General features: G+C 48.7%; 2 protein-coding genes across 51 annotated transcripts; one reads left to right on the forward strand and one right to left on the reverse strand.

Moving 5' to 3' along the window:
* Positions 1-37,051: 37,051 nt before the first annotated feature.
* On the reverse strand, positions 37,052-78,577 carry LOC134729730 (uncharacterized). Its single transcript, XM_063601332.1, has 4 exons — positions 78,521-78,577; positions 76,751-78,160; positions 59,805-59,949; positions 37,052-38,345 (listed from the first exon to the last, which is right to left on the reverse strand). Exons 1-2 carry the CDS (start codon positions 78,575-78,577, stop codon positions 77,429-77,431), a joined length of 789 nt encoding a protein of 262 aa, XP_063457402.1. The 3' UTR covers positions 37,052-38,345; positions 59,805-59,949; positions 76,751-77,428.
* Positions 78,578-87,027: 8,450 nt separating this feature from the next.
* PCBP3 (poly(rC) binding protein 3) lies at positions 87,028-397,698 on the forward strand. Of its 50 annotated transcripts, XM_055105311.1 has the most exons (19): positions 87,062-87,268; positions 111,355-111,433; positions 182,199-182,280; positions 184,927-184,964; positions 204,256-204,291; positions 302,285-302,419; positions 349,502-349,656; positions 353,746-353,769; positions 354,742-354,774; positions 355,148-355,264; positions 363,192-363,323; positions 366,117-366,245; positions 369,173-369,316; positions 372,819-372,860; positions 385,274-385,352; positions 386,143-386,202; positions 390,432-390,484; positions 395,190-395,359; positions 396,919-397,698. In XM_055105311.1, exons 6-19 carry the CDS (start codon positions 302,410-302,412, stop codon positions 396,953-396,955), a joined length of 1,185 nt encoding a protein of 394 aa, XP_054961286.1. In that variant the 5' UTR covers positions 87,062-87,268; positions 111,355-111,433; positions 182,199-182,280; positions 184,927-184,964; positions 204,256-204,291; positions 302,285-302,409; the 3' UTR covers positions 396,956-397,698. The 50 variants fall into 50 exon arrangements, with proteins under 50 accessions (XP_054961298.1, XP_054961288.1, XP_054961297.1 ...); XM_034948106.4 differs by lacking the exon at positions 182,199-182,280 and having other exon boundaries at positions 87,056-87,268; XM_055105310.1 differs by lacking the exon at positions 182,199-182,280 and having other exon boundaries at positions 87,064-87,268; positions 111,355-111,513.
* The last annotated feature ends 6,742 nt before the right edge of the window (positions 397,699-404,440 follow it).

Here is a 404,440-nt window from a genome sequence, read left to right on the forward strand (position 1 = left end):
CAGCTAGAATGTAAGAAGTACACAAACCAACAATTACAGTAAGAGATTTCAACACCTCATTTCAATAACTGATAGAACAAATTGATAGACAACTTAGTAAAGGCAGACAAGACTTGAAGGATACTATCAGCCAAATTAATATTTATCAAATATGTCACCCAACAACAGGAGAATACACATTCTTTTCATCTGCACACAAACAATTTACCAAAATAGGCCGTATTCTGGGTCATAAAACAATTCCCGGCCGGGTGCGGTGGCTCATGCCTGTAATCCCAGCACTTTGGGAGGCTGAGTTGGGCGGATCACGAGGTCAGGAGATTGAGACCATCCTGGCTAACATGGTGAAACCCCGTCTCTCCTAAAAAAATACAAAAAAAATTAGCTGGGCGTGTGGTGGGCACCTGTAGTCCCAGCTACTGGGGAGGCTGAGGCAGGAGAATGGCATGAACCCGGGAGGTGGAGCTTGCAGTGAGCCAAGATCGCACCACTGCACTCCAGCCTGGGTGACAGAGCGAGACTCCATCTCAAAAAAAAAAAAAAAAAAAAAAAATTCCCAATAAATTTGAAGGATTCACTGCATCATGGTATGTTCTCTGGCCAATCGGAAATATATCAGGTATTAATAATACAAAGATTTCTGAATAATCTCCAAATATTTACAAACTGAAAACAGATATCTGAATAACCCACCAGTCAAAGAAATGATGAACAAGGAAATTAGAAAGTATTTTAAACTGGTTGAAGATGAAAACACAATTTGAGATTCTTTTTCTGCCTTCTCTGGTTTTAACTGAGCATCTTACATGTTTCTGTACACATTCCATATGTTTCTTTTCTTTGCATATCAATTTTTATTTAAAAATTTTAAGGTGTTTTCCTAGAGTTTGCAATATACACTTACAACTAATCTAAATCCACTTTCAAATAACGCTATGTTGCTCCACATACACTACAAGTATCTTGTAACAGAATATTCCCAGTCCTCTCCCATCCCTTACCACATTGCTGTCATTTGTTTTACTTATCTATATGCTATAATCACCCAATATCATTATAATTATTACTTTTAATAAATAGTTGTATTTTAGATCAATTAAGAATAAGGGGGGGAGGATTTTATATTTATTCATCCTCAAACACTTAGTTTCTTTATATAGATTCAAGTTTCTGACCTATATAATTTCCTTCTTCCTAAGGAACTTCTTCTAATATTTCTGGTAGAGCATGTCTGCTGGTGATTAATTCTCTCCATTTTTATTTGTCTGAGAACATTTTTATTTTTCCCTTACACTGAAGAATAATTTTACTGGATATAGAACTCGAAGTTGGTGGAGTTCTTTCAACATTTTAAATATTTCACTCTGCTCTGTCCTTAGTTAAATGTAGACACAAAAATTCTCAAATTATGCCCAACAACATATAAAAAAGAAACTCCACTGTGACCTACTGGTGTTTATGCCAAGAATGTAAGTTTGGTTTAGCAATGGAAAATCAATCAATGGAATTCACCACAATAAACATAAAGAAAAATCATGTGGTCAATAGATACAGAAACACATTCCTGATAAATCTTAAAAGCATAAGACTCAGTGAAAGAAGTCAGGCAGAAAACACTACACACTCTATAACCCCAATGATATGACATTCTGGAGAAGGCAAAACCATTGTGCTGGTAAAAAGATCAGTGGTAAAGAGTTTGTGGGAAGGGCTGGAGGACTGAATAGCTAAAGCACGGGAGATTATTTAGGGCAGTTATTCTGTATGATAGTGTATTGGTGGATATGTGATATTATAAACTTATCAAAAACCTGTGAAACTTTACAGTACAAAGAATACACCCCATTGTATGCAAATTTAAAAACCATTTAGGAAGCTCAAGGACCTCAGGATGGAATCCAGAATGTGACAAAACCATCTAACTGTATTACAAACGCATGGAACATCCTCACTGAAGGGAGTGGGGGAACAGCACTGACCTAGTTCAGAATGAGTGGAGTCTTTAAGACTAAAGGCAAAGGAACAGTACGTAAGCACTGGACTCTAGCTGACAAAGTTGTCTCCCAGTGAGGTGTGAGTTAACAGTTCTGACACTACCATAATATTGTCTTAGTCTGTTTTCTGTTGCTATAACTGAATGCCTAAGACTAGGTACTTTATAAACAAATCTATTTCTTACCATTCTGGAAGCTGGGAGGTCCAAGGTCAGGCGGCTGCGTCTGGTGAGGGCCTTCTTGCTAGTGGGGACCCTCTGGAGAGTCCCAGGTGGCACAGGGCATCAGATGGTAAGGGTCTTACAAGAGATGGCCAGACTCGCTTTTACAACAGACCCATTCTTCTGAGAAGTAACTCACTCACTCCCGGCATAACCCATTCATCCATGAACTGATTAATCCAATCACCTCTCAAAGGTCCTGCCTCTCAACGCTGCTTCACTGGGGATCAAGTTTCAGCACATGAACTTTTGGGGAACACATTCAAACCACAGCACATGTATACTGAAAACTGAACAATTAAATACATGGATAGCAGATGGTAGGAGCCAGGTTTCTCACTATTAGGAGGTTACAGAAGCAAGAGGAGGCAGCTGGGATGATCCACATGGTGCTAGATTTGAGTTGGAGACATTGGTATGAACTGATGTTTAGCCCCGTATAGATTTCTACGGCTACTTAGAGAAGTATTTTAGATATGCATATATACATGGTTAATATATGCAGATATATTTTCTCCTCTGTGAGCTGAGAGGGTTTGGCAGCAACAACACCTCAATAGCTACAAGCACATCTCATGCTCAGATCTCGGTTTCCAATACGCTTCTTCAATGAAAGGAACCAGGGTTCCTTGGAGAACTGGTGGATTCCAGAGCTGGGGCCAGTAATATACAAGATGAGACTAGAACATCTTGTACTAAAATGTAGTAATAAAATGCCAGAACAAACCTCAGATTGATGGGCTATGTCAAAGGGCTACAGGAGTTGACTGGAAGAGCTCCTAACGGGCAATGCTGGAACAATGTGAGCAACAAAATCAAGAAGTGTTATTGCACCGTGACCCAAGTGTAAATACCCACAAGTCCACGCCAATCTAAATAAAGGATGCAATAACATATCCACAAATAAATGAAGGAGAAGAGACAAATCTCCATGGAGGAATGACAAGTAATTTATGTAGACACTCTGCCTCAGAGGGGGCGTAACTCCCCAGTTCTTGTGTGCAAGCTGGGCACAGCAACTTCCCTCCAAGACGGACTGTTCTGGAAGGGGAAAGAACACTCTCAGCAAAGAAGCGGACAAGCTGTCTTAGCCAGGTGATGAAAGTCCTCATCAATGGTGACAATCATGCTGGTCATACGGATCCTTGACATGACTGGCTGAAGATGGTGGGTTACCTCAGTGGTGTTCTTTCAAAACCCCATATTCCCAGTTTAATCATGAGAAAACCTCAGACGCCAGCAGATCCCAACTGAGAGACACTCTGCAGAATACCTGCCCAGTCCTCCTCAAAACTGACAAGGCCATCGAAAGTAAGAAAAGCTTGAGAAGCTGTCACAGCCAAGAGAAGCCTATGGGGACGAGATAACTAAACGTAGCATGGGATTCTGAACAGGATCCTGGGGCAGAAAAGGCGCCTTAGAGAAAAACTAATCATATATGAATAAAGCGGGGACTTTGGAGAGCGACAATGTATCAATATTGGTTCATGAATTGTAACAAATGTATCCTAGTAATGGAAGATGTTTATGAGGGAAACTGTGGGTACCAGGTATGTGGGAACTCTCTGTACCATCTTCACAATTTTTCTGTAAATCTGAATCTGTTACAAAAAGTACTTTAAGGTGGCTCACACCTGTAATCCTAGCACTTTGGGAGGCTGAGGTGGGTGGATCACTTGAGGTCAGGAGTTCAAGACCAGCCTGGCCAATATGGAGAAGCCCCATCTCTACTAAAAATACAAAAATTAGCCAGGCATGGTGGCGGGTACTTGTAATCCCAGCTACTTGGGAGGCTGAGGCAGGAGAATTGCTTGAACCAGGGAGGCAGAGGTTGCTGTGAGCTGGGATCGCGCCACTGCACTCCAGCCTGGGTGACAGAGACTCCATCTCAAAAGAAAAAAAAAAAAGGATTTAAAAATAAATAAAAGGAAAAACTACACTAGAAAAAATAATAAACAGTTTAGTTATGGCAAATAAGCACATGAAAGAGTGTCATTATTCATGAGGGAAACGGAAATTAAAACCCGGTAAGACGGCTGGGGCGCAGTGGCTCACGCCTGTCATCCCAGCACTTTGGGAGGCCGAGGCGGGCGGATCACGAGGTCAGGAGATCAAGACCATCGTGGCTAACATGGTGAAACCCCGTCTCTACTAAAAATACAAAAACTTAGCTGGGTGTGGTGGCGGGCGCTTGTAATCCCAGCTACTCAGGAGGCTGAGACAGGAGAATTGCTTCAACCTGAACCTGGAAGGTGGAGGTTGCAGTGAGCCGAGATAGCACCCACTGCACTCCAGCCAGGGCGACAGAGCGAGACTCCATATCCAAAAAAAAAAAAAAAAAGAAGTAAATGACCAATCCGCATGACTCGGTAAAGGAGTGACCGGCCCGTGCAATGCTGTGAATGAATGTCAAAGCAATTGTGCTCGTGACTGAGGCCAGTCTAACAACAGAGTCTCGCTCTGTCATCCAGGCCGGAGTGTGGTGGCACAATCTCGGCTCACTACAACCTCCGCCTCTCTGATTCAAGTGATTCTCCTGCCTCAGCCTCCCCAGTACCTGGGACTACAGGTGTGTGCCACCACACTCGGGTAATTTTTGCATTTTTAGTAGAGACAGGGTTTCACCCTGTTGGCCAGGCTGGTCTCGAACTCCCTACCTCAGGTGATCCGCCCGCCTCGGCCTCCCAAAGTGCTCGGATGACAGGTGTGAGCCACTGTGCCTGGCCCCCTGAGTCCATTTCTATACAACTCTAGAAGGTGGAGATCCGTCAGTAGCTCTGGAAACAGACCGACAGCTGCCTGGGGACAGGGGAGCAGTGTAAGAGAATCTGAGGCGGAGGAAGAGATTTTGGGGTAAATATGTTCACAACCTAGATTTTAGTGACAGTTTCAGAAGTGCCTACGTATCATATTGTGCACTTTAAATGGGTGCAGTTAATCTGTGCTCTCAATAAAGTGAAGCCAGGGTGCGGGAAGCAAGTAGGAACCCCAGAGTTGGAAATGTGGGTTTTAGAGTAAAGTCTGTGGATTGTTGGTGTTACAGAGGGACCACAGCACTGTCTTTAGCATTCACCCCGGAAGTGTGTGGGTTTTTTCTGGAGTTTAAAATGATTAATTCTCAAGTCTATAAACACAGACCGTCTACAGTGGCACATTCCAACAGAAGCCCTGTCATCGGAGCGGATTTCATTTCACCCAATCTTGTTACACAACAAACAGCTTGCATTGAATAAGTCATAATTTTTAAGACAAATATGTCTTCTAAATTCTCTTAGAACACGTCTCATGTTTAAAAAATAACACTGCTAATAGCTGACTTCTCCTCAGCAGGCTGAGTGGAAACGTGCCCCGCTGAGCTTCTTGGCAGGAAGATGGCAGCCCAAGTTGCTGTCCTGATGGGGGGAACAGATTTGGTCTCCAGCACTCAGATGGAAATTTCCAGAGACCTTTTTATCCCTTCGTCACATCTTTAATTTTTCAAATAGGCCTCTCTCTTGCTCCAGTTGCCAGGTTAACAAAGCTGCCAAGGCCAAGCAGAAACTGGCAAGCATCCCCAGAGACGCATCTTAGTCTTCAACATAAACCAGACCTGATTCCGCCTGCTCTGCTGTCTCCAGCCACCTCCGTCCAGGGGCAGCCAGCACAGGCGCCTGGGAGGCCTAATCGGATCGCGGCTCCCAGAGGGTCACTAATCAGATTGTTTTGCCTGCCGTGTTCCTGTCAAAACGAATGTGCAGCGTTTCCAGACGGACGCACGCTCCCCTCCTCACTCCAGTTAGAAAAACACGGAGTGTGCAGGTGCATTGTGACTCATGAAATCGCTCTTCGCTCAAAGGTCTGTTAACGGACTTTGTTTTGGGTCAGATTCGGTTCTACAAACTGCTACCTGTGACCCTGACAGCATGATTTACTGTCTCTGGGCCCCAACCTCCCGTGCCCTGTGGTGGAAGCGTCCCCTTCCTATCTACCATCCTGGGGCTCTTCGGACTCTGATTCGGTGTTTCTACAAAGTACACGAAAAAGAGACCGTTTATTTTCTATCGTGTGAAAGAAAGAAGCAACTGCAGAGGACACCAGCAAGGCTGCAGGTGTTGTGTGGGTCCCTGCAGCTTTCCTTCCAGGGAGAACAGGTAAAAGTTTCCTCTAGCATGAACGTCCAGCTGTGTAGAAGTCAAAGGCCAGCTATTAGGTACAGCAGACGGAGCAGCCCCAAGGACTGCTGTGAGAGGAGGGAGGAGACTTGAACCCTGGGCTGAGAGATGTGTTGGAGGATGACTTAACACTGTGGAAAGGGCAGAAGCCGGCGTGGGGGGCTGGAGGAGGCAAGGCCCCGGCCCAGCCCTGAAGTCGTGACGGCTTGTGGCCAGCCAGATGCCTGGTTCCTACCTGGGGAGGGGGCTGCATGGAGTCTGGGTTTGCAGGCCAACTGCCTATTCTTAGGGTGCAGCGACTTCCCCGTTATGCTGGGTGCGCACACTCCCCTGCTGGAGGGGTGGGTGCCCTGATGCTCTGAGCCAGTCAGCACAGCCTCCTCACTGATCCCAGCTTCCAGGGGATGGCCCTTCAGCCATCAGGGCAGTCTAGGACAGAAGCTTGCGCTGTCGCTGGTGTGGGGTGTGGGTATGAAGCCTGGAACTACTGCAGTTACTTTTTTATTTTTGACACAGAGTCTCGCCCTGCTGCCCAGGCTGGAGTGCCATGGAGCGATCTCGGCTCACTGCAACCTCCGCCTCCCCGGTTCAAGCAATTCTCCTGTCTCAGCCTCCCCAGTAGCTGGAATTAAAGGCACACGCCACCACACCCAGCTAAGTTTTGCATTTTTAGTAGAGACGGGGTTGTACCATGTTGGCCAGGTGGCCTGGAACTCCTGACCTCAAGTGATCCGCCCACCTCAGACTCCCAAAGTGCTGGGATTATAGGCGTGAGCCACTGTGCCCAGCTACTACAGCTACTTTGATACCAGGAGGGAAGCAACCCTGAGAATAAGACAGATGGGTGAAGCACGGCATGGCAGAGATTTGTAGATAAATGTTACTGGAACCCTGATCACATTGTACCTGAAGCCTGCTCTCCTCCGGACTTTCTAGTTATGAGTCAATATTAATCAACAATTTCATGTTTAAGCTGGTTTGAGTTGGGCATTCTTGAAACATAAAAGTCCCCATCTGATGCCAGCACTAAATGGAACATTCTTAGTACTAGAGAGGACATCAAGCTCTCAGGTTACTAAAGTTGTCTTTCTGTGGGCTCATACATGCCAATGATAACAATATAATAATACAGTGCCTGACCGTACCTGGGGTAGTGCCAAGGTCTCCACGGGCAGGAACTTGCTTCGTCTTCCCGATAGCATTATGGGCGGGGGCTGTAATTAGCTCCATCTTGCAGAGGAGGAAACAGGCTTACAGAGGGGGAAGCTTCACGCACTTCCCTGGGTCCTGCTTTTCTTTCTTCCCACACAGAGACAACCTGGGGTAGGGCAGGGGGTGGGGGATTGAGGACAGGCCAGCTTTGGTTTCTTTTGGTAAACTTTTTCCGTGTTTTTTTTTTTTTCTTCTTCATTAGACACACGTAGGATGTTTCCAAAATCCGTGTGATTCAAGTGCATTCCCAGCATGTGTCTGTGTTTCTTTGCTTTGACTCCTTAAAGCAACACAGGGCACGTCCCCATCTGTGTCAACAGATCCTTCCGAGGCCTGAGGAAAACATTTCCACTTATGTTTTCAGTTATTTTTCTTTCCATTCAAATGTTTTTGTTTATTCCTCAAAAATGTCTAGAGCCCTTGCTTGAGTGGGACTCTGTCTCCTCCAAGGATGTTGGCTGCTTTCACTCTCCCTTGGTGCAGTGCGACGTCTCTGCCTTGGCCTCCGGGTCTGGTCTGTGACTGCCTCCCAGGAAGCGCCTCCTGGCCTTGTGACCTGCATTTCTCTGGAACTCAGCTGTAGCCCTTGCTTTTTATCTCACTCACTTCTTTTCGTGGCTTTTTGCTTCATTGTGGTGGATGCCGAGGCTTCCGGCCCTTGACCATTCTGTTTGTCACAGCCCAGAAGTTTTAGGTGGGACCGCCTTCCACCTGCTGGGCTGAGGGGCCTTCAAATGGCCTCGTGGTGGTTTATTCTCTGCCTTTCAATGTTTTTCCATTTTGCTTGTTCCCACAGTGTAAAGGCCAGCAGCAGCCGCACACCCTGCGTTTCAGTTTCTCAGGCTCTGCCGGGCTCTCCTCGCTGGCCTCATCTCCCCCTGCAGAGCCACCCGTGCTAACAGGCCAGACTGGCGGCCGCGCCGACCACCTGGGAGAGACGTCCCACACCTGCGCCCTGGCAGGACAATGAAGCCAAAGAGGCGGTGGGCGTTCCAGTGGGCGCTCCGGCCACCCTTCTCCCCCTCCGGACTCCATTCTTCCCAGGGCTGTGTCCTGGGCCTCACTTCCTGCCCTGAGCAGCCTGCCCCACCCCGGCCCGGCTCTCACGGCCCCTCTGCTCACGTCCAGGGCCTCGGACTGCCCATGTGTGGGGAGGGGTCGGCTCTATCAGGTGGTTCTGACCTCGGTGAGCCCTGGGGCTGTGGGATGTCACCCCTGGCCCCACAGGAGGCCATCGGTTGGGGCCTGTTTTTCTCTCTTGGCTCCAAGTTTCAAGGCTTGCGTGCTTCTTTTTCACAATGTTAAACTGATCTTGGCGGGAAGCTGCAGACTCCCTGCTGTGCCCTCCTGAGAGAGTGGTGAACAGTCCCAAGTTTTAGATTCCATCCTTTTTCCCGAGAGTGGGGGAAATCCACTAACTGCCCAGCGCTTCTTATGGGGATCAGGGCCTGAGGAGGACTTGGCACCGTTCTTGGGCCCGGGGCTGTGGGTGGCCAGCCGGCTGAAGCTGTGTGGGCCGGGAGGCCCTCCCTGACCTCTGTGCTCCCCGGGGGTGCGCAGGCGCCCGGCCCCACCCCCACTTCAGTGAGCAGCCAAGTATCGGGCAGTGCCCCCCATCCTGGGGCAGAGAACACCAACAAGGGCCCCACCCCCAGGTGGAGGCAGTGGGCACTGTTTGGAGAGTCGCAGGGCCACAGGGCTGGCAGGAAGGGGGTGGAGGCCCTGCCCCAGCATGACAAGTGTGTCTTCCACACACCCCCCACCACGCAGTCTCCCCTGGAGTGCCTGGCTGGACCACTTGATGCCCGCAGGATGAGGAGTCAGCCCAGCTCCTGCCTCTGGTGATGGGGACTTTCAGGTTGTTGGTGGTTCAGGTTTTTCTGTTTTAGCTCCTACCTCATTAAAAATTATAAGAATAATTTAAAAGCCCTCTGGGTTTCTGTAGGTTGGTGGACATTCTGTGCGGAAAACACCTGCCTGACCGTAAGCACTTCTGAGGATGACCCAGCCCCACGAAGCAGCGTACAGTGTGCACCACTGGGTCCCTCCTGTCTCCTTAGGGAACAAAGAACCCCCGTATTCTCAAGGTGGCCCCAAAGCGTGACCCGCTCCAGAAAGCAGCACCCCCCCAGCGGGTGGGAGAGGCCCTGCCCCGTGTGTCCCGGCTGGCCCTGTGTGTCCCGGCTGGCCCCGTGCAGATGGGCAGATGGGCACTGCAGACGGGCAGCCACCGCCTTTGCTGGACGAATACTTCCCACGTCCACTTAGCTGGGCACAGGAGCTCACCTTGCCCTCCGGTGTGGGCGTGGTGCGTAAGCAGTGCCCGGGGGCCACAGGGGGGGCTCCTGGATTTGCCTCCAGAGACAACAGGATGGAAATTTGGTTCCGAGAATTTTATGTACATGTGGGTAGTTGAGGTTAATTAGCTTCTACTAAAATGCACAAACCAGGTGTCTACTTCTGGGTTCTGATAACTTCATGCACAGGGGCACCCACCACCCAGAGCAGGCCGGGCTGTTTCCCCACGAAGCTCCTTTCACACCAGTTCCCCACCTGCTGCTGGACAGGCCTCAGGAGGATTCTTCGCTTCCCTTGGTGGGATTCTTCGCTTCCCTCCCTGCAGGTGGGTTTCTGTTCCTGATGTGGGGATAGTGGTCTTCTCGCTGCTGAGAGGGCTTCGAATGCACCACAGCTAGATGGACAGACATCAGTGAAACTGCCGCCAACAGACTTGGCCCTTGCAGCCTCCATCCCCAGGAGGACCTTGCAGCCTCTACCCCGGCCCCCTGGGCCTTCTCCCAGTGCCTCCTGGGCCTTCTCCCAGTGCCTCCTGGAGGCCCCTGCCCGGCGCCCCTGCTCATCCTGCCCTTGTCTACAGCTGCGTGAGCTGCAGATGCAGGAGGACCCTGGGATAAAGCTCCCTGCCCTGCCCCCTTGCCCCCTCACGTGGCACCCTGGCCCAGCTCATTCCCCTGCCTGCAGGGCCGGTGCTGTGAGCAGCTCCGGGGTCATGGCTTGGTTTCTCCCTGGCAAACTGGCGCCTTCACAGCTGATTTATATTTCAAACATGGACGCCATCTCCCTGGCCCCTCACACCGCGTTAGCGGCCCAGCCTGTATTCCATTAGCTGATTAAGCCTTTTCTTGTCCTTCATTTGTTAGAAATAGAAGTTGGCTGAATCCCCCAAGCTTTCACCAATAACATCTTTTTTTGTCCTTTGTTTCCGTCTTCCTCTCGTTGACAATAAAAGTCTTCTCTCCTTCTTCAGAGACACTGGCTGTCCTTCTGCCCCACCCAGCCCCCGGTCCCTGCCAGGGAAAGGTGCGCCCCCCGGAACCACCTGGGAAGGACACTGTGGGGCCTGTGGGCTTGTTCAGCTGCTGGCTCAGCTCAGCTGGAACCTCCAAAATGAGGCCGAAGCTGCCTGGGGTATGCTCCTGGTTTCCACGGGTCTTCGGGGCCATCAACCTACAGGTCGATTTTGAGGGTGAGACAACCCTTGAGTTCCCCCTGGGGCAGGGCCAGGGGCCGGGAATAAGAGGTGGCGTCTGGGGAGCTGCCCGTGGCAAGGGATGCTGCAGAGAGAGACGAAAGGTCAGTTCCCACCTCTCCCCAGACAGCCTCGGGCTGTACAGGAAAGCGTGCCACGGCACCAAGCAATGCCTGACACTGATTCACGCCTCTGAACACATGATGCCATCCCTTCTCACGGTGAGGAGGACCCGTCAGAGCGACCTGGGTCCATGCACCATCCCACCCCTGACACAGGGCAGCCCGTGCCTTCCTGCCAGTGGCTGCAGTGGTCTGGGCGAGCAGCCCTCACCCCGCAGGAAGCAGTGCTTGCCTGCCTCTTATGGCTTCTGGCCCAGGGGTTAAATCTCTCTGGACCACGTGGCACTGCCTGGGCACTCCTTGGAGGGGCTTCAGCTGTGCAGACACCCCTGCTGAGGACGCCTCCTCACTAGCCCCCCAGGCACTCCCAGGGTGGGGGGCTCTGTTTAGTGCTGCTGGCTCTGGGCCACAAGCCACCCAGCTGGCTGGCAGCTCCACCACACCAGGGAGTGATTGGCACTTTTCGGCAGGAAGAAGAGGGCAGCTGTGCCGGATCCGCAAGATTTCACGGAATCAGAAAGTCCTTCCTGAACTCCGTTCAACAAGAATCCAGACGCTCAATTGGACCCATGAGGTTTCACAGTTGCCAAGGCTGTGAGCCCCAGGAGTTAGAGGGTGAGGGTCCTGCCCAGCTGGGAAGCCACGTGGCCCAACGGCCAGGACACAAGATGCCGTGGGGCAAGCACTCTGCCTCCGTGGGCCCTCCCTCCACAAAATATCAAAAATCCTGTTTTACGTCTGTATTGATAAGAAGCCCAAATGTGCTAATATTATATATGAAAACATTTTATTTGATCTAAAATTTCTTTTTTCTTTTCTTATGATTTAAAAGTAATTACAACAGTGTTGTGGGCCCTGAGTTGGCCTGGGGGAGGCTGGGGGTGACTAGGGAGGTGGCGACTGGGGGCCCCTGAAGGACCTGGAGGAGCTGGCGACTCCGGTGGTGAGAACCAGGGCAGGAGGACCACCGGGTGACAGGCAGGAGAGGCAAGACAATCCACCTGCTCAGGGGGCCCGGGTGGGCTGCGTGGGGTGCGTCCCGGCTTAGGAAAGGGCCTCGATAGCTGGCCAGTGCACAGCCCCGTGGCAGGTGGGTGGAGGGTTGCTGATCTGATCCTCAGATCCTGCCCACGTGACCCTGGATGCCTGGAGCTAGGGCACAGCCAGGCCCCGCCACGGGGCTGGAGGTGAGCTTTGCACGTGCTTGGACTCCCCAGGGTCAGGTGAGTGGTGACAGTGACCAAGTCTGCACTTGGGGTCATGTGAGTGGTGACCGTGATGTCTGCACCAGCTTTTGGGGAAGGTGCGTGGTCTCACACCCAAGGTGGGGAAGAAGGTTTGGCATGGCCTGGAAGGTTCTTGAGCCTTCACTGCCCTTCAGGGAGCCTGGGCGGGGCCTGGGGGACTGGGGCTGGTGTGGTCTCCACTTGGGACCTGCACGCGCCCCAGGCAGGCAGCGAGGCCAGCAGGCAGAGGTGGGTGAGTGTCCTCGCCGTGTGACTCTGGCCCGTCCTTAGCCACGGGGGCTCCTGTGTGGGTAGCTGTCCCAGGCCCACTCCTCCTTTCCAAACCCCAGAATCGATTTCCTGGTGGAGGTGTGAGGACGCGTCGCAGCTGTCTCTCTCTGAACCTGCTGCAGGTTCTGGCCCGAGTGCCTGGATGCCAGACAGCCGCGAGCTCTGCATCAGACCCGCCTGCCTGGGCAGCCTGGGGCTCACCTCTTGTTTGTCCTTCAACTTGAGCTGGCCCTGAGCCAGTTTGTACAAAGAGTCTGTCGCTTTGATGGGACTTTTCCCTGGCACTGGCTGGATGTCCGATCACCACCCTGCACCCACATCCCTCCCACTCAGCCTGGAGCTCTGCACTCAAGTGCTGCGTCTTCAGGGTGTCTCTGCCAAACTCCACTCGAATCAGGGCTCCAGCTGCCACGATGTGCATTCCCAGCCCTGGTCCCTCCCTGCCCTGACAGGGTTCCCCCTACCCCGCTCCCAATCCAGACAGGGTTCCCTCCGCCCCGCTCCCAATCCAGACAGGGTGCCCCCCGCCCCGCTCCCAATCCAGACAGGGTTCCCCCCGCCCCGCTCCCAATCCAGACAGGGTTCCCCCCGCCCCGCTCCCAATCCAGACAGGGTTCCCCCCGCCCCGCTCCCAATCCAGACAGGGTTCCCCCCGCCCCGCTCCCAATCCAGACAGGGTTCCCCCCGCCCCGCTCCCAATCCAGACAGGGTTCCCCCCGCCCCGCTCCCAATCCAGACAGGGTTCCCCCCGCCCCGCTCCCAATCCAGACAGGGTTCCCCCCGCCCCGCTCCCAATCCAGACAGGGTCCCCCCGCCCCGCTCCCAATCCAGACAGGGTTCCCCCCGCCCCGCTCCCAATCCAGACAGGGTTCCCTCCACCCCTGCTCCCAATCCAGACAGGGTTCCCCCCGCCCCGCTCCCAATCCAGACAGGGTTCCCTCCACCCTGGCCTGCAGTTCCTGGAGAGGAGTGCTTCCGGGGGAGGGGAGGGTCACCTCTTGTGCACAGCACCCCTGGGATGCGGGTGCCCCTGGGACACGGGTGCCCCTGGGATGGGGGTGCCCCTGGGATGCGGGTGCCCCTGGGATGGGGGTGCCCCTGGGATGCAGGCGGCCCTGGGATGCAGGTACCCCTGGGATGGGGGTGCCCCTGGGATGCGGGTACCCCTGGGATGCGGGCGCCCCTGGGATGGGGGTGCCCCTGGGATGCGGGCAGCCCTGGGATGCGGGTACACCTGGGATGGGGGTGCCCCTGGGATGCGGGTGCCCCTGGGATGGGGGTGCCCCTGGGATGCGGGTACCCCTGGGACGCGGGCGCCCCTGGGACGCGGGCGGCCCTGGGACGGGGGTGCCCCTGGGATGGTGGTGCCCCTGGAATGGAGGTGCCCTGGGATGCGGGCGGCCCTGGGACGCGGGTGCCCCTGGGATGGGGGTGCCCCTGGGATGGGGGTGCCCCTGGGATGCAGGCGGCCCTGGGATGCGGGTACCCCTGGGATGGGGGCGCCCCCTGGGATGCGGGTGGCCCTGGGATGCAGGTGCACCTGGGATGGGGGTGCCCCTGGGATGGGGGTGCCCCTGGGATGTGGGCGGCCCTGGGATGCGGATGCCCCTGAGATGTGCTTGCCCCTGGGATTGGGGTGTCCCTGGGATGCGGGCAGCCCTCGGATGCGGTTGCCCCTGGGATGCGGGTGCCCCTGAGATGTGCTTGCCCCTGGGATGTCGGTGCCCCTGGGATGGGGGTGCCCCTGGGATGCGGGTGCCCCTGAGATGTGCTTACCCCTGGGATGGGGGTGCCCCTGGGATGCGGGTGCCCCTGGGATGGGGGTGCCCCGTGACGTGGGTGCCCCGGGATGCGGGTGCCCCTGAGATGCGGGTGCACCTGGGATGTCGGATGCCCCGGGGATGGGGGTGCCCCTGGGATGTCAGATGCCCCTGGGATGGGGGTGCCCCTGGGATGTCAGATGCCCCTGGGATGTCGATGCCCCGGGGATGGGGGTGCCCCTGGGATGCGGGTGCCCCTGGGATGGGGGTGCCCCGGGATGCGGGTGGCCCTAGGACGCGGGTGCCCCAGGATGCAGGTGCCCCTGAGATGCGGGTGCACCTGGGATGTCAGATGCCCCTGGGATGTCGGATGCCCCTGGGATGGGGGTGCCCCTGGGATGTCAGATGCCCCTGGGATGGGGGTGCCCCGGGATGCGGGTGGCCCTAGGACGCGGGTGCCCCAGGATGCAGGTGCACCTGGGATGTCAGATGCCCCTGGGATGTTGGATGCCCCTGGGATGGGGGTGCCCCTGGGATGTCAGATGCCCCTGGGATGTCGGTGCACCTGGGATGTCAGATGCCCCTGGGATGTCGGTGCCCCTGGGATGGGGGTGCCCCTGGGATGTCAGATGCCTCTGGGATGCCGGTGCACTTGCCTCTGATGTCCTTCCCAGTGAGCAACTTCAGCCACTTGATCTTTGGCCACTCGTGCAAACTCTGGCCACTGCTTCATTTCCATGGGAGCCAAGGAGACCTTCCTGGTGGCGGGGACTGGGAAGGCACAGTGGAAGCCCTGCACACTGCGAGGTTCTGCCTGGAGATGCCAGCACTGAATGGAGAGTCGAGGTGCATGAACATTGGGTATGACGGCATGCAAAGCCAGCAGCCCTGTTCCAGAACTGTCTTCAGGTTCCTGCACAGGCCCAAGACCTCTGATGCTAGCTGCACCCTCCTTGTTGGGCATCTGGCCATTGAGGGGGGGCAGTTGGAATGTGAGGCTGGGGTTCAGCTGCAACAGACATGTGCCCAGTGCCGGCCGCCAGCTTCCACATTCACTCATTCGTTCCACACACATTCTCGGAGGTCCTCTGTGCTGCCAGGGCAGGCTGGGTGTGTGAAAAACAGGCCCCAAGGTACAAAACGGCTCAAGCATAACAGTGGTTATGGGGTCCCAGATGGGGTCCCTGGCTAGCTGGTGGCTGAGCCCTGCTGTCTCCTGAGCCTGACGGAGACACAGCTGCCTCTAAAAGCCTCTGAAAGCGGAGTGGACTGCGTCTCTCCTGCCAAATGCTGCTGGTGAGGACCAGTCTCAGGGCCACACAGGCCCGAGGCTTTCTGGATGGCAGTCATATCCCTGCCAGACTCCCTACGTGGCGCAGGAGGAGCTAGTCACGGTCCCCACCCCATTCCAGGTGCTTTAGCCGCCCTGCAGCTGTGACCGCAGGATGAGAAGGGCAGGATGCCGCCCCAGGAATGCACGCCTGGCAGGGGACAAATCCCAGACGGCGAGGACGGGGCAGGAGGCCCAGCAGCGCTGGGAGGGTGGGGACGAGCCGGGAGGAGGTGACGCAGCAATCCCAGTGGGAATCTCTGTCGGAGACAGGCCCGTGCCCCACGCCATTCAGTGAGTGCGAAGCCAGGTGTGAACTGCAGCAGACATGAAGGGAAGGCAGTGACGAATTCTCACCTCCCTCTTCAGGCGCCTGCTTGGATTTGAATGTGGGCTCAGAGAAGGCCTTGGGTGAGCAGGGTCAACACGAGGTGGGCGTTGGACCTGCACTGTCTTTCTGGCACAGCAAAGCCACTGATCGGGCCTCTGGGGTGATCACCGGTGGCCTGCGCCCAGACGGATTTCAGAATTGCTATGGGCCGGTGGCCACTCGCACCCGTGCCCCTCTTGGGAGTGGGGAGTGCTATTTGGAGCTATTCTGTCCCATTGTAGACTAGGGGGATCCACACCTGTGAAGCCTCAGCCTCACCTGGACCCCATGTGGATGAGGAGATCATGAACTGGGAGCGATATTCTGGGGGATGCGGCACCGGGACTTTGAGCAGGGTGAGTGCACCCTACGTGCCAGCACATGATTCACTGTGGCCAGTGTGTTCCCCAGAGATAGCTGCCACAGCCCTCATCCCATAATGTGGCCCCGAGTCCGGTGTGCCCCACGGCTGGGCTGACAGGCAGCCTGCACCAGAGCCACCTGTCCTCGGGAACTGGCTTATGGCCGCCCCTTCCTGCTGTCTAGAAGCTCCTGCCACGCAGGAAGTCCATCTACCCGAGACCCCCCTACTGGGTGGAGCCCAGGCTCACGGAGAGGCCTGGGGGGTGGGCTTCCATGTGGAGAGAGGGAGCCCAGGGTTGGGGGGACACCAGACAAGCAAGTGAGAAGGAGGCCACTTTAGAAGGGGACCGTCAGCCCAGCCCAGCCGTTTTTTTTTTTTTTGGAGACAGAGTCTCGCTCTGTCGCCCAGGCTGGAGTGCAGTGGCGCGATCTCGGCTCACTGCAAGCTCTGCCTCCCGGGTTCATGCCATTCTCCTGCCTCAGCCTCCCGAGTAGCTGGGACTACAGATGCCCGCCACCGCACCCAGCTAATTTTCTGTATTTTTAGTAGAGACGGGGTTTCACCGTGGTCTTGATCTCCTGACCTCGTGATCCGCCCGCCTCGTCCTCCCAAAGTGCTGGGATTACAGGCATGAGCCACCGCACCTGGCCCAGCCCAGCCTTTTTAACTGAGCAAGTCCCTCAGCTACTTTAGGGGTCAACATTATGTGATTAGGGACAATAGGAGCCCCTGGGAAGGACAGTGACCTCGTACAGAGCAAGCAGGAGGGGCCCCGAGGGCCTCCTGGGTACTCTGCACAGACATGAGGTAACCAAGGCTTCTGACTCTGCACAGTCTTTGGTAAACCCCTGGTATTTTTCTGGAGAGTATGGTGGGCGTGGCTCTGGGAAGGAGTCATGGCCCTCAGAGAAGGTACCTGGTAACAAGGGCAGGTGCCTCCTTTCTAAAACCAAGATGGCGTGAGTCTCTGTACCCTGAGGTGGGGCAACTCTGTGTGAGTCACTGCAAGCAGGGGTGGTGTGCACCAGTTCCATTGACAACAATAGGGTCTAAGGATCCCTTTATCTTAACTCACACCACCAAACTTGGAAAGATAAGACCAGGCTGTGAAAATTATCAGAGATAAAGAGGTTTTTGAATGGAAGTGGTAGAGAATTCACACAAACTTCTCCCCCCTGGAAGGTTTGTCATAGATTGGTACACATTTCAGTTTTCAAAATAAATCGACCAATGTTCAAAAACTGTGTTCCTTCTCTCCATTGAAAATAGACTGGGGCGATTATTTCTGTCACCAATTTGACTTGACAGCACTTGGGAAACCAGATGAATGCCTTTTGCAGGGACAGTTAATCAGATTTTTTAAACTGACTTTTTTTCTTTTCCTTCTTTTTTTTAAAAAAGGTATAATACTAATAAGTGTGCATGACAAAATTTAAACATAAGGGAAGTAAAATTTGAGATACAAGTTTCTCTTTCCCCATCCCTACAAACTCTGCTTCCATTCCCCACTGGAACCTTGCAGAACATGTACGTGCAGAACCAAAGGGCGTGTGTGTGTGCGTGCATGCCTGTGTGCACACCTGTGCACATGTATACTTTTAACACATCAATGAGATTATACTATGCAATACTGCTCTGCATCTTGGCATATTGAATAAATAATATGTTGAAGAGATCTTTTCAAATTAATACGAACAGACTCAACTCATTCTTTTGTATCCTAATTTTTTGTTGTTATTGTCTTGTCATTGAAAGAGACATACAAAACTTCTTGAGATTGTGGACTCACAGTTCCATTAGTGTTTGCTTTCTGTGTTTGGAGGCCATGTTCTTAGGTGCATATGAGTTCATCACAGTTCTTGTTCTTCTCCATCACAGTCATTCCTCATGTCCACAGTTTTTGTCCATCACAGTTTTTGTCCTGCTGGTGAGTCATTCTTCTTATTTTCTTTAACGTTCATGATGCTTTTTGCCTTTAAGTCTATTTCATGGGACAGTCATAGCAATTCAGCAGCTTTCTAATGGGTAATATTGGTTTAATATATCTTTTCTTTCATTTTATTTTAAATCTTTCTGTGTCCTATGTCAGCATATCTCTTCTAAAAAACACACATTTATAAAATATTAAAGGTACATACATACAATGTAGAAAGTGCAATCAACACAGGAGAAGTAAAGAATTCTAACCACCCTGAGCTTCCCTCCCCATGCAATAAATAGTAACAGCTTCTTGCAGATCCCTCTAGAAAACTCTGTCAACAAAAACATATAATATAATTTTAGGTACTATAAAGCAGTGGTCCCCAAACTTTTTGGCACTAGGAACCAGTCTCATGGAAGACAATTTTTCCACAGATGAGGGGTGGCAGGGGGCTATGGTTTCAGGATTTCAGGACAAAACTGTTCCATCTCAGATCATCAGGCATTAGATTCTCATAAGGAGTGCACAACCTAGAACCCTTGAATGTGCAATTCACATAGGGTTTGTGCCCCTGAGAATGTAATGCCACCGCAGATCGGACAGGAGGTGTAGGTCAGGTGGTCATGCTCGCTGGCCCACCACTCACTTGCTGCTGTGCAGGCCCGTTCCTAACAGGCCACAGACTGGTACTGGTCTGTGGCCCGTAGGTTGGGGGTCCCTTCCACAAAGGCATCATGGGATGCCTTCATGAAAGGAGTGTCCTTTTTGGCCATACCGCTACAAACCTGGATGTACTTCGGCTGTTGTCCTTCAGTGTCAGCACGTTACCTGCTGTCCTCCACATGTGAGCGAGAACTTGGATGGGTATAAAACTCCCAGAGCCCATTTCCACCCTAACTGTGTAGACCTTGCTCTGTCTCCTTCTCCACAAGAGCACTCAGTGGGAGTTCTGAGGTGGCCTCTTGTACTCTCCTTGGTATGCAACCTGCTATGAAGAGCTCATAGTTCTTTATCTGTGGTGTGCAGGCAAATGTTTACCAACCAGCTTTCTTCGGGGAAAGCCCTGATTGTAGCATTTGCCAGTTTCTGGTAAAACTCCCACCGTGGTGGATTTCCAGCTACTAAATGTCACTGAATGCAGAGTTGGAAAGAGATACACAGTAGCCACCTTTGTGTAGCAACTCCATCATACAGGTACAGTTGTCATAAGCAGCCTCTAGGGCATAAACAGTAGCAAAACAAGTTAAAAATAATTAGGAAGAAATGAGTGTGGAGTATCTATTAACTTTGTTTTTGATATAATTGATTTGGTTGTAAATTTGTTAATTTGATGTATGATAATGGCTGGGATTAACAACTGGCTCACACTATTCTTGATAATTTAACAGCCAGCTCTAAGGGCTGGTGTGAGCCATCTCCAGCGCATGCTCGGTCCGTATGTCATTCTTGCTCATGATGCACCTTTTGCCTAGGATGTACCGTGCCCTTTCAACCCATGTTTTCTTTATTTCCTTTAAGCTATTTGCTGTTATCCTTGTGAGACGAAAGCCAGGGCTGGGACACACTGATACAGAAATGGGCCCTGGGGTGCCAGGCTTGGGGGAGACGAGGGGCACTGTGTTGAGGACCCGGCTTTCAGCTTGCCTGTGCAGCTTACACTTGGGGCTGCTGAAGTGCGCCGGCCCTGCAACTGGGCCAGGGACTTCCCTAATATCTGTTTTTCTAGAGATGTTGAGCCTGAAGTGAGGCAGTTGAGCAAACAAGTGGACAGCATATTAACATAGCAGGGATCTCTGAAAACCCAGGGTCCTGGCCAGCCATGGGCTGCAGCTCCCTTTTACCTCTGGGTGGTCATGACGGTAAGTACACCAGGTGATGAGGACCATAGTACACTGTTGCTGGAGTGGAGTGCCAGGAAGCCCATGATCTAGCCTGAGGGGACTGCAAATATTTTAGGGACAGACTTCAAAATATACCAAATTAATTGTTAAGCTTTTTTGGTTAATGTCAGAAAAATGGAATGTAGTTAAAATGCAATAATGCTAAACAGCTTGATTTTATTGAAGAGTGTCCTAAAAAGATATAGCCACTTATGTCATTTTCTAATTCTCTTTGTTCTAATAATGTATCTTTTTTATTCCCCCACTGGGAAAATTTCATGCTGCATGAATTCATTAATGTCTCTTCCTCTGCATACTTATCTTAGGCTAAGAATGAATGAATTTTCTACTTTGCCTCATTTGACTGTGTAAGAGGGTCAAGAAATAGACCCATCTCTTGAGGATGTAGCAAGTTCACGTTGAAGAAGAACATGTGGGATGGAAAACCATTGCTGTGACCACCTTAGAAAAATAACATAATGTTGGCCAGGCACGGTGGCTCACACCTGTAATCCCAGCACTTTGGGAGGCCCAGGTGGGTGGATCACCTGAGGTCAGGAATTCGAGACCAGCCTGAGCAACATGGAGAAACCCTGTCTCTACTAAAAATACAAAATTATCTGGACATGGTGGTGCATGCCTGTAATCCCAGCTACTACAGAGGCTGAGGCAGGAGAATCACTTGAACCCAGGAGGCAGAGATTGCAGTGAGCCAAGATCATGCCATTGCACTCCAGCCTGGGCAACAACAGCGAAACTCCGTCTCAAAACAAACAAACAAAAAGAAAAAGAACATAATGGCATGGTCTACTCTTTGGCTACAGGCATTCCTGTCCTTTGCATATGCAAAATACACTCACCTCCTTCACCAAGGCCTCCAACATCCCAGCCCATTATGGCATCAGCACAAAGTCCAGGGTCTCATCATCTATGTCAGGTCTGTAAAGTACCCCCAGTGTATTCCTAAGATGCATTTACTCAAGCGCAATCCCTCCCAGCCGGAAGACCTGCAAACTAAAGGGGTCAAATTCCCTCTTCCACACACCCAACATTTTAATACAATGGGGAGGAAAGAAACCAGGATCGGTCTTTCTGACTGAAAAGTCAGAAAGCTGGCGGCACATTAGCAGTCAAGGCCCACACAGCTAAAATCCAGCTGCAGGGCACCAATTCCCCTGCTCTAGAGGTAGGAAGTGTACCTTAATTAGAGCTGAGTGTTTGTTCTATGCTCTTGCCTCTCCCTCCATGCTCTTGACTCCACCCTCTGAGTCACCCTTCCTTTCCCCTGAAAAATGGTCCATATTTTCATCTGATTACCTCTCTTAGTCAGCTTCCTGGACATAGAAGATGGATGTCCCAGAGACTTCTTCTAATTTTGAATTGTCCCCTTTATTCAGAGCTGACAGTGCTTCCACCAATACAATTCTCTTAAAAACTTGGTGGATTTCCTACAAATCTTAAGGGGGTCTCACTCCATTAGACAAAGATATCATCACAAGTCTCTCAGTCTCACTGAAAGAGTAAAGGAGGCATGCCTTAAATCTTTCTCAAGTCTCAATAAAAGGTATGAAATCCACACTTTTAATCTGAACTTTATCCCACAGCCATAGTTGACTTCAAACACACTGAGTTCCATCTTTGCCATGCAGCATTTTCTTACTGTGAGAATATTTCTTTGTCTGAAAGATGCATATGAGAAACCACTTAGAGAAACCCAGCCAAGTCCTGACACCTTTATATTTTCTTTAAATTTTGCTCAAAAATGGGACATTCCTTCATTATTTTATCTATATTACACACAGCTAAAAGAAAGCAGTTGCCAATTATGACAGTCTGCCTCAAAGTCTCTTCAGTCAAACCCACAAGCTCATGTGGTATATTTTTTGGTGTCCTGGTTTCCCCAAAGGATATTTTAACTAACGTTTCTGCTGCTACATGACAGCAGTCGCTCTTTTCCATCTTTCCATGTGTTCCCTCACTGACCTTTGAGACTTTACTATCAGTCTCATTGAGGTCTCTTAGCCCATTCCATCCCTAAGATGATTTCCCCAGTTTTAGGCTTTTGTTTCAGTAGCACCTCATTTCAAAGGTGCTGTTCACTTCCCAAGTAGTGCACCTGCAGTGTTGGGCAACAGAGAAAAAGTCCCTTTCTAATTCATACAAAGGGCTGGTGGAGGCCCAGGTCCCTCACAGAAATTCTCCACTGCTTCACTTGTCCAAATGCCCCATCATCCAAGCCCAGCCAAAGTTCCTCTTCTGCCGTGTGGCCAGCCTTGACTTCTCCTCGCCTCTGAACTCCTTCTGTCTCATGTTAATCTTCTCTTGCAGCACTTTGTATAGAGTTATTGGTTTATATATCTCATTATTCTCATCTTGGTAAATTCTGGGTTGCACAGTACGAGGTTTTACTCTGAATTTTCAGTACGCATGTGATAACAGAATGAGTAAGTCAGTGAATGAGAGTCCACTGCCTCTTGCTCCCAACTTCATTCTAAAATGATAAATAAATTAAAGTAATGGTTACATTCCAAGGGGGATAAACACCAGGCAGGTTGTAATAGATGCTGTTACCACATTTCACCAAAAATTTAAGGTAGCACCACTTTTAAGATGTACCACTATTTTATATGCTGTTAAGGAATGTTGGCAATTGTTTTATGTTCATTGAAAAAGAACCTCTTCATCACGCCCATGCCTTCTTCTACCTTTTTGAGCATATGAAATCTAGTTAGCACTGCCTCACTGTTCTTGTATACAAATCCCATTGTATCTGTCTTCTCTGGGTCTGTTTCTATTGATGGATTTTGACCCTGGGTATGAATCATATTTTCCTGCTTCTATCTGTGATAGTTTTTGATTGAATGGTATAGACATTGTGAAAGGTACATGGGTGGGTGCTGAATTTTTGGTATTACTTTGAATATTCTTGGGTTGTGTTGGAATCCTTTTGAGGATTGCTTAGAAGCCTCGTTAGTGTGGGTCCTTCAGCCTGGGGCTAATCTGGCCACATTGCTGACACACTACCCTGCTGCAGCCTCCACGATGCCCTTTGAATTAGGAGGTCTTTCCACTCTGGCTTGTGGGAACACGAACAATCCCAGCCCTGTTCGAGCTCCTCCGGATGTTCTGCCTCCTCCTTTCTAGTGGTTCTTTTCCCCTCAGGTAATTTCTTCATAGGCATGCGTAGATCAGTGCTCAGCCACAGTTCTCTGGGTGGGTCTCCCTCTCGCCTTCTCTCACCCCATCTCTTTCTCTCCTCCCCCATCTCTTTCTCTCCTTCCCCATCTCTTTCTCTCCTTCCCCATCTCTTTCTCTCTCTGTAGCTCCCTCTTCTCTTGTACTCAGCCCTGAAAATTCTGGTTGCCTTGGCTTCCCCCAACTTATAACTCAGTCTCTGCCACAGCAAGACCCCGCCTTATCTGGGTACCCCCTCTCAGGCTCTGGCCTGGAGCTCCTCTCCAGACAGTAGCCAGGGGCTGGAAGGTCTCTCCTCATTAGTTTCTCCTCTCTCAGTAACTGCTGCCCAATTCTGACCACTGTCCCATGTCTCAAAAGACATTTTTGCATATATTTTGTCCTGCTTTCTAGTTGTTTAAGGTGAGAGAGTAAATCTGGACCAGTTATTCTGTCGTGGCTCAAAGTGGAAGTCTTAGTTTTTGTTTAACTACAAATGCTTTTGTTTTACTCTCATTCTTGAAAGGTATATCATGGGATGAACAGTTCTTGTTGAAAGCTGTTTCCTCCCAGGCATTTGAGAGCTCTGCTTCTCACGGCTTCCCCTATTGCTGTTTAGGTGTTGGTTTCAGTGCCGTTCAACAGTTACTCATTCTTCTCTCCAGTTGCTTTTATAATCTTTGTCTTTGAGAATCTCCAGTTACAACAGGTGTGTCCAGATGTGGTTTTCTTCAAACACACTCTGCTTAGATTCTCTGAAGCTTCAGAGTCTGAGAAATGGTGCCTTTCCATTCACATCTCTTCCCTATTACCTTGGCCCATTTAATCCACTTTTTTTCCTCCTAGAGCCCCAGTTAGGCCACGTGGGGCCTTTTTACTCCATCACAATGCTAACCACTAAAGAGAACTTATTTTTCACCCTTTGTCTGTGTTGCACTCTGGGTGACTTCTTCAAATATATCTTCCAGTTCGCTAATTTTATATGTATTTGCATCTAATTTGCTGCTTAGCCTATTCATTGTTTTCAAATTCATTTATTCTTTTTTATTCCTCAGATGTTTCTCATATCTGCCTCCTCAATTCTGACAGTGTGGCAGGGTGCAGTGGCTCACACCTTTAATTCCAACTTTGGGAGGCTGTGGCGGGTGGATCAACTGAGGTCAGCAGTTCGAGACCAGCCTGGCCAACATGGTGAAACCCCATCTCTGCTAAAAATACAAAAATTAGGCAGCCGTGGTGGCACGTGCCTGTAATCCCAGCTACACAGGAGGGCGCAGGAGGCTGAGGCAGGAGAATCGCTTGAACCCAGGAGGTGGAGGTTGCAGTGAGCCCAGATCGCGCCATTGCACTCCAGCCTGGCGACAGAGTGAGACTCCATCTAAAAACAAAACAAAACAAAACAGTTCTGATGGTGTCCCGTCCACTTATTTTTAACGCCACGTTTTAGTTCTTTAAACACACGGGTCACGATACTCCCAGGCCCAGGTTGGGCCGCTCTCTTCCTCGTCTCCCCTTGAGGCCGGGGACGTGCAGGAGTGGGGCCTTCGCACGGAGTTCTCCAGCGGACTTCTTCCTTTCTTGCCTTTCCGTTGTTTTTTTTTTTTTTTTAATTTTTAATTTTCCCGTTCCACCCAGACCCCTCTGGGGCGCGAGGAAGGTCCCCGGGCTGCGGGTCCCGCGCCGGCCCGGCCGCGCTTCTAAGGCAGGACTGCCGCGTGTCGGTCACGGTGTCGCGTATTCTCCGCGGGACGGCCGTGTCTTCAGGTCCAACCCGCCCGGTGGGAAGCGCAGACACTGATTTTCCAGAAAAAGTCCTCCTTCCGTTTCCCGCACTGGTAGGAAAGCTGGGGAGAGAGAAGGAGTCTCACCGTCCTGGACCAGTCGGAACCACAGAGGCCGCTCCGGGTCCGGGGGCGACTTCCGAGTGGGGGAAGGAGGCCGGAGGGCGCGCGGCCGAGCCCAGACCCAGCAGAGCGCGCGGCCGCCCGCTCCCAGGTTTTCCTCCATCTCGGCCCCGGCCGCCTCTGAGGTTCTGGACCAAGCCCAGTGCCCGCTGCCCGCAGAAGGCCTCACTCTGGAGCCGGCGGGGAGGGCGGGGACGCGGCTGTCGAGAGCTCCGTGCCCGCCCCGGGAGTTCGAAGGGTGCTGGGGCCGAGGGGAAGGCTCTGGTCCGCGGCGTCAGCGGCGGCTCCCAGACGACCTAGGACTGCAAAGGGCCCAGGACGGGGGGCGGGGCGGGGCGGAGACATGAAGGGGCGGGGCTGGGGCGGGGCTGACGCAGGAGGGGCGGGGCTGAGGCAGGAGGGGCGGGGCAGAGCCTGAGACACCCCGCCCCGCCCCCCACCTCCACCTCGAGCCCGCCCCTCTCCCAGGCTCCTGCTCCAGGGCGAACCCGGGGGTCCTCTCCCATGGCTCTGTGGGGGACCCCGGGGAGGTCGCCCTGGCACGGGACACTGTCGCGGGGTAGGACCCGAGAGGGTCTGGGGCGGTCAGGCTTCATCCTGAGCACCGCCCGGGTGCAGGGAGCGCTGGGTGCTGGGTAAGCGCGCGCCTGCGGGAGAGGCGGAGGCGGAGGCGGAGGCGGGGGCGGGGGCGGCAGGGAGCCCCGGGGCACCCACGGCGGGCGAGGCGGCGGCTTCCACTCGCAGGGAGCGGGGGTTTCGCGCAGGGGACGGCGCCCGGCTTGAAGTTTAGGAAATTCCGGTGTCCCGCCCGCGCAAGAGGCGCTGGAGCATTTCCAGGTCGTCATAGGGCGGGGCCGCGTGGGGACCCCGGGGCAGATGCGCACCAAGCCTGGGACGCGCCTCCCAGGCCCTGCCCGAGAAACCCTTGCATGCGCGGGCACACACACACAGATACACACAACACTCCATATGGACACACACACACAGAGATACACATAACACTCCATATGGACACCTACACACACTCCACATAGACACACAACACTCCACATGGACACACACATAGATACCACTCCACATAAGACAAACACACAGATACATACCACTCCACATAGGCACACACACACATACACAGGTACACACAACACTCCATATGGACACACACACAGAGATACATACTACACATAGACACACACCATGCACAAACCACACACACATGCAACACTCCACAGACATACGCACAGATACACAGATACACCACGCCACAGACACACCATCACACCACACACACAAAACACGTCACATAGAGACACACCACACACACTACACACATACAAGATGCCACATAGATACACCGCACACACACCTCATAGACACACAAACCATGCACACCATGCACAAACCACACACACGCATACATACCCACAACACACCACATACACACCATGCATACCACACCCACACTCCACATAGACACACAAACCACGCACACATATATACACACAACACGCCACATGCACAAATCACGCACAAACCACACACACAACAGGCCACATAGACACACACACCACGCACACCACACAAAACACTCCACATCGACACACAAATCACGCACAAACCACACACACACAACATGCCACATAGGCACACACACCATGCACACCACACACACAAAACACTCCACGTCGACACACAAATCACACACAAACCACACACACACAAAACACTCCACATAGATACACACACCATGCACACCACCCACACACAAAAAAACACACCACATAGACGTGTTAGGTAGTTAGACACACATCAGCAGCTGGGAGAGGGTAAAAAGGAGAACAGAGAAGCTGTCATTAAGCCCCTGGCCCACCTAAGTTCAGCCCCGAGCCCGCCCTGACTCCACCATGAGGGACGGAGTTTGAAGTGAAACCTGTGGCCAGCATGTCCTGTGGAAGGGGACACCAGGGCACAGGTGGAAATCCCTGGAGCAGCATGTGCCCAGTGACCTAAAACTGTAATAACATTTACATGTGGCCCCCCCACACCGGGCTTTTCTTAATGAATTATGGGTAAAAATACGCACAGTTTAATTTTAGCTGTGTCACCATAAGCTGCCAAATGACATCAGCCTGTCACTCAGGCAGCCCAAACCTCAGCTCCTTCTCACACCCCATAGAAGCACCTTGAGCTCTGTAACCAGGTGCTGACGTCACTTCTCAGAAATCAGCCTGCACATCCTCTGAGACAGTATTACAGGAAATTTCAGTCAACCTTGTTTTAAGCTTACATTTTGGTGTTTGCAGTTCTTTGCTCACTGTCACAAGAACCCAGATTGCTGGTTCAGAGCTCTGGCTCTGTGGATCTCGTCGGTTAAAAAATCCATCCGAACACAGAATTCTCGGTAACACACACACAACACACCACGTGGACATACAACACACACATGCACAAGGATGTTCACGATGACAGTGCTTGCAATAGAAAAAAACAATGCGTCCACATTTCCGTCAGTCAACCGTGGCCCGCCTATGGCCACCCGTCCATAGGGTCTGGATGAGGTCAAACGGGGGCCCCGTCAATAGCACAAGAAAATCATCAGCCGATTTTGCTTGGGAACAAGGGTGCAAAAATCTAAACTTACAGAAATCACTACACAAATCTGACAGTGATTTAAAGATAACACCCGGTGATCAGATAGGAGTGCAGGAGTGCAGAGCGGGCTGACAGGGAAACCTGCGCCTGTTGAGGCAGGAAAATTGGGTCTGGAGGCAGGGAGCATAAGGCAGTTCACACTTCAGCTACCACAGGAAATATCCTCTCCATAGGGCATGGGCCAAGTAAATGACTTTGTAACTTCACTTCATCCTCTCCAGTTACATAGGGTGTACCCCCAAGAAGCCCCATGGCGCCATCACTCCACGGCCCCATCACCCCACGGCCCCATCACCCCACGGCCCCGTCGCCCCACAGCCCCGTCGCCCCACGGCCCCGTCGCCCCACAGTCCCATCACCCCATGGCCCCGTCATTTGAGCACTGGCGGCTGCTCTGCCCTGGGATGCGCCTGTCACATGCAGTGATTTAAACATCAGTGAGGTGATTGATTCAAATACTGCGTACTCTTGCTAGTATTTTCCTTGCATGCTGATATGGTTTGGCTGTGTCCCCACCTAAATCTCAACTTGAATTGGATCTCCCAGAATTCCCACGTGTTGTGGGAGGGACCCAGGGGGAGGTAATTGAATCATGGGGACCGGTCTTTCCTGTGCTATTCTCGCCAGAGTGAATAAATCTCACGAGATCTGATGGGCCTATCAGGGGTTTCTGCTTTTGCTTCTTCCTCATTTTCTCTTGCTGCCGCCATGATTCTGAGGCCTTCCCAGCCATGTGGAACTGTAAGTCCAATTAAACCTTTTTTTTCTTCCCAATCTCGGGTATGTCTTTGTCAGCGGCATGAAAAGGGACTAATACACATGCTTTATTGGTGACCAGGAGATGTTTTAAATTTTTCTATATGATTGTGGATTTCTCTTCTTCTTTCTTGGACTCTGCAACTTTGTTTTCTGTAGTTTGAGGCTGGCATCTTCCCGTGGGCTGGGCCCCATGCCACCAGCTGACCCTGGTCTGCTGAGCTCCTTGCCCGTGGTTCCTCTGCTTGGTGTTAATGCAGCCACCCCAGCTTTCCAGACCTCCCTTTCCATTTATCTTTCTGTGGCCTTACATTGAGGGTGTGTCTCCTGCAGGATCCAGTGTATCTTTATCTTTGAATTGAACTTTCTGGTTCTTTTGTTTTGATTCCATTATCTGCGTTTGAATTCTGGCATTATGAATTGTCTTCTGTTTTTCCTACTTGTTCCCTGTTCCTTCTTCTCTCTCCTCGTGGCTTCGATTATTTTTTATTCCATGTTTATCCTCTCTTAGCCTGCCAGTTATGAATTACTGTTCATTCAGTAGTTATCCATGTTAAAGTCCAGTGTAAATTCTTCCTGCTATCTCTTACCAGACCACCAAAGATGTACATCACCCCTTTATTCCATCCCACCCTTTGTTCTGTTGTTCTTATGTATTTTAACTCTACTTGCATGTCAAACTCTGGAAATCACTATTGTTATTATTTTCTTTTTCATTTTTTCGGGTCTTGCTCTGTCACCCAGGCTGGAGTGCAGTGGCACCGTCACAGCTCACTGCAGTCTCCAACTCCCAGGCTCTACCAATCCTCCCACCTCAGCCTCCCCAGTAGCCAGTACTACAGGCATACACAACCATGCAGTCTAATTTTTTAAAATTTTTGGTAGAGACAGTGTCTTGCTGTGTTGCCCAGGCTGGTCTCAAACTCCTGGGCTCAAGTGATCCTCCTGCCTCTGCCTCCTAAAGTGCTGAAATTGCAGGTGTGAGCCCCCGTGCCGGACACATTATCATTATTTTCTACCATGTGTGCGTCTGTTTATTCACTCCCCTTTCCCGGGTCTGCCATGTGTGCGTCTGTTTATTCACTCCCCTTTCCCGGGTCTACCATGTGTGCGTCTGTTTATTCACTCCCCTTTCCCAGGTCTGCCATGTGTGCGTCTGTTTATTCACTCCCCTTTCCCGGGTCTGCGCTCCTTCCTTTATCCCCAAGCTCCCACCCTACCCTGGGGGGTCATTTCCTTTCCACCCTAAGAGCCCCTCATCATGGGTGCCGGTCTCTGGGTGGCCACTCCCCGGCCCGTCCGGGCTCACCTCCCTCCACTCCCCTGCCTGCCTGGGGCCACCTCCCTCCCACTCCCCTGCCTGCCTGGGGCCACCTCCCTCCCACTCCCCTGCCTGCCTGGGGCCACCTCCCTCCACTCCCCTGCCTGCCTGGGGCCACCTCCCTCCACTCCCCTGCCTGCCTGGGGTCACCTCCCTCCACTCCCCTGCCTGCCTGGGGTCACCTCCCTCCCACTCCCCTGCCTGCCTGGGGCCACCTCCCTCCCACTCCCCTGCCTGCCTGGGGCCACCTCCCTCCACTCCCCTGCCTGCCTGGGGCCACCTCCCTCCCACTCCCCTGCCTGCCTGGGGTCACCTCCCTCCCACTCCCCTGCCTGCCTGGGGTCACCTCCCTCCACTCCCCTGCCTGCCTGGGGCCACCTCCCTCCACTCCGCTGCTCATCCAGGGTCACCTTCTCCACTCCCTTGCCTGCCTGGGGCCACCTCCCTCCCACTCCCCTGCCTGCCTGGGGTCACCTCCCTCCCACTCCCCTGCCTGCCTGGGGCCACCTCCCTCCCACTCCCCTGCCTGCCTGGGGCCACCTCCCTCCACTCCGCTGCTCATCCAGGGTCACCTTCTCCACTCCCTTGCCTGCCTGGGGCCACCTCCCTCCCACTCCCCTGCCTGCCTGGGGCCACCTCCCTCCCACTCCCCTGCCTGCCTGGGGCCACCTCCCTCCCACTCCCCTGCCTGCCTGGGGTCACCTCCCTCCACTCCCCTGCCTGCCTGGGGTCACCTCCCTCCCACTCCCCTGCCTGCCTGGGGCCACCTCCCTCCCACTCCCCTGCCTGCCTGGGGCCACCTCCCTCCACTCCCCTGCCTGCCTGGGGCCACCTCCCTCCCACTCCCCTGCCTGCCTGGGGTCACCTCCCTCCCACTCCCCTGCCTGCCTGGGGTCACCTCCCTCCACTCCCCTGCCTGCCTGGGGCCACCTCCCTCCACTCCGCTGCTCATCCAGGGTCACCTTCTCCACTCCCTTGCCTGCCTGGGGCCACCTCCCTCCCACTCCCCTGCCTGCCTGGGGTCACCTCCCTCCCACTCCCCTGCCTGCCTGGGGCCACCTCCCTCCCACTCCCCTGCCTGCCTGGGGCCACCTCCCTCCACTCCGCTGCTCATCCAGGGTCACCTTCTCCACTCCCTTGCCTGCCTGGGGCCACCTCCCTCCCACTCCCCTGCCTGCCTGGGGTCACCTCCCTCCCACTCCCCTGCCTGCCTGGGGCCACCTCCCTCCACTCCCCTGCCTGCCTGGGGCCACCTCCCTCCCACTCCCCTGCCTGCCTGGGGTCACCTCCCTCCCACTCCCCTGCCTGCCTGGGGTCACCTCCCTCCACTCCCCTGCCTGCCTGGGGCCACCTCCCTCCACTCCGCTGCTCATCCAGGGTCACCTTCTCCACTCCCTTGCCTGCCTGGGGCCACCTCCCTCCCACTCCCCTGCCTGCCTGGGGTCACCTCCCTCCCACTCCCCTGCCTGCCTGGGGCCACCTCCCTCCCACTCCCCTGCCTGCCTGGGGCCACCTCCCTCCACTCCGCTGCTCATCCAGGGTCACCTTCTCCACTCCCTTGCCTGCCTGGGGTCACCTCCCTCCCACTCCCCTGCCTGCCTGGGGTCACCTCCCTCCACTCCCCTGCCTGCCTGGGGCCACCTCCCTCCCACTCCCCTGCCTGCCTGGGGTCACCTCCCTCCCACTCCCCTGCCTGCCTGGGGCCACCTCCCTCCACTCCCTTGCCTGCCTGGGGCCACCTCCCTCCCACTCCCCTGCCTGCCTGGGGTCACCTCCCTCCCACTCCCCTGCCTGCCTGGGGCCACCTCCCTCCCACTCCCCTGCCTGCCTGGGGCCACCTCCCTCCACTCCGCTGCTCATCCAGGGTCACCTTCTCCACTCCCTTGCCTGCCTGGGGTCACCTCCCTCCCACTCCCCTGCCTGCCTGGGGTCACCTCCCTCCACTCCCCTGCCTGCCTGGGGCCACCTCCCTCCACTCCGCTGCTCATCCAGGGTCACCTTCTCCACTCCCTTGCCTGCCTGGGGTCACCTCCCTCCCACTCCCCTGCCTGCCTGGGGTCACCTCCCTCCCACTCCCCTGCCTGCCTGGGGCCACCTCCCTCCACTCCGCTGCTCATCCAGGGTCACCTTCTCCACTCCCTTGCCTGCCTGGGGTCACCTCCCTCCCACTCCCCTGCCTGCCTGGGGTCACCTCCCTCCCACTCCCCTGCCTGCCTGGGGCCACCTCCCTCCACTCCCCTGCCTGCCTGGGGCCACCTCCCTCCACTCCCCTGCCTGCCTGGGGCCACCTCCCTCCCACTCCCCTGCCTGCCTGGGGCCACCTCCCTCCCACTCCCCTGCCTGCCTGGGGCCACCTCCCTCCACTCCCCTGCCTGCCTGGGGTCACCTCCCTCCACTCCCCTGCCTGCCTGGGGCCACCTCCCTCCACTCCCCTGCCTGCCTGGGGTCACCTCCCTCCCACTCCCCTGCCTGCCTGGGGCCACCTCCCTCCCACTCCCCTGCCTGCCTGGGGCCACCTCCCTCCACTCCCCTGCCTGCCTGGGGCCACCTCCCTCCACTCCCCTGCCTGCCTGGGGTCACCTCCCTCCACTCCCTTGCCTGCCTGGGGTCACCTCCCTCCCACTCCCCTGCCTGCCTGGGGCCACCTCCCTCCCACTCCCCTGCCTGCCTGGGGCCACCTCCCTCCACTCCCCTGCCTGCCTGGGGCCACCTCCCTCCCACTCCCCTGCCTGCCTGGGGTCACCTCCCTCCCACTCCCCTGCCTGCCTGGGGTCACCTCCCTCCACTCCCCTGCCTGCCTGGGGCCACCTCCCTCCACTCCGCTGCTCATCCAGGGTCACCTTCTCCACTCCCTTGCCTGCCTGGGGCCACCTCCCTCCCACTCCCCTGCCTGCCTGGGGTCACCTCCCTCCCACTCCCCTGCCTGCCTGGGGCCACCTCCCTCCCACTCCCCTGCCTGCCTGGGGCCACCTCCCTCCACTCCGCTGCTCATCCAGGGTCACCTTCTCCACTCCCTTGCCTGCCTGGGGCCACCTCCCTCCCACTCCCCTGCCTGCCTGGGGTCACCTCCCTCCACTCCCCTGCCTGCCTGGGGTCACCTCCCTCCCACTCCCCTGCCTGCCTGGGGCCACCTCCCTCCCACTCCCCTGCCTGCCTGGGGCCACCTCCCTCCACTCCCCTGCCTGCCTGGGGCCACCTCCCTCCCACTCCCCTGCCTGCCTGGGGTCACCTCCCTCCCACTCCCCTGCCTGCCTGGGGTCACCTCCCTCCACTCCCCTGCCTGCCTGGGGCCACCTCCCTCCACTCCGCTGCTCATCCAGGGTCACCTTCTCCACTCCCTTGCCTGCCTGGGGCCACCTCCCTCCCACTCCCCTGCCTGCCTGGGGTCACCTCCCTCCCACTCCCCTGCCTGCCTGGGGCCACCTCCCTCCCACTCCCCTGCCTGCCTGGGGCCACCTCCCTCCACTCCGCTGCTCATCCAGGGTCACCTTCTCCACTCCCTTGCCTGCCTGGGGTCACCTCCCTCCCACTCCCCTGCCTGCCTGGGGTCACCTCCCTCCACTCCCCTGCCTGCCTGGGGCCACCTCCCTCCACTCCGCTGCTCATCCAGGGTCACCTTCTCCACTCCCTTGCCTGCCTGGGGTCACCTCCCTCCCACTCCCCTGCCTGCCTGGGGTCACCTCCCTCCCACTCCCCTGCCTGCCTGGGGCCACCTCCCTCCACTCCGCTGCTCATCCAGGGTCACCTTCTCCACTCCCTTGCCTGCCTGGGGTCACCTCCCTCCCACTCCCCTGCCTGCCTGGGGTCACCTCCCTCCCACTCCCCTGCCTGCCTGGGGCCACCTCCCTCCACTCCCCTGCCTGCCTGGGGCCACCTCCCTCCACTCCCCTGCCTGCCTGGGGCCACCTCCCTCCCACTCCCCTGCCTGCCTGGGGCCACCTCCCTCCCACTCCCCTGCCTGCCTGGGGCCACCTCCCTCCACTCCCCTGCCTGCCTGGGGTCACCTCCCTCCACTCCCCTGCCTGCCTGGGGCCACCTCCCTCCACTCCCCTGCCTGCCTGGGGTCACCTCCCTCCCACTCCCCTGCCTGCCTGGGGCCACCTCCCTCCCACTCCCCTGCCTGCCTGGGGCCACCTCCCTCCACTCCCCTGCCTGCCTGGGGCCACCTCCCTCCACTCCCCTGCCTGCCTGGGGTCACCTCCCTCCACTCCCTTGCCTGCCTGGGGTCACCTCCCTCCCACTCCCCTGCCTGCCTGGGGCCACCTCCCTCCCACTCCCCTGCCTGCCTGGGGCCACCTCCCTCCACTCCCCTGCCTGCCTGGGGCCACCTCCCTCCCACTCCCCTGCCTGCCTGGGGTCACCTCCCTCCCACTCCCCTGCCTGCCTGGGGTCACCTCCCTCCACTCCCCTGCCTGCCTGGGGCCACCTCCCTCCACTCCGCTGCTCATCCAGGGTCACCTTCTCCACTCCCTTGCCTGCCTGGGGCCACCTCCCTCCCACTCCCCTGCCTGCCTGGGGTCACCTCCCTCCCACTCCCCTGCCTGCCTGGGGCCACCTCCCTCCCACTCCCCTGCCTGCCTGGGGCCACCTCCCTCCACTCCGCTGCTCATCCAGGGTCACCTTCTCCACTCCCTTGCCTGCCTGGGGCCACCTCCCTCCCACTCCCCTGCCTGCCTGGGGTCACCTCCCTCCACTCCCCTGCCTGCCTGGGGTCACCTCCCTCCCACTCCCCTGCCTGCCTGGGGCCACCTCCCTCCCACTCCCCTGCCTGCCTGGGGCCACCTCCCTCCACTCCCCTGCCTGCCTGGGGCCACCTCCCTCCCACTCCCCTGCCTGCCTGGGGTCACCTCCCTCCCACTCCCCTGCCTGCCTGGGGTCACCTCCCTCCACTCCCCTGCCTGCCTGGGGCCACCTCCCTCCACTCCGCTGCTCATCCAGGGTCACCTTCTCCACTCCCTTGCCTGCCTGGGGCCACCTCCCTCCCACTCCCCTGCCTGCCTGGGGTCACCTCCCTCCCACTCCCCTGCCTGCCTGGGGCCACCTCCCTCCCACTCCCCTGCCTGCCTGGGGCCACCTCCCTCCACTCCGCTGCTCATCCAGGGTCACCTTCTCCACTCCCTTGCCTGCCTGGGGCCACCTCCCTCCACTCCCCTGCCTGCCTGGGGCCACCTCCCTCCCACTCCCCTGCCTGCCTGGGGTCACCTCCCTCCCACTCCCCTGCCTGCCTGGGGTCACCTCCCTCCACTCCCCTGCCTGCCTGGGGCCACCTCCCTCCACTCCGCTGCTCATCCAGGGTCACCTTCTCCACTCCCTTGCCTGCCTGGGGCCACCTCCCTCCCACTCCCCTGCCTGCCTGGGGTCACCTCCCTCCCACTCCCCTGCCTGCCTGGGGCCACCTCCCTCCCACTCCCCTGCCTGCCTGGGGCCACCTCCCTCCACTCTGCTGCTCATCCAGGGTCACCTTCTCCACTCCCTTGCCTGCCTGGGGTCACCTCCCTCCCACTCCCCTGCCTGCCTGGGGTCACCTCCCTCCACTCCCCTGCCTGCCTGGGGCCACCTCCCTCCCACTCCCCTGCCTGCCTGGGGTCACCTCCCTCCCACTCCCCTGCCTGCCTGGGGCCACCTCCCTCCACTCCCTTGCCTGCCTGGGGCCACCTCCCTCCCACTCCCCTGCCTGCCTGGGGTCACCTCCCTCCCACTCCCCTGCCTGCCTGGGGCCACCTCCCTCCCACTCCCCTGCCTGCCTGGGGCCACCTCCCTCCACTCCGCTGCTCATCCAGGGTCACCTTCTCCACTCCCTTGCCTGCCTGGGGTCACCTCCCTCCCACTCCCCTGCCTGCCTGGGGTCACCTCCCTCCACTCCCCTGCCTGCCTGGGGCCACCTCCCTCCACTCCGCTGCTCATCCAGGGTCACCTTCTCCACTCCCTTGCCTGCCTGGGGTCACCTCCCTCCCACTCCCCTGCCTGCCTGGGGTCACCTCCCTCCCACTCCCCTGCCTGCCTGGGGTCACCTCCCTCCCACTCCCCTGCCTGCCTGGGGCCACCTCCCTCCACTCCGCTGCTCATCCAGGGTCACCTTCTCCACTCCCTTGCCTGCCTGGGGTCACCTCCCTCCCACTCCCCTGCCTGCCTGGGGTCACCCCTCCCACTCCCCTGCCTGCCTGGGGCCACCTCCCTCCACTCCGCTGCTCATCCAGGGTCACCTTCTCCACTCCCTTGCCTGCCTGGGGTCACCTCCCTCCCACTCCCCTGCCTGCCTGGGGTCACCTCCCTCCCACTCCCCTGCCTGCCTGGGGCCACCTCCCTCCACTCCTCTGCCTGCCTGGGGTCACCTCCCTCCACTCCTCTGCAGCTTCTCTGCATTGCTTCTTCTCCTTCACCTTTTTTGGTTGATTTTCATCTTGTACCCTTGGCATTTTTGGTTGAGTGACAGATGTTCATAGGACAGGTCTCAGGCCACCAGTGGTGCCGTCTCCAGGGAGCCGAGTGGCGCTCGCTCCTGTGGTCACCCAGGGAGGGAGGCCCTTGTGACCCAACTGCAGACTCTGGGAGGGTGGGGTCAGGCTGATTCCCCTTCAGGGTTCCCACCAACAGCTGAGGGGCTTCTTGGGGCCCCTTTTTTTCCTTTGGCCCCATGAGTGCCGAGAGCTGAGTCCGGCTCCCATGGCTCAGCTCAGCTTTTGCTTCCCCAGTTATTGGTCAGCCCGGATCCACGCCGCCCCAAGCATCAGCCCATCATCCTTACTTTCCCCGTCTTTCAGACCTTGGCCCCCAAAATTGTCACTGCTTTAGGAGTTCTTCATTGATTTCGAACAGACATTTTAAGATAGTTTTTTCTAGCTTGTGTTGTGTTTTTAATGGGAGAGTTGGTCAGCGTCTGCTAGAACAGAGCTACGTCTATGGAACCGTAGACTTGTTCGTGCTTTATTGTAAGTTTCAGTCGCTCCTGTGTGCATGTGTGCATGTGCCTGGTGTGTGTGTCTTTGCATGTGTGTGCTCACATATACATATGCGTCTGCACATGTGCATCTGTGCATGTGTCCGTCTGTCTGCATGTATCTGTGCATGTGTGTGTGCGTGTGTGCACATGTGCATGTGTGTGATCTGAGGCATCTTCCCATGACTGCTGCTTTCTGCTCCAGTTGCTCCTGGCTGAGCATCAGTGCACCCCCTCAGCACCAGGACACCACTCCAGAGACTTCTGAGCAGAGGCTGACAGCGCAGGGGGGCTTACTAGCTGCCTTTCATGCTGGCCGTGGTGGGTGAGCTGTCCAGCTCTCCTCTCCCAGATCTTCCAGGGGCCAGCAGGCTTCCTCTAACCACAGGGCCTGGGGGCACTTCAGTCTACCAGGGCAGATGCTTGCCAGGCCCATGGGGACCAGCAGGCTCCCGCAGGCCCTCCCAAAGCCACATGCAGCAGTGCGGCTGGCAAGCCTCACTTGGGGGAGACCCTGCTGTTGCCGGCCAGGCCTGTGGGACAAGTACAGTCTGACATCTTTGCCGATGGCCTGGAGATGAGCACCCCCTGCTCTCTCCTCGATGTTGTAGCAGAACCCACGCGTAGAGAGGGTTGGGGCGAGGAGTCCAGGCAGACCCCCGGGATTTTCCTGCCATATTGCACAAGCGTTCATGCGTTCATTTAATCTTGCTTTTTTAGGCAATACTTTAAAGACACAAAGTCTCAACAACCATCTTCCGCTTGACGAGACAGATCATTCTAATTTGAGCAGAAGCTACTATGTCCTGCCCTTTGAACGCGGCGGCCCGTAAAGCTGACAAGGACACACTGTGTATTTCCATTCCAATTCTGGGAGTGCTCTGAGGCCTCTGGGGGAGAAGGACCCATGAAATATTCAAAACATAAGTGAATAAAATATCTAGGTGTTAGATATGGGCCAGGAAGAGCCCTTGGCCCTGCAAAGTGTGTGTGATGGTGAGAAGCTACCAGAAGAGATGGTCCCTGTTCTTGGTTCATTCCTTGGACATTTATCAAGCTGACGAATGTAGCAGAGGTGCTTCAGTCGGCTGTAATTCCACGGGTGGAGTGCTGGCTGGAGAGTTACCTGGGGCTGTCACACTGCATGGGCTCCGGGACACTGTGGCTGCCCTTATGTGGTGTCCCCAGAGGGCCCTGCAGGTGTCACACCGCTGCTCCACACTGCCACCTGCTGTCAGCACCTGTGCAACGTATCCAGGTCTCTGGGGGCTAGAATGAAAAACATGCATCTCGTAACCAATGAAATCAGGCTTGTCCTGAAGACCTCGTGCATTCATCCATTCTCACACTGCTATAAAGACATACCTAAGACTGGGCACTTCATGAAGAAAAGAGGTTTAATTGGCTCACAGTTCTGCAGGCTTTACAGGAAGCATAGCAGCTTCCACTTCTAGGGAGGCCTCAGGAAACTTATAGTCATGGTGGAAGGTGAAGGCGGGACAAGGCGTCTCACATGGTGGGAGCAGTAGAGAGAGAAAAAGAGGGGGTGCCGCACACTTTGAAACAACCAGATCTAACGATAACTTACTATCATGAGAACAGCACCAAGAAGCTGGCGCTAACCCACTTGTGAAGGACCACCACCATGATCCAATCCCTTCCCACCAGGTCCCACTTCCAATGTTGGGGATTACACTTCACGGTGAGATTTGTGCAGAGAGGACACAGGTCCAAACCATATCACCTGCTGTCTTTTTATTTATTTATTTATTTATTTATTTATTAAGGCAGAGTTGCTTTGTCACCCAGGCTGGAGTGCAGTGGCGCGATCTCGGCTCACTGCAAGCTCCGCCTCCCGGGTTCGCACCATTCTCCTGCCTCAGCCTCCCGAGTAGCTGGGACTACAGGCGCCTGCCACCACACCCAGCTAATTTTTTGTATTTTTAGTAGAGACGGGGTTTCACCATGTTAGCCAGGATGGTCTCCATCTCCTGACCTCGTGATCCGCCCGCCTCGGCCTTCCAAAGTGCTGGGATTACAGACATGAGCCACTGCGCCTGGCCTATTGATTTATTTTTGAGATGGGGTTTCGCTCTTGTGGCCCAGGCTGGAGTGCAATGGCACGATCTCGGCTCACTGTAACCTCCGCCTCCCAAGTTCAAGTGATTCTCCTGTCTCAGTCTCCCAAGTAGCTGGGATTACAGGCATGCGCCACCATGCCCAGCTAATTTTGTATTTTTAGTAGAGACGGGGTTTCTCCATGTTGGTCAGGCTGGTCTCGAGCTCCCGACCTTAGGTGATTCGCCCGCCTCAGCCTCCCAAAGTGCTGGGATTACAGGTTTGAGCCACTGTGCCTTGCCCACCTGCTGTCTTTTTGCATCTTCCAAGTAGACATCAAAGATTGGTTTGCTATCAGTGTCACTTCTATAATACATGGTTCTATATGAAGAAAACAAAATCCCAATTGGGGAAAATGAACCCACGGCATTTTGTTTCTTACCGTGGAGCCGTTTCTGGCAGTTTGCCAGCAAGTACACAGACCCACAGGACAAGCTTGGTTCATGGCCTGGAGTGCTGGTCTTGCTCATGGACACGCAATCAGAAGCAGTATTTTGATACAAACCCCTGTGCTCATGGCAAGGAGCTGCGTGGACTTTCAGGGTGGAACCAGGGCTTCAGGGAACCCCTTCATCCCGACAGGCATCACCCAGAGCACACCCAGAGCAGCCTGCAGCGGCGTGGAAGAGGCTTGCACTGGCCCCAAGGTGCAGGGGAGCCCTGCCTGCCTGTCTCCTGCTAGGCTTGCCTGGGCTCCCGCCTACAGACCATGAGAATTCCTCTAGCACGGGGAGAGTCTGACCAAAGTGACAACAGCCATCCCCTGACTGCCCAGCACTGTTCACTTCTTCCCAGATACTCCTACCAGACCAGGTCAGCCCTTCTTTTACTGGGGGGCCAGAAAGGTCCCCCCAATCCAGTCCAGGACTCCAGATGATGCCCATTTCTCTGCCAGTCCCAGCAATCTCCCTTCTCAGCATCTGGCATCCTGGGATGTACCCTAAAGTTCACTGGCTCAGAGCACCCTAACTATGGCTGCGGCGAGCGGGGGAGGGTGGGATCAGGTCGGCGTGCTGCACATGGGTCCTGGGGTGGGAACAGTATTCTGGCTATGCTCCTGCAGCTGGGCCCTCACAAGGGGGGCAGCGTCTGCACCCTCTCAAGGCTTTGCAGATAAGGGTTTATTGAAGAGGGAGGTGACCCACACCATCCCCACTGAGGGATCTGGTTAGGGGGCTCCCCCCAGAATGTAGGCAAGAGGGCAGCATCTTGATAGTGAGGGTTGGTCACCCGGGAACCACAGTAACGTCCGCAGGGACCTTCCCCCAGTGGCACACACTTCCCAGAATGCTCACAGTCACCCTCAGCTTTCAACTGTGGGGACCTAACGCGTCTCCTGGTAGAGTCCTCACTCCCTTGGCTAAAACTTCTGAAAGCAGCGAGGCTGGGCTCCCTGGCTAGGATGGCTCTGGCCCTGAGCAGGTCATTTGCGTCAAGTTTCACCACCCGGCACCCTGTGCTTTCCCCAGCTGGCTGCACGCTGGGCCTCCGGGAAGCCGGCAAGCCCACCTGATTCTGAATCCTCCCCTCGAGCCCGGGGGTCAGAATTGCTGTGTGGGAGATTCTGCTGTCATGAAAGAAGCTGCCAGAAGCCCACAGCAGGGCAGTTAGGCAGGGAATGCGAGTCCGTGTCCAGAGCAAGGGTGACTCCAGCCCCTCCAGGACGGAGAAGCCAGTGAGACCCACTGTCCCAGGCCCCCATGGCCCTGGCTGCTCCTGGCGGACAGAGGGGCATGTTGCTCACGCTATGCCTTGTTCCCTCTGGGCTGCCATGGCCCCTGGAACAATTCCTGGGACAGCCTGGGGAGGAGGCTGACAATCATGCAAGGTGGATGGAGCTTGGCCCCTCCCAGTCACCTATGTGTTCCTTCCTCCGACTCCCGTGGGGCTGGAGTCATGATTTTGCTCCCCATCCCATCTGTAGGCCGCCCCTGCCTGGATGAGACCACCCTGACACTCACCCGCCTCCCTCCAGGAGGACCCCAGCTCCACTTTCTCCAGGGCCACCTGTGATGCACCAGGATCCATCCTGTAATCCCAGTTACTTGGGAGGCTGAGACAGGAGAATCACTTGAACCTGGGAGGTGAGAGGCAGAGGTTGCAGTAAGCCAAGATTGGACCACTGCACTCCAGCCTTGGCAACAGAGAGAGACTTCGTTTCAAAAAAAAAAAACCTATGCAAATCCCAATTACACACGCTGAGTGGCATGTTCAGCTGAGCCACCTGCCCAAGGCGGGAACCTCTCTTCCTCCGTCTGCAGGTCACATGGAGATGGCAGAGCACCTGCACGTGCACCTGGAGACCCTCTCAAGCCTCGTCTCCTGACACTGCCTCCTCCTGACATTGGAGGCTGCTGGGAGTGCCAGCCTGTAACCCTCGTTGTGATGGCACCTGCCTGGTGCTATAATTCAGACATTTGTCTCCCCAACCTCGTGTTGAAATCTGAACCCCAATGTTGGAGGTGGGACCTGACAGAAGGTGCCTAGGACATGAGAGCTTGGTGCTGTCCTCGCGGTCATGAATGCATTCATGCTTTATTCCTTCTTACAAGAACTGATTGTTAAAAACGCTTGGCACCTCCTCTGCCCACTCTCTCTTGCTCCCTTTCTCACCATATGGTCTGCATGCACCTGCTCCCATTGCCTTCTGCCATGAGTGGACACTTCCTGAGGCCTCACCAGAAGCAGATGCTGGCACCATGCTTCTTGTACAGCCTGCAGAACTGTGTGCCAAATAAACCTCTTTTCTTTATAAATCACCCAACCTCCCAACACAATCGTCCAAGACACCTGGTATCCCCCAAACAGCTCCTTGGTCAACCTCAGATTCAGGACCAATCTGAGAGCTGTTTCCGTGAAGGGAGGAGAGGAGAGTTGTTAGCTGAAGAGGACATGGGTTTGCTCAAGATCCCTGCATTCTCCACTATGGCTCTCTGATTCTCCTCTCTGAGCTTGTGGCAGACACGGCAGATACCTCAAGCATGGCTGGGCAGCAGATGCTGGCTGAGAGGAAGTGGCTGAGCCCAACTTGTCCCTCCTCAGACCCCAGAATTGCCAAGACCAGAGTCCTCCATAAAGACCTCACAAACAGGCAATCACTGCATGCTTTTCCACAATTAAATATGTGCACATCTTAAGGAAAGGACCTAACATCCTTCAGCAGTATCTCCTTCCAGGGCAGGGAGTGACTGCGTCAGCAGCCTCAAGTACCTGGAAACTGTCCACATCAGGCAAAGTGGTGGGAGAGACACAGATGTTTCCACCAGCATTTAAAAGAGAGGAAAGAAAATTATTGACAAGAAGCCTCCATGGTGGATCAGGCTTCAATGTTTTGATGGACCTGACCTCTCTTGGAAGCAAATCCCTGGATGGAGCCCATGTCTCTTTGGGCCCCCAAAGGCAGCCTGACCTTGACACGGAGTGCAAAGCAGACTCAGCTGCTTGTGTTTAATGGGGATTCGCATAGTTGGTTTTTGTTTTTGTTTTTGTTTTTGTTTTTTTGAGATGGAGTCTTGATGTGTTGCCTAGGCTGGAATGCAGTAGCATGATCTCTGCTCACTGCCTGCAACCTCTGCCTCCCCAGTTCAAGTGATTCTCTTGCTTCAGCCTCCCGACTAGCTGGGATCACAGACATGTGCCACCATGCCCTGCTAATTTTTGTATTTTTAGTGGAGATGGGGTTTCACCATGTTGGCCAGGCAGGTCTCGAACTCCTGACCTCAAGTGATCCTCCCACCGCGGCCTCGAACAATGCTGGGAAAACAGGTGTGAGCCACCATACCCAGCTGGGATTTCTGTAGTTTTGTCCGTGCTGTTACATGGTGCACTGGGCAGAGCCAGCCAGTCCTGCCTCGAGCCCTGTTACTTTGGTCTCTGATGCAGATGTTGTGTGGCAGTGGAACGGCCTCATCAGCCCCACCTGGGACCTGGCAGGGGATGGGTCTGAGCAGCCCTAGAGGAGGGTCCCCAGGGCCCACATCGAGGGTGACATGACCCACACCATCCCCACTGAGGGGACCCACACAGTGACCCTCCTCCCACACCCCCTCCCTAGCTGGCCACTTGGACCAGAGAGACATTGGGGAGGAGGCAGAGTGACATTATCAAAGTGCCCTCTCGGAAATGTCGCCTTCATCCACCATCCTCTTTTAACCCACTGGGCTTGGTCAGGAAGCCATCGGTCAGCAGGGGGCAGGTGTGGTTGGGGGGCACCCTTATGTCCTGTGAGACCCTAGCAGGCACTCCAGCTTGGGATTTCCAGAGGCTCTGAGGTGGCTAAGAACAGGATGACAAATCAACTCCAAGGTTCAACTCTTCCCCCCATGGACACTCCTCCCTATGCTGTTCTCATCTCAAATTTTACCTGTTTTTCTCAAAGTAGCTCACCAGAGGTTGGAAATGAGATCAAAGGTCAGCGTGGATCTCAACATTATTATTCATCAGGGAAATGCAAATCACACCAGAGATGAGACGCCACGACACTCACATTAGCAGGGCTAAAATTTAAGAGTCTAGCTGGGGCTGGGCATGGTGGCTCATGCCTGTGATCCCAGCACTTTGGGAGGCCAAGGCAGGAGGATTGCTTGAAGCCCAGGAGCTCAAGACCAGCCCCGGCACCAAAGCAAAACTGTACCTCTACAAGAATTTTTTTTTTTAATTGGCTAGATGTGGTACACATGCCTGTGGTCACAGCTACTTGGGAGGCTGAGGAGGGAGGATCACTTGAGTCCACGAGTTCGAGGCTTGGTGAACTGTGATCATGCCACTGCACTCCAGTCTGGGCAACAGAGTGGGACCTCATCTCTTAAAAATAAAGAAAAGGAAAGGAGTGGAAAGGAGAGGAGAGGAAGAAACTTGATATTTCAATTATTTTAAATTTGTTGAGACTTGTTTTGTGGCCTAACATATGGTCTATCCTGGAGAATGTTCCATGTGCTGAGGAAAAGAATGTATATTCTGTGCAGCTGTTGGATGAAATGGTTTGTAAATGTCTGTTAGGTCCATTTGGTCTAAACCATAGTTTAAATCCAATGCTTATTTGTTAATTTTCTATCTGATGATATGTCAAAGGCTGACAGTGTGATGTTGAAGACCCCAACTGTTACTATATTAGAGTCTCTCTCTTTAGATCTAATAATATTCACTTTATATATCTGGATGATTTGGTGTTGGGTGCATATATATTTACAATTGTTGTATCTTCTTGCTGAGTCAGTCCCTTTATCATTATATAATGACCTTAATCTCTTTGTAGTTTTTGACTTAAAGTCTGTTTTATCTGATAGAAATATAGCTACTATCGCTCACTTTGGGTTGATGAAATATCTTTTTACATCCCTTCCCTTTCAGTCTGTATGTGTATTTATAGGTGAAGTGAGTTTCTAACAGGCAGTATATAGTTAGGTCATTAAAAAAAAATCCATTCAGCGAGTCTGTATCTTTTAAGTGGGGAATTTCATCCATTTACCTTCAGGATTATTATTGGTAGGTGAGGGTTTATTTTATAATTTTGTTAATTGTTTTCTGATTGTTTTGTATATCCTTTGTTTGTTTGTTCCTTTCTTCCTTCTCATGATTTATCATTGAGGTTGGGTGGTTTTCTGTAGTGATAACGTTTGATTCTTTTCTCTTTCTGTTTTGGATATTTGCTTTACCACTGAGTTTTATACTTTTGTGTGTTTTCATGATAGTGATTGTCATTTTTTCACTCACAGATGTAGGATTCCCTTGAGCATTTCTTGTAAGATCAGTCTAATGGTGATGATTTCCCTCAATTTTTGCTTGTCTGGGAAATATTTTTTTTCTCTCTCATTTCTGAAGAATATGTAGTATAGTATTCTTGGCTGACTTTTTTTCTTTCAATACTTTGAATATATTATCTCATTCTCTCCTGCCCTGTAATGTTTCTGTGAGAAATCTTATGTTAGTCTAATGAGGATTCCCTTATATGTGACTTGATGATTTTCTCTTGCCATTTTTAGAATTCTTTGTCTTTTACTTGAAAGTTTGACTATAATGTGCCTGTAAGAGGACATTTTGGGGTTGAATCTACTTGGGGACTTTGAGCTTCTTAGATGTCAGTGTTCATATCTCTCCCCAGACTTGGGAATTTTTTAGCTCTTATTTCATTAAATAGGTTTTCTTTGCCTTTCTCCTTCTCTTCTACTTTTGAAATTCCCATAACATGAACATTTGTTCACTTAGTAGTGTTACATACTTGTAGGCTGTCTTCACTCTTTTTCATTCTCATTTTTTTTCTCTCTGATGGGGTAATTTCAAATAACCAGTTTTCAAGTTCAGAAATTCTTTTTTCTGCTTGATCAAGTCTGCTGTTGAAGCTATCTATTGTAATTTTTATTTGATTGCTTGAAATCTTCAGGTATGGGACTTCTATTTGGCTCTCTTTATTATTTCTAGTTCTTTGTTAAATTTCTAGTTCACATAATGAATTGTTTTCCTGATTTTATTGAATTGTCTTATCTACCTGTATCTCATTGAGTCTCCTTAAGATCATTGTTTTGAATACCTTTTCTGGCAGTTAGTTGATTTCCTCTTCACTGGGGCCTGTTAGTAGAGAGTTATTTTGTTCCTTTGGTGATATGTTTCCTCGTCTTTTTATATTTCTTGTGTCCCCGTGTTGATGTCTATGTATCTGGTGGAACAATTGCTTCTTTCAAAATTTCTAGAGCGGCTTTCATACAGAAAGGCTTTTACCTGCAGTGGATTTTAGTGTGCCATTTGGGAAGGGTATGGTGACTGCTTCTGGATCAGTGCAGTGGTATAGTCTCTGCAGCTTCTTCAGCCATGTTCAACATTAGCAATAACTGTGGACCCCTCAGCAGCCTAGGCTGTAGAAGTTCGTGACACTGGTGGGGACAGTGTAGGCTGTTAACATCCTCAGTTCAAAGGTTGTTGGGGTTCTTCTAGTCTCATTTTCCCCATAATGGGAAGACTAGCCAGGGGGATTCCTCAGACTCTAGGGGGCTAGTTCAGCTCTAGGGAAGCAGGCAGTTGAGTTGTTTGGCCTGTAAGGTGGGATGTCTGGGCTCAGCTACTGTTCTGTTTCTCTGGGATGTAGGGCACTGCATCAGCTCAGCCCTGGGGTGTGCAGCTGCTCAGCTCAGCCAGGGCACTGATTCCCCTTGCGGTGGTGTGTCGCTTCCGCTCAGGCCTGAGGGACGGGACTGTCCTGGGTGGCCCAGGCATTTCCCTGGATGCAGAGTGCTTCTTCAACTTGGGTTCCAGGAGGCATGACTGCTCTGAGCAACCAAGGTATTGTTTTCCCTGGAGGCCATTTATGGCTTTAGCTCCAGCCTGAGGGGGCAAGAGCGGGTAGTGGAGTGGCCCCACCTTTGCTTGGCCCCACAGAGAAGGTGTAACAGCTGCCTGCAGCTTGGCTGGGGGATGTGGGGCCACTGGGCTGGGGTGGTTGGGCAGCGGCTTAGCCTCAGGGGTGAAGGGGAGCTGGGGCTGCTCCCCCAGGAACAAGATACACTCCAGCAGTAGTTCCAGTTCCAAGAGGGCACAGCAAGGGCCACGGGGGCAGGCACAGTGTCGATTCCTTCTCCGGCGGGAGCACAGTGGTGTGGCCTCCAGGCAGCTCACTCCACCCTGGGCTTCGTGCCTGTGAGGACTGCAAGGGACCCCAAGGGTGGGGCCGGTGGGTGTCCACGGTGTTGATGGGGGCTGCTGGGGTCCTCTTGATTACTTCCTCACCAAAGGGAGATATTCTCCTGGGTTCCAGCTGACCCTGGTTAGAGGATGGGGTGTCAGGGGCCCGGCGTTTCCTTTTGTTCTTTTTGTGACTATCATGAATTTCTGGGCTTGCCAGGGTTGCTGTGGCTCCTCTGGTGTGTTCTGGAGCTCTCTGTGGGGACTTTCATTAACATTTCATGGCTCATGGCCGGGTGCAGTGACTCATGCCTGTAATCACAGCACTTTCGGAGGCTGAGGCAGGCAGATCACCTGAGGTCAGGAGTTTGAGACCAGCCTGGCCAACATGGTGAAACCCCATCCCTACTAACAAAAAAAAAAAACCAAAAAAACTAGCCAGGCATGGTGGCAGGCGCCTGTAATCCCAGCTACTTGGGAGGCTGAGGCATGAGAATCACTTGAACCTGGGAGGTACAGACTACAGTGAGCTGAGATTACACCATTGCACTCTGGTCTGGGCAATAAGAATGAAACACCATCTCAAAAAAACAAAAAAAAACCCATTTCCTGGCTTGTTTACTGTTCTGGGTCTTTGTGAGGGACACCAGTGCTGGGGGCTTCCAGTCAGCTGTTTCACTGATGTCACTACTCCCTACTTTTTTCTTTCATTCCATATTTTTACTGTACCTTTTCTATGTTTAGACACACAAATGCCACCGCGTTACAGTCGCCTGCAGTATTCAGTGCAGTCACACACTGCACGGGCGTTTGGCTACACAAATGCCACCGCGTTACAGTCGCCTGCAGTATTCAGTGCAGTCACACGCTGCACGGGTGTTTAGATACACAAGTGCCACTGTGTTCGTCGCCTGTAGTATTCAGTGCAGTCACATGCTGCACGGGTGTTTAGATACACAAATGCCACCGCGTTATAGTCGCCTGCAGTATTCAGTGCAGTCACACGCTGCACGGGCGATTACATACACAAATGCCACCGCGTTACAGTCGCCTGCAGTATTCAGTGCAGTCACACGCTGCACGGGCGATTACATACACAAATGCCACCGCGTTACAGTCGCCTGCAGTATTCAGTGCAGTCACACTCTGCACGGGTGTTTAGCTACACAAATGCCACCGCGTTACAGTTGCCTGCAGTATTCAGTGCAGTCACACTCTGCACGGGCGTTTAGATACACAAATGCCACCCCGTTACAGTCGCCTGCAGTATTCAGTGCAGTCACACGCTGCACGGGCGTTTAGCTACACAAATGCCACCGCGTTACAGTCGCCTGCAGTATTCAGTGCAGTCACACTCTGCACGGGAGTTTAGATACACAAATGCCACCCCGTTACAGTCGCCTGCAGTATTCAGTGCAGTCACACGCTGCACGGGCGTTTAGCTACACAAATGCCACCGCGTTACAGTCGCCTGCAGTATTCAGTGCAGTCACACTCTGCACGGCTGTTTAGATACACAAATGCCACCACGTTACAGTCGCCTGCAGTATTCAGTGCAGTCACACGCTGCACGGGCGTTTAGATACACAAGTGCCACCGCATTACAGTGGCCTGCAGTATTCAATGCAGTCCCATGCTGCACGGGCGTTTAGCTACACAAATGCCACCGCGTTACAGTCGCCTGCAGTATTCAGTGCAGTCACACGCTGCACGGGTGTTTAGATACACAAATGCCACCCCGTTACAGTCGCCTGGAGTATTCAGTGCCGTCACACTCTGCACGGGCGTTTAGCTACACAAATGCCACGGCGTCACAGTTGCCTGCAGTATTCAGTGCAGTCACATGCTGCATGGGCGTTTAGATACAGAAATGCCACCACGTTACAGTCACCTGCAGTATTCAGTGCAGTCACACGCTGCACGGGCGTTTAGATACACAAGTGCCACCGCGTTACAGTGGCCTGCAGTATTCAGTGCAGTCCCACGCTGCACGGGCGTTTAGCTACACAAATGCCACCGCATTACAGTCGCCTGCAGTATTCCGTGCAGTCACACGCTGCACGGGCGTTTAGATACACAAATGCCACCGCGTTACAGTCGCCTGCAGTATTCAGTGCAGTCACACGCTGCACGGGCGTTTAGATACACAAATGCCACCGCGTTACAGTCGCCTGCAGTATTCAGTGCAGTCACACGCTGCACGGGCGTTTAGATACACAAATGCCACCGCGTTACAGTCGCCTGCAGTATTCAGTGCAGTCACACTCTGCACGGGCGTTTAGATACACAAATGCCACCGCGTTACAGTCGCCTGCAGTATTCAGTGCAGTCACACTCTGCACGGGTGTTTAGATACACAAGTGGCACCGCGTTAGTCGCCTGCAGTATTCAGTGCAGTCGCACGCTGCACGGGCGTTTAGCTACACAAATGCCACCGCGTTACAGTCGCCTGCAGTATTCAGTGCAGTCGCACGCTGCACGGGCGTTTAGCTACACAAATGCCACCGCGTTACAGTTGCCTGCAGTATTCAGTGCAGTCACACACTGCACGGGTGTTTAGATACACAAATGCCACTGTGTTCGTCACCTGCAGTATTCAGTGCAGTCACAGACTGCACAGGTGTGCAGCCCAGGAGTGATACGCTGCACAGCATGGCCTAGGTGTCTCGCAGACTCTACCGTCTCGGTGTGTGTGAATCGCCTCTGATGTTCTCACAACAGCAAAACCGCCTACTGATGCATCTCTCAGAAAGTCTCCCTGTCGTTAAGTGACGCATGACTGTAGCACTCAGCAACAAAAAGGGAGGAAGTACTGACGTGTGGACTTCAGGATAATTCTGCCAAATGAAAGATGTCAGATGAAAAAGTCTACACAGTATAATCCCGTGTATCCAGAATCCTACAGCAAACTCACCAGCAGTGGCAGGAGGCAGACCTGCGCTTGCTGTAGATGCAGGACAGGTAGGAGGTAGGAAGGAGAGGACAGAGGGAGGAGAGGACAGAGGCAGGAGGGAGGGGAGGAGGGAGGGGAGGAGGGAGGTGAAAGGGAGGAGGGAGGGGAAAATGGAGGAGAAAGGGAGGAGGGAGAGGAGGAGGGATGAGAAAGGGAGGGCAGAGGGAGGGGAGGAGGGAGGGGAGGGGAAGTAAGGGGGAGGAGGGAGGGGAGGGAGGGACCACGAGAGGTGGGAGGGAACACTGAGAGCCGCAGAGATGGGTTCGGGGTGTTGTGTCAAAACTCAACACGCTGTGCACTTTAAACACGGGCAGCTAACTACAGGTAATTGTGTATCAATTATGCCTCACTAAAGCTGGAGGAAAAAACAGAAGACAACAGAAAAGTCAGAGTAAAGAGAATTCACTTACGAAATGCCAACCGTTTAAAAATACTCCACACCGAACATGATGAGCCTTTTCCATTATTAATGCCTCAGGGAGAAATCAAAGTCCGAGCCGCAGCTATCCCTGCTATTCTCGAATTAGGAGAAATCACCGTGTCCTACTTGACTTCAGGGTGGGTGGCGGGTGTTCCCGCGGCAGCTGCAGCCTCGCAGTGCCTGCGTGAGCCGTGCTCTGCTGCGCCCCGGGCAGCTCCGCTCCGACCCACGCACCGCAGGTTGCTTATATACTTGTGCATGTTAGTTTGGACTTTGAGGGGTGCTTGCTTTATTTTATGTTAAGGTGCAGTTTACAGGCAGTAAAATGCATCCATTGTAACTTTACAGCACAGTAGAGCTCACACATATATGCGCTCATGTGACTCACCCCCTGAGCAAAATATGGAGCATTTCCATCTCCCAGGAAGTCCCCTCCTGCCCCTTCCCAGGCAACGGTTCCCCACCCTACCCCTACCAGACACTCACAGTCTGATTTCTAGCTTGGCAATTCGTTTTTCCTTTCTCAAGCGTCGAATAAACTGGAGTCCCTTGGTGTGTCCTGTGCTATAGAATCTGACTATTCCACTCCATCTGAGCTTTGAGACTTGGACAGTGTTTGTGCCTACCACAGTACTCTTTCCCTTTCCCCCGGGTTGTACCCCACCCCGTGCATGGACCCTGATTTGCGTGGACCCTGATTTGTGTATCCATTCTCCTCTTGCTAAATGCTGGCACTGTTTCCAGTTTGGGGTGTAATGCACCAGGATCCTGTGAAGACTCAAGACTTGTTGTGGACAGATGCCTCCATCTCTTGGGCACACACCTAGAAGGAGCATTGCTGGGCCGTAGGGTGGACATACGTTTAGCTTTATTAGAAATTGTAAAAATGATTTTCAAAGTGATTGTACCGTTCACACTCCCACAGCAACATACAGAACTTCCTACTGCTCCCCGTCCTCGCCGGCTGACGCTTGGTATTGTCAGTCTTTTTAATGTTCGTCATCCTGGTGGGGGTGTGGTGGTATCTCACTGTGGTGTTAATTTGCATTCCTCTGATGAATGCTGATTCTGTGCACGTGTTCAATGCTTAGGACTGCCCGGATACCCTCTCCTGTGAAGCACCTGCTCAAGGCACTGTCAATGTTTAGGGCTGCCCGGATACCCCCTCCTGTGAAGCACCTGCTCAAGGCACTGTCAATGTTTAGGGCTGCCCAGATACCCCCTCCTGTGAAGCACCTGCTCAAGGCATGTCAATGTTTAGGGCTGCCAAGATACCCCCTCCTGTGAAGCACCTGCTCAAGGCATGTTAATGTTTAGGGCTGCCCAGATACCCCCTCCTGTGAAGCACCTGCTCAAGGCACTGTCAATGTTTAGGGCTGCCCAGATACCCCCTCCTGTGAAGCACCTGCTCAAGGCACTGTCAATGTTTAGGGCTGCCCGGATACCCCCTCCTGTGAAGCACCTGCTCAAGGCACTGTCAATGTTTAGGGCTGCCCGGATACCCCCTCCTGTGAAGCACCTGCTCAAGGCACTGTCAATGTTTAGGGCTGCCCGGATACCCCCTCCTGTGAAGCACCTGCTCAAGGCACTGTCAATGCTTTAGGGCTGCCTGGATACCCCCTCCTGTGAAGCACCTGCTCAAGGCACTGTCAGCGATTTAGGGCTGCCCGGATACCCCCTCCTGTGAAGCACCTGCTCAAGGCACTGTCAGCAATTTAGGGCTGCCCGGATACCCGCTCCTGTGAAGCACCTGCTCAAGGCACTGTCAGCGCTTTAGGACTGCCCGGATACCCCCTCCTGTGAAGCACCTGCTCAAGGCACTGTCAATGCTTTAGTACTGCCCGGATACCCCCTCCTGTGAAGCACCTGCTCAAGGCACTGTCAATGCTTAGGGCTGCCTGGATACCCTCTCCTGTGAAGCACCTGCTCAAGGCACTGTCAATGCTTTAGGGCTGCCTGGATACCCTCTCCTGTGAAGCACCTGCTCAAGGCACTGTCAATACTTTAGGGCTGCCCGGATACCCCCTCCTGTGAAGCACCTGCTCAAGGCACTGTCAGCGATTTAGGGCTGCCCGGATACCTTCTCCTGTGAAGCACCTGCTCAAGGCACTGTCAGCGATTTAGGGCTGCCCGGATACCCCCTCCTGTGAAGCACCTGCTCAAGGCACTGTCAATGCTTTAGGACTGCCCAGATACCCCCTCCTGTGAAGCACCTGCTCAAGGCACTGTCAATGCTTAGGACTGCCCAGATACCCTCTCCTGTGAAGCACCTGCTCAAGGCACTGTCAGCGATTTAGGGCTGCCCGGATACCCCCTCCTGTGAAGCACCTGCTCAAGGCACTGTCAGCGATTTAGGGCTGCCCGGATACCCGCTCCTGTGAAGCACCTGCTTAAGGCACTGTCAGCGCTTTAGGACTGCCCGGATACCCCCTCCTGTGAAGCACCTGCTCAAGGCACTGTCAATGCTTAGGGCTGCCCAGATACCCTCTCCTGTGAAGCACCTGCTCAAGGCACTGTCAATGCTTAGGGCTGCCCAGATACCCTCTCCTGTGAAGCACCTGCTCAAGGCACTGTCAATGCTTAGGGCTGCCTGGATACCCTCTCCTGTGAAGCACCTGCTCAAGGCACTGTCAATGCTTTCCTTTGGTTGTTGCTTTCTTAATTATTTGTAATTCTTTATCTATCTGTACAGAAATCCTCTGCCATATAAATGTATTACAAACATCTTCACCAGATTCTGGCTTGCTCTTTCATTGTCTTGACGGTGTCTCTTGATGAATTTGTAGTAGATATAGTGTTGTCATAGATATTCAGAGTTTTTATATTTGCTGTGTCAGTTTTGGTAGGTTGTGTTTTTCAAGGAATTTATCTCTTTTTTTTTTCTTTTCTTCTTCTTCTTTTTTTTTTTTTTTTGACAGAGTCTCACTCTGTCACCCAGGCTGGAGGGCAATGGCACAATCTCAGCTCACTGCAACCTCTGCCTCCTGGGTTCAAGCAATTCTCTTGCCTCAGCCTCCCGAGTAGCTGGGATTACAGGCATGCGCCACCATGCTCCGCTAATTTTGAATTTTTAGTAGAGACGGGTTTTCACCATGTTGGCCAGGCTGGTCTTGAACTCCTGACCGCATGATCTTCCCGCTTCGGGCAGATCTCCCAAAGTGCTGGGATTACAGGTGTGAGACACCGCGCCTGGCCAAATTTGTCTATTCCATCTTGCATGAAATTGCTTTTAATTTTTATAAAGTCCAATTTGTCAGTGTTTAATTTTACATCAGTGGGATTTTTCAGACCTGCCCAAGAAATCCTCACCAGTGCCTGGTCCAGAGGCATCTCCTGTGTTTTCCTGCAGAAGTGTCATCGTGTTTGTGCCCCTTGTGCCCCATCCCCTTTGGATCTATGACCTGCTTCAAATTAGCTTTCATGTGTAGCACAAAAGAAGGGCCAACGTCCCTTATTTTCCCTATTGACACCCAGTTATTGCAGCAGCACTGAGTGAAAATGCTTCCTCTCTCCAGGCAGGTGGCTGAGTGCTGGGGGGTCTTCACTATGAAGTTCTGACATTAACTGAGGGTTTTCCATGGATATCCTTCACCAGACTGGGGAACCTCCTGCTTCCAGTTTGTTGACAGTATTTATTGTTAACCAATTGAATTTTATAAAATGTTTTTTCTGAATCCATTGAGTTCATCCTATGGTTTTTGTTCTTTATTTTACCAATGACGTTGATTGATTTTTGAATGTCAAAACAATCTTGCATTTCTGAGATAGATTTTCTTGGTCTTGGCCTTTTAATTTTAATTTTATTTATTTATTTGTCTTTGAGACAGAGTCTTGCTCTGTCACTCAGGCTGGAGTGCAATGGCAAGATCATAGCTTACTGCAGCCTTGACCTCCCAGGCTCAAGCGATCTTCCCACTCATCCTCCCGAGTAGCTGGGGCTGCAGGTACGTGCCACCACACCTGGCTAAATTGTAAACATTTTTGTAGAGATGGGATCTTGCTGTGTTGCCTAGGCTGGTCTTGAACTCCTGGGCTCAAGCAATCCTGCCTTGGACTCCCAAAGTGTTGGGACGACAGGTGTGAGCCACCGCGCCCGGCTACCTTTTCATATGTCACTGAGTCTGATTTGCTGGAACCGGGTTTAGGATTTCCGATCACGGTGCTTTCTGTGGGAACACGGGCAACACTGCATGCATTCTTCATCCTTAAGGGTTTGCTGCAGCTCATCGGTGACTTCTCAGGGCCAGGAGTTTTCTCTGTGGAATCTGTTTAATTACAGATTAAATTTCTGTAATGGATATAGTATGGCAGTAGGTATGTCAGAGTTTTTATATCTGTGTGTCAATTTTGATAGGTTATGTTTTTCAAAGAATTTGCGCTTTCATCTGGCATGAAATTGCTCATGAGAGCCTCGTCTTAACCTTCTGGTGCCCGTCAGACCCGCCGGGTGTCCGCACCCCCCTCTCCTGAGAAAGCAGCCACCATTGCTCATTTTTCCCCTCTGTTTTCTTTATCAATTTTATTGATCATTCAGAGAACTGGGTTTCAGTGTTGTTGGCTTTCTCCATTGCATGTCTGCTCTCTCTCACTGATGTCCACGTTTTGCTTTTCCCTTCCGTCTGCTCTCTTTGGGTTTAGTTTCTCCATCCAGCTTTGGCTCCTCGTGATGGTCCACTGCTCACCTCGTCCCTCTGTCCATCTGCCGGCCTCACTGCCTCTTCACTCCAAAAACGATACGAGATCGCCACAGTGTTCTCTGAGAGTCGCAGGCTTTTGTGTAGAGCTGGGGAGAAGCAGCTGGTGTTAGTGAGCGAGTTCGTGCTGGAATGGCAAGTACGTCACTGTGCAGCACTGGGGAGAGCAGCTCCTGGGCAGCGGGCCCAAGATGTGCATCCCTGTCGGGAGCAGCCTCGGAGCCAGGATGACACATTGCCCTTCTGAGCAGGAAGGTGGAGCGGCCGTCTGATGCCCTGAGGTTGCCGTTTCAGGTGACTGGGGGTGTGGGGGAATCTGAGGCTTACAGTGCGTAGGAAGATGACATTCGAGTTCTTCTCAGACAGTTATTAGCTGGGGACATTTCACACTAGGAGCATCAGACTTTAAATAAACCTGGAAGTGACTCACCCTCAGTCTGGCAGAGGCTGCCTCCTAAAACCTCCTAGGGCAAAAATGAGATGTAAGTCAGAAGTCTTCGGAATCCCAGGAAGCTTTGGGGTTTGGGTGCATGGCTTGGTTTTTAGGGAGTAGTGCTGTGCTTCTGTCCCAGGCCCCTGGGCTCTCCCAGAAGGGCTCCAAGGAAGAGCAGAGAGAAGGCGCTTTCTTCCTCACTCATTCGCACAGATTCCCTCGGCACCGGCCCAAGACCACTTTCTATGGGATGTTGGAGAAGAAGACACCAGGTCCAGCTGCAGGGCCTGCATGTCCGTTAGGATCTAGAGTGAGACCAGGTCCAGCTGGGGGGCCCGTGTGTCTGTTAGGATCTAGAGTGAGACCAGGTCCAGCTGGGGGGCCCGTGTGTCCGTTAGGATCTAGAGTGAGACCGGTCCAGCTGGGGGGCCTGCGTGTCCGTTAGGATCTAGAGTGAGACCGGTCCAGCTGGGGGGCCCGCGTGTCCGTTAGGATCTAGAGTGAGACCAGGTCCAGCTGGGGGGCCCGCGTGTCCATTAGGATCTAGAGTGAGACCGGTCCAGCTGGGGGGCCTGCATGTCCGTTAGGATCTAGAGTGAGACCGGTCCAGCTGGGGGGCCTGCGTGTCTGTTGGGATCTAGAGTGAGACCGGTCCAGCTGGGTGGCCTGTGTGTCTGTTAGGATCTAGAGTGAGACCGGTCCAGCTGGGGGGCCTGCGTGTCTGTTGGGATCTAGAGTGAGACCGGTCCAGCTGGGGGGCCTGCGTGTCTGTTGGGATCTAGAGTGAGACCGGTCCAGCTGGGTGGCCTGTGTGTCTGTTGGGATCTAGAGTGAGACCGGTCCAGCTGGGGGGCCTGCGTGTCCGTTAGGATCTAGAGTGAGACCGGTCCAGCTGGGGGGCCTGCGTGTCCGTTAGGATCTAGAGTGAGACCAGGTCCAGCTGGGGGGCCTGCGTGTCTGTTAGGATCTAGAGTGAGACCGGTCCAGCTGGGGGGCCTGCGTGTCTGTTAGGATCTAGAGTGAGACCGGTCCAGCTGGGGGGCCTGCGTGTCTGTTGGGATCTAGAGTGAGACCGGTCCAGCTGGGGGGCCTGCGTGTCTGTTGGGATCTAGAGTGAGACCAGGTCCAGCTGGGGGGCCTGCGTGTCTGTTGGGATCTAGAGTGAGACCGGTCCAGCTGGGGGGCCTGCGTGTCTGTTGGGATCTAGAGTGAGACCAGGTCCAGCTGGGGGGCCTGCGTGTCTGTTGGGATCTAGAGTGAGACCGGTCCAGCTGGGTGGCCTGCGTGTCTGTTAGGATCTAGAGTGAGACCGGTCCAGCTGGGGGGCCTGCGTGTCTGTTAGGATCTAGAGTGAGACCGGTCCAGCTGGGTGGTCTGTGTGTCTGTTAGGATCTAGAGTGAGACCAGGTCCAGCTGGGGGGCCTGCGTGTCTGTTAGGATCTAGAGTGAGACCGGTCCAGCTGGGTGGTCTGCGTGTCTGTTGGGATCTAGATTGAGACCGGTCCAGCTGGGGGGCCTGCGTGTCTGTTAGGATCTAGAGTGAGACCGGTCCAGCTGGGTGGTCTGCATGTCTGTGGGATCTAGAGTGAGACCGGTCCAGCTGGGGGGCCTGCGTGTCTGTTAGGATCTAGAGTGAGACCGGTCCAGCTGGGGGGCCTGCGTGTCTGTTGGGATCTAGAGTGAGACCAGGTCCAGCTGGGTGGTCTGCGTGTCTGTTAGGATCTACAGAGTGAGACCGGTCCAGCTGGGGGGCCTGCGTGTCTGTTAGGATCTAGAGTGAGACCAGGTCCAGCTGGGTGGTCTGCGTGTCTGTTGGGATCTAGAGTGAGACCGGTCCAGCTGGGGGGCCTGCGTGTCTGTTGGGATCTAGAGTGAGACCGGTCCAGCTGGGGGGCCTGCGTGTCTGTTGGGATCTAGAGTGAGACCGGTCCAGCTGGGGGGCCTGCGTGTCTGTTGGGATCTAGAGTGAGACCAGGTCCAGCTGGGGGGCCTGCGTGTCTGTTGGGATCTAGAGTGAGACTGGTCCAGCTGGGGGGCCTGTGTGTCTGTTGGGATCTAGAGTGAGACCAGGTCCAGCTGCAGGGCCTGTGTGTCTGTTAGGATCTAGAGTGAGACCGGTCCAGCTGGGGGGCCCGTGTGTCTGTTGGGATCTAGAGTGAGACCGGTCCAGCTGGGTGGCCTGCGTGTCTGTTAGGATCTAGAGTGAGACCAGGTCCAGCTGGGGGGCCTGCGTGTCTGTTGGGATCTAGAGTGAGACCGGTCCAGCTGGGTGGTCTGTGTGTCTGTTAGGATCTAGAGTGAGACCAGGTCCAGCTGGGGGGCCTGCGTGTCTGTTAGGATCTACAGAGTGAGAGGACCAGAGCTCCTCCTGTGTGGACATGTTTACTCTCCACCCGTGAGGAAGGAAGAACCCCAGGAACATTCCACATCAGCCTGGCAGGCCGAGTGTAGGAGGGTGCCACGTCACACAAGGTGCACACCATGCATGCTGAGATGGGCAGACCCCGCTGGGCAGAGGCCTGGCCAGCACCCCCACCTGGGGCTTCCCTTTCAACTCAGTTTGAAGTCCTGCAGTTTCCCTGGGGCTGGGCCGGGATATCTATGGGTCCGTCAGCGTAACTGTTACTGTACATTATGCATGTAACAGGCAAGTGCTTTAGGTTAGCGGGGTAAAGTATGCAAGAGACAAAGACTAGAAACTGTGACAGAGAGAAAGGGCACCAGCCACAGCAGGAGGTTTCACATGTGGGATTTGAGTCCTGGAAGGGAAGGAATGAGAGTATGAGCAGAAGACATATTTAAAGAGGTAACGACTGATGATTATATAAAACTGATACCAAACCCGAGATTCCAGAAGCCCCACACACACCACGCAGGATAAACTAAAAGGAAACGTTTCCTCACCCTCACCTCGAGGGAATATGAGGAAAAAATGAAAGTGAAGCAAAGGACAGTTGAGTGAGGCATTGAGTCTTCTGGCCAAATGCCCATCCGCAGAGACCAGCTGAGAGCCAGACCCACCCAGACACGTGTTGTTTGAAACCTCTGAGTTGAGGGGTGGTTCATTATCCAGCAAAAGCCGACTGATAAAATCCCTGTTTCATCCCAGCATCCAAAGTGAAAGACAAAACAAAATTTTCTTTTGAGACGGAGTCTTGCTGTGTCACCCAGGCTGGAGTGCAGTGGCGTGATCTGGACTCACTGCAAGCTCCACCTCCCAGGTTCATGCCATTCTCCTGCCTCAGCCTCCTCAGTAGCTGGGACTACAGGCGCTCGCCACCACGCCCAGCTAATTTTTTGTATTTTTAGTAGAGGCGGGTTTTCACCATGTTAGCCAGGATGGTCTCGATCTCCTGACTTTGTGATCTGCCTGCCTCAGCCTCCCAAAGTGCTGGGAGTACAGGCGTGAGCCACCGTGCCCAGCTGACAAAACAAAATTTTCTAAGAAAATATAGTTATGACCTTGAGATACACAAACGACACCAAACATAAAGGCAAAGATTGATAAACTGGTAAAGTTAGAATTCAGACCTTTTGTTGTCTAGTTGATGCCATTAAGAAAGTAAACAGGGGCCGGGCGTGGTGGCTCACGCCTGTAATCCCAGCACTTTGGGAGGCTGAGGCAGGTGGATCACCTGAGGTTAGGAGTTCGAGACCAGCCTGGCCAACATGGTGAAACCCCGTCTCTACTAAAATACAAACATTAGCCGGGTGTCTTGGTGGATGCCTATAATCCCAGCTACTTGGGAGGCTGAGGCACAAAAATCACTTGAACCCGGGAGGCGGAGGCTGCAGTGGGCCCAGATCATGCCACTGCACGCCAGCCTGGGCAACAAAGCGAGACTTTATCTCAAAAATATTAAAAAAAAAAAAGAAAGAAAAGAAAAGAAAGTGAACAGACACACCACAGAGTGCAGGGTGGTGTTTGCAGTACGTGCAGCCGTGGAGGTCTTACAGAAGTCCTGCAAATCCAGAAGGGAAACGGCACAGTGGGAAAGGGGACAGACACATCCAACTTCACCAAAGAGGACATTCAAATGGGTGTTAAAAAGTCAGAGGATGAAAAGCCTCAGGACCCACCAAGGAAACACAGGTTAAATCTCAGTCAGATGCCACCACGCAGCAGAATGGCTAAACTATGACATTGTCGATGACCATGTGGAGTGACAAGGACCCCAGCGGACGGCGGGCGGGAATGTGAACTGGCTCTGCCTCCTTGGAGGGCTGCCTGGCCCCCCGTCGTTAAAGCCAAGCACGTCCACCAGTGCCGATCCAGCAATTCATGTCCTAGGTCCATACCATAGACAGGTGCACACGTGTGTGCTCAGACGTGGGAAAACGGGGAACAGCCACAGGCTCACCAGCAGAGGGGAGATAAATAAATAGAGATGACACAGTAAGCAGGCATGGGAACGAGCAGGCTGCAGCTGCACTCGGTGACGGTGACGCAGGTGACCACTGCGTGGGGAGCAGAGGAAACGACGCGTGGGAAACTCACCCAGATGAAAAACAGAGCAGCCCCGGGGGGGCAGGGCGGGGCGCCAGGAGGGCTCGTTGATGTCCAGAGTTCTGCTTCTCTGCCAGGCATTGTGGTAACTTGCTAGCCATCCCCTTCTGCTCTGTGCACTTCTCTGTATGTAACACTGTAACGAAAGTTAAAGAATAAAGAGTGCAGACAGGCCGGCCGCGGTGGCTCACGCCTGTAATCCCAGCACTTTGGGAGGCCGAGGCGGGCGGATCACGAGGTCAGGAGATCAAGACCATCCTGGCTAACACGGTGAAACCCCGTCTCTACTAAAAATTCAAAAAATTAGCTGGGCGTGGTTGCAGGCACCTGTCGTCCCAGCTACTCGGGAGGCTGAGGCAGGAGAATGGCGTGAACCCGGGAGGTGGAGCTTGCAGTGAGCTGAGATCGCACCACTGCACTCCAGCCTGGGCGACAGAGCGAGAGTCCATCTCAAAAAAAAAAAAAAAAAATGCAGACAAAGACAGCGCCACCACCACCTCCACGGCTGCAGACCTTCCACGGATTTGCGAAAGCCATAGAGCTTCATGGAACATCACAGAGCCTCCCCCAGTCACCCCACTCCTGCACTGTCCCGAAATGAGGACAATGACATAACAGAGCCTCTCCCCCAGTCACCCCACTCCTGCACTGTCCCGAAATGAGGACAATGCGTGTATTCCAAAGTTACTCATACTAACGGGCACCACTGCAGAACACACGTGTCTGGCATTTCTCATGACACAGTCTGCACATCCCCCACCTCCCAGCAGCCCCAGCCGGCAGACCCTGTCCCCGCTGGCCTCCCCAGTCCCTTCTGCCCCTCAGGACTTGCACTGCCGAGTCTGTCCCAGGCCAGGCGGAGGGTGGTGAGGACCACCCGGCAGCTGTGCCCCAGCCGACAGCTGCCTCGTCCTGGATAAGCTGGCTGCCCTGAGCATACTGACCGTATGCACCACAGGCTGCCCAGGAGCCCGCGTCTGCCTCACCCACCCAGAGGAGCCAAGTCTCTGCTGAAAATGCCCCCTCGTCACCTTTCCCACGCAGGATCCCGGTTTCCCACCAGCCCCTCCCTGCCGGGCTCCCGGCCGGGATCCACGCCTACCCACAGTTTTCTGTGCATGCCAGGTCACCTTAAAGGATGCTGAGTGTCACAAGGCTTCAAAGAAGCTGAATATTTAAACTATATTTACATCACATTTTTAAATGGTTAAAACGTTATTAAAGTTTTGGTATTTAGAATGAGTTTTGGTTTCTGTAAGTTATCTACATGGGTGCAAAATGCCTTGGGCAGAGGTAACCAGACCCATGTCCCACGTGGCATCATCCTGGCTGTGTGGTCTTGGGCAGGTCACTCCCTCCTGATGTCTAGTGGCCCGGGGGTCTCTGCCCTTTCCCATCAGGGCCTGCAGACATGGCTAGTGAGGGTGGGTCACGGGGGGTGGGTTCCTCCAGGAAGGTGGCTGCTGGGGACATGGAGCTCTGGACCACCATTGGTGTTCCTAGAATCATTGCTCCATCAGCTCAGCGGACCAGAGGGTGGACATGCACACACATCCTCTGCACAGGGCATCAGCCCAGGGTGGGCTCCCCAGCAGGGTCTGCACGCACTCCACTCCCCGCTGCAGCCCCAGGGCCAGGACGTGGCTTTGTCCTCCTGTGGATTCTGTGCTCATCTGGGGCACCCCATATGGATGAGAGATGAGGGCACTTAATGAGGCCTCACAGCAGTGCAGAGAATGCTGTGAGAACCAGCCTTGGTGACCCTGACCCATGGGAAGGAGCCGCAGGGTCTGCCCCACTCTTACTCCTCACCGTCCCACAAGCAGAAGCCTGGAGCGACGGCAGAGGCGGTGCTTCCACAGGCCCTGGGGCAGCCACTCCCTGTGCCCGGGCCTCTCTTCCTTTCTCCCTGTTCCCCTGCTCTGCTCTGCCTCTCTGCTTCCCCGCTTTTCTTCACTCTTCTCCACAAGGTTTTTTCAAGAGCCTGCTGGACACCAGGCGCTGTGGTTTAACCAGAGCCACAGAGGTGTGTGCTGGAGATGGGAAAGTGGAGGAGGAAGCTTTTGGACAGGAAGGTTGCCCCAAGCCAGCTCCCTCTGCTGCTCAGCCTGGCTGCTCGCTGGACAGCCAGCAGCCAGCGCTCAGGTCTGCTTAAAGCACCTTCCACAGCCTGCAATGCCATTTGGTTCTCACAGTCACCTTGAGACCAAGGCAGGACGTGGATGTCCTTGTCTTGCATGTAGAGAGAGAAACGGAGGCCCAGAGACAGTGGGTGCTGAGCCAGGCAGCTGGAGGTGCTCATGTAGGGGAGTGTCCACCCAGGCAAACCTGAACCCTGACTTGGGAGAGTGTGCGTGCCTGGGAGGAGAAGGACAAGGAGTTTTGAGGTCCCACTCCTGGACTTGGGATATCACTGACCCAGGGATGTCTATAACTCTTAACAAAAACAGTGCAATTATACCCACAAGGTAAGAATTATCTTATGTAGGCCACCGAGCAGACTCAAGTTTCAACCCCGAGGTGGTGTCCGGGCCACCCTGAGGGCTCAGCAGCCTCATCTGAACAGCCTGGGCTTCCTTCTGTAACTTCTCCCAGAAGCAGGTCACTCGGAGGGGGACAGATTTCCCATCACTCAGGAAATAAATGTCTTTGCTTTGTAAAATCACTCTCAAGCAAAGTATGTGCTGGGAGCTTAAAGAGAAAAAATAAGCTTAAGCCAAATACTTTGGTTTCCAGTGACAGGCAGCAGGAAGTACAATGCCCTGCGTCTCGAGGACCAAGGCTTTAATCCGAAGCCTCCCCGCACGGAGATATAAACTCTCAGGAAGGATCAGTCACTTCATCCTCGTCAGAATCTTCCCCAGATTTTTCTCCCTTGAACATTTTAATGCCCAGCTTTGTCCAAGATGAGTGTCGTTTGTCACGGAAAGTGACGCAACGTGGCAGGGTGCCAGGGCGCCGGGGGTTACTGGCTCTGCGAGGAGTCCTGGGGGCCTCACATCCTGGGAAGGGCGTCACAGGACATTACAGGGTGCAGCTGTAACACTGAGCTGATAATCCAAGGGCTTATGGGGACCTGTCCTAGCTTTGGACTGATTAAAATTCTGCTTTTAAAGTGCTTTAAAGGAGCAGGGGCATCTGGGGGTGTGTGGCTTATTTTGCTGTTTCTTTTGCTTGTAAGTAAAATGTGGTAACGTTCCTGGAACAGTGCTCTCAGCAAGGTGATCAGGTGACCAAGGTGACCAGATGGCTGGGAGTGGGCAGGGGTCCGGGGATGGGAGCTGGGTAGCCTCCTCTCCTTGGAAACCAAGGTCACCAGCCTCACAGATGCCACTATCCAATTTCCCTTCAGTTCTTGGGGACTGTGAGCCGTGTGGACAGGACCCTGCATTACACATCCTTGTCTTCCCAGGGCTCGGTGCCTGGGAGGTGCTTCAGGGTCTTTGCTGAGTCAGTGAGAGGTAACATCCCTTCTCATTCCCTTCTCATTCCCTCAAGCCCCCTCACAGGCTCTCCCTGTGGACCAAGGGCTTGTGAACTGGGAAGCAGGGTACCCATGTAGTTGTGGTGTTTCTCTTCCCAGGCAGGGCCCCAGGCACGAAAGCTGCCCCTGGGCTGGCAGCATTGACCAGCATTGTGGTGACTCAGCAAAGCTACCTGTTTCAGTTACCAGGATTGGGTAACCAGCAGCCCAACACCTAGTGGCTTAGAGCAATGGCAATGGTGTGTATTCTTGTCTGTGTTGGTTCTGTGTTGGCAGGGCTCAGCTGGCCGGCTCTTGTGTGCACTGAATGGTGCTGGGGAACCTCGGAGGCTTGTTCACCTGCGCCTGGGACTGGAACTCTAACTTCCCAGTGGGTTCACCTTGCCCACTGCCTAGACAGAGCTGATTTATCAAGACAGGGGAATTCCAATGGAGAAAGAGTAACACACAGAGCTGACTGTGCAGGAGACCCGAGATTCATTATTGCTCAAATCTGTCTCCCCGAGCATTTAGGGATCAGAGTTTTTAAAGATAATTTGGCAAGTAGGGGCTTATGAAGAGAAAAGTGCTGATTGGTCAGGCTGGAGATGGAATCATAGGGGGTCAAAGTGAGTTTTTCTTGCTGTCTTCTGTTTCTGGGTGTGATGGCAGAACTGGCTGATCCAGATGACCGGTCGGGTAGTGTCAGCTGATCCATCAAGTGCAGGGTCTGCAGAATACCTCATGCACTGATCTTAGGTTTTACGATAGTGATGTTATCCCCAGGAGCAATTTGGGGAGGTTCAGACTCTTGCAGCCAGAGGCTGCATGTCCCCCTAAACCATAATTTCTAATCTTGTAGCTAATTTGTTAGTCCTGCAAAGGCAGACTGGTCCCAAGGCAAGAAGAGGGTCCTCTCAGGAAAGGGCTATTATCAATTTTGTTTCAGAGTCAAACCATAAACTAAATTCCTTCCCTAGGTTAGCTCAGCCTACACCCAGGAATGAACAAGAGCAGCTTAAGGACTAGAAGCAAGATGCAGTTGGTAGGGTCTGACCTCTTTCACTGTCATCATTTCCTCAGTTATAATTTTTGCAAAGGTGGTTTTAGAACAACCAGGTCCTGTGGAGCCCCATCTACCTCCACTGGGTCTCCAGCCTGGCTCACTTCAGGCTAGCGGATGTTTTACATGGCAGCTCGGGGCTCCAGAGGGATTAGCCCCTGAGAGACAGAGCCAGGAAAAAGCTGAATTGTGTTTTCTAGCCTGACCTCAGAAGTCACAGGGCATCACCCACTCCATCTTCTGAATTGAAACGGCCCACAAGTCCAGTCAGGGTCAAGGGGAGCGGACACAGGCCTTGCCTCTTCGTGGGCCAGTAGCAAGTTCTGGAAGGATGTATGGGCAGGACATCTGTGCCAGGAAACACTGCATTTTTGGAAAATACGAGCTGCCACATTCCTCTAATGCCTCCATGCCTCATTTTCCTCATCTCTGCCATTGGGAGAATGATGAATACTGATTTGTAGGTCAGACAGTTGAACAGTGGCAAGTTCATACAGTTCAACCTCATCAGAATTGCAGCCTTTATATAGCAATTGCCATGTGCTGGGCACTAATGATTTATGTCTGTTTGCTCATCCTCTGACCAGCCCGAGAGAGGGACTGTTATTATCCGTGTTTTCCAGTTGGGGGCCCGGGCAGGGCTTTACTTTGTACGTTCATTGTGGGAATGAATGAACAAAAACAGCTTCTGGATGAAACTCCTGGCCGACTGCACCTTCTTCTCTGCTGCTTCCGATTTCTCCTCGGCATTTTATGTATTTTTTAGCTCTTTAAATTTTTGTTTTCCTAGTTCTTCAGCTTGATGAGTGGTCTTTAAACTTTTTTTGGTCATCCAGCTCATCAGTAAAAAGCATCTGAGCAAATTTCCCCAAATATATGTAATCCAATTAAAAATACACTAAAAAACATGCACAAACATGAGAAAGGATGAGATAAAATGAAATAAACAATATTTCCAAATGTTTCACTTATTATTGAAAACATTGTGTACTCAATTTAACATTTTACTAATGTAAAATTAATAATCATAATTCTATTTAGTGAATTAATGTCGGCTTCCTTAAATGCCTTGATTTAGCACGCTGTGAAACTGCAATTTCAAGAGTCTGGTCTAACACTAGCTTGTTTGAATAGTTGGCTATTATAGCTAAAAAGAACACCTCAAAAATATGCAAATTCAAATTAAAAAGTGGATTATTGGCTGCACATACAGAATCATAATATTCTTGGTTTCACCCCATCTATCAATTATGCACCAGCTTTTGGTGAAATTCAGCTGGTAAATTTCCGTCTTCCCTGATACCAATCCCCGTTCTTGCAAACTAATTGGAAAGAGTTGCATTCATATATTTTTAACAAATGGCTTCAAGACTCACTGAAACCTTTGATTTAGAATACTTTTTTTAACAGGTTAGAGAAAACATTTCTATATTTTAAGGATGAGCAAATATGAGAGTTGTTACAGGTGACAAGTTTAACAGGTTTTGGCAAGAAGGTCACATGACATTCAGAAACCGTTCCAAATGTCTGCTTCCCCAGCAGCCTCTCCCAGCACCTGCCTCTAAGGGCAGCTACTTTTTCAGTGATTGCTAAAAACTTCGTTTTTACCTGGAAGGGAGAGAGATTATGTCAGCTCTTTTGCTTTTTGTTAAGACTGCCAGCAGCGCCCCGATCTCAGGCCTGCCTGGAGTGTGAGGACAGTGCCTGTGCGGGCGTCCACAGGCTGGAGAGCCAGCAGGGTCAATGCCTTCTCTTCCACGTGTGGCGTGAGCTGCTTGTCTCCAGGCTGTGGGGCTGTGTGTGCGTGTCTCTTAAAGCCACTTATCCTACCCAAAGGATTATAAATCATGCTGCTATAAAGACACATGCACACGTATGTTTATTGCAGCATTATTCACAATAGCAAAGACTTGGAACCAACCCAAATGTTCATCAATCATAGACTGGATTAAGCAAATGTGGCACATATACACCATGGAATACTATGCAGCCATAAAAAAGGATGAGTTCATGTCCTTTGTAGGGACATGGATGAAGCTGGAAACCATCATTCTGAACAAACTATCACAAGGACAGAAAATCAAACACTGCATGTTCTCACTCATAGGTGGGAATTGAACAATGAGATCACTTGGACACAGGGTGGGGAACATTACACACCAGGGCCTGTTGTGGGGTGGGGGGAGGGGGGAGGGATAGCATTAGGAGATATACCTAACGTAAATGACAAGTTAATGGGTGCAGCACACCAACATGGCACACGTATACATATGTAACAAACCTGCACATTGTGCACATGTACCCCGGAACTTAACTTAAAAAAAAAAAAAGCCACTTATCCACCTGGAGGGGGATAGTTACTGAAAGCAGAGTGAGACGTGTGTGCACCCATGCCATCAGGCTCATGTAACCTGGATCTGAGGGATTCCGCCCAGAGCCTGTCTGGTCTGACCTGCCTCTCCCACAGAAGGACAGGAAATCTGTGGGGCCAACGGGGTGTCTCCACCTGGATCCCACACTCCTGCCCTGGGGAACCACATCCTGGGTCCCTGAAGCCTGGAACTTCCTGACAAACAATCTAGGAGAGCTTTCAAGCCCGTGTGGGCCCCCAAGGCAGACCTAGCTGCCAGCCTGTGGCCAAAGGGTGGCTGTTTCCAAAACGTGGCAGACAGGCCACCGCAACGATGCTTCACGGCCCTAGGGTCAGGTCGAGGAATGACGGCAAGAATCCCCAGTGTCCTCCTGCAGATGAGGCTCTGCTGTCTCAGCCCCATCTTCCCCGCAGTCCCCACACCCCTCACTGCATGGCTCATCTCATGCCCCAGGCTTATTCAGGCTTCGCGCTCCAGGCCCTGCATCCCACGGCTTCCTTCTGGGTTCAGTTTCCTTCTTGCTGGGCCATAACGTTCAGTGGTCACTCTGAACCGACACTGACCCCAGCTCCCGGCTGGATGACAGTTCAGCTGGGCCTGTTCTCAGGGGCCCGCTCCCCTCCTGGGCCCGTGCTCGGGGGCCGGCTCCCCTCCTGGCGGGGAAGATGTCGCTCTTTCTCTGGCATCTGAGGCACTGCTGGCCCCTCCTGTCGCTCTGGTCCTTCCTCCTTGACGGCATTTACCTTTTCTCTCCAGTTACCTTCAAGCTCCTCTTCACTTTTGAGCTTCTGTGTTTTAATCTTGCCAAAGCCTCAGGGTGCTGCTTTCCTCTTTTTCTGTCTTTAGTCATTTTCTGTTACAGGCTGAACGGTGTCCTCCCCCTCCCCAAATTCCTGTGTTGAAGTCCTAATCCCCAGACCTCAGAATGGGACTGTATCAGGAGATGGGTCATTGATTTAAAATGGGGATGTTAGGGTGAGCCTAACCCAGTGTGACCGATGCCCTTAGAGGAAGAGGGGATGAGGACACAGACACGCAAGAGGGATGGCCCTGTGAGGACACAGGGAGAAGATGCCATCTGCAAGCCCAGGGGAGAGGTCCCAGAGGAACTGGCCCCATGGCACCCTGACCTTGGACTTCCAGCCTCCGGGACAATGTGCCTCGTTTAAGCCGCCCCGTCTGTGGCACTTCTCATGGCAGCCCAAGTAGACAAAAGCATTTCACATTCTGGAGAATTTTGAGTCACCATCTCTTTGAACCTCACCTTCCTCCCTCTCTCATCACTGCCTGCTGTGGTTCATATACGTGCCCCCCAGATTCATGTGTGGGAACCCAAGCTAGCGTTAAGAAATGGGGCTTTAGGAGGTCATTAGGCCACGAGGGCTCTGCCCTCAGGAGTGACATTTCTTTCCTTTTCCTTTTTGGAGACAGAGTCTCATTCTGTTGCCCAGGCTGGAGTGCATTGGTGCAATCCTGGCTCACTGCAGCCTTGACCTCCTGGGTTCAAGTGATCCTCTGACCTCAGCCTCCTGAATAGATAGGACTACAGCACGCACCACCATACCTGGCTAATTTAAAAATCTTTTTTTTTTTTTTTTTTTGAGAGATGGAGTTTCATTCTTGTTGCCCAGGCTGGTGTGCAATGGCAAGATCTCAGCTCACTGCAACCTCCGCCTCCTGGGTTCAAGTGATTCTTCTGCCTCAGCCTCCCGAGTAGCTGGGATTACAGGCATGCACCACCACACCCTGCTAATTTTGTATTTTTTAAGTAGAGACGGGGTTTCTCCATGTTGGTCAGGCTGGTCTTGAACTCCTGACCTCAGGTGATCTACCCGCCTCAGCCTCCCAAAGTGCCGAGATTACAGGTGTGAGCCACTGTGCCCAGCCTAATTTTAAAATTTTTTGTAGAGACAGGGTCTTACTATGTTGCCCAGGCTGACAGATGAGGTGAGTGCCTTATAAAAAGGCTGAAAAGAACTGACTGGGCCCTTTTTGCCCTTGCATCATCCACCACATGAGGATGTAGCCACAGGGCACCGTCTTGGAAGCAGAGACAGTCCTCACCAGACACCAAACTTGCCGGCACCTTGATCTTGGACTTCCCGCCTCCAAACTGTGAGCCATAAACTCATGCTGTTTACAGCTCGCCCAGCCTCAGGTGTTTTGTTACAGCAGCGGGAACTGACAGATGCTGCCTCTGTTACATGGCTCATTCTGCTTTTCACATCTCGTCCTGACCCAGATCCTGAATATTTTAAGGCTTTTCTCTGCTGTTTTCTGGATAATTTTCTCATCTCTGCATTCTAGCTTGTTTGTTCTCATTTCTACGGTGTCTCATCTGGTTCTCGCCTTTCCTTTAAGTTCTGTGATTATGTTGTTCATTTCTAAACCATTTGTTTATTCGTGTTGCCCTTGATTTTATTATTGTTTTGATTCTTTAGTGCATCTTTAGCTCTGGAGGACACAAAACTTACATTCCTCAGCCTTTGATGCTTTCTCGTGTGTTTCTCTCCCTCGCGGAGCTTGGACATCGTTAGAACAAGCCCATCTTTCAGGTTGCAGGAGTTTCCTTCCAGGGAGACATGTATTTGCTTCCTTCCAGGCACCAGGGACTTCAATCACATTAAACAAGTTTTCATTTTACTTTCTTCGCTGAGATTTCAACACACCAAGAGTGAGTGGAAATTCAGATTTCATATTGTCCCATGTCACACAAGGGTGAGTGGAAATTCAGATTTCATATTGTCACATGTCACACAAGGGTGAGTGGAAATTCAGATTTCACATTGTCACATGTCACATATTCATTTATCTCTTTGGGGAGCTTTTTTTTTTTTTCATTAAGATCTCTAGGCAGAGGGAAAATGTCTTTGCTGATATCTTAGAGCAGAGGGTAAAACTTACCTAGTCTTTTTTTCATGGATGAGATGGCCCTTCAGGGTCTTGACCTTGCCAGTATCCTTAGCTGGGTGCGGTGGTGCACACCTGTGGTCCCAGCTACTCAGGAGGCTGAGGTGGGAGGATCGCTTGTGCCCAGGAGGTCAAGGCTGCAGTGAGCCATGATTGTGCCACTGCACTCCAGCCCGGGCAGCAGAGCAAGACCCTGTCTCAAAAAAATAAAGAAAGAAAAGAAATGTCATGGATGAGGGCAGAGCCCTCGTGGCCTAATGACCATATAGGAGGCTGCTGTCCCTGCTGTGGCAGCCAGGGCCATCTCTTTTACCCCATCTGAAATAAAACCCAACCCTTACCCCTCCAGGGCCTGTTTCTGATCCCTCTTCCCTGAGGGCTGCTTCCAGCATCAGCTCCCATGACAACTGGGGCTGTGACGTCTTGCTTAGTTTGGGCACTAATGAAGTTCTCTTTCTTTTTAAATCTTCTTTATTTTACTTTAAGTTCTGGGATACATGTGCAGAACATGCAGGTTTGTTACATAGGTATACATGTGCCATGGTGGTTTGCTGCACCTACTGACCCATCCTCTAGCTTCCCTCCCCTCGCCCCCCACCCCCCCAACAGGCTCCAGTATGTGTTGTTTCCCTCCCTGTGTCCGTGTGTTCTCATTGTTCAGCTCCCACTTATGAGTGAGAACATGCAGTGTTTGGTTTTCTGGTACTGTGTTAGTTTGCTGAGAATGATGGCTTCCAGCTTCATCCATGTCCCTGCAAAGGACATGATCTCATTCTTTTTGTGGCTGCATAGTATTCCATGGTGTATATGTGCCACATTTTCTTCATCCAGTCTATCATTGATAGGCTTTTGGGTTGGTTCCATGTCTTCGCTATTGTAAATAGTGCTGCAATAAGCATATATGTGCATGTGTCTTTATAGTAGAATGATTTGTAATCCTTTGGGTATATATCCAGTAATGGGATTGCTGGATCAAATGGTATTTCTGGCTCTAGATCCTTGAGGAATCGCCACACTGTCTTCCACAATGGTTGAACTAATTTACATTCCCACCAACAGTGTAAAAGTTTCCTATTTCTCCACAGTCTCTCCAGCATCTATTGTTTCTTGACTTTTTAATAATCCCTGTTCTGACTGGTGTGAGATGGTATCTCATTGTGGTTTTGATTTTCATTTCTCTAATGATCAGTGATGTAGAGCCTTTTTTAAAATATGTTTGTTGGCTGCATAAATGTCTTCCTTTGAGAAGTGTCTGTTCATATCCTTTACCCACTTTTTGATGGGGGTTTTTTTTTCTTGTAAATTTGTTTAGGTTCCTTGTAGAGTCTGGATATTAGACCTTTGTTAGATGGGTAGATTGCAAAAATTTTCTCCCATTCTGTAGGTTGCCTGTTCACTCTGATGATAGTTTCATTTGCTTTGCAGAAGCTCTTTAGTTTAATTCCATCCCATTTGTCAACTGTGGCTTTTGTTGCAATTGCTTTTGGCATTTTTCTCATGAAGTCTTTGCCCGTTCCTATGTCCTGAATGGTATTGCCTAGGTTTTCTTCTAGGGTTTTTATGGTTTGGGGTTTTACATTTAACTCTTTAATCCATCTTGAATTAATTTTTGTATAAGATGTAAGGAAGGGATCCAGTTTCAGTTTTTTGCATATGGCTAGCTAGTTCTTCCTGCACCATTTATTGAATAGGAAATACTTTCCCCATTGCTTGTTTTTGTCAGGTTTGTCGAAGATCAGATGGTTGTAGATGTGTGGTGTTATTTCTGAGGTCTCTGTTCTGTTACATTTGTCTATTTGTCTGTTTTGGTATAAGTACTATGCTGTTTTGGTTACTGTAGCCTTATAGTATAGTTTGAAATCAGGTAGTGGGATGCCTCCAGCTTTGTTCTTTTTGCTTAGGATTGTTTTGGCTATATGGGCTCTTCTTTGGTTCCATAAGAAATTTAGGCCGGGCATGGTGGCTCATGCATGTAATCCCAACAATTTGGGAGGCCAAGGTGATCGGATCATTTGAGGTCAGGAGTTCAAGACCAGCCTGGCCAACATGGTGAAAGCCCATCTCTACCAAAAATACAAAAATTAGCCGGGTGTGGTGGCAGGCACCTGTAGTCCCAGCTACTTGGGAGGCTGAGGCAGGAGAATCACTTAAGCCTGGGAGGCAGAGGTTGTGGCGAGCCGAGATCATGCCACTGCACTCCAGTCTGAGTGACAGAGGAAGACTCGTCTCAAAAAAAAAAAGAAAAGAAAGAAAGAAAAAATAAATTTAAAGTTTTTTTTTTCTAATTCTGTGAAGAATATCAATGGTAGTTTAATGGGAATAGCATTGAACTATTCGGCAGTATGGCCATTTTCATGATATTGATTCTTCCTATCCATGAGCATGGAATGTTTTTCCATTTGTTTGTGTTCTCTCTTATTTCCTTGAGCAGTGGGTTGTAGTTCTCCTTGAAGAGGTCCTTCCCTTCCCTTATTAGCTGTATTCCTTGGTATTTTATTTTCTTTGTAGCAATTGTGAGTGGGAGTTCATTCATGATTTGGCTCTCTGTTTGTCTATTATTGGTGTATAGGAATGCTTGTGTTTTTTGCACTTTGATTTTGTATCCTGAGACTTTGCTGAAGTTGCTTATTAGCTTAAGGAGATTTGGGGCTGAGACGATGGGGTTTTCGAAATTTAAGGAGGGAATCCTCCCTAACTCATTTGGTATCATCCTGATACCAAAACCTGGCAGAGACACAACAAAAAAAGGAAGCTTCAGGGCAATATCCCTTATGAACATCGATGTGAAAATCTTCAATAAAATACTGGCAAACCAAATCCAGCAGCACATCAAAAAGCTTATCCACCATGATCAAGTCGGCTTCATCCCTGAGATGCAAGGCTGGTTCAACATATGCAAATCAATAAACATAATCCATCACATAAATATAACCAAAGACAAAACCACATGATTATCTCAATAGATGTAGAAAAGGCCTTTGATAAAATTCAACATCCTTCATGTTAAAAACTCTCAATAAACTAGGTATCGACGGAACATATCTCAAAATAATAAGAGCTATTTATGACAGACCCACAGCCAATATCATAGTGAATGGGCAAAAGCTGGAAGCATTCCCTTTGAAAACTGGCACAAGACAAGGATGCCCTCTCTCACCACTCCTATTCAACATAGTATTGGAAGTTCTGGCCAGGGCAATTGGCAAGAGAAAGACATAAAGCATATTCAAATAGGAAGAGAGGAAGTCAAATTGTCTCTGTTTTCCGACACCATGATTCTGTATCTTTCTTTCTTTTGAACAAGGCTGGATAGCCAACACTTTATTATGGTGTTTGTATATTGTTAGCCTAGCTCCCTGAGCAAACAGAACCTGAGGCAAAAGTCTTGTGCCTGTATTTTTCTGGGGAGTGCAATCCCAGGAAACAGGAGTGGGAAGAGGGGACTGAGGCAAGAAAGGGAGGAAGGCGACTCTCAGGGAGGTCACTGTCCACTGCCGGCTGACGTCTGGCTCCATGCTTCTCCTCAGGGACTGCGTGAAGCTCCTGCATCTCTGATCAGTGGAGCAGGGAGAGGAGTGGGACAGGGCGGACATGCCAGTTCCTGTTGCTGGCCTCATCTCACCTCAGACTCTGTGTGCAGGTGGCAGACAGCTTCCGATGCATCTCCCCCATCACAGGCAACAAGAGAGCCCTGAGAAACTAAGCAAGAGGCCTCCAGCGCTATTGGAGCTGGGTGTTGTTGGGTTTGTTGATACCTGATGGGTGGGCCCGGAAACAGCTCTCCAGGGACCCAGCAACTGGCCATGGCTGCAGGAGCAACAGCAGCCACCTAGCTGTGCACACAGGAGCCGGGAGGGACGTTCGCAATGGCTGCTCAAGCCCGACAGCAAGGCGACCATGCCAGCCTCAGTGACCTGAACGGAACCCGAGACGTGCAGGCAGGAGCCGGGAGGGACGTTCGCAATGGCTGCTCAAGCCCGACAGCAAGGCGACCATGCCAGCCTCAGTGACCTGAACGGAACCCGAGATGTGCATGCAGGAGCCGGGAGGGACGTTCGCAATCGCTGCTCAAGCCCGACAGCAAGGCGACCATGCCAGCCTCAGTGACCTGAACGGAACCCGAGACAGTCCACCCCGCAAGTCTCACCCAGGAACAGATGGCCCTGGAACTGATGACAGCCTACCCTGCGTGTCTCACCTGGGAATGGATGGCCCTGGAACCGATGACAGCCCACCCCACGTGTCTCACCCGGGAATGGACAGCCCTGGTTCCTGAGGGGTGGTGCAAGTGCAATTTCTCCAGGGGTTCTCTGGTTGTAATCTACTGAAAAGCCATTAAAAGGGCTGCCACATCAGGCTATGGTCCCTGCTGACACCGCTAATCCTGGGGCCAAACCCCATACTATCCTCTCCTTGCCCTCCCCACATCCTAGACTGGCCTCCCTCAGCTGAGCCTTGGTCTGAACTGTTCGCCCCATGGCACCCAGGCCTCGGTCATCCTGCATTGGATGGGCCATGGTTGCTGTGATTACAGCTGCCACTCAGTGCAGATCCCGAAGTGCCCCAGCAAGCTGTCAGCTGCAGGCATTCCCCTCATTGGCCCCGTGGTACAGAAGCAAGCCTCGATCTCCACGGTGTTCAGAGCCTGCCCACTCCCCATCTCCATGTTGTTCAGAGTCTGGCCCCCCACCCCTATCTCCACCGTTTTCGGAGCCTGGCCCCCACCATCTCCATGATGTTCGAAGCCTGGCCCCCTCACCCTGATCTCCACAGTGTTCTGAGCCTGGCACCCCCCCAACCCCAGAGATCTCCACAGTGTTCAGAGCCTGGCCCTTTCATGGGTACGGTAAGTGCATGTGTGGCTTGCCCACTGGCACGAGGAGGCCAAAGTGGCCAAATGGTGGTCATGGCTTCTAGTCTTGCAGCAACCTGTGTACGCTGGCAGGAGCCTCCCCTCAACCAGGGGGTCAAGTGTTCCAGTCCAAGAGAGCCTCAGACTTCAGCCCCAGGAAGCACAGCCATGCAAGCCGTTCACCGTGTGTGCTGGGGAGGGGCCAAACTGGCTTCTGTCCCTGGGGTCCTCAGAGCTTTGTATGCAAGGTCCCAGGGACACGGGATCATTTCCTGACCATGGGCTCAGCACGGATCCTACGTCCTGGAGCGCAGTTCCTGGGCCAGACGGGCCCAGGCTTTCTTAGAGCTGCCGCCCATGCCGGGCCATTAGCAAGTCTCCCTTCACTGGTAGGCTGACTGCTTCTGGGTGATGGGTCTGTGGTAACGCCAGTGAATTCCATGGTCAAGTGCCCGTCATCAGACCTTCTTTACCTTGAAGAGGTCTCTGGGTGCAAGGCAGGTGCTTTGTGAAATACTGTCATAAATGTTTAATGCAGCATAAGGAGCCACCTACGAACTTAGTGGCCTGAAACCCCAATGTGTTATCTCTCACTGTGCTGGGGGCCGGCAGGATCAGCCCGGTGTTCTGTTCTCATGTTGGTCCTTCACATGGGTGCAGTCAGATGGCGGCCGAGGCTGGAATCGTCCGAAAGCTTCTTCACTGGGACGCGGTCAGATGGCGGCCGAGGCTGGAATCGTCCGAAAGCTTCTTCACTGGGACGCGGTCAGATGGCGGCGGAGGCTGGAATCGTCCGAAAGCTTCTTCACTGGGACGCGGTCAGATGGTGGCCGAGGCTGGAATCGTCTGAAAGCTTCTTCACTGGGACGCTGTATCTGCTGCAGCGATCTCTCCTTCTATGAAGCCCCTCCCTTCGTCCAGCTGGGGTTTCCTCACGGCATGGTAAGGCCAGCACAGTTGGATCTTATGTGCTGGCTGGCTTTTCCCAGAGTGAACAATCCCAGAGGGAAGAATTTGAAGGTTGACCCCAGAAATGGCACAGCATTGCTTCTACTATACTGTATTGGCCAAAGAACCTGCCCAGTTTCAAAGACAAGGAGCACAGGTTTCACCTTTTGATGGGAGGGCTGTCAAAGAATTTGTGAGCGTCTTTAATCTTCTATGTCAGCAAGTCAGTGAGGTTCAAATTCTGAAAGCCACTGCCAGGGGAGCTGGAAGACACAGGAAGGGTAGGAAGACAGCCCCACACCCCGAGTGCGGGTCAAGTTCTGTAAGGATGAGTTGCCCTCTCCTCCAAGGCGAGAGGAGTTTGAGGTCATTGGTTTGCCTCCACGAGGCAGGCTGGTCTCCCCCAAGAGCAGGGCCAGGTCAGAAACGGTGCTGGTCCGTGCTCTGGCAAGCCAGCCTTGATGAGGAGACCCACGCTGCTGGGCCCAGGCCAAGCTTTCAGCCTTTCTCTCTTGTGTGCTCTGTTCCTGGCTCAGTTGGCTGATGGCACAGGCTGGCTCATGGCCACTGTCCGGCCATCCAGTCAGCCTGGTGGCCTATTGCGTCCTCTGCAGGAGATGCTTCCTGGCGTGTGTTAATGTAAGACACAAATGCCTCCATGTGTGGGGCCCTCTTTTGTAGGACCACCTGCCTGCCTCTTCCCTCACATTTATTATTTCCAATGTTCTGATCTTGCTCCTTTTGGGTTGCTTGCCTAGGAGCCTGTGAAGATACTTACCATGCGGTGTTTAGCATTCGTTCCACAGAACTGTGGCCTTGAGTGCTGTGTGCACAGCTCTGACCAGGAGGACTTCCTGCACCCAGAGGGGTCGTAGGGTGGCAGCATCCATGCCCAGCTGGAACCAACATATTGTGCTGCTGCATCTGTGTTTCTGGCTAGAAACGTGGCAGTGTTTCCGTCTTCCTCTATCAGTTACCACAGGGAACCCCCGCGAGAGTGTGGCTATAATCAGACAAAGAGTAACGGTGCATGGGGGCAGACAGCACAGACTCCGCAGCACCCGGAATGCACCTGTGCCCTCTGAACCTGCTCGGGCTGTTTCCCTCGTGTGCTGGGCTGTGCGCCCGGAACTCACCTGTGCCCTCTGAACCTGCTCAGGCTGTTTCCCTTGTGCGCTGGGCCGTGCGCCCGGAACTCACCTGTGCCCTCTGAACCTGCTCAGGCTGTTTCCCTCGTGCGCTGGGCTGTGCGCCCGGAACTCACCTGTGCCCTCTGAACCTGCTCAGGCTGTTTCCCTCTTGCGCTGGGCTGTCCCTGCAGTCACCCACCTGTGGCTCGGTGCACTGATGATAGCCAGCTCACACAGCAGCTCTGCTCACACAGTCACTTGACCGTTGAGTTGCGTAGTCAGTCTCTGCTAACGCCAAGCATGCCCACAGTTGCTTTTGAAATGGAGGGTGGTTCTTTGGCACTGAAGGCACGGCCTTGCTTGATAACTCCAAGGGATGTTCTGTGACTGTCATATCAGGATTCACCAGAAACACTGCCATGCTGTTCTCTCCACAGGAACTTGCAGAACCATTGACTCTGCTGATCCCACAGAACAAGTGGCTCAACAGCTTGCACTGTGGCCTGGACCTGATGCGGAGCCTTCCCTTGCTCTGCGTCCCACTGGAAACAGGCACTTTCTGGCTCTGATACTAGGTGGGTTGGAACTCGTTCCAGTTGTGGCATACGCTATCTCTGAAATCTACAGAGGCCCACCAAAGCCGGTGCCTCCTTCTTAAAGGAAGAAGATTCAAGGTGCAACAACTTGCCGTTTACATAGAAGACACGTCCTGGCATGCCCTGAGTCACTAGATCCCCCAGGTTTTCACTCCTGGGTAGGTCCCTGAGTCTTCCTGGGGGTTGGCTCCTAGTGTCCCGTGCACAGGTATTTCCTAGGGCAGATAGGACACTGCCGTGTTCTGCTCCTAGGGCGGGCAGGGCACCGTGGCGTTTAGCTCCTAGGGCCGGCAGGACACCCCCGTGTTCTGCTCACCAGGCCCAGTTAGGATGCAGCAATGCAGCAGCCCCCAGCCTTCAAGGCCCTGTGGACTACACCCTCGGTAGTCCGAGAGCAGCGCGGGGCTGGGAGCCTGTGCTGCCGTTCCGGCCACGCCGGTGAAGTGCTTCCGTTCTCCGTGCTGGTGGGACTGAGGAGAACGCCGTGCTGCCGTTCCGGCCACGCTGGTGAAGTGCTTCCGGTCTCCGTGCTGGTGGGACTGAGGAGAACGCCGTGCTGCCGTTCCGGCCACGCCGGTGAAGTGCTTCCGGTCTCCGTGCTGGTGGGACTGAGGAGAACGCCGTGCTGCCGTTCCGGCCACGCCGGTGAAGTGCTTCCGGTCTCCGTGCTGGTGGGACTGAGGAGAACGCCGTGCTGCCGTTCCGGCCACGCCGGTGAAGTGCTTCCGGTCTCCGTGCTGGTGGGACTGAGGAGAACGCCGTGCTGCCGTTCCGGCCACGCTGGTGAAGTGCTTCCGGTCTCCGTGCTGGTGGGACTGAGGAGAACGCCGTGCTGCCGTTCCGGCCACGCCGGTGAAGTGCTTCCGGTCTCCGTGCTGGTGGGACTGAGGAGAACGCCGTGCTGCCGTTCCGGCCACGCCGGTGAAGTGCTTCCGGTCTCCGTGCTGGTGGGACTGAGGAGAACGCCGTGCTGCCGTTCCGGCCACACCAGAGAAGTGCTTCTGGTCCCCGTGCTGGTGGGGATTGAGGAGAACACGGGTACCGCTCCACAGCTACCTTTCCCGGGCCAGAGGCTGGGCGGATCTGCCCCAGGGAAGACCCCACATCTGCTGCGGCGGCTGCAGTCCGGCTCCTTGAGGCTGGTTTCCTGTCCCCTCCTTCCCACTACGTCCCCTTCCCACCAAAGCAGTGACATCAGCTCCATCTAGTTTGAAAACAGAGGCTGGTTTGAGGGCTGGAGCCAATTAGTAATCACATTAAAATGTGTGCTATCCCTGGGGAATTTCCTGCAAGGTTTCACTTCTTTTCTTTTTTCAAAGAATCGCACTCTTGTTGGCGGGGACCAGCAGAAGACGGAGACGTTTTTCCATAACCGGCTGCTGCTGTGGGAGCGGTGGGCTGGGAATGCAGCCGAGTCTCCTCTGGGGCATGTGGGTCTCCGAGGCTGGAGTTCTCAGACGGTGTGTGTGCATGTGTATGTGCTGTGGAATCTGTGTGGAGTGTGTATGTGTGTGATGTGCTTCTGTGTGATGTGTGTGTGTGGTGTGTGTGTATGTATGTGTGAGGTATGTGTGTTGTGTGTGATATGTATATGTGTGATGTGTGTTTGTGATGTATGTGTGTGGTGTGTATGCATGTGTGGTGTATATGTGTGATGTGTGTTTGTGACGTGTGTGGTGTGTATGTGTCTATGGTGTACGTGTGTGTAGTATATGTGTGTTGTGTGTGATATGTATTTGTGTGATGTTTGTGTATGATGTGTGTGGTATGTATGTGTGTGGTGTGTGTATGTGTGTGTGACATGTGTGTGATATGTATGTGATGTGTGTGTGATATGTATGTCTGTGGTGTGTTTGTGTGTGATGTATATGTGGTGTGTATATGTGTGATGTATGTGTGGTATGTGATGTATGTGTGTGATGTGTGGTGTGTATGTGTGTGATATGTGTGTGGTGTGTGTGCTGTGTGTGTGTGCTATGTGTATGTGTGGTGTGTCTGTAATTCATAGTATGTGTATGTGTGTGTGGTGTGTGTGAGATGTGTGTGATGTGTTTGCATGTAATGTGTGGGGTATGTGATATACATGTATGTGTGTGGCATGTGTGATATGTGCTTGTGCATGTGTGCAGTGTGGTGTGTGTGTATGTGAATGTGTGTGGCATGTATGTGTGTGGTAAACATAGGTGTATGTGTGTGATGTATGTACGCATGATATGTGTATGTGTGTGTTATGTGTATTCATATGTGTGTGGTGTGTGTGAATGTGTGATATGTGTGTGATGTGTATGTGTATATGTGTGGTGTGTGTGCATGTGATATGTGTATATGTGTGATGTGTGTGGTGTGCATATGTGTGATATGTGTAAATGTGTGATGTGTATGTGGTGTGTGCATGTGGTGTGTGAATGTGTGTGATGCGTGGTGTGGTGTGTGAATGTGTGCGATGTGTGTGTGGTGTGTGTGATATGTGTATGTGTGGGGTGGTGTGTGTGTGATGTGTGTGTGTGGTGTGTGTGATGTGTGTGTGACGTCTGTGTGGTGTGTGTGGTGGTGTGTGTGTGGTGTGTGTATGTATGTGTGTGGTGTGGTGTGTGTGATATGTGTATATGTGTGATGTGTGTGTGGTGTGGTGCATGTGATATGTGTATGTGATATGTGTGGTGTGTGCGTGTGATGTGTGTGGGGTGTGTGTGATATGTGTATGTGTGTGATGTGTGTGGTGTGTGATGTGTGTGTGTGTGGTGGCGTGTGTGTGGTGTGTGTGTGTGGTGTGTGTGTGATGTGTGTGGTGGCATGTGTGGTGTGTGTGATGTGTGTGTGGTGTGGTGCATGTGATATGTGTATGTGTGTGGTGTGTGTGATGTGTGTGGTGGTGTGTGTGTGGTGTGGTGCATGTGATATGTGTATGTGTATGTGTGTGGTGTGTGTGGTGCGTGTGTGATGTGTGTGGTGGTGTGTGTGTGGTGTGTGTGATATGTGTGTGTGTGTGGTGTGTGTGATGTGTGTGGTGTGTGTGTGATGTGTGTGTGATGTGTGTGGTGTGGTGTGTGTGATGTGTGTGTGGTGGTGTGTGTGATGTGTGTGGTGTGTGTGTGTGGTGTGATGTATGTGTGGTGGTGTGTGTGTGATATGTGTGTGGTGTGTGCGTGGTGGTGTGTGGTGTGATGTGTGTGTGATATGTGTATGTGTGTGATGCGTGTAGTGGTTGTGTTGTGTGGTGTGTGATATGTGTATGTGTGTGATGTGTGTGGTGGTGGTGTGTGTGATATGTGTATGTGTGTGGTGTGTGTGGTTGCGTGTGTGGCGTGATGTGTGTGTGGTGTGTGTGATATGTGTATGTATTGGTGTGTGTGTGGTGTGTGTGTGATGTGTGTGTGTGATGTGCGTGTGGTGTGCATTTGTTTGGAGGAGGGCTGTGCATTTCTGCTCTCAGCTTGGCGCCCAGCAGCCAGCAGGGACTGCTCTCCTCTGGGCCCCCACACACGAAGTGGCGCCCCAGCTCCACACCTCTTTCCTGCATTCACGCTGCCCCCTCGCAGCCCTCCCAAGGGGCCGCCAGGCACAGGGCCATGGGCATGCTGGTGACCGGGCACAGCTTCTCCAGCCTGGAGCCTTCCCGTCCTTGGCGCCGTCCTGCACCCGCAGTCTGTGCCGGGGAGCTCAGCGCCCTGCCACTCCGTGTGTCCAGTAGCCCCCGGACCGCGGTGCTGGCATGCTGCTGCTCCACCATGGTTGTGGTTTGGACAGGACTGCTCACAGGATCAGCACAGCATGCTCTGCCTGCCGCAGAGGGATAGCGACCCGAGAGAGAAGGAACAGCAGTAGCATCGTGCGTGGGTGCAGCAGTGGAGCCTGCTGGGGTGGAGTTGAAGCTGCTCTCTGTCAGGCCCTCTTTGAGCAGCTGACAAGCACCCTCCGTGTAGTGTCCACACCAGCAGAGTGAGTGCCACCAGCTCCTTTGGGGGCCTTTAGGCCAGAGGTAGGCAAGGGTAGACCTGCTGAGCTCCAGGAGAGAGCCTGTGTGGGCCAGGGCTGCTGACACGGCAGCCACAGAGCTGGCGGTTAGTGGGGCAGCTGTGGCATGCGGTGGGGCGGACCCCACAGAGCCTCCCTAGCTGGAGCGGCCTGGAGCGCCCCTGGCTCTCCACGATGGCCGGCCCCGGGACTCGGGAGTGGACAAGCAGACTCCTCCACCTCCACCTCCACCTGTCCTTTCAGTATTTAAGTGGGGACCCGCAACAGGCGGGAAAGGAGAGACCAGTGCTGACGGAGCTAGGGACGCCAACAGATGTGAGAGCCATGTCTGTGCATTTCCAGGAGGCCCCATCATCTGGATGTCAGGCAGGGAGGAAGGGAACCTGCCGTGGCAACCCACCTGCTGGGTGCATCCTGTTCTCTGGGTGTGGGGCTTCACCTGGGAGGCCAGAGGGCAGTACACACAAGCCCTCCTGACCTTGGCTTTGTTCCCAGCCTTTGATCATAGGTTTGCAAACTCCTAGGCTCCCCAGGTACCATAAACGCAGAGACTGGCCTAGTCCTAGGTGGTCCTGGGGGTGGCAATTGGGAGAGAGGGGGCTAAAAAGAAGCCTCTGTGAGCCAGACTCAGTTCCTACGCTCCCCATTTGTGACTGCAGCTACAGTGGAGGGTTTTGCCCCCTTAATTTACATTTTAATGGTGTATTTCTCACGATTCATGTTCTTGAATTTTCACCATAGAACACTTATCAGAGGTCGTTGGTTGCAGGGAGACTAAATGCATGTGTATTTATTTTCCAGTCCAGTAAAGTAGGAAGGCAGGTGCTTGCTAAACTGTGGCAGAGGTGGGACACCAAGAAATTTGGGGTCCTAAGTAAATAAAGGCTTGGCGGGCTGGGCCAAGCCTGTCCCACCACTCTTTCTCTTACAGGAATACTCTGCTGAACAGCTCCACATGTTTAAATCCATCTCTACACTCTACAGATATTACAGAGGATTACTCATGTCAACAGAGAGGTTTCAGGTGGCCCTAATAAAAAAGCAGCAAATGGATATAAAAGTCAGTCTTAAAGTGTTACTTGTCGGTAGGCAAAGCAAGGGCGTCTGCAGCACGCCCCACCTGTGCTGGTCTGCCCAGCAGCTGGTGGGCTTTCTTTGTGGGATTTGGAAGCTTTGCATTTCCCCCTCCAGTCTCTTCCTGAGAACCCAGCAGAGGTTGGAGGGAGGGTGGGAGTGACGTGGTGGCTCGGCACCAAAACAAAGAGTTGTTCTAATTTTAGAGTCTTAATGGTGCCCGTTGAGGCACACAGAGAAGGGGCGGAATTCTGGCTACCTCTGAGCTGAAAGTCTTCCCAAAATAAAAGGAAGGTCTGGATGACCCGTGACGTTTCTGGTGCATGTGTGAGGTGTGTGCATTTCTTCTTTATGCAAAATATAAGAAAACTTACATATAAAAAAGACAAGGGGGGAGTGCTCTGTGTGCAGTGGGGGAGGGGCCCAGAGCAGAGGAGGACTGCTCCCCAGGGCTGAGAGGCACCTGAGGGCGCCAGGGTGGCAGCAGGAGCTCTTTCCTCCCTCTCTGTCTCTGTCTCTCTCTTTCTCTCTCTCTCTCTCTGTGTCAGCAGTGACTCATGGACCCCAGGGCCTGAGATGTCTATCCCAGTTGTGGAGATGCCAGTCTGAGGGGCAGGCCAAGGATTCATTTGCTTCTTAGCGTGAAGAGCTGAGAGGACACAGGGCCCATCCCTCGTCCATTAGGGATCATGAGGGCAACTGGGGGAGTTCTGGGTGCTTCTCCACAGCCAGATATTAGAGACCTTGTGATTATTTTCTGCTAAAACCAGGGCACACTGCCAGAGAAGCCGATGGGCTGCTCTATGTGAGACTCCATCCAATTCACTTCCAGGATGTTTTACCCTTTGGGGCAGAGCCATCTGCTTCCGTGCATGGCTTGAATCCAACTTACCAACATTGATAACTTTTTGTGCCTATGACAGGGACAGATGTCACTGCCAGCCCCTCATGTCGGCAGAGCAGGCACTCCCCATCCTCTCTGTGTTCACTCTACACTGGGGAAGGGGGCTGGACACTGAAGGAGTGGCCGGGATGCAGAAGCAGTGCAGAGTGTGCTTCTGGGAGACACCCGGAAATCAGGGCAGCTGTGGGGCACAGGGCAAGGGTTACCTTGCCAGCCCCGAAGAGGAGAGGCGGCTGCAGCCCCACCTACACCAGATGCCTCTCTCCACCCGTCCTGGGTGTCTCTTTCCATGCTCCACTCATGCCCACTGCCCTTCCAGATCACATTTCCAGGAAGTGCCCTGTTCTGGGTGTCACCATCACCCAAGCTGGGGGCACCTTGCAAGCCTTCTGGCCATGGCTTGCTGTCTCTCTGCAGGGTCCCAGGCCCAGGCCAGGGGCCAGTTAGGCAGTGCCGCATGTGGGAGCTGCCTCTTCAGCAGGGGCACAGGGGAGAGGGCATGAGGGGACCCCTGAGCTGCTTCACCTAATCCAAGTACAAACACCACAGCACCAGGTAAGTTAGGTCAGGTGCACTTATGATGAGGCTGATATAAAACGGAGGAAGCGGAAGTGGGAACTATTTTTAGTTTCTGTATTTCCCTAACCAGGGCAGCTGGCACAGGGATTGGCTTCTTGGTCTCTGATTTCCACTCCAGCACTTCGGCCATCAGAGGATCCTGTGTGAGCTCAGCTGAGCCAGCCCCAACACCCCCCAGCAGCTTTTGGTGGGCAGTGGCAGCGGTCCCTGTGCAGGGCAGGAGCCTGGGGAAGCAGGGGCTGGGTGCTGCTGGTCCCTGGAAGAAGGAGTTCTACCCCAGTGCTTTGTGAAGAGGACATGAGGGCAAAGTACTAATTTGCCCCTAGGTAACATGTGTGCTGGGGTTGTAGGCTGAGGTAAGGGTATGAATTCTGCCTGAGGAAAGGCTCAGCCTGGAGTGTAGTCCTGCTGAAGGCCAGAGACCACACACTCCACCCAGACTCCGGATCTCCCTCCCCAGCAGGGGGATGGAGGCCCTGCCGCTGGGAGTGCTGGTGTTATGTGGAAGGGCTGGGCTTCTCCAGGGCTCCTGGGAGGCCTAAACATCTTGCAAGGTTTTGACGTTAATTACTACTATGATTGCTTTCTGTGTGTTACTGTTTTCCCCACACTTTAGCCAGCTAATGTGGAGCTACAGAAGGCCCTCGCCCCTACCCCTCCAGATGTCCCAGCCCATGACAAGCAGGAAGTCCGGGTGCTGGGAGACTTCCTGGGGCTGGATCTGACATCATTCCAAGCAGATGATAACCTGCCTTCCCGATTTCCAAACCCACAGCAAGACACCCTGGAGTTATTTATAAATGCGAGCCCCTGGGTGCACTTCTGACGGGACCAGCACCCTGATGGCCATGAGAGGGTGGAGACAGCGCACCCCGAGCTCAGGGAGGCAGGAAACTCTGGACCTGGAGGCCGGGCACCATGAGGGACACGCTGCAGGCCCAGCTGCTGCCGCCTGGGGCGGGGCTGCCCTGCAGGCTCCGGGAGAACCCAGAACCAGGCCGGATCAGCGTGTGTCAAGGGGCGGGGCGTGAGAGATGAGCTGCTTTTTTTCTTCACAGGGTTGGCAGGAACTGCAAATAATAGAAAGTCGTTAGGGTCTAACACGCTGCCCTGAAAACACTATCATTACTTTCCTAATGACTAACTGTGTCTTTCAGCCGGCGGGGCAGGCAGCTGAGGCCGCAGGCTCCCGCAGAGGACCGGGGGAGGCTGGCAGCCTGTAATCTGGGGGCGCTGACAGTGCTCTGCCCAGACCCTCGCGCCAGCTCCAGCTCCAGCACAGCAGCCCTGGGTCCCTCTGGCCCCCTGCCCGCAGAGTCCAGGTGTGGCAGAGGCCGCCCAGTATCCCTTCTCCTCCTCCTTTTCTAAAAACAGAGTCTCATGATGTTTCCCATGCGGGTCTCCAACGCCTGGGCTCAAGCGATCCTTCTGCCTCGGCCTCCCAAAGCGTTGGGATTAAGGGGCGAGCCACCGCGCCCGGCCCACCTTCCCTTCTGGTTCATTTCCAGTAAGGTCCTGTCCACAGCGTCCTTCCCAGCATTCCCACCAGGCTGCAGGCCTTGGCCTCCCTCCCCTCCATTCTCATTCTCCCCGAAACCGCCAAGCGCGTCCAAAGCACGGGTTCGCCAAGCGCCCCCCCCCGCCCCACTCCACATTCCCTTCCCCGCCGACTCAGCCTCCGTAGCTCGCGGACGGCCCCTCCTCACGCCAGCCCAGGCTTTTTTTTTTTTCTATTTTAAGGTTGTCTTTTAATGACACAAGCGACATTTGGAGACAAAAGGACACATCTCTTCCTGACCCACCTCCAACCCCAGCTGACGGCCGCCCTGCGCCTGGCGTAGACGGCCCGGAACGTTCCCTGGGTGGGTTCCATCCATCCCGAACCCCTGTCCCCGCGCCGGCTCCGGGGGTGCTCGGGGGGCTGCGTGGGGTCTGTGACGTCGCCTCGAGGCGGCATCCCGGTGACCCGGCAGCCCCTGGCGCTCGCGGGAGGCGGGCGGGCGCGGACCCCAGGCTTTAGGGCGCGATTCCTGCAGCTGGCTGCCGGCCCGAGGTTCTGGGGTGTCTGAGGTCTCGGGCGGGGCGAGGACGTTTCTCCGGCTCAGCCCCCCCACCTCCTGCCCTGCCGCCCCCCACACCCAGCTCCCCACGGACGCCAAGAGGCGCCTCCCACCCCGGCGAGGACCCGCGGGGAAAAGGGGCCCAGGCGCGGCGACTGCGGAGGACGCGCCTCGGCCCCAGCGCCCTGGTCCTCGGGGTGTCCGGCTGCCCTTGCCCGAGGCCGGGGCGGGCGCTCAGCGCCGCGGAAGAAACGCCCGGGCGGGGACGCACAGCGAGGCGGGCTCCGCGGGAAGTACCGGGAAAACGGCGCGGAGCGGAACAGCCCGGAGCCAGCCCAGAGAAAGGGCGGCCTCCCCCTGCAGCCCCCGGGGCCCAGCAACGCCCCGCCCCAGGCCAGGGCACGCGAACGCCGGGCGGGCGGAGGGGACAGGGCCGCGGGACCAGCGCGGGGCGGGCGGCGTCCGGGCACAGGCTCACGGGCCGCTCGGGGCCCCTGCCCGCCGGGCGCTGCGGCCCCAGCCTCCGGGCCGGGGCCAGGCCCACAGAGAACGGGAAGCGGGCGCTGCAGGGGGACCTTCGGGGTTGCGGCACGGCTGGGAATTCAACGGCCATTCCCGTCCCGTCGGGCCCGCCCGCCCGCCAAATCCCCGCCCACCGCGGATCCGCCCCGTCCACCAAGGTCTCGCTCACCAACGGCCCGCCCCGCCCACCACAGGCCTGACCCGCCCACGAAGGCTCGCCCCGCCCATCCACGGCCCTGCCCACCACAGGCCCGCCCCAAGCCTGGGCCCCGCCCCAGCAAGGACACTAATCCCCTAACCCCCGAGCCCCGCCCACTGCTCTTGCCCTTCTCCCGCCCGCCCCAACTTAGGCCTCTCCCCGGCCTGGCCTCCCGTACTCAGCCCCGCCCCTGCCCCGCCCCCACCCCACCCCAAATGTGACCTGCCCCTCCCACTGCCCGTCCCCTCCCCGCTTCACTTCATTAGGGCCCCGCCCCGATTCTTGCCCCGCCCGCTCAATGTCCCGCCTACGACCCCGCCCACTACTAGTGACCGGCCCGCCCGTTCGAGGCCCCGCCTCCTCCCCGCCCAATGCTCGGCCCCGCCCCGCGCGTCATTGGGCCAGGTCCCCGCCCCGCCCCCAGCCCCACCCCCGCCCCTTTGACTGGAGTTGGCTTTTTCCAGAGAACTTTCCGGGCTCGGATTGGCCGCGCCGGTCGATGTTCCGCCCTTTCATTGGCCCGCGGCGCCCGCTTTCGCGAGCCTGCCCTTGGGCGGGGGCGGGGCCGGCGGCGGCGCGCGGCGCTAGATTGGTTAGCGGCGCAGAGGGGCGGGCCCGCGCCGCGCGCAGCGCTCGGGCTGGAGCGCCTGAAGCCGCGACCGCCGCCTCAGCCGCCTCAGCCGCGGTCGCCGCCGCTTCTGCCGACTTAGGCTCCGCCGCCGCCTCCTCACCCCCCTCGCCCCGACCCCGCCCGGGCCTCCCGGCCTCTCCCCGCCGGCCCGTGGGCTCGCCGTCCGGCGCAGGGCAGGTGAGTGAGCGGTGGCGGGCGGGGTCGGGGTCGGGCGCCCTTGCGGTTTACGGGGACCCAGTCCCCGACGGAGGCCGAGTGACGGGGCGACCCCGGGCCGCGGCAAACTTCGACCGAGCCGGGGCGGGCGGGGGTCCCGGGCTGGGTCGCGCCGTCCCCGACCGCCGCCGGCGCCTGCGGCGGCCCGGGGCAGCGAGGGGACTCGCGCTCCCTCAAGGTGCGGTAGCCAGGCCTGGCCCGCCCGCCTCCGCCCCCTCCCCAAATTCGGAAGTTGCGGCGGGAAGCCGAGAACGTCTCGGATGTGGGTCAGAAAACGTCTGGACTACTTGAGGCTTCAGTTTCAAAACGGCACAAATTTCATCTCTTGATTGAGAAGAGGTCTGGGGAACACCCCGGAGCGGCCGCGGCGGCTGGAGGGCGGCGGGGCGCGGCGCGGGGCCTCCTCCCCCTGGACGGCCGCCGGGAGAGCGCGGCCTCGCCCCTCGGTGACCCTGCGGAGAGCCGCGCGCGGGCGGTGGGGCGCGCGCAGGTCTCTCTTGTGGCTCGCTGTGTTTTATTTTAATTTTGGGGGTGGTTAGAACGTGTTTCTTATTGTCCCCACACGTGTTCTAATTGGAAGTCTTGTTTCGTGAAAGAGTTTGTTTGTTTGTTTTGCCTGGTGATGTTTTCCAATTCCCTCCGCGCCACTCTGAAGTATATTACTGGCATAAGAAATTTGAAAGTTAACCAAACGTCGGGTCCTAAATCTCGTGGCTCGGGGTTGGTTATCTTCCACCGTCCTTCAGAGCAGCCTGGATTTGCAGGTCTTGTTAGCCCTCCATGTGAGCCAGTAGCACTCTTAGTTGTTGAGTGTTTGTAGAGTGGGATTCGCCAGAAGGAATCTTGAGCAGCAGGGCCTTGCGGAGAGGCCTTTAGAGATTTGACTGGGCAACTTATAGACTCCCCCCATTTCAAAAATATTCCTCTGGCACAGGCCCTCACATATCCCTCTGAAATTGAACTCACTTTCAGGGGCAAACTGTTGCCCTTTTTCTTTTCTTTGGACTTTCTCAGATGTGGATCCCAAAGGAGTGTGCAAGGGTGCTTCCCTATTTAAGAGAACTAACTCCCAGTCCTCCTCATATTCAAGAATAATTCATCATCTTAAAGCGTGTCAGAGATACCTATTTTGGCCCCAAAAGGAGTGTTTGTAGAACAGTGGCACTCTAAAGGGATCATTTGCAAGATCTGAAAGGACCTAATTGATCATCACACGACAGAAGCAGAAATAGTTCTGGTGTTTTCAGGCTTGGAGATCTGTCAGAAAACATGGGGCCTTAAAACTAACAAGTGCAGTGACCGACTGATGTCTCACTTTCGAGCAGTATTTTTTTTTTTTGCTTGTATGTAGATGCTGTTGTTTATACAGTGCAAGTTCATTACGAATGGTTTAGAACTTACATAGCTTCACGTATTTTCTTAGTTGATAATATTATAAGGTTTTGAAAAAGTTTTGATGATAAATGGGGTCTTTATAACTGAAAAAAATGGACTCTGTCTAGAATTCAGGGCTTTTTGGCTGGCGTTGCCCCAGGTGCTGCTGATTAGTGGTGCTTTTGGACCTCAAAACATCACTTTCCCAGATATCTTTATAATGCTCATGGTGGGGGAAAACCCACACAGCTTTGTGGTTACGTTTTTAGCTATTTATGCGAAAAAGTTCAACATATAGTTGTATTTTGCTAGCTGTTTTGAAGAAGCTATTCTTTACCCTGTTGTTCTGAGGAGGCTGACAGCATGCTGCATTTATAAATTTGAAAAAGCCTCACGAGCTTCTTGAACCAATCTAGCTATTCAGATTTGGATTCTGTGTATCAGTTTTGATTATTTCAGTTCCTGTGTCAATGGCAGAATCATTTCTATTTTTACAAAAGTCTCATGGCTTTATTGTAAAGGTGAACACTGAAACAGATTTTAGTAGATGTAAGTTGTGTATCCTCTCAGTGACGAAGGCAGTGCTTTGGGCCATAACCAAGGAAAATACTTGCTCATGTATTGGAATTGCCCCAACTTAAACATTAGAATAAATGCTGTAGATTTTGGGGCAGCTCTGATGTCTCAGCTCTCATCCGTGGTGGCAGTGACTCTCAGAGGCAAGGCGTCATGGGCCCGCTGTCCATGGTGCTGAATCCGTGTCACCTGTTTTTCTGTCTCTCTCTCTCTCTCTCTCTCTCTCTCTCTCTCTCTCTCTCTCTCTCTCTCTCTCTCTCTCTCCCCCCCTCTCTCTCTCTCTGTGTGTGTGTGTGTGTGTGTATGTTTTGGGGCAGGGGGAACTCAAACTTCCTTTCCAGTGTACTTTAAAATTAATTTCAGAATTCATATTATTAAATAAAATTTGATCAGGGAAATTATGTTGAATGGGAGCGTGTCTTGAAAACACGCCATTTTATTCTTCTTTTTAAGGAGGATAATTATGCTACAACATTCCATTTCCTTTGCTTAGTCTTCACTGTCTCTCTAGGTGGGAGTTTTGTTGCTTGAGTATGGGCATCAAGTAACAAATCACTGACATTAAATGAAACCCTGTTTTCTTAACAACCATTCCTTTAAGAAAGTACCAGTTTGTTTTAGTTTGTTTTCTTTTGCTTATAACAGAATACCTGAAACTAGGTAATTTACAAAGAAAAGGAATTTATTTCTTATAGTCATGGAGGCTGAGAAGTCTAAGGTCCAGGGGCCAAAGCCACCAGCTCCACTCCCATGGCAACCCACTAATCCATTAACCCATGAATGGATTAATCCATTTTATGAGGGCAGAGCCCTCTTGATCCAATCACCTCTTAAAGGTCCCACCTCTCAATACTGCTTCTGCATTGAGGATTACATTTCAGCATGAGTTTTGGAGGGGATATTCTAACCATAGCACCTTTATTACAATATAGACATACATCTGTAGGCATATATCTATGTAGGGGCAACTTGTTCCCAAAAGGGTTGACTCTAGCATGTTTTGCATTCTCCAGCATGTTGGTTCTCAGCCTTTCCTGGCGATGGGATCTGTTTATGTGTTGGGCTATTGAGTGGTTGCCAGGCATTCCTGTTGTGTTAGAGCTATATCTACTCTCTTTTCTCTAATATTGAGGACATCTTTGTAAATCATTTTACATGAATCTTTTCTTTCTCTTGAGGTTAATGTTGTCAGTTACTTTAGAATTGCCCCACAGGTTAGCAGTAAAAAAAAAACAAAAAAGATAGATGTCACTTGTGGTACAGAGATGTCACATGGTAGTAAGTTGTATATCAAGCTAAGCAGTGGATTGTTGAGGTGCTTTTTATTATGATCATCTGAACTGATTCTGTGGCCCCATTTGTTGTACACTTAACCCAGGTTACTCTTTGACATCTCTTTTGTTGACAGAAACTCAGGAAAACTTCCTTCTGCCTCATCCAAGCTTCAGAAATACTCCCTGATTCCCTACTGTTTGCCATTTCCTATGCTATGATCTGGGAACCCATGGGGGAATGAGACAGAGTTCTTATTGAAGGGCTCACCTGTTCGGATTGAGGAAGGAAAATGTAAACAGATAATTACAGGGGGCCATACTCAGTGCTGCAGTTGGGATACATAGAAAACCAGGCAAATGTGTTGAGGGGCGATTCATTTGGGCCGAGAATCAGGGAAAGCTTTAGAGAGGAGGTGGCCTTTGGGCTGGGCCCTAGGGCATGAGTTATAATTGGGCATGGATTGGGTATACATTTATTAGAAAAAGACTGGAAGGTTGGAATAACCGGAGTACAGAGTGTGTAGTGGTGTGGAGGCTGGAGGTATGGAAGCTTAGTGAAGGAGTTGGGACCCTGCTGGAAGTGTTAGGGGCATTGTGAAATGGTTGGAACTTTGTTGGAGATGGAGGGGGGTGAAAGTGGAGGAGGAGTTGCATGGTAGGTAGAATAATGGCTCATAAAGCTGTCCACATCCTAATCTCAGGACTATGTTATGTTACATGGCAGGGGAGTTAAGGCAGCAGATGGAATGAGGTTGCTAATCAGCTGATTTTAAAATAGGGAGATTATCCTGGATTATCTGGGTGGGCTCTGAGTAATCACAAGGGTTCTTAAAAGTAGAAGAGAGAGGCAGAATAGTCAGTGTCAGAGTGATGTGAGGTGAGAAAGACTCTAGCTGCCATTTCTGGCTTTGAAGATGGAAGGGTGCACTAGTCAAGGAATGTGGGAAGCCTTTGGAAAAGGCAAGAAAAGGGATTCTGTCCCCTAGAGACTTGGGAAAGGAATGCAGTCCTTGGTTTCTAGCCCAGTGAGACCCTTGTCTGACTTGTGACCTCCAAAACTGTAAGATAAATGTTTGTTGTATTAAAACACTAAGTGTCTGGAAGTTTGTTCCAACAGCAGTAAGAAACCGATAAAAACTGGGGCTCTTCATTTGGCAGTGTTAGCTGACAAAATTAAGGAGGGAATAACATGATTAGATTGGTTTTAGAAGATAAAATGATGGAGCTGCCACTTGGGTATAATTCACCCCAGATAAGCATAGTTCTATTCTCTATTTCACCTCCTAGGTAAGACTGGCATCTGATATTGTCTTATTTGGCCCAAATCCCACTTCCAGTCTCTCTGAGCAGCTTCCACAGCCTATACCACTCCCAATTGCCGTGTCCCACTGGGTCATCTTTCCTCTGTGTTGGACACTTGAGAAAGAGTAGACCAGGTATACACTTACCACTGAGATTGTGGTGTCACAGGCTAGGCCCAATTCCAACCTCATAGCTGTTGTCAGATTACTTTCCAGAGGTTTGTTTCTTTACATCCTCACTAATCCTTCGTAGCTTCAGATGTTTTAATTATTGCCAATTGAGTAGATATTAAATATCTTACTGTTTTAATTAGCATTTCCTTGGCTAGTGAGTTTGAGGATTTTCTACCCATACTTTGGCCACTTGAGCTTCTTCTAAAAATTGTATTCTTATATTGTTTGTCCACTTATTGTCTGGATTATCCTTTTTATAGCTTTTTAGAAGTTCTTTACATATTCTGGATTCTATTTGTATCCTGTTCTTTATCCTTTTAAATATGCTGTTTTGACGAACAGATGTTCAGTTTTAATGTCAGATTTATCAATATTTTCCTTACAGTTTATGGTGATTGAGTCTGATTTAAGAAATCTTGTGTTACTCCAAGGTAATTGTTTTAGTCCATTTTCATGCTGCTGATAAAGACATACCCGAGACTGGGCAATTTACAAAAGAGAGAGGTTTAATGGACTTACAGTTCCACGTGGCTGGGGAGGCCTCACAATGATGGCGGAAGTTGAAAGGTACATCTCACATGGCAGCAGACAAGAGAAGAGAGAGAGCTTGTGCAGGGAAACTCCCCTTTTAAAACTATCTGATCTCTTGAGACTTACTCACTGTCACAAGAGCAGCATGGGAAAGACCTGCCCCCATGATTCAATTACCTGCTTACTGGGTCCCTCCCATAACACATGGGAATTCAAGATGAGATTTGGTTGGGGACACAGCCAAACCATATCAGTCATAATATATCCTCCTCTTTAAAAAATATTTAAATATTTGCTTTTTATAGTCTACTTAGAACTTATTTTTGTGTGGGGTATGAGATAGAGATCCAATTTTAAATTTTTTCCAAATTCATAACCAATTGTACCAGTATTGTTTATTGAATACAGTCCTTTCCCCAGTGATCTGCAGTGGTACCTCTGAAACACATCAGATTTCACAAATGCATGGATCAGTTTCTGGTTGCTTCATGTACCTAATGATAATTTAATTTCTTTCTCCCTAGTTCTTAAATCTTTTATTGATCTTTTTTTGTCTTTTTTCCTTTGCTTGGACCACTAGAGAAAGTTGTATGGAGATTGTGGTAAGATTATCCTTATATTGTTTTTCATTTAAAAGAAATGCTGTGAAAGACTGAATTGTGAACTTTGTTATTTTTTTTTTGGTAGATTCCTTTATTAGGTTAAGGATGATCACATTTACTAGTAGTTTAATAAAAGCTTTTTTAAAAAATCATGAATAGATTTTGAATTTTCTCAAATGGTTTTCTATACAGTGTACTTATTTAGATAATTTTACGCTTTTTTTAAAAATAGTGATTGAGATGAGATATTTTATTCTTTTAATTTAAGCCATCATTGATTTCCTAGGAGAAACTGTGATGTACTACGTTAAAAAATATTACCAGGCCAGGTGTGGTGGCTCACACTTGTAATCCCAACACTGAGACGCTGAGGCTGGAGGATCATTTGAGTGCAGGAGTTCAAAACCAGACTGGGAAATATAGTGAGACCCCATTTTTACAAAAAAAAAAAACCAAAGAAAAAAATTAGCCGGGCATGGTGGCATGCATCTGTAGTCCTAGCTACTTGGGGGACTGAGGTTGAAGGATCACTTAAGGCTGGGAGGTTGAAGCTGCAATGAACTGTGATCATGCCTCTGCACTCCAGCCTAAATTGTTGGACCCAATATGCAAATATTTGGGATTTTGGCATATATATTCATAAGAGGTGTTGACCAGTGATAATCTTTTCTTGTATCGCCCTTATTCAGATTTGGTATCAACATGATACTTCATCATCTTTGTAATAATTTCTTTCTTTTTTTTAGAGACAGGGACTCTCTCTGTCACCCAGGCTAGAGTGTAGTGGTGCTATCATATCCTACTGCAGCCTTGAACTCCTGGACTCGAGTGATCTTCTTGCCTTAACTTCTTGATTAGCTGGGATTATAGGCACAAACCACCATGCTCAGATAATTTTTAAATTTTCTTTTTGTAGAATAGGGGTCTTGCTATGTTGCCCAGGCTGGTCTTCAACTCCTGGGCTCAAGAAATTCTCCCATCTTGGCCTCCCAAATGTCATAGTTTTGGAAAGGGAGGAATTTTTGTTTCCTGGAAATTTGGCAAAATCGATTCTTAAATGGTCTGGATCTGGACCTTTTTAAATATGGAGACACTTGCAGTAGCAATTAATCACTTTGGAAGGGTCGCTAGTCCATTCTGCTCACATTTCATTGGCCAGAAGGAGTCATTCTGGCCATACCTAATTTCAGATGGGGCAGGGTGGTAGAATCTTCCTCATCCTGGAAGCAGGGGGCACTCAGTCCAATAGCACAAGGAAACAAATTTTGTCAATAATCTTGAGTGAGCGTGGAAACACATTCTTCCCGTGAAGGCTTCAGGTGAGAACACAGCCTGGCTAACACTTTGAATGCAGCTTTGTGAGACCCTAAGCAGAGGACCCAGTTAAGCCTGCTTAAATTCCTGACTCACAGAAACTGTGAGATATTAAATACATATTGGTTTAAGGTGTTAAATTTGTGATAGCTTGTTATGTGGCAATAGAAAACTGATGTACTGATCTCTACTGACCTCCCCTTAGAAGTGGATTTGGGTTGATGAAGGGTGTTCGACTCTATTTAAGGTAACCAGCTTATTATTTATTTTCTTTTATACAACGTTTTTTCTATTTATAAAAGTAATACAAATGTTTTGTGTAGAAAAATTGGAAGAAACAGAAAATTATAAAGTAGAAGATCAACATTATCCTTAATCTTAGCACAAAAGGATATTCAGTGTTTTTTCCTACTTGTATTTATGTATGATATGCATATCCTAAAGTTGGGATTCATTCCAAAGTATGTTTTTTGAACCAATATTTTTCCTTTTACTAGATCATGAGCATTTCCTTGTCTCATATTGTGTTCTTCTAAAATATGATTTCAAATGGCTGCATACTATTCCAAAGAGTGTCCCAGTTTATTGAACCATTTCCCTATAGCTAGACATTTATGTTGCTTTAAAATACTCATCATGATAAATAATGCTTTGAAAAATATCCTATACAAAAATCATTGTGCGTATCACTGATTGCTTCTAAATTTCTAAAGGTAGAACTATTAGCTCAAAGGTTGTAAATGTTTTTAAGTCTTTTTCTACCTAACCATCTATTTTCCAACATTTCTAAAAAATAATGTAAGACTTAGACATCTGTTTCTGTAACTCACCAGGTTGGGATAGGACAGAACTATTGATTTTTGAGCATCTAGGTTCCTGTTTTCTTAACCCTGTTTGCAGAGTGGTTTTAAATTATTCATTAAAGTGCAATATGGATTCTATTTATAGACGCATTTGTGTATGAGATCGCTCCTTTAATGTTTGGGGAAAAGCCTACAAATTGCTATTATCACATTCCTATCTTTGTAAATCCTTTTCTACTCCTATTCACCCTTTCTTTGTTCTCAGTCAACCCAGTAGAGACACTGAGACAAATAAAGCCTTGTATCCTTATATTATTCAGACAGAATGGCTGTTCTGAGCCAGCCCTTGTTCTTTTCTTCTTGCCATTTATTAATTAGTTGATCTCAAAAAGATGAGAGATCAGAATATTAATGATTAATTCAAAAATATTTTTCCTGGTCCCTAAAGTAATGGATGTTTGTGTAGAAAATTTCTAAAGGAAAGATTAGCATAAAAAGCGGAATAAAAATCTTGATAATTCTACTACCCACAGATGACTACTATTTAAACATAACTTGATCATGCCAGCTTATTCTTAAAATATGTGACTGGATTCTGATGGCTTTTTTTTTTTTTTTTTTTTTTTGAGATGGAGTCTTGCTTTGTTGCCCAGGTTGGAGTGCAGTGGCATGATCTTGGCTCACTGCAACCTCCTCTTTCCGGGTTCAAGCAGTTCTTCATGCCTCAGGCTCCAGAGTAGCTGGGATTACAGGCACGTTCCACCACGCCTGGCTAATTTTTGTATTTTTTAGTAGAGATGGGGTTTCACCATGTTGGCCAGGCTGGTCTCAAACTCCTGACCTCAGGTGATCCGCCCGCCTCGGCCTCCCACAGTGCTGGGATTATAGGTGTGAGCCACCACGCCCGCCCTGATGACTAATATTTTGTTTGGAGTTTTTGCATTTGTGCCTGTGAGTGAAATTGGCTTGTAATTTTCCTTTCTTATAGCTGTTCTCTTTTCTAATCTGAGATGAATGCTTAATTTATTAATTTGCAGCTTTTCCTTTTTTTCTAATATGTGTGTTTAAAGTGATATATTTTCTTGTAAACAATGCCTCAACTACATCATACAAAGTTTGATTTAAGGCATTTTCATTATTGTTTGTTATGCTTTCTAATTTCCATTATGGTTTTTTCTTGGATTCCTAGGTAATTTAGAAGAACGTTTAAACGTTTCTAAATATATGCATATTTTCTTGTTTTATTATTCTTCAGCAAAATTATATTGCCCAAAGATCCTGCTTTCTATGATTTTAATCCTTTGAAATATGCTGATTTGCCTTGTAGCCCAGAATATGGTATGTAAGTTTTCTCAGATATTCCTATGTGCCTGGAAATAATTGGGTTCAATGTACTATACTAAATATTCTGTTTAGCTGAGTTGGTAAGCATGTTACATCTGCTTTCTTACTAGTTTTTTTTGGTTGTTATATTCATTACTGAGATAATTACACAATTTCATTATGATTATGGATTTGTCTTATTTTTTCTAGCAGTTCTGCCAGTTTTTATGTATAAATTTTTGAGACTGTGTTGTCAGGGCCACACAGATTTAAAACTATTAGGTCTTCCTGATGAATGGAGACTTTAATTATTATGACTGGTTCTCTTTATATCTAGTAATTAATATTTGACTTTATGATACGGTATGTCTGATGTTAATATTAACATAGCCATGCTAGATGTTTTAGGCTCATATTTACATACTATCGTTGTTTTTTATCTTATTCTCAACCTTACTATAGTTTTATGCTTTAGGTATGTCTCTTGCAAAGAGTATAGTTAGATTTTTTTTTCATTCAATCTGGCAGTCTTTGTCTTTTAATTGGAACAGTTCATTTACATTAAATGTAATTACTGATCTATTTGGGTTTAAATTTACGATTCTATTATGTATTTGTCTTGTCCTACATTTTCTGTGTTTATTTTTCTCTCTTTTCTTGCATTATTTTAATCTGATAATGTGATTTTTTGAAAAAATCATTCCATTTTTCCACCTTCTCCAGTAGATTGGAGATTATGTCCAGTTTTTGTTCTTTTAGTGGTTATTGTGTAAATTGTTACTAACTTATCCAGATAATGTAGTTATACCTTTATCTTTCTCCTAGACAAATCATAGTTTCTTAGAAGACTTGAACTCTATGACCCCCCTCCAGATTCATATGTGCTTATTATTATGCACTTTAATTCTATATATTCTTTTAAAATTCAGTGAAATAAATTAATATTAACGGTATTGTATTAACAATATTGGTATTAATAGTATTATTACTGGTAACATTAACAGTATTGTATTAACAGTAATATTAACAGTTAGTGTTCATTTAGATTTATTCAGATACTTGTCTTTTCTTTGCTCTTCATTGCTCCCTGGCATTTCTGACTTATTCTGGGATGATTTCATTTCTGCCCAAAGGGCCCTCTTTAGAAATTCCTTTATTGCAGGTCAGCTGATGTAGACATTGCATTTTTTTTTTTTTTTTTGAGACGGAGTCTTGCTCTGTTGTCAGGCTGGAGTGCAGTGACGCGATCTCAGCTCACTGCAGCCTCCACCTCCCAGGTTCGAGTGATTCTCCTGCCTCAGCCTTCCCAGTAGCTGGGACTACAGGTGCACGCCACCACGCCCAGCTAATTTTTGTATTTTTAGTAGAGACGGGATTTCACGATGTTGGCTAGGATGGTCTCAATATCTTGACCTCGTGATCTGCCCACCTTGGCCTCCCAAAGTGCTGGGATTATAGGCGTGAGCCACCGTGCCTGGCCAACATTACATATTTTTTAATCTAAAAATATTTTTATTTCATCTTTTAACAAATTGTTTCAATTTACTTAAACGTTTTGTGGGATATAATTCACACACTATAAAATTCACCCTTTTAAAGTTTACAATTGAGTGTTTTTTGGTGTATTTTCAAGGTCATGCAACTGTCATTACTACATAATTCCAGAACATTTTCTTCACTTTGAAAAGAAACCTCATACACAGTAACTACCTGTTTCTTCCTCCCCAAAGGCCCTGGCAACTGTGAATTTAGTTTTCATCTCTAAGAATTTGCCCATTATGGAAATTTCATATGAGTGGAATTATATAGTATGTGGCCTTTTGTGTCTGGCTTCTTTCACTTTGCATAACATTTTCAAGCTTTATCCATGTTGTAGTATGTATCAGTATTTCATTCCTTTTTGTGGCTGACTAATATTCAGTTGTATCGATATATGGCATTTTGTTTATCCATTCATCAGTAGATAGACATTTCGGTTGTTTTTTGGCTGTTATGAACAACATGCTATGAACAGTAGTACGAGTTTTCATATGAATATATGTTTTCACTTGTCTTGGTTTACACTAGAATTGCTGAGTCATACAGTAACTCTGTTTAACTTTTTGAATAACTGCCAAATTGTTTCCCGAAGATGCTGCAACATCTTCGGGAAACAATTTGGCAATGTAAAATTCCAAACAATTTGGAATGTAAAATGCTGCACCATTTTATATTCCCATCAGTAATTTATGAGGGTTCCAATTTCTGCACATTCTCTCAAACACTTGTTATTTTCCAGTTTTTTGATTATAGCCATGTAGTGGGTGGGAAGTAGTAGATATTGTGGTATAAATTAGCATTTCTGTAGTGACTGATGGTATTCAGCCCTTTTTATGTACTGCTTATTGGCCATTTTTGTTTTTTCTTTGGAGAAATGGCTATTTAAATCCTTTGCCCAAGACTTCATGACTAAAACACCAAAAGCAATGGCAACAGAAGCCAAAATTAACAAATGGGATCTAATTAAACTAAAGAGCTTCTGCACAGCAAAAGAAACTATCATCAGAGTGAACAGGCAACCTACAGAATGGGAGAATGTCTTTACAATCTATCCATCTGACAAAGGTCTAATATCCAGAGCCTACAAAGTACTTAAACAAATTTACAAGAAAAAAAAACCCATCAAAAAGTGGGCAAGGCATATGAACAGAAGAAGACATTTATGCAGCCAACAGACACATGAAAAAATGCTCATCATAACTGGTCATTAGAGAAATGCAAATGAAAACCACAATGAGATACCATCTCACACCAGTTTGAATGGCAATCCTTAAAAAGTCAGGAAACAACAGATGCTGGAGAGGATGTGGAGAAATAGGAAAGCTTTTACACTTTTGGTGGGAGTATAAATTAGTTCAACCATTGTGGAAGACAGTGTGGCGATTTCTCAAGGATCTAGAACCAGAAATACCATTTGACCCAGCAATCCCATTACTGGGTATATACCCAAAGGATTATAAATCATTCTACTGTAAATACACATGCATGCATATGTTTATCACAGCATTGTTCACGATAGCAAAGACTTGGAACCCACCCAAATGCCCATCAGTGATAGACTGGATAAAGAAAATGTGGCACATATACACCATGGAATACTATGCAGCCATAAAAAAGGATGAGTTCATATCCTTTGCAGGGACATGGATGAAGCTGGAAACCATCATTCTCAGCAAACTAACACAAGAACAGAAAACCAAACACCGCATGTTCTCACTCATAAGTGGGAGTTGAACAATGAGAACACATGGACACAGGGAGGGGAACATCATACACCAGGGCCTGTTGGTGGTGGGGGCCTAGGGGAGGGATAGCATTAGAAGAACTACCTAATGTAGATGACGGGTTGATGGGTGCAGCAAACCACCGTGGCATGTGTATACCTGTGTAACAAACCTGCATGTTCTGCACATGTATTCCAGAACTTAAAGTATAATAAATTAAAAAAAAATAGCTGAAAACAAAAACAAAAATAAATAAATCCTTTGCCCATTTAAAAACTGGATTGTCTTTTTATCGCTGAGTTGTAAGTGTTCTTTATATATTCTGTATGTTAGTCCCTTATCAGGTATATTATTTGCAAATATTTTCTCTCCAACTGTGAGTAGTCTTTTCATTTTCTTTTCTTTCTTTCTTGAGACAGAGTTTTGCTGTGTCGCCTAGGCTAGAGTGCAGTGGCACAACCTCGGCTCACTGCAAGCTCTGCCTCCCAGGTTCATGCCATTCTCCTGCCTCAGCCTCCCGAGTAGCTGGGACTACAGGCGCCCGCCACTGCGCCGGGCTAATTTTTTGTATTTTTAGTAGAGACAGGGTTTCACCGTGTTAGCCAGGATGGTCTCGCTCTCCTGACCTCGTGATCCACCTGCCTCGGCCTCCCAAAGTGCTGGGATTACAGGTGTGAACTACCATGCCCAGCCTCATTTTCTTGATAGTATCCTTTGATGCACAAATGATTTTTATTTTGGTAATACTGCATTTATCTATTTTTTTCTTTTGTTGCTTGTGCTTTGTCATATTGAAGACATTGCTTAATCCTAGGTCACAAAGATTTACACCTCCATTTTATTCTAAGGGTTTTATAGTTTTAGCTCTGAAATTTAGGTCTTTGGTGCGTTTTGAGTTAATTTTTGTCTATGGTATGAAGGAGGAGTTTAACTTCGTTCTTCTGCCTGTGGCTGTCTAGTCCTAGTACCATTTGTTCAAAAGACTACCTATTGAATGGCCTTAGCACTTTTGTCAAAACTCAGTTGACCATAAAATATGGGTTTATTTCTGAACTCTCAACTCTATTCCATGGACCTATATGTCTCTCTCTATGCCAGCAGCACACAGTCTTGATTATTGTAGCTTTGTAGTAAGTTTTAAGATTGGAAAGTGTGAGTCCTTCAACTTTGGTCTTTTTATTTATTTTGGTTATTCCTGGTCCCTTGCATTTTCATATGATTTTTAGGTTTGGTTTGTCACTTTCTGGAAAAAAAAAAAAGGCAGGTAGAATTTTGATGGGGATTAATTGAATCTGTAGATAATTCGGGGAGTATTGTCAGGTTAACAATATTAAGTTTTCCAATCCATGAGCATAGGATTTAGTAGCTATAATAGTTTTTTAGTGGATTCCTGAGGATTTTTTATATGCAAGATTATATCATCTGCAGATATAGATACTTTTAATTCTTTGCTTCTAATCTGCATGCCTTTTTAAAATTTTTCTCATGTAATTGCCCTGGTTATAAGCTTTAACACAATGTTTAATTGTTGTGGCAAGGGTGGACATCATTGTTTGTTCCTTATCTTAGGGGGAAAGCTTTTAGCCTCTCACCAGTAAGTATAGGTAGCTGTGAATTTTTATAGATGCCCTTAATTAGGTTGAGGAATTTCCCTTCTATCCCTATTTTGTTGAGTGTTATTATCATGAAAGCGTGTTGAATGTTGTCAGATGCTTTTCCTGCATCTATACTGTTATTTTTGTCCTTTATTATATTAATGTCATGTATTACATTGATTCAGTTTTGTATGTTGAGCCAACTTTGAATTCCCTAGATAAGTCCCACTTGTCATGGCGTGTAATCCTTTTTATATATTGGTGGATTCGGTTTTGCAAGTGTTTTGTTGAGGATTTTTTGAGATGGAGTCTCACTTTGTCACCCAGGCTGGAGTGCAGAGGTGCGATCTCAGCTCACTGCAGCCTCTGCCTCCTGGAGTCAAGCGACTCTCCTGCCTCAGCCTCCTGAGTAGCTGGGATGACAGGTGCGTGCCACCATGCATGGCTAATTTTTGAATTTTTAGTTGAGACAGGGTCTTACCATGTTGGCCAGGCTGGTCTTGAACTCCTGACCTCAAGTGCTCTGCCTGCCCTGGCATCCCAAAATGCTGGGATTACAGACATGAGCCGCCACACCCAGCCTTGTTAAGGATTTTTAAGTTTGTATTCTTAAGACATGTTAATCTATAGTTTTCTTGTGATCTCTTTGTCTGGTTTTGGTATTAGGGTAATACTGGCCTTATAGAATGAGTTGGCAAGTGTCCGTTTCTCCTTGTGAAGGATTGGTGTTCATTCTTTAAATGTTTGATAGAATTTAATAGTGAAGCCATCTGTTTCTAATTTTTCCTTGTGGGAAATTTTTAAAATACTGAATATCTTTACTTGTTTTAGGTTTTTTTAAATGTACTATTTTTTAAGTTTTGATAGTTTCTGTCTTTCTAGGAATTTGTGAATTTCACCTAGGTTATCTAATTTATTGGCCATCAGTTGTTCATAATATTTCTTTATAGTCCTTTTATTTCTGTAAGGTTGGTAGTTTTCTTTCTGATTTTAGTAAATTGAGTCTTCCCTCTTTTTTTCTTGGTCATTCTAGATAAAAGTTTGTCAGTTTCATTGGTCTTTTTTTTAAAAAAAAACTTTGGTTTCATTGTTGTTTTTCTATTTTCTGTTTCATTTTTGCTCGAATATTTGTTTTTTTCTTTCTTCTGCTTGCAAAGGTTTAGTTGGCTCTTTTTCTAATTTCTTAAGGTAGAACGTTAGGTTATTGATTTGAGATATTTCTCTTTTAACATAGGTGTTTACAGCTATAATTTTGTAAGAACTGCTTTCACTGCCTTTCATAAGTTTTGATATGTTGTGCTTTCTTTTACTTTCCTTTTTTTTTTTTTTTTGAGACAGGGCCTTGGTCTGACACCCAGGCTAAAGTGCATTGGTGCCATCACAACTCACTGCAGCCTCAACTTTGAGTCTCCTGAGCTCAAACGATCTTCCCACCTCATCCTCCTGAGTAGGTGGGACTATAGGTGCATTCCCCTACACCTGGCTAATTTTTTAATTTTTTGTGAGACACAGCGTCTTGTCATGTTGCTCAGACTGGTCTCGAACTCCTGGGCTCAAGCAGTCCTCCCGCTATGGCCTCCCAAAGTGCTGGGATTACAGGCGTGAGCCACTGTGCCTGGCCTCATTTTTAATGATCTCAAAGTATTTTCTAATTTCACTTGTGGTTTCTCCCTTGACTCTTTGGTTATTTAGCAGTGTATTGTTAAATTTCCACACACTTTTGAATTTCTTAAATTTTTATCTGTTACTGATTTCCATTTTTTTCCCTTGTGGTTGGGGAACATATTTTATATTATTTCAATCCTTTAAAATTTTGGGACTTATTTTCTTGGCTAACACCTGGTCTATTCTAGAGAATGTTCCATGTGTATTTGAGAATAATGTGTTTTCTGCTTTTTGAATGGAGAATTCTATAAATGTCTGCTAGGTCTAATTAGTTTATTAGTATTGTTTACATCTTTTGTTTTCTTTCTGATTTTCTGTCTTGCATTCCATCCTGTATTGAAAACGGACTTTTGAAGTTTCCAACTGTTACTGTTGAACTGTCTGATTCTCCCTTTTTTCTCTTAATTTTTTGTTTCATGCATTCTGGGGCTTTATTTTATATGTATACACACACACATATATATATGTATATATATGTATATAATTGTTAGAGCTTCTTGATGAATTGACCTTTTTATAGTTATAAAATATTCTTTGTCTGTAATAACAATTTTTGTATTAAAGACCGTTTTTTTCTGATGTTAATATAGCCATTCAAGCTCTCCTTTGGTTACTGTTTGCATTGTATATATTTTTCCATGCTTTTAACCTATTTGTTCATTGTATTTAAGTGTCTTTCTTGTATACTACATATAATTGAATCATTAAAAAATCCATTTAGACAATTTCTGTGCTTATATTGGAATGTTTAATCCATTTACATTTAATGCAATTTTGACAAGGTGAAATTTATGCCAGCCATTTTGCTTCTTCTTTTCTCTATGCAATGTCTTTTTGAATTTTCTATTACTCCATTACTGACTTTGTGTTAAATAGATATTTTCTAGTGTACTGTTTTATTTCCCTTATCATTTATTTTACTATTTTTTATTTTCTTAGGGGTTACTTGGGGTCTTACTACTGGCAATTTATAACAGTTTAGTTTGGATTAGTACCAGTCTAATTTCACTAGTATACAGAAACTTTGCTTCTGTATATCTCCATTCCCTCCTTCTTCCTTTGTGCTGTTATTGTCATACAAAGTACATCTTGCTGGGCATGGTGGCTCACGCCTGTAAGCCCAACACTTTGGGAGGCCGACGCGGACAGATCACTTGAGGTCAGGAGTTCGAGACCAGCCTGGCCAACATGGTGAAACCCCGTCTTTACTAAAAAATAACAAAAATTAGCCGGGCGTGGTGGCGCATGCCTGTAATTGCAGCTACTAGGGAGGCTGAGACAGGAGAATTGCTTGAACCCAGGAGGCAGAGGTTGCAGTGAGCTGAGATTGCACCATTGCTCTACAGCCTGGGAGACAAAGGAAAACTCCATCTCAAAAAAAAATATATATATATATATCTTGTACATTCTGTGCACTTCAACACAGATTTGTAATTACTGGCTTTTACAGTTATCTGTACTTGTTACAGTTTTGTTTTTAATAATTTTTATTTTTCAATTTAAAAATAGATTTAGAGGGAACAAGTACAGTTTTATTACATGCATATATTGCATGCTGGTGAAGTCTAGGCTTTTAGTATAAGCATCACCCGAATAGTGTACATTTTAACCATTAGGTAATTTCTCATTCCCCACCCCCTCTCACCCTCCCACCTTTCCAAATATCTGGTGTCTATTATTACATTCTGTGTGTCCATGTGTATATATTACTTAGCTCCTATATTCTCTCGTAAGTGAGAATATATGGTATTTGACTTTCTGAATTATTTCACTTAAGATAATGGCCTGCATTTCTATCCATGTTGCTGCAAAGGACATGATTTCATTTTTTTATGTGGCTTAGTAGTATTTTTTGGTATATGTATACTACATTTTCTTTATCCAGTCAGCTGTTGATGGATACTTAGGTTGGTTCCATATCTTTCTATCATGAATAGTGCTGTAATAACATACGAGTACAAGCATCTTTTTGATACAGTGATTTCTTTTCCTTTGGGTAGATAGCCAGTAGTGGGATTGCCAGATCAAATGGTAGTTCTATTTCTATTTTTAGTTCTTTGAGAAATCTCCACACTGTTTTCCATAGAGATTGTACTAATTTACATTTGTGTTCCTTTTCTCTGCATACTTGCCAACATCTGTCATTTTTTGACTTTTTAATAATAGCCATTCTGAGTGTTGTAAGATGATATCTCATTGTTGTTTTAATTTGCATTTCTCTGGTGATTAGTGATGTTGAGCACTTTTTCAAATGTTTTTTGGCCATTTGTATATCTTTTGAAAAATGCCTGTTCATGTTTGCTCACTTTTAATGGGGTTATTTTTTTTTCTTGTTGAGTTGTTTGAGTTTCTTGTAGATCCTGGATATTAGTCTTTTGTTGGATGTATAGTTTGCAGATATTTCTCCCATTCTGCAGGTTGTCTCTTCACTCTGTTGATGATTATTTTTGCTGTGTAGACACTTTTAAGTTATTATTAAGTCCCATTTGTCTATTTTTGTTATTGTTGATCTCGGTTCACTGCAGCCTCTGCCTCCCAGGCTCAAGCGATCCTCCTGTCTCAGCCTCTCAAGTAGTTGGGACTACAGGTATGTGCCAATATACCTAAGTTTTTTTTTTTTTTTTTTTGTAGAGATGGGGTTTCACCATATTGCTTAGGCTGGTCCTGAGCTCCTGGGCTCAAGCAATCTGCCTGCCTTCAGCCTTCCAGAGTGTTGGGATTACAGGTGTGAGCCACTGTGCCTGGCCTGCATTTGCTTTTGAGGTCTTAGTCATGAATTATTTGCCTAGGCCAATGTCCAGAAGAGTTTTTCTGTGGGCGGCAAGCCACCCAGGTGCTGAGGCAAGAGACTGAGGGCACGAGCTGTTCCAGTATAATAAAATATATAAAATAACAAGAGTTATACTAGATATAGATCATAGATATGATTATATGTAAGTATCACTAATCATTAGTTTGTAGTAATTACTCTTTATTCAAATATTATAATAATCCCCGCTCTACAATCATAACCTAGAAAAAACCGGGCCATACAGAGATAGGAGCTGAAGGGACATGGTGAGAAGTGACCAGAAGACAAGAGTGTGAGCCCTCTGTCACACCTGGACAGGGCCATTAGAGGGCTCCTTGGTCTAGCGGTAACGGCAGTGTCTGTTGCCAAGTGGACTGTGGTTTAGTGGTAGCATCAGTGCCAAGGAAAAGCACCCGCTACTTAGCAGACCGGGAAAGGGAGTCTCCCTTTCCCTGGGGGAGTTTAGAAAAGACTCTACTACACGACCTCTTGTGGAGGGCCTGACATCAGTCAGGCCTGCCCACAGTTATCTGGAGGCCTAACCGTCTCCCTGTGATACTGTGCTTCAGCTGTCACACTCCTGGTCCGCTTTCATGTTCCATCCTGTACACCTGGCTCTGCCTTCTGACAACAGTAGCAAAATTAGTGAAAGTACTAAAAGTCTCTGATATGCAGAAATAATGGCGTAAGCTGTCTCCTCTCTCTCTCTCTCTCCGCCTTGGCTGCCAAACAGGGAAGGGCCCCCTGTCCAGTGAACACGTGACCCACGTGACCTTACCTATCATTGGAGATGGCTCACACTCCTTACCCTGCCCCCTTGTCTTGTATCCAATAAATAACAGCGCAGCCTGGCATTCGGGGCCACTACTGGTGTCCACGTCTTGGTGGTAGTGGTCCCCCGGGCCCAGCTGTTTTTTCTGTTATCTCTTTGTCTTGTGTCTTTATTTCTGCCATCTCTCATCTCTGTGCGCAGGGAGGAAAACCCACCAACCCTGTGGGGCTGGTCCCTACATCTTTCCTAGGTTTTCTGGAATTTTTATAGTTTTAGGTATTACATTTAAGTTTTTAATCCATCTTGAGTTAATTTTTGTATATGGTGAGAGATAAGGGTCTAGTTTTCTTCTGCATATGGCTATCCAGTTTTCCTAGCATCATTTATTGAATAGAGTGTTTTTCCCCAGTGTTTTGTTAACTTTTCAAAGATCAGTTTTCTGTTGGTGTGTGGCTTTATTTCTGATTTTCTATTCTGTCCCCATTGATCTATGTGTCTCTTTTAATACCAGTACCATTCTGTTTTGGTTACTGTAGCCTTGTAGTATAATTTGAAGTCAGGTAATGTGATGCCTCTAGCCTTGTTCTTTTTGATTTGGTTATTTGGGCTCTTTTTGGTTCCATATGAATTGTATGATTGTTTTCCCTAACTCTATGAAAAATGACATTAGTGTTCTGATAGGAATTGCATTGAATCTGTGGATTGCTTTGGGCAGTATGTTCATTTTATGATACTGATTTTTCCAATTCATGAGCATAGGATGTTTTTCATATGGTTGTGTCATCTACAGTTTCTTTCATCAGCATTTTGCAGTTGTCCTTGTAGAAATCTTTCACCTTCATGGTTAAATGTATTCCTAGGTATTTTATTATTTTTTTGTAGCTATCACAAATGAAATTGAGTTCTTTATTTGGTTTTCAGCTTGATTGTTATTGGTGTTTAGAAATACTACTGCTGGGGTACAGTGGTTCATGCCTATAATTCCAGCATTTTGGGAGGCCAAGGCAGGAGGATCACTTGAGGCCAGGAGTTCAAGACTGCCCTGGGTAACATGATGAGACCCCATATCTACAAAAAAAAAAAAATAAAAAATTAGACAGGCATGGTGGTACATGCCTGTAGTCCTAGCTCCTTGGGGGGCTGAGGTGGGAGAATCACTTGAGCTCAGGAGTTTGAGGCTACAGTGAGCCTTGATCACACCATTGCACCCCGGCCTATGTCACAGAGTGAGATCCCACCTTTAAAAAAAAAGAAGTGCTACTGATTTTTGTTAGTTAATTTTGTATCCCGAAACTCTACTGAATTCATTTATCAAATCCAGGAATCATTTATAAGAGTCTTTAGGGCTTTCTAGGTACAAGATCATATCCAAACATACGACCTTCCAAGATTGAACCAGGAAGAAATTAGTAGAAATCCTGAACAGACCAATAACAAGTAGCGAGATTGAATCAGTAACAAAAATTCTCCCAATAAAACAAAGCCCAGGACCAAATGGAATCACAGCTGAATTCTACCAGATGTGTAAAGAAGAACCGGTACTAATCCTACTGAAACTATTCCAAAAAATTGAGGAGGAGGGCCTTCTCCCTAACTCATTCTGTGAAGCTAGTATTACCCCAAAACCAAAGCCAGGCAAGGATACAATGAAAAAGAAAACTCTAGAGACCAATATCATTGATGAAAATACATGCAGAAATCCCCAACAAAATACTAGCAATCGAAATCCAACAACGTATCAAAAAGATAATACACCACAATTAAGTGGATTTTGTTCCAGGGATGCAAGGATGGTTCAACATATGTAAATCATTAAATGTGATTTACCACATAAACAGAATTAAAAACAAAAGCCATATGATTATCTCAATAGATGCAGAAAAAGCATTTAATAAAATTCATCTTTTCATGAAAAAATCCTCAATAAACCAGGCATAGAAGGAACATACCTCAAAATAATTCAAACCGTTTTTGAAAGACCCACAGCCAACATCATTCTGAATGAGGAAACGCCTAAAGCATTCCCTCTAAGAATTGGAACAAAACAAGGATGTCCATTTTCACCACCCTTATTCATCATAATACTGGAAGTCCTAGCCAGAGCAGTCAGGTAAGAGAAAGAAATAAAAGGCATCCATTTTGGAAAAGAGGAAATAATACTATTTCTGTTCATCGATGGTATGTAGTTATCTTTTAAATCGAGTAGGAGGAAAGGGTTACAAACAGAAGTTACATTTATACTGTCTTTTATATTTACCATTATAGTTATATCTTTACTGGTGCTGTTTATTCATTCACCTGGATTTTCTGTACTATCTAGTGTCCTTTAATTTAAGCCTGAAGGACTCCTTTTACTGTTTCTTGTTAGGTAGGTTTTCTAGTGACATATTCTCTCAGCTTTTATTTGAGAGTGTCTTAATTTCTCCTTTGTTTTTGCAGAATAATTTTTCTGGATATAGAATTCTTGTTTGACAGTCTTTTTCTTTCATGATTTTGCATATGTTATCCTACAGCCTTCTAGTTTCTGTGGTTTCTGGTGAGAAATCCACTATTGTTCTTATTGAGAATTTTTTTTTTTTTTAGATGGGGTCTTGCTCTGTCTCCAGACTGGTGTGTAATAGCGCGATCTCAGCTCACTGCAACCTATGCCTTCCGGGTTCAAGTGATTTGAGAATCCCTTTTTAATGAGTTACTCTCTTGCTGCTTTTGCAATTCTTTGTCTTTTGATAGTTTGATTATAATATATTTAGGTGTGGATGTCTTTGAGTTTATCCTTGAAGCTTATTGAGGTTATTGAATGTATAATTTTTTCCATCAGATCTGGGAGGTTTTCAATTATAATCCTTTCATATATTCTTTGTACCCCTTTATTTTCTCTCCTTCTGAGAGTTTCATTATGCATCTGTTTGTTCTTTCTTTCTTTTTCTTTCTTTCCCCCTTCCCTTCCCTTCCCTTTTTCTTTCTTTCTCTCATTCATTCATTTATTCATTCATTCCATTTTTGTAGAGATGAGTTCTCACTATGTTGCCCAGGCTGGTCTTGAACTCCCAACCTTAAGCCATCCTTCCACCTCAGCCTCCCAAAATGTTGGGATTACAGGTGTAAGCCACCATGGTTGGCCATCTGTTGGTATTCTTGGTGGTTTCCCACAGGGCTCTGAGTTTCAGTTCATTTTTTTTTTAACTTCTTTACTTTCTGTTCCTTAGATTGGTTAATCTCAGTTGATCTATCATCAAGCTTACTGATTCTCCTGCCTGTTCAAATATGATGTTGAACCACTCTAATGAATTTGCTATTTCAATTATCATATTTTTTAACTCCAGAATTTTTATTTGGTTTATTTTTATAATTTGTTTCTTTATTGATATCTGCTTGGTGAAACAACACTGCCATTCTTTAATCCTTTAGACATGGCTTCCTTTAGTTATTCAAATATGTTTAAAATAGGTTATGTAAAGTCCAACACTGGGGCTTCCTTGGGAACAGTTTCTATTGATTGCTTTTTCTTTCCCTGTGTATGGGCCATATTTTCCTCTTTCTTTGTATGTGTCATAGTACTTTTTTGAAAACTTTATGTTTTAAATAATATAATGTGGCAACTCTGGAAATCTGATTCTCCTTTCTTCCATTTTTGTTGTTGTTGTTGTTGTTGCTGCTGCTTGTTATAGTAGTTTCTGTTCATTTGTTTATGTAGTGACTTTCCTGAACTAACTCTGTAAAGTCTGTATTCTTTGTCATGTATCTTCACTGACTCTGTACTTGAATAGCTTAGTGGTCAGCTAATAATTGGACAGACGTTTCCTTAAATGCCTGGAATCAGTAAGTCTCATAGACTTTCCCAAGAGACCCCATGTATGTAACCTACCAGTTTATAAGTGCCTTAGCCTTCATTTTCTGATTGTGCAGAGTCTCAATGTCAGCTCAGTGTGAGAGCTTAGGGCTATCTCAGGGCACTCCAGTTTCTTTTCTGGGCATTCACACAACCTTGAGTAGGTGCATAGCTCTATGTATGCACCATGGCCTTCTAGATTTCCAGAAATATACAGTTTTTAATACCCTGTGGGCATCTCATTCCCCAGATTTTCCTTTTAAGCTTTTGAGTTAATATATTATTTGTTCCACATGTTGTCCACTGTCTCAGGTAGTCACAAAATTAAACAATTGTCTTTGTTTTGACAGATACCTCTAAGGAAAATACTTTTCAGTGAGCTCCGTGTCAGGTCAAATAAATGTAACCTTGCAAGTGGAACCTGTTAGCCATAACAAATAATAAGACTTTGAAGGAGCTCTAACTCTGTTTTGTCCTCTTCTGTTGCTGCCAGGCTGTTGGTTTTCACTCTGATTGTAGGTGGTTGGTTTTCAAGACTACTATAGAGCTGGGGTAGGGTTGGGGGTGGGGGGATGGGAATAGGGCAGGTTAAAATATTACAAAATTTATGTTCTTAGGATATTTAACCATTTTTCTTTAAGAAATGTTCTCCAGATTGTGGCAAGCCTTTGGTTAAATTTCTAGATTTCTAAAAAAAAGTTGATTTGGCCAATTTTTGGCATTTAAAAATTGCTTTTGGGAAAGAAGGGATTTTTGGAAGTTCTTACTTTGCTATTTTCACTGATATCACACTCTCATGTTATTCTTAAAAGATTTTGTTTCCGTATATTGAATTTAATGTTGGCATTATTTTTTTTCAGCACATTGGAGATATATTTCCACAGCATCTGGCTTTTCTTGTTCCTGCTCTGAAGTAAATGTAACTGCTATCCTCTGGAGGTAATCTATTGCCATAAAGGATTTTCCAATTATCCTTAGGTTTCTATGGTTTCACTAAGTTCCATGCATCCCTGCCTGAGGTATGTTGGCTTCTTGTATCTATGACATGATGTCTTTCATAAGTCTGGAAAATTCACTGCCATTTTCTTCAGCTATTGCTTCTGCATCATCTCTTTTCTTTCTTTCTGGGACTCTGATTAAATTTGTGTTAGATTTCTCACCATATATTCTCATGCTCTCTCTTATATTTCTGGATTTTGGCCACTCCACTTTACTTTGAATATTTTATTTTATTTTGACCTAGTTTCCAGTTCACCAATTCTTTCTTCAGCAGCACTCAATCTGCTTTAAAACCCATTCATGACTTTATAACTTTTCAGTTTTAGATTAAAAAAAATTGAAACTGTTACTTTTTGTAGCTTCTAATTTATTGTTTCTGTTTTTAACTATAGCAACTATAGTTTTAAAATTTTAGTTAAACATACATAACATAAAATTTGCCATTTTAAAGAGTACATTTTATGTGTACAATTCTGTGACATTAAGTACATTCATGTTGTTGTGCAACCATCCATCTCCAATACTCTTTTCATCTTGCAAAACTGAAACTCTTTACACATTAAACAATAACTCCCTTTCCCAAACCCCTGGCAGCTACCATTCTACTTTCTGTTTCTATGAATTTGACTACTATAGATACTTCATATAAGTGAAGTCATAAATATTTTTCCTTTTGTGACTGGCTTATTTAATGTAGCGTACTGTCTTCAGGGTTCATCCATGTTGTAGCATGTGTTGGAATTTCTTCCCTTTTTAAGACTGAATAATATTCCATTGTGTGTGTGTGTATATATATATATGTATATATATATATCACATTTTGTTTATTCATTCTTTGATGGACACTTGGGTTGCATCTACCTTTTGGCTATAGTGAATAATGCTGCCATGAACTTGGGTATACAAATATTTGAGTCCCTTGCTTTTACTTAATTTGTGCCTATACCTAGAAATGGAATTACTAGATCATATGCTAATACTTTTCTTAACTTTTTGAGGAATGACTGTATTGTTTTCATAGCAGCTCCAGCATTTTACATTTCTACCAGCAATGCACAAGGGTTCCAGCTTCTCCACATCCTAACCAACACTTATTATTATTTTGATAATAGCTATTCTAATGGGTATGAGGTGATATCTCTTTGTAGTTTTGATTTGCTTTTCTCTAATGATTAGTAATGTTGACCATTTTTTCTTGTGCTTATTGCCCAGTAGTATGTGTTATTGAGAGAAATGTCTATTCAGGTCATTTGCCAGATTTTTAATTGGGTTGTTTGGGTTTTTGTTATTATACAAGTGTAGTTGTTAAAATAGTCTATGTTGGGTAATTCCAACTTCTTGTCTTTGTAGATATGTTTTTGTTTTCTGTGATTTCTACTCTTTCTTCCTCAGTGGGTCACTAATTCTTTTAGGCTACTAGACATTTGTATTTGCAGAATATTTTGAGGAATAATTTGAAATAATTTGGGATGATTATTGTTTTTAGAGAGGTTTTCATCAGGTACTGCTAAGGTTCTTAAAGGAGCAAACTTAATCCAGTGTAGTCTTAAGGACAACCGGATGAGTAGAACAAAGGCTCAGTGCTTGGGAGGGCTGACTTGCTTCTGAGGACTTATTCTTTACCTTGAGGGGTTAGCCCTTTGTGGTTCCAGTGCAAATTGAGGGGCGGTTTCTCAGTATCTGATTCATGCTTTTACTCTGTATCTCTTACCCCCAATTTTTGGATATTTTGGTTAACTTTCAATCCCACAAATTTCAGGGCCTTACATGGTAAAATTTACTTCTTGCTCATGTAACATTTCACTGTGGATGTACCTCATCAGTGATCAGGTTTCCTCTGTGTGGTGATTCGGCCCAGCTCCTCACAGTGGGTGGTCATGCCATCTGCTACGGAGGTGGCATCCTTATCCTCTAGGCCCAGCTTCCTGTCAGTCCAGCTGGCAGATGAGAGAGCACACATGGAGAAGGCACACATGCTTCTCAGCCATGTTGGCCCAAAAGTGACGAGGACCATGATCTGTATCTCTTCATACTTTCCACTGGCAAGATCCAGTTACGGGGTTCTATCTAGATGCAGGCATGAAATCGCAGTGTGTTGTTTCTGGTTGACAGTTGCTTCCCAGTTTCAATGCTATCCTGGGAAAGGGGAGCACAGTTCTTTATGAACAGTTAGTTATCTGCCTCAGTCCTTCGCCTTGGCACACCCTTCTTTCACGACTGTCATGCACTCATCTCTCCAGGGACACAATCCAGAGTTGCCCCAGTTACTGTGTCTTGCACAAAGGATGGATTTCTAGCATTGTGTGGTCTTTATCAAATCCAGTTGTCGCTCTTGTCGTTTGATGACTGAACTGACACACAGGTTGTCTGCTGTTCACACTGTACAATAGTGGAGCCAAACCAAGCCAATTGCAATTTTTAAAACTTCCATTTTGGAAGGGGAGAATGGAAGATAAACATCAGTTCTTGGTCCACAGTTAGAGCAACATCCCATGGGCAAGTATTATGAAGGCATCTATCAATGTTTTCTAAGCAAAGGCCACTAGACACTCACCTGGGAACCATGGGGTGTTGTGGTAAGAGGGCGTTAGAAAGAACCTGTTACAGGATTTGGGCTTTGGTTAGGTGATTTGGGGGAGGGTTCAAGAAAGTGGGATGGTATCAGTAAGTGGGGACAATTTTTTGATGAGTGTCTGTAAATCTTATCTACAAGGAGGTTAGACTGGAGTGAGGTTAAAGCTGTGATTGGTAAAGAAACAGTCATCACTTATGTCAGTGGGGAGAGGGATTTTGACACAATCTTGTTTTTGTCTTCATTCATCATGGTAAGTGTGGCGTGTCTGATTCTTTCACCTTCTATTCTGGGAGTGGGGGCAGGAGAAACTGGTCTGTTGTCCTCCAGGCCTCCTTTCTCTGTCCCTCCATCTGGCTAGGCCTTGGGAGTGCTATGGTTTGAATATTTGTCCCCTCCAAAACTCATGTTGAAGTTTAATCTTAAGATGTGGTTGGATCTTGAGGGCTGTTCCCTTATGAGTGGATTAATCTATTCATGGGTTAATGGATTAATGGATTAATGTGTTATCAGGGGAGTGGAATTGGTGACTTTATAAAAAGAGGAAGAGAGACCTGAGCTAGCACACTCAGCCCCTTATTGTGTGATGCCCTGCACCACCTCAGGACTCTGCAGAGTCCCCACCAGCAAGAAGATCCTCACTAGATTCTCCTCCTTGACCTTAGACTTCTCAGCTTCTATAACTGTAAGAAGTAAATTCCTTTTCCTTATAAATTACTGAGTTTTTGGTATTCTGTTATAAGCAACAGAAAATGGACTAAAATAGGGAGAACATCTTTCTTAGGGGTTAGGGGCTGCAAGATCCCACAGCCTGCTTTCTGCTTGTGGAAGTTTGGAGGCCTGGGGTTGTTTTGACAGTCACTGACTGTTTTAGGCTCATGTTTCTTTGGCAATGCAGTTTCTCCCCAATTCTAGTAGCTTCTGATCTATTTGCGTCTGGTAGTTTCATATGCCAGTAACTATAGCCAAAGTTCTTTTCTAGTCTTCCAGCTACTTCATATTTTTGCTTTCTTATGCATGTGTCTCTCCCTACCCAGGGTATCTTGAGGCTTAACATAATACAATAGGCATGGGTGTGGGTGGAGACACACCTGTAATCTCACCTGTGTGTACAGTTTAGCCCTCTCTTCATTGTGGAGTCTTAATGGGTCTTTGCTGCTCAGAACATGTTCAGTCGCATATCTTACTCTTGGGGAGCAGAGGGATAGCTTTTCCCGGATTGTGAGGCCCATATTTCTGGACTGTCTCTAGACGCTTTCCTGTCTCTCTGAAGCCAGCTAGTTTTTGCCTAAGCCCGTGTCTTTCTGTGATGCTCAACTGAGCAAAATGGGTAACAGTCACGACTAGACAGTTGGCATTCCTTTTTCTCTTCCCCCTGAGCTGGAGGCTGGGTGTGTGCATTATCTGCCTTCAGGTGATCAAGGGTAAACGGTTTCACCAAATGACATGCACTGTATAAAATAGGTCTTCTCATTACCAGCTGTCTGACAGCAGTTTTTATTATGGTGTCACCCTCTTCAAGGAGCCCAATTCTGTGTTAATTTATTTCTGTTGAAATATGTATTTAATAATAGATAATTTGAAAGAAGAAAATTTCTGATTAGACTCTTTCTTTGGGAATTATTTGACCCATTTTCTACTTCCCTCCGCCTCTCCACTGTTTGGAAATGAAGCTGTACATTTGTGGCAGTTTTCTAAGCAGACGTCACAAAGGTGTGGTATGGCAGTTCATCTTTTTTGTTTTTAACTGTATTAACACTGGAAAATCAAACCTTTTCTGATTTCTTACAAGAAGAAAAAATAAGACACTTCAGTTTTTTTGAATAAAATGAGATATAAAGATAAACATTTTTGATGAAGAGAAGAGTTTTGTATTTAAGTTGCAGTGATGTGGACAACTCCCAGACTCATCCCTCTCTCTCTGTAGTATCCTACAAGAAGTGCCTGGGCCTTCTTGCTTTGAATCTTTTTCTGCTTTGAAGACAGGCAGAAGTGAATACCTGGCCTGAGCTTCTCCTGGGGCCCTTGTGGAAGCAACATGAGATGACTGATGTGCAAACACATTCAAGAGTGAAGCTCTCTGGGTAGAGAAGACATTATTATTTCATCCTGAAGTACTTTCGGAAGGTAAATGATTTATTTAGCACACTAAGTTCATCCTCCAAGGCCATGTGTTTCTACTATAAGGTACCCAAACCAGCCTTGGAAACTTACAGCATTGAGAGAGGAGAGGTCCAGTGAGCATGTCTCTCTATGAGTTTTACTTAGTTGGGTGCTCTTCTATAGAGTTCTGAGCTCTATTTATAATTATCCTTAAGCAAAAAAGAAACAATCCAAAATGGTGACACAGAGAGTCCAATTTACAGTTATCTGTGGTATAACCCAGTTAATAATCACTATAATACTTAGGGTGCTAGACTGCTGGTTTGAGTTTTTATGGAATTTTGAAGATAATGAGATTTTGTAATGGAACCATGTTTCTCAGTAATGTCTTTCACTGAATTATCTTGACTTGAGTCAAGACAAGACCCAAGAGTGACTTTATTTTAAATGTAAATCCGCCATGTAACTTCTGACTAACCCTGAGCCGATAATACCTCCACAGTGTTTAGTTGATGTTGTTACTCTTTATGTAGGAAGACCAATTCATTGTAAGTTTTCTTCCAAACACCCCTTGTTGTTGCCGAGATCATAGGCTGTGATGACTGTAGCATCCTACACATATCTTCCAGAGCACTATACTTTCGTTCCGAGATATAAACTCTATGTCTGGGGGTTTGTGCAGAGATCTACCTGTTTGCACCTGCCCAAGACCATGATTCTGTCTGTACATTCTCCAGTAAATCACCCAATACCAACAAACTGGATTTCTCTGCCTCCTTCTTTGGTTTCTTGGCTCCTTTGGTATTTGAGGATTGCTTTGCATATATGGCCCTTTCACAGGATACTTCATTAATTATCTAATTAATTAAACAAATAATAATGAAGTAGGTTATGTTGCTTACTAAAAAATTGATAAACTTGAGGTAGCCATACTTCTCTAGGTCCACTTAGGAAACTGAAAGTTTTGGTTTAATAGTCTTTTTCAAAGATAAGCCATGTATTATTCATATGATTAGTGTGGAGGCTGATATTGAGAGAAGGTGTAGTAGCTTGCTTTTATATGAGGGCACTGGAATGAGATGTGATCCGTAGATTCCCATAGTGGTCTGTGACCCATGCTGGGACTGGCTCTTCTCCCCGGCTCCTGGAACAGGGATCCAGCCCCACATGACTTCCCCCTTCCCTGGCTCAGTTGGATATCCACAGGGGCCTCTTTCTCTTGGACATGCCCCCACCTAGCACCCACCATTTCTATTTCTCTTGCTCTGGATGCCACCGCATCTTCAGGACACAGGTTCTCCTGAGCTGATAGAGATGCCCTGGAGCCTGTGGAGTGCCTCTGTTGTCCAGAGTTCTGTGGTAAGGTCCTAAGAAACTTTCCCACCTGAAGAACAGAGCATAGTTGAGGCGAGGTCCTGTGCTTTGCAGGACTTACTGAGGAGACTTTGACCCTGGTCTTCCTTCTGTCATTTCCAAAAGTGAGTGTGTGGGGGCAGTGGGGTGGAGGTCAGTTCAGTGAGCACACACGATGGGGAGGCAGAGCCCTCTACCTCTTGGGCAGCTGAGGCTGAGGTCCTGGGCTGGGCCCGTCTGCTTGGTGTCCTTGATGCAGGGATAGATCTTATTTAAGTGAACATGTCCCTACAGACAGGCAGGTACCACCAAAGGAACCCACAGGCAAGGTCCAAATGCTCTTATTTGTGGTCTACATTAGGCAAAGAACCAGATTGGACTATGAAGCCGGAAGGGAGCTTATAACTTCCTGCTGAACAGAGGATAAAAATGTGACCCACTGAGGGCAGTAATAGCTGATGAGCAATCATGGTGGTTCTTACTCCTGGTTGGCTCAGGGCTGGGGGCACTAGGCGTATTGCAGTGCCAGTGAAAGCAGAGCTGGGGCTCAAACCCTCTTTTTTCACCTCTTTTTTTATGCCATAGCAACCACAGTAAGCCTGTAAAATCTCCTGTGATTTGTGGAGTCTCGGGCTCCCTGGAAACCTTTCAGGGGGCTCATAAGGTCAAAACGGTTTTCATAATGATATGGAGCCATTCTTTCCTTTTTCACTGTGTGGACATTTGCACTGATGGTGTAAAAGCAATGGCAGGTGCTTTGACACAAATCAAGACCATGGCACCAAACTCTACTGACAGTCATCATACTCTTCACTGCCACCCACTTGCATACAAAAAGCCAACACCATTTAAGAATGTTCTTGATGAAGTCGTAGGAATGATAAATTTTATTAAATTTTGACCTGTGAGTACATGTGTTTTTAATATTCTGTGAGATGGAATTGAAAGTTTGCATAATGTACTTTGGCAGATGGAACTACAATGATTGTTTGAGGAAAAGCACTTGTGCTTTTTTTGGGTTAGGAGTTAAACTAGCTCCTCTTTTAATGGAACACTGTTTTTACTTTAAAGAACAACTGACAGACAAACCATGGTTATTCAGACTTGTATTTTTGGCATAAAATGTCTGAAAATTGAACTAACTGAGCCTGTTACTCCAAAGGAATTAACTGCCTGTGTTTGTTGCAAATGATAAAATTGAATTTTCAGGCAAAAGTTAGAATTGTGGAAAACTTGTATCTGTCATGGTGAGCTTGATAGCCTTCCAATATAGGCATCACTCATTTTATTGCACTTTACAGAATTTTTTTTTTTTTTAACAAATTTAAGGTTTGTGGCAACCCTGCATCAAGAAAGTCTTTCAGTGCCATTTTTCCAATAGCATTGCTTACTTCATGTCTCTGTGTCACATTTTAGTACTTCTCATGATATTTCAAACATTTTCATTATTATTATATCTGTTATGGTTATCTGTGGTCAGCGATCTTTGTTACTATTGTAATTATTTTGTGGTGCCATGAACTGTGCCCATATAAGATGTTCTATGTGTTCTGACTGCTCCACAGCCGACCATTCCATCTGTCTGCTTCTCTTGGGGCCTCCGTATGCCTTGAGACACAACAATATTGAAATTGGGCCAATTAATAACCCTTCAGTGGCCTCTACATGTTCAGGTGAAAGGAAGGGTTGCATATCTCTCATTTTATTTATTTTTTATTTTTATTTTTGAGACAGAGTCTCACTCTGTTCCCCAGGCTGGAGTGCAGTGGTGTGATCTCAGTTCACTGCAACATCTGCCTCCTGGGTTCAAGCTATTCTTGTGCCTCAGCCTCCCGAGTAGCTGGGATTACAGATGCATGCCACCATGCCTAGCTAATTTTTTGTATTTTTAGTAGAGGCGGGGTTTCGCTATGTTGGCCAAGCTGGTCTCCAACTCTTGGCTTCAAGTGATCCACCTGCCTCAGCCTCCCAAAGTGCTGCGTTAGCCACTGCGCCTGGCCACGTCTCCCACTTTAAATGAAAAACTAGAAATGATTAAGCTTAGTGAGGAAGGCATGTTGAAATCCCAGACAGGCCGAAAACTGGGCCTCTTATGCCAAACAGCCAGGTTATGAATGGAAAGGAAGTTCTTGAAGTAAATGAAAAATGTTACTCCAGTGAACACACAAAGGATAAGAAAGTGAAACAGCCTTGTTGCTGATATGAAGAAAGTTTGAGTGGTCTGGATAGAAGGTGCAACTAACCACAACATTGCTTTAAGCCAAAGTCCACTCCAGAGTAAGGCCCTAATGTGCTTCACTTCTATGAGGCTGAAATAGATGAGGAAGATACAGGAGAATTTGAAGCTAGTAGAGGTTGGTTCATGGGATTTAAGTAAAGAAGTCTCCATAACATAAAAGTGCAAGGTAAAACAGCAAGTGCTGATGTAGATGCTGTACCTTGTTCTCCAGAATATGTAAGAGAATAGATGAAGGTAGCTACACTAAGGAACAGATTTTCAATGTAGACAAAATAGCCTTCTATTGAAAGACCATGCCATCTAGGACATCCATAGCTAGAGAAAAGAAGTCAATGCCTGGCTTCAAAGCTTTAAAGGACAGGCTGACTCTTTTGTTAGGGCCTAATGCAGCTGATGACTGTAAGTTGAAGCCAGTGCTCATTTACCATTCCAAAACTCTAGGATCCTTAAGAATGATGCTAAATCTACTCGGCCTGTGCTCTATACTGGAACAACAAAGCCTAGATAACAGCACATCTTTATAGCATGGTTTACTGAATCTTTTAAGCCTTCTCTTGAGACCTGCTGCCCAGAAAAAGGTTCCTCTCAAAATATTACTGCTCATGAACAATGCACCCGGTCACCCAAGAGCTCTGATAGAGATGTGCAAGGAGATGAATGCTGTTTTCATGCCCATTAACACTGCATCCATTCTGCAAGCCATGGGTCAAGGAGTAATTTTGACTTTCAAGTGTTACTACTTAAGAAATACATTTTGTGGCTGAGCATGGTGGCTCACGCCTGTAATCCCAGCACTTTGGGAGGCAGAGGTGGGAGGATCACAAGGTCAGGAGATCGAGACCAGCCTGGCTAACACGGTGAAACCCCATCTCTACTAAAAATACAAAAAAATTACTCGGGAGGCTGAGGCAGGAGAATGGCATGAACCTGGGAGGCGGAGCTTGCAGTGAGCCGAGATAGTGCCACTGCACTCTAGCCTGGGCGACAGAGCGAGACTCCATCTCAAAAAAAAAAAAAATAATAATAATAAAATAAAATAAATAAATACATTTTGTAAGGCTATAGCTGCCACAGATGGTGATTCCTCTGATGGATCTGGGCAAAGTAAATTGAAAACCTTCTGAGAGGCATTCACCGTTCTCGATGTCATTAAGAACATTCGTGACTCATGGGAGGAGGTCACAACATCAACAGAGTTTGGAAGAAGTTGATTCCAACCCTCATGGATGCCTTTAAGGGGTTCCATCCTTTATTGAAGGAAGTCACTGCAGATGTGGTGAAAACAGCAAGAGAACTAGAATTAGAAGTGGAGCCTGAAGATGTGACTGAATTGCTGCAATCTCATGATCAAACTTGAATGGATAAGGAGTTGCTTCTTATGGATGAGAAGCAGAAAAGTGGTTACTTGAGATGCAGTCTACTAGTAGTGAAGATGCTGTGAACATTGTTGAGATGACAACAAAGGGTTTAGAATATTACATAAGCTTAGTTGCTAAAGCAGCAGCAGGGTTTGAGAGGACTGACTCCAATTTTGAAAGAAGTTATACCGTGGTGAAAGGCTATCAAACAGCATCACACGCTACAGAGAAAACTTTCGTGAAAGGAAGAGTCCATTGATGTGGCAAACTTTAGTGTTGTCTTATTTTCAGAAATTGCCACAGCCACCTCAGCCTTCAGCAACTATCAGTCTGATTGATCAGCAGCCACCAACATCCAGGCAAGACCCCACCACTAAAAAGATGATGACTCACTGAAGGCTCAGATGATTGTTAGCATTTTGTTTTGTTTTTTTTTTTAGCAATAAACTATTTTTACTTTTTTCTTTGTTGTTTTTTTGAGATGGAGTCTCTCTCTGTTGCCCAGGCTGGAGTGTGCAGTGGTGCAATCTCGGCTCACTGCAACCTCTGCCTCCTGGGTTCAAGCGATTGTCCTGCCTCAGCCTCCTGAGTAGCTGGGATTATAGGTGTGCACCACCATGCCCAGCTAATTTTTATATTTTTAGTAGAGACGAGGTTTCGCCGTGTTGGCCAGGCTGGTCTCGAACTTTTGACCTCAAGTGGTCCACTCACCTCAGCTTCCCAAAGTGCTGGGATTACAGGTGTGAGCCACCATGCCTGGCCGCAATAAAGTATTTTTAAAATTAAGGTATGTACATTGTTTTTAGACATAATGCTATTGCACACAATAGACTACAGTAGGGTGTAAACATAAATTTTATATGCCTTGGGAAATGAAAAAATTCATGTGACTTGCTTTAATTTAATATTTGCTTTATTATGGTACCTGAAAAATGAACCCACAGTATTTCTGAGATATACCTATATTCTGATATGTGTCTTTTATCACATTTGCAAATATGTCTCCCATCCTGTATCTGCTCTTAATCCTCTTAATCAGGGCTTTTGCAGATAAAATATTTTTAATTTTGATGAAGTGCATGTTATCAGTTCTTACGAATCATGTTTGGTGTTAAGTTTAGCCGTAGATCACAAAGATTCCTTCTATTCTGTCTAAGTTTTATAGTTTTACATTTTATATTTGAGTGTGCAATTTATTTTCAGTTAATTTTTCTGTAAGGTGTGAGACTTAGATTGAAGTTCATGCTTTTGCCTATGGATATTTGATTGCTCTTACATCATTTTTTGGAAAGTCTATCCTCTCACCAGTTGCCTTTGCAATTCTCCAAATCATTTGAGAAACTCATTTCTCCAGAATCATTTGGGCACCTTTCTGTGGTTCTCTATAGTATTTTCCATACTGGATTTCTTACATTGTTCCATTGATTGCCATGTCCATCCTTCTGACAATGTCACATAATCTTGGCTACTGTGGCTGTAAGTCTTGAAATTGGGTAGAGATTTCTCTCATTTGCTCTTGTAAAAAATGTTTCAGTTAATCTAGTTTCTTTGCTTTTCCATATTTATTTTAGAACCAACTTCTCTATATATACACACATTTTTGATGAAATTTTAATGAAAGTTGCATTAAATTTGTATAATAATTTAGGGAAAATTGATATCTCTACTATGCTGAATGTTCTTATCCATGAACATAGTATGTCTCCATTTATTTAGATATATTTGTTTTAATTCTTCAGTGTTTTGTAGTTGTCAGCATAAAATTTCTACACGTTTTGGTGGATTTACACCTAAGTGTGTGTTTATTTTCAGGGATTTTATTATATTTTTAATTTGAGTATCCATGTGTTCATTGATAATATACAAAAATAAAATGAATTTTTGTGTGTTTATCTTTAGTTTTATGACATTGCTGAACTCATTGATTCTAGAAGCTTTTGGTAGGTTCCTTGGCATTTTTTTAGATAATCAAGTCATCTGCAGATTTGGACAATTTAGTTTATCTTTTCTGATCTCTAGGTCTTTTATTTATTTCCTTATTACACAGGTTAGAATTTCCAGCACTATGTGGAATATAAGTGAGCAACCTTGTCCTGTTCCCGATGTTAGGGGAAAATCATTCACTATTTTGCTATGAAGTATGATGCTAGCTGTAGATTTGTATAGATGATATTTATCAAGTTAAATACCTTTTTCTCTGTCCTAGTCTATTTGTACTGCTATAACAAAATACCTGGACTTAGTAATTTATAAACAATAGACATTTACTTCCCATGGTTTGGGAATCTGGGAAGCTCAAGATCAAGGTCCCAGTATTTGGTATTTGGTGAGAGCCTTCTTGCTGCATTCTCACATGGCAGAAGGGGCAAATGCTGCGTCCTTACATGGCAGAAGGCAGAGGGCAAAAAAGGGCCTAAGCTAGTTCCCGCCACCCCTTTTATAAGACGTTATTTATTAGGGCAGAGCCCTGATGACTTAATCACTTCCCAGAAGGTGCCACTCTTAACACCACTACAATGGGGATTTAGTTTCAGCACATTAATTTTAGGGGACATTCAGACCATAGCAGCCTCTATTTCTAGTTTTCTGAGAGGTTTTATCACAAATAGATGTTGGATTTTGTCAAATGCTTCACTACATTGAGCAATAGGATTACTTGATTTTTCTTCTTTAGCCTGTAAATATGAAGTACTACATTAATTGATTTTCAAATACTGGAGCAGTTTTCCATTCCTGGAGTAAACCCCATTTGGTCATGTTGCACAATTCTTTGTACAGAGGCTCCCTGACTTAGGATGGGGTTACATCCTGATAAACCCATTGTATATTGAAAGTGTCGTAAGTGAAAAATGCAACCTGGTCTTTGGTCAAGGAATCACTCTTGCTAAAAGTCTGAAAACTCATGGTTTCATATGACTTTTTCACCATCATAAAATAAAAAAGTCATAAGCTGAACCATTGTAAGTCAGGGAATTGCTGAATTCCATTTTTTAATACTTTGCTAAGGATATTTTGCATCTATATTCATGAGGGATGTAGGTCTGTATTTTTATTTCTTTTGGTAATGTCTTTTTTGGTTTTGGTGTCAGGGTAATACTAACTTTGTAAGATGAATTCAGAAATTTTTCCTCTTCTTTTGTCTTCTGGAAAATATGATAACCAAAATAAAAAACTCAGTGGATGAATGGAGAGATCAGAGGAAGGAATCAGTGAAATGAAAGATAGAACATTAGAAATTATCCAATTTTTATATCCAATTATTATATCTATAATAACAGATATAATATAGACCAAAAAAGAACAAAGGCTCAGAAATCTGGGGGGCTATGAAAAAAATTGCTAAGAATCATGTCATCACATTTCAAGAAGAAGAGGAGAAGAAGAGCAAAGCTGAAAAAAGTACTTGAAGAAACAATAGCTAAAAATTTCTGTGGGTTTGTCTGGAGTGAGCAGTTATTTTGTTAAAGTTTTCTGTCTTGCTAGGCTGTCCCTTTTCTGGTCAAAACTAGGTAAAACATGCTTTTGTTGGGGCTTCTTCCCCCTCCCACCCAACATCCATTCATATTTATGGTACTATGAACACCCAGGGAATTCACTATCACGTCATTCCTTGGGTCGCACGGTCTCTAGCTGGTCTGCCTTCCTCTAGTCATCTTTCAGAGTCTATGATTGTTTTATATATAATGTCCAGTGTTTTCAATTATGCTTAGTGGGATGAATACAGAAAGCACGTCTACTCCATCTTCCCAGAAGTGGAAGTTAACCTACAGAAAGATCATTCTGACTAGTATGGGACTGACTGCCTGTAACCAGGCAAAAACTGAAGCAAGAAGACCTATTAAAAACTGAGTGCACTTATCCACGTGAAGAATAATGGTGGCATATGGCCATAGAGTGATAGCAGTGGAGGTGGTAAGAAGTAGCTGGACTCTGAACATAATGTGAAGAAAGTACAGGTAGAATTTGCTGATATATGAGGTATGTAGTATGAGAGGAAGAAAAGAGTCCCAGGGTTTTAGACTGACAAGCAGGAGAATGGCGTGCCATCAGTTGATACAGAGAAAGATGAGGAGGAGCAGGCTAGGGGGAACAGAAGGATGATTGTATTATGTTTTTCAAATGGGAAGTGAAACATGCCAATTATACAGCCAAATCAAGGTGTTAGGTAGGCATATGGATAGCAGCCTGAAGTTTAGAGGATGGAGTCCAGGCTGAAAAGATAAACTGGAGATTCATCAGCCCATAGGAGCTATTTAGAGTCATGAAACCAGGTGAAATCACTAAGGAAGTAAGCTAGAGAAGAGTACCAAGAACCTAACCCTGGGTTTTCCAGTGAGGCCTGGGATAGGGGAAGGAATCCGAAACAAAACAAAACAAAACAAAACAAAACAAAAATACTGCGTGTCATCAATCAGAGAGCTAGGAGAAAAGACAGGATAGAGGTATATCCTAGAAGCCAAGTAAAAAAAGTATTTCAAGAAGAAGGGAACAATGACCTGGATTCAGATCCTGCTGATAGGTCAAATAAGATAGGATTGAGACTTGATCACTGGATTTAGCAAAGTCAAAGAGGCCTTTGGTGATCCCCACAAAGCTGTTTTTGGTGGAGTAATAGGGCAAAATCCACATTGCAGTAGGTTAAAGAAAGAATAGGAAGGAATTGCAGATAATAAATGTAGATTTAGGTGAGTCACTAAGTTCACCTATAATTGAGGATAATGGTGATGCCTTTCCTTCCTTAAATTAATCTTTACGGAGGACTTACTTTGGGTTAGACACAGCAAAGTAAGGAGATCTAAGGTGAAAGAGACTTTTAGGGTTATAGGGAGAGATATAAAAATAACAAGTACATTGGATTGTAACAGGAGATCATAGACAAATATGTATAATACTGCAATGGAATGGCAGATTCTCTACAAAGTCAGGATAGAGTTTTCCAGGGATGTGACACTACACCTTGAAGAAGTTTATCACAGGAATCAATACACGTGAGTGTTTTAAAAATAAGGTGTTGCTGCGCCTGTAATCCCAGCACTTTGGGAGACTAAGGCGGGCAGATCACGAGGTCAGGAGATCGAGACCATCCTGGCTAACACGATGAAACCCGGTCTCTACTAAAAATACAAAAAATGATCCCGGCGTGGTAGCAGGCGCCTGTAGTTCCAGCTACTCGGGAGGCTGAGGCAGGAGAATGGCATGAACCCGGGAGGCAGAGCTTGCAGTGAGCTGAGATCGTGCCACTGCACTCCAGCCTGGGCGACAGCGAGACTCCATCTCAAAAAATAAATAAATAAATAAAAAATAAGGTGTTGCTGGGCATGGTGGCTCATACCTGTAATCTCAGTGCTTTGGGAGGCCATGACAGGAGGATTGCTTGAGACCAGCCTGGTCAACATAGAACCCATCTCTACAAAAAAAAAAAAAAAAAAAAAAAAAAAAAAAAAAAAAAAAATTGCCGGGTGTGGTGGCACATGCCTGTAGTCCCAGCTACTCTGGAGGTTGAGGCAGAAGGATCACTTAAGCTCAGAAGTTCAAGGCAGCCATGAGCTATGATCACACCACTTCACTCTAGCCTGGGTGACAGTGAGACCCTGTGTCTAAAAACAAAAACAAACAAACAAAAAAGTAATAAGGTCCTGTGGAAGTATATGTTAAATCAAGAGGGTATTAAGTATGAAATTTATGCAGTTCTGATGGTGCCATTGGTAAGGAAGGACCTGAGATTAACTCATAAGAGAGAGAGAATTACTGATTTTACTGCTTGATATAGTGTGGATATTTGTCCTTTCCAAATCTCATATTGAAATGTGATCCCCAGTGTTGGAGGTGGGGCCTAGTGGGAGGTGTTTGGATCATGGGAGAAGATCCCTCATCAATGGCTTGGTGTCCTCCCTGCAGTAATGAGAGAGTTCTTACTCTGTTAATTCACATGATAACTGTTTAAAGAAGAGCATGGAACTTCCCTGCTCCTTGCTTTCTTTCTGTTTATGTGACATGCCTGTTCCTCTTTCACCTTCCACCATGAGTAAAAGCTTCCTGAGGCCTCAGCAGAGGCCAAGCAGATGCTGGTGCCATGATTGTACAGCCCACAGAGCCATGAGCCAAAACACCTCTTTTCTTCCTAATCTTCATAAATTGCCCAGTCTCAGATATTCCTTTATAGCAACGCAAAACAGACTAACACAGTGCTCATAAAATGTCTGTTAAACCAGAGAAATATGAATGGGCAATGCTACAGTTTAATTTTCCATTCTTAGTGTTTATAGTGATTTACATGAGGTTTGATAAATGTTAAGCTATGGAATAAAACACACAGAAGTCTATCTTCCCCACACCCTGCCCCCTGCCACTCTGCTACAGAAAACCATCAATGTATATCCCTGTGACTGTCTACCATATCAGCTTGTTGGCTTGAACATTTTGAGTATTACAAACCATCATCCTAACATTAGATGCAAAGACCAAATGTTACACTTTCTTTAAAAACAAAGAGAGGTGAAATAAGCCAGTCATAAAAGGACAAATAATATATGATTCCACTTAAGTGAGATACCAAGAGTAGTCAAATTCAGAGACAGAAAATAACATGGGGAGTGGGTTTTAAAGGTTGTGGGGAAGGGAAAAATGGGGAATTATTGTTTAATGGATACAGAGTTTCAGTTTTGCAAGATGAAAACAGTTGTGGAGATAGATGGTGGTGATAGTTGCACAACAGTGTGAATGTATTTAATGCCACTTAACTGTACACTTGAAAATGGTTAAGATGGTGAATTTTATGTGTATTTTACCACCACTAAAAAAAATAAAAATAAGAAATACAAAAAGGAAGGAGACCTTTGCCTCTGCCCATGATGGAGTAACCAGGATAGGACTTATCCTTCTGTTGTGAACAACCAGAAAACTGGAAAAATATATAAAACAACTTACTTCAGACACTGGACAACAGGCTGCACAAGACTGATAAAGATAAACCCTGTAATTCCCAACTTTCTTAGTAAAAGTACTTTTCAAACTGCACGGCAATGAGGGGGAATATAAGCAGAGCCTTACACCATAACTGAGTTGGTGAAACATAAAAGCTCAGGCAGGCTTAGTTAGTTGGAGATTGTGAAGAGGAGATACATGGAAAGACTCTGAAGAGAAGTAAAATCAGCCCCAAAAATCTGCACTGGGGATTCCTTCAGTCTGTTGCCAAACTCTAACCAATAACCAACACATGAGACTCCATGAGGCAAGACAAGAAACAAAAACAAAACAAAACAAAACAAAAAGCCTGTAAGATGAACTTTTTTTTTTTTTTTTTTTTTTTTTTGAGATGGAGTCTTACTCTGTCGCTCAGGCTGTAGTGCAGTGGCACAATCTTGGCTCACCGCAACCTCTGCCTCCTGGGTTCAAGTGATTCTCCTGCCTCAACCTCCTGAGTAGCTGGGATTACAGGCATCTGCTACCACCTTGGCTAATTTTTGTGTTTTTAGTAGAGACAGGGTTTCACCATATTGGCCAGGCTGGTCTCAAACTCCAGACCTCAAGTGATTCGCCTGCCTTGGCCTCCCGAAGTGCTGGGATTACAGGTGTGAACCACCGTGCCTGGCCTAAGATGAACAATTTACATTGCTCAACAGAGGTTTGGGAGACAATTAGAGTTTTGGCCAGCCAGAATGGAGCATCCCTCCTGAACCACCAAGGCAATCAGTAGAGGTAACGGAAAGGTATACCTCAAGAGTAGGGCTAAATTAGCTCTAGAGTAAAAGATACTGTACATCCAACCTAACAAAGCTTAAAAAAGCTGATCCACAAGTAAATTATCTGCATGAAAGAAGACAGTCTACTATTCTTTTAAAAAATAACGACAAAATCCAGACACTTAATGTAATTTTCACAGTGTCTACTATCATCTAAAGCTATTGGACCTACAAAGAAGCAAGAAAATATGGCCAAAAACAAGAGGAAAAGCAGTCAATAGGAACAGACCCTGAAAGGTAGAGATGATGAACTGTCCAAACAAGGATCTTAAAACAAGTATTATAAATATGTAGAAGTACTTAAAGGGCAACATGAACATAGTATAAGATAAATAGAAGATATATAAAAAAGAGTCAGATGGAACTTTGACAGTGAAATAAATATCAGAAATGAAAACTTTAATAAATGAAATTAACAGCTGATTAGATGTGCAGAAGAAAAACAGCTGTATAACATAGAAATAGAAAAGACCCAAACTAAAACACAAGGAGGAAAAAAGAGCTTCAGTGACCTGTGGAACAGTATCAGGCAGTGTGACATAACCTAGAAGTCCCAGAAGAGGAGAAGAGGAAGGTGTGAAGAAAAAAAATATTTGAAGAAACAATGGCAGGCAATGCCAGAAAATACTTCAAATCTGGTAAAAGCAATAAACCCACAATTTGAAGATGCTTAATAAAACTCAAGAAAGATAAACACAAAGAAAACCATATTGAGGCCCCAAAGTGTAGGAGGAGAACCTTAAGCACAGAGGCAGAAATATAAGAATGAATAGGCATGGATTTCTCATCAGAAATTAGCCAAAAAAGAAAAAAACAGTGGACCCACAACTTTAAAGTGCTAAAAGAAAGACTGTCAACCTATAATTCTATTTCCAGAGTAAATATTATTTAAAATTAAGGAGAAATAAAGACTTTCCAGAAAAACAAAAGCTGAATTTGTCACCAGCAAATTTAGGTAATAAGAGAAGTTAGAGAAAGTTCTTAAGGAGGAATTAAAATGATATAGGTGAGCATCTATCCATCAAGAAAAAGAAAAATCCACTATGATAGATATGGATAATACAGTGATGTTGTCAGGGCTGGAGAAATGGAATGCCAAAAGAGAAAGAAGTAATAAACAAGAGGAACAAAGAACAGATGAAATAAACAACAAACAAGTAGTAAGTTGGTAAATTTAAACCCAACGGTATCAAAATTATAGTAAAAGTAAATGGTCAAAACATTCCAATTATAAGGCAAAGACAGGATAAAAAACAAGACCCAACAATATGAATAAAACTCACATTAAATATAAAGATACAACTAGGTTAGAAGAAAAAGGATGAAAAAGATATACCATGCAAAGACTAATTGGAGATAAAGACATTTCTTTTTTTTTTTGAGATGGAGTCTCGCTATGTTGCCCAGGCTGGAGTTGCAGTGGCATGATCTCCACTCACTGCAAGCTCCACCCCCCAGGTTCATGCCATTCTCCTGCCTCAGCCTCCCGAGTAGCTGGGACTACAGGCACCCACCACCACACCTGGCTAATTTTTTTGTATTTTTAGTAGAGACGGGGTTTCACAGTGTTGGCCAGGATGGTCTTCATCTGCTGACCTCATGATCTGCCCGCCTTGGCCTCCCAAAGTGCTGGGATTACAGGCATGAGCCACCGTGCCTGGTCAAAGACATTTCATAGTGATAAAATATCAGTTTATCAAAAAATATAACAATCCTACTGTGTATGTACCCAAAAACAAGTTTTAAAATACATGAAACAATTAAAAGTAGAAATAAGACAGCACTCTTTTTCCTGTACTAAAGCAAGTAGACATGAAATCAATAAGAGAATAGAAGAGTTGAACAACACCAGCAACCAATTTGTTCTACTGAAACTCATAGAATATGCCAGCCAACAACTGAAGAATACAAACTAATTTCAAGAAAACATGAAAAAGTGTTAAATAATAAAATGTTTTCTGACTACCACAAAATTAAATTAGAAATCAATAATAAGGTTATTGATAAGAACATGAGATTCTTCTTATGATTTTTGCAACTTCTGGTAAGTCTACAATTATTTCCAAATATAAAAAGTTCAAAAATATGTGAGATACAGCTAAGGCAGTGGTTACGTAGAAGTGTACAGATGTCAGTGCTGACATCAGAAGAGGAAAAAGATCCCAAATCAATTACTTTAACCTTTACCTTAAGAAGCTAATAAAATAACAGTAAAGTATATCCAAAATAAATAGGAAGAAAATAATAAAGTTAAGAATAAAGATCAATAAAATGAAAAACAGTAAAAAGAATATGAAGGCATAATCATTGTACTTGAAAAAGGCAATAAAATTAATAAACCTTTGGCTCAACTGATCAGGAGAAGAGAAGAAATACAGGTTAAAAATATCAGTAGTGAAAAAGAAGACATCATTACAGATCTTACAACACTGAAAAGGCTAATGATGCAATATTTTATATCACTGAACTTGATAACTTAGAAAAATTCAGTACCTTAAAAAAAAAAAACAACAACAAAAACAAATTACTAAAATTGACTCATGACACAAAAATCTGAAAAGCTTTAAAAATCCAAGTCCTTAATTTAAAATTTTACCACTAAGAAAACTTGAGGCCTAGATGAATTCTATCAAAAGTTTGAGAAAAAAATAATATTCCTACACAATTTTTTTTTTCCAGAAAATGGATGAGGGAATACTGCCGAATTTATTTAATGAGGCCAGCTTTATCCTGTCATGAAACCTGGCAAAAATATTCCAAGATAAAAAACACCAGAAAATTTAACTCAGGATCATAGATATAAAAGTCCTTAATCACTGATATAAAAGATGACAAGTATCAGCAAATCAAACTCAGGAAGATAGGTAGGTAGGTAGATAAGCCATCAGGACCAAATGGGGTTCAACCTAGGAATGCAAGGTTGGTTTAACATTTAGTAAACTCAGAATATTAACAATAAAAAAATACTCTATGATCACCTCAATACATGCAGGTAAAACACTTGACAAAATTCAACACACATTGATGATAAAATTTTAGGAAACAAAAAAAGGGAACTTCTTCAAGCTAACAGGTGGATTTATGAAAAACCCACAATTAACATTATACTTCATGGCGAATGACTGAATGTTTCCCCCTAAGATAAAGAACAAGGCAAGAAGATCCATTCTCACTACTTCTATTCAATATTATACTGGAAGTCCTAGACAATAAAGTGCGAAAAATAAATAAAAGGCATACATATTGGATAGGAATTCACAGATGATCAGATCATAGAGAAAAGGTTATTAAAACTAATAACTTTAGCTAAATTGAGGATACAAGTTCGATATATAAAGCAAACTATTTTTGTATACTAGCTAACATTGGAAATGAAAAAAATTATAAACTGCCATTTATAATAGTACCCCAGAATATGAAACAGGATAAAGTTAATAAAATATGTGTAAGACTTGTATACTGGAAATTTCAAAACAGTGCTAGGAGAAATGAAAGACTTAATACATGAAGAGATTATGATGTACACTGACTGGAAGACTCAATGTTGGTAAAATGTCAATTTGAATTGATCTACAGATTGAAAGCTATCTCAATCAAACTCTAGCAGGCTTTTTTGGAAGAAGTTGAGAAGCTGAGTCTAAATTTTTGTTTTTAAATGCAAAAGACCTAAAACAGCCACAACTATTTGGAAAAGAACAAAGTTGGAGGACTTGATTTATCTGGTTTCAAATATCCAGTAATTGATAGCATATGATAGCATAGGGATAGGCATGTAGATGGAACAGAACACAGAGTCTAAAAATAGACCCAAGCTTGTATGATCAATTGATTTTTGACAAGTGTCAAGGCATTTCAGTGGAGAAAGGGAAATATTTCCAACAAACTGTCAGAAGAACTGAATATCCATATATAAAAAAAAGAACCTTGATTCTTGCCTAACACTGTATTCAAAATTAACCTGAATATAAAAGCTAAGCCCATGAAACTTTTAGAAGAAAACAAAGGAGAAAATCTTTCTGACCTTGGGGCTTGCTAGATTCTTAGATACATCAACAAATAGATAAAAATAAAAATAAAGCAATACATCAACAAAAGAAAAACTAATTTGCATTTCATCAAAGTTTTAAAATTCTGTTCTTTGCAAGACACCATTTACAAAATGAAAAGACAAATAGAATGGAAATTTTTTTCCTACATATATCTGAAAAAAGGACTATTTCAGAATATACAAAGACCTTTTGCAGCTCAATAATAAGGAAACAACAACTCAATAAAAAATACCAAAATATTTCTACAGATACATCAGAGAAGACATACAAATGGCTAATAAGCATATGAAAAAGATGCTCATCATCATTAATCTTCAGGAAAATGAAAGCTAAAAGCACAAGGAGATATTAATATCTATCATTAGTCTTTAGGAAAATAAAAACTAAAGTTATAAAGAGATACCGGTATACATCTAATAGAATGGCTAAAATGTAATGAAAATAAGTAGTGATACAAATAGTGGTAAACTGGATCCGTCACACAGGGCAAGGGGGAGAGTAAACCACTCAACCACTTTGGAAAACAGTTTGACAGATCCTTATAAAGCTAAATACCGTAGCACTTACCGTATACCACCTAACCATTCCGCTCCCAGATAATTACCCACAAAAAAATGAAAGTATATTCTTGTGCAAAGACATGTACAAAAGTGTTCACAGTAGCTTTATTTATAATAGTTAAAAGCTAGGAACAATTAAAAAATCTATCAACAGGCAAGTAAACAAACATAGTACAATACTAACTAATAAACAGGAACAAAATACATTCATACAATATGGATTCATCTTAAAAATGATGAAAGAAGTAAGCCAGACATAACAAAAGAATTCAGTACATATCATATGATTCTATTTACATAAGAATATCAATAATTGCCCAGACTGGAAGGTGAGAGTGGGGAATATTGAATGAAAAGGGGTACCAGAACCTTTTGGGGTGATGTTCTATATCTTGTTTGTGGGGGTAGTTATATATATATATATATCATATATATATATGATATATATATATAAAATATATATATAATATATATGTATGTATGTGTGTATGTGTGTATATACGTCACAATTCACTAATCTGTACACCTCAAATAGATGAATTTGATTGTATATAAATTAAACAGAGAGAGGGAGAATTCTGCCTTCAATTAGAATACAGTGAGTCAGAGCAGGCCAACATTACCAACGGAACAAGTGGATTTATAAAAAATGGTAAATTGCAAAAACTGTATTTCTAAAATGATCAAAGCAATGAAGAGTATATGAGCTATAACAACCCTTCTAGATAAGCTAAAAATAAGCCAGTAATTCCAAACATTGCCTAAGAATCACGTGTGGTTGAAGCTGAGGGATTCTATGGGAGAAAAGAAAAACCAGCAGAGTGTTTCTGCAGTCTCAAGGTACTACTATAATTGACTGGAAACTAAAGGAGTCCCCAGCACAAGGCTTGTTCTGTCCACCAGATTATCTGGCAAGTTCTGGAACTGTGCAAGAAGCCAGGAGATGGACCAGTGAGATAGAATGGCAACTCTCCCACGTTCTCCAGGTGTCTAGGGAATAGAGTCACCCTAAAGGAAACAGGCCTGCAACAAGTACACAGTCATTTTTCCAGATTTTGAATCCATAGTATGTGGCAGGAAGCTGAAAAGATCAGCTCAGAAGCTTTAACTGGCTGAACTTTCAGGACTGAGGAGATAAGGACCTGGAAGGGTCTCAATAAAGAATCCAGGAAGGCCACTCTCAAGTTCAGGGACAAACTAGAGGTTTCTAAACAGAGACCTTAGGTTGTAACTCAAAAAACTAGAAGAAGAACAGCAAAATAATCTAAAGTAAGTTGAAGGAAAAAAATAAGAATGTAGAAATCAACAAAATTTAAAACAGACAAAAAATTGAGCCAAAAGCTGGTTCTTTGAAAAGATCAACAGAATCTATGAGCTCATAGCTAGAATGATCAAGACAAAAAAAAAAAGAAGGCACAAAACATGAATATCAAGAATGAAAGAGGAATTATCTCTACAGATCCTACAGATAATAAAAGGATAATAAGAGAATATCCTAAACAACTTTAGCCAGCATATTAAACAACTGGGAATAATTGGTCGAATTCCTTGAAAGACTAAAGCTCATTCAAAACAACAAAGCAATTAAAGCTCATTCAAAAAGAAATAAATAACCTGAATAGGTCCATATCTACTATATAAATTCAATTTCTAGTTAAAAACTCTAAGCTCAGAAGGCTACACTGGTTCATTCTACCAGATGTTTTTAAAAGAATTAATACTGATTCTACCCAGACTCTTCCAGAAAATGGAAGAGAGGAAAACACCTCTGAACTCATCTTATGAGGCCAAGAATATCCGGATACCAAAACCAGATGAAGATATTACAAGAAAAACCTACTGACTAATATTCCTCATGTAACTAGGTACTAAAATCCTTAAAACATTATCAAATCAAATCCAGAAATATTTTAAATGGATAAAACATCACAACCAAATGGGGTTCATAGCAAGAACGCGAGGTTGGTTTACTCATCATTCAATGTAATCATCATCATTCAATGTAATTCACCATATTAACAATAAAGGAGAAAAACCAGACAATTATTTCAATAGTTGCAGAAAAACATTTGACAAAATTCAACACCCACTAATAATAAAAATTCTCAGTAAATTAGGAACATACAATAATTTCGTCAACCTGATAAAGGGCATCTATAAAAAACCTACAGCTAACTTCATACTCAAAGGTGAAAGAGTGAACACTTACCTCCTAAGACTACCAACAAGGCAAGGATGTCTACTCTTGCCACTTCTCTTCAACATTGTTCTGATACCCACAATAACGTGGGTGAATCTCAAAATTATTATGTTAACTGAAAGAAGACAGACATAAAAAGAGTTTATAGTATATGATTCCATTAATACAAAATACAGACTAATCTAAAATGACAAAAAGCATGTTTGTGTTTTTCTTGGACCCAGAGGCAGTGGAGGGAATAGCCCATAAAGGAACACAAGTAATCTTTTGGGGGTGATGGAAATGCCCTGTCTTAGGATCATACACAACTGTTAAAACTCATCAAACTGTACACTTTAATAGAATATAATTTTTAAGGTAAATCATTCCCCAATAAATTTGATGAGAACAAATATGATTAATATGTTTAAAAACAGGAAAAGAGGAACAAATGGATAAAAAGATGAAGAATTTCAATGCTGACAGAAAACTGTCAATCTAGAATTCTATACTCAGTGAAAATATTTTTCAAAAATGAAGGGCAACATAAATATGTTCTCAGACAAAGATTGAGACAGTCTGTCATAGACAGACCTGCACTATAAGAATACTTTTAGCAAGTTCTTTAGGTTGAAAGGAAATATTCCCAAATGGAAGCATAGAAGAAATGAAGAACACAAGAAAGGGTAAATATATGAACAAATATTTTAAGATACTGACTGCTTAAAACAGAAATAATGTCATATTGAATCTATAACATGTAAAAATGTATGACTCTGTCAGTGCAGGAGGGGATAAAGGGAGTTAAACTCTTCTGAGATTTTTAAAGCAGTCTGTAATAAATTATAGTGTAATTGAAGTCTCTTAGATAACTACGAAAATGATAACACTAGAATAAATGAAGAAGCTGAGATTAAAACAACGGAATAAAAAATACCTCATTATTCCAAACGAAGATGGGAAAGGGGAAATAAAGTAACCAAAGAACCACAGGACCAAAAAAACAACAAAAACAACAACCAACCAAATAGCAAGATGGTAGAATTAAAATGAACATTTTAGAAATACAAATTGAATGCAAATAGATTAAACACTCCAATTAAAATTCTAAAGGTTGTCTATAGAATAAAAACTATGTTCTGTCTAAAAGAAGCATATTTTAAAAGCAAGGATATAGTTAGGTTGAAAGTAGACGAGAAAAATCTATACCACTTGAACATTAACCAAAACAAACTGGAGTAACTTTATTACTGTAGTCAAAATTGACATTAAGGCAAAATATATTACCAGAGAAAAAGAAGGTCATTGCATAATTATAAAAGGGCTAGTTTAGTGGGAAGATGTAACACCCTGAATAGGCATGCATCTAATATTGTCTCCTTAAAATACAAAAAGCAAAAACAGAACTGAAAAGAGGAATAAATAAATACACAATCATAGTTGAAAACTTTACATGGCATTACACTGAAATTTGTAAATAAATTTAGCAAGGTTGCTGGATAGAAGGTGAATAAAGACCACTCAATTATATTTCTATGTAGCAGCAACAGTAGAATCAAAAGAATTTCTAGAAATAAAACCAGTGCCTCTATAGTAAAGACAACAGAATATCATTGAGAAAAATTAAAGAATGCTTAAGTGGAGGAATAAATCATATTATTTGAATTGAAAAACTCAATATTATAAAAATATCAGTTCTTTCCCAAACTGTTCTTTGAAACTAAAACACCACGATAGAAATTTCAGCAATTTGTTTTTTTTAGGTGTAAATCAGCATGTTTATTCTAAAACATATAAAGATGTGCAAAAGACTTCGAATAGCACAGGCAGTTATAATGCAGAATGCCAGTGGAGGATCTCCACCAGCCATTATGAGGATATACTATCAAGCTATAGTAATCAGTACAGAGCCTTGACATAAGATGGAGAAATTGAAATAGAAGAGTCAAGAAACAGACCCACCCAAATGGTGTGCTGTGCCAGTTATCTGTTATTACCTCTTAACTCCTGATCCCACCTGTCTTGGCCCCGTTTGTTGAAATTGGTGCTGGACCCTAAGAAAATTCCTCCTTGACCAGTTGGCATAGTGGTGGCTTGTCAGCAGAGGGTGCTGGAGGGACACAGGTAGAGGAAGGGGCTTCTCTTCCAGGTTTCAGGGCTTTTGTTCTTGTTTGATGGCATGGCAGCCAGTGGGCAGTTTCTTATCAAGAGTAGCCAGCACCTCAGTAGATGACTGCCCAGAGAGTCTCACAGGCACCTCAGCACTGGCTCCAGCCTCAAGTACCTCAGTGAGTTTCTCCAGTGGGTCACAGCCATGCCCTCTGTAACAATGCCTGAATCTCAGACTTGTTAGAGAGACCCTCTTCTGAGTTTCTTCCATTTCTTAGGACTCTCCTTTACTGGCTTTTACATTTGTTATTCCTATATTCTTTACAGTGGCCTTTACCCTTTACCCATCTTGATAGTTAATCCCTTTTACTAGTTATTCTTTTTATTAAATTTTCCCTACTCAAATTACTTCTGTAATTATTGTCTCCTGACTAGAACCTGGTACATAAGGCCACTTGATTTTTAGCAAAGGCACCACCTACAATTAAGCACGAAAAGAATGGTCTTTTCCAGCCAGATGCGTTGGCTCACACGTGTAATCCCAGCACTTTGGGAGGCCGAGGCAGGTGGGTCACGAGGTCAGGAGTTCGAGACCAGCCTGGCCAACATGGTGAAATCCCGTCTCTACTAAAAATACAAAAATTAGCCTGACGTGGTGGCACACACCTGTAATTCCAGCCACTCAGGAGGCTGAGGCAGGAGAATCGCTTGAACCCAGGAGGCGGAGGTTTCAGTGAGCCAAGATCGTGCCACTGCACTCCAGCCTGGGTAACTAGAGCAAGACTCTGTCTCAAAAAAAAAAAAAAAAAAAAGATCTTTTCAATAAATGGAAGTAGAGTAACTGGACATACATATGGAAAACATGAACTTGGACTCCGTCTCACACCAGCCACACTTGGATTGGACCTAAGTGTTAAAGGAATATAGTAACGCTGCTAGAGGAAAATATGGAAGAATATTTTCTTCATGGCTTCAGGGTAAACAAATTTTTCTTAAACCAGACTCAATAAGCCCTACCTATAAAAGAAACGGTTGAGAAGTTGGACTTTATTAAAAATAAGAACTTTTGTTTATCAGAAGACCATTAAGTGAGAGAAATGTGAAAAACGGCATGCACCAAGAAAAGATGTTTGCAATACATATATTAACCAAAAGATTTGTCTCCAGAATGTATGAAAACGACTGCAAGTTAATTTTTAAAAAAAGGCAATCAACAGGCTGGGTGCGGTGGTTCACGCCTGTAATCCCAGCACTTTGGGAGGCAGAGGTGGGTGGATCATGAGGTCAAGAGATCGAGACCATCCTGGCCAACATCGTGGAACCCCATCTCTACTGAAAATACAAAAATTAGCTGGGCATGGTGGCGCATGCCTGTAGTCCCAGCTGCTTGGGAGGCTGAGGCAGGAGAATTGCTTGAACCCGGGAGGCGGAGGTTGCAGTGAGCCGAGATTGCGCCATTGCATTCCAGCCTGGCCACAGAGCAAGACTCTGTCTCAAGAAAAAAAAAAAAAGGCAACCAACAAAAAATGGGCAAGAGCCTTGAGCAGACACTTCACAAAAGAGGACATTGAAATGTCCAGTAACTTATAAAGAAGTACTCAGTGCTGTCAGTGATCCAGAAAGTACAGATTAAAACCACAGTGAGGTACCACAATAGCCTTTAGAAAGGCAGGTGTGAAAAAGACAGAAAATGGCAAGTGCTGGTGAGGATGTGGAACAACTGAATTCTTATATGCTGCTGGTTGATTGCGACCTGCTTTGACCACTTTGAAAATATGTCTGGCAAGTATCTACTTAAAATAAACCTACACCAACCATATGACACACCAGTCTTCCTTCTGGATATATGTGCAAGAGAAATATGCACATATGTTGGCCAAATGATATCTATAAGAAATTTCCTAGAAGCTTTATGCCTAATAGTGAAACACTGGAAACATCCCGAATGCCTGTCAGCAGTTCAACTGTTTTAGCTAAACAAACAAGCAAATTATGGAACATATGTACATTGGAATACCACATGGCATAAAAAATTACTCTAAATACTCTAAATATCTTTCTAAATTTATGCTCCAGCACAAACTTGTGGAGAATACACTCACTAATAATTTAATTTTTAAAAACTTTTCCATCTTAATCGTACAAACCACTTAAAATATATCACAAAGTTGCCAGATGCTATGGCTCATACCTGCAGTTCCAGCACTTTGGGAGGCTGAGGCAGGAGGATCGCTTGAGTCTGGGAGTTTGAGACCAGCCTAGACAACATAGTGAGATATCACCTCTACAAAAAATTTAAGAATTAGCTGGGTGTAGGTGTGCACACCTGTGGTCCAAGCTACTCGGAAGGTTGAGATGGGAGGATTGCTCGAGCCTGGCCGGTGAAGGCTGCAGTGAGCCATGATCATGCCACTGCACTCCAGCCTGGGCAACAGAGGGAGACCCTGTCTCAAAAAAAAAAAAAAATTACAAAGGAATTATTCTCCTACTTACATTATCTTATTAATAAGACAGAGACAGAACATGTAGCCATGGCTCATTTTTGAATCAGCTGTGTCCTACTAGTTTCCAGAAAGTCCAGAAGACTTCTCCTCTGTTGTGTGAGCCTCATAAGTGGCCAGGGGTAGATATCACACAGGCTGAAGCATCTCAGTCATCAGACACCAGATGCTGAGTCCCCATCTGGCCCATCCACCTTCCCTACACACTACTTCCCATGCACCTTATCCTGTTGTCTCACCTGGGCTTCACAATTTAGTCCCTGGGAGATGTGAAAAACAACTTTTTTCTATTTTACAAGTTAGAAAACAGGAGTCTAGGGAATAAAATAATAATAACTCTCCCTTACTGCAACATCCCTATGTGCCAGGCCTGTTCCACAGACTCTCCAAGATTAGGCTGAGGTACCATCCTCTTGGGGCTCCTTCCCCTTCTCCAAAGTGCCCACCTCTCTGACACTCCACATTGTTTTGTGGAGTGTGTGCTCTTCTCTGATTATGCATACCTGACACTGTATGGCATTGAAGACATTTGTGTTCATGCATTAGCCTCCCATTATGGGGGACACATGCTTCTTGAGGATGGGGGCTGTCGCCCACCAAGCAGCTACCAGGACAGGGCTTTTCAATAAATAATTTGTTGGGCTGAATTTCTAGCATCACATCTTAGAGCCTCAGCCTAGCAGGGCTCTCTTGGGGAGAAGGGATCTGGGGATCATCTGATGAGAGCAAGGACCAGCATGTGACATAGAGGAAAAGAAAGAGCAGTCTACGTGAGGTCTCTGGTCTGGTGCAGTGACAGCACTCATTCCAGAAGAGCTCTTGGCCAGGAATGTGGGAGCCAAAAGGCTGATTAGCTCATTGCTGCACTGCTGGCAAACATGCTGGCCTCTTGGCCTAGCCCCAAAAGAATATGATGTGAACATTATGCACCATTAAGCTGACTCAGAGAACAAATGACTAAGTTTCCCATAATCAAGGAGATTTTGGCTTGGCCCTTCTTCATTTTGATGCAACCTGAGTTTAATGCATCATGATGAATGATTCTGGTCCACCCCAAAGGAAGTGTCTTTGCTGTGGGGTGTGTTCTTAGCTAGTCTTGCTTCACGGCAGGGGCAGGGAACATATTACTGCCTTTCTAATGTTCTCCCAGCTATTCAGAATCCTCTGTGAACACTTTTCTCCAATAGCAAGCTATAAAACAGGTGATTCTGTTTATTGGAGCTGTGCTATTTAAAGACCAGCTTGCTCATTAACGTCACCTGCCACATCCCTGAGCTTTATGTAGCAACTCAAACATGGCTCACAAATGGAGGAAAGTCTTCATACCCCAAGGTAATGAAAGATGTTAGAGGGTAATAAAAGAAATAAAATGGGCATAGACAACCTAATCCACACCTCTAAGTCCCCAGCGAGGCATGGCCTAGGGCTCTCCCAAGTGACCTAGAAGCTAACAATTCCACATCACTTTCTGCATTTTCATTATTCCTTCATCCTGGAGACCTTTTGTGGAGGGCACTGACTCCTGCGATTGATTCTTGAATAGCAGGAGACGATGGAGATTAGAAGATAAGCCAGAGTTCAATCTGCCCTCCCTCCACTGCACTCCAGTAGAGCTTTCAACCAACACCCGCTTCCTGTTTGTTACTAACAGCAAACCTCAGTGCCATCCAATTTAGAGAAAGAGGCAGTAAGAGAGTCCAGAGTCACATATAGCTTGTCATATCTGGAACTCTAGCCCTTACCCAGTGTATTAGTCTGTTTTCACACTGCTAATAAAAACACCTGAGAATGGACAATTTACAAAAGGAAGAGGTTTAATTAAAGGACTCAACAGTTCCACATGGCTGGGGAGGCCCTCACAATCATGGCAGAAGGTGAAAGGCATGTCTCACATGGCAACAGACAAGAGAAGAGAGCTTGTGCAGGGAAACTCCCTGTATAAAACCATCAGATCTTAAGAGACTTATTCACTGTCACAAGAATAGCATGGGAAAGACCCACCCGCGTGATTCAATTGTCTCCCACCAGGTCCCTCCCACAACATGTGGGAGTTTCGGGACCTACAATTCAAGATGAGATTTGGGTGGGGACACAGCCAAACCATATCATTCCGCCCCAGCCCCTCTCAAATCTCATGTCTTCACATTTCAAAACCAATCATGCCTTCCCAATAGTTCCCCAAAGTCTTAACTCATTTCACCATTAGCTCAAATGTCCACAGTCAAAAGTCTCATCTCAGTCAGGTTTTCTGATTTCATTTCTGTAGTCAAGAAGCTGAGAGACAGGACCCATGCATGCCAGTGACAATGTTTGCTGAGTCTGGTGGGAGGCTCCGCAATAGCAGGAAAAGCTCCCTGGGTGCTTCTGCTCTGAGACAGGAGATCTAAACCAGATGATTTCTCAGGACACTTGGATTACTAATATTCTGTGGTCAGTGATGCCCTTAGGCCCTGAAAAATCCTGTCTTTTTAGAAAGACAGTCATATTTAATGTGTTCTAGGGAATAAATCAGAAACTTAGTCTTACGGTTTAAGGAATTTTCTAATAATGATCTGGAAACTGAAAGGGAACGCATTAATCAGAATTCTCTGTTCCCTGGATTCCCAATAGAAGAGATGTTCCTGTATTTCCACAAGGAGCCCTGGAAGCAGCCCACAGATGGAGAGGACTGAGGCCAAGTGAGGATGAGTACACAGCACCCCCTGTACTGTGATCTTGGGCCTGTGTCCCACACCCTCCACAGGGACAGTTCCTTCTGCAAGGTGCCCGCCCAGCAACAACCACCTCTCCGGTGCTAACAGACCTTTTTTTTCTCCACTGTGCAGTGTGCCATAGGTACCCCGTGCATGTGAGTGAGCCAGCCAGAGAGCTCCATGTCCCGATACCAGGCAGTGAGATGTGAATTCCTGTCTAGGGCTGTAACCTGCCAGACTGCTTCCAGCCTACATGAAGGCTGGTCACTCCCTCCTTCTCAGGCACTGCGTCCCTCAGCCCAGAGCCTTCTGTAGAGAGCTGCTGTGGCTCCAGCTTTCCCATCTCCTCCACCATTTTACATCTTCTTAGGCAGCCTTTCAGTGGAGAGCTTGTCCTACCAACATTTTCTCCCTCCTAAAGTACTGAAAAAAACCCTTAGGAGCGAAAAATCATCTGCAGTATCCCTGATCTCCTTCTCAGAACAGCACAGTGTCCCCACCAAGTGCTAATAAATGTTGTTGGATAACAGAACAATTTGGGTTAAATCTCCTCTCACAGAGCAGAATCGCCTGGAGGGATTTTGCCTTGAAAATTAAATTCTGATATCAATTTCTAAAATTATTTACAATATTAAAGTTGAAATGAATCCATCACACAGTTTCCTTCCAATGTTAGTCTTTCAAGTGAACCTACTTTCCTATTAGCAGTCACCTAAAAACAAACAAGCAAACAAACAGATAACTCAGTCTTCCCTCTGACTCAGTGTGAGGAAAGGGACAGGCAGCATCTGGTGACAGCTTACCTCAGTGGGTCTCCATGGTTCTTCACCAAAACCACTTGTGTTTCCTCCTCAAGCACCACAGTATCCTATGACACTAGGCCAGTGGGCTCTCAAACTTTTGGAATTCAGGACTCCTTTCCTCTCAACTTCTTAAGTTGGGTTCTATCTATTGATAGTTACATTACTTGAAATTAACACAGATATTTTAAAATTATTCAGAAATTCATTTACAATAATAATGAACCCATTATATAATAAAAACATTTTATCATTTATTTATTGAGACAGAGTTTCATTTTCTCTTTTTGAGACAGACTCTCGCTCTGTTGCCAGGCTGGAGTGCAGTGGCACAATCTCGGCTCACTGCAACCTCTGCCTCACAATCTCAAGCGATTCTCCTGCCTCAGCCTCCTAATTAGCTGGGATTACGGGTGTGCGCCACCACACCAGCCTAATTTTTTATTTTTAGTAGAGACGAGGTTTTGCCATGTTGGCCAGGCTGGCCTTGAACTCCTGACCTCAAATGATCTGCCCAATTTGGCCTCCCAAAGTTCTGGGATTACAGGCATGAGCCACCTCACCCAGCCCCAAAATAACATTTTAATAAAAAGAACTATATTTTATAAAACAAAAATAAATTAGTGAGGAGAATTTCTAGAACTCTTTAATGTCAGAATTACTATGACAGCTTGATTCTCCTATGTCCTTCTGCATTAATCTGTTGTGATACATTGTTCTGATTGAATTATGTGAAGAAAACCCAGCCTCACATGAATAGGTGGCTAGAAACAAGAGGAGTGTTTTCATAGCTTTATCAGATTATTGTAGATGTTCTTGTTAGATAGGACATCAAAACTTGACAGGTGGTAGTTTCTTAAAGGTTAGTTGCAACATGGAGTCTGAAACACTATCAGTAAACTTGTAGTATTTTATTACAGCCCATTGTCTGTCAGTCTTGCCCTGCAAACAAATATTTTACCATGCATGATTTTCATAACATGCATTAGTCATTTGGAAATATTATTCACTGAGTTATGAAGATTTTCCTAACGTTAACACATTTCTGTATACAGTGTCAAAAAAAATCACTTGATAATTTCACCACTAAGCTCATCAGAAACATCAGGTATAGGCAAATCTCGGAGCTATTGCAGGTTATGTTCCAGACCACCACAATAAAGCAAATATCAAAGCAAGTCACATGAATTTTTTGGTTTCTCAAGGCAAACAAAAGTTATGTTTACACTCTAGTCTATTGTGTGCAATAGCATTATGTCTAAAAACAATGTATGTGCCTTAATTTTAAAAATACTTTATTGCTAAAAAATGCTAATAATCATCTGAGCCTTCAGTGAGTCATCATCTTCTCACTGGTGGAGAGTCTTACCTGGATGTTGATGGCTGCTGACTGATCAGGGTGATGATAGTTGCTGAAGGCTGGGGTGGCTGTGGCAATTTCTGAAAATAAGACAACACTAAAGTTTGCCACATCAATGGACTCTTCCTTTCACGAAAGTTTTCTCTGTAGCGTGTGATGCTGTTTGATAGCCTTTCACCACGGTATAACTTCTTTCAAAATTGGAGTCAGTCCTCTCAAACCCTGCTGCTGCTTTAGCAACTAAGCTTATGTAATATTCTAAACCCTTTGTTGTCATCTCAACAATGTTCACAGCATCTTCACTACTAGTAGACTGCATCTCAAGTAACCACTTTTCTGCTTCTCATCCATAAGAAGCAACTCCTTATCCATTCAAGTTTGATCATGAGATTGCAGCAATTCAGTCACATCTTCAGGCTCCACTTCTAATTCTAGTTCTCTTGCTGTTTTCACCACATCTGCAGTGACTTCCTTCAATAAAGGATGGAACCCCTTAAAGGCATCCATGAGGGTTGGAATCAACTTCTTCCAAACTCTGTTGATGTTGTGACCTCCTCCCATGAGTCACGAATGTTCTTAATGACATCGAGAACGGTGAATGCCTCTCAGAAGGTTTTCAATTTACTTTGCCCAGATCCATCAGAGGAATCACCATCTGTGGCAGCTATAGCCTTACAAAATGTATTTCTTAAGTAGTAACACTTGAAAGTCAAAATTACTCCTTGACCCGTGTCTTGCAGAATGGATGCGGTGTTAACGGGCATGAAAACAACATTCATCTCCTTGCACATCTCCATCAGAGCTCTTGGGTGCATTGTTCATGAGCAGTAATATTTTGAGAGGAACCTTTTTCTGGGGTACAGTGGCTGGGAGAGGGTGAGTTGGTCTTGAAGGGCCTTGGAGGCCGATGGGAGAATTAGACTTTTACTCCGTGGGAAATAGGGAGCCATTGCAGGGTTTAGAGCAGAGCAATGACATGAATAGACTTAGCCTGTAAAAGGAGGATTGTGCCTGCTGTTTCGGGGGGCATGAACAGAAGAAGGAGCACATTCATCAGGTAGGATGGTGGTGGCTGTGACCAGGGTGGCAGCAGTGGATATGCATGGTGGCTGGGTTCTGGGTGTAGTTTGGTGATACATCTCCTGGGGCTTGCTCATGAACATGCATGTGACATGAAAAGGAGAGGCATCAAGAGTGGCTCTTGGCTTGATAGCCTAGCAAGGTGGCTTTGCAGTTGTCACATGAGGTTGCAGTTTGGACATGTCCTGTGGTGGATAGCAATGGAATGTTGCATGTTAGCAGGGGTTTGGGAGAGAGGACCAGGACATGGAGATGGAGGTTGCGAGTGGTTGATGGATGAAATTACCAAGTAGGGAGTACAAGGAGAGATGAGGATCCAGGATGGAGGCTGGCCCTCTGGCTGATGTCAAGAGGTCAGAAGGGAAGACACATTTATCTTGAGTTGGGAAGAACAAACTGGTCAGCTGGAGGAAAGCCAAGGGGCACTGCCCAGCCGCTGAGTGGGTGGTGGTGAAGGTCATATCAGATGCTGGGGATGGCTCCAAGGAGACTCTGGTGGCAACCCTGAGCAGTGTGGAGTCAGTGGTGGCTGGGAGAAGGGCCATCACTGCTGGGGTGGAGCAGAGCCCTCAGGAATGAGGGGAGTTGACATAGTTTGTCTGCAGAAAGGAGTAAGGAAACGTGGTGGTTGGTGGGGGAACTGGGAACAAGAGCAGGAAGTTTTAAAATGCAGGACATGCTATCCTCTGTTGCTGTGGTCTGCGGGCCAGCTGCAGACTGGGAGGCCGCAGCGTCTGCCCCCATTTTCCTGCTCTCCCCTGGCAGAGGCGCCCCAGGGGGCTCCAGGGGAGTGCTGTCTGCTGCTGGCGGTGGGGGGCGGTGATCGGATATGGGAAGGAGGGAGACATGGAGACATAAAACATTGTCTAAGTGAAGGGCAATCGTATTTGAAGTAATTTGAAGATTGACAGGAAATTCATAAAGGGAATATGGAGTTCCATTTACAACAGCAAGAGATGCCTTGTCCATAGCTTCCTGACCTCTGGAAGAACAGAAGTTGCTGCTGGCAGAGTTCCAAAACATGAAAATGTAAAATGGAATTGAATAATCTCTCCTAAATCAATTTTGTGAGCCAAATGACCTAGAGAGTGATGTGATACAGTGCAGGTAGACGACACAGGGCGCTGCTGTCTGCTGAATACATGATGGCAGTTGATTCTGGAGATAACCAAATACCAGCTTCCCTTTGGTCTCTGGAGCCTGGTTTCTACCATTAGCTTCCACAGAGCCCATCTTGGGGAGGTGTGCCTCTATTTTCTGGCTTCGGTGTGCTGATTCCAGAGTCTGTTGTGAGGGTCACCTTGCTGGCTGTGAGGAGCTCTCTCTCTGGGCCCAGCCGGAAGGCCCTTGCAGCCTCTTTTCAGGAGCACTGGGCTGTTGCTCTCTGTGCAGCATGGTGTGGATGCATCCTCTGAGTGAGGCTCATTTGCTTATGTGAGTTCCCTTGATCAGCCAGGTTCCCAGGGAATCTATGGAGACTGGCTGCATCGGCCACTGAGGCCAAATGAGGGCTGTTGCTGTTTGTACTTATCCAGGGACACCTTCAGCTTGAGGCCCCACCCTTGTGAGCAGGGGCCTCAGTGAGCATCTTAGGGTCTCTGTGTGAGGTCACAGCAGGACCCAGACTGGAGATGTGGGCACAGTGGGTAAGTGACACCAGGGCTGGGACAAGCAGAGCCCCTCCTCGGCTGAAGATGTCCCCTGTGCACATAGAGACAAGGGCTCCTGCAGCTCCCTGGGGAGTCTAGCAATTGGTGGCTGTGTTTTCTCTGGGGATTCTTTACTGGGCGTGCACTTCTACCTGGCTTGACCTGCTTAAGGCATGTCAGGGTGCTCCTGTCTGTGAATTGGCAGGGAAAGTGCCTGTCAGTGTGGACCCAAACAGGGAACCTCTGGGCACCTGTGGTTGCCACAAATCAGGGATCTGTGGATGTTTTCTGTCAAGTCCTGGATAGTAAATATTTCAGGCATGAGGGTCACATATGGTCTCTTATAGTCTTTTTTTTCCCCCCTCTCAGCCTTTTAAAATAATAAAAATCATTTTTGGTTCATAGGTTGTACAGAAATGGTCTGTGGGCCATGGCTTACTGACCCCTGCTGTGAGCCCAGGAGGCAGGAATAAAATACTGACTTGGCCATGGTGCTCACTAATTCAGTCTCCATAGAGGTGAAGGAGGCACAGAGCACGTCCCTTGTTGGGACAGATCATTCTTTTGCACATGTGTGTTTATGTCATTGTGAAAGTCAGTTCTGAAGAGGACCTTCTGTCTTTCCTACAGACTTTCACCTTTCAAGACACTCAGTTGTCAAAGAGTCTTTTCCACCTTTACATTAGCAATGTTGTGTTTTAGAAAATCCTCCTCATTGCTGCAGTACATCAAAGGTAATGAATTTGAACAAACTTTCTCCTCCGGAGCATTCTTCTCTACTCTGACTATACCTTAGTCATCTGGGGGGCTTTTGCAAAACAGCAGTGTCCAGGTCCCCTAACCAGTAAAGTCGAATCTCTTGGGGGCCCTGACATCACTGTGTAGCCGGAGGAAGAGCCCTCTGCCCAGGCTCACAGCACCTAGCAGCAGGTTCATTGATTCTGAGTGTGCTGCCTGGATGCCCAGTCTGGCTGATGTTACAGTATGCAGAGTCTCTTACACATTGGGGTGTGACAGGAGCTCACTGTTGCTGCTAGTGCAGGCTTCTCCTTTCCCTCCCTCTGCTCTCTCCCTCCTTTCTCTCCCTCCCCTCTCCCTCTGCCATCTCTCTCTACTGCCCCCCTTTCCCTACCTATCTCTGTTTCTCTCTCTCCCTCTGTATAGCTCCCTCCCCAGTCCCCACTGCTGCCCATGTACTGTAAATGCTCTAGAATTTAGGAAAGATTTTTGGCTTAATCAGCAAGTGCTGGTTCAATTAGCACAAATCCTAAATGACATGAGGAGGTCTTTCAGCATTTAGGTTGAGAATCCCTAGCCAGGCAGAGGGAGGCAGGCTGATGTGGAGCATCCACCATGTGCACTTAGGGTGAGCACGCTGCCTTTCAGATGTCAGGGACACCAGTAAGCCCCTGTTCTCTCTCTGCTTCAGTTGATACTGTTTCAGTTCCCAGTGGGACTGACATCTAGGAATTAGGTATTTACTTTAAAAAATATTTCTCTCTGCAACTTGGATCAAACAAAGTTCAAGAAACTGCTTAGAAAGAGGTTGGTAGAAAGATGACAGAAAATCTCTTGGTTATGAGGCTTTTCAGCAAGTTTATTTTGTCCTTTTCTGTAACTTTTATTTCTAGGCCCCTAAGGTCAGCTTCTGCTTGCTCTTCATGCTGACTGAGTGTGCACGTACATTATTGATAGCAGGAGCGGGAAAGGAGTAATGCTTTCTACTTGGAAATATTCCCTGATAGAAGCCTTGAAATTGGAATACTTTTTTGTCTCTGGGGATCTAGGTCAGTGCTTCTGAAACTTTAGCGTGCACGAGTCACCTAGGTTTTTAAAATGCAGATTCTGGCTGGGTGCAGTAGCTTATGCCTGTAATCCCAGCACTTTGGGAGGCTGAGGCAGGTGGATCACCTGAGGTCAGGAGTTCAAGACCAGCCTGGTTAACATGGTGAAACCCCGTCTCTATTAAAAATACAAAAATTGTCTGGGCATGATGGTGGGAGCCTGTAATCCCAGCTGCTCGGAAGGCTGAGGCAGGAGAATCGCTTGAACCTGGGAAGCAGAGGTTGCAGTGAGCTGAGATCATGCCATTGCACTCCAGCCTGGGAGACAAAGTGAGACTCCGTCTCAAAAATAAATAAATAATAAATAATAAAATAAATAAAATGTAGTTTCTGACCCAGTGGATGTGAGGCGTGGGGATCTGCATTTCCAGTGAGCACCTCTGTCCACACTTGGTGAGGCTTTGGGCCATGATTGCATGTGATCCTTGACTGAGGCATAATCAGAATGATTCCAGAGGACATTTGCCAAATACAGAGGTATTATTAGGAGCATAATATCCAAATAGTGGAGGTGATAGTCCTGCTTCTCTGTGTGCTGCCTGCCTGAACTTGGACTCCTGGGAGAGGCAGGGAGAGAGTGGGGCCATCACTGGCACGTGCAGACAGAGGAAGTGTCAAGAGCCCACGCTGAAGCATCTTCTGAACTGCAGAGCTGAGCACCCCAGGTGTCATCTTGACTGCACATGTAGCCCCAGGAAGCTGGTCTTCCCAGGTGAGGAGGATGACCTGAGAAGCTTGCTCAAGGTCACTCCACTGGTGTCAGGATTTAGCCCAGGTATCTTCAGTGGCAAAGCCAACGTTCTGCTTCATCACTGAATAAAACTATGGGACTGAGGAAGTTTAATTCTACTGGGATAGCCTGACTCAGCATACCCTACTTCCCTCCTTCCTAGGGGTTCCACATGCTGAAATTGGGAAAAAGCTTTAGACTGGTTCTATGTGAAAGGAGGATGTTTGGGATCACCATGTGGGTACTATGGGGGAGGGATAGGTTGCAGCTTTTCTTCTCAAGGGCTAGAGTGGTGCTCTGGTCTCCTGAAGGTATTCCTGCAGAGGGTGGGCCACTTTATGGGAGGAGGTGTGGCAGGAGGGTCAGAATCTGCATTTCTGCCCAATTCCAAGGTCAAATTGCTGCTGTGAGAGTTCAGGGATCCTGTGAATCCCCATGGTTTCTGACCCCCTGAACCCTTGAGGAACACTGTTGATCAAGAAGCCAAGGAGGGCAACACCACTGTTTTGCTGCTTAAGTTTGGAAACCATAGAAATCTTGGAAGCTGACAAAGGATTCTCCTAAAATTCAGGAAACAAAGTGAAAGGGATCACTTGTAAAACATAGCTTCATATAAGCAAACTTCATGAGATAAAGAAATAAAAATCAATGTCTCATTTAAATAGAAAAAGAAAAGCTAGCAACCGTAGCTTGCAGCAGGGGTGGGAGTTAATACAATGAGGGGTTAATCCCTTCAAAGATTCAGAAATACTTTTAGGGAATTAATGTCCAAGATCTAATGGCATATTGGTGACTGTGATTCATGTGGGTTCCGTAGAAGCTTTTAGACCCTGGCTCTGTTTCAAGGGCGGAAGAATCCTTTGTTCCCCGTAGGAGCATTTGCACTGTTCACACACATGTCCAGTTGTCCAGAAAGCTCTGCATATGGCTGGGCGAGGCCCCCACTGGCAGGCCCATGTGTGTGCAGAGGCCAAGGGACCCAGCATGGATGAAGAAGCTGACCTGAGCTTCAGTGCCTGGTAGATGTGATTTCAAAGACTGGTTTCCTTGCTTGCTAGCGGCAGAACTTTTGGACAAATGCTTAGCCTTTCTGGGCCTCCGTTTCCCCATCTGTAAAACAGAAACAACAGTCCATGTCTTGCTGAGCTGGCATGAGGAGAGCAGCCATGCAGAGGAAGTGCCTGGCATGCTGTAAGTTCTCAGCAGAAGGGGCTGCTGTTATGGCAGGGTCCAAAATTGCTAGCCTGTCTTCGGAACATTCAGCCTCTTAAGCTGAGTATTCACTGTAAGAATTAAGAAATATTTTGGGGCAAGGCTGACATTTTCTGCTTCAGTTGTGACTAAGTACATCACATACCTTAGTCAGAGGAGAAACACTCTATATCTTAGATACATGGCATCTAACTGGGTGCCTCAAATGATGAAATATTGAGTACTTCCTGTAAACTTGGACTTTCTAGGTTCCTCTTCTAAAGACACCATCACCGTGACCTCTGCAATGTCAGTGTCTGAAGATAGGCGACGACTTTTCAGAATTTGGCACTGCCGTGAGAGCTGCTGTTTTCCCAACATGTTCAGACTAAGACGGGGGCCTTTTTTTTTTCTTTAATTGCTATTTCTTAATATTTTTTCAGATTTTAGAATGGTGTTAGATTTACAGAATTATGATGAGGATGGTACAGAGAATCTTTGTAAACCCCACATCCAGTTTAACATCTTATATCAGTAAGGGACATTTGTCATAGTTAATGGACCAATATCAAGCCATTATTATTAACTAAAGTCCATACTTCAGATTTCTTCAGTTTTCCCCTAATGTCCTTTTCTGTTCCAGGATCCTAGCCAAGATCCCACATTATATTTAATCATTGTGGTTCCTCAGGCTCCTCTTGGCTGTGACAGCTTCTCAGACTTTCCTTGTTTTTGATGACTTTGACAATTTTGAGGAGGACTGGGCAGGTACTTTGTAGAATGTGCCTCATTTGGGATCTGCTGGGATCTGGTGTTTTCTGGTGATTAGTTATGGGTTTTGGGGATGAAGACACTGAGATAAACTGCCAGTTCTATCACATGTCAAGGAAGCTCACTGTCAGCATGACTCATCACTGTTCATGGTGACCTTGATCACCTGGCTTAGGTGCGTTTGTCAGATTTCTTCACTGTAAAGTGACTCTTCTTTTTTATTATTATTATTAGTGTTATACTTTAAGTTTTAGGGTACATGTGCACAACGTGCAGGTTTGTTACATATGTATACATGTGCCATGTTGGTGTGCTGCACCCATTAACTCGTCATTAACCATTAGGTATATATCTCCTAATGCTATCCCTCCTCCCTCCCCCAACCCCACAACAGTCCCTGGTGTGTGATGTTCCCCTTCCTGTGTCCATGTGTTCTCATTGTTCAATTCCCACCTATGAGTGAGAACATGCGGTGTTTGGTTTTTTGTCCTTGCGAGAGTTTGCTGAGAATGATGGTTTCCAGCTTCATCCATGTCCCTAGAAAGGACATGAACTCATCATTTTTTATGGCTGCATAGTATTCCATGGTGTATATGTGCCACATTTTCTTAATCCAGTCTATCATTGTTGGACACATGCTGCTATAACGACACATGCACACGTATGTTTATTGCGGCACTATTCACAATAGCAAAGACTTGGAACCAACCCAAATAACTCTTCTTTTTTTCTCTGTCTTTCCATACTGTACTGTTTGGAAGGAAGTCATCTTGTGTAGTGCACACTTAAAGGGTGGAGAGTTGTGCTCTGCCTCACTGAGGATGGAGTGTCTGTATAAATTATTTAGACTAGTATTATCTTGGGAGATTTATCTGCTTTCACACTTATTTATTTTTCCAATCATTTATTTATTTAAGTATGAACGCATGGATTTAAAAACAATTCTTGGGTTTATAGTTCCATGTTGCATTTTTTTTCTCTCAAATTGCTCCAGCTTTGCCCATTGGGAGCACTTTCAGTTGGTTCCTGTGTCCCTTTGACATACCCCCATCATTGTGTGTGTGTTTTGTTTTTAAGCACCTCTTTCCTTTCTGGTACTACTGAAAGTGATGATGCTCCAGGCTCATTTTGTATATAGTATTTCCTGCCCTTGTGCTAGGATCAGCCATTTATCCAAGGAGTCCTGGTTCCTTTTATTGGAGAATAATATAAGAAACCAATATCTAGGTGCTGAATGTATTTGTTGCTCTGGGAGTTTTGTTGCTTTTAGGCCATCTTAGCTGAAGAGCAAAGGAGATATATGTTTGTATACTAACTAACCTGTATATATGCACATGTCTATAGATATTTCTATATGTAACCATCTGTATCTTTCTTGAGCTAACCTGTGTGTATATACATCTATAGATATTTCTATATGTAATCATCTGTACGTTTCTTGAGCATTAGTTCATACTGACATTTGTAACTTGAATCCATTGCCACACGGATTATTCTAGCCTTCTCCCCTTGCTGGCTTCTCACTCCAACAGTGAGAAACTGGTTTGCACCATCCACTATTGATTTACGTAATTGTTCACCTTTAGTATACATGTATAGCAGTATGAGGATTGTTATCTTGTACTCCTTGGTAAACAACTTTATCAATTAGAGTACAGTGCTTATGTACTTCAGTGCTTATAGTTCCTTTTTCCTTCAACCTTAGAGATTCTACTCATTTCTAAAACGACTTAGGTCAGCACCTTATTCTCCAACCCCTTTGTTAAGGTTGTTTAATATATTTTTAATACAGTTAGATTGTTTTGTCACTTTCCGCATCCTGTCTTGAGATTGGACCTCCTAAATGACGTTTTAAAATAAAGTACATACATTAAGGTTTAATTTTTGTGTTGTAAAGTTCTATGGTTTTTGAGAACTGCTTAATGTCTTGTAGTTATCATTAGAGTATCATACAGGGTAGTTTCACTGACCTAAAAATCCCCTGTGCTTCATCTCTTTATCTCTGCCCCTGAATCCCTGATAATCACTGATCTGTCAACCATCTCTGTAATTTTGCCTTTTCCAGAATGTCATATAGTTGGAGTGATACAGTATGTAGCTTTAGTGGTATGCATTTAAAGTTAGTCTGTCTTCATATCTTGATAGTTCATTTCTTTTTATCACTGAATAATATTCTGTTGTATAAATATACCTTGATTTGTTTATCCATTCACTTATTGAAAGATGTCTTGGTTGCTTCCAGTTTTTGGCAGTTATGAATAAAGCTGCTATAAACATTTGTGTGCAGGTTTTTGTGTGGATATAAGTTTTCAATTCATTTGGGCAAATACCAGGGAGCACAATTGCTGGATCATATTGTAAAAGTATGTGTAATTTATAAGAAACTAGCACACTCTTTTCCAAAGTGGCTGTACTATTTTGCATTTCCACCAGCAGTGAATGAGATTTCTTGCTGTTCTACATCCTTGCAAACATTTAGTATTTTCAGATTTTTTGATATTAATAATTCTAACAGGTGTGAGGTAGTATCTTGTTTTAATATGCAGTTTCCTAATTTTGATGTGTTTAATGTGGTGAGCCAGTTTTGAAAACTGACTCTTCTGTACCTCTTTCAAGTAAATTTTTACTTTTCCGAATGACTTGTCTCCGAATCTTTACTGACACTGTACACGTTGGTTTGTGGTCAGCATCTTATTAGCCTGAGCTATTATATACTAATTATGATGATGATTATTATACATTTCTTGTGAGGGTTGCTTTTTCTTTCATTTTTTTTTTTTCCTATTGAGACAGGGCCTCACTCTGTCACCCAGGCTGGAGTGCAGTGGTGCAATCATGGCTCTCTGCAGCCTTTGACTTCCTGGACTGAAGTGATCCTCCTGCCACAGCCTCCTGAGTAGTTGGGACCACCTGTACACACCACCATGCCCAGCTAATTAAAGAAAATTATTTGTAGAGGCATGGTCTCACTGTGTTGCCCACACATTTGCCACTGTGGTGTTGTGGTCTCAAACTTCTGGGCTCAAGTGATCCTCCTGCCTTGGCCTCCCAAAGTGTTGGGATTACAGGTGTGAGCCACCTTACCTGGCCGAGGGTTGCTCTTTCTATGAGTCATTTACACTGAACTATTAATGCCTTTGCAGGAAGCTACAGAGGCCAGCTTCTAGGACTACATGGGAATTTTGGGATAAAATGTATTATCTAGACTTTAGGAAATTACTTCCAGTAGTAATGAATTCCAGATTTCAACATGCCACTACTGCTAAAAAGTTGTGCTTGGTGTCCCTTTATCTTCCAGATAAAGCATCGCCAGCAAGCCCCTTGGCCTTGCATTCCAGATCTTCTGGCATTGGCTTGTAGGCTCTCTCTCTAGCTTGACCTACCATTTCTCCCTTTTAGTTGGTTTATGCTCCAGACAAACCGGGATGAGCCGCTGGCCTTGCTCTTGCTTTCCACCTGCTAGGACTGCCCTTCTGCAGACTGCATAAGCAGTCCTGCCCACACAGCCCCATACAGACACACCTCGTCTGTCCATGCGGAGTTCTTACCTACCCAGGGCCTGCTTTTGAATGTTGTCCCTCACTAACGACCACCTCATGAAGGCAGAGTGAGATTTCTTCCTTACTTTGCACATAGTTATGCATGTACCTGACCCTCTTCTTGAGACAGTGTGGGCTCCCTGAAGATGTGCCTGCACCTGCTGATGCCATGCTCCACTACTTGCATGGTGCACGAGGGAGCACAGGACAGGCTGCACGCACTCCTTAGAGCACCTGCCATTCCAGCAGCCTCTCGATGGTGCTGGTGCTGATGAGAATGACGCTGCAGATGTGCAGCCATGTGAGTCTGCTTCATTGTCTCCTCCCAGAACTTTCCCAAAGGAGGAGCCAGTGCTGTTGTCTTGGCCCTGCTTCTGATTTCTGTTTTCTTCATTTGCATGCAATATTTTTATTGTTGTCTTATGAAAGGGGCCTGTTGCCAGGACAGCTAGGGGTGGGGTATGTGCAGAGCCACTTGGTCACACTCCAGTTGTGTTCTTCCTTTATTTCAGTTTTGGGGATGGGAGAATATAAACGTTGTACACTTCTGTCCTCTTGTTTTGTCTTTCCTCTAAGGGCTAGTAGTTCCCACACACTCTTCTGAATGTACTGCCTATGCTCTGTGTTTTTGTTCTCTTCAGCGTGGTTGGTTGCGCCTCCATTTCCCTCACTCCTTTGGGGTCTCATCTCTTCTCTCGACTTTAAATACTGGCTGTGCTCTGATGACTCTTGCTCTGGGACTCTCCCATCAACTCCAGACTAATTTGTCTCAGTGCCTATTTGACATTTCCATTTGCAAGTCTAATAAGAATTTGAGACTGAATATGTCCAAAACTGAACTCTTGACCATTCCAGGACAGCTCCTTTTTCTGGTTGCTTAGGCCAAAAGCCTTGGTGCCACACTGGGTTCTACGTCTCTTAACCCTTAGTCCCATCCTCTAGGAAACCTGTTTCAGGGAACACACACACACACATGCATATGCAGATTCACAATGATGAAGCTCACATTACAAGGTATTCATAGACTTAAAGGAAACACTACAGATAAGATTATACATTTGAAAATCATATAACTTGAAAGGGATTAATATCAAAGATCTAGAAAGAATAAGCATACAATAGATAAAAGGCTGTAAAATGACAAGTCAAATTGAAGAAGCCAGAAAGGATATAAGTATATGAAAACTTCATTTTTGAGACGAATCCATGAAATGTGAATTAAAACAGTGAGATACCATTTCACATTCATCAGCTTGGCAGGCATGAAGTCAGTTAATATGTACTGGTGAGATGTGGGGACCTTGCTCTTGGGAGTGCACATTTTTATAACCACTTTGGAGACTATTTTGGAGGCACGTTTTCAGGTAAAGTTGAAAATGTGCACATAATATGACCCACCGATGCCATTTTCAGGCATTTGCTCTAGAAGAACTAGTGGGTGCCCATGGATATGGGCCTATGGTGTTTGTAAGAGCAAAACACAGTTTAACTGTTCTCAGGAAGGGGAACTGGACATTTGTTTTATTCACATAGTCAAAAACTATTCAACATTAAAATGAATGAATTAAATCTATGGGTATCAAAATGGATAAATCTCAGTAACAGTGTTAACAAAGCAGGTTGCAAAAGGATAAGTGCAGTTTGGTATTGTTTTTGGATATGCACGTGGCTGGTGAAGATATGTACACGTGAATGTGAGTACTGATTTGCCATCTCTAGATTATATGGTTTCCTTCCTATACAGAGGGGTATCAGTGGAGTATAGGGCTTTGGTGGTATCTGCAAGCATTTTTAAAAGAGATCCAAAGCAAATCAAAATGTTGACAACTTTTTAATCTTCCTGGTAAGTATATCGATGTCTCTTATGTTTATTTTTTGAATTGAGGTATAATTTGCATACCATAAAATCTACCCATTAAAGCGTACAAGTGAGTAGTTTTTGGTATTAATATATTTACAGAGTTGTGTAAGTATTATCACTAATTTCAGAACATTCTTTATACCCTGAAAATAATCCCATGTACATTATCAGTCACTCTCCATTCTTTCCTTCCCTGAGAAATGGGAATGAAAATGCCAGAGTGTTTTCCAAATTGGCTGCATCATTTTGCATTCCTGCCAGCAATTTATGAGTGTTAACAATTTTGCATGTCTTCACCAGCACTTGTTATTGTCTGTCTTTTTGATTATTACCGTTCTAGTGAATGTGAAGTAGTATATCAGTGTTATTTTGATTGGCATTTATTTCCCTGATGACTGATGATGTTGGAAAGCTTTTCATGTGCTTACTGGCCATTTGCATATATTTTCTGGGGAAATGTATATTCAAATCATTTTCCCATTTTTTAAGTGAGTCATGTTTTTGTTGTTCTAGGAATTCTTTTTTATATTCTGGATACTAGTTCCGTATTAGATTTGCCAAATTTTCCCCTTGTTCTGTGGGTTGACTTTTTACTTTTTTGATCATGTCCTTGCAAGCACAAAAGTTTTTAATTTTAAGCCCAATTTATTTATTTTTTCTTTCATTGCTTATACTTTTGGTATCATATCTAGGAAACCACTGCCTAATCCAAGGTCACATTTTCATATTTTTCACGTTTTATTCTAAGAGCTTCAATAGGTTTAGTCCTTAGGTCTTTGATTCACTTTGAATTAATTTTCATATATAGTATGAAATAGGGTTCCAGATTCATTCTTTAGCATGTGGATATTCAATTGTCCCAGCACACTGGGACAATTATTAAAATGAATAGTGTTTCTCCATTGAATTGTCTTGGCAGTCTTAGTCAAAACCAGTTGACTATAAATGTAAGGGTTAATTTGTTGATTTCCATATCTATATATGGGGAGGGAGAGAGAATATATCTACATCATTATACCCTGAATTAGTCTGCTAGGGCTGCCATAACAACATACTACACTGAATAGTTTAAACAGCAGAAATGTATTTTCTCATAGTTTTAGAAGCCAGAGGTCTAAAATCAAAGTGTTGGCAGCTTTGGTTTCTTCTGGGGACTCTCTCCTTGGTTTGGAGATGACATCTTCTTGCTGTGTCTTCACTGTTCTTTTGCTGTAAGGATACCAGTCCTCTTCTTGTAAGGACACTAGTTCTTTTGGATTAGGGCCCCACCCTTATGATCTCATTTAATCCTAATTATTAATACCTCTTTAAAATCCCTGTGTTTAAATATAGTGATTTGGGGGATTAGGTCTTCAACACATGGGTTTTGTGGGGATACAGTTCAGTCCAGAACATGCCCATATAACAATGTATTGAGTGCTGTAGCTTTGTAGTAAGTTTTCAAATTGGGAAATGTGAGTCCTCTGACTTTGTTTTTCTTTTTTAAGATTGTTTTGGCTATTCTGAGTCCCTTGAGTTTTCATATGAATTTTAGAATCAGCTTGTCAATTTCTGTCAGAAAGTTGGCTGGGATTTTTATAGAGATTGCATTGAATTTGTAGATTAGTTTAGGACATATTGCCATCTTAATAATATTACATTGAACATAGGATGTTTTTCTATTTATTTAGGTTTTGTTTAATTCCTTTCCCTTTCTTGTAGTTTTTGGTGTATAAGTCTTGCATTTTTAAAAAATTAAATCTATTCCTAAGTTTTTTATTATTTTTGCTGCTATTATGAATGGATTTTTAAAAATTTTATTTTTGGATTGTTCATTGCTAGTGTACAGAAATACAATTACTTTTTGTATATTGAACCCTGCCACCTTGTTGAACTTTATTATACTAGTTTTTTAGTGGATTTCTTAGTATTTTCTATATACAATTTCATGTCATCTCCAAATAGAGATATTTGTATTTTTCCTTTTCAGTCTGGATGCCCTGTATTTCTTTTTCTTGCCTAATTGTCCTGGCTAAAACCTCCAATACAGCGTTGATTGTTCTGGCAAGGGCAGGCATCCTTGTCCTGTTTCTCATCTTAGGGGAAAAGCTTTCAATCTTTTACTATTGTTCATGATGTTAGCTGTGAGTTTTTCATAGATATCCATTATTAAGTTAATAAAGCTTCCTTTTATTCCTAGTTTTTTTGAGTGTTTTTATCATTAGATATATTGAAATTTGTCAAATGCTTTTTCTGTGTCTACTGAGATGATCATGTGGTTTTTGTCCTTTATTCCATTAATATGATGTATTGCATTGATTGATTTTTGGATATTAAGCCAACTTTGCATTTTGGGGATAAACCCCACTTGATTATAGTGTGTAATCTTTTTTATATATTGTTAGATTTGGTTTGCTAATATTTTTGTTGTGATGTTTTACATGTGTATTCATAAGAGACATTGGTCTTTGGTTTTCTCTTGATGTCTTTGTTTGGGTTTGGTATTGGGCTAATACTGGCCTCATAAAATGAGTTGGGAAGTATCCTTTTCTTGTCTGTAATTTTGAAAGAGTTTGTGAGGGGTTGTTGTTAATTCTTACTTAAATGTTTGGCAGAATACAGTAGTAATGCCATCTGATCCTGGACTTTTCCTTGTGGAAAGTTTTTTGGTTACTAAACCTCTTCACTTGTTTTAGGTTTGTTCAGATTTCTCTTTTATCTAGAGTCAGTTTCTGTAGTTTCTGTGTGTTTCTAGGAATTTGTTCATCTAGGCTTTTTGTTATAAAATTGTTTATAGTATTTTCTTATAATCCTTTTTATTTCTGCAAGGTTGGTTGTGATGTCTCCTCTTTCATTCCTAATTTTAATAATTTGAGTCTTCTCTCCTTTTTTTTTTTTTGCTAGTCTAGGTGAAGATTTGTCAATTTTTTTGATCTTTTCAAGAAACTAACTTTTGGTTTTGTTTTCTATTCTGTTTAATTTCTATTTAATTTCTATTTCTATTTAATTTCTTGTTGCCATAGTATTTGTTGTTTCCTTCCTTCTGCTTACTTTGGGTTTAGTTTTCTCTTGTTTTACTAGTTTCTTAAGATGGAAGTTTAGGTTATCGAATTGAGATCTTGCCTCTTTTTTAAAGGTAGGTGTTTACAGCTTCGAAAGACTCCTGTCCTGTTCTGCCGCTTCCATGCCAGCCAGGCTGCTGGTTCTCATTGATTGCTGGGCTCTTGGTTTTCAAGGCTTGGATGCAGCTCGGGGGAAGGGGATGGAAGTAGGGTAAGTTAAAATGCCACAGTGCTCACTGTTCTTACCAAGATCCAGTTGTTTTTCTTGAATCAGTGATCCTTGGATTGCTGCAAGCCTTTGATGAATTTCCAGAGCTCTTAAAAAGTTAATTGTGACAATTTTGCCAGGGTTCTCATTGCTTTTATGGAGGGGTAAGTTGTTAGTGGTTATTACTCTGCCATTCTCACGGATACCATCTGCGTCCTATGTTTTATAATGAACACTTTTCAAAAAATGAATGTGATTGCCACAGGATATTTTATGAAAATTGATGAATGGCTTCTAAATGTCACAAGGGAATAAAAGCATAAGACTGGCCAACAGTTTGGAAAAGAACAGCAGTGCAGAGCTGCCTATTCATCTGATATCAAGATGCTCTGCAAAATAAAGGAGTGGAAACGGTGTGGGACTTGTGCTAAGCAGGGCCAAGCAGCAAATCTAGAGCCCAGCTAATGGGACGGGAGGTCAGTGTGTGAGAAAGTTCCGTCTTGGGTTAACCCTGGCCTGGCTGAATTCAGGGAACAAGCCATGTTGTGTGATTAGCTCAGCTGTATCTGGCTGACCGTTCGTAATCCTCACCCTGCAACAAGGTTGGCTTTACCTCAGAATTAGGGCTGAGGCAGTTTGGGAAGGGGCTTCTCAGTGGATGCGAGTGACTTGGGGCCGCTCTTGGGGATGAAGGACAGAACAGCAAGTGTTCTCAGGGAGGCTAGAGGGGCCATCACTGAGAGAGTTAAAAGAAGACAACTGAGGAACTGAGAAGTGAGAACAAGCCATACCCGGTGGCAGGAAATGTGTGCAGAGGGATTTTAGTGTGTCTTCTCCAAGACATACTGATATGGTTAGGCTTTGTGTCCTCACTCAGATCTCATCTTGAATTGTAATCCCCATTACCCAAAATCCACACATGTCAAGGGCGGGACCAGGTGGAGGTAACTGGATCATGGGGGTGATTTTCCCCATGCTGTTCTCGTGATAGTGAGTGAGTCTCACGAGATCTGATGGTTTTATAAGCATCTGGCACTTCTCCATCCTGCCACCCTGTTTAAGAAGGTGCCTGCTTCTCCTTTGCCTTCTGCCGTGATTGTAAGTTTCCTGAGGCCTCCCCAGCATTGTGGAACTGTGAGTCAATTAAACTTCTTTTCTTTATAAATTACCCAGTCTCAGGTATTTCTTCATAGCAGTGTGAGAATGGACTAATACACATACTAAGTCATGAACACCAAATCTGGAAACTAAAAGATTGCCAGATTTTTGAACCTCTATAGGCAAAATCATTACCCACCAAATTCCAGGCTTAGTAAGAGGAAGTGGAAACCTGTTCTGGCCTGAGGGACAAGTAGAGAAGGCACCTCCAGATGACTTGCCAGAGATAAGCCAGCAGGACAATTGCAAAGGTCTTTAACATCCACCAGTCCTTTGTGCCTAAAGAGGAATACTCACTGCTGCTTGTACTTTATTTAGGGCTCAATATGTTAAAAATATTATACTCGAGTTCTGGGATACATGTGCAGAACATACAGGTTTGTTACATAGGTATACGTCTGCCATGGTGGTTTGCTGCACCCATCAACCTGTCATCTACATCAGGTATTTCTCCTAATGCTATCCCTCCCCTTACCCCCGACCCCCTGACAGGCCCCAGTGTGTGATGTTCCCCTCCCTGTGCCTATATGTTCTCATTGTTCAACTCCCACTTATGAGTGAGAACATGCGGTGTTTGGTTTTCTGTTCCTGTGTTAGTTTGCTGAGAATGATGGTTTCCAGCTTCATCCATGTCCCTGCAAAGGACATGAACTCATTCTTTTTTATGGCTGCATAGTATTCCATGGTATATATGTGCCACATTTTCTTTATCCAGTCTATCAAACCTGCATGTTCTGCACATATATCGCAGAACTTGAGTATAATAAAAAAGTAATAAAAAAAGAATCAATTTTTAAAAACAATTTAAGCAGTGTGAGTAAATTATTCTTTTTTTTTTTTTTGAGACGGAGTCTCGCTCTGTCGCCCAGGCTGGAGTGCAGTGGCGGGATCTCGGCTCACTGCAAGCTCCGCCTCCCGGGTTCGCGCCATTCTCCTGCCTCAGCCTCCCAAGTAGCTGGGACTACAGGCGCCCGCCACTACGCCCGGCTAATTTTTTGTATTTTTAGTAGAGACGGGGTTTCACCGTTTTAGCCGGGATGGTCTCGATCTCCTGACCTCGTGATCCGCCCGCCTCGGCCTCCCAAAGTGCTGGGATTACAGGCGTGAGCCTTTTAAATGCCTTAGCAGTAAAAGTATTCAGAAATACAATAATTGTAAAATTTATTACTACATTTGGAGTTTTGAAAACACCTTCACTGTAGTTTAATTCTCCATCACCTCTGTACCTTTACTCTTGTAGGGTTGCAATGGTTTTGACAGATGCTTCTCTTACCTCTCTGGTGCAGATAACGTCCAGCAGCTCAGAACTTGCACACTGACCAGGAGGGTGCAGGCTTCATGTTTTAGACCAGTTAGTCTAGGACAGGTGACTTGGTTGCATGTTCTAAGATGATTTGGACCTTGACTTCAACGTGAGCTCCTGCTTCAAACTTAAACAAGAATATTACTTATTCTCTCCAATGCCAGGATGGCCATAGCTTGGCTGGGTGTGGGGGCCCTTTCAGCTGCCGCTTTGTGCTGCCCTGTGCTGCCCCAGATGTTTGAAGGTACCTTGCTTTCTGGTCAGAACATTCTGTGTGTCAGGCCCTCTGATTTTTTCTTGCCTCAAGTTGCGGAAGCAGCTACTTGGCCAAAAATTTTTGCATGTTTAGAAAGTTGTATTTGAGGCCAGGTGCAGTGGCTCATGCCTGTAATCCCAGCACTTTTGGAGGCCAAGGCAGTAGGATCACTTGAGGCCAGGAGTTTGAGACCAGCCTGGCCAATGTGGCGAAACCCCATCTCTACTAAAAATACAAAAATTAGCCAGGCATGTTGGCGGGTGCCTGTAGTCCCAGCTACTCGGGAGGCTGAGGCATAAGAATCGCTTGAACCCAGGAGGTGGAGGTTACAGTGAGCCAAGATTGCGCCACTGCACTCCAGCCTAGGCGACGGAGTGAGACTCCATCTCAAAAACAAACAAACAAACAAACAAACAAAAAAACTCTTGGCTGCAGGGCTGACCGTGAGTATTTGAGGAGACCACTTTTGGTGAGAGAATTGGAAATAAACCTTTTGTGGCCTCGAGTTCACAATGATTTCCACAGCTCCTGACCCCAATTTAATTATTATTAAATGACTTATTATTAGGTTCATTTTAAAGTTATTCTAATATTAAAGACACCAGAATTTCTTATCTAAATGTATTTGCTTAAATTTGTTGAGCTTTGGCCAGAAGCTACTGGTACCACTTTATTTTCATTCTCCGTGTGCTCCATTTGGTCCACTTTGTCACTTTCCTGTCGAATTTCACAGAGGTCCATAGACAGGGAGGGGACTGAGTCTTACTGTTGATGAAGCAAATGTATGTGCATTGTTCTTTGACGATCTCATCTGCATGTATTTTGAGAAGGTTGATAAGATAGAATTTTGGCAAGAAATCACAGAAACTGGAGTCACTTTGTGTGTCTCAGAGGACTACTGTAGGGAAGCAAGCTTCTGGGGGCTCTTTGTTCAAGTATATGAGAAGCTCTAAAAATATTTATGCACTTTGGCTGAAAATTCTGTTCTTATGGCTTTATCTTCAGGAGATAATCGGATAAGCACTAAATTTATGTACAGAGTATGTTCACTACAGCAGTAATTTAAATAATTAACAATTGGAAGCAACCCAAATACCCAGTAATAAAGGATTTAGTAAATCAGTTATTGTACTTCACAACACAATGAGATATTAGAAAGCAATTAGCGTTTATAGGAATGATCCGTGACATGAAAAAAATGTACCCAGTATACTGGCACCTAAGTCAGTAATGTATGTAAAAATGGCCTATGTGACATAAAATGTAAGTGGATATATGTGTGCATGTGTATGTGTGTGTAGAGGTACAACCAAAGGCTTACAGCACCTGTCTCTGAGAGCTGAGGTCACTCTGCTATTTGTTTTCACACATTTCTGAATTTTCTAAGTTTTCCTAAATGAATGTATATCACTTTTATGCTCATAGGATAAATAATATCTATTTTTATTGTTGGAGAAGAATTATGTGAATATTAACCTGATCTTTGAAATGCAGAAGTTTTTTTTTAAGCATAAAAGCAATCCATACAATCTTAAATAATAGAGATTTTCATAGACAAATTTCTTTGACTATTAACAAATATTGTTAAAAGGCTAAAAAACGCTGTTATAAATATTTTCTACAAACACTACAGATACAGATTTACTACACTTTCTTAGCGAAAATGTGATCTCATTTTTGTTCTAAAAATGTATATAGGTAAATGTAGCCGGGCACAGTGGCTCACGTCTGTAATCCCAGCACTTTGGGAGGCCAAGGGGGGGTGGATCATGAGGTCAGGAGATTGAGACCATCTTGGCTAACACGGTGAAACATCGTCTCTACTGAAAATATTTAAAAAAAAAAAAATTAGCTGGGCGTGGTGGCGTTCACCTGTAGTCCCAAGCTGCTCGGGAGGCTGAGGCAGGAGAATCACTTGAACCCGGGAGGTGGAGGTTGCAGTGAGCCGATAGCGCACCACTGCACTCCAGCCTGGATGACCCAGCAAGACCCGTCTCAAAAAAAAAAAAAATGTATATAGGTAAATGTAATAATGAGAAAGTACTAGAAGAAAATACACTCTACTGCTATCATTGTTTCTATCTGGGAAGTGCAGGTGCTTTTACAGATATTTTTTGCACTTTTCTGTTCTTTCCAGCTTTCTGCACAGAGAGCTGGCATGTGTTTGGCAACCAGGGGACACATAGGCATCCTAGAGAGTGGCTCTGAGCACATGGCCTGCCGTCTGCGGCCTAGTGGCCTGCTCTCGAGGGAGGCTCTGGGGCAGGCCTCTGAAGAACTAATTCTCCATCAGGGATTGGTGATCATATGGGCAGTTGTCTAGAGAGTCTAGCAGATATATTTTAGGCAACTTCACTACCCTGGTGAGAGGCCAGACAGACTTCCTATGACTAGTTCTGATAATGAGAGTGACCCATTCAGAAAAGAGTTAAGTAAAAATAGTGAATTTTAAAATTTTAATAAGTTCATGTACTAACTGACATTGAAACAAAAATCATTTCGTAAATCATTACAAGTTGATAGTGAGTAAAGCCCATCAGTGTAATTTTGTAAGATTGAAACATGGGTATATGTATCTATATTGACACATACCTGAAGTATGATCTATCTTAAATATGAAAGTGAAATAAAAAATACACATTGTGGGCAGATACTGAGTGTCTGGAAGGAGGGAAGGGGCTGCTGTCCCAGCAAGGGAGCACAGCCCGCACAACACGCAGGTTGGATGCCAGGCCCGGGGTCGAGCTCAGGGTCTGTGGGATCTGCATTCCCTGGCCTTGTCAGTCATGTCATGGCCATGCCACTTTTGAGGTGGAGGAGTAAAGAAGTTCACCTGCTGACTGCTTCCTTCTTTTTCCGCTGAGACCATCACCGAGAGTGGTAATTATTTATAATAGAAATGGTGATTACTGGTGGATTCTGTGATAGGAATTAAGTTGAATCTTCCTTGCCCGTCCTCCTCCAGCATAAGCTGTTTTAAACTCTAGCTCCCCCACATCCTGCTCCTTGTTGGCACTGTAAAACTCTCAATTCACTCACCTGGAGGGGGTAAGTTAATGAGACACTCTCTCCCCCAGATCTGGAGAAATTCAGAGTCAAGGCTGTCCCCCTCCTGAAGTCAGATCCTTCCTGTGGCCTATTTAGGTTTTAGGTAAAAACATAGCATTTGCTCATCTTCCTTTATTGAGATCTGTTGAAGTCTGAGCTCCTATTAACACATTTATCGAAAATGGAACCTATGAGCAAATTCCTAGGAGCTGCATTTCCAGGGGTGTCCAGCTGTGACCCACCCCGCCCCCTCCCGGTGTTACCCCGAGTTATGAGAATGCAGTCTTTGGAAGTGGTGGGCTAAAACACTCCACAGGGTGGTGCATGGGGGCTGCCCACACTCCCTGCTGCTTTCTGCTCTCTGCTTGCTCATCCTCTCCCAACGGGGCAGCCCCAGAAGCCAACACTGCATGTTGGAAGGAGTCCCAGCCCTGCCCCTGCCAAGCGAGGTGGGGACAGCTGGGAATCTCGCTGCCTTCATGGTGGCGGGCCAGGCTGCTCTGTAACACGAACATTAAAACTGATTTGAGGTGTTAGCGGTGTCACTGTAAGTGTGAGAATGAGAAGCGGTGTGAGACGTGTAGATTTGTGGGCAGTGATGGGGAACAGCAAGGGTGGGGTGCCTCGGTGGGATCTGAAAGAGAACCCGCCCCCCTCAGCTGGAGTGGCACTCTGTAACCCGCCCCCCCTCAGCTGGAGTGGCACTCTGTAACCCACCCCCCCTCAGCTGGAGTGGCACTCTGTCGGCTGTTGTTTTCAGGCTGTTGGGCCGTGAGGCTGCTCTGGTCTGAGAAAGTGGGTGGCAGGAGGACAGGACGGCCTCTCTGTGAGGGAGGCACTGACTCTCAGGAGATGCTGTCATTGGGATACTACAGTATTCCATGAACTTCCTCTATAACTTAAATGATGAAAGTTACAGATAATAGCTCAAATAAACTGTTGTGAGCCGTTAAGTATGGCAGTTTGTATCGTGGTTAAATCTGCAGAAGGTGTAACATTTTGCTTGGAGTTTTTTTTGCCTTATTACTGGCCGTGTTTTAAAAATATCTTTCTTATGAAGAAATTCTGTCGTGGCTGTGTGATTTCCCCTGCGATGCTAGGATGTGTTTGCAAACCAGTGGCAATGCCAGAGCCTGGTCCCTGGGCTGCGGTGCGTTGGCTGGGTGTGGTCTGTGGTAGCTTCCACCTGCTGCCTGCGCTTGGGAAGTGCCCTGACCGCTGAGCAGATGACCTCTGAGCAGATGACCTCTGAGCAGATGGTTTCTGATGGTGGTTTTTTTTTCTGATTAATTGAATTACAAGTATCCTGTGGTAGGTACAGGGTTTTCCCTTTCCCTTGTCCAATAAATCTTAACTTCATTCTGTGATTTTTAGAAAAGGAAGAATGCCCACAGATGTGGAGGCACAGATGCCCTGGGCCTCGCAGCAAGCTTGTCCTTAACAACCCATTCTCCTTCAGGCCCTGCCACTTAGGGAGAAGACTGTGGGGGCAGTGCCTGCCTGTCCTCTCTCCATTAAGCCTCTGCTGGGGGCCTGCCTCCACAGTGGTCTTCCCGGTCTCAGAGTGGCAGGGGACACACAGGCAGGGTTCTTACCACCATGGAGCTTATTTCTGGTGGGTGGAGGGAGGGCCCACAACCAAAGAAAGTGACTTACAAACACAGCAGGCACACGCTACATGGAGAGCAGGGAGGCTGAGCAGCAGTGGCTGAGGGGCTGCCTGGAGGGTGGGCAAGGGAGGACTTTCGGAGGAGGAGGTGTTGGAACTGGGTGGCAGGGGGGAGCCAGGCATGTGTCTAGGCAGGAGGCGTGCATGGAGCAAAGACCTGATGGAGGAAAGGAAGGGGTGGGGGGCAGCTGGGGTGAGGAAGCCAGTGCAGGAGATGAGGTCAGGAGAGCAGGCCCCCTCTAGGAGGTCAGGTGTCACCCTCAGGGCAGTGGACAGCATGGCCCCAGGCCCCACTGCAGAGGCTCGCCCTGGCTGTGGGGAAGGCACTGGGGTGCAGGTTTGGTACGGAGGCCGCAGGTGCCCAGGCAGTGTGGTTAGGCCTGCTGAGATGTGGTGCGTGCCGAGGCTGCCAATGGGACTGGAAGGAGGACTCAGACCTGACTCCGAGGGGCCTGAGCAACTCAGGCAGGATGACGTGGGGAGGGTCAGGTCCAAGGTAGGAGGGGTTAAGGATTTGGTCTTGGACTTCAGGTAATAGACGTCCAAGTGGCTTGGCCAGGTAGGCAGTGGATATGGGAGTTCATGGGGGAGAGCAGGGGCAAGGAGATTAATTTAGGAAATTATCAGCAGAGAAAGAGAGCATGGCTATGGACTGGGTAGGCTCATCTAGGGGAGAGGAGCAGAGGTCCAGGCCCAACACCCAGGGGGGCCTGTGGCTGGAGCCCAGAAGAGACTGGTGTGGTTGGAACTCCAGGTGGGGCTTGCTCCACTCTATCCTGGGTGCTCATGCCCCAGACCTCTGTGTGCTCAAGGAGCGTTGGCAGCATCCTGACCCGCCCTGCTCACATGCCCCATCCCTGCTTTCCCCTGTCAGTGGGTTGCAGGCCCATGATCCCGCCAGGCCTGTCCATCTGTCCCTGTGTCGCAGACAGTGCCGACCTTTCCTGATGTTTGTGTCTCCTGCCTGAGGCCTGCCTGTGTTTCCAGTGTCTTCCACCACGGCATTCAGGATGTGGAGGACAGTGACCCGCGTGTGGCTCCCATGGCTGGCCTGGCTGGTCTGGAAAGCATGCGTTCTGCTTTCCTGGCCAGATCGTCTTTTCATGTGCTTATTTGTCATCTGTATATTTTCTTTGAAGTACCTGATCAGATATTTTGCTCATTTTAAAAACTGGGTTGTTTATTTTCTTATTGAGCTTTGAGAATTTTTTCTGTATATATTCTGGATACAGTCTTTTATGGGGTATGTGTTTTGCAAATATTTTCTCTCAGTCTGTAGCCTGACTTCATTTTTATAACAGTGACTTGAAGATGAAAAGTTTTAAAATTTGGTAACCTCCAACATCAGTTTTTTCTTTTGTAGTTCATGCCTTTTGTATCATGCTTAAGAATTATTTGTTAAATTGAAGGTCTTTAAGATTTTATCTTATTCATTCTTCTATAAGCTTTATAGTTTTGACTATTACATTTAAGTCTATGATCCATTTTGAATTAACTCTATATTGGATGCAAAGAAAATGTCAAGGTTCTTATTTTTCTTGTTTTTAAAAATACAATGTCCAGTTGTTCCAGCACCACTTCTTGGAAAGATTATCTGTTCCTCATTAAGTTGCCTGGGAAACTTTGTCAAAATCACTTGTTCATATGTGTGTGTTTTCAGGATATCTGGGATTTGTTTTAATACAGTGTGCTAAGACATGAGACATAGAAATGACTGTCATGAAGGAAGAAAGTGTTTGTACCCACAGCTCCCTGGAAGCAGGAGCACGGCTGCCAGGCAGGGCCACATGGGAAGCACCGGGTAGGTCAAGAGGCAGAGAGAGCAAGGGGACAATGTGGGCAGGGAAAGCCTCACTGTGGTCTCCACGGGAGGAATGGGTGAGGCAGGGGGAGCAGGCTTAGGAGTGGCACTTTGAATCATTTCAGCAGGCCCTTGGGTGTAGGGTCTGTCCCTAGTTGTCTGGTGCCTGGCCTTGGGTGATTGGGGCAGGTGGGGAGTGGCCCCATGTGAGAGGAGGTGGTTGGGGTGTGGGCTCTGGATTGGTGGGTTTGTATTTGAAAGGTACACTCTAGGATGGGTTGTTTGCTATTTCTAGGAATTGGCTAACACTGGGAGGGCAGTCCCTCCAGGTCAGCAAGCCCTGGATGTCAAAGCATCAGACACAGAAAAGGAAAAACATGGTTAATACTGTGTGCAGACTATTTCTGGACTGTATTCTATTCCATGGGTCAATTTATTTATCTTTATAACTAGCTTTATAATAAATCTTGAAATCGGGCAGTATAAGCCCTCCCATTTTGTTCTCTTTTTCAAAGTTCTTTGGCTGGTTTATTTCCTCGGTATCTTCATACAAATTCTAGAATTAGATTAGTTCAGCTTTTGGTTGGGGTTGCACTGAATTGATAGATCACTTGTGGAGGTTGGTATCTTGTTAAAGGAAGTGCTTGGAGGGGACGGTCTAACTTTATTCCTGAATTTAGGGGTAAACATTCAGTTTTCACCCTTGTGTATACTGCTAGCTGTATGTTTCAACTGGAGGTCCTTTATCAGGTTCAGAAAGAGTCCTTAAATTCCCAGGTTGCTGAGGATTTTTATCATGAGTTAATACTGAATTTTGTCAAGTGTTTTCTCTGTATCTATTGAGATGATCATATGGTGTTTCTTTTTTGTTTATATGGTGAATTACATTGATAGCTTTAAAAAACAATAGTAAGCCAGTTGCATTTCTGGGTTAAAACCCACTTTATCTGCATGTATTTATTTTATATTGTTGGATTTTTATATGCTAAAATTTAAGAATTTTGGCATCTATATTTCTGAGGAATATTGATGTCTTTTCTTATGTGTCTTTTTCTGATTTTTTATCATGTTAATGTTTGCCTTATAGAATGAATTGGGAAGTATTCTCTCATCTTCAGTTTTCTAGATGAGTTAGTAAGAAATTGATATTATTTCTTCCTTGTATATTTTATTTTATAGAATTCACCTGCAAAGTCATCTCGGTCAGCACTTTTCTTTGTGGGAAGGTTTTATCTTGAATGCAGTTTCTTTGGTATGTATATAGGATTATTTAATTCTCCTTAAGTGAGTTTTTTTTTTTTTAAAAAGACAATCCTTTCCATTTTGGTTTATTTCAGTATTTTAGTTGCAACCTGGGATTAAATTGGAGTTTCAAATGTGATGAAAAGTAGAACGATAACGTTCTGTAATTTTCCTACTGCCCTGCACCAAATTCCAGAGTCTCTGGAGTTTGTATTTCTAATTATTCAGTTGAATGAAACAGGATTTATTGCTGTCTGCTTAACATATATTTGTTTGGTTGAAAGGATTTTTCCAGAAACTGTAGGAAAATGAAGCAGAATCAACTGGGTGAAATATAGCACAAACATTGGATTAGGATGTGGTGAATTGTGAACAATCAGGATTCTGGTTGTGACTGGGGCCCTTTTCTCATAGGAGCTTAATACCATGTGAGCCAGGGACGCAGTGTCCAAGGCCCATGGCCTGGAGACCTGGATGCTGGCTGTGGACCTTGGGCAAGTCCCTCATCTTCCCTGTGCCACACCTCATCTGCACAATGATGTGATGACACCTGCCGTCTCTTTCCAATTATGCTTCAAGGATACAGTGAGATTTGATATGATGACCCAAGAGTAGAAGGTGGTGTGCCATGGTGTGTCCTAGTTTAGCATGCTCCCTCCCTTCTCTTCTCTGACATTTTATTCAATTTGGGAACAGATGGGATTGGCAGGAGGGGAACTCATGGTGTAGTAATACTCTACTAAAGTGTGCCTATTGGTATTACCTTCTAATGTTGAGTTGGATTTCCTTTTTATTATTATTATTATTTTTATTATACTTTAAGTTTTAGGGTACATGTGCACATTGTGCAGGTTAGTTACATATGTATACATGTGCCATGCTGGTGCACTGCACCCACTAACTCGTCATCTAGCATTAGGTATATCTCCCAATGCTATCCCTCCCCACTCCCCCCTCCCCACCACAGTCCCCATATTGTGATATTCCCCTTCCTGTGTCCATGTGATCTCATTGTTCAATTCCCACCTATGAGTGAGAATATGCGGTGTTTGGTTTTTTGTTCTTGCGATAGTTTACTGAGAATGATGGTTTCCAATTTCATCCATGTCCCTACAAAGGACATGAACTCATCATTTTTTATGGCTGCATAGTATTCCATGGTGTATATGTGCCACATTTTCTTAATCCAGTCTATCATTGTTGGACATTTGGGTTGGTTCCAAGTCTTTGCTATTGTGAATAATGCCGCAATAAACATACGTTTATTGCGTATGTTAATGCATCAATGTCTTTATAGCAGCATGATTTATAGTCATTTGGGTATATACCCAGTAATGGGATGGCTGGGTCAAATGGTATTTCTAGTTCTAGATCCCTGAGGAATCGCCACACTGACTTCCACAATGGTTGAACTAGTTTACAGTCCCACCAACAGTGTAAAAGTGTTCCTATTTCTCCACATCCTCTCCAGCACCTGTTGTTTCCTGACTTTTTAATGATTGCCATTCTAACTGGTGTGAGATGATATCTCATAGTGGTTTTGATTTGCATTTCTCTGATGGCCAGTGATGATGAGCATTTTTTCATGTGTTTTTTGGCTGCATAAATGTCTTCTTTTGAGAAGTGTCTGTTCATGTCCCTCGCCCACTTTTTGATGGGGTTGTTTGTTTTTTTCTTGTAAATTTGTTTGAGTTCATTGTAGATTCTGGATATTAGCCCTTTGTCAGATGAGTAGGTTGCGAAAATTTTCTCCCATGTTGTAGGTTGCCTGTTCACTCTGATGGTAGTTTCTTTTGCTGTGCAGAAGCTCTTTAGTTTAATTAGATCCCATTTGTCAATTTTGGCCTTGGTTGCCATTGCTTTTGGTGTTTTGGACATGAAGTCCTTGCCCACGCCTATGTCCTGAATGGTAATGCCTAGGTTTTCTTCTAGGGTTTTTATGGTTTTAGGTCTAACGTTTAAATCTTTAATCCATCTTGAATTGATTTTTGTATAAGGTGTAAGGAAGGGATCCAGTTTCAGCTTTCTACATATGGCTAGCCAGTTTTCCCAGCACCATTTATTAAATAGGGAATCCTTTCCCCATTGCTTGTTTTTCTCAGGTTTGTCAAAGATCAGATAGTTGTAGGTATGCGGCGTTATTTCTGAGGGCTCTGTTCTGTTCCATTGATCTATATCTCTGTTTTGGTACCAGTACCATGCTGCTTTGGTTACTGTAGCCTTGTAGTATAGTTTGAAGTCAGGTAGTGTGATGCCTCCAGCTTTGTTCTTTTGGCTTAGGATTGACTTGGCGATGCGGGCTCTTTTTTGGTTCCATATGAACTTTAAAGTAGTTTTTTTCCAATTCTGTGAAGAAAGTCATTGGTAGCTTGATGGGGATGGCATTGAATCTGTAAATTACCTTGGGCAGTATGGCCATTTTCACGATATTGATTCTTCCTACCCATGAGCATGGAATGTTCTTCCATTTGTTTGTATCCTCTTTTATTTCCTTGAGCAGTGGTTTGTAGTTCTCCTTGAAGAGGTCCTTCACATCCCTTGTAAGTTGGATTCCTAGGTATTTTATTCTCTTTGAAGCAATTCTGAATAGGAGTTCACTCATGATTTGGCTCTCTGTTTGTCTGTTGTTGGTGTATAGGAATGCTTGTGATTTTTGTACATTGATTTTTTATCCTGAGACTTTGCTGAAGTTGCTTATCAGCTTAAGGAGATTTTGGGCTGAGACAATGGGGTTTTCTAGATAAACAATCATGTCGTCTGCAAACAGGGACAATTTGACATCCTCTTTTCCTAATTGAATACCCTTTATTTCCTTCTCCTGCCTGATTGCCCTGGCCAGAACTTCCAACACTATGTTCAATAGGAGCGGTGAGAGAGGGCATCCCTGTCTTGTGCCAGTTTTCAAAGGGAATACTTCCAGTTTTTGCCCATTCAGTATGATATTGGCTGTGGGTTTGTCATAGATAGCTCTTATTATTTTGAAATACGTCCCATCAATACCTAATTTATTGACAGTTTTTAGCATGAAAGGTTGTTGAATTTTGTCAAAGGCTTTTTCTGCATCTATTGAGATAATCATGTGGTTTTTGTCTTTGGCTCTGTTTATATGCTGGATTACATTTATTGATTTGCATATATTGAACCAGCCTTGCATCCCAGGGATGAAGCCCACTTGATCATGGTGGATAAGCTTTTTGATGTGCTGCTGGATTCGGTTTGCCAGTATTTTATTGAGGATTTTTGCATCAATGTTCATCAAGGATATTGGTCTAAAATTCTCTTTTTTGGTTGTGTCTCTGCCCAGCTTTGGTATCAGAATGATGCTGGCCTCATAAAATGAGTTAGGGAGGATTCCCTCTTTTTCTATTGATTGGAATAGTTTCAGAAGGAATGGTACCAGTTCCTCCTTGTACCTCTGGTAGAATTCGGCTGTGAATCCATCTGGTCCTGGACTCTTTTTGGTTGGTAAACTATTGATTATTGCCACAATTTCAGCTCCTGTTATTGGTCTATTCAGAGATTCAACTTCTTCCTGGTTTAGTCTTGGGAGAGTGTATGTGTCGAGGAATGTATCCATTTCTTCTAGATTTTCTAGTTTATTTGCGTAGAGGTGTTTGTAGTATTCTCTGATGGTAGTTTGTATTTCTGTGGGATCGGTGGTGATATCCCCTTTATCATTTTTTATTGCGTCTATTTGATTCTTCTCTCTTTTTTTCTTTATTAGTCTTGCTAGCGGTCTATCAATTTTGTTGATCCTTTCAAAAAACCAGCTCCTGGATTCATTGATTTTTTGAAGGGTTTTTTGTGTCTCTATTTCCTTCAGTTCTGCTCTGATTTTAGTTATTTCTTGCCTTCTGCTAGCTTTTGAATGTGTTTGCTCTTGCTTTTCTAGTTCTTTTAATTGTGATGTTAGGGTGTCAATTTTGGATCTTTCCTGCTTTCTCTTGTGGGCATTTAGTGCTATAAATTTCCCTCTACACACTGCTTTGAATGCGTCCCAGAGATTCTGGTATGTTGTGTCTTTGTTCTCGTTGGTTTCAAAGAACATCTTTATTTCTGCCTTCATTTCGTTATGTACCTAGTAGTCATTCAGGAGCAGGTTGTTCAGTTTCCATGTAGTTGAGCGGCTTTGAGTGAGATTCTTAATCCTGAGTTCTAGTTTGATTGCACTGTGGTCTGAGAGATAGTTTGTTATAATTTCTGTTCTTTTACATTTGCTGAGGAGAGCTTTACTTCCAACTATGTGGTCAATTTTGGAATAGGTGTGGTGTGGTGCTGAAAAAAATGTATATTCTGTTGATTTGGGGTGGAGAGTTCTGTAGATGTCTATTAGGTCCGCTTGGTGCAGAGCTGAGTTCAATTCCTGGGTATCCTTGTTGACTTTCTGTCTCGTTGATCTGTCTAATGTTGACAGTGGGGTGTTAAAGTCTCCCATTATTAATGTGTGGGAGTCTAAGTCTCTTTGTAGGTCACTCAGGACTTGCTTTATGAATCTGGGTGCTCCTGTATTGGGTGCATATATATTTAGGATAGTTAGCTCCTCTTGTTGAATTGATCCCTTTACCATTATGTAATGGCCTTCTTTGTCTCTTTTGATCTTTGTTGGTTTAAAGTCTGTTTTATCAGAGACTAGGATTGCAACCCCTGCCTTTTTTTGTTTTCCATTTGCTTGGTAGATCTTCCTCCATCCTTTTATTTTGAGCCTATGTGTGTCTCTGCACGTGAGATGGGTTTCCTGAATACAGCACACTGATGGGTCTTGACTCTTTATCCAACTTGCCAGTCTGTGTCTTTTAATTGGAGCATTTAGTCCATTTACATTTAAAGTTAATATTGTTATGTGTGAATTTGATCCTGTCATTATGATGTTAGCTGGTGATTTTGCTCGTTAGTTGATGCAGTTTCTTCCTAGTCTCGATGGTCTTTACATTTTGGCATGATTTTGCAGCGGCTGGTACCGGTTGTTCCTTTCCATGTTTAGCGCTTCCTTCAGGAGCTCTTTTAGGGCAGGCCTGGTGGTGACAAAATCTCTCAGCATTTGCTTGTCTGTAAAGTATTTTATTTCTCCTTCACTTATGAAGCTTAGTTTGGCTGGATATGAAATTCTGGGTTGAAAATTCTTTTCTTTAAGAATGTTGAATATTGGCCCCCACTCTCTTCTGGCTTGTAGGGTTTCTGCCGAGAGATCCGCTGTTAGTCTGATGGGCTTCCCTTTGAGGGTAACCCGACCTTTCTCGCTGGCTGCCCTTAACATTTTTTCCTTCATTTCAACTTTGGTGAATCTGACAATTATGTGTCTTGGAGTTGCTCTTCTTGAGGAGTATCTTTGTGGCGTTCTCTGTATTTCCTGAATCTGAACGTTGGCCTGCCTTGCTAGATTGGGGAAGTTCTCCTGGATAATATCCTGCAGAGTGTTTTCCAACTTGGTTCCATTCTCTGCATCACTTTCAGGTACACCAATCAGACGTAGATTTGGTCTTTTCACATAGTCCCATATTTCTTGGAGGCTTTGCTCATTTCTTTTTATTCTTTTTTCTCTAAACTTCCCTTCTCGTTTCATTTCATTCGTTTCATCTTCCATTGCTGATACCCTTTCTTCCAGTTGATCGCATCGGCTCCTGAGGCTTCTGCATTCTTCACGTAGTTCTCGAGCCTTGGTTTTCAGTTCCATCAGCTCCTTTAAGCACTTCTCTGTATTGGTTATTCTAGTTATACATTCTTCTAAATTTTTTTCAAAGTTTTCAACTTCTTTGCCTTTGGTTTGAATGTCCTCCTGTAGCTCAGAGTAATTTGATCGTCTGAAGCCTTCCTCTCTCAGCTTGTCAAAATCATTCTCCATCCAGCTTTGTTCCGTTGCTGGTGAGGAACTGCGTTCCTTTGGAGGAGGAGAGGCGCTCTGCGTTTTAGAGTTTCCAGTTTTTCTGTTCTGTTTTTTCCCCATCTTTGTGGTTTTATCTGCTTTTGGTCTTTGATGATGGTGATGTACAGATGGGTTTTCGGTGTGGATGTCCTTTCTGTTTGTTAGTTTTCCTTCTAACAGACAGGACCCTCAGCTGCAGGTCTGTTGGAATACCCTGCCGTGTGAGGTGTCAGCGTGCCCCTGCTGGGGGGTGCCTCCCAGTTAGGCTGCTCGGGGGTCAGGGGTCAGGGACCCACTTGAGGAGGCAGTCTGCCCGTTCTCAGATCTCCAGCTGCATGCTGGGAGAACCACTGCTCTCTTCAAAGCTGTCAGACAGGGACATTTAAGTCTGCAGAGGTTACTGCTGTCTTTTTGTTTGTCTGTGCCCTGCCCCCAGAGGTGGAGCCTACAGAGGCAGGCAGGCCTCCTTGAGCTGTGGTGGGCTCCACCCAGTTTGAGCTTCCCGGCTGCTTTGTTTACCTAAGCAAGCCTGGGCAATGGCGGGCGCCCCTCCCCCAGCCTCGCTGCCGCCTTGCAGTTTGATCTCAGACTGCTGTGCTAGCAATCAGCGAGATTCCGTGGGCGTAGGACCCTCCGAGCCAGGTGTGGGATATAGTCTCGTGGTGCGCCGTTTTTTAAGCCGGTCTGAAAAGCGCAATATTCGGGTGGGAGTGACCCGATTTTCCAGGTGCGTCTGTCACCCCTTTCTTTGACTCGGAAAGGGAACTCCCTGACCCCTTGCGCTTCCCAGGTGAGGCAATGCCTCGCCCTGCTTCGGCTCACGCACGGTGCGCGCACCCACTGGCCTGCGCCCACTGTCTGGCACTCCCTAGTGAGATGAACCCGGTACCTCAGATGGAAATGCAGAAATCACCCGTCTTCTGCGTCGCTCCTTAAGTGAGTTTTGATTATTTGATTCTTGTAAGAACTTGCTCCATCTAAGTTGGCAGATTTACTGACATGCAGAAGTTCATAGCATCCGCTTATTGTATTTATTTATTTATTGAGGTGAAATTCACTTAAAATGCAATTAAAGTGCACTTAAAATGCAATTAAAGTACACCAAATTAAAGTGTACAATTTGGTGCATTCAGAATGTTGTACAACCAGTACCCAGTTTCAAGACTTTTTCAAAACTTTTTTGTTACCACGAAGGAATACCTCCCACCCATTAAGTAATCACTCCTGGTCTCCCCCTGTCCTTATGCCCTGGAAACCACTAACCTGCTTTTTGTCTCTATGGACTTGCCTGTTCTAGATATTTCATCTGAAGAAATAATGTAATATATAACCTTTTACGTCTGGGTTCCTTCACTTAGCCCCGCTTGGAGGTTCATCTGTAACACGTGCTGTACTTCATTCCTTTTGATGTCTGCAGAATACTCCACTGATGGCTGTACCAGATGTGTTTATCCATTCATTTGCTGATGGACATTTGGGTTGTTTCCCCGTGTTGGCTATTGTGAATAGCACTGTTATGAACAAGTATCTGCTTACATCTGTATTTTTAATTCTTTTGGGTCTGTACCTAGGAGGGGAGTTGCTGTCCTATGGTGATTCTATGTTTAACTTTTTGAGGAACTGCCAGACTGTTTTCCACTCTAGCAGCACCATTTTTCATTTCCACCAGCGATGTATGTGGTTGCCTGTTTCTCCAGGTCCTCACCAACATTTCTGTTAGACTTTTTTGATTATAGCCATTCTGGTGTGAAGTGGTATCACATTGTGGTTTGACCTAATTGTCTTCATAATATCTTTTGTGTCTGTATAATGTTCTATTTCTCATTCTTGATATTGGTAATTTGGGCCTTCTACCTTTTTTCTTGGTCAGTGCAACTAGATGTTTATCAATATTATGTGCCTTATTAAAGAACCAACTTTCGGTTTTATTAATTTTCTGTATTTTTTACTTCTATTTATATATTTTTAGAGACAGAGGCTTGCTCTGTAACCTTGAACTTCTTGGCTCACGTGATCTTCCTGCCTCTGCCTCTCAAGTAGCTAGGATTACAGGGATGTTCCACCATCTACCATGCCTGGCTAATGTAAAAAAAATTTTTTTTGTAGAGAGTAGGTCTTGCTATGTTGCCCAGGCTGGTCTCAAACTCCTGGCTTCAAGTGATCTTCCCACTTTAGTCTCCTGAAGCAAGTATTTTTAAAATGGCTTTTCAGCTTATAGATTTTTATTCTTTATTTCCTTTCTTCTGCTTGTTTTGCTCTGTTTTAGTAAGCTTAGGTAATGGATTTGAGACCTTTTATTTCCCTAATATAATCATTTAGTGCTATTGATTTCCCTCTTGGTACTGCTTTTACTGCCTCCCACATATTTTGATATGTAGTGTTTTCATTTTTATTCAGGTCAAAATGCTTTCTTATTTCCATTGTGTTTTTTCTTTGACCCATATGTTATTTAGACATGTGCTGTTTATTTTCCAAGTATTTGGAAAACTTCCCAAATACTTTTTTGTTCCTGATTTCTAATTTAATTGATTTCTAATTTAATTCCATTGTGGTCAGGAAACATTTTTTTTATTCCTTTAAAGTTTTATTGAAATTTAAAAAAAATTTTCAGAATATTACCTTTGAAAATATCTCATGACCACTTGAAAAGAAGGCATATTCTGTTATAATTGTGTGGAGTGTTCTATAAATGTCAGTTAAATAATGTTGGATGATAATGTTATTTGAGTCTCCTATATCCCGTACTGATCTTCTGTAGGTTTTTACAAAATCACTTATTGAAAGAGAAGTGTAGAAAGCTTCCATTATAATTGTGGATTTATCTATTTGGTGGGGGGTTGCTTTATATATTTTTAAGCTCTTTATTAGGTCTGTGAACGTTTAGGGTTATTATTTTCTCTTGATAAACTGACCCCTTAATTATTATATAATGTCCTTATTTCCTTGTGGTAATATTATGTACCCTGAAATCTACTTTTTCTGATATTAATATAGTCACTCCACCTTTTTTTTATTAGAGTTAACATGGCACATTTTTTCCCATCCTTTTTCTTTTAACCTCTGTGTATGTTTATATTTAAAGTGGGTTTCTTACAAATAGCTTATAGCATGGTCTTGTTTTTTTATCAAGTCTTAAAAAGTACATTTTAATTGGGATGTTTAGACCATTCATATTTAATGTGATTATTGATATGGTTGGGTACAAATCTGTCATTTTGCTGTTGGATTTCTATTTTTCCCACTTGTTATTAGAGTCCCCTTTTTTCTCTCATTCTCCTTTATTTTGGATTGAGTACTTTCTATGATCAGTTTTATTACCTTTACTAGCTTTGTTGCCCACACAATGGGTGGGTTCAATTGCTTGGCCACCAATAGTACAATGAGCTCAACCAAGGAGGATTTAACAAGGGAATCTAAAATTGCAACAAGTAAGGAGGACACCAGGGATAAATCTCCAAAGCGGCGCCTCCCTGAACAACGCTGAAAACACCGTTTTTAGGCTCGTTAGCTGAATCATTGTGTGTAGAAGGTACAGTCAAGGCAGCACAGGCACAGTTGTCAGTCATGCTTCTACATACATCACAGGTATACAAGATGGCAAATAAGCTCTTCTCTGGGCGGAGTTTTTAGTATGGTAATGAGGAGAGTTTGCCAAAGTTCATCTCCAACTGAGGCCTTTCTGGATCTAACTGGCTTTTGTTTCACCAGCACTGGGCTTCTTCCTGGAACTTTTCTTAAACAACAACTCAAGATGCAACAGTTAAAGTGGATACTTTTTACAGTATATGCCTGAAAACCTGAGGACATTGGGTTGCAGCTTATTAGCTTTATCTCTGTGTTTTCAGAGGTTGCTTTAGGATTTGTTGTATATTTCCTTAAGCTACCATAGTCATCTGCAAGTAATATCATACCAATTCACATATAATGTAAGAACATTACCAAAGTATACCCTCTCACTTCTGGCTATTACATTATGCCCTTATCTCCTCACTTCGATATTGTCATAAGCCCCACAATGCATTGCCTTTTTTTTTTCTTTTGCTTTACATAGTCTATTATCTTTGAAAGCAATCTTAAAAAATTAAGAACAAAAGGCTTTTATATTTTACATATTTTCTGTTTCAATGGTTTTCACTTCTTTTTGTAGATCCAGATTTCCTTCTGGTATTATTTTCCTTTTGTATTTTGTACTTCTTTTAATATTATTTGCAGTTCAGGTATGTTGGATAATGAATTATTTTAGCTTTTGTTTGTTAGAAAAAAATCTTCTTTTTACTTTTATATTTGAAAGTTATTTTTACTATGTATAGTATTCCAGGTTGGTAGCCTTTTCTTTCATTACTTTAGAGATAGAATTCAATTGGCTCCTGACTTGCACTGTTTCTGAAAAGTTCTCTGTTCACCCTGTCTGTGCTTGTCTCTTTGTACATAGTTTCCTATTTTAAAAAATTAATTATATTGTGTATATCTAAGGTACACAATATAATGTTATAAAATACAGATAATAAAAAGGTTCCTGTAGTGAAGCAAATTAACATACCCATCATCTCACATAGGTACCCAGTTTTGATTTGTTTTGTTTTTCTGTGGCAAGAGCAGCAAATGAGTAGATTTTAGCTGCTCTTGTCATAATGTTTCTTTTTTACTGGCTGCCTTTACGATTTTTTTTTTTTTTTTTTTACATAATTTGATTATGACGTGCCTTGGTTTAGTTTAATGTTATTTATTTATTTATTTATTTCTGGTTGGGGATTGTTGACCTTTCTGAATCTATGTATGGGCTTAAATTTTCATCCATTTTTGAAAACTTTTTGTAATTTTTTTTGTCTGTTTTAGAGACAAGGCCTCGTTCTGTCACCCAGGCTGGAGTGCAGTGGTGCAATCACAGTTCAGAGTAGACTTGAATTCCTGGGCTCAGGTAATCCTCCAACCTCAGCCTCCTGAGTAGCTGGACTACAGGTGTGTGCCACCATGCCTGGCTGATTTTAAAAATGTTTTTGTATAGGTGGAGTCTCACTGTGTTGTCCAGGCTGGTCTCAAACTCCTGGGCTCTCAGAGTGCTGGGATTACAGGCTTGAGCCACTCTGCCCTGCCTTTTGTCATTATTTTTTAAAATATGTTTTTGGCTTGTCCCATCCCCTGCTTCTGGGTCTCCAATTACACATATATTTTTGTCTTTTGGGAGTGGAGAATCTTTATCTGTGTTTTATTTTAGGTAGTTTCTGTCTGCACAGATTATTCTGTCTGTACATTGACTGATCTTTTCTTTTGTGGTCTAATATGGTGTTAATCCCAGTCAGTATATTTTTTTAAATCTCAGATGTATTTTTCATCTCTGCATGCTTGATTTGTGTGTTTTAAAAATACTTTTCTTGTCTCTCCTTAGCATTTTGTGCTTTCCTGTATCATCTTCTACATATACAATGTATTTATGATAGATGTTTTATTTATTTATGTATTTATTTTTTGAGATGGATTCGCTCTGTCGCCCAGGCTGGAGTGCAGTGGTGCCATCTCGGCTCACTGCAAGCTCCACCTCCTGGGTTCACGCCATTCTCCTGCCTCAGCCTCCCAAGTAGCTGGGACTACAGGCGTCCGCCATCACGCCTGGCTAATTTTTTTTGTGTATTTTTGGTACAAACGGGGTTTCACTGCGTTAGCCAGGATGGTCTCGATCTCTTGACCTCATGATCCGCCCGCCTCGGCCTCCCAAAGTGCTGGGATTACAGGCATGAGCCACCGTGCCTGGCCTATTTATTTATTTATTTATTTATTTATTTATTTATTTATTCAAATGGAGTCTAGCTCTGTCACCCAGGCTGCAGTGCAGTGGTGCGATCTTGGCTCACTGAAGCCTCTACTTCCTGGGTTTAAGCAATTCTCCTGCTTCAGCCTCCCAAATAGTTGGGATTACAGGTGCCCACCACCACGCCTGGTTAATTTTTGTATTTTTAGTAGAGATGGGATTTCATCATGTTGCTCAGGCTGGTCTTGAACTCCTGACCTCGAGTGATCTGCCTGCCTCTGCCTCCTAAAGTGTATAATAGCTGTTTTAATGTCTTTGTGTACTAATGATCTCTGTGTGTATAATTTCTGAGTTTGTATCTTACTGATCAACCAATCTCATTATGAGATATATTTTTGTGCTTCTTTGCATGCCTCGTCAGTTTTGGACGGATGAAAGACATCGTAAACTTTGTATTGTTGGACTCTGCATTCTTTTAAAATATTTTGAACTATGTTTTGGAACGCATTTAAGTTACTTGGAAAGTTCAGATTTTTTGGCAGCTTGTTGCTGACTTTGTTAAGCATTGCCTAGTGTAGTACCCCAGCTTAGTCTGCTGCCAGTGCAGTCATTTGAGTGCTCAGTGTGGTGTCCCCTGTACTGCAAGGCTCCTGCAGTCTAGTTGTTGGGAGTAGGAACTCTTCCCAGATCTGTGTGAGCCATAGCTATTGTCTGTACTTTTTCTTTTCATTGGTTCTTCCCCCGACCTCCTGTAGTCCACTCACTCACATGTGCCCATCCATGTCCAGGCAGAGACTAGAGAATCCACCACAGACCTCTGGGATGTTTCTCTGTGCAGGGCATTCCTTTCTGGTACTCTGCCCTCTAATTCTAGCTTTTGCCTCCTGTGCTGTGGGGTCCTGAGTGCAGTGCATCCTGATGAGACGGTGCTGCAGGCCCAGCCCACCGACTTCCAGAGATGTCAGTTGCATCTCTCCCCTTTCCTCTCTGCCTTTGCCTCCCTGAATTCTCAACTCCGTTTCCAACTCCCCTGGCCTTGCCTGGGTTCCCCTTTCCTGTGCTGTGGCCCAGGCACTCTCCCCAGGCTGTAGGCTGCAGCAATTGTAGGATGCATCCCATTTGCTTCCCTTCTCTGGGGATCGTTGTCCTGTGCTGCCTGCTGCTCCATGTCTGAACACCCTCGTCTCATATCTTTTGTCTGACTTTTAAGTGAGGTGGGAGAGTCACCCCAGTCTCACTCTTTCTCTGTCACAGCTGATCATGGTCCAGGCTTTCTTATGTTTCTGTAGTCTTTGGACATCACTGGACAGAGGCCGGCTGTCTGTCTGTAGGAGTCTCTGCGTGGTGTTCACCTGCTAATTCAGTCTGCACAGGGAGAACACTTGGCCTGTGGTCCAGGTGAAGGCCCTTCAGGGTAGAGCCGAGACTGTGGGTGTTCTGGGCTGTCCCGTCCCGTATACTCTCCCTGTGTTCTTACCTTCCCCTATAGATTCAGAGGGATTTGAGAATCAGCTGTGCCCCAGACATCAGTCAGGCCGAGGACTGTGGGTCAAGGTTCAGGGACCCTGGGGTTCTGAGTCTTTATCAGTATCGTGTATGTTCCAGACTCAGTTTAGAATTGAATCACTTTTTATGGAATTCTTTCTCTGGGAAACTGTCTTTGACCTTCTCAATAACTGATTTATAAACATGTCTTTTTAATAGATGACTTTGGTTTGATAAAATTTGGTATCTAAGGTGATAGACTGTGATTTCTGTCTCTCTTTGGAAAGCCTATGATTTCCAATTTTAATTGTTTTTTCCTTCAACTGTTTACAGGACTGTCTACGAGAGAGAAGCTCCCCACGTGGTTCCGTGTAAGTAGTGCTTCTTATGACGCTGTCACAGGCGATATTTTTAGACTAAACGACTCTTTCGGTGTCAGCAGAGTTGAAAGTCTTGCTCTCAAGGGAAGCCGTGTGTCTCTGCTGACCCTCTGGATCCTGGTTTTATGTCTCATGGGGAACCTGCCTCAGGTCACACTACTGCCAAGAGCATGTAGTGTGAGTGACACGCGTTTTCCCTTCTTGCTTCTGTGGAACCAAAATTTTAAAAGAGGCAGTTTCCTCCCTCTCTGGTAACCTTTCTCCACAGTTAACCTGACCATGTAGACCAGCAGGAGCTGGAGGGCCAGTTGTTAGTGCACTTGGAGCCTACTGCACGAGCCTACCGCACGAGCCTACCGCACGCCTTTGTTCTTGTGCCAACAGTGCCCACTGCCCGGTAGTGCCTGTGTGTGCAGTGGCCGTGATGGCACCACAATGTCTGAAGCCACACAGTGCGTGGGTGACATCTGTGGAAAGGACCTGGCACCGGCCAGCACACAGAGGCACTCACCTGTCTCACACAATGCACTGTGGTCCCAATTCTAGTTTTGTAAAACTACCTCGAGATGACTCCTTTTAAAATTATCCTTAAGATGTCTTTCTTTTTCTAAAGCTTATTAAGGTCATTTTCAAAACGTTTTCAGCAGGAACTTGGTGTATATTTGCAGTTCTGCATGGGAAACTAATGTAGTCATGATGGCTGCTGATGCTGATGAAGTAGTACCAGCCACCCTGATTTCATAACTTCCATAGAATCACTCCCTTCTTCCTCCCAGTGCCCCTTTGAGATAGGGATTGTTATTCCCTGAGGCTTGGCGAGGTGAAGTAACTCACTCAGGTTATCTTGGTGCCAGTGGTGGGGCTGGGATTTGAGCCAAGTCTTCCAACTTCACAATAGCAGAGTAAGAAGAGCTGCCTTGTTGATGGGACGTGGGTCGGAGCTCCCAGTGTGTCTTGCCTTCCTGGTGTGCTTGATGGCAGCCCTGGGCTGCTGTGAGGTCCTGAGCACAGTGCATCCTGAGGAGACAGTGCTGCGGGCCCCGCCTACTAACTTCCAGAGATGTCAGCTGCAGCTGCAGCAGGGCAGCGCCCTGGTTAGAGAGACAGCATGGGGAGTTGGCAGGGGGAGGCCCTCGGAGAGTTGGCATGGGGAGTTGGCAGGGGGAGGCCCTCGGAGAGATGGCATGGAGGGGTTGGGGCCTGTGCTCCTAGGTGCTTAGGCTTGCAGGTGACTGGAATCCTGACTAATATCGTAAGAGGAGAGTTCTTACTAACAAATTACTTGAACAAAGACTTTGTTTGTTCCTTCATTCGTTCAGCACATGTTTACAGTGTGCCTGTGATGTCCCAGGCGCACTGCCAGAATCCTGACATCCTTGCGGGGGGATCGAAAACATAAATCTAGTCAGTGAGTTCATCCTGTGGCATGTCAGGGGGTGACAGTGGCTGTGGAGGAAACAGGGAAGGGCAGGGTGTGGGAGTCCTGGTGCTGCGTGAATAGGCCGTCAGGTCAGCCCTGAGACACGGGGCATCTGCGCGAGTCTTGCTGGAGGTGCACGTGTGAGCCCCTTGGTGCAGGAGGTGAGGAGCTGCAGGGCCAAGGGGGTTTGGAGCAGAAGCTCGGGTCTGACATGCCTGGTGCATCCATGGGGCAGTGAGGAGGCTGCGGGGCAGGAGGTGAGAGTGCAGCTGGGGCACATCAGGGGTCTCACAGGTCATCCTGAGGCTGCTCTCAGTCCACGTGGCGTCGGGGCTGAGAGGAGCCCACAGCAGGGTGGGTGTGGGAGCAGGGAGCCAGCCAGTCTCTTCTCTGTGCTAGGTTATTGTTGTGGCTTTAGCTAAAGCTGCTGTAATACCTGTTTCTTAGAGGAATCCAAATCCCTGTTGCCTTGGGGCCAACTTTGTAATCTTACAAATCTGGATCTAATTTTCACCACACTCTCAAGGGAAGAGCCTCTGGGACTCAGACAGATAAACAACACCTGTTATGTGCTGTTCCCATTTTCTCTTCGACTTTGGTGTTGTCCAGATTCTTCTGAGCCTAACTGTAGGCTCTTCAGACCCAGCCTACAGTTCTGGAAATAAACCAGCGTGCTAGGGTGGGGCGAGCCCAACCATGCAAGCCATGCCCCGGCAGCCAGGCTGAGAGGCAGAGCAAGCAGTGCAGGTGGACCCATCGCCTGCCAGCATGTGGGTTCTGGAGGCTGCAGCAGGCAGATTCTGGAAATTCCCTGAGGCCTTCGTTCAGTACAGACAGGGAACTTTTATAGGTACCTGTGGCCTCTTCTGCTGGTGGGAATGGAGGTGCCATGAGCACTGAGCTGGTTGGAACAGAAGGGCTCTCCTCTCGTGGGCTGTGTCGAGTGAGTCCTGCAGCTTCCTGCTGTGAGATTCTGGGGTGCCATGATGAAGCAGAGCGGAGCTCATCTGAGTGGATGTTTCCCAGGGGAGCCAGTAGTTTTGGAAGCACTTGGTTTTTCCATTCCCATGTCTTGGAGGACTCTTCCCCCTTCCTGAGAGAGAGCGATGAATGTAGGCCTCCATGGAGAAGCACAGGTGCCTTCCCCGGGCTGTGTGTGGTCCGTGCAGACCTCTCAGGTCCACTTCATTTTGCAGGTAAGGACCCATCTCCCATAGCTGGTTAGTGCCAGAGCCCACTCCTAGCCCCATGTAGGGGCTGTTTTTCAGCTACAGCAAGATCAGGAAATAAGAAGTAGTAATGAACACTTCATTGAAGATTTTTATTTACTTTGAGGTCTTTTATTTCTTGTAATACTGAATTGGTTATTTGCTTCTTAGAGTTTTTTTTTTTTTTTTGAGACAGTCTAGCTCTGTCGCCCAGGCTGGAGTGCAGTGGTGCCATCTTGGCTCACTTCAAGCTCCGCCTCCCGGGTTCACGCCATTCTCCTACCTCAGCCTTCTGAGTAGCTGGGACTACAGACGCCCGCCACCACGCCCAGCTAATTTTTTGTATTTTTAGTAGAGACGGGGTTTCACCGTGTTCGCCAGGATGGTCTTGATCTCCTGACCTCGTGATCCACCCGCCTCGGCCTCCCAAAGTGCTTGGGATTCCAGTCGTGAGCCACTGCGCCTGGCCTAGAGTTTTTTGCTTTCTTTAAGATAACAATTTTCCTTATAGAACTGAAAAATATGAAAAAGAATTTAAAAATTCACCTATGCTTAGCCTTAGTGCAGAGAGCAGCTGAAGGGTATCAGGGGATTGTCCTCACCCCTTCCTGTCCTTGGCCCCCTGGGTAGCCCACCCATCTTCATCAGCCCACCCCTTCCTGTCCATTGTCCTCTGGGTGGCCCCCCCATCTTCATCAGCCCACCCTTCCTGTCCATTGTCCTCTGGGTGGCCCCCCCCATCTTCATCAGCCCACCCCTTCCTGCCCATGGCCTTCTGGGTGGCCCCCCCATCTTCATCAGCCCACCCCTTCCTGTCCATTGTCCTCTGGGTGGCCCTCCCCCATCTTCATCAGCCCACCCCTTCCTGTCCATTGTCCTCTGGGTGGCCCCCCCATCTTCATCAGCCCACCCCTTCCTGTCCATGATCCTCTGGGTGGCCCCCCCATCTTCATCAGCCCACCCCTTCCTGTCCACGGTCCTCTGGGTGGCACCCTCCATCTTCATCAGCCCACCCCTTCCTGTCCCTTGTCCTCTGGGTGGCCCCCCCCCATCTTCATCAGCCCATCCCTTCCTGTCCCTTGTCCTCTGGGTGGCCCCTCCCATCTTCATCAGCCCACCCCTTCCTGTCCATTGTCCTCTGGGTGGCCCCCCCATCTTCATCAGCCCACCCCTTCCTGTCCATGATCCTCTGGGTGGCCCCCTCATCTTCATCAGCCCACCCCTTCCTGTCCACGGTCCTCTGGGTGGCCCCGCCATCTTCATCAGCCCACCCCTTCCTGTCCATGGTCCTCTGGGTAGCCCCCCCCATCTTCATCAGCCCACCACTTCCTGTTTGTCCATGGCCCCTTGGGTGGCCCCCACCATCTTCATCAGCCCACCCCTTCCTGTTTGTCCATGGCCACCTGGGTGGCCCCCCGATCTTCAGCCCACCCCTTCCTGTCCACGGTCCTCTAGGTGGCACCCCCATCTTCATCAGCCCACCCCTTCCTGTCCACGGTGCTCTGGGTAGCCCCCCCCATCTTCATCAGCCCACCACTTCCTGTTTGTCCATGGCCCCCTGGGTGGCCCCCCCATCTTCATCAGCCCACCCCTTCCTGTTTGTCCATGGCCCCCTGGGTAGCCCCCCACCATCTTCATCAGCCCACCACTTCCTGTTTGTCCATGGCCCCCTGGGTGGCCCCCCGATCTTCAGCCCACCCCTTCCTGTCCATGGTCTTCTGGGTGGCCCCTCCCTTCTTCATCAGCCCACCCTTCCTGTCCATTGTCCTCTGGGTGGCCCCCCCATCTTCATCAGCCCACCCCTTCCTGCCCATGGCCCTCTGGGTGGCCCCCCCATCTTCATCAGCCCACCCCTTCCTGCCCATGGCCCTCTGGGTGGCCCCCCCATCTTCATCAGCCCACCCCTTCCTGCCCATGGCCCTCTGGGTGGCCCCCCCATCTTCATCAGCCCACCCCTTCCTGCCCATGGCCCTCTGGGTGGCCCCCCCATCTTCATCAGCCCACCCCTTCCTGCCCATGGCCCTCTGGGTGGCCTCCCCATCTTCATCAGCCCACAGCACCTGGTGCTGCCCTGTAGTCACTGTCACACACACTCTCTTCGCTTTGCCTCTGTGTCCTCCCAGTGTCCATGTGGTAGAACAAGATCACAGCATTGATGGAGACCACATAGCTGTGCAGACTAGTCTCGTCTAATTTCACAGCCAAGGGCTTGGATCCACCCTCACCTGCCTAGTCCCAGCAGCACCCCCTTGAAGAATTGCTTCTGCCTGAGGCCATTCTGTTCTGTCTGCTTCCCCTTCCTCAGATCTCTGATCTAATCAGATGTGAGTCTCAGCTGGCGTCTATGCCTCAGAGTTAAGGAGAAGAGAGTTGCTTCTCTGCCCCATCCTCCGACCCAAGGGGCTAAGTCGCGTTTCCTCCCTTGGCCTTTCCTGCCCCTCAAGTGCAAGGAGCCCTCGCTGTTAGCTCAGGACAAGCCCACCCTCTTGTTTCCTCAGGGACTTGCCCCGCTGTGTGGTCTGTGGTGCCATCTCTCTGCGTGCCCTCCTCACTGGCAGGTCACTTCTGTTAGCATCCAGGATGACTTAGTAGCTCCCATGTTAAAATTAAAAAAAATTATTCCCTTGATCCTTGATTTTCAGCCAGATTGGCAAATTGATTTCACAGTGACCTCTGCTTCCTCTTAAAAGCGCACTAAAATGACAGGCAAGATGTTTTTAAAGGGCAGAAGTCACCAAGAAATTGAGAAAGAAGATGACAGAACTTTGAAAGTTGGAAGGCAAATGGTCAGAGCAGATCTGAACCTAGAAAGCTGAGAGGTGCGTGTGTGTGTGCATGTGAGTGTGTGTGTGGTGTGTGTTTGTGTGTGTGTGTGTGTGAAGTGTGCGTGTGTGTGTGTGTGAAGTGTGTGTGCATGTGTATTTACCCACACAGGTCTGTGTGTACACATGCGTGTGTGTATGTGTGTGCAGGTGAGTGTGTATATAGGTGTGCACGCATGCGTGTGTGTGTGGAAGGTGTGTGCATGTGTGTGTGGTATGTGTGCATCTGTTATATGTGTGTGTGTTGAGGGGACTGAGAAGTGAGTTTCTTGTGTTGCAGACAGTGCCCCCACGTCTTGGGAATGGCGTTACTGTGCAGCTGAACATGGGGAGGCAGTAGAGATACGGCTGACATAGGAAAGCTGTGGAAAGCTTGTCTGAGAAGGAGTCAGCCTCTCAGCCCTCTCCTACCCAGTCTGGTTCCTCCCTGGAAGGTGACTTGGGTGCCTGCCCTGCGGTGGGGGACTGTCCTAAACAGAAAGCAGGGCACGGGACGGCTTCACTCCGGCTCCTCCTTATTTGGCCCCAGAGCACTGGGAACCTAGGAACAGACACAGGAGGGAGGGAAAGGAGCCACTTGGTGGGTGAGGAAGCTGGACGCTGGGGCCCTGGGGCGTGGCTCCAAGAAGGGCTGGAGGGTGATGTCGGGATGAGTGGGTCTGCAGTGGTCGGCCCCGTGGCTCGGAGTTTGGAAAGAAATCAACCTAAGTTCATAGAACACCAAAGAAAGCAGTGGGGAGGCCCTTATTCACTGCGAGAAGCAGAAACATTGTGCAAGAAGGGAGCTGCAGCATCAGGTGTGGGTACCAGGTGCACAGCCAGCGAGGGGAGTCCTGGAGAGTGGGGAGGAGGGCGAGGTAGGGGCTCAGGAGAGTCAGTGCTCATCTTTTATAGCAGGAAGCTAACAGCTGATACATAAAGTTGTAAGATCAAGAATAGCAATACAAACTCAGTAATTAGAAATATGGAGATAAAGAAATGCCAAAAGAGGCTAAGAGCTCAGGGAAGGATTGTGATGTAGAGGGCAAGGGAGGGGTAGGGCCACTGCTTTTCATAAGCTTTATCGAATTATTTGCTTTTAAAAACTGTATATTTATAGTTTTATTAAAAATAAAAAATTTTAAAGGTTATATGGCAAATATTATTTTATAAAAGATTGATGAACCTCAGGCCCTGAGCTCCCTTGCTTGCCCTGCTCCTGCCAGGGCAGACTTCCACTGCCCTTGCCCTCTGGTCCTCTCCACTGCAGAGGCCCGGCCTCTGCCTTGGTGAATCTGAGGCAGATCTTTCTCCTCAGGTTGCTTGAGCTCTGCAGCATTAGGCCTGGTGAGCGCCTCTTGCCCAGTGCCCTGGGGGCGGTGGGGAAATTCCAGTCCAGACTGTCTGCCTCAGGCATTCAGTACACGCTTTCGTGCCCTGCTTTTTAACTGAATAGTATTCTGCAAAGTGTTCGACCTTACCTAGTTTGAGAACATTATTTTTAGAAGGTTGCTTGGTTTCCCATGTTGTGGATCTAGGTATCATTTATTGGATTATTCCCTTTTTGTTTATTTTTTCTGATTTTCCACTAATATCCATAATACGAGGTAAACACCCTTGTGCATAAATCCACAGCAGCTTTCTCTCTTTTGTAGGCAGTGTTCACACCTACAGAATTCCTGGGTCAGAGGACATGGACATTTAAAAGAGGCATAATGTGTAATTGCCAGGTTGATCTCAAAAGTGCAAGTTTGTACTTGAACAAGGCTGTACCAGAGTGCCTGTGCTGTTGTATCCTGACACACCAGGTACTGCATACGTCTCCATCTCGAAATGCAGAAGCACACTGAACACACATGGCTTAGCTCTTTAACAATAATGTCGTTTTCCCCCATGCTCATAAGCATTCTTGCATTATTGAAGATACTCTGCTTTTATGTCTGTGGGAGGAATTTTCCCCAGTTGAGTCGTGCACTTTTTCATCTGATCTGTAGCATTTTGGGTAGCTCGCTCAGTATTTTCCGTTGTGATGTCGTCTCTTATTGTGTTTACATTTAGAAAATCCTTTTCTTGGGATTTAATTAGGTGTATGTTCTTAGGTGAAGATCTAAGTTATTTTTTCTTATATTAGAAACACCATTTATTCAAAATACTTCATTTTTCTAATGATTCATGCTGCAACTTTTTATGTATGTGTACCACATATGAAAATATTGTGTATTTTAGTGTCTGTTTCTGAATTCTCTAATTGACCTCTTTGTTCTAGTGCTGGTACACTGTTTTAATTATTTTAGTTTCATGATATATTTCCATATCTGATAAAGGTAACCAATATTTCAAAAAACATTTTGGTTATTCTTGGCTACCTACTTTCTAAATGAACTTTAGAATGATTTTCAAGTTTAAAAAGTTCATCATATTGAGGTTTCTTTTCAAATGGATCAGATCTATAATTTAAATTATAAACAGCTGACATTTCAACAATATTTAAATAGTTTCCTATATAGAAAGGGAATCTGTCTTTCCATTTATTCTGTTATTAGCCTTCAGTTACATTTCATAGCTTTCTTGCTATAGGTTTTATCTTTCAAATTCTTTTCCAACTAATTTGTGTTATTTGGTTATTGTAATTGGGATTTTTCCCATTGCATTTATCAAATATTTAACATTATATAGGAAAACTATCAGTTTTTATATATTTGAATGTGGTCACATGTTAAAATGGTTTTATTTGCAAAAGGGTTTTCAGGTGAAATTTGACTTATTTTTACCTTGACCCAACATTCACCATGAAGTATGCTCCCCATAGCTCTCTGGTATATATTCTTCATTAAGCTACAGAAGTTTTCTTTTATTGCTATTTATTAAGTTACGTGTTTTTTAAAATCAAAAAAGTTGCATTTCACTAAATGTGTTCATTGCTACTATTTAGGTGGTTGTATGATTCCTGCTTTTGTCTCTCAATGGAGTGAATTCTGTTCCTGACATTCCAAGTGTTGATTCTTGGAATAAACCCCGTTAGGCCATAGCTCTTCCAATTATAATATGCTCCCAGTATCTTATTGGGACTAGAATAAGGGTTAATAATAGGGTTAGGGCTAGAGTTAAGGCTAGCATAAGGGTTGGAGTTACCGTTAGTGTTCGAGTTATTGTAAAGGTTAGGATTAGGGTTACTGTTAGGGTTATCGTGAGGGTTATGGCTAGGGTGATAGTGCTCTATAAGGTTCTTTTTTTTCTAATTTTTATATGATTTTGGCAATAAATGATAGCTTGCTTTCATAACATGATTTGAGAATCGTCCCATGTTTTTCTATCCTTTATTTAAATAACAAATTTTTCTGTCTTCTGTTTAGAAATGCAAATGTTATCAGCCTTCGATAGAATTCTACCTTTAATAGAATTCGTCTATCAAAGCTGCTAAGCCTGGAGCCTATTTTGGAGACTGATTTTTTAGTGTCTATATAGTTTCTACCATGGTTATTGATTTTATACACATTTTCTTATACACCAATGGTTTTTGCTTAGGAAACAGTCAGTTTTAAGCAAGTTTTTAGGTATATAGGTAAAAATGTGTATATGTTTTATATATATATACATATGTATGTATATAACATATATATGTTGTGCTCGTCATTTTTCAGTCTTTAAAAATTTTTAACTTAATTTAATTTTTCTTTTTATTATTTTTTTAGAGACAGAGCCACACTCTGTTGGATGTTGATCCCAGCTCACCGCAGCCTTGAACTCCTGGGCTCAAGCGATCCTTCCACCTCAGTCTCCCACGTAGCTGGGACTACAGGCATGTGCCAACGCATCCAGCTAATTTTTAAAATTTTTTTAGGCACTGGGGTCTTGCTTAGATGCTCAGGCTAGTCTCAAACTCCTTGGCCTCAAGTGATCTTCCTGCCACGTCCTCTCAAAGTGCTAGGATTACAGGTGTAGGCCACCATGCCGGGCCTAGTTTTTCAGTCATTTTATCTGTTACTGTGTTCCCTTTATTTCTAGTACTTATTTCAGCATTTTAGTCACGTTTGTCTAATTTTTTCTCCAAAATAGCTTTCATTTATATTGATCATTTATAATTTTACTATTAATTTCTCATTTTAGCATACATTATAATTATAATTCTCTTTTTCTTCAAGTTAATGCTATTATTTTAATAGTTTTCTGAGTGCTTCTTTGAACATTTTCATTTATTTTCTGACTAACGCATTTGACTCTCAGTCTTCTAAGACACTTTTAACTCTGTTCTACTGGCTTTATGTGTACTGACCTGTTGTCACTCATGTTTTTATTCTTTAATTTAAAAGATTAATTTCTTGGTAGTCCTGTCTAGGAGGACTATTCTTTTGTTGTTAAGTTTCTACTTTTTAAGTATCATGTTTGCTCTGTGTGGGTCAGAGAGGGACTGGGCCCTTTGTGACTGTGGGTGTTTTGTAGGAGATGGCTGTGGGGCTTGGGGATGGAAGAGTGGCACCCACTGTAGGCATGTCACAGGCTGTCACAGAGCAGCAGGGTACAGTGTGAGCAGTGGAGAAGGTGCCCAGAGGGACCCCATGGGGTTGTATGCTGCCTGTGGTCCTGGGAGATGGAGTGATTGCTCTGGAAGAAAAACAGTCTGGAGTTTGTGGGGAGCAGACAGACTTCTGTGTGAGACCCATAGGAGACGTGCCATGGAGGCTTTTGGAATCCTGGCTCACAGCTGAGGGGACGGTGTGGGGCATACAGAGAGCCACGTGCCAAGAGGAAGAGTTGAACCCAGGGGAAAGGGTAAGCTGTGGAAATACAGAGCTTCCCAGACCCACCAGCTTTATTTAATAAGGTCAGATGCTCTCGTTGACATCACCGTTCCTGGGTGGGAAGGCTGGGCTCTGTGAGGCCCTCCCCGGCCTGGACTCTGGGTGGCCTGCCATTCTCGATGCGTGGTTTCTGTCTCTTGCTATGTTGTCATGACTGCAGAGTTGGAAGGAACCCAGGTGCACCTCGTGTGTTCTAGCCTGTGGATGCAACAGGGGACAACTTCATTTTAAGAACTGGAGGCCCAAGTTATGCTGACGTGTATCATGGTATCTGAGACCAGGTGTGTCTAACATGTGCCAGGTGACCCTCTCTGCAGAGAAGCTGGGCAGCGCATTCTCCCGCTGGGCAGCCTTGGGCTCAGCCAAAGCTCTGTCTTCACGAAGAAAGGGAGGAAGGGACAGGGGAAGAGCTTCTGCCTCCATAGGCGAGGATGAGGACATAGGAGGCACTGAATAGTGGCCAGGAGAGGAGTGAGTGAGGACCTGGGGGTCACCCACACTTCAGAGTGAGGCGCACTTGCAAGAGTGTTGGCATCGTGTGAAGGCAGACAGCGCCACACGGTGTTGTGTCAGCATCGCTGTGTCAGTCCATTGACGTAGCGCACACGGTGTTGTGTCAGCATCGCTGTCAGTCCATTGACGTAGCGCCCACACGGTGTTGTGTCAGCATCGCTGTGTCAGTCCATTTTCATACTGCTATGAAGAGATACCCGAGACTGGGTAATTTATAAAGAAAAAGAGGTTTAGTGGACTCAGTTCCACATGGCTGGGGAGGCCTCACAATCATGGCCAAAGATGAAGGAGGATCAAAGGTGCATCTTACATGGTGGCAGGCAAGAGAGTGTGTGCGAGGGAACTGCCTTTTTATAAAACCATGAGTCTGGTGAGATTTATTCACTACCATGAGAACATGAGAAAAACCCACCCCCATGATTCAATTACCTCCCACTGGGTACCTCCCACGACACGTGGGGATTATGGGAGCTACAATTCAAAATGAGATTTGGGTGCAGACACAGGCAAGCCATATCAATTGCAAAGCCCACCGGGCATCCTTGTTCTGAGAGGAGCACCAGGCCGCGGGGTGAGCTCTGGGCCTGCTGAGCCTCCTGGACTCTGGCCAGCACAAGCCCTAGCATCCATAGGCGCTGCTGCGGTGACAGTGGGGCGGTTCCAGCCCCTCCCAGCCAAGACCCAGGGCCTGCGGGGATGGGCAGCACTATTTCACTGTGGAAATGTGGGCCCCAGAACCAAGAGGGCCAGGGAAGACCTGGAGGTCTTGGCCGGCTGGGGCAGGGCGTTTTCACATGCTCTCAGTCACAGAGGCTGTGGCCTTGCCCTTACCCCGCTCCTCGCCAGCCAGCAGAAGCTCTGCAGCCTCATCGAATCTCAGGTTCTTTATTTGGAAATGGTGCAGCACACCTCTCGAGGGAGGACAGACTGCCATGGGCCCAGCGGAGGTCTCATGGCACTGGTGTCCTTCTTTCCTCCCTCCTCTGAGTTTTCTCCTTGGCTAGGTAGCGTTCCTTCTGGACCTTCTCTGCTTTGCTTTTTTCCCTCTCACAGGGATTTGGAGAGTGCTGCCCTCCCGGAGGTTGAGATCAGATTGCAGCCTGGCACGGAGGGATGATCATTTTTCGTGATGACTCATCCCTCCTCCGTGCCGTGCTGCCAGGCTGTCTGGCGGCCCTGCGTGCAGAGACAGTGATAGATCTGGAGAGCTGTTGTTGCTGGTCCGTGGTGACTGGGGATGGCATGTCAGGTGGAGAAGAATTTCCTCTGTGTGCACATTTAGACAGGTGGGAGTCAGCATTTCTGTGTGCTTTTATTTTACAAATGCACCATCCATTCATTGGAGATGCAGTCTGTCTACTCTTGCTCGTCAGCGTGCATGGTGAGCTGCGTCCATCCCAGTCTCCTGCTCCACCCAGGCCTCTGTCGTCTTCCTCTGGATCTGCAGGGACACTTGACAGCTTACTTCATTCTGTGTAGTGTTCATGCCTTTGCGCCATAGGCCCTGTGTGAATGGTGTCACAGAGGCCACCCTGTCTTTGGCGATGAAGGGCAGTCAGTGATAGACTCTGGAAGTACTGAGCTAGGCTGAGGCTTTTGGTGTGGGTGTGAGCTTTGCTCCAAGTGCTCTGGCCATTTTGCTCTTCTGAGGTACAGGCTGACAGCCCTGCAGCTTTGTTCACCCTGGTAGTGAGTAAATGGGTTTGACTTTACCCACCTGTTTCCCAGCCTCTGCCCTTGCAGCAAACCCAAGATAGGACTCCTCTGAACACGGCTGCATCCACATGTACCTTCTTTGCTGAGCTTGTGCCTCTGGCCACATCCAGCAGGGCTGGTTGCAGTTGGGGGCAGGTGTTAGAAGCACAGCGGTGAGCTGTTGTCATCGTTCCCTTGTGTTAAGCTGGCAGAGTCTGAGCACAAGTCACGGGAAGAGAAGTGTCCGGTAGGAACCCAGCTGGGCTGGTGCAGCAGGACTAGCCTGAGAATCCAGAGACTGTGTTCTGCTTCCGGCTTCTCTCCCAGATCACCACGTGACCTCGGCTAGGTTCCTTCCCTCTCTGTGCTGCTTTTCCATCTGTGAGACTGGGTCTCCTGACCTGTTCCTGCCCTGACCCTTGGGGGAAGGTTGCTTCAGCTTTTACAAAGAAGGCAAGAACCACCAGTGTCTTTCTAGGAACAAACATATGACCTATGAGAAGATGGTTCCCATAATCATTACTATGTTCCCTGCAAAAGTTCCTCACTTAATTCCTGTAATTCTCCAAGGTCTTTGATTAACCCTTTTTATCAGTAAAGAAACAGAGACTAAAGATGAGCCAGCATTGGAGCAGAATCCAGCCCATAGTTGCCCGTTTTCAGAACCTTCTCTCCTTCACTTTATTGCTATTAGATTGTAAGAAGTTCAGATCTCAAGTACTCATGGTCAAATTACCATCCAGAGTCACGGATGTTTTACACGTTCACCAGCATTTCATGAGAGTGTCTGTGTGAGTGCCCTTCAGTCACACTGCGTCTTTTCTTTGTTCCAGCTTGAGAAGGGAGGAAAACACAGAAGACGAGGGCTGAAAGATGGCATTGGACTTGGCACAGGGATGGTCAGGAGGTCCTGAGTCACTTTGAGAAGGTGCAGAGGAAGCCAGATTGAGCCAGCTTGAAGAGTCAGGGAGAGGGAGGGGTGGAGATGGCTGTGGAAAATGTTTGACTCTGAAAACTTGGGGTCTAGAAGGGAGGTGTTTGGGTTGCATCTTTAGTATGAGCTACTTGGTTATATTTAAAGCCTGAAAATGAGTTAGTAGAGAAACTTTGAAAATTAAGAGACAGAGAGCACGTGGATGCTGCTAGACATTGGTCCCTGAGGAGTCAAGAGGGTGATTCAGAGGATGGAGAGGTGCTGTTTCCTGGGAATGGGGGTGTCCTCTCATCACCACAGCACCATTGTCAGCTTACAAAACCCATCTAGATGCTGCACCCCAGTATTTCCAGTCCCCCCACTAATGTCTTTTATATTATTTTCCCTCCAGCACAGGATGTGGTCTGGGATCAGGTGTTGCACCTGCTTGTTGTGTGTCTGTCATCTCTGTCAATCAGGAACATTTTCCACAGCCTTTCTGTCACTTTCATGACATTGATGTTTTGAAGAACAGTGTCTTTTAATAAGTAGACGTTTCCTCCTTTGGGGCGTGTCCAGGGACTCCTGTGATAGGATTCACTTGGGCACTCTTGGCTGGCGCCTGCCTGCATGGGATTGTGCTTCCTCAGGGCCTCACCTCACCAGGTGCGGAGCAACCCTCTGCCCCCACGTTGGGATGTGAGGTTGCTGACTCAGTGCAGAGCTGTTTGGCTTCTCCCAACTTTGGTTACCACTCACGACTAATAAACCATCTGCAGGAAGCCCCTGGAAGACCATGCGGAAATCCTGCATCTTGTGATGTTTCCCCAGGACTTAGCCGTGGTTGGTTTCTGCCTTGACCCGTCTTTACTGTGATGGCTGTAAGTGGTGCTTGTGCAGCTCCCCATGCAGACTTGGCCACCTGCTGGGAGCAGACCGCCCCCCACCGACCCCTTCTTCCTGGACTCCTGTGTCTTCATTCACTGCTGTCCTAGTGTCTCATTCATCACTGTCCTCGAGGATTTTGTGCTCAAATTCTCCTAGATTTGATCAGTGGGAGCCCACCAGGCCACTTCCCAGCTCCTTCCCTCTTTCGTTCCCACCTCCTTCCCTCTTTCGTTCCCCACCTTCCTTTCTCTTCCTGCTATCCTCTGCCTCATTTAAAGAAACCGTTTCCTAACTTTTCCATATAATGTTTCACACCCATCTTGTACCTAACCTACCCAGCCCTGGAGTCCACCAGATGTTTGAAGGGCTCTAGTTTTTGTAGTGTGAAAATGTTACCAAGGAACAATATCTGGGTACAAGGTAGGCTTATTGCTGTCGAGTGTCTTTGCTTCTAACCCTGTTAGGGGTCAGAGCTGGGAAATACGTGCATGTACACATACACACCTCTGTGTAAGCGTACATGCATGTAAGTATGTGTGTGTGTGTGTATATATATATATGCACATATACATGCATATATGTGCATGTATAAAACAGACAAGTCCCACAATGTCCTTTCTCTCCCTGTTATCCCCACCCCTTGTACGTGACAGTGATGTTCTAAGGTGGTCTCTCACCAGCTCCTGGAGCCACTTCTGCACATCTCTTCCCAGCTCTGTGTTTAGTGACATCATGCGGTAGGTTGGAAATTGCCCACGGTGGGAGGGTTTGCACATGGAAGGAAACTGGCAAACACTACAGGCCGGGTCCTCCCTCCCACCTCAGGAGCTGTTTGTTAAACGTTTGCTGGCATACCTCTAGGCAAACACATTTTTACAATTAGCCCTCCATATGTATGTTTTCTGTTTCTCTTCTTTTTTCTTTCTCACCTAAAATATACTAATGTATCTTGCTACATATGTTCTCTTTTTACTATTTTTACTGTAAACATATATAACATTACATTTGCTATTTAAGCTGTTTTTAAGCGTATAATTCAGTGGCATTTATTACATTCACAGTGCCGTGCCACCATCTACATCTCCCTTTTTGTACTTTGTGTTTTCAATTAAACAGCATCCCTGGAGTCGCTCTGTACCAGGGTGGAGTGATCGTCCTCATTCTTCCTTTTGCTTCCTCTGCTGCCCAGTGCTGCGTCCTCGTCTGGGTTTCATGATGGTGGGATGATGACGTAGTTTACGATATTTTGCAGTTACACCCAGGGCAGTGGTGAATAGCCTTGTGCATTTGTATTTGTGTGTGACTGTATCTCCCAGAAAGGCCTTAGCGGGGTGATTGCTGGGTTCAGTGGCGGTGCTCAGTGCTCCTCCTTCAGTTAGACAGTTGCAAATCACCTTCAAGGGGTGGCCACCGCCCTCCATGACCACCACAGCCACACCATGGGGTCTGTTCTTCAGCTCATGACTTTTTGCTAAAGTGATGCCTGAACAGCGTAGCTCAGTGTGGTTTTAACTTGCATTTCTCTTCTTGTGAGTGAAGTAGAGCACCTTTTCATATGTTTAAGGACATTTTTTATGTCTCTTTTCATGTATTTTGTACATTTTTCTATAGGGTTTTTGGTCTTTTTTGTCCCCTCAATTTAAACATTTATTTATTTATTGGTATCTTAGAGATATTATTTCTTTTCCTGTGGAATATGCTGCAAATATTTTCTTCCATTTAGTATTTCTGTCATATTTTCTCATGTCATTTTGCTATGCCAAAGATTTTTTATTTTTATAGTCAAATTTATCTTTTATCTAGATTTTTAATTCACAATTAGAAAGCCTTTTTCTACACCCAGATTAAAGAGGAAATTACTCATGTTTTATTCTAGTACTTGTGTAGTTTAATTTTTTATTAGTTTATTTTAATGAATTTTTCAATTGTTGATTTTTTTCTATGGGATGTTTATTTTTCTATTTCATTAATCTAAGTTTTTATTTCTTCCTTTTTTTTCCAGTTTATGTTTCTGTTCTTCTTCAAATTTATATTGGATGTTTGCTCATTGATATTCAGCTTTTTAAAAATATAGATAAGCGTTTAAAGTTGTACATTTCCCTCAAAGTACAGCTTGTTGCAGTGCATAGATTTAGATATATAGTATTTTTATTATCCTTAACTTATAAATGTTGTCTTGTTTCTACTGTGACTCCTTTTTTGGCTTATGAGTTATTTAGAAGTATTTCTCAATTCCAAATACACAGAGCTTTAAAAATCATGTAAAAATATACATTTATATTTATATATACATAATTTTAAGTATTTTAGTTTCTAAGTTCACTGCATTGTGGACCAGGTGATCTCTGTGTTTGCAGTCAAAGGGCGGCTCACACATGGTCAAGTATTATAAATGTCCTGTGTATCTGACAATGGAATCTATTCCACAATTTTGAGTATACGCTTTCTGTATATGGCCATTAAGTGAAGCTTAATAATCTTGTCTTTTCTGTCCTCATAGATATTTTTATCTGTGGCATCCTCTTGTAATCTCAGCATTTTGGGAGGCTGAAGATGAGAGGGTTGCTTGAGGCCAGGAGTTCGAGACAAACCTAGGCAACATAGCAACCCTGTCTCTCCAAAAAAAAAAAAAAAAAAAATTAGCTGAGCATGGTGGTGTGCACCTGTAGTCCTAGCTACTCAAGAGGATCCTTGAGCCCAGGAGGTTGAGGCTGTAGTGAGTTATGATTGTACCACTGCATGACAGCCTGGGTGACAGAGCAAGACCCCGTCTCCAAAAAAAAAAAAAAAAAAAAAAGATGTTTCTCCAACTGATACATCAGTCACTATGACAGTTGTGTTCAAATATGCTGGTATGATTGGATTAATAGATTTGCCTGTTTTCTTATATTTCTGTTCATTTCTGCTCTTAGGTCTACGTAAGTTTAGAATTATTATAGTATCTTGCTAATAAATTGAACCTTTTAATCTTTAAGTAATGTAGTCTATCCTGATAATGCTTTTTGCTTTAAAGCAAATTTTGTCTGATGTATTTGTCTAGTATATATTTTTCTTTCCCCTTTTTTCAGTATCTCTGTATCCGAGTGTTTTAGTGAATCTTTTAAAATGGGATGTAATGGATTTTTGTTTTATCCTCCCTGACAATCTTTGCCTTTTAAAGACTAGAACATTTACTTTACTTTCATTTATTTTAATTACTTATAATTTGGACTCCATTCTACCATCTTATTTTGGACTTTCTATTTAGCTCAACTTTCTTATTTTTTCTTCCTTCCCTTCTTTTGATTGACAGATGACTGTTTTACTCATTAGTTTTCTCCTTCACTATGTAATTTCGGTTTCTCTTATTTTTGTGTTTGTCTTATATGTATGCTTAATTTATCAAGGTCCAGAATTAATTAGTACTCTGTCCACATTCCAGAGAATGAAGGAGTCTCACAGTGCTCACCTCTGATTATTCTCTCCTGACTTGAATGGCATTTTCATTCTCAACTGTTGTATTTTTAATATTGTGCAGCTTTCTCCATCATTTTATACACTGGTGCCTGTTTAGATTTACTCATATCTCACCACATTCATTACTATTTGTTTCCACTTTTACCACAGATAATGCCTCTTCTAAAATGCATCGTGGTGAGAATGTGGGTAAAAAACTATTTTTAACTGAAACTTTCTACCTTCTTTTTTTCAAAACCTGTATTTTATTTTTAATTTTTAATAGGTAAAATGTATTTTACTTATTAGGTCATTCTGAAATTGTTTTACCCAAGACTGCTTTCCAAAATTAAATTTTAATGGAAAAATATTGGCATGTGGCATAGAAAAAGCTTGGACTACAAGTTTAGGAGTAGTGATGAGTCTTTGTTCAACCTGTATATAATATTATAATGAAAATAGTTATGATAAGAATAGTTCAAGTACCCAGTAAAAAATTAATGCTGAAAAAACAAGAAAACTTTTGAATTATGTCCTGGAAATCTAAGGTATTGACGTATTTGTTGTATCTTTGCCAGTACAGTTTTTTTGATTTTGGTGATTAATCTCAGTGGCTCGTTTCTTTTGCTTCGGTTGTTTAAATTAGGACTGCTAACCTACCCAAATCTGCTGGTGTGTCTATTTGTGACTACCAGAAATTATCTCAGGTTTTCAGCAGCATTTAAAAAATATTCCCTGTTGATATAGCTAGAAAACAGCTAGAAAATATTCGTGAGTTTTAAATTTAGCATGACACCTTGTATCTTCTCACAGCCACATAAAGACTTAAATGCTAATTGCCTGTGTATCCCACATTAGAGTTTAGTAGAGAGGTTGAAAATCTAGTAACAGAGAAACTAATACTAGCTCCTGCTCCTCTGGGTTGAAATTCTGGGTAGAAGATTATTTTCTTAGAGCATGGAAGAGATTTTATTCTACTGTCTTTGGCTTCCATTGCTATTGAGAAGCCATCTTTCAATTTAAATAATACTCAGTTCAAGGAATTTTGGTTACTTTTAAGATTTTCCCTATGTCTTTGGTGTTTTACAATTTTACTATGATGTATTTAGGTGTAGATTTCTTGTATTTATCTTGCTTGGGATTGTTCTTGGTATCTTTTTTAACATCAAGTATATTGAGATATAATTTATATAGTATAAAATTCACCCTTTTAAGGATACAGTTTTATGAGTTTCAACAAATTTATGCAGATATTAGCTATCAACACAATCATATTATAAATAGAATATTTTCACCAGCTCAAAGTTCCCTCATGACCCTTCTGAAGCCCCTGACAATCGCTGATCTGTTTAACTGCAGCTCTGCCTTTCTCAGAATGTGGAATCATGCAGCATGTGACATTTTGACTCTGCTTTATCCCTTGACCATGATACTTCTGAGATGCATTCATGTTGTTGCTGAGTAATTTTTGATAAATATGCCACAATTTGTACATCCATTCACCTATTGATAGAAATTTGGAGATTTACAGTTTTAGAGATTATGAATAAATCTGCTATAAACTTTCTTGTACCGGTCTTTATGTGGATGTATGTTTTCATTTTTCATAGGTAAATACCTAGGAGTGGGCTTTTCTAGATCACATGGTAAGTGTGTGTTTAATTTTGTAAGAAACTCCCAACGAACGCATTGTCCCAAGTTGCTGCACCAGTCAGTGTACATTCCCACAAGCAGTGCATGAGAGTTCCTGTTGCTTGTGAAATAAATGGTCAGCATTCAGTGTTGTCAGCTTTTAAAATTTTCTCCTTTCTAGTGGGCATGTAATGGTATCACATTATAGTTTTAATTTGCATTTTCCTGGTGACATGAGATACGGAACCTTCCTCCCATGCTTGTTTCCCATCTGTATGTCTTCTGTGGCAAAGTGTCTGTTCATACATTTTGCCCATTAAAATTAAAACATTTTATATTGTTTGTTTTCTTATTGTTGATTTGTGAGGGTTTGTTATATGCTATGAATACCAGTCATTTATCAGATATGTATTTTTCAAATGTTTTCTCCTAAAGTATGCCTTGAATTTTTATTTTCTTAATGTCTTTAAAGAAACGGAATTGTTTAATCTCGGTAAAGTAAAATTTGTCATTTTTTGTCTTTTATGGTTTGTATTTCCTGTGTCCTAAGAATTCTGCACATTCCCAAGGTCACAAAGATTATCTCCTGTTTTCTCCTAGAAATTATATAGTTTTAGGTCTTTAAATTAGGTCTCTGATCTATTCCCCATCCCCCATCCATTTTGAGCCACTTTAAAAATATATATAGTGCAAGATTAGAGTTGAGGTTCACTTTCCCCCAGGGATGTACATTTCTTTGAGCATTGTTTGTTCAGAGATCTGTTATCTTCTTCACTGGTCATCTTTGCTCTTTCACCAGACAGCCATCTGTGCTGGCATCTGTCTGGACTCTGTATTCCAGTCCACTGCACTCCATTCCTGTCTTCTCACTGGCACCAAAGTGTTCTGTTTACTGTAGCTTTATAATAAGTCTTGAAATCAGGTACAGTGAGTCCTCTAATGTAGGTCTTTTTCAAAATTGTTTTTCCTATAAAGTCCTTTGCTTTGATTCTAAAATACAAATTTTAGAATCAGCTGTCAATTTCTACAAAAAAAGACCACTGAGATTTTGATTGAGATAGTGTTGGATCTGCAGAACAATTTGGGGAGAATATGCATGTTTTTAAAACTTTTATTTCCATTTTATCTTGTTTGTATTAAGATATAATTCACACACCATAGACGTCAGTGGTTTTTAGTATATTCGCTAGCGTGTACAGCCATTATCACTATCACCACCCGTAAAACAACCCCAGGAGCAGTCACTCCCCACTCCTTCTTCCTCCTTTCTGTTCCTATGGATTTGCCTACTCTGAAGTTTTGTATTAATGGAATCATACAACATGTGGCTGTTGGTGTCAGATTTCTTTCACTCAGCATATTTTCAAAGTTTATGCATGTTATGGTATGTATTAGTACTTTATTCCTTTTTATGGCTGAATAATATTCCATTGTATGGATGGACCACATTTTGTTTATCCATTATAGTTGACGGGTATTTAGTTCGTTTACACTTTTTGGGTATTTAGTTTGTTTACACTTTTTGGCTATTATGAATAATGCTTCTACAAACATTCCTGTACAAGTTTTTTACATGGACATATATTTTAACTTAGCTTGAGTTTATATGTAGAAGTAGAAGTGTAGTGTCATATCTTAACTCTGTGTTTACCTTTTTGAGAAGATGCCAAGTGGTTTTTCACAGATGCTGTACCATTCGACATTCCCACCCACGTGTGTGAGCGTTCCGGTTTCCACACATCCTTGTCAACACCCATCTTCTATTTCTTTATGGTACAGCTATCCAAGTAGGCCTGAAGTAGTATCGCGCTGTGGTATTGATTAGCATTTCCCAAGTCACTAGTGATGTGGAACATCTTTTCTTGTGCTTATTGGCCATTTGTATATCTTCTTTGGAAAAATGTCTATTCAAGTTTTTTGCCTACTTTTAAATTGTTTGTTCTTTATTGTTGAGTTGTAGGTTTTTTAAATATATATATTCTGGATACTAGACACTTTCAGAGATAAGATTGCTATCAGTTTTCTTTCATTTAGTAGGTTGTCTTTTCATTTTCTTGGTAGTACCTTTTGAAATTAAAAAGTTTTTAATTTCAGTGAAGTTCACTTTACCTATTTTTTCTTTGGTTGTGTGCAGTTAAGTCATAGCTAAGAAACTACTGGCTAATCCGAGGTTATGGAGATGTACACTGGTGTTTTCCTCTAAGAAGTTTGTAGTCTTAGCTCTTACATTTAGGTCTTTGGCCCATTTTCAATTAATTTTTGTCTGTGGTGTGAAGTGGGGGTCCAGAGTCATTCTTTTGCATGGGGATATTCAGTTGTCACAGCACTCCATATTTAAAAAGACGATTATTTTCCTATGGAATGGTCTTAGTATTCTAGTCAGAAATCATTTCACCATAGATGGGAGGGTTTATTTCTGGATTCTCAATTCTAACCCATTGGTCTATATATATTCTTTTTCTTTTTTTTGAGACAGAGTCTCACTCTGTAGCCCAAGCTGAGGTACAGTGGCGCGATCTTGCTCACTGCAACCTCCACCTCCAGGGCTCAAGTGATTCTTGTGCCTCTCAGCCTCCCGAGTAGCTGGGATTACAGGCATGCACCACCATGCCCAGCTAATTTTTTGTATTTTAGTAGAGACGGGGTTTCACCATGTTGCCCAGGGTGGTCTCGAACTCGTGAGCTCAGGCAATCTGCCTGCCTTGGCCTCCCAAAGTGGCGTGAGCCACCGTGCCTGGCCAGTCTATGTATATTCTTAAGTCAGTACTATTTTTTGGATCCTGGAGATTTGTAGGTTTTGAAATTGACAAGGGTGAGTCTTCTAACTTAGTTCTTCTTTTCCGAAATTTTGACTATTTTTTTTTGTCATTGTTGCATTCCATGTGAATTTTAGGATCAGCTTGCCATTTCAATAAATAATGGCAGATCTGACAGTGATTGCCTTGAATCTGTAGATACATTTGGGGAGTATTGCCATGACAACAATATGAAGTCTTTCAGTCAGGAACATGAGATGGCTTTGTGTTTATTTAGCCCCTCTGTGATTTCTTTCAACATGTTTGATAGTTTTCACAGTGCAAGTCTTGCATTTTTGTTAAACTTATTCTAAGTATTTTTTGCTTTTCCATGCTATTATAAATGTAATTGTTTTCTTAATTTTATTTTGGGTTTTTCTTGGCTAGTGTATATAATAAATATAACTCATTTTTATATATTGATCTCGTATCTTGCAATCTTACTAAACTTGTTTTGTAGCTCTAATTATTTTTTTACAGTTTCTAACCCACAGGCTCTTTATTTCTTTTACTTCTCTTAGGGTACTTACTGGGATCCCCAGTGGGATGTTGATTAGAGATGGTGAGAATGGACATCTTTGTCTTGTTTCTGCTCTTGGGGGAAGCATCTGGTTTCTCACCTTAAGTATGATGATAGCTTTTTATCAGGTTAAGGAATTTGCTGAAAATTTTTTTCATGAATGCTAGTTGAATTTTGTCACATATTTTATCTACATCAATTAAAATAATGTATGGTTTTTCATTTTTAATCTATATAATGGCAAATTACTTTGATTTTTGATTGTTGAGCGAAGGTTTCCAAGTTAAATCCTACTAAGTTATGATGTGTTACAGTAAAGGGATTTTGTTAAGAATTTGTGCATCTATATTCATGGGGGATTTGGGTTTGTAGTGTTCTTTCCTTGAAGTGGCTTTGTATAGGTTTGCTGTTAAGATAAATTTGACCTCATAAAATGATTTGGGAAGGATTTCCTCCTTTTCTGTTTTCAGGAGTTTGTGTGAAGTCATGTTTTATCTTTCTTAAATTGTTTATTAGAATTTGCCATTAAAGCAATTTGGGCCTGGAGTTTCTTGTTGTTGTTGTTGGAGAGTTTTTAAACTGTGAATTCAGTTTCTTTAATTGTTATAAGATTTTTTTCTGTGTGGATCTGAGTTTTTGTTTGATATCATCCGGAACAGCTTCCACTAACATTCCATGTTTTTTATCTTGTCAAATATCACCTCTGCCACATTATTTTTCTCTTCTTTGGAAACCTCAGTTACATTATATCAGACGTTCTTACTCTGTACTTCTCATCATTTCTTTTCATATTCACCTTCCTTCTCTGGTTTTTACTGTAATCCACGGTAGACAGACAGAACACAGCCCAGAGGGACAAAGAGATATAAACTATTCAAGAGAAGATTTCAGACATGGAGAGACATGGACAAGTTATAACATATAATTCACTGGTTTTCCAGAAAGAGAAGGGGGGACAATGGAGTAAAAGTAACATTTGGAATAATGGTTAACAGTTTTCTAGGGTGCGTGAAAGCCACCAATCTACAGTTTCAAAAACTCTAACAAATACCAGCCTGGTGAAATGAAGTCTATATTTAGATATATCATGGTGAAACTCTGGAACACCAAAGACAAGTACAAGATCTTAACAGAGAGAAAAGACATTGCCTTCAAAGAAGCAACATTAAGGCTGACATGGCTTCTTACTGGCACCAGTGGAAAGGAGAAGATAGCTGGATAATATCTAACGTGCTGAGAGAAAAGAACTGACATTCTATTAGGTTGGTGCAAAAGTAATTGCAGTTTTTGCCATTAACCTGCAATTACTTTTGCACTAACTGATATACTTAATGTATCTTTCAGGAATTACAGAAAAATAAATACATTTTTATACAAACACAAGTGGAGATAATTTGATACCTATAGGACTTTATTAAAAGTATTTCCGGTTTTTCTAGAGACAGGGTCTCACCACGTTGCCCAGGCTGGAGTGCAGTGGCTACTCATAGGCATGATCACAGTGCACCACAGCCTCAAACTCCTGGGCTCAGTCCACTCTCCTGCCTCAGCCTCCTGAGCACCTGGACTACAGGCATGCACCACTATGCCTGGCTACTAAAAGCATTTCTAAAGGACCTGTTTCAGGAGGAGAGAAGGTTGTCTTCTATGGAAAGTCCGAGCTCTAAGAAGGCATTATAAACAAAGTTGTATGCATGTGAGTGAATTGAACAGGCTTGAGGCAGATGTCTCCTGGGCTAAACCACAAATGGTAGAACTAAAATAATTGACTCCAAGGTCATGTCAGCAGGAAGGGAATGGAATTAAAGAGTTTTAAGGTCCTGGGATTGCGTGGGTAGAGTGTGGGGACATTAGGCTTTGATAAGTTATGTAATTAAGTTTAGAGTAAAAAGAAAAAAATGTATAATGGGGAGAAAAATCCAAAAGAAGGCAAAAGAGGATACTTGAACACAGAAAGATGAGAAAAGTAGAAAACACAACATAAAATAGTAAATAAATCCAGATATATTGGAAATGTCTAAAATATTGATGGGCTAGATGATTTAAAAGTTCCATTGAGGCCGGGCGCAGTGGCTCATGCCTGTAATCCCAGCACTTTGGGAGGCTGAGGTGGGGCGGATCACTTGCAGTCAGGAGTTCGAGACCAGCCTGGCCAACATGGTGAAACCCCGTCTCTACTAAAAACATAAAAATTAGCCTGGCATGGTGGCGGGTGCCTGTAATCCCAGTTACTTGGGACGCTGAGGCAGGAGAATCGCTTGAACCTGGGAGGCGGAGGTTTCCGTGAGCCAAGATTGCGCCATTGCACTCCAGAGAGCGAGACTCCATCTCAAAAAAAAAAAAAAAAAAAAGTTCCGTGGGAAGAGCTGCTCCTCAGAACTCCACTGTCTTTTAGCACAGTGTTGCCACGTGGAGCCTTTCAGGGCTCTCTCCTCAGCCTTGGATTTTCTGAACTTAAGCAGGACATTGTTCCTTGGGTCCTTTCACTCTGAAGACTTATTTCTTCAGCCCGGGGAATTCTATTCTGTCGCCTTTTTGAATGCTGTTTTCTTTCTGTCCGCTCCATGGTCATTCCTTCTGGACCTCTTTGGATCTTTGTTACCGTCTCTTTTTCCCGTCACCTGCATTCTGGAGAGTGCCTTGGCTTCATCTTCTCACTGTCTCTTTGCTCGCAAGCTGTGTCCATTTTACTCCTAGGTTCACATATTAGGTTTTTATTTTGACAACATTTTTCCTTCTCAGGGTGTCCACTTGCCTCTCTTGCCTGGACAGAGCATGTGACGGTCACCTTGGACGTGTAAACTAGCGCTTGCCACTTGCTTTGTATGTTCTCAGATGACCGTCCCTCCTTCCAGTCTGGCGTCTCTCTTTCATCACATTGGCTTTCCTCAAATACTGTTTCTTTGTTACTCAGTGAGGTTTGTGTTTCCAGAATGCCTCTTGGCCTTTCTGTGGGTGTGGTTGGTCTCTGGTGAGGACAGTAGGTGAGCCGCGGGATGCTTGTCCTGTGGACGTGAGTGTCCTGGGCCTTGAGGATGCAGTGACTGCCTGAGGTGCTGGCCCTCCCTTCCCCTCTCTGCCAGCCTTGACCTGGAGCAGACACCACCACTGCTACCGCAACCAGGGAGGATGTCGGAAGGCCCAGCTGCCCAGCGCAGCTCCCGTTATCCTGATGGCATCTTGTAACTGGTCTCTCTCTTGTGCAACTCTTCCGTGGAATGCACTGTCATTCCTGACACAGGCTCGTGCATTGTGTATTCTGTTTTCTTTGCAATTGTTTCTCCATCAATTTCATCTGCCTCCTTTCTTTATTTTCTATTGCTGTGTAACCAATGCAAAACTGAGTGGGTTAAAACAACAAATATGTATTATCTAAGAGATTTTATGAGTCCAGAATTCAGGGGTACCTTTCACGGGTGGGTCTGGCTTGGGGTCTCTTTTGAGGCTGCACATCAGCTGGACAGCCCACTTCCAGGGTGCTCTCACAGGGCAAGGGCAGGAGGCCTCAGCCCAGCACCTTGCGGCCTCCCCACAGGGCTGCGTGCGTGTCTGTGGGATTGCCATTCACTTTTCCTGAGCAGGCGATTGGAGAGAGAGAGAGAGAGCAAGGAGGGGTCACGGGGCCTGCATGTCCCAGTCTCGGGTGTTACACCCTGTCCCTTCTGCCACACTATGTTCTTTCCATGTGCGTTACCAAGTCAGTCCTGTCTTAAGGGAGGGTAATTGTGCTTCACCTTTTTCCTTTTCTTTTTTTTTTTTTTTTTTTTTTTTTTTTGAGACAGAGTCTCACTCTGTCACCCAGGCTGGAGTGCAGTGGCATGATCTTGGCTCAACCTTGCAACTTCTGCCTCCTGGGTTTGGGTGATTCTCCTGAGTAGCTGGGATTACAGGTGCCCACCAGCACACCCGGCTAACTTTTTTGTATTTTATTATTTTTAGTAGAGGCAGGGTTTCTCAGTGTTGGCCAGGCCGGTCTCGAACTCCTGACCTCAAGTGATCTACCTGCCCCAGCCTCCCAAACTGCCAGGATTACAGGCGTGAGCCACCACGCCCGGCCTGTGCTCTGCCTTTTTAAGAGAGATGTATCCAACAATCTGTGGGCATTTTCTCAAACCACCTCACTCTCATTGAGGACTTCTCGGATTTTCCACGTTCGCCTTGTAGGTAAGGCCAGCAGCAACCCTTCCAGGGGGTCATGTGAGCCGTGGCTTTTCTGTCTCATCACTTTTGTGGTTACTTTCATTGCCTTTTCTTTTAGGATAGGTTTTCTCTAGGTAATTTAACCTAAAGGGACAGTACGTATCCACATCTTCCTTGCTGCTTGCTTAGGATTGAGGTTGACACATACCTCTTAGAAGGCCGGACGTTTGGTCACCGGAGCAGCAGTGCTCGGCGACTCTCCGGAGGTGCCCCCTCTGGCTTTCCGCTCGGTCAGCTGAGCCACACAAGCAGCAGTGGCGCTGCCCCTACATGGGGCATGCTTTGCAGGGCTGAGGTTTTGCAGTTCCCACCATTGAGGGCTGTAACATTTCTCTATTTCTGGCTTAGAATGTGTGTAGGATGATAATTATTTATTCAGCATTCATTCCGCTCACGCTGTGCTCCGACCGCACACCAGGCTCTGCGTGCGGTGCTGGCACAGTCTCAGGACTCCGCTTCTCAGCTGTAGGGCTCAGGGTGCAGTGGAGAAGGCGCGAAGGGGCTGCCCGCGGATGGATTTGTTCCCTTGGCCTTTCATTGTTGCTCCTCTCACTCTGTTCTCCTAAACTCGGCTTAGAGGAGCATCCTCAGGAGAAACAGGAAGAGGCAAAGTTCACTGCAAAGTTCTTTTGGGTTGAACGCCTGTAGGATAAGAATAGCAGAGGGCACCCCCAGATGAGATGCGGCCGTGGTCCAGCATCAGGATCGTCTGCCTGCACCCACCAGTGTGGTCCGGGAGCAGGGAGGTGGCAGAGCCAGGGCCGCGCCCTCCCCGCGGGTCTCCCGTGCTGCTCCCTGGCGGTTGGTTTCATCAGTGCCCTGGCGAGTGTCGCTGGTTGCACGTGGGCACTGCCCACACAGAGCGAATTCTCAGGCAGGCCCCCTTCCTCTCTCTCCCCGGAGGCTGCTTCATGGCACTCCCTCCGTTTGCCCTTGGCCGTGGGAACCTCTAGGTTGATCACTGGGTCATTTGATCTGCTTTTAGTTAGCCTTGATTTTTGTCTGCATTAAACAATTAAATGAGCTTCTAATAATACAGTGTTTTGAATGTCATACATGGCTTTTCCTGTTGAAACATCTGCAGAAAAAAAATAGCTTTATTATTTGTGAGTGAAGCTGTCTAGCTCCTCCCTTTTGTTCTTAGTGAGATAATTGCTTTTGTAATACAAAGTTTCTCATTCTTTTTTTTTTCTTTTTGTTTTTGAGATGAAGTTTTGCTCTTGTTGCCTGGGCTGGAGTGCAATGGCGCAATCTCGGCTCACCGCAACCTCCGCCTCCTGGGTTCAAGCGATTCTCCTGCCTCAGCCTCCCGAGTAGCTGGGATTACAGGCATGCGCCACCACGCCCAGCTAATTATGTATTTTTAGTAGAAATGGGGTTTCTCCATGTTGGCCAGGCTGGTCTCGAACTCCCGACCTCAGGCAGTCTACCCGCCTCGGCCTCCCAAAGTGCTGGGATTACAGGCGTGAGCCACCGTGGCCGGCCAGTAATACAAAGTTTCTTGAATTCAACAATTGTGCTATAGCAAAACAAGCTGGCTGTGTATTAGTTAACCCGCCAAGTGAGGGGTGCTGCATGTTCTGACCACTTCCGTTAACCCTGCTGCCCACCATGGAGCCTCTCTCAGAAACTTCAGCTGCAGGCTGAAGGCAGGGGGCTTGCAGAGAAGCTTTTGCTGCAGTTTTCTGGACGGTGGGCAGGCAGCTGTGCTTAGGAGTACACCTGGGGTACATGGAGTCAGCCAGCTCAAGAGTGTTTTCAAGCTTTTAATTTAAAACAAATCACAGAATGTAAAAAATAGCTTTATAATGTTAGTTTTCCATTTACCACATTCTAGCAAGGGAAAGAGTGGTGCCATCGTCTGTGTGCTTGCTAAGTGATAATTATAAGTGTGGAGACAGATGTGCGCTTCCTGGGAACGGGCGGGGGCTATGCCGGAGAAGCTTTGCTCTTGGAAGGGAGGAGGTCTGGGAGTTTGGCTGCAGAGCCTTGGAGCTGGACAGAAAGGATCAGTGGTCGAGGCCCCGGGTGGGCCATGCGGCCTGGGCCAGCCTGTGGCGAGACGTGGACTTGCTGCTGTCCATGTGTGAGTACAGCCCATAGAATGGACACCTGCTGGTGTGTGTGCAGAGGGCATGGGTGTGCCTGAAACAGCATGGTGCAGGGTCAGTGGGCAGCTGCTGAGTTGGGGATGGTGCCCTTTAGGGGAAGGTGGGGGTAGACAGAGAGGCATGAGCAGATATCCCTGTGGACTTGGGTGACTGGGCACCAGGGTGACCCTCCAGGGGTGCCAGGATATCTGTGCTGAGAGGAGAGGGTGGCCAGGCTGGGGCCTGGGAAACCCTTCCCACAGCACCATCTGCATCATCAGGTTGGGGCGGGCATTGGCCAGATGAAAACAGGTGAGGTAATCAGATTTTTTGTTTCATAAAAATTATGGTCCTGAAATGAAGTTGGTAGAAACAACAAGTTAAATAGGAGGACAGCTCAAATAGAGAAAACCCCTCAGTCACACCAAGTCAGCAGCTACAGTGAGGAGCTGCGAATGTGCTCTCCCGGCGGGCTGGGCCCGCCAGACCCCAGGGTGCACGCTGCCCCTCCCCGTGGGGCTCCTGGGACTGGTGAGGGCACCGAGGACAGTGCCATGCTGGTCCTGGGAGGGTTTGCCAGCGCGGCTCTTCCATTGTCTGCCTTCCTGAGGGGTCGGGGGCTTGTCTCCTGGCTCCTGCCTCCTGGATGGTCCCTAGGAGGCCCCTCATGTCCAGACATCGGCTTCAGTTCAGGGCTATGGGGGCTTCCACAGGGACGACTGTTCTCTGGAGTAACTGTGGATGATGCTGATAAGAAAATACAGAAGCAAGTCATTCCTCCTGAATAAGCACTGGCGATGCGCTTCCTTCATGTTCCTGAGAACGGGGAAGGCTCAAATTTTGTTCAGTCTCATAATTGTGCTGAAAAATAATGTATTCAAGTGGACGCCTTCAGAAGTCTCCCGGAGCCTGGAAGGATGAGTGCAGTAACGTTAATGGTCAGTGATGTTGGATGTGGGCTACTGTGCCTTTTAAATGTGGAAATGTTGGCACAGTTAAAGCAGCATTTTCTCCCATGGTCTTGTCTCCTGTGAGACTGACGTGGGTCCGTACAACATCGTCATCCACGGCTTCACAGTCCCAGGCTGAGGATGTAGGGAGCAGCGGCATTGACCAGCCATCCTTAGTGAGGCGCCTGCCCTGCAGACTGGCCGCTGGAGTGGCTGGCCACGCTTTGATGTGTTGCTGTGCCTCACATGACTTTCTCCTCCTCAGATACCACCAGCGATGGACCGGATTGTGCCCCCAAGGTCACGTGTTGAAGCCCAAACCCCTAGTGTGACTGCTTTTGGAGTTGGGGCCCTTGGGAGGTGATTAAGGTTACTGAGGTCATAAGGGTGGGCCTGAATTTGACAGGACTATGGCCTTGTAAGAGGAGGAAGGGATGCCAGAGCTGTCTCTCTCTCTGCACCCATGTGAGGACACAGCAGGGAGGCAGCCATCTGCAAAACCGAGGAAGAGCACCGGCACCAGATTCCAACCCAGCCAGCACCCTGATCTCCATTTCCAGCTTCCGTGGAAGCCCCCAGTCTGTGGTGTTCTGTTATGGCAGCTGAGCACATGAAAGCACTTTTTACCTGACGGTTACACTTTTGGGAAAGCAGCCTGCAGTTGGCCTGTGTGAGCACAGGCCCCAGCAGATGCCCACAGATGTCCCCGTCACTCATTGGTCATTGAAAAGACTGGAGGGAAGAGGCCGATTTCCTCTCGACAGGAAAGGTGTGTAGCTGCCAGGACTCTGCCTATCCTGAGAGTCTCCTTTCTCCCTTAGGGTTTCATAGCCAGTTAACTTGTGCATTATTTAGAGCTTTTTCTTTCTTTCTTTAAAAAAAGAAAAAACCAAATGAGAAAGCCAACACAATCAACAACAACAACAAGTGGTATCATTACAGTGTGTCAGACACTGACTAGAAACATGTCCACTTTCACACACACACTCACTCACTAACACAGTACTCAGTTTTGACCCTGACAGCAGCTCTGTGAGGGGTCACTCCCCTCCCCCCTTTTAATTGAGGCATAATTCACATAACATAAACTGTGCCGTTTTCAAGTGTATAAGTCAGTGGCATTGAGCACAGTCTTCATGCTATGCAGCCACCACGTCTGCCTACTTCCAGAACATTCTCACCCCCCCAAAGTAAAGCCCTGTGCCCGTTAAGCAGTCCCTCCCAATCCCCCCTTTCCCCAGCCCCTGGCAGCCACTAGTCTAATTTCTGTCTACAGATTTGCCCATGCTGGGTATTTAATATAAATGGAACCACACAGCGTCTGGCTTCTTTCACTTGCATCCTGTTTTTGAGGTTTATCTGCATCGTCGTAGCATGTGTCAGAATTTCATTCCTTTTTATGGCTGAATCATGTTCCGTTGTATGAATATACCACATCCACTTATTGATTAGTGACATTGGTTTTTTTCCTGCTTTTCGGCTATTATGAATAGTACCACCATGAACATTCTTTTACAAGTTTTTGTTTGACACCCTTTTCAGTTCCTTAGGAGTGGACCTGGGGGACACATAGAGACTCTGTGTTAACTGACTGAGGAACCACCAGACTGTTTTCCACAGCAGCCGCACTGCACTGTTTTGCCTTCTTGAGGTGGCACTTTTTTATCCCCATTTTAAGAAATGGGGCATGGGGAGGTAAAAGGACTTGCTCAGGATAGGACAGCCTTTCGTGGTGAGGCAGCTCTGTCCTGGCCAGTCGGGAGGCCATGGCAGGGTCCCTGCTCCTGCTCCGGTGCTCATGTCAGGCCCCAGGCCCCTGCAGGTGGTGCCCTAGAGGGCACTGACAGGCTCTCAGAGAGGAGGGGGCCTGTGCTGGTCCTGAGCAGGCAGAGGGAGGGCTGTTAGAGGGGCAGGCAGTGTGAGCAAGGGCACAGATCCTGCTGGTGTTTAGTGAACTCTAGCAGGTTTGTTTTTTGCTTGATTGTTTGAGAAGGATGCCTGTAGTTTTAGGACCAGTGTCACTACCCACGTTGGCCAAAGGCCATGGTGCCAGTGTCCTTGCTGCCACGATGCACCAGCTTCTGTCTTGCAGGTGGCTGGCTGCTTCCCTCCCAGCTGCACTGGGGCACACACTGTGCGGCAGTTGCCTTCTCACCCTTTGGTGGGGAGAGCCTGGTCTGTGGGGTGCCTCTGTGTGTGGCCGCCGTGGTGCCTGCTGAGGCCTAGCCCTGCGTGGGCCTTTGCTGATGCTCCCTGCATGGGTGGCAGTGAGCCACCCTCACGTTTCTCAGCGAAAGCACTTGGACAAGATGAAGGTTTCCAGCACTGCGAGACTCTCATGTCTGTTATATTGTGTTATACTTGGCTGTGGTTTTGCTTACAGTAAATTCCTGAAGGCGTTTCTGTTGCTCAGTGGAAATCACTGGCAGAATTCTTGTTACCGAGCATCAGACTATGGGGCACCGTCATGGTGTCTTAGGGGTGTCAAAGCAGATGCATTTGAGGGGAGATGTATTCACATTTTCCAGTATATCATTACCACATTCTTGTGTGATAGCTTCCTGGTAATTCAACTTGATTTAGTGTAGTACAGCAGCACAACTTTTCCTTTCTGAGTTGTGGAGATTTAAATTTGTTGAGCAAAGGAAACACTGAAGAGGACTCAGAACACTCCAGTTGAGTGCACACATTGCATGAAGCTGATGGCTCTGCCTCCTGCTACTTTTACCCCATTGCACTGGTGTGCTTTGCCCTCCCCATGGTGGCAGCAGGCTTTCCCAGGGCGCCATCTGCAGTTGGAGGCCTGGCTGAGGACGTGCTGTGCCTGCCCTGTGAGCAGGGAGCCAGGCACCCCTGGCCTGCGGTGCTATCGTCCCCTCGTCTCCACGACAGGCACCTCTGCCTGTTCCGTCTGACTCGGGGATGCCAGGGCTCCAAGGCGCAATCAGGGCATGATGACCGATGGCAGGAGGTGAGCACGTGTCAGGAGTTCCAGGAGGACGGTGTCTCTGCTTCTCTGTTCAGGGCTGTTTGGGGATTGTTACCAGAAGTATGGTTCAGGCTTTGTGTGGCACTGGCTACAGACTGCATTGCCTGTGCTGACTTAGCTCAGCCTCAGCCCCTCTTTCATTTGTTTCTCCACTGAATCCTTGTCTTCTTGCATTCACTGGGCATTGGCTAAGGCCCAGCTCAGTTCCAGGGCCCCACAAGACACTGTGGGTGGCATGAGATGGGTGGGTTTTCCCACAGTGCTCTCTCATGGTTATTCTGTGATTTGAATTGAGTGTACACAGGTTTCTACAGTTGAGGGAGTGTTGGATGACCCATTCCTCAGGGTAAAAGTCGCCCTCCCAAACCTGTCCCTGAGTGCAGGTGACAGTGCGTGCTCACCATTAGAAGACGCGGGTGCTCACGCAGGGCTGACTGCTGCCTGTGCTGGGACTGTGGGCGCATCGCCTGTGCGTGCAGCTGGAGCACCTGCGTCTCTGAAATGAAAGGGATCTTCAAATGGGCGGCCCCTACCGTGCTTTGTTCAGTTTAATTCTTAGAACCGCCTATCCAGGCCGGTCTTATGTTCCCCCTACAGAGGAGAGAACTGGTGTCTGGACCTTTTAGTTGCCTTCTCTGAAACTCTGGGTTGGCGTGCAGGCCAGCCTGCCTCTGCCCCACCCATGGTTGCAGGTTCTCTCTGGGGTCCTAAAGTCCTGCATTTCTGCCTTGCCAGGTCTTCACTCTGGCTGGCCGTCTCTCGTAGGCAGGCCTCTGGAGTGTAACTAGTGTGTGATATTCAGGGAGGGAAAATGGGCCGCTCGTTTCACAAGTGATAGAAATGTGACGTGACATATTTCAGAGAAAGCTTAACAGTACGGCAGCTCTGTGACTCAGCCCAGCAGAAACTGCATCTCTTATTAGGAAAAATACACTTTATTATTGAGTCTGTGGGAAGACAAAATGGAAGAAGAACTTTTCTGGACATTGTTTAGCCTGCAGGAGGTTTTGTTTAGCCCTGAGGTGCACAGTGGGCCGTGGAGATGGTAGTGCTCACCACCACAGGACATGGTGAACGCCGGGGGGTTGGCAGGTGGCGGCCTCGTGTTGGACATGGTGCATAATCGACGGCGACCCCGCCTCCCTCCTTGTGTCTGTCTGGACGGCGCCCCTGAACTCCGCCGAAGGGGCGCCTCCTCTCCCCTGAAGTCAAATTAGCGAACAGAAGATTAAGAATATGGAAAGTAAATGAAATTTTGATCATTTCTTTTCATGATTACAGTTCCTCTAGACTTTATCTAAAGCTATTTTGAAGCCAAATATAATTTTTTATTCATATTTCCTTTTCTTTTTAGACTATCGTTTTACAATTTTTAATCTCTTGTTTCATTGAGTTTTTCTTTTCCTTCTTGTCTCTGAAAGCACATAGCAGGCCATTGACTAAAATCACCTGTTTCTTTTTGTGCATATTTCTGAACATGCGTTCTTCTACCTTCTGCTGTGTTGTTGCGTATTTCTTCATGTGGCAGAGATTTTTTTATGGCTTCTGTGTTTCTTTCTTTCTGTTTGCTGCTCCCTGAAGGAGAAGTCAGTGCTGGTCTTGCCTTCTTCCCAGCATGCATGTATGGACATTTTCTGCTGTGAGCCCTCATTTTTCACCGGGATCTCCTTTAAGGTTATTCGGACCCTGAGCTGGATGAAAGTAGCAGGAGGCAGAGCCATCAGCTTCATGCAATGTGTGCACACCAGTTCTGGGTCCCCCCCCAGCCTTATGGGGTGCTGAAAGGGGGCTTGGTGGCCTCTGGTCCCATGTGGCACCCTGTGTGGCTGGGGCCAGCCTCTGCAGCCATGTATCCCCAGCATCTCCCTCACCCACTGCCTCCATGGCACACTGCTTTTCAGGAAGGGCAGGAGAGGGGCCTCTAGAACCCGCTGCCCATGCCGTCACATGGGAGCTTGCGGAGGGCCCTGCATCTGTGCTTTCCAGTGGTTTGTTTTCCTGATTTCTTCAATCAATTCAGTGGAAATTTGGGAAAGATGGAGTGTAAACATGTGTGCCTGAGTCACCTGTCTCCCTTGGCCAGTCCTCATGTCCTGGCCGGAAGGCCTGCTCTTTCCCCTGGCTCTGCCAGGGGTCTGCATTGCTGTCCGTTGATAGAATTCTTGGTGCTTTATGATCCAGCTGCTCTTGTTGCCTTGAACCAGGATTTGAATATTGTAACATTAAGTTTTTTGCATGTTTATGTCCAGTAGATTATGTATTTTGAGACTAGACAGTGGGCTAATTAATATTCCACACGGGGTCCCATGGGACACATGTTCATGATGAGGTCACTAAAGTTCTGTTTGAAGCACATGGTGGGTGTTCAATAAAGACTTAGAGATTTTGGTTGACCAGACATTTAGCATTAATTAGCAGTTTAGTGTGGTGGGTGACTGAAAAGTAAATGTAAGCTTTGAGCATTTTCAGAGCATCATTTTGTCTAAAATTAATCAGTGTATTTCACCGTCTTAAACTAAAAACGAAAAACAGTATCATTTTAGAATATGCAGTGAGATCATTTGACAAAATGCAACACTCCCTTCAGATACAAACGTTCAGGAAACTGATAATAGAAGGAATCTTCCTCAGATGCATGGTATTTATGAAAAATCTAGAGCTAACCTCGTATTTGATGGCGCAAGACTGAATACTTTCCCCTAAGATGAGGAGTAAGGCAAGGAAACCTGCTCTCATCTCTTCTATTCAGTATTTTACTGGAGGTTCTAGCAAGTTCAATAGTCAAGAAAGAGGCATTGGAATTGAAAAAGAAGAAGTAAAACTGTCTTTCCTCTCAGTCAGCATGTTTGACCCTGTAGTACCTACTACAGAATCAAAACAAAGCTCCTGAACTAATGAGTAAGTTTATCAAGGCTGCAGGATGTAAGATCAGCATACAAAAATCAATTTTATATCTGTATACCAGCAACAAATAATTAAATATTAAAGTAAATTATTAGTTTTTTGTTAACCTATTTATTTAATTATACAAATTTATGGGACACGTGAAATTTTGTTACATGTGTATAATGTGTAGTGATCAAGTCAGGATATTTAAGGTGTCCATCACCTGAATGCAATATAGTTTTGTTAAATACATTCACCCTACTCTGATATTATTGGGTTTATTCCATCTATCTTACTGAAGGTTTGTAATCCACTTCCTTTCCTCTTCATCCTCTCCCCTAACCCCCATTCACCCTTCCTAGTCTCTAGTATTTATCTTTCCATTGTGTACCTCCATGTGATCAAATTTTTTAGCTTCCACATATAGGTGAGAACATAAGATATTTGTCTTTTTGTGCCTGGCTTATTTCACTTAAGGTAATGACTTTGAGTTCCATCCATGTTGCTGCAACTGACATGGTTTTATTCTTTTTTAAGGCTGCATAGTATTCCTTTGTGTATATATACTACATCTTCTCTGTCCATTCACCCTTTGATCAATACTTAGGTTGATTCCATATCTTTATTATTGTGAATAGTACTACAATAAACATGGGAGTGCAGGTACTACTTTGATATACCGATTTTATTTCCTTTGGGTAGATACCCAGTAGTGGGATTGCTTGATTTAATGGTAATTTTATTTTTAGTGTTTTTGAAAAATCTCTGTACTGTTTTCCATAGTGGCTGTACTCGTTTACATTCCCACCAATGATATATAAGTATTTTCTTTTTCCTGCATCCTCACCAACACCTGTTATTTTTTGATTATGGCCATTCTATTTTTAATAACAGCCATTCTGAATGGTTCAAGATGACATCTCATTGTGGTTTTGATTTGCATTTCTCTGGTGATTAATTATGTTGAACATTTTTTTCACATACTTCTTGGCTGTTTGTGTGTCTTCTTTTAAGAAATGTCTATTAAGGTCCTTTGTTCACTTTTTAGTGGGACTATTTGTTTTTTTCCCTTTTGATTGAGTTCCCTTTATATTCTGGATATTAGTCCTCTGTCAGAAGAATAATTTGCAGATATTTTCTCCCTATTCAACAGGTTGTCTTTTCACTCTGCTGATTGTTTTCTTTGCTGTGCAGAAGCTTTTTAATTTAATATAGTTCCATTTGTCTATTTTTGTTTTTGTTGCCTATGCTTTTGCAGTCTTAGTCATAAATTCTTTGCCTAGACCAATGTCCGGGAGAGTTTTCCCTAGGTTTTCTTCTAGTATTTTTATAGTTCCAGGTCTTACATTTAAGTATTTTTATAGTTTCAGGTCTTACAGTTAAGTATTTTTATAGTTTCAGGTCTTACATTTTAAGTATTTAATCCATTTTGAATTGATTTTTGTGTATGGTGAGAGATAAGGTCGAATTTTATTCTCCTGCATGTGGCTATCCAATTTTTTCCACCACCATTTATTGAAGAGGGTGTCCTTTTCCCCCAGTGTAAGTTCTTGTCAGCTTTGTTGAAGATTATGTTGAACATTTTTTCACATACTTCTTGGATGTTTGTGTGTCTTCTTTTAAGAAATGTCTATTCATGTCCTTTGTTCACTTTTTAATGGGACTATTAAACCAGAAGCTTTGTGGTTTTATTTCTGGGTTCTCTATTCTGCTCCAGTGATCTCTGTGTCTATTTTTATATGAGTGCCATACTGTTCTGGTTACTGTACCCTTGTTATATATTTTGAAGTCAGATAATGTAATGCCTCCAGCTTTGTTCTTTTTGCTCAGGATTGCTTTAGCTATTTGTGCCCTTTTTTGGTTCCATATGGATTTTAGAATTTTTTTTTTCTAATTCTGTGAATGAGGTTGGTATTTTGATAGGGGTTGCATTGAATCTGTAGATTGCTTTGGGCAATATGGTCATTTTAATGATATTAATTCTTCGTATCCACGAACATGGGATGCTTTTCCATTTGTGTCATCTTCAATTTCTTTCATCAGCACTTTGTAGTTTTCCTTATAGAAATCTTTCGTTTCCTTGGTTGAATTTATTCCTAGGTATTTTGTGTAGCTATTGTAAATGTGATTGTCTTCTTGATTTCTTTCTTGACTAGATCACTATTGGTGTGTGGAAATGCTGCTGATTTTGTATGTTGATTTTGTATCCTGCAACTTACTGAATTCATTTATCGCATCTAAAAGTTTTATGGGGCCGGGCATGGTGGCTCACACCTGTAATCCTAGCACTTTGGGAAGCTGAAGTGGGCAGATCACAAGGTCAAGAGATGGAGATCATCCTGGCCAACATGGTGAAACTCCATATCTACTAAAAAAAAATGCAAAAATTAGCTGGGCGTGGTGGTACGTGCCTGTAATCCCAGCTACTCAGGAGGCTGAGGCAGGAGAGTCCCTTGAACCTGTGAACCGAGATTGCGCCACTGCACTCCAGCCTGGCGACAGAGCAAGACTCCATCTCAAAAAAAAAAAAAAAGAAAAAAAGAAAAAAAAAGTCTTTTTGGTGGAGACTTTAGTTTTTTCTGGATAAAATTATATCATCAGCAAAGAAGGACAATTTGACTTCCTCTTTTTCAACTTGGTTTCCTTTTATTTATTTCTCTTTCCTGGCTGCTGTGGCTAGGACTTCCAGTATTATGTTGAATAGGAGTGGTGAAAGTACGTATCTTTATCTTCTTCTAATTCTTAGAGAGAACACTCTTAGCTTTTCTCTAGTATTATGTTGGTTGTGGCTTTGTCATATATGGCTTCATTATTTTGAGGTATGTTACCACTATGCTTAGTTTGTTGAGAGTTTTTATCATGAGGAGATGTTGAATTTTATCAAATGCATTTTTGCATTTATCGAGATGGCCATATGGTTTTTATCACTCACTCTGTTATGTGATATATCATGTTTATTGATTTCTGTATGTTAAACCATACTTGTATTCCTGGTATAAATCTCACTTGATTATGGTGTATTATTTTTCTGATGTGCTGTTGGATTTGGTTTGCTAACATTTTGTTGAGCATTATTGTGTCTGTGTTCATCAGGGATATTGGCCTGTAGTTTTATTTTGTTGTATTCTTGTCTGGTTTTGGTATCAGGGTAATGCTGCCCTCGTAGAATGAATTAGGAAGATTTCCCTTCTCTTTGATATTTTGGAGTAGTTTCTGGAGGATTAGTATTCGTTTTTCTTTGTACTTTTGGTAGAATTCTGCTGTGAATTCACCTGGACCTGGACTTTTCTGTATTGGGAGACTTTTACTACCGATTCAGTCTCACTATTCCTTATTAGTCTGTTCAGGATTTTTATTTCCTCCTGACTCAGTCTTGGCAGGTTGTATACTTCCAGGAGTTTATCCATTTCTTCCAGGTTTTCTAGTTTGTGAGTATATCGCTTTTTTTTTTTATAATAGTCTCTGATGATCTTTTGTATTTCTGTGGTATCAGTTTAATTAATGCCTCCCTATTCATTTCTGATTTTGTTTTCTTTGGTTCTTCTCTCTTCTTTTTTATTTAAAAAAATTTTTAGAAACAGGGTCTCACTGTGTTGCCCAGGCTGGAGTGCAGTGGCATGATCACAGCTCACTGCAGCCTCAAACCACTGGGTCAAGCAGTCCACCAGCCTCAGCTTCCCAAGTAGCTAGGACTACAGATGGGTACCACCACTCCTGGCTAACTTTTTAAATTTTTCTTTAGAGATAAGGTCTTGCTATGTTGCCCAGACTGGTCTTGAACTCCTGGCCTCAAGCAGTCTTCCCACACTGCAGCTCTCAAAGTGCTGGGATTATAGGCATGAACCACTGTGCCCAGCCTTCTTCTTTTCTTGGTTAGTCTAACTAGTAGTTTATCAATTTTGTTTATCTTTTTGAAAAGCCAAATTTTTGTTTCATTCATCCTTTGTATTATTTTTCTGGTCTGTATGCCATTTAGTTCTCCTGATTTTTATTATTTCTTCTCTTCTGCTAATTTGGGGTTCAGTTTGTTTTTGCACTTCCAGTTCCTTGAGATGCATTATTAGACTGTTAATTTGTAAGCTGTCTGCTTTTTTCAGGTAGGCATTTATTGCTATAAAATTCCCTCTTAGCTCTGCTTTTGCTGTATCACACAGGTTTTGGTATGTTGTGTTATTTTCATTTGTTTCAAGGATTTTTTTATTTTCATTTTTTCTTTATTGACCCAGGAACATACTGAATTTCCATCTATTTGTGTAGTTTCCAAAGTTCCTGTTGGTATTGATTTCTGGTTTTATTCTGTTGTGGTCTAAGAAGATAGTTGATATATGATTTTTAAAAATTTTTTGAGACTTGTTTTGTAGTCTGTCCTGGAGAATGTTCCTTTCATGTGCTGATGAAAATGAGTATTCTGAAGTTGTTGGGTAGAGTGTTCTGTAAATGTCTGTTAGGTCTATTTGGTCTGAAGTCCAATTTAAATCTAATGTTTCTTTGTTGATTTTCTCTCTAGAGTGAAAATCACTCTCTGAGAGTGGGGTGTTGAAGTCCCCCACTGTTTTTGTATTTGAGTCTCTCTCTCTCTCTCTCTCTCTCTCTGTCTGTCTGTCTCCCTCTTTAGATCTAGTAATGTTTGCTTTATGAATCTTGATGCTCTGGTGTTGGGTATATATATATATTTAGAATTGTTATATCCTCTTCCTGGATTGATCCATTTATCATTATTTAATGACTTTCTTTGTCTTTTACCTTTCTTGACTTAAAGTCTATTTTATCTGATATAACTATAGCTTCTGGTCACTTTTGGTTTCCAATTTGTACAAAATATTTTTTTCCATCCCTTTAATTTCAGTTCATATGTGTCTTTACTGACAAGGCTAGTTTCTCGTAAGCAGCATTTAGTTGGATCATGTTTTTAAAATATATTCAGCCATTCTGTTTCTGGAGCATTTAACCTGTTTGCATTTGAGGCGATTATATGACAGGTTTGTTTCTGTCGTATGGTTGTTTTCTTGCTTTATGTATTCTTTGTTTCTTTTTCTCTTATTAATTTGGGTGGATTTTTCTAGTGGTACCATTTAAGCCATTTCTGTTCCTTCTTTGTGTGATGCTTTACCACTGAGTTATGTTTTCATGTATTTTCATGTTGGTAAATGTCATCTTTGTACTTCCAGGTTTAGGACTCCCTTGAGCATTTCGTGTAGGGATGATGTAGTGGCAACAAATTCCCTCAGCATTTGCTTGTCTTGAAAGGACTTTATTTACAAAGCATAATTTTGCTGGATATAGTCTTCTTGGATGGCAGGTTTTTTTGTTTTTTGGTTTTTTCCCCCATTACTTTGAATATATCATCCCATTCTCTTCTGGCCTGTAAGGTTTCTGCCCAGAAATTTGCTGTCAGTCTGAAGGGATTTCCTTTATAGATGACTAGATGCTTTTCTCTTGATGTTTTTAGGATTTGCTCTTTATCTTTGGCTTTAGAGATTTTGACATAATATGCTACAGAGAAGACCTTTTTGCATTGCGTCTGCCTGGGAATCACTGAACATTCTTTATCTAAATGTCTAAATCTTCTGCTAGACTTGAAAAGTTTTCATCTATTATTTCATTAAATAGGTTTTCTAGTTCTGCCTTTATCTCTTCACCCTTGGGGATACTGATATTAAGAATATTCTATCACTTTATGTTGTTCCAAATGTCATGAAGGATTTCCATATTCTTTTTTATCTTTATTTTTATCTGACTGGATTATTTCCAAAGACTTGTCTTCAAGTACAGAGATTCTTTCTTCTGCCTGATTTAGCCTATTGTTGAAGCTTTCAAATGTATTTTGTATCTCCTTCAATGAATCTTCAGTTCTAGAATTTTTTTTTTTTAAGTATTTGTCCCTTTCATAAATTTCCCATTTATATAATGAATTCTTTTTCTGATTTCTTTGTATTATTTTTCAGAATTCTCTTGTATCTCACTGAGCTTCCTTAAAATCAATATTTTGAATTCTTTATTTGGGATTTCAAAAATTTCTTTTTGATTAAGATCTATTATTGATGGAGAATTATTGTGTTCCTTTGGGGAGGGCCTTTTTTTTTTTTTTTGGTTTCTCATGTTTCTTGTGTTCATACTTTGATGTCTGCACTTCTAGTATAATAGTTGCTTCTTCCTATTTTTGAATTCACTTCATAGGGAGGACTTTTTCCTGAAGATGAATCTGTCATGTTGGTTGGGATATTCTGGGTTTGATTCTGGGTGCATGCAGTAGTGAAGTCTCTGTATGATATCTTTGTCTGTAAACAGCATTGGTGGTGTCTGTGATTTCTTCAGTAGGTTAGGGTGCAGTTAGTAGTGGAGCTGTGCTGAAGTTGTGCTGGGGACTGGGATGCCAGGTGAGCCAGACTTAAGGCCCCACTAGAGGCAGCATTGGATTGAGTGTGCCCATCTTTATGTCCCAGGGTGGCATATCCTGGCACCTATGCTGGTGGTTACCAGTAGGCCGATTATTGGGCCTCCATGTGTCTTGCTTGGATACTGGTAATAGCAGCAGTGGACCAAGCTGGTGGGTGGGTTCTTGGGCCCCTGGGAAACTGGCATGGGCGATGACAATAGCAGTGGTGGGATGATACTCTGGGTCCTAGGCAATGTACATTTATGTTGGTGGTGGCTGTGATGAGCAGGGAGGGCCAGTCGTCAGATCCACAGGTGGTACTTGCAGGTAGGTGCCAGCTGAGGTGATAGCAGCTGGGAGATGAGACCCAAACTCAAGCCCCTGGAAGGAGTGCTAAGGCACCCACAATGGTGGATTGGGTTGGGCAATGCCCGGGACCCTGGGCTACATGCTCTGTCTTGGAATAGGGTAAGAGGGTGAAATTGGGCTGGGTGGGCTTGTGTTCAAGCAAGACCCCCCAGTAGTGAGGGCAGGTACCAGCTTTGGTTGGCGGGGGTGGGTCGATCCTCAGGCCCCAGGTGGAGTGCTGGGTGAAGAGTGGGAGCAGCTGCACTGATCCCTGCCACTGGAGCAGGTGGGTCCATCCTTGGTGGCCAAAGCCTGGGTTGATGGATAGGGAATGCACACCCCTCTCAGCTCCCAGTCCCCACAGGGCTTGCCCCCCAGCCCTGGTGGCAGTAGGCTGTGCCTCACTTGGTTCTTATCCTCAGCTGTGGGAGCACTCCCAGCTTGTTCCCCAGTCCCAGCAGCGACAGCCTGAGTTTCCATAATGCCTCAGTAGCTGTTGGGCCCTAGGACATCACGCAGTCTGCCAAAGGCTAGGTTTGAAAATGGTGCCTTGCTGTAGCCACTGAGGTCTCAGGGAGTTGTAGGACCCAGCATGAGCTCCCTCCCTGAAGCAGCTCTGTCCCACAGTCTCCTGGCATCTCCTGATGTTATTTTCAGGGCTGGCGAGGGTTGAGGGAGTCTCCCATGGCCAGAATTGCAAGATTTCATGGTGGGGATGTGGGCCACTGGAAGTTTCTCACTCAGCCTTTCCTTGTGTTGGGAAGTCACTCTTGGCTCCCGACCAATCCCAGCCAGGCAGGCTCCCCCTCTTCCTTTTCCTTAACTCACTTTTGGTATTTCCTGTTACTTCTCTGTTGAATTCACATTCTCTCTTGGGTAATGTATTCAAAAAGTGACCGTACATTCTTTTGGTTCTTCAAAGTGGAGGAGGTGGGCATAAATTGCATCTCGTCATCCATCTTGAAGCTCCTCTCCATGAAAAAAATATTATTTTTAATAACATTAGAAATCTAAGTTGGACAAGAGATGTTCAACACTTGAACACGTAAAACTACAAAATATTGCCAACAGAAATTGTTGAAGATAAATACATTGAGAGATATACCATGTTCGTTGTTAAGATGACTCAATATTGTTAAGATGTTAATTCTCCCCACGTTGATCTATAGAATCAATGAACTCCCAATCAAAGTCCCAGAAGGCTTTTCATAGACATTTGACTATAACAGTACTTGGTTTTATGACTTATTATAGGCTGCAATAGTCAATGCAGTGTGGTATTGCTGTTAAGATAGACAAGTAGATCAGTGGATCAGAATAGAAAGTCCGGAAATAGGCCTGCACAAACATGGCCAATTAATTTTCAACAACAGCGCCCAGGCAATTTAGTGGGAAAAGGCATAGCTTTTTAAACAAATGGTCCTGGAATAATTGTATATCCATGTGAAAAAAAATCCTATACTTTTTGTCATTTATAAAAATTACAGTAGATCAGGAATTTCGATCTCTAAAACTCAAAAATATATAATTTCTTGGAGAAAACGTGAGGCGTTCTTTGTGACCGTGTGATCTTGCGTGAGGCAATGTTTTCCTAGTTATGACTTTCAAAGCATTCGTCTCAAAATACACACATTTATACACTGGGCTTCATAAAATTAAAAAATTTCTGCTCTTCAAGATACACTGTTGTGATTTTTTCCTCTGATTTGATATTGAAGTCTCTCTCTGGAAAGAGGTTATAAATTCTAGTTATGATCTGATGGGGCTCCAAGGTCATAGATGTTTACAGTGTGCTTTAATGGGATTCTTCTTTATCCTGACAGGCAGTCTAATGCCTACTTAGGCACCTGGTCCAACCTGTGACGAGGTGTCCCTTTCACGTGAAACTTGTTTATGCTGGCTGATGTCCTTGTGGCCCTTGTCTGACTGTGTCTAGTTTATTCTTGCCAGGGTGGCCACTCTCTAAGAGAGGCCTGATCAGGACAGGAGAGTTGGGTCTGGGTGTGTGGCTCAGGTGAAACACACAGGAGACAGCACAGCAGAGCATGAAGCAATGGAAGCATCTGTATTAAGTAATATGATCTCAGAGAGAAGAGGACAGCCATGCAGGGCCAGTAGGCAGTGGGAAGCCATGTGGGACATGTGCACTCAACCAGCAGGTGCGGAGCAAGAGAGAGAGAGAGCCAGGGACCGATGCGCCAACACTTTTATTGGAGTCTAGGGTGTTACTCAAGCTGGTTTCCTGCAGGGAATTTTAGTTTGTGGGTTTAGATCAAGCAGCCACAAGCTCCGTGGGATCACACTGACTGAGAAGGTGTCAGTGGGGTACATCTGGGCAGTCATTTGGGCTGTGGGGGTAAGTGGGGGAATCAAGTAGGTTGTGTCTAGCTGTCCCACAGGAAGGTGATCACCAGGAGGCTGTGGTGTAAGGCAGATATCTGATCAACCACCTTGAGGACCCGGGAGGAGGTAGAGAACTGGAAAGTTTGTCAAGGATGACCAAGCCCTGCTCCTGGTATAAGAAAGTCCAACCTATATTCAGAATGGATTCTGAGGCAACATAATATTATAAAAATTCACTACATTCTCTTACATGGGTAAGAGAATGGAAAAACAAGCCACAGACTGGGAAAAACATTTGCAAATCACATATCTAATGTATCTAACATGTGTAAAGAACTCTTAAAATGCAGTACTAAGGAAATAAAGAACAAACAAAAATGTCTGAAAGATTTGAACATCCATTTCACAAACGAAGACATGTGACTGGCACATAAGTACATAAATAGATGCTCAGCGTCATTGTCATCAAGGAAATGTGAATGAGAACCACGATGAGAAACCACTCGGTGTAACTGCCCATACTAAGTATGGGCAAGGATGGGAAGCATCTTTCATATACTGTTGGTGGGAATGGGAAATGGTACAGTTACTTTGGAAACATTTTGGCAATCAAACCAAGAGCTTATTAAATACGTACCTACCAACATCCCACTAGAAGGTATTTACCCAAGAGTAGTGAAAGCATATTTCCATACACCTTTGAACAGGAACATCTGTAGCAATTTGTTCATATTGCAAATGTCCATCCATACTTGAATGGCTATACAAATTGTTGTACATCTATATAATGGAATACTGAGTGAAGCGTATACATATAGGTGTGTACATATGTTAAAACATTTCAATTTGCATATTTACAATATGTACATTTTATTATATGTCAGTTACCTGGCAACCACTCACTTGCCTTCTGACGCTACAGAATTTACTTTCACTGAAAGTTTATATAAATGGAAATGCACAATATATATACTTACGATTTTTGGTCTGGCTATTCTTACTCATCATAACTCTCAAGATTCGTCAGTGCCATTATGTGTATCAATAGTTCATTCAGTATTCCATTACATATCTCAAAGCTGATTTTTTTTCCCCCCAAAGAAAGCAGCATTCCTTTTTGGAGCAAGATAACATTGTCCATAGTCTCAATTATTTTTTAACCATGATGTTCAGTACTCAGTAAAAAATTTTGAAGCATGCTAAAACAAGAACAGTAAGTGAAAGACGAGATAAAAACGTGAGAAATAGACCCAGAGATGATTTGTATAATTGCATTACCAGATAAGAACTTTGAAATAACTAAGATTAGTATGATTTTTAAAAAAGAGAAACAGACAGAAAAATATATGAAAAGATGGAGAATTTCAAGTGGAATCATCTATAATAAGAATCAAATGGACATTTTAGAATCGAAACATATAGGATCTGAAATTAATAATTTACTAGACGTGCCTAACACAGTAGAAAACAGGCACAGTGCATTGGGAGGCAGTTCAGTGCAGTCAGTCTGTGTTGAAGCACAACAGAAAAAAGGATGGAGTCATTCAAGGTAGAATGCAAGAGGCCTGCAGGATGGAGTCAACGGTCAAATGTCATGTAATGAGCATCCCAGGAAGTAGGGGATCAGAAAAATATTTGAAGACATAAAGATCAGAGATTTTTCTAAAGCATCAAAAGACATTTATATTCAAATTCATGAAACAGCGTACCCTGAAATGAACAAATTAAAAAAAGCAAGCAAACAAGCAAGCAAACTTTTCACATCTGGGCATATCATTATTTGTTGCAAACCAAAGACAAAAAAAATCTTAAAAGCAACCAGATTTTAAAATGGTCCATTGCTCTCTGAGGAGCCCAGCCGGCATACGGCACAATCTCGTGGTGGGCACAGCATACACTTCTCTGTGAGGCATGTCGCTGAGTGGAACTGCTGTGTCGCAGGTTACACGGAGCTTCAGCTTTGCTGACTGATGCCATTCTGGCTTTCTCATCTAGTTTGTACTCCCACTAGCAAAATACAGACTCATCTCATATAATGACCATTCAGGCAACCACTTTCCTCCATAATTGCTCTTCAAAAGCTATACCAAGTTTTGGAAAGCAACATCTTCCCCCTTTCTCGCCCAGATAATGACATTTTTGCCCAAAAATATGCTAAATAAACTATATGGAGTAATATTGCAGAAATATGGTTTTGGTTTTAATTTGTAAATCTTAATTTACAATCCGTCACTACTGAGGCTGAGCATCTTTCCATGTGCGATTGGCCATTTGGAGCTCCTCTTTCATGAAGTGCTTTTCTTGGTTTTCAGCCATTTTTCTATTGATGTCTGTGTTATGTATCAGGGATGATCAGGCTGGTCCGAGTTGTTTTCACCACAATTTTCATGGTAGAAAAAAGTGTAGCAAAGTATACAAAAATCTTTAGAGAAAGAAATGATATTCTCAATAGTATATTTGCAACCTGTAAGAACTTGGGAAAAGTGATTCTCACAAGCATTGTTGAAAGAGCTCCTGGAGATAGAACCAGAGGCCAAAAGAGGAATGGAGAAGGGGAGAAGGTCACAGAGAGTGGCGGTGGCCTCCCAGAGGCACAGCGCACAGCGGAGTGAGAAGTTAGGGTGAGGATGGGATTTTAACGTTGCAAGCTTCACAAGGTAGCCATGGTGATGGAGGAGGTCAGTGCACGGCCTGAGCTGCAGAGGCCAGGGCTGGAAAGATGGCTCTGTGCTCTTGGGGCCAACTGATGAGCTAGTAGGCCAACTGATGAACATAGTTCAGTGATTACCAGTAAAAGAACCAAAACCAGCTGGATAACCTACTCACGCCAGCAGTGGTGAGGGTGTGAAGATGGCAGTTTCCTCCTCACCCTTGGGGAGCCATCAGTTATTCTCCGTCCTGGACCAGGCCGTGAGCAGGACTTTCACACACACAAAGCACGGAATTCAGTGAGCATAGAAAAGAACTCAGACTCACTGAAAATGGTTGCAGTTTTATAGTTTTAAAACAGTAAAATGATGAGGTAACATTTTTGTGCTTTTCAGTTTGTCAAAGGTTAAAACATTGGAGAGTGAACAGTGTAAGCAGTGGTGTGAAAGAGCCCCTTGTCTACCTTGACAGGGATGTAATTTGCAGAGTCCAGTGTGGAGAAGATTTGGCTAACACCTCTGAAATAAAAAATGTACAATATTTCACTTTTTGTGCCAAGGTAGCTCTGAATGTGCTGATTCAAAAAAAATTTAAGGTGTTTTGATTGTAAAGAATAACATGGCAGGTATAGAAAAGGCATGAACATTTCACTCCTACCTGTGTAGAAAATTCCTGGATGGACCACCAGGGAATGTTAATAGTGACAGTGAGCTCTGCATAACAGGAGAGAGTCTTGTTTTCCATTGTTGACATTTTTACTCTTTATATTTAAGTATCTTTTTTTTTTTTTTTCTTTTTGAGATGGAGTTTTGCTCTTGTCGCCCAGGCTGGAGTGCAATGGCACAATCTCAGCTCATTGCAGCCTCTACCTCCTGGGTTCAAGCGATTCTCCTGCCTCAGCCTCCCGAGTAGCTGGGATTATAGGCGCCCACCAATGTGCCTGGCTAATTTTTGTATTTTTAGTAGAGATGGAGTTTCACCATGTTGCCCAGGCTGGTCTCAAACTCCTGATCTCGGGTAATCTGCCTGCTTTGGCCTCCCAAAGTGCTGGGATTATAGGTGTGAGGCACCGCGCCTGGTCTTAAGTATCATTTTGAAGTTATGAAAACCACCTAAGCCACAAATAATTTTAAGTTATTATTGTTAGTAAGAGAATTACATATATTGCTACGTTCGTTCCAACTCATGGTATGTTCCTGTTGTTTAGTAATTGGGAAACCTGAGACATGATGTGAAGTGATTCACCTGCAATTTGGGGGTGCCTGCACAGCAGGAATGTTCTGGCACCATGACTGCTCCTAGGAACACAGAATAATAGTCATTAAAATGCTGTAAATAGCAGTGTGTCCTGAATTCACCCACACCCTCTGAAGGAATTATTAGAACCTGTCTCCTGCCTCCTTCCATGAGAGTCCGTGGGTCCCCTAGCGGCATGCAGCCTGCTGGGATGGAAAGGGCCCGTGCTGCAACTCTGCACAAAGAATTTCCAGCTGTTGACCCATCCCAACTGCTTCCCTCTCTGAGCCTGATCCTCATCTATAAAAATCATAATAGTGCCTGCTTTTTAATCTGGTAAATACTAGGTATATTGTAATAAGCCTGAACGTTCTTGGAAATCATAAAATGCTTGAAAATAGTTTCGCCTCCTTTTTAAGATTTTGCATGTGTTCATAATCAGTGCCTGTTTCTGGAACGTAATTCATTAGGATGACAGCTGGATCTTGACGTTTCATCTGAGTTTCGTTTTGTTTGAGACAGGGTCTTGCTCTGTTGCCCAGGCTGGAGTGCAATGGCGTGATCATAGCTCACTGCATCCTCAACTTCCTGGGCCCAAGTGATCCTTCCACCCCAGCCTCCTGAGTAGCTGGGACTACAGGCGCGTGTCACCACACCTGGCTAATTTTTTTTTTTTTTTGAATAGAGACTAGGTCTCCCTGTGTTGCCCATGCTGGTCTCAAACTCCAGACCAGCCGTGGCTCAAGTGATCCTTCCGTCCTGGCCCCCCACAGTGCTGGGATTACAGATGTAAGCCACTGTGCCTGGCCTCATCCGAGTTTTTTGGAAGTGTTTCCTTGCTGCCTAAATTATATGGTGGGGCCTCCAGGGAACAAAGCGAGTCCCCCTGCTTGGGCCCTGGTGGTCACTGGCATTCCTGCCCACACAGCAGTGGGGGACATCCCAGGCTAGGGCTAATGGCTGTCCACAGGGTAGGGCCTTGCTTCTCCGTCACTTTGCTCCACTAGACAGTAGAGTTTGGTTGGGGTCTGTAGCATGCCAGGCACCTTTGACGCTTCACAAATGTGTTACCAGATTTTTAAAAAGGTATTTCTGCTATAACTGAGGATGTGGACTGTTGCAACAGGAAAAGTTGAAAGCCTTACTAAAGAGATCAGGCTTTGAGGTATAGCTCAGGTAATGCTACCTGCAAGTAAAGGGTAACTTTTTAGCAGACTATAGCAAAGGCGGGGAGAGACTGGGGAGACCTACGGGGGAAGATGGGGGCACCTACAGTTGCAAGGTGGGCACCAGTTGTCAGGAGTTGACAGGAGGGCATAGCCAGGAACAGCTGGTGTCTCCTTACTGGGACATGCTGTGACCTGTAGAATCGTGTCTGACCATTTCTGGAGGATGCAGTACTGAATTCAAGTAACAAGGTGTCCTGTGAACCCCCCACAGTCAGATGGGTGAGGGATGGGGAGGGTCACGCAGGGTGTGGGCGGCGTGCCTGGCATGGGTCCTGCCAAGTTCGTCAGGTAACGTGATACTTCTCCCTTGCTTTTTGGTAGATGGACAGTGTGTCACCCTCGGGGAGCAGGTGGGCTGGCAGGACAGGCGGCCCCAGGCCGGGAGAAGGAGACACTCCCAGGTACTCTCGTCTACCCCTGCTGGTGACCTGCCTGCCCGGCCCCGTTCTGTTCCAGATGATGGCTCACCTGTGACCCTGCCTGCCCTGCCCAGCTTCGCCCCCATGTCTGCCTGTCCCCAACCTCAGTGCTGTCGGCTGACCTACCTCAGCCCACACCCTGCCCTCTTTTTTCCCACCCCACGGGGCCAATCCTGACTTCTGGTTGCTCCCTTTGCTTGACCGTTCTCTTGAGGTTCTTAACCCTGAACTGCACCTGACTCCCATTGACCTCACTCACTGTGGGCCGCCACGAGGGCCCCTGCAGAGACGATGCTAACGGCCTCTCAGATGCTGACCTGCTTCATGTCTATTTCCTTTTACAGGGTAATTTGTAGTGGAATGAGAAAAAAAAGTTGTATTTCTTAAACAACATGATCTGGAGTATGTGGTGACTGTCAACTTTTTCATCTATGCAGAATGTTAATGACTCACCAGTCACAGGGCAGTTCTCCTCAGGTTAGAAACACAGTGGAGCTAATGACACATTTCAGAGTTAGAAATGGTTTTAGCAATAATTCTAAATTAGGCTGGAAGAATTGAATTGCTGTCCAGATCCAACAGACTTATTCAGCCAACAGTAACCAAATACATGCTCTGTGCCCTGCTCTGTCCTGGGCTTGGAACACAGTGAGTGCACATCAATGGCTGTGTCCCCAGAGCTGGCCGTCCTGTGTGTACTTCATACCTGAGAAAATGAGATGGCATGCTCAGCAGATCAAGGAAGGGGGCATGAAGCAGAGGTCAGGAGTGAATGTGTGTGCACACGTGCGTGTGCATGTGTGTGTCTGCACATGCAAATGTGCATGCATGTTTGTGCATACATAGTGTGTGCACATGTGTGTGTGTGATTGCATGTATGTGTGTGATTGTGCACGTAGTGTACCCGCATGTGTGCGAGGGTGTGTGCATGTGAGTTCATGTGTGCATGAGTGGGTGCATGTGTACGTGTGCTTGTGTGCCTATGAGTGCACGAGTGTGTGCATGTGTTTGTGATCGTGTCTTTTCATGTGTGTATGTGTACACGTGTGTGCATACATACATGCAGTTGGGGGTTGCCAGTGTTCAATAGGGCCGTCAAGGTTGGCCTTATTAAGAAGGTGATGTTAAAGGAAAGATGAGGGTGTGAGCCATGGATGAGGAGCAATCCGGGCAGAGGAGTCCCCAGCACGAAGGCTTTAAGGTGGAGGACAACCCGGGGCCAGTGTGGCCGGAGCAGAGCGAGCAAGGGAGAGCGTCAGGGGCTGAGTTCCAGGAGGTGAGGAGCAGGTCATTTGTGGTCCTGTGGCGTCCTAAGAGCTTTTGCTCTGAGTGGGAGCCAGTGCTTCTTGTCTTAAGCAGAGGTGGGACATGCCAGTGCTTCTTGTCTTGAGCAGGGGAGGGACCTGGGCCGAGTTAGGTTCTCGCCAAATCGCTCTGGTGTCTGGGTAGAGAACAGTCTCTCGGCCGGGCGCAGTGGCTCACGCCTGTAACCCCAGCACTTTGGGAGGCCGAGACGGGCGGATCACGAGGTCAGGAGATGGAGACCATCCTGGCTAACACGGTGAAACCCCGTCTCTACTAAAAATACAAAAAAAATAGCCAGGTGTGGTGGCTTGCGCCTGTAATCCCAGCTACTCGGGAGGCTGAGGCAGGAGAATGGCGTGAACCCGGGAGGCAGAGCTTGCAGTGAGCCGAGATCGCGCCACTGCACTCCAGCTTGGGCGACTGAGCGAGACTCCATCTCAAAAAAAAAGAAAAAGAATAGTCTCTCAGGGGATCCAGTGGGGAAGCAGAGACCGGTGAGGAGGCTCTACCTGGACCCAGGTGAGAGGTGGTCCCGAGGACGTCATGAGAGGGTCAGATTCAGGATCCGTTTTGAAGGTAGGACCTTCAAACAGAGTGGAGGAAGTACTTGTGGGACAGGGGAGGTGAGGTGACTGCGGGGCTCTAGGCCCGATTAGCAGGAAGGACGAAGTTGTGTCCAGCACTTGCATCGAGGGCAGCCAAGGTGGGACGCCGTGCCATTCAGGCAGAGCAGTGAGCACACAGTTGGATAGAGAGACCCAGGAGAGGTGGACTTGTGCCTGTGGACTTGTGCCTGATTGGTCCCTCCATGATGTTTTATGCCGGAAATGGCATGGGTCATCCAGGGGGTGTCTGTGGAGAGAAGAGGAGCAAGGACCCAGGCCTGGGGCGCCCCTGCCTTGGCAGGCTGGGATGCAGTGGAGGAACAAGCAGAGTCTGAGCCTAAGTGACCAGCGAGGGACCCAGGAGACGCAAAAGCTGAGGGCAGTGCCTCATCAGGAGAGGAGAGATAGTCTCAATCCTGTGGACAGGTGGGGTAAGGGGAGAGCCAGGAATGAGCCACCAGAGCTCACGCAGGTCCTTGGGGGTCTTGAGCAGTTTTAGACTTGGTGGGCAACAAAAGCAAAAGTGGGGTGCTCTGGAGAGGGAGAAGGACAGCAGAGGGGCTGGGGCAGCAAGGTGGAGTTTTGAAGAGTTTTACTACAAAGGAAAAGAGAGTAGTAGGGGAAAGGAAGCCAGTTTTGAGAGTGGAAGAAACAGTAGGTTGTTTCTGTGTAGGTCACAGCAACCAGCAGAGCTCTCACAAGGGCAGGAGAACCACTGGGGCAGCCTTGGGATGCCCAGGATGGGGGCGGGCTCAGTAGAGGGGCTGGCTGGCCCACCGAGGCCGGCATCTTGCAGTGGCGAAGGTGCAGAGATGGTGGGGTCCATCCCAGGAAGCCCCTCACAACAAGGCTGTGTTGGTCGTCAGCCCAGCGTGGGAAGGGGGAGGTTTGAAGACAGGAATCGGTATGAGATATGCATATTTATATGTTTTTGATGTAAGACAAAAGGCAGTTTCATATGGGTCAGTGTAAGGTTTGTGCGGTAGAATTTGGAAGGCTGGGAGCGTGGCCAGGCCAGGGAGTGAGTGTGGTCACTGGTGTGTGTGGCCTGCCTGTGGTCTGGTCTGGCGTACACTGAGTCGTTTGTGTTCTCCAGTTGTGTGCAGCTCCAGAGTCTAGGCACGGAATTGACAGAGAGTGAGACTTTAATAGGGTGTGGCTTTTGTCAAGCAAGGACAAGGAACCAAGCGGGTAGCCAGACACGAAGGCAGAGAGGAGACGATGGTCTCGTGGCATGATCTGGGCTAGGGAAGGAGAGAAGCTCACGAGGGAGGTGTGCAACAGCCGGAAGGCAGGTGGCCGCCAACAACTTCCTTTTTCCAGTTGGTGGCAGTCATAAGTTAATTTCTGTCGAAGTAGAATACAACTAAGAAAAAAGTTTAAAATACAACTACCTCTTCAGCCTAGAGAATAGTACTACTTGGTTTCCCTGGTAACTGCCAACCGCTTGACTGACTGCACAGCAAGTGTTAGGTCGTGGCACAGGGTAATTACAGACAACAGAGAAATTGCAGGGTAAGGCTTAAATAATCCTAAAGCAACTATGTAGTTAGGTCCTGCTCCTGAAAGCAAGGATGCAGTTCATTTCCAGCCCTGAGCTGCACTCAGGAGCTGGGCCTCATGCCCAGTCCCCATCCTTAGGGCAGTGCCCGCCCTCAGGCTGACAGCCTTTCCTTTCCTTGCTCCAGTCGCTTGGGTGTGAGTCCTGCTTCTCCCATTTTCTCTGTGCTGGGACCTCAAGGCAAGCCGACTGCAAGCCCACCTGGCCCAGGCCACTGCAGGGCCACCCTTCGCAGGGCCAGGCTGTGAAGCAGTTGGAGGCCAGGCCCGGGGCTCCAGGCTACTGTGTTGAGATTAATCTTACCAACTAGAACTTTAAAAATTGTGTTTCCAGCCTTTATTTGAAAGTGGGAGAAACAGTAGCTTGTTTCTGTGCAGGTGGCAGCAACCTGCAGAGCTGCGGCAAGGGCAAGAGAACTGCTGGGGCAGCCTTGGGATGCCAGGAGGGGCGGGCTCAGTGGAGGGTCTGGCTGGCCCACCGAGGCCAGCGTCTGGCAGTGATGAAGGTGCAGAGAAGGTGGGGGCCCTCCCAGGAAGCCCCTCTGGGATAAGAGGTTAGCTTATCTATTGTCTGTGGAAAGAAAACTTAAATAGAGTTTTCTTTTTTTAAAAAGACAGCACAAGTCAGTCTTCTGGTGATTGTAACAGGATGGTCACCTGAGAACAGTCATCTACTGACACCCTGAACCAGAATCTCCAGAAAAGACAGAAATTTTGAAACAGCAGCAACAACAGAAATTCATGATGTGCTAGGAGACAGGGATGACTGCAGTCAGAGGACCAGATGTCTTGATTGATTATTAAGAGATAGAAACAGGCGATGTTTGTGGAATCACACCACCACAGAAGACATGCAGACAGGCCTAATGCAGAGAACAGTGGAAGTTAGGACGCTCAGCTCAGATTAATGGACTCAGGGAGTTGGAGAGGGCTGGCAGGCAGCACTTACTCAGAGGAGCAGAGTCAGGTATCCCCCTCAAACCCCCCGGCTTTGGGCCCAGGCAGTCAGAAGTTGTGTCGGGGCCAGCCACCAACTCCAGTGAGGGACGGGGAGCCACTTCCAGGGGACAAAACATTGTCACATGCAGTCCAAAGACACCCCTCCCTCTCCCTGCTGCAACACCCGAGGCTGACCAAAGTAGACAGGAACAGTATCCAGGATGAGCAAACCAAGCCTCTCTAAAGCAAAACTGCCAACAAGCTGGGAACCACAGCACGCTGGAGGGAAACCAGCAGCAGGAGAAAGCAGCAGCGAGCACAGCAGAAAGAAGACTGGGGCCGCCTTCCGGACGGAGACTCGGTCAGACACACAGCTCCTTCAAAGGGAGTGCCAAAGGCCTTGAAGAGTAGACGGTCAAAGTGGCACAGCCAGGAAAGCAGGACTCACAGAATGGGCAGCATGAAGAGTTGCATAGCCACGGACTGTTGAGAACGCAGACCCAGAACTGTTACCGCACTCAGACGTCAAAAACCGAGAGCTATTCCCGAGCACAGACCGAGGACCAGCGAATCCAGGACTCACTGATGCAGAGCTCCAGGACTGACAGGCGGGGAGAGCGAGAGGAAAAGCTGAGGCCAAGCGCGATGCTGAGAAGCTCCGTATTCTGTTTAACAGGAGTCTGAGGACCAGGAAAGAGAGAATATTGAGGGGAAGATAATGGAGACATCCTAGAAGATCGTCTTCCCGAGCACAGAGCGCATCACAGGACTGACCAGTATTGAGTGGGCGCGGGGAAAACACGGCTACCAGGACCTGTGAGGACCGAGTTTCAGATACTGTGGACAGCGGAGACTCCACAGGGGCTCTGCAGGAGGAGACGGGAGGCGATAGCCTCTGCAAAGCTCTGGCTGGTGATTGGCATCAGACTTCTCAATGAGAAACTGTACTCTAGATTTAATTGGAACAGTATCTTCAAAATACTCGGGAAAAATGATTTCAAACCTGGAATTGTAGACACAGACAGACTAGAATTCAAATTGAAGGGCAAAGGAAAAGTGTCTTCAGATAGTGAAGGACTCAGAGGTTACCAGCCTCATCCCTAATACCCTGACAAAACTAAAAAAAAGACAACTATCTATGAAAGAAAACAAGTTTTGATTCCACAAATAATGGAGAGGAAAGCATCCAGTGTAACATGTACTAGTCTAAATCACTGTTGGTGTATATTGGTATGCAAATTAAAATACTATTTGAAATAAAAATCTCAAGCATATGTATCTGTATAATGATGAGAAGGAGAAAAATGAAAGCTTACTAAACTTCAGGGTTTTTTTCAGGGGGAATTTATAGATGCTACTCACGCCCGTAGTATAGAAATGAAGGCTTAAATGGATTAATGATTTACAAGGAACCATTGTAAATGATTTACAAGGAACCCTGGCTCTACAGAAAATTTACAAATTAGCTGGATGTAGTGGTGCATGCATGTAGTCCCAGCTACTCCAGAGGCTGAGGTGGGATTATCGCTTGAGCCTAGGAGTTTGGGGCTATAGCAAGCCATGACCGTGCCTCTGCACTCCAGCCCAGGTGACAGAATGAGACCCCATCTCTAAAAATAAGTAAATAGGAGCTCCCTGAGGAATAGGGACAGATGCATGACTTCACATCTTGAACAGGAAAATTTTCAGAACGAAGAAAACCTCATCAATTCACCAAAAGGTGGAGTAGAAGGGAAAACATTTGAAATCATAGAAAATATATAAGGCAAGACATTAATTCAAATATGAGGTTAGATTTCTCTATTAAAAGGCAGACCTCAGATTGTCTTAAAAATGACCCAGAGGCCGGGTGCAATGGCTCACGCCTGTAATCCCAGCACTTTGGGAGGCCGAGGTGGGCGGATCACAAGGTTAGGAGTTCGAGACCAGCCTGGCTAACACAGTGAAACCCCATCTCTACTAAAAATACACAAAATGAGCCGGGCGCGGTGGCAGGTGCCTGTAGTCCCAGCTACTTGGGAGGCTGAGGCAGGAGAATGGCATGAACCCGGGAGGCGGAGCTTGCAGTGAGCCGAGATTGCGCCACTGCACTCCAGCCCGGGTGACAGAGCCAGACTCTGTCTCAAAAAAAAAAAAAGGACCTAGAAACAGAGAATTTGTTAATGGGAAGGGCACTGAGCAATGCCAGCCACTAGAAAGCAGACCAGCAACGACATTTTCATGAAAAAGATGAAAGGCATTAAATGGGACAAAGATACTTCACGTTTATAATCCTCTAAGAAGATACGATCATTGTGAACTTTTATGTACATAATTACATAGCTGTGAAATTTATGTAGAAAGAAATTCTAAGAATAAGAGATGGATTAATTCAGTACCATAATGGGAAATTTCAATTGACAAATCAAAGGGACCAGAATGTCCGTATGTTTACGAGGAATTTGAATATGAATATGGATTCATAACCCACTCTCTTTTTGGAAGGGGACACAGAGGACACTTGTCTTCTTCTTTTTCTTTTTTTTTCCCTTTCCTTTCTTTTCTTTACCTTCTCTCTCTCTCTCCAGGACCATTCACAAATATCTCTGCCATGTGTTTGATTTTATAGAAAATCTTAATTTTCAAAAGCAGAAATCATAAAGTGCAGTAAAAGTGGAAAAAAACACAAAATGATAGCCAAAAGTAACCCAGACGTCATTATATACTTGGGAATTTTGGAATGCCTTTAAATAAAGCATACTGTTTAAAAAGTAATGAAAGTGAGAGAATGTTGACGTCAAACATGAGGGATGCCACAAAAGCAATTCTCAGAAGAAAATATCAGAAAACCAGAAACATTTACAATGAATGAACTGGCCATATGACTCTAAAGGTTAGAGAAAGACTTAAAACCAATTCAAGATAAAGTAGGAAAAATGAATGAAGATAAAATAGAGGTTAATACAGTAGAGCATGGAAACTTATTGCTTGGTGCAATAAATTCTGAAAAAGAATCAATAAAATACTTAAACTGTTAACCACTTCGATCAAGAAAGAGAAGGTGTGAAACCTTAAAACTTGGGAAACAGGAAAATAGATACCACTGCAGGTAGGAAGCTGTTAACACTCTAAGAGACTGACTGCTGTTTACAGCCTCTGTGCAAAGAAATTTGGAAATCTAAGTGAACAGTTTTCTACAAAGATGTAAATCAACAAAACTGCCTCAATGTATGTAATGAGTCTGAAAAGACCCGTAATTGTGAGAGTGACTGAAAACGCCAGTCAGAGGGCTGCACTCTCACACCACCTGACGATCCCCTCTGCAGGTGGGTTTCAGCATGTCCCAAAGGGAGGGTCATGTGTGAGGTCTGTAAACCATGCTGGAGTACAGAAACAACAAAACTTCTCCAAGTCATCTGATGAGCTCAGCAATATTGTCATGTAGAAATTGTGCAAGAATTGTTAAAAAAAAATCTATAGGTAACTGTACCCTCAGAAAACAGATGTGCAATCATAAGTAAGGTGTTAGAAAATTAAATCCAACCTGCACTTAGTTTTAACTGTTTTTATTTTCATTTAGGAAGAGCTTTTTACAATTTGGTTTGGAGGTTTTGCTGTGTCTCCTGCCTCAGTTTCCTCTTTGGGATGCTGTTCACATGTGTTTGCACTTCCTTGTCTGTCTTCTGTATGTATCACTTCTCTTGAATTCTTTTCATTGCTTTTTTTAAAATTTTTTAAAGTTTCCATTTTTTGTCTGTTGTGTTTATTTGGTCTTTTTGTGTCTTCTAATTTCATCTTTATTTTTGAAATATTTTTCTTTCTATTCCCACATATTTTCTAGTTCTGTGACCTCAGTTGTTTAGTTTTTCTAATTCTGATTTGTATTTTTTCACCTTTTGCACCATTAATGCCTTTTAGGCAATTAAAAAATACTTGATTATGGTTTTTGTCTTTTTTCTTAGCATGTTTTTATGGTGTGTTTATTGTCGGTAAAGATGTTATTTAGTTTCTTATTTTCTTTTGTCTTTTAAAAAACTTTGTATGGGGTTTGAATTGTGTGAAATTTGTTTCCCAAACCTCTTAGAATGGAAGCATGATTTATAATAGCATTTCTAATTACATAGCTCTTGAAGGCCCTCTTGTGTTATTTTTATATAAAGTTTAAATACGAGGGCTTAATCAATGAATTTGTAATGTGTCTGGGGACAGGGCATGGAGAATCAGCAGAGAATTAGGTGGTAGTACTGGCTCAGTGCTCATGTTCTGATTTTGATCATTGCACTGTGGTTATCTGGATGTTGTTTTGGGGAAACACATGGTACAGTATTTGGGGTGAAAGAGTGTGGTGTCTGGTAAACACTCTCAGATGGCATGGGCCTACAGAGATAGTAAATATGTGGATGGACAGATGTATGGATCCGTAGAGAAAGTGAATGTGAATGCTAGATGGATGGATGCATGAATCCATAGAGAAAGTGAATGTGTGCATGGATGGATGAATGCATGGATGGACGAATGCATGGATCCACAGAGAGTGAATGCGTGGATGGACGAGTGCATAGGTCCATAGAGAGAGTGAATGCATGGATGGACAAGTGCATGGATCCACAGAGAGTGAATGCATGGATAGTTGAGTGTGTGGATCTGTAGAGAGAGTGAATGCATGGATGGACGAGTGCATGGATCCACAGAGAGTGAATGCATGGATAGACGAGTGCATGGATCCATAGAGAGAGTGTAATGCATGGATAGATGAGTGCATGGATCCGTAGAGACTGAATGCATGGATGGACAGATGCATGGATCCATAGAGAGAGTGATTGTGTGCATGGATGGATGAATGCATGGATGGATGAATGCATGAATCCACAGAGAGTGAATGCATGGATGGATAAGTGCATGGATCCATAGGGAGAGTGAATGCATGGATGGATAAGTGCATGGATCCATAGGGAGAGTGAATGCATGGATGGACGAGTGCATGGATCCACAGAGAGTGAATGCATGGATGGACGAGTGCGTGGATCCATAGAGAGAGTGAATGCATGGATAGACTGGATAGATGAGTGCATGGATCCATAGAGAGAGTGAATGCATAGATAGACCAGTGCATGGATCCATAGAGAGAGTAAATGCATGGATGGACGAGTGCATGGATCCATAGAGTGAATGCATGGATGGACAAGTGCACAGATCCATAGAGGGAGTGAGTGCATGGATGGACGAATGCATGGATCCATAGGGAGAGTGAATGCATTGATAGACGAGTGCATGGATCCATAGAGTGAATGCATGGATGGACAAGTGCATGGATCCATACAGAGTGAATGCATGGATGAACGAGTGCATGGATCCATAGAGAGAGTGAATGCATGGATGGACGAGTGCATGGATCTGTAGAGAGAGTGAATGCATGGATGGACGAGTTCATGGGTCCATAGAGTGAATGCTTGAATGGACGAGTGCATGGATCCATAGAGAGAGTGAATGCATGGATGGACGAGTGCATGGATCCGTAGACAGAGTGAATGCATGGATGGACAGATGCATGGATCCATAGAGTGATTGTGTGCATGGATGGATGAATGCATGGATGGATGAATGCATGAATCCACAGAGAGTGAATGCATGGATGGATGAGTGCATGGATCCATAGAGAGAGTGAATGCATGGATAGACTGGATAGACGAGTGCATGGATCTACAGAGAGTGAATGCATGGATGGACGAGTGCATGGATCTGTAGAGAGAGTGAATGCATGGATGGATGAGTGCATGGATCCATAGAGTGAATGCATGGATGGACGAGTGCACAGATCCATAGAGAGAGTGAATGCATGGATGGACGAGTGCATGGATCCATAGAGAGAGTGAATGCATGGATAGATGAGTGCATGGATCCGTAGAGAGAGTGAATGCATGGATGGACAAGTGCATGGATCCATAGAGTGAATACATGGATGGACGAGCGCATGGATCCATAGACAGAGTGAATGCATGGATGGACGAATGCATGGATCTGTGGAGAGAGTGAATGCAGGGATGGACAAGTTCATGGGTCCATAGAATGAATGCTTGAATGGACGAGTGCATGGATCCATAGAGAGAGTGAATGCATGGATAGACGAGTGCAAGGATCCATAGAGAGAGTGGATGCATGGATAGATGAGTGCATGGATCCATAGAGACTGAATGCATGGATGGACAGATGCATGGATCCATAGAGAGAGTGATTGTGTGCATGAATGGATGAATGCATGGATGGATGAATGCATGAATCCACAGAGAGTGAATGCATGGATGGATGAGTGCATGGATCCACAGAGAGTAAATGCATGGATAGACGAGTGCGCATGGATCCATAGAGACTGAATGTGTGGTTGGACAGATGCATGGATCCATAGAGAGAGTGATTGTGTGCATGGATGGATGAATGCATGAATCCACAGAGAGTGAATGCATGGATGGATGAGTGCATGGATCCATAGAGAGAGTGAATGCATGGATAGACTGGATAGACGAGTGCATGGATCCACAGAGAGTGAATGCATGGATGGATGAGTGCATGGATCCGTAGAGAGAATTAATGCATGGATGGATGAGAGCATGGATCCATAGAGAGTGAATGCATGGATGGACGAGTGCATGGATTCATAGAGAGAGTGAATGCATGGATAGACTGGATCGACAAGCGCATGGATCCATAGAGAGAGTGAATGCATGGATGGACGAGTGCATGGATCTGTAGAGAGAGCGAATGCATGGATGGACGAGTGCATGGATCCATAGAGAGTGAATGCACGGATGGACGAGTGCATGGATCCATAGAGAGTGAATGCACGAATGGACGAGTGCATGGATCCATAGAGAGAGTGAATGCATGGATAGACTGGATAGACAAGTGCATGGATCTGTAGAGAGAGTGAATGCATGGATGGACGAGTGCACGGATCCATAGAGTGAATGCATGGATGGAAGAGCGCATGGATCCATAGAGAGAGTGAATGCATGGATGGACGAGTGCATGGATCCGTAGACAGAGTGAATGCATGGATGGATGAGTGCATGGATCCATAGACAGAGTGAATGCATGGATGGACGAGTGCATGGATCCATAGACAGAGTGAATGCATGGATGGACGAGTGCATGGATCCTTAGAGAGAGTGAATGCATGGATGGCCAGATGCATGTATCCATAGAGAGTGAATGCATGGATGGACGAATGCATGGATCCATCAACAGAGTGTACGGATGGATGAATGCATGGATCCATAGAGAGAGTGAATGTGTGAATGGATGAATGCATAGATTCATAGAGAGAATGAATGCATGCATGGAGGAATGCATGGATCTGTAGAGAGAGTGAATGTGTACATGGATGAATGCATGGATCCATAGAGTGAATGTGTGAATGGATGAATGCATAGATTCATAGAGAGAATGAATGCATGCATGGAGGAATGCATGGATCTGTAGAGAGTGAATGCATACATGGATGAATGCATGGATCCATAGAGTAAATGCATGGATGGACGAGTGCATGGATCCATAGAGAGTGAATGCATGGATGGATGAGTGCATGGATCCATAGAGAGAGTGAATGCATGGATGGACGAGTGCATGGATCCATAGAGAGAGTGAATGCATTGATAGACGAGTGCATGGATCCGTAGAGAGAGTGAATGCATGGATGGATGACTGCATGGATCCATAGAGACTGAATGCATGGATGGACGAGTGCATGGATCCTTAGAGAGAGTGAATGCATGGATGGACAGATGCATGTATCCATAGAGAGTGAATGCAGGTATGGACAAATGCATGGATCCATCAACAGAGTGTATGGATGGATGAATGCATGGATCCATAGAGAGAGTGAATGCATGGATGAATGAGTGCATGGATCCATAGAGAGAGTGAATGGATGCGTACATGGATGAATACATGGATCCATAGAGAGAGTGAATGGATGTGTACATGGATGAACGCATGAATCTGTAGAGAGAGCGAATGGATGCGTACATGGATGAATGCATGGATCTGTAGAGAGAGTGAATGGATGCGTACATGGATGAATGCATGGATCCATAGAGAGAGTGAATGGATGTGCATGTGGATGAATGCATGGATCCTTAGAGAGAGTAAATACGTGGATGGACAGATGCATGTATCCATAGAGAGTGAATGCATGGATGGACGAATGCATGGATCCATAGAGTGAATGCATGGATGGATGAATGCATGGATCCATAGAGAGAGTGAATGGATGGGTACATGGATGAATGCATGGATCTGCAGAGAGAGTGAATGGATGTGTACATGGATGAATGCATGGATCCATAGAGAGAGTGAATGGATGCATACATGGATGAATGCATGGATCCTTAGAGAGAGTGAATACGTGGATGGACAGATGCGTGTATCCATAGAGAGTGAATGCATGGATGGACGAATGCATGGATCCATAGAGTGAATGCATGGATGGATGAATGCATGGATCCATAGAGAGAGTGAATGGATGGGTACATGGATGAATGCATGGATCTGCAGAGAGAGTGAATGGATGTGTACATGGATGAATGCATGGATCCATAGAGAGAGTGAATGGATGTGTACATGGATGAATGCATGGATCCATAGAGAGAGTGAATGGATGTGTACATGGATGAATGCATGGATCTGTAGAGAGAGTGAATGGATGCATACATGGATGAATGCATGGATCCATAGAGAGAGTGAATGGATGTGTACATGGATGAATGCATGGATCCATAGAGAGAGTGAATGGATGTGTACATGGATGAATGCATGGATCCATAGAGAGAGTGAATGGATGTGTACATGGATGAATGCATGGATCTGTAGAGAGAGTGAATGGATGCGTACATGGACGAATGCATGGATCCATAGAGAGAGTGAATGGATGTGTACATGGATGAATGCATGGATCCATAGAGAGAGTGAATGGATGTGTACATGGATGAATGCATGGATCCATAGAGAGAATGAATGGATGTGTACATGGATGAATGCATGGATCCATAGAGAGAGTGAATGGATGTGTACATGGATGAATGCATGGATCCATAGAGAGAGTGAATGGATGTGTACATGGATGAATGCATGGATCTGTAGAGAGAGTGAATGTGTGCATGGACGAATTCATGACACACAGATTGGCTGGAATATAAGTAATTGGATAAATGAGGTAAAGGATATGTAGATGTTCTTTTTAATGCTTATACACTTTTTTCAAGGTTTGAAATTATATCACAATAACAAGTTGTCCGATGAGTACAGTAGTCCCCCTTTGTCCACAGTTTCACTTTCTGTGATTTCAGTCACCCATGGTACAGTATAGTGAGATATCTTGAGAGAGAGAGACCATATTTACATAACTTTTATTATGGCATATTGATAAAATTGTTCTGTTTTATTATTGTTAATCTCCTTCTGTACCTAATTTATACATTAAAATTTATCATAGGACAGTTCATAACAGGGTTTGGTATAGTCCATGGTTCCAGGTAGCCACTGAGAGTCTTGGAACGTACCCCTCTTGGATAAGGGGGGAGGGCTGCAGAATGAATTCTTCAGCCTTCTCCTCAGAACAGATCTTCTGCAAGACTTTGGCAGATGATGCTGTGACCCGGTGTCACAGGCCAGGTGGGCGGCCAGGCCAAGGTGTCCGTGCCTGGTCCTGAGGGGCCAGGCATGCGTCCATGGCAGGGCCACCCAGAGCCTGGGGTGCTGGGAACTGGGCTTTGTTTTAGTTTCTCAAATGCTTTTCTCAAACTGGAATTTTAATTACAACAAAATTAATGCCGCAGAATATGATTAAAAAATAATGAGCTGAGAACAAGCAGCCTCTTGAGGTGATGTCCCTGTGGCTGAGCCCAGGAGGCCTTGATGCGGGCAGAGGCTGTGCTAGCTTCACCAGGTTGGCACTGGGCTCTCCAATGCCTGGTTGCTGGTGGCTTGGACAGCTGTCGGGGAGGGTCCTCTCAGCTCCCGCGCCCTCTGCCCACAGCTTGTTCTCTCACTGTGAGAACCGCCCAGCAATGGTTCTTGTGCTGTTCTCTCTTCATGAATCATGGCCTGGCTTCAGTGCAGCTGCCTTTTTGGAGGAGGCTGCAGGAGCACAGAGTAATGGCTGCAGGTGGGGCCTTCCAGAGGCACAGGCTGAGGGGCCAGGCAGCAGCTCCTCTCTTGCAGCTTTTTCTTGGGAGCACCGGGCCAAGCCAGAGGCTCCTGGCAGATCCACCCACAGAGACAGCAGGTCCAGGTCAGGGCTACCCCTCGCACAGCCCAGCAGGATGTGGGAGCAAGCCTGTGCGCCCTGAGCCAGGCCTTCTGTGAAGTGCAGATGATGTCGCCTTTGTAGACAAAGGAAGAGACCTTGGAACCTGAGGGTAAATGGAGAGGCTCTTTACCAGCACTGAACTCTGAGCCCAACTGGCTCCAAACAGGCGTGTTGTGGGCGTGTCCTGAGGTGTGTGCCTGACCTGACCCTGAGGCCCCCTCCCTGCCATGCCTCTAACCCACCCAACACCACCAGCCTTGCTGGTGCCTCCTGCCCTGCCCTCTGCTCTCAGCTGCCTGCCCTGGTCACCTGCCACCCCTTCGTGCTGGGCCCTTGGGCCAAGCACCGCATGCAGCCTGGTGCACACCTGTGCCCTCCTGAGCCTGGGTGAGGTGGCCCTCCCACCTGGGCCATGTGCCTCACTATGCCTAGGCCACAGCCCGTGAGGGAGGATGTCTTTCCCTGACCTCATTTGTGTGGCCCTGGTGCCCAATGACTGACTTTCCTTCTGCTCCCAGCCCTGCATCCTCCCGGGAGATGGGGTATCTGAGCATGGGGTTCCCGCCTCCTCCTCCAAGTGACTTTCCTTCTGCTCCCAGCCCTGCATCCTCCCAGGAGATGGGGTGCCTGAGCATGGGGTTCCCTCCTCCTCCAAGTGACTTTCCTTCTGCTCCCAGCCCTGCATCCTCCCGGGAGATGGGGCACCTGAGCATGGGGTTCCCGCCTCCTCCAGGATTTGTTGCCCGTTCTGCGTGGCCACCCATTCTTGCTGGCATGCCCACTCGCTCTGACCTTGGAACGTGCTCTGCTATGGCCACTCTCCAACTCTGGCAATGGCACCAGCCATCATTCTATCACGGGTGACTTCCCCACTCACCCGTCCTCCTGTTGTGCCACCTGCAGCACCCACAGCCTGGCTCTCACTGCCACTGCGTCCTGCGGGAGAAGGTCACATCTACTTCCCCGTGTGGATGGGGGTGTCGTGAGGACCCTGGAGTGTTCTGATGGCCAGCCTTGTGGGGACCCTGGCTGCTAGCCTTGCCTTAGCTGCTCCTCTGTCCCCACTCACAGCCCCGGTGGCCAGTCTGTCTGAGTCCTGCCCTTGTCTACCCACCTCCTACAAGACAGCCAGTGTCTGGGCTGGCCCCTCCCTGCTGGCTGCAGGGCCCCTGGGTGCACAAGGAGCTGCAGAGGAGCAGATGGCGGCAGCTGAGGCAGCCACAGGGACAGGGCCACAGACACACTCAGGTTCCATGGCCTTGGTACATTTGCTCTTCTTGACATGGGTTTCAGAGAGGGGCCACCATGCCATGCCCACAGCGTCTGGCCAGGTGCTGGTCACTGACCTGCCTTCACAGCCGCACTTGTTGTGACATACTTGATTCAGTAGATCCTCCTGGATGCACTCTGCTTATATGCCTTTTGCTCATTTTCTGCCTTTAGCTGCAGTATTCTTTGGAAGGAATTCTGGGCAGTATGTGCTGTTCAGAGCCTGTCACTGCATTTGCTAATTTGTTGCATTAGCAAGTATTTGGCTTGTGCATGCAAGACAAGGTTAAATAATCCAGTGTAGAAATAGAAAAACAGTATGTGGAGATCCAAACCCATATAATTACTCCCCATGATCTACTCAGTTTAATCAGATTCTGCAGGTTAATCATGTTTGTGATCTCATGGTGCACATCCCTCCCAAATATCTCAGCGTCATCAGTGGAGCTGCTCGGTTGTCCTGTGACACTGACTGTCCCTCTGTGGCTCTCGGGGTCTCCCCTCCTCTTCCTTGAGGGCATCGTCATGATTCAGCAGTGACTTCTGGGCTGGGTGGTTAGCGGGGCTCCCTCCTTTATCCTCAGACCCCTTGGATGCCATCCTGGGCAGAGGCCTTGGCCCAGTGCGAGCTCTTTCTGCCCACATTCTCCTGGTAGCAGCTCTGCAACTGGGCGCTATTTCTGCCCTGTCATGCAAGTGGGCTGGGTGCAGAGGCTCACAGCTGGGTGCTGGGGCTGGGGGTGAGCTAGCTGTCCGGCCCCTGCGTCAGCACCACCCCTTGCTGTGTTCCTGAAGTGTCCTGTCTTCCATGGTCAGGATGCTCTTTCAAGACAGCCCTGATGGCATCACCTCCCTTCACTCGCCTCTTCTTAGCTTGTTCATTAAAAACAATTGTACTTACTGAGTGCCTACGTTGTCCTGTGCCCGGGCTGCCCAAGGTGGTGTGAGTGTCAGGGCACGTGGCCCAGAGGGCTCTGCAGAGAGGGCTCTGAGAGCAAAAGTGAGCCATGCTGGAGAAAGGACAGGAGCCCCTGGGAGACGTGAGAGATGGAGACAGGCTGACGGAGGAGGAGGACCGGGCTGGGGGAGGATGGTGGGGCTCTAAGCAGGGCAGGAGGTCAGATTGTGTGTTTGGGATGTTCCTCTCCTTCATGGGGAGGAGAGGCCCTGAGGGAGGCAGGAGCAGGAGGGGCATCGTGTCCCCAAGGACCCCAGGCAGGGCCTCCAGGGCTGGTGCTGGGAGGAGGCAGGGATGGGAAGGGTCCCCGAGGGCCCTGAGCAGGGCTAACCCTAGGGAAACCACACGCAGGCCACAGAGGGAAAAGCTTTTAACCCTTGTCGTGTATAAACGACTCACTAGGTCTTGGTGCATTTTTCATTGATACTCATATATTTACTGTTGAATCTCAACTTTTAATGATTTTTCTTGTTTTCAATAAAAAATAACATTTCCCGTCTGCATTGTACAGTCATAATTTGAAAACAAAAATTGTTTTGTTGTGCAAACACTTGTTCTGATTCTTTATCTATTCGTTGGAAGTCTGTCACAAAACAACTTGAGAAAACAGCCTGTCTCTGCCTCCAGCCTGGTGTGCCTGCAGCTGTGTGGGTGCGTCCCCTCCTCACTTTCTCAGCAGAGGCAGAGGCTACAGTCTGAGTGGCAGAGCCCACCTTTCTGCTGGGGGTAGTGGCCATGCAAGGGTATTGGTGTGTTTTTTGCACATGCAGCTGGCCATGCTTTAAAATAAGCAGATTGACCTTTGTTTACCTTTCACCCCTAGAATGGTTTGGTCAATGACAGCAGCCATTTTTATTGTTTTTATTGTTTCTTTTCTGTGGTGGCGAAAGTGGCATCCCCTCCTAGCAGCTGCACACTGGGGTGGTCCTGAGGAAAGGAGGGCGAGAGCAGAGCTTGGGGGTGAGCCATGAGGGGAAGTCCAGGCCTCTCCACCCAAGGATGACCCTTTCTCCAAGAATCCTGCAGTCTGTTGTTAGGTCGGGAAAAAGCCGTGGTGGTTTTATACTGCCAGTGCCGGGAGCTTTCCCATGAAGTTTAAATGCAAACAGGACACTGAGGGCAGGAAGGTGTGCTGAGCTGCCCTGCACAGTGCTTGGCTCTGATGGCCACCCCAGGGTCCCTGGGCACTGCCAAGCTGGGCATGAACCTGGGGTAACCCAGAGGAACCTGGAGCAGTATGGGCTCCAAGAGGCCCCTGAGCTTCTCCAGGACCCAGATGGTGACAGCCTGGAACATGGCTTCCCCGTGGCCTTGCTGCCATAGTCAGGCCTCGGGAGGTGACCCTGTGCCAGGGCACCAGATGGCCCAGGTCCTGCTGGGGTGGGCTGCTGAGTCCCTTCCCATGAATGTTGTTACTGTGCTGTATCTCACTTGTGCCCTCGCTGAGACGAAGGATGCCTAGACCTTAGTGCAGGTGCCTTGGGGGCGTCCTGGCACTGAACATCCTTGAGACATCTGTGGTGCTTCTCTTCCTCATCTGTGGTGTTGTGGGCCTCCAGGGGAGGTGGCTGTCTGCCTGGAACAGGAGGCCCAGCCCACAGGTGCCCACTGCCTGCTGCCGCGCCTCCCTCTCTGCTGCCCGCGTGGCTGTAGTGTTTTTTACCCCATTGCTGTTTCACTTGGCACCTACACGTTGGTTCCCTCCTGTGCACCGGGCTTTGTGCTGCAGGCTCTGGCGTGTTCACAGGACTCCTTTGGAGGGATTCTATTTTTAGAATTAGTGGTACAATATCTTGTCATCTTGGTAAATTATTATTAATAAAAATGGTATAAAATGTTTTGCCTCCTAGTGCCCACACCATCCATGTAGATTATATTGATTTACTCCAGCTATTTGAAAGGCTTTGAGGTGGTGTACAATATCAAACCATGTGAAACAGCACGATTAACTGGCAAAACCAAAAGCCATGGAAATGAGCCGGGGAGCTTACTGAAGATCCTAGTCTTGGGGGAGATGTTTGGTGAAAATGTGTGCATTTGCTTATGAAAGACTTGTATTTATTCTGCACCCCCCGACCCTGAGTGTCCCTTGGTCCATTGCCTGGGCTCTGTTGTCCTTACCAGGACTGCTGCTTCCCCAGTCCCTGCTGTCCTGCTGATGTCCCCACGCACCAGGCATTCGGCTCCTGAAATCACAGTGACTTTCAGGAGTCACTTGGGTTGCAGTGTTGGCCAGTTTTAGCCACATGAAGATAGTTTCTGAAACCTCCTGTGTGTGAATGACGGTTTTCACCTTGGGCCTGTCCTTCTGCTGCCACCACAAGCAGGAGGGGTGGGAAGGAAGGATTGCCCCCGAGAGAGGCAGCACAGGAAGGCCAGGCCGTGTTCCTGGGAGTCAGGCTTACCAGCTCAGAGCTGGGCATGGTTCAAATCCTAACCCTACCGTGGCAGGCCCTGTGCTTTTGTGAAATGGGCCTCACGGGAGGGTGTCAGTGACGTAGATAAAGGCTTCCCACTGCCTGGATGCTGTGACCGCCTGATCCTGTGGTGATGGCACAGCCCTGTTGTGGGGAGAGCCATGCAGCCCCAGGCCGTGTGTGGGAAGGCCTGTGCCACCCTGGGCATCGTCATCTTGGGCCATGGCTACCACATATGGCGCTTCCTAGCCGGGCAGTACGCCACAGCTACACCCCTGTGGCCTGGCCCCCATGGCAGGGTCTAAGGCTGTTCCCCGGAAGCCTACCTTCTATAGGAAGAGGCATTCTTGTGTGACTCTCTGGTCGTTTGCTTGGGGGAGCTGAAAATCCCCCAGGTGGTGTCTGGGGGGGAAAGTAATTGGAAGATTATGGGTGGGTGTGACTGGTAACAAGCAGGGGTTTGGCACCCCCCTTGCCCACCTGCCCTGTGTGCTGGGCCGTGCAGAGGTGGCCATGGGCAGCCCTTCCTTCTGGAGCCCCCGTCCTCCCTTATCCACTGCCTCAAGGTTCCCACCAGCAGAGTGGGGCCACCTGGGTTGGTGCCGACGAGGTGCTCAGAGGCCTTGTGGGCAGTGTGGCAGAACGGCACATACAGGCGCCTAAAATCGAGCTAGGGGACCTTGAAGATAATGCTTCCTGTCTGCTTTTGTGTCAACAGTTGGGGCAAGCACATTTCCACAGTGAGGGTGTGACTGGAAGGACCAGCCGTTGCTGCTGGCAGCTCATCCCTGCACCTGAGCTTGCAGGCATGCTCCTGTCTTTCTGTGGTGGTAAAGGTGACATCCCCTCCTAGCAGCTGCACACTGGAGTGGTCCTGAGGAAAGCACGCTCCTGTCTTTCTGTGGCAGCGAAGGTGGCATTCCCTCCTAGCACCTGCACACTCGGATGGTCCTGAGGAAAGGAGGGCGAGAGCAGAGCTGGGGGGCGGGCCATGAGGGGAAGTCCAGGCCTCTCCACCCAGGAGTCTGTGAGGTTCCCATTGCATGAGAAGATGGAGGAGCCTCCCTGTGCTGCTGTGTCTCAGCATTAGAGAGGGCGGTCCACACGAATGTCATGTTGGGATGTTTTTTCTTCAGCTTCTGAGTCATTGCTGCCTCCAGGGTTATCACTGGGCAGAGAGCAGGTGTGATGTGTCTGAGGACCAGCAGCTCTGCACAGAGTGTGGAAGACCCCAGCAAAGCCACCCGGCTGCAGAATCGCAGAATCGCCCTCGTGGCAGGCTTGGTGCGGACAAGTGGCTGTACTCTCGTGCTGGATGGAACAGCGGCCTTTCTGCCCTTCAGCCAAGTGCATGCAGAGACTCGAGCAGGGTGGGAGCTGAGGGCTGCTGCCAGCTACCCCTCACTGCACAGAAAGGGAAGTGGAGGTGAGGCCAGGAGACGTGTTCTTCCTGGAGTACAGGGCCAAGTCCTCCTTTCTTCTCAGATCCACTGGCACATAACTGCACCCTGGCTCAATGTGGCCCTGGATGCCTTCAGAACAATATGGCCAATGCAGTCCTCCTACTTTTCTCTGTCCCCTTTTCTTATCTCGTATTTTTACTCTAGAATTATGCTGGGAAAATAAGGCTTGAAGTTCTCTCATTTGTATAGCACTTTGCAAATTACAGAGTACTTTTCACAACCTTGAAAGGTGGGTATTTCATCGTTCTTTTTTAGAATGAGGAGCTGAGTCATGGGGACCAGCCAGGGCCTCTCTAGTGAAGAGTCCTCCACAAAGCAGACCCCAAAGGGCCAGGGACCCAGGCCGCAGAGTCCCCACACCCCACGGAACATCTCTTTGGGGCCAAGGAGCAGCCTGCATTCAGAATTCCACTTCTGGTCCCCTCACTCAGAGCACTGAGGCACTGGGCTCTGCTCTCTCCAGATGCCGGCCTCCCTGCCTTGCTCTTGTTCTTTCTCATCAGATGCTCCGAGCTCCTTGTCATTGGCTCCTGTATGCAGCACTCACTCTCTGTGGACACTGCACACTCCAGGATTTAGAAAAACCCTTGTGGCTTTTCATGAATTTTATATTTGTGTTGCATTGCCCATTTTCCTTTCAAGAAAGTCAGCTTTAAAACAAAACTGATTTCTGCTATTTATGACAAACCCACAGCCAATATCACACTGAATGGGCAAAAGCTGGAAGCATTCCCTTTGAAAACTGGCACAAGACAAGGATGCCCTCTCTCACCACTCCTATTCAACATAGTATTGGAAGTTCTAGCCAGGGCAATCAGGCAAAAGAAGGAAATAAAGGGTATTCAAATAGGAAGAAAGGAAGTCAAATTGTCTCTGTTTGCAGATGACATGATTGTATATTTAGAAAACCCCATTATCTCAGCCCAAAATCTCCTTAAGCTGATAAGCAACTTCAGCAAAGTCTCAGGATACAAAATCAAAGTGTAAAAATCACAAGCATTCCTCTACACTAATAATAGACAAACAGCCAAATCATGAGTGAACTCGCATTCACAATTGCTACAAAGAGAATAAAATACCTAGGAATACAACTTACAGGGGATGTGAAGGACCTCTTCAAGGAGAACTACAAACCACTGCTCAAGGAAATAAGAGAGGACACAAATAAATGAAAAAACATTCCATGCTCATGGATAGGAAGAATCAATATTGTTAAAATGGCCATACTGCCCAAAGTAATTTATAGATTCAGTGTTAGCTCCATGAAGCTACCATTGACTTACTTCACAGAATTAGAAAAAACTACTTTAAATTTCATATGGAACCAAAAAAGAGCCTGTATAGCTAAGACAATTCTTTTTATTATTATTATTATTATTATTTTTTTTTTAATTGATCATTCTTGGGTGTTTCTCGCAGAGGGGGATCTGGCAGGGTCACAGGACAATAGTGGAGGGAAAGTCAGCAGATAAACAAGTGAACAAAGTTCTCTGGTTTTCCTAGGCAGAGGACCCTGCGGCCTTCCGCAGTGTTTGTGTCCCTGGGTACTTGAGATTAGGGAGTGGTGATGACTCTTAACGAGCATGCTGCCTTCAAGCATCTGTTTAACAAAGCACATCTTGCACCACCCTTAATCCATTCAACCCTGAGTGGACACAGCACATGTTTCAGAGAGCACAGGGTTGGGGGCAAGGTCACAGATCAACATGAGCCCAAGGCAGAAGAATTTTTCTTAGTACAGAACAAAATGAAAAGTCTACCATGTCTACCTCTTTCTACACAGACACGGCAACCATCCGATTTCTCAATCTTTTCGCCACCTTTCCCCCTTCTTTCTATTCCACAAAACCGCCATTGTCATCATGGCCCGTTCTCAATGAGCTGTTGGGTACACCTCCCAGACGGGGTGGTGGCCGGGCAGAGGGGCTCCTCACTTCCCAGTAGGGGCGGCCGGGCAGAGGCACCCCTCACCTCCCGGACGAGGCAGCTGGCCGGGCAGGGGGCTGACCCCCCCACCTCCCTCCTGGACAGGACGGCTGGCCGGGTGGGGGCTGACCCCCCTACCTCCCTCCCGGACGGGGCGGCTGGCCGGGCGGGGGGCTGACCCCCCCACCTCCCTCCCGGCCAGGGTGGCTGGCCGGGCAGAGGGGCTCCTCACTTCCCAGTAGGGGCGGCTGGGCAGAGGCGCCCCTCACCTCCCGGACGGGGTGGCTGGCCGGGTTGGGGGCTGAGCCCCCCACCTCCCTCCCGGACGGGGCGGCTGGCTGGGCAGGGGGCTGACCCCCCCACCTCCCTCCCGGATGGGGCGGCTGGCTGGGTGGGGGGCTGACCCCCCCACCTCCCTCCCGGACGGGGCGGCTGGCCGGGCAGGGGGGCTCCTCACTTCCCAGTAGGGGCGGCCGGGCAGAGGCGCCCCTCACCTCCCGGATGGGGCGGCTGGCCGGGCGGGGGGCTGAGCCCCCCCACCTCCCTCCCGGACGGGGCGGCTGGCCGGGCGGGGGGCTGACCCCCCCCACCTCCCTCCCAGACAGGGCGGCTGGCCGGGCAGGGGGCTGACCCCCCCACCTCCCTCCTGGACGTGGTGGCTGCCGGGCGGAGACGCTCCTCACTTCCCAGACGGGGTGGCAGCTGGGCGGTGGGGCTCCTCACTTCTCAGACGGGGCGGTTGCCAGGCGGAAGGTCTCCTCACTTCTCAGACGGGGCGGCCGGGCAGAGACGCTCCTCACCTCCCAGACGGGGTCGCGGCCTGGCCGAGGCGCTCCTCACATCCCAGACGGGGCGGCGGGGCAGAGGCACTCCCCACATCTCAGACGATGGGCGGCCGGGCAGAGACGCTCCTCACTTCCTAGATGGGATGGCGGCCGGGGAGAGGCACTCCTCACTTCCCAGGTGGGATGGCGGCTGGGCAGAGACGCTCCTCACTTTCCAGACTGGGCAGCCAGGCAGAGGGGCTCCTCACATCCCAGACGATGGGCGGCCGGGCAGAGACGCTCCTCACTTCCCAGACGGGGTGGCGGCCGGGCAGAGGCTGCAATCTCCGCACTTTGTGGGGCCAAGGCAGGCGGCTGGGAGGTGGAGGCCATAGTGAGCCGAGATCACGCCACTGCACTCCAGCCTGGGCACCATTGAGCACTGAGTGAACGAGACTCCGTCTGCAATCCCGGCCCCTCGGGAGGCCGAGGCTGGCGGATCACTCACGGCTAGGAGCTGGAGACCAGTCCGGCCAACACAGTGAAACCCACCAAAAAAACACGAAAACCAGTCAGGCGTGGCGGCGTGAGTGCAATCGCAGGCACTCGGCAGGCTGGGGCAGGAGAATCAGGCAGGGAGGCTGCAGCGAGCCGAGATGGCAGCAGTACAGTCCAGCTTTGGCCTGGCATGAGAGGGAGACCGTGGAAAGGAGAGGGAGAGGGAGACGGGAGACGGGAGAGGGAGAGGGAGAGGGAGACGGGAGAGGGAGACGGGAGAGGGAGACGGGAGAGGGAGACAGGAGACGGGAGAGGGAGACGGGAGAGGGAGACGGGAGACGGGAGAGGGAGACGGGAGAGGGAGACGGGAGACGGGAGAGGGAGACGGGAGAGAGAGACGGGAGACGGGAGAGGGAGACGGGAGAGGGCTAGCTAAGACAATTCTAAGCAAAAAAAAACACAAAAAAACAAAAAAAAAACCTGGAGGCATCATGCTACCTGACTTCAAACTATACTACAAGGCTACAGTAACCAAAACAGCATGGTACCAAAACAGATATATAGACCAAAGGAACAGAACAGAGGCCTCCAATATAATGCCAGACATCCACAACCATCTGATCTTTGATACACCTGACAAAAACAAGCAATGGGGAAAGGATTCCCTATTTAATAAATGGTGTTGGGAAAACTGGCTAGCCATATGCAGAAAACTGAAACTGGACCCCTTCCTTACACCTTATACAAAAATTAACTCAAGATGGATTAAAGACTTACATATAAGACCTAAAACCATAAAAACCCTAGAAGAAAACCTAGGCAGTACCATTCAGGACATAGGCATGGGCAAAGACTTATGACTAAAACCAAAAGCAATGGCAACAAAAGCCAAAATTGACAAATGGGATCTAATTAAACTAAAGAGCTTCTGCACAGCAAAAGAAACTATCATCAGAGTGATCAGGTAACCTACATAATGGGAGAAAATTTTTGCAATCTATCCATCTGACAAAGGGTTAATATCCAGAATCTACAAGGAACTTAAACAAGTTTACAAGAAAAAAACAACCCCATCAAAAAGTGGGCAAAGGATATGAACAGTCACTTCTCAAAAGAAGACATTTATGTGGCCAAAAAACGTGAAAAAAAGCTAATCATCACTGGTCATTAGAGAAATGCAAATCAAAACCACAGTGAGATACCATCTCACATCAGTTAGAATGGCGATCATTAAAAAGTCAGGAAACAGCAGATGCTGGAGGGGATGTGGAGAAATAGGAATGCTTTTACACTGTTGGTGGGAGCGTAAATTAGTTCAACCATTGTGGAAGACAGTATGGCGATTCCTCAAGGATCTAGAACCAGAAATACCATTTGACCCAGCAATCCCATTACTGAGTATATACCCAAAGGATTATAAGTCATTCTACTATAAAGACACATGCATGTGTATATTTATTGCAGCACTGTTCACAATAGCAAAGACTTGGAACCAACCCAAATTTCCACCAATGATAGGCTGGATAAAGAAAACGTGGCACATATATACCATGGAATACTATGCAGCCGTAAAAAAGGATGAGTTCATGTCCTTTGCAGGGACATGGATGAAGCTGGAAATCATCATTCTCAGCAAACTAATGCAAGAACAGAAAACCAAACACCACATGTTCTCACTCATAAGTGGGAGTTGAACAATGAGAACACATGGACACAGGGAGGAGAACATCACACACTGGGGCCTGTTGGGGGGTGGGGGGCTAGGCAAGGGATAGCATTAGGAGAACTACCTAATGTAGATAATGGGTTGATGGGTGCAGCAAACCGCCATGGCATGTGTATACCTGTGTAACAAACCTGCATGTTCTGCACTTGTGTCCCAGAACTTAAAGTATAAAAAAAATAATTTCTAAGAGTGCTTTTCATTTGTAATTTTCTGCCTGTATCATTTCACAATTTTATAAATATTGGATGACTTATTGTAGTAATTATCTTTCTGCATTTCCATCTCTATCTAGAATTTATTTCGATGACTCTATACATCAGGGTTCAGTTAGGAAAACCATTTCCACTCCACGCATTTAAAGAGAGCATGTTGAGTACAGAGAGTTGATTAGAAAGGTGATGTAGGGCTGAGGAGTACGGGAGATAAAGAGGGGGTGTGCGAGCAAGAGGAGGAAGGGGCTCACTGGGGCTGGAGTTGCTGGTGGTTCTGGGCTGGGGCCTGTCAGCCTGGGCCGGCTGCTGCGTGGGGAGCGCTATTGTGCTCGGCTCTGGGCTGGAGGTGCTGGTGGTTCTGGGCTGGGGCCTGTCAGCCTGGGCCAGCTGCTGCGTGGGGAGCGCTATTGTGCTCGGCTCTGGGCTGGAGTTGCTGGTGGTTCTGGGCTGGGGCCTGTCAGCCTGGGCCGGCTGCTGCGTGGGGAGCACTATTGTGCTCGGCTCTGGATTCACGTGGAGGAGCTGATCTGAGCAGGGCTTGACTCTCCTAAAAGGAGCTGCCCCGCTTCCCTCCTGCCGCTGCCACTACAGCAGCTGCTAAGTGCGGCAGATGCCAGCAGCTGCTATGCTGCGATCCGGGTCAGGGGAAGGCCCTCTGTCCTGCTGCCTCTTCCCTGCATCATCTCCCATCAGAGACCCTCACAGGAAGCCAACTGATGAGGTTTGGGGGGGCAGAATTCTAGGGGGTCCTAAGGCTTCTGCTCCCTGGTGTACAAGCCTTGCATACACACATCCTCTTGAGAGTGAGTGGGACCTGCTGGTAAGGTGGGACATCACCCCTGTGATTATGCCATGTTACTTGGCCAAGGGGTTTTGCAGATGGTATCAGGGTTTCTAACTAGTTGACTCTGAAGGATCAAGCACATCAATAATCAGGGTGATGTCACTGGAAAGCAAATTTTAGCCGAATAGAAAAAAGATTTATTGTGAAGTTTTATGCACAGTATTGAATTTTGTCAAATGCATTTTTCTGCATCTATTGAAATAATAATTTACTGCCTTATGTTAATATGGTAAATTACATAATGCCAGATTTCGCAATATATAACCAATTTTGCATTCCTGGTGTAAACCCTACTTGGTCGTGATTCGATTCTGTGTGTGTGTGTGTGTGTGTGAGTGTGTGTGACAGAGTCTCACTCTGTGGCCCAGGCTGGAGTGCAGTGGCACAATCTCAGCTCACGGCAGTCTCAGTCTCCTGTGCTCAAGCAGTCTTCACACCCCAGCCTCCCGAGTAGCTGGGAGTACAGGTGTACAGGGAGTACAGGGAGTACAGTACACCATCATGCCTGGCTAATTTTTTTTTTTTTTAATAGAGATGAGGTTTTGCCACATTTCTCAGGCTGGTCTCAAACTCCTGGGCTCAAGCGATCTTCCCACCTCGGTCTCCCAAAGTGCTGGGATTATAGGCGTGAGCCATCTGTGCCCAGCCAATTTTTGGACTTTTTTCACTAATATTTTGGTAATGATTTTTTATAGCTATGGTCATGAGAGACACTTTCGTTTTTCTCATCTCTGTGTCAGATTTTAAAACCAGAGTTATGCTTGGTTTATGCAATGACTTTGGAATTATTCCCTCTTCCCTGTTTTCTGAAAGGGTTTGTGTAAGATTGGTGTTGTTATGTCTCTATGTGTTGGACAGAATTTGCCGGTGCCTTGAGTCTTCTTGTCGGGAAGGTATTTGACAACAACTTTCATTTTTTAGTTTCTATAGAGATACTCAAATTTCCTTTTACAGTTTGTATCAATTTTGGAAGTTGTAGTTTTAAAATGGCCCCACTTCATCTAAACTGATACATATGTTGGTGTGAAGTTGGTCATCGTAATAATCTCACATTATCATTTTAATATCTACCGGATTAGTACTGACAACTTGTCTTTCATATCTTTTGTGATTTTTGTTTTCTTTTTCTCTTGGTCTAGGTGTTTTTCCATTTTTTTGTATTTTTATATTAACCTTCTTTTCTTTATTTTGTTTACTGTTTGTTCGCTGTGCTTTCATCAGTCTCCATTCCTATTTGTTATTTCCTGCTGCATTTGCTACATGTGGCCACCTTCCAATATCACCACAGACTCCACGGCTTACAGCACAAGCTCATCACCTTTCAGTTCTGCTGATGACAGCCCCGACAGCAGGAGGCCCCACTGGGCTCTCCGCAGCAGTGCTGCATCCCTTCTTGAGGCTCACGGGGAGGACTCACCTCCTTGCCTCTTCCAGATTCTAGAAGTGCTCCCGTTCATCTGCTCCTGAGTCCTCCTCCACCTGCTGTGTCAGCCACAGGACCCAGTTTGGAAAGATTCTCCACTTTTAAGAACTCAAGTGATTAGAGTGGCCCCACCTGGATAATCCAGGATAATCTCGCCATTGCAAGGCCTGTGACCTTCATCACATCTGCACAGTCCCTTTGCCACAGAAACAGCAAACACATTTAGGACTGTTACATCTTCTTGATAAACTGACCCTTTTTTATTGTGAAACATTTCCCTTTCTACCTGCTAATACTCATTGTCCTTACACCAGCTTTGTCTGGTATTGAGACATGTTGGCTTGCTAGGATCAGTATTTGCATGCCATATTTTTTCTCATTGTTTTACTTTTAACTGTCTGTGCCTTTGTATTTAAAGTGTTTCTCTAAAAGTAGCACGTGCTTTGAGTCGTGCTTTTGTTATCTTGTCTGGCAGTACATTTTTAACTGGAGTGTTAAATCTGTTTACACCTATTGTAATAACTGATTTGGTTGAGTTTATTCTTCCTTCTTCTTATATGTTTTTTAATTGTCACTCTCTTCTTTTATAGCTTTTCCTTTTCCTGCCTTAATATTTATCAGTTATTCCTTAGAATTTCATTTTATTTCCTCTTTATCTTTTAGCTCTGCTTTGTATTTTTGTTGTTTTAAAATTTTTAATATACAACTTTATCATTGTTCACTCAAACTTATATTACACCTTTTCACATTTACTATGAGGACCTTACAACAATATACTTCCATTTAACTGCTCCTTTTTGGGGAGGTCGTGTTGCCATATAATTAACTTCTGCACATGCTATCATAAGCCAGAAGGCATCTGGTACAGGTCTCAGTCAATTTAGAGGTTTATTTTGCTAAGATTAAAGACCATGGGCTATGACACAGCCTCGAGAGGTCCTGAGAACATGTGCCCAAAGCATGGGTTTTATACTGTTTTCTGTTTTTGACACTCTGTACTCCTTCTCACGGATCTGAGTTTCCATCTGGCATCATTTTCTTCAGTCTGAAAATTTTCCCTTAACATTGTGTTATTGTCGTTTTTGAGATGGAGTCTTGCTCTGTTGTGCAGGCTGGAGAGTGCAGTGGTGCCATCTCGGCTCACTGTAATCTCTGCCTCCCAAGTTCAAGCGATTCTCCTGCCTCAGCCTCCCGAGTAGCTGGGATGACGCCCACCAACACACCCGGCTAATTTTTGTATTTTTAGTACAAACCGGCTTTCACCGTGTTGGCCAGAACTGCTGGCCTCAGGTGATCCGCCCGCTTCGGCCTCCCAAAGTGCTGGGATTACAGGCGTGAGCCACCGCGCCCGGCTGTGAACATTTTTTGTAGTGCAGTTCTGCTAGGTATGAATTCTCTCCATTTTTGTTGATTGATAATTTTGATGATGTCTTTATTTTGCCTTCATTTTGAAATTCTCTCTAAAATTTTAGGTTAGAGGTTTTGGGATTTTTTGCCCATATGTAATATGTCATTCCTTTGCCTCTGGCTTCCACTGTTTTTGATGAGAGGTCATTCCTTACTCTGTTCATTCTCTTTGTGCAATGTATTTTTTTCCTATTGCTTTGAAAATTTTCTCTGTCTCTGATTTTCAGCAGTTTGACTAGAATGTGTATGTATATGGTTTTCTTCTCTTCTGTTTTTTTATGGGAGTTTGTTGAGCATCTTTATATGTGTGATTGACACTAGCCATCAAATTTAGAAAATGGTTAGCCATCATATTTAACTTTTTCCCATTTCAGTCTTTCTTCTCTTCTGGGACTCCAGTTAAACATATTTTAGACCACTCACTATTGTCACGCAGGTCTCTCAGGTTCTGTTGTTTTATTTTTAAGCTTTTTTTAATCTATCTGTGCGTAGTTTGAATAGCGTCTGTTGATCTGTAGTTCCCTGGTTGCTTTGTGTGTAGTATGTGTTCTGCTGCTAAGTCCATCCAGTGAATTGTCTTCTCCGAAATTTTTATTTTTCATTTCTTGATTTCTAGTTGGCTCATTTTTATAGTTTCCCTTTTCTTCCTTAGATCTTCTGATGAGTTCACTCATTATGTTCAGTTTGTTCAGTCTGCCTTTCATTTTCTTTTTTGGAAATGGAGTCTCCCTCTGTTGCCCAGGCTGGAGTGCAGTGGCACGATCTCAGCTCACTGCAACCTCTGCCTCCCAGGTTCAAGCAATTCTCCTGCCTCAGCCTCCTGAGGAGCTGGGATTACAGGCATGCGCCACAACGCCCAGCTATTTTTTGTATTTTTTAAATAAAGATGGGGTTTCACCATGTTGGCCAGGCTGGTCTCAAACTCCTGGCCTCAAGTGATCCACCTGCCTTGGCCTCCCAAAGTGCTGGTATTGCAAGCGTGAGCCACCACACCCAGCCTTCCTTTAATTTTCTAACAAATTTATAATAGCTCCTTTAAAAGTACCTGCCCAATAACCCCAATGTGTCTGCCATCTCTTTATTTTTATGGACTAAATTTGTTTTCTGATATTGGACCATGTTTTTCTGCATCTACATATGTGCAGTATTTTTTGTTTGTATGATGTTCATTGGATAGTTGTGCGTCGCTTAATGACAGGGACACATGCTGAGAAATGTGTTGTTAGGCAATTTCCTCCCTGTGTGAACATCATGGTGTGGACTTACACAAACCTAGCTGGTGCAGCCCACTACACACCTAGGCTGTATGGTACAGCCTATTGGTCTTAGGCTACAAAGCTGTGTAGTGCATGACTGTGCTGAATACTGTACGCAGTTGTGACACAGTGGCAATTGTGTGTTTAAACACTTCGAAACATAGAAAAGGTGAAGTAAAAATACAGTATAAAACATAAAGAATGGCACACCTGGGTAGGGCATTTATGAATGGAGCTGGCAGGACTGGAGGTTGCTCTGGGTGAGTGAGTGGTGGGTGAGTGGTGAGTGAGCTAGTGAGTGGTGAGTGGTGAGTGAGCTGGTGAGTGGTGAGCTAGTGAGTGGTGAGTGAGTGGTGAATAGTGAGTGGTGAGTGGTGGGTGAGTGAGTGGTGGATGAGTGGTGAGTGGTGAGTGAGTGGTGAGTAGTGAGTGGTGAGTGGTTGGTGAGTGAGTGGTGGGTGAGTGGTGAGTGATGAGTGGTGAGTGGTGACTGAGTGATGAGTGGTGAGTGGTGAGTGATGAGTGGTGAGTGAGTGGTGAGTGATGAGTGATGAGTGATGAGTGATGAGTGGTGAGTGGTGAGTGATGAGTGGCGAGTGAGTGATGAGTGAGTGGTGAGTGAGTGGTGAGTGATGAGTGGTGAGTGGTGAGTGGTGAGTGATGAGTCGTGAGTGAGTGGTGAGTGGTGAGTGGTGAGTGAGTGGTGAGTGATGAGTGAGTGGTGAGTGAGTGGTGAGTGATGAGTGAGTGGTGAGTGAGTGGTGAGTGGTGAGTGATGAGTGAGTGGTGAGTGAGTGGTGAGTGGTGAGTGATGAGTGAGTGGTGAGTGAGTGGTGAGTGGTGAGTGAGTGGTGAGTGATGAGTGAGTGGTGAGTAGTGAGTGATGAGTGGTGAGTGAGTGGTGAGTGAGTGATGAGTGGTGAGTGGTGAGTGAGTGGTGAGTGATGAGTGAGTGGTGAGTGAGTGGTGAGTGGTGAGTGATGAGTGAGTGGTGAGTGGTGAGTGAGTGGTGAGTGAGTGGTGAGTGGTGAGTGATGAGTGAGTGGTGAGTGAGTGGTGAGTGATGAGTGAGGGGTGAGTGGTGAGTGAGTGGTGAGTGAGTGGTGAGTGATGAGTGAGTGGTGAGTGGTGAGTGAGTGATGAGTGAGTGGTGAGTGGTGAGTGAGTGATGAGTGGTGAGTGAGTGGTGAGTGAGTGGTGAGTGAGTGGTGAGTGGTGAGTGGTGAGTGAGTGGTGAGTGGTGAGTGAGTGATGAGTGAGTGGTGAGTGAGTGGTGAGTGAGTGGTGAGTGGTGAGTGAGTGGTGAGTGATGAGTGGTGAGTGGTGAGTGAGTGGTGAGTGATGAGTGAGTGGTGAGTGATGAGTGAGTGGTGAGTGAGTGGTGAGTGGTGAGTGAGTGGTGAGTGGTGAGTGATGAGTGAGTGGTGAGTGAGTGGTGAGTAGTGAGTGAGTGGTGAGTGATGAGTGAGTGGTGAGTGATGAGTGATGAGTGGTGAGTGAGTGGTGAGTGATGAGTGAGTGGTGAGTGGTGAGTGATGAGTGAGTGGTGAGTGAGTGCTGAGTGGTGAGTGAGTGGTGAGTGATGAGTGAGTGATGAGTAGTGAGTGATGGGTAGTGAGTGATGAGTGGTGAGTGAGTGATGAGTGAGTGGTGAGTGATGAGTGATGAGTGGTGAGTGAGTGGTGAGTGGTGAGTCAGTGGTGAGTGGTGAGTGGTGAGTGAGTGGTGAGTCAGTGGTGAGTGGTGGGTGAGTGAGTGATGAGTGAGTGGTGAGTGAGTGGTGAGTAGTGAGTGAGTGGTGAGTGGTGAGTGGTGAGTGAGTGGTGAGTGATGAGTGGTGAGTGGTGAGTGAGTGGTGAGTGATGAGTGGTGAGTGGTGAGTGAGTGGTGAGTGATGAGTGGTGAGTGGTGAGTGAGTGGTGAGTGGTGAGTCAGTGGTGAGTGGTGAGTGGTGAGTGAGTGGTAAGTGGTGAGTGAGTGGTGAGTGAGTGGTGAGTGGTGGGTGAGTGAGTGATGAGTGAATCTGAAGGCCAGGACATTACTGTGCACTGCTGTAGACTTCATAAGTACTGTACACTTGGGATATGCTAAATTTATGATATAACAAAATTTATTTCTTCAATAATAAATTAACTTTAGCTTACTGTAACTTTTTTGCTTTATAAACCTTTAGATTTATTTTTTAACTTTTGACTCTTTTGTAATAACACTTAGCTTAAAACACAAACACATTGTATACAGCTACGCCAAAATATTTTTTCTTTATGTTTTTATAAGAATTTTTCATGTTTAAGATCCCCTTCCCCTTCCCCCTCCCCCTCTCCCTGCCCCTCCCCTCCCTCTCCCTCTTCCCCCTCCTCCTCCCCTCCCCTCCCCTCCCCTTTGGTTAAAAACTGAGACACACACACACACTTCAGCCTAGGCCTGCACAGGGTCAGAATCGTGCATGCCACTGTCTTCCACCTCCATGCGTTGTCCCGCTGGAAGGTCTTCAGGGGCAGTAACAGGCGTGGAGCTGTCCTCTGCTGTGATCACAGTGCCTGCTTCTTGACACCTCCTGAGAGACCTGACTGAGGCTGTTCTATGTTAACTTTTTTTTTTTAATAAATAGAAGGAGTACACTAGAATAATGGTAAAAATATAGTATAGTAAATACACAAACCAGTAACACCATCGTTTATTATCATCGTCAGGTATTACTATTGTAAGTAATTGTACGAGTTACGCTCTGATGTGACTGGCAGGGCAGCAGGTGAGTTTACACCAGTATCACCACAGGCGTTGGGGGAGCCAGCTGCACTCCTTCCTAAGGAGGCCACAGCGTCGCAGGGTGGTGGGACTTTTCAGCTCCATTCTAATTTTAAGGGACGGCTGTGGTATATGGCAGTCTGTTGTTGCCTGAAATGTCGTTGTGTGGCACGTGAGTATATATGCTACGCTGTTAAGAATTTGGGGTGTTGTGTTTGTTGTTTTTGGTTTTTATTTCTGCAGGCATCTAATTTACCGAAACTTCATGTCATGGCTCTGTCGAACTTTGTCAAGGAAAGTCTTCACTATCCCTTCCTCTAGAACTTCACGTTGTCCTCCTCCTAAGGTGTAGCCTTTCATGGGTCTCAAGTGAACACCCTGGATGCTGAGTGAGGGGCCTCCACTGTGGCTGTGAGCAGTCCCCGCCTCATGGTACCACATGTCATTTAGCGTGTCTGTTCACCTCATACGCCCCAGTAGTTCTGTCTCTCTCTGCCATTCCTCGTGGAGTCCTTGCGTGCACAGCATAGTATTTGGCCAACATCTTCCTGCAGTTTGGGGGCCCCGTCTCCTCTTAGCTCTTGCCTCTGCTGTCCCCATCTCCCATATTCCAGCTGCTGCCGCAGCCCCCATGCTTGCCTTTTGTCCTCAGCCCCCCAGCGAGGCAGCAGCTTGTGTGTGTGCTGCACTGCCGTGAGCAGCAACTTGACAGTGGACGCAGCTAGAAAGCAGCCGGCGAGGAGCTCAGCGTGTGTCTCCGCCGGGTGAAAGATCACAGTCCTGCACCCTGCTGTGCAATGCTCGAACACACTTGCTTCTTATTTCTCTCCAATTCTTAAGGTTTTTACTGTGGGATCATAAGTCCTTACTCCTTCATGGTTGGAATCAAAATCTAAAACCTTGTAGTTTCCATTTTCAGTTGATGATATCCTTATGAACTCAGGATTTATTTCACTTTTGAAAAGTTAATAGTCTTTATGTTTTAGGGCAATTTTATTCTACAATACAGAAAAATTATTGGAAAGTATAGAGCGTGCAACCTCCTCCCCTCATACAGAGCTTCTCCTGTTACGTACATCTTGCCTCAAGTGTGGTACAGTCAATGAACCAATATTGGTACATTATTATTATTATTTTTTGAGACAGAGTCTCGCACTGTCGCCCAGGCTGGAGTGCAGTGGTGCGATCTTGGCTCACTGCAACCTCCACCTCCCGGGTTCACACCATTCTCCTGCCTCAGCCTCCCGAGTAGCTGGGACTACAGGTGCGTGCCACCAAGCCTGGCTGATTTTTTGTATTTTAATAGAGACGGGGTTTCACCTTGTTAGCCAGGATGGTCTCGATCTCCTGACCTCATGATCTGCCCGCCTCGGCCTCCTAAAGTGCTGGGATGACAGGCGTGAGCCGCCGCGCCGGCCTGGTTCATTATTATTAACGGATGGTCATAGTTTGCATTGGGGTTCACTGTGTTGAACACAGGTTTTGACAAGTGTCCAGTGACATGTGTCCCTGTCATTACTGTGTCATACAGAAGAGCTCCACTGCCCCCATGCGCTTCACGTACTCACTCCTCCCGTCCCTGAAGCCCCTGGCAACCACTAATGTTTTTATTGTCACTATAGTTTTGCCATTTGCAGAATGTTTTGTAAGAAACTGCCACAGTTTTGTAAGAAACTGCCAAACTATCTTCCCAAGTGGTTGCATCACTTTGCAAACTAAAAACTCTCTAACCGTGAGATCTATTAGTCATGCTCCTTGGTATTTACTCAAAGGATTTGAAAACTTCAGCCTACACAACAACCTGCACACAGATGTTTATAGCAGCTTTGTTTATCATTGCCAACACTTGGAAGCAACCAAGACATCCTTTAGTAGGCAAATGAATACACCAGTGGTGCATCCAGACAGTGGAATATGATTCAGCACTACAAAGAAATGAGCTGTCAAACCATGAAGTGATGCGGAGGAACCTTGAATGCGTGTTACTTAGTGAAAGAGGCCAGCCTGAAAAGGCTGCATGCTATACGATTCCAACTATATGACATTCTGGAAAAGACAAAACTATAAAAATAGTATAAAGATCAGTGGTTGCCAAGAGTTGGGCGGAGAGATGGATGTGTAGGTGGATCACAGAGTACTTTTACTACAAGGAAAATACTCCGGGTGATGCTGTAATGGTGGATGCGTGTCATTACACATTTGCCCAAACCACAGAGTACAGCACCGAGCGTGAGCCCTGCTGTGAACTCTGGACCTGGGGGGTGGTGATGTGCCCACGTGGGTTTGGTTGTGACTCATGTACTGCTCTGGTGGCGGGCTGTGGGGGATGGGCCGTGGGGGATGGGGGTATATAGGAAATCTCTGTGTTTTGTGCTCAGTTTGCTGCTCTAAAAAATAAAACCTAAACAAAGCAGTCGGAGTCCCTGAAGACTGTCCTGTGACAGAGCAGGAAGGGCTCCCTTAGCTCTGAGGGAAAGCACTGGTTATGTATTTGCTCTTCTCCCAAGAACACACAGTCTAATTTTGATCCTCTTTACAGACGGGACGAAGAGCATGTTCATCAAGTAAGCGGATGCAGGTGCAGAGACCACACCTGGCACGACACTGCCGTTGGGCACCCCAAGGCTGAGGCCGGCAACCACTGTTGTCCCCAGAGTCCATCTGGTTTCTAGAGTGGAAAATGGAAAGGGGTCAAACCGCCCACGCAGCCCTGAAGTCCTTGATGGTAGCGTAGATTCTACAGTCTTCCCCAGGTGCTATCTTGGCTGAGGTGGGGAAGGCTCCTGGGGACTGTACTTGGCCTTTTATGCCTTAATATCCTGCTCAAGGCTGGGGCCAGAGGGCTTGTCTGGCAGCTGCTGGGCGCCTCTGTCCAGTGCTGTACCAGAACGTCTAGCAGATGGGTGTGCGGGCACAGGGCCTCTGCCAGATGGACTCGGGCCAGGCTCTGTCTGTCATGTTAATTGTGGGTCCATGATGGTGTCTGAGTCCCCTGGAGTGGGCAGGAGCTCAGGCCCCAGACCCAGCCATTGTCTGAAGGTCTGGGGCCTGGCCACTCACTCTGCCCATCATGCTGTCACTCCAGGCAGTTACTCAGGCCCGCTGGGGAAGGTGGGGTGAATGTTTGCTGTACACCGCAGGACTGTTGCGGGTCTTCCCTGGAGACTGGGTCTCCGTTTCAGCCACTGGCTCTGACCCATGGACCAGCTCAGACCTCATCTCCTCTGAAGGGAGTGGTGCTGGCCTTTTCCTGGCTCTCGGCTATGTGTGGGATGGTGCTGGCCTTCTCCCGGCTGTCAGGTGTTTTTGGTGTGTCCATGTCAAGTGTATCCGTCCTAGGAACACCCAGTCCGGCTGCCATGGCAGTGGGCACCACGGGCCAGCACACCTTTGCTGCCTGTGAGGTCGTTGCGCCTACCTGGCCCCATGGGCTCCATTTTATCTCGTCGCTTTGCTGTCTGGGAACTTTGTCACCCACGGATAGGAGTGCCAGGCCCAGGAGGATGTCACGCAGTGTTGGCACTTCAGCTTGGCTGCTGTTCTCCCGCAATCCTTGTGAGGGCCTATGATGACCCAGGTCAGGATAGGACAGGTGGCTTGGGTTCTGCGGGCCACACGGTCTGCAGTGTGCATGGCCTTGACCTGGTGCTGGAAGGCAGCTGCAGACCACGAGTCAAGGAGGGGGTGAGACTGTGCTCCGGGGAAACGTGGATTGTGGATATGGGCAGCCAGCGGGGCCTGCAGACCCCTGGGTTAGAGCCAAGCCCCAGAGGCACCTTGGTTTCTGAGAAGCCAGGGGAGGGAGTTCCTGGGACCTGGGGGATGACCATGGACCTCTGCTGCCACCTCGTGGCAGGGCTGACATATCTGAGCCACGTCCTTTTCTCCCGGTTTAGAAATATCCTGGTGGGAGGCGCTTTTTCATCCTTGCAGCAGACAGGCAGCTCTGTTGGCCACACGATCTGGGCTGTGTGCCCCGCCTTCAGCAGAGGCCCTCAGGACCCTGCAGGATACAGCCTCGAGAGGACAGAGCCTCAGACTCTGAAGGCCACAGCGGTGATAGCACACCTGTGTCTGAGGAGTGCGTTCTGAGAGGAGACCCGGCCCCTCGTCCTTGTCCATCCATGTGGCTCCTGCAAAGCACCCTTGTCTTGCAGAGCCAGCGAGCCTGGCGTTGTGACCTGGGCTAACTTGGTACCTTTTCTCTTTTTAGAGGCAGAATCCTTTCTTGAGAACAGCATCTTTCAACTCCTGACCTGCTCCCCCTTCCCAGTTCCCCCTCCTTGCCTGGCAGGCTGGGAGGCACCCCCTCTCCTGTGCAGCCTCTCTCTAATCCTGGATTCCGCAGGAGCTCCAAGACCCTCAGGGTCGCCAGTGACTCCTGGGTCACACTGTGGCCCAGCACACACTGAGCTCCAGCCTGATGTCCAGCCCAGGAGGTCCTCAACTGAGGTCCAGTACCCCCCTGCACCACGCTGTGGGCCCCACACCTTCCCCCAACTCTTTTCTAGAACACTCTTCCCTGCCTGCACCCTGCTGTGGGCCCCGCCCCCTCCCCTAACTCATTTCTAGAACTCTCTCCCTCACCTGTCTCCCTGGTTTTTGTTCTGGCTTCTCCACGGGACCCTCCTGTCCTCCCGTGTGATGCTGACTGCTCGTGACATGTTGCAGCCTGTCTCTGCTCCCTTCCCTGCTCTTGTCACTTCTTGCTGGTGCTCTGTGGCTGTCACGCAGACTGGGGTTGGGGTTCTGTTCCCTCTACTGTACTGGAGCTCCAGGTCATGGGAGGCAGCAGAGCCCAGCCCTGGCCCTTCGAGCCTCTGTCCTGCAAGTACTGGCAGTGTCAGGAAGGCACCGCCCAGGGGAGGCTCCTCCTTAGGGTGCATTGTCACTCGGCGTTTCCGACACCTGCTCTCATCATTTTCCTACCTTCTCTTTCCTGACAACTTAGATATTTATCAGACCCCAAAATCATGAGCCTTGAGAAATGATATTCCACATGCTCATCCTCTGGAGGACACCTGGAACTGAGCTTGCTTCCCTGCTCACCCTGGGAAGTGGTTTCACAATGTCCTTCAACGTGTGACTGTCACCCATAGCCTCCGGTATCTCTCCGTGTTCAGTGTGAGGCCATTTGCTCGTTTGACCCTTTTGAAGGTCAGGAGAAGCTGGCAGGACTCCTGCAGGCACAGGCACCGGCACCGTCATCCTGGAAGCCGTCGGGGTCCTCAGCCCCCACTGCAGCCTGAGCCTTTCCTCTGGCCGCACTGTCCATTTCTTTAGCTCCTCTTTTGCCTTTTCTGGGGCCTTCTCCGGTATTTTGCGTTCTTTTAAATGTTTCATGGTTAAAACTGGACACATCCCCCAAGAAGCTATAAATCAACCATAGCAAGAACTGATCTCTTTCCAGGTGACTATAAAAATGATTTTTTAAAAATGGTTCTTTAAAAATTGTCAGTTAAGCAGATAACAGACCCAAGACAGGGCCAGGAGAGTGAGGGGCGGATATGGCATGGGACAGGGTTAGGAGAGTGAGGGGCGGACGCAGCATGGGACAGGGCCAGGAGAGCAAGGGGTGGACCTGGCATGGGACAGGATTAGGAGAGCAAGGGGCGGACCCAGCACAGGACAGGGCCAGGAGAGCAAGGGGCGGACCCGGCATGGGACAGGGTTAGGAGAGTGAGGGGTGGACCCAGCAGGGGACAGGGTTAGGAGAGTGAGGGACAGGGTTAGGTGCACGAGGGGCAGACCTGGCACAGGACACACCCATCTTGGTTGTGAGTTTCTGACTCTTCTTGGTTTTGGTGACCTTGACTGTCCTGAGCAGGACTAATCAGGCATTTTTCAGGCTATCCCTCTGCTGGGATCTGTCTGATGCTTTTCTCATGGGTACAGGAAGGGGCTATGAGTTTGAGGAGGAAGCTCCCAGAGGTGAAGTACCACTGTCACCCCGTGGTATCGGGCACACCCTGTCACTGTGACTCACATGTGAGGCTGACCTGGGCCCTAGCTGGGGGTAAGGTCTTCCCCCTCCATGCTGTCCTCTTATAGGACATCGGTCTGTGCAACCTAAGGGTGAGATAAGATTGTAGTTTTATTCAACTCTTACTTTTAAAATTTTACAAGGACTTACATTGACGTAGTGGGTGAGATTAGAATTAGACTGTGACTTTTTAACTTTCTGGTCTAAAACTGATTGTACTGGCACCTTTTGTGAAATGACCTCTGTAGTCCCCATGACCCCTCAGGTCAGTCACCTCTGTTCCCTGCGTGTCGTCCTCCCCGGCGCCCGCTGGCATGGCTGCTCTGCTGTGCCAGGAACACAGGGTTTCAGAGTTTCAGAAAACGTCGGCCTTAATTCCTTCAGGGGACCTTCCACACTGTGCAGCTCCAGGAGAAGTCCTGCTGGGGATTCGGTTGAGGTGGTGTCTGGTCTCTTCATGAGTGGAAAGTGCAGCCGTTTAACCCCCTTGAGCTCCCACCCCAGGCGTGGACTTTCCGCTGTGCAGATTCCCTTTCATGTCCCGCAGAACCACGCGTGTCCATTCTTCTGAGAGTTTTTTCCTGGTCCTCACACAGTGTGTGGGCTCGGCATGGGCTGTGATCTTTGGCTCTGTGATTCACTGACTCACCCAAAGGGGTGGCCGACGGGTTCCTGCAGGGCAGCTGTGGCAATTCAGGGCCCATGGGCCTGGGTTCAGGGATGCTCCTCAAAGAGTGTGGCAAAGGACCCCAGGCAAAGTAGGTTTTGTTTTTTTTAATTTTTTTATTTTTATTTATTTATTTTGAGATGGAGTCCCTTTCTGTCGCCCAGTTTGGAGTGCAATGGCATGATCTCGACTCACTGCAACCTCCATCTCCCGGGTTCCAGCAATTCTCCTGCCTCAGCCTCCTGAGTAGCTGGGATTACAGGCACCCACCACCACGCCCAGCTAATTTTTTTATTTTTAGTAGAGATGGGGTTTCACCATGTTGTCCAGGCTGGTCTCAAACTCCTGACCTCACGTAATTCACCCGCCTTGGCCTCCCAAAGTGCTGGGATTACAGGCATGAGCCACTACGCTCGGCCTGTTTGTTTCTTTTAAATAAATGCTTCTCAATTTATAATGTGTCTTTAGTTGATTTCCAGCATCCTAAAGTGGCTATTTTTGTTGGTTTCATCCCATTTGTCATTGTCTTGGGCAGGGGATGTGCTGAGCCCCTCACTCTGCCTCCTGGGAGTCCTGCCTCCTGCATCGTTTCTCTCGGACACTCAGGACAAGTCTAAGGATCACATCACTGCCCTCAGGTGCAAGTCCCTTTCCAGAGCACATGTGCTTTTAGAACACTCCGAGTTTTGCTGTGTTTTAGATCTCATTTCCTTCTTTTTCTACATTTGTTCCATTGTCTAACTAAGAGACTCAGGGCATCAGGCAAGTCATGTCAGAAAGGTTGGCTTTAGAAGCCACATCCCAGAATTCCTAAACTTAATCATGGAAGGAGGGGGCAGACTGACAACGCATTCCCTATGTCCTCTAAAGAGATTTCTCCCGTTTGGATTGCTTTATCCCCAGAGGTGTGCTGTAGAACCAGCCTGGGTTCACAGTAAATCTCTGCTTCCGCAACAGCAGTGAGCTCTCAGCCTCCCTGCCCTGGTCTTGTCTCTAGGGCCTGTAGGTCTTTGTGGACTGATGGTGTGGGTGGGTTTCTGAGGGTCTGCATGGACTCATGGTGTGGATGGGTTTCTGAGGGTGTTGGTAGCAGTAACGGTTCCACATGACGAAACCCAGACAGCTGCTCCCCACTGTGCATCCACCCGGATTCACCCGCTGCTTTGCTGGCTGATGTCTGCAAGGACATAGATGGCCTGCATCTGGCAGGGGCTGCAGGAAAGCTGGGCAGGACGTGGGGCCATTAGAAGAGGTGTGAGACTGTCATCAGCAGTAAAAAGGGGAACAGCCCAGGGAGCCCTCTTGTGAGTTTATGGCTTAAGGTCCGAGTACAACTTCGTTTGAAAGAAATGCCTTCCTCCTGAGAAAACATGGACAAGCCTGCAAGCCCTGCACCCTGCAGGTGGGCAGCTGCAGAGAAGGGGCACCCTGGTACCTGGCAGGGGGCCTCAGCCCTGGCCTGCATACAGCAGGTGTCCCTGCATTGGCTCTGAGCTTGTGCCACACAGGAGATGGCTGTGATGCCAAGCCCTTGCTCTGAGGTTCTAATTGCTGTGGTCTTGGTGGTTCAGGGATGTTTGCGAGCTCCTGAGTGACTCCAAAGTAAAAGCAAGGCTAGGTCACCACAGAATCTAGATGACGTTCTCAGCGCCTTCCTGGGAGTAAGTGGCTGCCTCGGCCACTGCTGCCTGTCTGCGTGGCTGCTCTGTGGAGCCTGGCCCTCCTCCCTGATCGTCATCTCTTAGGAAATGAGGCAAGGGAGAGTGTCCCCGCCGCCGTGGAGAGCCCAGGACCTGAGCACTCAGCTGGCCCTCCTGTGTGACCCGTGTCCTGCCTGCCGCCCAGCACCCTTCTGTCTTGTCCCTCAACCCATGGCTGGTGATTTTGGGAGGGTTCTGCCACTCCTGGCTGCTCCGCAGGCTCCTCCCTCCCAGTTGGCAGATCAGTGTCACCGTGGATGAGTTTCCTTGAGATTGTTTTTCTGTATTAGACAGAGGAGACCCTTTCTTATTTTTCAGGGCTCATATAGATCATTATTTCTTTTTGCATCTCAGTAGGAATTCTGCAATTCAGTAGGGAAATGCTGGAAACTGGGAGGAGGGAAGACTCCTCACTTTGTCTGGGGAGGGGAAGTTCTGTCAGGCAGGGCATCAAGGTTGCCCCAGCAGAGGTGGGGTTGGTGGTGGGACGTGGGGGCCCATGTGGAATCTTTCACAGGGAGGGATTCAGTGCATACAGTGCATACAGTGACATGGAAATAAATCCAAATGAGTTTTTCCTTATTTTAACTATTAGTATTAAAATACATTTACTTCCAAGTTACTACCTATGAAAGAAAAATATATATAACTAAAGAGGAAAAGAAAAAAGCAGTGAGGGCGGGGTGCAGTGGCTCACGCCTGTAATCCCAGCATTTTGGGAGGCCAAGGCAAGGTTGGGAGTTTGAGACCAGCATGGCCAACATGGAGAAACCCCGTCTCTACTAAAAATACAAAATTAGCCAGGCGTGGTGGCACATGCCTGTAATCCCAGCTACTCGGGAGGCTGAGGCAGGAGAACTGCTGGAACCCGGGAGGTGGAGGTTGTAGTGAGCCGAGATTGCGGCATTGCACTCCAGCCTGGGCAACAAGAGTGAAACTGTCTCAAAAAAAAAAAAAATTAAATTAAATAAAGCAGTGAGAATGAGACAAGTCCAGGTGTCATGTTACCTCAATGCATTTGAACGGTTCAACTTTCCTGTTAAAAGACAGGCACTAAGAGCTGCTCTGATCCACATAACGCAGGTGAATGTGAGGATAACTACACTCAGTGAAAGAAGCTTGACATGAATGAGTCTAAACTCTCTGATTTCACGCATGCAAAATTCTAGGTGTGTGAAGTACTCTGTGGTGACGTGAAGCAGGTGCGTGGCCTTCAGCTTTTAGGAGGATGGAGTCAGGGTGCCTTCCCTGTCCTCCCCACCAGGCATGACAAAGGTGCTGGGTATTTTATATAAAACATGCATAAAAGATTCTGAAAGGTGGGAAGAAGAAGGCCAGCCAGCCACATACCTCAGGACCCATGGGACGACATGGTGGTGAGTTCCCTGGGTCATTTGTTCCAGATGGGGCACTGGACAAGTCAGAAAACTAGAAACGCCAGTGGGTACAGGCAAAAAGCAAACAAGAAAATGAAATCCAAGCAAACTCTGTTCTCTCTAACCAGAGGAGCAGGAAAGGGGCAGCCTAGCCGGACAGAACAAAACGTGCTCTGCCTTGGCCAGACCTCCCCAAAACTGTGGCCACAGCCTCCCCCGAGTCAGGAAAGGCCAAGTGGAGAGTTGAGGCTTCTGCTTGTACCCACCCGTGTCAAGGTGCTTCAGTCCACACCATGGGGGCATCAAGGAGGCTGACAGGGACACGTACTCCCAGCTGAGCCAGGGAGCATCAGGGAGGCTGATGGGGACACGTACTCCCAGCTGAGCCAGGCTCTCAAGAGCGCTCCCCACTCCCGCGTCCCTGGGGACCACACGGGGACTGGAGCTCCCTACCTGCTCAGGAGCTCCTTCCCATTTGGGCATCAGCTGAGGGACAAGGAGCCCTTCCCATCTGGGCATCAGCTGAGGCCAGGGGTGGAACCTAGATGCCTCCTCTAACCTGGTGGCAATGAGGCAGCACACCTCTGCCCCCACTGCGATGGTGCCGGAGGAGGCCGGTGAAAATGAGATAAAAGAAGATCTGGACATGATCATCACGTCACATCACATGGCCAGGTTTCAACTGCAGGTCCTCACACACGCCAAGAACCAGGAAGACTCCAGTTCAGCTGACAAAAGGCAATCGGCAGACACCAACACCAACACCCAGATGACATGGGCACCGAAGTTACCCAACAGGGGTTTTAAAAAAGACATCATAAAGATGCTTCAGTGAGCCGTCACCAGCTCTACACAGTGAGGAAGTGGAAAGTCTCAGCCAAGCGAAGACGGAGGGCCAACCAAGTCGAGGTTTCAGAACTGAAAGTACAGCCACCAGAATTTAAAAACTCACATTGTACACTGTGATGTATGCAGTTTTATGTACATCACTTACATCTCAGCCAAGCTGTTAATAAGCAGAACTCAGGGTCCCAGGAAAGTCCAAGGACTCACTCTTCATGAGACCTCAATTAAAAGACCCAGAAAGTTTAAAATGAAAGAGATGGAGGAGTTGCCAGATTCATACCAACAGGAGAAAGAAAATTTGGAACTAACCTGGCCAGGAAAGTGGGCTGAGACTTTGTGCTGCTGGTGCTGCTGTCTGGGAAGGAGGCAGAGCAGCTCTGAGGGGCTTGGGGAGGCTGCAGTAATGAAAGGTCCTCAGATGCCAGTGGCTGATACATAGACAAGTTTATTTCCTGTTCACCTGTGTCAGCTGTGGCTCTTGTCTTCAACCCCTTCCCAAGCAACTAGTGCAGTCCCCATCTGGAGTGTCATTGGTGTTGGAGCAGAGCAGTGAGAGCACAGACAACCACCCGCAGGACGTGAGTTATTCTTCCCACAAGAGACGCCAACTGGCCAAGACTTCAGGGGGTGGGAAGTGTAGGCCTCTCCCAGGGACAGGCAGTGAATATGCATGAGCAGTAATTCAGTCACCGTCATTTGCCCTTCTGGTCACAAATATTTGCTTCCCAGCTTTCCCCATGCAAAATAAACCCTACCCAAGGAAGATGGCCCCAAAGTCTGGTCCCTTCATGGCACCAGGCTTAATGCCCGGACTCTTAATACGGTGAGTTACTCTCGCTCTGGATCTGCCCCCTCGTGCTCTGGAAACCTGAGCCGAGAAGCTGCCCACTGCCCTCCCACCCCAGTATACATGGGTGGGATCAGTTCGCAACAACTTGAACCAGCCGCACTTTCCAGTGGAGCTGAAATGGGAAATGCTGGGCACTCCTGCAGCCCAGCCCTGCTGAAAGTCTGCTGGGCACATGCAGGAGCCTCCCTGCAGGCTGGGAGTCCCTCCCGTCCTCCATCCCTGTCATTCCTGTATCCTCTGGAGCAGGTGCCGGCATTTCCATGAAAGGCGGATGGTAAATACTCAGGCTGGGTGGGCTCTGTGCTGTGTGTCCGTTGTGTGCAACTCAAAGGTGCCTGCTCGGCTTTCCTCCTTGGCCACAGGGAAGTGGGCCTGGGAGAGTGTGTGTCCCTGGAGGCAGAGTGGCCTCTCCGCCCCGCAGCCCATCGCACGCTTGACTTCTGGTCCCTCAGGAGGCAGCCTGCTCTGAGTGCCCACGGTCACGCCCAGGCTCCTTTGGGGGCTGGATGGAGGAGCTCCACCTCTGTCCCCGTGCCCCCTAGCAGCTCTGCCCAACTGGAAGCCTTGTGCCAGCGGTGTGGACAGAAGGTGTTGTGTCTGACTTGTGTCTGCCCACATTTCACAGGTCGAACTTACCAGGTGAAGCTGGATTACTTCCCGGCCTCCTTATAATGGAAAGAGCCAGTCTAGGAGCTGGGACAGGGATGGAAGGGCCATTGGCCGAGTTTGAGATGGCATTTCACAACTCCAGGGTGCCACGGTTTCACAACTCCAGAGCAGAGGTATAAGCCTGTCCTCTGCTGCTCTGGGCCAGGGCTCTGGATGGGCCCCACATGGTGGGGGCCTTCAGATTCTCTGAGATTCAAAGCTCTTTGGAGAGAGGACACTTTGCTGGGGAGAAGGTGCATGGTCCATTTCTCCAGGAGTCCATGGCTTCTGCAATTGTGAGCTGCTGTCCTCATCGAACACCCTCAGCACACTGGCATAGCTCCCTGCACAGGGAGCCCGGGACCAGGCAGAGGGTGCTGGGCAGAACCCCTTCCCGCTGGGCCTCTCTTTGGCATTCCTCCTCTCTCTCCTCGGCATTCCTTCTCTGGGCCTGGCTTTAGAGTGTCCCAGTGTCTCTTGCAGTGTTTTCTGAACTTTTTGTGGCCTAGCGGTACCAGGATTTACGTAAGGATGAGCATTTAATTAGAGAAGAGCTTCTACCATTTCACCAACCCAGGCAGGGGGGAAGGGGTGGAAAGGGGCGGCTGCTGTCCCAGGGGCAGTCCTTGGTGTCCTCCTGGTCCAGGCTTTCTTCCCTCCCTTCATTGGCCTCCAGAGCCAGGTGCTGCGCTGCCTGCACTAGAAGCCCTGCCCTAGGCTGTGCTGAGCATGGGCACACACCCCCCTGAGCGGGGCTCCCGCGTCAGTGGCCTGGTCCTAGCGGTACCAGGACGGTTCTTTTAGACGCTCGTAAGAAGCCAAGCCACAGGAAGCTACTTTCCTTGTACAAATCCTGGGTTACTGGGTTTCCTCACCCCAGACCCCACCTGAAGAGCAAAGTTCTGAAGGAGAAGTGGCTGTTAATGCCGTGCAGCTGGCTACACCCGGTGCGAAGGGAGTCCCAGCTCTTCCTCCACGGGCTGCCCAGGCACCCTGCAGGGCCCTCCCCACCTGCCCCCCAGGCTCATACATTTGTCCCACTTGAAGCGGGGAGGCCTGGTTCCCCTGACATTCTGCTGCCGGGAAGATGCAGCTCTAGGGCAGTGCAGGCATGTTCTTCAAGTGGGCCCTCATCCTGGCAATCTCACCATGCCGTGGCAACTGCCAGTAACCTCAGCTTTCACCCACCAGCCTGAGACCAGCTTCTGCTGCCCTGCTGCGATCGCTGTGGTCTCCACCTTAGTTTGGGGCCTGTCTGCTCAGCAGGGGAGCGGCCTCCCTGGGCCTCCAAGAGCCATGTTTCCCTAGGCAAGCAGGAGGCTGCAGCCCCAAGGGGATGAAGGAAGCCTTCCCCTGACCCTTTTGGGGGCATGCAGTGCATGTGGGCCCTGCAACCCTAGACCAGTCTCCAGGCAGGGCAGATAGCCCCTCTGTGCCCCATAGCCTCGTCCTAACATGCGTGCAAATGTGCACTGTGGAGACCACTCCTGCCCCTACCCTGGGAGCCTGAGCCCCACCAACGGCACTGGCTCTGCAGGGAGCCCCTCTTTCCTGCACAGTGCAGGCATCTCCTCTTAGGCCGCTCCTCTGAGCCCCTCCATGGAAGGATCATGAACACACAGCCTTTCAGAGGCCTCTATAATGCGCCGAGCAGTTGTGTCACTGAACGTGAAGAGGAGACCTGCCAGACTATGGACAGCAGGCTCGCAGGGAGAGCAGGGTGGAGTGAGGCCACTGACGCGGGAGCTCCGCTCAGGGGGGTGTGTGCGCATGCTCAGCACAGCCTAGGGCAGGGCTTCTAGTGCAGGCAGCGCAGCACCTGGCTCTGGAGGCCAATGAAGGGAGGGAAGAAAGCCTGGACCAGGAGGACACCAAGGACTGCCCCTGGGACAGCAGCCGCCCCTTTCCACCCCTTCCCCCCTGCCTGGGTTGGTGAAATGGTAGAAGCTCTTCTCTAATTAAATGCTCATCCTTACGTACATCATAGCTTTAATAAATTAATCAATGGTTTGGGAATTGGGTATACGAACATTTATAAGCCAGTATTATGATGCCGAAAATGTTTCATGATGAGGCCTTCCCAGAAAGGCGGGGAATCGAGAGTGACGTAGTCACCCTCCACCTTTGTCCCTGCTGTCTATGAAGAAGGAGTGCTGTGCCCTCTGCCCTTCTCTCCCGGGCTCTTGGCAGCTTCCCGGCCGGCAGCAGTCCCCACACTGCCCAGGCGGAGCGGCCCCTCTGCCCCCCACTCTGGAGCTGAAGCCAGTTTTCTCAACAAGTGTCTCTGGAGTCTGTCCTGCCCTCCTGCTGGCTTGTTCTTCTCTCCTGGCCTCAAGGAAAGGCCTCCTGACTTGCCTCCCTGCAGCTGGCTCTGCTCCGAGGGCCCTGATCACAGGCTCACTGAGGTGTCTGTCCAGGCCATGAGGCTGGCTAGCTCCAGGCAGATCCTCCGCTCACTCCTCGGGGCGGTGCCGGCTGTCTCTACAAAAAAATATAAAAATTAGCTGGGCGTGTGGCATGCACCTGTAATCCAAACTACCTAGCAGGCTGAGGTGGGAGGATCGCTTGAGCCCAGGAGGTGCAGGTTGGAGTGAGCCAAGATCACGCCACTGCTGTCCAGCCAGGGCAACAGAGTTAGATGCTGTCTCAAAAAAAAAAAAAAAAAAAAAAAGTATCAAAACTGATAAACAACTTAGGGAATTAATGGAAGAAAACATGAGAATTTGATGTGCATATAGATGGTGAGGTCTGTTGTTGAAAGTCTGGTTCTCAGCAGGATTTTCTAAAGAATTTCATAGCTTTTCAACCTGAATTGTGCCGTATTCCATACACTGGAAAGCACTGCACTAGTCATGTTACTGGAAGGGGGTCCCAATCCAGACTCCGAGAGAGGGGTCTTGAATCTCACACAAGAAAGAATTCAGGGCAAGTCCATAAAGTGAAAGCAAGTTAGTTAGTTAGTTAGTTTGTTTGTTTATTTTAGACAGAGTTTTGCTCTGTCGCCCAGGCTGGAGTGCAGTGGCGCAAATGTGGCTCACTGCAACTTCCACCTCCCAGGTTCAAGTGGTTCTCCTGCCTCAGCCTCCTGAGTAGCTGGGATTACAGGCATGTGCCAGGATGCCTGGCTAATTTTTGTATTTTTAGTAGAGACAGGATTTCATAATGTTGGCCAGGATGGTCTCGAATTCCTGACCTCATGTGATCCTACCACCTCGGCCTCCCAAAGTGCTGGAATTACAGGTGTGAGCCACCGCACCCGGCCAAAGCAAGTAGATTAAGAAGGTAAAGGGATAAAGAATGGCTACTTCATATGCAGAGCAGCCCCGAGGGCTGCTGGTTGCCCATTTTTATGGTTCTTGATTGTATACTAAACAAAGGGGGGATTATTCATGAGTGTTCTGGGAAAGGCATGCACAATTCCTGGAGCTGAGGGGATTTTACACCATACGGGTAACATCCTGATGTTGCCATGGCATTTGTAAACTGTTATGGTGCTGGTGAGAGTGTAGCAGTGAGGACGACCAGAGGTCACGCTCATCTCCATCTTGGTTTTGGTGGGGTTTGGCCAACTTTTTTACTGCAACCTGTTTTATCAGCAGGGTCTTTATGACCCTGTATCTTGTGCTGACCTCCTATCTCATCCCAAGACTTAGAATGCTTAACCATCTGGGAATGCAGCCCAACAGGTCTCAGCCTTATTTTACCCAGCCCTTACTCAAGATGGAGTCACTCTGCCAAACGCCTCTGAGTGTCAGAACTTCAGCTTTGGGAAATTGACTGCTCTCAGCTGTGCAGCCACCCCGTGACCCCACACCTACATCATGTTGACAATAAGTCCCACCCCCATGGCCCCGTGCTGACCTCGTGTTCTCCAGTGAGTGAGTCGTGGCTTCCTCCTGCCATTGAGCACTCCTGGGAGCAAGAGAAGAAACAAATTTGGCAGATGGAGCTTAACAAATGCAGCTGTATTAGTTCATTTTCACACTGCTATAAAGACATACCCAAGATTGGGTAATTTGTAAAGGAAAGAGGTTTAATTGACTCACAGTTCCACATGGCTGGGGAGGCCTCAGGAAACTTAGAATCATGACAGAAGCCGAAGGGGAAGCAAGCACCTTCTTCACAAGGCGGCAGGAGAGAGAAGCGTGGGCGAAGGAGGAACTTGCCAGACAAAACCGTCAGATCTCGTGAGAACTCGCTATCATGAGAACGGTATGGTGGAAACTGCCCCCATGATCCAATCACCTCCCGCCAGGTCCCTCAACACGTGGGGATTGTGGGAATTACAATTCAAGATGAGATTTGGGTGGAGACACAGCCAAACCATATCAGCAGCCAGCAAGGCTCTCTGTGGGCAGCTGTGGGCACACGCAAGGGAAGGAGTGGGCACCCCCATCCAGCAGACGGAGACACGGCCTCAGGCCATGGGCAGGCAGGAGCTACCCCCACCTCGCGGTTATTAAATAACTATGTTACATAGTAACTGTGGGGCAGTAGGGCTTTCATTCATCAATATGTAGCATTTTTATGTTCACAGTTTTGGACTTTGCTTGCGGGTTACTTAATGCCATCAGATGGAAAGCTGAGAGAAAGCCTGTGGCCCCCCAGGCATCTCTGTAAAGAAGGCAATGCCAAGCTGAGGGGTGCTTCCCAGGCCTCACAACAGCACAACCTTAGAACCTAAAAAATCCAGCATGCTACTTGTACATGCCAGGCTCAGAACTTTCCCATGTTGGCCCCTGGCAGCTTATTCACAGAGACTGTCTGGTTCCAGCCAACTGCCGAGGTGCTGCCCGTGTCAGGAGAGTGGGTGGAGGAGGGGAGAAGGGCTTCTCAGGACAGAGGGTGTTTCTGCTTCACCAGGATTCCAGACACGGGCCACCCCCCTGAGCACGACTGGATGGTGCCCAGGCCTAGTGTATGCGCCCATGAATGTGAGTGGCCAGTGCCAGTGGCAGAGGCCAGGCCTAAGGGGCTCAGAGCTCCGGAAGGATTGTCTGTTTCTGGGCAGACCGCAGGTGGCTGCTGTGGCCCCATGCAGGGCAGGGTCACGGAGGGACCACCTTGCTGGGAGGAGCTTGCAGTCCTGCCTGCCTGGGCAGGAGCTCAGGGAACACCTGACTCCCTTTTAAAGTCATAAAATCATATTTGAATATGAAATCTTCTGTTTTTTAAATGTTGGAAACAAATTTGGACCATGTTGGCGATTGACTCACCTGTGCTTGTCACCACCTCTGAGGATGGCGTGGATGTTATCTGGTCACCAGAAGGAAAGCCAAGCACAGGGAAGGCTGGGGGCAGGACATGTCCTGGGTAGGGAAGGGAGGAGCTGGGCTGGCCAGCACCCCCACAGGCTGAGACTGCCACCGAGGCTCTGATTCACGAGTCTACAGGGCCCAGGAGTCTGGGTCTACATGGAAGTTGTCAAGGGCCCAGACTCCATGCAAGGCCAGGCCGAGCAGGCCTCTCAGGAAGATGCTGCACAGTGCCTGGAGCCCGGCTGGCATCTTCTTTTCCTGGCAGTGTCGTGTCCTGTCACCAGCCGTCAGAGCGCCCTCCGACCAGGGCGCGTGTTAGAGCAGGGACTGGAAGTTGTGAATGAATGACTAAATGCTTTCCTAGAGGCTGACCGAAATTTGTGATTAGCTAGGATGTCCATTTCCAAGGCACAGCATGTGCTGTGACTGTCTAGGGGTGGCCTCCCCATGCAGCTTGTGCTTTGGGAGGGGCCAGCTGCCTCCTCGCCACTGCCCAGCATAGCTTGTCCCCGTGCCCGCCAAAGAGGTCCTCGTGCTGGCCTCACAACAGAAGACGGCCACAGCCCTGCTCTCCCCAGGCCACCATGTCCACGAGTACTGCACCGTGAGGGTGCAGCCCAGCGCCTCAGAGGCAGCAGCACCTGTGAGATGGCGTGCAGATGGAAGTAGGCCAATAGACTCCAAAGGAAGCACCACTGAAAAATCAGAGGCGTCTCTCAGACGGGGCCCACGAGGGAGGTGGTATGAAAGGTTTTTAAAAGGACAAAGCAGACTTCGGAGCTGCCTCTAGAGGAGAGCAGCAGGTGAGTTCCGATTTCACCTGGCACGCTTTTCGGCAGAGCCCAGGAATGCCCACTTCTGAACGCTGAGTGCACACCCCAGCTCGGGAGGCCTGCGGCAGCAGCAATGGGGAGGCACCGGGAGTCCCTCAAAGCGCTGCTGGAAATGTCACTCCGCTCGGTGTCCACCCGTGCTCAGGGTGGGCAGCGCCACTGAATGACGCGGGCAGCTTGGGAGGCCAGTTCGCGAACGCCGCAGCAGCCTCTGCTGACACGGGGGCTGCTCCTCACTCACAGAGCCACAGGTTCCTGTGGGTTCATTTATGAGGATGTTGGAATCATAGGAGTCAGGTACATCTTTTCCTGAGGTGAGAGCCGGATGAGGGGAGCCAAGACAGAGAATAGCCCACGTCTGCCCTGGGCCCCGGGGGCGGGGCCTACACAGGCTCCCAGGAGTGTGGGTGGGGCCTGTTTAAACTTCATGCCCCGGGACCTGCCTGGGAGCCTCCTGCACAAGACTCGCCCCACTCTGGAGGCTTAGCAGCACCCGAGCTGCTCTGTGGCCTGCTGGCAGAGAGGAGTCTGGTGCTCCCGTGCACGGGGGTCACAGCAAAGCCAAGTGGCCGTAGCACCTTTAACACTGGCCCCGGGTCTCTACACCTCCCTGCGGGCCGTCAGCTCCAGGCCGCAGCCGGCACTGACCTGGAGCACCTTCAGGAGCCGCTCTGCAAGTCCCTGTGCATCTGAGAGGTCAGAGAGGCAGAAATACAGTTCCAGGGTTCAAACCTAATATGCCTCAGCATTCTGGGCACTCACATGGTGTGCTGGGCCTGGCCTGCCACATGGCCCCTGCGTGAGGAAGACAGAGCCTGGGCGTGGCCCCACATCCCTGTGAGCTGCCCATGGGCCTGGACCCTGGCTCTGGCAGACTAGGCTGCATAGCAGATCAGCTTCTCCTGAGCCATTTTCAGCCAGGCCACACCTGCCAGCTTGGGCCAGGGACAGGCAGACCCTGGGCCCAGGGTCTTGAGCTTGACCCGCAGGAGGTCTGGGCCTTATGCCCTGGGGAGAGGACAGCGCAGAAAGCCAGTGTCACGGCACCCCTAGGGGAACAGGCCCCAGGCCTGGCAGGGTCTGGATCTCAGTTCCACAGGGGAAGCTGTGGCTGCAGGCATGGTAACCTCACCAAACAAAAAGCTGCCCATCTTCCAGAATCTGAGCAAGAAGTTTGTGAGTCCTTGATCACCAGCGGGTCAACGTGGGGCCCGAGATGACAAGGAGTCCAGGCCACCCACAGTAGCTCCTCCTTCAGCCTTACAGAGGGGCTGCCTGGTCTGCTCGGAGCCTTGCCTGCTTTCCTGGCCGTGGGTTGCCCCTCTCTGGGGGCCGATGTCAGCAGACCTGTGGGGGATACAAACAGAAGGAACCTTGGACCCCTTCCTGGTACCTCCTTACTCATCTGATTCAAACCCTCCCAATTCTGCCTCCAAAGTGGACCCTGACTCTCCCCAGTCCTTACCGTCCAGTCTCCAAGACCAGTCCACCCAGGGAGCAGCCAGAAGACAGCCCACCTGCGCCAGGCCTGTGTGTGCCTTTCCTGGCATCTGGAATGGGTTTTGGTGCTTGCTGCCTGTGGCCAGGCCTGCTGGTCATGCCTTCCTGCCCTGCTGGGCCTCATCTCCATGACAGCGTCTTGGCCTTCCTGCCATCCTTTGTAAGCCCTGCCTGGTCCGGGATCACGTGTGCTGGCTCCTCTGCTTGTACTTGGCTGCACTTTCCAGTATATTCGTTAAAATGTTGTGGCATGTGAGAATTAGCATATGACACGTATGTAACGTGAGCTGCAGAGCATAGCTTTCTCATGAACAGCCGTGACCCCAGGACCAGGCTAAGCGAGATGACCCGTGCTGCCGTGGGTGCTTCCTCTTCTTTACCGTGATCCTGCGTTTTGTTTTCTCATCTCTTCTCTTTAAAATAATTTTATTTTATTACACATGATTGCTTGTTTCTGAACTCTTAGAAAGTGGCATCAGTCCCTACATAGACTTCCCAAACCTGTTCTGTTTAGTCACACACAAGGTGTCTTAGGTTGGTGTGTGTTTCTGGGCAGAGCTGCAGTTTGTGTGCCCGGCTGCATAGTGTTCCAGTGTATGAATATGCATCATTTATTGGTTTTTCCAGCAGGGTCATGCGGCTCGCTTGCCATTGTGAGTGATGCTTCCGTGGACATTCCTGTGTGTTTCTTTTGGTGCACACATGAGGTGTTTTTGGTTTAAGGAAGTGGAATTGCTGCATCATAAAGTCTGTGAAAGGTGAACTTTCAGGAACTTTCAGGACCATGTCAGTTTTTGTTTCAAAGCGCGGGTACCAATTCCCATCCCCCAGCAGCGTGTTAGTGCCATGGATGATCTGCAGTCCACCAACATTCTGAATGTTTGCCAATGCAGTGAATGTAAATAACGTTTCACTGTGGTCTGTGTCTCCCGTTCCACATGCTCTTGTGCTGTGACTTTGATGCACCTCCCGCTAGGGAGGGGATCGTGACCCTCCCTTTAATCTGGGCAGGCATGTGCCTCCAGCGGAAATGATGTTATGTGACATCTGTGTGCAAGCCACAGGCAGCAGCACAGCACTGCGGAGCTCCCAGGATGCTGGCTCTTGGAGCCTAGGGATGGCGCTGTGAGAACAGGCCACGGCGCCCTAGCTTCACGTTACAGGGCATGGCTACGTGCCTGTGGAAATTCTCCTGCGGGCAGTTTCATGTCGAAGGCCTACTTGTAGCCCTGGGTTGTCTGCCTCTTGGGGGTAGCGGCTGTGTGGAATGCCTGCGTTCTGGATTTGGCTGGCTGCCTCCTCTGGCATGGTGCAGAGCCCACCTGCAACCCCATATTTGCCCTGGTAGGTCTGAGGTGCAATTCCATTCAGAGTTATTTTTCCTGTGAGGCGAGCGAGCTTCCTAGGTGGCACTGCACGTTGCACTGCATGGCATGATGAGGCGTGTGGTCTGGCCGCTCCTTCACTGGTGCTGAGACTGAGGATTGAGCTTAGGGGGTCAGCCTGATCCGCCACTGCTGGGTTCCCCACCAGCCTTGCAGCTTGCTGTCAATATTCATTGATGGTCATTGCCTGGATGCAGTACACATTAGGGGTTGCAGAACGGTGATTTTCTAATTGTGTTGTTCTTTCTGTACTTATTAGTTGGGATTCATCTATGTGGAATAACGTTTGCCTCATCCACTAGGGCTGTTTGGTTACCTAAACTACGGTTCATGCCAGAAAGGCAGGATAGATGCTTCCTTCTTTGCACTCAGTTGTTCTCACTGGGATGAGTTGGTTTCTGGAAGCCCCAGTGTTGTCCTGTGAGTTTGTGTCTTTCCCTGCTTTTCTCTCCCTGTGAAGCATCATTGTTAACTGGTGGATGTTATACACACAGTGGAGTTTGGCCAGTGCAGCTGCCATTTCTTTACTCAAACTGTTCTGTGGTTTTTGGGCTCCCCTCGCTTTCTGATGTAACCACACCAGTCTTGGATGGCTTTATTGCCTTCTGTCGTATGTGTTCCCACCTTACCTTTTATATTTTCTTCCACAGACCACCTGGAATCAAACTCTTTTAGGAGACCTGTTTTTGTTCTAATAATAATAATAATAATATTTGGGAAGTAGTATTTAGAGACCACAGCGTGAGTATTAGGAGTGCTTATTGCAATTGGGTTGTCATTAATTTTTTATAATTTAGTGAACAGAAATAAGAAATGTTTGTAATTTTAAAAGAAGAGAAAATTAAGATAAATATTTCTAAATCATATTTAAGATTACATTATTTTAACTTAAAAATTTAAAATTTATACTAGTTTTTCTTTTCTCTCATCATTACCATGATTACTTATTTGTTTTAGCCTAAGTAAATATATAACAGGTTTGGAGAATAATACCAATATTATGATTAATGACTAAATTTAGAGCAATATATTTCTTTGCACTTTTTTCTGTCTGTATAATATATTCCCTTGAGGATATGCAGTCAGATTCCTGTGTTTTAAGGTCAGTGCCTACAGTCCTTCTCTCTGTGGTTATAGCTTCAACTGAAATTCCTGCATTTGATTATGTAAAATACAAACATTTACATGATTCTAAAGTCAAAATTATTGCAAGGGCTATTCACAAAAGTCTCACTTTCCTCCCTTTCTCTCCATTCAGTTCCCTTCCTTCTCCTGTAAGTAGCTTTTAAGTTTTTTATCTTTCCATTTTTTCTTTTCGAAAACATGAACAAACGTGTGCATACATGAATTCTTCAACTTAGTAAACTTTTCCTCCATGTTCATATTTCTTTTCACTTTTAGGAAGGTTTATATTTTTTTTCTTGGCTTTATATTATCACTCTCTATATAATTCACATAAACCCCTCTTTTTACATAATTTCTATTGACTTACTGTTATAAGCAGTATTAAAATTAGCCAGAAGTCTCTTCTTCCTCCTCTCCCACTCCTAATTTTTGTTTGCTGTCCCACCTCTTCCTCCCATTTCATTAGTGTATTAACTTTATTTTAAGCACATTTAATGGTTACATATTATCCTGTCACCCTTAACTCCATCATTTAGTCCTAGTTCAGTAGTTAAATGTGTTTGACACTTACCACCATACCTTATGACAAAGCTTCTCCAATTATTTCGTGGTTGGCCCAACCCCATTTTATATTATGTTCTTCAGGATGGGCTCATCAGAAAAATATTTCCTGTGTTCTTGTGGAGTCATATCTTTTTATCTGTAGCCTTCACAGGAGAAAGGTAATTTGGCTTCATAAAATCCTTGGTTCACATTTTTCTCTTTAGTATCTTAAATATGTTGCTTTATGCCATGGTGATTCTGACTGTGTGTAGGCCTACGCTAATGTGTGTGTTTATGTCTTAGTGTTGTTGTTGTTGTTTTTGAGATGGAGTCTCTCTCACTTTGTTGCCCAGGCTGGAGGGCAGTGGTACGAACTCGGCTCACTGCAGCCTCCGCTTCCCAGGTTCAAGCAGTTCTCCTGCCTCAGCCTCCCGAGTAGCTGGGATTGCAGGCGCCCACCACCACACCTGGCTTTAATTTTTGTATTTTTAGTAGAGATGGGGTTTCACCATGTTGGTCAGCCTGGTCTCAAACTCCTGACCTCAAGTGATCCACCTGCCTCGGCCTCCCAAAGTGCTGGGATTACAGACATGAGCCACCACGCCTACCCCTATGTCTTAGTTTTTAACCAAAAGTTTAAAAATAAAAATATAACAATTTTAAGACTAGAAAGAAGCTTATGAAATAAAGATATAAAGAAAATATTTTGTGGTGCTGTACAATTTGTGTGTGTGTGTTTTAAGCTAAGTACTATAAAAAAAATTTAAAAGCTTATAGAGTAAAAATGTTACAGTAGGCTGGGCATGGTGGCTCACTCCTGTAATCCCAGCACTTTGGGAGGCCGAGACGGGCAGATCACAAGGTCAGGAGATCAAGACCATCGTGGCTAACATGGTGAAACCCTGTCTCTACTAAAAAAAAATTTACAAAAATTAGCCGGGCGTGGTGGCGGGTGCCTGTAGTCCCAGCTACTCAGGAGGCTGAGGCAGGAGAATGGTGTGAACCCGGGAGGCAGAGCTTGCAGTGAGCTGAGATTGCGCCACTGCACTCCAGCCTGGGTGACAGAGCGAGACTCCGTCTCAAAAAAAAAAAAAAAGTTACAGTAAACTAATTTAATTTATTGAAGAAAGAAAAATATTTTCATAAAATTAGGATAACCTAAGTGTACAGTATCTCTAAAGTCTGCAGTAGTCATCCTGTCCCAAGCCTTCATATTTACTCACCACTCACTCATGGACTCACCCAGAGCAACTTCCAGTCCTGTGAGCTCCATTCATAATAAGTGCCCTAGGTAGGTGTGCCATTTTATTATCGGCTCACTGCAGCCTTGACCTCCTGAGCTCAAGTGGTCTTCCCACCTTAGCTTCCTGAATAGCTGGCATGTGCCACCATGCCTGGCTAATTTTAAATTTTTTTGTAGAGCTGAGGTCTCCCTACGTTCCCTAGGCTGGTCTCAAACTCCTAGGCTCAGCTGATCCTCCTGCCTCAGCTTTCCAAAGTGCTGGGATTACAGACGTGAGCCACTGCACCCGGCCTTTTAAAATCTCTTATACCATATTTCACTGTACCTTTTCTATGTTGTTTAGGTATGTTTAGATACACAAATACTTAGAATTGTGTCACAGTTACCTACAGTATTCAGTACAGTCATGTGTTGTGTACCGCTTTGTAGCCTAGGAGCAATAGGCTATACCATCTAGCCTGGGTGTGTCGGCTCTCTCACCTAGGTTTGGGTAAGTATATTCTACGATATTTGCACAGTGATGAAATCACCTAACAGTGCATTTCTCAGAACGTATTCTCGTCATTAATGCAGGACTGTGTGTCTCCCCACGCTCTTGGAAGATGCAGCAGGAATCGCGGTTGTATGTATGTTGGATCTCTTTTGCCTGTCTTTTTGTCTGTCATGTTCTCCTGAACCTTTTTTACCTCTCTTTCTGTTTAATTATTTTCATTCTCTTCTTTCTGTTTTATTCCTGTGCCTTCTGTGATGTCTTCTTACTCTTACATTTCTTCTACTTTTCATTTCTGAAAAAAAAAATCTAGTTGGTTCGTGAGTTCTGTCAATAATAAAATGTCTTCCTGTTTTCTTGCCATTCCACTTCTGAGATGTTCTAATACTATTTTAAATTATGTTCTTCTAAAATGATGGTTATTTTCTCAATTTTTAGTTCAGTTTCACATATTACGCTATGAGTTTCGTTTTCTTTGTGTCCATAGTTTTTTGGTATATTTTCATTATCTGCTACTGTGTTATTTATCATACTTTTACTTCTTTTTGGTAATATTCTCATGTGGGATTTGATCATAATTCTTTGTGTCCCATTTTTAAATAAGAGTCTTCCTGGACTATTAGGAGAAAGTTTTCTGTAGAGGAATTGGGAATGAGCCAAAGTAGCATTCCTAGCCTCAACAACCAAGAGGTCTCTCTGTTATTATGGTGAAATATGTTTGAGGCCTCTGTGTGGACACTTCTGTCTCTAGAAATCACTTCCAACTCAGGAGGGCTCCCTTCCCTGACTCTGTTGTCTAGAGACGCACAGCCTCTCACTCTCCACACTGAGCTGTTTGTTGCCTTCAATCACTGCCCTTTGTCACCAGTATGTGCTGGGGCTCACCTCCTCTGGATCGCTCTTTCTCTAGCACTTTCAATACAAAAATGCCTCGTGTTCCAGGCTAGCTGAATTTGTGTTTTGCTTTGGGCAGTTTTCTTCCAGGCGATTCTCTGTGCAGAAGTGAATCTTCATTGTGTATTTCTGAGATACTTGAGGACTTAGGCCCTTCAGTATGGCTTAAATTTCCAGTGAACTCCTTAATAGTTCTTTTTTGTTGTGTTGTGTTGTGTTTTCTTGTTGCTTTCCTGGAACTTGGAGTCTACAAGTACGATTTGGAGTTTCTCCATTTGCTCTCAGGATATTCACCTAGATTCCCACTTGGTGTGAGAAATCATAAATTCAATTGCTTTAATTGTTGTAGGGATATTGAGATTGTCTGTTTCATTTTGTATTTTGTTTGTTTGTTTGTTTGTTCATTCTCCATATCGCCTACTTATTTGTTCAGGCTTTTTTAGAAACTTGGTTTAAGCCTGTCTATAAAAAGCTCAGTGAAGCTGCTTTAAAATCCTGGTAAGGGAATTCTAGCATCTCTGTTATCTCAGTGTTGGCCTCTGTTGATTTTCTTTTCTCTTTCATGTTGAGGTATGCCTAATGTTTGGCATGACACGTAATTTTTGTTTGTGTCCTGGAAGTATAGGTTATTATGTTATGATAGTCTGAATCTTACATCAATCTTCTGTTTCGGCCTCTGTTGACACCATGGGGAAGGGATGTCTTGTTACCAGCAAGCTAGGGTGGAGATCCAGGCTCCTCCCTGGATCCTGGGGACACCACTGGTGGGGAGAAGGGTGCTTGGTACTGCTGGGTGGGAGTGGAAGCCGAGGCTCTCAGCTCAGCCCCTCTGACAGGGCAGGGTGCTGTGTGTGTCCTGTCCTCTCTGCACGGAGTAGGGCAGGTATTCTCAAATGCTTTCTGACTTAATAGGTTCCTCCTTTCCCATTCCTTTCCCTAGAGAGAATTTTCTTGAGACTTTTTTTTTTTTCCAGTGTGTATCCTTTGGCATTTTTAAGTTGCAAGCTTTTCCAGTGACCTGTCTGAAATATACAGGAGGAAACACAAACAAAATGAACAAACAAATAAGAAACCCAAAGAATAGTGAACTCACTGCTGTGTCATTCTTCAAATCCCAAGGGCCCAGCCAGTCCCCCTTCTTCCCTCCAGCTTTCAGGGTTTGAATAGCGAACTCACTGCTGTGTCATTCTTCAAATCCCAAGGGCCCAGCCAGTCCCCCTTCTTCCCTCCAGCTTTCAGGGTTCTCTTCTGTTTGTTCCACATGTAATGTCCAGAGTTGTTGGCTGTGCTCAGCAGGAAGAATAGGGAGAGAGGTGTCTATTCCATCCTGTCCAGAACCAGAAGGCATGGCTTCCTTTACGTGACTACCATCCCCTGTGCCTTCGCAGTTGTTTTTCTTGATTAATCTCATCAGAGGGTTGTATATTGTTTAGACTTTAAGAACCAAATTTTATATTCACTGATCTTCTCAGTTGCCTTTGTTTCTTTGCTTAACTTCTGAACTTTTCTTTATTATTACCTTTCCACTTTCTGTGGATACTTTCTGTTCTTTTTCTAACTTTTTAAATGGGATTCGTGACTCACTAAGTTTGTGTTTCTTTACTCCTTTTAAAAGCTATAAACTTTACTGTGAGTTCTGTTGCAGCTGTTTGCTACAAATTTTGGCATGCAATAATTTTATTATTGTTGAGGTCTGTTTTCTGATCTCATCTATTTCTTATCTGGAAACATTTAAAAAGTGTTTTGTCCAAGGGAATTGTAAAGTTATCTTTTGCTAATGATATTTAATTGCCTACTGAGTAGGAGATATGTTCTGTGGACTCCATGTTTTCAACATTTGTTGAAACCTGCAATATGAACTAAAACGTTATCAATTTTTGTTTTGTTCTCTGAGAGCCTTAGGAGAATGTGTTACCTCTGCTTGTCAGGTACAGGGTTTTATATACACACAGACACACATACGCACTATCATGTTGTTTGTGCTGTTAATATATTCTGCATCTTTATTACTTTTGTGGGGTATACTTGTGTGAACTGTAAAGGAGAGAGGTATGTTGGCATCTCCCACCAGTTGGGCGATTTGGGGCCTGTGACCTCTGACCTCACTGCTCCTTCTTGTTGCATTCTTCCTCCATTAATGCTCGTCTCTCTCCTTGACCTTCTTTCAGTCTTTCTTCTCAGTGTTTCTACCCAAAATTGCAGGCCCCAGCTCCAGCAGTCTGGTTGCGGACAAGGCTGTGCTTGTTTTTCATTGGGCTGGTCTGTCCAGCTCCAAGGCTGCCCTTTGAGCCGGACGATTGACCCACTGCATTAGGAAATGCTTTGCCGTCTTGGTGAGAGCCCCACTTTAGGGAGGTCTTGCACACTGCTGCATGGAGCATAGACACGTTGGGTGGGAGGTGCCCCAGCACCTAAGGACTCTTATGATTGGGTGGCAGGGGTGGGTGGTGCTGCCCTGCCCTCCAGAGCCCTTCACATGGTCCAGATGTCACCCAGCCCGAGGTGAGGGAGCCCTGGGGTCACATTCTCCACCCTCCCTCCAGCATTGTTGCAGCCGCAGGACACCTGCCAGGGTAGAATTCAGCGTGGCTGGAGGATTTTGTGTGGCAGAAGTAATGAAGATGGTAGGCAGGCTGGTCTCCCCGCTCCTCTGTGAGCACTGTGTGTTGGTGCTCCCTGCCGATGCTGCTCCCCGCGGCATGGTTCCACGCGCACCACAAGGGCAGCGTGGCTTCCTCATCTTAGATGTGACAGAACGGAGATAGTTCTGGGTGTTAGCCCACAAAAGTGGCAATGTTAGGGTCCAAACTCTGGTACATATGAAACCATGGTTCTTCTTTCTTCCTCTCCAGGCAGATTCATAAGAAGACTGGGTCTGAGTTTACATACATATATATAAAATTATATATAAACTTCATATACGTATATAAAGTTATAACTTTATATACGTATATGAAGTTTATATACGTATATAAAGTTTATATATATGCTTTATATATATAGTTTTATATATATAGTTTACATATATATATGCTTTATTTAAGGTTGAACAAAATTTTGCATTCATCAGAAGCTTCCTTTTATGAATTCTTAGACTTTTTTACTGGGTACCCCAGAGATTTAAGGTATCAGCTTGAATATCTTCTAAACTCTTCTCCCTAAAAGGACCATACCTGGATTCCCAAGGAGTCCACCTCCGGAGGGGTCACTGACAGTTCTGCTCTCTTATGCCTTTTGTTCATCTTAACCAGCCTTGGTTAGCAAGGGGCACCTGCCACCAGATGATCTCTTACCAAGTCATGGTTTCCTGTCTGAAGCGGTTTCCCTGACGCTGAGAGGCATGAGGAGAATGTTACAGAGAGACAGCATGCTGCCTTGTGATTGTCTGAGGTTTGAAACCTTCTGGTGAAGCTGAAGCCATTTCTTAAGAGCCTGGCTAATGCTGTGAGCTGCTTAAGCACCGGTGTGCACACGTGTGTAAGAGTATGCCTTTGCCATGTGTATGCATGTGAGCTGCTTAAGCACCTGTGTCCACACGTGTGAATGTGTGCCTTCACCTGTGTATGCGTGTGTGTGAGCTGCTTAAGCACCCGCGTGCACACGTTTGTGAGTGTGTGCCTTTGCTGTGTGTATGCATGTGTGTGAGCTGCTTAAGCACCCGTGTGCACATGTGTGAGTGTGTGCCTTTGCCGTGTGTATGCATGTGTGTGAGCTGCTTAAGCACCCGTGTGCACATGTATGAGTGTGTGCCTTTGCCATGTGTATGCATGTGTGTGAGCTGCTTAAGCACCCGTGTGCACATGTATGTGAGTGTGTGCCTTTGCCATGTGTATGCATGTGTGTAGTTTGCAGCTGAGTGCACTGCTTTTGTCTGGACTGTGCCCAGGAGGGAATGTGACATCCTTGGGGTCCTTGCCTTTGAAGCTGATCTGTTGTGGCAGCCAGTTCAGCATGTTCAGCAAGATGTTAAAGCCATTGCTCTGCTGTTACTCCCGGGGTCTCACAGCCAGAGCAGGCCAGAGGTGAGGAAGGGGATCCCACGCCTCCTTCATCTCCTCTGTCTCCTTGCCTTCCTAAACAGCTGTGTTTCCCCCTGAAAAGGGAGCTGCAGAGCATTTCCACGTGGAGATTCCATCTCTTTTGTATCCAGCTCCATCAGGGGCCTGCTCTCAGGCTCCCCTGGGCGTGTGCGTGAGGTTGGAAGAGGCGGGTCACTGCAGGAATGTGTCATTCTGTCACGTCACTCTCTCGATGTCTGGTCTCATGGGGTTCCTTACCAATTTAGGGACTTGTTAGGGAGATATCTAGAACTATATTGATAGATATACATCATGAACCAGTTCCCCTTAGGTGTTTCTAAAATGATATAAATTACCAAGGAAATAGCCTTTGGTTAAAGTTCATTATTTTCTGGTCTTGCATTGTTAGCATAGACTGCTCTCTGCTGTCTGTGCCATTTCTATTTCATGTAACTTACTGAGGTTTTCTTTGTGCCCTAATACAAGCTAGTTTTTTGTTTGTTTTTTTAACGAATGTTTCAAGTATGTTTAAGAAGAAAGTATAATCTCTATTATTGGAGTACAAAGTTTGATGTAATGTCCCTAAGACCTACCTCCTGTTACTAGCTCTCTGTCATGCTGAGTTATTTTTGACCCCTTACCTTGCCATGGCTGACAGTCATGTGTTAATGATTACTGTTCTTAGGTTTCTGTTTCTTTCCCCAACACCTATAGTTTCTGCTGTGTTTGGGGTTCTAGCAGATTCTTAACTCATATGGCTTCACCACGCACTGGGTCCTCCGGCATCAAGAAGTGCCCTTCTTGGTCTTGCTTCCTGCTTTGAGGTGAGGCTGGACCTTGTCCCACAGGGAGATTGCAATCCCTGCTCTTCAGCCTGGTGCGCTGGCCTCACGTGCTTCTGCTCATTCCTTGACACTGAGCCTTTTCAAATCACTTGGCAATTGTCATGTCTCTTGTGTAAAGCAGAGCTGGCTTTGTGAGCCAAGTGGAAATTTTTCACAGGGTCAAAACCATTTACATTTACTCATGTGTTGCTAGGACCAGTATGTCCAGTCCCAACTGCCACATAACTTGCTCCTGTATTTAATGTGTGTGTTGTGTTTTATTTATTGTGCATCTTTTTATTTTTTAAATGTGGTTTGTGTCTTTGCTTTTTTTTTCTATTGTTTTTGGCATTTAGGAAGGTCTGTGTTTTGTCCTGCTGGCTGCTGTTATAAATGACACCTCTCACTGCACCCTTAGGCCCTTGTTTCTTCCTCTGACCTCTTTATTTTGGCTTGTCTGGTGGGATTCTTTTCTCCCACCTATTTTTCATGCTTCAGTCTATGAGCTTATTCTACATTCCTTTTTTTCTGATTCATCTACCTCTGACTTATTTGCTGTATTTTTACTTTTGCAGAACAGCATGCTTCCCGATAAGAAGCTGTTTCACACCCCACCTCCATCCTTACCCTCACTTTCTCTTTTAGTCTGTGCTCAACAGATTTGTTATTTTTGTTTATGTCAAATTTCCCAGTGGTCTCTTGGCTTGAGGGAGATTCTTTTGTAGTAGGTTTGGGCCTGGAAACACAGTGTTCATTGAGTTCTTAGCTATTTAAAACTATTTCTCTAGAGCTTTAATTTTGAAGGACAGTTTGGCTGACATAAAATCCTTTGGTCACACTTTATTTTTACTTGAGTTTATGAAAATAATTGCTCCACTGTTCACTTACCTTGTACATTGCAGTCAGGAAGTCCGATCCCCATCTGATTTTCTTCCCTTTGTGAATAAGCTGGTCTTTTTGCCTGGAGTCCCAAAGAATTTTCTCTCAGTTGTAATCATTACTGGGGAGTGCCTTCAGGGCCACCGTTCTGGGTCAGTTTGTTCAAGTACATGATGAGCCTTTCAACTTGTCGATTATTTTTTTCCTAAGAACATTTCTAGGATTTTAAGTATTAGGTCTGTTTTGTAGTTTTGCTTTTCTGTTTTGGGAACTCCAGTCTGTGTTTCTTGGGTCTTTGTTGGCCTGGGCTCTGTATCTGGCAGCTTCTCTGCGCGTCTCTCACCTCTTGGTCAGCCTCATGTTCTCTTTGATGTTCTCAGTCCTCCTGCAGTGTTCCTTATGCAGTCATTACCAGTAGAGGGTGTCCAGGTGGCATCTCAAACAAAGGATTGGACAAAACGCACAAACAAAGCAAGGAAAGCAAAAGCAGGGATTTATTGAGAACGAAAGTACACGCCATGGTGTGGGAGCAGCCTGACCATCGGGACTCAGGAGCTTACAGAATTTTCTGGGGTTTCGATACTCTAGAGGTTTCCCCTGGTTACTTGGCGAATATTCTATGAAAATGAAGAGAATGAAGTGAAGTCAGAGTCATTTACTCAGAATGCACCCTACTGTAAATGGAGAGGATGCTACTTGGAGTGTGTGGTCTGTATAAATGGAGAGGATGCATATGAAGTTACAAAGGGTAAATGCCGTGAACGGAGAGGGTGAAGTGCAGTTGCAAAGCTGTTCACATCCCTGTCATTGCTGAGGAGCTTTCATTTGATTTAGTTCTAGGGAGTCAGCCTGGATGGATCAGCCTTCTGTTCCCTGCCTCCTTCTGTTGTCCTGCCTCACACTCAGCTGAATCTCTCTCTTTTGGTACCTTGTAACTTAGTCTCATTTCTAGGCTAATTGTGTCATTCTCTTTCATTTCTTTCCTGGGTTAAATTAATTCTCATTTCACAGTTTCTTGTTTTAACTGTACATTTGTGTTCCTGGTGTTTTTAGTGTTTCATTTCTGTTTCTCAGCTTTTACTCATTTTGCTTTGGACTGCAGCGCTGGGTGGGAGTTCTCAGTTCCATTAGCTGAAGAAGTTTTAGTGTCCACACCCCGTTTTCCTGTCTCAGAGCCATGAAGGACTTCAGGAGTGTCTGCGACTTGGAGAACATCATTTACCCAAAGGGATTTTGCATGCCTTTTCTCTATTTATTTTAAAAGCACTTGGATTTTCCTGCACTAGCAGTAACAGGTGTTTCTAGCTGGGAATGGGCATGCCGAGGGACACAGGTGGTTTACCAGGTTTCTTTGTCCAATAGCATCCTCTTTTGTTGGTCAGCAAAAACCTAGGTTCTTTTTAGAAAAAAACTGAATGGTGCATTTGGAGATGGATTAAATCTGTGTCTTCTTATGCCTTGCTATGCTTTTATTTCTGTAGGAAACTGAATTTCTACTCTTTCCATCCTTCCTTCCCTTTTTCTCCCAAGCTTCCAAATATGCCTTTTTTTTTTTTTTTTTTTTTTTTTTGAGACGGAGTCTCACTCACTCTGTCACACTCAGGCTGCAGTGCAGTGGTGCAATCTCAGCTCACTGCAACCCCCGCCTCCTGGGTTCAAGCAATTCTCCTGCCTCAGCCTCCGGAGTAGCTGGGATTACAGGTGCCTGCCACCACCCTGGCTAATTTTTTGTATTTTGGTAGAGATGGGGGTTTCACCATGTTGCCCAGGCTGGCCTCAAACTCCTGACCTTAAGTGATCCTCCTGTCTTGGCCTCCCAAAGTGCTGGGATTACAGGCATGAGCCACCACATCCAACCTCAAATATGCCTTTTTTTTCCAAGTCTCTCCTCTAAGACCATGCTGAAATTGAAGAAATTAGATGAAATTTGTTCACTATCAGTGAAATTAGAAAACCAGCGATGTATTTAAATTAATATATAATTTAATAAATATTGTTTTAAAATCAGTGTAGATATAAGGAAATACGTAAGTAAGTGCAATTTTATCAAAACATTTCATGTAGACGTCTCACTTGTGAAGTGGAAGCCTGCCTTTGGGTTGAGTCACCTCATTTGGGATGTTGGGGGGAAGAGCCCCAGGGGGAGCACTTGCTGGCACTCTGTCTCCACACTCACACTGTGCCTTGTACTCGAATGCTGAAGAGGTGTTGACTGCTGTGTTGAAGGCAAGAGGCAGTTCCGTTGAAGCCCAGTGCTGGCGGAGAGGCCCTGCACTGGTGCGCTCACACAGCCCTGTGTTTTTGTGTTTTAGGTTGGTAGGCTCCACGACAAAAGTCAACCCTTCTGTAAATCACCTGCTGTGGTTATGATGCTCTGAGTTCAATACGTCTGAACCTTTGCTGTCTATGGATCTGCTCTAAACCTTATAGCCTGCTTATGGGGGAAGGTGAGTTACTGTCTTTTGTTTCCATGTTTGTTTGTTTACCAAGAGTGTATATAACAAAGTCAGACTTACCCTTGACAAATGAAATCTGTTTGAAGTGACACAGTGCTGTATTTCACCCTGCTTCAGTCCACAATGTGCCCTGAAGACTATTCTGTATATGACTTTGGGAAATTGGGGATCCCTGCTTTTGATAGCAGTGAGCTGGTTGTGGTTGAACACCTTTGGGTCCAGTGCCAGGCCAGGTGGTTCTCGCACAGCCTTCCAGCTCTGCCCTGGAGCCAGCCCCGAGAAGCCAAGGAGGCACAGGTTTCAGGAATGAAGGACAAGAAGGCTGTGCTGGGGGCTGAAGATCGTCCTGAGGTGTTTGGAAAGAGTAGGTAATGAGAGCATCAGGAGTGGGGGTGCTGTTTTGGTGGTCTGGTGATACCCTGCAGACATTAGTGCCGTGGCTTGAGCTGCTACCATGAACTTCTGTTGATACAATTGCAAGGAACGTTGGATGAATGAGCAGTTGTGTTTGGAGCTTTTAACATATCCCTTCAAGAAGTGGGTCAACAAAAAATAAACGGGAGTATTAATATCTTAAGCAATATAATAAATAAGTTTGAGCTGTTAGGTATATTTTGAACTCTACATGTTACTTTCTAAGCATACAGAGAGCATGTACAGTACTAGGATGTGTACAGGTGAAGTCTGTCTGTAACATAGGGATGTATGTGTACAGGTGAAATCTGTCTATAACACAGCATGTGGAGAACATAAGGCAATTATACTGGAAATTAATAGTAAAGGAATAGCTTACATAAATAATATGCTATAAAAAACTCTTGTTAGAAATAAAATCATAAAAGAAATAAAAGAACTTTAGGGCTGAGTGATTATGAGGCAGTATACGTCCAAATTAGCATGACACAGCTAAAGCAGTTCTTAGAAGGACATTTGTAGCTATAAACACGTGTTAAGAAACATGAAAAATTAACTCAAGAGGCTGAAAAAAGAGCAAGGGAGAAAGCCCAAGGATCCATAAGGCAGAAATCAGTGAAATAGAGAGCACAGAAAAACAGAAAATTCACAGCCCTGAAAGCTGTTTTGTGTTTTAGAGTCAATAGTTAGATCTTTGGTTAAAGAAAGTGGAAGGGCCGGGCGTGGTGGCTCACGCCTGTAATCCCAGCACTTTGGGAGGCCGAGGTGGGTAGATCAAGAGGTCAGGAGTTCAAGACCAGCCTGGCCAACATGGTGAAACCCTGTCTCTACTAAAATACAAAAATTAGCCAGGTGTGGTGGTGTGTGCCTTTAATCCCAGCTACTCGGGAGGCTGAGGCAGGAGAATTGCTTGAACCCGGGAGGAGAAGGTTGTAGTGAGCCAAGATTGTGCCCTTGCACTGCAGCCTGGGCCATGGAGTGAGACTGTCTAAAAAAAAAGAAAGAAAGTGAAGGGATGATACTGGTGACAGTCGATGGAACAGAATATAGGAAGGAGTGAATGAGTGAATAAATAAATAAAAATAAATATAGATGGATGGATAGATAGATAGATAGATAGATAAAGAAATAACCATAGATACAGCCAAGAAGAAAAGTTGAGTACTGTGGGAAACCATATGCTAACACATTTGAAAACATAGGTGAAATTGATAACTTCCTGGGAAAATAGGAAGTGCCAAAATAGACTTGAGAAGAAATAGAGAACTTGGATAAGCCAATAATACTAAAGAAATTTAAGTGACAATCAAAGACTTCCATTCAAAAAAAGTTCTCAGACACATTTTTATGGGTGAATTATACCTAACTTTAAGGAACACTTGATTTCTAACTTACACAGATTGTTTCAGAAAATAGATAATAAAGCTCCCCAGCCCTGAGGCTAGGAAGAAGAGAGGCTGGTCCACAGGTACAAAGTTAAAGTTAGACAGGAGGAGTAAATTCTGGTGTTCTGTTAACAATAGGGTGACTATAGCTAATAATAATATGTCTGTCCAGATAGCTGGAAGACAGGATTTTGAATGTTATCACAAAATCATAAATGTTTACAGTGATGGATATGCTAATTTCCCTGGTTTGATCATTAAATAATGTATACGTGTATTACAACATCATACTGCATCCTGTAAATATGTACAACTATTATGCGTCAATTATAAATAAAGCTTAAAAAAAGCTGACGGCTTCGAAGGTCGAGGCAAGGAACGTGGCCTGGAAAAGACAAGGGAAAATTTCCCCAAAGCCTTCAGAAGGAACACAGCCCTGCAGCCACCCTGACTTTTGTTCAGAAGGAACACAGCCCTGCAGACACCCTGACTTTTGTTCAGAAGGAACACAGCCCTGCAGCCACGCTGATTTTTGTTCAGAAGGAACATAGCCCTGCAGCCACCCTGACTTTTGTTCAGAAGGAACACAGCCCTGCAGACACCCTGACTTTTGTTCAGAAGGAAAACAGCCCTGCAGACACCCTGACTTTTGTTCAGAAGGCACACAGCCCTGCAGACACCCTGACTTTTGTTCAGAAGGCAAACAGCCCTGCAGCCATCCTGACTTTTGTTCAGAAGGAACACAGCCCTGCAGCCACCCTGACTTTTGTTCAGAAGGCACACAGTCCTGCAGCCACCCTGACTTTTGTTCAGAAGGAACACAGCCCTGCAGACACCCTGACTTTTGTTCAGAAGGAACACAGCCCTGCAGCCATGCTGATTTTTGTTCAGAAGGAACACAGCCCTGCAGCCACCCTGACTTCTGTTCAGAAGGCACACAGCCCTGCAGCCACCCTGACTTTTGTTCAGAAGGAAAACAGCCCTGCAGCCATGCTGATTTTTGTTCAGAAGGAACACAGCCCTGCAGCCACGCTGATTTTTGTTCAGAAGGAACACAGCCCTGCAGCCACCCTGACTTTTGTTCAGAAGGAACACAGCCCTGCAGCCACCCTGACTTTTGTTCAGAAGGAACACAGCCCTGCAGCCACCCTGACTTTTGTTCAGAAGGCACACAGCCCTGCAGACACCCTGACTTTTGTTCAGAAGGCAAACAGCCCTGCAGCCATCCTGACTTTTGTTCAGAAGGAACACAGCCCTGCAGCCACCCTGACTTTTGTTCAGAAGGCACACAGTCCTGCAGCCACCCTGACTTTTGTTCAGAAGGAACACAGCCCTGCAGACACCCTGACTTTTGTTCAGAAGGAACACAGCCCTGCAGCCATGCTGATTTTTGTTCAGAAGGAACACAGCCCTGCAGCCACCCTGACTTCTGTTCAGAAGGCACACAGCCCTGCAGCCACCCTGACTTTTGTTCAGAAGGAAAACAGCCCTGCAGCCATGCTGATTTTTGTTCAGAAGGAACACAGCCCTGCAGCCACGCTGATTTTTGTTCAGAAGGAACACAGCCCTGCAGCCACCCTGACTTTTGTTCAGAAGGAACACAGCCCTGCAGCCACCCTGACTTTTGTTCAGAAGGAAAACAGACCTGCAGCCATCCTGACTTTTGTTCAGAAGGAACACAGCCCTGCAGCCCTGCTGATTTTTGTTCAGAAGGAACATAGCCCTGCAGCCACCCTGACTTTTGTTCAGAAGGAACACAGCCCTTGCAGCCACGCTGATTTTTGTTCGGAAGGAACACAGCCCTGCAGCCACCCTGACTTTCGTTCAGAAGGAACACAGCCCTGCAAACACCGTGACTTGTCTAGTGAGATCTGATTCAGACCTCTGACTTCTGGAAATAGAAGATAATAAATTTGTGATGTAATTTGTAACATCAGCAATAGTAAACTAATACAGTAACTTTTATAGAAAAATGGGTGAAGGATCTGAAAGACAGTTTACAGAAGAAGAAGTACAAAAGGCTGGTGAAGAGATGTGCAAACTCACTTCTTGTCTGAGAGATGCAGAGTGACATGGCGTGTACACTTCCCACAGCTGAGACCAGCAGGAGCGGGCAGTGGACTCGCACCAGGCATTGGGAGGAGATGCGGAAAGTGCACATGCCGCTGGCCAGAGGGGGTGGGCTGGCATGTCTTCTCTGGAGCCTGCTGTGACCTGGCATGCTGTCCTGCATCTCTGTGGTGACAAAATCTCCACGGGGTCATGGAGACAGATGCACACAGCATCTCCTTGTTGTGCTCCGTGGATGTCGGGGTGGAAGGTGACCTCAGTGCCCCTGCCTAGAAGAGTGAAAACCTAACTGTGGCAGAAGCCAGATGCCGTGGGTTGGTTGTGCCAATGGCCCTTAAAGGCAGGGCTGGCGTTACTGGTGGAGGGTGTCCAGGTTCTTGGCGTTTTGAAAAAATAATTGGACAAAACACACAAACAAAGCAAGGAAAGAATGAAGCAGTGAGAGCAGAGATTTACTGAAAATGAGAGCACAGTCCACAGGGTGGGAGCAGCCCGAGCAAGCAGCTCACGGGCCCCAGCGACAGAATTTTCTGGGGTTTCAATACCCTCTGCAGGTTTCCATTGGTTACTTGGTGTACACCCCTGTGAATGGAGAGGGTGTTCCTGTCATGGCTGAAGTGTTTGCATTTGATTTAGTTTTAGGAAGACCTTAGGTTTCTTCCCTGCAGGCCCTCTTCTCCTGCCTCACTGGGTTAAAAAGCTAAGAAACATGAGTAGTGTTAAACCATTCTGCCTGTGTGAGTACAGACGCATGCATAGGAAATTAAATACACACATACTTTGCAAGAGCATATGTGAGTAAGAGTCAGGCACTCGGTATTTTAGAATGGGCTCCTGCGTGGTGGCAGTGGCAGGTGGTGGTGATAAGGGCCGGTGAGAATAAAAAGGAGCGATGATACGGTGCAGGAGCCGCTCCCAGGAAGCGGTGGTGCCGACGTGTCATAAACTGATATCCGCATCTCAGCCTCTGTGCACGAGGCTAGGAAGAGAAAAGATTTCCAAAAAGGTAAGAGTGGGGCGGGGGGGAAAAAAAGCAAAGAAACACAAAGAGCAGCATCCGTTTGAAGTTGGGCCTGGGAGAGAGATGGAAGGGGTGGGATGAGGCCTCTACGTTTCACAGCTCAGTAACCTGGGCCCTGAGAGGCTGTGCGGTTTGTTCCATGCAAGGGCCAGCCTGGACTTGCAGGCTCAAATACGACTCCTCCTGCCCTGCATGTGTGTCAGCTACCACAACTGCTTTTTTAAAATTTATTTTTGTTTTTATGTTTAGTTGTTGTAAAATGTACATAACATAGAATTTTCCATCTTAACTATTTTTTAGCATACAGTTCAGGGATATGCTGGGCAGCCATCACCACCATTATCTCCAGAACTTTCTCAACTTTTTGAACTGAATCTCTGTCCCCATTAAACCCTCCCTCCCCCAGCCTCTGGCACCCAGGATCCTACTCTCTGTCTCTAGGAATCTGACTGCTCTAGGGACCGCTACACGTGGAATTATATGGCATTTGTCTGTTTGTATCTGGCTTCTTTCTTTTAGTCTACTGTCTTCAGGGTTCATCTACACTGTGGCATGTGTGAGAATGTCCTTCCTTTTGAAAGCTGACCGATATCCCGTTGTATGTAAAGACTGCAGCCATCAGTGGACAGGAAGCCTTCACCCGTTTGGCTGTTAGGAGCGGTGCCCTTGTGTGTGCCTATCTCAAGTGTTTTATTCTTTGTGATGCTATTGTAAATAGAAGTGTTTTCTTAATTTCCCTCTTGGATTGTTCACTGTGAGGAGAAGATGCTCTTTGATGAGACTGAAATGAAGCTGCGTGTGGGCTCTGGGTGGGTGGAGCAAGCACTCCGAGCCTCTGCCCCGCGGAATGCAGTGGTCTGAGAAGTAAGTAGCAGGAGTGCTGGAGGAAATGGAAACTTACAATCTCTCCTGCCTGAGTTCACAGCAGGCTGAAACCCAGAAGCTGGCAGAAAGCTGACAGAGAGCTCCAGGAGGAGCCTCTCGGAACAGCTCGAAGAGCAGGAAAGGGGACCCTAGGCAGCCTTATGGCGACAATAGTGGTGCCAGGAATGGCCAAGGGGGTCCGCAGGGGCCCCCAGGCTTTACCACGGAGGGAGGGAGCCTTCCTCTCCAAGTCTGGCAGCGATGCCCAAGTGGCGCGATCCCCCAGTGCCTTCTCTCTCTCTGCGCTTTCCCACAGCTGATCCTGGAGGAGTGCACCTGGGAAGCCAGTGCACAGAGCTGGAGCTTCCCGACTGCAGGAGGGAAAAGAGGAATCCTGGGATCTGGGAGGCACAGGGAGGCCAGCACAGACGCAGGCTCCGGAAGCCCACGGAGAGGGCTGGGCATTCTCCCACACTCATCCCCAGCTTCACATACACACATCCGCCCTCAAACAGCCCATCACAGACCTTGAGAACCGCACCATGGGGTGGACTGCTGCCCAGTTCCCAGACCCCACCAGCACAGAGGGGGGCATGCGTGGGAAGGCCTGGAGAGCCCTGCAAAGACCGAAACAACCAACGTGGGAACCACATACAGAGCCCCTTAGAATTGAAGCCTGAACCCACCCAGGCTGGTTGCCTCCTACATCTGAGATATAAATGCTCTCTCTGGGATTTAAACGAGACCCAGGGCTGCCTCCGTACCCCGCCACCCTAGGTCTGTGCTGCAGGCCATGCACTGTGTGGGGTCAGGCCCACGTGTCTGTCTGCCTTCTGCCCGGGATCCAAGTGCCCAATGGCCTGAGGGCCGGACCCCACACAGGCACAGAACGCGCTGCAGAGGTGACAGGCGGGTGGAACCCAGGGAGACAGAAAACCTCCTGCCAGGGAAGTTGCTCGGCTTGGAGAGAGGACTAAACTCTGACCTTTTTCCTCTCTTGCCCAAATTCCTATCTAAGGAGCCTGGGGAGTCACACCGTACAAACCGTAACATCTCATGAGATGGGTTTTATTTAACCCAATATAACGTGGCTTTTCAATCTGACTGTAGCTTCACATCACATGACAGATAAAGTAGGAAACAGAAATATTTTACCCCAAAATATGTTTATTTGCCATATTTTGAAATGGGCCTCCAAAGCCATCTTTTATGGGGGAAAGTTTGCATCTGTAAAGAACCTGTATTAACATAACTGGATCTTTCCCCTTCCAGACCCTCCCAATCCTGAGGAGCCTGGCTGAGAGTCTAGTGCCTTGTGAAGGTCTGAATAGGAAACATTTGCCATGTATTGCCTCTAAGGGTGGACACCTATGAGATTTCATCCACATAATAAGGACCTTGGTCTCCACAGCCCCTTCTCTTAACCCAGACACTCCTTTCTATTGATTCCAGGCCTTCAGATAGTAACTTAACTTATTCAACCAAGTACCCATCAGAACATCTTTTAATTCATCTGATAGAGCTTGGATATTTGCCCTACCCACATCTCACATGGAAATGTGATCCCGAGTGTTGGAGGTGGGTCTGGTGGGAGGTGTTTGGGTCATGGGTGCGGCTTCCCCATGAACGGCCTGGGCCATCCCCTGGTGATGACCGAGCTCTTGTCCTTGAGTTCACAGGAGACCTAGTTGTGTAAAAGTGTGTGGCACCCCCCCCCCCCCGCTCTGCCCAGGAGACGTGCCTGCTCCTCTGCCTCCCGCCATGATCTCAAGTTTCCTGATGTCAAAGAAAAAAGTCCAACTCTGTAAAATATTTGAAGAGATTTATTCTGAGCCAAATCTGCATGACCATGGCCTGTGACGCAGCCCTCAGGAGGTCCTGAGAACATGTACCCAAGGCAGTCGGGTACAGCCTGGTTTTATTCACTTTAGGGAGGCATGAGACATCAATCAAATACATTTAACAAATACATTGGTTTGGTCCAGAAAGGTGGGACAACTCAAAGTGAGGGCTTCCAGGCTATCGGTAAATTTAAACATTTTCTGGCTAACGGTTGAGTTTGTCTAAAGACCTGGGATCATAGAAAGGAAATGCTCAGGTTAAGATAAAGCATTGTGGAGACCAAGGTTCTTCTGAAGTCTCATAGTGGCTGTCCTTAGAGACAGTCGATGACAAATGCTTCCTATTCAGACCTTTAAAAGCTGCTGGACTCTCAGTTAATCTCTTCAGGATTGGGGGGGCCTGGAAGAAAAAGATCAAGCTATGTTAATAGAGATTCTTTACAGATGCAAATTTTCCCCCACAAAGGACGGCTTTGTAGGACCATCTCAAGATATGGCAAAGAAACATGTTTTGGGGTAAATTATTTTGTATTCTTTGTCTCATAATGTTATGCCAGGTTGGAAAGTAAGTCACAATATAGGGTTAAATAAAACCCATCTGATGAGAATTTATGGTTTGTAGAGCATGACTCCCCAGAACCCTTAGATAGGAATATAGGCAAGAAAAAAAATCAGAATTGAGTCCTCACGGAGGCCCCTCTCCAGAAGCCAAACAGATGCCAGTGCTGAGCCTCCTGTATGGCCTGTAGAACCCTGAGCCAGCTGAACCTCCTTTCTTTATAAATTACCCAGCCTCAGGCATTCCTTTATGACAATGCAAGAACAGCCTAATACACCACCTATAACCCCCCCCACCTTTGAGCTGTCCTGCCTTTCTGGACCTCAAAGCAGAGCACACCTCACTATATCTCCCTAAACCATATAAAACCAGGCTGCACCCCAGCCACCCTGGGCACAAGTTCTTAGGTTCTCCTGAGGCTGTGCCTCAGCCATGGTCACTCACATTTGGCTCAGAGTAAATCTCTTCAAATATTATTTCGTAGAGTTTAGCTCTTCTTGTTGACAGGAGCCAGCATGTACCAGTGACCAGAAAGCCTCAAGCCCTGGTGCTGGCTTCTCTGCCACTCTTGGACCCATGAGCCCTGGATGGGATGGGGAAACAGGGCTGCCCCCCAGGGCCTTGCTCTCCAGTGTTGACGGAGGTGTCATGGGAGAGGCTCGCAGAGGGCAGGGGTGTTGGCTCCCCCCACAGCCAAGCCAGGCCTCCCCCATTCCCACACCCTTCCACTGACCATGCTCCTCAGACCCACCCTGCACTCCTGCCTTGCGGGCCATGCCCCAGGGAGCCTCATGGACCTCCCTCACCTCCCTCCAGTCTCTGACCTGTCAACCAAAATGGGATTGTGGCAGATCTTAATCCGCTCAGAGGTTTATTTTGCCAAGGTTGAGGACTTGCCAGGGAAAGAGAGACAGAAGTTACTGTAGGACCTGTTGCCTGGGATTTTTCCGAAGAGACTTTTAGGACTTCCGTATTTGAAGGGGAAAGAGCTGGTGGGAGGCGGTAGAGGACCTGTCATGTACGCACGGTCTCTCCAAGAATCTGCATTTCCCATAAGGTGAAGTAAACCTGGAGCAGAGGAAGACATGCACGTGTCTCGGGCTGGGCGGAGGAGGGACGGCTTCTGGTCTTGTCTTAGTCCTGTACCTGTGAAGATAAGCTGTTTATTGACACTGTCAGGGTGAGAGTCAGCAGGACACTGCCTCAGGGTACAGACTGGGGCCCAGAGGGCATTTCCGTGTGGGCAGCTGGTGAGGGAGGCCCCTGGGGAGCCTCGCAGCCTTCTATCTGCAGCTGTCTGCTTAGGACCAAAAGGAAGGCCACCTTTGCATGACTCTGTTCCCAAACTGAACTCCTCGTCATAGTGGGTTTGGGGTCCTGAGATTTTATTTTCCTTCCACAGTTCCCAGGTCCCCCTTCAGTGAGGTCTTCCTGATGGATGCTGATATGGTCTGGCTGTGTCCCCACCCAAATCTCATCTTGAATTGTAGCTCCCACAATTCCTACAGGTCATGGGAGGGACTCAGTGGGAGGTAAGTGAATCATGGGGGCGGGTCTTTCCCGTGCTGTTCTCGTGATAGTGAGTAAGTCTCATGAGATCTGATGGTTTTCTAAAGCATAGTTCCTCTGCACGTGCCCTCTCTTGCCGGCCACCATGTAAGACGTCACTTTGCTCTTCCTGCATCTTCCACCATGATTGTGAGGCCTCTCCAGCCATGTGGAACTATGAGTCCATGAAACCTCTTTCCTTTATAAATTACACAGTCTCGGGTATGTCTGTATTAGCAGCGTGAGAACAGATGAATACAGACGCCATATAAAACCCCAATCCAGCCTTTCCAGCCTTGTCTGCTGCCACCAACTCCTGCTGCTTGTCCACTCCTTTGCTGGTGTCACCGTCCTTGGGATGTGAGCTCTGTGAACGCCCGGCACTGTGCTGTGGTATCAGCAGGTCCCCGACCAGGAGCAGCTGAGCCAGGAGGGGCCGTGCTGCAGAGGTGGCCAGCGGGTCAGCCGGTCCGGGAGGGGCCGTGCTGCAGAGGTGGCCAGCGGGTCAGGGTACAAGGCCAGAGAGGGTTCTCTGAGAGAGAATTGCATCATATGGGGGTTCCCCTGCATGGCTATGCATCAGAAGCAGGGATGAATCCATTTCACACTCTCCCCATTTACTGCTTCAGAGCCCCTGGGGAGGAAAACTCCCAGGTTGCCCAGGAAACTCCAAGGTGGCCCTTGGGACCCGGACAGCTGGCCTTCCACTGGCTGCCAGCCTCACCCTGGCTCCCTGCCTCTGCTCAGGGAAGGCCATTCCTAACACGCGACATCTCCCCTCTTGGAGAAACCACTAGGGGCAGCCGTCAGTGTGATGGGTGGGCGCCTGGCCCTGGAGCGGGCTCCACACTCGGCTGGACACCTCCCTCTCCAGGGCCTGTTCCAGCACTGAGTGCGCCTTCGGGGATCGTGCACCGTGAGCAGCACAGCTGGACCCCAGGTGAGGGCACTTCACCTCCCAGGCCTGGTCTCCACACCCGGGTCACAGAGAGACACGTCAGCTGAGGAAGCAGGGCAGGCGGCCTCTTCCTTCAACACCTTTAACTTCCTTTAAATGGAGAAGGGAGGCTGCTCCTGGGGAACACAGAGGGCCGCTCCACTGTGAAACCACAGCAGCTGTGCACCAGGAGGGGCCTCAGGGACCAGCCAGCCCAGGGATGGCCGGTGCCCCCACCCTCTGACAAATGCACCCAGGAGTCAAGCATGGGGTGTCCTCGGCACCTGGATTGGAAGGTTCTTGCCATCGTGGATGGGGTCTGACCTCCTGGACTTCGGTGGGTAACTGAAGGCCCCAGCACGCAGCTTCAGAAAGACCAGAGCCAGGCCCAGGTGCCCTCTCCAGCCGACAGCCGGGCTGTGGCCTCTGGGCTGCTTCTCCTTCCTGTGGCTTCCAAGTCCCAGGGTACATCGGTGCCCTTCTGTGTCCTGGCGGTTTTAGAGGAAAGGAATGAAGCAGCTGTATTCACATACATGTAGTAAATGTGAAATTTTCACAGCAGCACCATTAGGTCTCTAATTTTATTCGTCGAAAGTTGCGTGTTGGCAGGAGTGATATGGCTAACAGCAGTTAGGACTGTGCAGCTGACTTGATTGACATTTTATACCATGTTGCTGTCTGTGTTGAACACGCAGTTGGGGCTGCAACTTACATGGCCTTTTATCCTCTTTCTACCGAAATGGTTGGAAAACAGAAGGGTTCCATGGAGAAATGGCAGATTCTGGGTGGGGAAGCACAAATGAGCCTGAGCACATGACAGCCCCAAGGCAGAAAACCCATCGCCCTGGAGGGACACCGAAGCCCACCTGAAAGAGCCTCTCATGGCCAACAGCAAAGATCATGCGAGGCTGCGTGACGGCGCAGAGTAAAACAGGCACAATGCAGACTGCGGGGGAGATGGACAGCCCTTCCTTACACAGGCAGTTACACACACATGATGCAGCTGTGCCCCTCCGGCCGGCAGCGACCCCTCCCCTGAGCGTGGCCATGGGAGCAGGATTGGTAGAGGAAACAGTGTGGCGAGGAGCAGCCCTTGGCAGCGACCCCCGTGGAGGTGCAGTGCTCGCCTTGGGTGCAGATGACTGTGTTCGGCCTCCATTCCGAGGCTGCTGGCAGTGACCCCTCCGAGCAGGGCCGCTCTGTACCTCCCCTCGCCCTCACTGGGCTCTTGGCGGCACTGAGCCAGCGGCTCCTCCTGCCCATCCTGGGCCCTGTGGAGGCCCCTGCCCCAGTTCCCCTCCTGCCTCTGGGCTGCTCCTTCCCAGTCACACCCTCAGCACCTCCCTTCACAAGCGCTGTGGCTTGGTGTGCAGCCGCCTCCATGCCTTCTCACCTCTGCCAGCACCCCCTCTCAGCTGCTGCCTGGTCAGCTTCCTTCTCCCCACCGCACACAGCAGGTGAGAAGGCCGCTTACCCACAGCACCCACCTGGGCCTCACATCTGCTGGTAGCCACCCACCTTCCACCCCACTGGCAACCAGGCCCTGCCTGCCTGTTCTGCTTTGCCTTCCAGCAGGCTGTTTGTGAACACCACAGGCCTACCCACGCCAGCCTCAACGCTCCGTGTCCAGTCCTCCCCCAGCCACCTGGGGCAACAGCCTGGGCCCTTGCCAGCCTGGGTGCCAGCCCCACCACCCAAGCTTTAGGGCCAGAGCACGCCTTGAGTGATTCTGCCATTGTTCTCCCCATCCGTAACAGGAACCCCACACCGAGAGCTGCTCAAGATTAAATTAGTCAGCAGTGCCAGATGCAGAGCGAGAGTTGTCTTAATGTGGCCACCGTATCCTCCTCCTCTTCTTCCCTGACCCCTCCGTGTTCATAAGCTCAGTGCTTGCAGACAGCACTGAGGGCAGAGCCTGCCCAGTGGAGAGGAATGGACTGGATGGCGCCAGCTGGGCCTGCTTCTCGCCCTCCACTTCAACTTGTGCCTCCTTTGGCCCCAAAATTATAAGTACAGACTACAAAGAAATAAGAGAGAGACAGAACGGGATCCACTCAAAGGTCATGGTTTCAGTCCATTTCTGCTGCTAGAACAAGATACCCAACACTGGGCAATTTATAAACAGAATCAATGTATCACTCACCGTTACGGAGGCTGGCAATCCAGGATCAAGACTCTAGCAGGTTTCGCGCCTGGGAAGGGTCGGCCTGTCTGAGACAGCACCTTGAACGCTGCTTCCCCTGGAGGCCACGAACGCTGTGTCCCCATGGTGGATGGGATGTAAGGGTAAAAAGGACCCTGCTAGTTTTCTTGAGCCTTTTTATGAGGCACTGGTCCATTTCTGAGAGCGGAGTCTCATGGCCTAATCACCTCCTGATACCATCACACTGGGTCTTAAGTTTCAACATAGGAATTGGGGCCGGGGGGGACACGTACATTTAAATCATAGCAACAAACATTACATTATTAGTTACTGTAACAATTCAAAATACCTGGAATTGTCAGTCATTGCAGATTTTTATGCATCAGAATAAATGCATAAAAATGCACAAAATGCAATACCGTGGGGAATCTGCTCCCTTTTATGCAGACTTCAATATAGTAACATAGAAAAATATTTCATATATAATAGCAAGAAAAACAAACATGGTTGGTTACTATTTTTGCTAAAAAGATATAAAAACACAGGCCTACTAGACCAAAGTCTGAATAGGCAGATCTCAAGATAACACATATCAAGCGTGGTCCTTCTGGGTAATGATCAGTGACAGGTTTTTCTTTTGCATGTACACATATTCTATTTTTTTTCTGTATGAACCTCCGATACTCGTTATTTTAGCTTCTTTCTTTAATAAGCAATTGGCTGACTTTGCTTGGTCAGTAAGACATGCAGGACTCCACACACTGTCTCTGTGCCTTGTCTGGCATCAGAAAGCTGCAAGCACATTGCGTGGGCCCCAGCAGGAGCCAGCTCAGCCTGTCCCCGACGAAACCGGGCCCTCTTCACAGCCCAGTGGCTTCTCTTTGCATTCACATTTCACTTCTGCCTGTTGTGTGTACTTTTCCCATTACCGCCCCTGAGTCTTGTGTAACATGGTGGGATCAAGGTAAGAAGCCCGTAACAGAACAGAGGGTGACTTTCTCCTACTCTGTGGCAGAAGTGCCTAGTTTGATGGGTGGAGCAGTGTGCATCCTGCACCTCCTCTCTTGGCCCCGAGTGTCTGGGCTGTGGGGTCCTGGGCTAGGCCTTTCCACCCCACCTGCCTGGGGCACAGCTGGCATCAGGACCACATTTGAGGCTGCAGCTCGTCCACTCAGCTTTGCATGGGTCTTTCTTGTGGGGCAGACCTGGAACATCTCAGTCACAACAAAGAAGAAAACAGGGAAAGGACGGAATTTCCAGTTTATGCTGTTTCAGGTACCTCCTCCTGGTGAGGAATAGCCTCATCCTGCAGTTCACGAGGACCTGCAAGAGCATCACCAGCCAAGCCCAGGTCAGCCCCGCTGTCCGGGTAGGGACCTGCTTTATGCCTACGCCGCCCATGGCAGACCGGCGGCAGCAGCAGCAAAAGCTCGTGTCTTAGGAGCTGTGTTGGGATTAATGCTGGGTCCTGGGGTTTCTGCCCCCACCCACCCCTTCCTATTCCAGGGGCTTAGCTGCTGCGGCCGTGTGTCCTGCAGGCTCGCCGGGCTGTTGAGTCGCCCCTGTTGGGGGAAGGGGGTATTGAAATGACAGCGCATGAGTGCTGGGTACACCCCCCAAGGGCATGAGGGGAGCTGGGCAAAAAGTGGGTCACATGTGCCTGGCCCATGTCACGCGGCTCCCGCCCGAGGCCAATGGGGTGGGCAGCCTCCCTCGGTGGAGAGCGAAGCACCACTCTCCTTTTTCTCCGTTAGCATCTCATCTTGTCTAAACGGGGAGAGTGGCCATCTGTCCGATACCCGCATCAAACCTGATCGTTCCCAGCCTCACAGAGCTGCTTTGTTCCAAGGTAAGGGATTGAGGGCCCTGGGTGAGCGGTCCGCGGGCAGGACGGTTGGCTGAGACTGGCTTCGACGGGAGTCCCAGGCAGCGTGGCAGGCAGAGTTTGTGCTTGGTTGACTGTCGGGGAAATGCCTAGAGGAACTGCATAGCCGTGCACGATGCGTTACGATGAAAAAGCGGAAATTGTGTTACGTTTAAGCCCGCTCAGATGATGAGGCTCCCGTCAGGCCTGCTGTTCCACTAACAGGGTTCCTTCTGAGGACCCATAGCAAGTGTTAATAATGTTCTTTACTAGTCGAGTGTTATTATTTATGGAAACATAAACGTGGCTTTACGGATGTTTATCAATCAGAGATACTGGATGTGGTATGGGAGTGTGATTCTCACCTGTGCAAACACTGGTCACCCTTGTGGGGCCAGACTTTTCTGTCTGATGAGTGCCTTCCATCACTGCTTCTGTGGGTGAACGCTGGCCTCTGAACAGGTGATTACATCCCCGCCACTAGCGTGGGGCACTGAAGTCCAGCATCCGAGTGAGGCGGGGTCATGGGTGCTACCGATGGATGGAGAGCATGCACTTTTGCAGCTTGGTGCTTAAAATGGGGAAGAACATGATTCTCTTAACCTCAGGAAGGCCAGTGAGCAGGATTCCTGTGTGATGAAGCCATCAGGGAATGCATAATACTTCAAAATGTTCAGAAAATGATGCTGAGTTTTTCAGTTCATAAGTTACAACAAAATTTTATATTTTCACCTATTGTAAATGAAGTGAAGTGTTCCCTTAGCTCAGGATCCTTCTGGTGAATGTATTTTGGCAGTTGTGAGTACAATAGAGAGGGTTTGCAGTGTCTGTGTGGTGTGTCGACCATCGCTGCCATGTTTAGTCACATTTCCTGCTCCTGCTTGCATTTGCTGGGAAAAATGTTCCCAGAAATAGCTTGCCAGAGCCAAAGTCATAACGGAGTTTGATTTGAATGTGTCCTATCAGTTTTTCCTTTCAGAGATAAATATTTTAAATTTGTGTTTTAACTTGCTTTCCAGGCAAGTGGGTCTGTGACCAAGTTCATAGAAATAAATATGAACACTTTAGATTTTTAAGTTCTTCTACATTTTAGTTGTATCGAATAGCAGTTGTACCCTTGATAACAAAAAGAAGCTTTTCTCTGCGTGAAAGTAATGCCTTTTGAAAACATTCTGCATTTAGGCTAATACCCAGTTCCCACCAACTACAGCCTTCAAATGAATTTCATGTTATATTTCTAAAGGACTGTTTCTTACCCACTGCCAATCTTGAGGAAAGGGAATTTTTCTCTCATTTCATTAAGATGGGGTAGAAGAATTTAATGTTTTTCATATTTATGATTATAAATGCTTCTTTTACGCTTGGGGAAAGTCCCACTTATTTTGATGCAGTTTTTAACATTATCTCCATTTTTCTGCTCCACCTGACGTGTGTCCCAGAACTTGGCTTAATGGGAGCAATTAGTCATCGTATGTGGTCAGAAGACAGGGAGATGCCGCTGTAATGAGCATGCCTGCTCATGTTTAAAAAATTACAAAATCGTAGCCCACCCCCAGTCGCCTTTAGGGGAGAATGCGTACCGCTATCTCCAGGAACAAAGCGTGCCCTGCGCGGCCGGTGCTACTGGATGGATATTCCTTCGCTTCTATCAGTGGAAGATATCGCTGTTTCTGCAGAAATAACGAAATGGAACAATGCAGAAGCAACAAGGTGATGTCCCCTTTGTACTTCTCAGAAGAACCTCCGTGCCTCCCGCCCCATCCGCCACTGAGTATCTCATGCAGCGGCGTGTCCTCTGGCACCAGGCAGGGACTGATGTTTTCCCTCACATTGGCCTCATTCCTCTGGGTCCTGACTCATTTGGGAACTGAAAGGGCTGCTCGGTGGAGCTGGGTTTGAGGATGGTCTTCCGCAAGGCCCTGCAGACGCCACACAGCCTTCTCCATGTGTAGGGTGTGTGTTATCACCCGGAGCTGTGGGCTCTGCTCGGAAAGCGGGGACTGGTGCCGCTTCCGCACGGCCAGGACCTCGGCAGGGCAGGCGGCTGTCCTGCAGAGGCCTCAGGCGGGCTCAGGGTGTGCACCCCCCACAGCCGGAGCCTCCCAAAGAAACATTTTCACCCCAGCTGAGGTGACTGAAGGGACTCAGGGCCACAGGCCGGATGCTATGACAGGGTCTCCAGGACCCCCGCATGGACTGGACCATCTGTGGGCAGAGCCAGCAGGCTTGGCCTGTCCTGCCGCACTCCAGCCAGCAGAATAGCAGTGGGCTTCCTTCTCCAAGCATGGGCTGCGGTGTTTCAATGAAATAGGACAAGTCAGTGGCTCTCCACGTGTGACCCCTGGACCCCCCTTGCCATCACCTGAGAACCTTCTGGACCTTCTGGATCTGTAAATTCTCAGCTTTCCTCCCCACCAGACTATGTCAGAAGCACTGAGGTAGGGCCCAGCTGAGTGTCCACACCTTGCACCCAGGGCCAGGGGCACAGCCTGTGCTGTTCAGTGAGCCATCAGGTCAGATATGAACCAGACAGACCTGTGGCCCAGTGACAGGAATTCCAGGTGCACAGGCCAGGGTTCTTATTGCAAGGAAATGACACAGGGCCTGCCCCATCTGCCCTGATGCTGAGCAAAAGAGAGGCTCATGGAACGTGAGAGGAGAAGGGGCTGTGGAGAAAATGTGGTCCTGCTCGCTCATGGTCAAGGTTAACAGGAACCCAAGACAGAGGCTGGGTGGGAGGGACGTTGTGGCAGAGGCTGTGAGGCCTCCAGGGGCTCAGGAGAAATGAAGGGTCTGTGTCTCTGGGGCAGGAACCAGCCACAGATGGCCTTAGGGGAGGAGAGGACCTGGGGAGGGGTCTGGTGGGAGGCGGGGGTGGCTGGAGCAATCCCAGAGAGGCTGAGGTGTTCAGGTTGGCCCCAGATGCACACGAGCGTGAAGCCTGTTCAGAAGCCAGCTCCTCACACCCTCTCCCCTGCCAGAGGCTCTAGCACCCCCTCCTCTCCCCTCCCTTCCCTGTGGTCCTCCTGCCCACCCCACCCCCGTCTGCATGTGCACCGTCACGGAGATGCGTGTACTAGGGCGGAGGTCGGGGACAGTCGTCAGAAGGACACAGGAAAGAAGGGAACAGGAATCCCATAACAGAACATTATCCGGCAGGAGTAATTAACAGAGGCAGGACTGGAGACTGGTTTTGTTTTGTTTTGCTTAAAAAACAGTGGTATTTAAATTAATGGGCATGGGAAGACTATTCAGTGAAAGACATCGGTCATTGAGGTATCTATTCAAAAACACGGTTTAGTACTCTGCCACACACCGAACGCAACGCCACAGCAGCCATAGAAGCGTGTGTGGCTGTTTAACGTGGTCTTTTTGGGGAGGGCATCCTAGGCAGAGCAGGCGTGGAAGGGAAGGCGGGGAACAAAACGCGGGCACGCAACGGCCGCTGCGCCGGATCTGAGGCAGGGCCAGCCTGTGGGAGCAGCAACATCGCTCGCAGGACAGCGATGGAGCCCCCACGAATCAGCGTGAAAGCAGCAACCACCTAGAAATGAACGTACAGCTGCTTAGAAACAGAATACGGATGACCCGAAAGACTTCCCGATGGTAGTCACCAGCATACAGGACCTGGCACGGGCGTGCGGGCAGGGTGTGCCGCTACTGGGTCCCTGGCGCACCTGCTACCGGCATTCACCGCACGCGGAGGGTGCGGGCCGTGAAGGTTATAAATGCAAATATCCTTCCACCAGCCAGTTCTCCTTCCAGGAATCTGCCACCCGACCCTTGTGTTGTGCACAGACATGGTCCAGGTGTTTGCGACGTGATTGTTTATCAGAGAGAGAGAAGGGAAATCTCCAGGCTCACTGTAGCTGCAGGAGCTCTGGGGGCTGCGCCCATCGTGGAGACGGATAGCTGTCTCTCATGAACACAGGACAGCAAGTCCGGCTGCGGCCACAGAAGACTCGCCCTCCTGGACGCAGCGTCTTCCTTCCTCAGCCCCACACTGGAGGTGGCCAGTGCCATCCACAGCAGAAGGGGCCAGCCGGGACCAGGCTCACGCCGTGGAATTCTGCTCTGTGGTAAGAGGAAGAGCGATAGCTGGAACCCAGCGCTGTCGCACACACAGCGTGGAAGAGTCTCAGAAATGTTACTTTGAGTCAAAAAGCTGGACAAAAAAAGGCGCAAGCCAGATGGTGCTGAAGAGGCCACAGGAGGCTGGCAGCCAGGGGGTCTGGCACCTCACTCGGAGGCGCAGCGGGCCCGTCCGGAATTAGTGGCCACACGGTAAGTGCCGAGTGGACATCAAGCCGTCACTTCAGACTCCTGCGCTTCACTGCCTGTCGGTTATGCCTGGGTTTTGAAATCAAGTCACAGAACACCTGGAATGTGGTGTTTACGCAGAACAAAGCAGGTGCCTCGGAGGAGAGAGCCCAGGGACAGGGGCACCTCCCGGTGTGGGTGCCCAGGGTTGCAGGGTGGCTTCCTCTGTCTGCGCGGTTTTCAGAGCCCCAGGGTCCTGCCTGCCCGGCTGCATGGAGGCGGCCCACATCCTGCTCTGCGCCGCCGAATCTCAGTCTGAACAGCCTCGCTGGTGTTTGTGTTGACTTATTTGTTCATATATATATATATATATATATATATATATATATATATATGATTCCGATGCTGTTACAGTCAATAAAAGCCACAGGTCTGGGTGACCTACAAATGTGTGTGTCTGACTTTCTGCAGTTTAAATCGCCCCTGAGCCTTAGGGCGTCTGGCCCGCGCATTGAGGAATCCACGTGGGTCTCGGGGTCCCCATGCCTGCCCAGCTCCCTGCTTCAGCCTGGGCGGGTCTGGCGGGCATTTCTGCGAGCCTGTCCCTGGGCCCGCCTCCTGGCCAGACTTCCAGAAACATTGTCCACATCCCCGTTGCACGTCCCCCCGTCACCAGAAACTGCACTGGGAAGAACCCGGGAGGCAGGCGTTAGGACGGGGTGGCCGAGACAGGGAAGGGAGCCATGGCGGACGTCCTCACCCAAGCCAGGGCTTCCTGCCCCTGTGGTACTGACAGGAGCTCCGCAGGACGTGGGGTTGGCTTTGGGCAGCTCGGTGGACACTTCTCTTTCAGATTCTGCCACAGCAAAGCTCACGAGACTCACTTCTTCCCATTGGAATTCAGTAAGAACAAATTCAACAATTCAGACGCCCCAGCTGGAGGTTTATTTTATGGATTTTACCTGTGCGGTATTTAGGGTTGTGTTTATGAATAAAGGTGTGCGTTCTGGCAAGTAGAAATACCGAGCTTGTCTCTCACCCAAGTATCTGTAACTTTCTCCAATGCAGACACTAAAATACAATAAAAACAAACCAAACCCATTAAACATGAATTAGATGAGGCAGGCTGATGGGAGGTTGTGGGATTAACAGGCCGTCAGCGGATTGAAGCTGCGCCCATCGCTGGGATGCTGCTGCGGGAGGATTCGGTCTAATCTGGGAGCATCTGGCTGGGCAGTGGGCAGCGTCTGCAGTCGTGGCTGCTTGAAGGTATGAAGGTTGTGGCCTTTGCTTCTCCCCATCAGGCTGCCCCACCCTGGACCCCACCCAGACCCCTCGGGCACCCTGGGGTCATCTTCAGCTCCCCCTTCTCTTCCTTCCTTCTCTTCCGCCTGGGCCCCTACTGTGACCTGAGGTCAGCAGAGGACCCTGGCAGGTGGCCGCTCCCTGGGGCTCGACTGTGCAGGTGAGGCTTGGGGTGACCGCTGCTCCTGCTCCTGCTCCTCTCGCCGTCCCCACTCTCCGCCATCATGCTGTCAACATGCATGTGGGCTGCAGCCCTCAGCCTGCAGGACGCTGTCAATGCAGCTCCTCAGTGGCCAGGGCAGCTCCACCACTGGGAGGAGATGGGTGTGGAGACCTCGGTGGACAGAAGGGCAGTGGGGCCTGGGGAGTGTGACCCCAGGGCCTGTCCCCTCGCCACCAACGTTGCATGCCACCACACCTGGCACCTCTTTGGATCCCTGCAGCCCTGATCACAGAGCTGCGTATGCATTCCCTCGCAGGCAGGGCCCACCAAGGTGCTGTGGCCGCACTGGGGTTTAGCACCAGTGCCTTCAAACCAGTGGTGCCAGGCCCAACCACTGACTCACACTGTGCTTAGCTTTTTAGTCGGATTTTTTTAGCTGTTAGTCACACTTCAGACTTTAATTTTTTGTGTATGTTTCTTATCTATCTTTATTTTTATTGAATTTATTTTTGTTCATTTATTTTTTAGTTGTAATGTTATCGCTTTATCTTAATCTTCATAAATCTATTTTAACTACTTTTATCATTTATTTATCTTGTATCACTCATTTTATTCCCTTTAAAGTTTTACTCAACATTTATTATCTTCTGGGTTTTTCTTAGTGATTTTTTTTCTTTTGGGAAGATTCTTAATGGTTTTAGTTGCTTTAGCTTATATCTTTTTTAAGGAGATATTTTTAGCAGATACCATTTGTCATATTCTTAAAATATTAAGATGCTGAAAGAAATGATTTGCTAATCTAATTTTAGCTTATTTTCCTGTCATAATAGAGTGGTCTATCATTTTACCTGTGATGACGAATGAGTCTCCTAAAAACATTAATTCATGCATCCACGGGACCTGCCAGCCCCATGCACACCCTTCCTAGGGCAGCAGGGAGGCCGGGAGCTGCGTCTCCTGCTTCCCTCCTCCCCAGCCCTCCATGGAGACACTCATGACCGCCGCCTGCAGCCTTGTGCGGCCAGACCCGGTTGGGAGCAGCTCTGGTTGGCTGGAAGCTCCTGGGGTCTGAAGTGATGAGGCCTGGCCCTGCACCCCGGGCTCTTCCTGTGCACAGCAGGGTTGACTGGGAGGACCAGAGGGTCCAAACCCTACTGCCACTGCCCACCGCCTGCCACGCGACCGTGGGCCAAGCCACTCAGTGCCTCTGGCCTCTGGCCTCTTTCCCCAGCTGCGTGTGTCCAGCTAGCAAGTTTGTGAGTAGTGTTACCCTGTTTCTGTTCCCACCACACTCATCCTGTTCTGAAGGCAGAGGGGATGGTGAGTCTTCTTAGGACAGGGAAGTCAGCCCTCTCATGCGCAGAACCCCTGTGGCACCTGGCCGGCCTTCACACCAGGTCTTCACACCCCTCATGAGACCAGCCAGGAAATGGGGGCCCCCAGGGGAGGCTGTATAGCCCAGTGCCAGGGAGAGCCCAGCACCCACTGGGGAAGGCCATGCAGCCCAGTGCCCGGGAGAGACAGGAACCCCCTACAGGAAGGCAGTGCAGCCCAGTGCCCAGGAGAGATGGGAACCCCCCAGGGAAGGCCGTACAGCCCAGTGCCCAGGAGAGATGGGAACCCCCCAGGGAAGGCCGTGCAGCCCAGTGCCTGGGAGAGACAGGCACCCCCCAGGGAAGGCTGTGCAGTCCAGTGCCCGGGAGAGACAGGCACCCCCCAGGGAAGGCCGTGCAGTCCAGTGCCTGGGAGAGACGGGCACCCCCTTGGGAAGGCCGTGCAGCCCAGTAACCCCCAGGAAGGCCATGCAGCCCAGTGCCCTGGAGAGCTGGTGCCCTGTGACTGGGGTGGGGAAGGGGCTACGCGGGGCTTGCCTGAGTCCTCCCTCCACCCGCACCCAGAGACCTTCATGGGAGACACCTCCTCTCCAGGACCCCGGGGGCAGGGGTGTTACTGCAGAGGTGGCTCTGGGCTTCCTCCCCCTCCCCTGCCAGGTTCTGCTTCACTCTTGCAGCCTGGGCAGGGGCGTGGGGTGTGGAAGGAGAAGCAAGTGGCCCCTTATCTTCAATCCTTGCTGGAAGCTGCAGTCCCTGAGCCTAACCGGGCCACAAGAATGCAGAACCAGCTGAAAAGAGGCCAGGGCCACTGCCCTCTCCCCGCCCTTGGCGCCAGCATGGCAGCCACGCTCTTTCTGGTGCCGCGGTCTCTGACTCTGTGGGAAGAAGCATCCCCGGACTTGCCTCTCTCCTCAGAGCCCCAGTTCCACGGAGGGAAGGTGGCTTCCATGCCTGTCTCTGGGAGTTTTCCTTAAGCAGCTCCTGGAAGGGTGCAGTGGCGTCTCCTGCTGCGGTGACAGTTCCCCTGGAATGTGGAAGGTCCCAGGCTTTGGAGAACTCTCCCGGAGCAGAGGCCTCCGTCCCCCCAGGGGAGGGGCTGGGCTCCGATTTGGGGGCCCACATGCATGAGTGAGCAAACACCCCAGAGGGTTGGGAGAGCGTCCGCTCGTGCTGGCGGCAGCTGTGTGCTGATGCTCCAACATGCTCCGCCTGGGCATCCCGCACGCCTTAAGTGAGCTGGAGAGGGGTGTGGACGAGGATGAGGGCTCTCCTGGGGTGAGGGTCCCTCTTCAGTGCCACATCCATGCAGACCCGTGTAGACCCAGCCTTTTTCTCCATAGCCAGGTGGGCTTTATTTTTCCTTAAACATCTTAGGTGGTTCTCAAGTCATCGGAGGCTCGTCTGCTTTTCATTCTAGCGGTGCAACGCCCCGTTTTATCGTGTGTCTAAAAGGCGTCCCTGGTCCCGCATTTTTCCTAGTTTCCTCAGTTACCTCCCGTGACCATTTGCTGTAATGAAAGCTGGAAGGAGAGCTCCGTGCTGTACCCACCCACTTCTGTGAAAAGTGGGAACAAGGACACAGATTTGGAACCAGTGCTGTGCTTTTGTGTTTTGGTAAATTGTCTTTACCTTCCCTGAGCTGTTTTCTTCCATTCCTGCGGGATTGGATTCAATTCTATTTGATGGTGATGGCTGTGGACAGTACTAAGTGCCCTCCGAGCTTCTACAGTGGAGCAGCCTGCTCAGTGTCCAGGCCCTGGAGCCCACGTTGGGGCTGCGGTCCCAGTGCCCCTGCCACTGTGTGGCTGTCGGCATGGTCCAGCCAGCCTGTGGCTTCGGTGCTTGGAGGGCTGTGGCAAGGGCTGTCTGTGCCTGGCGCGTGGTAAACATTGTATCAGTGTGTTGTTTATTATTATTTGTATGGTTATTGGGGTTCTCCTTTAATTTATCAATTATGTTGACAGAATTTGTGATATAACGATGCCCATCCATTCCTAAAATGAATCCCATTAAGATATTGTCTGATTAGTCTTCATATATACTGCTGATTGCATTTGTTCATATTTGATTTGGAACATGAGTTGGAATTTCTGTCTAGGTAGAAGCTGGAATTGCTGGGTCACAGCATGCACCCACCATCAACCTTCCTGGGTGGCACCGAGTGGCTTTCCTCGGTGATACGGGCGAGCGGGGCGGGTCACCTGGTGTCGTGTGCTCTCCCACGCTTCCTGGAGCAATTTTTGCTGGGCTGTGTCTTCACCTCTGGGGGCTGTGGGGTGTGTGCTGCGACTTTCTCCTGCCTCTGCCTCCTGGCTGATGCGCTCGCTCCACTGCCCTTTGGATCACGGATTGGCCATGAGGGTGTCCCTCTGGGATGTGCCTTTTCAAGACCACTGCCCACTCCTCTGTGAGCAACCCAGAAATATTCTCTGCATAGGAACCCCTTGTCATTAAACAACTGCAGGGACCTTGTCTCACTTGTGGCCTGTATTTCTGTCCCCTCACAGTGTCGGTTGACCCAAACAAAATCTTAATTCTAACGTGGTTTATCATTTCAGCCTTTTTCTTAACAGAGCTTTCTGGTGTCTGAAAACTCTGCCCTTCTCCCCCGCCTCCCAGCTCTGTGTAAATGGCGTCCTGTGCTGTCTTTCAGACGCTGTGTCGTTTACACTTCCCCTTGAGACGCACAGCGCCCAAGTCCATGTGAGGGTGGATTGATGAGGGGGGTCAGGTTTCATTTTATTCACCTGCCCGTGCAGGGGACCACGCGCTGGGTACTGAAAGGCCTTCCGCTCTGCCCATGTCTGTGCGCACCTGTTTTTCATGACCTTCTGTTGAATTATTCCATGGTCTACATGTCTGGTTTTTGTTGTTGTTGTTGTTGGGTTTTCTTGTTTGTTTGTTTTTTGAGACAGGGTCTCGCTCTGTCACCTAGGCTGCAAAGCAGTGGTGCAACCTCAGCTCACTATACCCTCCACCTCCCAGGCATATGGGACTACAAGCGTGCGCCGTCATGCCTGGCTAATCTTCAAATATTTTGTAGAAACAAGGTCTCCCGATATTGCCCAGCCTGGGCTCAAGTGATCCACCCGCCTCAGCCTCCCTAAGTGCTGGGATCACAGGCGTGAGCCACTGCACTTGGCCCGCTTGTCTATTCTTATGCCACTGTCACATGAGCTAAATTGCTGCAGCTTCATGTCTAGATCTCTAGTAAAATAAATCGGCTCACTTTGACCTTTTTCCTCAGGATATTCTTGAACTGATTAATTTTTCCTGTACATTTTAAAATCAGCTTGTCTATGGTATTAATCTGTAGATCAAAATTGGGAGAATTAACATTTTAAATTATGGAGAGTTTGAGTCAATGAAAAATATGTTTTCTAATTCTCGGATCTTCTTTAATTGCTCTTTATGATGCTTTATAATTTCTACATAGAGGTTTCACACATCTTTTGTTGGGTCTATCCCAACTCTTTGCCTTCTTTCTGATGGGCTTATACATGGTATCTTCTTCTTTTTTCTTTTTTTTTTTTTTTTTTGAGACAGAGTCTTGCTCTGTCGTCCCGGGCTGGAGTGCATGCAGTGGCACGATCTCGGCTCACTGCAACCTCGGGCTCCCAGGTTCAAACCATTCTCCTGCTTCAGCTTCCCGGAGTAGCTGGGATTACAGGCATTTGCCACCACGCCCAGCTAATTTTTTGTATTTTTAGTAGAGAGGGTTTTGCCATGTTGGCCAGGCTGGTCTCCAATGCTGTCTTCTTTTAAGATTTGATTTTCCGTTGCTGGCTGGTGTGGGGATGTGGAGCGCCCTCACCCTGTGAAGGCATCCCTTCCCGTCACTGTGTCGGTCCCTGTGGTTTTCGCTGCCCGTGTCCCCTGTGCTGCTGCTCCTTGCTGCTGGCCTCTGGAGTGGCCCTAGACTCACGAGAGAGCGTGCAGGTCCCAAACCGAGAGTGGCTGGAGGCAGGAGTGCTGCAGGAGTGTCTGGGCCAGCCCCCTGTCCAAGTAGGGAGCTCTGCCCAGCTCCCAAAAGAGCCTCCTCACAAAGCCAGTCACTGAGCCCGAGCAGCACAGTTGCCCCTGACGCGGCACCTTCCTTCCAGGCTCCTACCTGGCTCAGGGCGTCCAGCGGCAGCCAGACAGGCTGGGGGCCCCTCCGTGCTGCGCGCTCCGGCTGACTCACCGGGCCTGGGGGCCCCTCCGTGCTGCACGCTCCGGCTGACTTACTGGGGCTGGGGGACCCTCCGTGCTGCGTGCTGCGGCTGACTCTCCGCTGCACATGTGCTGGCAGCTGTTCCAGGTTGCCACATCCTGGGATTATCTTTTCCAGTAAACTGTGGGGTCAGCAGGCCCAGTACTTGCCTTGCTGCTGCTTTTCACCCCCTGCACCATGGGGATGCATTGGGTCAAGTCACACAACGTCAGAAAACTCAAATTCGATTAAAAACTCAGGTCTGCTACTGGGCTCCTGGGAAAGTGCAGAGTCAGTTGGGGCCACTCTGGCAGGCTGCAGTGCCTCTGCTTCCCCCTGGCTCAGCCTGCCCACACCGGCTTCCCCCAGGGGTCTTGGGACATCTACCAGCAATGGCCAGGGTGACGTCCCTCCCTGTCCAGGGCGAGAGCAGGACAGATACTGTCTCTGATGCCCTCCCAGTGAGCTGGGAAGTACCGCTCATTCGCAGCCTCTCCTCCTCATGCCCACTGACCCTGAGGCTACAGGGAGGTTGACCTTTGCATCCTTCCAAGAGGGTTAAACTTCTACTGTTCACTTCTGGATCTTTCACCTATATAGGACACACATTTGAGGGCGAGGTGGGATCCGATGTTGATTTTCGGCTGTCTGGATCCCCCACTGCTCCAGCCCACAGCCAATTTCTCCACCAGACTGTGAGCCACTTGCAGACAATGGCTGTGCCCACGGCCCCGCATCCCCGGTGCTGTGTGGGAACTGAGGAAAGGTGTGGGGTGAGGAATGTTCCCGCTGGACCCTTTTTCATGGGCTAATAGGATGTCCCTGCTGCATTCAGCTTCCCACTGAGACTAGAGGGCCCGTGGAGCCTGAGATGTTGTGTGCAGCACCAGGGCACCGATGGAGCGCCCAGGGGCCAGAACCTGCCCTTAGGCAGGCGAGTCCACGTGCATCCATCACAGCCAGGACAGTGTCAGAGCCCAGACTTGACTCAGCTCTCAGGGTGGCCTACCCTGTCTCTCATCAGAGATATTACGAATCCCGAAATGAGCATTTGAAAGAATTGGAACATTTGTAGGAGGCACACTCTTACGTGGTTCCCAAAGGTGGGACCAAGGAACACTGGCACCGTGAGGGAGCCTGGCTATGGTCAGGAAAATTCAGCATCTTCCAGACATGAGACCAGTGTGGCTGGGCCGCTGGAGCAGGGGAAGGTGAGCGGTCACTGTTCCCCACCGGCACCTTTGTCTGCCTTGACACTGAGTAGCAGGGGAGCAGGCTGTTCAGAACGCTCGCCGAGGCCAGGCTGTGTAAGCCCTGGACGGCCTCCGAATGCCGCCTGTGACAGGCAGGAGCATGAAATTCCAGAAGCCTCCCCTGCCCTGGGTGGCCTCAGGGACATGATGTGCATGTGAGGCTCTCAAGGAGAATGTGGCAGCTAATCTGCCCTGTCATTTCCGCCGTCCTGGCCTCGTGCAGCCTGATGCAGGCACTGAGCTGTTAAACAGGATAAATCAAGTAGGGGCTGCTGCCACCCACCCCGCACTGTGTTCCCTCCCACTGTCACATCCCCCAGACAGCTGAGGCCGTGAGTGCAGCCCTGGACAGAGCACAGCTAACGGGGGTATGGCCAGAGCCACTGGCTGCGACAGCGCTCGCTGCGGCTGCGAGGACCCCAGATGGCGATTTGCTGGCAAGGCTTCTCCCGCCTTCTCGGGGCGAGCAGTGGCACACAGGAGAGAGCTCAGGGCGCCTGCTGCCAGCCGCACTCACAGCTGTGTGACCGCCCTTCTACACTCCAAGGCATCTCTATGTTAATATCCAAACCTATTCATCCGTCCCCCAGAAAACAAGCCTTACAACTTGGGCCTCACGTGACACTTCGGGTCTGACGGGATGTCGTTCACTGTTATTTTTGGCATGAAAATAGATGATGGATTACCTCTCTGGTGGTCGGGAACCTAGGCCTGGAGCCAGCTGGTCACAGTTCAGGGTCATCGCACTGTGTCACCTTGTGTAAAACGGAGGAAGAGCTCGCCCTACTGTGTTAGGACAGCCTGGATTTATATATGGAAAAACATGGGGCTGTGGCCCTGTGTGGCCGCTGTTTCATTACACATCACTTCTTACTAGGGCAGTATTCATTTTACTAGCATTCTGTTGATTTGAATATTTTTTTTAAAAAAGAGTAACTGGCAAATTTATCAGAATTTATAGTGGTACCAGTTTTAAACAGATTTTGCCAATTTAATCAATATAAAGATGAAATGGCCAGGTGCAATGGCTCACGCCTGTAATCCCAACACTTTGGGAGGCCGAAGCAGCCAAATCACCTGAGGTCAGGAGTTTGAGACCAGCCTGGCCAACATGATGAAACCCCATCTCTACTAAAAATACAAAAAATTAGCCAGGTGTGATGGTGGCATGCCTGTAATCCCAGCCACTCAGGAGGCTGAGGCGGAAGAATTGCTTGAACCTGGGAGGTGGAGGTTGCAGTGAGCTGCTGTACTCCAACCTGGGCAACAGGAGTGAAACTCCGTCTTAAAAAAAAAAAAATTAAATGAGGCTTTGATTCTGGTCAAATGGAGTGGGGGTACACCCCCCTGCCCCTCCCACTGAGCACAGCTGGGACTTCTGCACAGAGTGCTGGAGCAGCTCCCTTGGGACCGGGAGGCGGCAGTGGGAGCAGGCTGGAAAGGAGTCCAGCCCAGCAGGGAGCTTCCTGTGTCCTCACTGCCCTTGCCACATGGCCTGGACTCCAGGCAGCCACATACCCAGAAGTGCAGCCACAGAGAAGCTCCGCATTTCTGTCTGAGGATGGAGAGGGAGCTCCTGCTGGTTGGCATTTGCTCCAGCTTCCAGTCTCTCCCATCCTCACCCCCAGGCGATCCTGTGGCAGCAATGGCTTTGAGGGCACAGCAGCCTGACAGGCTGGCAACGCACAGGGGCAGAACTTTTCTCTCCCACCAGAGGACCTGTGGTCCCAGAGAATGAAGGGGCCCTCCCAGGGCCATTTCCCATCCCTGCCCTCCGGGGTGGGGGGGGTCCTCCCGGGGCTGTTTCGTGTCTCTGCCCTTCTGCCTCTTGGCCCTAGACAGGATGCAAGTGCAGTAAGTTTCTGGCACTGTGGCAAAAGCCAGGCCCTGGCCAGAAAGCCCTGGAGATCACAGAGAGGGGCGAGTTTGAGAAGGGGATTTCATGAAGTTGTGCGTGCATTCCTGGGCACTGCCTGCCCTCTCTACCTGTGGGTCTGACCACAGACAGTACAGCAAAGGCTTTGACAAGGGGACTGCAGGGTTGATGGCCCCCAGGTCCCAGCCGGGCACTGGGTGGCACACACGTGGCACAGAGCTAAACAGCGGTGCAGAAGCTCTCAGAACAGAACAGACATTGGAGCCACAGCCCACAGAGGCTTTGGAACTAACTAGAACCACTGCCCGACAAAATAAAAATGTCGTGGTTCTGCATAAGATTTAAGTGATAACTGGAGTGTTACGACAATATTCAAACAGACCAGAGGACAACTCGACGTCCGTACTCAGCATAGGAAGAAATAGGAACCCTCAGCCTCTCCAGCTGGGAGATGAGCAACACACACCAACCTGGGATCCTTCCTGGTGGAGGATCCACAAGATCTTCAGAGCAGCTGCGCCACCGTGCTCCAGGAGGAAGGGTGAGCCCTCTCAAAGTGAATGGAAAAATAGGAACTCTATGCAGGGAAAGCGAAGGTTTTGTTTGTTTGTTTGAGTGAGACAGGGTCTCACTCTGTCACCCAGGCTGGAGTGCAGTGGTGCAATCTCAGCTCACTGCAGCCTCCATCTCCCAGGCTCAAGCGATCCTCCCATCTCAGCCTCCCAGCAGCTGCAACCACAGGTGCAGCCACCACACTTGGCTAATTTTTAAAATTTTTCGTAGAGATGAGGTCTCTCTGTGTTGCCCGGGCTGGTCCTAAACTCCTACACTCAAGCGATCTGCCTACCTCAGCCTCCCAAAGTACCGGGTTTACAAGCGTTAACCACTGCGCCTGGCCAAGGAAATAGGAGATTTAAAGAATAAAATGGAAATTTTAGAACTAAAAAATCTAATAACCAGAATGAAAAATTCATGATGTAGACTCAATAACAATGGAAGTGACAGGGCACAGCGTCAGCAAACACGAGAACAGCTCAGTACAAATGATCCATGCCGAGTGATAGAAAAAGGACTGGGAGAAATGAATGGAGCTTCCGAGACCTGCAGACAATGCAGACGCCACAGTACACGTGGTTTTTATGTGCACATGGGATGTTCCCCAAGGCAGGTCATATTCCATGTAAAAAACTAAAGCCTAACAAATTTAAAATAATTTAAATCATATAAAATGTATTTTCTGGCCACAGTAGAATTAAACTATAAATCAATAACCAGAGATAACTGGAAATTTTCCAAATACTTGAAAATCAAAACACACACCTCTAAATAATGCCCTAGTCAAAGAGGAAGTATCAAAAAATTAGAAAATACTTTGAAGTAAGAGAAAATGAAAAAAAATCTATAGGATACTAGTAAATCAGTGCCTCTAGAGAAATTTATAGCATGACAGCATCCATTAGAAAAGAAGAAAGGTCTTCAAACAATAATGTAAGCTTCCCCTTGAAGACACTTTAAAAAAAGAAGACAAAACAAGCAGAAGGGAGTAAATAATCAAGACCCAAACCCAATGAAATTAAAAACAGAACTAAGCCTCTTCACATTGGAGCAGCTCAAATAAAGGAAGGACAGAAACAATCATGGGTTTCAAGAGCTTGCAAAACGGTGGCAGTTCTCTGCTGTCTGCGTTTGTTGTGTGGCGTGAGAGTCCATCCTGGTTTCGTGGCATTTTTCTCTGCATCCTTTTTATTGACAAGACGTTCCTGTCGTGAGTGGTTTTCCTCTGGCCTCTTCTGGGAGCTGGTGGATTTGCAAGTCACGGCCAGCCTTCGAAAGCAGGACTGTTGCCTGGTTCCCCAGTTGCCCTCCTGGAAAGCTCTACCCTGCTGGCCCTGGGCCTCGGAGGGGAGGGGAGCGCCTGGGGCGCCGCGGTCCTGACCCCACACAACTTCTTCTGCCATGGCCCCACACCCAGCCCTGTGCCTCCTCTGTGGGCCACAGGGACCCCCACAGCAGACCCCCAGCAAACCCTCAGTGACTGTCTGAATGCAAAACACAGAAGTGGGTGGTGTGGGAGAAAATAGGATCACGGTGCTTCTGAGTATTGAGTTTAGAAATCGCTGAATTTCAGAACGTTCCACGAGGCCGTGGAAATTGAGCTGGGCTCAGTGCTCATGGTGTGAATCTGTCTAATCCTTAAATACATACTGTGCCCCCTTGTGGGCCAAGAGTGGTGCTGGGAACTGGGGATTCGGTGAATGGAGGAGACACGTGTGCCCTCTGCCCTCTTGGTGCCAGGGTGGCCCCAGGTGACTGCAGCAGGGCCAGGAGAGACGGGGTTGTAGGTACAGCCTGGTAGGCAATACCCTCCAGAAGAAGGTCCTGATAAGTGGGTAGGAGAACTCACCCTGTCCCTGCCACGGAAGCCGGGAAGCCAGCGGGAGGGCAGGGAGCAGTGACAAGCAAGATCAAGGGGGTAGGTGCTGGGCTGTGGGCGGGAGGCTCAGGGCCGGGGTTAAACAGCACAGCAGTGGGAAGGTACCCAGGGGCTTCAGCAAGGGGTGAGTCCAAGCTTAGAAGCTCACTGGCAGCGTCAGGCAGCTCATGCCCAGCCAGGTGCTCCTGAGTGGACATGCCTGGGCCAGCTGCGGGCCACAGCTGTGGCTGCTTTCCTAGCTGGCCTTCATCAAGCTGAGCGAGTTCCCCTCTATTCCTGTTTTTTTCTGAGCATTTTAATTTTTATCGTGAGTTGGTATTGAGTTTTGTGACAGGCTTTTCTGCATGCATTGATATGATTGTGTGCTTTCTTTAGTCTGTTAATAAGGTAGATTACACAGACAGATTTTCCAACCCTGAGCCAGCCTTGCATCACAGGAGGAATGGTTATAGCGTGTAATTCTTGTGGTATATTGCTGAATTCTATGTGTTCATGTTTTTTGTGTGTGAAATGATTAAATCAAGCTAATTAACATATCCATCACCTCGCATACCTTTGTTTGTGGTGAGGTTCGAGTGATCCTCCCACCTGTCTCCCAGGAGTTGAGACCACAGGTGCACACCACCACACCCAACTAATTTTTTCAACATTTTGTAGAGATGGGGTCTATTTTGCCCAGGCTGGTCTTGAACTCCTAGACTCCAGTGACCTGCCTACCTCAGGCAACAGCCTAGGCAACATAGAGAGACCCCATCTCTATAAAGAATTTAAAATCACTCTCAGCAATTTTCAAGTATACATTGTTCTTACCCATAGTCACTGTGCCGCACAGCAGCTCCCCAGCCTGTTTGCCTCCCGTCTAACTGAACTTGTGCCAGTGACCAACAGCTCCCGTTTCCCCCAACCCCCCGCAGTCCCCGACAGCCACCTCCCACCCTCTGCTTCTGTGAGATGCACTTTTTCAGATTCCACATGTGAGATCATGCAGTATTTGTCTTTCTGTGCCCAGTTCATTTTACTTGTTATAATGTCCTCCAGGTTCATCCGCAGTGACACAGATGACATGGTTTCTTTCTGTGTATGTGTCTGTGTGTGACATTTTCTTTATCCGTTCGTCTCTCTATGAACACTTAGGCTGACTCCACCATATCTAGGCTGTTGTGAGTTGTGCCACAATCAACATGGGCCTGCATGTGTCTCCTCACTATAGTGACTTTGGGTATATGCCCTGAAGTGAGACCGCTGGATCCTGTGGTGGTTCTATTTCTAGTTTTTTGAGGAACTTCCGTACCGTTTTCCATAATGACTGTACTAAGTTTCCCATCAGCACTGTACAAGGGTTCCCTTTTGTCCACCTCCTCACCAACACTTAGCTTTTGTCTTTTTGATAATAGCCATTCTAACAGGTATGAGCCGATATCCCATTGTGGTTTGAATTTGCATTTTTCTGGTGATTAGTGATGTTGTGCACTTTTTCGTATACCTGTTAGCCATTTGTATGTCTTCTTCTGAGAAGCTTCCATTCCGTTTCTTTGCCATTTTTTTAAAATCTGCTATTTGTTTTCTTGCTATTGAGTTGTTTGAGTTCCTTACACATTTTGAGTATTAACTCCTTATCAGATGTTGTATGGTTTGCAGGTTTTTTTTCCAGTTCCCTAGGTTGTCTCTTCACTCTGTTGTTTGCTGTGCAGAAGCTTTTCAGTTTGATATAATCCCATTTCTCTACTTTCTGCTTTTGTTGCCTGTGCTTTGAGGGCCATATTAAAAAAAAAAAATCATTAACTAGACCAGTGTCGTGGAATTTTTCCCTGTGTTTTTTCTTAGTGGTTTTGCAGTTGCAGATCTTACATTTAAGTCTTTAACCCATTTTGAGTTGATTTTTATAGATGGTGTGAGATGAGGGTCTAATTTCATTCTTCTGCACAGGGACATCCAGTTTCCCCAACACCGTTTATGGAAGAAACTGTCCTTCCCCGTGTGTGTTCCTGGTGTCTTTATTGTAGATGGATTGGCTGCAGCTGCGGGGTTTCCTGCCAGGCTCTCCGCTCTCCTCCACCGGCCTGCATGTCGTTCTTACACCAGCGCCAAGTTCTGGTCTTTAGTATTTCCTTCCTCTGCTTACTTGGATTTATTTTGTTCTTCTTTTATTAGATTCTTAAAATGAGTGCTTAGATTATTGATTGGAAGCTTTTCTCTCTTCAAATGTGTGTGTTTCGTGCCACAGGTTTCCCTCTCAGCACTGCTGTAGTTGTGTCCTGCGATTTTTGATATGCTGTGTTTTTATTTTCATTCAGGTCAATGTGTTTTTTGATGTTCCTTGAGATTCCCTCTTCGACCCTTGGATTGTTCATATATGTGTTTCATTTCCAAGTGCTTGGAACTTTTCTTGTTATCTTTCCATGATTGATTCTGGTTTGAGTCAGCTGTGGTCAGAGAACATACACTACGGTTTCAATTCTGTTAAATTTGCTGAGGTTTCTTTTATGGCCAAGGGTATGGTCTATCCTGGTATAGATTTCTGTACATGCAGGAAGAGAGTGTGGATTCTGCTGATGCTGGACAGAGTGTTCCGGAAGTGTTCGTTAGGCCCCGTTGGTTGATGGTGTTGAGTCCTTCCAAATCCTTTGCTAATTCTCTGCCCAGTGGTTCTTTCAGTTGTTGACAGTAATAAGGTCTTCAGCTGTCGTTGTGGATTTTTATATTTTTCTTTTCACTACTATTAATTTCTGCTTCACATATTTTACAGCTCTGTTATTTGATTCATACACATTTAGGATTGCTATTGCTTATTTAGACTCTTTTATCATTATGTAATGTCCTTCTCTGTCTCTGATCATTTTCATTGCTCTGACGTCTATTTTTTCCGATACTAATATAGCCATTCCTGCTTTCTTTTGATTAATGGTTGCACGATACGCCTTTTCCCATTAGTTTATCTTCAGTTTGCTTATATTGTTCTATTTGAAGTGAGTTTTCTGTAGACAGCATATGATGGGGTCATATTTTTAAATCCACTCTGCCCATCTGTGCTTCAATTGGTGTATTTGGACCATTTATACTTAAAGTTATTACGGTATTGAGATGTTAGGGCTTAAATCTGCCATTTCACCTTTTATTTATCTTTTGTATTTATTTATTTTGAGATAGGGTCCTACTCTGTCATCCAGGCTGGAGTGCAGTAGTGTGATCATGGCTCACTGCAGCCTCTTCTGGGCTGAAGTGATCCCCCCACCCCAGCCTCTCAAGCAGCTGGGACCACAGGCATGCACCACCATGCCCAGCCAATTTATTTTTATATTTTATAGAGACGGGGTATTCCTGTGTTGCCCAGGCTGGCCTTGAACTCCTGGGCTCAAGTGATCCTCCCACCTTGACTGCCCAAAGTGCTGGGATTACAGGCGTGAGCCACTGCACCCAGCCTCATTTTTAATTTTGTTGGCTTTGTTTTTTGTTTCTCTGGTTTTAGTTTTTTCTTTCTTCCTGTGAGTCAGTGTACATTTTTTTGGAATTTTATTTTATCAGTAGCATTTTAGAGTATATATCTGTATGGCTTTCTTTTTTAGTGCTTGCTCTAGGTAGTATATCATATATATACACACATACTGAATACTAAGTATATAGCATATATATACACACACAAATATATATATGTAGCACATGTATATACATATGTACACATACACATATATAACATACACATATGCAACATGCATGCACATCTAAATATACATATATGTCACGTGTGTGTGCATGTATAATGTTTGAGACAGGATCTTGCTCTGTTGCCCAGGCTGGAGTGCAGTGACACGATCATGGCTCACTGCAGCCTCGACTAACCAGGCTCCAGCCGTCCTCCCACCTCAGCCTCCCCAGTAGCTGGGACCACAGACAGGCACCACCACACCCAGCTAATTTTTAAAATTTTTTTGTAGAGACAGGGTTTTGCCATGTTGCCCAGGCATATATGTGTTACCAATTCTACTGCTGTCAACATTTCACCAGTTGGAGGGAAGAAACTGTAACTTCCTTTATAATTTTTTTACTGTCCCTCATTTATGACGTAGTTGCTTTAAATATTTCCTGAACATTCTGTACACATCAGACAATGCTGTAATTTTTGCATCAGTCATCAATCATAGTTTAGAGGACTCGAGAGTGAAGCCTTTCTATGCACTCACATGTTTGCCTACTATGTTCTTTCTTCCTTCTTGATATTCCAAGATTTCATCGTTATTTCATTTCTGTTTAGAGGACTTAGGCCTTCTCCCAGTGTAGGCACACTGGCAGCAACTTCTCTTAATTTTCCTTCATCCCATAATGTCTTTATTCCTGATTATTTTCACTGGATATATCATTCCAGTTGGCACTTCTGTCCTTTTCAGCACTGAGCAGTTCGGGGCCACGTCCTCCTGGCCTCCGTGCTTCTCGCCTGAAATCCACGTCATCCCTTGTCTCCCTCCTGTAGCATGGGGTCATGTCCCTCTTGCTGCCTGCAAGAATTATTCTTTGCCTTTGGTTTTTAGACTCTTGACTACAATGTGTGTTTGTGTGGATTTCCTTGGATTTATCCTGTTTGGGGTTTACTCAGCTTCTCAAGTATGTAGGTTTTTACTTTTTGCCAAATTTGGGGAGTTTTAGCCATTATTTTTTCAAGAGCCTTTATCCCCATCCCCTTTGTTCTCTTTTTCTGGTACCCTAAGGACATGAATGTTAGGTCCTCCCCATGTCCCACAGGTCTCAGGAGCCCCGTCTGTGCGTCTTCGGTCTGTGTTCTCCCTCTTGTTGGGACGGGGTACTTTCTGTTGTTTTTCTCACAGCTCCGTGCTTCTCTCCCCTGACTCTTTCACTGTGTTATGGTGCTTTCTAGTTCTGTCGTTCCCTTTCAGTTGTCTGCATCTCCCATTAGCTTGGTGGGAACTGGCTTCTCTGTGGAGGCCTTCTATTCTGTTTTCTCATTTGTTTAAAGAGTGTTCCTGCTTGTTTGCTGAAGCATTTTTATGAAGGCTGCTTTCACTTCTTTGTCAGAGGATTCCGACAGCTCTGTCATCCTGGGGCTGACACTGTCTTTCATTCAGTTTGAGATCTTTTGGGTTCTTTGTATAACAGGTGATTTTCTGTTTGAAATCTGGACCTTCTGAATATTATGTTATGAGACTCTGGTTATATAAACCTTCTGTTTAGCTGGCTGCCTCTGATACTTCTCCAGCAGGGGAAACAAGAAGTGAAAGTCCAGGCTTTCCACTCGGCCTCTGCTGGTACCAAGGGCAGAGGACGTGGTGAGGTGTGGAGGAGGCCTCATTGCCGCGGGTGCCAGGGGCAGAGGATGTGGTGAGGTGTGGAGGCCTCATTGCTGCGGGTGCCAAGGGCAGAGGACGTGGTGAGGTGTGGAGGCCTCATTGCTGCGGGTACCAAGGGCAGAGGACGTGGTGAGGTGTGGAGGCCTCACTGCCGCGGGTACCAAGGGCAGAGGACGTGGTGAGGTGTGGAGGAGGCCTCATTGCCGCGGGTGCCAGGGGCAGAGGATGTGGTGAGGTGTGGAGGAGGCCTCATTGCCGCTGGGCAAGGGTGGGGGCTCTGGAGCGCTGGAGGCCTGTGCAGAAACCTCCCTGCTCAGAGGAGGGGGCTCCCTCATTACTGACCCCGCATCGCCTCCACTGACACCAGGGGGCAAGGACTCACCACCTGTGGAGATGAGAGCCCCTGTCCCTGCTCAGCCTGCTCTGAAGCCACCCCGCATGGGGTTCGGGAGCCTCTTGACAGCCTGGTGAGGGTGGAGGTCTAGGCTCTGTACGCGGCCTTTGCTGCGTGGGTGGGGAGGGCCACCGTGTCCTCCGTGGTGCCTGGTGACATAAAGGAGCTGCTGCTCAACATTTCCAGCCTCACTGTGCTGTCCCTTCACCGACCCTTCGGCTGCAGAGAGCAGACTTTTGTTGGGGCCCTTTTCTTGTCTGTGCCTGTTGGCATTTCCGGCTTGCCAGCTTTTCCACTTCCAAGTCTGAGAGACATAGAGAAAGCCCAGGGGTTCACCACCATGCTGTTCCCTGGGTGCCCTGGTCCCTGGCTAGTCTGCCTTTCCTACGCATTTCAGTCTTCTTGTGTTTGTTGTGGATACAATATCCAGGCTGTTTTGTTGTTTTTAGCAGGAAGGATTGGGAAGCGCTGTGTGCTCCATTTCCCAGAAGCAGCAGCCTTGCCACTCCTTTTGTGCACGTGGCATCTGAGAGCACAGATGCCGGAGCTGCTGGGGCTGCACCAGCTTTGCCCTGCTCAGCTGCGTCACCAGAGCAGGCCCTCCAGCCTCTCCAGCCTCAGTCCTTCCATCTGTAAGACAGGGTGATGGTGGCTCCACACCTCATTCAGTTGGAGGGACAAGTAAAGGCATCGGCAGACACCAGCTGCTGAGGACAGGCCGGGCCAGAAGCAGACAGGAGCTCTGTGGCGTGGGGGACACTGTCACCAGTGGCCTCGTTCCCCAGCTGTGCACACGTTGGTGTTGGTTTCCACTGGGCACCCAGGCAAACAGCGTCGCCATTCCGGGCACCTACTTTTTGAATGTCTGTGCCTTTTGTGGGAGAAGAGATTTCTGCAAACATAATTTCTAGTTTAAAGTTGGCAAGTATTTTAGGCTATTGGTACATTCTGCCAGGTCGCCCTTTATAGAGGCTGCAACTGCTACGCACTCCCTAAGCTTCCTGGAGAGCCCTGGCTTCGTGACGACTTCACTGTTGTCACAGCTGCTCTTATCAATAGATGTCTAGTACCAGCCCACGGCGAAGAGAGACGAGCCAGACTCTGGAAGGTTGGGCCGCCTTTCCCTGACCTGCCCTTGCAGCTGTGCTTGCAGCTCTGTCCTCCGGGGATGGCCCTGCATCGCTGCTGACCCATGGGCATTTCCGGAGGGGGCTAACGGTTCTCAGGGTCTCTCCTCAGGAGCACTGGGGTCCTCACACTCTGCTGGGTACCTGTCCTGGCCGTGTACGAATCCCAGGGAGGCCGCACAGGGCGGGGGGGTCTCCCCTAGCTGAGCCCTGCTCTGAGCCGGGCCCTCCTCCTGCTCCTGCAGCTCTTGAGTGTCACCTGTTTCTGTTACTGTAATAATGACAGCTCCTTTCTTGGGAAGGCACCTTGCTTACCTGTTTTTCTTCAAGGACAGCACAGAGCCTAAAGCTTAGTGACTGCCTAGGAAATATTTGTTAAAATAATCAAGTTATTAATTAATAACTGGTGTTACCTCCAGGGTGGATTTCAATCTGCTCCTTGCATTTATGGGTGCCCACGGGTGGGAACCGGGGCTAGAGCAGCTCACCCTGCTCCTGTAGTCCCACCTCCCACGCCACAGCAGGGTGAACTGGCCCCTCACTCACCTGGGCCTCCCAGCCGGGGCCACCCACACGCCACCGCACACAGCACCTTCCCCACGGCAGATGCCTGCTCTGGGGCAGGGCCCTGCTCCACAGTGACACAGCACGTGATACCACAGGCAGCTCTCCTCCCGCCAGCCTCCTGTGTGCAGCTTCAGTGCTTTTAGACCCACAGTTGGAGCTGAATTCTTAAATCCCTGGTGGGTTTTGAGTGAAGCTGAAATGAATAAACATGTTACACACGTGGACAGTATCTATACATGGAATGATTATAAAGTTTGCACATCAAATCACACGTGGACAGTATCTACATGGAATGATTGTAAGGTTTCCACCTTAAACACACGTGGACAGTATCTATACATGGAATGATTATAAAGTTTGCACATCAAATCACACGTGGACAGTATCTACATGGAATGATTGTAAGGTTTCCACCTTAAACACACGTGGACAGTATCTATACATGGAACGATTATAAAGTTTGCACATCAAATCACACGTGGACAGTATCTACATGGAATGATTGTAAGGTTTCCACCTTAAACACACGTGGACAGTATCTATACATGGAACGATTATAAAGTTTGCACATCAAATCACACGTGGACAGTATCTACATGGAATGATTGTAAGGTTTCCACCTTAAACACACGTGGACAGTATCTATACATGGAATGATTATAAAGTTTGCACATCAAATCACACGTGGACAGTATCTACATGGAATGATTGTAAGGTTTCCACCTTAAACACACGTGGGCAGTATCTATACATGGAACGATTATAAAGTTTGCACATCAAATCACACGTGGACAGTATCTACATGGAATGATTGTAAGGTTTCCACCTTAAACACACGTGGACAGTATCTATACATGGAACGATTACAAAGTTTGCACATTAAATCACACGTGGACAGTATCTACATGGAATGATTGTAAGGTTTCCACCTTAAACACACGTGGACAGTATCTATACATGGAACAATTATAAAGTTTGCACATTAAACACACGTGGACAGTATCTATACATGGAATTATTAGAAAGTTTGCACATTAAATAGCCCTTGTATGTTAGCTTCCTAAATACACCTTTATGGGCTCAATACCACTTTGCCATGAGCAAGTAAATAAAGAAAGGAATCTTTCGTTCTGGCCCGTGCACTGTTGCATGACTGGAGCTGTGTTGATGCCCTCATCCTGGGTCTGTTTCGTCTGTGGAGACAAAGAGCGATTGTGGGAGTGGGGGTTCAGGCAGGAGAGCTCACAGGGGCTTCAGAGACGGTGGAGTGGAGAGAGGAGCTGTTAAATGTAAGTGCCCCGAGCCGCCGTGAGCAGCTGCATGCGGGCCAGCAGCCTCTGATTTGCCTTCCTCCGACTGCAAAGTCATTAAATCACATCAAGCCTGGGGCCTGCTTAGAAGCTGTCAGGACCGTCTTCTCTACTGTTCCCCTGATGCCTCCATTGTGAAGACCCGGCCCAGCTCTGAATGCAGGGACAGCACCTGTGCTTCCTGGCAGATGCAGCTCAGAGCAGGAAACCTGGTCTCCACCTTGGGCAGACAGCAACGGTGCAGGCAGTGTGGTTGCCTGGCACCCCTTCCTCCCCTCCTCATGGCCAGGGCCACGGCCAGCCTCCTCCTCCCTTCTTCTGCAGCCCGCCCTTGGGAAAGGATGCTGTGGAGTTAGAGGCGGGGAGCTTCAGGCCTGGCTGCGTCTTTCCCTAGCTTGGGGACCTTTGAACAATTCCCGAGTCTCCCTGCCATGGCTCTTGTGGCAGTACATTGAGGTGGCTACAGATGTTTGTTGCCGTGAGTGCTGCTCAGCCCTCACGTACTTGTCCATCTGCCTGTGGCACTGGCATCCAGGGAACAGCATTCAAGTACATGGAGATTTCACCTGCAGCCTCTGATCCCCCCAGATTCTCTCCAGTGTGACTTTAAGGAAAAGATACTTAGGAAAACCAAAGGGAGCTTTTAGAAGTCAGCATAGCTCCAAGACGGAGGCCTGTTCCTGCTCTGTCTTGGAGCTGACAGTGGCTCCAGCCAATGACCCCATTCCTCCAGTAGCCCTCAGTAAGGAGTGCTGTGTCCCTGACCTCAGTACTTGGCCCACACCAGGGGCTGGGACTGCGTCTGTCACTGCCAGGGTGGGAGACGTGGCCTCGCAGCTGTCTAAGGGGCAGTTTCCAGCAGCTACTCTGCTGCGGGAGAGAATGGAGCAGACAGGTCATGAGGCCAGCATGAGAGCACGGGGAGGGGTTCTGCCTGGCCACACCCTGCAACTAGACAACACTGCGCGCCCGCTGGGCAGCACAGAAAAGGCTGAACAGACCAGCTGTTGGCGGGGCCGTGGAGGAGCTGCAGCTCTGTGTGCAGCTGAGGGAAATGTGGATAACAGAACCTGGAACTCGGTGCACTTAGGGGGATGTAGATAATACAACCTGAAACCCTGCGCTGCTGAGGGGAATGTAGATAATAGAACGTGGAGCTCTCTGCACTGCTGAGGAGAATGGAGACAATAGAACCTGGAACTCTCCACTGCTGAGGGGAATGTACATAATAGAACCTGGAACTCTGCACGGCTGAGGGGAATGTAGATAATAGAACCTGGAACTCTGCACGGCTGAGGGGAATGGAGATAATAGAACCTGGAACTCTGCATTGCTGAGGGAAATGTAGATAATAGAACCTGGAACTCTGCACGGCTGAGGGGAATGGAGATAATAGAACCTGGAACTCTGCACTGCTGAGGGGAATGTAGATAATAGAACCTGGAACTCTGCACTGCTGAGGGGAATGTAGATAATAGAACCTGGAACTCTGCACTGCTGAGGGGAATGTAGATAATAGAACCTGGAACTCTGTGCACTGCTGAGGGGAATGTAGATAATAGAACCTGGAACTCTGTGCACTGCTCAGGGGAATGTAGATAATAGAACCTGGAACTCTGTGCACTGCTCAGGGGAATGTAGATAATAGAACCTGGAACTCTGCACTGCTCAGGGGAATGTAGATAATAGAACCTGGAACTCTGCACTGCTCAGGGGAATGTAGATAGTGGAACCGCCGTGCCGCGGTCTTGAACAGTTTCTTAGGAAGTTCCACGTGCCGCTTCCACAGGATCCAACCGTTGTGCTCCTAGGTGGTACCTGCAGGAAATGGAAGTGCTTCCATGAGAAGAACTGTGCACAAATGTCTAAAGCAGCTTTACTCGTGTATCCCCCCTTGCATACAGCTCAAATGTTCTTCACTCGTTGAATGGAAGAGCCAGTGGTGGTTTTTTCCCACGATGGAATTCTATACAGAAAGGAACTGTTTATATGCTCAGCAGCGTGGATACATCTTCTATAAATACTAAGAGAAGCCAGACACAAAAGAATACTTATGACATGATTCCCTTTATGTCGACTTCTGAAAGTCCAGGAGTGTATAGTGACCGCAAGTGGGCACCTGTCGGCGGGCAGTGGCGGGTGGAGTGGGAGCACGGACCACAGGGGACCAAGGACTGCAGGTTCCTGTGAGCCACTGTGGGACAGCCCCAGGGGTATACACGGGCAAGACTGTCACACTGTAGACTTGAAGTATGTGCAGCCTATTAACCATCAATGATACCTTTAAAAGGCCATGACACCACATTACACACGCAAGGTTAAACGGTGAGTCGGTCTGTGCCACTGCACGGGGCCATCAGAGCTCTCTCTGAGCGCCTGCTCCCCTGGCCCGGCCCCTCCTCCTGCACAGCCCCGGGGCCTCTGCGCCCCTTTGACCTCAGCCTCCTGGGCTGTCTCAATTGCCCTGTGCCTGTCACCCAGTGGGAGCAGCCCCTGAGTCAGGACGTCCACACAGCCTGCCTTCCACAGAGCACCACCAGCCTAAAATCACCACAGGGTCAGAATCTAATGTAAGGGGGGTTTATTCAAAGGCAGTTGGAGGCTGGCCCACCCGGAAACACCAGCTCCAGAGGAATGGAGTCCCCCCTCTGGAGTAGGGAGGGGAAGGGTGCCCTCGGGCAGGCAGAGGCGGAGGCTTTTAGCAGGACCGCGGCGTCCTTCCTACGAGGTGGGCTCAGTCACAGCGTTTGATGGGTGACAGACAGTGCCTGCTTCAGGAAAAGGTACATTTAACCTGTCAGAGGGTGCGGCAATCACCGTTTCCTGTCTTCTGGTCCTTGCAGATCAGGACAAAGGGGAAGTTCCTCTGCAAGGGTCATGAACTAAGAAGGCAGGAGGTTTCTGCCCCTGGCATTGGTTAATTCTCTCCAGTCATTGTGCAGATCAAGGAAACAGAGTGCATTAGTCCCTGGCCTGAGAAAGGGGAGCTGTAAGCGCACATGAGGGGAGCAGTCCCGTCTCTCACGGGGCGTGAGGGGCGCAGTCCCGTCTCTCACGGGGCGTGTGGGGCGCCGTCCCGTCTCTCACAGGGCTTAATGTTCCCAGACCGTGTGCATGTTCACACCTGGGAGGAGGGGAAGCAGGCATGGTCTGTGCGGCAGGTCCAGCCAACCCACAGGGCCTTGGATGAGTCTCTGCAGCTGAGGCTGGCACTGCCAGGGCTGACCCCAAGGCTGCGGCTAAATTGGGCTCCCAGCACTGGCCCTGTGTCCTCCGTGAGGAGATCTGCACCCCAGGTCTATGCATGGACTGTCCCCACCCCCAGGCCCCAAGCTCAGCTCCCTTCAACCTGTGTGTCCTCAGGGCACCTTCACTCCATCCACCTGGGTCTCCCCATCTTAGTGACCGTCTCCACTGTGGGTGCCAGGACCCTCTCTACTTCCATAGCTGTGTGTCAGGGCCACTGTGTGAGCTGAGGATCAGCGCAGGGAACTCTGGAGAGGGGAGGGAGTCCTGGGGAGGGGAGGGAGTGCTGGAGAGGGGAGGGAGTCCTGGAGAGGGGAGCCAATATTAACAGGGAAGCCCCATGAGGAGGGACCACGATGGAGGGAGGACTGAGTGCAGGAAGGAGGGTGTTCTAGGCCCGGGCGGAGAGGGGAGTCTCTAGGGAGGAGAAGTGCCGGGGGCTTTTACCCTCAGGGCCTATGGCAGTTGGGGGGTGGTGGATGAGGCCTTAGACTAAACTCTGAGAGAATGGGATGTGGAGAGTTGTCTTGAGCAGGGAGGGAGTGGGGAGGAGGGAGGGGGCTCTGTTGCTGGTTGGAGGCCTCCCTGGCACCTGTCACAGCAGGGGCTGGAGGGTGGGGCAGGACCTGGGGGCAGTGGGGGTGGAAGAGGATGCAGAAAAGCTCAGATTGTGCCTCACATGGTGGGTGGGGCTGCTGGGCTTGTTAATGCATGGGATGGGGTGGGTCAGGAGTCGTGCTGGTCACATATGTCAGATGTGGGTGTCTGAAATCCCCGTGGCCACAGCTGTAGGCTGCATCCCCTGGGAGCTGGGGTGCAGAGTGTGTTCTGGCGTGAGGCACATCTGGAGATGGTGGTCCACAGACCCCCTGGGCAAGTGCAGACAGTGGGGAGGAGGTGGGGGCCCCGGGTACAGACGGGGGGCAGGGGGAGGCAGGAGGGGACCCTGGGTATAGACAGGAAGGGAGGCAGGTGAGGGCCCCGGTTATAGACAGGAAGGGAGGCAGGTGGGGGCCCCGGGTATAGACAGGAAGGGAGGCAGGTGAGGGCCCCGGGTGCAGACGGGGGGGGGGGGGGGGATGAGATGGGTGGGGACCCAGGCCCTCACGGATGACTGTGCCTGTCTCTTCTCCCTGTCCCATTGCATGGGCTAAAATGTGCTAAATCTCCAGCACTGGACGGGACAGAGGGAGGGACCTGGATGGACCAGAGCTCTGCCTGTTTCTGGAACACAGTGTGGGGAGGGGCGGGCAAGCCTCAGAACGGGCTCCATTCTGAGGAACGGCCAGTCTCATGGGGCCTTGGATGCCAGTGGTCCAAGCATGGGCTGCTGCAGGCTCCACTTCAGCCCTTCATTTCCTGGTAGCCACTGAGCTGCCCCCATGGACTCTGGGCAGATGGCCAGTGTTAGCTGGGAAGGACAGCAGCAGCCGCGGAGGTGGCAGCAAGGCCAGGGCACTTTGCAGAAGGCATGGATGGGTAGGTGCCTAGGGAGAGCCAGAGAGTGGCTGACGCCTCGTCTACCCTGGCCTTCCGAGTGGTCTGCAGCTCTGGGAGCTGCTGACTGGAGCAGGGTAGGTCCTCTGGGGCTCTGGGCACTGAGTCCCAGGTGACCCACACGGCACAGGATGGCCTCTCACTCATGCTGCCCTTGCAATGAAGAGAGGCACAGGCTGCAGCTCGCTGGCCTGTGTGACTGATAGAGGCTGACAGCCTGGAGCCCCAAGCACCCCTGGCAGGAGCTGACCCACTTTCCCTTCCCTGGGCTGGAAACCTTGACGTAACAGATGGCTGCAGGGCCCTGCTGTCCCTCTGATGGGGAGGAGAGTTTTTAATTAAAAGGGAGGCACAGAGCTCCAGACCAGCCACACCGAGATGCAGTCCATGTGTGCGGGTCCATCAGCACCCACAGGTGAAAGGGTACAGCCAGGCTTATCTCAGGGTGCCCGTGTGCGCACAGAGGTGCTTCTCAGGGGCCACGCCATGCATTTGAACTGATACTCTGCTCTCCTTTCTGAGATCTGTCTACACGAATGCACTACTTAGAATGAGTCACTGAAGCAATGGTGTGAGCTGTGCTGTCCAGCAGAGCTGTCCGCGCTGCCAGAGACGGCCTCTCTCCGTGCTTTTCCCCCAGTGGCTGCTGCCGCCCACACGAGGCTGTTTGGCACTTTAAATGTGCTTGTGGATGTTTAGTTTTAAACTGAAAAAGGCACATGTGGCTGTCGTGCTGCACAGTGAAGCGAGAGCATTCGTATGCAAGGATGATCTTCGGAACCCTTTGTGCTACGCGAAGTCCTCCTTAAATGCAACGTGAAAATCCTTGTCCTTCAAAGTGTCATTTTATTACAAATAATAATGTAATAAAATTACAAATTAATACAAATACTATTACAGATAACAATTTGTAATAAAATTACAATAATTTTGTGATAGTCTGAGTGTGTTGATGAAATGACCCATACATGTGTTTTTAAGCACAGGTGTAGACAGCGTAAGCGCGGGTGTAGACAGCGTGTCACTTTGTCAGTGCAGAGGTGCGTCCCTGGCTGTGGCTCCCATCCACCCCCTGACACCTTTGGCTGCTCTTTGCAGATCCTCCTTACACACCACACAGGCAGTTGGAACGGGCTTTACGTCTGTGTTATCTTTGTGTTTTTCTTTTAGCATATTTTTTTAACACAACTATTTTATTGAGAAAAAAGCCCTTTGCCCTGACTTTTAACCCATAGCCGCCTCTTCTGTGTGAACCAGCTGAATCAAAGGGCAGTGTCCAGGCAGCTCGATTATGGTGGGGGGTGCAGCTTCACAGGGTTCTGTTCCTGGTGGGTTTTGCAAGCCAGCCCCCTCGGTGAGGTGTTGCCCTTCAGGGAAGGACTCGGGATGGGGCTGACTCTGCAGAGCCCAGTACCTCGGAGCAGGGTCCCCACCGTGCCACACAAAGTCACCCTGACTGTTGCACGAGTCCCTCACTTCCACTACCATCATTCTTTGCTGGTCAATCATAAAATGAGGCCTTAATTTTGCCCAGTGGGCTCCGTCAACTCACTGAATGATGGTACACAGTAGTGACACGATGACTACAGACAGCACTGTGTGCGTGGAAGGCACTTGCCGAGAACTGCCAAGGACACCAGCCGTTTGGCAGCTTAGTTGATGGAGACTAAGTCACATGAGAGCATGAGGGGATGAGGATGGCAGGCTTGGGATGTGAAGGGCCGGCTCCCACACCCTGGTGAGGGGACTCTGGCACCCCGTGACTGTGTGTTGAGGCCACAGCAGAAGCAGGGGGCAAAGCCCCAGGGCGCTGGGCCTGTGAGGTGCGAGTCCCCTGAGCCTCACAGGGGTAGCTCCTGCCAGTCTCCGGCTGCTGAGAGAGGTGCTTCTGTGACCCTGGGCAGATGCAGACCTTGGCCAGGGGCTGCGGTGGCCTGCCCAGCGTCAGGAGGGAGGCAGCCGTGGGGCCTCCCTGGAGACCTCTCCCAAGGCCCTCCCCTGAACTCCCGTGCACCCTGTGCCCAGCAGGCGAGGCCTGGTCAGCACATGGCGGGTGGGCAACCCCATTCTCCTGCCACCCGGGAGGCCGGAGTGGGAGCGGCCCAGGACACCCCTGGATGTGCGTTGTCCGTGAGACTCTTCTCTAGCAGCAGCTGTGCCTTCTCTCTCCAGGTGACGCCTTCTGGGCCCCATCTGTCCTTCCTCACAGCACCCTCAGCGCCTTAAGCCACCACCCTCAGCCACAATTTGGCAGAAGGATGGAGTCCAAGGTCTCAGAAGGTGGCCTGAACGTGACCCTCACCATCCGCCTGCTGATGCATGGAAAGGTAAGAGGAGCCGCCATTGTCTCTATAGGAAAGGTGGCCGCGGCAGACAGAACCAGAGATGCACTACCTGGGCCATTGGCACTGTAGGAAAGGCGGCCGCGGCACACAGAACCGGAGATGCACTGCCCGGGCCGTTGTCTCTGTAGGAAAGGCAGACATGGCACACAGAACCTGACACTGCCTGGGTCTTTGGATCATTTTTTAATCTTATTTTAAGCAATCTCAAACTTACAAGGCAGTTATAGGTACAGCCCCTTTGAGACAGTGCCAACCTGATATCTTCTGTGTGTTTCCTACAAACAGGGACCTTCTCCAGCACAACCACACACAGCCATCAGTGTCAGGGCACCCACACAGATGCGTTCCCACCACTGGCCTCCCTTCACAGCGGCCGCAAAGCATCCCCTGGTCCCCTGTCTCAAGTCCCTTCCACCTGGAGTAGGTCATCGGCTTTGACTGTGCAGTTGGCACTTTCTGCACAGCGTGTGTGGGGCACCCATGGCTTGGTCTAGGTCTCCTGGCCGTTGGCAGGAACGTGGCAGCAGCTCTGTCCCGGGGTGTGCCTGTCGGCCGCTCCCAGGAACCTGTCCTCAGACTTTCAGAGCATGTGTTTCTATCCTCTGGGAGTCAGGTTGCTATGTTCTTCCCCGGCTTTTCCTTCCATGACCACGTGATTTGCTCCGATGCCCTCGCTGCCCCTGCTTTGGCCAGAATCCCAAGGCCCGACGAGTCCCTGTTCTATAGCCCCATCCTGCTCTTTGCTCATCTTGTCTTCCTTGTCCCAGTCCTGGAACCAGCCACTGCCCCAGCAGCTCCTGTGTGTGGTGGCATGTTCTGGAAGCCAGGGTGCATGGTGCTCCTGGGCTGCTGTGGGTCCCGGGCTGCACCCCCGCAGAACACTTCCTTCCATGTTCAGCTCCCTATATGGAACCCCAGTTCCAGCCCCACAGCACAGGGTCCCCCAGTTCTTCCTGCCTCAGGTGTGCACCATGAGGAATCCAACTGCCAGTATCTGTGCGTGGCCTCCCGCCGGGAGGAGGCTGGCGGAGGCTCTGAGCTCTAGCCCCACAGCACTGGCACATCCTAGATTTCCAGAAGACACGGCCTCCTCCCCAGGGGAAGGTGGTGGTGCCCACACCCAGAGCATTCATTCCTGCAGTGGAGACAGAGGGACCTGCCTCTCCAACTGTGGGTGTCAGGAGCCAAGGCGCATGGTAGATGGGGCTCTCTGTGAGGCCAGGTGCACGGCCCCATCTCCAGCAGCAGCGGCCATGCCACCCAGCTGCACTCTGTGGGGGAGGTGCCTGATTGACGGGGGCCCCTCCCTGTGTCCAGTGTCCTCCTCCCTCCACGGACCCCTCTGCACACCATCCTCACAGCCTCCCTCTCCCTCCACGGGCCCCTCTGCACACCATCCTCACAGCCTCCCTCTCCCTCCACGGGCCCCTCTGCACACCATCCTCACAGCCTCCCTCTCCCTCCACGGGCCCCTCTGCACACCATCCTCACAGCCTCCCTCTCCCTCCACGGGCCCCTCTGCACACCGTCCTCACAGCCTCCCTCTCCCTCCACGGGCCCCTCTACACACCGTCCTCACAGCCTCCCTCTACACACCGTCCTCACAGCCTCCCTCTACACACCATCCTCACGGCCTCCCTCTACACACCGTCCTCACAGACTCTCTCTGCACACCGTCCTCACAGCCTCCCTCTGCACACCATCCTCACGGCCTCCCTCTACACACTGTCCTCACAGACTCTCTCTGCACACCGTCCTCACAGCCTCCCTCTGCACACCGTCCTCACAGCCTCCCTCTACACACCATCCTCACGGCCTCCCTCTACACACCGTCCTCACAGACTCTCTCTGCACACCGTCCTCACAGCCTCCCTCTGCACACCGTCCTCACAGCCTCCCTCTACACACCATCCTCACGGCCTCCCTCTACACACCGTCCTCACAGACTCTCTCTGCACACCGTCCTCCCAGCCTCCCTCTGCACATCGTCCTCACAGCCTCCCTCTACACACCGTCCTCCCAGCCTCCCTCTGCACACCGTCCTCCCAGCCTCCCTCTACACACCGTCCTCCCAGCCTCCCTCTACACACCGTCCTCACAGCCTCCCTCTGCACACCGTCCTCCCAGCCTCCCTCTGCACACCGTCCTCACAGCCTCCCTCTACACACCGTCCTCCCAGCCTCCCTCTACACACCGTCCTCACAGCCTCCCTCTACACACCGTCCTCACAGCCTCCCTCTGCACACCGTCCTCACAGCCTCCCTCTACACACCGTCCTCACAGCCTCCCTCTGCACACCGTCCTCACAGCCTCCCTCTACACACCGTCCTCACAGCCTCCCTCTGCACACCGTCCTCACAGCCTCCCTCTACACACCGTCCTCACAGCCTCCCTCTGCACACCGTCCTCACAGCCTCCCTCTGCACACCGTCCTCACAGCCTCCCTCTGCACACCGTCCTCCCAGCCTCCCTCTGCACACCGTCCTCACAACCTCCCTCTACACACCGTCCTCCCAGCCTCCCTCTGCACACCGTCCTCCCAGCCTCCCTCTGCACACCGTCCTCACAGCCTCCCTCTGCACACCGTCCTCACAGCCTCCCTCTGCACACCGTCCTCCCAGCCTCCCTCTGCACACCGTCCTCACAGCCTCCCTCTACACACCGTCCTCCCAGCCTCCCTCTGCACACCGTCCTCCCAGCCTCCCTCTGCACACCGTCCTCACAGCCTCCCTCTGCACACCGTCCTCCCAGCCTCCCTCTGCACACCGTCCTCACAGCCTCCCTCTGCACACCGTCCTCCCAGCCTCCCTCTGCACACCGTCCTCACAGCCTCCCTCTACACACCGTCCTCCCAGCCTCCCTCTGCACACCGTCCTCACAGCCTCCCTCTACACACCGTCCTCACAGCCTCCCTCTGCACACCGTCCTCACAGCCTCCCTCTACACACCGTCCTCACAGCCTCCCTCTGCCTCCATGGGCCCCTCTGCACACCGTCCTCACAGCCTCCCTCTGCACACCGTCCTCACAGCCTCGCTCTGCACACCGTCCTCACAGCCTCCCTCTGCCTCCACGGGCCCCTCTGCACACCGTCCTCACAGCCTCCCTCTGCACACCGTCCTCACAGCCTCACTCTGCACACCATCCTCACGGCCTCCCTCTTCCTCCACGGACCCCTCTACACACCGTCCTCACAGCCTCTCTCTACACACCGTCCTCACAGCCTCCCTCTACACACCGTCCTCACAGCCTCCCTCTACACACCGTCCTCACAGCCTCCCTCTACACACCATCCTCACAGCCTCCCTCTGCACACCGTCCTCACAGCCTCCCTCTACACACCATCCTCACAGCCTCCCTCTACACACCGTCCTCACGGCCTCCCTCTCCCTCCACGGGCCCCTCTGCACGCCGTCCTCACGGCCTCACAGACGTCACCATTGCTGGCCCCGCTTCAGGTGACAGGCCACAGTAGCACCTGTCAGCTCTGTCCCGCTGCTGGACAGGGAGATACTGGGCCACTCAGCCCAGCGGGGAGTGTGTGTCCCGAAACTGCCTTGGGCTCGCCATCAGAACTGTGGCAGCATCTTCCAGCGTTCCTTTTAACAGGCTGCCGTTGGAATAGGAGTCACGGAGCAATTGCAGTGCTAAGTTTTCTTTAAGTCACACAATTGAAGGAGGCTTTATTTTTCACACATTTCTTCCAGGGTTTCCTGGTAGCCTGAGTGCGTAGGTGATGCCCCCTGAGTTATTTATCAGGGGCAGCCAGCTGCCCTCCCCCGGAGCACTTAGAGTCAGCCCATCTCTGTCCTGGTCAGGTGGGTGCCAAGGAAGACCCGGCTCAGGGCCTCTGTATAGGCAGCCTGGCTTGTACACACCCCCCTACCCACCAGCAGATTCTGAATTCTCCCTTCTTCACGCACACCGGGAAGGTCCCTTCTTCACGCACACTGGGAAGGTCCCTTCTTCACTCATACCGGGAAGGTAGGCAGGTTTCGGTAGTGTCTGCCTCCAGTGTTTTCCTCCTCCTGCTCCATGACATCATCTTTCTGTGATTTTTTTTTTTCCTGCAGGAAGTTGGAAGCATCATCGGGAAGGTAATTATTGATTGAATCTCTGCCTCTCCTGGGGTCTCTGTAAGGGGATGGTGAGGATGGCAGCCTCCCTGGGTGCTAGGTGGCACCCAGTAGGTGCGCCTTTCCCAGTTGGTGGGTGGTCTGTGTTCCATGAAGACAGGACCCCAGAGGTGTCGCCTTTATGCTGTATGACATTGAAGCTGGTCCCTGGCTCTGCGCGGCCTGAGGGGAAGGGGTTCACTCCAGCTGGTCACCTCGCTGCCCCTTGCCCGTGGCCTTGGTGGCCAGTCCTTCTTTCCCGGTTGAAGACCCCACGAAGAATGATTTCTCACGCCTTCTTCAGCCGGCCGTGTAGTCTGAGTGGTCTCCAGGAGTGCCGGTGGAGGCAGCAGCCCCAGACACTTCCTTTCCAAATCAGGGCTGGCCCAGGGGAAGTAAGGCCCAGTTTGGAAGCCTGCTGCCCCAGGAGGCCAAGCAGTGAGGGCCACTTCCCTGTCTTCATCACATTTTCACCGCTTCCGGGGGCCCTGTGTCCTTCCCCTCAGTCCCACTGTGGGGGCGCCTCTAGTAGCTCATTGTCCCGGCTTCTTCCCAAACGCTTGAGAGGGCGCATCTCCGAGAGTCACCACCTCCGGGAGGCCGAGCCAGAGTGTAGCCGGCCATGCGGGGCGCCTGAGGGCACGCACACTGCCATGTGCCATGAGTGAGCTGCCGTGGGGAGTCAGGTCAGACCTGCACCACCCTTGCCAGCTGTGTGCCTGTAGGTGGGTGCACTTGCCTTCCTGGGCCTGTTTCCCATCCGAAATGTCTGCCAGGGTGTGGTGGGCATGGAGCCTGGCCTTCTTAGTGGAGAGGCTGGTTTGCTCCTCCAGCACAGGCAGGAGGCTCTGCTGTGTGGGCGTATGGGCCAGGCCGCTCCCCACCCACCATGGGCCGCGCCATCCTCAGAGCCAGAGGGATGCCTTTTCCTTATTGTCTAAATCTTTATTCCAGAAAGGAGAAACTGTGAAGAAGATGCGTGAGGAGGTGAGTGTGGTGGGTCCCCACCTGTCCGCAGCCATTCCCGGGTGGGCGGGGTGGGTCCCCAGGCTCTGCCCCTGCCGACGTCCTGCCTGTGCTCTCGGCCAGCCGGGGCGTGTGGGGAGTGCAGCGCCGGGCCTCTTTTCCCCTACTCAGGCCTCCTGTGCTTCCCTGTGGGGAAGGGATCTGTTGGATTCCTTTTGCTAGTTAAAATTTCATTGTAAAGGAGATTGTTGAGAAGCATTTTACTGTTCAGTCATGGTTTCCGTCAGCGGACAGAGGCACGTGTTTGTGTCAATTGTCAACGGACTTGCGGCCCCCGACCCACTGGCCCAAGGGTTTTAATCAGGTCGCTGGGGTTTCTCTGCTCTCACCCTAGAGTGGTGCAAGGATCAACATCTCAGAGGGAAACTGCCCAGAGAGGATTGTGACCATCACAGGCCCCACAGACGCCATCTTCAAGGCCTTTGCCATGATCGCATACAAGTTTGAGGAGGTAACCTGCACCCCAGGCACCTCTGCCAGCCTGGCGGGGGCAGGCCTGGTCCCAGCTGGCTCCCTGGGTCCTCTCCCCTACACCTGGACTAGGGGATGCCCCAGCCCACCCGGGCAACCCCATAACTATGCTCACCTCCTTTGCTTCCCAGGGCCTCTCCGCAGCTCTGGTTCACCCAGTCAGGGGCCAGTGTCCCTCCATCCTTCTGAAGCCAGCTACTCCCGGCTGTATGCCTTAGGTCCAACTCCCTCAGCTACCCCAGACCCTGCCCTGGGGCACCAAGCACGGCCTCAGAACACCCCACCCTTCCCCTGGGGCGTGCAGCCTGGCTGACCCTTGGGCCACACCAGCACCTCCAGCCTCCAGCCAGCTCTGCCACATGGCTCTTGATGAAGCCCTGGCTGGCACAGCCCTGGTCCTCAGCCACACAGCACCATGCCTCTGGGGCCCCCGTGAGAGCTGATGTAGCCTGGCTGAGATACGGACGGTAAAGGTAGAGGCCATCCATGCTGGTGGATATGAGACAGAGACAGAGAGACAGAGAGAGAGAGGAAGACAGAGAGAGAGAGACAGAGAGATGAGAGAGAGAGAGACAGAAAGAGAGAGAGAGACAGAGACAGAGAGACAGAGAGAGAGCGAGGGGGAGAGAGAAAGAGCAGCACTTCTGTGTATTCTGTCATTGAATGAAATTTTAATGTCTTTATGTGTTTCTAATTTTCTTGAAATTGCTGGAAGTTAGAGATGCATTTAGTGTCTTTGAGGAGTGACCATTAAGTAATGAGGTGCACTTTGTGGGAATAAACAAAGACCCCTCCAAGGGAGAATGGGCAGAGGCTCTTTATTATTCAAAGCTGGCCATGGTGGGGGTTGGCGCCATCTTCTGTGCTTGGCAGAGGCTCAAAGGCAGGCAGGCGGGGGAGCTTGGGAGTGGGAGAGGAGAGGAGAGATGTGCCCTGGGGCCAGCAGTAGGGCTAGAAGTGGGGCATCCCATGTGACTGGTTGGAGGAGTGTGCGAGCCCTTTTCCAGTGGGTCCTGAGTTGGAACTGGGACGCACATGAGGGAAGCTGACTGCCCAGAGCCGACTGCAGCAGAGCCTGTGGCCTGGCCTCCAAGGCTGGACGCCGCAGACACTGGGGCCAGTGTTCCCCTATCGTAGGTGGCCTGGCCTCCAAGGCTGGATGCTGCAGACACTGGGGCCAGTGTTCCCCTATCGTAGGTGGCCTGGCCACTGTCTCTAGGTTGTCTCTTAGTTTCCCCTTTTAGCCACTCTCTCATTTGCAAGAGGATAGACAGTTCAGGAAAGGCTAGAGAGCCAGGTCATGCCGCTTGGGGATGGTTTAGTTGCCTTTTTGGTCAGCTGTGCTGCGGGGTCCTCTGGATCTTTCTGTTGCTGAGTCATCCTGGCCGTTGTCTGATGGGAGACTGATGGAATACAGCAGACCAGCATCGTGACACCAAAACAGAAACAAGAACAACCCAGTCCCTGGACGGTGGTGAGACCAAGAGCGCCGTTACCCAACCCAAGGCAAGAGGACACATCCCATAGCCATGAGGACCAGCCTTGGAGAGCCTCATAGCCACTTCTTAGGGTGCTGGGCAGCCCGCTCCTGGGACCTTCGCTCTGCGGGTAACATGTGCAGTGGCACAGACGCCAGCATGGCTGGCCAGCAAGAAACTGGAGAAAAGCAATCACCCACGGCTGCTTGTGCCAACACGTCTTCCACCCAGGGCAGGCGGTGTCCCGAATAACTTCTGCCGGAGTTGGCGATGGGTTTCTGACCGCAGTTTCTGCCTGTGTGATTCCCACTGTGGGGGACACTCAGTCATCCCTTCCACGAGTACACAAATAATCACAGGTGGCCTCGTTTTGGAACTCGAGTTTGAGTCAGAATTTCCAGCTGTGGAGATGATAGAATTAGGGTCTTTGTACACAGAGAAGTCTCAGGATACCATTCCTAAGATGTCTGAGGTATTCATCTGAGGCCAGCAGGGCCTGGTGACTGGTCCCAAGGAAGCAGTGTCTGGTGGAGGCATATGGAGACTGGGGAAGGGCTGTTGCTCAGGACAAGAGGTTGGAACCAAGGCCTGTGTCCTCCAGCTTCAGTTGGGACCCGTCTTAGTTTCTCCCTCGTGGCCAGTGTTTCGTGGCCAGTTGCCCCATGCAGGTTGCTGAATTTTAAGTTTCGAATGACCTAGGGACCGATCAGTAAACTTTAATAATTGGTTGCTTTTCTAGGAGAAAGGGACACTAGCAAAGTCACAGGTGATTTGTTTAGAGTCAGTTGTCCACATAGATGCAAGCAGAAAGACCATCAGCTGTCATTCCCCAGGGTCCCATTTGATGAGACTGGCATGTCTAGAGATGTGCATCCCTGGGGCCTGGTGGTGGGTGGTGTGTCCAGCAGTCAGTGAGAGTGAGGGCAGTGGTTACTGTTTGGGATAATCAAGAATGGCACTAGAACGAATATGTGCTAACCTAACAATTATCGTAAAGTGAAAAGAAAATAGAAAAGGGACCATCAACAGAGGTGGATGACAACCAGGGGTCCATGGAGAATAAGAGGGAGAATGATTATATATAAGCAGATGAAAAATGAAACAAATCAGACAGAGGTCTTGTCAGGACATCTGAGCAGAAATTGTCCCTTGTCCAAGGTCTTCAGCTTGCAGGAAGGTCTGAAATCAGCCGTCTGTTCTGAAGAATGGCTGCCTCTAGAGGATCTCAGAGAACCTCAGTTTGAGGTCCTGTGTGGGAGTCTTTTTCTAGTTGTGTGGAATTCTGAATCGCTGCTTTGGCTGTGAAATGTGAAACCAAGGACTGATTCCTTGGAGTTTCACTGCTGGATTTGTTAGCAATACTTGTAAGGCCCCTTGCAATGAGGTTAGAGAAACAGATTTTCTCTGATGTCCCTTCCAGTAGACAAAATCTCCTGGTTGAAGGTCCTAAGGAGGATGTTTGGGAAGATGTCATGGGAAGCAGCCGTAACCTACGCTATTACGTAGGTTATGTAGGGCTGTGCTGAGTCCTCTGCAGTCATTTGTCATCTCTGCCGCAGCAGGGCAGAGTCGAGTATCAGGAATTCCTAAAGATACAAGCCTTCCAGTCATCAGTCCATGGAGGAAGAGCTGAGATGTCTCCAAGCACGCAGACTGTATGGCCAAGGAAGCTGGAGGGATTCGGAAAGTTTTCATCTTTTGGTCCTTCGGTTTTTCCAGAAGACTGTGGATGCTCAGGAAGCTCAAGGGATTTGGAGTTTTCATCTTTTGGTCCTTCGGTTTTTCTAGAAGACTGTGGATGCTCAGGAAGCTCGAGGGATTTGAAGTTTTCATCTTTTGGTCCTTCGGTTTTTCCAGAAGACTGTGGATGGTCAGGACAGTGTTGTTCTTGAGTAAGGGGTAACTACTCAGAGAGTTCTGTTATAATGGTTTGTGTAAAATGTATTTCTCAATCACTTCATGTAAAAGTTGGTATGCTTCAGGTTGGAAATGCAAAATCAAGGAATTTTTTGGCAACTTTAAGGACCATAGCTTTTAAACAAGGAAGTGCTTCAGCCCATCCTGAAAACACACACATAACAGCGAAAGTATTTCCAGTCCCAGGTGGACACTGGTTAAAATCTACCTGAAGGTGTTCAGAGGGCCCTTAAGTCATCGCTCTGGGGCCGTGTCTCACCCTCACACCATGTCACGATTGTGCTGGTGACAGATACCTGGCCTTAAAAGAACCTGAGCAGTCTTTGTAAAGCTTCCCACCAGTGTTGACTGGAGATATTCATCCAGTCTTTGTAAAGCTTTCCCACCAATGTTGATTGGAGATATTCATCGATTTGTCTACGGCATGATGAGTAGTTTCATGGATTGACTTAGCTAATATCCGTTTGAAATCATCTGGTACCACAGCCAGCTGAGAGCACCAGAGAAGATTGAGTAAAGGATACAACCAGAATTTTCAGAATTTGTCCATTCTTCCTTTTCAAAATCAGGGGCGAAGTGTTGAAATCTTACAGTGGCCTCTTGGCTTGCCTCCAGAGATCCAAACTTCGAGGCTTAGCTGGAGTCAAGCTGTGGCTAAAGCACTGGTTGGGCAGAATGACCCCCCAGAGCACCTCCTCCAACGTCCGCATCTCCGTCTGCGCTGGCCTCGCATCTGCAGTCACCACCTCTCTAGGAAGAAGTGTGCCCAAGAACTCAGCACCCGGCCCATGTAGGGTGGGCTTCCAGCAGAGCTAAAAGCCCCTCTGTTTCCAGAGCATCCACCGCCATGGGCCCTTGGTCAGTTGACAAGTGCTGGCAAGTGTGATGAGTTCTGCATCTGGCAGACTTTCTGCACCACAGAGGACTGTGCTGAAGGAGAGAGCCAGGTCAGCGGCAGCACACTGTCCCAGCCTGCTTGGGCTGCCATTGCAAAATGCCACGACTGGGTGGCTTACACGGCAGACGCTGGTTCTCTCACAGTCCAGGAGGCTGGAAGTCTCAGATCAAGGTGCCATCAGGGCCGGTTCCTCTGAGGCCTCTCTCTTTGGCTTGCAGATGCCGTCTTCTTCCTGGGTCCTCACAGAGTCACCCCTCTGTGTGTGTCAGTTCCTTGTCTCCTCTTACAAGGACACCAGTCAGATTACATTAGGGTCTACTGTAGAGACCCCATTTTACCGTAGTTACCTCTGTAAAGCCCCATCTCTAAACACAGTCACACGGAGAGTCAGGGTTTCAGTGGATGAACTTGGTCCGGTTCTGCAGCACAGGCCCTGCCTGATCACCTCCAGCTTCCATTGTGAAGTGGGATGTTAGGCCGGGATTCTCGACAGAGTCCACTAAGGCTGCAGGTGGGTGGGGTCCTCCACAGACTTCCTCGTCTCTGAACAAAGAGGGCGTCACCACGATGTGTCAGAACTGAATCGCTAGGGAGATTTAGGTCTTCTAAGTCTTAATGAGGACCTGGAAAAAGCAGGAAGGGACTTCAGTGACCCCCAGGGCGTGACTGTCCAAGTTCATCATTGTCCTCCCCAGTGAGGGCAAAACATGCTCACTCTCCTGGTCTAGCGGCAGCCCTGGAGGGGCAGCGTGAACACCCACCACCATGAAGCACGTGGCTTTGGGAAGAATGGACAGCAAAGTTGTGTTTCGGTTCAGTACCCCTAGGAAGTAAGGAAGAATAATTTTGTTGGTGGCCCTGAGGTCTTCAGCAGATCAGTATCTTGGTATCTGTACTGGCACGACAGGCGTGTCACAGGGGCTGGGGTCAGGTCAGGAAGGCCTTTGGGTAGGAGCCGTAGGGGTGGGGTCGGGCCAGGGAGGCCTTTGGATAGGGGCTAGGGTCGGGTCGGGAAGGCCTTGGACAGGGGCCGTTTGTCTGTAGTTTGAGCCCTTCTTTTGGATTTGGGGTCACAGGATTGTGGAGAATTTCGGGTCATGTTTTGGTGGAACCTCTCGGAGCCTTTAGAGGCTCTGCCCTGGTCATTTTGCCTGTGTTAGTGGGATTGTGTCAGGTGCAGCGTCAAGACCCTTACCCGGAGTCTACACCCACGTCATGAGGCAGGGGTCTGCCCAGAGCCCACACACTTGCCAGTGGGCCGAGGAGTTCTCCGGGAGCTCAGGAAACAGTGTCTCTGATGTACATTTAAGATGCCATCCCATTTTCAGGCAAAGTCTCTGCCTCCTAAATTTTCAGGGGTGGAGTCCCAGAGCAAGAATGAATGTTTTGCAGTCAAGGGCCCAAGGGTTACAGTTCAGGGCTGGGAAATAGGGAGAGAAAACACGGCGGGTGATTTGAAACGCCTCCCAGGGTGTGGTGTACCTAAACCGAGGAGGAGGATGACGTGAGACCTTTCTGCAGGTCGGATGCAGGAAGAGCCGCAGTGGCCACCAGGAGGATGAGGAAGCCCACCTGCGTCCAGTGTTAGTCACCCTGAGAGCTGAAGGCCAGGCGGATGCCGGCCGCCCGTTCCTTCCTCGGGCTCCCTCACTGCCTGGACCCAGGATCTTTCTATGTCTCAGTTGTTCTTTCTGGGGATGGGATCATCTTTTCTCTGGTGTCCTTTCTGAATGCAGCAGCTATTACATGAGTGTGCTTGTTGGGTGCTGGGGCTGGTGAGGGGCGCCTAGCTCTCTGGTCTGCAGGAGTCCTGGCTCATTTTTGTTCCAGAGCTTTTTCAGTGTGTTCTGCCAGTGGCTGTCATTCAGCAGAAGGGCTATTCCCATCCCTACTTCTGCGTTCGAGTGGGGTTTCACTGCACTGACCTCATGGGACGAAAGGGCTGCCCTTACGCCAGCGCCTCCCTTACCTCGAAGGGTAGAGACAGTCGAGGTTGTTGGAAGGGACTTTCTAGTCTGTCCCCAAATCTCCAGTTGTTTCATCTTACGGCTGTCTTTGTGCTTGTTCTAATCAGTTCCTACTGGAGATGTTTTAGGGGTGGCATTTAGGACTTTGCTGTGGGACCTTTTTTGACCCTCGGGTTTATTTGTTGACAGAGTTCAGGTAACTCTGGGTCATGTGCAACCAAAAGAATTCTAAATTCTTCTGTTGGTCATTGCAGGTCTTGTCTGGGTGTAGGGAATCTGTAAGTGTAGCTCTGAATTCAGCTCCAATCCAAGGTTTATCTTCTGGAGTTGCCTATTCGCCTGGCTCTTGGGGGATGGGTTTTTACAGGCAGCTGGCATTTGGGGGTTTTAGGAGGGCTGGAAAAGATAGAGGTAGAGTCGATGGAGGAGCTGGAAGGGAAGGACGGGGCAGGGGGAGTGCTGGGCAGGGGCAGTGGGAGGAAAAGGAGGAGAGCGCTTACGAGCCTGGGGGTCTGGTTTGTTGCCGACGTCTGCCAGGTTGCTAACTAGCTGTAGCCAAAGAATGTTTTGGTGAAACTATTTTTAAATGAGAAGTTCATTTGAAGGCCTCTTCATACCAATCAAAAAATGCTGCCCATTGGGCCTGAAAAAATCTTATTATCTTTCTTTTTTAAGGTGCCTCTCAATGAACAATTTCGTTAAAGTCAAACGTTCCCCCGGGGCAGCCAGTGAGGCCCAATCATCCTTGGGGAATTGAGGCCACTTGGAGAGACAGGCACCAGAATTCCAGTTGCAATGACTCCATTCAAGGAGTTTTCCTGGGAGAGGAGGGGATTGAGACGTGGCCCCGTGAGAGCGGGTGGCAGGAAGTGGGAATTTAGTGTCCATGCCTGTGCCTCAGGTCTGCAGCGAGCTCCGGAGCTGCCCTGTCACTGCCTCTGCCACGCTGTCTGCCACGCTCTGCAGCGAGCTCCGGGCCACAGCCTGGACACGCCCCATGCGGCTGACAGAAGCCCTGTCCCCCACGGGTTGCCAGCCTGAACCCAAAGCCCAGCTCCGTCTCCTGGGTGTCAGGACCATGAGCCAAACCAGGCTGCCCAGGAGGGTGGGCACAGGCCCCCCCCACCTCAGCCTTCTCACGCTTTACATTAACCACACATCTCCTTCCCTAGGCCAGACACCAGGAGCCATTCTCTGCCCCCGTGCCCTCCACACCCAGTCGTGGCCTGTCCCCGACATCCCTGCCTCACCTGGCCCTGGGCATCAGACCCAGCCCCCAGCTAGTCTCCAGCCTCCATTCTCCCCTCCCCTTAGGCCAGTATCCATACTTCCTGTATCAGCCTGTCTGTCCACACCCCCTGCCCACCAGATCTCCACGACTAAGGCCAGACCTGCCCCAACCCCACTGCGGCGCGGTGACCATCCTGCCTTGCCATCTGTGTGCCCTGCCAGCCTGCCCATCCATTGCAGCGGCGTCTCCTGGTCCTCCCTGGCCTGGCCTGGCCTGGCCACTGTGTCCTCGGCTGTGCACGTCAGGGGCTCTGTGAGCTTCTGAGTGTGGGAAGTCAGGACGCACCCCCTGCCCTCCTCCTGCTTTCTCACTGCACGAGGCCTGAAGTGCTGCCAACACACGTGTCTCTCCCCTAGGATATCATCAACTCCATGAGCAACAGCCCTGCCACCAGCAAGCCCCCAGTGACGCTGAGGCTGGTGGTACCTGCCAGCCAGTGCGGGTCCCTGATCGGCAAAGGAGGCTCCAAGATCAAGGAGATCAGGGAGGTAACAGGACCTTCCCAGCCTGGGCCGCTGTGGAGCCTCTAGGCGGGCTGCGGGTGGCGGCCGCAGGCCAGGCAGCCTTCCTGAGCCTCGTCCCTGCTGTCTGCAAGCCCAATGCTGGCCACGCAGACCCCACAGCTCAAAGTGCGAGACAGGAACACAGGACCCATGAGCAAGCACAACTGCGCTGCAGGGACCCAGCCCACCCACTGCCCAGATATGGAACCGGCCCACCCACTGCCCAGATATGGACCCCCCCCACCCACTGCCCAGATACGGACCCGGCCCACCCACTGCCCAGATACGGACCCGGCCACCCACTGCCCAGATACGGACCCGGCCCACCCACTGCCCAGATACGGACCCGGCCACCCACTGCCCAGATACGGACCCGGCCCACCCACCCACTGCCCAGATACGGACCCGGCCCACCCACTGCCCAGATACGGACCCGCCCACCCACTGCCCAGATACGGATCCCCCCACCCACTGCCCAGATACGGACCCGGCCCACCCACTTCCCAGATACGGACCTCCCCCCATCCACTTCCCAGATACGGAACCCCCCCACCCACTGCCCAGATATGGACCCCCCCCACCCACTGCCCAGATACGGACCTGGCCCACCCACTGCCCAGATACGGACCCGGCCCACCCACTGCCCAGATATGGAACCGGCCCACCCACTGCCCAGATATGGAACCGGCCCACCCACTGCCCAGATACGGACCCGGCCACCCACTGCCCAGATACAGACACCCCCCACCCACTGCCCAGATACGGACCCCCCCCACCCACTGCCCAGATACGGACCCGGCCCACCCACTGACCAGATACGGACCCCCCCCCACCCACTGCCCAGATACGGACCCGGCCCACCCACTGCCCAGATATGGACCCAGCCACCCACTGCCCAGATACGGAACCGGCCCACCCACTGCCCAGATACGGAACCGGCCCACCCACTGCCCAGATACGGATCCCCCCCACCCACTGCCCAGATACGGACCCGGCCCACCCACTGCCCAGATACGGACCCCCCCCACCCACTGCCCAGATACGGACCCCCCCCACCCACTGCCCAGATACGGACCCGGCCCACCCACTGCCCAGGTACGGACCCCCCCCACCCACTGCCCAGGTACGGACCCCCCCCACCCACTGCCCAGGTACGGACCCCCCCCCACCCACTGCCCAGATACGGACCCGGCCCACCCACTGCCCAGATACGGACCCGGCCACCCACTGCCCAGATACGGAACCGGCCCACCCACTGCCCAGATACGGATCCCCCCCCACCCACTTCCCAGATACGGACCCCCCCCACCCACTGCCCAGATACGGACCCGGCCACCCACTGCCCAGATACGGAACCGGCCCACCCACTGCCCAGATACGGAACCGGCCACCCACTTCTCAGATACGGACCCCCCCCACCCACTGCCCAGATATGGACCTGGCCCACCCACTGCCCAGGTACGGACCCGGCCACCCACTGCCCAGTTACGGACCCGGCCACCCACTGCCCAGATACGGACCCCGGCCACCCACTGCCCAGATACGGACCCGGCCCACCCACTGCCCAGATACGGACCCGGCCCACCCACTGCCCAGATACGGACCCCCCCCACCCACTGCCCAGATACGGACCTCCCCCCACCCACTTCCCAGATACGGACCCCCCCCACCCACTGCCCAGATATGGACCCCCTCACCCACTGCCCAGATACGGACCTGGCCCACCCACTGCCCAGGTACGGACCCGGCCACCCACTACCCAGATACGGACCCGGCCACCCACTGCCCAGATACGGACCCCGGCCACCCACTGCCCAGATAGGGACCCCGGCCACCCACTGCCCAGATACGGACCCGGCCCACCCACTGCCCAGATACGGAACCGGCCACCCACTCCCCAGATACGGACCCCCCCCCCCCACCCACTGCCCAGATACGGACCCCCCCCCACCCACTGCCCAGATACGGACCCCACCCACCCACTGCCCAGATACGGACCCCCCCCCACCCACTGCCCAGATACGGACCCCCCCCCACCCACTGCCCAGGTACGGACCCCCCCCCACCCACTGCCCAGATACGGACCCCCCCAACCCACTGCCCAAATATGGGCCCTTTCCACCCACTGCTCACCTATGGATCCTGCCCACCCACTACACTCTTATGGGCCGTGCTGGGGACAGGGAGGAACTAGCTGGTCACATGGTTCTGGGCAAGGGAGGCCCTGGGCACTGGGTGCTGTATCTACTCCCTGTGAGGGGCCTCCAGGGCACCTGGAGACAGCCCTGAGCCATCGGCCTGTCCCAGTGGGCAGAGTTTGCAGGTGTGAACTTCACATCCACACGTTTGTCCCATTTCAAGGAAAGCCTGAATCCTTGCCCTATGCAGCAGGGCAGCCGCCCCAATCTTCATTTCCTTTCCCATGACCAGAGTCCACCTTTCTCTGTGACCTAAAACTCCACAGAGGAGAGAGGATTCCATGTATTTGAAAAGAGTCATTTGTCTCCCTGAAAATGCCTCTGATTAGATGCCTCCTTGTCTAGCCTTGGCCAGGTGCCAAGTGCGCCTGAGGGAAGGCACAGGGCCGGGTGCCAGGCCGTGGTAGCAGGGGCGGCATGGGGGCAGTGCTGGGATGGCGGCGGGGGAGGGGGCGCTTGGGCTATATGCAGGTTTCCAAGGAAGTGTCCTCCGAGCTGCCTTGGGTGCCGAGACTCGGGAGGTACTGCTGCCCCATGCGCTGCTACCCTGGTGCTCCCTTCCAATGTCCCCTCTCTCCAGTCCACAGGTGCCCAGGTGCAGGTGGCTGGGGACATGCTGCCCAACTCCACGGAGCGAGCAGTGACCATCTCGGGGACCCCAGATGCCATCATCCAGTGCGTCAAGCAGATCTGTGTGGTCATGCTGGAGGTACCATCTGCGCGCCAGGGCCAGCTCACGTCAGTGCTGGATTTGGCCTCCCAGCACTGCAGGCAAAGGCTTGGAAGCCCCGGTCGCCCCAAGGACTCACACAATTGGGGCTGTGGGGGGCTCCTGACCTGGGCTTCCAAGGCAGCCTGAGTGAGAGCGGTGCCGGTATGGGCACCACAGGGGTGCTGGGGCTGCCAGCTCAGGGTCCAGTGTCTTCGTGGGGGCGTCCAGGGGAGAGCATGTGGAGAGGAGGGAGCCTCTCCTCTCATCTTCGGATTTGGGTAAGAAGTTGTCATCCCACTGAGGGGTCTTCTGCACTGAGTTGGAGCTGCAGAAACAGTGCTCTTTACGTTGGAGTCAGGCCTTGGGGGGCAGCTGGGGTGGGAGGGAGGCAAAGGCAGGAGGCTCCTCTGCGCATGCAGTTCTGCAGAAGGAGGCGTCAAACCACCGTGGAGGAACAGAGGTCAAAACTCGGGAAAACATACAAAACTCATGCAGAAGTAGAGATGGGTGAACAAAAGCATTAAAACGGAAAAGCACAGAAGAACCCGCTCAGAGCAGACGCCTCTCTTGAAGTTCCGGGGGGAGGAAAAAAACTCTGAAGTATACTCAAAATTCATGAAGCTATCAACAGTTGCCAGTCTTTCCTGAAGCAAAAATGAAGAAGCCTCGCCCCAGATGGAAAGTTCTAGCAGCTCTGCAGGGTCAGCCTCCAGCCCCTCCTGCAGCCCAGGCTCACTCCTCTCTCGTACTTGGCTTGGGGTTCAAACCCCATGTTTGACTCTTTAAAAAATGTTTGCGTAGTTGTTGTTTCCCTGAAGTTTGATACTTTGTGAAGTGAAAAATATTTTTCAAAATATTCTTGTTCTGAAATCTTCCCCACTCCCTGGTTAGGGCGAAAGTGCCATGCTGGTCTGAGCTATCTGTTCAACTCTCCAGTCTCAGGCCCTGGAGGCCCTGCGGGCTGAGGCTTAGGAGCAGCCAGTGACACAAACAGTTCTAGGAGGGACATCCCTAATGGAGGGCCGAGGTCCAGCTCCTCGACAACACGTGGGTCTCGTCAGCGTCACCCAGTGCCTCTGCTGCCTGCGTCCCGGTGCAGTGCCAGGTGCAGCTCCACAGATGCAGGTGCACCCGCTGCCCCAAGGCTGCCCATGCCCCCAGAGCCATCATCCGAACCACCTTGTCTCCTTCCTGGGCAGGGAGGTTTGAGCAAGACAGGGAGCTCGTAGCAGACATGGCCGGTGAAGATGGCCAGGCAGCTGCTCTCACTCCCGCTGGCTGTGCAGCATCCCAAGGCCCAGGGGCCATCATCCCAGGGAGGAAGATTCATCACACCTGGAAACAGCTGGGTCCGCCCTCAGATGAAGAGTGACTGGAAAAATAAAGCCAAGGATGCCTTAAAGACCCTCCTGGTTGATTGGAGGATTTCTGGGCTTGGTAGTGGGCATGCCTCACCTCACACCCAGGAGATGACAGAGGAAAGGGCTGCCCAGGGTGCCATGAGTCTGGGTGGGGCCTGCTGAGAATACAGACATCGCCACAGATGGTGCCCTGCCCACCCAGGGCCCAGCACCCTGTACCCAGTGCAGGGAGGCTCATGCAGTCCCAGGGGAGGCCAGCAGGCCCTGTGCCCAGACAAGAAGCGGGAATCACAGGTCAGGGTCAGCTGGGAGCTCCTGTGTCCGGGTGGGGGTCGAGGGCCCATAGCACAGGGGCACCGGCCCGAGGCTGGGCTTCTCCAGGAGCCGGGGAGGGCAGCGGCGGCTCCCGTCTACCTCAGTCAGTTCCTCCCACCCCAGGCCCAGCTCGAGTCAGCCCAGACCCGCCCCACATCCCCTTCCCCACAGTACTTGAGGTCACACCCCAGGGCCCTGGCCCTGCGGATCCAGCCACCCACAACCCATCTTGGGGCTTTGAGTGTGAGTGGCGCTCCCTGAGCGCTGGGCTGGCCCTGAGTCAGCCAAGGCCCCAGAACTCCCAGCAGGACAGGCTGCCCCCTGCCAGGAACGGCTCATGGGCTCCAGCCCCCACCTCTTCCTGCTGGACCAACCCCAGCTGTGGTGCCCCCCAGGCCCAGGACTTCTGCCTCCCTGACCTGGGTCCTGGGGACAGTTAGACAGGGGACTCACCCAGGAGAAGGAGGGCAGGCTGAAAATGCTGGCGCTGGAGAATGTCAATCCTGTGTTTCCGACAGAATACCCAAGGGAAATTAAGGCAAACCTCATCATAACTATGGGATTTTTTCCCTTGGAGTCTATAAGCACTTTAAACATGCTTTTTCACATAGTGAAGTGGGATGTTTCCAAGTCTCCTGTGGAGATCTCTGCTGACTGTCACCACGGGCCAAGCCAGGCGCTTTGGATATAGGTCCCGGTGGAGTCCTACAGGGCTCAACTTTCTCCAGAACATTCAAGAGAATTGCTCCAAGGGGCAGCTGCCCATGAAGCCGTGCAGCCCGGCCTGCAGGGCCCTGCGCATCCCAGGAGGGGCCCCGGTGGAGGGGCCAGCACCGCAGGGGGCCGTCTGGCTTGGCGGCCAGCCCTTGTCCAGCAGGGTCTTGTGCGCACGGGACCCCCCCCAGCTGGCCTCCCACAATGGGACTGACCCTCCGCACTGCCACAGAGCCTCCCAGGGATGTTCGGGGCAGGCGGTACTCTCAGGAGGCCGGTGTGTGGCAAACTGCAGCCCAGGGCTCAGCAAAAAGGAGCCCTCTGGAGGGACAGGCCGTAAGACAGCCACACAGAGGGTGTGGGGGCTGGAGGTCTTCACTCCCCTCCCCCAGCACTCCTGTGAAACTCAGGGAGGTGTGGGGAGCGTGGAGCTGGTGCAGGGGGCTGAGTGGGGTGGGCCGGGGCACACCTCCCCATTGCCAGGCTGCGAAGCTGCTCTAACGCTCTCTCTCCCTCTCCTGTCCCTTTTCCTAGTCCCCACCGAAAGGTGCCACCATTCCCTACCGCCCAAAGCCCGCCTCCACCCCTGTCATTTTTGCAGGTGGTCAGGTAAGAGCCGATCCGCTCGCGGCCTCCACTGCCAACCTCAGCCTTTTACTGCAGCACCCGCCGCTGCCCGTTAGTGCACTCAGGTTTTCTCGCCTTCTCACGTGCACGTCTCCCACCCGTGCTGGAGGCAGAGCTCTTCCACCTACACCCAGCACCAGGCGGACGCAGGGGGCCTTCAGAGCGGCATCCCCCCACAGAGACGGCCCCACGGAATCATCTTCTCCCTCCCTGACCCGGGCAGGAAGATTTGGCTCTGCCTAAATCCAGTTCCCAGAACTGGGTGTTTTTAGGAAGCTTAGATAGCCGGCGCGCAGGCGCCTTCTAGGTGATTTTACGACTCACGTTGGAAACAGCATGGTGAGAACCAGGGTCTTGTTTCCCCTGACATCCGTGTTCCCAAACTCCCAGGATGTGCTTGTAGCAGGGACGTGCGAGAGGAGGGAGCTCTGCACTGAGGAAGGATGCATGGCCCGACGACCGGGCGTCTGTGCCGCTGTGTCCGGACCTCCCTCTGCTGTGAGCAGGGGCCTCACAGGCGCCCCATACCCCATACCCGGTCTGCAGATCTGGCTCTTTTGGTTTCAGCCCTTGAGCTCTGTGTTCTCCCGCCAGGGATGGCAGCACCTCTGCAGGAGAGTGGAGGAGGGGAGCCCTGCCCCAGCCCCTCACCTGAGCCCAAACCCTGGCCAGGGCACAGGGAGCACCCACCCACTCAGGGCCACTCTGTGGCCAACAGACTTTGAAGGTGTCCGGCGGGGGGTGGCCTGGAAGAGCTCTGTGTCCAGTCGGCCGTGATGTGTGTCTTTGTTCAAGGGAGAGTTGAGACAGACGTTCCCACAGGTGACCCTGGCAGGGCAGAACAGGCCTGAGGTTTGACTTTACCATCAAAAAGGAGAGAAGGGGCAAATGTTAGGACTTTTCCTGGTGCTTTTCCTCACGGTGTAAAGGAATCTTATCAGATCTCCCAGTTGTGGCCCGTGTTTGAGGGAGAGACAGGGAGTGTGTGTCCACCCCTTCCCTCCCAGGGTCCCGTGCGCTCAGGGCAGGGTATGCCTTTTCCCCACACTGGCCTCATCTCCACAGCCTGGCACACACCCCTTCCTGCCTTGCTGTGGTCAGGGAGCCCCCACATGCACATGCCGTCCTTACAGCAGCCCCAGGGCATGGCACACCTCCATTTTATAGCCAGGAAACTGGGCCTGGCTAGCCAGGGATTTGCCTGGTGTCACAGCCCTGTGGGCAGCAGGACATGTCCTTACCTCGCCGACCTAGGGGGCTCAGGTCACAGGGTCACACGGAGTCACACGGCGGGAGAAGTCCCTGTGCAAAACTCCATTTCGCTGCTTTCCCCAAATTCATGGTTAGGTAACCAGTTTAGTAACCTCTGTGGACTCCACCTTGATGTTTAAACAAATCCGTGATGATATCATGTGGTAAAAGGTAGGATTTTTTTCAAAAGGAAGGTGGGTTTATACAAACACATGTGGGGTCTTAAAGCCACTGGGGGAGGAGTCACAGCTCCAGGGGAGAGGGGGTGCAGCTGAGCCCTGCTCAGCCACCGGCCACACACGTCTCACTCCTGTAAAGAAGGCAGTAGCATGCCCTCCCTACTGCAGCAGGTGAAGGGCCCTGTGCAGTGGGTGCTGTCCCAAGGCTGATGCTAAAATGTCAGCCCTTTGAGAGTTGGGCCCTGGGGCCCTGTGGACAGTCTGGTCTGGCCAGTGGTCAGCCTTGGTGGTGGAGGACAGAGTCGCAGGGAGTTACCCACCCTGAAGTAACCCAGGGGAGCTGCCGAAATGCAAACCCAGAAGTGTGGGCCGGACACCTGCAAGGCCACTGGCGTCTCCTTGACGACTCAGATCCACAGTGCCTAGATTAGGACACACAACCCAATACAGACCCTAGAGAGCTAACCTGGGGGGCCCGTCCACTTTATTTCTGTCCAACTGGAGAAATCAGGGACCTGGAAGATGCCCCACCACTGTGAGTGCTCTGGGGGCACCCAGCAGCAGCTCCTGTCAGCCACCACCGCGTTTCTAGCACGACATGGTCGTGAGTTAAATCAGCAGAGCCTGCTAAGGGACGAGCAGATAGAAAACATAACAACAGTAAGAAGATCAGTCAGAAAACTCGCGTGGCCCAGGATGCAGGATGCTTGAGCTCTTGTGGTTCAGCTCAGACAGTTGGGGCTGACCTGGGACCCCTTGCGCTGAGGGGGCGGCTCCCAGCATGAGTTCCAGGGCCCCTCACCTTCGGTGACACATGGGAACGTGCCTCTGGCAGCACCTTTACAAAACACTTGCAGGTGGTCCTCAAGACACTTTGTACAGGACAGTGAGGTCCTTGGTTCCTGCTCTATCTGATAAGATTCTTTTACTTCCTCAGCCGACGCAGCACTGTGGCCTCACAGCCCTGGGGCTTGTTTCAAAGCTGGGCTGCAGCCGGGTCCCTGTCTGGAGGTTGACTGGCCTTTAACTCCGAGGATTGGGTTGTTTATGATGAAAACTCTTGGCAGATTCAAAACCCATGGGAGGGTTTGGGCTGCACAGAGGTGACACACATCCTTCCCTGAAGTGTCCCTCTCTGGTGCACAGGGTCCCCCCACCCCCACGTGTGGTCACCGCGAACATCGATACCACGGGTCCTCATGGGAAGTGGCGTGGGGCCCGCACAGCCAGGGGCTGGTAGCCGCTCCCTCCACCCCCAGGCTGCCACCAGGCCTGGTGCAGCCCTGTCCATGTCCCGAGTCCTGACAGCTGTTCGTGGTCTTCACTCTCCCTTGACTCTGTGTGGTCCATTTGTTGTCTGGCCATGAGTTTCTGAATCACCTGAAAGCGTCTCCACTGACGGGACCTGTGGGACAGGTGGGGCCTCTCTCACCTGCCCGGATTTCAGAGTCAGGGTGGGTGGGAAGAGGCTGCAGGTCGGAGTCACTGTTTTGAAGGCAAGGGAAATACTGAAGCCAAAATGAGGCCTCAGGAGCCCCACACGATGGCTTGGGAGGGGTGCATTGCTGCCCCCACGTCAGGAGGGCCACCCCCTACCTGTCTTCAGGGCAGTCATGAGAGGCAGCAAGCCGTGACTGACGTAGACCCGCTTCCTACGTAGAGTGGCTTTTGGTGAATTGGTTTTGGTCACCTTTTAGAGCTTTCTTTTGTTGTTTGGACTTCTTGGGGTAAATTATTTCCCAAAAGTATTTACTCAGATGACTGATTAAATTTTCAAAACCGTAATAATTAGTGGACCTCTTACTGGGGGGTCAAACAGATCACTCTTCGATTCTTTTGCTTTAAGAAACTTGGAGTCGGAAGCATCAAGGCTGAACTGTTTCCCTCCCACCCGCTGAACTGGCCAGCTCAGCTCTGCCCGCCCAGAGGAAGTGGGTGCGGCTCCACTGGGGCTCCTGGTGCCCTGGGAGGGTTGGCCCTTTGTCCTAGGATGGGGACAGGTGGAGAGGCACACGAGGGGGAAGCTTCTACCGGAGGGTCCTTGTCATGCTGGAGGGTGGCGGCGGGTGCTGAGCCGTGGTGCAGCCAGGTCGCAGTCTGACGGGGTCTCTCTCTCTCTCTAGGCCTACACAATCCAGGGACAGTATGCCATCCCTCACCCGGATGTGAGTCTTCACTTTGTCTTCCTCTCACCTTTCTCTTCTCATGGTTGTTTACCTACCTGCATGCTGCTGTTAATTGCTACTAACATTAATATTACACAATAATATTAATCAACTTCTCAGCGTTCCTGACCTGTGTCGTATCCATATAACCTCGAATAACCTTTTAACCTCTTAGCACTAATTCTGCTTGTGTTGAGGACTTGGCCTGATGTCAAATTGTCTCAATTCTGCCGCAGTCCTGGGTTTTCCTCCCTCCCACGGGGCCTGGGAGGGAACTGAGACGGGCTCTGTCCCCGTGCAGGGCAGCGAGGATGTGCTCACCCGCCACAGGCAGGCGTCAGTGATACTTTCTCTGCGCCTAAGAAGTTGGGTGACATTATCAAACAGGCCACAAAGATACCTTGGCAAGCACATTTGAGGGCCTGGTGAAATTAACTCCCCCTTTCAGAGTCCACATGAAAACATAGGGTCCATCTACACACACAGATCCAGGCTGTGGAAAGCCAGTGGAATAGGCCTTTGTCTTCATTCCAGAATCAGTGGGATGCCAGGCGGGCATAGCGTCCTTGGCTCCGCCCGGGCCATGCGGAGCTGGGTCCCATGCAGCTCCATGACCGGGGGCTCCGACACCTCTTTTCTGCTCCTGCTGGGTCTAGGTGTAATTCCAGTGCTGCAGGAAGAAGTTACCCTCAGATAAACGGTCGGTGTAATTCCAGTGCTGGGGGAAGAAGTTACCCTCAGATAAACGGTCGGTGTAATTCCAGTGCTTGAAGAAGAAGTTACCCTCAGGTAAACCGTCGGTGTAATTCCAGTGCTGGGGGAAGAAGTTACTCTCAGATAAACCGTCGGTGTAATTCCAGTGCTGGGGGAAGAAGTTACCCTCAGATAAACCACTGGTGTAATTCCAGTGCTGGAGGAAGAAGTTACCCTCAGATAAACAGTCGGTGTAATTCCAGTGCTGGGGGAAGAAGTTACCCTCAGATAAACCGTCAGTGTAATTCCAGTGCTGGAGGAAGAACTTACCCTCAGATAAACCACTGGTGTAATTCCAGTGCTGGAGGAAGAAGTTACCCTCAGATAAACAGTCGGTGTAATTCCAGTGCTGGAGGAAGAAGTTACCCTCAGATAAACCGTCGGTGTAATTCCAGTGCTGGGGGAAGAAGTTGCCCTCAGATAAACCGTCGGTGTAATTCCAGTGCTGGGGGAAGAAGTTACCCTCAGATAAACCGTCGGTGTAATTCCAGTGCTGGGGGAAGAAGTTACCCTCAGATAAACGGTCGGTGTAATTCCAGTGCTGGGGGAAGAAGTTGCCCTCAGATAAACGGTCGGTGTAATTCCAGTGCTGGGGGAAGAAGTTACCCTCAGATAAACCGTCGGTGTAATTCCAGTGCTGGGGGAAGAAGTTACCCTCAGATAAACCGTCGGTGTAATTCCAGTGCTGGGGGAAGAAGTTACCCTCAGATAAACCACTGGTGTAATTCCAGTGCTGGAGGAAGTTACCCTCAGATAAACGGTCAGTGTAATTCCAGTGCTGGGGGAAGAAGTTACCCTCAGATAAACCGTCGGTGTAATTCCAGTGCTGGGGGAAGAAGTTACCCTCAGATAAACCATCGGTGTAATTCCAGTGCTGGAGGAAGTTACCCTCAGATAAACGGTCAGTGTAATTCCAGTGCTGGGGGAAGAAGTTACCCTCAGATAAACGGTCGGTGTAATTCCAGTGCTGGAGGAAGAAGTTACCCTCAGATAAACGGTCGGTGTAATTCCAGTGCTGGGGGAAGAAGTTACCCTCAGATAAACGGTCGGTGTAATTCCAGTGCTGGGGGAAGAAGTTACCCTCAGATAAACCGTCGGTGTAATTCCAGTGCTGGGGGAAGAAGTTACCCTCAGATAAACCACTGGTGTAATTCCCGTGCTGGGGGAAGAAGTTACCCTCAGATAAACCGTCGGTGTAATTCCAGTGCTGCGGGAAGAAGTTATCCTCAGATAAACCGTCGGTGTAATTCCAGTGCTGGGGGAAGAAGTTACCCTCAGATAAACAGTCGGTGTAATTCCAGTGCTGGGGGAAGAAGTTACCCTCAGATAAACCGTTGGTGTAATTCCAGTGCTGGAGGAAGAAGATACTCTCAGATCAACCATCGGAGGGGAACCCTGGGCTGCTCTGGGCTGTGCGGCTCTGACCCCTTAGGGGCCAAGAGATGAAAGGTGCAAACTGTGAGCAAAGGGCCTCTCTGGAGGCGGCTTTAGGGCCCCCAGGGAGTGACGGCCGCACTGGCAGGCACTGGGGAGAGGAGAGGGGAGAGCAACAGAGAACGAGAGACGGCCCCACCGGAAGCGCTTCGTGCTGTCAGCAGATGGGGCAAACCTGGAGTTGGTTCTGAGGAGGTTTCTCTTCTCTAAACCATTTTGAACGTTTGCCCAGCTCAGTAGCTGCTCCTCGTAACGCAGTTCCGGTCCGTGTGCTGCTCCCTCTGAACTGCTAGAGGCGCCTCTGAGCTGGTTGGGAGGCCGCCGCCAGGTGAGCGGGCTGCTCCGGAGCCTTCTGCAAACCCTGATGCTTTTGAGTTGGGGGCAAGGACGTCCATCTGAGTGAGATGAGAAGGCAGGTCAGGAGTGTTTTTAAGAGTTAATGATCATTAAATAAATCTTTGATATAGAGATGCAATTTACTGTCATTGCAGGAAAATTTATATTGAATGGAGAATAGATAGCAATAGTTTTTCCATTAAAGGCAACACATGAATCAAATGGTAGAGAAACGCTGATCAAGAAAAGCCTTTCCCCACCTGCCCCAGAGACCGTTTTTAATGGTTCCTGGCATCAGACCTTTGGTGATGCTGCTGTAGCTACATCAAGGACATCTCATCCTGGGGTCAGCTGTAGACACCAGTGCCTGTCCCCACTAGGAAGCCGGGCTGTGGCCACCACACACCGGAAGGCACTGTTGGGGCTGCCCCAGCCTGCGCCCAGCAGCAGCGTGGGGCAGAAGCAGAGGTGTGTGTGTGTGTGTGTGTGCGCGTGCGCGCGCATCCCCGTGCATGTGTGTGGCAGGGGTGTGGGGGGCAGGTGTGATGCCTCCTAACACAAAGCCTGTGTGAAGGAAGATGAAGATGGAAGCCAGGGGAGTCAGAGGCGACTTTCTGGGGTGGCCCAGTTCCATTAAGGACTCAGGACAGGTGGTCACGCACATCTAGAGATGCACGTGTGCAGAGGCAGGTTCCAAAGGGGGGGTCACTTGACTTTGCAAAGCTCTGGAACCCAAAGGAAAGGCAGTGTGCGGTGCCCTTGGTAAAGGGAAGGTTAGTCGATGGGGTCAGGGTTTGTCTTTACCCCAGACAGTCGCCCTGAAGTTGGATGTTCAGACCTGCAGGGACCCTCTGGTGACACCTTACGGGTTTCCTGTGGCCACAGAGCCTAACGTTCTCACTGTGGCCTTTGGCTGAGCACCCATCTGAGCCAGAATGCTTGTGGTCTGAAATTTCCAGAGGCCGTGGCTGTGTGCCACGGTAGGACTGCAGGACCCTGATGTTTGGTGATTGGCTTTTACTTCGATCGGTGGCTTTGCTCTTTCTCTTGTGACTTTCTCAGTATCTCTTAGAAATGGGTAGTTGTGCAGATTGTTTCAAATTAGTTTAATGTATAACTAACTGTTAAGAGAACTGCCTCAGTGCATGTGGTAATGATTTGAGATACCTGGTGCTATGGTTTAAATATGTCTATTCCTCCACAATTTCTCTGTTGGAACCTAATCACCAAGGTGACAGTATTAGAGGGTGGGGGGTCCCAGGGCTGGGGAGTGATTGGGTCATGAGCGCTCCACCCTCGTGAACAGCATTGGTGCCCCTATAACAGAGGCTTCAGATAACAGAGGCTTCAGATAACAGAAGCTTCAGAGAGTGGCCTCCCCTCCATCCCTCCTGTCATGTGAGGACAAGAGCGTTCAGGCACCATATTGAAAGCAGAGACTGGGCCCTTCCCATACACCAAACCAGCCAGCACTTTGATCTCCAGTTTCCAGCCCCCATAACTGTGAGCCACACATTTATGCTGTTTCTGAATTGCCCGGTCTAAGGCATTTTGTCATAGCAGCAGGAGTGGACTAAGGCGCTTGGTTCTTTACTGTGAAGTATCTCTCTGTGGAAGACATTCTGTTTCTACATCGGTGTCGTGAGATTTGCAGAGCAGCTGTTATTAATAGAAGAGTGGAAGCTTCCATGGTGCTTTTCTTGCAGGCGTGTAAAATTGAAGACTTGGACAATCACTTAATCATTAAACACAAAAATAAAATGATTGTTTAGTGACATAGGTAACAATAGTCAGGAAGCAATTTGTATCTGAGCTTGGTATTTAGTAGAAATTTTTAAAGCATCGGTATTTAGTAGAAATTTTTAAAGCTTCAATTTCTTACAATATCAATATAATTATAGAATATGTTGTTTTAATTTATAATGTAATTGAATACAAAGTTTATTTTTACCACAGTGCCGGCTTATATACAGATACTAGAGTCATTTTTTAGGAACGTGATATTTGACCTGGATGTGTGGGCCCATGAATAAGAAACATCAAGCATAAGAAAATACATTACTTAGGTTTGAGTATTTCTTTATGTAAAACTAAAATATGCATGTGTTTTCTGTGCCCAGTTTTAAAAAGTGTTTTTAGCTTGTTCTTATTTAAGAATCATCTGGGCTGGGCATGGTGGCTCAGGCTGGGTGTGGTAGCTCAAGCCTGTAATCCCAGCCCTTTGGGAGGCTGAGGCAGGTGGATCGCTTGAGCTCAGGAGTTTCAGACAAGCCTGGCCAACATGGCGAGACCCCGTCTCTACCAAAAATACAAAAAAATTTAGCCGGACGTGGTGGCACACGCCTGTAGTCCCAGCTACCCACGAGGCTGAGGCGAGAGGATTGCCTGAGCCCGGGAGGCGGAGGTTGCAGTGAGCCAAGATCATCCCTCTGCACTCCAGCCTGGGCGACAGAACGAGACCCCGTTTCAAAAAAAAAAAAGGAGTCATCAGCACTGATCTGCCTTCGCCTGCTTTTCTCCAGCTCCTCACATGCCACATGCATCGTTTTACCCACGTCCTCCTGGAGGCTTACTGTGCTCTGGATGTGCAGGTGTTTTGAAGAGGCACAAAGCTGCTCGACAGGGTGAAGGACTTAGGAGGACTGAAGTCAGGCTCTCCAGTATGGCCACTCGGCAGCCCTGGAGACTATCCATGTGCCTCTGTGTGTCCTGCCTGGGTCAGACCAAGTGCAGTTTCAGAAATGAGAAAGAGAAACAGCACCTGAGACCTGGGACCTGAGAGCAGAGCCGAGAGCGCCCACGCCTGGACAGACTGCTTGACTCTCACCCAGCACGTCTGCACCTTTAATTACAGCGGGGAAGTTACACCAGGAAGGAATTGTTTTTTCTGGAAGAAATGAGTGAACTTCAAAAATACCCTCATAGGCCAGGTACAGTGGCTCTCTCCTGCGATCCCAGCACTTTGAGAGGCCAAGATGGGAGGATTGCTTGAGCCCAGGAGTTGGAGACCAGCTTGGACAAAAGAGCAAGACCCCATTTCTACAAAAAAATACAGAAATTAACTGGGTGTGGTGGCACACACCTGGAGTCCCAGCTACTCAGGAGGCTAAGGTGGGGCAGTTACCTGAGCTCCGGCAGTCGAGACTAGTGAGCAGAGATTGCACCACTGCACTCCAGCCTGGGCGACAGAGCAAGACCCTGTCTCAAAAAAGGAAAAAATACCCTCATATATACAAATCTTTATTTCTAGTCTTCCAGGTCTCCTAATCACTCCCTTACTTAACGTCCCCATCATTTAAAGGGGATGTTGAAAGCAAGCAAAAATAAAAACATGTTAGAGTTGACGAAGAATTTGCCACGTAGGCTATTTTAGATGAGCCTTTGCACCAACCCTGTGGGGCAGATCTCAGGACTGTGGAGCCAGTTCCACACACGAGGAAGTGGAAGCTCTGAGAGGTGCCTTGGCCAGAGCTAATGAGCCAGGGAATGGGAGGGCTTGGCACAGCCGCCCAGGCAGCTGGACGTGAGCAGCAGATGTGCAGCAATGCTGGGAATCAAGCGGACACCAGTGTCTACTAAGAAGCTGGTTCTTCAGTGAAAGAGTCGTGGGGAAATTGTAGAAATGCGTCGTTGTAAGTGGGAGCCAGGGATGGGAGGCACGACCAGATCCTGTGCTGGATGCGGCCCTTCATCCCAGCTGTGCAATCCCCGGGACTCTGTCGGTGCCACGCATTTCCCCTGGACACATGAAGGGCACGCGTGGGCTCTCGTGACAATCTCATGCACTTGCAGAGATGTGGGCAGATTGTCGCAGAGTGCTTTCTCCTCCCACTTGTTCTGTGTCTCCCTCTGGAACCCTGTGGGGAGGTGGGTGAGGGGTCCCCTCACTGTCGTGAGAGAGTAGTCGATGCCGCATGCTCTGGGCACATGCCGAGGGGCCCAGCCTCTCTCACTCTGAAGCCTGGCACCTTCCAAGACCTTGCAGCTGCAAGTGGTGCAGCGGCTTGCCCATGGCCCCACCTGCTGTCAGAGCTGTGCTACTGCAGCCACTCCTTTCACGAAACAAGAGGCCCAGGCAACCCTCACTGCTGGCTGGAGTTCCATCTTTCCTTGCTTGGAACACCCCACCCTCTGCAGGGCCCCAGTGGCACGGCTCTCACATGCTGTTCCTCCCAGCTTGCCCTTCTCAGAACGAGACTTTGCATCTTTACAGGACCCTCGGGCGACTCACTGGCCCGTGGAGGTCTGAGAAACACTAGTCAGGAGGCCTGAGAAGGAAGAACATGCATCCAGTTGGAAGGCCAGGGGAGACATGGAATGGAGAGAGAAAATTCCAAGAGACACACAGAGAACCTTCCAAAATTAGAGAAACCATCAACAATTCCCAAACAGGATAAACAAATAATACAAATAAACTCGACCTGGAACAGTTGAGTGGATAGAAACAGCACACGTAAGATCGGGTGTGCGTGAGGAGATATGAACACCGGGAACAGTCGAGTGGGTAGAAACAGCACATGTAAGATCGGGTGTGCGTGAGGATATGCAAACACCGGGAACAGTCGAGTGGATAGAAACAGCACACGTAAGATCGGGTGTGCGTGAGGAGATGCGAACACCGGGAACAGTCGAGTGGATAGAAACAGCACACGTAAGATCAGGTGTGCGTGAGGAGATGCGAACACCCGCAGGTCTCTGTCTCATTCCACTAGAGGGAGAAGACACCGAGTGTAGACTCTCAACGCACATGTTAAAGTTTCAATGACCACTAACAACAAAGAAGTCCGATATGTAACCTCTGTGACAGGAAACAAGTGAGGGGAAAAATTATTAATCCAACAGAAGAAAAGGAGTGAAATAAAAAAGAAACTCTGGAAAAGCAGGACAATTAGAAAACAAGTGTCAAAAATTAATCTAAATATGTGGATGATTGTGATCAAAGTAAAATTACGAAATTCCAGTTAAGAAGCAAAGGCTGCCAGACTATATTTTTAAGCTGAACAAATAGGCAAGCAAACAAGCAAAAAATAATTTTTTTGTTTTTTTTTTCTTTCAAGAGACACACCTAAAGCATAAGGACCCAGAAAAAATGAAAGAATGTGAAAAGGCTAAGGAATATGCAACAAAATCAGCTGGTGTACCAATATTAACATCAGTTATATTAGAAAAAAATAAGACTTTAAGAGAAAAACTTTAGTCATTACATGTTGACAGAAAATTCAGCTCACAAGAAGATATAATTCAAAATTTATACGTGCCTAAAACATAGCTTTAAAATATTTTTTTAAAAATTGACAAAACGTAGATAATTTGACAGACATTATAGCAAAAACTTGGCACACCTCTCTTTCCATGAGTGATAGGTCAAGTAGACAAGTGTGAAGAAGGCATCAACAGAACCACCCGTGATCCTGACGTGATTGCCGTACCTTGAACGTTACACCTGCCACAGCTGTAGAATTCTTGGAGACATTTACAAAACCTGATCACATACCAGCCCATAAAGCACATCTCATCATCTTTCAAAAATTGGAATCATATCGACCACACTCTCTTAGCACAAAGCAATTACAGTCATGCACCACATGACTGTTCAGCCAACATCAGACCACACAGACGATGGTGATGCCATGAGAGTATAGTGGAGCTGAGAAATTCCTGTTGCCTGGTGACCTTGCAGCTGACCTGAGGTTGCAGTGCAGCACGTTACCCCCACGTGTGCTGCTGGTGCAAACCCACTGCACTGCCAGCCGTCTAGCACCTGCCGTTAAGCACAGCTCGTCATTCTAAATAACGCTGATAAACAACTGTGTTACTGGTTTGTGTATTACTATGCTTTTTATCATTATTTTAGTGTACTCCTTCTAATTATCTAAAAAATGTTAGCTGTAAAACAGCCTCAGGCAGGTCCCGCAGGAGGTGTCCAGAAGGAGGCACTGTGATCATCGGAGATGACTATGTCAAACGGTGTGCTTTTGGTGCAGTGGGAGACAAGTAGACTGGATCAGACATGAGAGCCCAGGATCCCTCACACGGGAAGGAAGCCGTTTATGAGACTTGGACGGGACAGAGCTGCCCATGAGAGCCTGGGAGAGGGCAGATGCTCCACACAGTGCCAGGACGATGGGTCAACCACGTGGGGAAATTGATCTTTACTTCCTGCCATAAACAAAAATCATTTCCCATGTGTCAAGAACTCCAACACAAGACAGAAGAATTTAGCAGTTTTAGGAGAAAATATAGAAGAATGTCCTATTCTGAGGTCAGGGGAGGATTTCTTAAAACATAAGCACAGACTGTAAAGGAAAATACTGGCGAGTTCAACTGTGTGAAATGTTGGAATACTGTTTCTCATAAGACACCATGGGAGAGCGGGGAGAAGATCTGTGCAGCAGGAGTGACAGACAGGATGGCATCTGAAATGCTGGGGTGCTCTTGAGAAGTCAGCAAAACTCAAGCAATAAGAAAAATGGGCAAGTGACAGAAACAGACATTTTGCTGGAGATGAAATAGAATGCAGGTTAGAACCACTGTGGTGGGGGCCTGTTTCTTGGCCTGAGTGATAGTTGTATGGGTGCATTCATTTTGTGATAATTCATTGAGTTGCATCTTAAATGCTTGTAATTTTAGTAGTTGTCTATGTGTTACATTCTGAAACAATGTGAAATAGAAAAGACAGTTTACAGAGAAACATCAGTAATGGGATACATCCCCTGCCCATCCTCCTACCCTCCTCTCCCTCCCTCTCCCCCTCCTCCCTCCTCTCTCCTCTCCCTCCCTCCCTCTCCCCCTACTTCCTCCCCTCCTGCCCTCCTCTCCCTCCCCTCCTGTCCCTCCCTCCCCTCCTGTCCCTCCCTCCCCTCCTGCCTTCCTCTTCCTCCCTCTCCCTTCCTCTCCCCCTCCTCCCTCCTCTCTCCCCTCCCTCACTCTCCCCCTCCTCCCTCCTCTCCTCTCCCCTCCCTCACTCTCCCCCTCCTCCCTCCTCTCCTCTCTCCCCTCCCTCACTCTCCCCCCTCCTCCCTCCCCTCCTCTCCCTCCCTCTCACCTGCCTACCTGACTTTCTGCCTCTTTCCTCTCAGTGGTTTGGAGGTACTGGTGAGAACCAAAAGCCTCATTTTTTCAACAGGGCAGAATTTTCCCAAAAAGTGGAAGGCCCCTTGGCACTTAGTCCTGTTCTCTCCTTTAAAAAATGTGGAAATTGAGTCCAAATGAGGTGCAGTGGCCTGACTGATCCCGGGCAGAGCTAGGGTGAGCACCCGCCCATCCTCTCCACAGATGCTCCCCCAGCACCGCCCAGTGCTAGTCCAGGCCTCCCTAGGACGTCCCCTACATTTGTAGGTGGGGAGGAGAGAGATTTGTTTGCTAGTGTGGTCATTTCATCGTAAAAAGCCCAAAACGTATCGGGAGACATTTTTGTCATCCGCAGCCACAGCTGCTGCTCACTCACATCCATTCCCCCACTTTATAGTTCAAGGAACTGAGGTCTGGAGACACCAGGCCTTCCTGTCGCCACGGCCACAGGCTGGGCCATCTTGGAGCCGACTCCAACCCCTGTAGAGCCCAGGGAGCGCCCCTCCCCGTGCCCCATTCCCTGGCCATGGGGCAGCTCCTGAGCCCCACTAGGAGTCGGGGGTTTGCGGATCCCATCTGTGCCATTCAGCGTCCTGTGGCTGTGGATGAATTTGCCAGGAGTGTCTCACCCCGCCGTGGGCGATCTTGCCTGCAGCTCTCCTACCCGGCCTGGGACACTTGCGGTCTTTCCTAACGTGCCCCGTCCAGGTGGGGCGCCTTCACTAGGACCCCAGATGCGCCTGCTTCCTCCTGCTGCCCCCGCAGGGCCTCGTGTATCTCCAGGAGGTAGACTGTCCCGGTGACTTCAGCTGGTGTCCTTGGGACAGGATGTCCCCCACAAGCTCTCCTGGCACCCTCGTCAGGGGCTTCCACACACATCCCCTCAGATAACCCGGCACGCCCGTTCACGTTACATCACGGGGCAGTGCAGATGCCACCCGCATGGGAGCTGGGGTCAGAGGACAGCCAGGAAGGCAGAGAGGCCTGGGCGGGGCCTGCTTTGTAGATGAGCCCCTGTGTGAGTGCTCACCAGATGTGTCTGCAATGGCAGATGCTCAGGGAGCAAAGTCAGGCTGCGGTGACAAACACCCTGCAATCTCATTGCTCTCCACTGAATGCAAAGGTGTGCCAGAGGCCACGGGCTTGCCATGGGGACCAGACCCCATCCTGTGGGAGCAAGAGGAGGCCAGATGGGCTGCAGCACACCAGACGGCCCCCTCCTGCCAGGCCTGCCCTGCCCCCCAGCCCAGACCTGGCTGCAAGGCCAGGGGTTGGGGAGGGGCGGGGCTGGGGAGCAGTGCCCCCATCCTCCCAGGGTACTAGGTACTGAGGAAGGAAGGGCCTTTATCTTGACTCTGGGTGAACTCTTAGGGGAGGGCTCCCAGCTCCTGAGAGGCCAAGTTCAAACCCACCCAGGAGCACACAGCTGGAAAGGCGCTGGGACCACAGTCGCCGCATTCCTGACTGTGCTCCCTGGTGTCAGGGAACCCAGGTTCCAGGGGTGGCCAGGGCAAGCATGGGGGTCTGGTCAGGCGCTCAGCAGCCGGCCTTCTCACGTGCAGATGGCAGCTCTGCTCCGAGCGCCCACACCCCCCAGCATTGGTGGCCTCTGTGGCAGCTTCTGCCACCCATACCCTGTGCAGTGAGGAAGCTGAGGTGCCTGCCTGGCTGTGGGTCGCAGGAGTCCACACACAGCCACGCTGGGATTTGTTTGGGTTGAATGTTCTGAAGGGAAAATGCTGGGGAGGTGGTGCCCTCCCCAAATGTGCCACCTCCCCTGCCTGCTGGGCAGCACCACAGAGGAGCTTTGCCCGGTGTCCTCCTGAGCCCCAGGACACCCTCTGCAGCACCCAGCCTTGACAGCCCCACTGGAGGCCTGTGGCGCCTGGGAAAGCCAGGCCTGAGGAGCACCATGCCCTCTGCTGAGCAGCCCTGGGCTCTCCAAAGGGTGGAAGAATTTTGAGCCTCACCTTGCCACGTTTACCATTATCTTCTGCTATTTTTAGTTTTTATTTAAGAAATGAGGCTCAGGTAAAATAACTTTAAAAATGGCATCAAAGCCCCCTTGAAAAGTCTTGTGGCCCGAGGATGGGAGGAGAAGGGCTGGGGGCAGCCTGCAGGGACCGGGGACACAGGCGGCTCCCAGCTGAGGGCCCGAGGCATCCCTCCCTCATGCCTTCCACAGAACCTTCTAGCACTAGTGTTCTGTAATCCCAGGGAAGGCAAGACGCTCCTGGAGGTGACTAAAAGGCAGGTGTGTGGCCCCTCAGGTGTTCCCCCCACCCCAGGTCACCTCATGGGTAAAGCAAGGCCCTGCAGGGGAGGGGAGTGGGTCAGGCCTAGCACAGGGTGAGACCAGGGCGAGGTTTGCAAACTCATGCCTCTGTGGATCCCACAGGGGCTAGGCTGATTTTAGTGACTAGTGACTCGGCCTTGAATCTCCTAGAAGTGCAGCTGGTCTTCATCTGTGGCTCCTGGACTCCCCCAGACTCTCCATGGCCCACTGGCCCCGGCCTCCTGTCCACACCAGCTGGTGAGAGGGAGGCTGGGCCGGTCTAGGCTGGAGCTGCCGGGGAGCCAGGGAGAGAAGACAGCGGCTTCCGGAGCTGCCTTCTGCACGCCGGGCATTGGCCTGCTCACAGCCTGGACTCCATTGGCTTCCCCCAGGCCAAGTCCTTGCGTTCTCTTGCGTCTGCCATGTGTCCGCATGGCCCTCTTTCTATCTATCTGTGCAAAGTTCTGTTACTGCCGTTTTAATTTGGTGTGACTTGTACTCGATGACAATAACCTTCTTAGCTCTCGTGTCCCTCCTACCCCAGCAGTTGACCAAGCTCCACCAGTTGGCCATGCAGCAAACCCCCTTTCCTCCCCTCGGACAGACCAACCCCGCTTTCCCCGGTACGTACCCAGCCCTTTTCTCACCTCCTTCTCTTCTCACCTGGGGACTTTCTCTTTCTGAGCTGTGTTATTCGGTGCAGTGCATAGAACAGGTGCAGTTGGATTTGTGAGTGCCGGTGCTGCGGCGTTCACATGCAGCAGGCTTGCTGGGGCTGGGGCCGGGGACAGGGTGGGGGCGGGAGGTGGGTCTCGCTCCCACTGTTGGGGGCTGGTTCACCTTACAGCTGGCCTTGCCATAGCCTTGCTTGTGAAGAGACGTCTGCCCACCAAGGGTCTGCGCTTGCTGGGCAGTGCCCTGTGCTGCCCGCAGTCTGTCCTGGGTGGCCCTTCCTGCTGAGCATACCCACTGGGCCACCCTGGAGGCTTTTCTCTCCAGGAGCGAGAGCACAGCTGACGTGGATGCTCTTCTGCAGGAAGCCACTGCGTATCCCAAGGTGGCACCCAGCCCTGCCCCAGAAGAGCAGTGACCCGAGTCAGCCCTAGCCCAGTCGCTGTCATGAGGCCATCAAGGGTGGCCATCCGTGGCAAGCCCACCCTGCCCCTGGCATGCCTGGCAGTTGGGTGTCCCTCCCTGCAGAGGCAGCACCATGCCTGTGGACAACCCCCCTCTCCCCCTGGCGTGCCTGGCAGCTAGGTGTCCCTTCTCGCAGAGGCAGTGCCATGCCTGTGGCTGTGGCCAGAGAGAGCGCCGGTGCGTGCGCCAGTCATATTTTGAGCTTCCCTAGTTGAAGGGACCCTGCTTATCTCCTTGAGGGCAAAACATTAAACCTGTCTCTTCTTTGCTCTCCAGGAGAAAAGCTGCCTTTACACTCCTCCGAAGAAGCTCAAAATCTGATGGGCCAGTCATCAGGTAACACAAAGCCACACTGACAGAAGAACAGGCCAGGGCAGCAGAGCAGAGCCCCAGTGGGAGGAGGTGTGGGGGCCCTGCCGCTGCAGCAGTTTCCAGCTTCCGTGGGAGGCTGTGGGCCAGCCTCAGGTGCTGCCAAGGGCGTGGGTGGTGCCATGCTGCCACTGTGGCTGGATGGTGGGGCCTGAGGTGCTCAGAGCAGGGCACCCCGGCCATGGGAGGCGGCCGTGGGAGCAGGAAATGGAGGTCTCACCATGGTGTGCTTTGGAAATGGGTTTTGTAGGACTACAAGCAAACCCTTAAGGAGGAAGATCAGTCTGTGCTGGATTTGCCTGCACCCCTCCCGACTTGCATTAAAATGTTCATTCCTCAGATACTGTGGGGTAGCACATAGATTTGTAGATTCAGTGACCAAGGCCATGAAACAGATACAGTTGTTTGCCTGGGGCGTAGCGGGTTCCTAGGTGCCTGTGAAGAAGATGCCACACACACACCACACCTTGTGGCTCCATGTGCACATGGCCGGTGCCACAGTGGCTTCCTGGTGGCCAGGCAGGTGTCCTGTAATGACCCTCCCCTCACCAAGGCCCTGGGGACTGCAGTGCACACACATGCCAGCCACAGCAGGGTTAAATTGGGTGGGCAGCGATGGGAGGTGTTTGTGGCCTCTTTGAATGCTGCGGCCAGGAGACTTCCAGCGTGGGCTTGGACTGCAGGTTGGGGCAGCCTCCTTTACCCCTGGTACCTGGAATGTCGTCATCTTCATAAGAAACAGACTCACCTGGGCCATGCTGTCCTGAGATGAGTGAACACGTCGGCCATGCCGTCCTGAGATGAACAAACACCTGGGCCATGCCGTCCTGAGATGAACGAACACCTGGGCCATGCTGTCCTGAGATGAGTGAACACGTCGGCCATGCCGTCCTGAGATGAACAAACACGTCGGCCATGCTGTCCTGAGATGAAAAAACACGTCGGCCGTGCCGTCCTGAAATGAATGAACACATCAGCCATGCTGTCCTGAAATGAATGAACACATCGGCCATGCTGTCCTGAGATGAATGAACACCTGGGCCATGCTGTCCTGAAATGAATGAACACGTCGGCCATGCCGTCCTGAGATGAACGAACACCTGGGCCATGCTGTCCTGAGATGAACGAACACCTGGGCCATGCTGTCCTGAGATGAACGAACACCTGGGCCATGCTGTCCCGAGATGAATGAACACATCGGCCGTGCAGTCCTCAGATGAATGAACACAACGGTCATGCTGTCCTGAGATGAATGAACACCTGGGCCATGCCATCCTGAAATGAATGAACACATCGGCCATGCTGTCCTGAGGTGGATGAACACCTGGTCCATGCCATCCTGAGATGAATGAACACATCGGCCATGCCGTCCTGAGATGAATGAACACATCGGCCATGCTGTCCTGAGATGAACAAACACCTGGGCCATGCTGTCCTGAGATGAATGAACACCTGGGCCATGCCGTCCTGAGATGAACGAACACGTCGGCCATGCCGTCCTGAGATGAACGAACACCCGGGCCATGCTGTCCTGAGATGAACGGACACCTGGGCCATGCTGTCCCGAGATGAATGAACACGTCGGCCGTGCCATCCTGAGATGAATGAACACAACGGTCATGCTGTCCTGAGATGAATGAACACCTGGGCCATGCCATCCTGAAATGAATGAACACATTGGCCATGCTGTCCTGAGGTGGATGAACACCTGGTCCATGCCATCCTGAGATGAATGAACACATCAGCCATGCCGTCCTGAGATGAATGAACACATCGGCCATGCTGTCCTGAGATGAACGAACACCTGGGCCTTGCCGTCCTGAGATGGATGGACACCTGGTCCATGCCATCATGAGATGAATAAACACATCAGCCAAGCTATCCTGAGATGAATGAACACATCAGCCATGCTGTCCTGAGATGAGTGAACACCTGGGCCATGCCGTTCTGAGATGAATGAACACATCGGCCATGCTGTCTTGAGATGAATGAACACATCAGCCATGTCGTTCTGAGATGAATGAACACATCGGCCATGCCGTCTTGAGATGAATGAACACATCAGCCATGCCATCCTGAGATGAATGAACACATTGGCCATGCTGTCTTGAGATGAATGAACACCTGGGCCATGCTGTCCTGAGACGAATGAACACCTGGGTCATGCTGTCTTGAGATGAATGAACACATCAGCCATGCTCTCCTGAGAGGGATGAACACCTGGGCCTTGCCGTCCTGAGATGAATGAACACATTGACCATGCTGTCCTGAGATGAATGTCCTGGTTATGCAGACATTTCTTTATATTATTTGCTTAACTTTAATGCCCTCCTAGGAAGATTTCCCATACTTTCCTCCCTTCAATCAAAATATCCCAAGTTCAACAGGTGCGGCTCACTCCTCTCTATTCATCTAAGGTCTACTTTGTTCAGGAATTTCTGTCTAGGACTCAGGCAGGACCAAGGAAATCTTTTCAGTGACATTTTAAATATCACTGTTTATGGAATGTGTATAGATAATTGAATAACCAAATAAGTGTTGTTTTGAAAGTATCTTTATTAAAAGAATATAAAGAACAGAAACTCTAGGCTTATAAATGCAAAGGAAAAATAATGGAGAATTAGAGATGAATTGGTTCATTCAGCACCAGCTGATCCCCTCCTGTGCTGGACGGTCCCACAGGACCACATCTGCCCTGTGGGGTCACTCCCTGCCAGGGAGACTGGCTGGCCACAGTGAGAAGATCCTCTGGTTGGTGGTGCCAGTACCATAAGACAAGATGAGAGGTGGCATTGTGGACAAACTGCCCCACCCAGGGCCCAGGGAGGGTGTGGCTGGCAGGGACGGGGGGCAGGGCAGAGATGGTGGGGAGGAACAGGAGCTGTGTGGCTTTAACATGGAGTTGGGGGGCACAGGAGGCGCCGCGAGGAAGTAGGAGCTCATTGGGAGTCTCCAACCATTGGAGGTGCATTTTGGGGACCCCTCTGGTCTGTCTGGAACCTAGGCTGAGGGGCACAGCAGAGGCAGGAACCAGCAAGAGGGAAGCATGGGGGTGGAAGGAGGGCTCCCCAGTCTGGGGTATTCTGAAGGTACATCAGCTGGGCCTGCGATGGTTAGGAGGGGTGGATCCTGGGGTCTCCAGGGCCCAGGCTGAGCTGCAGAATCTGAGTTACAAGAACCACGTGGGGCCTGCAAGGGGAAGAGCAGAGTGTCAGCGTTAGACTTGCAGGTTGGAGCCGCCACTTGTCCAGGAAATGGAAATGCTGAGCACGAAGAGCAGAGCAGCCTCTGGCCCCTCCTGTGCCAGTACTCATGGGGCTTGCAGCTTCCAAGCAAGAGCAAATCTTGGACTTGAACTCTGAGAGGTTGTCTTTTATCTGATGGTACTAAGTGGAGATTTGTAAATATAAAAGCTGAGGCTTGATGATCAATTAGACCCATATTGTCACTCTTCAACAAAGAAAGGTATCTATATAGAAATGTGCAGCTTTTCATTGGCCCTAGCACTTCATTTTTGGCTCAGTGATGCCATTAGGTCTCCTTGCTCCAAATTGGAAGAACTGCCTGGTGGGCCTGAGCTGTCTGAGCCAGGCTATGTGCAGGGGCCTCTGGACAGTTACATCAGAATCGGAATGAGAGGCAACTTTGCATGCTCTGCCATCTGCTGTCCCCTGCAGCAGGCCGGGGGGTGTCACAGGGAGGTGGGGCACTGTCAGGTAGAGCCGTGTGGGCCTCAGAACCAGTGGGGTCTCCTGAGAACTAAGGGAAAATGGGCACTCAGCATCAGTGTGACCAGCATGGCCTGTGCCCTGGGTGCTGCACAGAGACCCTGAGACATGCTGGATGGCCCTGCCCTTCAGCCAGGGGCCCACCAGGGTGGCTTTCCAAGGTGTCACAAGAGAGTATACAAACATAACAGGGGAGTGAAGTCACGCTGTGCACAAAATGAAAAAAACAAAATGTCCTGCTTGGGTCTCTCTTTCCTTCTTTTGAGAGAGGTTGGGACTAAGGAAATTGGGTGGCAGTTTGGGACTGAAAGCTCACAGGGTCCTGGCCCTCTGGGCTGTGCTGACCCTCACACTTGGGCCAGCTCTACAGCTCTGTCTCACTTGACCCAGGAGAGTGAGGGACAGGCACTGGAGTGTGACTCTTAGCAGCCTTCCACCAGCCTAACCATGTCCCCTTGGTATACCCAGGTCTGGACGCCAGCCCACCGGCCAGCACTCATGAGCTCACCATTCCCAATGATGTGAGTATGCCCGCTGTACCCGCCTGTCCCTGGGTAGAAACACCAGGCACAAGTGGCTGTCAGCTCTGCTGTCCTTTGGGCAGAGGGACCCACTGCTTGGTAATGCCTTCACCACCCCAACCCCACTGTTTGATGTGTGTCCTCCCTCCTTTCCTTTTTAAAGTGGGTTTAATGCCCATAAAAAGTTATGTGTTTTTACATCCCTAAGATGTTGAACAAGCAACAGGCTAAAGGGGACTTCAGATATTAATCAGTAGTCAGATGAGAGTTGAGCTGAGAACCTATGTTGCTGTGGAGGCACTGCCCTGGTGCGGGCCAAACCTTGAAGAACAAGGTGGCCCAGGAATGCTCTAGAGTGGACCCACCTGCAGTATTATCTCCTTGGGCCCTGGCCCCTCAGGAGGTTTGGGATTCTCCATGAGTTGGCTCCAACAGACTTGAAGCTGGTTGGATGTCACAGACTTGTCTAGATTCCTTCTAGCACTCGTCAGTCTATTCATGCCTTCAGCATACCTGAGGGTGTGGCCTTACGAGCTCCCCTCAACACACTCAGTCCTCCCCAGAGTAAGCACGGGTCTTGAGGATAGAGAGGACTATTCTCTGAATTCTTGACTTATCCACAAACTGAGAGACCAGGGAGGGCATGGGCCACATGTCCTTGAGGGATAGCTGCCAGAGCAGCAAGCAGAGTCCCTGTGTGGGCTGTGGAGGTGGCTGCCCCACTTACAGCTCAAGCGTCCAGGAGCCTTTGCTGCCCTAGAGCTGTGGACTTTGGGAATCTTCACTGTTCTGCCCCTTTACACCTGCTGGGCAAGAAATCTAAGCCCTGTTCCTTCCTTTCATACAAGTTGACCATAGGAAGCACAGATTTGGCAGTTCAGGGAGATCACCAGTCCTGTGTGTGGAAGATGGACAGTGGAGCAGGAGAAAAAGAGGCAGAAGAGAGCAGGGTCGCCAGAGGAATGGACCATGAGGCTGTCTGGCTGGTGCCACTGACCCGCCTGAAGAGCCATCTTCATTTGAGCCCCTCATGGCAATGTGCACTCTAGGCCTTCTTCTATCCCGGTTGCTGGTCAGGCACAGAGTCCCCATGTCTGCTAAAAGAAGCTCAGGACACTCACACTCCAGGCAGCATTGTGGTCCAGCCTTCTGGCATCCCCAAGGATTTCTGAGGTTGGCCCAACTTGAAAGGCAGCAGCACAGAGCCATCTCCCCAGGTGTGGGGTGGCACAGCCAACTGGTCCCTGCATTCTTGGAGGGAGGGGATTTTTCCCCAACCCTTTCCCTCACTGCAGTGGTTCCTTCAGCATTTGGCTTCTGGCATCCTCCTGAGTCTTTTCCTCCAGGTAGTAAAGCCACCAGGCTTTTCCTGTGGGGTTTTCCTTCTTTGGTGAGTCAGTGCTCCCTAACACCAGGTTTGGTGCTCTTATCCAAACACTCATTTAAAATGGAAATGAGCTTTAAGAGGAGGAGACATCTTTGGAGAGTTGGTCAACCTGTTTCCTGGGGTCTCCTTTGTACAGATGGATGCTGGTTTTCCCAGCTTTTCATCACTCACTTCCCATCCTCCTCCTGGGGATCTTCCTAGGGAAGAGACCCACTTCTCAGAAGGAAGGCAGCTTCCTCTTATCCCAGTGCCTTTGGGTACAGCCTTCCATGCTTCTTCGTGGAAAAGGCTATTGACAACACTGTCAGGGGGCTTTCACCAGCACCCCCAGATTTTGTGGGGGATGTATCTGGGCTGCACCAAAGCTGATGTTCCTCACATGGTGGCTGCCTGCTACCTTCTTGGAGAAAAGGAAAAAATAAAATGGGCGTGCTTGTTCTGAACTTGCCTGTCATCTCGTCCACGTCCGTCTCTTGGTCACAGTTGGATCATGCTGCCTCAGCGTTCCTGCAGAAAGACACTGCTTGGAGGCAGGGACTCCTGAGACTCACAGGCTCCCCAGCACGGCCACTGGGGACACAGGCCAGTCCAGGGGCCCCAGCCCTTTGGTTCCCTTTCTGACGATCACTATGGGCCTCCCTCACCACCTATTTCAGTCCTTGCTCTTGGCCATGCAGGCGCTGGTGCCTGTGGTCACCCCTACTCTGCCCTAAGCAACAGTCACCCACCCACCAAGGCTCATGCCCCTTTCCTTGGTTCTTAGCTGCAGAATCAGCCAGGCCTTCTGCTGGGGAAAGGAATCTAAGGTGTCCGACAGTGGTCTCTAGGAGGAGAGGCTGCAATGGGAGTTGTTACTGCAGTTCCCGTGGAATTTGGCATTGACATCTGATTAGGAGGGGCCACATTATTTCAGAATATTTCTATCGTTCTTCTTTGAATTTGCAATGGAGGCACACAAGGGTCAGGAGAGAGGAGGAGAGGAGTCTGCTAACTGCTGGCAGGGTTCGCAGGTGCAGGTGGGGCCAGGTGGGAGGCGCCCTTGGGCTGCAGGGCTCAGCCTAGAAGGCATCCTCCCCTGCATTGAGCCAGCTGGCCTAGGGCAGGGCAGGTGAAGGAGGTCCGACCTCCCCACATTCCCTTCTCATGGCAGAGAGTGCCAGTATAGAAGTCACAGTGCTGTTCACCTTGGCATTTGTGGTTAGGTGGGCATGCCCTGGCTGCTCAATGATGTCCCATCAGCATTCAGACACCACAGCTATGTGCAGAGGAGGGGAAAGGCCTGTGGCAAAGGCAGCACCCTCCAGAGCCTGGGGAGAGGGGCACCCTGAGCAGCACATTGCAGGGAGCAGAGGGAGAGGGTGGGGTGAGAGCAGGAGGGGGATGCGTGCCAGAGCACAGCTGGAGCGAGGCAGTTAGAAGACAGGGGCAGATGGTTAAGAGAAGAGGGTAGGCCCTTTTTGCAGGAGGGGCAGGGAGATACTTCCTCCAGCAGGCTCCGAGGAGAGATCCAACAGCACATGTGCACAAGGCTTTCCGTGCTGTGCGCTTCAGCAGACACCACGTGCTCCAGCGCAGAAAGTGTTAGGGAGGAAAGCTGGCTGCGTGCTGGCCAAGGAGGGGTATAGGAAGTGGGGCAGTGCAAAAGCCCAGGAGCTGCTCTCCCTCCTGGATGTTGGCATCTTACAGGGACCTGTGGTCATGCTGCCGAGTCAGCCATGTTTCCCCTCTCCATGCGGGCCGTGCTGCTGTCCCTGGCCCCCATCAGAGATGAGCCCTTCAGATCTCTCTGCCACCAGGGAGGAAGATGCAGCCAGGCAGGTGAATGTGGCCATGTGCCAATTAGGAAACCACCCTCCTAACCCCAGTGGCACACTCAACACCACACACAGGCGTGAGCAGGGAGAGGGCTGGACTGCGGGTGGGGCCTTGGGAGATGTGGGTGGGGTCTGAGAGGTGTGGGGGAGCCCAGAGATGCAGCAGGAGATAGAAGACTCCCAGCAGCCCTGGATTCTCCAGAGTGGGGGTCTCTGTGGATATCTACAAAGACTGAGGGTTCTATAGTCCAGTGAGACAGCTGTCATTTCCTTGTAACCAGCAGAGATGGCCTCTAAGGTGAGCGGAGTTGAGACACCATAGGTCTCCTCAGGGACAAGGGCTGGCTGGCAGGGCACCTGTGTCCCACCATGGAGCTGCTGCTCACCCCACAGACTGAGCCCCTTCACGCTTGAAAGTGGACGTCCCTCCTGCATGCCGCCACATGGCCCAGCCCAGCCCTTCCATCCAGCGTCTCACTGGTGTAAGGACAGAAACCTGCTCCTGTCACTCAATTTCACCACCGTTCTGACACCCCAGCAGCCTCACGGGAGGTGGGAGTGGACTCTGCCTCAGGGCCCTCGGGGACCCATGTGCCCAGCTGCCCTGCTGGTGCCCTGTGCCGGGCACCCTCCAGTCTGGGGCTTTCTCTGCCACAGGTCTGGCCACGTCTCTTTCCTGTCCAAGCTCCAGAGCTCTCATCCGTGGCCTATGCGTGCATGAAGGAACTCCGTTCCATCCAATGTTGGGCATTGAGAGATGCCACTGGCTCCTGTGCAGTCTTCTCTGGGGGCCCGAGTTGTCCCTGACGCCCCTCATGGCTGCCCCATACGCCCCACCCTCCTCCCTCAGCTGCTTCAAGGAGCACCCTCATTCTTGATGACTGCCTTGGCCAGAGGCCACTGTGTTCCATCTTTAAACAGGGGTCCCAACAGGGGAATGAAAGGAGGCACCCGAATGGCCTCAGAGTTTAATCTAAGTTCGGCAAAAGCTAAGTTTTAGGCAGCAGTGAGCTTTGCTGTGGCTTCAAGCACACGTTTCTTCTTGAGCATTTGTGATGCTGCCTGTCTGGGCAGAACGGGTCTCCCTGGGATGTGGCCAAGAAGGTGCAGACACCACTGGGCCATGGTGGAGCCTCCCTGCTCAGCTGCTGGCTGACACCTGTGGGTCGCTCCTGGACCCCGGGGTGACCAGTGTGGAGCACCCAGGCCGAGTGACTGTGCCTCTTGGCTGGGTGGGCCTCCTACAGGAGTGGGTAGCAGGGCGGCTCTGAGAGGGGCCAGCAGAGGCACAGGTGCTCTCAGCCTGACCTCGGGCAGGTGGCCTGGATCAGGCACCACCTGCAGGCAGGTGTGGGCGGGGCCTCTCCAGGGTGTTGAGCTCAGGTCTTGGGGCAGAGTCCAAGGCTGGCGGCCCGTCCCACGGGCCCCCTCGGGCGCACTGCCCACAGTCTTCAGGGGCTGGCTTGGGCTGTTCTCTAAGAAATCCCCCCGTCCTTGTTTCTAGCTAATAGGCTGCATAATTGGACGCCAAGGGACCAAAATCAATGAAATTCGACAGATGTCTGGAGCTCAGATCAAAATCGCCAATGCCACGGAAGGGTCCTCAGAGCGTCAGATCACCATCACGGGGACCCCGGCCAACATCAGCCTTGCCCAGTATCTCATCAACGCCAGGTGAGCAGCTCCCAAGGGTCTCTGAGAGACAACCGGAATGGGACGCGCCGGCCGGTGTTACATCACCTGGACAGTCGGGGGGTGGGAGGAGGCACAGTCTGGGCCACACTCTGCCTCCCCTTCTGTCCCCTCTGCTCCAGGCTGGATGGTGGGGACAGGATGGGATGGTGACAGCCTCCATGTAGACACGGGGCCGCCTCACTCTCCCGACCTCCCACCCGAAGCGTCTCCAGGGACAATCCCGGAGGCTAGAGAGGAAGGCAGGTGCTCCTGTGGCCCCAGACAGGTGGCCAGAACTATCCTGGAAGGCCTGACTCTTGTCCGCTCAGAGGTCTCCAGAAAGACCAACGTTTGGGGACTTTGCTGTTTTGCCTCCTTTTTCATTCTCATGGAAACGTGTAGGGACGGGCAGGACAGGACTCTGCAGGCCGCTTCCTTCCATGGGTCCCTGTGCACATGGGAGGGTCTGAAGCCACCTGGGTCCCTGTGACTGCACCCCACTCGGCCTCAAGCCAGTGCCCCACCCCCGCCAAGCACACCGTACCACCAGCCCCCCCACCAGGCACGCCGTACCACCGGCCCCCCCGCCAGGCGCGCCGTACCACCGGCCCCCCCCCACCAGGCGCGCCGTACCACCGGCCCCCCCCGCCAGGCGCGCCGTACCACCGGCCCCCCCGCCAGGCGCGCCGTACCACCGGCCCCCCCGCCAGGCGCGCCGTACCACCAGCCCCGCCGGCCTCCTCCCTCCGCAAGGATGTCCTGCTGCAAGAGCCCTGAGCTGGGCTTGTGGGACGGGAGGGGAGGGGAGGGGAGGGGAGGGGACGGGAGGGGAGGGGAGGGGAGGGGAGGGGCCTCTAGGTGGACACAGCCCTGCGTGGGCCCTGGAACCCCTGTCCCGGTGACCCTTCTCTTACCTGCACGCCCAGTGAGTGGGTGAGGGGCTGCCTGGAGAGGACGAGGACACCCTCCAACTTTACCCACTGATGCCCCGCTGGGCTTCTGCCTCCATCCAGAGCCAGGCTGGGCCTCTTTCCATCCCTGTGGCCGCAGGCCCACGGGCAGGAGGCTGGACAAAGTGCAGCGTTGGCAAACCCAGGGCGAGCCTGGGGATGGGGCTGGTCAGGGAGGTTCCCGCCTGCCAGACCGCATTACTGACAGCCCCACTGGGACCCGTGCTTGGGGCCAGATGGTTCTTACCCACATACACTTACTCCTGTGGCAACCAAAGCCCCTTCTCAGATGCCAGGTGTGAGGCTGGGAAGGCCCTGAGCACCCCCAGGGGCCGACCCAGGGCTGTGTAGGGGGCTCCACACGGGGAAGGCCTCAAGCCCCCATGCAGGGCTGGCTCACACACCTGACGTGGTGATGGGCATGGCGGGGACCAGGGCGGGGAAGAGGCCTGTGTGCTCTGCTGTGGCCTCCAGCTCAGGACCTCCTGAGCTATTCGGGATGGCCTGTCCCAGTGAGCACAGAGGCCACACAGCCCGGCCTCACGTCTGCCCACTGATGTGGGCGTTCGTTGTGACCGTCTCTCCCTCTCCTGCCTTTGTCTGTTCCAGGCTGACGTCCGAGGTCACCGGGATGGGCACGCTGTAATCCTACCCAGCACCCTTCCCCCGCGTCACCCACCTGCCAGAGCCTAAGGCCCCCGGCTCTCGCACTCTGTACAGCCCACCTTCCCTGCCTCACAGATACCAATAGAGAGGTTTTCTTAATTAACAAAAGGACGTATGCCATGGAGAAACACACCCGCGCACACAGCTGCTCTCTACAGAGGCTGCAGGCTCCGCCGAGTCCCCCCTCAGTGTTATTTTATTTATGACTTACGCTCCCGTCTGCCCGTGCACCGGCATGCAGTGGTAATTATTTTAGAAATATTGTTCCTTGGTGTCAGCGTAGCTGTCTGTCTTAGGAGCTGGGTCGGCGTTCCGACAGCACTTCCTGTCCGCCCTTCTCCTCTGCCATCCAGAACCGTCCAGAACTGTTGCCTGAGACCCCTCCTCTCTCACACAGCCCTGCCGTGCTGACTCGGTTTCCCCTCAGAGCCAGTGTTATCTGGGCTCGAGTTTCTGCCCCAGGTTGTGTGCTGGAATCGGGGGTGGCTCTCCTGCCACCCACGGGGAGCGCCAGGAGAGGAGGGTCGTGGAGGATGTTGGGGCTCTGACCCCAGGAGTGGGGTGGAGGGCGGAGCCTGCTGGGGGCCCTGCCTTCACAGAGATGCCGCGTGCTGGGAAGGCTCTTGGGATCCCCTGAGCGTCTTCCAGGGTGGCTGGAGAGCACAGACGCGCCAGGGAGCCCCCTCTGTGCTCCTCAGAGTTCAATAAATGTCGTGGCCCCTCCTCACCGGCTCTGGCTTGTCTTTGTGCCCCGCAATGCGCCCAGGCCCCGGCACTTCCTTCCCCTGGGGAGACATTGCCCTGAGCCCAATGCTTATCGAGAAGCCTGGGTTTCTTCTCACACACAGATACCATTTCATTCCCCCTTTCCACAACACACATAAGCACTTCTATTTGTACTTTGGCAAAACTACTTAAAATGACAAACACAAAAACACCATTCCTGCCCAGGCACCAAAATGCCAGTTCCTAATTTGTGAGACTTACTCCCTTATAGCCGTTATGGGTACCAGAGGCCATGCCCGGTGACCCCCAGTGCTTCCACAGGTGGAGCCTATCCGCCTCACACCTGCTTGGGGACAGTCCACGTGGCTCACTTGGCAGCCTGTGCTCACCTTAAGAAGCCTGGCTGTGCCCCTGCTCAATCCTGAAGCCCTGGGTGTGACTCAGGCCCTCCCCTCAGGTGATTAATCCCTAACCCAGGCCCAGGGAATGGGGGGAGCCCCCAGGTGATTTATCAGGAAGGACAAGACCCGGGATGGACGGGGAGCCAGGCACCGGGGAGGGCAAGACTCGGGGGCTCCTGTCCCAGCTCTGCAGGCTCAGGGCACCACCCCCACACCTGGATCCTGGTGTTCACGGGACCTTCTAGAAGGTGGTGGGCCTGGGATGTGTGGACAGACATGGCTCACTGACCCCTCACTGGAGGTGTCTGTCAAGAGTCAGCAGTTCCAGGAGGATGGGAGTCTGGCCAGAACCTGGGGAGCCTCCAGGGGCCCAGGACAGCCTGCTCCAGGCTCCTAGCCAGCCACATGGCACCCGCTCACAGGAGCCCCTTCCTGCCTGATCAGGCAGAAGCCGGCCTGTTTCCCAGACTCCACCTGGCCTGCCTCAGCCACCTGGCCCGTGTGCCGGCCTGGAGGGCCCCGACTCAGCCTCCTGGACACACTCCTTGCCCACCCTCTGCCCCCGGGAGGAGGCTCACAGGAGTGAGCCCAGTGTGGCACCTGGGCACACATGCTGGTACCTTAGGACTGGGGTTCCCACCGGTGGGGCCCAGACACCAGGATGTGGAAGACACAGGCCTTCCTCAGCACCCGTGTCAGTGGAGATGGTCAGTCAACAGCGTGGGTACAACTGACAATGACAGACGCCCTGGAAATGAGACACCACGAGAAGAGAGGAATCAAAATGGGATGATCATGGAAGGATCCCTAGAAAGTGCAGGCTGGGCAAGACCAAAGAAGGTAAGCAGTTAGTTGCTCACTCACCTGGAGGAAGAACAGCAGGCAATGGAGCACTCCTGGTGGTGGGGGGCACTCCAGGTAGAGGGGGCACTGCAGGTAGAGGGAGCACTCCGGGTAGAGGGAGCACTCCAGGTGGGGCAAAAACTCCAGGTGGAGGTGGGGAGCACTCCAGGTGGGGGGAGCACTCCAGGTGAGGAACACTTCAGATGGGGGGAGCACTCCGGGGGGGCGCTCCAGGTGGGGGGAGCACTCCAGGTGAGGAGCACTTCAGGTGGGGGGAGCACTCTGGGGGGGGCACTCCAGGTGGGGGGAGCACTCCAGGTGAGGAACACTCCAGGTGGGGGGAGCACTCCAGGTGAGGAACACTTCAGGTGGGGGGAGCACTCCAGGTGAGGAACACTCCAGGTGGGGGGAGCACTCCAGGTGAGGAACACTTCAGGTGGGGGGAGCACTCCAGGTGAGGAGCACTTCAGGTGGGGGGAGCACTCCGGGGGGGCACTCCAGGTGGGGGGAGCACTCCAGGTGAGGAACACTCCAGGTGGGGGGAGCACTCCAGGTGAGGAACACTTCAGGTGGGGGGAGCACTCCAGGTGAGGAACACTCCAGGTGGGGGGAGCACTCCAGGTGAGGAGCACTTCAGGTGGGGGGAGCACTCCGGGGGGGGCACTCCAGGTGGGGGGAGCACTCCAGGTGAGGAACACTTCAGGTGGGGGGAGCACTCCAGGTGAGGAACACTCCAGGTGGGGGGAGCACTCCAGGTGAGGAGCACTTCAGGTGGGGGGAGCACTCCGGGGGGGGGCACTCCAGGTGGGGGGAGCACTCCAGGTGAGGAACACTTCAGGTGGGGGGAGCACTCCAGGTGAGGAACACTTCAGGTGGGGGGAGCACTCTGGGGGGGCACTCCAGGTTGGGGGGGGCACTCCAGGTGAGGAACACTCCAGGTGGGGGGTGCATACTAGATGTGGGGAGCACATCAGGTGCAGGGGCAGCCAGAGCTGGGGTGGAAGGGAGCCCAGAGCAGGTGAGGAGGGGAGACGGGGGAGCTGGAGTAGCAGGGTGGGGGTTGTGCAGAACTCTCAGCCCCTCAGGACTCAGGAGGACAGAGGCACAGCAGAATCCAGAGCCCCAGCTGGGCGTGAGGGGGCTTGAGTGGGGACTCAGAGCCAGGGACCAGGCTCCAAACCAGAGCTGGAGGCATCCTGTGACTCAGGGCAGCTCACAGGGCAGTGCCGCGAGCATTGATTGAGCACCTGTGTGGGCCTCACAGGAGGCCCTGGACTCTCCTGTGATGGGAGACGCGCAAAGTGGCAATTCTCAGTTCTAAGGAATCAAGTGAGCATGAGCCTCACAGCCCCGCAGGTCAGCGGTTCCCATCCTGCGCCTTCTTACGTCTCCAGCGACCCAGCTCCCGGTGCCCCTTCCCCACAGTGTGAGTCCCGGTTCCACCCACAACCACATGGTCAAGGCCTCGGGCTGAGGAAACGTGCAAGCTTAGAACAAGGGGCGCTGGGGCACCCCAGCCCTGGTGGGCGCACATCATGGGCGTGGGAAATGTGGCTGTTAGCTTCTGGAAGCCTATGGCCGAGTCTCCATCTAGCCCGGGCACTGGCACCTGGCCCAGGGCCACAGGGTCACACCCTGTCACTTACAGCGAGTGTCCCCAGGTCGCCAGACATCCCCGCACCTCGGTGTCCTGTGGACACAGCAGGATCTATGCCCCCCGCTTCCTCAAGGACAGTGGGGTGTCTGTGACTGTCAGGAAAGGGGCAGGAATTGGCTGACTCCAGTGGCGTAAGGTAGATGCTCACAGTAATTGGAAAATAATTGGACATTCTCATTAAGCAGCACATGTACCCAGGGCTTTGTCAGAAGGGCGACATCTGAGTCCCTCAGTTGCTGAGACTGGGAAACGAATAGACAACAGAAATGGGTTGCTCACAATTCCGGAGGCAAGGATGTCCGAGCTGGAGGCGCTGGGTTCTGTGTCTGGTGAGGGCTGCTCTCTGCTTCCAAGGGTGCCTTGTTACCGTGACCTGGAGCGGAGGAATACTGCGGCCTCTGCATCCTCGCGGAGCAGGCGGGAGGGCTCCCTTCAGCCTCCTGCGGAAGAGCATTGGCCACCTCATCACCTCACAGAAGGCCCACCTCTTACTACTGCTGCGTTGGGGATTACGTTTCAACATGAATTTTCAGTGGCCTGCATGCAAGGCTACACAGGCAATAGCTTGTGACCATGGTGGACAGACCCCACAGAGGCCCAGGGACCCCCACCTCAGCATTGGAAGACCCCCTCCCTGGGGCTGTGGGAGGGGTCTGTGAGTTGCTTCTGACCTGTAGGATGTGGCAAGGGGCCAGGATGTCACTCCCTGGCACTGCGTAAGGCTCCAGCTCCCCTGCTGGCATTGGTGAAGCAAGCAGCCGTTTTGGGGCTGCCCTAGAATGGCTGCGGGGACTCTCTGCCTCTGGAGGTGGACTGCAGGCACCTCTCCGAGCGAGCTTGGGAGCCCCAGCTGACAACCAGCCAACACCTGAAGCGCTCACTCCTGCAGCTGCAAGGAAATGAATTCTGCCAACAACCTGGGTGGGCCCAGGAGTGGGTTCTGCCCCAGTCCAGCCTCTGCATGGGAATGTGACCACCGGCTCCCCGATGGCAGCCTGGGAGACCCTGAAGAACAGAAGCCAGCTGAGCTGAGCCGACTCCTGACCCAGGAACCGTGAGTTAATACCTGGGTGCCGCTTCGGCTTCTACGGCTTCGGTCATTTGATACACGGCTGCAAAAGTAAGGCAGTGGCCAGACACGTCACTGGCACTCCCTCCTGCTTCTGCCTTCTGTAAGCTCGTGGGCGGGTTGAGGTCAATGGGTGCTCCTGGGGTGGCAGGCATCCCCAGCAGGCTGGGCCTGTCCCCAGAGGCTCCTTGGCCCGTGTGACCTCGGATCAACACATCCCCCTGGCATGGGGCTCTCCGTCTGAGAGCCTGCTTGGCACGAGAAAGTCTCTGGTGTTGAACGCCATTTTCACAGCGAACAATGGGCATTCGTCCTAGAATAGGCAGTTTGGGTCTTGTGAAAATGTGACCATTTGCAAGTTTTTCCGAACGTTCTGTTTCAGAAGCATTGCACTGTCCATTGTTGACATCTCTGAAAATTTTACTGGGACCATGATTTTGTAAAATCAAGCTGCCTCGCCAACAGCTCCCTGTCACGGGCCACAGGAAAAGACGCTGTCCTTACGAAGTCGAATTCATCCAGGCGGCCCTTGGATGGCACAGCGGAGCTTCTCTTGCTGTTTTAACTGTATCTTCTTTCTGTCCTTTGGTTTCCAGAATCCAAGTCTTCTTTCGTCTCATCATTTTCTTTTCCTTCTTTGCTGTCATTATAATTATCTGTATTTTCTTGGTAACGACTGCCAATCACAAATGATTCTTCTCTGTATTGTTGTGGTCGTGACCCTGGAGTTTCCGGCGTCCAGTGTTGGCAGCAGAGTTTTGCTGTGTTTTGCTTTGTTTTTAACGTTTTGAGGCCCCCGGATTTTGCTTCGTACATTTAGCCTCCAGTCAATTCCTTCCTGCTCATCGAGTCTGAATCATGGCATGAGGAATAATTCTGAAACATAGATGCTACTATATATTATGTGTGTGTGTGTGTAAAGCCATATGTAAGAGCAATTCAGATGGGTTTTTTGTTGTTGTTGTTTGTTTGTTTGTTTGATATGGAGTTTTGCTCCTGTTGCCCAGGCTGGAGTGCAGTGGCATGACCTCAGTTTGCTGCAACCTCCGCCTCCCTGGTTCAAGCAATTCTCCTGCCTCAGCCTCCTGAGTAGCTGGGATTACAGGTGCCCGCCACCACGCCTGTCTAATTTTTGTATTTTTAGTAGAGACGGGGTTTTACCACGTTGGCAAGGCTGGTCTCGAACTCCTGACCTCGTGATCCACCTGCCTCGGCTTCCCAAAGTGCTGGGATTACAGGCGTGAGCCACCATGCCTGTGCTCAGATGGGGTTTTAAACTCCAACTGCCTAATAGTACTCCAGTTACATACCACTGTATTCACATATGTAGGGATGTGGGGAGGGAGCTCTGTCACTGGAGTATTGATATTTGTCTCTTCATGCCATTTGGCGTGCCGTGCATGAGTGCAGATTTGCCGCCATTTCATCCGGAACTGCCACTGTGTATGAGGACAAGACACAGCAGACGCAGCAGGTGTACCGAGCTGTACGGAGCCCGTGGTCCCAGCAGGGTGCGTCTGCTCTGTGGAGCTGCAGGTGTGGCCCTCCCCACCCACTGCCTGTGTGATGGTGTGCTCAGCACTACCGGCCCATTGCCGGGGGAGAGGGTTCTCCTGTGGCCACAGTGGGAGTTCCATTGCTTGCTGACAGAGGCACATGGCTGAGGACTGAGGGAACTTCCCACCAACCGGCTTTTGTGCTGAACCGTTTGAGCTTCATTCTCTTCCACGACCCGCATATCCTAAAGCCGGCAAGGCCGCTCTTTGCCTATCTCCCGAACAGAGGCTGGGCTCTGGATGATCCATCTTCCTCCGGAGACTCTTTGTCCAACCCGCCGGCTCGCATTGGGATGGATCAACTTCATCTCACTGAAGTTGGGTCGGACTCTGTGAGGCTTACTCTGCTCCCAGGTCACCCCCGCTTAGGGCAGAGTGCCCAGGGCTGCCTCTGGGTGTCCACTGGTCCTTCCTCCTGGGTGGGTTTTGAACTTGACTTGTCGTCTGCCCAGCACCATTAGACCAGAGCTCTGTCCAGCTTTGAGCAGTTTTCTGCTGGTCTTCGTAGCCTTCTGTTGCATGAGGTTCACGAGCTGCAGATGCCTGGCTGAGCGAGCCAGTGGTACAGGGTACTCCGGGGCCGCCGCCACACCTCACGGGCCTCTCCTCTCTCCGGGACCCCAGCCCCTCTCCTGAGGCTGCTGCAGAAGCCCTCAAGCATCACAACAGATTTTTTAAAATTCAGCTTTTGAAATTGTACTTGGTGGGAATGTTTGTCTAAGTAAACGCCGTCACAGAAGTGCTGGCCCATGAGCTCGAAGGCTTTCAAAGAATCTCATGGTTGATGTAAAAATCTCACAAGGCAGGAGCTTTCATTTTTTAAAATTAATGTAATAGATATTCTAATATTTAGTAGACGAATAAACTGTTCTCAGGAACTGTGGCGACATCCAGTCAGTGGTCACCTCTTGTTCCTGGTGGACATCACTTAGCACCAGTGCCGGCAGTTTTATAAAACAGAGGATAATGTCGCGGGACTGGCCGGCCTCAGAATTGCTCAGGGTTTGGACTCGTGGAAATCCAAGGCACCCTGCAGCTCAGCCATGGGAGTTCACCTCCGACTCTGAGGATCTGAGGGAGGGAGGGAGGCCCTCTCTGGGGACCAGTATTTGCCTCCACGTGGCTAAGGCCAGTGATGCAGGCTGTGCGGTGTGCTGACGGACTCGGGGAAGGTGGAGGAAGGAGGCCTGGGGGAGGGGCTTCTCTTACCCGG

The sequence above is a fragment of the Pan paniscus genome, chromosome 22 (genome assembly GCF_029289425.2).
Source record: "Pan paniscus chromosome 22, NHGRI_mPanPan1-v2.0_pri, whole genome shotgun sequence".
Classification (NCBI taxonomy): Eukaryota; Metazoa; Chordata; class Mammalia; order Primates; family Hominidae; genus Pan; species Pan paniscus.

Coding starts and splice junctions, on each gene's coding strand:
- LOC134729730 (XM_063601332.1), bottom strand. CDS start 78,577: ATGCCCCAGAGGAGACTCGGCTGCATTCCCAGCCCACCGCTCCCACAG. Junction 78,161..78,520: donor CGCTCCCACAGCAGCAGCCG/GTTATGGAAAAA, acceptor AATCCCCACCAG/CACGGGGACCAGAAGCACTT.
- PCBP3 (XM_055105313.1), top strand. Junction 369,317..372,818: donor TGCAGCACCCGCCGCTGCCC/GTTAGTGCACTC, acceptor CTCTCTCTCTAG/GCCTACACAATCCAGGGACA. Junction 395,360..396,918: donor CAGTATCTCATCAACGCCAG/GTGAGCAGCTCC, acceptor TGTCTGTTCCAG/GCTGACGTCCGAGGTCACCG.